Below are 520,194 nucleotides of genomic sequence, written 5' to 3'. Positions count from 1 at the left end.
GAGGAGAGGGGTGAGACAGGGATGAGAAAGGGGGAGAAGCACCCCAATGCGAGCCTGGGGACCCTTTGGCCTGGAAGACAGAGGGATGTGGGGTGGGGGGGAAAGGAAACCCTCCTACAGGAGAAACCCCAGGCTTCAGCCCCCCTGCCCAAAGAACCAAGGCATCTGAGCCCCATATCCCCCACTGTGACCTACTGCCCCTGCAGGGAACCCAGATGTCTGGGCTCCCACCTCTACCCTTCCTACACACCACTCCCCCCAGAGAAGCCAGGCATCTGGGCCTGGAGAGAAAGCTGCCCTAGCACTTTTAGTGGGGAGCTGAAATCCCCAGATTCCCTAGGCTTCAGCTAGTTCACCAGCCTTGATTAATTAATCTTAATCTCCTTTCTTCTGTGCCCCAGCTCTGGGGTGGAGCCCCTAGGGAACCGCTGAGTAAAATGCCACATATAGGCCTGTGGTCCTAGATTCTCAGGTTGACAACAAACCCCATTCTACTCCTCCCAGACCAGGGAGAAAACCCAGGCATGCACCTGCACCTGGTCTAACTCCCCAAACCCACTCCCTTCCCATAGCTAACACAGAACCCAGATATCCAGGTTCCCAGAGCTTCCCCCTGCCTATAACCCACCCACCTGATCCTATATTCCTGCTCCCCACACAGAGTCAGGCATCCAGGCTCCACTGCTCTAACCCAGCAACGCACACTCCCCCCCCCCCACCCCAAGCCAGTCTGGAACCCAGGTGTCCAGGGTCCCAGCCCCCTCACTTGTCATAGAGCCCTGAGGAAGAACACAAGCATCCGGGTGCTCCTACCCTAACTCTACAGCACCATAAGGGCACTTGTCAACATGAAAACAATTATAAGTAAATCCAGTTGGGGGTTAATTCTTCAGAACCTGGAACAAGCAAAAGTGTTGGGGGGGACACCTCCCCTTCATCTGCCCCCAGCCCTTCTAGAACTTATGTGCCTCAGTTTCCCTTCCTACTTCCCAGAATCACAAGGGCAGCTCTCATTGCACAGATCTGATTTATTATGTCATGAGGAAAACAGCAAAAAAGGCCCCCCCAAAGCCAGGGGAAAACATGCACACACAGACAAGACCCACCCCCCTGAGTTTAACAGCCTTCCATGAGCTGGGGGGGAGGGTAACATGGGTCACAACAGCTCCTGTGACCTCATGACAATACCACAGCAGCCCCCATGAACTCACAATGGCCCCTCATGAGCTCGACTGTGCTTCAGGGCTCATGATGCCCTCCCTTCCCTCTCCCATGAGTTCAGGACAGCTGCAGTGAACTCCAACAGTAGCTTGGGTGAGTCATGACAGCCCCTGGGAGCTCACAACCACGGCTGGAGGGTCACAAAAGCACCTTGCGAAGTCAGGACAGCTCCTGTCAGTTCACAACAGTGCCTGGGGGGTAATGACAGGCCCTTGGGAGTTCACAACAGCCCCCCTGCCCCCCCCCCCCGTGAGCTCACAACTATCCCCAACATGATTCCCCTTGGTCCTAAAATACCCACCTCCCCCCTAACCCCATTTCCATGATAAAGATTTAAAAAAGCATCCATATGGGTTAAAATCCCAGCATGCTCACCCAAAATTACAGCGTGGGGGGAGGGGGGAAGAAGAGGCAGGGCACTGAGTAGCCCCATACTCAAAACTGGCCCTGCCCCTTCCCGCCTCCCCCCCAAGACTGAGATAAATCCAGCTTTGGGGTAAGGTGTCTGAGTCTAACTTCTCCACTCCAACCTTGCTACCCCAGCTTCCCCAAATTATGGGATAGAGCATGTAGGCTTCAGCCACACCCTCTTCTCCTGGTGGCTGCATCTCAAGCTAGGGGAGATGCCTGTTGGAAGATGCTAGCACCCCCTATTGTTCATTGGGGTTGGGGTTGGCATCAGGGTACTTGGTGAGGTCAAAGGTCAGGACCTTGCTGATGACGCAGTCACCTTGCTGGAGCAGGAAGAAAAACATGTGGAGGTTAGGGTGTATGGTCCAATATCAACAGGCCTCCCCCCTTCAGTCCCCTGTGGTATAGCCCAGAAAGCCCCACATGATACAGCCCAGGGGCAGGGTTCCTCCCCACCTCCACCCCCACATGGTACAACCCAGAGTGAATCCTTCCAACTCCTCCCCTATGGTACAACCCAGAGGCAGAGTTCCCCCCACCAGTCTAACATGGTACAGCCCATAGTAAGGGCTCCCCCCAGCCCCACATGGTACAGGCCACGGCTAGGGCAAGGATTAGGGCTGCCCCCTCATGGTACATGGTACAGCCCAGGGCCAAGATGCACCCAGCTCTGGGGTGGAACAAGTGAGGAACAGCTCAACATTACACTCCTCTCCACAGACTTCCCAGATGCACCCAGCTCTGGGGTGAAATGACAGCAACTGCCTGGAGATAGCAGCTGGGGAACAGCCCAGTAAAACACTTCCCTACCCACCTCGGGATAGACACCAATGAGGCTCTCAGCCTTTGTGTAGAACTCCTCCTTGAGTGAGATTACAATTGCCTGGAAGTTGCAGGTTGACTGCTCCTTGATGTAGTTGGCCACCTACATGGGGGGTGGTTAGCAAGGGCTGCAAAGCCACACGCCTCAGCCCACCCAGAGCTCCCCAGCCCCCCTGGAACCCCTCCATCCCCCCTGTGACCCCCCAAGTCACCCCTATCAGGACCCACAAACCATACCAACAGCCATCATCTTCCCCCAGAGACCCACCCAGAAGATACTCCCCCCTGCTCAACTGACAGCCTACAAACACAAACCTTTCCAATGTTGGTGTTGTCCAGTGCTGCATCAATCTCATCCAGGACAAAGAAGGGGGCTGGCTTGTAACTGGAGGGGTGGGGGGAAAGAGATCACAAGAAAGGCAAGGGGGAGGGAGAGGGGGGAGAGAACCCAGGTGTCCAATCTTTCAGCATCCCTTGTTTTAAGTCCCTCAGCCCCCACTCCCTTCCCAGAGAACCCAGGCATCTGGACTCCCAGCCCCACCCTGCTCTCACTGCTCTCCCAGAGAATCCAGAGCAGGGAGGGCTGAGAGTCTGGATGCCTAACCCACCTACCCCCACTTCCCTCCCAGAGAACCCAGGTGTCCAGCCTCCCAGCTCTCCCACTACCCATGAGCTAAGGAAGAGACCCAGACATCTGGGCATCACCTGTGGATGGCAAAGAGCAGGGCGAGGGCAGCCACAGTCTTCTCCCCCCCCGACAGGTTGTCCATGGGCCGGAACCGCTTGCCAGGGGCCACACAGTTATAGTTGATGCCATCCAGATAGGGCTCCTCAGGGTTCTCAGGGCCTAAAAAGGCCTGAGGAGGCAGATTCAAAGATGAGAATTAAAGGAGGGGGCATCAAGGTTGGGGCACAAGCCCCAGAGTGCTAGTGTAGAAAGTGACCTGCCACTGTTTGCCCTTGGACCTCAGTTGGAGCTTCTACAGTGACTGACAGAAGGGCTGGGCCCCAGCAGGACCCATGTGGCAGGCAAAGCCTTAAAGAGGTGCTTAGGGGAGAGAGAGGAACTTATGCCAGCTGAGAGGGTCCCTTCCCCTACTGTGAGAGTGGGTGGGCAAGAGCTGGCTGGGGGACGGGCTTCAGCTGTACAAAGGGTGTATAGGCAAAACCACAGAAGGAATGGGGTGTGACCTTCCCCCTGGTGGGTGAAGCCAAAGCCATACAGGGGGTGGGACATCTTTTACAGACAGGGTCAGAGTTGGAAAAGGGGCATGGTCTCTCCTTGATGAGTATGGGACACCTCCCTAGTGCGCATGGCCTAACCTGTGCGAGGGTGTGGCCTCCCAGGTAGGCATGTCCCCAACTTAAGTGGTGTGGCCTCCCTGAAGGGTGTGGCCTGAGCCATGCTAGGTGTGTGGCCTTGGGAATGGGTGTGCCCCAAGCCATGCAAGGGGCATGGCCTAAGCCTTGCAAGGATACATAGCCCAAGCTCTACAAGGGGGTGTGGCTTCCCAGGTGGCCATGGTCCCCAGGGAGGGGGTGGGGCTGACCTGGGCAGAGCTGTTGCGGGACAGGGCCTTGTAGATCTCATCAATGTTGGTGGCCACAGACTCGAAGCAGGCATTGAAGCGGTCAAACCGCTCCTTCTTGATCTGTTCAAACGCCTGCTTTGCCTTCTTGGCCCGCTTCCGGGCCGCTTCAAACTCTGGCAAGGGAACAGGTGATGAGTGGAACCCAGGCACCTGGGCCCTGAGCACCCACCTATACACAGAATCCAGGTGTCTGGGTGCTCAGAATCCCCCTGTACAGAGAACCCAGGTGTCCATGCTGCCAACCCTCCTCTACAGAGGACCCAGGCATTGGGGCCCCATATCCCCAACATCGTATAGAGAACTCAGGCATATTGTCTTCTAGTTCCTCCCACATACGGGGAACCCAGATGTCCACGTATCCAGCAGGGCTCTCCCACCCCAATGCAGAGAGAATCCAGGCTGCTAGCCACTTCCCCACACAGATAGCCCTGGCATTCAGGCCATCCCCACAACCGCCCTCAAAAGTATCCTTGGAGTCTGCCTCCCCCCTGCCAAAGGAACTCTAACTCTCAGCCCCCACTCCTCCCAGGGAACCCCAGCATTTGGGCAGCACCATCAGAGGTCTCCTGGAATTTGTCGCGCACACTCTCGAGCTTCTCCATGGCCTTCATGTTGGGGGCAGCAATGCGCTGCAGCACACTCTGCTGCTCAGTCAGCCGCTGCTGCAACTGTGCCATCTCCTGCCGGATCTCATCTTCTGCCTGTGCATCCTGTGGGGGGCAGGTCTTAGTAGGGGGGGCCCCAAGGAGTCCCCCAACCTCCTCAGGTACCCACCACCCCACCATCTAATAGCTGGGATGGCCAGAGTTTGCCAGGAGCCTAAGTTGGTTCTTTGCTAGGGGCAGAGTGAAATAAGAGGTACATGAACTCTCAGTGGTCAGATCAAGGGATTGACACCCCTCCCATTCCCCCCCAACAACCCTCCACTACTCCCAATTACTAATGTGGTCTGAGTTTGCTGACAGCCTGAGCCAGTTCCTTTCAGTTGAGCAGAGTCGCATAAAGGTGCAGTGTCTGTCAACAGGGGGGCAGAGCCAAGGGGTTGCACCCCTGCTGCCTTCCAGCACCCTCCCCACTACTTAACAGCTGGTATAGCCTCAGCTTGCCAAAAACCTAAACCAGCTTCTCTTAGCTAAGGGTTGAGCCACAGAAGGGAGCAAGATCACAAGGAAGGCAAGGCTAATGGGTCCCCAGGCTCCACCCCAACAGCCTGAACCTGGCCAGAGCCTGAGCTGGTTCCTTGTGGATGAGAATGGAGTCAAAAGAGTTGGGGGGAGGCACAAGTAAGGGGCAGGACCTGCAAAACCAGAAGCAGGCCCTCCTGGTCACAGTGTAGATGTTACCCCGCTACCCTCCTGACTCTGCCTCCAGTCCTAATATAGATACTAACCTGCTGCTCCATTGGCCCCACCCACCTTGAGCTCATCGGAGAGGTCACTGTAGTCAATCTCAATGAGAGCCTCGCGTGCATACATGGACGATGTGCGCTGGGAGCTGCCCCCAGCCTCTTCCCCATGTGCCCCACCCTGCCAGTGGAAGAGAAGGGGCAGGTAAGGGAAGGGGTGGAGCATTCCAGAGAAGCTCCTCTCCCAGGCTGTCCCCACCCCGTCATAACAGCCCCTCCCCTTCTCTGAAATCCTGGGGCAGGCATCACCCCCTCTAAGAGGTTCACCCAACCCCACCCCATTCTATCTGTGAAGTTCTTCCCTCCTCCCCAAGGCTCTGCCCCTGGGCCAAACATCTATCCTTTTGTCCTCAAAGTCCTGCCCACTTCCCTGAGTCCACACCCCCAAGCCAAGACCCCATTCTGTATCTTATGACCCTGCCCCCTTCTGAGGTCCCATCCCCCAGCTCAGGCCCACTGCCTCTCCTTCCATCCCCAAGGCCCCACCATCTTCCCTAAGCCCCTATCCCCAGGCCCAGTCTCTCCTTCCGTGCCCAACGCCACATCCCCTTCCCCAAGGCCCTGCTCCTGGCCCCACCTCTTCCTGGCTGATGTCATCCATGGTGCCCTTGGCTAGGGGCAGCTTGATGTCCTGCATCTTGCAGGCCTGCAGCAGGTTGTGGCGATCGCTGCGTTTCTGCTCCAACTTTGTCTCAATGGCTGTCACCTCCTTCTGCAAGTGTGTCATTTCCCTGCGCCCCCAGGAGGCAGGCCCAGAGATCAGGCCCTGCCCACAGCCCCAGCCCCTCCCACCAAAACATCATGGAGCCACACTGCTCACTCCCACCCTGAAGCATCATGGAGCCATGCTGCTCACTTCACTTCTGCAGCAGGAATCATGGCTGACCTGTGTCCATTTCTGCAAGCTCCCATTACCCTTGCCAGTACGAGTTGTCAAATCACTTCCTAACCCCACCCCATCACTTGCCTAGCCCTGCCCCCAGCTGCCACCACTCACTTCCTAGTCCTGTCCCACACATTTAATCCCACCTACCAGTTGCCATTCACATTGTAGCCCTGCTCCACCTATCACAATTCCTAGCCTTGCATCATCAGCCAGCTCTTCTCCCACCTACTTGCTAGCCCCTCCCCCATCACTCACTTTGCCCCACCACCACTCCTGCGGGCTGGGCTAAGTCTGTTGGCTGGCCACAACCCTACAGAGGGACAAGTCCCCTTGGCCCCAACCTCTGTATCTGCCCCTGCCACCTCACTCCTTATGCTTCTCCCACCTGCTTCCAGGCCCCAACTCCATGAGCCCACCTCTACACCCTTGTGGGCTCCACCCCTATCAGACAGCTATGCCCTCACTGACCTCCTCTGCCCCCTCAATGGCCCCACCTCTCTCAGCCAGCCCCACCCCCAGCTCCTTTAATACCCCCCCCTTCCCCTCCCCTCCATAGCACTACCCCTCTCACTTGTTGGCTCCGCCCAGCTTCTTGCGGATCTCCTCCATCTCATGGTTCTTGTCATTCACCTCCGACTTCTTGGCCAGGTGCTGGTTCTTCAGGTCTTGGAGCTGTGCCATTGTCTCATCGATGATCTTCATGTGCCGCTGCTCCTCCTAACAGAGAAGGGGGAAGCGGCACAGGGCTCAGGATCTGCCCCCTCAGCCACGCCCCACCCCACCCCTTTCTCCCCCCGATTTCTGCTGTCACCCTGCCCCTATGTCCCCCAGACAGGCAAGAGGAAGCCCCACATCTTTCAGCCTGACCCAGGCCCTGCTCACTTTCCCCCCGCCAGGCCCCACCCCTTCTGCCATTACCTGGCCCATCTGCTCTACCTCTACAGCCCCTTGTGCAAGACAGGCAAGAGGAAGCCCCACCCACAAGATGAGCCCTGTCCTTTGCTGTCTAAGCCATGCCCCTTGAAAGGTAGGTTCTCACCCCTTGCCAGTACAGAGGTCCAACCCATCAACTGACACTTCCACAGAAGCTCTGTGCCCCCATCAGAGCTCTACGTCCTTCCCTCAGGCCCCACCTCTTTCCTGTAGTTCCTCCTACCCTCAAACTGTGCAGAAGTGAACAGACCCCGTTCCCTTGGTTCTAGGGCCAGCCACACCACCTAAATATCCCCCTATTCCCCTTAACTCTTGTACCATCCCCAGCCAAGGAGCCCCAGACAGCACTGCTGGAGTCCCACCGCTGGGCTTCAAGTCCCAGCCTCCAGCTCCGCGGCACTTTCTTAATCTTCTCCATCTCTGCTTTATCCTTCTCTCAAGCCTGATGTCCCACCCCCTCAGGAGTCCTAAGCACCACCCAGCACCTTAGGCCCTTCCCCCAGACCCTTAACACCTCATTTATCTTCTCCATCCTTCTCCCAAACCTGATCCTCCATCCTGTCCTCCCAGGCCCTGCCCCCATCCCAGCCCCTTCAGACTCCACCCCCTCAGCTCAGGCTCCACCCCCAAAGCTCCACCTCATCTCAGGCCCCAGCCCAGTGCTTCACCACCTCCATCCTACTCCCAAGCCTGAGGCCCCTCCCTCTTCCCTCCCAAACAACACCTCTCTGGTCTCCACCTCAGCTCCAGCCTTCTCCTAGTCCTGACACTGCACCCCCCTCCTCCCAAGTCCTGCCCCCACCAGGGTACCTTCTTAAGCTTCTCAATCTCTGCCTCATCCTTGCGCACGCTCTGCTCCCACATGGTCACCTTCTCCTGATCCTCCTTGAGCTGGTTCTTCTCAAAGTCCAGCTGGATGCCCAGCCGTGTCTTCTGGTTCTCAAACTCCAGCCTGGGGAAATGGGGAGGTGGGGATGAATCAGTGAGGGACCTGATTCTGCCCCAATCCTACTCAAAAGAAGCTTGGGGGGCACCTGGGAGATGGGGCAGGGGTCTCAACCTGAGGAATTTACCTCCTGATTTCTGCCCCAGCATGTCTCCAGCCAGAGAATAGGCAGCTTGGCCTAACAATTAAAGGCATGGAGAGATGGAGTCTTCCCCCTGCTCCCCCTTGCAGGAAGCAGCTGGTTAATGGACTGGTCAGGGGCACTACTTAGGCATCAGGCTGGGATGCCTGATCCCCAAAAAATCTCTCCCCACACCTTCTGGGGTGAGGCTGCCCCACCATCTTACCTCCACGGGGGGATGGGGGCTGTACTGCCACAGAGTGTATTGGGAAGGGGTGGGGTGGGGAGGAGAAAGAGAGAGAGGAGTCCTGATCCTGATGATCCTGCTGCAGATTCTGTCCCAGTAGGGAACATGGGTGGGATGGTGGGGTTGCCAGAGGTGGGAGCACACCTGGGTCTCTGATCCTGATGCAAGATGGAGACCCCAATCCAGGGGCACTGCCTGGCTCAGAGAGGGGCAGTGGCCTGCCTGTGCTGGACAGCATTGTACTCAGTGTCCTCTTTATGTGGAGTTATACTCAGCAGCTTCTCAATGCCTACACTCCAGAGCTAGGTGCATCTCAGCTTTCCTCATGGGGCATTATACTCAGCCATTCCCAGCTCCCCTCCCCAGATGTGGCTGTGCCAGTACCCAGCCTAAGTGGTATTATACCCAGCAGTTCCCCAGCCACTCCAACCCAGAGCTGATTTCTTCTCAGCCCTCTTTAGGCAGCCTTATGTTCAGCTGTTCCTCAGCGGTTCCATCCCAGAGCTGGCTGCTGCCTGGTGTTACTGGTCTTTCCCAGAGGAAAATGAGGTAGGGCCCGACATGGGATGGGGAAATTGGGGGGGCCCACCTAGGCTCAGACCTCACCTCTTCTTGGCAATCTCATTCTGCCGCTTCACCTTCTCCTCCTCGAACTCTCGGATATTCCGGACCCCGATCTCCCGGCAGAATTCCTCAAAGACCTCGTCCTCCACCTGGAGGCACCATGGGGGTGGAGCGGTAAGACACTGGCTTGTGGGGGAGGCAGGGAGATCTGAAGTCCCCCACACCCTCCATCAAGCCTGGACACCCCAGAGAAGGGGGCACGGAAGAGGCTTGGAGTCCTTTTATCCCACAATTAGGGGTGCACCGATAGAGACTTTAGGGGCCGATAAAAAAATAGCTGATTTTTAAGGAGGCCTAAATCAGCCAATACCAATCCAATTTTTAATATGCAGCCCAGCAGCTTGAAGAACTGCATCCAGCTGGTAAGTCTGTTTTGGTGGGAGGGGTGGGGGGCAGATCAAGGCCCCTGCAGTAAACGGGTGGAGCAGAGCTGAGGAGGCACTGCCCAGCCAAGGAGAAGCAGGGCAGGGAATGGAGCCCCTGCTCATCTGGGGGGGCTCAGGGATGTCCTGGGAGGGCACAGGGGGGCATATGCCCCTGAGTCTGCCTGGGGAAGAACAGGCTACAGCTGTGGGCTGGGGCTGCACCGGGCTCTTCCTGGCAAGGGCTAGGCTGAACTGAGCTGTGATGGGGTGGATGGCAGCAGTGCTAGGAGGAGGGCTACAGAGAGGGCTGCAGCCACCCTAAAATTTGCATAGCACCACCCCTTAGCCCTCCCTCTCAGCGCTGCTGCAGCCCACCCAGACCACAGCCATGGCCCAACTCTGCACCTGCCGGGAAGAGCCTGGCACAGTCCTGGCCCCAGCCTGTTTTGTCCCACACAGATCTGGGACACATGCCCCCTCTCCCCTGCTGTGCCCTCCCAGGGTGCGTGCAGCAGTGGGAGCTGCCCACACACTACCCTACTCCCTCCCCACCTCCCTCACCACAGGGGCCTTGATCTGCACCCCCATGCTGCCTCCCTCCCCTTCTACCACAACAGACTTTGGATGTAGTTCTCCAAGCCAACAGGCTGTGCTCCTTGCTGCCTATGTGCCGTGCTGCGGCTACACACATGCCCAAGCATTTAAAAAATCGACCACATTAGGCTAATTTCCAATTCAGTCAATTTTCTTTATAAATTGGTGCCATTCCAATATCAGACTGATGTATCAGTGCACCTCTACCCACAATGCACTGGTGAAAGGGGCAGAATGTCTCCCAGCATGCTCTAGGGCAAGGGCTGGGATGGCAACCCCCACAATACATTGCACTGAGGAAGAAGAGCCAGCTAAGAGGTCTACATCCCCCATAGTGCACTGATGTAGGCTTCCATCTACCCACAAGGTACCCAGAGCCAGGATTTGCCCCCCTAGGCCCTCTGTATCCTATGAAAGCAGAAAGCTCCCTGTATCCCATAATGCCACAAAACACAGCTCCACTCACATCCCACAATGCTCTGGGGCAGCTACCTTCCCCCTACCCCCACAACCTCTGCATCTCACAATGCATTGGGGCAGCCATCCCCTGGCTCCCTGCATTTGACAATACCTTGGACTGCCCATATCCCACAACGCCCTGTCAAGGCCACCACCCTCTGCCCAACTGTATACCACAATACCTTGGAGTAAGGATCCCCCCACAACACATAATGCTCTGGGATAGAGTTCCCCCTGCCCCCCCAACCCCTGTATCCCACAATGCCTTGAGGCAGGACTGCCCCCTACTTTATGCACCCCAGAATACCTTGGAGCAACCACCCTCTGACCCCTTGTATTCCAGAAAGCCTTGAGGCAGGGCTCCCATCACATCCCACACTACCTTGGGACAAGGCTCTCCCTACAACTCCTAATGCCCTGAGGCAGAGCTGCCCACCCCTCCAGCCCCATTTCCTGCAATGCCCTGGGTCCCCCATCTCCCAGAATGTTACATGGCATGGCTGTTTCCTAACCCCTGAATGCCTTGGGATAGCCAACCCAACCCCCAAGTCCCACAATGCCTTGGGACAGCTGCCTCCCCATGCCCTATAATGCCTCAGGGCATTTCTGTCTCCTGACCCATCTCCCACAACATCTTGGGGCAGAGCTCCTCCTCCTATCCCACAATGCCTTGGGCCAGCCATGGGGCTTCCCAGCATCTCAGAATGCCATGGGGCAGAGTCAGACCAGGCACCTGGTTCATCTTCTCCTTGAGATCCTTCATTTCCCGCTCACGGCCTTGGATAATGCGCTTGATATCATTGATGCGGGGCCCGAAGTTAGCCAGCTCGCTCTCTAGCTTCGACTTCTCCTGTGGAAGGGGGGGGGAGGGTGTATGTGTGCGTGCAAAGGGCAGGGGTTGAGGTCAAGGGTCAGACAATCCCTCCCAACCTCCCCCACACTCAGCCAAATAACCACCCCCACCAACAGCAGAAGGAATGACCCCAGCCAGCTGCTGTACCTGGAAATTCAGGACAAGGGGGCAGGCCGGGCAGTGGAGGGGGGGACTGACCCCACATCAGGAAGGGGTAGGGCTGTTGGACTCCAGTGGGTTACCATAGCTGGAGAACAAGAGCCAGGTAGCAAATGAGGGAACAGGGGGCTGAAACCCAACTCCAACAGACTACTGTAGCTGAAGGTTGAGGGCAAGGAGGACAGGCTGGGGTGGGGGGTTGACCCCAACAAGCCACCACACCAAGGACACCTCTAGGTGATGAGGGGGGCACATTTGACCCCAGCAAACTTCTGTACCTGGAGATTGAGGGCAAGGTGCCGGGTCTTTGTTTGCTCCAGGTCACTCTGTGAATATTTGAGGCGCATCTGGAGCCCATGGGCCTGGGACTGCACCTGACGCAGCTCGGCTTCCTTCCGCTTAGCTTTCATCTGCTCCTGTGGGGGGTGTGAGTGAAGACACACAGATGGTGATGTCGGGGGGGGGGGGATGGTACACCCAACTCTGGGGTGGGACTGCCGATTATAAAACTGCCCAGGAAGAGCCAAGATGTTGCCAGCTCTGGGTTGGGGCAGCTGAAGGAGGGTTCAGTATAATACTGCCCTGGGAGAGCTAACATGACCAACCTTTAGGATAGAGCAACTGAGCATAATGCTACTCTGTGAGGGTTGAGAGAGAGTCAGCTCTGGAGTGGCGTGACCAAGTAGAACACTGCTCTGGTAAGGTTAAAATGTGGCCAGCTCTGGGGAGGGGAAACTAGGGAGAGTAAAAATTAGCCCTACCCAGGCGGTGACGCACCCAGCTCTGGGGTAAGGTGGCTTGGAGATGGCCAAGTATAACATCCCATGAAGAGAGCCAAAAAATGCAGCCAGCTCTAGGGTGGAAAACACAGTATAACACTACCTGACTGGAATATGATGCAGCCAGCTCTGGAGCATGGAGGTTGGGAACAGGCAAATATAATTCTGCCCTGACAGGACTAAAACGCAGCCAGGTCTGGGGTGGGATGGTTGGAAACAGCCAAGTATAACAACACCTAGGGAGGGCCGAGATGTGACCAGTTTTGGCAAGAAACAACCAAGCATAACACTGACTGGCTAGGTAAGATGCAGCCAGCTCTGGAGTAGAGCTGCTGGGGAATGACTGAGTATAACACCAACTGTGGAGGGCCAAGATAAAGCCAGCTCTGAAGTGGGGAGGCTGAGAAGCAGATAAACACAACACCACCCTAAAACATGGCACTTAGGTTTCCCACTGCAGCACTGGGCATGTGTAAGAGCATAACAGGATGGTTACAACACACCCAATTCTGGTGTTAGGCAGTTACAAGTAATGCTGGGTAAAGAAAGCAAAATACATCCAGTTCTGGTGCAGGGCAAAAATAAAGCAGCTAAGTATAATGCTGCCCAGAGAAAGATGCAGCTAGGTCTAGGGTGACAATGACCAGGGAACAGCTGAGTATAATGCCATTCAGAAAGGGCTGAGATGGGGCAGCAGGGAATGGTTGAGTGTAACACCACCCAGAGCAGGCCATGATGTAGCCAGCTCTGGGGTGAAATGAGTTGGGGCAGCTAAATATAACACCTCCTGGGTGTGACACAGCCAGCTCTGGGGTGCTGCAGCTGAATAATGGCCAAGTATAATGCTGTGCAGATACAGCTGAATCACAGCCAGTTCTGGAATGGGAGAGCTGGCAAACATCCAAGTATAAGGCTGCACAAGAAAGGACCCAGATGCAGCTGCTCTGGAATGCAGCAGCTGGAAAATAGCCAAGTATGCTACATCAGGAAAGCAAGATGCAGCCACCTCTGGGGCATAGCAGCTAGGGAATAGCCAAGTATAATAACACCCTTTCAATAGGCCTGATCAGGCCGCACCCCAATGTCCCTGACACCTTGAGCTCCTCAGTGAGCCTCTCTTTCTTCTCTTTCAACTTGTCGACAGCCTTCTCATCCCAGCGCCGTGCCTTGGCTTTGAGATCACTGGCACCACCTGAGATCACGCCCGACTTCTGGAATAGTGTCCCATCCAGTGCCACTGTCTGGGGGGAGGAGGCAAGGGTCAGGGGCACCTCCCACAATGCACTTATCTCAGTGGGGTGTAAAATTCCAACCCCCCACAATGCACCATGACCCCCTCTCCCCAGGATACCTGGGTCCTGTCTCCCACCCAGGCAAGAGAGTGTGCATGTGTATCTACAAGATGGAGGGAGTTCTTTTGATGCCTGGGTCCCATCTTCCACCCAAGGAGAAGGGCAACATATATGTGTATATGTGAGGGGATCCCTGGACACCTAGTCTCCCACCCACGTAGGGGAGCGTGTATGTGGGCAGGGAAGGGAAGGGGATGCTCCTCAGACACCCAGATCCCATCTCCCATCCAAGCAGGGCAGTGCGTAGGTGCATCCAGGAGTCCCCACACCACATGTCTGGCCCTGTCTCCCAGCCAGGCAGTGGAGTATGTATGTGTGCACATGGGGGTGGGAGATGAGCTCCTCAGATGCCTGGGTCCCATCTCCTGCCCAGGCAAGGAAATATTGTAAGGGGTGAGCTTCCCAGATGCCTGGGTCCCAGTCAGGGTTAGGGGAGAAGTTCCCTGGACACCTGGGTCATACCTTGTGGCGCTGGTGGCCACCAAAGGCAATGCGCCGTGCATCCTCCACATTATCACACACGAGAGCATTGCCGCAGGCATACTGCAACGCCTTCTTGATGTGAGGCGGCTCGTAACGGATCACGTCAATCACCAGCTTGGCCCCCTTCAGCTCCCGCAGCTTCTCATCTGTTGGCTTTACCTGCAGAGAAAAAGGCAAGGGTAATGCTTCAGCCCTGCTCCTCTACTGGGGCTGGGAAGAACCCAGGCATCCAAGCTCCCAGCTATGTTCTGACCTCAGTCCTCACCCAGAGGACCTGCAAGAGTGGGGGGGGACAGGGTCAAGACTGGAGGTAGTTATGAGGCAGGAAAATCCTTTGGGGGGTGGGGGGTGGTAAATAGGGGCAGGGTTAGGCATGAAGGGAGGACAGGATGGGACTGGGGAGAGAGGTAGGCTTATGCCCACCTGAAGGTAATCAAGGGACAAGAAGAGCTTGGGCTGCATGTGTGGGTAGGGGGTAAGGCAAAAATCTGACCCAGGAGGCATGGGCAACTGGGTGCCTACTGAGTCGGGGTGGGGGGGGCACCAGATCAACAGGAGGAGGGGGTCCCCTCACCGGCTGATCGCTGAGCTAGCAGCAAAACCAGAAGTGCACTTCCAGTTTTGCACCTGGTGCTTCCAGGGGGCACACAGCTGATCTCAGAGGGTATACATGCACCCCCTATGTATCGCCATTGCTGGGGAAGGACAGGATTGAGGCACAGGGGCAGAAGAGTCTTCAGCTCCCAATGTACATCGGGGGCACGAAGGTCTTGATCTGTGTGGATCTGTGTGGATGGGGTCCCACCTCAAGGCAGTTGAGAAGCAGGAGTATCTCAGGCTGTGCGGAGGGGGGACAGGGAAAGGGGCCAGGACTGACCCACCTCAAGGTAGTCGAGGGGCAAGAAAGTCTCAGGCTCGCCACGCTGTTCTTTGATATACTGGATGCAGTCCCGGCCTGTCTTCTCCGAGTCTACAATGATGGCATCCATGTTCTTGCCCAACACCTTGGTCACGGCAATCTGGTACTTCTTCTGTGTGGGCTGGCATAGGTCGATCAGCCGTCCGTACTGGGGGGGGGGGCGGCAATTAGGAGGCTACAAGGAGGAAACAACTTCCACAGAACTCCTCCTACTAGCCCCCAGGAACCCTGCCTCCCCCTTGGAAGTTCTTCCTACCCCTACATGACTGCCCTGGCTCCACCTAACCTCAGCTTAGCTCTGCCCATCTGAACCCATGCACTAGGCCCCTTCTACTCCTGCCTGCCTGGTCCTGCCCACCCCTTGAGACCACCCCCCAGCCTCACCCATGTGGTCTCTCCCACCCCTCTGAATCTCCTCCTACTCCCTCATCTGGCCCCACCCATCCCTGCCAGGCCCTGTCCTTTCTTTTGAGGCTCCTCCCAACCTCTGCCTGGCCCTAACCCCACAGGCCTTGCTGGGGGGGGGGGGGGGCAGGTGTACCTCACCACAGAGCCAGGGTATAGGCGTTTGATGCTCTCCATGATCTCTGCCTTGCGCTGCTGACGGCTGCTTTCCTGGCGGTCAATGCGGGCATCCCCCAGCTGCTCCATCACCTGGTTCAGCTCCTTGTTGATTTCATCAATGCGGCGCTTGGCCAACTCCACCCCCTCCGTCAGCTCCCCCTCCAGCTTCTTCTGCTCCTCCAGTGACTGCCTATGGAGGGCCAGGATAGGGGTCAGGGCAGAACCTCCTGCTAAATCCTGCCCCCTCCCACCAAGCTTCAGTATCCTCTGCTCCTTATCTCCTTTAGCAGTTATCAGCACACGAGCAGTTAAGGGGACACTTTCCTATCAGGCCCCACCCCTCCCACTAAGCCCTACCCAATCAAGCTTCTAGTATCTTCACTCTAGCACAGAGGTCGGCAACCCCTGGCATGTGTGCTGAGCGTGGCACACAAGGCCATTTTGCTTGGCACGCTGCCCCGGCTTCAGGAAGCTGCTGCTAGCAACGGAGCCCAGGCTGCTCCCAGCAGGGCTTGCAGCATCCCAGAAGCCTGCTGGGAGCAGCCCAGGATCCTGGCTAGCAGCAGCTCCCCAGAGCTGGGGCCGACTGCAGCCAGGAGGCTCCAAACAGCTGCGTCAGGATCTGGCACCAGCTCCGCATCTGTGCAACCAGGCGCACCTGTGAGCCGGCAGTGGGGGCAGGACCTGAGGCAGCGCAGCCCCGGTCTCTCCTCCACACCCAGCATGGAGGTGATGAGCCCGGCGCGGCTGTTTGGAGCCAGCTGCAGCAAGCAGTGGGCTGGCTCCTAACAGCTGTACCAGCCTTATCACTTCCATGCTGGGAGCAGGGCAGAGACTAGGGATGCACTGCCTCAGGCCCTGCCCCCACTGCCCGTTCCCAGGTGCACCTGTGCATGCCAGTGCGGAGCTGGTACGGGAGCCGCCTGGAGCCCAGCATAGCTGTTTGAAGCCTCCCAACTGCAGCTGGCCCGGCTCTGGGGAGCTGCTGCCAGCTGGGATCCTGGGCTGCTCCCAGCAGGCAGCTGGGATGCTGCAAGCCCTGCTGGGAGCAGCCCAGGCTCCAGCAGCCAGGGTAGCTGCTGGGAGCCAAAGAGCCTGGGCTGGGGGGCCATGTACCCCTTACCCTCATTTTGCTTTTCTGCCATACCAGCACTCCGGCACCTTCTGAGGTAGGCATTATGGTGTTTTTCGGCACTCCAGCCAAAAAACGCCTACCCCTGCTCTAGCATCTCCTCCAGAGACAGCCTGCTGGAGGTGCTGGGACATGATGGGTTAAAGGGAAAAAGTTTTCTGCCAGGCCCTGCGCTCTCCCACCAAGCCCCATCTGTTTTAGCATCCTCCATTTCCTTTGTCCTGCAAGGGGTGCCAGCACACGAAGAGTTAAGGGGCTGGAGTAGCCCACTATGCTCTGCCTTTTCCTGCTAAGACATGTCCCCTCCCACCAAGCCCCACCCACACCAGCATCTTTCCTCCTCCAGAGACAACCTGCAGGGGAACATCAGCATGCAAAGAGTTAAGAGAGCAGAGCCTCTATTAGGCCCCACCCACTCTCTCAGCTCCCCCTCCAGTGGCTGCCTGAGGAAGGGTTGGCAGGCAAGGGATCAAGGAGACAGAGCCTCCTGCTAAGCCTTGCCCACTCCCATCCCCACCCCCTTCATGGACACAGCACATACAAGATTAGGAGGGAAGAACCTCCCATCAGGCCCCCAAGACATCAGCACCCCTCCAGCATCTGCCTAGAGAGGGCACTGGCATTCAAGGGGTTAAGAGGGCAGAGCCTTCTGCCAGGCCCATCCCACTCCTCGGAGGTCCCTTCCCTTCCAAGCCTGGTGCATTGTGGGCCAGTGCTCACTTGCTGGTAGCAATGTACTCCTCCAGCTTCTCGATGCGTTTCTGGTTCTCTTCAATTTCCCGCAGCTTCTGCTTGATCTTGGCCTGGGGAAGGGATGGAGACATGGGGCAGAGAGGTAGAGCCATGAACAACAAAGAGTTGGGGTTAAAAAGGTCCTAGCCACAAGTACCTGATGGGGAACTGGGCAGGGCCTCAATAGAAAAGGGGCAGGACAAAAAAAAAGTCCAAGTGGGGCCAAAAGGTCCTAGCAGGGAGCAAGGTCAACAGTCCTAAAAGTGTGTGGGGCCACAAGGGAAGGTAGACAAGGAGGCAGGGCCAGAATCCTAGCAGTGGACAGGACTCAGGGAAAGGGGGCAGGACAGAAAAGTCCTAGCCTCCAGGCAAAGGCTATGGAAGAAGTGGGGCCACATGACGTAAGTGATGCAGGGCCAAAGAACCCTAGAAATGGGCATGGCCCAGAGAAAGGGAGTGGAGGGGTGTTAAACAATAGTAGCTACCAGGCACAGGCTATGAGGAGTGGGGCTCAAAAACAAAAGGGAGGGGGAAGGGCCTCACCTCTGTCTCCACCTTCTTGCGCTCCTCCAAGTCAAGTCGGTCCTGGTCAGCCTTCTGGTCCCGGTTGAACTTCTCCAGTTCCTGGGCCAGCGTGGCTGCCCGCTTACTAGCCTCCTCCTTCAGCCGGTGGTACTTCTTCACCTGGGGATGAACAGGGGAGTCACTCAAGGCTGAGGAGAGCCCAGCTCTTGGGTGGGGCAGCTGGCGGGGCAACCAAGCATAACACTGCCCCCAAGGTGCACCCAGCTCTGGGGTAGGGGGGGCAGGGAACAGCCACGTATAACATCACATGTGAAAGGCTGAAACGCAGCCAACCCTAGAACAGAGCAGTTGGGCAACAGCTGGGTATAATGTTACACAAAGAGAGCTAAAAGGCAGCCAGCTCTGGGGTGAGACAGCTGGAAAACAACGAATAACAAATGCCTGGAAAAAACTAAAATGCAGCCAAGTCTGGGGTGGGATAACTGAAGAATGGATGCATATAAAATCACACTGAAAGGGCTGAAATACATCCAGTTCTTCAGTGGGATGGCTGAAAAATGGTAGAGTATAACATTACACAGAGAGGAAGACTGAGATATAGCCAACTCCGGGGAGGGGACTGGGGAGAATGACTAAGTATAATACCACACAGGGAAGGTTGAGATGCACCCAGCTCTGAGTCGGGGCAACTGGGAAATAGCCAAGTATAATGCCCCATAGTGATGAGAAGCACCTAGTTCTGAGGTGAAACAGCTGGGTATAATACTGCCCAGGGAAGGGCCCTGATGCAGCCAGCTCTGGGGCAAAGTGGCTGGTAAAACAGCTGAGCATAACAGTGCCCAGAGACGACAGAGATGCGTCCAGCTCTGAGGCAGGGTTGCAGGGGACCAGTTGGGTAGAACACCTGGTTCTCCTCAAGGGTGAGGTCACGGCCCTGGCTCTGGCTCTCCTCTTCCATGCGCTCCTCGAACTCCTGCCGCGCCTTTTCCACTGCCCCCATCTCCTTCTCTAGTTCATCCATATCACCCTTGCGTTTCTTATACTGCTTCTGTGCATTCTGCAGTGACTTCTTGGCCGCCTCCAGCTTTTTGATCTTGTGAGCCGTGTTCTCCTTGGCCTTGATGTACTGCGGCCGCTTCTGGTTCAGCTCTGAGTCTTTCTCCCTGTGGGCCAGAGTTCTAGGTCACCTGGGGACATTCTAGGTCACCCGGGGACATTCTAGGTCACCCAACACAAGAAATGAATCATCCATATTCAAGGTTTCCCAAGGGGTTTTCTAGATCACTCAATCCATGCAATTAAAAAAAATAATAAAATCCATGTGTTCTAGGTCAACCAAAGCACCTTCCAGACCCTCCAGCACACTTGAAAGAAAATCATTCAAGTTTCAGGTCACCCTAGGTGTGGTTGAGATCATCCAGTGCATGGGAGAAGAGTTATGTACATTCTAGATTGCTATATTCTGTAGGCCTCATGTTCTAGTACCCAGCACACTCCTTGGTTCTAGATTTCCCTGTTCTAGAATCAGGTCCCTCCTCAGTTCTAGACCCTGGTTCCCAATCCACAATACCCTTCCAGGTTCTAGATCCCCCACTGTCTAGCCTCACTTGATCTCTTTCTCGATCTGCTGCTGCTCCCGCATCATCTTGCCCAGCTCCTTCTTTTTGTCCTTGAGTTCATCCTCAACACGGTCCATGCGCTTCTTGTCCTTATCAATCTCCTTGTTCTTGATGGCCAGCTCTTTGTTCAGCTTTTCAATTTCTGCCTCATTGTGATACAGCTTAAAGAGCTGCAGCTGCACCTGGGCTCGCACCACCTCATCCTTCAGCCGCTGGTACCGGTCCGCCTTGGGGAGTGGGGCATGGGGTTAGCCAGGAACCCAGGAATCCTTTGTCCAACCCAACCCCAACTGTCAGCACCCATAACCTGATTGCTAGCAGTTGGGGAAGAGAGATGAGAGGTGTGGCTTCAAATAGCCTGGCCATACACACTTCCTAGTCCTACCCACAAATACCTGAGTCCTGGCCCCCAACATTCTTACCTCACCTATTCTCCAAACTAGCCACCGTGTTTTAGCCCTGCCCACCTGCTAGCTCCAATCCCACTCCTAAACCCCACAGCCCTACACTCTGGAGCCCTGGCCCTACTTCAAACATCTCTGCCCCACCCACTCACTAGCACTGCCCTTCTGCTAGCCCCAACTTCACCCCCAAACAGATCACCCACGCTGGCCCTGCCTCCAAGTATTCCAGCCCCGCCCACTCACCAGCCCCGTCCCCCAACCCTCCAGCCCCACCTGCTCTGGAGCCCTGGCCTGGACCTGCCTCCAAACATAACCTGGCCCCACTTGCTGAAGCCTCTCACCTGCACCCACCTGTTGCTCTGCCCTGCCATCCTGTTCACCAGCCCTGTCCTCAGCCATTCCAGGCCCCTGCCCCCAGAAGCTCCACCCCACCTCTGAAACCCTCTCTACTCCAGAAGCCCCTCTTCCATCCCACCTCCAAGGCCCCACCTCCACCCCCACTCCACTCTTGCCACCAGAGGCTCTGCACACCTCCCACCTTGCTTTTAAACCCTAGTATAACTTCCCTGCTGTCCCCACAAACCTGCCTCCTACAACTAGGCCTTACCCACTGCCCCTGTGCCCCACTCCCCGCACCTCTTCCTTCTCCTGCTTGGCCTCCTTGCGTTCTGCAGCGATATTTTTCTTGCGGTGGTAGTTGAACTGTGTGTCCTCTTCAGCCTTCACCATCTCCTTCTTGCGCTTGTCATACTCAGGAGCCAGCTCCCCAGCCCGGCTGATCTCCTCAAAGAGTGCCGTGCGCTCCTTGGGGTTCTTCATGGCAATTGACTCCACTGCCCCCTGCCACCCGGGCCAATGGAAGACAAGGTCAGGGCATCGCCACCAGGCCCCAGGATCCCACCACTTATTGCCCCCTCAGCCAGGATCAAGCCCAGGATCCTCCTCCCAATCCCCAAGACCACGGACAGGACCTCCTCAAACTGAGATATCATGCTGAGGACCTTCCCAGACAGTATCAACACCAGGATACCACCCCCAAACCCAGGGACCTTGCCTCTCCAGTCAGGATAGGGCCCAGAACCATCCCGAAAAACCCAGGATTAAAGCTAAACCTCCCTTCTCCACAGATCCTAGGATTTAGCCCTGAAAGACCATGCTCTCCAGCAGGATTGGGGACAGAATACACCTCCCAATCCCCATGATCAGGCCCATGATGCCCCCCAAGCCCCAGCCAGGATTGGGTCCCCCTTTCCTCCCATATACCCAAGACTCCTCACACCACAAGCCTCATACCCCTTCACCTGCCTCCCAGCTCCACCCCTTGCACACCGGAACCCCATAGCCCTCCTCCTCCTCCTCTGCCCCATCCCAGGTAGGCAGCACCCCCACCTGAAAGACAAGGAAGTTGCGCGCCTTGATGAGGATGCCCAGCTTCTCTAGCTCCTCACTATATTCACTCAACTGCACAACCCGGTTGTTGATCTTGTACTCCGAAGAGCTGCCTAATGAGTTGGAGAGGTGAGGGTCAAGGCCAGTAAAGGGAGGGAATGGAGTTTGCATCCTGTCAGCCTCTGTGCCTGCTGTCCAACCTTTCCCCTCCCCCAAGCTCCTTCCCCTGGTCTGACCATTGCCCAAGCCTTGCCACTTGGCCCCTCCCCTGCCCACAAGCCCCCTCTTTCTCTAAAGCCCCACCCTATCCCTCAGTTTGACAAGCACCATCCCTTCCTCAAGCCTCACATCCAGTCCCAAATACACCCTCCCACAATGTCACACCCCTGTTCACCAGCCCTGCCCTTTTCAAGCCTGATCTCTTCAAAGCCCTGCCCCCTAACCAAGCAACACCCCATTCTCCACCCTCCTCTGCTCCAGCCCACAAGCCCACTCTGCCCCACCCCTCAGCCCCTCCCCTTGCTCCCAAGCCCTGCCCTATGTCTGAGCCCCACCCTGTTTCCAAGCCCCACCCCTTCCCCACTATGCTCCTCCCCCTGGTCCCAAGACCCACCCCTTTCCCACTGTGCCATCCCCAAGCTAACCAACGATGACACGGGCAAAGGTGCGGTCCTCGGCACCATCCTCAGCATACACCATGCTGACATAGGCACGGCTGGAAGCCGGCTTCCCTACTGGCGCCCCATGGATCAGGTCCCGCAGAGTCTTCACCCGCAGGTTGCTTGTCTTCTCACCCAGCACAAAGCTGATGGCATCCATCAAGTTTGACTTCCCTGCAGAACCAGCAAGGTATTGTGGGACAGAGGGGAGGTCAGGGCAGGCAAGGTATCGTGGGACAGTAGGAGGATTGGTAGGTGCAATGCACTGTGGGGTGCAGCCCCAGTATGGGCAAGGCATTGTGGGATAGCAGGGGACTGATGCAGGCAAGACCTCATGAGATGCTAGGGAGGGCAGCATAAGCAATGCACTATGGGATAGCAGGGATAGGGCAGTCACGGTAAGGCATTACAGGATAGTAAAGTAGTATTTGGCAAATGAAGTATGTTGAGTGATGCAATTTCAGTGTGGGGAGGGCATTTTGGGATAGTAGGAGATTGGTGCAGGGAAGGGCTCATGAGAGTTCAGGGGTTGGCATGAGCAATGCGTTATAGGATAGTGGGAAAGAAGAATTGCATGAGCAATGCATTGTGGGATAGTGGAGGGATCTGTGCAGACATGCACTGTGGGAATAATACAAATCAAGTGGCAAGGCCTTACAGGGCAGTGGTGGAGTTGGCATAAGCAATGCATTGTGGGACAGCAGAAGGGATCAGTGAGACAAAGGCTTACAGGACAGTAAGAAGGGGTTGGTATGAGCAATACATTGTGGAAAGGTATGTCAGCAGGGGGAAGGCCTCCTGGGATAGCAGAAAGACTGGCATAAACAATGCCTTGTTGAGAGATCCCTGTGGGGGAAAGGCCTCATAGTGTTGCAAGGGGTGGTAGCAGGCACAATGCATTGTGGGATGGGGTATGCATCACTGGGGGTTCCTGAGCTATATCCTTCCCCAAGAGCCACAGTCTGTCCAATTTTAATGTGGGATGGGGGGAGGGGGTGCCAATAGACTGTACCATCCATTCATGGGTGGGGGGGAGGTTCTGTGGGCAATAGCATTCCTATGTGGGGAAAGTCCCCTATGGCACCTACCACCTCTAATACAGGAGGGAGAGGGGAGAAGTGCTTTTGTACACTTTCACCCCCATAAAGAAAAGAGTTTCAAGGGCCCTTCCAGTGCACCTCATAGGGGTCTCAGTGGAACATTCCAGCAGCCCACGGCCAAGCCAAGGGTGACCTATCCCCCACCTGACAGCCCACCCATCCGTAGACCCTTCCCCCGTGTCTCAATAGAACATCCCACCCGTCTGCCACCAAACGAAAGGGTCTCGCTCCGAACTATACCACCCCCCTCAGCCCCTCACCCCACAGGGGTCCCAGTGGTACATTCCAACCTCCCACCGCTACGCCAAGCATCCCCCTTGGGCTGTACCACCCAGCTGCCCACTGGACAGTAGGGGAGGTCCCCCACCAGGCCCCGCGTACCGGAGCCGTTGGGCCCGATGATAGCTGTGAAGCGGCGGAAGGGCCCGATGATTTGCCGCCCTTTGTAGGACTTGAAGTTCTCGATCTCGATCAGCTTGAGGAATCCCATGGTGACGAGACACTGGATGGTCTCGTCCGGCCCTACGGAGGCCCGCCGGAGTACCGACTCACACCCCAACCCCCTCACTATTTTCCGGCCTGCCGCTGCCGCCAAGATAAGGAAATCTCGCGAGAGCACCAGCTCTCGCGAGGAACCAAATCAAGATAAAAGGGCAGGGCTGCTTTCCAAAGCTGCCTCAGATTGGTCCGTGCTCACGGCGTCGGGTTGCATAACTGGCTGCTGCTTCTTCCTCCTCATTAGCCCGCGAGGTTCCGGGCCTTATTTGCATTCGGGCTCCCGCCTTCCTACTTAATAGGGATATTTATTTGCATGACAAACCTCGCCCCTCTTCCCAACCTCTTGTTTCTAATTGGCCCGCAGGACATCCGCTATTTGCATAAAACTGCGGTTGGGCTTTACCAATGGGAAGGGGAGACTCAGGTGGAATGAGTTGTCCTGTTACCTTGGAGACAAGGATATTAAACACAGAGAACCTCGGAGACAGAGCGGAGCGGAGCAGAGCAGGGCAGGGAGGGCGGGCTCAGTCAGAGAGCACAGAGGTCAGGGGGCCCAAAGGCGGGGGTCAAAAAGGATAGGGGTGAAGGCAGGGGTCAGAGGTCAAGGAGGACCGAGGTAAATTGGAAGTCAAAGGGCAGAGGACACTGGGGAAAGGCTGGGGTCAGAAGTCAAAGGTCAGGAAGCAAAGGGAATTTTTGGGGGCAAGTAAGGGTGAGTAGAAGGGGTCAAAGATCAGGAAGGGCCAGTTAAGTCATGAGTCCAGATGCCTGGGTTCTCTCCTGGCTCTGAGAGGGTAGAGGGAGGCCAGTGTGTAGGAGCCTGGTCACCTGTGTTTTCTGGGAGGGGAAAAGGGGCTGGTGGATGAGCAGGAGGTGTTGGGAACCTACACACCTGGGTTTTCTCCCATTGGTACTCACCACACTTCCACCCCCACCCACAGGATGTACAAGGCAGACCTGCCCTGCAAGGCAGGGACAGTGCTGGAGGCCCGGAAGAAGCAGGAGCGGCAGCGCCAGACACGTATTTTTGACCCCTGCTATTGCCAGATGGGAGTGAGCCAAGATCCCTGTTCCAAGACACTGAAGGGGGGGGTTGGACCAGGGAGGGACTGGGAGCCCAGATGCTTAAGTTCCCTGGGAGGGGAATGGAGTCTGTTGGGTTAAAGCAAAAGAGCTTGGAGCCCAGACACCCGGGTGCCTTAGGAGGGGAGTGGGGGCTGAGGGGGTGAGAGAAGTGGGGCTTGAGATCCCAGACACCAGGGGTCTCCAGGAGGGGAGTGTGGAGGCTGTGAAGGTGAGAGCAGGGCAGCAGGAGAGGCTGAAAGCCCAGTCACCTGGGTTTTCTGATGGAAGGATAGGGTCTGGGGAATCAGAGAAGAGGGAGCTCAGGCATCCAGGACCCAACCTGCCCTTGCCTCTTCCTGCCATCTAGGTAGACATGGAAGCCCTTCAATGCCAAGTGGCTGAGCGGAAGCTGCAAGAGGAGACTGAGAAATGCCGAGAGGAGGCCTTTGGTGAGCCTGGGAAAAAACAAATTCAGGCCCCAGGGACCTGGGTTCCAAGGTTCCCTACGGGGTGTGGGAGGGCAGAGATCTCTGACCCCTTCTCCCCCAGATTTAGTGCACCTGCAGGGAGCCCAGGTGGCCCAGATACTGGAGACCAAGGAGCAAGAGCGGGCTTGGGGGCTTTGCCAGGCCCTGGAGGCCACCTGGGTCCAGCAGCAGGCCCAGGATCAGGCCATAGAGCTGGAGGATCAGGGCCCCCCAGGCCCTGCTAGCCTTCAGTGCTTCAAGGGTGAGGACCCAGGGGTGGCGGTGCGGCGCCGGGAACAGCAGAATGAGCAGCACCGGGTGCTGGACCAGCAGCGTGAGGCCCAGAACCGAGCCCAAGCCGAGAGGGACTACATTGGTGATTGGTGGGAGCTAGATGCCTAGGTTCTCTGGGAGGGGAGGGTGTTGTTGATGGGGTGAGCAGTGGGAGTGGGAGCCTGGATCTCTGGGTTCTGTAGTGGTGGGGGATTGGAATGGGAGGTAAGCTTGGAGTCTACATGGCGAGGTTCCATTGGGGCTGGAAGCCTGGACACCTGGGTTCTCTGGGAGGGAAGTGGGGGCTTGAGCCCAGACTCCTCAAGTTTTCTGAGAGGGGAACGGGGCCTAGGGGGGTAAAAGCAAGAGGGGCTGGGAGCCTGGGTTCTCTCCCAGTCATATCCTCACACACACACACACCCTCCTCCCAGAGGCACTGAAGCAGCAGCAACAGGTGGTGCTGGGGCTGCGAGCACTGGAACTGGAGGAGCTGGAAAATGTGTGTCGCTGCGCCCGGGCCCAGGCCACCGCCACCTACAACCAGGCACAGGTACAAATGCCAGGTCACTCACTATAGGACCTGTTCCGACCCCCACCCACCATGGCAGGGGTTGTCATTTGGGGGTACACATACTGCTGGGTGTACTTGGGAAGGCTCTAGGGGTAAGAAGGCGAGGGGACAAAGCACCACCACCCTGGAAAAAGCAGAGCTGGGGCAGGGAGTGGAGACAAGGGTAGTGGCACCCCTCTGCAGGCTCTACAGGCACTCCCTGGCTGGCCAGATGCAGGGGGGTTGGAGCTTGCATGCGGTGGCTGCTACTACCCACCACCCTGCATTGCCGCTGCTCCGCATCTGGCTGTATGCCACCCCCCCCCCCAACTCCATGTCTGGTCATTGGGGGTACACTTATTGAAAACTGGTTGAAAATACCTGCCCCAGGGTATAATAGGATACCTAAATCTCCCCTATGCCATGGTGGGATACACTAGTACACCCCAGCACCTTATTGGAACACCTGTCCCTCCCCTATCCCCAAGGAAATGTGGGATACCTACCCCACACCATCTCCCAGGGCATCATGGGACTGCTGCCCCCCATCATGCTATTATGGCACATGACACCCACACATTATGGGATATTTGCATCTTGGTAGGGCATGATTGGGATACCTAGATATTTTCTGCTAGTTATTGTACTATGGGATACCTGGACCACACCCAGAGCATTATGGGATATGACTCCCCACAAGGGTTTATAGGACACCTAAACTCACTCCCCCAAGGCATTATGGGATGCCTGGATTCCTCCTCTCTTCCCCCATGGCATTATGAGATGGCTGGAACCCTGCATCATACAGCTTTATGGGATATAACTATCTCCAGGGTACTATAGAATACCTAGATAATCTTCCCTAGGGTATTACGAGATATAACCTTCCAAGGGCAGTATGGCACACTTAAACACTCTGCTAGAGTATTATGAGATACTGGAATATCCCTCTGAGTAGTATTTTGGGAAACTTTATCCCCCCCTCCACAGGCAGCAGAGATGGCAGAGCAGCAGCGCTTGGCACAGGCCCAGGAGCAGTCCATGGTCCACGCTGAGATGCAGGCACAGCCAACAGGGAGCCTGGTTCCCACTGGACTCCTGGAACCCACTCAGACTCTGCACCAGGCCCAGGTCACCCAACACCAGGAACGCCAGGTGGATGTACCTTCTGGAGGTGGGCCTTCGGCAGGAGGCTCTACCCCTGGGACCACCCTAACCCTACCTCCTTCCCTCCCTGTGACAACAGGAGGAAGAGCAGCGGTGGGAGGCAGAGTGGGCAGCCCAGAGCCAGGCAGCAGCCAGGGAGGGGCTAGCCATGGAGAAGTTGGAGAGCCATACCCAGAAGGGACTGCGCCAGGCACTAGACAGCTTCAACCGACAGCTGGCTGAGGAGCAGAGGGCCCAGTAAGTGATGGACAGGGGGAAGGGTTGAAGCAGGGAGGTTGTGGCACCCAGGAGGGAGCAGAGCCAGGGCAAATGAATGAGAACTGAGTGGACGGGACTGGGAGAGAGCAGACCCCAAAGCAGGGGCAAGACAAAGGAATGATAATTAAAGAGATGGGAGCCAGGGGAAGGAATGGATATGAGCCAGAAAAGAAGGTGGGGCCTTGACAGCTCAATGCCAAAGCAGTGACTGGAGCCAGGAAAGCAAGTGGAGCACTGAAGGGGGGATAAAGTCTGGGAGTAAGTGAAGCCATAAAGCTGTGGGGCATGGGGAGGAAATGGGGTCAAGTGAGTAGGACTTTGGGTGTGGGTCTTACCAAAGGGAGGGGGCAGCATTGGGCAGAGCTAAAGCAGGGCAGGGCCAGGGTAAGGCTGCTCTGAGTGGGTGTGGCCAGATGGGGGTCAGCCCCCTTGGGGCACAAGACTCTAATCTGTCCCCCATCTTCTCCATAGACAGCAGCACCTGAATCGTGACATCTACACCAACATGCCCATAGCCCAGTATCACCTCCAGTTCAGCACCAGCAGCCGGTAGCGGGCCCCACCCCATCCCAGAGATCCCCCCACCCCAGGTGGGGGGAAACCAATAAAAAACCTTCCCACAGCCAACTCTACCTCTTCATGGTGCACAGGATGAAGGGAGAGCCTGGATGCCTGGGTTTTCTTTGGAGATAAAGGTGGCATCCCAGACACTTGGATTCTCTGGGGTGGTAGAGGAAGGAACCTGGCTTCTCTTGGGGGATGAAGGAGAGCACCCCAGATGCCTGGGTTCAGTCTCCCCAGCTCTTAGAAGGGAATGAGGCCTGCTGGGTAGGTGGGTGAGGAGGAATACAGGGACCTAGATACCTAGGTTCTCTTTGTGAGTAGGAGGAGACAACCCAGATGCCTGGGTACTCTTTTCCCCACGTCTGGGAAGGGAGCAAGGCCTGCTGGCTGGCAGATAGGATAGGAAGTCGAGATTCCTAGGATCTCACAATAGGTTGTAAGGGGGTTGGAGACCCATGTTGAGCTGAGGTTCAGTCCTTTATTCACCCCCTGCCTGGGGGTAGGGCCAGGGTGAGCTCAGGGCTGCATGCGGAGGGCACCATCAAGCCGCACAACCTCGCCGTTAAGCATGGGGTTCTCCACAACACTCTGCACCAGATGGGCAAACTCAGACGGGTGGCCCAAGCGTGAGGGAAAGGGCACCTGGCGTGCCAAGAAACTCTGCACCTTTTCTGGCAGTTCACCCAGTAACGGCGTCGCAAACAGCCCTGGGGGAGCCAGGGGAGACAGGTTAGTAGCACCCTGCCAGTGCCACTCACCCCAACCCACAGCCCCTACCTTTCATGTTGTCCCTCACCCACAACCTGTAGACCCTGCCTTCACTTGCTAGTGCCCCTCACTTCTCCCCAACTCACAATATGCAGCACCCCTCCCACAACTGCTTCTCATTCCTGACCTGCAACGCACCCCCCACCCCGAGCTCCACAGTACCCCTCACTCCCAAGTACAGCCCCAACCTGCACAGAACTCCTCATTTCTGACCCACAGCCCCATCAGTGTCCTTCACTCCTGACCTGTAGCCCCTCCCCACCCAGTAGCCCTGATTCATGGCCCTGGGTCCCACCTGGGGCAATGGTGATGACACGGATGCCTATGGAGGCCAGGTCTCGGGCAATGGGCAGCGTCATGCCTACGATGCCACCCTTGGAAGCTGAATAGGCAGCCTGGCCCACCTGCAGGGTAAACCGGGAGAGAGGCCCAAGATGGACCAGCACTAGGGTAAGGAACAGCCAAATATAACACTCCACAGGCCCCCACCAAGTAAGCCTCCAGCCCAGCCAAACCCCCCTCTCGCCCTGCAACCGACCTGACCATCAAAGGCGGCCACACTGGCTGTGTTGACAATGACACCACGGTGTCCATCCTCAGGCTCGTTTCTGACCATCTCACCTACACTCAGGCGGATCACGTTGAAGGTACCCAGCAGGTTCACCTGGCATAGGCAGCAAAAGGTTAATGGGGATAGGATCCCCAGCCCAGCTGACCCCAGACCCCTCCCCATCCCCTCTGCCCTGGACCTCCATCCCATTCCATGTCTCCCCCCACCCCCCATCTCCTACCTAGCTGGCCCCAGGCCTCCCTCACTCCCCACTAGACCCAGCCAGCTCCATATCCCCCTGCTGCCCCCCAGCCTGCTTTCACTGCTCCCACCCAGCCCTGGACACAACCAGCCACATATCTCTTGTCCCCCCAGGTCCACCTGGCCCCATATTATCCCCCAGACCCTCCTCCATGCCCAGTCAGCCCCATAACTCTCCACCCCCACACAGATGCATGATGTCTGGGGGTGGGGGGGTGAAGTCTGCAGGGCTGGGAGTGGAGCTAGCCCCGCCCTGACTCACCCTAATGACCCTTTCAAAATGGTGCAAGCCATGGGCTCTGTTCATCTTGGTACTATAGGTCTTGAGAGCAATACCAATGCCAGCGCAGTTCACAACCACATCAAGGCGCCCGAAGCGTTGTTGAGTCAAGGCCAAGGCAGCAAGCACATCCTCCTCTGACGTCACCTAGTGTAGGAGGACAGTAAGGGGACCCAGGTGTCTGGGCTACACCCCACTGCCCTGCCCCAACCTGCCAAGCCCCACTCCCCTCCCATTGCTGGGCGGGAGAACCCAGGCATCTGCGCTTTCAAAAGCTCCCCTCCACAGCAGAGACCTCACCTCAAGAGCACCCACATCTCTACGCTCCACCCCCAGAGAACCCAGGCATCCAGGCTCCTTGCTTCCTCCTCCCACCCCGCTCCACCTCAGAACTTAAGTGTCCTAGCTCCACCCTACCCTCCCCCACTAAGAACCCAGCTGTTCAGGAACCCAAAACCCACTCCAGAGTCAGGAATCTGGCCTCCTCTCCTGCTCTGGAAACCCAGGCATCCTGGCTCTCAACCTCCCCTCCACCCCCTGAGAACCTAGACATCCGGGCTCCCAAGTCCAGAACCCAGGCATCCAGACAGGCTTACATCAGCAGGTGCAAAGGCACAGCGCTCCCCCAGCTCCTTGGCCACAGCTGTTCCCTCTGAGGTTGGCAGGTCCAGGATCACAGCACTGGCACCCTGCTGCACCAGGCGCTCAGCTGTGGCTCGGCCCAAGCCCGAGGCCCCACCTGTGACCAGAGCCACCATCCCCTGGGGGGGTGGGAAGCAGAGTGAAGTTTAGCCCTCTCCCCAAGATCATAATGGTTTCTCCCACCTTGGCCTCCCCACCTCTGTGCAAAATGGCCTCTCTCAGCTGCATCTCTCCCGTGTGTATGGTCTCTCTTGCATGTACACAATGGCCTCTCTCATGCTGCTCCTGAGGAAACACGATGGTCTCTTCCTCCCCTTGTCACTGCCCCCATTACGGTCAGCTCCATAATATCACCCAGCTGCGCCTTTCCTCCCCCTCAAGTCCACGCATGCGGTGACCGCTTACCGAGAACAAGTAAGAAATGGTCCTGTCCATACCAGGACGCGTTCCCCCACTCCACCCGGAGTGTATGTTTAAGTTTCTCCCTCCTCCCCACCTCATCTCAAATGGGGGAGAGGAGCGCAATACTATGGCCAAACTCCTCCATTATAACCAAAATCGCCTCCCTTTCCTGGTGGACGCAGTGGGTTCACCCGGCGCCCTCCTTCACTTTCTCGCTTGAATCGTCCCTGCTCGGTTCTTGTCAGGGTCGCTTAACCTGCCGTACTGCTTTTGCCCGTTACCTTCACACACCGCATCGCTGCAGCCATCTTGCTCCCTGGCCTTTCAAGCCCCACCCCCTCGTGCTAGGGCCAGCCAATCATGGGAGGCCACAAAGGCGGGGAGAATGAATCAAGCCTTCTGACTTGAATCATCCCTGCTCGGCTCCCGTCGGTCGCTTCACCAGCCGAACTCCTTTCGCCTGCTACCTTCACGCTCCGCATCGCTACAGCCATCTTGCACCCTGGCCTTTCAAGCCCCGCCCCCTCATGCCACGGCCACCCAATCATGTGAGGCCACTGAAGTCGGGGAGGGTGAATCGATTTAAATGGATGGATTTAAAGGGAAGATGAAACTTTAAAAGGGAAATAAAATCCGGAGGACCTAAAATACGTTAGAAGGGGACGGGGGCGGGGGCGTTAAAGGGGCGGGTCAGGACAGCCAGAAGCCTGGGTTCACACTCTTCTTTGGAAAGGTCTGATGGATCAGAACAGGAGATGGGGCAAAGAACCTGAAGTCCCACCCCTCCAAGCCTCCAGGCTCCTGGGCTGGGGAATGGGGCGAAGGGATGAAAAAGGGTTAGAGCCTTGGCTGTCACAGCAAGGTTTCAGCTGCTAAATATAATGGTCTGAATACAGAACTGTTTTCTGGGCTGGGATTATGGCTAGAAAATCTGCTTGGGCCACCCATCAGAATACTGCTGCATAACCAGGGGACTCTACTGGATGCATCTTGCCAGGCTGCCAACTGACAGCACCCCAGCCACTGTGTTAAGTATATTGATTTGAATAAGAAACTAGATTATGGGCTGGGATTATATCCAGAAATCCTTCTTGGGCCACCCCAGACCATATCTCTGTGGTACCAGGAGACACTCCTGGACATCTCTGACCAGAGACTTGCCCGGCCCAAAGGATGGCTTGACTGTGACAGGCTGCCAACAGACAGCACCGAAGACAAAGTGCTAAGTAATGGAACCAAATGAGAAACTGGAGCTTCGGCTGGGATTATACCTAGAAATCCTTCTTGGGCCACCCCTTGCCATGTCTCTGTGGCCTGGGGGAATGTCCTGAATATCTCTGATGAAAGACTTGCCCAGCCCAAAGCATGGTTTGGCTGAGGCAGCCTGCCAACTGACAGCACCCTCCCAGACACTGTGCTAAGTATATGGACTTGAAAGAGGAACTGGATTATGGACTGGGATTATACCTAGAAATCCTCCTTGGGCCACCCCACACCATGTCTCTGTGACACCAGGGGATGCTGCTGGACATCTGAAACGAAAGACTGGCCCAACCCAAAGCGCGCTTTGGCCATGCCAGACTGCCAAATGATAGCACCCCCAGAAGCTGTTCTAAGTATATAGACCTGAATAAAGAACTGGATTTTGGCTGGGATAATAGTTACAAATCCTTGGGCCACCCCATGCCATGACTCTGTGATACCAGGGGATTGTCCTGGACATCCCTGATGAAAGACTTGCTGGCCCAAAGCACAGTGCCAGGCTGCCAACAGAGAGCACCCAAGTCACTGTGCTAAATGTATGGAACCGAATAAGTAATTGGATTATGGCCTGGGACTATACCTAGAAATCCATTTTGGGCCACCCCAGAACACATCTGTGACACTGGTGGACTCTCCTGGACATCTCTGACCAGAAACTTGCCTAGCCCAAGCTGCGGTTTGGCCATACCAGGGTGCCAACAGACAGCACCCCAGCCACTATGCTAAGTATACAGTCTTGAATTAGGAATTGGTTGGTGGGCTTGAATTAGAAATGGAAATGATTCTTGAGCCACCCCTTGCCATGACTCTGCAGCACCAGGCCACTCTCCTGGACACCTCTAACCAGAATCTTGCCTGGCCCAAAGCAAAGCTTGGCAGTGCCAGGCTGCCAACTAACAGCCCCCCACTCCTACTATACAAAATACATTGGCTTGAATAAGGAATTGGTTTTTGGGCTGGGATAGTACTTAGAAATCCTTTTGGGGCACTCCTTGACTTACCTCTGTGCTACCGGGGAACTCTCCTGAACACTGCTGACAAACCACTTGCTCGGCCCAAAAGGCAGTTTGGCCACGCCAGGGTGCTGACAGCACCCCAGCCACAGTGCTAAATATATGGACCCGAATAAGGAACAGGCTTTTGGGCTAGGATTACAGCTAGAAATCCTTCTTGGGCCAGCCCATGGCATACCTCTGTGCCCCCGGAGGAATCTCATGGCAGTGATTGATGGCAGTCACTCATCATGGTGCCCTGTGACCAGTGGGGTCCCTCAAGGCTCTGTCCTGGGACCCATACTGTTCAATATCTTCATTAACGATGTGGACATTGGAGTCAGGAGTGGACTGGCCAAGTTCGCCAATGACACCAAACTTTGGGGCAAAGCATCCACGCCAGAAGATAGGCGGGTGATCCAGGCTGACCTGGACAAGCTCAGTAAATGGGCAGACGAGAACCTCATGGTGTTTAACACCGAAAAATGCAAGGTTCTCCACCTTGGGAGGAAAAACCTGCAGCACCCTTACAGGCTCGGCAGTGCTACGTTGGTTAGCACTACAAAAGAAAGAGACTTGGGGGTCATCATTGACCACAAGATGAACATGAGCCTCCAATGCGATGCTGCGGCTAGTAAAGCGACCAAAATGCTGGCATGCATCCATAGATGCTTCTCAAGCAAATCCCGGGACGTCATTCTCCCCTTGTACTCGGCCTTGGTGAGGCCGCAGCTAGAGTACTGCGTCCAGTTTTGGGCTCCACAATTCAAAAAGGATGTGGAGAAGCTTGAGAGAGTCCAGAGGAGAGCCACGCGCATGATCAGAGGTCAGGAAAACAGACCTTACGATGACAGGCTGAGAGCCATGGGACTCTTTAGCCTGGAAAAGCGCAGGCTCAGGGGTGATCTGATGGCCACCTATAAGTTTATCGGGGTGACCACCAGGATCTGGGGGAACGTTTGTTCACCAGAGCGCCCCAAGGGATGACGAGGTCGAACGGTCACAAACTCCTGCAAGACCATTTCAGGCTGGACATAAGGAAGAATTTCTTTACTGTCCGAGCCCCCAAGGTCTGGAACAGTCTGCCAGCGGAGGTGGTTCAAGCACCTACATTGAACAGCTTCAAGAGTAAATTGGATGCTTATCTTGCCGGGATCCTATGACCCCAGCTGACTTCCTGCCCTTTGAGCAGGGGGTTGGACTCGATGATCTCCCGAGGTCCCTTCCAGCCCTAATGTCTATGAAATCTATGAAACCTTTAACCAGAGACTTGCCCAGCCCAAAAGGCTGTTTGGCCATCCCCAGCTGCTATATGACAGTCCTCCAGCCACTGTTCTAAGTATAATGGCTCAAATAAGGAACTGTTTTTTGGGCTGGGATTAGAGATGAAAGTCCTTGTTGGGCCACCCCACTCCATGACTCTATGGCACTGGGCAATTCTCCCAGACATCCCTGACCAGAGTATTGTCTGGCCCAAAGTGCGGTGTGGCTTTGCCATGCTGTCATCTCAGAGCATGCCCCTCTCCCCTCCCCCCAGCAACTGTACTATGGACAACAGCTTGAATAGGGAACTCTTTTTGGGCTGGGATTAGAAATGGGCTGGGATTAGAAATGGAAATCCTTCTTGACCATGCCGCACCATGCCTCTGTGGTACTGGGGAACTCTCTTGGACACCCTTGACCAGTCTTGCATGAGCCAGAGTGCAGTTTCTTCATGCCATGCCCACTACACTAAGCATACTGGCTCAAATAAGGAATTTCTTTAGGACCGCAAGTGGTAGAGTCCCTGGATGGCAGCTGTTGGTGAGACTCCCTTCCCAAGTGACTTAGCTAGGAGGGAGCTCCCCAGGTTGGTTTGTCTCTGACTGTGACTGTGATCCATTTTAAGCTACAGTGAAAGAGTAATAGTTAAGGTTGTGCTTAGGGAGTACCACTGTTCCCCTTTTCCCTTGTAATAAACTTGTTTTAATTTAACATCTGCTAGTGAGTGAGCAGGTTCCTTTAAATTGCAATACCCAGCTTTAAATTATTTTACCAAGTTTCTGGGTGGCGGTTGGACGTAAATTTTAAATGCTGTTGAAAAATCCCTAGGGGCCTCTATACACATGCTCTGGGGTGGGGAGAAGGGTGCTTTTAAGAGAACGGCTCTTAGAGACACTCTAATTAGAGCACCCACAGTGTCATATGTATTCAGCATCCCACACTTCAAAACAGCAGTGGGGGTGCTGGTTCAACGATCTTTAGTTAAAGCGCTACTGCTTCCATTTTGAAACATGGGCACAGTGAATACACGACGCAGAGGCTGCTGGAGTGCGTTAATTATCACACTTCAACAGACTGGCAGCAAACTCAGTTAATCAAGTCTGCTCTGACACATGCTAAATACTATGCGCTGGAGCAAAGGTCTGTTACTGGTGCCCTATATATGCATGCAGCCATTCGTCCTGCCATCCAGTACCTGGTGGAACAGCAACATAAAGGTTTTAAAGTTTGGGTATCAGCTGGCAGGCTTACTCAAAAAGCAAGCATTGGACTGAGCAGGGGGACATGCCCAGATTTCTTCAGCAGGCTCTGTGGTAGTAGGGACATGTTCTGGGATGATTCCATGAGGGTTTTGCCCCATGAACCCAGCAGAAGGGCAGCTGCTTATTAGTAGCGATGTAAATAACACATGCAGATGGCGAGTAAATTGGTGCCTGGCACGGCCAAAGTGTTCTTAGGCCAGACAAAAACATGGTCAAGGATGTCCAGGAGAGTCCCCCAGTGCCACAGAGGCATGTGTGGGGGGGCCCGAAATGGATTTGCAATGATCATCTCAGGCCATAACCCAGTTCCTTATTCAAGCCAATATACTTAGTACCAGCAAACTGCCTATCAAGAATGACAGGGGTTGGGGAGAGGGTCTGGATACGGAGCCCTGTGACTAGCCCCCACTTCCCCCACCCCGATCTACCTGCACTTCCCTCCCACCGCTTCAGGTCTGACCCCAAGCCACCCCATCCCCCCCACCACTTCGGGTCCAGCCACACTCCCCTCCCCCCTCAGTCCTGCACCCACTCCCACCCCCTCCCTGCTGCTTTAGGTCCAACCCTGCTCCCCTCCTTCCCCCCACAGCTACTTTGGGTTTGCCTGGCCTGCATCTACCTGCCTCCCTTCCCCCCCATCTCCCTGTCCCTGCCAGTTGTCTAGGGGGCATCCAGGACAGGTGGCCACCGCGATACCCCACTGGCCCTGAGGCAGGAAGATGGCGGGCACCCCAGCTGCTCAGACACGTTCCCCACCGCCAAAATTCCCTGGCAGTGGTGCCAACTTGGGCCTGAGCAGCATGTGCCACCCAGCCACTCACCCCCGCCCTCTCCAGGGGTGCGTGCGCAGCTGGCTAGAAGCATTATGGACAGACATTCAAGAGACAGCCAGACTAAGCCTTTTATTATTTTAATGGATATGGGGGCTACAGTTAGCACCATGGCATGAAGAAGCCATGCTCTGGGCTGGGCAAAACTATGGTCAGGGATGTCCGGGGGAGTTCACAAGTGCCACAGAGTCATAGTGTGGGGTGGCCAAGAAGGATTTCCATTTCTAATCCCAGCCCAGAAAGAGCTCCCTATTCAAGCCATTGTCCTTAGTACAGTCACTGGGGGCAGGGGGGTGTACTCTGAATTGACAGTGTGGCAGAGCCATACCGCACTTTGGGCCAGACAATACTCTGGTCAGGGATGCCTGGGAGAAGCGTCCAGTGCCAGAGTCATAGAGTGGGGTGGCCCAACAAGGATTTCCATCTCTAATCTGAGCCCACTTTGGGCCAGGCAAGATTCTGGTTAGAGGTGTCCTGGAGAGTGGCCTGCTGCTGCAGAGTCATGGCATGGGGTGGCTCAAGAATCATTTCCATCTCTAATTCCAGCCCACAAACCAGTTCCTAATTCAAAACTGTATACTTAGCACAGGCTGGGGTGCTGTCTGTTGGCACCCTGGTACGGCCAAACCGCACTTTAGGCCAGGCCGGTCTCTGGTCAGAGATGTCCAGGAAAGTCCCCCGGTGCCACAGAGACGTGTTTCAGGGTGGCCCAAAAAGGATTTCTGGGTATAATCCCAGGCCATAATCCAGTTCCTTATTCGGTTCCATATACTTAGCACAGTGCCTGGGGTGCTGTCTGTTGGCAGCCTGGCACAGCCAAACCACACTTTGGGCCGGGCGAGTTTGGTCACAGATGTCCAGGACAGTTCCCCGGTCATGCAGAGGTATTCTGATGGGTGGCCCAAGCAGAATTTCTAGCCATAATCCCAGCCCGAAAGCCAGCTCCCTATTCAAGCCATTATACTTAGTATAGTGGGTATGGGGGCTGTTAGCTGGCAGCCTGGCATGGCCAAACTGTGCTCTGGGCCAGGCGGGACTGTAGTCATGTTTCTTTCGGACAGTCCCCCAGTGGCATTGCCATGAAATTTCCCATCCTAATCTGACCTTCATTTAGGGCTCTGTATTTGATGAGATATTATTTTACATATAATTAGTACATATACGTAGCTAATGAAATTCTGTTTCTCTAGGATGTGTAATTCATTAATAACAAGTTTTTATTGGGTCTAGATTAGCTTTAAAAAAAGGAACCAGGAATAAGGAACTGGGAATAAGGAACCAACTTCAGCCTCATGCTCCAGCAGCCACCTCTGAAGCTGGCACTTGGCCCCACTCCAACACCCCATGATCCCAGGGGGCACTGCTCCATCCCCATCCAGAATCAGATTAAGGTAATTCTAGGAGTGGATCTAGAACCCCAAACCAGGAATCTAAAACCTGCAGATCACCACAGATACCATGATCTAGAACCTAGGTTTCAGGGGACAGGGAGGCTGGACAGCACAATCCCAGGCTAGAACCTCCAAGGTCTTGGAATCTTCCATAAGAGAACATGATCCCAAACCTAGAACCACAGGGAAGGCCGAGTTTAGAACTCACCAAGGGCTCAGCATGGGGGATTGCTCTAGAAGCTGTATAGCTCAATGCCCAGCTGGTCATGCCTGTTCATTCCCCTCCCTGACCACCTGTCATTGTGCTCTTGAACACAGTCACGGCTCTAGAACGCCACACGGACACAAATCCAGTTCCCCCCCACTTCAGTGGATGAGGGGGTGGGGCCAGCAGGGGGAAGGGCTCACTCATCATCATCGTCGTGGTGCCCCACATAATGGCAGATGGCGTTATAGTCAAGGGTGATGACCCCGATATCTGGGAGCTGCACCAGTGCCTGGCCGCAGGCACGATCCCGCTGCAGTATATAGCCAACCTGTATTGGGGAAGTGGGGTGAGCACAATTTGCAGAGCATTCTAAGAGAGGAGGAGCTCACAAGCCCCTCTGCCAAAGCCAGGCTCACCTCCCCGCTTCCCCCCAACCAGTCACTCACCCTCCCAGCCTGATTCCCCAGCACCACCATGATGCGGTCGCTGACACCACGGGGGATCACTGTCTCCAACATTGCTGCCCAAAGCCCTGGGAAGGGGGGGAAGAGGTGTTATCATCTGAGACAAGGTGGAGCCAGCCTCACCAGGCTCCACCCACTTTCTTATTTTAGGCCCCCTCCCTGTCACCTCCCAACTCCCACACCTGCCTGTCATCCCAGCCCCACCCACTCCATGGCCTCATCCCCTGTTAGTCATCTACTAGCTTTGCCCCTGCCTCCTATTCCTACCCACCCCCTGATCTCCCCTGCCAGTCATCTCCCAGCCCCACCCACCTGGCATCAATTACCAGCCCCATCCCTTGCATCTAGACCCGCCCACTCCCTGGGCAAATCCCATAGCCCCATCCATTTCCTGGCCCTGCCCTCTTGTCCCCAAGCTCCTCCCCACATCCTCTAGCCCCATCCGCCTCCAACCCACACTCCAACAGAGTCAAGGCGATAAACTGAGCAGACGTAGTTATTGCACCTCTCCATCACTCACCCTCCAAGACCCGCCCCTCATCAGTGCGACAGACACAGGCTCCACCTCCCAGCACATCCTCAACCACCATCTACAGGGAAGTGGAAAGAGACATGGGCAGAGGAAGGGCTGTCTCCCTCTCCAAGGGAGGGTTAAGAGACAGGGCTGAAGGATAAGAGAAGGGGGCATTTACCTTCATGTTGTAGTATTTACCCCCCTTGTAGGCTCGGTCGATACATCGGACCCGCAGATCCCGGTGTAGCCAGCAGGGAGTGCCATCACTCCGGGCCTGCTTGGCCAGACTGCAGGGGGAGGGGCAGAGTCAGTCAGGGGGTGGGGTCTGGACCCACATCTGGGTTTGCTGCTGACCCATTCTCACCCAGAGATGGCTGCATCTCAACCCTCTCCATGGGGTGTTATTCTCAGATATTCAGCCCCAAACTGAACTCATTTCATCCTTTGCATGTCATTACACTCAGCTGCCCCAACCTAGAGCTGGCTGCACCTAAGCCTTCTCCACAGTATATTCTACTCAGCCATTCCTCCCCAGAATTGGATACATGTCAGCCCTCTCTGTGAGGTGTTATACTAAGCCATTCCATCCCAGAGTTGGCTGCATCTCAGTCTTCTCTGTATGGTTTTAAACTCAGTTCTTCCCCCCTAGAAATGGCCACATCTTACCTTCCTTTCTGGGGATTATACTGAGCTGCTCCACCCCAGAGCTACGTTCCAGTCTTTTCTGTATGGCGTTAGAATCAGCTCTTCTGCACCAAAAATGGCCACACCTCATGTCCTCTCTCTAGGGTGTTATAGTCAGCCATTTGGCTCCAGAACTGGGCCCATTTCAGCCCTCTCTGCAAGGCATTATACTCAGCTGCCCCAACCCAGAGCTGGCTGCATCTAAGCCTTCTCCACGTGGTGACATACTCAGCCTTTCCTCCCCAGAACTGCCTGTAGCTCAGCCCTCTCTGTAGTCTTACAGAGCTGGCCTCGTCACCAGACCCAATCCATACCTCTGCACCTCCACACCTTGCTTCCTCTTCTGCCCAGGCTCTTCCATCCCATGCTGGGAGAGCCCAGCATCTGGGTGGGTAGTGAGCCCACTCCTTTGCTGATCCTTTTCCTCCTCCTCTTTGTGGGCTTTGCTGAGACAACCTGGAGAGATTTAGGGGGGTATTAGAAAGCTGGGGGTGGGATGGAGCCAGCTGGAAAGAGGGGAAGTCACATGACTCACTGAGGTCCTTGCCCAGTCGCTTGTACTCCTTCCAGGTCACAGGTTGCAGGCTGTGCTGGCTAAGGGTCACTGTCTGGCCCCCCAGTGCCAGCTTCACCATTGCTCGGGCATTATCAGTGTCCAGCCCCTCAATCTGGGGTCATGGGAGAAAGCACAGGTGAGAATGGGAGGGTCTTTCCTCAAGCACCCGGAGAACCCAGGTGTCTGGGCTCCCAGCTCCTTTAGCTTCCATTTTCATCAGCTAAATGCTGTCTGCCCAGAGAACCCAAGCATTAGGGTCACCAGTCCTTCAGCAGCTCCCAAATTCCTCTGCTAAGGCTGGGGTAAAACCCAAGTGTTTGGGCTGCCAACCCTGCTCCAAGCCACCAGTCCCTATTCCCTGCTACCCAGCAGGGAGAGAACCCAGGTGTCTGGGCTCCTGGGCCCTCCTGGCAGTCCCTGCTTCTCTTCCAGAGCCAGATGGAATTCAGCCATCTGGGCTCAGCCCCGCCCCCTCCCCTCCAAACTCCTACTGAACTGGGAAAGAACCCAGGCTCCCATTTAACCATCAATCCCCCTTCCTTCCAGACAGAATGGAACTCAGGTATCCAGATCTCCAGCCTACTCCCTTTCCCCAAACTGAGATAGAAAAAAGTATCCAGGTCCCAGCCAACCCCTTCCTTCCAGCCAGGATGGAACCCAGGCATCCAGGCCCCTAGCTTCCTATCCTGGCTGGGTGGGAGGAATGGAAACCAGACATCTGGGCTCCCAGGCACCTCCCCCCGCACCGCCACACAAACACTTCTACACACCTAGGATGGAACCCAGACATCCAGGTGTCCAGCCCCACTTACTCTTCCCCCAAAGACAGGACAGAACCCAGGCACCCAGCCAACCCCACCTGGGTTCTGTTCTGGGGTACAACACAGCATCTGGGTAGACACTCACCTTGCCATACAGGCCCCGGTGGGGGCCAGCCTGGATGAGAACGCTGCCCCTTGGTGTCAGCCCCAGGGGCTCCTCCCCATTCCCCTCCTCAGGAGGCTCTGTGCCCAGTGGAGAGAATGGCAGGGGGGCCTGGGCAGCTCCCAGGCCCAGTCCCTTCGGGCGCAACTCATGTTCTAGTGGCTTCACAGCCCTGGGGGAAGGATAGGACAGGAAGGGATTACATGGCACCCCTAGTGCTTCCCATGGTACCATCCCCTGTGCACCCCTCTCCCACATCATGACCTCTGATACCACCCAGACAGTTCCCCTGAATTTCAACCCCAGAAGCAGAAAGAAGGTTCTACCCATCATCCCTTCCTGGCCTTCTGACCTCTGACCTTCACCCCAGGGTCACTTTTGGACCTAGGAAAGTGGTTGTACCCAAAATTCTCTCTGGTATTCCCCACTTTGACCTCTGATGTCACAGGGCAGCCTCTCACCCTACTCACAATCCTCTCTACCATATCTCACTTTGATCTCTGATGTCACAAGATGATCATACCCACAACCCTCCCTGCCATATCTTCTAATGTCAACAGTTGATCTCTGACCCAACATCAATCTTCCCTGCCATATCCCAGCTTGTCTTCTGTCCTCAAAAAATGATCTCTGACCTTACAGTTCTACCAACCATGCTCTACCTTGATCTCTGATAATGTGATGATCTCTAGCCTTACACAGAATCCTCCTTGCCATGCTCCAACTTGACCTTGGACCTTGTAGTGATCTCAGGCACAATTCTCACTGTTGTACCCCACCTCACCCACAATCCTTCCTACCCCATCCCAGCCTTTGACCCCCAACACCAAGCTGTACCCCTCATTGCCCTGCTCCCTCCCCTCTGACTTTCCCAACTGCCATGACCTTTGCCCCCAGGGTCACTCACTGCTTGAAGGTATGGCCGATGCCCTCGCCCTCCTTCCAACCCATCCCCCGCAGCATGGCCAGACCATAGGCCTCCACTGGCACCTCTGCATAATCTGCCTCTGTGGCCTGGGGAGGGGCAAAAGGGATACATCAGGCCACTGGGACGGGGATGCTGGGGGGAGAAGGGGGTTCTCTGGGAGCTGAGGCCCAGAAGCACAAGCTCTCCCCCTGCATGAGGCAGCTGGAGGCAAGGAGTATGGGGGAGGTGAGGCCAGCTGGGCCTGAGGGAGGGGGAAAGGGAGAGGTCAGAGTTGGACACCTGGGTTCTCTGAGAGGAAAGTGAGAGCCAGGGAGAGCCTAAGAGCCTGGACACCTGGGTTCTCTGGAAGTGGGGTTAGAGCAGGGAGCAGTGTCAGAAACCTAGATACGTGGATTCTGCCCCTGCGTGGGTCACCTGGGCCCAAGAGAGGCAGAGAGGGGGGATACTGGGCCAGCTGGGCTGGGGGGCAGAAAGGGATCAGAGCCAAACACCTGAGTTCTCTAGAAGTGGAGTAATGGCTGGATGGGATTAACAGCAAGGGGACTGAGACCCCTGACACCTGGGTTCTTTAGGTTGGGAGTTGAAACTGGGAGTTCATGAGCTGGGATACCTAGGTTCTGCCCCTGCATGGGCCTGCTGGGGGCAGGAGGTGGGTGGGGGAAATACAGAGCTGGACCTGGAGATTCCCTTACCGACTCAGGACGGAGACTGACGTCCACGTGGTCACTGTCCTCGTAGCCACTGGGCACCCTGTTCTGGACTAGCATGGGAATGGTTCGAGCCAGGGAAGCCTCAGCACCAGCCCCCCAAACATCCAGCGCCCGCCGTGACTCTGCAAGGCACAGGGGAGGTATCAGAGCTAGATACATGGATTCTTTGGGAGGGAGATGGAGCTAAGCATTTAGAGCAGAGAAGACTCCCCTGGGAGGAGTGCGGGCTGGGAACCTGGACACATGGGTTCTCCCCCTGCTCTGGCAGGGCATCTGGGGTGGCAGGGAGTCTGGACATTTGAGTTCTGCTTTTGAGTGGGCCAGTGCAGGGGGAGCCTTTAGTTGACAGAATTAGCACTTTTGAGGGGAAGAGGGAGGGGGAAGGGGTGACATCTAGCACCCTGGATGCCTGGGTTCTCCCCTATTTCTGGTAATTCGAATGAACAAATACAGAATAATAAAAAGCATGGAGGGCTGGGGAGCCTGTATGTGTGGGTTTTCTCCCTGCTCAAGCACCAGGTTGGGAATGATGAACCCCGGACACCTGGGTTCCCCATGCCCACTCACCCTCAATGATCTCCTGAACAGCCTGACTCTCAACCCTGTCCCCACCAACAGGGTCTGGGGGAGACTTCCCCGCTGGTTGCTTCCACTGGTTCGCCCGGATCAGGGGGATGACAAGCGCAGAGGGGGGCCGTGGGGCCAGGCAGACACTGTGGGGAGACAGCTTACTGATGCCCCACCCCTCACAGCCTGAGACCCCGCCTCTTTCTCTGCACATACCCCCACCTCCACTACAAATTTAAACCCTGCTCCTTTCCACTTCCTAGGTCCTGCCCCCTCCATCAAGATCCCCTCCCCAGTAGCCCCACCTCAATGCCCCACAACCTCCCCAAATGACCAAGCCCCAAAGCCCTATGACCCCACAGAGGCCAGCCCCCTCATCAATTGACCGGCCCCTTATCTTAATCCCACCCCCTGCTCTCTAAGGCCACGCCCCTTCCCCAACCCACGCCTTATGCCTGCCCGTCTTCCTTACCCTGCGCCCTGCCGCGAGTGTACACGCGCTGTACCAACAATGGCTGAGATGCGCAGTGCACACCGACTTTTCCCTCGGCGCACGCATTCTGATGTAACCTGCCCTCTGCGAGGCATGCACGCGGGGCAACCGAAGCTTCCATATTAGACGTGCATCCAAAGACGCCCAGTCTATTCTTCCTCCCGTGTTCATGCGCAGTACAGGTCGCGCATGCACTGTTCCACTTCTCTCCCCCCCTCTCCCCCCGGGGTACCTTTGGAGCTCCCGGTCCTCCATAGCGCGCACGAAGTCTGGTTCCGGCACGTGTTCAGTGGCGTCAGGCTCAGCGCAGGGCCCCGACCCGGGACCGGGTAGCCGCCTCCGCCCCGCGGCGGTGCGCGTAAATCCGAACGACACCGCTCCCGCTCCTCCAGCCGCTGGCGCCGCCATCTTGCCGCACCCGGAGTTGCCGTCGGAGAACATCATGGGAGTCGTATTCTCATCCTCGGAGCCAGCCCTAACTGGACAGCGTAAGGCTTCATGGGAATTGTAGTCCTCTCAGAGCCACCGCCCTCAAGTCGCGCCCGGAAACGCCACCGAGAGGTATCATGGCAGGACCTGGGAGAGAGTGCCACGTTGCAACCCCATCTACTGATGTTGCGACCCTATTTGGGGTCACAACCCAGAGTTTAGGATCTGCTGAAGTAGGGAGTGCTCTATGGGACTGTATCTCCGCCTCCACGCCACTGGAGGGTGCTATACATGGCGAGATTCTTTCCCCACCCCCTCCAATATTCAGAGCTGCATTTTGCCTCCAGGCCGCTAGGGGATATCGTGCAGTGTTCTATCTCCCCCACTGTGGCATTCAAGGATACAATATGGGGTTGTATCTCCCCTTCCAGACCACTTGGGCAGGGTACTATGTAGAGCTGTATCTCTCTTCTGGGGCATCATCAGGGGGCACCATTTAGGGCTGCATTTCCCTCTTCAGACTACCATGAGGTTCCATGTGAAGCTACAGCTCAGGGGCATTTGGGGCTAAATATACTTCCGGGGTCACTTGGGGGTGCTGTACAGAGCTGTGGTTCCCCCCCAGGGAGACTACCGGGGGTGTTGGCAGCCATGTCTCATTAACACCTGGCTTTCTACCCTGCAGTGAATGTGTTGGTGGATGGGAGCTCCCTGCTGCAATACAGCCACCAATGGGTGCTCCACCCACCCTCCCCATTTCCCTGCTGCCCCCACGCCTGCCTGGGGGGCAGGACCACAGGAAAGGAGGTGGGGTTGGGGGGTTGGCACCTGCCTGTGCCCCTGCCTCACCACTCCCCAGGGGTTACTGGCATCAGGGCAAGGGGTACTCAGAGGGGAATAGATCTGGGACCCCCAGTGCTGCCCCATGCTGGCCAAGGCAAATAAGACTGGTGGTGGCCTGCTGTTCATTCAGTGCCCAGATCAGGAGCTGGGGGCAATGGGGGAGGGTCATAGGTTTGGGGTGGGGAGTGCTGGGGCTGTGGGCAGGGCATAGGGATGGGTCTAAAGCTAGTGGCAGGGAATTGGGGTGAGGGCAGGGATGCAGGGGGCTAATGGTTGGAGGAGAGTTTAAGATTAAGGGATGGGGCATTGGGTGATGAAGGATGGGGAGGGATTAAGGTAAGGAGAAGGGTATTGGGTTAGGGGAAGACCTAAGGCTGGGAGAGGGGCAGTGGGGTAGGAAAGTTACTAAGTCTAGGGCCAGGGCATGGGGTTTGATGGAGGAGTTAAAACTAAGGGGAATGCATGGGAGTAGGGCTAAGCGGGGGGAGGGTATTGGGGTACGGGTGGGAGAGGGTCATGTGGGTGTGGGAGTACTGTGGGATGGGGCTAAGGCTGTAGGGGAGGGGCAAGGAGGAGCTAAAGCTGGGCAGGACAGGCCAAGGCCCCAGAGCAGGAGATGGGTGTAGAGGTATCTCTGAGAGCCCCTTACCCCACTAACCCCTACTTTCTCCCCCAGGCCCCAAGCACCTGCCCCCATGGTCAGCTGCTGCTCCCCTCTGCCTGGGCTCAGTGGGGGTGGGGTTAGAAACTTGCTGTGACCAGCTTTGTGGGGCCTGAACCCCAGGACATCCTGCTCAGTACCCCCTGCAGGCCTTACCCTCCAGGGGGCACTGCTGTGGCAACCAGGCCCTGCCCCCACACTGGTGAGTGAGAGCAGAGGTTGTGTGATAAGGAGTTAACACCCTTTCCCCACCCAGCTGTTATCAGCCCCTGCTCGCACTGCCTGTCTGTCCCTGCGTCCCTTCAGCAAAGGTCAGTCTGTTTGGCTTGGTATTGGGAGGGACTCAGGTGCAACCACTCAGGGCCTAATAGCTCCCACCCTTCTGAACACCACCATAGTTGCCCATGCCTAAGCTTTGCTATGGGGCTGGACATGTAATTATTTCCCCCCTCTTTCAATACCCCTCTGAGGAGTATTAGGAGATATGGCTAGAGGCCTGGAAGGAGCAGGGATTGAGTGAGGGTGGGACTGCGGTTTTGGGGAAGGGTTCTGGATGGGGTGGGGCAGGCACCCCCAGGATGTTGCGGGAGGTATGAAGGTGGGAAAGGAGCATGTTGGAGTGCAACCTCCCCCACAACACACACACACTGAACACTTCCCTCCCCCCACAGGCTCCTCCACCAGTGACTTGGATGAGGCTGATATTGCTGTGAAGCCTAAGATTGGGGGTTCCCACCCCCCACAACCCCAGGTACTGGAGGGAGTGGGGATATTGAGTGGAGGAGGGCAGACATGGAATGGGCAGGGATCAGGGAGGAGGAATGGGGGGATTGTCTGGGTAGTGAAGGGGAAGTGGGGGAGTTGGGGTGGAGTATTTCTTTGAACCTGCCTCCCTCCCCCTGCAGATGCCAGTGCCTCCCCCTTTCTTGGTAGAACTGGCACAGGGCCCCCGAGGCTTCAGGCTGAGCCTGTGTGCGGGCCATGACCGTGGCTGTGGCCTCTACATCTGGGCACTGCTGGAGGGGGGGCCAGCCCAGTGCTGCGGGCGCATCCAGGTAGTGTTCTCCCACACCCAGGGATCAAATCCCAGGGATGACACCCCCCATACAGCCATTGGAGATAATACAGTGCATTGGGACTGTTCTATACACTTATAAGAGATGGTGCAACCCATACAGGCTCCTCTGTATACTGAGGGGTGATGGTGTTAGAAATGGAGTATTGTTAGAAATGCACAGCTTGCCTCTTGCACCTGATAAGAAAGAAACACTGCCAAGGACTTTTCTCCTTGCCCAGCCTTGCCACAGCTCTTCTCATACTAAATCGCAGACTCTCCCCCAGCTTCTCCCTAGCCTTTCTCATGCAGATTACAGAAGCTGGAATTCAACTGACTGTGTCCTTGAAAGGGGGGGGTTTAAACTCTTGGTGACCTATAGTACTTTCTGAGCATGCTCAATTAGCTGATGCATATTTACCTCTCCGCCCTGCATACTTAAGTAGTTAATTATAATATACATGCGATGGATGTAGTGATGTAACCACATGTATGTTTGTATGAAACGGAAATGAGCTGTAAGAGTTGCTGTTTCTGCACACGTGCCCAGGAGGAAAAAGATAAATACAGCCTGCAAAAATTCCTTGGTGGGTTCAGAGTAATCTGAGTTTTTGACTCTGCTCTGACCCTATTTGCAAATACACCTTTTGTGCCATCTAATGAGTGTGTGTCTGTGATTTTAGTGGCCTCCAAGAAACGGACCGCGATTTTTTGCATCAAATTTGGCGGGCCAGGCAGGAGTTTTCTTGGACCGGAATTCAGTGACAAGATCGTCTATGCCACCACGGGGAGTGCGCATCGAGCCGCCTTTTTCAGCTAGCCCAGGGGGCTTGAGACGTGAGTCGGGATATCCGAGAAGTTAAAGGCTCCTGTGCAACATTTTTGGTTTCTGAGGATGCCAGACACACATACCGGCATTCTGATCGAGATCTCTGGGGTATCTGAGTGAGTATATGAATTCCCTTGCCCAATTTGGTCTGGATCCAGGAACAAAGACGCGTTCGATTTGGTTTAATACTGGGAAATTTTCGGCCTGGTATATGAGAACCATCTGTAACTAGGATCTTTTGGTATTTGGTGTGCATTGGACGCACTTTTGTGGGCATATGGGTGCGGGTCGCTCCCGTGTAGAAAACTCGGATATGCCTTTAGGTTATATATATATATTACAACATTTCAGTAAATTTGGAAAGCAGGCAGATTATGGAGTGAAGATGAAAAAGGGTGATTTAATTAAGTTTTGTCAACTCGAGTGGCCAACATATGGGGTCCACTGGACCCCGAAAGGATCCTTTGTAGTAAAAGAAGTGATAGCTATCCATGAAATAGTTATGCAGAACGGATATTGGAATCAATTTCCTTATATCGATTGTTGGTTGTGGGAGGTTCAAAATCAGCCACCTTGGATTAAGAAATGCTTAGTAAAGTCTCATGTGATGGTTGTTAAAGGAAAGACTCGAGGAGGACCGCCTGTACTCCCTGAGTCTAATGAGGGGGGGGGTTCTGAATTGGCTGAGTATCGGACCCGCTCTCCGGTCATCCTGTCAGGTAGCGAGGATGAATCAGACACCTCCTCGGGATCCGCTCCCTCCCTCAGGGAAACCACCACCGGCGTATCAAAGCATACCTAATGATTCGGAGCGTGAGCCTCAGCCAAGTGCCCCATCTGAATCAGGGAATAAGGGCTATTATTTGCGCAAGACTGTAGAATCACAGCCGGTGCTGAATTGCCCAATGCAAGAAGTTATTGGAGAGGGGGGCAATGCAACTTTTGTCTACACCCCATTTAGTACTTCAGATTTATTTAACTGAAAGAATCAGAGCCCCTCTTTTCGTGAAGACCCTGAAAAGATGAGGGACCTGTTTCGATCTATTGGGCAAACCCATCGACCCACTTGGGCTGATGTCCAGATAATGCTCCAAACCCTCCTGACCCCGGAGGAGAGGAGATTAGTGTTGGGGATGGCAGAGCGCATTGCAGCAGCCAGGGTAGAAGCGGAGGGAGCTGCTGGTTGTACCTTGCGTGATACCTGCCCTGTTGAGGAACCGAGATGGGATAATCATACCGCAGAAGGAAGAGAGCGGAGTGCACGGTATCTGGGGATTATAGTGGAACCAATGGGGAAGGCAGTGCCTCGGGTTACTAATCTGTCCAAATTGTATGAAGTGAGACAGGGAAGAGAAGAGGATCCCTCAGCTTTCCTCGGGAGGCTGTATGAGGCGTTCCGCAGGTTTTTGGACCTAGATCCAGAAGCCCCAGATAATCAACGCATGGTAAATCTTATGTTTATTGGTCAATCCGCTGCTGATATTCGTAAGAAGTTACAGAAAACTGAGGGAGGTGCTGGGAAACCGATTTCAGAGCTGGTGGAAATTGCATATAAGGTATATGGGAATCGTGAGCATATGCAGGAGCGCAAGGAGGATAAAAAGGCTCAGTGACAGATGGCAGCGCTGGCAGCTGCTATAACTGGAGGTAACCCTGGAAAGGCTGGGATGCAGAAAGGGAAAGGAGAAAGAGTGGGAGCAGACGTTTGTGCTTATTGCAAAGAGAAAGGACACTGGAAGAGGGAATGCCCAAAGTTGAAGGAGAAGAGAGAGGGGAAACCAAGAGGTCACCTCATGCGGGCAGAGGAAAAGGATGACGACACAGAATGAAGGGGACGGGGATCTAAGACCACTACCCTTCGGGTTGGAGCCCGAGAAGATCCCATGGTAACCATTAGGGTTGGTGGCAAAAACTTTGAAGCCTTGGTGGATACTGGGGCTACATTTTCAATGATTCCAGAAAAAAAACCCTGTGCAGGAACTAGTGAACAGCATGTACTTGTGGAAGGGATTGAGGGAACGCAATCCCAACTCCCTGTTTGTAAACCACTCCTCACCAAAGTGGGGGACCATTTGCTTGAGCACTCCTTTGTATATTCTCCAAGTTGCCCGGTTGCCCTACTTGGACGGGACCTACTCACAAAATTGCAAGCTGAGATATTTTTCAGAGATGACCAGATGGTGGTCCAGCTACCTGTCAAGCAGAGCTCGAACTATCAGATGGCTCTCCTGGGGGACCGACGCCCTGTAGTAAGTTCTGAAGATCACATGACTGGAGTAGACCCTTCGGTATGGGCTGATGGAACCCCTGCACGAGCTAAGTCAGTCTCCCTGGTAAGGATCATACTCAAGGATGGGGAGAGGCCCGTTAGGGTAAAGCAGTATCCACTCAGCCGAGTGGCCAGAGCTGGACTCAAGCCATTAATAGAGAAATACAAGAAGTGCGGATGGCTAGTGGAAGGGTCCTCACCATATAATACCCCCATTCTTGGAGTGCCGAAGGCAGATGGGGTCTCATACAGACTGGTCCAAGACCTGTGAGCAGTAAATAAGAAGGTCCTTTCAGACCATCCTGTAGTCCCGAACCCACACACGATTTTGACACAAGTACCGGGGGAAGCTGAAATATTTTCAGTGCTAGATTTGAAAGATGCTTTCTTCTCCATTCCCCTTCACCGAGAGAGTCAAAAATTGTTTGCTTTTGAATGGGAGGATCCAGATACTTTCCATAAAGCCCAACTCATGTGGACAGTTCTTCCACAAGGATTCATAGCAGCCCCCCATATTTTCGGACTTGCCCTTCAGAAGGACTTTGAGGAGTGGAAGGGATCACACCCTGCAGTGACTCTCCTCTAGTATGTGGATGACCTGCTAGTTGCAAGCCCAAACTTGCAACTCTGCGAGGAAGCCACCAGGTCACTGTTAAACACTCTAGGGGAAAAAGGATATAAAGTCTCTAGAGAGAAAGCCCAAATATGTCAGCCTCAAGTTACATTTTTGGGATATAAGCTCTCAAAAGGAGTCAGAGCCCTGAGTGCAGATCGCATACAGGCAATCCAAGGTCTAACCTCATCTAAGTCACCCAAGGAGCTGCGGGCATTCCTAGGGCTAACTGGGTTCTGTCGACTATGGATACCAGATTATGGTGGGAAGGCTAGACCACTGTATGACTCACTGACTAAGGAGAGTCTCACTAAATGGAAATGGAATAAAGAAATGCAGCATGCCTTTGATCTGCTTAAGGCAGCATTAACCCAGGCCCCTGCCCTGGCCATCCCAAATAGTAAAAAGCCATATCGACTGTATGTTCATGAGAATCGAGGGGTCGCATCAGGGGTGCTGACACAGCCATCAGGCCCAACCTGGAGACCCGTGGGATATTACTCAAAGGTTCTAGATCCAGTTGCACTCGGGTGGCCAGCCTGTCTTCGGGCTGTGGCAGCCACAGCAGTGGTTGTTGAAGAAGCCCAGAAGATAGTCATGGGTGCGGATATGGAAATACACACCCCACATGGAGTTCCCCAGATTCTAGGGACTGAGGGAGGAAAGTTTCTCAACCCCTCCAGACAATCACGGTATGAGATATTTTTGCTCTCTAATCCAGGACTTACTTTCAAACATACTACAGCCTTGAACCCTGCAACCTTGCTGCCGGAGCCAGGGAAACCGACGCATGACTGCCTTGAGGTCCTGAATCAAACCACGCAGGTGCGGCCTGATCTTGCTGAGGACCCAATTGAAGACCCAGATCCTGAATACTTCGTAGACGCCTCCAGCTCTGTCATCGATGGAAAAAGACGAACAGGATGTGCAGTGGTAACCTTGGATAAGGTAGTATGGAGGGAGTCATTGCCAAGCTCATGGTCGGCACAGGCCGCGGAACTCGCTGTGCTCACCCGAGCATTACAGCTGGGGACAGACCAGCGGGTTAATGTATACACTGATTTTTACTATGCTTTTTCTACGGTCCATGCGCACGGACTATTGTGGAAAGAAAGAGGTTTCATTACGGCTTCTGGGAATAAAATTGCTAATGGCCCCCAGATTATCAAGCTACTAGAGGCACTCCACCAGCCTAAAGAGGTAGCAGTCATTCATGTGCGGGCCCATGGGAAGGCTGCTAAGGAAAAGCATACGCTTGGAAATGCAAAGGCTGATGCGGCACCAAAGGAAGCCGCATTTATTGGTGGAGAAGCGGAGGAAGTATCCAGGCAGGCCTTGTCCCTTGCCATATGGCCATACGTCTGGGTTTTAGTCCCGCAGTATTCCCCTGAAGAAGATAAATTTGCACAGACAGGTTGTGCAAAAAAGAACTCCCAGGGGTGATGGATAGTACCGGGAGGAAAGGTCATGATACCCAGGCCATTGCTTTGGGAGGTGCTGCAACAGCTCCATGCAAGAACCCATATGGGAGGCTTGGCTATGGGTGATCTAGTGATCGGCCAAGCAGTAGCCCCAGGGCTATATGTAGAAGCTCTAGCGTATTGCTACCAGGTGCATCACATGCCAGAAAGTAAACCCTCGAAGGAAACCCCCTGTGCCAATGGGAGGTAGACCCTGGGCAGCGTACCCTGGACAAGCATGGCAGATTGATTTTGCCGAGCTCCCACGGTCCGGATATCATGGGTTTTTACTTGTTATGGTAGACCAGCTCTCCGGTTGGGTCAAGGCATGGCCCACCAGGACTGCCACTGCGGCTACAGTAGTGAAGTATTTGTTGCAGGAGATCATTCCCCAGTATTCTCTGCCTGAATCCATCGAGTCGGATCAAGGACAACACTTTGTGGGAAAGGTAGTTCAAGAAGTCGCACAAGCTCTCAAGATCACTTGGAAACTACACACACCATGGAGACCACAGAGTTCAGGACAAGTGGAACGCATGAATAGGACCTTAAAGACTCTGCTCATCAAAATCTGTATTGAAGCACGCCTTAAGTGGCCTCAAGCATTGCCGCTAGCTCTTACTTGGATTCGAAACACTCCCCGACGGGGCATTAAATTAACCCCATATGAAATTATGTTTGGCAAGCCCCCTCGAGTCTTACCCCCTGGGATGCGAGAAAATGTAACTTTTGAATTAGGTAATAGCGAGCTTCATATGTACGTTATTGCTTTGCAGTCTGTCTTGTCTTCTCTTCACAGGTATGCAGCCTCCTTTCAGCGTCTGCCTTTAGATGTACCGGTACATGACTTCTGCCCGGGAGACTGGGTCTTGGTGCAGCGGTGGAAAAAGGAACCTTTGACTGAGAGGTGGAGTAGCCCTTTCCAGGTACTTCTAACAACCCACACCGCTGTAAAGATTGCTGGCCATGACTGTTGGATACACCATACCCGTGTGAAACGACATCCACGAGCGTCAGAGGACACCAACTCCCAGGACGAACTCACTCCGGAAGCTGAGTCGTCCTTGGAACAAGAAGCCAGCAAGTGGAGCTGTGAACCTACTGGTGATCTCCAAGTGCGCCTGAGACAGCTTAATCAAAGTTCAGAAAATTAGACAAGAAAGTAAAAAGAAAAAGTTTAGGCTGTATTTGATCTCAAGAAAGGGAGAATATGGTGGGAATCTTAATATGCTTTGTTGTTATCTATGTAGTAAGAGAAGCAGGATTGAACAGCCCTAGCCGCCAGCCTATATCCCCGCTTCCCCCAATTGCTCCCCCAGGGACAAATTTGTATGTTGACATGATGGAAAGAATTGCAGGTACCTTCAATCTTACCAACTGCTGGGCCTGTGGGGGACTCCGAGAGGCCGGAGAACAGTGGCCTTGGAGGGCTTTTCCTTTGGCCCCAAAATGGTTGGTAAGTGATAAGGCGGATGTTAAGAGTACCGGTCAAGAATGGGATGAGAACCGCAGCTGGGATCTTTCCCAAGTGGCATTAGGAGAGTACTGTATTAGCAATAATGGTACAGGGAGGAGTTTGGGACATAGCCAGTGTACATGGACATTGAAATGGGTCCGAACATGCACTACCTGTTATGCCCTTAATTGCAGCAAGTATGCAGGTCAATGGAATTCTACTGCTGTTAAGCTCCCAAACTCCACGTGGATGAAATGTAACCCATCCACTCCACAATCATCCCCGTATGATGAAGACACCCGCTTCAAAAAGATTGGTAACCACCACAGTTGAAAGGATGCAAGTTGCAGCAGTCCCCCTCAAAGCGCAGACTGTAGCAAAAGTCATGGTACTCAGAAAAATTCCTCGTAATTATCTTGATCTGCCTAAATGAGAATGGGGAGCAGAAAGCATCTTGAGGGGGGAATATTGTTAGAAATGGAGTATTGTTAGAAATGCACAGCTTGCCTCTTGCACCTGATAAGAAAGAAACACTGCCAAGGACTTTTCTCCTTGCCCAGCCTTGCCACAGCTCTTCTCATACTAAATCGCAGACTCTCCCCCAGCTTCTCCCTAGCCTTTCTCATGCAGATTACAGAAGCTGGAATTCAACTGACTGTGTCCTTGAAAGGGGGGGGTTTAAACTCTTGGTGACCTATAGTACTTTCTGAGCATGCTCAATTAGCTGATGCATATTTACCTCTCCGCCCTGCATACTTAAGTAGTTAATTATAATATACATGCGATGGATGTAGTGATGTAACCACATGTATGTTTGTATGAAACGGAAATGAGCTGTAAGAGTTGCTGTTTCTGCACACGTGCCCAGGAGGAAAAAGATAAATACAGCCTGCAAAAATTCCTTGGTGGGTTCAGAGTAATCTGAGTTTTTGACTCTGCTCTGACCCTATTTGCAAATACACCTTTTGTGCCATCTAATGAGTGTGTGTCTGTGATTTTAGTGGCCTCCAAGAAATGGACCGCAATTTTTTGCATCAATGGTATATACAACCCATAGGGCTCCTTTGTTGAGGAGTTCGTGACCCCTTGCGGAGCTGTTCCCGAAGACACAGAGTCGCTGTCTGTCTCAGAATTTATTCAGCATGCTGGGCACCCTGAGCGAACTCAGAGGCCCCAAATAAAACTTTTAGAGGCGATTTATAGTTTACAGACAAGATGCGCGTGCAGGTGGGAATTTTCCACTGTGAAGGAAAACAAGATGTTAGGTCAGTGTGTTAGAAATATTATTAGGAATGCATAATGAATAGAGTGTTGTTAGAACTGCACAGTTTGCATCTCATACCTGATAAGGAGAAACACTACCAAGGACCCTTTGTGCTAAAGTATCACTCCCTTTCCCTCTTGGCCAGTTACTATCTTTTTCCTATACTAAATCACACATACCTTCAGCCTCCCTCTGCTTTTCTCATGTAGATTACAGAAGCTGTAATTCAATTGACTGTGTCCTTGAAAGAGAGAAGGATTTCAACTTTTGGTGACCTAGGGGCTTTTCTGAGCGTAATTAGCTAATGCATATATGCCTATCCGCCCCGCATACTTAAGTAGTTAATTATAATGAACATGCGACGTATGAAGTGACGTATTTACATATATGTTTGTATGAACCGGAAATGAGTTGTAAGAGTTCCTGTTTCTGCACCCGTGCCCAGGAGAAGGAGATAAAAGCCAGCTAAGAGTTTTCCTCGGGGGCGGAGTGGTCTTTTGTCTTCACTCCAACCCTATTTGCAAATATACCTTTTGTGTTGCTAATAGTGTGTGCCTGAGGAATTATTATTCGCGAGCCTCCAAAAGAAACGAACCGCGATTTTTGCATCAAGTGTGGGAAAACTCTTAATTGTTTCAAAACTGGTTTTTGGCTACATGTTTGTTTAGAAATGGTAACTAATAGGGAGGAAACTTACTTTAGAAATGGTAACTAATAGGGAGGAAACTTACTTCAGACTTCAAAGCGAATAGGATTCGGTCATTGCAGAGTCTTATCAGCCTGTCCTTGGAGGCTGAGTTTGCTGTAGAAGTTTAACTGCTACACTATTATTTACGATGTTGTTAGTAAAATTTCTACACTTATACCTAGAGGACTTGGAGCAGCCTGTATGGGCCTCCCATACACCTGAGGGAGATGGTACTGCCCAAAGGGACTCTTCCTATGCATTCAAAGGAAATGGTACAAGCCACAGGGTGTTGCCCCCCGATACACCCAGGAGAGCTGGCACAGCTCATATCCCGCCCCCCCCCGGCACCTAGAGGAGATGGAACAGTCCACAGGAACCCTGCTGTACACCCATAGGGTGTCTCCCCACCCATTATGCTTAGGGAAGATGGTACAGCCCATAGGGACCCCTGTATAACCAGATGAGATGGTACAACCCACAAGGGCCTTTTCTATAGGTACAAAGGGGTGTAGGGAGCAGAGGGAGCTCTGTGTATTTGCAGGGGGCGTTATGGAGCTGGAAGTGGGGGTGATGTTTAGGCAAGGGGGTTGTTGTGGAGTGTTGGGGTGCTGGGGCACCTCCCAGTGGCTCCATGGGATCATCAGAGCCCGTTGCCCTCCCCAGGTGAGTAGGTGGTGGAGATTAATGGATGCCAGCCCAGAACCTCACACACACCCAGGCCCTGGACTGGATCTACCAGGGAGGGCCCCACCTCCGTCTCAGCCTGCACTGTGGCAATGGCCTTGTCCCCACACATGGTAAGCAACCCCTTCCCTCTTGCAACAGATTAATACAACCCATAAGGAACCCCTTTATACATGCAGGGGAAATGATAGGGCTCTCAAAAACTTTTTCTATAGTCTTCAGGGATTCCCTCTTATACTCAGCTGATACCATACAATCCATAGGATGTCCTCATAGATTTCATAGACATTAGGGCTGGAAGGGACCTTGTAAGATCATCAGGTTCTGCCCCTACCCTAGGGGCAGGAAGTCAGCTAGGGTCAAGGGATCCCAGCAGGATAAACATCCAAATGTTTTTTGAAAGTGTCCAGAGTAGGTGCTTGCACCACCTCTGGAGGGAGTCTGTTCCAGGCCTTGGGAGTTCAGACAGTAAAGAAGTTTATGGCCAGCCTAAAACAGTCATGCAGGAGTTTGTGACCGTTGGACCTTGTCATCCCCTGGGGTGCTCTGGTGAACAAGCGTTCCCCCAGATCATGATGCACACCGTTTATGTACTTATAGGCTGCCACCAAGTCACCTCTGAGCTTGCGCTTCTCCAGGCTGAAGGGTCCCATATCTTGGAGCCGCTTTTCATAAGGCCTGTTCTCTTGCCCTGTGATCATGTGCATGGCTCTCCTCTGGACTTTTCCAAGCTTCTCCATATCCTTCCTAAATTGTGGAGCACAGAATTGGATGCAGTACTCCAGCCGCAGCCTCACCAAGTCTGAGTACAGCAGGAGGATGCATCTTGAGCAAGACCCAGGATGTCATTGGTAAATGCAAGCCAGAGTTTCATTTGCTTTGCCAGCTGTGGTATTGCATTGGTGGCTCATATTAATCTTGTGGTCAATCATGATCCCCAAGTCTCTTTCCTCGTATATTCGGGGGCCACAGTACAGTCTACAGTACCCAGAATAAATAGTATAGCCAGTTTCTCTCTTGTACACCATGCAGCGATGATATGATCCATGGGGACCTCCACACCTCTTTAATGCAATGGGGAGATGGTACAGGATATAGTGATGCCCTTCCCAAAAAGTCCAGGAGAGGTGTAGAGCCCACAAGTCCCCCTATACCCAGGGGGTGATACAGTCTACAAGAACCCAGTATAAAGACACCTCTCTACCACCAAGGCACCTTGGAAACCCCCCTGCCCCTCCCTTCCCTTCCCCTTCCAGTTTGGTGAGGGGGGATCTGGGTTCAGAATTCATTCAATTTCTCTCCTCTCCCTCATCCCTGCCCTTCCCCCCACACTAAACACTGTCCCTATGCTCCCCCATGGCCTCTGTCTGCCCCTCCCCCCCAGTGCCCAGGTGTGATCTCCTTGCAGCGACTCAGTTTGGACACTTGGTGCTGTGCGTCACTGCCTCTTCCCGGGTGGAGCCTTGCTTCTGCCTCATCGGAGTCCCAGAGTGCCAATGGTGGGTGCTCCCCCAGGATACCCTGGAGTGTGCGTGTGGTACCTTCTCCCCTAATCCCTGTCCCTCACAGACCAGAGCAATGAGAGTTTTCAACACTTTGCCCCTCCCCCCAGAGGACCAAGGCAATGGAACATTCCAAACCAATCCCCCATGGACCTGGGCACTGGAACCTTCCATTCCTCCCCAGTGGACCTAAGATAGTGGGACCTTCAATACCCCACCCCCCTTCAGGGCAGTGAGGTTTTAACGCCCCCTAATCATGGAAGGACCTCATTCTGGACATGGGGACCAGGGCCCAAAGCAGGTAACAAGGACACCAGTGGGCTACTCAGCTCCCCCTCCAGGACCCTGGCTGATACCTGGCAAGGAGTGTCTGTCCCAGGTCCTGGGGGGCAGGGCAAGGTAAAGAGGCAAAGCTAAGACAGGCCTTTCCCCCTCACCCCCATCGTGGAATATTCTCAGTGCCTGAGGGCATTCACCCACAACAGATAGTGATGGTGCAGCCTGTCCCCACTATCTGATTTATGCAATGGTATCTTCCATTCTATCCCTGCTTTGGGCAGTGGAATCTGCCATTTTTATTTCCCCTCTGAGTGCAATGGTATTCCCCTCTGGTGAATGGTGTTCCATTCTCTATCCCTTTCCCTATTTGGGCTGTGCAGTGGTGTCTTTTGTTGCCCATCTACCCCAGACTTGTCTTTTATAATACAGCCTTCTGCCTCACTCTTTCTGGACACCCCCATTGCCCTGTGGTATCTTCCATTTCCTATTTCCAGCCAGCTAGGTTGGAAGTTTGACAATCCACCCCCCAGTTGGGACAGTAGTGGTACAGGCAGCCCTCAGACTTAGGACACAATGGGTTTCTGAAAATGGCATCTTAAGTTGAAATATTGTAAATTGGAACCAATTTCCCCATAGGAACAATGTTATAAAAGGGGGATTGGTTCCTTTAAGACACTACACACAGCTGTGTCCAGCTGGTAAGTCCCTTGGGGGGGGGAAGAGGTGCGGGGGTGGATCAACACCCCTGCAGCAAGGGTGGGATTGGAGCTGGGGCAAGCGCTGCCTAGTTGGGGAGGGGCTGAGGCTGCTCCCACTGCTGTGCGCTGTCAGTCTAGGAGCTGCTCATCTGGCAGCTTGTCCATCAGCTGTTGCTGCTGCTCCTGCCTCCGGTCTAAGAGGGCATGGGTCGGGGGGGAGCACGTGCTCCCGGATCTACACCAAGTGGGTGGGTCCAAGGCTGCACTCTGGGCGGGCGGTGGAAAGCACTGGCAGCGGGGGCTATGCCCTTCTGCCACTCTGGATCGATGCAGAGCCACTGTGCTGCCTCTGGACAAGTGGCGCACAGCAGTGGGAGCTGCCCTGACCTCCCCATGGCTCCCGGACAAGCAGCAGCTTTGTCCTGTGCCCCCCCCTGCCCCGCCCCCCTGGCGGGGCGAGAGGTGTTACAGCATGGCGGGGGCTACACCAGGCTGCACTCTGGGTGAGCAGCAGGGGCTACAGCAGATTTTAGAGTGGTTGCAGCCTGCCCCCATAGCCACTGCCCTGCCCTGATCTGGGAGCACACAACCCCCTCATGCCCTGCTATCACTCACCCCACTACAGCAGCGGGGGAGGAGGGGGTGTGGGACGAAGCCACTGCTTGTCCAGGAGACACTGGGAGAGATTAGGGTGCTCCTGCTCCTGCACGCTTGTCCGGAGGGACATAGGATAGTCTACGGGACAGCATGGTTGTCAGCAAGAGTGGGTGGGAGTTTCTCACTATTTTCCTATTAGGTATCAAGGGGTCAATCTGTCGTTGTATGTCAAGGGTAAGATGTTCCCTGAATGGAATCTTCAGCAAGTCGAATGCGACATTGGTTATGTGAATAGTATGTAATTTCTTGACATTGTATTTGTATTAATTCTGTGATACTTCAGGTGGGATCCTTTTTTCCTTAATGTGTTCAGTAGTGCCTAGTTTGCCAATAAAGTGGAAAGGGTCTCCAAGAGTGGGTGAGGGATTTGTCAGAACCTGTAATTATATTAGAAGCAAGGGTGCAATATTCCTGAAGGAGTTTTCCAGCTACTAGAAAGTGGTATTTCTTATGTGAATATTATGTAAATTTGTAAATTTGAATTTGTATTAACTTTGTGATACCTCAGGTGGGTTTTGTTTGTTTCCCCTTCTTTAATATGTTTGATAGTGTTTGTTTTTCTAATGAAATGGTATAATATTAAAAAAAACAAAAAAAGCTTGTCCGGAGGCAGCTCTGCCCCGCCCCAGCAGGGTGAGTGGCAGGAGGGCATAGCCCCTGCTCCCAGCACCTTCTGCTGCCCGACCCCAGCACAGCCCCGGCCTTGCCCACCCCACGCAGATCTGGGGGTACACCCCCTCCCATGCCCTCCTGGACCGGCAGCACACAGTTGTTAGAAATATTATTAAAAATGCATTATCAATAGCTGTTAGCTCCCATCAATAGTGTTGTCCTCTGAATAAGCACGGCTGCCAGCCCTCCTTGTCTCCTTAATGAGAGAGGGAAGGGGGGGTTGGAAATTGAAGAAAAAACTACCAAAGGGCTCTTTGTACTAAGGTATCACTCTCTCTTTGTTTTGCAAATTTACTATCTCTTTGTTACAGTAAAGCTTATACTCCTTAGCATTCTCATGCAGATAGGAGTAAATTGCCATCTTAGCCTTGAAGTTAAACCCTTCATAACCTCGAGTCCTTTCTGGGCAAGCGCAATAACCTAATACATATTAAGCCTATCCGCCCCGCATACTTAAGTAGTTAATTATAATACACATGGGATGCATGATCTGATGTATTCACATGCATGTTTGTATGAACCGGAAATGAGTTGTAAAAGTTCCTGCTTCTGTACACGTGCCAGAAGAGAGGGGATAAAAGCCTGCTAATGATTGGGGGGGGGGGGCAGAGGGTTTTGATCTTTTGTCTTCTCCCTCTGACCCTATTTGCAAATATATACCTTTTGTCTCACCAACAATGTGTGCCTAAGGATTATTATTCAATGAGCCTCCAAAGAAATGAACCATGATTTTTACATCACAGTGGTGGGAGCGACCTCACCCCAGTCCCAGCCCCAATCCCTCCCTTGCTATGGGGGCATTGATCCCTCACACCTATACCTCTTCCCTCCCCCCCACCACAAGGGATTTACCAGCTTGAGGCAGCTGTATCTAGCATCATAAAATCGAAACCCACGTCAGAACCTCCAAACAGGGTGTAAATTTATAAAGATCGTAAGTGCTGTTCATTGTCAAGGACTGCCGGCATTGTTTATTCTATTCTGTTCTACACAATGGTACATTCCATTTCCTTCCCTCCCCTGCCAAGGGGCTATGGAATAATCCAGTCTGGGCTGTTATCCGTATATGGATCACTTAATGGTACGTTCCCTTCTGCCCCTGTGCAAAGTTCCCCCCCTCTGACCTTTGCAATAAGACTTTCCATTTTCTTGTACCCCACCCATTATGTGCAATCCCTTGTTGCAGTAGATAATCTCTTGAGGTCCTTTCCAGGCTTACTTTTCTATCATAATGGTACCATCTCTTCTCCCTTGGCTACAGAAATATGTTCCATCTCCCCCCCTCCATGCGGACCATGCAGTAGTACAAGCCAATTTACCTCCCCCCTCTTTTGTTAATGGTATTTTCCAATCTGTTCCATATCCCTGCAGACCCACACCTGGGTTCTATAGGCTTGTCCAATTCCTCCTATCCCTTGTATTCAGAGTGGAATGGTTTGGTCCACTCTTCCACAGGCCCACCACACCTCAGTCGCAATGGTACAGTCCACAGACCTGAGCTTGGAGATGATGGAGGAAAATGGGAAAAAAAACGGGGGAATTCTATCCTGAAACCAAACCATTCTATCAAGGCAGGGAAGGTAGGAGCTGCTCCCCATCCTCCTAGCTAGAGTTGTGAATGGACCGATCCATCCACAGCAGCAGGAGGGGATGAAATGTTCCATGTATACCGGGGAGGGGGGGGATGCTTTATCCTGCCCAGCCTGGAACAAACAGTTCCTCTAAGAGGGGGCTTTCTTGAAGGGGCAGATTCATTACAGCACTGGCGGGCAAGCTACCCTGGAGGAGACGGCTCCTACGCAGAGCCATTTCCGGGCCATTCCACTGCAGCAGATTATTTCTTTTTGGCAGGGAGGGAGAAGGGACCATTCTCCATGAAACTACCCACAGATTGATCGATACCACAAAAGGGTAAAATGCGGGGGGGAATCCTGGGTGAAACCATTCCATCGGGAGAGGGGACGAAATGCTCTGGGGCCTGAGATATCTCAGTTGCCTTGGTTACCGTGTCCATGGAGACCGTCTATATCTAAGCGGCCGGGATTTGATGCTTCCAGCCACAATTAAATAAAATCAAAACTGTTTTCCGTAGCCTTGCCTGGGTCATTCCAGTATGCACTCCATCCTGCAGTCTCGGCCCCTAGGCAATTCCTCACCCTTGGGCAGGAAGGAATCAATTAGAGCCCGCTCTGCCAGCTTGGCCCCGCCCCCACTGAGCCAATGGGAAAGGGGGTGGAGTCATAAGAAAGAAGTAGACTGGGGTAGAAATCGCGAGAAGTCAGTGGAGGAGCGCCATCTTGGAAAAGGGAAAAAGTCGGCTTTGTGAGAAAGCATCTTTGAATGAGAGGACTGCAGAGGAAGTCTATGTGGGCGGTTATTTGGAGAGGTGACAAGGGTGCCGCCATATTCAAGAGTGGGAGGGGGCAAGCAGGAAAGAAAAAAAACATCGTAGGCGTCGCCATCTTGGAATAAAGCCGCAGTTGCCCTATTGAGAGTGCAAGGAGTCACCTGCGGGGGGGCGGGAACAGGGTATCTTCCCTCCTCGCTTCAAGCCGGACATCTGCGTTCCCCTGCCAAGCCTGACTATCTCATGGACTCCAAGCAACCGAATGTCTCTATAACACCCCCTGGAAGGGAGCACAGGCGTACCGGCTGTCACTGCGAAGGGAACCCAGGCATCCTGGAGCGAACCCAGGTCCCGCCCCCACTTCAAACACAGGGGTCAGAGGTAGACTGGAGCTGGAGGATGCCCACCCTCCCAGCCCGGGCGCATGCGCGATGCTAGGTGGGCGGAGCTTCGATCCAGGCTGGTTCCACCCTCTAGAGCCGGCGGCACCGGGAGAGGGACTGGGACGCTCAGGTATCGACTCCTTTCCTCGCCCTTCTCCCCACCGCCAGCGTACATTGGGAGGAGCCGGCAGTGAATTTTCCCTCGCTGCAGTGATTTGCGCCCCGAACCATCGCAGCAGTCTGCCCAAACTCCCTCCCCTTACGAGCCCCGCCCTTCCCTTGGCACTGCGGGGGGCGGGGCCCTAAGGTAAGGGGCGGGGCTTGGCGGGGTGGGGCAGTGAGGGGGCTTGGTGGGGGCGGGCATTGGCAGGGGAACGGTCATGGAAGGAGCGAGGCTTAGTGAAGGGCATATGGCAAAGGGCGGGATTTGGGGAAGAGGGAAAGGTTGGGGGTGGGTTTCAAAAGCGAGGAGCAGTTGGGAAGTGCGGGTCTTATGCGGGTGACTTACGGGCGGGGGCTTGGGGTTTGGTGGGCGGAGCCTGTTTCCTTGGGAGTCCCACCCTGTCTCCCTCCCTCATCTCCAAGTGAGGCCCCGCCTGTGGTGTTAACCCCTTCCTTCCTGCCCCCAGCTCACCTGAGTGCCCACCTGCAGCAAGGTGGGGCATGGCAGCTGTGTGGCAGCAGGTGCTGGCTGTTGACGCGAGGTGAGTGGCAGCAGGGTACGACAGGCCAGAATGTGGCTAGCTCTGGGGAGGAAGAGCTCAGTAGAACAGTAGTTGCCACTAGCTCAGGAAAGAACAGCCCAGTATAACAGTGGCTGCGCCTGCTTGGGGGGAATGGCTAGGTGTGATAGGCCAGAATGCGGCCAGCTCTGGGGGGTAGCAGCCCAGTATAACAGTGGTTGCAGCCAGCTCTGAGGGAGATGGCCAGGTATAACAGGGGAACAGCTAAATGTAACTCCAGCTCTCCTACAGGTACAACGCCTACCGGACACCAGGGTTCCCCCAGTTCCGCACCCAGTACATCCGGCGCCGGAGCCAGCTGCTGCGGGAGAACGCCAAGGCTGGGTTCGAGGCAGGACCACGGCGCCGATACCTCCGGTTGCGTGCCCAGCTCTTGGCCCAACGCTACGGGCCCTTGTCAGAGCAGAGCAGCTGCCGGGCCTACAGCAACAGCCTGGTGCGTGGCAGCCGCACCACCCTGGACCGCATGGAGGTAAGCATAGGGTGGCTGAGTTAGGGCAGGCAGTGGGAGGTGAGTGAAACTTCCAGGGCAGCTGGATCTAGGGGGGATAACACTGAGGGAGGCCTAGTCTGGGTAGAATAGAGTAAAACAGTAGGGATAGCTGAGTTTGGGAGGGGGTGGCTTACCGAAACACCTAGGGTGGCTGAGTGTGGGGAGAAAAAAGCTGAGTATGACAGTGGTGGCCACTGAGTCTGTGTGGAACAGGGGGATAGGGAACAGTTGAGTATAATACTGAACAGAGCTGAATGGGGGGGGTGAGGCAGGGGGATAAAGAATAGCTGAGTAACAGTGCTGGCAGCTGGTTCTGGGAGCAGAGTTGGGGATACTGAGGGCATCTAGGTGTTGGGGGAACATGGGGATAGGGAACAGCTGAGTATTACATGGTGCAGCTGATTCTAAGGGAAATCGGGGGTGGGGGAAATGAGTCTGGGGAGAAGTTGAGGGGAACAGCTGGGTCTGGAGTGGAGTGGAGTGATGTAGCTGAGTATAAGTCATAGCAACTGCTAGGTGGGGGGAGGGGGCGGAACAGAATGGCTGTGTGACGCTCAGGACAGCTGACTCTGGGGAGGAGGAGGAGGGCAGGAAACAGCTGAGTGTAACACAGGAGACAGCTATTACCCTTGGTTCCTCCCCAGAGCCAGCTAAGTGTAATGCTGGAGGCAGCCAGGTCTTGGGGTTGGCAGGGGGGTGGCTGAGAAGAACCCTAGCCGGGGAGGGCTTCTGAGATGCTGCTATGCAGCCAGCTCTGGGGAATGGCTGAGTATAACACCCCAGAGCTGGACTCGGCCTGGAACAGAGGTGTAGCCAGCTCTGGGGAAGGGTGGCTGGGTAACATCACTGGGGAAGGCCAAGATGCACCCAGCTGTGGGGTGGAACAGCTGGTGAATGGTTGACTGTGAGTTGCACCTAGCTCTGGGGTACAATGGCCAAGTGTAACAATCCCCTTTCCCCATCCCAGGACTTCGAGGAGGAGGCACGGGTGCTGGGAGCACGGGGGCACCGGCGCTCCGTCAGCCGTGGCTCATACCAGCTGCAGGCCCAGATGAACCGTGCTGCCCATGACGACAGGTAAGCTGGATGCCTGGGTTCTCTGGGAGAGGAGTGGGGGCTGTGGGGTGTGAGCAGAGTTGCTGGGGGCCTGGATGACTAGGTTCTTTTGGGCATGGAAGTGCTATGAAGCTGCTTGGATCCCTGACTTCTGTGCAGGCCACCAGGGGGGCTAGTGCCGACAGCAGCAGCTGAGGCGAGCCGGGCCATGGCTGGGGACACAACCCTGAGCGAGAACTATGCTTTTGCTGGTGTCTACCACATCTTTGACCAGCATGCTGACCAAGCCGGTGAGGGCTCTGCTGCTGAGCATGCTGGGATACAGGGAAGGGAAGGGCATGCTAGGATAAGGGACAGGGGAGCAGGGCTTGCTTTATATGGGGGAAGACCAGGGCATGCTGGGATAGTTGGGGACTTGCAGGAGGGTGGGGGAAACTGGTCCCAAGGCATTCTGGGATACCTGGTAGGGAGAAAACTAATCCCCAGCACATGCTGGGATAGTACAAGGACTTCCTGGAGGCATGCTTGTATTATGGGGGAAGGGCTGCCCTATGGTATGCTGGGATATGAGGAGGGGGGAACCAGTTCCTAGGACATGCTGGGATACAAGGGAACCATCCCGGTGGGGGAGAAACCAATCCTCAGGGCATACTGGATTCCCTAGGGGTGGAAACTGATTCCCAGGGCATGCTAGAATAACAGAGGAGCCCTGTCCAGGGTATGCTGGAATACCTGGTATGGGAGGAACCAGACCCCAAGGTATTCTGCAATATAGAGGGTGCTGCCCCAGCATACCTGGGGGATGGAAACCAAGCCCCAGGGCATTCTGAGATAGTGGATGTCTGTCCCAGGGTATGGCGAGATATGGGGAGGAAGAGCCAATCCCCAGGGCATGCTAGTATAGCATTTGGGGGGGATGGGAAGCTGATCCCCAGGACCTTCTGGGGTTGTAGGGGACCTTCCCCAGAGCATTCTGGGATACCTGGAGGCCTGTTCCCCTCACTTCCGCCCCAATCTGACGGCAGTGCCAAAGGTGGCGTTTGCCCATGACGATCGGCACCTTCTGGCCTGCTGCTCATGGGATGGGACGCTGTCGGTGTGCCGCCTTGCACCAGGGCCACCAGCTGTGCTGCGGGTGCTGCGTGGGCACCGTGGGCCCGTGGCTGATTTTGCCTGGGCCCTGTCCAACGACCTGCTGGTCTCAGCCTCACTGGACACAACCCTGCGCATCTGGGCCCCCAGTGACGGGCGCTGTGTGCGCGAGGTTCCTGATCCTGACGGCGCCCCCCTGCTCTGCTGCGTCTTCCAGCCCCTCAACAACAACCTCACTGTGGTAAGTGCTGGGCCTGCCTCAGACCAAGGTGCATCCCAGGCTGATAGACTCAGCTGTTTCCCCCAAGAGTTGAACACATCCTGGGTTGTTATACCCAGCCATTATTCCCTGTTCCACCCCAGAGTTGGGTGCATCCTGGGCTGTTAGACTGAGCTATTAGTCCCCAATATCTAGCTGTACCCCGCATCCCCCCACAACCCAGAGCTGGGTGCATCTGGCCTGTTAGACCCAGCTATTATCCCCTATTCCACCCCAAAGCTGGGTGCATCCTGGGCTGTTAGATTCTGTCATTTAACCTCTTGAGTTGAGCACATCCCAGGCTGTTAAACTGAGCTACCATACCCCAGAGCTGAGTGTATTCTGGCCTCTTAGATTGGGCCATTATCCCCCAGAGCTGGGCACATCCTGGGGGTGGGGAATGGACAGACACCCTGTCCTGTCCCATCTCCCCCACGAAGAACTGGGCACATCTCAACCTCTTAACCCCCTCTCCCCTGGCAGGTGGGGAATGGGCGCCAGGGACTGCATGTACTGAACATCTCAACTGGGAAAACAGCACGGGGAGGCTCAGCTCGTTTGGGTGGGCGGGTGCTGTCCCTCTGCTTTGACGCACCTGGGCGCCTGCTGTGGGCTGGTGATGACCGTGGTGCCATCTGCTCCTTCCTCTTCGATGTGGCAACTGGTGAGAGACCCCCAGACCTCTCCACCTCCCCAGACCCACCCTCCGAGCCTCTCCATAGCCTTCCTAAACCAACAAGTCCTAAAAAGTACCTCAGTCATGCCTCATCCCCCACTCCAAACCCCCTTTCGCAGTTCCTCCCCCCTTGAAACCAATGTACCTCCCCCATGGTGGTTAGAGGGGTGTTGGGGATGGGTGGAGGCATGAGGGAGAGGGTCAGGGCCCAGAGGTGAGGGTGGGGCCATGGTGTTGGAGGGAGGGCACTGCAAGACATTGGGGAGTTGTAGGAAGGGGGTGGGAGACACTGAGCTGTAGAGGAGGGGCTGCGGGGTTTGGAGAGACAGTGGAGGTCCCAGTCTCACCTTGCTGTGCTCCCACCAGGGAAGCTGACAAAGGCAAAGCGACTGATGTTGGGGGGTGGTGCAGCCGTGACCAGCATCTCAGCTCGGTCCTGGATCAGCCGTGAGGCTCGAGACCCCTCAGTGCTGGTCAGCGCCCGTGGCCCTGGTGCTCGCCTGCTGCTCTACCGGTACCAGTGGGGAGGGGGATGGATGGAAGAGGGTCACTGGCTGGCAGGCTCTGAGGTGGGAGGATGGGCTGGGGAGGGTCAGACTATGGAGTGAGGAGCTTGGATTGGGGGAGTCTGTGGCAGGTTCCCTGGCTGGAGGGACAGGACTTGGGTGCAGGGAAAGGGCTGGGGGGGAAAGGGGGACTGTAGCTGGGGTGGCAGGCTGTGTGAGGGCCAGCAGGGGCCTGGGGAGGGTTTTGGGTTTGTTTGGTTTTTTTTGTGGGGGGGCGGCTGAAGAGAGCAGCAGAGCATATGGAGGGGGCTCCACACCCCACCCCTCCCCACCCCTGTGCCCCCTGCCTCCAATAGGGTGGTGGATACTGAGGGGGGGCTGCAGCTGAAGCGCAGCTTTCCAGTGGCACAGGGGACTCAGCCCGTGCGCTCCATCTTCTGCCCTCTCATGTCTTTCCGCCAGGGGGCCTGTGTTGGTAAGTCTTCTCCCACACCTTCCCAGTATGCTGCAGGGAGGTGCAGACACTGATGCACCCAGCATGCCCAGACGCCAGGGGACCAATCCCAGCATCCCTTGTAGCTAGGGCTCCTCAATATGCCTTGGGGGTAATGGGTCAATCCTATTATCCCCAAGGGCAAGTCAGTCCCATCATGCCCTGGAGATAGGCCTTCCTAGCATTCTCTGGGTTGAGATTTAATCCCATTATGCCTTAGGGTGTGGGGGTCAATCTCCTCCCTGCCTCGGGGGACGGTGGCGGTTGTCAATTCCATCATCTCCTAGGGTTGGCCTTTCCTAGCATACCTTGGAGTTGTAGTTAATTCCAACTTCTCTTGGGCACTAGATCAATCCTATTATCCCCTGCAGCCAGTACCTTTCCCAGAATGCCATGGGCAAAGGACAGGGCCCACCCCCAGACCCTCCTTGTGGTGGGGAGGGTGGGGACAATATTCCCAGAATTCCCTGGGGCCTGTACATCATTCCCAGGCCTCTCTCCTCCCCTACTTGGGTGAGCAAGTGGGAGAAGGCAGCGTTGCTGTGGAGAACACAGCCCTGATCCTGCCTCATGCCATGGCCCTGCAGTGACAGGCAGTGAGGATGCATGTGTGTACTTCTTCGATGTGGAGCGCTCAAGCCGGGCTGTAGTGAACAAGTTGCAGGGCCATGGTGCCCCGGTGCTGGGCGTCAGCTTCAACTGCGACGAGAGCCTGCTAGCTTCCAGTGATGCTCGCGGCCAGGTCATCGTCTGGCGCCGTGAGCAGAAGTAGCCACTTCCTGTCCTGAATGAATCCACATCCTGTCCTGAATGATTGCAGCCTATGATGGGATGCCCATGGCCAGCTCATCGTCTGGTATTGCAAGCAGAAGTAGCTACTTCTGGTCCTGGATGTGCCCCCTGCCTGTTCCCAATGACTGATCCATGAAGGAATGGTCGTGACCAGGTCATTATCTGGTGCTACAAGTAGATGTAGCTACTTCTGGTCCTGGAACTACCCCCTGCCTGTTCTGAATGTATCTGCTGCCTGTCCCAGATGTACCCACTGCCTGACCTGAGGGAGTATATCCTGAAGACACCTGCAGGCAGGTTATCAGCTGGTATCATGAGTTGTAGCTATTTTCTGTCTTGGATGTACCCACTTCCTGTCCTGAATGTTTTCCTACCCAGGGCACACCCACTTCCTGTCTTGGGTGATAGCACTGAAGGCCAGTGGGATGCAACCTGCACAATATCCTAGAGCTGAGAGCATGTGTAGCCACACCCACTTGTCCTGAATACCGCCTTTCCTGTCCCAAATGCCTGCTTCTGGAACAAAACAGGACAACTTTCTCCTTATAAAGCCCAATTCTTCTCAGCCATACTGTGACTAGGGACCAGGCCCTTGCTTCCTGTCCCACTCCCCTACCCCACCCATCTCTGCCAGCTCTTAAAGGGGTCGGGCTTGCAGAGTTCCCCCTGCTAGCAGACAGTGGCATAGTGTTTCCTGTCTGGCTTCCTCCTGTCAGATGGTGGCATTGTACTTAACCCCCTATACACCACCAGGAACTGACAGGGGACCCAGACACTTGAATCTCATGCCCAACTCAAAACTGTCCTCCTCCACACTCCCTTGCCCTCCTGCATTGCTGTCTTAACCTGCTTCACACCAGCACTAGCTGCATCTGGCCTCTGCATGGGGGGGAGAGATGCATAGTGTTACCCCACCTGGTTTAACTACCCCACTGGGGGGGGGGTAGCAGCCTATGCACCCCTTCTCACCCTGGACTGGAAGGCAGTGGGGCTGGCATTTGCCCTAGGTATAAGTAAAAGATGTGTGTTGGGATATGCCTGTCCATTTTGGGTAGGGAGGGCAAGACCTCCCATTCTTGTACCCCCTCCCAAAAGACTGAATCCATGTGGCAGAGTTCAGAGATGCAGATAGTTCTGGGGACAGGGGTTACCAGCCCCAAACCATTCCCACCATCTCCAGCACCTCTGTTACCCGCTTCAAGGGTTCTATTCCACTCCCCCAGCAACATCACAGAGACAGGCCAGGGTGGGGTCCGGAATCCAAAAATCATCTAATTCCCCTGTTACCAATGGCCCCCCGTCCCATACAGTTAATTTCTCCTTGAAAAAATATGCAAGTTACCCCAAAATCACATTTTTTTTAAATGGAGCAATTAAAAGGGGCACCTCAGGGTGCCTGCTTCAAGTAAAGGCTTTTTTTGGGGGGAAGCCCCTATAACCAGCCAGACCCAGGTATGTGGGGGTGAGGAGGGAGGGAGGGCAGGAAGGATTGAGGTGCAACTGGCTCTGTGGTGACTAAGAAACATCTGCATAGAACAGCCAGCACTAGAGTGGCACTTAAAATGTGGTTGGTTCTTGTGGGAAGTGGTCAAGTACTGGTGACATGTAATACCCTCTTCCCCCTCCTGCTCACAAATCCCTCTGCATGGCAAGTTTGCATTGGGCTGAAATACAGCCGGCTTTGCCCCACGGTGGCTAAGAAACAGCTGCATATAACAGCCAGTCCTAGAACAGTTCCTGAGATGCAGCTTGGGGCAGGGGAAAATCAACAGTGACTTAAGTCTGGGCTGTGATTTTTCCCAAGATGCAGCTGGTTCTGGGGTGGCTGAGGAATGGCTGCATATAACAAACTCTACCTTCACAGACTGGGACAGTTTGCATAGGAGCAGGATGCAGTTGGCTCTTGGGGCATGGCTAAGAAACAGCCCTATATAACAGCTGCTGCTAATGGGTCCTGAGATGCAACTAGCTCTGGGGAGGTGTATTAAGTAGCCATGTGTAACAGCTGCACCAGAATGGTTCCCAAGATGCAACTGCTTCTGAAGGATAGCTGCATATAACAATCCCCCATTCTGCCCATGGTCCCCCCCCACAATTGAATCAGTTTGCATAGGACCCAGGCTCTCTGGGTGTGGCTAAGAAACAGCCCCATATAACAGCTGGTGCTGGAACAGGTCCTGAGATGTGGCTGGTTCTGAGGTGGCCAAAGACCAGCTGCGTTATAATGCCAGGACCAGTTCATGATAGACCAAGCAGCAGCTGGCTCTGCGGAGACCTCTAGTCATGGCACCGCTGTGCATCTGGCTCTGGTGAGGGAGGGGGCAGCCCAGAAACGGCTACACATAATGTGCCACCGTCCCCTGCAACATGGGCAGAGTACATGGGTGCCACTGCAGCTGGCTCGAGGGGGGGGGGGGCTAAAAGAGGTACTTGCGACAGGCAGGTGCCCCGCACTTGCATTCGATGCGCGGGCGCTTCTTGGGGGACCCAGCCAGGCCCCCGGCTAGCCCCAGGTTCGAGTCCATGCGTGTGCTTTCTGCATCCACTGGGTCTACTGCAAGAGGGGAAAGGGGCAAATGGGGGGGGGGTCAGTATTGGGGAGAACTCTATACCCCCCCAGGCCTACCCATGGGCCCTAGGCAACCCCCAAGCCCCACAACAGAACCCCTCCAGGACAGATCTGCCCCTGCTGGGCTATGTCCTGCCCCCTACCATGCCAGCCCCATGCTCTCCCCCAGCTGTACTGCCCCCCCCAGTCCTATGCCCTCCCACCCCAAGGCCATGTCCTGCCCTCCCCAAGCCCATGCCCCACCCCCGAAGTGGGTCTTGCTCTCCACCCCACCCCCCAGCTATGTCCTGGCCCCATCATGCCCAGGACCATGGCTGTATTCTGTCCCCCCCACTTCACTCCATGCCCCACCCCCAACAACGTCTTGTCCTCCTGATGTGCCCTGTACCACTTAGCCCCAGGTTCCTCCCCAGTGACCATATCCTACCCCTGCTGGCTCTGTGCCTCCCCCAGCTGTGTCCTGCCCACCCCCCAGGCCTGTGGGCACAGACCGTGCATGTTGTAGTCAAAAGTGAGCTCCTCGCCGGCACGGATGAGCCGGGTGGCGAAGAGTGCAATGCGTGGCAGGCGCTCATCTAGGTTGTCAATGAACACATTGTACACCTGCAGGTTGGGGTCACACTGCGGAGGGCAGGAGAGTCAGCATGGACCCACAACTCAGAGCCCTCACCGATCCAGTCTCCATCCCAGACCTCCCTTCAGCCCCCAGAACTCCCAAGACACCCCTACACCTCCCCAGACTACATCCCAGACCCCCACCCCCATACAGCCCTTACACCCCCAACTTCCACCTCAGACCCCTCCCCACAGCCCTCAGAATCCCCAAAGGCATCCCTACATCCCCCAGACCCTTCAGATTCCACCCCAGACTATCCCTGCAGCCCCAGAACCCCCAACAGCCCCCCCTAGCTCCCCAACACACCCCCTACATCACTCAGACTCCATGTCAGAACCTTCTCAGACCCCAAACTCTCCAGGCTCTACCCCAAATCTCTTCCCGCAGCCCCCCCCCGACAGCCCCCAGAACCCCCAAGATACCCCTACATCTCTCAGACTCTACCCCAGCCCCTATCCATCCCCCAGACCCACCCAGCCTCCACCCCAGACCCCGCCCCACAGTTTCCAGTTTCCCTGACCAAACCCTAGCCCTTCCTCCCTGGCCTGGGGCTCACGCTGTGGTTGACGAAGTGGGATATGTTGCCATAGTAGGCAGCATCCACGGTGTAGACGTCCTCTACGTAGTCCAGGTCAAAGAGGTATGTGGCCCCCTGGCGGTCATAGATCTGCCCCCGCCTCTCTGCCTCCTCCGATGTAATGATCTTGGGGGGGGGGAGGGCATTACATGCAGCTGCTGCCCACCACATAGCTGGGCACAAATTAGCCTTTCACAGTAGTGTTATACTTGGCTGGTCTCCTGCTGCCCCACCCCAGAGCTGGCTGCACCTCTGTGTCAGGCTTAATTCGTTACCTGGGTTGTTATAATCAATCATTCCCCAGGGCTAGCTGTATGGCAGCATCTTACAAGCCCTCCCTGGGCAGGGTTCTACTCAGCCATTCCCCCTGCCAACCCCATGAGCTGGCTACCTCTAGTGTTACACTCACCTATTACCCTTGGTTCCTCCCCAGAACCAGCTGCCTCCAACATTACACTCAGCTGTTCCCTGCCTCCTGTTCTTCCTCATACTCAGCTGCCCTATGCCTCAAACTCAGCCATTCCTTCAGCTGTTCCCCAGAGTCAGCCGCCCCCAGCATTACACTCAGCCGTTCCCTGCTCCCCCCCGCCATTCCTCCCCAAAGCTAGTGGCCCTTAGACTTACTCAGCTGCCCCACCCCCACCCCCGGTTCCCCACCCCCATAGCCAGCAGCCCTGAGTATGAGACTCAACCATTCGCCCAGCTCCTCCCCAGAGCCAGCCACCCCAGGTGTTACCCTTACACATTCCCCTGCTCCTGCCCACAGGTAGCCACCACAAGTGTTACACTCACCCATTCCCAAGCTCCTCCCTAGAGCCAGCCATCCGTGGCATTATTTTCAGCCATTCCCCTGCTCCCCTAGACCCAGCCACCCCTCTGTATTTCACTCAGCCATTCCCTGTCCTCCCCTGCAGTCCCTCCCCAGGGTCAGCTGCCTGCTGGGCAGGGCCCTACCTCGCCAACGTACTCCATGACAAAAGTGTTCTTGCGGATCTTCTCAAGCGTGCGCACGCCCCAGCCCCGGCCGTTGTTAGTACGGAAGATGCACAAGTCATAGCGAATGCCTTTCTGCACCACACGGTTGGGGCAGTCAGGGCCACAGCGGCACCGGGCATTGCACTCGTAGATGGGCAGCCCAGCCCGCACCCGCACCTGCCCTTGCTCGTTGTAGGCAAAGCGGTGGCGTGAAGCACCGGGGCAGCATCCGCCAGCCGGCTGGGCCAAGCAGTCCTGGCACTCACATCCCACGGCCACCTGGGTGAGGGTGATGCCAGCCCCCACCTTGTACTCGTTGATGTAGATGAAGTCCCGGGGGGGACCATCCAGGTCCACCTCGTTCTCCACAGTGATGCGGCCACGGTGGCTACGCTTGGCATTGAGCTGGCACTCCCAGCGCCACAAGGCTCGCCGCTGCTTGGCCTTCTGCAGCAGGTAGGCAGCCACAAGGGGCTCCAGGCCACGGAGTGGAGGCCTCCAGGGCCGGCCAGGCGGGGACCAGCGCTGTAGTGCTGCCTCCAGGTCCTGGTGAAACTGCTTTAGGACACCGGGGCAGTGCAGGTTTTTGCGGGGCTCCCACGTGCTCTCCGACTCAGGGTAGCCTCGCCACTTCACCAGGTAGAATTCCTCTTCCTGTATGGGAGCACAAGATGCAGCCCCACCCAGCGCCCGCCATGGGTCAGAGAGGAATGAGGACCCAGGCATCCAGCCTCCCAGTCCCCTCCCTGGGCTTTGTCCCTACCAACAAAATCCAGGTGTCTAGGCAGGTCCCCCTTCCCACCCTTGACTTAACTTCAGCCCATGGAACCCAGGGATCTGGGCACTCCCTGACCCAGACCTAAGCCTGTGGAATCCAGGCTCCCAAGCCCATCCCCAGACTTCACCCCTTCATCACAGAACCCAGGGATCCAGGCATCCCTGCCACCTTGACTTCACGTCCACCCATGGGATCCAAGCATCTGGGCACCTAATCCAGACCCATGAAACACAAGCATCCAGGCACATCCCCACAAGACCTAGACCCAGGAAACCCAGATGGCTGGGCACCTGCTTCACCCTTCACACTTGTAGAGAGCAGATCAGGACTACAAAACCACAAAACAAATACAGATTGGTAACCAGAATCAAGGACAAGAAGAAGTCCTTCTTTAGATATGTAGGAAGTCAGAGAAAAAATAACAGGAAGCATATGAAATAGAATGGCTGATAACTGACTCTAAAAACAAAACCAAACTCCTGAATGAATACTTCACATAGGTATTGCACCAGTCCAAGGATGTTAGCCTGCTTGACAGGATACAGGATGATGATCAAGGTGGGGGTGACTGATCACCCTTTCATAGCATAGATATTGTGCAGGAGCACCTACAAAGGCTAAATATCTACAAGTCAGCAGGACCAGATGAACTACACCCAAGGGTGCTAAAAGAACTAGCCGACACCATGCGACCTATGGTAAAGTTATTTGAAGACTCGTGGCGCTTGGGAGAGGTCCCAGAAGATTGGAAGAAGGCCAATGTGGTGCCTATCTTTAAGAACGGGAGAAAGGAGGACCTGGGAAATTACAAGCCAATCAGTTTGACCTTAATCCCTGGAGAAAATGATTTCATAGATTTCATAGACATTAGGGCTGTAAGGGACCTTGAAAGATCGAGTCCAGCCCCCTGCCCCATGGGCAGGAAGTCAGCAGGAATCATAGGATCCCAGCAAGATAAACATCCAGATGTCTTCTGAAGGCGTTCAGAGTAGGTGCTTGGACCACCTCTGGCAGCAATCTGTTCCAAACCTTGGGCGCTCAGACAGTAAAGAAGTTCTTCCTTATGTCCAGCCTGAAATGGTTATGGAGAAGTTTGTGACCGTTTGAGCTTGTCATCCCTTGGGGCGCTCTAGTGAACAGACGTTCCCTCAGATCCTGGTAAGCACCCCTGATGAACTTATAGGTGGCCACCAGATCACCCCTGAGCCTGTGCTTTTCAAGGCTGAAGAGTCCCATGGCTCTCAGCCTCTCTTCATAAGGTCTGCTTTCCTGACCTCTGATCATGCATGTGGCTCTTCTCTGCACCCTCTCAAACTTCTCCACATCCTTTTTGAATTGTGGAGCCCAAAACTGGACACAGTACTCCAGCTGCGGCCTCACAAAGGTCGAGTACAATGGGAAGATGACATCCTGGGATTTACTTGAGAAGTATCTGTGGCTGCAAGCAAGCATTTTGCTTGCTTTACTAGCAGCAGTATCACATTGCAGGCTCATATTCATCTTGTAGTCAATCATGACCCCCAAGTTCCTTTCATCCATAGTGTTAGCCAGCGTAGCACTGCCGAGCCTATAAGGATGCTGCAGGTGTTTCTTCCCAAGATGGAGAATGTTGCATTTTTCAGTGTTAAACACCACCAGGCTCTCGTCCACCCATTTCCTGAGCCTGTCAAGGTCAGCCTGGATCACCCTCCTGTGTTCAGGTGTGGACGCTTTACCCCAGAGTTTGGTGTCATCAGCAAACTTGGCCAATCCGCTTCTGATACCAATGTCCAAATCATTAATTAAGATGTTAAATAGTATAGGCCCAAGGACAGAGGCCAGGGGGACCCCGCTGGTCACACGGCACCACAACGATTGACTTCCATCAACCACCACCGTCTGGGTCCTACCACAGAGCCAATTGCCCAGCCAGCAGATTGTGGTGTGATCAAGGCCACAGTCAGAGGTGTTTTACTAAGAGGTGATCACAGGATACCAGATCAAAGGCTTTTTTAAAGTCAAGATATACAACATCAATCTCTTCTCCTTTGTCCAGGTGATAGGTCACCTGGTCGTAGAAGGAACTGAGATTTTCATAGATTTCATAGACATTAGGGCTGGAAGGGACCTCAGAAGATCATTGAGTCCAGCCCCCCGCCCAAAGGGCAGGAAGTCAGCTGGGGTCACAGGATCCCAGATTAGTCAAGCAAGACCGACCCACGACAAACCCGTGCTGGCTATCCCTCAGGGTGATGCAATCAGCCAGCCTGTTAAGAATGGCTTCTTTGATAAAGAATCTATTTGATCAAAGAATCCATTATAGACAGGCTAGCAGAAGGCAGTATTCTGAAGGATAGCCAACATGGCTTAATTACAGACAGGTCATGCCAGACCAACGTCATTTCCTTCCACAATCAGGTAATTCACAACCTGGATAGGGGAAATGAGGTTGATGTCATATACCTGGACTTCAAAAAGGCCTTTGACCTAGTCTCCTATGAAGTCCTCATGAAAAAATTGGAAGAATGTAGCCTCAACTACTTAATGGGCCGGTGCCTAGGTAACTGGGTCTGTGGTAGGACCCAGAGAGTATTGATTGACAGAACTGAGTCATCATGGCAGAGGATGACCAGTGGCATCCCTCAGGGTTCAGTACTTGGATCAGTGCTTTTCAATATGTTCATCAATGATTTGGATTCAGATATTAAAAACAAACTGGCAAAGTTTGCGGATGACACCAAACTATGGGGAGTGTGGTCAAGATCAAAGACAGGCTGGCAATACAGGCCAGCCTGGACAGACTTGCGAGGTGGCCGAACCTCAACCTGATGACATTTAGGTGCTCCATCTAGGGAGAAATAATCCACAATACACTTACAGGTTTGGCAGTGCTATGCTTGCCAGCACCACATCTGAACCTGTGTCGTGATAGACAACAAAATGAACATGAACACGAGCCACCCATATGATGCTGTAACTGGCAGAACTAATCAAACGCTGGCATACATCTACCAAGGCATCTTGAGCAAAACTAAGGATGTCATCCTCCCATAGTACTCGGCCTTGGTGAGACCACAACTGGAGTACTCCATCCAGTTCTGGGTGTCACACTTCAGGAAGAATGTGGAGAAGCTCGAGAGAATCCAAAGAAGGGCCACGTGCATGGTAAGAGGCCTAGAGACCAGGTCATATGAGGAGAGGCTGAAAGACTTACGACTGTTCAGCCTGGAGAAGGGAAGACTCAGAAGGGACTTGGTGGCAGCCTATAAGTATATCAAGGGCATACACATTAGGGTCTGGGGAGCATCTGTTCACCAAGACCCCCCAGGGGAGGACAAGAAATAATGGGCACAAACAGATTGGGGATTACTTCACAACAGACATAAGGAAAAGCTTTACAAGTCAAGTGCCAAGGGTTTGGATCAGGTTCTCTTGAGTACCAAGGGTTTGGAACAGGTTCTCTCCAGAGATGGTACAGTCACCCACCCTGGTGATCTGCCAAAAGCGTCTTGACACCTATCTTGCTGGGGTCACCTGATCCCAGTAGTCTTTCCTGCCCAAGTGCAGGGGGGTTGGACCCAATGATCTATCAGGTCACTTCCAGACCCTAACAACTATGAAACTCATGTGTCCATGCTGCCAGTCCACCCTCCTTAACTTCATCCCTGCTGATGACTGAAACTCATGCTAAGCTAGGGTCTACGCACAAAAGTTAAAATACAAAATACTGATGCTAACTAGTGCAAGAGGATGGAAGTTCATGACTAGGCCATCTGACAAGAAACAATGAGGTATCACTTCCAGCTTATCTTACTATATTCATGATGACTTTAAGCAGGCTCCTAGTTGTCTGGTATGTAACCATGTGAAATGTCTATCCTTGATTAATTAGTATGATAAATACTTCTCTTGCAATTAACTCATGCTATGTACAGGAGAGTCATTCTCCACATGTGATGGATGTCTCCTCCTGATTTATTTCTGTTTTGCTGTTTCCTCTTGATTTACTTTTGTTTTGTCTAGTGGTTCCCTTGATTTTCCAAGGACACTCCCCAAAACCTTGGGTTTTTCCTGGTTGTTAATCAGTTTCTTGATATGTTCCAAACTTAGTAGAAATGGATAACCTCTTGTCACTGAGAAATTTAATTAATTCAAATTGGAACTTTCTGATAACCAATAATGAGCAGTTTGATTAACAGGATTTTCCTGACAATTACTGCTTGGGAATCTCTCTTGATTTACACAACTACGTGACTGTTTTGAAGATGCTGGACTAAGGGTATAAGAAAGAAGTGGAATAGCTAACAGCGCACGCTTCAAGAATGAAAGAGCTCTCTGACAAGAACTGCTGCTGCGCCCCAGCCATCTCAAGAAGCTGGAAGCAACAGATCATCTCTCTTGTCGCCTGTTTGGTGAGAAATCATCACCTTATAACTAATTACAGGACTTTGCTTTTGGTTTGGGTTCATTTGACTTGGAATACTTGCAGTAAATAAAGCCTTTCTATCACTTATCAAACATGTTAATCCCTTAGGCTAGTTTGGAATCCTAGGTTTTTATTTGATAACCTCGCCCACAGAACCCAGGTACACCTTCATAGATTCACAGATGTACGGTCAGAAGGGACCTAAGTAGATCTTCAAGTCCGACCCCCTGCCCTGGGCAGGAGAGAATACTGGGCTCCTCTTAAAGACCCCCAAGGTAGGAGCCAGCACCACTTCCCTTGGAAGTTGGTTCCAGATCCTAACCGCCATGACTGTGAAGTAGTACCTTCTAATTTCCAGCCTGAATCTACTCTCAAGCAACTTGTGGCCATTATTCCTTGTTACTCCGGAAGGTGCTCGGGCGAACAGGGTTTCTCCCATTCCCCACTGGTCCCCGCTAATAAGTTTATAGACAGCCACCAGGTCCCCTCTCAGCCTTCTCTTGTGAAGGCTGAACAGGTTCAGGTCCCGTAGCCTCTCTTCATAGGGTCTGCCCTGCTGTCCCCGGATCATGCGAGTGGCCCTCCTCTGGACCCTCTTAGTGCTGGCCACATCTCTCTTCAAGTGCGGCGTCCAGAACTGGACATAGTACTCTAACTGTGGCCTGACCAGTGTCGCATAGAGGGGAAGGATCACCTCCTTGGCCCTACTTGTGATGCATCTGTGGATACATAACAAGGTGCGGTTGGCCTTACTGATCGCGTCCTCATATTGGCGTCCCATGTTCATTTTGGAATCAATAATGACTCCAAGATCTCTTTCTGCCACTGTGCTTTCGAGAAGGGAGTTCCCCAGCCTATAGGTATGCTGCTGGTTCTTACTGCCCAAGTGCAGTACCCTGCACTTGTCAGTAGTGAATCCCATCCTATTCTCATTCGCCCAGCCCTGTAACCTGTCCAGGTCCAGCTGTATCCTGTCCCTCCCTTCTAGCGTGCCCACCTCACCCCAGTTCTTGGTGTCATCAGTGAATATGAACAGGGTGCTTTTCACACCCTCGCCCAAGTCACTAATAAAAAAAATTGAACAGTGCAGGCCCAAAGACTGAGCCCTGGGGGACTCCACTGCCCACATCCCTCCAGGTAAAATATGACTCGTCTACCACCACTCTCTGGATGCAGTCCCTCAGCCAGTTTGCAACCCATCTGACCATGTAGGCATCAATGCCACAGTTGCCTAGCTTTTTAATGAGAATGGGGTGGGAGACAGTGTCAAAGGCCTTCCTGAAGTCCAGAAAGACTACATCTACCGTGACACCTGTGTCCAATGATTTTGTGATCTGATCATAGAAGGCAATCAGGTTGGTCTGACAGAACCTGCCCCTAATGAACCTTCCTGGACTTATCCATGCCCATGGAACCCAGGTGTCTGGCATCACCCCCAAGACTAAGGCCCAGGAAATGCAGCTGTCCAGGCTCACAGCCCTCTCTCTGGACTTCGTCTTGACCCAGGTGTCCAGGTACCTGTGCTGCTGGACTTCATCCCTGCCTATGGAAGTCAAGCATCCAAGCTCCTGATCCCCGCTGATTTCATCCCTGCCCATGGAACCCAAGTTTCAGGGCTCCCAGACCCCTCCCTAGACTCTATCCTAATACCCCAATACTACTAGGCCAACTGACCACACCTTGCCCCGCCTATGGAACCCAGGTGTCCTAGCTCCTACCTCCACTCAACAGGTGGAGATATTAGAACAGGGGCTGTAGAGAGGGTTCTGGGTGAGTGTAGGACATAGAGAGGGAGACAGTGGGGTTCTAGGGGACCAAGATGGGTATAGGGGGTTCATGGAGATATAGGAGGGCTGTGGGGGTGCTTGGGAAGGCTGTGGGGGATTTCAGAGGGGCCGGGGGGAACTGAGGGATACAGGGGAGTTATGGGGCATAACAAGGCAGATGAGGGGACCATGGGAGGTATAGCAGGGCCATGGGAGTAGTGGTGGTACTGGGGGACATGGGAGGTACCAGGGGGTCATGAGGGAACTATGGGGAGCTGTGAGAGTACCAGGGGGAACAGCAGGGATATCATGGGACCATGAAGGTACCATGGCCTCTGGGGTAGGGAATTAATTGAGAGGTGGGGTGTCAGGCTATGGGGTGGGAGGTCACGGGAACTGGATGGGAGATCCATGGCTGTGGGGGTGGTACTGGGGACCCATGGAGGTACCGGTGCACATGAGGGTACCAGAGGGCTGTGGAAAGACACTCACCCGCACACGCTTGTAGTCACACAGGTACTCCACCTCAAAGTGGCTGAGGTTGCGACGAGTGACACCCAGGTCGGGACATACCACCTTGGCCAGGCGGCACAGGTCCTGCAGCTGCACCCATGATGACTTGCAGTACACTGAGCAGCCTGCAGGGGACACCACACAATTGAGGGGGGCTGGGGGCCCTGGCTCCCGATCTCCAGTCTACCAGACCTCCACTCCCTTTGAAAAAACAGTAGAGAACCCAGGTGTCTGGGCTCCAAACCCATGCTCCACCAGAACCCCCATTTCTTTCCCAGAACCAGAAAGGAACCCAGACATCCAGGCTTCCAACCCACTGGACCCTTATTCCCTTCCCAGAGCTGGAAAAGAACCCAGGCACCCAGGTCCCCTTTATTTCTGACCCCAGGCTTGGTGGACCTCAGTTTATTTTGCCAAGGGGGCACATGGAACTTACTTACTCCCCTGAGAGGTCTCTCAGGTGGAAGACCAGGGACCCTGCCCCCATGAGGGGCAACTTTTAGGTTGGGAGGGTGCATCTGTATAGGAATGGATGGAGGCGGGGACAGTTTATCTTTCACTTCCCCTGAACATGGCAAGAAGGAAAATGAAAGGGAGGGAATTGGGGTTGGTATGAGTGTGGCGGGGGGGGTGAAGCTCCCACCCACTGCTAGGGGTTGGCATGAGCTGGGGGGCAAGACTGTCATCTGGTACGTGAGTTGTGGGGAGGAAGTTGTTACGCAGTGCAAGGGGTTGGCCTGAGTATGGAGAGGCAGTCACTTGATGCCAAAGGGAGAGGGCTGTTACCTGGTACCAGGGGTTGACATGAGTGTGGGGGAGGGGGTTGTCACCTGGTGCCAGGCATTTTGGGGGTGGTGGGTGTCAGTTAGCCAGGGGTTTCATTTGTGTGTCAAGGCCTGTGTCAGGGGCTGGAGGTACCTGGCACAAGTTGGCTTAAGTGGGGCTGGGTCTTCCACTATCCCTAGCAAGGGGGAGCAGCAGGAACCCATCAGGCCTGTCACCAGGTGTCAGAAAGAGCTCACTGATGGGCACAGGGTAGGGAGGTGAACATGATTCACTCCCTGAGGGACAGGGGCTTGGCATGATCTTGTCAGGGGGGCACAACATGAAGGGTATGTAGTTGACATGGGCTGGTTGGGGAGGTGTCAGCATAGGCATAGCAGAAGTCAGGCAGGGCAGGGGCTTCATGTGACACTGCAGATAGAGGCTAGGAGAACATCATGAGGGACAATGGGTTGGTATGAGTGAGGAGCAGCTTAGCACCCTGTGAGTGTTGCCCCATGAGAGGTAGGGTGTTCGTATGACCCTATCAAGTGTAAAGGTCATGTCATGAAGGGTAGGGGGTTGGCATAATCCTGTCAAAAGGTGGGGGAGGCGTCACATCATGAAGGGCTTAAAGCCATCATGAAGGGCAGAGCGCTGATGTGACCCTGGTGGGGAAGCAGGAGGAATTGTGTTAGGAGGGGCAAGGGGTCCGTATGACCCTGTTGGGGACAGTGAAGCTCATGTCATGAGGAGCAGGGGGTTGCTGTGACCCAGTCAAATGACATGCAAGGGGGGGTCATGCCATGAGGGGAAGGGGGTTCACATGAACTTGTTGTGGGGGAGGCCGGGGAGAGCGCGTTACAGCATGAAACACTGACCCCTGTTATAACCCTGCTGGCAGGTAAGGAAAGGGCTAGGGTTCAAATGGGGTCGTGGGGTCATGTCACACCACATCATAGTACAAGTGGCAGGACTTGGCATAACCCTACATGACTTGGGGGAGGACATCAGCTCACATGGAACATGGTGGTTGGCACAACCCTGCTTCTGTATGTGTGGGGGCAACCTGTGCATCTATACGTGTGGGGGGAAAGCTTGGCATGAGTATGGGAGGTGGCAGGGGACCATTCCCAGCAGAAACCACTGCCCATCCCTAACACCCCCAACCAGGGGCTTCTAACACGGTGGGCCCCTCTTGCTCTCCCCACCCCAACCCCCGCCATGAGGGGGGGGTTGCAATGGGGGGAGCTCTCCCACATTGGGCATGCGGGTTCCTCGACCTTCTGCGCATGTGCAGGCCACAACAGTCGCGGCCCCCCCTTTAACGGTCGCCGCCGGCTTGCGCGCGGAAAAGGAGGGGAGGCAACTCACTGCTCGGTGGCGCCTCCTCCCTCCGGACTGTTCCCACCCTGCCACCCCCGACGCGGTGCCGCTCCCCACAGCCGCGCCGTGCCACCGCACACCACACACACTGACCGACTACCCCAACCCCGCTCACCTTTTAAATTTTCCGCCATCTTTATATTCCCTTCCGCCAGCCACTGGGGCAGCCTGAAACGTCTCCCTCCCGCGGGGGGAGCAAAGGGAAGAGGGAAAGCCCGAAACCACGCCGCCCATTGGCTGGTTTGGCTAGACGGCCGGCGCTTCGAGCAATCGGAATCCGATTTGTTCCCCGACCGGTCCCGCCCACCTTTCCTGAAATCCCGGCGGGGGGGGCGGGTCGCGCCAGGGCTACTTATTTGCATAATCTCCCAGCTTGCTCCGCGGCACCGGAGCGGGCTTTTCTTTTTCTTTTTCTTTTTTTGGCGGCCAAACGTTCCCGAAAAGCCCGAGAATAGGCTGAAAACTGGCCCGGATGCCTCGCTATGTGTTCGAAAGCTCTATCCTTCTACCCGTCGCCATTTTTTTTTTTGGGGGTAGGAAAGAGAAACAGAGCGCTCACCCTCGTTTTGAGTGTCCCCTGAGCCCAAAAGGTCAAAGGGGCACGTAATAATTAACTAGGGTCTTTAGCTATATATTGGTAAGCATGTGACCCGTCCACCCCCAGTCTTCCCCTAGCCTAGTCATTTAGTCACCCAAAAGTAACACCAAGGGGAAGTTTGGACAGGACTGATGTCAAGACCTGAGCGTCCCCCCCTGCCCCTTCCCAGGCCTCACACGCACTGAACTCCCAGAGTCCTAGTCCAACAGGTGGACAGACACATAGAAACTAGGCACCCAGGCCACACACACGTACCTACACACACCTGCGCAGAACCCAGGTGTCCCAGGCACACATGCACACGTGTTACCCTAGGAGTCTGGGACGCACAGAACCTAAGCATCTGGTACACATGTACACACCGCCAGGCATGTGGGACATAAACACACACAAAACCCACATCTGGAATACGTGCATGCATGGCACCCAGGCATCCATCTCTCTCTCACACTCAAGCATAGAACCCAGACATCCAGGCCATGGATACACATACACACACACATACACATAGGAAAACTAGGTGCTGAGACATGTGCATTTGTACGTGCACACACACACACCATGTGTCCAGGTGTTTGATAGTTGTCTCCCCCTTGCCTTCCCCTGCCCCACATCTGGAACACACAAACCAAGGTGAGGGAGCGGGTTGACATAGTTGACATCTATCTGCTTTTGGGTCTCTCTTCTGTTGAAGGAAGTGACCCTGAACTCACTGACCCTTAATTACTTTTGGCAGCAGGGGAAAGAGGGGTATTTGCAAGACCCACTAGGTGGGGATAGCATCCTTTGGAGGGGTATTCCCCCCCACTCAGTTCAGGGCAGGATGAGCCCTGATTCCCAAAAACAGGACATATTCCTCCCCTATTTCCCCCCAAGCCAGCTGATGTCCCCCAATCCAAGGCTAGATCAGGCCCAGCACCCCAATTTCCTATATAGCCATGAGCAAAGGGAATCCACCCCAGAGCTGCTGCATCCCACCTCAGACCAGCAGCCACTGGAGAAATCCAACCCAGTGGCACTAATTATGGTTTTAATAATGACTGCACAAATTGCCACAGAAGCTGATTTATTGTCAAAAAGGAAAACACAAATGTAGTGGCCCTATCATGATCAACCATGATCATGAACAACTATGGCCCACGCTATGCCAAGACATGATCAAGATGGTCGCCATACAGGAATCCATGCCCCCTTCCCACTAAAAAAAAGTTAGAAAAAGAAAGAAATAGCAGAATGCTTTAGCGTGCCTGAAAGGGAAAGGCATGCTGAGAAAGCAGAGCACAAACCTGGCTTGTTCTTAGATCCTGCTGAGATCAGAAAGCAATCCTAAGCCCCAGCCCAGGGAGTTTTGCCTACTACAACTTGCTCCAGGGGCTAATTTTCACCCTCCTCCAAACCATCCCCCCACCCCACCCCCAGGTATAAAGATCAGCTCAAATCAAACTTGGCTTGTTTGTTAGATCTGACAAACACTGACACACAGAGCCAGGCTGGATGCAAATCCATGTTCCAAAATTAATTATGCCCCCCTAAAATCTATGTTCAAATCTGCTCTGACAGCATTTGTCCCAATATCATTGAGGCTTTTCTGTTCACCATGGAAAAACAAAGGAAACGGCAGATTACCCCTTGCAGACTGGCAGAGTTCCAGCAAGGGGCTGCGGGGGTGGGATGCACCACATGCATGTGTACATGCACACACATGCACGTGGCCAGGAATCCAGCCCCCAGACAGCAGCAGGTGGAGAGCAGCTCCCCCAGCTGCCTGTAGGTAAGTCTATGAAGGGCACAGTTTGAAGCCCCCATGGTGAGGGAGGGAGTGGAGCAAGGGCTGGGTTTTGGGGCACTTCCCAGCCATGGTGGTGCATGGCAGGGAGTGGGACAGAGCTCCTGGTGGTTTATCTGGGGGGGCAGTTCCCTGCCACTGCATGCATTCCCAGAAAGAGGAGCATGGCGGGGCATGTGCCCCCCAGGCTTGTGTGTGGGGCAGAGGTGGATGTGAGCTGCCCAGTGTGGGCTCAGGGCTCCCTGCCTTGCTGCCCTCCCCTCAGGCTCCCCATGCCAGCTGCACCACCATGGTGAGGTTCCCCCTGCCCACCCAGCAGCAATGGAGGTGGCGGGATGGAGGTGTGTGCAGCTGGCACAGGGCTCCTGGGGGGATGTCAGCAGGGCCAGGAGCCCTGAGCCCACAGTGGGCAACCTGCATCTGTTGATGCCTTCCCCACCCCTGGCTCCACTCAGCTCAGTTGTGCCCATGCTGGGAGTAGGGGAGGTGCAGCATCTCTAGCCTCCCCCCACCAAGAATAAAAGTTAACACCTATGTTATATTACATTTTCCTTGACACCCCCTCCCCGCCCCGTATAAAGATCACTTTACATCAAATCTGGTTTGTTTGTTAGATCTTGCCAAGATCCAAACACAGAACCAAGCTGAATGCAAACTCCAGCTCCAAGAGGAATTTCCTCATTCCAAGCCCATGCTTAAACCTGTTCTAATCTCATGTGCTCCCACCCGTTAAACACCACACACACACCCCACACCCCCCAGCATAAAGTTCACCTCAAATCAAATGTGGTTTGTTGGTTAGATCTTGCTGAGATTGAAACAGAGCCAAACTGAATTAAAACCTTGGCTTGTTTGTTAGACCTCACCAAGATCAAAACCTGTGGCCACACTGGAGGCAAACCTGGCCCAGGGAAGAATCCTTCTCCCTAAAACACATGTTCAAACCTGCCCTAACCTCATATTTCCCCTATCACCAACCCCAGTAAAAGATTAACTCAAATCAAGCTTGGCTTTTTTGCTAGATTTCACCTAGATGGAAACCCATAGCCAACATGGAGGCAAACACAGCCCTGAGAGGAAGCTCCCCCACTAAAACCTGTTCCCAAACTTGCTCTGACCTTATATTTCTCTCTATCCTGACCCCTCACCACCCTCCTGGTATAAAAAGCACCTCAAATCAAACTTAACTTCTTGATTAGATTGAAACCTAGAGCCATGCTGGATGCAAACCTCAGCCTGAATATGAATATTGCCCTCTAAACCCCTCCCTCAACCCTATTCTGGTCTCATATTCCTCCATACCACCACCATAGCATAAAGATCATCAAAACTCAAACTAGGCTTGTTGGTTAGATCTTGCCAAGATCACAGCAGCAGAGCAAGTTGGATTCAAACCCCACAGAGGGGTAATAATTCCCCACTAGAGTCACTAACAGTGCTAAAGGATAACAGAGAGAAGGGGGGTATTCTGGGGAGCTAGGTCTGGTGAGGGTTGAAGAGGGGGATTCTGGGTAAAGCCGAGGCAAGGGGGCAAGGGTAGTGGGGCAATTAATCATCCCACTCGTCGTCGTCATCCTCATCACCTCCATTATCCTCGTCTTCGTCTGTGGGGTTAGAACAGGGGAGGGGGGAAGAAAGGTGAGTAGGGGAGGGGCAGGGGAAAGAGGTACTGCCCCACCCCAAATCTCCCAGGTGCAGGGACTCACCGGAGGAGTGGATGACTTTGCTGCGCTTCTGCATGACCTGCATCAGGGCCCCGACCAGACCCTCTGAGCTCTGGGCTGGCGGCGGGGAGTCCACCACGTCGGGGGTCTCCAAGGGGCAAATGGCACAGCATTATACATGGCCATTCCCCAGCTGCCCCTCCCCAGAGCTGGGTGCATACTGAGCTGTTGCCCAGCTGCCTACCCCATAGCTGGCTGCATTTTGCTTTCTTCAAGTAGGGTTGTATTTGGCCCATCCCCAGCTACTCCACCCCACAGTTCAGCACATCCTGGCTCTCCCAGTGCCGTTATACTGAGCTGTTCCCCAGCTGCTCCACCGCACAGCTGGCTGCATCACCATACAGCCCTCCTGGCATCCTGTTATATTCAGCTTTCCCCACTGAGAAATTCCCCATGTTATATTATACTCAGCAGTTCCCTAGCTGTCCCATCCAAGAGCTGGGCACATCTCAGCACCAAATTAACTTTCCCCAGACATACCCATAACCTGCCCCTCATACCCACTTCAATACCCCCCTGCCCTATCTCCCCAACTTCTCCCTGCCCCCCCATCCAAAAGGATGCTGGGAAGGCCCTCACCTTGTTCAGCTGCACCCCTTGACGGATTTGATCCAGCAGGGCCCCCCGGCCTTTTGGGGGTGGGGTGGGCTGGGGCCCAGGAGCACTTCCTGTAGGCAGGGGGGGAGGGGGACAAATCCCGGAGGTGGCTGGGGGTGGGAGGGGTGGGGGTGGGGGTGGGGGTGGGGCATCTCCAGACGGAGGAAGAGGGGGGGGGGGGCCTGACCGGGCGGCGGGGAGTGGAGGCCGTCCCCGGGAGTGCTGCTGAGGGGGTAAGGGTACAGCCCCCCGGCTTGGCATGGATGAGGGAGGGGCACCAGGGATGGGGGGCAGGGGGCCTGAGCGACCCCGGCCAGAAGGGGGAGCTGGGGGCGGTAGGGGGCCTGAGCGGCTGGGGGGGTGAGGGGGCTGGGAGGGACCTGCAGAGAAAGAAGAATGGCAATTAGGCCTCCTTAATTAAGGTTTCATAGTTTCATAGTTGGTAGGGTCGGATGGGACCTGAGCAGATCATCAAGTCTGACCCCCTGCCATGGCAGAAAAAAGTACTGGGGTCAAACAACCCCAGCAAGGTGTTTCTCTAGCCTCCTTTTAAAGACCCCCAGGGTAGGAGCCAGCACCACTTCGCTTGGAAGTTGGTTCCAGATCCTAGCCGCCCTGACGGTGAAGTAGTGCCTCCTGATATCTAGTCTGAATCTACCCTCTGCCAGCTTGTGACCATTATTTCTAGTCACTCCTGGTAGTGCTTGGGGGAACAGTGACTCCCCCAATGCCTGCTGGTCCCCTCTGACTAGTTTGTAAATGGCCACTAGATCCCCCCTCAGCCTTCTCTTGTGGAGGCTGAACAGGTTCAGATTATTTAACCTCTCCTCGTAGGGCCTGCCCTGCTGCCCCCTGATCACGTGAGTGGCCCTCCTCTGGACCCTCTCCATGTTGTCCACATCCCTCTTGAAGTGCGGTGCCCAGAACTGGACGCAGTACTCCAACTGCGACCTGACCACTGTTGCATAGAGGGGGAGGATCACCTCCTTGAACCTGCCTGAGATGGATCTGTGGATGCATGACAAGGTATGGTTGGCCTTCCTGACTGCATCCCCACACTGCCGACCCATGTTCATCTTGACATCAATAGTGATTCCATGATCCTTTTCTGCCTCTGCACTGGCGAGAGGGGAGTTCCCCAGTCTGTAGGTATGCTGCTGATTCTTCCTCCCCAGGTGCATCACCTTGCACTTGTCAGTGTTGAAACCCATCCCGTTCTCATCCGCCCACCCCTGTAACCTATCTAGGACTGATTGCAGCCTATTCCTCTGGTCTAACCTGTCCACATTCCCCCACATCTTAGTGTAGTCAGCAAATTTGAACAGGTGCCCCCCTCCCCCAACACTTGCCAATGAATACTGAAGAACCCAGGAGCTTGGATGAGACCAGCTCTGGGGTGGAAAGACTAGGGAACAGCCAAGTGTAACCTGCTCTGGTGTGCTGCAGCTGCAGAACAGCTGAGCACAACATGCCAAGATGCAGCCAGTCCTGGGGTGAAATGGCTTGGAAATGGCTGAATATAACAGTCCGGATTGTGCCCAGAGCTGTGCAAGGAACAGCTGGGGAACAGGTAAATATAACAGGCCAAGATACCATTAACTCTGGGGTGGAACAGCTGGGAAATGGCTCTCAAGATATGCCCAGCTCTGGGATAGAATGGATGGGAAACAGCCAAGCTGAATAGGCCAAGATGCAGTCAGCTCTTGGAGGAGGAAGACTTAGTATATGGCTGAATGTAGAAGGCCAAGATATGGCCACCTCTGGGGTAGAACAGCTGGGAAACAGCTGAGTGTAACAGGCCAGGATGCAGCTTTCTGGGGTGAGGTGGCTTGGAAAATGGCTGAGTATGAGAAGCCAAGATGCAGCCAGCTCTGGGGCGGAATGGCTGGGTATAACAGGGCAGGATACAGCCAGCTCTGTGGGAGAATGGGTGGATATAACAGGCTGGGATGCAGCCAGCTCTGGGGTTAATAGCCAAGTATAACAGGCCACAATGTGCCCAACTCTAGGGTGGAGTGGCTGGGGAATGGGCAAAATGAAACAGGCCAGGATGTGGCTGGTTCTGGGGTGCTCACCCTGACGCCGCATCTCTTCCTTGACAGCAGCCAGGCCTCCCTGGCCCTCAATGAAGTCATAAATGAGGCGGGAAGTCTCAGCGTCAGCCAGTTGGTCCTCACTGATGCCAGCCTGAGAGAACAGTGTCCGCAGGTCGGGGTCCAGCTGGTTCATCTGCAGGTGACAGGCACATGCCCCATTATGGTCCCAGTGAGGAGGCACGGGGAGCATGAGGGGAGCTGGTACACAGGAAACCCATAAAGAAGGGACCCAAGCATCTGAAGGACATGCACATGCATGCACAGAGGGGACACAGGAATCTGTGGGACATGCCCACATGCGCACATAGGACTCAGGAACCCAAGGGACATGCACACAGGGGACCCAGGTGTCCGAGGGATATGCATATACACACAGAGGGAACCCATGCATCCAGGACATGCATGGAAAACCCAGGAGTCCATGACACATGAACACATACATACACACACGGAAAACCCATATGTCCAGAATCCACGTGCACACACTTCACACAGGACCCAAGTGTTTGCCCCCTCCCCCATTACATACATCAAAGCCAGTGCTGGGGTCCCATCCGACATGGCTGACGTGCCTGGGGGGTGTATGGAGAAATCAGACTCTTTATATAGAGGAGCAGGATCAGCCCCTCCCCCCCATCCCCAAAGGATTAGGCTCTCCCTTATCCCACCCCCCGAGATAAGGCCCTCCTGGTCTCCTTAGGCTCTGCTCATCCAACCCCCCTCCAGCCTCTGGCCTCCTGTCCCCCCAGGATAACTCCCCAGTCTCCCCAGGATCATGCCCCACCATCCCCCAGAACTGGGCTGAATCAGGCCTTCCCACCCCCATGCCTCACTTGAAACCACAGGGGGCGCCGATGTCAGCCTTGGAGATCTTCTTGCGGCCCTTGCGGGCCCCGCCCCCAGAGGTGGGGCCAGGGATGGGACTGGGAGGGGTGGGGGCCCCTCGATACCGTGCCGCCGTAATATCAGGATTCGCTATGTCCAGCGTCGCCAGCCCCAGCCCCCCAGCTTGTGGGGAAGCCCCAGGGCCTGTGGGGAGGCATGATTAGCTAGGTGGTAGGGTATTAGGGGGGGCATGGGGGCAGTGCAGGGTAGTGGGGGGTTGGGGGCAAAACTAGGGATATATGGGGGTATTGAGGGTACCAGAACTAGTAGGAAGGGCTGGGGGTGGGGGCAAGAAAGGACTAAGAGGGTTGCAGTGGGGCAGGGGGAATGGAGGGTATGGGGAGAATGAGGTGGTGTTGGGGATAGGAGGGGTAGCGGGGGGGCAGGAAGGGGCTGGAGGTAATAGGGGTGCTGGGAGGTAGTGGAAAGTATGAGGGGGCACTGGGGTAGTAGGGGTAATAGAAGGTATTAAAGGGGTACTAGGGTGCATTAAAGGGGCAATAGGGGAAGTAGGAGGCAGTAGAGAGCAGTAGGGGGATATTAAAGAGGTAGTAGGAGGTATTACAGGGGTAGGAGGGGGTTGAAAGGGGCACCAGAGGGCATGGTGAGGAGTGTTGGGGGCAGGAAGGGGCTGGGGGGTATCAAGAGGGCAAGAAAAGGGTGTAGGGACTATTGGACGGGAACTGTGGGGGAGTAGAATGGGCTTGGGGGCAGGAAGGGACTGGAGGGGCTTTGAGGGGCAGGTGGGGTGTGGGGGACAGGAAGAGGGTGTGGAGAGTATTGGGGAGCACCATGGTGGTGGTAGGGATAGGAAGGGGCTGGAGGAGCAGAGTATAATTGGGGAAGTAGGAAAGAGTTGGGGTGTAGGAGGGCAGGGGGCAGGTTTCACTCCCACCTGCCCCACACTCACCATTGGTGCCCCCAGGAGGTCGGGGCACAGACCCCCTGCGTTCTGCAAGACATGTTGGGGAGAGAGGTCATGAGAATATCCCCAGGCCCTGCCCCACCAGAACCTCCCACCCTCATGCTGCCTCTCTGCACATACACCTGGATCCCAACCCCCCCCAACTGTGAGATGCTGGGGGACTCACCTTCGGCTATAGGGGGGGGCAGAGCTGGGAGCTGCCGCTTATCTGCAAGGAGGAGACAGTAACGAGGGTGTGGGGCCCCATCCTGGGCCTGATCCTGGCAGGTCAGGGCCAGGGTCAGGGCCTAGATCTGAGGTGAGATTCACAGGGGCTAGGGGGTATGTACCAAGCCGCTGTTGACGCTTCTTCATCTTCTCATCCACCAGAGCCCGGAAGATATCAGCTTCACCCTCATGTGCAAAGTTCAGCCCAGCCTGGCACTCCTGGGGGGCAGGGGCAGTGCATGGGGAGGCTGGCATGGTCCCGGCCCCCCCAGCTGGTCCCATCCTGCCCAGTACCAGGGCATCCCTGTGGGGAAGAGTGCAATACCAAACCCCAACCCCCACTCTTAGCCAGCAGAGGACCCAGGCATCCAGGCTTCAGCTCCAAGCCACCCCCCAGACCCGCTCCTCCTCCTAGAACTGGGATTGGGAAGTCAGGTGTCCAGGATCCCAGCCTCCGTTCCCCGCCCTTCCAAAGAACCCAGGTGTCCAAGCTCCAATCCCTCCAAGACCTGTCCCCTCCTAGAACTGGGATAAGAACTCAGGTATCTGGGCTCCCAGATCCATCCTGTCCCCCTCCAGAACTGGGATGTGACCCAGGCATCTGGGTGGGGACCCAGGCATCCAGGGATGCTCACGTCAGCTGGAAAGGTGTGGAAGAATGGAGTGGTAGCAATGTAGGTCATCTGGGCATAGAGCTCCTGCTCCCACAGCAGCTGTGACCCCTATGTGGATAGACAGACAGATGGACTCAGTCTGGACGCCTGAGTTCACTGGCTTGAATAGTGATTGTGGGGAGGGGTGGGGAGGCTGGGAGCCTGGATGTCTTGGGTCCCTGTCTGTTTCAAGGGGTGGTTGGGGGAGCCCAGATGACTGGGTTCCTTGCCTATCCTAGGGGTCAAGGTTTGAGGTCAGGCAGGGCAGGGGGAGGCAGTCCCAGGCTCCTGGATGTCTAGGTTCTCAGCCCATGCTAGAGATTGAAGTGGTGAGGGGCTGAAGTTCCAGACACCTGGGTTCCCCTGTATTTCCTAGGGGTTAGGGACTGGGGCTGTAGGCCCAGATGCCTGGGTTCTTGGCCTATGCTAGGGGTTGTGGCTGGGATCCCAGATGCATGGGTTCTCTCCCCACCCTAAGGACTGGAGGGAGGAGTCTAGGGGCCCAGATAACTGGGTTCTCTACCAATACTAGGGGCTTGGGCAAGTGGGGATCTGGGTCCTGGACGCTTGGGTTTTACATCTAGACTAGGGGATCAGGGTTCAGGCGGGGGGGAGGGGGGGCAGGTTGGGGTCCCAGATTCCTGGGTACCTTGTCAATATAAGGGGTCAGGGTTGGGGTCAGGGAAGGTGGGGGCTGGGGAGGGTCTCCCAGAGATGGGGTCCCACAGTAACCTGCAGGTCATAGAGGCGGATGAAATAGGAGCGCCGCGGGTTGTCCTTGACGAAGCAAATGACGCCACAGCCCTGCTTGGCCCAGCCCCGGGCCCCAGGTGGCAGCGCCAGGAAGAGCTGAGCCACTGACGTAGCCAGGGTCTGGGGGTGGGGGAGGCCACAGGGGGTAGGCATTAGACCTGCAGCCAGCCCCAACACCGTGGTGCCCTTCACCCCTGAACCACACCCTCCCAGCCCCAACAGTGTCCCTCACTCCTGACTTGCAGCCCCATAGTGGTACCCAGTAACTCCATAGTGGTGCCTCTCACTCCTGACCCGCAGCCCCCACAGTGGCACCCCTTACTCCCTACCTGCTGCCCATTCCCTCATGCCCCTCACTCCTGACTTGTGCCCCACCCCCAGTTGTGTCCCTCACACCCAACCCTCAGCCCTGTGGTGCCCCTCACTCCCAACCCATAGCCCCCCACCAGTCCCATGGTGCCTCTCACTTCCAACCCATGGACCCCGTAGGCCTCACCAGGCATTTGCGACCCAGGAGCTCGAACACCTGCTGGTTCTCATGGGGCTGGAGGAGACAGGAGGGGACATGGTCCTGGGGTCCTGGGGCCCCGATACGGCCCCCACGGCTCATTATGGCTCCAGCCTGGGCCCTAACTGGTCTTTGGTTCCTCTGGGCCTAGCCGCACCGCAGGGAACTTCCGCAGGAAGCTCTGAAACCACCAGGCAGTGCGGGGGGAAGTGACATGCATAGAATAAGTGAACAGAAGACTACAGCTCCAGTGCTACTGCAAGGGCTCGGCTTCTTCAACCATGGCACATACATGAGGGACTGCCTGGTGGGAACAGATAGCATCCACCTCACACCAAAGGGGAAGAAGCTTTTCTTGGTTAGAATGGATAGGGCTTTAAAATGAGCTGGCCGGGGGATAGGCAATCAACTATTAGTACAAGCCCAAGAAATTACAACCTTGAAACCAGAATCCCAGGGTACAATTGGAAGCATTCTCCAACACCGGCCAATGGATAGCTCACCAGGTGTTACAGGCAAACTGAGTTATGTTAAGGCTTTTTGGCCATAGTCCAGGCCTTCCCAGAAATAAGCAACAAAATTGAACACAATGCCTTCTGTGGCATTGGGAGAGGCAAGTGCTGTGATTGGGCACTAGGGGAGCAAGACACAAGAGTTTCCCTATAAGGAATATGTGTGGCACAGTGCCAGGGGATTGGTGTGCCATATAAAGAGTGCTTAGCACAGAGCCAGGGGATTGGACTGTTTGGGATGAAACTGTTAGAAATATTATTAAAAATGCATTATCAATAAGTCTTGTTAAAACAGCGCAGCTGTCAGCCCTCCCTGGTGAGAGAACTGGGAGAGCTACTGAGAGCTCTTTGTATTAAGGTATCACTCTCTCTTTGTTTTGCAAAGTTACTATCTCTTTGTTACAGTAAAGCATATACTCCTCAGCTTTTCTCATGCAGATAAGAGTAAATTGCAATTCTAGCCTTGAAGCAAGGGAAAAAATTCAAACTCTTGTAACCTTAAATATTCTCTACCCATGCGCAATGAATTAATACATATAAGCCTATCCGCCCCGCATACTTAAGTAATTAATTATAATACACATGCGACGCATGATTTGACGTATTCACATACATGTTTGTATGAATCGGAAATGAGTTGTAAAAGTTCCTCCTTCTGCACACGTGGTCAGGAGAGAGGGGATAAAGCCAGCTGGGCAGTTTCCCTCGGGGGCAGCAGAGTGTTTGATCTTTTGTCTCTCTCTCTGACCCTATTTGCAAATATATACCTTTTGTGTTGCTAATAGAGTGTGTCTGTGGCTGAAGGTTTTTTTCGCCTCCCGAGAAACAAACCGCGATTTTTACATCAATAATTGGCGCCCAACGTGGGGCTTCTCGAGGACTACCCCGGAATTCAGTGACGGAGCGCCTCCGGTACCAGGGGAAGTGCGCACCGAGCCGACTTTGGACTCGCCCCTGGAATTTGAGGTTTAAGTCCAAATATCCGGGAAGTTAAAGGAAGTATCCCATGTAAATTCTGAGTTTCTGGAGAGGCAGACACACTTTGGAATTTGGATCAAGATCTCTGGGGTATCTGAGTGAGTATACGAATTCCCTTTGCCCAATCTGGTGTACGGATCTAAAACAAAGGATGTGTAAGTTTGCTGAGAAATTCTAGGCTCAGCTCTCATTGTAAATCATCTGTTGTTGAGATCTTTTTGGTATTTGGTGTGCCTTGGGCGCATTTTTGTGGGCAAATGGGTACGAGTCGCTCTCGTGTAGAAAACAATATTGATACCCCTCTAAAAGTCTTATTACGTCATTTTAATAAATTTGCAAAGCCGGACGATTATGGAATAAAAGTGAAAAAAGGTGATTTAACTAAGTTTTGTCAACTCGAGTGGCCAACATTTGGGGTCCACTGGACCCCAAAGGGATCCTTTGTGCTAAAAGAAGTGATAGCTATCCATGAAATTGTTATGCAGAATGGGTATTGGAATCAGTTTCCTTATATTGATTGTTGGTTGTGGGTGGTTCAAAATCAGCCACCTTGGATTAAGAATTACTTAGTAAAGTCTCATGTGATGCTTGTTAAGAAAAAGACTCGGGGGGGGGCGCCTGTACTTCCTGAGTCTAATGAGGGGGGGGATTCTGAATTGGCTGAGTACCGGACCCGCGCTCCGGTTGCCCTGTCGGGTAGCGAAGATGAGTCAGATGCCTCCTCGGGGTCCAGTCCTTCTGCACCACCGCCCCCTCCCTTAGAGAGACCACCACCGACGTACCAATGCATACCTAATGAGTTAGAGCGTGAGCCTCAGCCAAGTGCCTCATCTGAATCAGGAAATAAGGGTTATTATTTGCGCAAGCCTGTAGAGTCACAGCCGGTGTTGAACTGTCCGATGTGAGAGGTTATTGGGGAAGGAGGCACTGCAACTTTTGTCTACACCCCATTTAGCACTTCAGATTTATTTAACTGGAAGAATCCGAGCCCCTCTTTTCGTGAAGACCCTGAAAAGATGAGGGACCTGTTCCGATCTATTGGGCAGACTCATCGACCCACTTGGGCTGATGTCCAGATGATGCTCCAGACCCTCCTAACCCCGGAGGAGAGGAGATTAGTGTTGGGGACAGCGGAACGTATTGCGGTGGCTAGAGTTGAGTCAGAAGGTGCTGCTAGTCGTACTCTGCATGATACCTGCCCTGTAGAGGAGCCAAGATGGGATAATCATACTGCAGAGGGCAGAGAGCTAAGTGCACGGTATCTGGGAATTATAGTGGAAGCAATGGGAAAGGCAGTGCCTCGGGTTACCAATCTGTCTAAATTGTATGAGGTGAGACAAGGAAGAGAGGAGGATCCCTCAGCTTTCCTTGGGAGGCTGTATGAGGCGTTTCGCAGGTTTTCGGATCTGGATCCAGAAGCCCCGGATAACCAGCGCATGGTAAATCTTATGTTTATTGGTCAATCTGCTGCTGATATCCGTAAGAAGTTACAGAAAACTGAGGGAGGTGCTGGGAAACCGATTTCAGAGCTGGTGGAAATTGCATATAAGGTGTATGGGAATCGTGAGCAAGTGCAGGAGCGCAAGGAGGATAAAAAGGCTCAGCGACAGATGGCAGCACTAGCAGCTGCTATAACTGGAGGGAACCCTGGAAAGGCTGGGATACAGAAGAGGAAGGGAGAAAGAGTGGGAGCAGATGTTTGTGCTTATTGCAAGGAGAAAGGACACTGGAAGAGGGAATGCCCGAAGTTGAAGGAGAAGAGAGAGGGGGAACCGAGAGGTCACCTCATGCGGGCAGAAGACAAGGGTGAGGATTCAGAATGAAGGGGACGGGGATCTAAGACCACTACCCTTCGGGTTGGAGCCCGAGAAGATCCCATGGTAACCATTAGGGTTGGTGGCAAAAACTTTAAAGCCTTGGTGGATACTGGGGCTACATTTTCAATGATTCCAGAAAAACCCCCCTGTGCAGGAACTAGTGAACAGCATGTACTTGTAGAAGGGATTGAGGGAATGCAAACCCGACTCCCTGTTTGTAAACCACTCCTCACCAAGGTGGGGGACCATTTGCTCGAGCACTCCTTTGTGTATTCTCCAAGTTGCCCGGTTGCACTCCTTGGGCGGAACTTACTCACAAAATTGCAAGCTGAGATCTTTTTCAGAGACGATCAGATGGTGGTCCAGCTACCTGTCAAGCAGAGCTCGAACTATCAGATGGCTCTCCTGGAGGACCAATGCCCTGCAGTAAGTCCAGAAGATCACATGATTGGAGTAGACCCCTCGGTATGGGCTGATGGAACCCCTGCGCGAGCTAAGTTCGTCTCCCCGGTAAGGATTGTACTCAAGGATGGGGAGGGGCCCGTTCGGGTAAAGCAGTACCCACTTAGCCGAGCGGCCAGAGCTGGACTCAAGCCGTTAATAGAGAAATACAAGAGGTACGGATGGCTAGTGGAAGGGTCCTCACCCTATAACACCCCCATCCTTGGAGTGCCGAAGGCAGATGGGGTCTCATACAGACTGGTCCAAGACCTACGAGCTGTAAATAAGAAGGTCCTTTCAGATCATCCTGTAGTCCCGAACCCTCACACGATTTTGACACAAGTACCGGGGGAAGCTAAGATATTTTCAGTGCTAGATTTGAAAGATGCTTTCTTCTCTATTCCCCTTCACCGAGAGAGTCAAAAATTGTTTGCTTTTGAATGGGAGGATCCAGATACTTTCCATAAAGCCCAACTCATGTGGACAGTTCTTCCACAAGGATTTATAGCAGCCCCCCATATTTTCGGACTTGCCCTTCAGAAGGACTTGGGGGAATGGAAGGGATCACACCCCGCAGTGACTCTCCTCCAGTATGTGGATGACCTGCTAGTTGCAAGCCCAAACTTGCAGCTCTGCGAGGAAGCCACCAGGTCACTCCTAAACACTCTGGGGAAAAAAGGATATAAAGTCTCTAGAGAGAAAGCCCAAATATATCAGCCTGAAGTCACATTTTTGGGATATAAGCTCTCAAAAGGAGTCAGAGCCCTGAGTGCAGATCGCATACAGGCGATTCAAGGTCTAACCCCACCTAAGTCACCCAAGGAGCTGCGGGCATTCCTAGGGCTAACTGGGTTCTGTCGACTATGGATACCAGATTACAGTGGGAAGGCTAGACCACTGTACGAATCCCTGACTAAGGAGAGTCTCACTAAATGGAAATGGAATAAAGAAATGCAGCATGCTTTTGATCTGCTGAAGGCAGCATTAACCCAGCCCCCTGCCTTAGCCATCCCAAACAGTAAAAAGCCATATCGACTGTATGTTCATGAGAATCGAGGGGTTGCATCAGGGGTGCTGACACAGCCATCGGGCCCGACCTGGAGACCCGTGGGATATTATTCAAAGGTTCTAGATCCAGTTGCACTCGGGTGGCCAGCCTGTCTTCGGGCTGTGGCAGCCACAGCAGTGGTTGTTGAAGAAGCCCAGAAGATAGTCATGGGTGCGGATATGGAAATACTCACTCCTCATGGAGTTCCCCAGATCCTAGGGACTGAGGGAGGGAAATTTCTTAACCCCTCCAGACAATCACAGTATGAGATATTTTTGCTCTCTAATCCAGGACTTACTTTCAAACATACTACAGCCTTAAACCCTGCAACCTTGCTGCCGGAGCCAGGGCAACCGACGCATGACTGCCTTGAGGTCCTGAATCAGACCACGCAGGTGCGACCTGATCTTGCTGAGGACCCAATTGAAGACCCAGATGTTGAATACTTTGTGGACGGCTCCAGCTCTGTCATCGATGGAAAAAGACGAACAGGATGTGCAGTGGTAACCTTGGATAAGGTAGTATGGAGGGAGTCATTGCCAAGCTCATGGTCGGCACAGGCCGCGGAACTCACTGCACTCACCCGAGCATTACAGCTGGGGACAGACCAGCGGGTTAATATATACACTGACTCTCGCTATGCTTTTTCTACAGTCCATGCGCACGGACTATTGTGGAAAGAAAGGGGTTTCATTACTGCCTCTGGGAATAAGATTGCTAATGGCCCCCAGATTATCAAACTACTAGAGGCACTCCACCAGCCTAAAGAGGTAGCAATCATTCATGTGCGGGCCCATGGGAAGGCTGCTGAGAAAAAGCATAAGCTTGGAAATGCAAAGGCTGATGCAGCAGCAAAGGAAGCTGCGTTTATTGGGGGAGAAGCGGAAGAGGTATCCAAGCAGGCCATGTCCCATGCCATATGGCCATACGTTCAGGATTTAGTCCCACAGTATTCCCCTGAAGAAGATAAATTTGTACAGAAAGCTTGTGCAGAAAAGAACTCCCAGGGGTGGTGGATAGTACCAGGAGAAAAAGTCATGATACCCAGGCCATTGCTTTGGGAGGTGCTGCAACAGCTCCATGCAGGAACCCATATGGGAGGTTTGGCCATGGGTGATCTAGTGATCCGCCAAGCAGTAGCCCCAGGGCTATATGTAGAAGCTCAGTGCATTGCTACCAAGTGCATTACATGCCAGAAAGTAAACCCTCGAAGGAAACCCCCTGTGCCAATGGGAGGTAGACCCTGGGCAGCGTACCCTGGACAGGCATGGCAGATTGATTTTGCCGAGCTCCCACGGTCCGGACATCACGGGTTTTTACTTGTCATGGTAGACCAGCTCTCTGGTTGGGTCGAGGCTTGGCCCACCAGGACTGCCACTGCAGCTACAGTAGTGAAGTATTTGTTACAGGAGATCATTCCCCGGTATTCCCTGCCTGAGTCCATCGAGTCGGATCAAGGACAACACTTTGTGGGAAAAGTGGTTCAAGAAGTCGCACAAGCTCTCAAGGTTACTTGGAAACTACACACACCATGGAGACCACAGAGTTCAGGACAAGTGGAACGCATGAATAGGACTTTAAAGACTTTGCTCACCAAAATCTGTATTGAAACACGCCTTAAGTGGCCTCAAGCATTGCCGCTAGCTCTTACTTGCATTCGAAACACTCCCCGACGGGGCCTCAAATTGACCCCATATGAAATTATGTTTGGCAAGCCGCCTCGAGTCTTACCTCCTGGGATGCGAGAGAATGTAACTTTTGAATTAGGTAATAGTGAGCTTCATATGTATGTTATTGCCTTGCAGTCTGTCTTGTTTTCTCTTCACAGGTATGCAGCCTCCTTTCAGCGTCTGCCTTTAGATGTACCGGTACATGACTTCTCCCCGGGAGACTGGGTCTTGGTGCAGCGGTGGAAAAAGGAGCGTTTGACTGAGAGGTGGAGTGGCCCTTTCCAGGTACTTCTAACAACCCACACCGCTGTAAAGATTGCTGGCCATGATCGTTGGATACACCATACCCGTGTGAAGCGACATCCACGAGCATTAGAGGACATCAACTCCCGAGACGAACTCACTCCGGAAGCTGAGTCGTCTTCGGAACAAGAAGCCAGCAAGTGGAGTTGTGAACCTACTGGTGATCTCCAAGTGCGCCTGAGACGGCTTAATCAAAGCTCAGAAAATTAGACAAGAAAGTAAAAGGGAAAATATGGTGGGAATCTTAATGTGCCTTGTTGTTATCTGCATAATGAAAGGAGCAGAATTGAGCAGCCTTAACCGCTGGTTCACACCCTCGCTTTCCCAAATTGCTCCCCCAGGGACAAATTTGTATGTTGATATGATGGAAAGAATTGCAGGTACTTTTAATCTTACCAACTGCTGGGCCTGTGGGGGGCTCCAAGAGGCCAGAGAACAGTGGCCTTGGAGGGCTTTTCCTTTGGCCCCAAAATGGTTGGTCAGTGACAAGGCGGATGTTAAGAGTACTGGTCAAGAATGGGATGAAAACCGCAGCTGGGATCTTTCCCAAGTGGCATTAGGAGAGTACTGTATTAGCAGTAATGGTACGGGGAGAAGTTTGGGACATAGTCAGTGTACATGGACATTGAAATGGGCCCAAATATGCACCAAGTATGCTGATCAATGGAATTCTGCTGTTAGCATCTCAATCTCCCCGCAGATGCAACAGACCAAAAAGACAAGAATAGTACCTTTCGATTCTAACCCTACCAGATGTCAGGCATATGAAAAGGCCCGAGGTGAACGATTTACCTATGTCTATAGTTGGAAATGGGTACACCCGAATGGCACGGTGGCAAAGTTTAATACATATTGGAGTGCCTTAAATGACACAAATGAAATAACCAAGTGCGAGTATAGGGATAAAGATGGCGTATGGAAATGTCAGTTTAAACGGAGTAACTATTACACTGACCCTTTAGGGCAGACGGGCAACAAATACTATCCCCTTCTTTTCCACAGCCGTGACCCCCTAGCCTTGGAAGGGGAAAACAGGGCCCTGAAAGGACATTATTGGATTTGTGGAAGGAAAGCCTATACAGTACTACCACGAGGGTGGACAGGAACCTGCTACGTTGGAGTAATTGTACCATCTTTCTTTTTGTTACCATCTGAGGTCGGAAATAAGCTAGGAGTCTCTTTGTATGATGATTGGAAAAGGGCCAAGAGAAGTATTGATGTAAGTTTGACACAGGGTGGCTCTCAAAAGTGGAAGGAGGATGAGTGGCCTCCTCAGAGGATTATTGAGTATTATGGACCAGCTACATGGGCTAATGATGGAAGTTGGGGTTACCGGACACCAATTTATATGCTAAATAGAATTATCCGGTTGCAGGCCGTCTTGGAAGTAATTACTAACCAGACTGCCACTGCTCTCGAGTTGCTGGCTCGACAAAGTTCCCAGATGAGGGAAGCCATATACCAAAATCGAATGGCTCTAGACTATTTACTCGCAGAGGATGGCGGAGTCTGTGGAAAGTTCAACCTTTCTAATTGTTGCCTCCAAATAGACGACAACGGAAAAGCAGTCTTAGAGATTGCCAAAGAGATTAGGAAAATAGCCCATGTACCAATACAAACGTGGGAACCCACATGGAGTAAAGACTGGTGGTTTCAATTATTTGGAGGACCCTGGTGGAAAAAAGTAGGATTTGTGCTTTTGTGTGCTCTGACTGGTTTGATTTTTATCCCTTGCCTTATTCCTTGTCTCACTAGATTGATAACCACTACAGTAGAAGGAATGCAGGTCACAGCAGTTCCTTTGAAAGCACAGACTGTAGCAAAAGTCATGGTCCTCAGAAAAATTCCTCGTAATTATCTTGATATGCCCAAATGAAGTAAAGATCAGAAAGCATCTTGAGGGGGGATATTGTTAGAAATATTATTAAAAATGCATTATCAATAAGTCTTGTTAAAACAGCGCAGCTGTCAGCCCTCCCTGGTGAGAGAACTGGGAGAGCTACTGAGAGCTCTTTGTATTAAGGTATCACTCTCTCTTTGTTTTGCAAAGTTACTATCTCTTTGTTACAGTAAAGCATATACTCCTCAGCTTTTCTCATGCAGATAAGAGTAAATTGCAATTCTAGCCTTGAAGCAAGGGAAAAAATTCAAACTCTTGTAACCTCAAATATTCTCTACCCATGCGCAATGAATTAATACATATAAGCCTATCCGCCCCGCATACTTAAGTAGTTAATTATAATACACATGCGACGCATGATTTGACGTATTCACATACATGTTTGTATGAATCGGAAATGAGTTGTAAAAGTTCCTCCTTCTGCACACGTGGTCAGGAGAGAGGGGATAAAGCCAGCTGGGCAGTTTCCCTCGGGGGCAGCAGAGTGTTTGATCTTTTGTCTCTCTCTCTGACCCTATTTGCAAATATATACCTTTTGTGTTGCTAATAGAGTGTGTCTGTGGCTGAAGGTTTTTTTCGCCTCCCGAGAAGCGAACCGCGATTTTTACATCAAAACAATTAAAAAACAAATGGATAAACAAAGGAACAACGTGTGTGTTTTGTGTTGTATCTCTGGGGAGGCAGAAGCAACCAAAAACTAAGATCCCACACACCCAGTGGAGGATCTGAGGCCTGGTACCCCTGAGGGTTGCTGCTGTAGCGTCAGAGGAGCCACTTGCCAGGTTTTATTATGGGGGGAAAACCTGTAATATTGTCTAGGGATTACTATTAAAGTTAAATTGATACCACATTGGACAAGTTGCAGTGTCATCTTTGGAGGGCTCTGGCAAAAAAAAAATCCTAGTAGTAACACCAGGAATCCTAGGGCCTCTAATGGCAGGCTTAGTTGCCTGTACACAAATGCCAGAAGCATGGGAAACAAGCAGAAGGAACTGGCCCTCCTGCTAACCAACAATAAGCAATACAATCTCATAGTGATTATGGAGACCTGGTGGGACTCCACCTATGACTGAACCACAGGTATATGACAAAAACTCCATCCCAGCCCCCTCTTTTTGGACTGTCTGTTTTCCCTTTCTCTCTCTCTCTCTCTCTCTCTCTGCCTATGTGTCTATCAACCGGGTTGCTAGGTATCCCCTAGGGCAGGGGTCGGCAACCCCTGGCATGCGTGCCGAGTGTGGCACGTAAGGCCATTTTGCTTGGCATACTGCGGCCAACCCCGGTGCCGGAAAGCTGCTGCTAGCGACAAGCCTGGGCTGCTCCCAGCAGGGCTTGCAGCAGCCCGGGATCCCGGCTGGCTGCAGCTCCCTGGAGCTGGGGCCAGCTGCAGCTGGGAGGCTCCAAACAGCTGTGCCGGGCTTCAGGCAGCTCTGGCACCAGCTGTGCACTGGGGTGTGCAGGTGTACCTCGGAGCAGGTGGTGGGGGTGGGGCCTGAGGCAGTGCAGCCCCAGTTTTTCCTCCGCTCCCTGCAGGAGGCAATGAGCCCAGCACAGCTGTTTGGAGCCTCCTGACTGCAGCCGCCCTGGCTCCAGGGAGCTGCTGCCAGCCAGGATCCCAGGCTGCTTCCAGCAGGCAGCTGGGATGCTGCAAGCCCTGCTGAGAGCAGCCCGGGCTCCAGTAGCTACCCAGACCCGGGGTAGCTGCTAGCAGCCAGAGAGCCTAGGCTGGGGGGAAGGTGCTTTGGATGGGTGGCAAGGGGCAGTAGGGATGGTGGGAAGGGGCATCAGGGCTGGGGGCCAGGGGCTTTGCCTGGGGGGCAAGGGGCACAAGCAGGGCATCCTGCCATCTACCCCTCACCTTCATTTTGTTTTTCTGCCATGCTGGCACTCCAGCACCTTCCGAGGTAGGCATTATGGTGTTTTTTGGCACTCCAGCCAAAAAACGTTGCCTACCCTGCCCTAGGGAAAGGGAGATTCCCTCTCCCTGGCCAGGCTATTATTAAACTTCCCGCCTTTGACCTGGGAGGGGACTCCTAAGGCAGTGTTTCCCTCCTCAAGGTGAGGGCTGATGTTATTCAAACTCACTGGTCAGCATCAGTGATGCTCAGAAAATACCTGGTTGGGTCCAGGTGGTGAGGTCAGAAAGGTTATAAATAGGGTCTCTCTATCTTAGGACACAGAGACATCTTTTGTTCACTGAATCAAGTTGTGTACCTCCAGAATCCTCTGGATCTTGCTGTGAGTAACTGATCTGAACGGTAGCCAGTAACTTAGACCTAAGTGTTCTAGACGCATACTGAACCAGCCAACAAGCCCCTTATACTGTTTTGCTCAAGGCTGTTTTGTTTCAAAATTCCTTTTGGTTTGTATTCCTTCCCTGTGCCCTCCCTCTACAATCAATAAAGCTACCTATCATAGCAAGCCTGGCAGTAAATGTTTGAGAGGGATTGGGCATGCCTTTTTGCTCCCTTTGGTCAGCTGATTAAGGGAAGCTACTTTCTATGGTTCAGGCTAAGGAAGCACCCCAAGATCTCATAGTGGGTTAAGCACCCTTAAGGTCTACAAAGCCTGCGCACCCCAGTGGGCACAGGATTTGGATAAAGACCAGAACTTGGGTGGTGGCAATGGTTACCCCAGCCTTGTGGGTGTGCTCCTGGGAGGGGGTCAGCCAGATGTAGGCACCCCAGGGGAGGCATTTGAGGCTCGATTTTCAGTCAGGAGCAGTGAGGCAGGTGGCTCAGTGCACAAGTGCCCCCTCCGGGCCCACCAGGTATAGGGGGATACACCCTGTATAGGAGGGATCGTGTTGGGAAGAAGGATAGAGGAGTGACATCAGGAGGCACTACTTCACAGTCAGGACAGCTAGGACCTGGAACCAACTTCCAAGGGAGACAGTGCTTGCCCCTACCTGGAGGTCTTCAAAAGGAGGCTAGACAATCACCTAGCCGGGGTCGTTTGACCCCAGCACCCTTTCCGGCCCCTGGCAGGGGGTCGGACTTGATGATCTGCTTTTTTCCTTTCCAACCCTACAAACTATGAAACTATGAGTTGCTCTGTATGTGAAGGAACATCACCCCTCCCTAGAAGGGAAGATTGGAAACAAAGAAGGATGATTTGAGACCCTCTGGGTCAAGATATGGGGAGATCACGGGGAAGGGGATTTGATTGTAGGAGTTTACTACAGACCTCCAAACCAAGAGGAAGAGCTCGACCAGGAATCCTCTGGAAACTTGGCAGAGGCTGCATGCTGTCAGAGCTTGGTCGTCATGAGTGACTTCAACTACCCAGACATCTCATGCGATGATCATTCAGCAAGATGGGATCACTCACAAAGCTTCCTCACTTGCATTGAGGAGCTCTATCTAACTCAAGAAGTCTATAGGCTGACCAGGGGCAAGGCACTCCTAGACTTGGTTCTGGACAAAGGAGATGATCTAGTGAGCAACCTGAGGATCAAAAGGAAACTGGGCAACAGTGACCATGAGATGATCACTTTCTCCATCCACCATAAGTCATGGAAATCAGTCAGTAGGGTAGAAATCCTTAATTTTAGGAACGCTGACTTCCCCAAGTTTAGGAGATTGGTTGGCAAGGCCCTGCGGGACCATGGTCCGATGAGGAAGGGAGTAGAAAAAGAGTGGTTGTTCCTCAAAGAAGTGAGCCTAGGAGTGCAAAGGAAGTCCGTTCCCTTTCATAGGAAAGGCAGCAAAAGGGCTGGGAGATCCCCTTGGCTCAACAGGGAAGTCATGGACCTCCTGAAATTAAAATGAGAAGCCTACAAGGGATGGAAGTCAGAAATAACTGCTAAAGAGGAGTACTGAGCAATTGCCTGCACCTGTAGGGGGCGGATTAGGACACCAAAGGCACAAACTGAATACAGATTGGCAACCAGAATCAAGGACAAAAAAAAAGTCCTTCTTTAGATAGGTAGCAAATCAGAGAAAAAGCAAGGGAAGAATAGGGCCCCTGATGAATGAAATGGAATGGCTGATAATCAACACTTAGGACAAAACCAGTAGGACCTAGGGGGAGACAGAGACAGGACCCAGCAGCCACACTAGCAGGGCCCTCCAGGCTCCTCCAGCCCCCTACCAGAAGCCTGTGTCTAGCAGAGGCTTCTGGCCTGGGACCCTGGGGCTATTCTTGCCTCCCCCTGTCAGAGAGGAGAATTCAGATAAGTGGGGAGGAGGAGGGAGGCATGGAAGACCATGGGCAATCGTCTCAGTGCTTGGGGCCAGGACCAGCCAGGCAGGCTCCTTCTGAGTCCTGTGGTTGTGGCAATGCAGCCAGGAACCACATGGTGCTGGAGTAGCTGGCAGCAGGCAGGAAAGCAGTGAAAGTGGCAGCAGGCAGGGGGGTGAATGGCAGTGAGTGGGCACACAGGAGCACAGTAACAACTGGGAAGGAGCGTGGGGCCCATGCTGGTGCCCTGGGGCCAGCACTGGTGGGGCCCAGAGCGCAGCAGCAGGAGCGCAGGCCCAGGCCAGTAGGGACTCCATAGAACCAGGCTGGGCTGTGCCAGCAGGGAGAAAGGGGAACCAGCCCAGCTCCAGATCTCCTAGGAGTGGCCCAGACCACACGCTCCTACAGGCCCACTGTGAGCCCCATCAGAGCTGGCCCTGGGGCACTGGCACTGGCCCCGTGCTCCTGTCCAACTATCACTGTGCTTCTACATGCCCGCTCACTGCCATTCGCCCTTCTCTTGCAGGTACATTTACCTGCTTTCCTGCCTGTCATCACCTGCCAGATGGTTGGTCTGGCACCACGTGGTTCCCAGCTGCATCGCCAGACCGTGGGAGCATTGGGCCTGCACTGGTATCCTGGGGCCAGGAGGGGAGGGGAAGAGAGGATGTGTGGGTGCGTTTGTGCAATGAGAGAGGGAAAGAGGGAGGCAGGGGGAGAGACAGAGAGATCAATGGAGGGACAGTGTATGTTTGTGTGTGTGTGTGTGTGTGTGTGTGTGCGCAATGAGGGAGGCAAAGATTGTGTGTGTGCATGCATCCAATGAAGGAGGGAGAGAGAGTGTGTGTGTGTGTGTGTGTGTGTATGTGTGTGCAATGAGGGAGGTAGAGACTCTGTGTATGCATGCAATGAAGAAGGGAGAGAGACTGTGTGTATGTGTTCATAGGGCAAGTCCCACAAACACACCCCACCATACACATGCACCCACACCCGTCCTTGCACTGCCATACACGCAGACATCCCACACCCACATCCCCTCACACACCATAGCCAACCTGCCCCACACACAATCCCCAACAAACCCCATACCCCCCACACCCCACATATCCCCCCACACACCCACATGCTCCCTCACCTGACACCCACACCCCCCACATCTATCCATCCCCCCACACCCTCCCCCACACCTCACATACTCATACACCCACAGGTTCCCACAAACCTATACCCACCCCCATACCCTTTATTTCCTCCTACAATATACAAGAGTAAGACTTAATTTTAAGCTATTATACGATCACCTCTATGTACACTACACAAAACCATGGAAAGTAGGACAAACATATTTTTTTAAATCAAATTAATTAATGTTGTAGATCAGATATTCCCAACTCCCAGGGTGTAGCCCAGTACCAGGCCACAAAGGGTTGGCTGCTGGGCCACTGGCAGTCAAATGCAAGGTTAAAACTGGGCAGCAGGTAGCCCCTGGAGGGAGACAACCAGCTCTGTGTGCCCCATCTCACTCCTACTGCCATGGCCACACCCAGTGAAGCACCAATGCAGCAGGTACCAGGGCCTGTGCTGAGCTAGGAAGGACCGCCCCCAGCCTTGCCTGTGGTGGGGAGCAGGGGGATGTGGGCAGGGAAATACCTGGGGCAGAGGGCAGGGAGGCGGTTCTGCTGCTTGTTCCTAGGGAAGGCAGCAGAGCCCCTTCTTCCTGGGCAGCCCCAGCTGGGTTCCCCTGGACCACCACTTGCATAGCCCCCTCCCCTGCAGGTTCCCCTGGTGCCCACAGTTGTGCTGCCCCAACCCGATCCGATCCTTGCAAACTCCTCACATAAAAATTAAATGTAAATATGTAAATTTTAATTTAAATATGTAAATATAAATTAAATACGTTTGCCAGTTTGCAGTGTAAAAAACATTGGGAACCTCTGTTGTAGATGTTTGATTTAAAATATAATTTGGTATTTTTCTGGTTCCAAGATAGCAAACCCCCTTGCTGAAAGGAGTACTTCTGGGGGCAAGGGAAGGGACTTCTGGTGGCAAATGTCAGGGGTTAGGAAGTGGGACTTCTGGTCACAAAATAGCAACCAGGAGGCAAGGCCCCTGTCAAGGAGTGGGGCTACCCATGTGGCCCTGAACGGCTTGCCAGAATTCAGTAACTGGCCCTCCAGCCAAAACAATTGCCCACCCCTGGGATACAGGAGGATCAAGGTGGGGGTGATCACCCTCCTACAGTTGGTATAGATCTTGGGGGGAGCACCCACAAAGGCTAAATATCTACAAGTCAGCAGGCCAGATGAACTACACCCGAGGGTGCTAAAAGAACTGGCCAACATCATCTTGTAAAATACGGCAAAATTATCTGAAGACTTGTGGCACTTGGTAGAGGTCCCAGGTGACTAGAAGAAGGCCAGCATGGTGCCTATCTTTAAGAAATATAAAAATTTCTACAAGCTTGGGTCATTAGTAGGGGAAGTGCTGTGGGACCGGGGACCAAAGGCAAAAGGAGTACATGAAGAGTGGTTGTTCCTTAAGGACACAATCTTTGAAGTGCAAAGGAAGTCCATTGCCATGTGGAGGAAAGGTAGCAAAAGAGCTGTGAAGCCCTTTTGGCTAAACAGGGAAATCATGGTCCTCTTAAGAAAGAAGAAAGGTGTACCAACAATGGGAGCTTGGGGCATGCCCAAAGGAGGGCTATATAAGAATGACCCGCATTTGCAGGGAACAGATCAGAAGGGCTAAGGCGGCAACTGAACTAAAACTAGCAATGGAGATCAAGAACAACAATAAGTCCTTCTTTAACTATGTAGGGAACAGGAGGAAAACAAATGGGAGTGCAGGGCCACTGCTCAACAACTCAGGATAACTGAGGTCATAGCAGAATCCCTGGCAAAGCTCTTTCAAAATTTGTGGCGCTCTGGAGAGGTCCCTGAGGACTGGATGAGGGCCAATGTTCTGCCATCTTCAAAAAGGGGAGAAGGGAGGACCCAGGTAACTATAGGCCAGTTAGCCTAACTTCTATCCCAGGGAAAATCCTGGAAAAATTAATCAAGGAATCTATATGTGATAGGCTTGCAGAAGGTAGGATTCTGAATGACAGCCAGCATGTCTTTGTTGTGGGCAGGTCTTGTCTTACCAACCTCATCTCCTTTTATGATCAGCTAACTCGCCACCTGGATAAGGTTGGATCAATGGGCAAAACAAAATAGGATGCAATTCAACAAGGATAAATGCAAGGTACTCCACCTAGGGAGGATGACCTCCTCAGCAGCTCCAAGGCTGAGAGAGATCTCGGAGTCATAGTTGACTCCAAGATGAACATGAGCCGGAAGTATAACAAAGCTATCAACAAGGCCAATCGCACTTTCTCGTGCATTAGCAGATGCATGACCAACAGATTGAGGAAGGTGATGCTCCCCACTCTATGTGGCATTGGTCAGGCCACATTTGGAATACTGGGTCCAGTTCTGAGCGTTGCACTTCAAGAGGGACAAGGAGAATCTGGAGTGGGTTCAGAGGAGGGCCACTTGAATGATTAGCGGCCTCTGTGAAAGACCCTACGAAGGGAGGTTGAGGGATCTGGATGTCTTCAGCCTTCACAACAGATGACTGAGGGGAGATCTTGTAGCCACCTATAAGTTTATCAAGGGAGGACAACAGGGAATTGGAGATGTGGTATTTACCAGAGCACCCCTAGGAGTAACTAGGAAGAATGGGTGCAAACTAGTGGAGAGTAGATACAGGTTAGACATTAGGAAGACATTTTTTACAATAAGGGCGGCCAGAGTCTGGAATAGGCTTCCAAGAAGGGTGGTACTATCACCTAACTTGGAGGTCTTCAAGAGGAGGCTGGATGGACACCTGGCTGGGGTCATCTGACCTTGGTCCTATTTCCTGCCAGGGGCAGGGGGTCGGACACGATGATCCTTTGTGGTCCCTTCCAACTCTACAAATTATGAATCTATTAATCTACAAGAGAGAGGAGGTTGACATTGTACACCTTGACTTCCAAAAAGCTTTTGATTTGGTATCCCATGATGTTCTCATGAGAAAATTGTGGGCTTAACTGTGAGACAGGTGGGTAGGAAGCTGGCTACAGGATAGGACCCAGAGGGTGCATGCAGATGAGTGCACACGTGCTTCTTGCCACATCTCAAACCCCGCTGAGGTGGGGCAAGAGGCACTTGCAGGAACAAAAAAAGGTTCCCTGTGCTGCAAACTTGCAGCTCAGGGAGAAAATTAGACCCCATATTCAGGGGTCTAAAAAAAACAGTCTGCAGAAGAGCGGAGCAAGGCGTGGTCCCAGACCATGCCAGGGAGTCAGTCCTCCAAAAGAGATGCTCTGGTGTCAGCCAGAGCATCTCTTTTGTTCTCCTGCTGCCTCTGGACCCCAGCGCTGTCCAAGGTAAGTGTATGTGTGTGTGTGTGGGGGGGAGTCATAGGTGTGGCTTGGTGAGGGATGGCAGGGGAATGTGGTGGAAAAGGGAGGTGTGGAGTAGCAGGGGGGATGTCCCCAGGGCTGTGGGGGGTACAGACCCGGCCCAGCCCTGTGCAGCTTGCTAGTCCAGCTTTGCACCAGAGAGGGTCACAGGGCTCCAGGAGGCTTGGATAGGACCTGTGTCTCCCAGAGCCATGTGACCCACTCCGGTGCAAAGCCAGACTAGGGAGCCACATAGGGCTGGCCCAGGTCCCGCCATATGCCACCCCCCGCCCACAGGCACAGTGGAGCAGAGGCAGGCCCCAGCGCGGTGCTGGGCCCAACATGTGGTCCCCACATGCTGCACCAGGTCCTACCACCAAGGGGCTATTCTGGCCAGGCAGATGATCCCCAGGGCCAGCAGAACCTGGCTGGGTCTGGCACACGGTCCCTGTGTGCTGCACCGGGTCCTGCCACCATGGCTCAGAGTGCCCCACTCCCACTGCTGCTGCTGCAAGTAAGTTATGGGCCCTGGGCAGGGCGGCCTGGGGCCCTCCAGGGTACTGGAGACCCTGGGTGGGGGGCTGTGGCCCTCCAGGGTTCCTGGGAGCCTGGGCAGGGGGGCTGGGGCCCTGTGGGGAATAGGGGCTGTGGCCCTCCAGGGGGGAGCTAGAGCCCTATGGTGGGGGGCATTCCATGTGCTGTGAGGGGGGACTGCACCCTGTGGAGGCTGGGGGACCCAACCCTCTTAAGCAGCCCCCCCACAAGGTCCCTTACACCCACAGTCCACCCAGCAATCACTCCACACCTACCCACACACCAACCTACATCCCTCCACACAATCCCGCCCTTCCACAAACACCACATCCCTCCATCATGTGCATAGAAAACCAAAATATATGTCAACACATATAGGTATTTAGAATTTATTTTATAATGATGATAGAGACACTGGTAGGCTTCCACATTGCTTTAACATTGTAAATATACCAATAAAGCATTGCTCAACTGATTGCTTGCTCTCTCTCTCTCTCTGTCTATATATATATATATATATATATATATATATGTATACACACGTGTGTGTGTGTGTGTGTGTGTGTGTGTGTGAGAGAGAGAGAGAGAGATTTCATAGATTTCATAGACATTAGGGCTGGAAGGGACCTTGGGAGATCATCGAGTCCAGCCCCCTGCCCAAAGGGCAGGAAGTCAGCTGGGGTCATAGGATCCCAGCAAGATAAGCATCCAATTTACTCTTGAAGGTGTTCAATGTAGGTGCTTGAACCACCTCCGCTGGCAGACTGTTCCAGACCTTGGGGGCTCGGACAGCAAAGAAATTCTTCCTTATGTCCAGCCTGAAACGGTCTTGCAGGAGTTTGTGACCGTTCGACCTCGTCATCCCTTGGGGCGCTCTGGTGAACAGACGTTCCCCCAAATCCTGGTGTTCACCCCTGATAAACTTATAGGTGGCCATCAGATCACCCCTGAGCCTGTGCTTTTCCAGGCTAAAGAGTCCCGTGGCTCTCAGCCTGTCATCGTAAGATCTGTTTTCCTGACCTCTGATCATGCGCGTGGCTCTCCTCTGGACTCTCTCAAGCTTCTCCACATCCTTTTTGAATTGTGGAGCCCAAAACTGGACGCAGTACTCCAGCTGCGGCCTCACCAAGGCCGAGTACAAGGGGAGAATGACGTCCCAGGATTTGCTTGAGAAGCATCTATGGATGCACGCCAGCATTTTGGTCGCTTTACTAGCCGCAGCATCGCATTGCAGGCTCATGTTCATCTTGTGGTCAATGATGACCCCCAAGTCTCTTTCTTCTGTAGTGCTAACCAACGTAGCGCTGCCGAGCCTATAAGGGTGCTGCAGGTTTTTCCTCCCAAGGTGGAGAACCTTGCATTTTTCGGTGTTAAACACCATGAGGTTCTCGTCTGCCCATTTGCTGAGCTTGTCCAGGTCAGCCTGGATCACCCGCCTATCTTCTGGCGTGGATGCTTTGCCCCAAAGTTTGGTGTCATCGGCGAACTCCAGTCCACTCCTGACTCCAATGTCCACATCGTTAATGAAGATGTTGAACAGTATGGGTCCCAGGAGAGAGCCTTGAGGGACCCCACTGGTCACAGGGCACCACAATGAGTGACTGCCATCAATCACAACCCTCTGGGTCCGACCACGGAGACAATTTCCCAGCCAGCGGATCGTGGTGGAGCCAAGGCCACAACTGGGCAGTTTGGCCAAGAGGTGATCATGGGATACCAGATCAAAAGCTTTTTTGAAGTCAAGATATATGACATCAATCTCTTCTCCCTTGTCCAGGTGATAGGTCACCTGGTCATAGAAGGAAATGAGATTGGTCAAACAAGACCTACCCGCAACAAACCCGTGCTGGCTGTCCCTTAGAATGTTAGCCTGGGCCAGTCCCTCAAGGATGGCCTCCTTAATAAACTTTTCTAAGATCTTCCCCAGGATAGAAGTCAGGCTAATGGGCCTGTAGTTAGCCAGATCCACTCTCCTCCCTTTCTTGAAGATCGGCACCACATTGGCCTTCTTCCAGTCTTCAGGCACTACACCAGAGTGCCAGGAGTTTTCAAAGATCCGTGCCAGGGGCTGGGCTATGACGCTCGCCAGCTCCTTGAGTACCCTGGGGTGCAGATTGTCAGGGCCAGCTGACTTGAAGGTATAGAGTGGTCTTTTGTTTTAATTGTGGAAAAACATGGATTTTGGGGTATTTTAAAAAATGGATTTGGGATGCTGCTGCAACGGTCCAGTGGGCACAACATGTAGTGTCCCCAGGTACCAAGTGGCCAGGCCCCAGAAGCTCCTGAGAGCAAGTAGCCTTGAGCTGCTTGCCAGGGCAGCTTTTTGTACCGATGGGGCCAGGACAGGGCAGCTTTTTATACTGCTGGGGACAGCACAGGTACTGGCCCTGGGTTCTAGCTCCCCCTGGCTGCAGATCCAGGAGGAGCCAGGCAGGGTTATTTTGCCCCAAGCAGCACAATTTGCTCCACAACAAAGTGTATGTCTGAGCACATGTGCTGAGGCAAAAAGCCCTGGCTCAAATTTGCACCGCTTCTATTTGAACTGCTGCAAGCGCACGTGCTTGCATGTGTGGATGCACCCAGGAAGTTCTACTGAACGGATATGTCTTGGGAAAAAGTGGCCAGTGGTGTCCCTGCTTGGGGTTGCTGCTTGGTCCAGTGCTTTTTAACTTCTTCATCAATGATTTGGATGTGGGGGTGAAGAGCTCTCTGGCCAAGTTCGTGGACAACATCAAATTATGAGGAAACGTGATCATGCTTGAAGATAGGCTGCAGATACAGGCAGACCTAGACAGGCTGGCAAATTGAATGTATCAGAACCAAATGAGGTTTAACATTGAGAAATGCTCCACATAGGGACGAACGATCCCCTGCACACCTACAGGCTTGGCAAAGCCAATCTGATCAGCACTACGAATGAGAGACCCGGGGGTAATAACTGACCACAGTATGAGCATGAGTGGGCAGTGTAATGCTGTGGCCAGCAGGGCAAATAATACTCTGGTGTGCATCAATCAGTGCATCTCCAGCAAAACCAAGGAAGTGGTTCTTCTGCTCTACTTAGCATTGGTGAGGCTGCAGATGGAGTACTGAATCCAGTTCTGGGTGCCACACTTCAACAAGGACATGCAAAAGCTTGAGAGATTCCAGAGAAGAGCCACCCGTATGATCAGAGATTTGCATGCCAAGCCGTACAAGGTAAGGCTGAGGAACCTGGAACTTTTCAGCCTGAAGAAGAGAAGGCTGAGAGGAGACCTGGTAGAAGCTTACTGCTACATCAGGAGCATACATCAAGGGCTCAGTGAACAACTGTTCACCAGAGCACCCTTGGGGAAAACCAGGAGTAATGGTCACAAACTCCTGGAAGACCACTTTAGGCTCAACATTAGGAAAAACCTCTTCACAGCTAAGGTGTCCAGACTGGAATAAGCTCCCTCCAGAGGTGGTGCAATCGCCTACCCTGGAAATCTTCAAGAGGAGACTGGATGGTCACCTTGCTGGGGTCATTTGTCCCAGTTGGTTTTCCTGCTTGGTGCAGGGACCTGGGCCCAATGATCTTCTGAGGTCCCTTCCAGCCTACATTCTATGACTCTATGACAGAGAGAAAGGAAGACCTAGGGAACTGCAGACCAATCAGTTTGCCCCTGATCCCTGGTAAAATCCTGGAAAAAATTATCAAATAATCCATTAGTGATAGGCTAACAGAAGGCAGTATTCTGAAGGATAGCCAACATGGCTTCATTATGGGCAAGTCATGCCAAACCAACTTTGTTTCCTTTTACAATCAGGTAACTTGCCACTTGGATAGGGGAAATGAAGGTGATGTCATATACTTGGACTTCAAAAAGGCCTTCAACCTGGTCTCCCATGATGTCCTCATGATAAAATTGGGAAAACGTGGCTTTGATTACCTTATGGTCTGGTGGCTGGCTCTGTGGTAGGACCCAGAGAGTATTGATTGATGAAACTGTCATGACGGAAGGTGACCTGTGGTGTCCCTCAGGGTTCAGTACTCAGACCAATGCTTTTCAACATGTTCATCAACAATTTGGACTCGGGTATTAACAGCAAACTGGCAAAGTTTGCTGACAACACCAAACCATGGGAAAGCGTGGTCATGCTCTAGGACAGGCTGACCTGGACAGGTTTGGAAGGTGGGCAGACCTCAACCTGATGATATTTAATATGAAGAAATGCAAAGTGCTCCATCTGGGAAGAAATAATCCACACCACATGTACAGGCCTGTCAGTATTATGCTTGCCAGCACCACAGCTGAACAAGACCTGGGTATCATGATAGACAACAAAATGAACATAAGCCACCAATGTGATGCTGTAGCTGGCAGAGCTAATTAAAAACTGGCATGCATCTACCGAGGCATCTCAAGCAGAACTAAGGATGTCATCCTCCTGCTGTACTTGGCCTTGGTGTGACTGCAGCTGCAGTACTGCGTCCAGTTCTGGGTGCCGCACTTCAGGAAGGATGTGGAGAAGCTCAAAAGAGTCCAAAGAAAGGCCACATGTATTGTTGCCAGCACAAGGTGCCTGAGGGAGGCAACAATTGGGTTCGTTGCCCGGTGTGCGTCGCGCCAAATAAACACACTGGGGGAGAAGTAGACAGAGTTTATTTGAGCTCAAGTAAAAGGTGCAGGGAGACTGTATTGTCTTCAATCCTGCACCCCTAGCCCTGCAACAGTGTATATTTATACCCTGGTCATTTCTACAGTAGTTTTCCACTAGCTGGCCCTCCCCCACCCTTTCCCTCCTCCCTTCTCTCTCTGAGCGGTGCCCTTGCATTCCACAGATAACAGTTTTAGGGAGTTTCAGCTTGCTTGCTACTCATGCTGTTTTCCAGTATTACAGGAGGTTACAAAAGTTCAAAGAAAGGGTTACAAAGGTTCGGGGGGGGGCCCTGGCTTGCCTGGTCCTAGAGCAGAGGGGCTTCATCGACACTCATGGTCTTCCATCCCTCTGAGTTACCTAGGGTTATGCCCAGTGACACCAACAACTCCCCGCTTTGAGAATACTCAACAAAGTTTTGGCTGAGTTTTCTCATATTCTGAAGATAAAAGACGATTAAGTGTATTTGACCAGTTACTAGGAATGGCTCGCCATGGGAGTCCTGCAGCGTGATAAGGGATTTGGGAACATATCCAACAGTTAGATAGGTTAAACTCATGGGCAAAAGTAACCTTCAAAGCTTCGTAGGTGTTTGTAACGAGGTCTGCTGGGTCCCCTCCCCACCCTGCATGTAAGGAGAATGTAGTAAAAGGTAACAGGAAAAGAAAGCCTATAGTAAAAAAGAAAAAAGTTACAGTAGTTTTGAAACTTAAACTGGAATTCATACTGTTAATTCTAAACTTTTCCCCTTTTAAACAGCAACTTTAGTCCAAGGTCGTCGGTGGGCTGGACGGTCCACTGTTCCGCGGGTGGAGTAGGCACCGGTTTCAGACGAGAGTGATGAATCCAGTTCTTGTGTCCGTTGACCTTTGCCGCTGTGTGGGAAACTAGTAGGACAGAGTGAGGTCTTTTCCACTTCTCTTGGAGGGGCTCATTCTTCCAGGTACGAACGAGCATGGAATCCCCCAGCTGTAACAAGTGGACTGGAGCATCCAGCGGAAGAGGCTGCAAGTCTTTAGTGTACCTATGGAGAGAAGAAAGAACAGCAGACAGAGAGCACATATACCGTGACAAAATATTACATCCTATTTCCCACTTCCCTGCTAGAACCGGTGTCCCGGTTCATAGGCCATGCCCTTCCAAACATAATCTCAAAGGGGCTAAGCCCTAATCTTCCCTTGGGGAGGGCACGGATGCGAAGCAGAGCAAGGGGCAAAGCATCGAGGCATTGCAGAGAGGCCTTCTGGCAGATCTTTGATAGATGACGCTTGAGGGTTTGATTTGTACGAGTACTGGGGATCCAGGAGCTCCCCCACTGATGGAATGAGGGCATGCATGTGGGTGTCAGCAGGTCTCGGCGTCCTCAGGGTGGCAGCATTTTTAGCTTCTCTGTCCGCCCGGGCGTTACCCCTGGCTACGTCTTGATCCTCTTTCTGATGTGCCTTACAGTGCATTACTGCCACTGCTGAGGGAAGTTGAACAGCTTCCAGGAGTCGGAGAATTTGGGGTCCATACTTCACTGGGAAGCCTTGGGCTGTCAGCAGTCCCCTTTGTTTTCATAGGCCAGCATGGGCATGCAGTACTCCAAAAGCATACCTAGAGTTGGTATAGACGTTGACCTGTTTCCCTTTTGACAGTTCTAGTGCCCGGGTCAGGGCCACCAGTTCAGCAAGTTATGCAGATGTTCTGGCGGGCAAACCCTTGGCCTCAACAACGTCATAGAGGGTCACAACAGCATAACCTGCCCTCCTTTGCCCTTCTACAACAATGCTACTGCCATCAGTGTACCACTCACAATCAGCATTCAAAAGTGGCTGATCCTGTAGGTCTGGACGGCTGGAGTACTGTGCATCTATGATGTCTAAACAATCATGCTCTTGTTCTTCCGTTTCAGATAAGAGAGTAGCCGGGTTGAGGGAGGAGCAGGTTTGCAGAGTCACTTCAGGGTTCTCCAACAGCTTAGCTTGGTACCGAGCCACTCGAGCCTGGGTGAGCCAGAGACCCCCCCTTTGAGTCTAGCAAAGCCTGGACCATATGAGGGGTATACACCTGCACAACTCCTCCCAGCGTTAACTTTTCAGCTTCCTCAAGTACTAAGGCAGTTGCCGCAACTGCTTGTAAACACGCTGGCCATCCCTTGGCAACTGGATCAAGCTGTTTGGAGAAATAAGCAACGGGACGTTTCCACGCCCCCAACAATTGAGCAAGCACTCCCAGAGCCATCCCTTTTCGTTCATGCCCATACAATTGGAAAGGTTTAGAAAGGTCCGGTAAACCCAGGGCGGGGGCTTCCATTAGTTTCCTTTTTAGTATTTTAAATGCCTTGTCGGTTTCTGGAGTCCAATAAAAGGGGTCATGGTCTGCCCCTTTTACACAGTCATATAGTGGTTTTGCCCATAGTCCAAATTCAGGGATCCATATTCTGCAAAAACCTGCCATGCCGAGAAACGCCCTGAGCCGCTTACAGTTGCTTGGGGTGGGAACCTGACATATAGCTTCCTTTCGTTCACTTGAAAGCTGGCACTCCCCCGTCTTATGTGAAATCCCAGGTATCGTACTTTGGGGAGAGCAATTTTAGCTTTATTTCGAGCCACCCGATATCCTTGAAGTCCAATAAAGTTCAGGAGGCTTACAGTGGCGTTAAGGCAAGAGATTAAATCTACAGCAGCAATTAATAAATCATCCACATATTGTAACAAGAGAACTTCACGCTCATTATTCCACTCCTCCAAGTCTTTAGCTAAGGACTGGCTGAAAAGGGTGGGAGAGTTCTTAAATCCCTGGGCTAATACTGTCCAACAAAGTTGTTTCTTTAACCCTTTTTCTGTCCTCCCATTCAAAAGAGAATATCTCCTGAGAGGGGGTGTCAACTGGAATCGTAAAGAAAGCGTCTTTCAAATCAAGAACTGAGAAATGAGTATACTGCCCCGCTATGGAGGCCAGCAAGGTATACGGGTTTGGGACGAGGGGATGAATAGTTTTAACCCGTTCGTTAACCGCCCTTAGATCCTGCACCAGTCGATATGTGCCATCAGGCTTTAGTACAGGCAAGATAGGAGTGTTCCAGGCTGACTGACACTCTCGCAGTATGCTGTACTTTAGGAAACGGTCTATAGTCTCCTGCAGTCCCTCTCTGGCTTCCTTTTTGATTGGGTACTGCTTGATTGGTACCGGACCTTTTCCCAGCAGTAGTTGGATATTAATGGGGGTTTGATGTGTAGCCTTTCTGGGGAACCCCCTTGCCCACACCAAAGGGTATACCTGGTCTTCCCACTGGTTCCACTCCGGGGGGGCGTTCATAGCCGAGGGTTCAATCGCGAGGGTCATTATCTATGCATTTTCAGGGGGCAACGTGAGGGTTATTTCATCCTTGGTAAAATGCAGTGATGCACCTAATCGACAAAGCAGGTCTCGTCCTAGCAGGGGTGTTGGGCAATCTGGAAGGTAGACCAATTTGTGAGAAAGAGCCTGGTCTCCCAAAGCACATTCTGCAGGAGCATACACTGGGCACTGAGTCTTTTTTCCCCTGGCACTTACCATGGTGAGAGAGTCTGCTACGGGAAGTTAAAGAGGTTGATTTTCACTGGTCCGTGCTGCCCCGGAGTCTACCAAAAAATCAATTTCTGAGTTCCCCACCCACATTTTTACTTGGGGTTCCGGGGCTGGGGTGGTCTGTTTCCCCTGACACCCCTACTCCTGTCCTTCCACTACCATTACAGAAGTACAGTCTCTCCCTTTCTCTGGGCATTCATTCTTCCAGTGTCCCTCTTGCTGGCATAAGGCACACTGGTTCCGTCCCAGGTGTCTTTCTTGTGGGCCAGGGCACCCGCGCCCACAACCCCTTATACTCCTGCCTCTCCCACCTTCTTGTGGCCTTTCTCTGACTCCAGCCTGTACTGCTGCTACTAGCATTCTAACTTGTCTCTTTTCCTCTTCTTCCTTTCTGAGGGTATACGCCCTGTTTGCAGTCTCCAGGATTTGTGCTACAGACATACCCATTAAGTCTTCCTTTTTTTGTAATTTCCGCTTTATATCAGGGGCTGCGTGGCTGGTAAAAATACCCTTTATAATCGCCTCTGTTGCCTGGTCATCAGGGTCTGCGTTGGTATTTTGCCGAATGGTGTCCCGGATGCGCTGTAGGAACGCAACTGGACTTTCCTTTGGCTCCTGTACTATTTCGTACGGCTTTGCCCAATTATTATGTCGGACAGCCGAGTGCCTGAGTCCATGCATAAGCAGTTCTTTGTAAGAGGTAAGACAGGTATGATCCACAGGATTGTTAGGGTCCCATCTAGGGTCTGCTAGGGGAACCACATCTGCCGGACCAGGAACATTGACGGGATCCCTTTCATGCCTCCGCTGTGCTTCCTTCCTTGCTTTGGAAATAACTTGATTCCGCTCTACTTCAGATAATAAGGTTCGCATAAGGATATTACAATCGTCCCAATCAGGCTTGTGACTAGCTAAGCATCCCTCAAAGACAGAGATAAACTTACTCGGGTTAGTTGAAAATTCTCCAGCCTGTGCCTTAAAAGCTGCCAGGTCCACCGGATTAAAAGGTACATGGGTGTATACTTGCATGGTCTGGGCTGCACGCCCATCTGCCCCAGGCTGGGCTATTACAGTTTCAGTAAGTAAAGAATAAAATCCCACTGAGGGAGGAATCTCTGGAACCGGGGGCATCTGATCTTTATATGGTGGAGGTGTTAAAGCCGAAGGGGACACTGACTCTAGCATTACAGTGGTTAGGGGAGAATGCTGAGACTCAACACTGACAACTACTGATCCTGTCGGAGTCAAATTACACTTCTGCAAAATATCTGTCTTATTTCGTCAAGCCATAAACAATTGCGCATACAAATGTTCATTTCACTTACCCGTCCGCTGACAAAACAGGAGTAATTGGAGGATTGTATTATAGTTAATTGACCCTTCCGGAGGCCACCTTTCCTGATCCTCCAGTTGATATTGAGGCCATTCCACCATACAGAACCTTTTAAGATTATTTTTAGTCATTAGATCTGACTTAAACAGTTTCCAATTAGTCAGAATGCATTCTAAGGGTGTACACCGTGCCCTGCCAACCATACTCTGTCCCTGCCCCATACTCCAGGGAGACACTGGGCGTCCCCAGGTCTTAACGGGCAATGCTCAGACTGCTGCACTTATCCTACCTTGTCCAAGGGACCGGTTCCACACTGTCACCCACGATCGCTTTTCCACTATTTGAGTGCGTTGCACCGTTGTGTCCTCCGGGTTCGATCAAACCACGTCTCCGCCGAGGCCCCCCAATGAAACCACCGGTGTGCGCTGGGCGTCGGTTGTTGCTGCAAGTCATCAATCCCAGGAGGGATCCGGGCAAGGTGAAATGTTAGCCTCGAGCCCCACGTTGGGCGCCAAAAACTGTTGCCGGCACAAGGTGCCCGAGGGAGGCAACAATTGGGTTCATTGCCCGGTGTGCGTCGCGCCAAATAAACGCACTGGGGGGAGAAGTAGACAGAGTTTATTTGAGCTCAAGTAAAAGGCGCAGGGAGACTGTATTGTCTTAAATCCTGCACCCCTAGCCCTGCAACAGTGTATATTTATACCCTGGTCATTTCTACAGTAGTTTTCCACTAGCTGGCCCCCTCCACCCTTTCCCTCCTCCCTTCTCTCTCTGAGCGGTGCCCTTGCATTCCACAGATAACAGTTTTAGGGAGTTTCAGCTTGCTTGCTACTCATGCTGTTTTCCAGTATTACAGGAGGTTACAAAAGTTCAAAGAAAGGGTTACAAAGGTTCAGGAGGTGGGGGCCCTGGCTCGCCTGGGCCTAGAGCAGAGAGGCTTCATCAACACTCGTGGTCTTCCATCCCTCTGAGTTACCTAGGGTTATGCCGAGTGACACCAACAGCATGATTAGAGGCCTAGAGAGCTGGTCATATGAGGAGAGGCTGAAAGACTTGGGACTGTTCAGTCTGCAGAAGGGAAGACTCAGAGGGGACTTGGTGACAGTCTGTAAGTATATCAGGGGCATACATCAGAGCCTGGGGGAGTCTCTATTCACCAGGTCCCCCAGGGGACAACAAGAAACAATGGGCACAAGCTGATTAAGGATTGCTTCAGATTGGATATTAGAAAAAAACATCTTTATGAGTCAAGTGCCAGGATTTGGAACAGGTTCCCCCAGAGCTGGTACAATCACCCACCCTGGCGATCTTCAGAAAGCATCTTGATGTCCATCTTGCTGGGGTCATTTGATCCCAGTCATCTTTCCTGCCCAAATATGGGGGGGGAGGGGCGGGGGGAGAGGGGACTGGACCCTGTGATCTGTAAGGTTCCTTCCAGCCCCTAACAACTGTGAAACTATGACTGTCACTTACCCACTCCCAGGCCATGTGGGGGAGGGCCTGGAGGCCGTGAGTGAAGGGTACTGTGGGGTTATGGCCGGGGCCGTGGTTCACGAATGAGGCTCTACAGGGTCAAGAAGGGTGGGGCTGCAGGTCAGGATTAAAAGGCATGATGGGGCTGTGATGAAAGGCTTTGGGTTGGGGTTGAGGGGTATTGGCACAGGCTCTGGGAAGACTGAGGCAGGAGGTGGGGAAGGGGCAGCTATGTTTGCCCCCCACACTTCTGGCCCCTCCTCCCCTCACAAAAAAACACAGCTCTGGAGTTTTCATTTTGCCTTTATTGAGATTCCAATTACATTACCACCCAGCCCCACCCCCTCCCCGGGGTAAGTGGAGGAGGACACGCTGTGGAAACAAGGCATCCTGTCCCAGGCTTGGAGGGGACCCAGGCCTCCAGCTGGCTCTTAATTAAGTACTATCAATGAATTGGTCCTCTCTCTCCTCCCCACCCAACCTCCACCAGGGACCTTTGGGTGGGGAGGGGTCTGGCCCCGACCCCACCCCCTTCCTCCCTAGGCCGGTTCTCTACAGTGACCCCAGGAACTGGAAGTGGGATTTTCTGCCCTGGTTACAGTCATTACAGCCGCAGGAAAGGCCCCATCCCCATCCCAGCATCATTGCTGCAGAAGCTATTCCCATGGCAAACAACAGCCCTTAGTTTGTGAGGGACAAAGGACGACCCCCAGAACACCCCCCAAGAACTGCCTTGGAAACCACCAGTGGAAGGGGGGGCACTTTTGCCTTGGGAACCCCGGCCCTAGAAACTGGTGGCTGTTCAGCTGGAAATCACTTGAGGGGTGCCTGGAAACCAGTAGGATGACTTTTGCCAAAGAACAGGGGGGTGTCTGTTACCATGGAAACCACTGAGGATGGCCATTGCTACAGAAACCTGATGGGAAGGTCTTCTGTGTCATGGAAACTGCTGGGGATGCCTGTTGCCATAGGGACCAGGTGTGGCAGCAGCAGTGGGAGTAGGTGTCTCCATGGTGATGGGGTTGTGTCCATGACAATGGGAGGGGAGCAGTGCCCCCCCAGGGCACTGCTGCCACCCTGTGCCCAGTCCAGGGCAATAAAACTGAGAGTGGAAAGCATAAAGGCAATGCCCAGTGTGGCAAAGGCAGCAGCCTGTTGTGGGGTGTGGGGGAAAGAGTGAGATCCTTCTGCATCTTTGTGCAACCCCTTGCATCTTCCTGGTCTCCTCATGGAACTCCCTGCCTCCATGCATCCTTGTGCATTCTCATGGCATCCCAGCACCACCCCCTGCCTCCCTTGTGCATCCTCATGCAATCCTTGCATGTGTCCCTGCACCCCCACATTCTCACGAATCCTCATACAATCCCTGTGCATCCTTCTGTATCCCAACACAACTCCTGCCTCCCTCATGCATCTTTGTGATGCCTTGTGCAACTCCTGTGAATCTTTCTGCAAGACCCACACATCCTCTCTGCCTCCTTGTGCCATCCCCATACACCTGCCCAGGAACCCTTATGAATCTTCATCCAATCCTCATGCATCCCCATGAATCCTTGCAACCCCCGTGAACCCTCATTCCAGTCCCATGTATTCTCTCTGTATCCTCATGCAACCTCTGTGCGCTCTCATCCAAGCCTCACACATCCTCCCTGTATCCTTGTGCAAACCTCATGCATCCCTGTGAATCCTTGTGCAACCCCCTATGCGTCCTTGTGCCCCCTCTCACCTGGGTCTTGGCCTGGGAGTACAGTGGTGCCTTCTCTGGGGGCACAAGGCAGATGTAGAAGATACTGGGCAGGGTGAAGATGAGGCTGGGGACTGATGTCACCCCTGGGGGGACACAGGAAGAGGTGGTGAGATGTGCCCAGCTTTGGTCTGGGGCTAATGGGAGGATGACAGCCAAGTATAAGAAGGGCCAGGGAGGGATGAGATGCAATCAGCTCTGAGGCAGGGTGGGGTGGGAGGTGATGTATAACAGACTAAGATGTGACCAGCTCTGGGGTGGAGCAGCTGGGGAACAGCTGAGTATAACAGGCTGAGATGCAGTCGGCTGCCATGCCAACTAGGGTGTGGCAGCCAGGGAATGGCTGAGTATAATACTGACCGGAAAGGGCTCAGGTATGCCCAGTTCTGGGGTGGAACAGTCAGGAAAGGGCTGTGAAGCCAGGATGCATCCAGCTCTGGGGTGGGATGGCTGGTGAATGGCTGAGCATACCACTGCCTAGAAAGAGGTCAGATGCACCTACACTGCCCAGGAAGAGCTGAAATGCAACCAGATCTGGGATGAAGCCATCAAATGGCTGAATACAATGGGGTGAGACACAACATGCTGTGATATAGCCAAGTATATCAGGCCAGGATGTGGCCAGCTCTGGGGTGGGACAGAAGAGACTAACACCCTGTAGTGGGGGCTGAAATGTACCCAGTTCTGGGGTGGAATGGCAGAGTATAATGCACCCCCACAACCTACCAATGCACCCCCACAACCTACCAATGATGCCAAAAATGTCATGGATGTTGGGAACGAAGATGACAAGCAGGTTGACAGCTGCCAGCAGGGCCACAGCCATGGCCACATGGCACCCCCAGCTGAAACCCTGCTGTGGGAACAGCAGCTGCAGCATGGCCCGGCAGATCTGTGGGGGTGAGGAGGTGGGGGGGAAGGTGGATCAGTGAGGCAGCCAGCTCTTGTAGGTAACAGGTGGGTATAACAGACCAAAATGTGGTCTGGAGTGAGAAATGTCTAGGTTAAACAGGCTGGGATGCAGCCAACTCTGGGGTAGATTGTGGGGAGGGGATGGCTGGGCATAACAGAGCAAGATGCATCCATCTCTGGGGGTGGAATGGGGGTGGTGGTGGTGGTAACAGCTAGGTATAAATGGCCAGAATACAGCCAGTTCTGGGGGTAAATGGCTGGGTAGTACAAGCTGGGATATACCCAGCTCAGGGGTGGATTGAGGTGGGAAATGGCTGGGATATGCCCAGCTCTGGGCAGAAGGACAGCTGGGTATAATGGTCTGAGATGCAATCAACTCTGGGGTGGATTGGAGGGGGAATAGCCAAGTATAACAGACTAATATGCAGTCAGATCTGGGGAGGGTTAACACTGGGTGTAACAGGCCAGTTTGCATCCAGCTCTGGGGGAATCACTGGGTAGAACAAACTGGGATGCAGCCAGTTTTTGTGGGACACAGCTGGGTAGAATGGGCTGGGATGTGCCCAGTTCTAAGGACACACAGGGAAGAGCACAACTGACAGTGTGAGGATGACAGCCAGGAGCACGACCAGGCACATGCTCAACACCAGCCAGTCCCTAGGCGCCACATGCTGGTAGTTCTGCAGCAGCTATGGTTCCACTGCCCCTGCGCAGACACATGGACACACACATTACCTGGACACCTGGATTCTTTCTGCTTCCCTCCCCACCTGCCCTCCCCTGTTGTGGGAGGGGGTGTATGTTTGTGTGTGGCCTGGAAACCTGGTGGGGGGTACCATAGAAGATGAGGTAGCCAAAGGTGGCCGTGAGCAAGTACATAATGAGCATGGCCAGGATGGAGACATTGACCACCCGCTGCATCCCCTGCTGTGATGGCCTGAGAGGACGACAGTATCAGAACCCAGGCATCTGGGCTCCTAGACCCCATGGTCCCACTCATCCCCCACCTGCCTTCTAGAGAACCCAGGTGTTCAGAACCCCCTGTGCTGACCTGTGCAGCTATTGTAGATGGGCAGGGCTTCAGGGTGCCAGACAAAGGCAAAGGCAAGGATGGGGATGGTGTAGGCTGTCTGTGGGAAGCATAGGGGTAAAGGGAGAACCCAGCTGGCCAACCCTGCCCCCACACACCTCTGGCTTGACCTCACCAGTCCTAGAACAAGGAGAGAACCCAGGCATCCCCCCCCATTATAACTCCCCCAGCTCCCCAAGCTGGCAAGGAACCCAGTTGTCCAGGCTCCTAGCTCTCAGTCCCCAGCACACCCTCCCCTCTCAGAGAATCAAGGTATCCAGGATCCCAGCCCCACTCTCCTCACGTCCCTACCACAGAACCCAGGAGTCTGGGCCCCCTTCTCCAATTCCCACACCCCATAGCCAGCAAAGAACCTAGGTGTCTGGGATCCTAGGTCCTGCTACTCTCACCTGCTGCTCCCCCACCTGCCCCAGAGAACCCAGGCATCTGGGCTCCCAGCCCCATCTGCTTCCACCTGTCCATCTCCCCTCCCTGAAGGGAACACAGGCATTCAGCTGACCTCAGAGTGCAGCCTGAGGTACTGGGGCGTGCAGGCCGGGCTGGGGGCACCAGGGTCCCGTTGAGGGGACAGCCATTCTGAAACTTATTGTAGATCATCTGTGAGGGCAGGGCAATTATAGCCCCAAGTGTCCCCCCACAGAGGTGGGGATCTCCCAGCCTTTTGTGGTAGTGGTGGGTGTTTGCTGGGGGAAGGGGCTATAATTGCCCCCCCCAGGGTAATTGAGGGGGAGCGGGGGCAGGACTCACTGAGCAGAGAAAGAAAACCATGCAGGTGAGAGAGAGGCCAGAGATGTAGCCCAGGTAGCCTGGGGGGGCTTAAGGATGAGAATGGGAAAAGTCCCAGGTGTCCAGGCCTCACATCCCCATGAAAGAACCCAGGTATCTGCCCCCCACCCCCCCACCTCCCACATACACACAGAGGAAACCCAGATGTCCATCTCCCCTGCCCCCTGCACATAAGGATCCCAGACTATAAACACACACACACAATTAAACCAGGTATCTGAGCCACAAACAGCCCACTCCACTCCATACACACGCACAAAACCCAGCCGTCTGGGCCACACACAACCCAGGTGCCTGGGACTCCCATCCCCCAAACACACACAGAGAGAACCCAGGGGTCTGGGCCCCACACACACTCCCACCCATGGGGAACCCAGGTGTCCAGGCCATACTCACCCAGGTGCCTCATTAAGCACAAGGGGCAGGACAATGCTGGTGATGATATCCATGATGAGTACATTCCCATCCAGGTACCAGGCCCTGTGGGGGCAGCATCAGCCAGACACTGTCCAGCTCTCCCCACCCCCTGGTCTACAGGGTGCCCAGGAGCTGGGATGCACCCAGCTCTGCAGGGAAGGGTGGGGGCAGGGTATAGCAAGCCAGGATGCAGACAGGTCAGGGGAAAATGGCTCAGAAGAACAGGCCATGATGCACCTAGCTCTGGGATGGAACAGCTGGATATAAACAGACCATGATATGGCCTAGCTCTGGGCAGAACAGCTGGCTGTAACAGGTTGGGTTGTGCCTAGCCCTGGGGTGGATTGTGGGTAGGGGAAACAGCTGAGTACAAATGGCTGGGATGCAACCAGGTCTTGGATGGGGAGCAGCTAGGGAATAGCTGTCATAGGCCAGGATGTACCAGCTGGATATAGCAGGCCACTATGCAGCCAGCTCTGGGGTGGAATGGCTGAGTAGAACAGGCTGAGTTGCAGCCAGGTCTTGTGGGAGAGCAGCTGGGGAATGTCCGAGCATAAAGGAAAAGATGCAGCCAGCTCTAGGGAAAAACAGCTGAGTATAACAGGCCAAGGTATAGCTAGCTCCAGGGGGAAGCAGGAGTGGGGGGAATGGCTGGGTATAGCAGGCTAGGATTTACCCAGCTCTGGGGTGGGGGGAATGGCTGGATATAATGTGTTCAGCTCTAAGGGGGGAATGGGTAGGATGCCACCAGTTTGTTTGTTTGTTTGTTTGGGGGAGGGGGGGTAGCTGAGTGTAGCAGGCCAGGAAGGGGTTCGGGGGTGAGAGCAGGGAGGACTGGGAACCCAGATGCCTGGGTTCTCACTCACCCCGTGTCCTCGCTCAGGCCCAGGAAGGTCTGGATGACGAGGGGCAGCTTGTACTTGATGGTGTACAGGTAGCTTGACATGGCTGGGGTGAAACAGGGAGAAAAGATGCTTGGGTTACTTCCCAGCCCAGATACCTGGGTTCTCTAGAAGGGGCTCAGTGAAGGGAGAGGGACCCAGACACATGGGTTCCATGGGTAGGGTCTGGGTGAGGCGAGAAAGTCCTGGATGCCTGGGTTCTCTGGAAGGGGAGTGGTGAGAGCTGGGGGGGTCTGACAGCCAGGATGCCTGGGTTCTCTGGGTGAAGGCTAGGTGAGCGGCACTAAAGGACCTGGATGCCTGAGTTCTCCATGCAAAAGCTGAGCTGGGTGGAGGTCTCACAGCTGCCTGCGTACCTTACCTCCAAGGCTGTGCACGGAGACAACAACTGCAGCTAGAACCTTGCCCCCAGGGCCAAAGGCATAGAGCCCCAGCAGCTCATAGGCCCAGATACCTGGGGGAGGTTAGGGTTCAGGGGTTAGGGGGTCAAAGGTCAAAATCTGTCTCCCCTGCTTCCCCCAGACTCACCCATGATCCCAGCACAGGTCAGCAGTAGGTGTACGGAGTAGGACAACAAGACTGCAATGGAGACCAGCAGCACCCTGTTGGGGAGGGCTTTGGGACCCAGGTGTCCAGGTTCCTAACTTCAGCCTCACCCCCTCCTAGAGAACCCAGGCATTCAGGCTCCCAGACCCTTCCCCCACAGCCAGTGGCAAGGCATGCTGGGATATCAGTGGACTCTACCATCTGCCCAAGGCTTTGTTTGTGTTTCTTGGGGCAGTGACCCCTGGTGTTGTGGGCTTGCCTGGGCCCAGGCCCTGGTCCCACCCCTGCAACAGTACCCTGGTTCTGCTCCCAAGGCTGCAAGCTTCCCCCCCAGCTGTGTCCTGACTCCCAAGGCTGAGATTCCCCAGGAGCACCCTGACCCCACCCCCAGCTCATGTGAAGAGGACCAGCCCAGTGTTGCTCACGGCATAGGCCATGTCTACGATGCTACTACCCATGATGACATTGTTCAGGTTGAAGTCATCTGTGAAGAATGAGGCCTTCCCTTCTGCCTGGGTGGGCCAGAGTCAGAGGTGAAATGACAGAGAGCAGAGGTCAAAGGGGAGGAGGAAAACCAGGGCCCACAGATCAGAAGTCCAAAGGAAATCAGCAAAGTGGGGAGAAGATGGCGCTGCTCACTCAGGTCAAAGTCAGAGGGAAAAGGTTGCTGTCTCCCTTCCCCACTGGTCAAAAATTCAAGGGGAAGTCTAACAATGGGGATGAGAAGCTGCACCCTAGGTCAAAGGCCAGAGGTCAAGGGGTGGACAGGGGCAGGGATCACCCTCCACAATTTAAGGGGAAGTACAGGCATGGGGCTAAGAGGCCGCCCCCTACACCCTGGTCAAAGGGCGGAGGTCAGGGCTGAATGGGAGCAAGTGATCAAGTGCCCCTGAGATTGAAGGTTAAACAGAAACCATGGCAGTGGGTTAGGGAACCCCCTGTCCATTGAGGTCAAAGGGCAGAGGTCATTGAGTCACCTTCCCCAGAGGTCAAAGGTTATATGGAAACGGTGGTGGTGGTGGGAAAGGGCCACCCAGACAGACCAAGCGGCAGAGGTAAAAGTCAGAGGGCAAAGGCTGGGCTGACGGGGGAGGTCAAAGCAGAGGAGGGACTTGAACCCCTTGCAGGGTTGGGGCAGGAGTGAGTCCCAGACACCTGGGTCCCCACTTACCTCAGCAAAGAGGCTTGGCTTGGGGGCAATGCCAGGGGGCAGGAACCCTACACACTCCTCCCTGCAGGGTCATGGGGTCAACCAGCTGCCTGGAATCTCGGGGTGGGGGTGGATGGGGGACTGGAGGGGTCTGGACAACTTGATTCTCTGGGTATCTGGACTTCTGGGGTGGGGGTGGAGGGGCAGGAAAGCTGGGGAGAGGGAGAGAAGGGGGAGCTGGGATGCCTGGGTTCCCTGGGTCTCACCCGTGCTCCAGGCCATCATGGGGGTTGACCATACTGGGCTCCATGGCACTCTGCTCAACCCCGGACATAGCAGGAACCTGTCCCAGATGCCTGGGTTCCCTGAGTGCTCGTCACCTGCTAGGTTCACTATCACTTCTGGGAAGAGAGACAAAGGAGGTGGGGTGGGGACTTGGAGGCCTGGGTTCTCTGGGAGGGGTGTGGAGCTGGTGGTGAGAACAAGGGGACTGGGAGCCCAGACCCCTGGGTTCTTTGGGAAGGGAGCAGGGCTGGGGAGTGAGAGAAAAAGGAACCTGGGCATCTAGGGACCTGGCCTCAGGCATGGAGTGGGGGCCACTGGGAACATGTGGCCTTTGGGGTACAGGAAGTTTAACTCCTGCCATACCATGCCCTCCCCCCCACCTCAAGCCTGGTTTCTATGGGAAGGGGAAGTGGGGCTAGGACCTGGAAATCTGGACTTTTTGGGGAGGTGGGCAGCACCTGGACCACAAGTTCTTGGTAGGGGTATGGGCTAGAACCCCGCCACCTGGGTTATCTAGACCGGGAGAGGAGGTGAAACAGCTGGAAGCCTGTTCTTTGCCGGTGGGGGGGGGGGCAAGTCCCTCCCCCATACTCACCAGATTCTGACACAGGGTGGGGAGGAGGGCAGAGCCATCTACACACATAGTGGGAGACAAGTGGTATGAAGGTGGGGGGGAGGAGTGGCATCCTGACACCTGGGTTCTCTGTGGGGAGAGAAACATGACATACCCTAGTGTCCTGATACCCCCAATACCCTGAGTCCCCCCAACACTCTTAATACCCCCTAATACCTCAAATAATCCTCAATCCCCCCTCACGACCCCTAATACCCTTCGATAACCCCAATAACCCTTGCTAACTTCTCGGCCTTGACTACTGCCGTTAATTGGGGCAGGGTAAAGGCCCTGTGACCAGTGGTTCACCCCAATGAGGCCTGGGTCCTCTGGGAGTGAAAAGGCAACTGGGAGCCAGGATGCCTAGGTTCACACCCCGTCCCCCCAGCAACATCACCATACTCAGACACATCTGTCTCCTCTTTGCTTTATTCTGTGTTTCCATCACAACCACACCTATTTGCCTGGGTTCCCCAGACACCAGCATACAAGATGCTATGTACAAGACCCTGACCCCACCACCGAAGTGGCCAGGCACTGCCAGTCCAAATCAATAGTCCTCAGTAGAGCCCAGACACCTGGTTCTTTGGGAGGGGATGGGGAGGAGGCTGAGGGTGAAAGGTGGGAGAGCTGGAGCCCAGACACCTGGGTTCCATGCTCAGCTCTGGGGGGAAGATGCTCAGGTTGTCTCTTGTGTAAGCACAAGGTCTGAACATCAAATGCTCTAACCCCCGCCCCCAGGTGTCCAGGCTCCTAGCCCCACCTGCTCTTACCTCACAACACCCTCTCCCCCCAGAGAACCCAGGTGTCCAGGCTGTCAGCCCCCTGAACTGTGGGGGAACCCAAATGCTGGGCTCTCTCCTCAGTGCTGGCCCTGGCAGTGGACTAGTTCCCAGTTCACATGAGTCTGGTAGAAGTCAAGGCACCAGTTGATCACCCTGGTTGGTTGGTCCCAGATCTGTTGGGGGAGGGACTGGAGCTAGGGGAGATCTTGAGGATCCCAGAGACAACCTGTGATTAGATCCCAGGGTGGGTGAAGTCCATCCCACAGATCCTTATTTAGAAGGGATGTAATTAAGGCTGCTCAGGCCTGGAACTGGGACTGAATGGATCCTGCCAGGTAAAGGCAGGCACTCTACTTGTCCACATAGGATTCACTAAGTAGATCCTCAGGATCAGGGTGGGGTGGGGTGGTGCCATTACATCCTGCTGGTAGAGTGGAATGAGTCAATCCCATTGGTAAAATCAATCTATTTTGCAGATGTTGTTCAGTCCAGCAAAGGATCTGCTAGGGATCAAGTTGGGGCCTGGTGGAGAGCAAACCTCAATCAGTCTATAGAGACTGCTTGATGGGGACAGGTGAGCAAGCAACCAGAGGAATTGAGGTGAAACAGAACAGCAGATTCCAGTCAGTCTGTGGAAAATCTGCCTGATCTCTTGATCAACAGGACAGACGGCAAACAAAGCAACAGAAGAGCCCTTGTTTGCTGGTGGTGGGGGAAGAATCCAAGGCCAAACAGTTTGGTGGATTCCAGCTGGGGGAAAGGTGGATAGTTTCTAGATCACTTGACCCACAGGAGGGGGGAGCAAGGCATATGGAAATCCTGTAGGGGTGTAGAGGAGATCTAAAGCCAAACAGAGCAGATCCCAGTTGTTCTATAGTTAGCTCTAAAAACTTCAGGGTACACAGATTGGTGGATCCCATCAGCTCAATGGGTGGATCTTGCCATAATCACTCCATCCAGGGCAGGAGGGGAATCAAGGCAGTAAAAAATCCTATAGGAGTCAGAAGGGAATAGAATCTGAGACCAAACAGAGCAATGAATCCCAGTTGGCTCATGGAGAATCTGCCAAGATCTCTCAATTCATGAAGGTGGTGGTAAAACCCAAGGCCAAAAACAGGTGAGTGGAACCCAAGAAATCTGCCAAGATCACTGGAATCCATGGGGTGTGGGGGGGGAGGCAGCAGGGAAATCGATGCACAGGGAGATCCAGTGGTGGGGCAGAATCTTAAGCTAATCAAATGGGTGGATCCTACTGAGAACTCACCACCCAGAGTGGGAAGGGAAGAAGGCAGGTAGAGATTCCATGGGAAAGGAAGGGATCCAAGGCAAAACCAGAGGAGCTGATCATAGGCTGAACAGTTGGGTGGATCCCAGCTAGTCCACAGGGAACCCTCCAAGATGACTCAATGGCAGGGAAGGGGAAGATCTGGTGTGGGGATGGAATCCAAGGCCAAATACGTGAACAGATCCCAGTACATCAATGAAGAACCTGCCAAGATCACTTGGAGGATCTGCCCAGCTCAGTCCAGGCAGGAAACCAAGGCATAAAAGAGACCCCAGCTAGGACAATGGGATCCAAGGCCAAAACAGATAGATTCCAGCTGGTCTATGGAGAAACTGCCAAGATCACTCAATCCAGGGGAGGGAGAATTTGAGGCAGAGAGACGATCCTGTCTGTATATATGGGCAGAACCTGAGGCTGAAGAAGATGGGTGGGGATCTCAGCTGGTCCATGGGCCAATCACTGGGCCTCCCTGGGATCCCATAATGGGACCCTATGACAACAGGATTCAACAGAAAGATTTAGCACCAGGATGTAGAAAAGGGATCCAGTGGCAAAATCTGACACTAGGGGCCCAGCAATTGGATCCAGCAAAAGGACCCAGCAGCGGCACTCAGTAATTGGATCTGGTGATGAGCCCTCAGCCAAGGGGTCCAGCAGCAGGACCCTGTACTGGTATCTGAGATGATGCAATGGGATCAGACACAGGGATCCCGTGGTTGGATCTGGTGCTAGGCCCAGGCAACAGGATTAGGCGAGGGGAACCAGATAGGAAGATCTGCATGCAGGGATCCAGTAAGTTGATCCAGTGGTGGGATCCAGCATAGGTGCCTGGCAAACCACTTTCTGGGACCGTGAACTGACAATGGAATACAGTGATGGAACCTGGATTTAGGATCCAGAGACAATATCCAGCAAGTGGACCCAATGGCAGGATCCAGCAAGGAGACCAGGCAGCTGGAATCAAGTAAAAAGGATCCAGTAGGGGGACCTGGCAAGAGGATCCAATGGAACCCAGTGGCTGGGACATGGCTCTAGAATCTAGCAAAGGGATCAGGTGATATCTGATAGCAGGATCCAGTGCTAGAATCCAGCAAGGAGATCCAGCAATCTCTGGTTCTGAGATCTGGCAAGGGAAACAGGTGCTAGGATCCAGCCCCTGGTCAGGAGGGTGGGGGGGATTCAGCAGCTGCCTCATCAACCTCCTCAGAGTCCCACACTTCAGAGCGCAGGTAGTCAGCAAACAGGGCACGAGCACGGGGCAGTACACGGGTCAAACTGTGGCGCCGCACCAGGCGGTCGAAGTGGACGGCCACATCATCATAGTCCAGGTCACGTCGCAGGAGGCGCTCACGCTGCTCTAGCAACATGGCCACACACACAAAGAGCAGAAAGGGGTTGCCTCGGCCCAGCTCCTGTGGGGGGGGCAGAGGTGGGGCCAGGGCTGGAGGAGGGGCAGAGCAGAGCAGAGGGCGATTAGCAGCCATACTGTTTGGCAGGCAGGAGGAAGGGGTTACTGCAACCAAGGGGGAGACTGTGGATCCCCCCTGGAACTCCCTGGTGGGTGGGGAGGGGACTAGGGAGTGGGGAGGGTCAGTAAGAGGAGGGGAGGGGGATAGGGACCCCCCGCATATCTCCCTGGGGGGCTGGGAAGGGTCCAGGGTGGTCAACAGGCAGTGGAGAGGGGTCACTAGGGCTGGGGAACTCCCCTGGGTGGAAGGCTGGGGAGGGGTAGTAGGGGGAGGGGAGGAGGCTAAGGACTCCTCCCATGGCTTTTTCAGGGGTTGGGAGGAGGCTGGAGGTGGCAGTAGAAAGTCTGGGTGGGTCACCAGGGCTGGGGACCTGTCCCAGGGCTCCTTGATAGTTGGGGAGAGGCCTGGAGGGTTCAACCTGGTCAGCACAGGGGTCCCTGAGATAGGGAATGGGGCCACAGGATCCAGCATAGAGGTCCCCAAGGCAGGGAAGGGGGTTGGTGACCCCCCCTGGGGCTCCCCAGAGGGCTGAGAGGAGGCCAAGGGATTGGACTGGGAAAGCATAGGGGCCCCTGAGGTAGGGAAGGGGGGAGGGGAGTCCACTAGGCTCAATACAGGGGTCCCTGAGGCAGAGAAGGGACCTGCCCCCCTGCCTGGGAGCTGCCCGGAGGGCGAGGATAGGGCTGGGGGGTTGGGCCGAGTAAGCTTAGGAGTACCCAAGACAGGGAAGGAGGCCAGGAGCTCTGACAGGCTCAACACAGGGGACCCTGAAGCAGGTAAGGGGGCCACTGCAACCCCCTGGAGCTCTGGCGTGGGGGTCCGCATGTCCACCTGGCCCAGTGAGGGGGCTGACACTGATCTGGGTATGGGCATCACCCCCTCATCACCCCCCTGCCTCGCACTGTAATACCCCAGCCCTACCCTCACCACCTCCTCCCCTGGCACATGAGATCCCCCACCCCCTTGTTCCCCCATCACCAGCCCCACAGGACCCTCCCGGATCCCCTCATCCCCTCCTTCCCCCCCTACTGGTCCAGCAGGCTGAGCATAGTGGTCCCCAAAGCAGGAAAGGGGGCCAGCAACCCTGCCTGGGTGCCCTTTAACCCCCCTACCTCCCTCCCGCCCACCTCCTGGCTGCCTATAGCACCCACCAAACCCCCTTCCCCCTCCCACCCCTTTCCCCTCCTCTTCCTCTTCTCCTCCTCCACCCACTGGTCGCAGCATATGCCGTCCCCGGACTCCCAGCCCCCTGCCACCCTCCAGTGGGGGACCCTCTAACTCCACCTCCTTCTCAGGGGGGTCAGGGGGCAGGGAGCTCCAGAGCACCTCAAGGACCCGCAGGGCATCCTCAAAGGCAAATTCCCGCTTGAGCTCAAGCAAGAGCCAGCGGTAGCAGAAGAAGAGGTCGTCAGCACCACGGGCAGCCAGGTAGGCATGGAAAGTGGGGTCCAGGTGGCGCAGAAGCAGCCGCAGGTGGGCAAACTTGAGGCCCAGGGCCCGGCCGTCGGGGAGGAAGTTCCCTTCCAGGCGCTTCATGAGGCCGCAGAAGCACACATAGGCTTGAGCCTCATCATCCAGGACAGCCAGAAGTGGGGATGCCAAGTCGCTCATGCCTGACCACAGAAATCAGAGAGATGCAGAGCTAAAAAGGACTTTCACAGATCAGAGAAGTTGGGTTGGAAGGTACCTCAAGAGATCACTTCTAATCCAACCTCCTACCTGAGCCAAGATCAGCCCTGTCCAAACCATCCCAGAAACATCCACCATCACCAAGTTAGTCATAGAAAAATAAAACTAGGAAAAACCTACAAAAGTCATAGAATCACGAGAAGTGGGAATGGAAGGGACCTCCAGAGGTCACCTCTAGTCCAACCCCTGGCCTCAAGCAGGATCAGCGCTGTCTGAACCATCCCAGATACATTTATTATCATAGAGTAGAGGTGGGCAATTATTTGGGCCCATGAGCCACACAGGGAGTTTTGGGGAGCTGTTGTGGGCCAGATCAGCACCCCACCACCATAACAACTCACCAAACCTCGCTATGTGGGATGGGACTGCAGGCGGGTAGGTGGGAAGCTAGTGTGAGTGGGTGGCAGCTGCAGCAGCGTCAGCTCAGCCAGGGTCCCCATCACCACCAGTTCCACCTCTGGGCTGTCCTTCTATTCCAAGGAAGGGCTGGATCTGTTAGTGTAGGCTGTGCAGAAGGTGCTGCTGGGCATAGGGAAAAAAATGGAACCTTCTGGCTGGTGCAGTTGTGGTGTGGGCTCAGTGCAGCAGCAGGAAAAGGCCAGGCAGCAGGGAGGGGGAGACAGCTTCCAAGTCCTGTTTTTTTCCCTGCACCCAGCAGCAGCTGCCACTCATTATGGCCAGGGTGGGCAGGTGGGTGCTGCAGGAACCCCAACCCCTGGCAAAGGGTGGGCTGGGGCTGTGCACTCAGCTTGGGCCCTGCTCACATGGTTCCTGGCTGTTGTCCATGGGGCAGTGGCAGGTGGCAGCAGTAGCAGGAAGGAGCTACTGCTGCTGTTGGGGCTGCCAGGAAGTGGAGTCCAGCCACAGAGCTGCTGCAGCCCCACTACACTCCTGGATGTGGCAGGATGTGCCATGGGCCGGACAGGGCCTGGGCCAGGTGGGACTGAGGGACCCTCTGCAGAGCTCCTCTGAGGGCTGTATTTTGCCTACCCATGAGCCATAGAGAACTGGGGCTAGAAAAGACCTACAGAGATGACAATTATAATCAGTCATAGAAAAACTGTCCTCAGAGGTCCCCAATACTGCCAGCCCACTCCTGACCTGCCCCACAACCTCAGCTGCCACCTCTCTAGAGTTTTCTAATACCCCCCTCAGCTCCCTCTGACCTGTCCCAGAAACTTCAGCTCCTGCCCCTGGAGTCCCCTAATACCCTGACCCTACCCCAACCAGTCTCAGCCCAGTCACAACCCTGTACCAGAAAAGGGCAAAAGCAACTAGCAAAGCCCAAGAGCTTTGGATACCTTGGCAGTAGGAGACACGGGGATGTGCCAGAGCATAGGTGACCAGCAGGTCCTCCAAAGCCCGGAGGCGGGGGCCATCATCAGGGCCAGCATAGTACGGCTGAGCCCGATCGGTACGGGCCACATCCTTGGCCACAGCAGCACGCACAAAGGCGGCATCCTCAGGGCCTGGCGCCCGACCTGGTGCTGCCTGCTTGAGCACCTCGTACTCCCGGGCCTTGTGGCGCACGTAGGCCAGGCGCTGTGGCGCTGTCAGCCCGACTGGGTATACGTTCAGCAGGTGGCGCCACACGACCTAAGGCAGGAAGTGAGGGAATTGAGGGAGCAGTCCCAGGCCCCCAGATTCTACCCAGAAGCCTCTGCTCCACCCTCCCCTTGACCAAGGGCCAAGACACCCCTATCCCAGAATCCTCTGCTCTCTCCTCCCAGCCATCCTGACCCATCCCACAAACCTCAGCTCCTACCCTACAGAGCCTCCCAGTACCCACACCTCTATCCCAAAATCCTTTGTTCCCTTCCCCAAGCCTCTCTGGATGCTCCAGAGTGGCCTGATACCCCCGGCCCTCAGCTTCTTCCCTTGCTGTCCCCAGAGGCCCCTGATACCTTTGGTCCAGTCCTGACCTGTCCCAGAAGCCTCAGCTTTCTTGCCCCAGCTCTCTCCAGGCATGCCCAGAGCCCCGGCCCTCACCCCTCCAAATATATCAACGTACTCCAAACCCCCTTACCCTTTCCCAGATTCTGCTACCCTTCCTGCCCTCCCTGACCTTCTTTGGCCATTCTGGGTTTCCCACCTCCCCCACCCAGGGGACTCCAGCACCCCCTGTCCAGCCAAACAGCATCCCTATTGCCCCCTCTGCAGCTCAGGGAACCCCAGCATCCTTTCCCTGACCAAAGCCAGCACTGCCCCCAGCATCCCTCCAGTCCCTTCCCCCAGCCCAAGGGACCCTGGTGACTCCAGCCCATCCCCTCAGGGCAACCTGGCACCTCCTGTCCCATTCCTCCCCTACCACCACCCAAGGACCCCAGCTTCCTGCCCTTCCCCCTACCCAGGAGCCCTCAGCATCCCTCCTGCCCCGCACCCCCAAGGGACTGTGGCTTCCTGCCTCTCCTCCTCTCACAAGCCCAGTGCCCCCCAGCATCCTTCTTGCTCCCCCATCCCACCATAGCCCAGGGGATCCAGGCATCCTTCCCCCCCAGCATCTCTTCTACCCTCCCAGGGGAATCTAGTTCCCTCCTATTCCCCACCCCCAAGGGGCACCTCCAGCAGCCTCCCAGAGACCCAATATGCCCCACACAAGCCCAGCAGGCTCCAGCATTCCTCTGTCCCCAAAGACCAGGGGACCCTGGTGCCTCCTGTCCCCCTCAGAGAAACTGGTAACCCTCCAGCACCCCTCAAGGGGCCCCAGCATGTCCCCCCAGACCAGGGGGCCCCCGTGCCCAGGCACCTTGCGCAGCGAGGGCTCAACACCACCATGGTAGACGCGCAGCCGCAGGTCCTCAGGCCGGGCCAGGCACCCATCAGGGCTCAGCAGTGCATGGAACTCAGCCTCATTCAGGGGCGGTGCTGGGGCTGGTGTCTCCTCACCCCCTGTCCAGCTCAGTGCCTGCTGTACCCGCCACAGTGTGCGCCCCACCTAGGGAACCATGACTTCTAGATTCTTTCTACCCACCTTCCACACCCACAGAGCCCCCACAGAAGCAGGGCTGGCAGCTCTAGCCCCACCCCATGGGGGAGGAGCCCTACCAAGCCCCACCCCGACCCACCTGGGAGAGGATGGCTTGGGTGAGAGGCAGGGCAGCAGCTGCCAGTGACCTGCGCTCCCCAGGCAATGGCTCTGAGCCCACCACATCCTTGGGGCTGATGATGTCCCAGTCCTCCAGCAGGGGGCCTGTGGGGGGGTGGGGGGTGAGCTTGGAAGCCTGGGTTGTCTGTGAGGGGAGGGGAGGCTGAAGGGTGAAAGCAAAGGGGCTCAGAGTCTAGACACCTGTGTTCTCTACTGGAAAAGAGGGGAGGCTGGAAGCCTAGTTGGAAGCTAAGGCTCCCTCCTAGCTCTGAGACAAAGGGGTTTAGGAGTCCAACCAGCTGTGTTCTCTCTATGGCTGATAAGAAACGTGAGTGCAGAAGAATGGGGTACTTGGACTTCTGGGTTCTCTGCATGCTGGGGTTTTCTTCCAGTTCTGAGTGAAAAGCAGAGTCTTGGGGATTAGGAGCCTGGACATGTGGGTTTTCTGGGTGGGGATTGGGGGCTGGGTGTAAGAACAGGAGACACTGGGGGCCTGGACACCTAGGTTCTCCCCCAAGCTCTGAATGGATGGTGGGGCCTGGAGAGTCAGGAGCCTGGGTGGCTGGGTTCTCTCCTCCAGCCTGGGCAGTAGGGGAGGGGAGTGCTGGGTGCCCAGACACCTGGGTTTTTGCCCAGCTCTGAGAAGCAAGTGAGGTGGGTTGGGGGAGCAAGGCAGGGGATTGGAAACCCAGACCCCTGGGTTCTTCTGCAGGTCTGAGACCCAGACCTGGTCTCTCCTCCAGTTTGGACAGAAGAATGGGGCCTGGGAAAGGAGTCAGAAGTTTGGATGTCTGGTTCTCCCACTGCCTAGGTTGGAGGGAGGGGGTACACTCACTGTCCTCAGCAGTGCGGATGTCAACCCGGAGCTGCAGGTGGGGACAGGAGGCTCCAGCAAAGGCCACACCCAGGTCCCCGTCTGACAGCAGCGGGAACCAGGTGTCCTGACCCTGTCGGTCTCGGCCCATGTAGCTGATACCAAAGCTCTTTTTCCTGCCAGGAAGAGAAGAAACAGCATCAAGACATACAAAACAAGTGTCTAGGCTCCCAGCCCCTACTGATCCCACCCTTCAGCACCCCCTCCCCCCAGGAGCCCAGGTGTTTGGGCACCCAGTCTCCCCTGCTGTGACCCCTCCCAGCCCCCACTCCCCTCCCAAAGAACCCAGGTATCTGGGCTCCTAGCACCCTGCTACTCTCACCCCTCCACCCCACTCCCCTACTGTAGGAACCAGGTATCTGGACCGCACCCGCCGAGATCGAAGGCACGAACTAGGATGTGCTGCAGGACATCAAACGACGTGATCTGAGGGTCAATGGCGAAGGAGCGGAACTCGGGTGGCAGCAGTCCCTCACACTTCTGTGACAGGATAAAGGACTAGGAACCCAGGTGTCCAGGCTCCCAGCCCCGCCTGCTCTCACCCCCCAGGGAACCCAGGCATCCGAGCTCTCAGCCCTCAACCAACATAAGCCCCCTCCCCTCATCAAAAAACCCAGACATCTACTCTGCCCCTTGGCTTGACCTTGAGCTTCCCCCCCACCTCACCTTGACACGCACGCGCACCACCTCGTGTTCGTCCTCGGTGCCCCCCTGGGACCCTCCCACACCCGGAGCCGCCATTGCAGCCCCGCCCCCTACTTCTGGCCTCGCCTGCCGGTAGCTGACGTCATCGCCAGCTGCTGCACTGCTCTGGCGTCCCTCCCAAGAGCCGCCGGCGCCGGTGCCGGCCACAACATCCGGAGCAAGCCGGAAGCGCGTCATGGAGAGGGAGAGGATATGGGACTACTCTGGGTAGAGACGGCTAGGACTCAGGGAAAACTTCCGGAATGGGTTGTGAAAAGCCGGAAGTACATAACGGTAGGGGCCTGCTGTCCAGAGGCTCCGGATAATGTGGGGAGGAAACAAGGAGGCATCCACTTCCTGGGTCAATCGCATGTTTTGGGATGCGGAAGTGGGTCATAAGGATAGAAAGGGAAGCGGACGTGGCTCTGGGGAGGCTGAAATGGAACTAGTAGTGGTTCTAGTAGGCGGAAAAGCCTGTGGGAGGACTTACGGGTGTGGACGCACCCATCCTAGACAGGGTTAGGGGATTTGGTGAGTATTGAAGGGACAAATTCCATCCCCTTCACCTCCCATTGACTGGGCTTTTCCCAGCAAGAAGTGCCTCTGGGGGAATGGGAGGGAAGGGGACCGCTTCCGAGAGAACCGGAATAGAGTTAGCAATGTGGACGTACCTACAGTAGGAGCCCTCTCCGGAAGTGTGTTGGGGAGGGGAGGGAAGATGGCGGAAGTAACGTTTCCACACATCCCAGTCTTAACATCTTCGCCTGGGCAGTTTTTGTTTTTAAAAAAATATATCAGCACATATTTGGTATTGTGCTTTGTTCAGTTTTTCCCGGTACTTCCTGGCTTGCCCTAGCAAGGAGCTGCTTAGGGCTCAAGGGAGAGATTGGACATGGGGGCATGTAGGACCAGGCCCAGAGGCTGCATGCAGATAGGTCTTTGCTCAGCAGGGGTTGGAGGGCCATGGTTTGGCAACTGTCTGGGTGCATGTGGCATGGGGTGTGTGGGGTGGAGGGCTGCGTGCATGGGTGTCCGTTTCAGGGGACAGGTGGAGGTGGGGCTGCAGCATGGCAGGGGAGGCACCTGCCTGTCCCCAAGGGGGCTACAAGTTTGGGAGTGAGGAGCACCAGCAGGGCTGTGGGGACCATGGGTTAGGAGCATGGGGAATAGGCAATGCCAGGGTGCTGTTGGTGACACTGGACATAACCCTGGGTAACTCAGAGGGATGGAAGACCACGAGTGTCGAGGAAGTCCTTCTGCTCCAGGCTCAGAAGAGCCAAAGCCCCCCCTTGCCCAACCTTTGCAACCCTTTCTCTCTGGCGCCTGCAAATCTCCTGTCCTTCTGGAAAGCAGGTGAGCTAAAACTGTTATCTGTGGAATGCAAGGGCACCGCTCGGAGAGAGAATGGAGGAGGGAAAGGGGGGCTAGTGGGTGGAAAAATCACTGACAGTGAAACTGACCGGGGTATAAAGATCTCGCTGTTGCAGGGTTAGGTGTGCAGGATTTGAGACAATACAGTCTCCCTGTGCCTTTTACTTGAGCTCAAATAAACTCTGTCTGCTTCTCCCCCAGTGTGTTTATTTGGCGCGACGCACACCGGGCAACGAACCCAATTGTTGCCTCCCTTGGGCACCTTGTGCCGGCAACAGTGCCACAGGTCAGGAGTGAGGGGGTATCAGCAGGGACAAGGGGGCTGGGGCTTGGGAGTGAGGGGCAGGGTATAGGCATATTGTTACCTCCCTCCCCCCAGCTATAGTACCTGCTCCCCTCCCTGACCTATTTCCACTTTCAAGAAAAAAGAGGACACCTGATAGCCAATGGAAAGGGAATGGCCAGAAGTGATTTCAAGTGATGAGGAAACAAAAGGGTGGGACAAAAACAGTCCGTTAGGGCAGAACTACCCGTAGTGTGGGTGAGACTTCAGAGTCCTACAGACCCTGCCTCTATCCCACTGCCAAGACTACAGACCTACTAAAAACATACATTTTGTGAAATACAGCATTGTCCAAGAAATCTGTGGAAAAAAAAACTGAACTTACTGAAAATAGGGACTCCTGGCCTTGTGGCCGTTGTGCATTGTGGGAAGCTAAAAGACAGCTGCCATCACTGAGAGCCCAAGATGGCTGCTACCCCTGCCTTAAAACCCTCACAACCACTCAGCAGCAAGGGGCAGGACCAACAGGGCTGTTCAGCTAATCGGTCTGCAAACGTGCAGCTGACCCCACAATCTCCTGAAGTTGGCTGGCTGCCTACTAGAGTACCCTACTCATTATGGGCAGGTGGTACCTCCCAAGTCAGGGGAGTACTTGGCCCCCCCACCCCCACCCCCAGTCAGAGACTGGCTGGGCAGGGGGTGTCTTACCTGCAGCCAACTGTGCCAACCTGGATGTGCCAGCGGTGCTTCTCCTGGCATCCCCACTCCCTGGCCGGTGCTCTCAGGGGAAACACCAGCACTTCTGTCTGGCCCACCTGCCTGTCACTTAAGCAGGGAACACTGGCTGCCAGGGGGTGTACCAGCACTCAGGGGGTGCATGTGCACCCCCTACACACCAGCACTACTACTTATGATGTTCCTCTTGGCCCACAATGCATTGGGCAGGGCACACCCTTCCCAGCTACTGCTGGATCTCAGTTAAGTCATCTACCTGCTCACATCACTTGAATCTGGCCAAGGTGATGTCATTGCTGTAGTTGAACCAATGGTCAGATGACTACATCCTTAATGTAGCTGAACCAAAGCTATGACATCATTAGCTCTGGACGCAGGTCCAGGCAATGGCACACTGAGGCCAAAATTGGGTCAAGGGCCAGACTGTGACCTTAAACATGTTGCTCCGGGCATGTTCATCCTGCAGATCCGGCCTTGTGGACAGGGGGTAGAGGGATTCTTCTCCCGCACCGCAAATGGACCCCAACACTGGGCAGGACTTGGAGCCCACAGATACAGCTAGGGGCTGCATCGGGTTTCCACACTAGGGCCCAAAAACACACAAGAGGCCAGTGAGGCTAGAAAACACCTTTATTCAAAATAACCTCCCCACTCACACCACTCTAATCCAAATAGCCCCAGAGCTGCAGAGAGAACCCAGGAATACCCCCTTGAGATTAAAGAGCTGTGGCTAAAAGTTTGGTGGCCTCTTCCCTTAACCCCAAGCAGGAAATAGAACACAGGTGTCTAGCTCCCCCCACCACCAGGTGTAGGGAAAGAACCTGTACCATCCTAGCTCTTCCTTCCCTGAGGATGGAACCTAGGCACCTTAGTGTGTTCCCCCTGCCCCAACCTGATCTGAGGAGAGAACCCAGGCTTTCTGATTTACTCCCTCCCAGTGTGGGAAAAGAACCCAGACATCTGGCTCCTCCCTACTGCTCTAGGACTGGAACCAGATGTTCAGCCCGCCCCTTCCCAAGCAGAAACCCAGGTGTCCTAGCTCACCCATCCTGACCTGAGAACCAAATCCAGGTGTCAGGACAGGAACACTGTCTAATCTGGAGAAAGAACTCAGGCATCTTAACTCCCCCCCTCTGATGCAGAGAAGGAACCCAGTTGTCCAGGCTCCCCCCGCTTTTTGAAGAAATCCAAACATTCTGCAAATGTAGGGACAGAAATCTCGGAAAGTACTCACACAGCTGGGCTCCCCCTCCTGAGCTAGGGATGGAGCCCAGGTGTCTAGGCTCCCCCCACCCCATCTGCAGGAGGAACCTAGGCATCTGGGCCCATCCCACCAATCACTGGGCCTTGCCCATGGGGGTGTCAAGGGCACGCTGCGCAGTGCAGAGATGGTGCCAGGCATCACAGATCAGGGCTGCAGGCACAACAATCCACAGCCCATTGAGGAAGACAAAGTAGAACCAGAAGTACAGAGGGTGCCCTGCAGGCGTGTGGGCCAGCCCTGCCCGTAGCTCCGTCAGGAAGTACAACACAACCCCATACAGCTGGCCTGGGGAGGGGGAGAGGGAAAGAGAGTGTGGGACCTAGGTGTCTGGATGTCCAGATCCCCCTTCCCCACCCCTTTCTGCTCCAACTCATCACTTGTTCCTCCTGGAGAACCCGAGCACCCGGGCTCTCAATGCCCCCAGGTCCAAAACCCAAGCCAGCCCTGACTCCCCTCCCACATAACCCAGACACCCAGTATCCTTCAATTCTAAACAATCAAGTCCTGCTCCCCTTGAGAGAACCCAGGCATCCAGGTTCCTAGGCACCTGCTCTAAACCACCAAACAACCCCGGTGTCTGGGTTCCTAGATCCCAGCCTCCTCTGTTCCAACCCACCATCCTCTAGTCACCTCCCAGAGAACCCAGGTGTCCAGGATCCCAGACGTCCTGCTCTCACCCCACAACCCCCTCCCATGCAGGGAACCCAGGTATCCAGGCCTCACCCATGGAGACAACAAGCTGTAGCAGGAAGCGACCAGGCCGGTGCTGCAGGAAGGCCTCCAGCGTGGCCAGGCTGAGTGGGCCCCAGGCCACAGCTGTCACTGTCTCCACACACACTGTAAAATCATCCCCACTGTGGGGAGAAAGGGGTTAACTGGGGCCCTTTCTCATCACCTCCAAGCTGTGCTCCTGGAAACCCCAATCCCTCTCTTCTATTGTTCCCACCCTGCTCCATTAAGCTCCACTTTCTTGTCCCCTTGAGCTGGGACACTCCAAGCCCCACCTCTTTTTTCTCCAACTCCTGCCCCTTCCCCTCTAAGCCCCAAACCTTCCAGGCCCCACCCTTTCTTCCCCTGTCCTGCCCCTCCCCTGCAAACCCTGCTTTTCTTCGAGACCTACCCCCTTTTGAAAGCCCTACCCATCCCTTCAAATCTCACCCACTTTCTCTCCACATCCAGCACCTTGAGCCCTACCCCTTCCCCCAAGCTCCACACCTTCTCTGCCAGTCCCACCCCGTGAACCGCCCCCCTTCCCCAAGTCAGGACCCTTATGCCCCAATCCTCCTCTGCAGCTTGAGCCCCCCCCCCCAACTTAAAGCCCCAGCACATAGCACAGCAGGGGGGTGGGGAAAACTGGTGCTCTTAGAGGTGGCCCAGGAAGTGGGGGTTACGCTAGGATCCCAGATTCCTGGGTCATGTTCTCAGCTCCAAGCCTCCAACCCCACTTTTCTCCCAAAGAGCCCAGGTATCTGGGTGCCCAGGACCCAGCCCCTCCCCTTTCAGAAGCCTGGTGTCTGGCCCTGGCACTCACATGACATATCTGCTGTCGCCCTTAGCATACTCCTTCCCTGAGGGAAAACAAGGCAAAAATCAGGCAGTTTTGGGGTGGAACCCAGGTATCAGGGCACCCCCCAATGCCCCCAGCTGTGTAACAGGTGGCCGAGTCCATCCTCAACCCTCCCCAGGCATGGAACCCAGGTGTCTGGGACACCCCAGCCCCCAACATGGATCCCTGGTATCCAGGCTCTCCCAGGCATAGAACTGAAGCATCTGGATGCTCCCAACGCTACCCTTCCCAAGCCTGCCCCAAGCACAGCACCCAAGCCTCCAAGCCCCCTCCAACCCTCTCCAGGCACAGAGCCCAGGCCTCCAGGCACTCACAGAGCTGGGAGAGGAAGGCCTGGTCCCCAGGCAGGCCGTTGTGGAAGAAGCTGAACCAGCCCTCGACCACCAGGTGGATGAAGGCGCAGATAGCGAACCAGCACAGCGCCAGGCGCCGCCAAGGCCCCTTCTGTGGGCCACAGGCCCTGCCACTGACCAGCCACGTGAGGGCTGCTAGGGAGCCGGCAGCCCCAAAGATGAATGCCACGCTATGCCAGGCTGGGCGCTCGTTGGGCAAAAAGCCAGGCACCGTCAGCCCCCGCGGCCAGTAGGGGTGCAGTGGGAGCGAGACCTCGGGTGCCATGGACTGGAGAAAACAGAGCTTCACCTGTGAGGGAAGAAAAAGAAGGTGGGGTTGGCATGGGTGGCCTGATGGGCAAAGGGACCTGGACACCTGGGTTCTATGCCTGAGGGGCTGGCAGGAAACCAGGTGTCTGGGTGCCCAGCTTCACAGGAAGGAGGCGGAGGCCAGGGACACCCCACGCCTGGGCCACCCGCCACTCCTGCTCGCCACGCACCTGCCAGCACACCACTCTCCACTCAAGCCCTAGGAGGCAACTGAACCATGCGCACTTGAAGCCCCAGCCTGACTAATAGCAGAGTCCGTGGGCAGCAACGCAAGGCCACTGTAGCCAATAGCTACAGGAGGCAGCCAAACATCTAATTTAGCCTGTCCCTCCTTGTCAGCCAATGGGAACACGGACCCCAGACCAAGCCCGGGAGCTTAAGCCAGGGTGGCTGCTGGTTGGCTGTGGTGGTTGCTGAGGCCATGTGGGCTCAGGGGTGGGGCCACAGAATGAGCCAGTGCCTGGCTAGGGGCGGGACCTGCATCAGGAAGACTTGAGGCAATTTGGATGGCAGGGGGGCAGGCCCTAGCTAAGAAAGGCGTACGGCCATTGGCTATCAGGACCACTGCTCCCCTCCTCCCATGATGCTGCAGCGTCATTGGCTGGGACAGGCCCAGCCAAAGCCTCTAGCCAATAGGATATAGGGAGATTCAGCCATGGCTAAGACATAGAAAGCCTGGAACCAGAGTCCTGGAGCCGGGGGGGGCTAATGCCCAAAGCCCCTGGGCTGCAGCCGTTGCTCCACCCCAGAAGCAGCTGGATCTTGACTAGGAAACGTGCCCTGCCCTGGCCCCAGCCCGCCCCTCCCCTCCCCACAGCCCCAAATGAACCCAACACAGTTGTAAGAATCTCTCTCTATTCAACCACTGTAAAAACCTCTTTAAATATAAATGACCCCCACCCCACCCCCAGAAATGGGGTAATGCTGAGATCAGGATGGTGCCCCCTGGCCTGGGGCGGCAGGGGAGGGGCTGCATCCCTTTCCCCAGCCCTTCATGCACAAGCCAGAAAGGGCAGAGCCAGTCTATGGGCATGGGGCAAGCAGCCCCTCTTCTTCTCAGGATGCCAGAAAGGGTTCACTGGTACTGCCTGTAGCCTGGGTAGCCAGCTGAGGTGGAACCATCCTTGGGGGACAGTTGGCTTGGGTCCTCTGCAAAGGGATTGGCTGAGAAAACAGGATATGGAGTTTAGGTGGCCCATTCCAGTAGTGCTCCCCATCCCAACCCACAGACCTCCCAGTGATGCACTTCACTCTCAACCTATAGGCCCCAATCACCCAGAACTTCCCCTGACTCTTGACCTGTAGCCCCCACTTTCTGTCCCTTACTTCTAACCCACAATCCCCTCATCCCAGTAATGCACCTCACTCAGAACATGCAGGCCCCATCACCCTGACCCTAACCCTAACTCTCCCCAACTCCTTACGGTTCTGGAACTGCTGGGCTGTGTAGCGTGTAAGCAGGATGCCAACGCCCTCAATGAGGGCCAGGAGAATGCCACCCATCATGGCTGAGCCCATCATGGCCAGAGGGCCACCTGCAGGAGGAGGGAGAGCACCATGAACTGGAGAACAAATGGGGCTACAAGTCAGGAATGAAGGGCACTGTGGGGCACTTTAAGCAGCTGCTTTTTCCCCCCAGAAGTGTCTGTATTTCTTCCTAGGGAAAGGGGAGGGGCCATGAGGCAGGGTTGAGTCCATCACTCACTGCGGGATGCGAGGACAGCACCTGTGAGGGCCCCACTGGTGATGGAGTTCCAGGGATCCTCTTTGCCCCGCACCTGCACCAGTCCACAGTCGATGGTAGAGAACAGGCCACCCCACACTGCAAAGCTGCCTGGGTTTGGGAGAGGGAGTGGGCAGACCATGCCCCAACTAACAAGATTCACTTCTCATTGCCCCCAGCTCCCCCTCTTCCCTTGACTGTGTCCTTTAGCCCCACTCCTACTACTGGCTCTGCCTGTAATGATACCAGAGCCTGGTGGTGCAGGTGGGCCTGGGGTCATTTCCTCAGCCCTGCCTCCCACCACTAGGCCCTGCCCCAATGTTGCCCAGCCCAGCCAACCCATCCCAAGGCCACATCCCTGAATTTCCTTGCCCCTAAGGTCCTGTCCCCCAGCCACAACCCACACCACCAGACCCCACCTTCCTACACTCAGGCCCTCCCCTCATATTTACCTGGCCCCACCTGCTTCCCCCAGGGCCCCTCCCTCAGCCCCAACCCCCACTGTCAAGCCCTGCCCTAAACGTTTCCCAGGCCTGTTCCCACCACTAGACTCTGCCCCAATGTCCTCCAGTCCCACTCCTAATTGCCAGGACCCCAGCCCCTCAAATTCCCTGGCCCCACAACTAGGTCCTGCCTTCTCACCACCAGGCTCTGTCTCTCAATTGCCCTACCTCACCCCCACAGCAAGGCCCTGCTTCCTGTGCCCCACCAAATCCCGCAACTTACCTCCGATCTGGGGGGCTCGGACCCGTACAGCATTGACACTGCCCCGAAGTCGGTGTTGAACACCCTGCATTGGAATGGGGATGGTGTGGAGGAGGGAAGGGGGTTGTGAAGTGCACAGGACATGTTATGGTCAGCTGTGATTCCTGCCTTTCCCTCTGCCCCCACCCCCAAGAACTCTGTCCTCCACCCCCCTGAATCTGTGTGAGGGTGGGACAAAAATGGAGAGGAGCTTTCAAGGGTAAAAGGAGCAGAGCAGGACCATGCAGAGGGCAGAGCTTGAGGGGATAAAATGAGGGTAGGTGGGGCCAGAGGCCAGGAGGCGGGACCACTCACCATAGGGGCATTGCGGAAGCCCTTGATGGCCTGGAAGACACCACCACCAAGGATACCCATGGTGAAGGCACCGCCGCAGTCATCCACAATGCGCCAGGGGCTGCAAGACAAGGTGGAATGGGGTTTGGGAGTGAGTTGGGAACAGCCCCCCTTCCCACCAACTTGGCCGGCAGTGGAATATCTCACCCATAGAACCCAATAGGGTGGGTGATAACAACCGGCCATTAATGTGGGTGGGCATGTAGTGGGTTAGCTGTCAAAAACTAGCCCTGCCTTAGCCCCCAATGGCCTCACCTACCCCAGTGGATGAGAGCTACAAAGTGGCTAGGATTATGGGTGTGTCAGGAGTGAAGAGCCATCACCCTCACCTCTACACAAAATGGACTGGTCCTCCCATAGACACCCCAAGGGAGGGAGATACCAAGTGCCTAGGAACGGGAATGTGTGAGTGCAGGGGGCAGACAAATAACAGCCACAGCCACAATGGCCTCTCCCAGCCATGGAACATGGGGTGAGTGGTATTAAGTACCAAAAATGGGGTAGGTACCTGCAGGAAGTCAGATGTCAGGAACAGCCACCCCCTGCAACACCCGCCCTCCCATTACACGATACCTCCAGCCCCGTTAAGGGGCCGGAAATGGGAAAGGAAATAATTTCAAAGGAAGGGGCGCAGTCAGATGTCCAGAGCCACCCACGGCACCTAGCAATACACTAGCCTAATCATAGAACCTAGCGGGGTACGAGGTACCAAGTGGCCAGGAGCGGGGCGGAGGAAGAGGAGAATTGAACTTATTGCTTAATATTACATGACAAAAGCAGATATCTCCGACCCAGCCCCATTCCCAAACACGGAATAGCCCAAACTGACCCGGGTCGGCGGGCGGAAGTAGAAAGCGATAGTTTCCCTCCACTCCACAATTACGAATGGATTCGTCCGTTCTCTCCCACCCCCCAAACGGCGAAATGGACGCGGGGGCCCCTAGAAGAAGCCTAGGGCAAATCCACTGACCCGCTGCCCTCCTCCTCCCGCCCGCCCGCCGCAGTTACCAGGGCTCCCGGGTGTATTCTTCCATCGCGCCAGGCAGCGGCCTCACGGGTCACGTTACAAAGGAGAGACAAAACTACTTCTTTTCCCAAATCCGATCTTAATCCCATAGAGGCGGGGCGCTACGGGTCCCTATTGATTCACGTGGAAAGGGCAGGTGGCAGAGACAAACACCGGCTCTGATTGGCCAGGAGCGGCACCAGCTTCGTCGCGTGACAACGGGAATGTTGGGGGTTTTGTTTTTCCGTAGAGCACTCATAATTGGCTGGCTGCTGTCACATGAAGGAAGGCCGTTCCTCCTTAAACAGCGTCACGTAACAAGAGGATACTCGTTTCGCTGTTCTGATTGATCATCTGCTATCACGTGATAGCGGTTCTCTAGTCCAGCTTCGGTCCCCGGCGCCCCCTGTATATGACAACCGCAGCACTGGATTTGGCTGGCGCGTGTCACATGTCGCAGGCAAGGGCGGGCCTTGAAGCCACAGGGGCGCCTGATGCGCCTGCGCGGACTCAGGAGTGTAGCTGGAAGTTGCAGGTAGGGAATGGAGGGGTCCCGGGACCCCACGTGCTAGGGAGTTACTATGGGAACGGAGGGGCTTCGGGGGAAGGATGTGGTGGCGGGGCTAGTAAAAGGGGCGTGGCGGTGTGGGGTGCAGCCCCACCCTAAGGAGCCCCCTTACTGACTCTGCTCCCCATCTAGCTGTTCCAGATGCCACTGCCTGTTGCGCTTCAGTCCCGCTTAGCCAAGAGGGGCCTGCTCAAGCACGTGGAGCCTGGTGAGCCCCCCCATGCCCACAAAGCAATTGCAAATGCTTCATGTCAGGAGTGAGGGACATCAATATGGAGGGAGGGTTGCAGGTCAGGGCTTAGGGCACTCAAACTGGGGGACTTTGGGTCAGGAGTGAGGGACTCTGCGGGGAAGGGGGGTTGTGGGTTGGGAGTGATGGATGACCCTCCTCCCACTTCCTTTCCCAGAGTCCCAAAGAACCCAGGCATCTGGGCTCCCAGCACTGCCCTCCACTCTAACCCCCCCCCCCCACACACACTTATTTTCCCCCCCAGAGCCGGAGGAGGAGATCATTGCAGAGGACTATGATGATGACCATGTGGATTATGAGGCCACACGGCTTGAGAACCTGCCACCCAACTGGTACAAGGTCTTTGACCCTATCTGGTAAGGGCCTGTTCCACTCAGCTGGTCCCCAGTGGCTCCCCCTAGAGTTTGGTGCATCTCAGCCCTAGTTATATGGTGTTATGCTTGGTGATCTTGATTGTCCCACCCTAGAGCTGGCTGCATTTTGACCTCTTTTAGGCAATGTTGTACTCTGCTGTTCCTTGCCTGCTCCACCCCAGAGCTGGGTGCTTCTTAGCCCTCTTTATGGCATGTTATGCTCAGCTGTCTTTGCCTGTAATAGACCAAAATGCAGCTGGAGCTCAGGTGGGTTACCAGTGTTATACTTGGCTGTTCTCCACCTCCACCCCAGAGCTAGGTCCATCTTGGCTTTCTTTGAATGGTGGTATACTTGCAGCCAGTTCTGGGGTGGGGCATCATTCCAGCTTATTCCAGTTAGTGTTATACTTAGCTATTCCCTTCCTGTTTCACCCCAGAGCTGGCTGCATCCCAGCACTCCCCATGGGAAGTTAAACTTGGTCATTAGCCATGTACTCCATCTCAGAGCTGGGTACTTCTGGGCTGTATTTACATGGCATTATATGGGGTGTTCCCAGCTCTCCTGTTCCAGAGTTAGTGACATCTCAGCCCTCTTTGTGTTGCTATACCAAATCATTCCTGATCTGTTCCAGTCCAGAGCTGGCTGCATAGCTGCCCCGTATATGCCCTGTTATGCTTGGCTGTTCCCTGCCTTTTCCACCCTAGAGCAGGCTGCATTTCCACCACCCCCACATACACAGACTCATTACCACCTCCTTGCCTCCACCAGTGGTTTACCGTATTACTGGAATGTGGATAATGACCTGGTGTCCTGGCTGTCCCCTAATGATCCCAACTCTGTCATCATCAAGGCCACCAAGAAGCTAAAGAACAACCTAGGTAAAGAGCGGGGAGGGGCAGGGCCTTGGACAGCTGAGTTTCCAACTTGGAGAAAGTAGGAGCTGGGGGGCCTAGACACCTGAGTCCCCACCCCAGAGTGGGTGGGATCTGGGAGTGGAACACCTGTGTTCTTTTCTCCCTTCTCTGGGACACAGGTATGTCAGAGTTGGAGCCCCAGATGCCTGTGTTCCTTCTCTGGAGTGGGTAGGGGATGGGGACTTGGATGCCTAAATTCCCTACCTTCCCATCCCCCTCTCCCCACTCCACAGAGGCAGAAGAGAAGCCTGAGCGCCCATATGAGGAGGCTAAGGAACGGCGGTTTCATCGCCGGGAGGAAATTGCCCCTTACAGCAAGAGCAAAAAAGGTTGGCAAGGCCTGGGGGAGGGTCATGGGCTGATGGCGGGGGGGACTGTTGGGGTGAGGCTAGAAGTGGAGGGGCTGGAGCTGGAGGCAATGGGGGTGGAGTCAAGCAGGCACTAGGTAGGGCCTAGATCCAGCCTGGGCAGACTTACATCAGGCTCCCTCCCACTCTCAGGGAGCCGGAAGGATGAAGAGCTTGACCCCATGGACCCCAGTGCCTACTCAGATGCCCCCCGGTGAGTACTGGAGTGGTTAGAGGAGGGGCTTCTGAGCCCAAGAGGTGGAGCCTAACAGGTGGGCAGAGCCTAGCTGCACTGAGACCTAAGGGGGTTGGGAGTGGAGCCTGCAGCTGATGGGGAGGGGAGGGCCTGATGGCTGGTGGGTGGGGCTACTTCTTAGGGGGCTGGGGCCCAGGTCTTTGAAATCAAGCTAGTGGGGGCAGACCCCCATGGGGGTGTGGCCAGCTTCTTGTGGGCAGTGTTAAGGGTGGGCAGAGCGACATGGGGGTGGGACAAGCCACATGCTGAGGCTAGTGCCCTGGGGGTGGGGGGGCTGAGGATGAATGAAGCCACATGGGGCATGGCCCACTCTCTGGGGGTAGGGCTAAGAGTAGGCAGAACCACATGGGGGCAAGCTAGCTCCTCTGGGAGGGAGGAGAGATTCCCAGGGCATGTGGCTACTAGGGGCTCAGGGCCAGCCCCTTGACCTCGCCTCCTTCCCTGGGCAGGGGTACGTGGTCGACGGGGCTGCCCAAGCGCAACGAGGCGAAGACGGGGGCCGACACAACAGCTGCGGGGCCACTGTTCCAGCAGCGACCCTACCCCAGCCCTGGAGCTGTACTGCGTGCCAATGCCGAGGCCTCACGTGCCAAGCAGCAAGACTGACTGGGCCTGGATGACCCTGGGAACTCTGAGCCCCCCCACAGAGACTCCAGGACCCCCTAGACCCCCTTAAACCTTCCAGACCCTCTCTAGGACTTGCTTAGGACCCCCAGATCTTCTTGGGATCCTCTATAGAGTCCTCCCATGGGGAACCCAGGATCCTTCCAGTCCCCTTGAAACCCTACAATCCCCCTGGGATTCCCCCAGGACCCCTGTGCCCCAAACCAGACTCCCTGGGATCCCCTAAAGCCCACCAACAGGGAATCCAGGACTCCTCCAAAACCCCCCCACAGGGACCTCCCCATACCCCCAGCCCCCCTCCATGGGAACCTGTTGCCACCCACTGGCAGTAGGGACTCCCAGAGACCCCTTAGGAGCCCCCTTTACGGTGCCCCAGATCCCCCCACACCCATGCAGAGATCACCCTCTTTGGGGCCCTTAGACCCTGCCCTGGGAATCCCCCAGACCTCCTCTCTAGTACCTTCCCTGCTCAGAAGCCCATATGGGGACCCCCCAGACCCCACCCAAAATTCTCTGTTTTGATATAATAAAGCTAGTGTGGTAGAGGCAGATCAAGGCCAGTACAGGGCACTGGGTGGGGCAGAGCCTAGAGGGCGTGGGGCTCTGGGGGTAAGAGAAGGGGTTACCTGGGCCAGTGTCTGCCAAGATCACAGTGTGGGGGGAAGGTTACATTCACTTGCTGTCAGACAGAAGGGTCAGAAGATCAGATGTAATCCCACCTAGCCCCCAAAGAGAACCCAAGTGTTTGGTTCCCAGCCCCTCACAGACAACGCTGATTCAGTTCTTAGTTTAGAAAAACAGCGTTAGCACCACAATAAATAGCCAAAGCTCCAGTAAAAAAAAAAAAAAGTAGGTGCAGGTAGAACCCCCACCCTCTGCCCCCAGCACCACTGATGTAGAAACAGACGGGGAGAACAGGCAGAGACCCCTGGTGTCCAGGGTTCTGGCTCTAACACTATCCCAACAGCTTCCCCTCCCCTACCTTGCTAGAGAACCCAAGCATCTGGGTTCCCCTACACTAAGCCCCCAGCCTCACCAGGGAACCCAGAAGTCCAGGCCCCCTGACCTCCCCAGAGCTGGGGATGGAACATGGGCATCTGGACTCCCAGCTGCAATGCCTACACCAGGGAACCCAGGCATCCACCTTCTCTCCCCCCAGTCTAAATCTCCAGGCCCCTATTCCTTCCCCAAAAACCCAGGCACCCCAGATTTGATGGTGGGGGGGATAAGCTGAAACCTTCCTGCCCCACTCCCTGCAACCAGAGCTGGGGGCAGTTGGCTCCAAGTCGGGCAGATCTTGCCTGGCACTGGGATGTGGTCCGCTCTATGGTGAAGCTGCTGGGGAACAGCTGAGTAGAACAGGCCTGGATGTGCCCAGGTCTGGGGTGCCACAACTTGGAAAAGGCTGAGCAGAACAGGCCAAGATACATCCAGTTCTGGAGTGCAGCAGCTGGAGGTTGGCTAAGTATAACACTTCCTGGAGAGGTCTGAGCTGCATCCAGCTCTGGGGTGGATCCATGTAGCTGAGGGCTGCAGTCAGGAGCCCTTCTCCTTTTCTGGTGCCCTGGAGGGGGGAAAAAGAGAACAGAGGCAACTTCAGGTAGGAAAGAGGTGTCCAGATCTGGGGTGGGCAATGGCAAGAGTATGGTAGCCAGTTCTGGGTTGAAATGGCTAGGTATAATGGCAGTGAGAGCCCAGATGCAGCCAGTTCTTGGGAAGGGGAATGGCTGATTTATAATGCCCCACAGGAGGACTGAGATATAGCCAGATCTGCAGCAGAGCTGCTGGCAAAGGGCTGAGTACAACAGAACACCAGGAGGGCCAAGAGGCACCCATCACTAAGTGTAACAGGCCAAGATGCAGCTAGCTCTGGAATGAGGAACAGCTGAGTACAACAGGCCAGGATACAACCAGGTCTGGGGTGCAACTGCTGGGGTGTAACAGGGCATTGTGAAAGCCCAGAGGCGGCTAGCTCTAGGGACAAGGAATAGCTGAGTATAACAGAGCAGAGGCATCCAACTCAAATGGATCAGCCAAATATAACTGGCCAAGATTCAGGCAGGTCTGGGCTGAAGAACAGCTGAGTATCACAGGCTGCAATGCAGTCAGCTCTGGGGTGGAGCTGCTGGGGAACAGCAGGGAAAGCCATGAGGCACCCAGCTCTGGGGCGGGGCAGCCAGGTAGAGCAAGACACTGAGGGGTGGGTAGCTTTCAGATGGATTGGCCAAGTGTAACAGGCTGAGATGTAGCAGGCTGTGGGGTGGGGCCATTGGGAAGGGGCTGAAAGAACAGGGCAAGCTGCAGCCAGCTTTGCCCCCCCTTAATGGTGTTAGAGTGTATGCAAGCCCTGCCCCCTCCAGACACAGAAAAACCCAGGATAAATAAATAAGGCTCTTTATTGGACAGCAGATGCATGGGCCCTGCCCCTCACCTACAAAAGACCCCACCCCTCCTTTAAAAAACCCAATGTACAGTGGTGCTGACCCCCCCTGCCTAGAGCCAGGATTGCCACCCTCTCCCCCCCACCTGGTGAAATGGAGTTAGTTAGGAAGGGTGGGGAGAAAGAACCCAGGTGTCGGGGGCCGGTAGGTCTCAGACATGAAGAGAACCTAGGTATCTGGGCTGTGAGTGGTAAATAAACTCGGGTGGAGGATACAGAGGAACCCAGGCATCTGGGTACGGGGTTAGTGTTGCTTTAAAAAGAAACTGAGCCACAGACATGGAGAAAGAACCCAGCTGTCTGGACTTCCACCCCTGTCCCAGTGTAGGGAAAGAACTCAGGCCTGGGCAGGGAGGGGAGGCAGCGCCAGATTCCTGGGTTCTCCCCACCTATAACACCATGAAGCAATCACATGACAATATCACCTCTGACATGTAGATGTGCTGGCCCTTTAAGAACAGGTTTCTCCTCCCCCCCCCATGAGACTGCTGTCCTTTAAGATAGGGCATGCCAGCAGTAGTCCTGCCCTCAAGGGCACATGACCAACTCTTGCCCTGCTCTTGGGCACAAGGGCTTTTAAGAGACAGGAGCCCCTCAGTGACATAACCAAGAGGCAGGACCAGCCCAAAAGGGCTAATATACTCTTGGACTCTGCCCCTTCTCTCTGAACCTTCCCTCCCCAACCTGAGCCCAGGCATCTGGGGTCACTAACTTGGCAGTGGCAGGGCTGACCCCCCCACTCTATACTGGGAAGTTACTGGGAAGGGGGCTTGGAGGTAGAGAGTGGAGCACTAGACAGCAACTGGATAGACCTGGAGCAGGGAAGATTAGGTCTATGGAAGGGAACTCAGGAAGAATGAGGGGGAATGGGATGGGACAGGGCTGGGAGATGGGGTACTGGGCCATATTAGGCTAACTGGGATCACCCTGTTCTCCCAGCCAGCCAGCCATACTGGGACACCACCTGGCCATACTGGGCTAGCTGAGGACATCACATTCTTCCAGACAGCTGTACTGGGACCTCAATTTGCTGTACTAGGCTAACTGAGATCCCCATCACTTCTCCAACCGGGCTATACTGGGAAACCTGGAAGGCCCCCAGCTGGCCATACTGGGAACCCCTCATTATCATTCTCCCTCTCCCCCCAAACTCATCATCACTTCCCCAGCACTGACTTGCCCACTCCCGTCTCTGGCCCAGGGGGCTGAGGTCCCAGTGGGGCCTGTGGCCCAGGTGCCTTGTCCCCTTGGCCGGGCCCACTGCGGGGCAGGCTATAGAGGTAGACAGCGGCCAGCACGAGGCTAGCACCGAGCAGGAAGGGTGGGTCCGGGCGGAAGCCAAAGAGCCCCACTGAGGCAGCTGTGGAGGCCACGATGGAGAGCGATGTGGCAAAGCCCTTGAGGATGTTGTCGGCATATTTTACTACCACAGCCACCAGCAGCCCCCCCAATGCCTGGTTCAGCACCACAGCCCACACCAGCGGTGTGTAGGCGTAGAAGAAGCCCTGGTGGGCAACGGCTGGCCCATCTGTTAGCCACATGCCCAGCAGCCCCAGGGCTGTGCCAAAGAGACCCAGCTGCAGGTTGCGGAGCCACACTGAGGCTGCACCGCCCTTCAACAGTCGCTCGAAGTAGACACCGGCAAAGCCTGAGGACAGGCAGGAAGCTGCCACCGCTGCCAGGCCGGCTGCATAGCTCTGGGATGGCTGGGACGCATCTCCAGGTGTGGCTCCCCCCACCTCGGCACCCCTGGCCTGGCCAGCTTGAACGGAGGCCACGCCGAGGAATAGGAGGACTAGCGAAAACCACTGGAGACGCGAGAGGCTTTTGCCCAGGAGGAGAACGGAGAAGAGAGCAGTTGTGAGGATCTTCAGCTGGTAGGTGACCTGTGGAGGAGGGAGGGGGGGAAAGGAGGGGTGAGAGAGAGCTGGTGCTGGAATGGAACAGCTGGGCAACAGGCTGAATGCAACAAGTTAGGATGCAGCCAGCTCTGAAGTGGAACTGCTGGGGAACAACTGAGTGTGTAACAGGCTAGAATGTGCCCAGCTCTAGAACAGGGCAGCTGGGAATGGCTTAGTATAACTGAGTGGGAGGTGACCATCTCTGGGGTGGAACAGCTAGGGAATGGTTCAGTATAACAGGCAAAATTCTTCCAGCTTGTGGTGGGGGAGGTGGGACACAATAGCTGGGGAATGGTTGAGTGTAACAGACTGGGAGGCAGCCAGCTCTGGCAGGGAACAGCTAAGAAATGACTGAGCATAATCGTTTAGGATCCACCCCGCTTGAGAGCAGGGCAGATGGGAACGGCTGAGCATAACAGGCCTGGATTCAGCTAACTCTGGGGAGGGGTGGCTGGGTATAAAACACCAAGATGCAGTCAGCTCTGGGATGGAACAGTTGAATTTAATACACTGGGATGTTGCTGTTGCTCCCCAGAGCTGGACACAGCTGGGTAAAACAAGCCAGGATGCAGCCAGCTCTAGGAGGAGATAGCTGGGGGACTAGCTGAGGATAACAGGCTGGGGTGCAGCCAGCTCTGGGGTGGAACTGCTGGGGAATGCCTACATGTGTAACAAATCAGCACGTGGCCAGCCGGGGTGGGGCATAATCCAAGTATAACAGGCTGAGATGCACCCAGCTCTGGGGAGGAATGACAGAGTATAACGAGCCAGAATATGACCAGCTGAGGTGAGGAATGGCTGGGAACTGGCTGAGTCTAACACCCCCATGTAGAAGATCAAGATACATCCAGCTCTGAGGTGGACTGGCTGAGTATAATAGGCTGGGATGGGTCCAGATCTGGGGAGGAACAGCTAGGGAATATTTACATTCAACAGGCTGGGATGCACCCAGCTCTGGGGGAAACAGCTGGGGACTGACCGAGTCTAACACCCCATGGAGAGGGCCAAGATGCAGCCAGTTCTGGGGAGGAATGTCTGAGTATAACAGGCCAGGATGCACCCAGCTCTGTGTGGGGAACAGCTGGGTATAACAAGCTAGGATACGCCCAGATTGGGGGGAAGGGGGGAGGTGCGGGAGACTGAGTCTACCAGACTAGGATGTGCCCAGTTTTCAGGGGGGGCGGGCACGTTAGTTTAACACCCATGTAGAAGGCCAAGATATGCCCAGCTCTGGGGAGGAGCAACCAAATATAATGGGCCAGAATGGGGGGACACGACACACACAATGACACACAGATGATTATTACCAGCTAGGATGTATCCAGCTCTGGGAAGGAATAGCTAGGGGCTTGTCAAGTCTAACACCTCATGGAGGGGGGAAAACAGCTGGGTATAATGGGCCAGGATGCACCCAACTCTTGCTGTCTGGGTAGAATAGGCTGGGATGTGCCCAGCTTTGGGTGGGGTGGGGAACCACTGGGGATTGGCCTAGTCTAACAAGCCATATAGAGGGCCAAGATGCAGCCAGTTCTGGGGAGGAACAGCTGAGTATAACAAGCCAGGACGTGCCCATCGGGGGGGGGGGCAGGGGGAAGAGGGCAGAGGTGGGGATCCCTTGCTGACCTGGAAGGTGGCAGCCGGCAGGTTGGAGATGGCCACATATTGCAAGTTGTTCTGCAGGGTATAGATGAGCGCTGGCACGGCCAGGCGCAGGGTGTCGCCTCGCTGCACCACCAGTGCCTCGTGCAGCGCCAGCCCCAGCGCTTTCACACTGCCTGCCGGGTGGGGGTGGGGGGGAAGGGGAAGGGTTTCAGTTGGGGATGGAACCATGGCTAACCCCGTCCCCTTCTGGGTCAAGCCACATCCCCCCATTGGTGCCAGGCCCTCTCCCTCAGTACCTCCTAGGCCTCTTGTAAAAGGGAAGCCACTAGGTAGGGTCACCATATGTCTGGGTTTTCCCCGGAAACATCTTCTTTTTGGGTCCTTCCATTTCCATCTGGGCAGGTTTTTTAAATATCAGCAAATGTCTGGGATTTTTTTCTGTCTCTGCTTTCCTGGTACTTCCTGGCTTGCCCCAGCAAGGAGTTGCTTGGGGCTTAGGGAAAGGGGCACAGGACAGTTAGAGGCAGGGGCATCACATGCTCTGCATGCAACCCCAGCAGCTGCAGGCAGGTAAGTCTGTGTATGTATGCATGTGCACACATGTGTGTGCCTGCTGGTGCTGGGGCTACAGCAGGGCAGGGAAGGGGGTGGGAGGTTCTTCAGGGCAGCTTGGCATTGCATGGGCAACACGGCTGAGGTGAGGCAGAGGACTTCAGCTTGGGAGTGTGGGGCATCAGCACGGTCTGGGGTGCAGTAGACTATGGGTCAGGAGTGAGGGGCAGCAGCAGGGCTGGGGAGGCTGTGGCTTGGAGTGAGGGACAGGGATAGGGTGCAGCTATATCACAGCCCCCCATCATATACTTCCTTCCACCCCACATAGGTGTCCTTTGTGAAATCAGAAATATGGTAACCCTACCACTGCTCTTGTCTGTGCCCTATTCACCTGGCCCAGCTAAGCCCCTCCCCCTCCTGGAACAAGCCCCACCCCTCCCACCTTTCTTCCTTCCCCAAGTCTGACCAGAAGACCAGGCCCGGCCCTGCCCCTTCCCCCCCAAACCCCACCCCCAGGCCCTGCCCTCTCCCCATAAGGCCATTACCGAGGCTGGGCCCTGCCCTTCTAGCTGGAAGCCCACCCCCTCCCTTTCCTGAGTCCCACCTCCCAGGCCAGGCCCCATACCCTCCAACCCATAGCTCTGCCCCCCAGCCAAGCCCCATTCCCTGCAGGCATCTCACCGCGGTGCTGCAGTAGTAGCAGTAGGAGGCAAGTGCCACCCTTGAGCAACTCAGCTAGGACCACAGCGGTGGTAGGCAGGAAGCGTGGCCCTGGCTGCGTCCGTGCATAACGGATGCTCAGGATCAGTGATGCATTCTGGAGAACCAGCACAGCCAGGCTGGCCTGGCGCACTCGCCGCCGGCCTGGGAAGGAAGATAGGGATGGGAGGGTGGGGTTAGAGCAGGATCGGGACCCCCAGCAGAGCAAGGCTGACCTAACACATCTGCTGCTGGCCTGGTGAAAGAGATAAGAGGCACTATAGCAGGATCTGAACCCCACAAAGACCCCCAGTATGGCCAGACTAGCCTGATGTACCTGCTGGTACTCTGTGGGGAGAGATACAGGGGGGTTAGAACAGAATTGGAACCCTCACAGAGCACCACCCCCATGGACTCCCCCCAGCATGGCCAGGATGGCCTGAGACCAAAGACAAGGGGGATTAGAGTAGGATTGGGACCTCCATGGAGCCCCCCAGCACCAAGCCAGCCTGATGCTACCTCCACCTTGAGAAAGGGGATGAGGTGGGAGGTGAGAATATGACAGGGACCCCCCCCTCCCCCCATCTCTGAGTTGAGGCAGCTGCGTATAACAAACTGGCTAAGATAGCATGCAGCTGGGATGGGGTGTTTGGGGAACAGCTGCGTATAACACTACCTGGAGAGGTCTGAAATGTGCCCAGCTCTGACGGACAGCAGCTGAGGAAGGGTCAGTAAAAAGGACACAGTTGCATCTAGCTCTAGAGTTGGACAGCTGGGGAATGGCTGTGCCCAGCCCTAAGGTGGGATTACCAGCAAACAGCCAAGTATATATAACACTCCATAGGGGATGCCTAAAATGCACGCAGCTCCAGGGCAGCACAGTTGGAGAATGGCCAACTATAACAGTACCCAGGGAGGGCCAAGATGCACCCAGCTCTGAGCACTTAAAGAAGAGCTGAGAATAAGGGGCTCAGATGCAGCCAGCTCTGGGGTGGGATAGCTGGGGAACAGCTGAGTATAACAGTGCCTGGGGAGGGCCCAGATGCAGCCAGCTCCGGCTGCAGCCACCAGTAGGATATGCCGTGCTGGATGCACAACTGCTCAGGCTCCAGCCCTGCCCAGCTGAGCAAACATCCTGCTCCCACCTCTCCAGGCTGGGGCTGTGAATGGCTGTGTGGTTGGACCAATGGAACCACATTCCACCCCTGGGATCAGGCTCAGTTGTACCTGCTGGGGAAGGGGACGGGAGGGGACAAAAGGAGTGTGGATATAGGCAAGATGTGCCCAGCTCCGTGGTGAAGTGGTTAAGTGCAACAAAGCAGGGAGTGGGCTGGGATGCGGCCAGCTTGGGGTGGGGGCAAAGGGACAGATAAGTAGAACAGTACACAAGGAGGCCCAAAATGTGGCCGACTTTAGGGAGGGACAAGGGTTAAACGGCAGACCTGAGATGCAGCCAGTTCTGAGGAGGGCAGCCGAGTAGGACCCGCCTGTCTAAAACAAAGTGCAACCAACTCTGGGGTGCGGCGGGGGAGAGCAGCGGAGTAGGACGCCACCCGGAAAGGCCCGAGATGCGCCCAGGTCTGGGGCAGACGCGCTGGGGAAACAGCCGAGTATAACGAGGCAGGGAACGGACCGAGATGCGCGGGGGAGGTGCCCCCAAACCTTGCTACACTCGGGCGCTCCCCGCTCCGAACTGGCAGCTCTCGACCCTTCCCCCCGGGGCGTCAGACTCGCCGAGAGCGAGTGGGTGTATCTCGGCCCCGCCGCCGGGCCTGTCACGCCCCCGCCCTTCGGTTCCCTCGGCTCACCCCCCGCGGCCGCCGGGTGCCTTCCAGTTTCCGCGACAGCCGCAGCTCCGGCCCCCGCCGCGGTCGCCGCTGCCATGGTGGCACTTGCCCGGGCCCCGAGCGCCAGCGTCGCCACCACTTCCGCATCCTGCGCTTCCGCTTCCTGCAGGAAACAGGCGACAAGCGAGAAGGAGCACTGACTCCGGCTAGAGAGGAGGCATAGTTGGGGGTGTGGAGGACTAGGGCTCTCACCATAACAGTGGAGAGGGGTAGAGTGGGACCTCACCACTGTGACCAGAGAATTGGGGGGGGATAGAGCGCAGCCTGGTGTGGATGACTAGCGCTCTCACAATAGAGTGGAAAAGAGTAGAATGGAGCCTCCCGGAGGAACGGGTCGAGTGGTACCTGGCTTGCAGGACCGTGGCTGTGATCATAGAGTTGGGGTATAACTGAGCTAGAGTAGCACCTGTAAGGCTGAGGAACAGTAGAGTGGAACCCTGCACCTGTGACCATATGGTGAGAGTGTGTGGCTTGAAGAACCGCAGGTGTGACCATAAAGTTGGGGCTGGCTAGAACAGAGCCTGGCATGTAGGATCGTAGTTTTCACCGTAGAGGGCCAGGCAGATAGAGTACAGTCCTGCTTGTAGCACCCCAGCTGTGACCATAGAGCAGAGAACAGGCTGGGCAAAGGGGAGCAAGCACAGGACTGTGGCTCTCACCATAGGGTGGATAGATTATAGGGATTCCTGGGAGACTGCATCCATCATCATAAGTAGCAGCAAGGCCTGCATTACAGGACCCCCCCCCTCCCGCCCCCCCCAGAGTGGAGTGAACTAGGGAGCATCCTGCTGGGAGGACTGAAGGTGTGACCAGAGTTGGAAACTGATTATTGGAAGTCCTCTCGTGACCTGCCATCACAGAGTAGGACATCTCAGCTGGAGTGGAACCACCCTTGGAACATAAGCGAATAGGAGGAGCTGGCTAAAGAGGAGCCCTCCTGGAGGACTGCGACTACCACCAGTGGACAGTTCAGCCACAGCACAGTAGAACCAGAGTATGTGGGCAGGCTGGCTAGAAGAGCCCTGTGACTGTCACCAGCACTAGGGAGCACAGGGTAGTACCTGGAAAAATACACAGCAGCACTAGGGGCCTAGATACCTAGGTTCTCTAGGGAGTAGGGGTTTGGGTGGAGCTTAGAGTAGGGAGAGGGCTTTGAGCCCAGATGGCTGTGGTGGGAGGAAGGCTAAGCCAAACACCTAGGTTCTCCAGGTAGACTGGGGGCTGGAGCAGGGTCAGAGCAGGTGAGGCTGGAAGCCAAAACACCTGGGTCCCTCTACACCAAGAGGGAAATGCCACCCCCCACCTTGTGACTAGTCATGGGGGAATCCCTCGGGGCACCCATGGGATTAACAGGGGTCCCAGGCCCAAGCCCTTCAGAAGTCTTGTGGGGCAGCTCCTACGTGAAACTTAGGCCCTTCCCTCTCAGCCCCACTTCCACCCTCTAGAAGGTGGGCACTGTAGGGGGCCATATTCCCCCTCACTCCCAGCACAATACAGCTACCTCTGGAGTGAAAGAGGCCAGCACAACACAACCTTGCCCCAGATGAAGCCAGCTATGGGGTAGGGCATCTTCCCTCTTTACCCCCTCCCCAATTCACAGGGGGATCCCCTCCCCCCACCCACCCATGACACAGCAGAGGCCAGGCCAGACACGGTGGGTTTCTCTTTCCTTTGTGGCGCTCATGGGGGGTGGGGGGGTCTTTGTTTCTCTTTATCCAGGATAATTCTCTTCCCAACATGCAGCGACAGCTCCAGTCTCTGGGGGGGAGGGAAGGGAGCAAGGGGAAAAGAAGGGGCGCAGGTGGCAGTGGAAGGGGGAGGGGGCAGTCTAGGGGCATCAGCTCTTGTCAGCAGGGCTGTCTCTGTGCAGGGTGCTCTTCTTGATGGTCTCCAGGTACTCCTGCTGTGACACGGCCAGCACTGATGCCAGGATCTCGTCGTCTTCCCAATCGTGAAGGCCTGAAGGGTGGAGAAGGTGGGGGATGGTACACAGCTGAGTAGAATAGCCCCTAATATAGGCTAAGAGGTGGCCAGCTTTGGGGAGGACCGCCTGGGAACAGGTGAGTATCACCGTTTACAAGGAAGGTACAGATGCAGCCAGGTCTCGGGTAGGGCAGGTGGGAAACGGCCAAGTATAACACTCCACAGAGAAGATGGAGATGCAGCTGGCTCTGGGATGGGGTGGCTGAGAATGTAACAAGACCTAGATGCTGAGATTCAGTTTGATCTGGGGTGGAACAACAACTGGAAAACAGCCAAGTATAACAAGGCAGAGAGGCCAAGATGCGCCCAGTTCTGGGGAGGAGTAGCTGGAGAATGGATCAATATAGCCCTCTACTCTCCTGCGAGGGTGGGGGAAATAATGTCCTCAGCTCTGGGGTACAGTGGCTAGAGAACAGCTGAGTTTAGCAAGGCAAATGAGGTGAAATGCACCCAGCTTTGGGGAGGAGCAGTTAAGGCAGAGATGTGGCCAGCTCTGGGGTAAGGCAGCTGGGGACCAGCTGAATATAATAAGGCAAAACTAAGGCCAAGATGCAACCAGCTCCAGGGAGAGGCAGCCTGGAACAGCAGAGTATGACCCCTCCCCAGGTGAAGGCTGGGATGCACCTAGCTTTGGGAAGGAACAGTGGAGTATAACAGAACACAAGAGGCTGAGATGAGCTGGCTCTGGGGTGAAGCAGCTTTGAATGGCCAAGTGTATAATGCTCCACAGAGAAGGCCGAGATGTGCCCAGCTCTGAGGTGGAACAGCTGAAGAGCAGAATCTAACAGGGCATCGGTGAGGCCAAGATACAGCCTATTCTGGGGAGTAATGGCCCAGTATAACCCCACTCTGGCAGAGCCGATATGTGCCCAGCTTTGCAGCAGGGAACAGAGCCCCATCTCCTGCCTCCAGAGCCTTCTCCCACCCCATCAGTCCTAGCTGCTCTGAAGCCTTGCCCCCAGCTCCAGATCCCTTCCCTTCTCCCCCCCTACAGGCACTCACCGAAGGCGGTGGGGGACATCTGCTGCATGATGGCACGGCACTCCAGTGCAGGGTACAGGGACACCAGTGGGGGGGTAGTACGGCCACCTGCGGCTGCTAGCTGACTGCTGGTACCTAGCAGGGAGGCCAAGAGGTAGGGCCCTGCCCCAATTGCCCCAGGAACCCTGAGCTACCCAGCGAGCTAAAACACACCCACAGTCCCAGCAGCCTCTATCCCTGCCCCAACTTATTGCCCCACATCCATCACCCCAGCATCTCATAGCCCCACCCCACCCCATTCCCCCAGCAGCTCATAGCCTGCCCCCATTCCTGAACCCACACCCCAGCCCCCACACCCCATAGCTCTGCCCCCCATTCCTCCAGGACCCATATCCCTGCCAGCTACCACCCTATGTCCTACAACCACCTGCATTCCCCCAGCAGGACACAGCATCATCCCATCTCCCCAGCAGCCCATAGACCTTCTCCCATAACCCATAAGCCTTGCCTCCATTGCTCTAGAAGATCATAGCTCTGCCCCCAAGGACTCATAGCTCCACGCCACACCCATCTCTCCAGCAAACCATAGCCCAGCCTCTATGACCTATAGCCCTACCCCATTCCCCAGCAGCCCAGAGCTCAGCCCTTATCCCAGTTCCACTTGCTAACAGCTCCTGCCCCCTCCTCACTCTCAGATCCCCAGCAACCTATCACCTTACTGCCAGGACCCAAAGCCCCTCCCTCACAACATACAACCCCTGTCCCCATCTCACCAGCAGCCCATAGCCCCCATCCCCACCCAAGCCACCTACCTGGAGCGCACGGAGAGGGTGGTTTAGGGGGACCGGCACCAGGCGAGGGGGGCTTGCCAGAAGGCGACACTAGCTCAGTGTGCAGCCCTGGGTGCTCAGGGGAGGGGGCGGCACTGCGCTGCCGGGGTGAGCGCCCACTCCACTCCTCAGTGCCCCCTGCTGCTGCTGCTGTGGCTGAGCTGCAGGTGGCACTGGCCTTGCGTGGCTGCAGGAAACTAAGGGTTAACAGCAGGCTCTGCCACATCCCACAGGCCCCACCCACTAGATCCAGGAGCCACTGGAATGCTGGAGTTGAGGGGAGTTGATGGGGGTCAACAGGGAATGGCCTAGTATAAGGTGCCAAAATGCCACCAGCTCTGGGGTGGGATAGCTGGGGAAGGGCCAAGTAGAACAGGCCGAGATGCAGCTAGCTCTGGGGTGCCACGGCTGAACATAACAGGCCAGGTTACAGCCAGTTTTAGGGAAAGCAGAGTATAAAGAGGCCAAGATTCAGCCAGTTCATGGGGTAGGGCAGCTGAGTAAAACGAGGCATAATAGAGAGAGAGAAGCAGCCAGTTCTTGGAGCAGAGAAGGACAACTGAGCCTAAAGGCTGAGTTGTGCCCACCTCTGAGGAGGAACATCTAGTAAATGACTGACTTTAAGGGGTTGGGATGCAGCCAGCTCTGGGGAAAGCAGCCAAGTACAATAGGTTGAGTTGCGTACAGCTCTGAGGAGGAGAGGCTGGGGGAATGGCTGAATCTAATGGGATGAGATATACCCAGCTCTGGATGTGAATGGCTCAATCAAACAGGCCACAGTGTGCTGAGCTCTTGAGGGGAGAAATCAAGCATAACAGGTCAAAACGCACCCACCTCTGGGGTGCAGCAGCTGGAAAACAGCTGAATCTAATGGGCTGAGAGGTAGCCAGCTCTGGGGGGTGGGAAAATCGAGTCTAACAGGATACAGTGCATCCAGCTCTGGGTGAGAACAGGCCAGAATATGCCTAGCTCTCAGGGGAACAGCCAAACGTAACAGGCCAAGATGTGTCCAGCTCTGGGGAGCTGTAGCAGGGAAGGGCTCACCTGGCGTGCCTGCTTCTCCTGGTCACGCAGCCACTGCAGGTAGGACTCACGAGCCACCTGTTCCTCAATGGCCTCATTGGTGGCCTCCCAGTCAGTTGCCCGTTTCTTGTCCTCCAGCATCTGCTGCTCAATCCATGACTCCTCCGACGTCTTGATGGCATTCTTCATAAGCGACTGCTCTGCATACTGGGGGGAAGCAAGGGGTGGAGTTAGCCAGGCAGTGGGTGGAGCCAGGGACCTCCACCCACAGAGTGAGGTACTACCCCTCCCTACAGCACCAGTCCCTGCCTGCCTGCCTTAGGGCACCTGGGCACCCAGACATGCCCCTAAAGCACAGTCTCCACCCCTGGGTCCATGGCCACACCCATAGGTCACATGGGCCTGGGTCAATAGACACCCCCATGACCCTGACCATGCCCTTAGAGTCCAGGCCCTTTCCTGTGCGCCTGATCATGGCTGCTAGACCAGTGGTTCTCAACCTTTTATGTACCAGAACCTCCTTGTAAACTTCAATGGCCAGTCCCAATCCAGTGCCCCTCACTCCTGACCCACTACGCCCTGCCGCCAGCCTCCAGTGTGGGACAAGGGGGGCCCCCCCAAGCAGACCTTTACAGGCTGGAATTCTGCCAGCCTGCAACAGAAAAACCATGGTTTTCTTAAGCATTCTTTGGGATAACTGTTCTGGCTTAATTTAGTACACACTGAGGTGTTGTGGCTTAAAGTCCACTTTATGGAAATGGAAGGCTCCTCCCTAGCTTGCTTCTACTGCTATATGGCTGAGGGCAGGCAAAACTTGGGGGTATCTGAACCCCAAGCCTCCAGGCTTGGGCCTGCACGTAGGATGCCCACCAAAAGACTTTGGAAATATCTAAAGCCCTTGGTGGGGGTGGAGGATGTTTGCTGATTGTAGGGCCACTTACGGTTCTGGGCTGACTTTGGACTTAATTAGGCTTGGAACATGAAAAATTTCTTTAGAAAAGGTTTTCTCCTTTAAAGGAGAATCCATTTTTAAAGTTTGTTTGTGACCCTTTCATACATTTTTGTGATCCAGTTTTGCGTCATGACCCATGGGTTGAGAAATGCTGCCCTAGAGCATTACCTAGGGGTACGCCTACACCACGCCACTGCCTCTCAAGAGCAGTGCCGGGGTGAGGCAAGAGCAGGACCGCAGAGACACTGTGCTGCTTCTGCTCGCCACCCACCCGCTCAGCATCCAGCCTTTCACCACCCCCTCCCCAGCTCCACATCTGGCTACTTGCCACCCCCTCAGGGGTACACTTATTAAAAAGGGGACCACAGGGGGTACAGTTCTTTTAAAAAGTTGAAAACCCCTGCCCTAGAGCATAGGTCCTCCCCCTATGTCCCTGACCATGCCTCTAGAGCACAGGCCCTACCCTTGGGCGGACATCATGACATAGAGGTGGACCCACATCCTGGACTCAGGCCCCACTCCCTTCTGCTACCCTAGCCACACTCCCTTTGCATAGCCCTGCCCCCTGCTTGAGGGAGGGTGCAGAGAACTGCCCCTTGTCATAGCCCTGCCTCCCCAGTAGGAAGAGGGTAGACAGAACTCTGACTAACATAACCCCACCACCTCACTCACAGGGAGAAGGCAAACAGAACTCTATCCCAGCATAACCCCATCCACCCATGCGGACACCCTAGCACAGCCTCGCCCCTGAACCCCCTCAATTTGAAGGAGCGGCAGGCTGAGCCCCCCCACTCCCCCCCACCCAGCCTGGCTCTGCACTCCATCTGGGCCCTGCCCCCTCACCCCGGGCTTGTAGGCGGGCAGGCCAAGGCCAACACCAATGGTGGCTTTGTTGGGGTTGACAACGGAGTTGTAGTGCACGTTGCGGTGGTAGCTCACACGGATCGGCTCGTCCTCGTTCTGCTGGATCCCATGGAACGTGTTGATGGGCTCTGGGGTGGGGGCAGGGGGAGCGCAAAGAGGAGGGGGGCATGGGAATGGGACCCAGGCATCTGGGCTCCTGGCCCCTCCCCAGCAAAGAGAGGTGTCCAGGCTCCCAGTTCTCCTAGGGAGGAGAGAACTCAGTTGTCTGTGCCTCCCACCCCCAGCAGGGATAGAACCCAGGTGTCCAGCCCCAACTCCCTGTAGCAGGGATGAAACCTAGGCATCTGGCTCCCTCCCATCCGTGCCATAGCAGGAGGCATCTAGGGCACCTGTGCCATACTGGTAGACCTCCACAGGGCGGTTGTACATCTCAGCCATGGCCTGCATCTCGATGTGGTTGCCATGGCAATTGCTTTTCCGCTTGCGGTTGATGTAGGTGGTGAAATCCTCAGTCACGTAGTTGGAGAAGTAGTCAGCATTCTTCATCTGGGGGCAGTTGCGGGGGCAGTTGGGGGGGGCAGCTGGGCTCCAATTTGGGGGCACAGGTGGGTTTTTCCCCTTGCCCAGGGGAGGGAGAAAACATAGGCATCTGGGCTGCCAGCCCCCCTGCTCTCACCCCCCAACCCCCACGCCCCTGCCAGAGAACCCACGCGTCTGGGCTGGCCATCCCTGGTTATCTAATCATAACTGGCTTCCCTAGAGCTGGGAAAAAACCCAGGTGTCCAGACAGCCAGATCCACCCTTCTCTAATGCAACAGGCCTCCACTCCCCACCTCCAGCATCAGGATGGAACCTAGGAGTCCAGGCTCCCAACACCCCCTGCTCTCACGTCCCAGCCCTACTCCCCTACCAGAGAACCCAGGAGTCCTGGCTGCACACACCCTCTGCTTTCACCCCCAGGTCCTCCCCACCCAGGTGTCTGGGCCCTGCCACCACTCACCAAGTAGTCCATGCAGTGTTTCCGGACCACCTCATGCATGTCCTGGTCACCATATACCTGGTCAGCTGAAGCGGGTTGGTGGGGGGGGGAGGAGAAGAAGCAAAGGATCATGAGATAGGGCCCAAAGTCATCCCTCCCCATCCCAAGGGAGGGCACTGCTCACTAAAATGCTGAGACGGGGCTTGGCTAATAGCCCAGATACCTGGGTCCTCTCCCTGCTCTGGGCAGGCAAGTAAGAGGGTGGCTGGTGGATAGCAGCTGGGAGCCTGGACACCTGGGTTCTCTGGGAGGGGAGTGGTAGCTGGTGGGTTGAATCATAGGAACCCGGACACCTGGGTCCTCTTGGCGTGCCTCTGAGCACACGTTCCTCTCTTCCCTGCTGCTAAGTCAGAGAGGAATTTGCTGATGCACCAGCACAGTGAGGGAATCTGCTGAGTCAAGGGGGAAGGGATCTGCTAAATCAGAGAAGGTCCAAGATGCACCCAGCTCTGGGGTGAAGCAGGTGAGGAATGGCCAAGCATAACAGGGCACAAGGAGGGTGAGATTCAGCCAGCCCTGGGGCAGGGCAGGTTAGGAACAGCTGAATGTAACAGGGCAAAAGAAAGGAGAGATGCATCTAGCTCTTGGGAGTTCTGACTAGGGAATGGCTGAGTATAACAATGTAATGCAGGGGTGGGCAAAATGTAGCCCACCAGGCCATTCTATCTGGCTCTCGGGGCCCCTAAAAAATTTGGAAAATTAATATTTATCTGCCCCTGGCTGCCTCAATGGCTTGCCAAAACTTAGCAAGCGGCCCTCTGCCCAAAATAATTGCCTGCCCCTGCTATGCTGGGAGGGCTGAAATGGACCCAGCTCTGGGGTAGAATGGCTAAGGAACACTCAAGTATAACACTATGAAGTGGGGGGGGGCTAAGATGCACCCAGCTCTGGGTTGTAGCACCTGGAAAACATCTGAGTATAACACTACAGAAAGGGCTGACATGCATCTAGCTCTGGGGAGGAACAGATAAGGAACAGCAAAGTGTAATGTCATAGAGGAAGGGCTGAGATGCACCCAGCTCTCTGGCCGTGTGCCTGGAGAGTGCCTGGGTATAACACCATGAAGGGAAGATCCAAATATGGCCAGCTTTGTGGTGAGGTAGATAACAAATAGCTGAGTAGAACGGCACAAGGAGGGTGAGATGCAGCCAGCTCTGGGGTGGAATGGCTGAGTATAACACTGTGAAGGGAGGCCAAGATGCAGCCAGTTCTGAGGTGGACCAGCTGGGAAAACAGCTGAGTATAATACTATAAAGGTTGAGATTTGTCCAGTTCTGAGGTAGGGCAAGTTAGGAACAGCCAAGTCTAATAGGGCACAAAGAGGGAAAGATGCACCCAAATCTGGGTAGAACAACAGAGTGTAACACCATAGAGAGAGGGTCAAGATGTGCCTAGCTCTGGGGCAGAGTGGCTGAGCATAATGCAAGAGAGAGAGGGCCGAGATGCACCCAGCTCTGGGGTGGGGCAGTTCAGGGATAACCAGAACAGTGCACAAAAAAGGCGAGATGCATCCACCTCTGGCGTGTAATGGCTAGGGAACAGCAGAGTATAATACTATGACAGAAGAGCCCAGATGTGCCCAACTCTGGGGTAAAGCAGGGCACAAGGAGGGCAAGATGCAGCCACCCCTGAGGTAGAACACCAAGGAGGGAGGACCAAGATGCACCCAATTCTGGTGTGAAGCAGTTTAGGAATGGCTGCATATAACAAGACACAAGGAAGGTGATATGTGCCCAGCTCTGGGATGGGGCAGTTGAGGAATAGCTAAGTGTAACACAGCTTAGTTTCTAGCCCCACAACTCTGCCGGGGGCTCAGATAGGGGACAGGGGGAAGCAGATAAGGGGCTGGGGTGCAGATGCAGGGCAGAAGCCACTCACCCACAGCCCGGAAGAGACAGGCCCCATCTTCCTTCATCTGCTTGATAATGAAGCCTTTCTTTTCTCTCAATGCCTTCTCAAACCTGTGCTCCTGCTGGAGGCAAGAGGGGTGGAGTCTGCAACTGGCCAAGCCCCAAGACCTGCCCCCTGGACACCCCCCGACCGCCAAGCTCTGCCCTCAGTGGCTCATACCCCCACATACCCCACCAGGGTCCCAGAGGGAAACTCAAGCACACAGGGAGTCCAGGGGGTCCACCTCCCCCTCCACAGCATCAACACCAATGCAGAAACCCAGCATCCAGCACCCTCACCTACAAAGACACTGAACCCAGGGACCCCTCCCTAACCCTGGCACACACATGAAAGGTGTCCAGGAACCCCCAGCCTCAGAACCCAGGTGTCCAGCATCAACACCCACACAGAACCCAGGCATGGGGGGCAGCTGTACCTCAGCTGCCCCTCCTCCATCTCTGCTCCTCCTATATCACACAGGGGCTACTTCACCCCAGAGACCCCTCATCTTCCCTCTAGGTCACACAGGGGGCCCCCACTTCTCCCCCCTCCGCCCCAGATCATACAGGGGCAAGGTCCTCTTACACCAGAGTTGCCCCCTAACCCCAGAGACCCCCCTCTCTCCACTTCCCTCCCCCACATCACAGGGGTCCCAGCCAACACAGAGACCCCGCCATGCCTCCCCTTCCCCCAGATACCACCCCCCCCGATCACAGGCCCTGCAATATGGGGTCCTCTCCCCCAGAGACTCCCTCAATCTCTTCCCTGCCCCAGTCCAAGAATCCTCCCTTCCCCCATACTGTACATGGGGTGTTCCCTTCAATGGAACCCCCTGAAAGCCCTCTCCCCAGATCACAGCTCCTCCCAAATCACATGGGGGCAGGGGGCTGTTCTCACCCCAGAACCCCCCAAATATCTCCCCTTTCCCCCACATCACAGTCCTCCCCCAAATCACATAGGGCCTTCTCTACCCCAGAGATCACCTAATCTCTCCCCCCTCACCACACACCCCTGCCCTGACAGTACACAGGGGTTCCCTTTACCCCAGAGACCCCCCATCTTTCCCCTCACCTGATGCCCCCTCCCACAGATCAGAGCCCCACCCATCATATGGGGAAGTGGGTGCCCCCTCGATCTCTCCCCTTTCCACACATCACAACCTCCATCTCTCTCCTCCCTCACCTCCCACACCCAAAATCATAGAGACCCCCTCACATCTCTCCTTCCCACCTTCACACTGGGTCCCCTCCCCCCACAGGTTCCCCTCCCTCCACCCGCCCCAGGCCCCCCTACCCACCTGCTCAGCCGCAGCTGGGTCCCCGCTGTCCCCTGGGGGGCCACCACCGGCCCCCCCCGCACCGCCGCGGGGAGGATCGTACTCGTCCTCACTGTTGTAGCCGCCGCCTGCCTCATCCCCATCGCCGGCCCCCAGCCCTAGCCCTAGCCCCAGGCCCAGGCCCAGGCCCAGGCCGGCTGGCCCAGAACCCCCGCCGGAGGCGCCACCAGGCCCGTAAGCCAGGCCCAGGCCCCCCCGCCGCCGCCTCTTACTGTGGCCGGGCCCCGCACAGCAGCCGCCCCCAACCCCTCCGCCGCCCGCCCGGGGGTCATCCAGACCCAACCCGGCTTTGGCTTCCGCAGCGCCGGTGGGGGGGGGAGGGGACGGCGCCCCCCAGCAGCGAGGCGGGGGAGGGGCTGGGGGAGGAGGGGAAGCCCCGCCCCCTGCCGAGCCCACGCGGGGGTCCGGGCTCCCTCCTGGCCGGGGGTCACTGCCCCCCCCCACCCCGGAGCCGCCTGCCGCTCCCCCTCCCGCCCCCACGCGGGAGTCCGGGCTGGGGGGGCCCCCCCACGCGGGGGTCTCCCGCCCCCCCCACGCGGGAGCCTGGAGGGTCGGCGTCGCCCCCCGGCTTCTTCTTGGGGAGGATCGTCATGGCCCGCCCGCTGCCGCCGCTGGGCTGAGAAGGGGGGTGGGGTGGGGGAGGGGGGAGGACCCGGATGTAGGGGGCTAAGGGCTACAGGGGGGCAAGGACCCGGATGGAGAGGCTAAGGGGAGCCGGGGGAAGGGGTTAATGGGGGAGATACCCGGATGTAGGGGGCTAAGGGGGGGGATCCGGATGCCAGAGGTGAGCGGAGAGGAAGGAGCCGGATGTCAGGGGCTAAGGGGAGATCCCCGGATGTCACGGGGTGACTGGAGCAGGGAAGGACTCAGATCTCAGGGGCCGACAGACCCGGGTGGAGGGGGCTAAGGTGGGTGGGGGCCTGATGTCAGGGGCTAAGGGGGTAGCAGAACCCGGATGTACGAGGTTAAGGGGGAAATCCCCCTGGGGGGATCCAGATGGAAGGACTAAGGAACGCCTCCCTCCCCAACGAGGGGGAGGGGCGCTGAACTGGATGGTGGGGAAAAGCGCTCCCCGAGCCCCCAGCCTCCGTTGTATTCCCCCACCCCCGCGGTGGGGGGGAGGAGCGGGGACAAGACAGCAGGGCAATTAACCTAAAGTAGCCCGATAAAGGCAGCAAGAAAGCAAGCAAGCAACCAACCAACGCCTCCCCTTCCCCTTCCCCCTCCCCCTCCACCCCCAGCCCTAGCCCTAGCCCTCCCCCGTTCCTGGGGTCTATTGAAGCTTTATGGCCCTTCCCGGCTTCCGCGGCGGCCCCTTTGCGCTCGGCCCCGGCCTAGTGTCAACATCAACACAGCCGGCCTCTGACCCCAGCGCGCTCACTTCCGCCCCTACGCCCCTTAGCAACGGAACGTCAAAGGGGACAGGACCCCGACGCGCCTGGGTAACAGCGCCACCGCTCATTGGCTAGCGGCCCACATCCCCGCTGTCATTGGTCGGTGGGCTTGGAGGAATGCGTTTGGGATTGGGGGGACGGTGCCTACAGTCAGAGCAGTGACCCTCCCCCTATCCTCTCGTTTCCCCTCCCACTTCCCGTGACAACAACCGGGGTGGGCGGGACTTGGGTGACCCTCCTTGACACAGCAGTCACTGATTGGTCGCGGCGTAAGATGCGAGGTGGGGAGCATACTGGCCCCCTGCTTGGCTCAGACTGCTGTCACTTAGAAGTAGGCCCTGCCCCTTTTCTTCACTTACCCGCTCCAACGCCTATACTCATGGGCTAGAAGGCCCCGGACGTGCATGGAATTGTCTGAGAGGCAGAAGAGCCAGATCTTATTGGCTTGGGGAAAAGGGGAACTAATCTCCGGTTGGCTGGAGGGACGCTTAGGTCAGGGGAAAAGAAGCGTAATTACTGACTGGCTTCGATGGGTTTAAGGGAAATTCCGCCTCGCATGTGAGGAAGGGTTGGAAACAAGATGCTCACAGCTGATTAGCTAAAAACAAAGAAACCGGGACGCGATTGACTGAGGGGCAGAACTCCGGTTTATGATTCGTTGGAGGAGAGCATTCTGCGCTCTGATTGGACCAGAGGGCAAGTCCTTATCTGACTGGATGGAAGCAAATTGCCAATCAGACATACAATGCCCTGGCTTCATGGCGAGCGCACAGAGATGCGGGGTTTGTGTTCGCGGGGGTGAGGTGGGAAGCATATTAGCCCCCTGATTGGCTAAGACGGATGACCCTTTTCTTCACTTCCGACTGGCTCCAACTCCCCTGCCAGAGAACCCAGGCGTACCAGCTCCCACCCCCTGGCCCGCAAGTAATGACTGAGCTGTGGCTTGTCACCAGTTCATTTATTTGCTCAAACTACAGCAGCATAAGCCTCGTTCCTTGGTAATGGGCAGGGAGGGTGCCCCCCGATCCTGACCCCACCACAGCTCTGGGCATGAAGGGGTTAATGATCCATAGCCCTGCCTCTCCCCGAGGGAAGCTTTTATGTATCTGTATATAATACCTGTCTCTACATGTATACAATTTCCTTATTTTTTAAAATGTCTTACAGGAAAAAAAACGAAGGGGAACCTGAGTTAAGCTTACATTGTCAGAGCTGGCACTGGGACCCAGGCATACAGGAGAGAGGTGCCTCCTGCTGGACTCCCCTTCCCAAGCAGGGAAAGAGCCCAGGCCTTCAGGCTTGCAGCACCCCTGCCCCACTTCCAGAGTGGGTGGAGAGCCCAGGCTTCCGGGTTCGTCCGACTCAAAAAAGAACCCAGGCTTCCGAGTCCAGAAAAGACCCAGGTGTCCGGGCCTATCTGGCTCCAAAAGAACCCTCACTTGCATCTCCAGCTCCCAGCTGGCCTGAGGACAGATTCCAGACGGGTGCAGGTGTGGGGCAGAATCTCTGCCTGTCCCCAGTGGCCACCGAGGCAGCTGCATTGTGCTATAGAGTATTTTGAGAAGGCAGCAGGGTCCCAGGCCCTCCCTTCCCCTCCCCTCCATTGGTGCTGCCCCCCACCCTACCACAGCCAGTCTGGGCTTGACACAGGTGTCTGGGGCCTGAGCCCTCCCACATTTGCCCCAACTCCTCCCTAAGCCAGGCTAGAACTTAGGCATCTGGGCCCCTAGACCCCCATGCCCCAGGAAACCTGGGGAAGGGAACCCAGGCATTCAGGCCTCTGCTGTTGCCCACCCTTGCATGAGTAGGGGGAGGGGTCATGGTTTATAGTCTGAACTCAGCTTCTGGTCTCTGGAGGAGTCATGACCCCTAGGCAAAGGATGACCTGTGAGGTGAGGTGGATATGTGGGGTGGGGGGTGTCGGGGAGGGGTTCTCCCCCTAGTGCATGCTGGGAAGGAGGCACCCCCTGGTGGCAACATGGACACATGCACAGTCCTGCTGTGTGCATGGTAGATGGGGGCACCATGATGTGTGCACGTGTGTGTATGTGTGGGGGGGCTGAAAAAGGACCCAGGTATCCTGAAGGAGAGGATCCAGGTATTGCAGGTTCCCACAGCTGGTGACAGAACCCAAGTGCCAGACCCCTTCTCCCCCAGGCCCCATGGCTTTTGGGTAGTGAGCTCCAGGACTGGCCCCTGTCCTTCCACCTTGTGAAACAGATCCTTCCTCCACAGGCTTGCATAGCTGACCCCGATATATGGCTTTGTTTGTGAAGGCAGCTGGACTAAAAGAGTAGTAGAGGAGGCAGAGTGCCATGCCCCTCCCCCCATCTTTCCTTTCCAGACTTATATTACTTTGAGGGGAACTCAGGCATCTGGGTTAAGGTTGCAGCACACACACCTCCTGCCTGCCCCACACAAGAAGAACCCAGATGTCTGGGTAAAGCTGTTCCCTGGATGGGAGAAACCCAGGCATCCAAAAGAGGAAGAACCCAGGCATCCCAAGCTGGAGGGATCCAGGTGTCCGAGGCAAGAAGAACACAGGTGTTTGGTACAGGCTATGCTCCTAAGCAGGTGGGATCCAGGCATCCAGGACAGGAAGAACTGAGGCATTTGGGATACAAGCATAGGCATTTGATACAGACCATGCCCCTAAGCAGGATGAACCCATATGTCCAGGGACTCTGGCTTCTGGAACAAGAAGAATTCGAGTGTCCAGGACAGGAGGATCCCAGGTGTCTGGAGAAGACAGAACTGTGGCATCCAGGAAGGCAGAACTAAGGCATCTGGACTGGGTAGAATACAGGCATCTGGGACATGAAGAACCAAAGCATCTGGGCTGGGAAGAACAGAGTCCAGACTGGGCAGAATACAAACACCTGGGTTGGGCAGAACCTAGGCATCCGGGACTAGCAGAACCCAGGCATCTGGGCTGGGTAGGGCCTGGGCATCCAGGATGTGAAGAACCCAGGTGTCCAGGATAGGTGGAATCCAGGTCAGTGGAACCCAGGCATCTTGACGCAAAGAACCCAGGTGTTCAGGGACTCCCCTCAGAGGGAAGAGATGTGCAGGGGAGGGGGCTGGGGTGCCAGGGGGGGGCTCTCATCAGGGGTGTTGGCAGGGGGTGTGGGGATGCTGATGATGGCTGCTGCCAGCGCTGCTGCCTCGTAGCTCAGCTTCAGGGTATCCGGTGTTGGTGTTGCGTTCAGGCTGGACCGGCTAGAGGGAGGGGTTGGGTGCATGAACCCAAGCATCTGGGCTCCCAGCTCCACTCTCCCCCAGAGTTTCCCTGTCTGCCCACCGGATGGCAGCAGAACCCAGTGTTCCCCAACACAAAACTGATAGACATAGCCTGCAAACATGCCAGAGCTATGCAGTATACACATGAAGTACATGCCACAGAAGTGCCAGAACACAGGACACATGCCCCAACACATGTACCAAAACTGAGAATATACCAGACCCATGTTGAGCCAGTGCCATGCACATACCAGCTGCACACCAAAAACATTTTGGGATCATGGTGAGCATGTGCCATGAACACGGTGCAAACATACAGAATGCATACAGAGAACATGCCATGCACATGCCAGGAACACTTAATGAACATCCCAAGCACATGCCAGAAAGTCACCAAGCAGATGCAGGGAAAAAAGCTAGGCCCCGCACTGGAAACATGCCAAGCCCACACCAAGTCCATACTCTAAACATGCCACCTGCTGGTGCAAATACACCATGAGCATGCCAGGAACATGCCAAACCCACACTGCAAGCATGCTGCACACATGCCATGAACACACCAGGAATATGCCATGAATATGCCAACCACATGCTGGGAACATGCTAGAAACATGCCAACCCCAATGCCAGGTGCACTGAGAAAATACACCAAGCCCATGCCACAAACATGTTGGGAACACAGCAGCCATAGCACAGCATACCCCAAGAACACACCAAACATGCCACAAATGTGCCAAACACACCCTGTGAATAGTTCAAGCACATGCAGTACCTGTGAGCTGGCCCCTTGAGGCCCTGCAGGGTGCTGAGCTCCTGGGCGCTGGCCCGGCTGCCTGATGGGGTGGAACCAAGGCGGAGGGGGCGGCGCCATGGTCGCCGGGGGCAACAGGATCCACCAGGAGATGGGGCCCCACTCGAAGACAGCGACAGGCTCCTCCCCGACCGTGCCCCTAGCAACACCCCCCGCTCTGCTGCAAACTCATGGTTCTGGGAGTGGGGTCAGAAGAAGGGGGCAAGGGCAGGGAAAAGAGAGGCATCACTTCTAGGGCAAGCCCTGGCCAGACTGACCCCCCACCCCCACCTAGGAGTAGGGTTGCCAACTCTGACTGAAGCTATTCCAGATTTTTTCTCCCCAACATGATGTAATGTCATTAATTGTACTGTTCAACCCCTTCACAATATCACATCTCCCAGACTGCTTTCAATAGTCACTGGGAAATTGATGCCAATTCTGGTAGACTCCCAGCCAGTCTGAAAGGGTTGGCAAACTTACCTAGGACCTGCCCCTACTGAGCATCCAGGTTGTGGGCAGTGGGGGAGGCCAAAGCGAGCAGGGCCTCCAAGAAAAGCCATGTCTCCACAGAACCTGCCCCCAAAAGCTCCCCCACCATGGCAAGCTTACATTCCCCCCCACTAGCCTCCCAGTCCATCACAGTATCCCCACTGGCCTCCCAATACCTTCCCAGTCCCCACTTTTAACCTTCCAATGCCCACTTCCCAGCTCACCGTGGTCTTCTCCAGGCAATGAAGCAGGTGATGGTGCTGCAACTCGAAAGCAGAACAGGTCCGCAGCCCAGGGGCCCGGGGGTGGCCATCCAGCTCCTGGGGGTGGGGAAGAGGACAGACAAATGGATACCACCCCCCCCCAAGGTAGAAGTGGGAGGAGGGACTGGGGTGCTGGTGCAAGGGATCCTGTTTTCCTATGTAAGGCTTGTACGAGGAGCCCTGTTCCCTGTGTGAGGCTGTGCAAAAAGCTGCTGTTCCCCATGCAAAGGGATCCCATGGTCATGTGCAAGATTCTGCGAGGTGCCCCATTTCCCTCGTGTGAGGCTGTGCAAGGGATCCCCATTCCCCATGCCAGGGCCCCAGTTCCCAATCCAAGAGGTGCCATTCCCTGGGCAAAGGCTGCATAACAGGGTCCCACCCCCATGCAAAGCCGTACACACCTCTAGGTCATTACTATGCTTGTACTGCAGGAAGGCTTTGGTCGTCCCACTCTTGGCCAGCCGGATCCGGGCCAGGCGCACCTTCTGTGGGGGAGGGGATGATGGGCAGAGGCCATGCCCCCAGCCTTCCTCTGTGCACCCACCATAAGCCCTGCCCCCTTCCACTCTTGACTGCACCTCCTCCCCATACCTCTGTGCTCTCTATGAATACCAGCCCCTCTCTATAGTCCTGCCCCTTCGCTTGGCCCCCCTACCACCTCCCCATAGCTCAGGGGTAGGCAGTATTTTGCCCACAGGCAAGATCCAGCCTGCCAAGAAGTTTTACCTGGCTCACAGCAGATCCCTCAGCCCCATCCAGCCCAGCCTTGGGTGGGCAACCTGACCTGTGGTACAAGTGGCCAGTGCCACTACTCCCAGACACCCAACAGAGCTAGGGCAGCATGGTGGCCAGATTCCACTTCCCAGCAGTGGCTCCTTCCAGCTGCCAGCGTCACCACTGCCACCAGACCTGGCCCCGCTGCCTGAACATCCCGGCCTATCCACCCTGCAGCCACTGCCAGTGGTGCCAGATGGAGGGGGGAAGGTGAGGTCTCCATGGAGAGCACCCCAGGACCCCCACAGCCAGAGCACACTCAGCCAGGCACATGGAATGGAGCCACAGGTAGGGACCAGAGTCCAGGAGCAGAACAGATGGGGCTGGGCCCATGGTTTGGTGCATGCACGTCCCTGTGACCAGCACCAGTTCCATGAGCAGGGGCATTCAGAGAGCGGGTTACAGCTCTCCCCGGGGCCCTCGTCCCATGCTGCCATCACCCCATGGTCTCAGCCTTGGAGGAGGGCCGCTTAGGCCCCGCCCATCTCTCCCTATCCCAGACATAGCTCCCTACCCACTGGAGTTCCAGGCTGGTCCCCCAAGTAGTCTGGAGTCTTGGTGAGTTGTTGCAGGTTGCGGGAGAGAAGATACTGACCCAGCCCATAATAGCTCAGCAAACCTCCCTAAGTGGCTCCCCAGCCCAAATAATTGCCAGCCCCTGCCACAGCCCCTTTCTGCCCCTCCTTCCCAACTCCATCCCTCCCAATACCACTGCCTGCAGCCCCAACTCCACCCCCTGGCCCTGGCCCTGCCCCTGCCCCAGGCACCTGCTGAGCACGGCGCTTGTCAGCACGCTGGTTCTGGTGATAGATGCGACTGAAGTTGGAGACAATGACGGGGACAGGCAGCGCAATTACCAGCACCCCTGAGAGTGAGCAGATGGAGCCGAAGATCTTCCCCGCAATGGTGGATGGCACCATGTCCCCATACCTGGCCATGCCAGACAACGAGGATCATCATTGCCAAGGAGGCGGCAGAAGTCACACAATGACCCTCACTCCCAACCCAAAGCCACCCACACAGTGCCCCTCACTCTTGACATGCAGCTTGGATGCTTATCTTGCTGGGATCCTATGACCCCAGCTGACTTCCTGCCCTTTGGGCAGGGGGCTGGACTCGATGATCTCCCGAGGTCCCTTCCAGCCCTAATGTCTATGAAATCTATGAAGCTCCCCCATATTGGTGCCTGTCATTCCTGACCCATAAAGCACCCTGTAGCCCCATGGTGCCCCACACTCCCAGCACACTCCCAGATGGTGCTGTAACCCCCCTGCAGCATCAAGAGTGCCTATTTTAGGCCACCCTGGATGGGCTGATGGGCCCCTGGGGTGAGGGGCTGCGGCTGATGCTGGCTCCGAGTTTGAAGCCACATCAAATATTCATGTCTGTTTCCACTCCATTGGAGGAAGCCGGGACTTGCCTTCACTGCAGAACCTAAGCATCTGGGCTCCCTGCACCCACTCTCCTGCCAGGGAACCCAGTTGGTCCAGGCTCCCAGCCCCATTGTTCCCATCTCCACCTCCCCACACCCAGCAGTTCAGTCAGCAATCAACACTCTTGGTGACTAACCATGTTAGACCAGGCCCCACATGCCCTTCACTCTTGATCTCTAGCCCCCCTAATTCCCAGATGCCTGGGGTCCCTTTTCCTCCCTGCTCACTCACCCAAGTGTGGTCATGGTGACAATGGTGTACCAGAAAGCAGCAGGGATGCTGGTGAAGTTGGTGCCAGGCGTGCTCTTCTCGGCATAGAACATGACGGTGGCGAAGATGACAATAGCCATGGTGAGTGAGAAAAGCAGGAAGCCCAGCTCAGAGGCGCAGCTCTGCAGCGTGTAGCCCAGGATGCGCAGGCCCTGGCTGTGGCGTGAGAACTTGAAGATCCGGAAGACTCGGAAGACCCGCAGTGTCACAAAGGCCCCACTCAGATCCTCGTTGTCTGGCACAGCCAAGCTGATGTAGTAGGGGAGGATGGCCACCACATCGATGATGCTCATCACACTGCGGGCGAAGTGACACCGGCTGGGCGCCGCAAACAACCGCAGCAGGTACTCGCCCGTGAAGATGAGCACACAAGCTGTGTCCATGCAGAAGAAAGCCAGCGGGTAGCGGTCTCCGCAAGGCACTGCCTGGGCCGCAGCAACAGAGGAAAAGGAGGAGGAGGAGGAAGAGCCAGATGAGGCGTGACAGGGGATGGTCTCCACCACGTTGGCCACCACGGAGACGGCAATGAAGAAGCCAGTGACATAGTAGAAGACCAGGGCTGTGGTACTGGCATGGGGGTTCTCAAAGGCCCGCCACAGGCGCTGTCGAGCTGAGGGGGGTGGAGAAGCTGCCGATGGGGGCTGTGAGGCTGCCTCTGCCAGGCCTTCGGCCTCCTCATCCTCAGGGGCAGGGGGGATACAGGAAAGGGTCAGAGCTGAGCCACTATGGGGGGACCCAGGTGTCCAGGATGCAGAAGGGGAACTTGGGCATCTGGGCTACACACACAGAATCCAGGCATCTGGGACACAAATGTACGAGGATTCCAGACATCTGGGGTGCACACAGGGAACTCAAGCATCCAGGACATGAACACACACACATGGAACCAGGCTTCTGGGATAGACAGACACACCTACACAAGGCATCCAGGAGAGAGAGACAGCCACATGCACACACAGGGAACCCAGACATCCAGAACAGGCAAACAGACACACAAACCCAGAAGTCCAGGATGCACACACATACAGGACCCAGGCATCCAAGACAGAGAAACACGCCTACATACAGGGAACCCAGGATGTGTGCACATGTGTGTATACTCACCCTCACTCCTGGGATAGACAGACACACATACTCAATGCATCCAGGACAGACAGACAGGGAATCCAGGCATCTGAGGGACAGATACACAGGTAATGCAGGAATCCAGGACACCCAAACACAAAGCATCCAGGACACAAACCCACACAGGGAATGGAGGTGTCCAGGGGACAGACGGACACATGGATACACACACGTATATGCACAAACACAAAGGGAGCTGAGGCATCTGGGAAGCAGGAACCACAGGTTCTAAGCCTAGCCTTTCCACCCTCTCCCCCAAGGGAATTGGAATTCATCTCTCAGTCCTGCTGACCTAGTGGTTACCAGCACTTTCTCCAAGCCAGGGACCCTGATCTAGAGACATTTATAAAAATCTATTCCCCATTCGTAACCCCTCCCAGCATCTCCCACAGAAATCCTGAGCCAAAAGGGACCTCAAAACCCTCCCCCTCTCCCACCAGCCATGTGCTGCTACTGCTGCTGCATCTCATTGGCTGCCTGCAATATGGTCGAGTCCCAGGTAAGCTTCTTTAAAGATCCATGCTGGGGTAGATTGGGGGCAGAGTGTGGGCTGAGTAGAAGACACCCTCCCCTAATTTTTTTTACTTATACTGTACTAACTTTTTTTTTTTTTTTTTTTTTTTTTACTGGCCAAATTATTAACCTACTCCCCCCACCCTCCCCAGGGTCTAGGGTTGATATATCAAACTCCTGCATTTGAACGTGGCCCTTATCCAAGGCCTGGGAGACAGGTTACATTGATGTGGTGTAATGCATGTCAAGCAAAAAGTTTCGGTCACCAGTTAAAAAAAAAAATGTGTTTGTCAATAAAAAGGTAGGTAATTACTAAGCAAGGTTGGTCATCAGTAAAATAAAAAACAAACAAACAACAAAACCCTAGTCCCTAGAAAGATAGGTCATCACTAAAACAAATTCTGTGTCAGTAAAAGGTTTGGCTATTAGTAAGAAAAATATGGTCATAGATAAAAAGAATTCATCAGTAAAAACAAACTTGAAAGCTGAGTAAAAAGTTTGGTCATCAGTAAAATAGTTGTTAGTAAAAAGTTTGTCGGTCAGTAAGATAAGTGGTTGTCAATAAAAAGTTTCACCGCTGATAAAAATGATCTGCTTGTCAGTAAAAACTCATCAGTTAAAACATGGCAAAAACAATGTGTCAGTAAAACATAAATAAATAGAGAAAACAGTTGTTAGTAAAAACTTTGGTCATCAGACTTTTAAAAAAGGTCAATAAAAACAATTTGGTCATTAGTAAAAAAAATGGTCAGTGAAAACACACATCACTAATGTGTGTCACTAAAAAAGTTTGATCAGTATAAAAGTGTTATCATCAATAAAAATGAGTTTGTCGATTAAAATCTGACTGTCAGCAAAAACTTGGGTCATCAGTAAAAGATGTTATCATTTAAAACCAGCTGTCAGGAAAAAAGTTTGGTCGGTTAATAAAATTTGGCATCAGTTTAAAAAATGTGATAGGAAAAACAAAACTGGTCATCAATAAAAAAAACCTTTGGTTGTCTGTAAAAAAAGTTTTGTCAGTAAAAAGATTGTCAGTAAAAAAATGGTTCATCAGTAAAAAATGTTAATTTGTAAAATTAAATGGTTTGTGAGTAAAAAAATAAAGTGTTCATCAGTAGAATAAAGTGGTCTGTCAATAAAACCGTTGGCTGGACCTGCATCCAAGAGTACTGAAAGAACTGGCTGAACTCATTGCAGTGTCTCTGGCAAGGCTGTTCGAAGAGCTGTGGAACTAAGGAGTGGTCCCAAATGACTCGAATATGGTACCCATCTTTAAGAAATGGAAGCGGGATGATCCTGCTAACTATAGACAGTCTGGTCAGTCTGACTTTGGTCCTGGGAAAAAAATCTTTGAAAAAATTGTCAAGGAGGCCCTCAACCACAAGCACATAACTGGTGGTATATTAAGAAACAACCAGCATGGCTTTGTCAAGGGGAAGTTATGCCTAACAAACCTGGTGTCCTTTTATGACCAGGTAACTAACAGCTAGGTATGGGACATGAGGTTGACATCATCTACCTAGACTTTAGCAAGGCCTCATTTCACATGAGATTCTCTTAATTAAGTTGGAGGGTACTGGGCTTGACCAGTCTATAGTGAGGTGGGTTGGCAACTGGCTCAGAGACCGATCCCACTAAGTTGTAATTGATAGGATGGCCTCATTCTGGAGGATCATCTCCAGTGGTATTCCCCAGGAATCAGTGCTTGGGCCTATGCTCTTTAACATCTTTATCAATTACTTGGATGAGGGAGTGGAAAGCGCATTAATTAAGTTTGCAGATGATACCAAGCTGTGGGAAAATGTGGGCACATCTGAGGACAGTGTAAGGATCCAGGATGGCCTTGACAGGCTAGTCCTATGTGCTGAATGCAATTAGATGAGGTACAATAGGGACAAGCACTGGGTCCTTCATCTGGGTAGGAAGAAACTTCATCATAATGATACAATGAGTGGTTGTCTACTGGCTAACATTGCATATGAAAGGGACCTGGGGGTGACAATCAACCATAGGATGAACGAGCCAGTGTGAAGTTGCCAGAGGGACAAATAAGAACTCTGGCATGCATCAGCTGATGCATTGCCAATAGATCCAGAGAGGTGCTCCTCCCCCTCTATTTGGCATTGGTGAGGCTACAACTGGAGTACTACGTCCATTTCTGGGCACTGCACTTCAGGAAGGATGTGGATAAGCTTGAAAGAGTACAGAGAAGGAAGGACCACCCCATATGATCAGGGGCCTGGAGGATAGGTCCTATGAGGAGAGACTCCGGGAACTGGGTTTGTTCAGTCTGAGTAAGACAAGACCAAGAGGTGACCAGATAGCCACCTACAAGTACATCATGGGTGAACACCAAGACTAGGGAAGCAGCTCTTCCGAAAGGCACTCCTTGAGAACACGAGGTTCAATGGGCACAAGCTAGTTGAGGGAAAATTTAGACTGAAGATATGGAAAAAACTTCTTTTCTATAAGGATATCTAGAATCTGGAACACACTCCCAGAAGAGGTGGTGCAGTCACCATCCCTGGAGGTGTTCGAGAGGAGGCTGGACAAGCACCTTGCTAAGCTCATGTGATCCCAATTACTCCCTGCCCATAGCAGGGGAGCAGTAAAAAATAAATAAATTTGCAGATTGACAATTATCCATCTTGACTTAGCAAATCCAGCCTCTGCCCTCTCCTAAGCCTCCCCTCAGCCTTCTCCTCTCCCAGCAACACCCCCCCACATCCTGTGTGGTCCCGCTACCTCAGCCAGCCGCTCAAGGTTCTCCTTCTTGCGATCACGGTAGTCTTCCAGGCAGCAGTCACCCACCAGCTCAGGGGCAAGGCCATAGAAGCTGAGCTCCTCGTCATAGGCCTGGATGCATTCATGTCGGGGACAGTGGAGGTGCCCAGTGCGGTAGAAGTTGAGTACATAGCGGAAGACCTCAGGGTCACGGTCCAGGAAGATCTCACCAGCCTCCTCATCATAGAAGAAGTCCCGCTCAGCACCCCCCAGCAGTGTGTCTGGGTAGCGCTCTAGCGTAGCCCGCCATGTCTCAAACCGCCGTCCACTCACATTCAGCACCAGGCGCTCGGGCCCTGCGGTGGGCCGGGGATTGGGGCCATGGCCTGGTGGCAGGGGAGGAGGTGGAGGCAAGGGCTGCTGGGCCAGGGGCAGCCAGCCCACAGCTGCTGCTCGGGCCAGGGGAAGCCAGGCTGCCACTCCTGCCGCCATGCCGGGGGGACCCAGGTGTCCGTGAAAGGGCTAGGGGATGGCTTAGGAACCCTACAGCGCAAGAAAAGGGAGGGAAAGGGGAAGCGTCAGAAGTCTGGGAATTGAGGAGATAGGGAGCTCTCAAGGACTCAAGAGTCCAGGGGATTGCTGAAGGGGGTGGGTGTCATCAAGGACCAAAGAGTCTAGGGATAGTGGTGGGCAGGGTCTCACAGACTGAGGAGTTAAGGGTCTAGGGGTGTCCCAGGGACCCAGAAGTCTAAGAGGTTCCACACTGGGGAGATGGGCTGGGAACCTGGGGTGTGGGAGGGACGGAGAATCCCTGGACTGTAGGGCAGCAGCACTGGCAGGGAGATACAAACATGTGAGGGCGTGGAGTGCCTGTGGTGGACAGCAGACCAGGGGCTGGGAGCCCAGACTCTGAGTATTCTCCCTGAAACTGGAGGGCAGTGGGGGCTGGGAGAGGGGGTGCTAGGAGCCCAGACCTCTGGGTTCTCTTCCCAGCTACTGAATGGGGTGGAGCTGGGAGCCCGGACACTTGGGTTCTTTTCCTAGCTATAAGAGGAGAGGGCTGGGAGGGGGGCACTGGGATCCCGGATGCCTGGGTTCTCTGGGAAGGAGGTGTGGGGAGAGGGGATGCTGGGACCCAGACGCCTGGGTTCTCTACCCCAGGGGCAGGAGTGGAGCTGAGGAAAGGGCCCCGATCTGGCCGTCGCAGGGGCCCGGATCGGGCCAACTCTTACCACGGCTCCTGGCTCTGGTGCTGGCGGCTGCGGCGGCCCCGCCCGGCCCCTGCGGCTCCGGTGCCCCCGGGTCCCGGGAGTGGAGGCGGGGCCAGGATCCAGGGGTGGAGGAGAAAGAGGGAGGGAACCCAGGCGTGAGAGCTCCTGGCCCCTCCCGCAGCTGGAGAAGGAAACCAGGCGTCCAAGCATCCCTAAGCCAGCCCCTCTTGCCCCCGCCTCTCCTCCCAGGGAACCCAGGAGTCTGGGCTCCTGCTCTCAGTCCCCAGCCCTCCTCCCCACCCAGAAACGCAGTTGTCCAGGGTCTCAGCCCCCATGATGGGGAAGGGTCCGTGACTCAGCATCCAGGGACCCAGGCAAAGATCGCTCCCCCCAATAACCCAGAGCCTGAATCAGCTCCTGAGAGACCCCCCCTCCCCATGCCCACGCCAAGCTGGGGGGGCTGCGGATCAGAGGAGCGAGGGGCACTACAGGGTGATGGGGGAGCTACGGGTCAGGAGTGGGGGCCTGGAGACCATCCCCCTGCAGACTGGCAGAGAACACAGGCATCTGGGCTACCCCATGCTTCCCTGGGAACCCAGGGTCATCTCCAGCTAATGGAGGTGGGCAGGCCCGTCAGCAACCTCCAGCATCCATCCTGCACCAGCTGCCAGCCCTGGCAGGAACCCAGGTGTCTGGGGCAAGGCCCAGCCCCCTCCTCCAGGTCCCCAGAGAAGGGCAGCCCCCCAATCCCACTCCTCACCCACACTCCTAGGTTCCTTCTTCACTTGCCAGCGTACCTTGGGGCAAAGGTGGTGGCAGCTGGAAGAGCCAAGATGCACCCAGCTCTGGGGCAGAATGGCTGGGGAATGGCAGAGTAAAACAGGCTGGACCATGGCCAGCTCTGGGGGGAACAAGTGAGTAGAGCAGGCTAGGATGCCAGCTCTGAGGTGGAACACCTGGGAAATAACAGCATCAAAAGGGCTGGGCTGCACCCAGCTCTGGGGGGGAAATAACTGGTAAAACAGGCCAGAATGTGGTCAGCTCTGGGGGGGAATAACACAGCAGAAAACCTCAATCCTCCCCACAACAAAGAGACACAGAGCCAGCAGCAGTTTCAGGCTATGGAGCTTTATCGAGACGCATGAGACAGAAGAAATTTTGGGCCAGCCAAGACCCCCCCCATTTTTGGAGGGTGGGGGAGGGGCAGAGAAAGTGCAGTAACCAAGAGAATTCCCTCCCCTGGGCTGAGAAACACCCCCCAGATACAGATACATCCGCTGGGGTGGGAACTACTTCTCTGAGGTGAGACACAGAAGGAAGGGCAGGGAGATCATTACATACATTACCATATTATAACCCAGGCCATTTGTACAGAAGCAATGAAGGGGCAGAGTCATGCTAATGAAAGGGGAAGGGGCCACCCAGGACATGAAGGGGTAAAACCTCCCCCCAACACTGATATGCAAATATATACATTTCTGGAAAGGGGGCAGAGCATGGCAGGGGGTACCAAAAAAGGGAGGTGTTGAGAAGTGCGAGGCAGGCAGGCTCTGCCCCCGATAGGCTCTACCACAGGCACAGGCCCTGCCCCTACCCCCTGTGGTTGGGGAGATCATTGTGGGGGTTCCAAGGTTGGGGAGGGCCCTTTGTTGAGCCGGACAAGCTCCTGGGAGAGCACTTCCAGGTCCTGGGTGGGGAGAGAGGGAGGTGTGAGGACCCAGGCGTCCAGGAGGGCGCGCGCGCACGCGCGCGCGCACACACACGCGCGCGCGCACACACACACACACACACACACACAGAGCTGGAAGGGACCTGCAGAGGTGGTGGAGTCCAAGGGTTGGCCTGCCCCAAGCCATCCTATCCAATCCAATCTAAATCCTAGGTGAAGATGCCCCCTCAGCCCTGACAGTGCAGATCCAGGGAGAGCCAGCATCCTGCCTCTATGAAAGAGCAGAATTCCCCTAGTCTGCACCAATCTGACCAGGTGGGAAACAATTCCTTCCTAACCTCCAATCTGGTGATCAGTCTGACCCTGAGCAGAAGGGCAAGACCCTCCAGCCAGGATGGACTGGCTTTGCTCCCAGCTGGGGCACTGGCCCAACCCAGTCGAAGTCCCCAGCCTGGACTGTACCAACACCCAGTGCCTCTGGGAAGGCTTAAACCACCCTGACAGCAGGGGGGTGTGTGAAATGGGGATGGGCAGTAGCAGCCGAAGCCCAAAAGCAGGGAAACCCTACAGCAAGACACGGCATTGCTACACCTCCATGACCTGTAGCCAGCAGTGGTGCAACTCTCCCCCCCGCAGCATTCGGGACATGCACACACATGCATATAGAATCCCAGCATCCGGGATACGCATGGGCATGTGCACACACCCACACACAGAACCCAGGCGTCTGATACACAGATGTACACATGTGCAGAATCCTGGCATCTGAGGCACACACACAGAGAACACAGACATCTGGAGGACACACCCACCCGCCCACCAGGTGTGCCCACCTCTGGGGTGAAGCTGCTGGGGAACAGTGGAATACAACCCCACCCCTCCCCGCAACCCTGGCCCCACCCACACCCACACAGGCCCCACCCAGTGAGCTGAGCTGCAGGTCTTGGTGAGCTGCTCCACTGGGCCCTTGTAGCCCCCTTTGCCCCACCCCCTTCCTCTAGGCCCTGCCTCTAGCCCCACCCACCTGGCTGAGGTGCAGGTTCTTGGTGAGCTGCTCCTCCAGCAGGTTCTGCAACTTCTTGTTCATCTCACGCAGATTCTCATCAGCCCCTGGGCGCACCAGCTCCCGCAGCGCTGCGCCTAGCCCGCGCTCTGGCCCTGCCCCATCTGGGGCCCGCGACACATCTGTAACAGGCCACTTATCAGGCATACACCAGTACCGTGCCCAGCCCTGCCCTGCCCTAACATCTCAGCCACACACTGCATATGCCAGAGCCACTTCAGCCACATGCAAACACTGTGCCTGGGCCCTGCTCTAGCCCTTGTGATCCATCTGTAACATGCCAGAAACATGTCAGCCACAGGATGCACAAGTCAGCAACATGTTACCCACACGTCACCGTGTCAATATTGCATTCAGTCCCACCCCATCAGAAGCACAGGATACTGTTCCAACATGCCAATATGCCAGCACTATACCCAGCCCCTACTCCGACCCCACCCTAGGCCATGTCAGCAAGACAGGACACTTGACAGCAGTATGGGAAGAACAAATCAGTCTTGGCCTGACCCCTGGGGAGCTGCAATACCTCCCCCCACTGGCTCCACCCCTTCCAGCCTCCAATTGGCCCCACCCCACTATTATCTATTCCACCCCACAATCCCTTCCTCCCCTCCCAGAAAACCCTGGCATCCGGGCTCCCAGTCCCCACTCTACTGGTTTAGAGCATGAAGGAGTGTTGGGGTGGGGCTGAGAGCCTGGACACCTGGGTTTTCTGGCTGGGGAACCTAGGCTGGAGGGTGAGAGCCAAGAAGCCTGGGTCCTGTCCTGGGCAATGACAGGGAAAGACAAGCCAACCTGGAGGAAGGGGGAGGTTATTTTTAAGTTCATGAATTATTCACGATGTGCTGGGGAAGCTGGACCAGAGCCACAGGGCACCACTAGCAACAACCAGGGCATTCCACCCTGGAGCTGGGAGCATCTCAGCCCTCTCTGTATCGTTATACTCAGCCATTCCCCAGCTGCCCCACCCCAGAACTGGGTGCATCTCAACTTCCCTTGTGCTCTGTTCTACTCTGCTGTTCCCAGCCACTCCACCCCAGAGCTGGCTGAATCTTATCCCTATCTAAGCCCTGTTATATTCACCTGTTAACAGCTGCCCCACCCCACAGCTGGCTGCATCTGGGCCCTTCTTGTGCTGTTACGCTTGGCTCCAATGCCATAAGCTTCACAGCTTCACCAACACCAAACCCTGTCCCTGCACCCCAGCAGCCAGACCTGGTCTCCCATCCAGGCTGGGTGCCAGAGCCCCCCCCGATGAGTGTGGAGGCTGGCTGGGTGCCCAGCTCAAGGTGACCTCTGCAGTGGAAGCCAGGGCTGATCAATAGAAGAGAGGATGTGTGTGTGTGCAGGGGGAGTTTCCCAACCCAGGCTTGTGGTACCCCTTGCTCCCTACCCATAGCCTCTCCCATAGCCCCAAGGTACCCCACACTCCCTGCCCAGATGCCTGGGTCCTCACCAATGCGGCTGTCCATGACATAGGTCTCGATGATGGTGCTTTTCCGGCACAGATCCTCAGCCATGGAGGCACTGCTCACTTCCAGGTGCTTCACCTGGTTTGGGCAATCATAGGTCAAACCAGGCCCTGTGCCACCCCCGCCCCCAGCAGCCACCTCCATATTGGTGCCCCTCACTCCCAACCAGCGGCCCCCACCTTTTCCTCCAGCAGCCACTTCTGTTGTTGTGTCTCCGCCAAGCGCTGGAACAGCTCCGCTGCCTCATCCTCTGACAGCTCAGCCGCCCGAGGCGCTTGTGACTGGGGGCTCCCAGTGTTCGACTACCAGGGGTCAGAGGTGGGGGTCAGTGAATGACAGCTGGGGCCTGGAGGGGGTGGGGCCAAGGGCTGTGACAGACAACTGGGTTTGGGAAGGGTAGGGCTTGGGGATGAGGTGGAGCCAGAGGCAGTGAGAGACAGCTGGAGCCCACAGGGCAGGATCCAAGGTGGGGCTAGGGATCATGATGGCCTGCTGGGGTAGAAAAGAGGTGGGGCTTGGGGAAAGGTGCAGGACCAGTGTCTGTGACAGACAGCTCAGGCTGGAAGGGGTGGGGTCTAGGGGAGAGGGCAGGACAATAGTCTCTGATGGACAGTAGGGAGAGCAGCTGACAAACATCTGAGGCCAGCAAAGGGCAGGGAGGGCTGGTGATGGACCACTGGGGCTGTAAGGGGGTGGGGCCAGAGGCAGTGACAGACAAGGAGAAGAGGGACTTGTAGGAATGGGCAGGGCCAAACAGGTGGCAGTAGATACGCTGAGAGAGGGGGCATGGCCTGCTTGAGGATCAGCCAGAGGGCGAGGCCACTTAAGGGGGCAGAGACTATGGAATGAGAGGAGTCTAAAGGGGTGGGAACCAGACTCCACCCCCTGCAAACTCAGCTGGGGGGGGTGTCGTCTTGGGATGGGCTGAACCTAGGCTACCTCATACTCCACTCCCACCCACCTTGGTGCTGCCAGGCCCTGACCCCTCCTTCATGATGTCACGGTAGCTGAAGGATGAGATGCTACTGCTGTCACCTGTGGTTGCCCGGCTTGGAGAGCTCATCTCAGCCAGGACTAGCTCCTCCAACCCTGTGGGGAGGGGACACATTATGGAACCCAGGTGTCCAGGCTTCCAGCACTCCCTGGTCCCACACCCTAGCCCCGACTTCCCAGCTAGAGAACCCAGGCATCCAGGCTCTTGACCCTCAGTACTCTCACCCCCCCCAGACTCTACTCCCCTCCCAGGAAGCCCAGATGCCTGGGCTCCTAGCCCCCACCCCTCTAACCAGTAACCCCTACTCCCCTCCCAGAGTACCCAGGCATCTGGGCTCCCTCTCCCTGAGGTTCAATCCATTAACATTAATAAACCAATACCTAGTTAACTCAAAACCTACATAAACATTCCCCCCTCTCATCACTGACTTCATTTGAATGAATTATAATTATTAACTTAATCCACCTGTTAATTAAAATACATCTACGCAAGGATGCCTCTCTCAGTACAGATACATCATCATCATTTTTTAAGTTTAGATTGATGGAATGAATCAGTGCAAGTGTCCTGGACTCTAAGGGCCTTCCACAGGCCCGTCACCATGTACAGGAACATGTTTAATGGCCTAGGTTTATCTGGTTCCTGTGGCCATGGACACTTTGGGGGAAGCCAGAATCCTAGAGCCAGGAAGAAGCAAGATTGCAAGGGAGCTGCAGAGGTTGGATAGGGCCTGGACAAACCATGCATGATGCAGAGGCTACAGACAGCATGTATTGTAAGTGTGGAAGGGTAGAGAAACCTAGCTGGATAACCTACAGTGCTTCAGGGTGCATGGGTGCATGCACACGTGCGTGAGCTCATTTGTGTGCATCTGCATGCATCTGTGCGTGCATCTGTGTCTGAGCCTGCATGCATCTGTATGAGTCTGCATCTATGTGCGCGCATCTGTGTTCATGGCAGCTAGAGTGTATTTGTCTTTGTGAGTCCATGTGCAGAAAGCAAGTGAGTAGAGTGCCTGTCTGTGTCTGTATGCATCTGTGTTCATAGCAGGAGGGAGAGTGTGTTAATATGTCCATGTGCAGAGAGTATGTAGACTACACACCTACCTGAATGCATGTATAGATGGACGTGTAAGCATGCATGCCTGTGTTCGTGGCAGGAGGGAGTGTGCTTGTCTGTCCATGTCCAGAGACTGAGTGAGCAGAATGCGTGCCTGTCTGCATGCACATCTGTGCATCTGTACGTGTCTGCTTCTGTATGTCCGCGAGCATCTGTGTGTGCACGAGTCTGTGTTCACAGCAGGTACAGTGTATGTTTCTGTGTGTCCACGTGCAGAAAATAAGTACAGTACATGCCTTTCAGAGTGTGCCTGTGTGTACATGCATGTATGTGTATGTGTCTGTTCATGGCAGAGAAAGGATGTTTGTGTCTGTGTTGATGTGCAGAGAGAGTGAGAGTAGAGTGCACGCCTGTCTATATGTGCATGCCTGTGTGTGCACATGCACGTGGCCATAGCGGGGGGTAGGTAGCAGGGAGAAGAGAGGGACATGTACCTCACCCCCAGCCCGGCAGGGTCCACCCAGCCTCACCTGCCAGCACCAGGAAGGGACACCCGCGCCACCCACCCTGTAACCCAGCTCCCATGGGGGCACAGGGCCTCTAATTTTGTGTTTGTCCAGGGCTCTAGTACACATTAATCTGCCTCAGGGCGAGGGGGAGTGGGGCCGGACATAGGCTCTGTCCCCACCTACCCTTCTTGATGGGCAATTTGCTAGTAATTTTTAATTTTAATTTTTTTTTTATGTATTACACATAATATAAATGTGCATTTGTGTGCACATGCACATTGACGGTATTTATAGTCTAAAAATATACATAAAGCATATGTATAATACATATACAGTTATATATTATAATGTATAATACGCACATGTATTATGAACATAAATTGCACATTTATATCAAATGAATTTGTTATATTATAAATGTGCATGTGTGTGTGTACATGTATTGTGCACGTTAAGTTAGATTCAATAGCTTACATTACTTCATTTCTCTAGTCCAGATCTGCTATGCTCACAATAAACATGACATGCTATACAGATATACAGCATATTATGTATAACGTATCATATAATATATAACATATGCTATACAACATGATGTCTGGGCACTAGGGTGGTGCAGGCACTGAGGTACCTAGTTAACAGCCCAGAGGTCACAAGTTTGAGGCCATAGCAGAAGTGCTCACAGCGCAGCCTGTCAAATTCCCATGAACTTGTGAATTCTGCTAAACATCTTGTCAGTACATGAAAAAGGATGTAAATGATATGTACCATGTATACTGCATGCATAATATACTGATACATTTCATATATTTTCATAGATATTAGGGCTGGAAGGGACCTTGGAAGATCATCAAGTCCAGCCCCCTGCCCCAGGGGCAGGAAGTCAGCTGGGGTCATAGGATCCCAGCAAGAAAATATCCAGGTTTCTCTTGAAGGCATTCAAAGTAGGTGCTTGAACCACCTCAGGCAGCAGACCATTCCAGACCTTGGGGGCTCGGACAGTAAAGAAGTTCTTCCTTATGTCCAGCCTGAAATGGTCTTGCAGGAGTTTATAACTGTTCAACCTTGTAATCCTTTGGGGCGGTCTAGTGAACAAATGTTCCCCCAGATCCTGGTGAACACCCCTTATAAAACTGAGAGGTGGCCATCAGGTCGCCCCTGAGCCTGCACTTTTCCAGGCTGAAAAGTCCCATGGCTCTCAGCCTCTCATCATAAGGTCTGGCTCTCCTCTGGACTCTCTCAAGCTTCTCCACATCCTTTTTGAATTGCGGAGCCCAAAACTGGATACAGTACTCCAGCTGCGGCCTCACCAAGGCTGAGTACAACAGGAGAATGACATCCTGGGATTTGCCTGAGTAGTAGCTATGGATGCAAGCCAGCGTTTTGCTCACTTTACTGACTGCAGCATCACATTGAAGGCTCATGTTCATCTTGTGGTCAATCCTGACCCTCAAGTCCCTCTCGTCTGTAGTGCTAGTCAGCGTAGCACTGCCAAGCCTACAGACATGCTGCAGGTTTTTTCTCCCAAGGTGGAGAACCTTGCCTTTTTCAGTGTTAAACACCATCAGGTGCCCATTTACTGAGCCTGTCAAGGTCAGCCTGGATTATCCCCCTGTCCTAAGGTGTGGATGGTACCAAACTTTGGGGTAAAGCATCGGCAAACTTAGCCAGTCCACTTCTGACTACAATGTCCACATCATTAATGAAGAGGTTGAACAAAATAGGTCCAAGGACAGAGCCTTGAGGGACCCCACTGGTCACAGGGCACCATCATGATTGACTTCTGTCAACCACCACTCTCTGGGTCCGACCACAAAGCCAATTCCCCAGGCAACAGATCATGGTGGACCTGAGGCCGCAGTTGGCCAGTTTTGCCAAAAGGTGATCATGGGATACTAGATCAAAGGCTCTTTTAAAGTCAAGATATATGACATCAATCTCTTCCCCCTTGTCCAGGTGATAGATCACCTGATTGCAAAAGGAAATGGGATTGGTCAAGCATGACCTACCCGCAACAAACTCGTGTTGGCTGTCCCTCAGGGTATTGCCATCAGCCAGTCCGTTAAGAATGGCCTCCTTGATGATTTTTTCTAAGACCTCCCCCAGGATAGAGGTCAGGCTCATGGGCCTGTAGTTTGCTGGATCCACTTTCTTCCCTTTCTTGAAGATAGGTACCACACATTGGTCTTCGTCCAATCATCGGGCACTTCACCAGAGTGCCAGAAGCTCTCAAAGACCCGTACCAGAGGCTGAGCTATGATGCTCGCCAACTCCCCGAGTACCCTAGGGTGCAGACTGTCAGGGCAGACTGACTTGAAGGTGTCCAGCCTCTCAACCTGTTCCTTCACAAGGTCAGCATTGATGGAAGGCAAGGAACCACCCTCCTGTAATGGGCAGGGGTGTCCCATGGGACTTGTGAAAGACTGACACAAAGTAACCATTTAGCAAGTTGGCTTTTTCCTGGGCATTGGTCATCAGTTCTCCCTTTTGGTTTAGCAGGGGTCTAATGTTGCCCTTGCTTTTCTTCCGGCTCCCCTCATATCTGAAAAAGGACTTTTTATTGTCCTTGATACTTGTAGCCAGTTGGAGTTCCATGGCAGCCTTGGCTTTCCTAGTTTGCTCCCTGCAGGTCTGGACCAGTGCAGAGTATTACTCCTTTGAGGTGGATCCCATCCTCCATCCTTTGTAGGTCTGTCTTTTTAGACACAGGAGGACTGCCAGTTCCCTGGAAAGCCAAGGGGGCTGCTGTGCTCTCTTGCTGCCTTTCCTCTGAGAAGGAATAGCCTTAGCTTGTGCATCTAGGATCATTCCCTTGAGGAGCAACTACTCTTCCTGGATTCCCCTCCCTTTGGAGCCGTGGTCCCTTAGGGCCTCACCAACAAGTCTCCTGAGCTTGTCAAAGTCAGCCCTCCTGAAGTCGAGGACCTCTGTACTGCTGACTGACTTGACAGCTTTTTGGTGGATGGTGATCAGCTCGTGGTTGCCGTCACCCAGCTTCCCTTCGATCGTTAGGTCACTGATTAGGTCATCCCTGGTTGCAATGCTTTGCCTCTCATTGGTCCGTAGACTTCTTGAGTCAGATAGAGCTCATCCATGCACGTGAGGAAGCTTTGTGACTGTTCAGATTTGGCTGAGTGCTCTTCCCACGAGATGTCCAGGTAGTTGAAGTCCCCCATGACAACCATGGACTGGAAGTGTGCAGCCGTAGCCAATTCCCTGGTGAACTCCTGGTCAAGATCTTGATTCTGAGAGGGAGGTCTGTAGTAGACTCCCACCATTGCATCTCCTGTGCTGTGTTCCCCACGGATTTTCACCCAGAGGGTCTCTAGTTGTCCATCCTGGGTGCCGATGTCAGGTTGTAGGGATGCGTAGTTCTCCTTGACATAGAGAGCTACACCTCTTCCCCTTTTGTCCACTAGATCCCTCCTGTACAGGGTATAGCAGTCTGTAGCCCATGATTCAGTCATAGGTGGAGTCCCACCAGGTCTTCGTTATCCCTATGACATCGTAATTATTTGTGCTGAACAGGGGGACAAGTTCCTCCTGTTTATTCCCCAAGCCCCTGGCATTGGTGTACAGGAATGCAAGTGTTCCCTTGGGGGCCCTTGCCTTGCCCGCAGCTTGCTCTAGGGCTGGGGCAGGGGTGGGCTCCCTTAAGTGCCTTGGCTTGCTGGCTTTGCAAGGCTTGCTCAGCCGGTCAGCAGTAGCAGTAGTCCCCCCATCCCCCAGTGGGCTTAATTTAAAGCCCAGTGGAGCAGGTCAGCCAGTATGGCTAAGAAGAGCCTCCTCCCCAGTGGAGAGAGGTGGAAGCCATCCCTTCCCAGCAGCTCACTGCCTCTCCCACCAAAGAGCGGACTGTGGTCATGGAAGCCAAAGCCTTCCTGATGACACCAGCGCCGCAGCCTTTGGTTCACTACCTGTATCCTCCCCTCCCTCCTCAGGCCATAGCCTGAAACCAGAAGGATCAAGGAAAACACCACCTGCGCCCCCAACCCCTTCAGCCCCACTCCCAAATTCCTGTAGCGCCTCATGACCCAGCTGGGAGGGTTCTGAGCCATGTCATTGGTGCCCACATGGATGAGAAGCATAGGGTAGTGGTCAGTGGGCTGGAGGAGTTTAGGGATCTTCTCTGCAACGTCTTGGATATGGGCTCCCGAGGAGCAGCAAACTTCCTGGGCCGAGGGGTCGGGGCAGCAGATTGCCCCCTTTGTCCCCCTCAGGATGGAGTCTCCTACAACAAACACTTTGCATTTTGTCTTAGAGAGAGCAGGGGCGGTAGCTACAGTTGAGCCTGTGTTGCCTGCATGAAATGTAACATGTGATGTAACATTACATGTTATGAAATGAGATCTCTTTCTCTCTATCCATACCTATATCTACCCATCCATCACATCTTATCATTGCATAACAATATGATATATGATCAGTGATTCATTAGATTTACATATATTATTCAGATCACTTTCATGCAGAAACTTCCATTTACAGATCAAACCACTGACATCCCAGCTATAAAGATGAACACAGCACCCTTTTGGCTGGGATATTTACAATCAGGCCTAATTTGCATGTATGTAAATGAAACCTCCTCCCACACCCACTTCCTCTATCCATCCACTGCAGATACAATTCCCTGCTGGGACTGGACCTGCCAATAGAGACCTCCCTGCCAGTCACCTAAAATTCCAGCCTCATTAAGAATTTACGAGGGTTTAAATGTTAATAGCTTTGATCTCCCCAGTGTTTGCATGTGTCTAATTACACTTTGGGCTGAAATATTCACTTTGCTAGGGCTCCCAATCCCTACCCCTGGGGATCCTCTGGTTATGAGACATGCAGGAGGTTCGATCCAGCCAGGATGTATCCTAGCTCTGGAGTGGGGCAGCTGGGGAACAGCCAAGTGTAACACTGACTGGAGAGGACTAAGATGCTCTGGGATAGTGTGGCTAGGAAATGGCCAAGTATACAACCACCTGGGGAGGGGTTCCTTGTCACTGAGAGGCAGCCAGTTCTGGGGTGTTGCAGCTGAGGAATGGCTGAGTGTAATGGTGCCTGGGGAAGGCTGAGATGTGCCCAGCTCTGGGATGGAGCAGCCTGGAACAGCTGAGTATAACATGACAGAAACAGCTGTTCCATTCCAAATCTGGATGCATCTCAGGCCTCCCCAGGCTCAGTCAGACTCAGTCATTCCACAGCTACTCTACCCCAGAACTGGGAGCATCTCAGCCATCCCTGGGCAGTATTATGCTCAGCCATTTCCCAAGTGCAACACCCCAGAGCTGGTTGCATCTTGGCCTGTTATACTCAGCCTTTTCCCAGCCTCCCCACAACAGAGCTGGGCACATCTCAGCTCTTCCCTTGGAACACTGCACTCAGCCATCTCCCAGCTGCCCCACCCCAGAGCCACCTACATTTCAGCTGTTCCCCAACTGCACCAGCCCAGAACTGGCTGCATCTTGGCCTGTTATACTCAGCCATTCCCCAGCTGTACCCCATACCACCCCACTCAACTGCTGGCCACATCTCAACCCTATTTGTGTCCTGTTATCCTCAACCATTCCAAGCTGTTCTAATCCTAGAGCTGGCTGGCTACATCTCAGCCTGTTCTACTTAGCAATTTCCCAGCTGCCCCACCCCAGAGCCAGTTACATCCTAGCTCTATTTGTGCACTGTTATACTTGGTTATTTCTAACCTGCTCGTTCCCACAGCCAGCTGTATCTCAGCCCTATCTGCAACTGTTATACTCAGACATTCCCAGCTGCTCAAACCCAGAGCTGGGCACATCTCAGTCTTCCCTGACCAGTGGTATACTCAAGTATTCCCCCACAACTGCAACACCCCAGAGCTAGCTGCATCTTGGCTTTGCATACTCAGCCATTCCCCCAGCTGCCCCAACTCCAAGCTCACTGCATCTCAACCCTCCCTTTGTGTGTTATACCCAGCTGTCCCCCAACTACAACACCCCAGAGATAGCTGGATCTTCGCCTGTTACACTCAGCCATTCCCCAGCTGCCCACTGCACAGCTGGTTGCATCTTGGCTTTATTTGTGTCCGCCCTGTTATACTTGGACTGTTTCTAACCTATCTCCTCCCCAGAGCTGGCCCCAATTCAGCCCTATTAGAGCGCTTCTGAACAGCTGAGTATATCTCGACCTTGAACAATTGCAACCTAGCTTGGAAGGGGATGTGGAGGATGTACCCCTTCTCCTGGGCCTGACAGTGCCTCCAAACCACTCCCCACCCCCAACTCACCAGGGCGTGCTTTGCTATTGGTCAGGACATCCTGCAGCCTCTCCTGAAGCTTGTCTGCTCGCTTCCGCTCCAGCTGCAGCTGCCTCTTCAGATCCTTTAGCTGTGAGGGAGGGAAGAAGGGCCCAGACACCTGGGTTCTCTCCCTGGATGCCTGGGTTGTCCCCCTCAACTCACAGAGAGAAGGGGAGCAGGACAGGGTGTTAAGAGCCCAGATGCCTAGGATCTCTGGGAGGCAAGTGGGGGTGGTGGGGGAGCCCGGACACCTGTTCCACTCACTGCAGCACTGCCCTTCTTCTCCAGGATGCGCTGCCCATCCATCATGTCCTTCACTTCCTGGGGGGTGGGGAAGGATTGCGGAGAGGGGCTGAATGATTTGGGGGGGGTCTTCTCCCTGGTTCTTCCCCCACCCCCCAGATCTGGTTCTGCAGTGCCCCTCACTCCTGACCTGCAGCCCCCCATTCCACCCATGGTTCCCTTTGCTCCTAACCCACAGCACATCCCGTCCACCCTAATCCACCTGCTTGAGATGCTGGATGACCTCGTCCTGCTCCTCCTGGGCTCGCTCAGCCTCCCTCAGCTCTGCCTGTGTGGCCTCCATGGCTTTATCTTTCTGCTGCGGGTAGGGAAACAGGCAGCAAGGGGTTAAACATGGCACTGGGAGCCTGGGGGAGGGGAGATAGCTGGGAAACAGCCCAATACAACAGCCCACTATAACAACCCAGGGAAAGGCTGAGATGCAGCCTGATCTGGGGTGGAGCAGCAGAAGAGCCTAGTATAACACTGCAGAGACAAGACAAGATGCAGCCATTTCTGAGGGGAATGGCTGGGGCCCAGATAAGTAGAACAGGCCAAGATGTGCCCAGCTCTGGAGGGGAACCACTGGGTATAACAGGCATATACAGCCAGCTCTAAGGTGGATTGCTGGGCTAGCCGAATACAACAATGTCCAAGGAACGGGCTGAGATCCACCCGTGAGCTGGCTGTAACAGCTGGGGAAGAGCTGAATATAAAACACTGCAGGGAGAGGGCAAGATGCAGCTAACTCTGGGATGGAAATGCAGAGTATAAATGCCTAATGGAAGAACTGACATGAAGCCAGCTCTAGGGTAGGGGCAGTTGGGGAACAGCTATAAACACCACCTAGGGAGGGCTGAGATGCAGCCAGTTCTTGGGTGTGGTGGCAGTAAATGGCTAAAGTTTAATGCTGCTTGGGGAGGGCCAATACGTAGCCAGCTCTGGGGCAAAAAAGCTACGAATGGCTAAGTATAACACTCCATGGAAGGGTGGGAAATGTGCTCAGCTCTAGAGTGAGGTGATTGGAAATGGTTGAGTATAACACTGCCTGGGAGGGCTGAGATGCAGACAGCTCTAGAGTGGAATGGCTGAATCATTCCACCACATCACAAAAAGGAGTTGAGATGGACCCAGCCCTGGGGTGGGGGCAGATGGGAAACAGCCAAGTATAATGCCATGAAGAAAAAACCAAGATGCACCTAGATAAAGGAACAGCTAAATATAATACTAAAAAGGAAGGCTGAGATGGGGCAATACCTACTTCCAGCTCAGCCATGTTCTGCTCCTTGCACAGCCTCAGTGCCTCCTTGTGCTCTGCCTGCTGTTTCTCCATGAGGTCCTGTGGGGGAGGAGGTCAGGGGGGGGGGGCCTGTGCCTGCTCCACCGACCAGCAGCCCCAATCCAGGGCCAGCCTCACCTCAGCCTCCTTCAGGCGCTGCTCGAACCAGCCCTTGGTGCCATCCATGGCCTGGATTTGAAGTCGTAGCTCCTCAATTGTCTGCTGAGCTGTCTCCAGCTCCTGGCTCCGGGTCTGCTTAGGGGGAGAAAGTGACTGAGTACAGGCTGGGGTTGGGGAGGGAATGGCTGAGTGTAACAGCACCCAAGGAAGGCCAAGATGCAGCCAGCTCTGGGGTGGGGAGGCTGGGGAATAGCCAAGTATAACATCACCTGTGATGCAGCTAGCACAGGGGTGAAATGGCTGGGAATAGTCCAATATAAATGAGGTCCAAGAAACACTGAGATGCAGCTCTCTCAGCTGGAGAATGGCTGAACAAAATGCCATAAAGGGAGAACTAGGTGCACCCATGTCTAGGATGGGGAGGCTGGGGAATGGCCGAGTATAACAGTACTCGATCCAGGACCCAGATGCACCCAGCTCTAGGTCAGGGTGGGTGGGTGTGTGCGTGTGGGAAAATGGACAGACAGGAGCACCTTTTCGTCACGCAGCTGCCCACGCAGGTCATCTTCATGCCGCTTCTTCTCTTCATGGAGCTCCCGCAGCTCCCGCTCATAGCGTGCCCGTAGGCCCAGCACCATCTTCTCCTGCTGCAACCGCAGCCCCTCCAGTGCCTCCTGGTGCCGACCACGCTCCCGCTGCCCCTCAATTGCCAGCTCATCCAGCAGCCCCTTGCGCTTCTCAGCTGTCTGTTTAAGGTGGGGGGGAAACATGGGACTCAGAGAAACCCCCTGCTCCAGGCAGGCAGCAGCGAGAACGGGAGAGGAAGACGTGGCCAGCTCTGGGGTAAAACAGCCAAATATAATACCACTCTGGGAGATCTGAGAAGCAGCCTGCTCTGGGGTGGGGCAGTAAGAAAAGGCTGAATGTAAGGCCATAAAGAGAAGGCTAAGATGTGCCCAGCTCCAAGGTAAGGCAACCAATTATAATGCCACACTGTGAAAGTCAAGACGACGCCAGCTCTGGCGCGAGTCATCTGGGAACAGTCCAATATAACAAGGATCAAGAAAGGCTGAGAAGCAACCAGCTCAGTTAGGGAACAGCGGAGTATCATGCCTTGAAAAGGACAACTGAGATGTGACCAGCTCTGGGGTAAAACAGTCAAGCATAACACTGCTCTGAGAGCCAAGATGCAGTCAGCATGGGAGGTAGAGGAGGGGTAATGGCTGGGGAACAGCAGAGTAGAACGCCACAGAGGGCCCAGATGCAGCCAGCTCTGGGGTAGAGCAGCTGGGGAATGGCCAAGTATAATACCATGGGCTGAGATGTGCCCAGCTAGCTGTGGAGTGAAATGGCAAAGCACAACACTACTACAAGACAGCTGAAATGCAGCTGGCTCTGGAGTAGGGTGGTTGGAAAGTCACATAGTATAACTCCACAAAAGGAGGGCCCAGATGCAGCCTGCTCTGGGGTGGGTCAGCTAAGAATGGGCTAGTAAAACAAGGCCCAGGAAAGGCTGAGATGCAGCCAGCTCTGTGGTGGGGCAGCTAGGAAACAGCTGAATATAATTCTGCTTAATAAAAACAGAGGTGTGCTCAGCTCTTGGATGGAACCACCCCTCTCACCTTTCGAGTCTCATCCACCTCCAGCAGGAGGCGCTGCTTCTCTTGTCCCAGCTCCTGCAGCTGCTCCAGCAGCTGCTCCTTAGCCTTGACAGACTCCTGGGGGACAGAGGAGGTAGGGGGTCACGAGGGTGCCCCCACCAGCCAGACTCAGAGCAACAGGCACAGCTGAAGGTGGCAGGAGGGAAGTCAGCAGGAACCGAGGTCCCCCATGAGTTGGAGCTGGGAGATGCAAGGCACCGATACTGGTCTGTACTGGTAGCTACTGGGCTAATACTGGCCTGTACTGGTGGAAACTGGAAACCCCTAACTGGCCTGAACTGGGAGTTACTGGGACACAACACTGGCCTGTATGGGTGGGAACTCCTGAGCTATAATACTGCCCCATACTGGTGGGTACTGAGGTTCCTTACCTGCTCTCAACAGGACAGAGCAGGGCAATGATGCTGGCCTGTGCTGCTCTGAACGAGGAGCTATTGGACCACTGTACTGCTCTATACTGATGGGAACTGGGGCCCCAGAACCAGTCTGATCTGAGAGCTACTGAGTCACAACACCAACTTGCATGGGTGTGAATTGGGGCCCTTACTGATCTGAACTGGGAGCTAGTGAGTCATAATATTGTCCTGTGTCAGTGGTCTTAACTGGGAGGTGCAGGACAGTGATATTAGTTTGTACTGATAGGAAATGGGGCTAAGTGGCCTGCACTAGGCGCATGTGGCAGAAGGCCACCTCTGTTTCTCCCCATAAACTCTGCTTTGTGACAATTTGGTTAGGATGGGCCCAGCAGAGGATACACACCTTACCCTATCTCTTTAGGTAACCTGAGCTGGACACATTCCTGAGGGAGGGGGGAAACCTGCTCCCTCTGCCTATGTGACTGGCATCATATACCTGGGTGAGGGGCTTGGTCCCTGGGAAGCTAGGAACTACCAATGTGACCAACAATTAGTGATGCATTTCAAATTGGTTGGCTGACAGCCAACAGGTGCTGGGCTCCATTGGACCAGGTAAATGAGGTCACAAAGGTTATATAAAGTTAAGGACTGTCCAGGAGGAGGGGGCAGCAGCCATGAGAAAGGCTGAGAGAGAGAGAAAGAAAGAAAGAAAGAAAAGAAAAGAGCTGAACCATCTGAAACTTGCTCTCTCTCAAAAGTCATGATCAAGGAACTGCCTGCCTCCAGAGGGAATCTCCACCTACCTCTGGATGATACTTGTAAGCTACCTGAGATCTAACTAGATATATAGCTTGCAATAACTCAAATGCGTGATCAAAGGCTAGTCAGCCATGGAAGTTTGCTCTATGGGATTTCTCTGATATTGCTCTACCCTGTACCCTATTCCAACCCTACCCCTTGTAACCAATAAAGTTCTCCTTTGTACCTAGTGTGGGAAACTTATTGGGAGTGGGTCTAGATTATACCTTGGGGTCGCCTTGGTTCAGCTGACTGAGGGAGACCACTATTTGTGCCTGACTGAGGGAAGCATCCCTAGTTCTTGAAGTGAATCAAGTACCCTCAAGGGCTACTAGGCCTGTATTTCCCAGGCTCTACGCCTTAAGCCCTGCCCACAGCACCAGGCCCCACCCTCACCTGCAGCTGGGAGGTGAGATTGTTGCATTGGATGCTGAGCGTCTCCTGCTGGCCCTGGTGCTGCTGCAGCTCCTGCCCCAGTGCCAGCACTTGCTCCCGCAGAAGGTTCAGCTCCTGCATCCGCGAGGACTGGATCTGGGTGGCCAAGGGCGGGGGGGGGGATGATGACACCATGTTCCTAACTGCATTACCCCATACCATAACATCCATCCTCCTCCACAAGGACTCTCCTTCCCATAATGTTCCCTACCAAAGTTGGTTCAATCCCATATCCACCCCTCCACCCTAGCTGGTCGATCCTATAATATTTCCTCCTTGATCCAGGCTGGCTCATCCCATATTCCCTTCTCCTGCCTAGGTCTGGTCCATCACATAATACTCTTCTCCCCAAGACTACCCCAACTAATAACACTTCCTCCCAAAGCTGGTTCAATCCCATAATATCCCCTCCCACCAAACTGCCCCATCCCATAATAACCTGCCCCCAGAATGTCCCATCCCACAGTAGTGCACCTCTGCCAGACTGCCCCTTCGCATAACAATCTGCTCCCAGACTGCCTTATTCCATAATATCCCCAACCAATCCTGCAGCTCCCAGTCTCCCTCATTAAGGCACTGGGAAGCACAGAGGAAAGCTGGCATGGGTGTAGAACCCTGGAGTTTGTGGGGAGGCAAGGGAAGGAGACAGGGCACAGAAAGCTGAGGGACTGGATGTGGTGGGATGCACCCAGCTTTGGGGTTGGTATGGAAATGGCCGAGCATAATGCTCTATGGCGATGACACATGAAGCCAATTCTGGGGCAGAACACCACAAAGGGAGGGCCAGACTGCACTCAACTCTGGGTGATGCTGGCAAGGGGTGTGGAATGGCTGAGTATAACACCCTACAGGGCAAACAGATGGGCCCAGCTATGGGCATGGTGGTGGCTGAGAAATGGCCAAGTGCAATGGACCATGTGGAAGGCCACAATGTGCCCAGCTCTGGGGGTTCTGGGTGAAGAGTAGCCAAGTATAATACCCCACAGGGAAGACAGATGAGTCTAGTTCTGCAGGGTGCTAAAGAGAAGCTGGCCAAAACCCCAAATCGAACAGACATGTCCAGTTCTGGTGTAGAAGCAGCAGGAAAATGGTTGAGTATAAGGCCCCATATGAAAAGCTGTGATGTGCCCAGCTCTGGGGTGGGGGCAACACCCACCTGCTCCAGGGCAGCCAGGCTGGTGCGCAGAGCCTCATTCTCCGTCAGGATTGTCTCAACATGCTCCTGGGTCTCAGCAGTTTGGGAGGCTGCCTGGGGGGGCGGGGAGGAGCCAGAAAAGCAGGACAGAGAGAGACAGAGAAAAAGAAAAGGAGTTAATACAGAACCAACACACAGGGCACCAGACCAGATTTGGGGGGTGGGGGGAAGAGGTATAGGGGGATGCCCGGATTCCCCCTGAGAAGAGAGCTCTGGAAAGTGAATAATAGCATCAAAGGGCCCAAAGAAATGAGAAAGTAGGTCACCCAGGAGATGGGGCAGGGAGGGGACCCAGGAATCCAGGCCTCAACAGGAAAGCCATGTGTACTCCTAACACCCCCCACCCCAGCCAAGTGTCTGAGCTTTCTGCACCCCTGAACCACAGAGAACCCAGGTGTTGGAGCCTTACCTGCTCCTGCAGGGCCTGCATTGCCACCTCATGCTCCCGGCTCCGCATCTGTATCTGCTCCTGGGCCTCCGTGCAGCTCTGGGAGCAGGGGAGGTTGGTCAGGATTGGACCCAGATCCCACCACCCCCAGCTCAGGGGTCCCCAGCTTCCCCCTCCCCTTGAGCCAGGCCAGGATCAGGGCCCATACACCTCCAACCTGCGTGGCTGCTTCCAGCTCCTGCTGCAGCCGTTGGTTGCGCAGCTGTAGGCCCCGCAGTTCCTCATCCTGGCGCTGTCCTAGCTCTGCTAGCTTCATCCTGGGGGGACACAAGGGGGTAAGAACCCAGGTGTCTGGGTCCTCTACCCCTCCAATGGCAAGCTGCCAGGAGCCTCTGATCTGGAAGGGCCCCCAGCCCTTTTGACATAGGTGAGGGGGGAACCCAGGTGCCAGAATGGCCTAGGTTCAGTATACCTGCCCTGTTCTGCATTAGTGCACACACAGATGCCAGAGAATCCCCCCTCCCACCTCCACCATTGCCACCTTGGATGCCTGGGTGCCTGGCACTGACCTACTGTCATTGTACAGAGCCTCCTTCTCTGCCTGAAGCTGCAAGAAACTATGAGAAGAAAGAGTCATATGGCACCAAGAGAACCCAAGTGTCCAGCTCACCGCCCCAAGAACCCAAAACATCCAGGGCTTTCCCTACCTCTCCTGTTTTTTCTTCAGCTTCTCTGTGAGCTGGAGAAAGAAAGGCAGAGACCATAAGCTGAGGGTTCTGCAGGCCCCACCCTCTGCTCCACAGGCCTGTTCCTTTCCCAAAGCCCTACTGTTCAGCTCACCTTGTTCACCTCCTCTTGAAGCTGGGATACCTCAGCCTGATGGGATTCCTATAGGAACATGGGAGGGGTGGGTCATGGGGGTCTACCCCTCAAGGAAAGGGAACCAAGAATCTGGACTCCCCAGCCCCTTCCCATCTAGAGAACCTAGGTGTCCGTTTTCACCCCCCATTTGCCCCTCCACTCTCAGAGAACCCAAACATCTGGGCTCCTAATCCCTGCCCAGATCCTAGACCCCAGTCCCCTGTGAACCAGGCATCCAGGCTCCTAGAAGCCCCTGCTCTCAGCCCCACTCCCCACCCAAAGAACCCTGGTGTTGCAGGTGTGTGGGCTGACCTGGGCACACTGAAGCTGCTCCTGCAGCAGCCGCTTTTCTTCCTTCTCTGTCTCCCAGCTCAGCTCTAGTTCAGCCAGTCTGGGTGGAGGGGGGCCCTGGGAGGGGTCCCCTGGCCCCTCCCCTGCCCCAGGAGGGCCATCGCCACAACCCCCGGAGCCCCAGCCCCCTGCATCCTGCAAGGCTGAGGGCACGGAGTCACCGCCAGGCCACTCCTTGAAAGCTGGGAGTTGCCTGGGCTCCCAGACCCTGCTGTCAACCCCCAATGCCCCTCCAAAGAACCCAAGCAACAGGCTCCCTGTGGCCCCTGCTCAGATCCCCAGCTCCCCACCCAAAACCCAGGTGTTTGGGTTCCCAGATCTCACCCCCGGGGCCCATTCCCCTGCCAGACAACCCAGGTGTAGGGTCCCAGCTCCTCCTGCTCTAACCACTACCCAGAGAACCCACGCATCCGAACTCCCAACCCCACACCTCCGCTCTATTCCATCAGCTCTCCCCCTACTCCAAACCAGGAGAGAACCCAAGCACCTGGGTTACTGCCCCCCCCCCCCCACACACACATACTGCTCATATACCCAGCCCCGACTCCCCTCTCCTCCCAGAAAACTCAGGTGTCCAGGCCCCCAATACCTGCCACATGGCGCAGTGCTGTGTTCTCTGCCTGCAGCCGCAGCAGCTCAGGGCCAGGGGGGGCTGGAGGGGGGACTGGGGCCCCCTCCCGCAGCCGTGCATTCTCCTGTTCCAGCCCCTCAATCTGGCTGCACAGCTGGGGGAGGCAAGGTCGTGATGCTGGCCCTGCCCCCTCACCCCAGGATCCCTCCAACCCCTGAGAATCTGAACAGTATACTCAGCTTTTTCCTCACTGCTCTGCTCCAGAGCTAGGTGCACCTGAACCATTGCATAGGGTGTCATATTCATCTGTTTAACCATGTACCTAGCTCCATGTTGACCACATCTATGCTTCATTATACTCTGCTGTTCCCCAGTTGCTCCAGTCCAGAGCTGAGCACATCTCAGCCCTCCCTATGTTCTGTTACACAAAGCTGTTCCCAGTTATCTGACTTTGGAGCTGACTGGATCCTGACCGTGCTGTGCCCTGCAATACTCAACTATTTCCTCACTGATCCCCCAAAAGCTGACTATGCCCCACCATATTTGGCCGCTCTCCCCCAACAGGGGCTACATCCCCTGCCCACACCTTGGACAGCTCAGCCAGCAAGGTGCTGCTCTGCAGCCGGAAGTCATCCTCCTGGCTATGCAGCTTCCCCTGAAGCATCTCTGTCTCACTCAGCAGTGCCTCCACCTCCTGAAGGAGAATGGACATGAAAGGGTATCAGGGCCAGCCGGGACGCCTACTCCCCCCAGGTCCAATCCCTAGCCAACTTGTAACTCCCCCCGTAGCCTCCACCTCCTGCAGGGGGAGTCAGGGCCAGTCCAGGACACTCTCCTCCAGGACTTCCCATAGCTTCTACCTCCTTGTTGGGGGGGGGGGGGGTCACAGGAGGGTTAGGAGCAGTCCAGGTCTCCCCAAGCCCCCCAGGGAGACCATCTCCCCTACCTCCCCATGATCCCCATAGCCTCCACTTCCTGCAAGGGCATAGGGATAAGAGTCTGCCCAGGACCTCCCCAATACCTCTCAGGGACACCCCCCCCTCTCCCTGCCTAAGTCCCTCCACCTTCTGGGGAGGGCATGGTGGGGAGTCAGAGCCAGGCTTGGACCTCCTAATGGCCCCCTCAGGAGCCCCATCCCCCCCAGTTACACTTGGCTGTTCCCCACCAGCTCTACCCCAGTGCTGACTTGGAAACACACCCTTAGCCCCTCCACCTGAGGGGAGGAAGTGGGGGGGAAGTGGAGGGGTCAGACTAGCCCAGGACACCCCCCATTCCCCCTCCCCCCACAGGAACACCGGTGCTGTTGCCTGATGGGCAGGTCAAAGCCAGCATAGAACCTGTCCCCACCCCAGGACTTCACATGCCCTTCACCCCTAAAAGCACCCCTATCCCAAGGTCTCACCTGCGCTTTCTTGCTTTTGCTGAGAGCCTGGAAAACAATGTAGAAGACCAGTCAACTTCCAACCACCACCCCAGAGTGGGGTGCATCTCAGCCTGTTATGCTCAGAGTTCTCCAGCAGCTCCACCCCAGAGCCAGCTGTATCTCAGCCCTCTTGGATGGACATTATACTCAGCTATGTGTCCCCCCCACCCCAAGTACAAGAGTTAGTTTCATCTTAGCCTGTTATGCTCAGCCATTTCCTAGTTGCTCCAGCCTAGAGCTAGATACACCTCAACCCTTCTGGTGCCCAGTTCTACTCAGCTGTTCTCAGGCACCTCCACCCCAGAGAACATTTTAGACTGTTATACCCAGGCAGGGTCCAGCCTTTCCACCCCAGAGCCAGATGCATCTCACTCTACCATTCTCAGTTGCTCAGGACAGCCCCATCCCAGAGCTGCCTGCATCTCACTTCTACTGATGCCCTGCTGTGCTCAGCCTCCTTCAGCCACCCCCACCCCAGAGCTGGCTGCTTCCTGACGCCAGACAAGTCCCGGGCCCAGGGCCTGCCCCCGCCACACGGGCCGGGCTGAGCCGGCCCCACAACGCCGATTAGGGGAACCCACTACCTTCTGGGCTTTGCTGAGCTCCTTGTCCAGGAAGGCGACGCGCTGGCGGAGCCCATGGAGCTCTGGGGAGACAGCGGTGGTTAGCGCAGCCCTGCGGCTGCTGAACCCAGGCGTCTAGACCCCCGCCCCTCCCCGGGAACCCGCGTCCGACCCCCCTACCGGCCCCGTTCTTCCGCAGCTCGTCGGACAACTGGTAGTTCTGAGTGCGCAGCTCCAACAACTGCCCCTGGAGGGGAAGGGAGTTAGAGCGAGGGGAGGGGGGAGGGGGCTGGGCGCCTCGATCCTGGGCTGATCTCGGGGACCCCCCAGGATGGGGCTCAGTCCCCGGGACGGTGGGGGAAAGGGGGGAGTCTTCCCTCCTCCCTGCCCCGGAGAACCCAGGCGTCCGGCCACCTGCATGCGCTGGAACTCGTCTTCTGACAGGGCCTGCGCCATCTTCCTGTCGCCCCCCCCCCAGTGGCCTCGGGCACTTGGTACAGCCCGGCCAGTCGGTCGGGGGACAACAAACACGCAACTCCACCCCACCCCCTTCCTCCTAAACCGGCGCAACGACTTTAAGAGCTAACCACAGAGTATGTCGCGAAAAACAGAGCGCCACCCGGAAGTGGCGCCAAGGGTATGGCGAAGAGGGAATGGAGAGCGTTCGTCAACCAGGGCAGAAGTCGCTTGAGCGGGAGGAAGGGGAAGTGAGGAGTACAGAGACGTGGGTGCAGGAGGGAGCACCTCTGCGGTGACCGGCTGATGTACGGGGCACCATGGAGTCATGGCTCCTCTCTTACGCAGAAAGTGCCAAACTGCTGGCCATGGGAAGTGAGGACCGTTGAGGTGCCGAAGGCGATGGAGGGTGGGCGCGCCGCCAAGGACAAGGAACCCGGAAACGGGGGGCAGAAAGGGGTGGACAGAATGGCTCCTCCAAGTTTGGGAGGATGGAGATCATAGAGCCGTTGGAGCCCACCCCGGGGTGCCCCAAACATCGTTCGGAGCCCTGGAAGCAGCCACTATCGAACCTCCAGCAAGGCACATGCGTAGAATTCTGCACATTCTTCCCCAGTGCAGGTGCTGAGTAATCAGCTCGGGCGAGGCCTGTACCCGGAAGTATCGCGATCAACGGGGGCGGGACCCATACCCGGAAGTACCATCGTGTGGGAAGCTACAGCTACTCTTGCGGCCACGGGCGGGGTGTAGTTGGAGAATCCAGATGTCCGGCTTCTGGGTGGTGGAGGTAACTGACTTGTCTGCCCCGCCCTCCCAGCCAACGGACGCAGGCATCCGAGCTCCCAGCGCCCCCTCCCCTCCCCTGGAATTTCTGGTAACGCCCCATTGAACGCTGAGGGAGGAGGGAGCTGGAAAAGTCCTATTGACTGCCGCTGGCTAGCCTCTTCGGAAGAGGCGGGGTGGCGGTTCTGGTATCCCCTGGAGGCATTGCGAGTGGCAAGGCCAGGAAGCTAGGCTGGGTCGAAGGTGTTCTGGTTGTGGGTGGGAGACATAGAATCATAGAAGTAGGGTTGGAAGAGACCTCGTAGATCTTCAAGTCTGACCCCCCCTGCCTGGACGGGAGAAAAAACTGGACTCAAATGAGTCCAGCCAGGTAGGCGTCAAGCCTCTTCTTAAAGATCCCTAGGGTAGGAGCCAGCACCACTTCCCTAGGAAGTTGGTTCCAGCTCCTAGCCACCCTAACTGAAGTTCTTGTGGATGTCTAATCTAACCCTACTCTCCAATAATTTGTGTCCATTGTTCCTTGTCATGCCAGGGGGCGCTAGGGGAAACTGTCTCCCCCAAACCCTTATGGTCCCCCCTAGTGAGTTTATAGACAGTCACCAGGTCCCCCCTCAGCCTTCTCTTGTGAAGGCTGAACAGGTTTAGGTCCTGCAGTCTTTCAATACAGGGTCTGCCCTGTAGTCCCCAGATCATGTGGGTGGCCCTTCTCTGGACCCTTTCAATGTTGTCCACATCCCTCCTGAAGTGGGGCGCACAGAACTGGACGCACTACTCCAGCTGTGGCCTGACCAGCATCACATAGAGGGGGAGGATCACCTCCCTGGCTCTAGTTGAGATGCACCTGTGGATATAGGACAAGGTCCAGTTAGCCCTGCCAACCGTGACCTCGCATTGTCGGCCCATGTGCATCTTGGAGTCAGTAATGACTCCAAGATCCCTTTCTGCCTCCATGTTCTCTAGAAGGGAGTTTCCCATTCTATAAGTGTGCTGCTGGTTTCTCCTGCCTAAGTGCAGCACCCTGCACCCTGCAGCATCCTGTTTATGTCAGCCCACTCCTGTAACCTATCTAGATCTTGCTGCAATCTTTCCCTCCCTACTAGCATGCTCACCTCACCCCACCGCATATTTTGGTATCATCAGTGAATTTAAGCAGGTTGCATTTCACCCCGTCGTCCAAAACGCTGATGAAGAAATTGAACAGCGCAAGCCCAAGGACCAAGCCCTGGGGGACTCCCCCCCCAGGTTGAATATAACCCGTCCACCACCACCCTCTGAGTATGACCCTTGAGCCAATCTGTAATCCATCTGACTGTGTAGGCATCAATGCCACAGTCACCTAGTTTTTTAATGAGGATGGGGTGGGAGATGGTGTCTAAGGCCTTGCTGAAGTCTAGAAAGACTACGTCCACGGCGACACCTGCATCCATTGCCTTTGTGACCTGATCATAAAAGGCAATCGGGTTGGTCTGACATGACCTGACCCTAATGAAACTGTGCTGGTTGCCCTTCAGCATCATCCCTGAACCTGGCCCATCACAGATGTGGTCTTTGAGGATCTTCTCAAAGAGTTTCCCAAGAATAGAGGTAAGACTGACAGGCCTGTAGTCAGTCTTACTGACTGACGGCGGCAGCCTAGTCCTTGTTCAATCCAGCTGTGCAGCCAGAATGATTTGGGAGGTACAGTTGGGGTGGTCTCTGAACATGGATGCCTGGGTTCTTTTTCCTTAGTCTGGGGGAAGAGTGGGGGCTAGTGGGTTAGACTGAAGAGCTCCAGGCACTGTCCAGACCCCTCCAGCTGAGATCAGGGTCTCAGTCATACACCTGATCCAAAAGCAGTCTCCTTCCACCCTCAGCCCCGCTTCCCTCTACAAGCCCTGATAACTCAGGCATCCGTGCTCAGAGACCACCCCAACTGTACCTCCCAAATCCCCACTCCCCTCCCAGAGCTCAGAGAAAACTCAGGCATCCAAGTCAAAGGCTGGGCACCTTAAATTTAGGACCTCTATATTCCCAGCTATTCCATCTTAAATCCAGAGCCTGGCTCCCCCCCCCCCCCATCTGGACCATTTCACCTTAACCTGTACCTCAACATCAGCTTTAACACTTGTACCCCTGATACCTTTACCCCAAGCAAGTGACAGGAGACAGATCCACCTTATCTTAGCAACCTGCACCTGTTCCACCTCAAATATACATATGAGGTGGGGGGGGAGTAGAGGGAGAAGAAAAGTCCATCCAAAAAGAACCCACCCCATGTTCATGAGTTGGAGAGTTGTGATTTCACCTTAATGGGGGGGGTAGGTTCCACCTTAAATCACATGGGGGAAGGTTCTACCTTTAGCCCAAGTAGGGGGGGAGAATGATTCCATTTCAAATGGGGGGGGGTGAGTTTCACCTTAAATCCAGGTGAAGAGAGGAGATTCCACCTTAAATCCAGGTGAGTGGGAAGGGGATTCCACCTTAAATTTCATGGGCAGAAGAAGGTTATACAGGTTTCCCTTGCTTTATGCTGTACATGCATTCCTGTAAAACAGTGCATAACTTGAATTTGCATAAGGGAACTTATTTTACAATGTAACAAATAGGGATATGTTCTAAGAGCTGGGCTGCGGTGACCCCCAGACCCATTTTCTACCACTTTTCCAAGACAGTTTTGGTACTCACCAACAGCAGACCCTACACACAAGTACAGGGCACTATCCTAGTGGGGATGGCAACTACAGAAACATGTCACAGATAACAAGTGAGGAGCAGAGATACACAGAGACTATATTTTGGTGCATGTCACTCCCACAACACGTGGCACAGAGCACTTGACTGTGGGCTTCCACCACACCAATCACTTAAGAGTAAATTTACTTTGCGTGTAACAAATTTTGGTGTAAAAAGGGTCATTGTGTAAGAGTGAATTCATACATACAGAACAGGTATAAAGCAAGGGAAACCTGTATCTTAAATCTGAGCTGGTATGGTGGGGCAGTGAAGATCCCACCTCAAAAGCAAGGGAGGCAATTCCATCTTAAATCCAAGGGGCAGGGGGTAGGGGAGTCCATCCTAAATCTTGGGGGAGGGGCAAGATTCTACCTTAAATACAAACAATGGAGAAAGGGTCCACCTTAAATCTTGGCTCCAAAGGACGTTTCCACTTTAAGTGGCAGACCCGCCCCCTCTGGTAGCCTGGGCGTGGCCAGGAAGTCGTCGTAGGCTCCGCCCAGCAGGGCAGCTGCATCACGGGGCCTCACCAGCCAGCAAGGGGCGGGGCCGGGGGCGGGGCCCGGCAACACCTTTGTGACAAGCCTGGCCCGCACGGCGGCCCCACCCCGGCACAACCACGCCCCCGGCTCCGGCCCCACCCGCAGCCAGATATCGCCGTTCCGAAGCTGGCCTGCAAGGAAGTAAAGGGGCGCTATCGGGGCGGGGCTGGAGGCACTTGCCCCACCCCCGCGGGCATGACAGGAGGTTGGGTGGACGTAATGGTCCAATTAGGCTCACTGATCCAATATGGGGGTGGAGAATACTGGTCTGACTGGGTTTGCTCGTAGTAGTGGTCTAACTGGGCACTGGCTCATTATAGGAGGTTACTGGTCTAACTGGGTGTTACTGGCCCAGTATAGGTGTACTGGCCTGGCTGGGGGGTAGTGACCCATTACATGGGGCATGGGCCACACTGCAGGGGTTCCTGGTCTGCCTGGGGAGTACTGGTCCATTACAGGGTTTACTGGCCTAGCTGGGGGTTAGCAGTCCACTGTAGGAGTTACTGATACATTACAGGGGTTCCTGGTTCTCTACAGGGAGTTATTGGCCTTACTGTGGGTACTGGTTCATTATAAGAAGTTACTGGTCCACTACAGGGGGTTACTGGCCCACTACAGGGGTTACTGATCCATTATACAAGGTCACTGCCTGCCTGGGGGTTATGGGTCCATTACAGGGGTTCCTGATCCACTATAGGGATTACTGTTCTGACTGGGGGTTATGGGTCCATTATAGAAGGTAACTAACTGGTCCACTACAGGGAGTTCCTGGTCTAATTGGAGGGTACTGGTCCCTCATTACTGGGGTTTCTGGTCCATTATAGAGGTTACTGGCCCATTACAGGAACTATGGTCTAACTGAACATAACTGGTCCACTTATAGGAGGTTACTTGTCTAACGGGGTTTCCTGGTCCCATACAAGACCCCAGGGTGAAGACGGTGGGGGTACTTACCCAGCAGGCCCTGGGTCCTTCGTGACAGCCCACGCCCATCAGCCACATAAAACCCCAGGTGGTCACGCTGCAAGAGCCGGGGCTGCGGGTAGCGATGATACCGCACAACCAGCGCCAGGTGTGGGGCCAGTCTTAGCACAGCTGTGGCCCCCCGTACCTGCAACCCCAGCCCAGGCTTAAGGCCTGGGTTGGGGGCAGGTCCTGAGGCCCCCCAGGGCAGCCACTGGGCTTCCCCAGGTCCCGTCAGGGCCAGCCCAGCAGGCGTAGCATGAACCTGCATCCTCCCTAGTGCCACCGTCACTGCGCCCAAGAAGGTGCGTGATCGCTCTGGTGCACCTGGCCAAGGGGGAGCACCCACCAGCTGGGCCCTTACTGTCAGCCCTGGGAAGAGAGTATGAGGATGAGGGGGCCAGGGGTCAACATGAATGCCTGGGTTTTCTGGGAAGGGAGGGGGACTAGGGGGTGAAAGCAAGGGGGCCTGGGAGCCGAGATGCCTGGGTTCTCTGGGAGGATGGGGGGGGAGGTTTAGTGTAGGATGATGGGATGCCTAGATGCCTGAGTTCTGAAGGTGTGGAGCATTAGGGGGCCTGGGGGAAGCCCAGACACCTGGGTTCTCTTGGAGAGGAGGGAGAGCTGGGGGCTTGAGTACAGGCTGGGGGGAGAACCTGGACACTTAGGTTCTCTGGGACGGGACCTGGGGCTCAGGGATGGGAGTGGGGCTTGTGGGGTAGGAGCAGGGGCCACTGGGAGCCTTGATTCCCTCCCAGTCCTGTCTCCCCTTTCCCTGAGGTTGGTGGAACACAGGTGTCTGGGCCCCTTCTCATCTTCCCCCAAGATTCTCACCACTCTGAGGGTCTGTGAGCAGGTCCAGGATGTCCCCTGCGTGCCCGTCCAGTGTGAAGCAGAGAGGAGCAGCCACACCTGGGAGCTGGGCCACAAAGTGGGGGTCCCCATCCACTGCAGGGCACAGGTAGGGGGGCAATTAGGTCTAATGGCTCCTTCCCCCCCATCCTGCCCCTCCCCCCATTACTGCTGGGACAGCCTTACCTGAAGAGGAGAAGGTGAAGAACCTGGCCTGGGCTGGGGGGAGGGAAAGAAAAAGTTAATGCTGGGGGGAGCACCCCCCACCTGGGTTCTCTGGGAAGGGAATGGGGGCTGGGGATTTGAGCAGGGAAGGTGGGAGCCCAGATACCTAGGTTCTCTGGGAGGAGAGGGGAGCAGAGCCTGGTGGGTCAGAGTGGGGGCTGGGTGTCTGGATGCCTTGGTTCTCTGGTCCCACAGGAACCAAATCCATCCACACCCGGCCCCAGGGTCCCCTAGACCTGGAGTCCCCCTCAGACCTACTAGCCTCACTCTTGTCTTCTGAGAAGTCTGCAAGGCAAGGGCAGGGTCACGGGGTCACAGCCCAGACCCTCAGGACTCCCCCTGGACCCAGTTAGAGGCTGAGACCCCCACCCAATGGCTGGAAGGTGCAGGGCTGCCAGGTGGCCTTGCACCCAGGCCTCCATTCGGTCCAACCCTGCTTAGCTTCCAAGCTCACCAGCACACTCAAGGTGATATGAATAGGACAGGAAGGGGTACTCAAGAGATGGAAAATGCTACTACCATCAGGGAGGGAGAGGGGTAGGAATGAATAGATGGAGGGAGGGATGTTAAGATGGATGGGTATGAGAAGGGATGACTGGATAGATGCAGGGGTGTGAGAATGGATAGGTGGACAGTTGGGATGGCTGGAGGGATGAGGATGGATGGATGCAGTGAGAGATGGACAGAGGAGAATGGCTAGAGGGGTGTGGCTATGGAAGGAGGTAGGGACAGAGGGGGGTCCCTAATCTTCCTTTCCTCTTGCCTGAGCTGCTGTTAGAGACCTAACAGGATAAGGAGCTCTGTAACGAGGCAGAAGTTGAGGGCCCTGTCAGGTAGGGGTGGAGCTCATCCCAAGGGGCACCATTAATAAGCTTAATTACCAGATTCCAGGCCTGACCCATCTTCAGGGTCAGGGGCTTGCCTTGAGCTGTCAATCACCAAACCCCATCCCCTTATTTCCCAGGAGGCCTCTCCCAGAACTCTGCCCCACAGAATCCCTAGCCTTAAGGGGCTGGTGTGTCTTACCTGCAACAACTTCGTCATCTGGGGCACCTGTTGTGGGGGAGGGGGCAAGAGAAGACAATGAGTCTTGGGAAAAATGGGTGGGGGGGCATTGGGGAGGGTGAGACATGGGCACGCACCTGCCTCCCTATTGGCTGCCATGATGCTGTAGATTGGTGGGGGATCAAGGGACTCTTCAAATTCGCCATCAGTGTCCTCTGGGGCTGCCAGCTCCGTGTCAGGGGGCAGCAGCTGGATGATGGTGCTGCCGGAGCCCCGTGCCTCTTCCCAGGGCTGGGCTGTGGGCCAGGAGAAGGGCCCCAACTTTTTCCTGGACATCTGGGTTTCATCCATGCCTGGGGGGCTGGGAGCTGTGGGGGTCCCAGGCCTTGGCACAATGGGGTCTGGTTCCTCTGTGGGTTCCTGGCCAGAGTCTGTGGGCACTGAGATGCTCCCTAGGAGGGGTGCCATGGAGGAGGGGGCCAGTGCCAGTGAGGCTACCAAGGTGGGGTTTGAGGCTGCTGAGGCGGGGTTAGGGGCTACTGTGGCTACTGAGAGGTCCCGAGCAACTGTGGCTACCAAGGAAGGATTCTGGGCCTTCCCGGTTACTAAGGTGGGGGCTGGAGCCTCCACCTCCTTGTCCTCCTCAGGCCTTACCACCACCAGGGAAGTGACGGGGGTGACAAAGCCATAGTCCAGGGCCAGGCTGGTGGCCTTTTGAGCCAGCAGCCTCCGGTCTCCCGCATCATCAGCCCGTACCCGCGCCTCCAGCAACTTCTGCACGGTGAAGTAGGCCCAGAGGCGCCTCACGAACCTCCCCACATCGCTGGGCCCCACAGAGCAGCCCAGGGGCTGCGTGAGGTTCCCCCCAGCTGCCCGGGTCTCCAGGGCCACAGGCCCCTCACGGCCTAGCCCTGTAGCTTCAACTTGGAGCTCTAAGGCCTCCGGTGGCACCTGCCCAGCTACCACCAGCTCAGCCCCTTGGAAGTAGTGGGGGAAGAGGGCATGAGAGACAGGCTGAGAGGCACCAGCAGGGAGGTAGGACAGGGCCACGTTAGCTAACAGGGGGGTGGCCACAGTGTTGTAGAAGCCAGCCAACTGCAGGGCAGCGTCAGTATCCTCGTGGACCCGCCGGGCCAGGCCACGGTTGTCCAGAGCCAAGCGGTGAAGGAGGCCGAAGTCAGCATCAGCCCCAAAGGCCAGGCCAAAGAGAGCCACGGTGGCTCCCCCCAGTGCCTGGCGGGCAGCAGCCAGAATGCGGGGGGCTGAGGTAACACCAGCTGTGGCCTCGCCATCCGTGAGGAAGAGGAGCAGGGGGACATGCTGAGGACCCAGGCTGGAGGAGGAGGGTAGGGGGAAGAGGGAGGCAGCTGTCAGCAGGGCCTGGTGGATATCAGTCCCTGCAGAATACAAGAGGAAGAAGTGGGGGTGGGTGGCTACCAGGACAGCCCCTGCTACTGTAAGGGGATCTAGGCACCTGGGTTCCATGTTCCCTATGCTCTTACCCCCCAGCCCCCACTCCCCTTCCTAGGCAACCCCAGCATCCAGTTTCCATCCCTCCTTACTTTAACCCCCCAGTCCTCTCCCTTTCCCAGGGAACCCAGGTGTCTGGGATCCCAGCTTTCCCTGCTCAATCCCACTGGGTCCCACTACCATCCTGGGGAACCCAGGTGTCCAGACCGCTAGTTCCCTCTGCTCTAACTCCCCTCCTTCTCCCTCCCAAGGAGCCCAAGCTCCCAGCCCCACCTTGATCTATCCCCGCAGCCCCACCATCCTCCCACAGCAGGGAGAGAACCTGGGCATCTGGCACTCACATCCTTTGGCCTCTAGCTGGTCAACATAGGCAATGGCAGCATGGAGGTGGGCAGCTGAGGGAGGCACAGAGCCACTGGGCTGCCACACATGTGCCGCCTCTGAGAAGGCCACAATGTTGAACAAGTCCTCAAGGTGCAGGTCCCCCAGGATCACCTGCATGGCCTGCTTGGTCTGGGGTGGGGGGGTAGGGTTAACCCACCTGTCCACCCATCAACCCACCCACTCATCCCTCCATCCACCTACCAGTCCATCCTCCATCAACCCACACATCCACTTACCCATTCACCCATCCCTCCATTCACCTATCTCTCAATCTACCCATCCATCCATCCCTCCATCCATTCACCCATTTACCCATCCCTCCAACATCTAGCCCTCTCCTCCTCCCTCCATTCATCCCACCCTCCAGCTACCTATCAACCCACCCATCCATCCACTCATCCCTCCATCCATCTACACCCTTCCCTCCATCCACCCACCCATTCACCCATCTTTTCATCTACCTACCCATCCACTCACTCATCTAACCCTCTCCGCATCCCCTCATCTATCCCTCCCCCTCCAGTTACCCATCCACCTACCTATCCATCCACCCCCACAACCACCCAACCATCTCTCCATCCACCCACCCCTCCCATTCATCCCTCCTCCACCTACTCGTTCACCCACCTACCCATACATCCATTGACTCATCCACCCAATCATCCATGCCCCCCACTTTCCCCACTCCCCTACACCCCAGTCTCCCACATTCCCTTGATAGCCCACAGATATTGCCAGATCTTTTCTCCCCACCATGACTCTGTGGATCCTTAAGTGGCATGACAGAGACCCTGGGCTGAAATAGCTCCCTCCCTTCAGGGACCCCGTGGGTGCCAGCGCTGTCCTCACCTGCTCCATCTTGGTGCCAGCCATGGAGCCACTGATGTCAATGACGAAGACAACATGCTTGCGGATAGAAGGCAGCCCGCGGGGTGCAAAGAAGTGCACAAAGTAGCCATCATAGAGCTGGGATGGGAGGGGAGAGGGTGAGACCCTGCATGTGGCCACCTGCTGCCTCTTAGCCAAGCTAAGCACCTCTGCAGCCACCTGGCCATCCCCAGGGACATGCCTCCAGACCTCCACCACCCAGACAGCTATCCATTTATACATGCCTCTGTTCCGTCACACACCCATCCCCCACAACCATGGATCCATGTACCAAAACCATTTGGCCTCCTTCCACCCATGTATCCCCATGTAGTCCATGCATCCATCCATCCACACACCCAGCCATCCACCTGTCTAACCATCTATCCTTTTAACCATCCCCCCATCCATTTTTCCATTCCTCCCTGCATCCATCCACCCCTCCACCCAACCCCTCACTGGTCCCATCCATCCACCCACCCACCCACCCATCCATCCAGTTAACTATCCATTCCTGTATCTCTCCATCCCCCCACTGGTCCATCTAGCCAGCCATCCACAGCCTAAGTGCAGGGCTTTGCTTGTGTCCTTGTTGAACCTCATGAGATTCCTTTTGGTCCAATCCTCCAATTTGTCTAAGTCACTCTGAATCCTAGTTCTACCCTCCAGTGTATCTACTACTCCCCCCAGTTTGGTGTCATCTTCAGACTTGCTGAGGGTGCACTCTTTCCCATCTTCCAGGTCACTGATGAAGAGATTAAACAAAACCAGCCCCAGGACTGACCCCTGGGGCACTCCACTTGATACCAGCTACCAATTAGACATTAGGCCATTGAACCGTTGAGCCACTGAACTAGACATTGAGCCATCTGTTTAATGTCTTCATCAGTGACTTGGATGAGGGCGTGGGAAGCACTCTGTTAAGATTTGGAGATGATACCAAATTATGGGACAAAGTTAACACACTAGAGGGTAGGAAATTAATCCAGGCAGATCTGGACAGCTTGGAAAAGTGGGCAGAACAGAATAGGATGCAGTTTAACAAAGATAAGTGCAAAGTGCAGCACCTAGGGAGAAGGAATCACCAGCACACTTACAGGCTGGGGGAGGACCTTCTCAGCAGCACAGCAGCGGAAAGGGATCTTGGAGTCATTGCTGGCACCAAGATGAATGCGAGTCATCAGTGTGACAAAGCAATCAGTAAAGCGATTAGTAAACCATTTTATCATGCATTAACAGGTGCATGATGAACAGGTCCAGGGAGATGATACTTCCTCTCTATGCGGCATCCAGTTTTGGGTGCCACACTTCAAGAAGGATGTGGACAACCTTGAGAGGGTTCAGAGGAGGGTTATTCTTATGGTTGGGGGCCTGCAGGCAAAGCCCTACAAGGAAAGATGGAGGGACCTGGATCTCTAAAGCCTCTGTAAGAGAAGGTGGAGAGGTGACCTTGTGGCCGCCTACAAATTAATTGGGGGTGAGGGGAAAGAGGGCAGCAAGGAATAGGAGATGCCCTGATTACCAGGGCACCCCTTGGAGTAACTAGGAATGATGGCCACAAGCTGATGGAGAGCAGATTTAGGTTAGACATCAGGAAGAACTTCTTTATGGTAAGGGTTGCCAGAATCTGGAATGGGCTTCCAAGGGAGGTGGTGCTGTCCTCTACCTCAGGCGTCTTTAAGAGGAGACTAGACTTCTAACCCCAGCACTCTTTCCCGCCCAGGGAAGCGGGGTGGACTCGATCTAATGAGGTCGCTTCCGACCCAAACATCTATGAATCTATGAATTACTACTTTCTGAGCCCTATGCTCCAACCAGTTTTCTATGCACTTTACAGTCCATTCATTCAGCCCGTACTTCCTTAGCTTGCCTGTGAGAAAATGCTGTGGGAGACCATATCAAAAGCCTTGCTAAAATCAAGGTACACCACATCCACTGGTCTCCCCACATCCGCAGAACCAGTCTGAGGCAATCAGACTGGTCAGGCATGACTTGCCTCTGCTAAGTCCATGCTGACTGTTCCCAATTGCCTTCTCCTCCAAGTGCTTAGAAATGGATTCCTTGAGGATTTGCTCCATGATTTTTCCCGGGACTGAGGGGAGGTTAACTGGTCTGTAGCTCCCTGGATCTTCTTCTCCCCTTTCTTAAATATGGGCACTATATTTGCTGTTTTCTAATTATCCAAAACTTCTGATCGCCATGAGTTTTCAAAGATGATGGCCAATGGCTCTGCAGTCACATCAGCAAACTCCCTTAGCACCCTTGGGTGCATCCCATCTGGCCCCATGGACACATGCACATTCAGCTTTTTTAAGTAGTCCCTAACCTGTTCTTTCACCACTGAGGGCTGCTCACCTCCTTCCCAAACTGTGCTGCCCAATGCAGTAGTCTGGGTGCTGATCTTGCCTGTGAAGCCTGAGGCAAAAAAGGCATTGAGCAATTCAGCTTTTTCTGCATCCTCTGTCACTAGGTTGCCTCCCCCATTCAGTAAGGGACCCACACTTTCCCTGATCCTCCTTTTGCTACCAGCCTACTAATAGAAACCGTTCTTGTTACCCTTCACATTCCTTGCTAGCTGCAACTCCAGTTGTGCTTTGGCCTCCCTGACTTCATCCCGGCATACCCAAGCAATGCTCTTATATTCTTCCCTAGTTATTTGTCCAAGTTTCCACTTCTTATAAGTTGCATTTATGTGATTTAGTTTACTGAAGAGTTCCCTACTAAGCCAAACTGGTCTTCTGCTATACTTGCTAGTCTTCCTGCACATTGGGGTGGTTAGTTTCTGCAGTCTCAGTAAGGCTTCTTTGAAGTAGTCAGCTCTCCTGGACTCATCTTTCCCTCAGACTGGCTTCACAGGGGATTCTGCCAATGAGTTCCTTGAGGAGGTCTGCTTTTCTGAAGTCCAGGATCCTTACTCAGCTGTTCTCCATCCTTCCTTTCCTTAGGATCTTGAATATAATCATCTCATGGTCACTGCTGCCAAATTGTCATCCACTACTACACCCCCCACCAATTCTTCCCTGTTTGTGAGCAGCAGGTCAAAAAAAGCATGGCGCCCCTAGTTGGCTGCTCCAGCACTTGCAACAGGAACTTGTCCCCAGCACTCTCCAAAAACTTTCTGAATTCCCTGTGCACTGCTATATTGCCCTTGCAGCAAATGTCAGGGTGATTGAAGTCCCCCATGAGAACTAGGGCCTGTGCTTGGGAAATTTCTGCTAGCTGTTTGAAGAAAGCCTCATCTACTACTTCCTCCTGGTCTGGTGGTCTATAGCAGACACTCACCACAATATCACCCCTGTTGTTTTCCCCTCTGTCCCTAACCCAGAGACTCCCAACAGGCCTATCTCCAGCTTCATACTGGAGTTCTGAGCAATCATACAGCTCTTTTACATAAAGTGCAACTCCTCTTCTCCCCTGTCTGTCGTTCCCAAACAGTTTGTACCCATCTATGACAGTGCTCCAGTCATGCAAGCTCCTAACAAGTCTCTGTTATACCAATCACATCATAGCTCCATGACTGTGCAAGGAGTTCAAATTCTTCCTGCTCATTTCCCAGGCTCCATTCACTTGTGTACAGACACCTGAGGTAGCTAGTTGTTTACCCTGATTTTTCAGGAAGCACGCAAACACCTTTCTGTTGCCCCCTCCTACTTGCTCTTCCTCTAGGTCACCCACTTCCCCCCTTACCTCAGGGCTATGGTCTCCATCTCCCACTGAATGTAGTTTAAAGCCCTCCTCACTAGGTTAGCGAGCCTGTCTATGAAGATGTTTTTCCCTCTCTTCATCAGGTGGATCCCATCTCTTCCCAGCAATCCTCCTTGGAAGAACATCCCACAGTTGAAGAAGTGAAATCCCTGCTGGTGATACCACCTGCGCAGCCAGGTGTTGATCTATAGGATGTACTTGCTCCTGCCTGGGCCCTTTCCCTTGACCGGAAGGATCGATGAGAACACAATCTGAACCCCAGATTCCCTCACCCTTGCACCCAGAGCCCTGTAGTCATTCTTGATACACTCAGGGTCACCCTGGGCAGTATCATTGGTGTCCACATGGATGAGCAACATGGGGTAGTAGTCAGAGGGCCAGATGAGCCTCTGTAGTCCCTCCGTGACATTTCAGATTTGGGCTCTGGGCAAGCAAGACCGTCTGAGACAACAGGTCAGGTCAGCAGATGGCTCCCAGCAGAAGGGAGTCTCCAACCAGCACCACCTGTCACTTCTTGGTGGCTGTTGTCCAATCCTTCCCACTCTGTTGGGGCTTGTCCTGTCTTCCTCCACCAGTGGAGCATGCTCTTCCCTCTTCGGTCCTAGGACCGAATATCTGTTCTCCAGATGAATGACTGCAGGTGGAGGTGAACATTTCTGCTTGCTGGCAAAAGTCATAAGTCTCTAGCTTCTGCCCTCTTGGGTGTCCATGTCCTCTCTCTTCTCTAGTGCTGTGTCTGGTATTTCTTCCTCCACAGTCTTGGAGGTCTCCTCCAGAATCAAACTGATGAACGCCTCATGGCAGAGGATGCTTTGGAGGCTTGGCCATCTTGCTGGGATCCTATGACCCCAGATGACTTCCGGCCCTTGGGCGGGGGGCTGGACTTGATGATCTTCCGAGGTCCCTTCCAGCCCAAATATCTATGAAATCCCCCCACTGTCCCATTCATCCATCCATTCACAAAGCCATCCATCCATCCACCTACCTATCAATCCATCCAGCTAACCATCTATCCATCTATTTCCTCCCTCCATACATCCTTTCACCCCCTCGCTGATTCACCCACCAACCCACACTCATTCATCCATCCCTCCTTCCATCTGTCCCGCACACTCATTCATCTCAAATGCACTCTTCCACCCACCTCCATCAATGTCCATCCCTCCAGCCACTCTAGACCTCTTCCTAAGCTCCTCCCCCTCTACCCCTACCCCCCCACAAATTCTATCTTCACCCCCTACCCCACAGGTCACCCCCCCACACCTCCAGCACCTGCAGGTCACCGGCCACATCAGGCATAGCCACGTCATACTGAAGCACAAAGTCAGCGGCAATGCCAGTGCTGGAGAAGGTCACCTGCTCTTCGCGTGTGGGGGTGAAAACCACCTGGGCACAGCGGGGCCCCTTCTCCACCCTGGTGGAGGGTGGTGGGTCAGCATCCCCTGCAGAAAAGACAGGGTGGGAGGTAGGGGACATGGAGATGCAGGGCCACCTCCCCATCTAGGACTGAGTTTGAAGACAGCCTGAACCTTTGGCTTGAAGAAACATCCCAAGAAGGTTGTAGCTTCCAGCCTGGGGGATCCCTGGGGATATCAGGGTTGCGGGGAGGAGAGAGGGGACAGGGCACTGGGTCCCCCAGTCCTGGTACCCAACAATGCCAGCCAAGGTGGGGATGAAGGTCCACCATCCCTCCTAAGATGGTTTGACCACCTGGCAGCTTTGTCGGGGATCCCTATGTCAAGGGAGCATCTTTGATCCATACAGAGCTCTGGGGAGCTCAGCCTGGCTGGCATGAGGGGTTTCAGGCCTTGACCTTAGGTCCAGATCCTGTCCCCGTCACATCTGGGTTCACCCAGATGGCGGGTGAAGGCCAGATCTTTCCTCACTGTGAGAACAAAGGCAGGTTTGGGAGCACAGATGCCTGCTTTCCCTGAAAGGGGATTGAGGGCTGAAGGGTGAGGGCAGGGAGGCCGGTAGCCCAGACACTTGGGTTCTCTTCTTGCTCTTGCTGGGGAGTAGGAGTAGCAGGTTTGAACAAGAAGTGGGTGCTCGGACACCTGGGTTCTCTCGCCTTTCTGGGCAGGGAGTGGGCTCCGATGGATTGGAGCAGGGTTGGGTGCCTGGCTGGCTGGGGCAGAGGCTGGGAACCCAGACACCTGGGTTCTCCCTGGCAGATTGGAGTAGGGACTTGGTGCCCAACCTGGGTTCCTTCTATTAGGCTGGGCACCTGGATGCCTGGTTTTCCCTAGCCAGCTGAAGCAAGGCCTGGGCATCGTGACACTTTAGTTCTCCCTGGCTGGCTAGAGCCTATCTCCTTGGTGGGCTAGACACCCAGGCACCTGGGTTCTCCCTGACCAGCTGGCCGGAGCAGACATACCACTGACGACGTTGGTGAGCAGGCGGCTGGTACGCAGGGGCAGCACACGGAGGTAGGCAAGGCCAGCAGGCTCAGCCACCTGGATGTTCACAGCTAGGTCGGTCACCACAGCGCCAGGCCGGATGCTGAGCGCCTGCTGGTATTGGCCCTGCTGACGCTGCAGCAGCTCCTCATAGCTTAGCTCAAAGGTCACAGTCCTGCTGGGTAAAACGCTGACCCACACCCGGAATTTCTCTGTCTCTCGGTCCCTGCCAGGGGTGCAGGATCAGGTCAAGGGCCTTGCCAGAGAATCCAGGAGTCCAGGCTCCCGGCCCTGCCTTTATCTAACCCTCCAGCCTCCACTCCCACCCAGAGCGAGCTGAAACCAGGCATCTGGGCAGGCTCACCGGGTACCCACGTGGGCAGCAGTTTGGCCACGATGACGTGCTGCCTCATACAGCTGCTTGGCCTCCTGCTTCTCCTTCACCTTGGCTACATGGACACGGCCATTGACGGTGCTAGAGGGGATGGGGATGGGGGCAGGGATGGAAGTGGGGCCAAATCAACACCGGCCTTTTGCATAGTGCCAGCCAACCATGCACCTCTGTGTCTATCCATCCAATTACTCATCCATCCATCCATCCACCCATCCATTCCCACACTCATCCTCACTCCTTCCACTCATCCCTACACTCATCCCTCCATCCCCATACTCATCCCTCCATCCCCACACTCATCCCCACACTTATCCCTCCATCCTCCCACCCACTAATCCAGGGGTGGGCAAAATGTGGCCCATGGCCATTCTATCTGGCCTGCAGGGCCCCTGAAAAAATTTAAAAAATAATATTAATGTGCCTTAGGTTGCCTGTCATGCAGCCCTCAATGGCTTGCCAAAACTCAGTAAGTGTCCCTCTTCTCAAAATAATTGCCCGCCCCTACACTAATCCATCCATCCCTCCACACCCATTTCTCCTCTGCCCCCCACATCCCTCCTCCAGAGGTCCCAGATGAGGGCCACTTCCCACTGGGTCTTCTACTGCTCTCTCCTCCTTCAGACTGGTCCAGGCCATTGCCTGGAGGGGAGGGGTGGCCAAGGCTAGCCCTGTCCCTGGGAGCCCGGCCCTCTCACATGGTGAAGTTGGAGATGAAGGCAGTGCTGGGTAGGTCCAGGTCGAAGGCAGCTGCCTGGGCCTCAGCATGCGGGTTGTTCAACACAGCTCGGACATGTGTGATGGCATAGCGTGACATGATGGTGGAGTTGATATGGAAGCTGGACACAGGGAGCTGAGGCAGGGGTGAGAAGTGGCTTGGGACCCAGCCATCTGGTTCCCAGCTCCCACCCACTTTACAGACTGAGAAAAGAACCCAGTAGTCTGGGCTCCCAGACCCCAACTCCCCCCACAGAATAAGGAGAGAACCCAGGCATCCGGGCTTGCACCCTCCAGCTCTCACTCCAACTTTCTCCTCTCAGAGAACCCAGGTGTCCAGACTCCAAGCCCCATTTCCCCACTCCCCTTCCAAAGCAGGAGTGAAACCATGGGATGGCCATGCCCCATCCACTGCTGTCCCCTGCCCCCTCCCCTCCCCTCAAGCTTCCCTGCCAGGGCTGGGGGGCATCACTCACCTGGGCACGGATGGCTCTGATTGGACGCTTCAGGGCCTGTTAATGAGAGGCAGGAATGCACTTGTTAGGATCCAGATTGGGATTGGGGGTGGGGGAGTAGAGGGGCCAAATGCGTGGGCTCCTCCTACCAACCTGATGGGGATCCTGGATGTTTGGGTTCCCTCCCACCAGTTCCATGGGCATTTCAGACATGTGGGTTCTCTCTCACCAACCTGATTGGGATCATGGACACCTGGGCTCCCTCCTGCTAGCCCAACAGATATCCTGGTCCCCTGGGTTCCTGGATGCATGGCTTCTTTCCCACCAACCCCGTAGGTATCCCAGGTGCCTGCGTTTCTTCTTGGGAGCCTCATGGGCATCCCAGACACCTGAGTTCTCTCCCACCAACCTTATGGGGATCCTGGATGCCTGGGTTCCCTCCCGACAGCCCCATGGCCACTTGGACGTCCAGTAAGGGAACCCCAGCATCTGGGGCAGCCAGAGACTCACCTCCCAGGGCAGGGAGCACCCTGGGGGAATAAGAGCTGCCAGCCCCAGCAGCAGGAGGCAGCAGCAGGTACTGGACACTGGCTCCATGGTCCTGCTCCTGCCCAGGCCTTGGCAGCATCCTCTCCACCCCCGCCCCCCTCCCCCTCCTCCCCCTCCTCCTGCCAGCACCATAAAGGCGGCATTGAAGCCATACAAGCTGGGATTGTGTGTCCGGAACCCAGGCATCCAGGGCTGGAGGGGTGCCAGGCACTGCTCAAGGAAAACAGTATGGTGGGGGGACAGGAGGCCTAATCCAGGCTTGATCCTGGGACACTGGCTTCACAGGTTGGGGCTGAATCTGGGGGCACTATCTGTATTGGGGGGGGCAGGGGGCCTGATACTGGGGCACCAGCTTCATGGGGTTTGGCAGAAGACCCTGATCTGGGCCTGAGCAAGAGCCCGTGGTTGCTTGGGAGGTCAGGGAGCCATGAATGGATGTGGGGGACAGAGGGCTCTGATCCAGGTCTGATCCTGGGGCACTGACTGGATTGGGCAGGGGGCAGGGCAGGGGACCCTGATTCAGGCCTGATCTAGGGCACCAGCTGCATGGGGGGCGGGGAGGCAGGGGCCCTGGTGTGAGGGCACCAGCTACACGGAAGGGACTCAGAGGCTTATGATGAATGAGGGGCAGGGGCCCTAATTTGAGGCCAGTTCTGGGGAACTAATTGGATGGAGAGGGGGAGCAGAGGAGCTGAATCTGGGACACTGGCTGCATGGGGGAGGGAGAGCAGCAGGCCTGATCTAGGGGCACCAGGCTGATGGGGGGCCATGGCTGGATGGAGGAGGGATGGGTGCCCCAATCTGGGCCTGATTCAGGGACACCAGCTGAGTGAAGGGGTTAGAGAGACCCTAATCCTTGGGCGTAAAATGCATGGGGTGGGCCAAAAGGCCCTAATCTGAGTGTAATCCAGGGGTTCTGGCTGCGTGGAGGGGGGGCGGGCAAGGGGCCATTAATGGATGAGGGAGGCAAGGGGTCTTGATCTGGCCCTGATTCTGCAGAAGTTTCTGGACCTGAACCAGGCACTAGCTGGAATGCTGGGGGCAAGGGCCAAGGGCTCTGATCTGAGGATATCAGCTACACAGGGGGAGGTGCAGAAACTCATGGCCCTGATATGGGTCCAATATCGGGGAAAGAGCTGAATGGAATTTTGTGGGTGGGGGGTTGGAATCTGGGACACTGGCTGCATGGGGGACAGTGAGCCTGATCAAGAGGCACCAGGCTGATGTGCCGGATGTGGGGGCAGGGCCCCTGATCCAGGAACACTAGCTGAGTGCAGGGGGTAGAGACCCACAGATTCACAGACGTTTAGGACTGAAAGGGACCTCGTGAGATCATTGGGTCCAGCCCCCCTGTTCTGGGCAGGAAAGACTGCTGGGGTCAAATAAGGTGTGCAGCAAAATGTGTATCCAGTCTCCCTTTGAAGGTCTCCAGGGTAGGTGCCTGCACCACCCCTGCTGGGAGTCTGTTCCAGAGTCTGGTCACACGAACTGTGAAGATGTTTTTCCTTATATCAAGTCTGAAACCTCCTTCTAGGAATTTCTGACAGTTGCTCCTGGTTTTCCCCGGGGCGCTTTGGTGAATAGTTGTTCGTCTTGCCCCAGTGGTGAAATGTAGGGGGTGCTCACGGGTACACGTGTACCTCCGGAGAGCACCGGTGCCCCAACTGCAAGCACCAGCTGATTGCTGCAGCCACTTCCGGGAGCACCTCCCCAGGTCAGTGAGACTGGTTGCAGGGGGGCACATGACCCAACTGAACCTGATCCATACCTAATCTGGGAGCCCTGGTCCCCAACCCAGGGACACTGCCCAAATGGGGAGGGGACAGGGGCACCAATTCAGGTCTGATCCTGGGGTAGCAGCTGGAAGGTGGGGAGGGGAGCAGGGGGCCATGGCTAGATGGGGTGGGGTACGTGGCTTTGCCTTTTGCCTTTGTTGGGGACCAGAGTGGGGGGTTCTCTCCCAACTCTGGGAGAGGAGTGGAGCCTCGGGGTGTTCAAAGTGTGTGTGGGGGGGGAATGAGACGCCTGGGTTCTCTGGGTGGGGAGTGGAAGGTTAGCGGGTAGGAGGCTGGGTACCCAGATGCCTGGGTTCTCTGGGCATGGAGCAGAGGGTTGTGGGGGGCAAAGCAGGTGGGGATTGCATACCTGGTCACCTGGATTCACAGCTCCCAGCCCTGCCAAAGACTACACAAAGACAGCAGGGAGGGGAACACCAAGACAAGCCAGAACTTTCTGGAAGCCTTGCCTAGGCTGGGGGAAGCGGGGGGCATTGGCCATCTTGTCTGGCTTGGGGTGTTTTTGCCCTCCCCTCATGATGGGGGGGGCCTTAGTAATGGGGCAGTTGTGATCCCTGTTTGAGGGGGGGAGGAAGGCCATGAGAGGGGCCTGGAATCTGTTGTAGGTGGACAGGTATTCAGTGAGGACGATCTCTTGGGGGAGGTTCTTACCAGGGATCTGGTGGGGGGGCAAGATAGATCCCATAAGAAGGGAATCTCTGTTCTGCTGTGGGTGTGGAGATGAGAGAAGAAAGGATTCCCCTTCAGGGATCTGTTGGAGGGGAGGTGTAATCTGTCCCAGGGGGTGGGATTTGGTGAGAGGTGCTATGTGGGGAAGTGAGATCCAGTAGGGGAGAACCCACAGGTATGGGACTGGATGGGATTCCTGTCCCCCCCCAGGGGTGAATCTGGGATTCCCCAGCATCCTCTGGGAGGAATGGGGGTCTGCTGAGGGGTCATGAGGGGGAACAGGGATCTGCTGAGGAACCCAGTGCAGGAGAATAGGTCCTGTGGGGGGCAGGATGTGGATGTGCTGAGGGACCTGGTGGGGGTAAGCAGGTTGTAAGGAGGGAAGGCAGGGATCTGCTGAGGGATCCATGGCCGGACAACAAGTTATATGGGGTAGGCAGTAATCCATGGAAGGACCCAGTGGCGGAGAACAGGTCCCCTGAGAGGGGATGGAATCTAGTGGAGAATCCAGAGAATCCAGTGTGTGTGTGGGAAGAGTAGGTCCTGTGGGGAAAATGGAACATGCTGAAGGATCTGGTGGGAGGTGAGTCCCCTGAGGGGAGGCAGGGATCTGCTGATGAATCTACTGGGGGAGAGTGATCTCCCTGGACAGCAGGGATCTGCTATAGGGTCTGGTGAGAGAGAACAGGTTCCAGGGGGAAAGGGACCTGTTAAGAGAAAGAGTCCTGCTGGGGGGAGGAGTCCAGGGATCCCCTGTGGGTAGAGCTGTCCCTAGAGGTGTACAGGGCATGGGGCATATCAGCCTGTGTGGGGCTGGTTGGCGGGGGGAGGAATGGCGAACAGCTAGAGCATGGAGCCGGCAGCATATGGTGGCTGCAGGAGGCCTGTATGGCTCTGTCCGTGGGGCCTGGGGCAGTTGCCCCAATTTACCCCTCTGGGACAACCCTGTCTGTGTGTTCTGGTGGGGGAATAAGAATCTTCTGAGGAATCCAGTGGGGGAAAGCAGGTCCTGAGGGGGGGAGGGATCCACTCTGTCCTCTGTTGATATGAAACCAGATGCCTTTATGTCCTCTATATTTTTTCTCTTGAAGAAAAAAAGAGGACATAAAGGTGTCTGGTTTCGTATCAATAGAGGACAGAGGACAACCAGACTGTCCTGTACGATGGCCACCCTAACCAGGAGTGGGGATAGGTTTTGGGGAAGGGATCAGCTAAAGGATCCAGTGGCAAGGAGTGGGTCCTGTGTGGGAATGGGGATCCACCGAAGGAGAGCAAATCCTGTGTGGTGGGGGCAGGGATCTCCACAAGGTTCCAGTGGGGGAATGGAGATTCTCAGAAAGATCCAGTAGGGGCAGAACCGGGAGAGGGGCGGGGATATGCTGAGGAACCTGAGAGGACAGTAATTTGGTAGGGGGTGGGGGTGAGGAGGAAATTCCCAGAGGGTTCTGGTAGGGGAATAGGGGATCCCCTGAAGTATACAGTAGGGGAGAGCAGGTCCCTGAGGGCAGCAGCAGGGATCTGCTGAAGAAACCTGGGATGGTGAGGCTGGTGGGGGATAGGGATCCAGTGAGGGGATGGGGATCTGCTAAGGGAAAGCCAGGCCAGTGTGGGGTGGGGGAGAAGAATCCCGAGGGGTGGCAGGTTCTACTGAGGGGGTACAACCCCCCGAGGAATCCAATAAGGGAATGTGGATCCCTGAAGGGATCTGGTGGGGGGGGGGAGTGGGACAGTCGTCACTCCCTCACAGGGAGGGCGTGCTTGGCCAGTCTGGGTCAGGCCGCCAAGATGACGCAAGCACCCAGTCCCGAGAGTGCGTTTCAGGGCCTACTTTTTAATCGGTAGCTGAGGAGCCTCGCAAAAAGGGGCGGGCGGAGCCAGGGCTGGAAAGAAGTGAGACGTGAAGCGGCGCATGCGCAGACCGGTGGGAGAAAAGCGGGGAGGGGCGCATGCGCGGAAGGGGAGTTGTCGCTCCTGGGCACGGTGATTCCGTCGCTCCCCTCCCCCCATCCGGGATCCGTTAGGGGGAAGGCAGGTGTGCTCTGGTTGGAGAGTGTATAGGCTCGTCGGGGAGGTAGGAGAGAGGGGATTAGGACTGGGAGAATCCCCGTGGAGGTAGGAGAGCGGATATCTAAGGAGAGGGATCCTCTGGAGGGTTGGGATTAGTGATGGGGGATCCCCAGAAAGTGGTAGTAAACGAGGGGATGTGAGAGAGAGGGGGGTCCACTACAGGAGATCTGGGATCAGATGGGTGGGCATACAGGGGGGTCTGGGATACAGGGGACCAATCTACTGGGGTAGTGGCAGGGGATGAGGGGGAGATTTCCATTGGGGAGGTCTGGGAGAGGGGACTCCATGGGGTGTGTGAATGGGGCATCTGGAAAAAGAGAAAATCCATTAAAGAGAGATCCCAGATCCAGCTAGGAGATTTTTCCTAGAGGGATCTTCTGAGGGAATGAGATCCAATCAGATGAAGGCAGGATTAATTCAGGGGCCTGTAAGGAAGAGCTCAGGGCAGGCAGGAGGGATCTTGGGGCTAGGATCCAGCCTGGGGTAACAGATCCCAGGGGCAAGGTAGGGAATCTGGCTGGATATGTAAATTCCCTTCTCCCCACCCCCTTACAGGACTGAGGCACCATCAGGATGTCCCAGAGGCGTCAAAGGAATGACCCCAGGCCTTTCCAGGTAACTTTCCCAGTGTTCAGGATTGGGCCCAAAATAGGGTCCCACAATCCCGCTAACTATTCCCCCCCCCTCCCCCCCCGGCCCCACACACATCTCAGGCAGATGCCAAGGATGAGGATTTTGTGCTGACCCCCAGCCAGATGGCCAGCCAGGTGCAGAGGAATCTGGAGAGACGGTCGCAAGGGCAGGTGGATCAGAAGGTAATAGGGGGACAGGAGGGGAAGATGGGGGGGTTGCAGCAGACCCCTATGGTCTGGCTGATCCCTCTCCTCCTGCTCCCCCCCCACCCCCCAGGTGAGTGAGCTGGTGCAATTCCTGTTGGTGAAAGACCAGAAGAAAATCCCCATCAAGCGGGCTGGTAAGGGAGAGAATCTGGGCTCCCAGTCCCTCCCTGCTCTTGCTCCTTAGCCCACACTTGCCATCCTGAGAACCCAGGTGTCCAAGGTCTAAGTCCCACCCCACCTTGCTCTAACCCACAAGAAGCCACTGTCTTCCCAGATAACTCAGGCATTTAGGCTCCCAGCCCTTCCCTGATCTCACCCCCCAGCTTCTGCTCTCCTTGATAACCCAGGCATCTGAGCTCCCAACCTCCACCTCTCTAATGCATCACCCCCCATTCCCCAACCAGAGTCAGAAGGGAACTCACTCAGGCATCCAGGTCACAAATTACTCACCAACCCCTCTTCCTTCCCTGAGCTCAGGAAGAATCCAAGATCTCAGTGCCTACCTTCCCCCCCCCCAGCCCCCAAGAACCTAAGCATTCAGGTTCCTGCAAACCTGTGACCCCCCACCCCCATATCCCACCAGACATCCTGAAGAAGGTGATTGGTGACTACCGGGACGTCTACCCAGAAATCATCAATCGTGCAGGCTGGACCCTCCGTAAGGTTATTCCTCCCCCCCCCCAGCAAGAATCCAGGCATCTGGCTTCCCTGCCACTTTCCTTGGAGCCCAACAAGAACCCAGGTTGTCCAGGCTCCCAGCCCAGCCCAGCCCAGCCATCCCCAACACCCTCCTTCTACATACACCCCCAGAGACTCCAGGCATCAGGCCTACTGTCTTTTTCCCAGCCCCCTACAAACTCTCTCCGAACCCAGCAGGAACTCGGGCATCTGGAATCCCAGCCCCCCTCCCCATCCCCACTCACCTCCTAGCTCCCACTTCCCTCCTAGGGAAGTCAGGTATTGAGGCTCCCAGTCCCCTCTGCTCTAACTCACCAGACCTCACTCCTTTCCCAGAGAACCCAGGTGTCCAGGTTCCCTTTTCCTCCTGCTCTGACCCCCCCACCCCCCAGCCTGGGGATAGAACCCAGGTGTTCAGGGCTCCCTGCTCTGACCTTTAAACATTTGGAGGAAAGACCCCAGGCATCCATGCTTCCAGCCTCCCCCACCCTAGCTGGAAGTGAACCCAGGTGTCAGGCTCCCCTTATTTCCCGCTGTGATCTCAGTGCTTGGGGGAAGAGCCCTTTGCCTACCCCCAGGCATCCAGGTTAAACCCACACCTCTCAACTCTGCAGGTTTTTGGGCTGGAGCTGAAGGAGATGGATACCAAGGCCCATGTGTACATATTGGTCAGCACCCTCCCTTGCCTGCCTGGGGACAGCCGCAAGCAGTGAGTGGGGGCGTGGGGTGAGGAACCCAGGCATCCAGGACCTCCCTCATTCCCCCAAGCTGGGGACCTAGGAGTCCAGAGGTGGGATAGCGTGTTCCCTCTGGATCCAGAAACTGGAGTGCCTGGGTTCCCGTCCTGCTCAGTGATGGGAGGGGGTGTGGGTTAGAAGCCAGGTGTCCAGGACCTTCCTTCACTCTACTCCCCTTCCCCACAGATCTGGGAGCCTGGACACTTGAGTCCCCTCCTTGCCTGGGAAGGGGAGAGGGGTTGAGTAAGAACAGAGGGATCTGGGCTTTACCCCCCAACACCCACTTCCCAAGCAGGCAGGGAACCCAGATTCCCATCCCACCTCAAGGAAGAGGGGTGATGAGAGTGTTAGAGCAGGGAGTGCTGGGAGCCAGGGTGCTTGGGTCCCATCCGAGTTTGGGGGATGGGGGTTGGTGATTGAAAGAAAGCAAGAGGTACTGGGAGCCCAGATGCCTGGGTTCTTCCCAGTTGTGGGAAAGGACGGGGGCTAGTGGGCAAGAGCAGGAGGGCCAAAATGCTGGGCTCATTTGCTTCCCCCAGGGATGACCGCACAGCCAAGCTGGGCCTCCTCACCATCATCCTCAGCTTCATTTTCATGAAGGGCAACTCTGTCAAAGAAGGTAAACCCCACCCTCTTCCCTGTGCCCTGCTCACTTCTCAGTGGCCACATTCCCTCTGACTCTGCCTCCTTTCCTTCTAGTGGCAGTGTGGGAGATGCTCCGAAGGCTACGCGTGGATCCTGGGTAGGAAAAGGTTAACCCTCCCTGGAGACTCCACCCCCTCAAAGCAAAGGGGTGTGGTTTCTCCCCTCTGAAGCCATGGCCCGCCCCATTTATCCCTTCCTACCCCACACAGGGAGAGACATGAGGTTTTCGGGGATGTGAAGAAGCTGGTGACTGAGGAGTTTGTGCGGCAGAAGTGAGGCCTGGATGCCTGGGATCTTTGGGAGGGGGGAAGGGTGGTAACCAGATGCCTGGGTTCTCTGGAAGAGGAGTGAGGGCTGGGTTCTTTTCAGGGGCTGCTGGGAGCCTGGATGCTTGGGGTTTTTGGGAAGGGAGTTGGATTTTGGAGGCTGGGACAAGGGTGCTGGGAGCCTTTGATGCCTGGGTTCTTTCCACTCACTCCCCTTCCATCCCAGGTGTGTTCAGAGCAGCCAGGGCCAAGGCCCATCCCAGGTTGTTTATACCACACCACAAAGAAACCTGGTGCCCCATCACCCCAGGCTGACCCTAGGCTTGGCAGCTCGTGCCAAGGGGCACCAGACAACCCCTACCTACCATCCCCTTCCCCTCAGCCCCTGTGTCTTCCCACACCTTCAAATGACATGGGGGAAACTGAAGCACAGGGGGGTGGGTGTGTGGAACCCAGGCATCCTGCTCATCTGAGATTGGGGGATGGGGATGAGGCATGTAGGGGGGGAAACAGGCACTCTTCTTGTCCCAAGACAGTGGGGAATGACAGGGGGAAATTGAGGCATGTGGGGGGTGGGGGCAGAAAAACCCCAGGCATTGTGCTTGTCAGGCTGGGGCTAGGACAGGGGTGGGTGGGGGAATTAGATGGGGAAAGTGAGGCACGGATATCCTGCTTGTTGCAGGTGGGGGGAGATTTTGCCGGGGGAAATAGAGCAGCCTGGGGGTGGGAGGAGGTGGTGGAGAATGGGACTGGTGGCATGGCCTCATGGCTGGCCCTGCCCCCTGCTGGCAGATATCTGGAGTACCTTCCTATCCCCCATACGGATCCCAGGGAGTTCAAGTTCCAGTGGGGGGGGCGAGCCACCAAGGAAACCTCCAAGAGGCACATCCTCCAGTTTGTTGCCAAGGTAATTGGCCCACTGGAAGGGTGGGGCTCCAAAATAAAAGATAGGGATATCCCTGGGGTGAGAGCTGGGAGAAGGCAGGGGACAGTTTGTGCCTTTAGGGGGCAGGGCTTGTAGAAGGGCTTCTGGAAGAGGAGGGGCTAGTGCCAGACTGGCAGGGCTTGTACTACAGTTTTGGGAAGATGGGCTAGGTTTATGGGTGAGGCCTATTCCAGGGGAGAAGGGGTAGGGATTAGTAGTGCCAGATTAGTGGGGGTTGGCTGGGGGTGGGGCTTACTGGAGGGGAAAGGGCTGAAATCCAGTGGCAGAGCACCTGTTGATTTCTACCCCCTCTAGATCCAGAACAAAGACCCTCAATTCTGGACCAGCCAGTTCAACGAGGCTGAAAAGGAGGGTGCTAGTACCCCTGCTCCCAGGCCTTAGCCCCATCTGCAATGGGCAGGGGGGCTAGAGCTTGCTTCTGGGGGCAAACCTTGTGTTTGGGGGTGGGGGTGAGACCCGTGCCAGGTTTGGGGAAGGGTGAAATGTCAGCTTCCAAGATGGCCATCGGAACTTTACCCACTGGTTACCCTGGCTGCCAGTTACTATGGAGATGTATACAAAGTGTAAATAAAGATGTTATTTGTTGCCGGATCTCGTGTCTGCGGTTTCTCTCGCTGGGTGTGGGGGGAATGAAGACCCTGAGAACCTAGGGGCCCGGGCTATCAGTTCCCCTTAACCCCACTCCCCAAACCTAGATGGAACCTAGGTATCTGGGCCATTCCCACACTGCAGAATAGGGAGAGACCCGGGGAGTGTCTGTGTGGGAGGAACCTAGACCCTTCATCTACCTCAGCCCCTCCAGAGGGCAGTGAAATTCCTCTTCAGTTTCTAAGATGGGCGACGGGGGCAGCAGAGTCTCCTGCCAATTCTTAAGATGGCGGACATGGAAGCTTTGCAATTTTCTTAGTGGCCGATAGGGAGGCTTGCCACTTAGTGCCAATTCCCAAGATGGTGGACATCGGTCCCTTCTGTAATGCCAGCTCCCAAGATGGCTATCACGGCTTCACCCTAACAATCACCTCTAGCTCTGCCGGTCATGTGACCCGGTATCGCTCTCGCTCAGCTCCCAACTTGATGATCTCGGCTCAGCCGCCCAGGCTGTGTTTACATCTTAGCTGCTCCCTGCGGGGTAGAAAAGAGGAGGCAGGGGCAATTGAGCGGAGCATTCTGGGACTGAGGTTTTGGAGGTCCACAGTGGGAGTGAAGGCAGGGAAGGGGGCAGAGGAATTGGGGTGCCAGGAAGGTAAGGAGTGGGGTATTGTGGGATCCAGGGGGAGGTGAGGGTATGTGGGGAGCAGGGAGTGGGGCATTGTGGGATTGAGTGCCAGGGGGTGGCATATTATGGGATTGAGGGAGTGTGAGGGGACAGGGAGTGGGGCTGGGGGGGCATTGTGGGGTTGAGGGGAGACTAGGGGGCTCCAGGGGGCAGGGAGTGGGGCATTTTGGGACTGAGGGGAAATGGGAGAGCTCTGCCTGGCCACTGACACCCTCCCCTCCCCTCCCCTCCCCTGCAGAGCCCCAGCCTCGCCACACCCCAGCACCGTCATGGCCCAGGAACGTGGTGTTAACAGTCTGCGCTTCAACCAGGACCAGAGTAAGTGAGGGACCTGGGCATCTCGCACTCCTCCCTCCACGCTCCAAGCCCCCATTACTCGCACTCCTCCCTCCACGCTCCAAGCCCCCATTACTCTCACTTCTCAGTCTCCCCTCCCCTCTCCTTCTAGAAAACCCAGGCATCCCGGCTTCCCTTACTGCAGTCCCTCCAACCCCGTTCTGAGCAGAAGGAGGTAGGGAACCCAGGCTCCAGTGCCTTCCCCCCTCCCCCAAGAGCAGGGAGGGTACCCAGGCATTCAGGCTTCCTGAACTCCAGCTCTACTGCCTTAGAGCAGGGAGGAAACTCAGGTGTCCAAATCCCCCTTGCACTGGCTCCAGACCCCCTCCCAAACAGGGAGAGAGCCCTCTGCAGGGTTCCCAGGCAACCAGACTCCCGCTGGTCCAGCTTTTATGCCCCTGCCCCAGAGTAGGGAGGGGACCCAGTTGTCCAGGCAGGAAACTCAGGTGTCTGGGGCTCTCATTTCAGGCTGCTTTTGCTGTGCAATGGAGTCCGGGGTCCGGATCTACAATGTGGAGCCACTGATGGAGAAGGGGCACCTGGGTGAGCGTGGGGGGCAGGGGGGTGGATGTCTGGGTTATCTGGAGGGGGGGGCACTGGGAGCACAGATGCCTGGTTCACTGTGGGAGGGGGGCATGGGAAGAGCCTGGATGCATTTTCCAGGGGATGATGGAAGCAGGGGGATCCTGGATGTCTGGGGTCCCTGTGGGGAGATGGGTCTGGAGGGGTAAGAGTCAAGGGGGCAGGCTGGGAGCCTGGGCACGTGGGTCCCTGTGCAGGGGTGAGGAGAGGCCTGGGAGCCTGGACACCTGGGTTCTTTGAAAGCTTGCATGCCTGGGCTCTCTGGGAGTGGGAAAAGGAGGGTGCTGGGAAGGATTGCAGGGTGGGGATAGGGGGTTCTGGGCCCATGGGTTCTCTGGGAAGGGAGCTGTGGATGGTGGGTGAGAGCAGGGGGGCTGGGAGCCTAGATGCTTGGGTTTTCCAGGAGGGCAGTGGGGGCTCGGGGGAGAGAGCATGGGAGTGGAGAGGGGGCTCCCAGATGCCTAGATCTCTCCTCACTCTCCCCCCTCTACCTCCCAGACCACGAGCAGGTAGGGAGTGTGGGCCACGTGGAGATGCTGCATCGGAGCAACCTGCTGGCATTGGTTGGGGGTGGTTCCAACCCCAAGTTCTCTGACATCTCAGGTGCCCCTGGATGCCTGTGTTTCCTGGGAGAGGAGGGGGATACTGTGGGGTGAGAGTTGGGGTGGGGCTGGGAGCCCAGACCCCTGGGTCCTCTGGCGAGGAGTGGAAACGGGGTGAGAGCAGGGAGTGCTGGGAGCTTGGATGCTTGAGTATGCTTTGCCAGGAGTGGAAGCCCCAGACACCTGGGTTCTCTCTGCTCTGGAGATGTGGGTGGGGGGTTTGGGAGGGGAGGGGAGTGTCTCTCACCACTTCTCTCCCCATCTACCCCCCCCAGTGTTAATCTGGGACGATGCCCGTGAAGGGAAGGACAAGCTGGTTCTGGAATTCACTTTCACCAAGCCTGTCCTGGCTGTGCGGATGCGGCATGACAAGTGAGTGCAGTGGGGACCCAGCTGTCCAAGTCCTTCCCCCCACCCCACCCCCAAAAAACCCAAGCATCTGGGTTCCCAAGCCCCCCTTGCATCTGGGCAGCACCCTGGGGTAGCAGAAGAAGGTGAGCACCAGGTTGATGACTCCTTGGCTTGACCTCCCCTCATGACCCCAGAGCTGGGCAGGAGGGAAGGAACCCAAATGTCCAGGTCCCGTCTCTCAACTCCCAATGATACAGGAGCTAGGAAGGAACCCATGTGTCTGGGCTTCCCACCCCCCACCTCCTGGGGTGAGGAACCTAGGTGTCTGGGCCCCCCAGCTTAAACCCTTTACAGCCCAAGAGGCCAGAGAGAACCAGGTGTCTGGGTGCTGTTCTTCCCCCCCACCCCAGGATCGTGATTGTGCTGCGGAGCCGCATCTATGTGTATTCATTCCCTGAGAACCCGTGCAAGCTCTTCGAATTCGACACCCGCGATAACCCCCGAGGTACAGGATCTAGACGTCCGGGCCTCCCCAGCTCCCAAAGTTCATTTGCCTAGGCATCTGACCCCCCCAGCAAGGTGTGTGGGTCCCTATCTTAGTCCCTAGCAGTACCAGGAACCCAGGTGTCTAGGCCCTGCCTACCCCATAAGCCCCAGTGGTACTGGGAACCCAGATGCCTGGGCCCTCAGCCCCAGGCATCTAGGTCCTCCTTTACCCCCAGCTGCAGAGGTACCAGGAACTCAAGCATCTGGGGCCCCCAGCCCTACTAGATAGCCAGTTGTCCGGTCCCCCTCACTGTGCCGTCCCCAGTGGTACTGTGATCCCAGACTTCAGGGGATCTCATTCCCCACCCTTCAGGGCTCTGCGATCTTTGCCCTAGCCTGGAGAAGCAGCTCCTGGTATTTCCTGGACACAAATGTGGGAGCCTCCAGCTGGTGGTGAGTGGGCAGGGCTCAGGGATGGGGAGGCGGATTTGTGAAGAACCACTCAGCAGGGGCTGGGTGTGGGATCACCAGTTGTGACCCAGGGACTGGGGGAATGGGTCAGGGAAATTGAGGGGGCACTAGGGGCAGGGCCTTATCCTGCAGGGGAACTGGTATGGTCCATTCCAGGGCATGGGCCTGGAACTGGGATTCTGTGGGGGTCTAGCTTTTGGAGGCAGGTCTAGGAGAGCTGCTGGTCTACGGGCTCAGAGTGTGGGGGGCAGGGGCCTGGATTTGTGGGGCTACAACTGAGGGGGGAGCAAGGGAGGTCCTGGCTTTTGCAGAGTAGGGCGGGGGGGGCAGGGGTGAGGGTGTGTGACAAGTGCTTGGATTTGGAGATATGGGGGCTCTGGAGGGCCCCAGCTTTGGGAGGGAGGGCTGGGGGTGTAATGGAGTGGGATTCAGAGGGGTGGGGGGCAGGTACAGGGTCTTGGGAGAGGGCCTTTGAGGGGTGCCAGCTTTTTGGGGGTGCAAATCTGGGCAGGACGGTGGGGAATAAAGGGTATAATGGACAGGTTCAGAGGCCTGGATTTGGGGGGCAGGGGCTAAGATTAGGGGCTACAGAGGGGCTGATGGGAGAGGGGTGGGGTTAGAGGGGTATAATAGAGGGGTGGGTGGTGCTTGGATTTGAGGCTAAATGGAGTGTGGGGGGTTGAGTTTTGGGGAGGTCAGATCTGGGGGCAAAGTGGCATGAAGGGGGATGGGAGAGGCAAGGGCCAGGGTTTGGGGGCTGGAGTGTGGGAAGGGCTCTGGGGGACTATTGGGGGGCAAAGGGGTATAATGGGGAGTTGAGAGGCCAGGCTTTCAGGGTGCCAGGGGAGGGGGATACAGGGGGTAGGGAGACATTGGGCTAGAACATGGGGTCCAGGACCCATCCTCGAACCCCAGCCCTCCTCCCCTGCCTCCCCCAGGACCTGTCCAGCACAAAGCCAGGCACATCATCAGCCCCATTCACCATCAATGCCCACCAGAGTGATGTGGCCTGTGTGGCCCTGAACCCTCCAGGCACTGTGGTGGCCTCAGCTTCCCGCAAGGGCACGCTTATCCGCCTCTTTGACACCCAGAGCCGTGACAAGCTGGTGGAGCTACGCCGGGGCACTGACCCTGCCACTCTCTACTGGTGAGGGCACTGTTGGGGTGAAAGCTCACAGCCTGGGGGCACTGTTGGTGTGGAGCTCACAACGTCAGGGCACTGTTAGGGGCAAGCTTGGAGCCTCTGAGAAGGAATCTTACTCCTGAGAAGCAGCTTGTGGCTTGGGGGTACTGCTGGGGGGAAGCTCACACTTTCAGGACAGTGTGTTAAGAGGAAGCTCACAGCCCCTCTAACCCCTCTCCCCCATCTTCCACAGCATCAACTTCAGCCCTGACTCTTCTTTCCTCTGTGCCTCGAGTGACAAAGGCACCGTCCATGTCTTTGCTCTCCGTGACACCCGCCTCAACCGCCGCTCTGCGTGGGTACTGCCCCCTCTGGGTGCCCCCAATATCCTGCAGTCTATGGGGCAGCTGGCTCTGGGGCAGAACAAAATAAACAGCCAAGTATAACACTGGTTGTGGCTGGTTCTGGGGTGGAACAGCTTGGTAGAACAGTGGCTGCAACTAGCTCTGGAGTGGAACAGCCCAGTGTAACAGTAGTTGCAGCTAGTTTTAAGGGCAAATACAGTGTCTTTCTGGTTGCAGCCAGGTCTGGGGTGGAACAGTCCCGTATAAAACTAGTTAGGGCTGGTGTGGGGAGTTTATAGCCTAGTATAACACCAGTGTCAGTCAACTCAGCTGGAACAGCTCTGCATAACTGTTGGTTCTGGGGGAATGGCCTGATGTAACTCCAGTTGCAGTGAGTTCTGGGAGTGAACGGCTCAGTATAATGGTTGCAGCTGGTTCTGGGGGTGGAATGCTCCAGGATAACAGTAGTTGCAACTAGTTCCAGGGGTGGTACTGCCCTGTATAATACTGGTTGGGGTTGATTCTGGGGTGGAACAGTTCATAATAACACACTGCAGGCAGTGTGAACAGCCCAGTATAACACTGATTGCACCCAGCTTGGAGTGTACTATACTATAATGCCAGTTGCAGCTGGTGCTGCAGGGTGGAAGACCACTGCCCTGCTCCCCCTGTCCATATAGCTCAGGCCTCCAAACTGGTGGGGGTACCCTGTAGCTTTGCCTCTTTTCTCCAGAGTCCCACCCCCTGCCTATGACACCAGTGACTGATGCCAGGCAGCGCAACCCCACTGCCTCTCCCCCAACCCCTTGACCCTGCCCCCTGTCCTGTAGTCCCAGGTCCAACCCTTGTCTCTCCTTTCCATAGCCCCATCACCTCCCCTAATAGCCCCTCCCACCCATTCTTCCTAGCCCTGGGCGCCACCCCTTTTGCTTCCCATAACCCCACCTGCTTTCTCAGTAGCCCACCTGCATTCTTCCTAGCCCTGGCCCTACCTCATAGCTTCACCCTCTTCATCTCTATCCCCCACCTGTCCTTCAGCAACCCCCCTACCACAGCCCACTGCTTTCCATAGACCCATCAGTGACCACAATAGCTCTACCCCATTCTTCCTAGCTCTGCCCCTTCCCTGTAACTCCACCCCTCTCCCTCTAATACTGCCAGGTAGCCCTGCCCCCATTCTCCCTATCCTCCCGTTCTCCCAAGTCCTGCTCTTTTCCCTTAACCCTGCACCTGCCCTGTAGCCCCATTCCCTCCTGCCATTAACCCTTTCCAGTGCATGGTGCTACACCCCTCATCAATTTGTTGCTGCCCCCAGGCCTGGGCTTCTGGCAGGGGGAGAGGACAGTATAATAATTGCTTCCCTGCTCTTGTTTGGCCCTGCAGGCTGGCACGGGTGGGCAAAGTAGGCCCGGTGTTGGGCCCCTACGTGGACTCACAGTGGAGCCTGGCCAGCTTCACAGTGCCAGCTGAGGCGGCCTGCCTCTGTGCTTTCGGCCGTGGGGCCCCCGCCGCCCACTCTGTCATCGGTCAGTTACTGTGGGGAGGGAGGGTGCGGCTAGGGAGCAGAGTAGAGCTACAGCACAAATGGGTGGGGCTAGAGGGAGGGTGTGGTTACAAGGAAGGGGGCATGGGTAGAATGAAGCAGATGGGGCTAACAAGGCTTGGGGGCTGCAGGGATTGGTAGGTGGCATGGCTGCCATCATGGTATCAAGAACAGAGCGCTGGGGCTGGGGCTGGGGGGGAGTATTGGGGCTGTGGGCTTGGGGGAAGGGTTATGGGGCCAGGGCAGGGATAAGGGGCTGGGTTTAGAGGTATGGGGCTGGAAGCAAGACCCCTGTGCCTCATGGCACGGGGAGCTCCTGACCCCCCCCTCCCCACTTCATGCTCCCTCAGCAATCTGCATTGATGGCACCTTCCACAAGTTCGTCTTCACACCTGATGGCAGCTGCAACCGTGAGGCCTTTGATGTCTACCTGGACCTCTGTGATGATGATGACTTCTGAGGCCCCCTCAGCCCTGAGGCATAGTGGGAGAGCATCCTAGACTGCTGAGGGGTGTTTTTTCTCTCTCCCCTCCCACAGCATCCTGGGATTATGGCTAATGCTCTCACCCCCTTGGGATTGTGGCTGACCTTTTCTCCCTAGCACCCTAGAAAGCTTCTTCCCTCCCACAAGGCACTGTAGGGCTGTAGGTAAGTTCTCACCCCCACAGTATATTGGGAGATCAGCCAAGATTTTTGAGGTGTGTATTCTACCCCTTCCTCCCAGCTTCAGCTGACCCACCCTCCCCGGGCCCCAGCACCCTGGGGTGCTCCTCTCTAGCATGAGGGCATACTGGGACTATGCCTGACCTCTCCCCACCCCCCAGCATGAGTAGCCAAGCCCCTTGAGCACTAGCAAGGAATGCTGGGAACCCAACCCCCATGTCTTTGTACATAGATGTGTCACATCTCTCTACCACCCCACCCCACCCCAATTAAATGTACCTGGACTTCAAAAAGGCTTTCAACCTGGTCTCCCATGATGTCCGCGTGATAAAATTGGGGAAAACAGCCTTGACTACTTTACGGTATGGTGGCTAGGTAACTGGCTCTGAGAGAGTTCCATCAATCTACTCCCTGGATCCTGACTCATCATGACAGAAGGTAACTAGTGGTGTCCCTCAGAGTTCAGTACTTGGACCAGTGTTTTTCAACATATTCATCAACTATTTGGATTCCGGTATTAAAAGCAAACTAGCAAAGTTTGTTGAAAACACCAAACTATGGGGGAGCAGGGTCATGCTCCAGGCCAGGCTGACAGTACAGGCTGACCTGGAGAGGCTCACACAGTGGGTGGACCTCAACTTGTTGTTCTTCTTCAGTATAGAGGAATGCAAAGTGCTCCATCTGGAGAGAATTAATCTGCAATACATTTACAGGCCTGGCAGTACTACACTTGCCAGTACCACAACTGAATGTGACCTGGGTGTTGTGATAGACAACAACATGAACATGAGCCACCAATGCAATGCCATAGCTGGCAGAGCCAATCAAATACTGACATGCATCTACCAAGGCAGCTCAAGGAAGTGTAAAGGTGCCACTGATCTGTTCTGCTTGACCTTGGTGAGACCACAGCTGGATAGAGAACCTCAAGAGTTCAAAGGAGGGCCATGTGCATGATTATAGAGACCTAGAGAGCAAATCATATGAGGAAAGGCTGAAAGACTTAGGACTGTTCAGCCTGGAGAATGGAAGACTCAGAGGGGACTTGGTGGCAGCCTACAGGGCCTGGGGGAGTCTCTATTCACCAAACCCACCCCAGGAGAGGACAAGAAACAACGGGCACAAACTGATTGAGGGTTGCTTCAGACTGGACACAAGGAAAAACTTCTTTACAAGTCACGTGCTGAGGGTTTGGAACAAGCTCCCTCCAGCAGTGGTAGTCAGCCATAGTGGCAACCTTCAAAAAGCATCTTGATGTCCATTTTGCTGGGATTACCTGATCCCAGCAATCTTTCCTGCCCAAGTGGAGAGCCTGGACCTGGTGATCTGTAGGTCTCTTCCAGCCCCTAACAACTATGAAAACTAGTTTTTAATACAGAGAAATGTAAATGGGTCCTTTGGCTCCATGGGGCTGAAATGAACTGGGGGACGTATAGTTCTTGGACAGGTAAGTCCCTCCTCCAACAGAAGAGATAAGCCACGCTCCTGTTGCACCCTCCCACCTTTATTATGACATCACAAGTGACAGAGTTGCGGTGGAGGAACAATAGACGCCTCCATCTGCCTTTGGCTTATTGTAGGTCTTACAATAACCCCTGATGTAATGCTGGTGGCAGCCAGGGCTGGGGTGGGGACAATTCTCATGCAGAAGTGGGGGAATTAAATCCAGGACCTGCTAGTGCACCTGGGCTGCTGGTTTTTCTGCCAGTGTGTCTAGCCCTTGAAGAGTCTGGGTTAGTCCGTTGTCCCAGGATGGGGCGAGGGCTGATTATGCTTTGGTGACTGGCCGGGTTCAAAGCACTGCAGGCAGCTTATTGCCAAACTTGAGGTGATGAGCCAAGATCTTGGCTGGCAAAAGGGTCTGGGGGGGGGGGAGGAGAAAATAGAAACTGAGAGGGAGAAATGCCCAACAGCCTCTCCATCACTGCAGACAATGAAACAGTCCCACATTTCACACCCCTCCCCCCCAACCCTTAGACCAACAGTGAAACATTCCATCCTTCCTCTCATCACCATAAGGAACTGTCCTTGGGATAATGAAACATCCTGCCCTCTCCCCGCTATCATAGAGAATAGAACAACTCTCTCTCTCTCTCTCCTCTCCCCTCAAACTTCATCCCAGAATGGACTGTCAGCCCCCTAGGTATAAGGGAACATCTCACCTTCCCTTTCACTTCTACAGAGAAAGGAACAATCTAGAAACCTTAGGGTTCAGAGGGCAAGGTAGAACATTTCCCCCCCCCCCCCGAGATAATGAAAAATCCCAGTCACCAGAGAGAGTGGATCATGCCAGCATCTCCTGAACGCCCTTGAATGGAGCATGCCAGCCCCCTCCCAATGTACTGGAATGGACTCTCCCACTACCCCATCCCCCCTATACCATAGAATGAACTATCCCAGCCCCTCCCAAGCTGAAGGGCTCAGACTGTAAAAGTGCTGGGGGGTAGGAGAGGAGAGGTGTTTCCCTCCCAGAAAATTAACTTTGCAGCCCAAACTCAACTGAGCTGAAAAGGGGAGGGAACCCCAGTTGTTGATTGACCATATAGGCAACAGGTGGGGCTTACTGGGTGATGGATATAGGCCTCACAGTCATAGCACCAGGCAGAGAGGTCAGCGAAGCTCAAGACCATAGGGTGGCCAGAAGCATCACCATGGGCAACCATGTGACCTGCCACATAGCGGCTGCACAACACCTGGGAAGCAAGGGGAAGAGATGTGGAAGGGCTGCAGGTCAGGAGTGATGGGCACAGCAAAGCTAAGGAGGAATGGGGGGGCGGCAAGTGCAGGCTACCATGGGCTCACCTGGTAGCAGGTGAGGCAGACCCAGTTCTCACCCTGGCACCCACACTTCTGGCATGGTGCCAGGATGTCCAGCCCAGCTGGGGGCACTGGTGCTACAGAGCTCAAGTGGGGGCACCAGGACAGCGGTGTCACAGCATAGAGTGCATCCTGGAGGGAATGGGGTGGGGGGGGGAGAACAGGACCCAGGCATCTAGGCTCTCAGTCTCCCACTAGCCTCACCCCCTTCCCAGAGAACCCAGGTATCTGGGTTCCAAACCCCACTATCACCTACCTCTGGTAAATCTGAGGCTGCAAACCCTGCCCCTTCTGGAGAAGCTTCCACCCCCTCTGGGTTAATCCCCACCCCTTCCAACTCAGGCTCTGTTTTCATCTTCCTCCTGGTCCCGCCCACAGGGACAGAGTCTGGGCTAGCAGTCCCCTCCTGGGACCTGTCCTCCAGGGAAAGGGAACCCAGGGCGGTGATGTCATCAGGAGGCAGGGCCTCCTGGGCAGCTGGGCTTCTGTCCTCAGCGGCATCACTGTCCATGGAGGGCACTGGGAGGGAGAAGGGGAGGATGGAACTCAGATATCCTGGCTCCCAGCCCCTACCCCCTCTCCAATCTCACCCCCTTTCCAAAGTACCCAGGCATCTGGGCTCCCCTCCAACCCCAAGGCAGGAACTCGGGCATCCTGGCCCTCCTTGCTTAGGAACAAAGCATCCAGGCCCAACCAAGGCCAAACGCAGGCACCCAAGACCCCATCCTCCCAAAGACAGGAACCCAGGCATCTGGGACCCTCCCCCTGGCCCAAGGGAGGAACCCAGGCATCCAGCTCACCATGGAGACGCAGGCAGGCCCAGTAGGAACGGTGCACAGCGCTGGCCAGGCAGAGGGCATGGAGAGCACTGGGCTGGGGGTGTGGAGACAGGGGTAGTGCCAGGGCTGGGGGTGGGGCCAGTGGGGGGTCTCCCAGCAGTGCCCGAACGCAGGTGGCCAGAGACTCTGCTGTTGCTGCCAGGTTGTAGCCACCCTGTGGGGAGGAGAGGCAGGAGGAAAAACAAAACAAAAAACAACCCCCCCACAACCAACAGTTGCCATGGCAAATCAGGAGTGAACCCCACTGGTTCAGAGTAGGGGTTCCTGCCTCCCCCCACAGCCAGAGGGGTGAAGACAGCAGTCTGTCCCCACCAATGCTCAGAACCATGTGGAATATATTAGGATACAGAAGCATAAATTCGAATAATTGAGTACAGCAGATGGTGGCTGGGGTGTGTTGGATACAGAAACCTGAATAAGATTGACATATTTTAGCAATGTTTGTATAGTTATATTTCAAGATTTTCATAAATTTTTAGAGATTTGCAAAACTGCTCAAGACACACAAATCGGACGAGGGATTTGCAGAACTCTGCTCAAGGAACAAATCAATGGAGATGTATGTCAGTCACGTATATATTTACATAATCCAAGCATACCTTTGGATAAACCAGGCAGATACAAAACTAACTGGATGAAGATTTGCCTAACTAAAGCTGCATACATCTGATCTCATCTGCATGACCAATTTAGGTCTGGTGGGCATCTGAATGCAGTTTATGTATCTTGGCATATTTCTTGACTAAATTTGAATGCTGTTTGCATAGATATCATACAGGAACATACATGCAAATTTGCCCATGGGTGAGTTTTACAGCGGGGGGAAATGCTATGATCCACATTTGCACATACAAATAAAAGTTACTGATAGTAACATTATGGTTGACCCCACCTACCTCTTCCAACCCACAGAAAACCCAGCATCTCCATCCTATAGGATCAGGGTCCCTAGGAGGCAGGGGAGGGGCCACAATCGATGTGGAGACATGGCCTGGGTCAGGACTCCCAGAAGGGGCATGGGCAGGATCCTGGAGGGGTTGTGACCAGGGTGATAGGTGGAGTCTCTGCACAGGAAGGGGGTGGACACTAGGGAAAAGGTGGGGCCAGCCTACCTGAGGGGGCAGCTCCTGGGCTAAAGTGGGTATGGCCTGGCATAGGGGGCAGGGCTTGGACCCTGAAGGGACAAGACCAGGGCTGAAGGGGTGGGGTCAGGGGCTGGTGAGTGGGCTTAGTACCTCAAGAGCCAGGATAAGGCGGCCGCAGGCCAGCGCAGTCAGCAGCCAGGCCATGGCGCCGTAGCCTTGGGGGGTCACCAGGCAGCCACCCAGGGGATCGCCTCGTGCCGCGTCGAACCCAGCTGCCACCAGCACCAGCTCCGGCCGGAACTGTATGCGTGTGGGCAGGGGTGAGGACTCAGGCATCTAGGAACACCCCCTTTCCCTCCATTCTATCCAACCTGGGGCAAGGGTAGTAGACCCAGGCACTGGCAGAGAACCCAGGTGTCTGGGTTCCCCACTGCCAACTAGTACAGAACCCAGGCATCCTGAGCACCACTAGGGGAGAGAACCCAGGCATCCAGCCCCCGCCAGCCAGAATAGAACCCAGGTGTCCAGAACCCTTCCACCCCCCTGGGGAAGGGGACACAGGTGTTTATCCCCCACCCCATGAAGGAATGAACCCCGGCATCCTGGCACACCTGGTAGGCAACAGGCAGACAGAGGCGCAGCAGGGCAGGCAGGTATTCGGGGTCCCCGGCACGAGGTTCCTCCCACGGCACGTTAAGGGTGTAGCCCCGGCCCTGCCCCCGCCCCACCTGCCCTGCTTCTCCTGCTGGCCCCCCTGGAAAGAAGGTGCCAGCGTCATAACGGTGCAGGGAGATGTACAGCACACTGCAAGGGAAGGGAAGGGGCGGGGGGAAGAAGGGGGTCAGAGATGTGCCCACTTCTGGGGTGGGGCAGCTGCAAATGGCCGAGTATAAACAGGGAATGGGTAGGGCAAGTATAATGGCACAAACAAGGCTAAGATGCACCCAGCTCTGGGGTGGGACAAGGGAGAGGAATAGCCAAGTAGAACACCTCCTCCCCCTAGTACCTGGGGTCTTCCTCAAAAATATGCTGGATTCCATTGCCATGGTGAATATCCCAGTCCAGAATCAGCACCCTGGGGTCAAGATGGGAGATGGAAGCCACGCATCTGGACTCCCAGCCCCCCTTGCTCCCCACCTTCCAGTTTCAGAGAACCCAGGCAACCAGGCTCACCGCAAGGGCCGGCCAGCCACCTGCTGGGCATAGCGGGCTGCCAGGGCCACAGAATTGAAGAGGCAGAAGCCACAGGCAGCATCAGGCTCTGCGTGATGCCCTGGGGGCCGCACTACAGCCACTGCATTCTGCACCTGGAGGGTGGAGAGACAGGGCTGAGATGCAGCCAGCTGTAGGGTGGGGCAATTAGGCAACAGACAAGTGTAACAGGGTGAAGATAGTGCTAATCTGTGCCTAGCTCTGGGATGGAGCTGCTGAGGAATGACTGAATATAAATGTCATAAAAGGGAGGGATCAGATGTGGCCAGTTCTAGGGTGGGACAACTGAGAAAGGCTGAATAAAGCACCATCCAGACAAGGCTGAAGAGATGCCCAGCTCTAGGGTGGGCAGCTAGAAAATAGCTGAGTATAACACTTCCTGGTTCTGGCCAAGATGCCCCCAGCTCTGAGGTGGAATAGGTAGGAAATAGCCAAGTATAAAACACCACCCACATGGAGCCGAGATATTGCCCACCTCTGGAATTGGGCCTCAGAAAGTGGCCAGGTATAACACTGCAGGAAGAAGGGCCAAGATGCACCCAGCTCTGGCAAGGAAGGGCTGAATATAACCCCACCCAGACAAGGCTGAGATGCACCCAATTCTAAAGGTAGAACAATCTGAGAGATGACTGAATACAATAGGGCCCAGACAAGGCCAAGATACACCCAGCTCTGGGGTGGAACAGGCAGGGAACAGCTAAGTATATCACGTAAATGGGACCAAGAGGTGCCCAGCTTGGGGGGGGCAGGGCAGGGAAACCATACCTGCCCAGCCAGCACGGCATCCACAGCACTAAGGACACAGCCAGCTGCCAGGCATGCAGCCTCAAAGGACTCCCCACACATGTAGACCGAGTTGTAGCGGGAACCAGCGTGATGCAGCTCCCGTGGGCGCAGCCCAACTGTGGCCCGGAGTCCGGCCACATACTCTGGGCTGGGGGAGGAAAACCCAGAAGTCCAGGTGTAGCCCTCTCCCCCTCACCCTCACACAGCCCAGGCATCCGGGCTCCAGGGATCCGGGCTCCAGGCATCCCCTGCTCCCCTCCGCCCCCCCAACCCAGGCATCTAGGCTCAGCCCCCCCACTACTCCCACCCCTCAATCCCCAGCCCAGAGAACCCAGGCCTCCAGTACCTGTGGCACAGCAACAACTCTGGCTCAGTAGCTAGACGAGCAGGCAGGCGCAGGCACCGCGGCTCCAGCCCCAATTCCTGCAGCCGGCTCAGGGCCCGGGTCACCCGCTGTGGTCGCTCTGGGTGCTGGCTGGTAGAAGAAGGGGAAGGCTCAGCGCCTGGATATCTGAGTCCTCTTCACAAGCCAGGTAGTATGCAACCCTGGCAGCCAGACTGCCAACCCCCGCTGCCAGCAGTCAGAATCTACTCACTACCCAGAGAACTCAGGCATCTGGCCACCCCAGCCCCACCCCATGAGCCCAGGCATCTGGTCCCTCCAGCCCCTAGAGGACCCAGGTGACTCAGCTCTCACAAAGACCCTGGGATTTAGGCCCCCCAGCCACCACCCCCATGAACCCAGACATCCAGGCCCCTAGCTTCCCCACAGCAAATCCAGGCACCCAGGCCCACCTGTCCCACATGTTGTAGTGCTGGGTCATACGTTCATCATAGACCAAGCCAGTACAGGCGTGGGGGCGGTGTAGTGGTGGGGCCTCCAAGGAAGGCAGGGCCTCTGGGCAGGGCAGCTCCACTGGGGATGGGACCCCCCCAGTCTTCCCCAGTGTCTCCTTCACCCCCTCATCCTCTGTGGAGAGTGCCGAGACCTCTGGGGGGAGTTGGGGGGGTGGGAAAAAAGAAACATTGCGGAGGTGCAGCCAGCTCTTGGGGTGAAACAGCTGAGCACAACCCATGCTGACTTGGGGAGAGCTCACAGCGTAGGAATGGCTGAGATGTTTCAGCCCAGAGCTAGCCAAAATAGGCTAACAGCCATAGACAATGTGAGGGGGTGGGAAATGTGCAACCCCAGATGTCTAAGCTGATGGCAGCAGTGCAGAGCTCTGCCTGCCCCACTGTCAATGCTTGTGTGTCATTTATGTCAACAGCCAAGTACAACATCCTCCCAGGACAAATCCAGACTCACCCACATGCCGCAGAGATGGCCAGAATTGGGCATGAATACCCAGAGCCTTTGAGATGGACTGGAGAGCACTGGAGACAAGATGGAAAGTTAAGTCCTTCACCCCAAGATCAAAAGTCCCCACCACCTCCCCTTTCCCCCCTGCCACAACTTACCTGGGACAGGGGGCAGCTGGTCCAGCCAGTGGGGGGCAAGGGTCTCCCAGGAGAGACCCTAGGGCAGCACCAACCCCTTCAGTGAGAGAGTGGAGGTTGTAGCCACCCTGTGTGGGGAGAGGAGGGTGGCGGTGAGGGGCCAGGATATGCCCAGCTCTGGTGTGGAAGAGGTCAGGAGTGGGTGAGAACAGGGAGCAGGAAAGGTTGAGCTGGAGCCAATTCTGGGGTAGGGAGTGACGAAGTGTAACAAGGAAGTGATAAGCCCAGGTAGCCAAGTAGAACAAGGACAGCAGCTGGGTACAACAGGCTAGGATGTTGCCACCTCTGGGGAGGAATAGCTGTATATAAAACAGGCAGGAATATGCCCAGCTCTGGGGAAGGGGGTGTCATCATCACTTACCTCCAAGGCCAGCACAACCTTTCCCCCGGCCAGCGCCAGCAGCATGTGGGTGAGGTGGGCGAAGCAGGCAGGTGACACCGACATCTCCCCCTGGGTGGGGTGGGCAACAGGGATTGGGGGGGAGAGGGAGTGGGCAGAACCTGGACTGCCAGGGCCCCCAACCTCACCCCCTCTAGCCCCACCTGCCTCTGGGACTCTGCCCTTCTGGCCACCTACCTCCATGTCCTGTCCCACCCCTCTCTAACCATACCCACAGCCTCTCACAGGTCTTGTTCATCTCCAACCCCACCCCATGCCTCACCCAGGTGCCCTTAGCTCTGCCTGCTGCTAGGCTCCACCCCAGGCCCTTCTAGCCCTGCCTCGCCACTCACCTTGGGGTCCCCGATGGCAGCATCAAAGCCAGCAGCCACAAGAACCAGCTGGGGCTGGAACTGGATTGAATGGGTTGGGTGAGAACCCAGAACTGCTCCCCCACCTCAAAGCCCTCCAACCCCACCCCAGATGCACCCAGTTCTGGGGTAGAACAGCCAGGAAACAACTGGATATATTGCCCTGTGTGGGGGCTGGAAGTGTGCCCAGCTGTGGGGCAGCTGGAAACGGCCAAGTATAACACCCCATAAAAAGGGCTAGAACACACACCCAGCTCTGGAGCAGAACTCAGAAACAGCCAAGTATAATGTTCTATGGAAGGGATGAGATGCAGCTTGCTCTGGGGTAGAACAGCCAAGTATAATGCCCCACAAAAGGACAAGGATCTGCCCACCTCTGGGGTGGTGCAGCTGGGTATGGGGGGCCTGAGATGTATCCAGGTCTAGGGTGCAGCATCTGGGAACAGCTGAGAACAACACCCTGTAAAAAAGGCCAGTATGGACCCAGCTCTGAGGTTGAACAGCTAGGAAATGGTTGGGTACAAGCACCCCATGGGAGGGTGAGGACATGCCCAGTATTGGGGTGGAACAGCTAAGCTTAACACCCCATGGGGAAGCCTGGGACCAGCTAGGGAATGGGAAAGCATAACAGTACGCAAAATGAGCCAAAGTGCAGCCAGCTCTTGGGTGGGACAGCCAGAAATGGTCTAAGTATAACCCCCCCGCCCCCCGAAAGGCTGAGAGGCACCCATCTCCCCCTAGGAGTACCTCCCCCTAGGTCCCCCTCCAGTACCTCGAAGGCTACAGGCAGCAGGAGCTGGAGGAAGGCAGAGATGTAGTCGGCATCCGTCATGCCAGGCTAGGATAGAAGCAGAGGCTTGGGTGAGGGATATGGGGCCAAGATGTACCCAGCTCTGGGGTAAGGGGATTGGGGGCAGCTGAGTATAATGGAGCACAAAGGTGGCCCAGATTCAGCCAGCTCTTGGGGAGGCAGGTGACAAGTAACCCAGTATAATACAGCTCAAAACAGGAGTTGAAATGTGCCAAGATCTGGGATGGAACACCTGGGAATCAGCCACATGCCTACTCTGGGCTGAGGGCAACCGGGGAACAGCTGAGTATAACACCCCACAGGAAGGCTGAAATGTGCCTAGCTCTGGGGTGGGGTGTCTGGAGGCAGCTGAGTATAACAGTCTAGAAAGAATCCCAAGATGCACCAGCTCTGGGATGGGGGAGTGGGTAACAGCTGAATACAAACACCCCAGGGGGAGACCTAAATGTCCCAAGTCTGGGGTGGAGGAGCTGGGGAATGGCCAGGTATAACAGGTCACAGATGAAGCAGAGATACAGCAAGCTTCAGGGCTGAACAGCCAGGTATAAAAACATCCTTTGGAAGGAGAACCACAACACACCCACCTCTGGGGTGGGATGGCTGGTGAACGGCTGAGTATAAACAGATCCCCCCCAGAGGTGGGGCTGGACACTGGGATCCCTCACCTGGTTCCAGGGCAGGTTGATGGTGAAGCCACAGCCTTGCCCCTGCCCCACAGCCGATGAATCAGAATCCGGGAGATGGGGCCAGAATGCCCCGTTGTCATAGCGATGGACCGAGAAGTACAGGACGCTGGGGGTGTTGTATGATACCTTGTCTCCCACAGTCTTGCGGTGCCCCTCACTCCTGACCCGCAGCTGCCTGCCCCCCCACCCCGCAGCTCTAGAGTCCCTCACTCCTGACCTGGGGTCATCTTCAAAGATGAACTGGGTTCCCTGCCCATGGTGAACATCCCAGTCAACAATCAGGACCCTAGAACCAATGATGTCAGGAATTGAGGAAAAAAAACCCTAGGCATCTGGGCTTTCCACTTCTAGTTCCTCTCCCTTCCCAGAGAACCAATGCTCCCCTGTTCTCACCCCCACCCCCTTGCCTAGAGAACTCAGGTGTCTGGGCTCACCGCTGCAACCCACGGCACTCCCGGGCATGGCGGGCAGCAATGGCCACATGGTTGAAGAGGCAGTAGCCGTCCATACGCTCCCGCTGTGCATGGTGCCCCGGTGGCCTGTGGGGAGGCGCTGCTGTAAGCTCAGCCCCTAGCCCCACCCCCTGCAACTCCAGGCTCTGCCCTACCACAGAACCCCAAAGGAAGAGTGAACCTCTAGGTCCAAGCCCCATCCCCAGGCAATAGCCCCCAAGCCCTCCTCTGTAACCCTGCCCCCTGTCTCACCTCAGCCCCTTGGCTCTACCCTCAGCCCCTCCCACTTAGTCCTGCCCCTGCCTCACCCTAGCCCTTGTAGCCCCCACCAGTCCCTTAGCCATGCCCCCTAGCCCCACCCTGTTCCCTTACTCACTCCTAGCCTGTTGGCTCCACCTCCAGCCTTAACAGCTGCACTCCTGCCCATACCTCACCCAAGCCCCCTTAACCTGTCTTACCCCTAGCCCCACATCTCAGTTTCCTCAACCCCCCCAGGTCTTCCTCCCACCCCTCCCCTGCCAGGCCTGCCTCTCAGGCCCTTAAGCCCAACCCCTACAGCCCCCAACCCTTAGAACTCAAGCCCCACCCCCAGCCCCCCTTTCCCTCCCTTTAGCCCCAGACCCCACTAGCCCTTCTTACCGGATCAATGCCAGCCCATTCCTCAGCTCTCCGCTCAGCACTTTGTCAACCACGGCCAGGAGAGCACCGGCTGCCAGCCGGGCACAGTGGTATGAATTCTGCGGTGGGGGGGGGGGGGGAACGACGACGAAGTGAGGGACCCAGGCACCGAAGTGCCTAGCCCTCCCAGCTTTCACCCACCTCTCCTGCCAGAGAGGCCAAGGATCCGGGCTTCCAGTGTGCCCCCCCCCCAAATTTGGGGCTTACCGGATGCAAATAAACTGAATCGTAAGTGTCTGAGAGGGCGCGGAGTTTACCCTCCTCCATGTTGGCGGTTGAGGCCATGAGGGCCAGGAACTGGGGGCTGCAAAGTGAGGAGGGGTTCATAGTGCTCCTCACTCCCCTCCTTACTCCCAACCCGCAACCCCCACAACACATGGACCTGCAGTGCCCCTCACCCCCAACACCCAGACCCCCAGTAACTCTCTCACCTGTGTACCAGCAGAATCTCCTCTTCCGTAGCCAGTCTGGCCTGCAAAGAGATATCCCTAAAAAAACCCACCCAAGCATCCAGGCTCCCAGACCCCCAGCTCTCACCCCGCAACCCCAAACCCCTCCCAGAGAATCCAGATGTCTGAGCTCTCATCCTCCCTACCCCACCATTCTCACCTGCAGCCTCTCCTCCACTCCCAGAGAACACAGGCATCTGACTCACCTGCACAGGGACACACCTCTCCACCAATCCATCTTCCACCAGCTTGGTCCAGATGGATGTCAGCCGGGCTGGGCACTCAGGGAAACTGCAGCAATAAGGGCAGAGTCAGGAGGCTGTGGTGTAGGAGTGAGGGGCACTGTGGGATGGACTGCAGGTTGGGAGTTAAGAGCACCGTGAAGCTATGGTGACAGAGGTGGTGTCCAGGTCCCCCAGCCACACCCCATATTCCATAAACCCAGAAATCTGGGCCTCCCATGCTCTGGTGGACCCAAGCATCCAGGTCCCCCAGTGAACCCAAGTGTCTGGAATCCCCTCAATGAACCCAGTCATCTGGGTGCCCCAGCTTCCTCTGTGGGTCCATGGCCCAGTAGGACTCATTATGGGTCAGAAGTGAGGGGCACCTTCAGGCCATGGAGAGCACTGCAGGTAAGGTGTAAGAAACACCAATATGGGTGGGGTTGCAGGGTCAGGAGTGGAGACAAAAAGCAGTGGGTGGGAGGGACCAGGTCAGCCAGCCAAACCCAGAGTAAGACTGGGGAACCAAGGCTGACGAGCTGATGCCAGATTCTCCCACACCAATGGGGACTCATAGGTGGGAAGAGGAGAGTAGGCCAGGCTAGGGAGGCAATCCCAGAGTGGAACTGGGGATCCTCAGGCTGACTAGTTGATCTCAGATCCACCTCCTCTACTACATAAATGCAGGGGGGTGGTAGGGAGAGACAGGACAGAGCCCAGGGTAACAAGCCAAGCTCAAAGTGGCACTGGAGTCCCAGACTGGTGAGTTGATCCCAGATGTGCCACCCTTAGGGATAGAAGTTCATGAGGGGGCTAGGGCAGCACAACAGCTGCAGGGAGCAGCTTCCCTCACCTCTTGTCCCAAAGGCAGTGAAAGCTGGTGAGCTCCTTATCATAAGCAAGACCTGTCCCTGAGGGCACTGGATCCTCTGCAGCCAGATCCTGGAGGGGCAGGGGGGGAGGAGGACACAGGAGATAGTAAACTCAGACATCCAGTATCTGCCTCCCAACATAATACCCTGCCCCACTGCCCTGTCCAGAGCAGGAGAACCTAGGCAGCTGGGGGGTCCCCAATGGCTCCCCTACCATCAAACCCACCAGGCCCCTCCCAACAAGAAGACCAAGGCATCTGGGCTCCCACCAATCCCTATCCCCCCCACCTCCAAAAGGACTCGGGTGTCCAGGCTCTTCCCCCACCAAAACCTGGTGGGGACAGAGGCATCCAGTTTCCACCCCCACTCAATGGGGTGCAGGTGTCTAGGCCTACCAGGTGCTCTAGCCCATCCTGGAGATCAGCCACTTCTTGATGCAGCCTCCGGGCACGGCCACGCCGCTTTGCCTCAGGGAGCCCTGGGCTGCGGCGGGGAGGGGGTGGTGCCCGCCGACCAGCCCGGCCCTACAAGGGGTGAAAAGAGAGGCAGAGCTCTGGCCACACTCCCTTGGGAATCAAACCCACCCCTTTCATGCCAGGCCAGACCCACATGGTCCGTCCGGAAATCCAGCTCCAGCGGTGTCAGACCACACCCACTCCTGGCCTCCAAGCCCCGCCCACCTGACCTAGGCCACACCCCATGTCCTTAAGCCCCACCTCCAATTTTCCCTCCCTGCAGGTTCCACCCTGTTCTGGCCTCGTCCCCTGAGCGCCAAGCTCTAGTCACAGCCTGGCCCCACACCATTCTACGCCACCCTGCCAAATTCCCCCCATCTTGGCCCCACTTTAGTGTCATAAGCCGCGCCCCTAGGTTTCCAAGCTCCACCCCTCCTAAACCCTGGCCCCGGGTTTCAACTCTCCTAGCGTGATCCCCAGTCGCCCTAAACATATTGGGGGCAAGGGGTGGGACGGCTATTTTACCGACGGTGCCGGGGCGCTGGGTCCTTTGGGCCCCGGAGAGACCCCAGGGGACATCGCGGCGGCAAGGCAGGGAGGATTACAAGTAGGCGTGAGAGGCTGCAGGTCGGGGGAAAATGGTTTCACCTGTCCTCCCCCTTCAGGAAGATGGTCTCTCCCAGGCGCTGCCGGATGGAGTTGGGTTGGCCCGCCCTGAGCGAGACCATTCGTACTGCGCGGGGCTGAGCGACACTTTTTCCGTGTACATGCGTACTTGAAGGGCCGGGTTGGGAGAGACCATTCACCACCTCAGCAAAGGGGGAAGGAGGCTGGGACTTTCCCAATGCTTGGGTGGGGGCCGGGTGATACTACGGACACTAGATGGGGGGTTCGAAGAGACCATTGTCAGCGGCCCCGGGGGGAGAGCGATAGGGAAATACCATCCAAGCTGGAGGGGGAGTTGAGAAGGACCATAGGCGCCCAAAAAGGGAGAAACCATTCTTAGTGAGTGGGGAGTGGTGTGTGTGTGTGGAAGAAACCAGTCTGAAAGGGGTATTCATCTGAGAGAAACTAATTAGGGGGGCTCGGAAAGGTCACTCCATTTCTATGCTTCATAGTTTTGTGTGTGGGAATTACGGAACACACTATTCAATGGGCTGCGAGGAGTGGTTGGACGAGGCTATATGAGACGCTGGAACCATTCACACCAACGAGGGAATGAGAGGGTGGGCAGTACCAGTCACTCTGTGAGGGATTGGGCAGAACCATTCACTGGGGGTGAGGGTGTAAATCTATTCACACTGAAGAGGGGTCAGATTAGATTTCATTACGTATATTGGGGGGGGGTATTTCTGGACACATCCCCCCACCTAGACAAGAGCAATGTCCCTGACATTTGACCCTTGTGACCTCTGGCTCATTTCTCATGACCTTTCACCCGAACTCTGGTTCCTATGAGAACATTCCACCTCCAAAGGACATGGACAGATGTATATGTGTGCCGCAAACACGTGGCTTCTGTGCCTGCTCCAGGATTAAACTCAGCCACTCTGCTCTCGCCTCCCAGCCTCCACCCCCTGCAGAGAACCCAGGCCTCAGAGCCCCCTTAGCTGAGTTGGGATGAGGGCAATTAAAGGCAAAGTACCAGTATCTTAAAGAGACAGACTGTTTATTGGGGGGGTGGGGGGGGACCTGGTGCCCTATAACCCCTAAATCCCCTGACTCTGGCACCTGCCTCCCCCAGGGGTATCACCCATCAAGAGTTCCTCCCCTCAGTAGAGACAGGACTAGGCAATAGCCTGGGGGTGGAGCCAGGGAGCAGGCCAAAGCTGTGGCTCCACCCCCTCAGGCTGGGGAAGGCACGTTTAGGGGTGGTCTGGCAGGTGGCACTGGGGCCAGGATATGGCTCAACCCTTCAAACCCAGGGGTGGGGCTTTACCCAGGCCTCTACCCCGCAGGGTCAGTGGGTGGGGTCCAGCAGGTGGGGGTCATAGTCAGAATGTAGCTCTACCGCTCAGTCCTGGGGGCAGGTTAGGGAGCGGGGCTGGGGCCAGGCTTTGACTTCACCTCTCAGGCCAAAGAGGTAGGGCTGGGTTGGGGGCTGGACCTAGTGGATGTGGGATGGGGCCAGATCACATCCCTGACCCTCAGGCCAGGGAGGGGCCAGGGGTGGGGTAGGGGGTGGGGCCCAGCAGGTGGGGGGTGGGGGAGAAAGGCAGCAGGTGGACCACCGGCCCCAGGGTGTAGAGGGCACTAGGGTCCTCAGCCCCTAGGGGGGGCGGGGTCAGTAGCTCCAGCGGGGCAGGACCCTCAGGACCAGGTGGGGCCCGGACACCTGGGTCTCCACTGCGGCGCTTCTTGCCCTTGGCTGAGACCTTGCGGTTCCGTGTCTGGATCCCGTCCTTCCGCATGGTCAGTGGCCGGTTCACCTGCAGGGGAGGGGCCATGAAGGGACCCATGCATCCAGGGGCTTAGAGGGATCCAGGTGTCTGGGATCCCAGCCCCCATTCCCCTCCCAGAGTTGGTGAAAGAATCCAGGTATGCAGGACCACACCCCATCCCTCTGCAATTCCCCCCCCCATCAGGGATGTAAACCCAGGTGCCCTGAGGATGGAACCCTGACATGTGAGTGGTCCCAGGGTGGGAACCCAGGCATTTGGACCTCTCTAGGGATGGAACTCAGGCACCCCTGGGGTAGGAACCTGGGTGTCAGGGTGGCCTCAGGAAAAGGACCCAGGCATCCGGGCTTCTCCAGGGATGGAACTGAGGTACCTGGGCAACCCCAGGACAAGAACCTAGGCATTTGGGCCTTCCCAGGAAAAGGACCCAGGCATCTGGGCAGCCCTGGGGGAGGATCTCAGGTGGCCCTGGGGCAAGTGGGGGGGGGGGCACTCACATTGTGCAGCTTGTAGTAGAGGCCGCAAGCGTTGCAAACAGGCTGCCCGTGGGGGTCGCGGCGCCACAGTGTTGTGGTCGTGGTCTGGCAGTTGCTGCACTGGGTCCCTGCCCGCTTGCTCACCACCTGGAGGTGGGGGGCAGGGGTCAAGTGGTGGGGGTCACAGGGTCCCCATGGTGTCTGGATGGAGTCCCTAGGGGATATGGGGGTTCCAGGTGGGGTTTGGAGATCCCCGGGGGGCATACGGGAAGCCTGAGGGGTGGGGGGGGGGGTCTCTCACCAGGTGCTTCTAGGGGACTGGGGGTCCTACAAACAGGTGCATTGGGAGCATCTATGTGGGGGAGAGGAATGGTCCATGTTGGGAGTCTGTTGGAGGTATATTGGGAGGCTCCATGCCAAGATCCCTAGGGGGGTGTGGAAAGCTCTATCTGGAGGTCCTTGCTGGGTGTATTGGGAGGGTCCATGTTAGGGATCCAACCCTAGGGGGTGAATTAACACAGTCCATGTTGGTGGACAGTCCATGGTGTGAAATGGTCCATGTTGGGGGTCCTGGGCAGGGGCCTGAGAGAGTCCACGTGGGGTCCTGGGGAGGATGTGGGACAGTCAACATGCGTGTGGAGGGGTTGTTATAGAAAGGCTCATGGAGGTCCCTGGGGGATTGGAAGGGTCCATGTTGTGGGTCTGTGGAGGGGGTGAATTAGCAGAGTCCATGTGGGAGGACAGAGTGTGCAATGGTCCATATATTGAGGGTCTGTAGAGAGTGTACTGGAAAGGTCTGTGTGGGGAGTGTATAGAATGGTCCTAGCTGGGGACCTAGGAGGGTGTATTGGGAGGGTCCTGGGGAGGGTTGTAATGGGAGAGTCTGTGGTGGGGGGGCTCTGGAGGGGTTCATGGAGTGGGGTTGGGAGGGTCCATGTAGTGATCCCTGAGGGACTGTATTAGGAGAGTCCATAGGGGTATATAATGCTCCATGTTAGGGGTCTGGGGGGAGACCAGGGGAGAGTCCACATGGGAGTCACAGGTGGGGTGTATCAGAAGGGTCCATGTGGTGGGGGGGAGGGGTAGAAGGGATGTATTGGAAGGGTCCACAAGGAGATTCCGGAGGGGATCTCTCACCAGGCGTTTCTTGGGGCGGATGAGGGGCCGGTTGGCACCGTTGACACGGTGATACAGCCCGCAGGCATTGCATAGGTAGTGCCCGGTACCATCCCGGCGCCACAGTGGTGTGGCCGTGGCCCCGCAGTTCACGCACTCCCGCGCTTCTGTCAGGGGGGAGACATTAGCCAGGGGGTCCCGATCCTGCCCAGCCCCAAGTGCTCTGTGTCCCCTCCATCCCCCTGCCCAATCTTGGTAAGGGCTTATACTCTCCCCACAAGCAAAGGTCCCAATCCTGGGGTGGGAGGCAGAGAAAATCAAGAAGGGTCCTAATCCTAGATGTGGGGGAGACAGGGAACCCAATCCTGGATCCCGGCTGCGTGGCTCCAATTCTGGCTGGGGGCCCCAGTCCTAGTCTGAGGGAGCCCTCAATCCTGTCTGGGGTAGGATGGGGGATCCCAATCCTGACTAAGGGGGAGTTTGATCCTGGCTTTGGGGGTCCCAATCCTGGCTGGGACAGAAGGGGAGATGCCTGATCCTAGCTGAGACTGAGGCAGATGGGGAGAGGACTCACCACATGATGCCAGGGGCAGGCTGCCCCGGAAGGCAGGGGGGTAGGCGGGGCCAGGGGGTGCCAGGTAGGCCAGGTCAGGGGGGCTGCCATAGCCTCCACCCAGGCCCAGGCTCAGGCCCAGCCCCAGCCCTAGCCCCTCAGTGCCCCCCCCCACCCCAGGACTGGGCCTCTCCGTCTTCAGCATCTCCAGGAAAGTGGGGCTGTCCCGGGCCTCGGGGGGGGGTGGGGGCGAGGGAGGGCCAGGGTGGGCCTTGCTGTAGCCCCCTGGGGCCCAGCCCCCCCCAGTGAAGGCTGAGCCCTCCCCCCATGGCAGTGCTCCCAGCACCGGGTACAGCTGGCAGCCTAGGGAAGGAAAAGAGTGAGGGTTAGTGCCATCTTGGGGTGTGCAGCATCATGGCAACCATAATGGGTAGGTATCATGGCAACTAAGGCAGGAAGCTGTGATGGGTAGACTGGTGTAGGTACCATGACAACTGGGAGGGTGTCATGGCAACTGCAGGAAGCTGGGAGTGGTAGGTTGGTGTGGGTGTCATGGCAAAGGGGATTGGGTATTATGGCAACCACAAGAAGACTGTTATGGCAACTGAGGCAGGAAGCTGGGGTGAATAGGCTGGTGTGTGTGTCATAGCAACTGAGGCAGGAAACTGGGGCAGTAGTCCAATATGGGTGTCATAGTAAGCCTGGTGGGAATGGGGTGTCATGGCAACTGTGGGGGTGGGGCAGGCAGAAGGATGACTAGGGTGGGTGTCATAGCAACCAGGGGAATTGGGCAGTGGGAGTTTGTCACAACAACATGGGTGGGGGAGGTAGGCCAGGGTAGATATCATGGCAATCATGGATGAGGGATGGGGAATGGATGGGGGTGGGAACCATGGTGGGGAACCATGACAACGGGGTAGATATCATGGTAACTGAGGAGGTTACCATAGCAACTGTGGTAGGGAAGGTGGGTAGATTGGGATGGGTGTGATTGGAGGGTGGGGCATGGCAATCCCCAGGGGTCACAGCAGGTTGAGGGGGGAGAACCTGGTAACTATGGCAACCATAGGGGTCATAGGGAGGGGCCCAGATGCTTGGGTTGCTCCTGCCCACCTTCTCCCCATACCTGGTGAGTGGCGGAAGGACTCAGGTGTCCGGGAGAAGAGGGATGCCAGGGCACCAGGGTCAGGGGCCTCAGGGGTGGACAGGAAGGGGGAAGCCTCCTCGGTGGGGGGCAGGGCCGGTGCTTCCAGGAATGGGGGGGACCCCTCGGGGGCCTCCAGCGTGGCGAACTCCATGGGGGAGCCTGCAGGGAAGGGGAAGTGTCAGTGGGTCCAGACACCTGGTTTCCCCCCCGGGAACCCTCTAGGTCCCCACCCTGGGGGTGTCCGAGGGAGCCTGGACACGTGGGTTCCCACCCTGGGGGCTGGTGAGCAGATGGGGGAGTGGGGGAGAATGTCTGGGTTCCATTTCTGAGGAGGGCTGGGGGGAACTGGATGCCTAGGTTCCCTCCCTGGGGTTGCTGGGATGCCTGGACTCCATATTTGAGGGTGACCAAGGGGGCCTGGACACTTGAGTCCCCTCCCCGGGGCCACCTAGGTCCCATCTCAGAGAGGTTGGGGGATTCAGGTGTCTGGGTTCCTTCCTCAGGGCTGCCTGCATTCCATCTCTGAGCAGGGCTGAGAGGAGCTTGGACACCCAGGTCCTGTGTCTGACATTGTTAGGGGCAGGGAAGGGGGTGCAGACTCCTAGGTCCATCCTTAGGACCACACGGATGTCTGGATGCCATATCTGGGAGGGAGCACAGATACCTGGGTCTCACTTCTGTTAGGGGGCTAGGTCAGGAGGGGCCCAGATGCCTGCATTCCACCCTGATGCTGGGAGGGGAGGGGAAGGGAGCTTATGGGGAGGGGTGGGGGGGATGGGAAAGTAAGGCCTGAACACCTGGGTTCTCTCCTGGCTCAGGGAGGGCAGCAGGGTTAGGTACAGGGGCAGCTTGGGTGTCTGGGTTCCACAGCCCTGCTATTTCCCTGCATCACCTTCTCAGAATAGGCTCTACTTCCCTGCACCCAAGGGCCCTGGGGGCAGGGTGGAGGGGCTGCCTATGGGCACCCAGCCCACCCCACTTCTACCCACGCTCCAAGCACTGCCTTTGCGAGGAACCCAAGTGTCCGGGCTGGCCTCACTTAGGGCTCTGACTGCTTCCACTCTGCTCCTCTTCCAGGGAACCCAGGTGTCTGGGCACCCAGCCACACCTGCTCCCACCCCCCAGCCATTCTCCCCCCCAGGAAACACTTTCTCCTGTCATCGTCCAGCCTCAGAGAACCCAGGCATCCAGGCCTCAAATGCACGGTGGGAAGCAGGGTGGTGGCTGGGGGAACCCCAGCATCCAGGGTGGCCCCCTGTTATCTGCCCCATCTTTGCTCTCGGGCTCTGCCAGCTTCCTGTCTCCTGCCTCCACCTCGATGCCTGGGTTCTCTGCCCACTTGAGGAGGGGGAGGTGGTCTGGGAACCGGGATCCCTGGGTTCTTTGCTGACAGCTCTTGCTTGGAAAATGCGGGTCAGAAATGGCAGAGAACCCAGCCATCTGGGATACACAGGTGGGGAACCCAGGCATTGGTGGGATGTGGCAGCACGTAGCCTGGATGACTGGGATCTCTCAGACAGGGAACCCAGGTGTATGTGATCCTCAATGTTCTGGACGCCTGTGTCCCATGTGTGTGCGCCCCGGACACCTGTGTTCTGCACATGTGTCTGTCTGCATCCTGGATGCTGCTGTTCCATATGTGTATGGGTGTGTGTGCTGGACACCTGTGTTCTGTGTGTACGCTTTGTCCATGCCCCAGATGCCTGTTTTCTGTGTCCTGGATGCTTGTGTTTTGCATGCATGTCCATCCATGTCCTGGATGTGTGTCCCCTATGTGTGTGTTCATCTGTATCTTGGACGCCCGTGTTTCGTGTGCATGTCCCAGATGCCTGGGTCCTGTGGGTGTGTGCGCGTGTCCCCCAGATGCACACACACTCCCCACTATGGGACTCAGGCATGTCCCAGATGCCTGGGTCCTATGGGTCCGTGCGCAAATGTGTGTTCCCCAGATGCCTGGGTCCCATCTGTGTATGTGCATGCCAGATGCCTGGGTCCTGTGTGTGCGCATGTGTGCATGAGTGTGCCCTGGACACCTGGGTTGTGTGTGTGTGTGTATGTACACACATTCCAGGTACATGGGTTGTGTGTGTGCACAGGTATATGCCCCAGATGCCAAAGTGTTTCAGCTAGGTTCCCTGTGCATGTGTGTGCTGCCTGTACAGCTAGGTTGGGGGTGGGTGGGGGGTGTTATCTCTCCGGGACTGTGATAAGCTTTATCTTGGGGCTCTTCCCCCCCACCCTCGGAGGAGCGGGAGCCACTTGCCATTAGGATCCCAACCTTGAAGGAGCTAGGCATCTGGGGGGAGCCAGGCATCTGGGTGGCTCATGGGGGACTCGAGCTCTGGGAGGACCCTGGCACCTGGGCAGCCAAAAGGAGAATGAAGAGGAGGTAGAGGGTTTCCAGGGGCTGGTGGGGAGGAGGGAGACAGCCTGGACACCTGGGTTCTCTGGGGGTTGGGTTCAAGTGGGTAAGAGCGGGGGGGTGGGGGGGCAAGGGATTAGGGTCTCAGCAGGGGTCAGGAGCCTGGATGCCTGGGTTAATCTGGGATAGGAATGAGGTCTATGGGGGTCAGAGCCAGTTAGGGGTGGGAGCCCAGCTGCCTGAGTTCTCTGGGGAAATACTAGGTTCTGGGTGGGAAGTCAGATCTGGGGTGGAGGGAGGGGCTGGGATCCTAAACACTAAGGTTCTCTGGGATAGGAACCAGGCCCTTGTGGGGGTCAGATCTAAGTGGAGGTGGGGAGCCTAGATGCCTGGGTTCTCTGGGACAGGAACCATGTTTTTTGTGGGGGTGAGACCTAGGTGGGTCCTCCCCATCCAGGCCCAACCCATCTCCTCTCTCCTGCCCCCCCATAACCTCCCCCCACCCATCTCCTTTCCTGCACCCGCCTCACCTCTCCGCCAGCCCTTCAGTGCTCCCTTGTTCCCAGCTCTGACAGACGCTGATGGTCCGATGGACAGACGCAGATGACACAGCAGCGCAGGGTAGGGGCGGGGCCTGTCCCCCCTCCCTGGGGCCTGAGGGGAGGGAATGGGGGCACTGGGGAACCCCCCCAGGGACAGAGACCCCCATCACTCTTCACATGTTAGGGGGCTCTGGAGCCCAGATGCCTGGGTCCCTTCTGCTCCTCATGGGGAAGGAACCTGGCAGGTGGCAACTAGATGCTTGGGTTCTCTCTCTGCTCTGTAGAACCCTGGATGCCTGGGTTCTTGGACAAGGGTGGGGAGGTTGAGGTGGCAGGCTGGGAGCCCAGATGTCTCGGTTCTCTAGGAGGAAAGTCAGGACCGAGTGGCTGGAGCAAAAGGCTGGAGGGGCAACTGGAGCCCAGACACCTGGGTTCTCTGGTGGGTGACTGCTGGGGGTGAGAGCAAGGGGGCTGGGAGCCTGGATGCCTGGGTTCTTTGGGAGGGATGTGGGGACAACAGCAGAATGCCAGGAGGCTGGAAGCCTGGGTTGTTTCCTGGGCCCAGACTAGGGACCAGGACCCTCCCTGGGAGCCCGGATCAGGCCTAGGCCTTGCCAACCGCCCAGAGGCTGCGAGGCCCAGATAAGCCTTATCAGATGCCAGGGCTTGGCCTGAGCGGTTGGAGGAGGGGCGGGGGGACGGGACCAGGAAAAGGACCCAGGCATCCGGGTGCCTAACCCCCCCGCGCCCCGCTACACCCAGCCTGACTGCAGAAGGTGGAAAGAACCCAGGTATTTGAGCTGCTGGTGCCACCTGTTCTGTCCCACAAGGCTCCACTCCCCCCACCAGAGAACCCAGATGTCTGGGTTCCCAGCTCCTGCTGCTCTCATACCCCCACCAGAAAAGAACCCAGGCATTCAGGCTCCCAGACCCATCCTGCTTTCACCCCCTCGCCCCCCTCAAAGAACCCAAGTGTCTGGGAGCCCCCCTCCCCCACTGCTGATGGGGCCGATAGGATCAGAGGCAGTTTCAGTCCCTGATGGGGAGGGTTTCCTGCCACCCCCTTGGGGCAGAGGGGGGTCATGGGAGGTGGGGGCAGGGGACAGAGTCTGGGCAAGGGGGGGGGGGTGGAGCCAGGGCAGGGGTGGGCAGGGCCTTGGGTTTTCAGAGAAGCTGGGGTAGATTCTCCGAAAAACACCAATTTATTGCAGCCATGGGGAGAGGTGGGGGCCATGCCCCTTACTCTTTACCCGCAGCCCTGCGGTGTCCCTCAGCTCGTGACCCACAGCCCTCCCTGATAGCCCCATGGTGCCCCTCACTCCTGACCCACAGCCCTCCCTTTTCCCCACCTTATTCTGGGTGTGATGAAGCAGCCCCTGGCCCCTTTCACCATCCCCAGGATGCCTGGGTTGCCTTGTTGCTGTGCCCCCCCACACCCAACCGCTCTGGGCCTGTGCTCCCTTAGGGGAGAAGTAGGGAGTGGGTTTAGAGAGCAAGGGAACAGGGCAATGGATGGGTGTGCATGGACACGGATGTCTGAGTTCCCTTTCGGTACTCCTCCCCACAAAGACACGGGCATGCAGAAACAGAAGATAAGGCTATCAATGACACCCACCTGCCAGTGTGACAGAAAACCCAAATGTCTGGACTCCCACCTCCCCCTACTTTGACTCCCTGGGAGTCCCCAGTCCCCAGAGAACCAGGGCATCCAGGCTCCCTTCTTTATCCTGCCAGCTCCTAGCTGCCTTCCCTCCTCTCCCCTCCCAGAGTAGGAAGAGAACCCAGGTCTCTGGGCTCTCAGCCCCACCCCTGCCTGTCCTCCTAGGGTGGGGAGTGAGCCTAGTGTCCAGGCTCCCAGCCCTCCCTGCTTCCCCCTACAGCCCCCTCTCCCATTGGAGAACCTAGGGGTCCAGTCTCCCAGCCCCCCGCCCCACAAGTGCAGAGGGAACCCTTTTTTTTTTTTTCTGTTTTTTTGCACCGGTCCTGGAAGCACTGCAATACCAGGTCAATGCATGGAGTGGATGGAGCATGCTCCGGTTCCACCACCCAATACCAAAAAGAATCTGCTCAATATAGATCTCCTATGGAGGACATATCAGAGACAATTACCCTGGGGAGCTCGCCTACGTGGTCACGCTGCTTCCCCTGCCAGAGGAACCCAGGTGTCTGAGCCCCACAAAGACCGTAAGCCCCACAAAGACCCAGGCAGCCAGATCAAGGTTAACAAAGACTGTTTAATTACACAGTAAGGGGAGGGCTAGGGGGTGGGGCATAGGGGGCAAGAAGACAGGGTTTGGGCAGGGTGGGTTCCAGTGGCCGCTCTGAGCGGAAGCAGGGAGAGGCAAGGTGGGGGCGACCCCCCCGCTCAGGCACAGGGAGCTCCGAAGGGGTGGCAGGTGCTGGTGCTGTGAAGAAGTAGGGATGCAATAGGGCCTGCAGGTGGGAAAGGAGGTATCAGGCCATGTCACTGGCCCCACCCCCACCTTAGACCTGCCCTCATGGGCAGGAAAGGGTTGATGACACTGAGGCCATTGTCACTGCATCTGCCTCTGCCCACCAGCTCACACCTTGCTCCTGGTGCCCCCCTCCACTTCTTAATTTAGACCTATTTCCCCTGGTCTGCAGGTGGGAGGGAGGTTAATGAGGCAAAGGCCACACCACCTCAGTACCCCTGGCCCTGCGCACCAGCTCAGGTCATACCCCCTCCTTGTCCCCTGCTCCCCCACTTCAGCTGCTCCCTCTGGCTTGGGGGCAGGAAGGGGTTAATGAAGCTGAGGCCCTACTCCCTCTGTGCCTGGCTCTGCCCCTACCCTGGCCACACAACCCTAGTGTCCCTTCCTGCCCCTGGCCTGAGTGTAAGCAGGAAGAAAATTAACTAAGGCCCTGCCCGCTCTGGCCTAACCCACGCCCTCATAATGTTCCAAGCCCCACCCCCTGGTATGGGCCACACCCCCTCAGTTCTCTCCAGGGGGATGGGATGAGATTAGAATTTCCCACACAACTGAGGGAGGTGAGGAAAGGAGGAGAGAAATGAGATGTTCCCACACACCTGGGTGGGGGTGGTAGTGAAGGCTCCTAAGACACCTGGGTCCTATGGAGGGGGGAGGCTGAGAGCTCCCTGAACACCTGAGTCCCATGGAGGAGGGTGAGGGTTTCCTGGACCCCTGGGTTTTTGGGGAAGGGGAGCAAAGTTTCCCTAGACACCTGGGTCCTTTTGTGGAGGATGGAGGATTCCCCAGATGCCTGGGTACCTGAAGGGGGCAGTGCTGACCTGGTGGGCAGGCAGGCGGCGCCGGGGTGGGTACTGCAAAAGGGCATCAAGGAGGGTGCGGGCCGGTGGGGGCGCATCAGGCACCAGCTCCTCCAGGGGCACTGGCACCATTGGCTGGAATGAGATCTTGTTGTAGTCAGGAAGCGATGTCAGCTCCTGGTGGGGGGAGGAAAGAGTGTGAAGGACCCATGCATCTGGGCTCTGAGACCCCAGTCTCTCCCCAACATCTGGAGAGAACCTAGGTGTCCGGGCTCCCAGCCTCCATCCCTTCCCAGAACCACAGGGAACCCAGGTGTTCAGGTGCTGCTCTTCCAGAGTTGCAGAGAACCCAGGCATCCTGGCACTTTCCCCCAATCCAGCCTTGTGGGGAGAGTAGTCAGGGCAGCAGAGGCAGAGACCCAGGTGTCCAGGGGGTGGGGACGGGGGGGGGACCAGGCATCCAGGTGCAGGGATTGGGGGTGCCAGGCATAGGGATCCAGGAGTCCGGGGGGGGCAGCATACTGGCCAAGTGTGGTGGTCCAGGTGTGTTGGTCAGGAATGCCAGAGTGGGGGGAACAGAGAACCAGGCATCCAGGCAAAGGAGTCTATACTAGCCAGATATGGGGGTTAGGGGATGCAGGATTGGGGAGCAGAGACGCAGGCATCTTTTCTTTTTTAAATAATTTTTTTGTGTTCCAAGCCAAATCAGCCAAATAAAGTCCAAATCCATGAGTCAGTCCAAAACCATAAGTACCCTTACAACTGGCAAACATCCTCCACCCCCACCAGGGGCATCAGATATTCCCAAAGTCTTTTGGCAGACATCCTACATGCAGGCCCAAGCCTGAAGACTTGGGGTTCAGATGCCCCAAGTTTTGCCTGCCCTCAGCCAATATGGCCACAGGAGCAAACTAGGGAGAAGCCTCCCATTTCCATAAAGTGGGCTTTAAGCCCCAACACTTCAGTGGGTACTAAACCACGCCAGAAGAAGAGTCAGCCCTGGGCGCGCTCAAGAAAAACCGCCTTCATGGACCCAGATACATGGTGTTTCCTGTGCCAGGGAGCAGAGACCCAGGCATCTGGGCTGAGGAGCAAGGGGTGTGCCAGCCAGATATGAGGATCAGGGGAGCCTGGGGGGTGGGGGACAGGAACCCAAGCATCAGGGTGGGCATACAGGCCAAGTACAGGGGTGAGGTGGGGGTGGGTAGAGGGCAGGGACCCAGGCATCTGGGAAGTGGGGACTGTACCGGCCAGGCGTTGGGGTCAGGGGAGCCGCGCAGGCGCTGCACACAGCACAGCTGCTCGATGTCACTCTCCCCAGGGAAGAGCGGTGAGTGTGTCAGCAGCTCCCCCACGATGCAGCCCACTGCCCTGTGAGAAGGGGGTGGGATCAGTGCCTGGTCATGCCCCCTTCATCCAGGCTCTGCCCCTTTCTTGAGGGGCTGCCTGACTTGGCTGAGAGCCTGCAGCCATTGCTGGGGGAGGGGTTACAGGGAGGGAGAAGAGCTACAGCGAAGTGGAGGAGCCAGAACTTAGCTTCACCCACAGTGATTATGGCTATGCCCTCCCACCCCTGGACACCACCCTTCCATGGTAAATCCATGGCCATCTGAGTTGGCTGAGAGCCTGCACCCATTGCTAGGGGAAGGGGCTAAAAGAAAGGGGTGGAGGAACAGGAATGAGGCAGGGCTACAGGGGGCAGAGTCAATGCCTTGCCACATCTGTCAGCCCAGGTTCTTACCAAAGGTCAACACTTTCATCATAGTGGCGGGCACCATACAGCAGCTCTGGAGCACGGTACCACCTCAGGGGACACAGAAAAGACAGGGTTAGGGACTCAGGTGCCTCTTCTCTCCCTTCACCCCCTTCCCTTACAGCTCTGGGATAGAACCCAGGTGTCCGGGTGCCCCCTCAGTGGCTCTGAAAGAGAACTTATGCATCTGGGTGCCCTCTCACCTCCCAGCCCCTGCAGCTCTGGGATATAACCCAGGCTTCTGGCTCACCGCGTGGCCACCTGGTGGCTGTAGGGGCGCTGGGAGTCAGGGGCCAGGACTCGAGCCAGACCAAAGTCTGCAATCTTCAGCTGCCCTGAAGCACTGATCAGTAGATTGGCTGGTTTCAGGTCCTGGGGGGGAGGGGTGGGGGGTGTCAGGGCTGGTTCCAGACCCAAGGCCTGCCAACCCCCCCACCCGAGGGGAGCAGGGAGGGGGCTGGGAGCTCTGACACTTGGGTCCTCTGGGAAGGAGGGGGCTGTGTGGGGTATTAGGGCAGAGAAGCAAGCTCCCAGATACCTGGGTCCTGGGGGGATTGTAGAGGGCAGAGGGGGCTGCCCAGATGCCTGGGTCCTGCAGTCAGGGAGGGTGGGGTTGCATGCCCAGATGCCTGGGTCCTGGGGGAGAATTAGGCACCCTGGGTCCCACTGGGGTTGAGGAGGCAGGACAGGTACCTAGACACCTGGGTCCTGGGGGGACTGGAGTGGGGGTCTTCCCAGATGTTTGGGTCCCATAGTCAGGGGAGTGGGGTTGGATGCCTGGGTCTTAGGGGTGGGGGTTCAGGGCTCCTAGATGCCAGGTTCTCCGCAGTAGGGGTGGGCAGCACTCACACGGTGCACGATGCGATGGCTGTGGCAGTGTGCAATGCCTTGCAGCAGCATGAGGGCAAAGGCCTTGGCCTGGGCAGGTGGCAGAGGCCCAGGTGCCCGCAGCACCGCACCCAAGTCTGACAGCAGGAACTCGAACGCTAGCACGAAGCCTGGCCCATGTGGGAACACAGCATGCAGCTGCACCACCTGTGGAGGATGGGGGGGGAAGGGAGGTCAGTCATCCACAGACCCGGGTATTCGGGCATCTGGCACCCCTTAACCCAGACCCAGTAAACCCAGGTGTCCAGGCACCTGATATGCCCTCAACACATGCAGGCCAAGGTCCAGAGAACCCAGGCATCCAGGTGCCTGGCACCCCTCAACCCACCCAGACCCAAAGAAACCAGGAATCTAGGTGCCTGGCACTCCCCTAAACCACACACCTGGAGAACCCAGGCATCAAGGCTCCCAGTTGTACCTGCTTGGACCTCCAGCCCCCCATCCCCTCAAGAAGAACCCAGGTGTCTGGGTCCCCCAGCCCTCACTCCCCTCCCAAGGAAACAAAGCATCCAGGCTCTCAGTCCCCACTTGCTCCCACTTCCCAGAAAACCCAGGCATCCAGGCTCCCAGCCTCCACCCCCCTCCTAAAGAACCCAAGTGCCTGGGCCCTGAGAGAACCTGGGTGTCTGGGCCCTCAACCCCCCTGCTCTCACCCCTCCATCCACCCCCTCCTCTCCTGGAGAAGCCAGGCATCTGGGCCCTCACATGGGGGCTGTCGTGGGTCTCCTGCAGGGCCTTGATCTCCCGCAGTGCCTGGTTAGGGATTCCATCTTCTAGCCGACGCAGCGCCACCTTCTTCAGTGCCACTGTTTCCCCTGTCTGCTGGGAGGGGAAGGTGAGGAACCCAAGCTTCTGGGCCCTCTGCATTATCTGCTCTGACCCCCAGACTCATTTCCTTCCCAGAAAACCCATGCATTTGGGCTTCCAGGCCCTCCTCTGCCCCCTTCTCGTTCCCCAGCCCTTACCTCAGGGGCAGGCAATTATTTCAGGTGGAGGACAGCTTAACAAGTTTTGCTGAAAGTATGTTGGGGTTTATGTATATGTCAATGGGTTTGTGGAGGAAGGGCATGGTTGTGTAGGGTACAATGGAAACCGGGGTGTGTAGGGGCCCCTTGTATACTCCCATGGCATGCAGCCCCTGCTGCTGGCAGCAGCAGCAGCAGGCAAGGAGATCAGGGTGCTCATGCCCAGCGCCTGTGCCCAGTGTGGCACAGCTCCAGCCAGCACTGGACCAGGGGTGGGGCACAGCCTGCCCGGCTACCTCTATCACTGGGGCTCCACACTGCATGCTTGCAGCTCCAGCACTAGCAGCAAAGGAAGCCCTGCACCAGAGCCAGCTGCCTTCCCCACCTCTGCTGTGCACTTCCCTGCAGAGTCCAGCGCGGGGCTTCTCTGCTGCAAATGCTGGAGCAGCAGGCACATGACGCAGACCCTCTGTGATAGAGGCAGCTTGGCAGGCTGCCCTAGCGCTGCACTCCTTGTCCTGCACGGGCTGCACACGGTGGGGAAAGTGTGTGTGGGGGGGGCCCTATACTCCCCACCATCACTCCACACCCTGCCCAGCCAAGCTCTGTGCTCCTGCTGCCCTCCTGGGCTCAGGCTCTGTGCTGCCCTGTGCTTCTGCTCAGCTGCAACTCCCCACTCCCTTGTTACTTCCCTACCTGTTGCCCTGGACTTCCAGGAAGCCAAGCAGGTTCCCATGAGGTGGCTGCAGCTGGAGCCCCTCCCAGAAGCTGCTGCTGCTGGTTGGGCTTTTCCACCCAAGAAGGTGGGAGTGACATGCAATAGGGTACGTTGAGAGGGTGTACACATGGGCACCTCGCTCTGAGATTCGCAAGGGGGGGACACCATTCACTGAGGGGTGCCACAGGCCAGATGTAGCCGGTGGGCTGTATTTTGCCCACCCCTGCCCCACCTCCCTCCAAAGAACCCAGGCATCCAGGCTCCCAGCTCCTGCTTTCATACCCGCAAATCCCCATTCCCCTCCCACAGAACCCAAGCATCCAGGCTGGCGGGGCAGGAAATCACCTCAATGTTCTTGGCCTTGAAAACGATTCCATGGGCACCCTCACCGATTCGACCCAGTATGATGTACTGATCCATATTAGTACAGGCTGGGGCACTGAGATTTGCTGTGGGGCAGTTGGTGGCGGGGGAGGAAGAGGAAGGACACAATCAGTATTGTGGGACAGTACAGGACCTGCCCAGTATTCCACAATACCCTGCCCTCCCAACCCCCCATAGCATGCTGGGATACAGGAGAACCCCCAGTATTCCCCTGCTTTCTTGTGCCAAGTCCAAAACATTCAGAAATTGAAGGGGTCTGCAAGGCATCATGGGATACTTGGGGGGGCACCGTGTCTGCTCTCTTCTCACAATGCATTGCTCCTGTCCCCCACAAACAGGCTGGACCTTAGTCCCAAACCCTGACAGTTCATTGTGGAATACTTTTTTTTTTGTTTTTTTTTGCACCGGTCCTGGAAGCACTATACCAGGTCAATGCATGGAGTGGATGGAGCACGCTCCAGTTCCACCACCCAGTACCAAAAAGAATCTGCTCAATATAAACCTCCTCTCCCTGCATTCCGCTCATGTGGGGCTTTTGGCCCGCTGATGTCCTCCACAAGAGGTTCATTGTGGAATACTGCACAGGGTTGTGCTTTTCCCTTCCCAGAATGCACTACTCCGCTTTCCCTCCCCCACTTCCAAGCCCCTGCAGGGCATTATGGAATACTGGGCAGCAACCACAGGAGCCAGGGTTAAGGTTGCACAATACCGTAGGAAGGGAGAATCTCCCATCCCCCTCCAGTATCCCACAATGCTTTGCAAACCCCTGTAACCTCTGGGTCCTCTGCAATCACGGCACAGAAGCAGGGCATCATGGGAAACTGGGGGTCTCGCTTTGCTCTGTCTCTTCCCACAATGCCCTGCTTCTGCTACTTTTCCCACCCCAACCCGACACCCCCCACCCCTCGCGCGGAGCATTGTGGGATACGAAGTGTCCCCCTCCTTACCCCGTCTTTTCCCACAATGGCTTGCGCCTGGGCCCCACCGTGACTGGCGCTCCTGCCTACCAGCGCAAGCAGCTCCCTAGCAACCAACTTCCCCTAGCAGCTCACGCTTCCGGAAGCCGCAGCGGGCCCCGTCACATGACAGGGGGCACCCCAGACCTCTGGGTTCTCTGGAGGAGGGACGAATCTAGGAGCCGGGACCTCACTTCCGCCGAAGGGCCTGGAGAACCCAGACGTCCGAGCGCCAAAAACCCCTTCCCCTCCTCCAAACCGCTTCCCCCCACTGGCTGCCCTTGACGTCAATCATCCCCGCCCAGGCTCCTGATTGGTTGCGTCCCGCTCTCACCTCCCATTGGCTTCTTTTCTTCTATTCCTCCCCTCCCTCCCCCCCCAAATTTAAAGGAAACGGATACCCCCTCTCCCCCGGGCCTGGGGCAGCCACGGTGAAGCGGCCAGGCGGCGCGGCCGGGCCGGAGGTGCGCGGGCCCTTCAGGAGCGGGATGGGGACCTCAGACGCCTGTAGTCAATGTGGGGGGGAAGGCTGGGGGGAGGATTCCCTATCCCCGCTTCGAGCTCCTATAACCCCCCTTCTCAGGAAGCTCCGCCCCCTGGGTTAGTGCCCTTGCCTCCTGCGGGAGGTTGTGGCTAGGCGGGGGAACTAGGTCCAGCCCCCGAACCTTCATGGGGCTGAAGCCATGTACCGGAGCTAGGTTCTGTCCCTTTATTGGGGGGCGGGGCTAGGGGATTTTGGGGCGTGGCCAGGGTGAAGCCCCGACTCCTGCCTGGTATCCCTTTACCCTCGTGCAACGTAGGGAGCCAGGCTCCACCCCACTACTGCGGGTGTGGCTACCATGAAGCCGCCACCCACTGGCTTGGTATTCCCTCCTTGTGCTGCAGAGAGCCATAGCAGGGCGGGGGAGCTGGGATGCACCCTATCCCTGGGGGGCAGGACCAGGCCAAGGCCCCAGCCCTCACTCCACCCCCTGTCCCCCCCCCCAGGGGCGATGGAGGGGCCCGGCTCTGCCCAGGAGTTCTTTGGGCAGCTGGTGGGGGGCTGCCTGATGCCCACAGTCTGGCAGGGGCTGGAGCAGCTGTGGGGACTCATCCTACTGTGTGCTGCCTCTCGCCTCCTGTGGCAACTGCGTGAGTGTGAAGTTCTGGGCGGGGAGGAGGTGCTGGGGACTTGAGACTCCTTGGTTCTTGGGGGCCTGGATGCCTCAGTTCTCAAAAGGGCTGGGAGACTGGGATCTCCAGGTAAAGGGGAGGGGGGCAGGTGGTGAGATGCCTGGATTCACCAGGTGCAAGGTGGGGGTATCTATGTGCCTGGGTTCTTGGGAGAGCTGAAAGCCTGGGTTCTCAAGGCCACCTGGAAGCCCAGATGCCTGGCTGTGGGGTCAGTGTGACCAGGACACATGGGTTCTTCAGATGCAGGGAGGGAGGGGTCCAGATACCTGGCTTTTCAGGTTGGGGCCTGGATACATGGACTCAGGGTGCTGAAAGCCCAGATGCCTGCATTCCCTGGGTATAGGGTAGGTTCTCAGGGAGCTGGACACCTGGGTCAGACACTTGAATACCTGTTTTGAAGTGGTGCTGCCACACTCCCAGACACCCAGATCTTCAAGTTGTGGTGGGGAGGAGGAGGGTTGCTGGACACTCCGATGCCTGGGTCTCTGACACGCTGTGTCCCTCCCCTTGCAGCAGTGGGGCGGGGATGGAAGCATGCAGGGGCAGCAGCCAGCGGTTTCGTGGCACTCCAGGGCTTCTTTGGGTTGCATGTGGTGTGGCTGGTGCTGTTGAGCCTGCTCTGCTACCTGGTGCTGGCCCTCGCCCGGCGGGGCCCTCGTCCCTGCCATGGCCCCTGTCTGGCCACCGCCACCCTCGTCTACCTGCTGCTGGGGTCAGTGCTTTGGGAGGGTATGGGGGTGGGGCCTGAGGCAGAGAGGATGGGGCTATAGAGAGATGGTGGTATGGGTTGGGGTCTTTGGAGGGGGTGGGACAACACAGACTTTGCAAAATAGCTATTGAGAGTTGGGGCTGTGGGGGCTGGGCCTGAGGGAGATGGGGGGGCTATAGGGCAAGGGTGGAGCTATAGAAAGAAATGAAGCTATGAGGGCTGGGACTAAGGGAGAGGTGGGGCCTGGAGATATCTAGAGAGCTGGGGGTGTGGGGTCAGGGACTGAGAGGGAGGGGTGATGCCTGGAGAGTGGGTGTGACTATATAGAGAGGTAAGGTACAAGTCTGGGATCTGGGGAGAGGCAGGGCTGAGGCTGTATATAAGGGCAGAGGTATGGGGGTGGGGCTTGATGGAAAGGGTGGAGCTCCAGGGGTTGGGCCTGAGGTAGAGGGGTGGGGTCTAGGGGAGCTGGGTTAAGCTATGTGGTTGGTCTCTGAGCAAGTTACTCCCTGCTCTGACATAATTTCCCTTCCTCCTCCAGTGAGATGCACATGGTGGACACTGTCACCTGGCACAAGATGAGAGGTGAGAGGACCCCTCTGGCCCAGATGCCTGGGTTTTCTGGGAGGGGAGTAGGGGTTGCGGGGGGTGAGAGCAGCAGGGCTGGGAGCCAGATGCCTAGGTTCATTAGCAAGTTAATTAAGAGCTGGGCGTGGTTGCCTTGGATGCCTGGGTCCTACTCCTCTTTCCCTGTTCTGCTCCCAGGGGCACAGATGATCATGGCTATGAAAGCAGTGTCTCTGGCCTTCGACCTGGACCGCGGAGAGATCCTAGCACTGCCATCACCCCTTGAGTTCATGGGGTACATCTATTTCGTGGGCACCGTGGTCTTCGGGCCCTGGCTGCCCTTCCGTAGCTACACCCGTGCTGTGGATGGGCCGGGGCTGGTGAGGACCTGTGGGGGGGGGACTGGGAGGGAGGCATTATACTTGGCCATTCTCTACTGGCTATACCCCAGAGCTGGGCACACCTCATCATCCCCTTATGGTGTTTATACTCGGCTGTTCCACCCTAGAGCTGGGCACATTTCAGGCTTGTCTGTACCCTGTTATGCTTGGCTATTTCCCAGCTGCCCCCATCCCAGGGCTGGCTGCATTTTGGTATACTTGTGTGGTGTTTATACTTAGCTGTTGCACCCCAGAGCTGGGTGCATCTTAGGCTTATCTGAGCCCCATTATACTAGGTGCTTTCCAACTGCTCTACCCCAGAGCTGAGCGCACCTCAGCCTTCTCTATGACCTACTACTCAGCATTTTCTAGATGCCCCACTCAGAGCTGGCTGTATCTCCGACTTCTTGCAGGGTGTTCTATCCAGCTGCTTCTCCCCAGAGCTGGTTGCATCAGGGCCATACCCTGGGGTGTTATACTTAGTTGGCTGCCAACTGTCCTCATCCCAAAGCTGGCTGCATCTCAGCTGCCTTGCATGCTGTTATTTTCAGCTGTTGAACCCCAGACATGGGCACATCTCAGCCCTATTAGTGCTGCATTATACTCAGCTGTTTCCCTGTATCCCACCCCAGAGGGCTGCATCTCAGCCCCATCTGTGCCTTGTTATACTTGGCTATTTCCCAGCACCTTATCCCAGAGCTGGCTGGATCTCAGCCTTGTGTGCCATTATGCTGGGCCATTCCTAGCTGCCACACCCCAGAGCTGGATGCCTTTTAGCCCTGTTTGTGCCCCTTTCAGTCCCAGCCCAGAGCCGGGTGTGCTGCGGCCTCCCTGGAACTGGGGAAGAGGGGTAGGGGAAGGGAACTGGGGCCCCCCTCACCTCCAGCCCCCTTCTGCCATCCCTCAGAGCCTGCCCTGGCTGTGGAAGGTGACCTGGAGCTTCCTCCTTTCCCTCCTCTGCCTCCTGGTCTCCACCTGCATTGCCCCTTATCTCTTCTCTTACTTCGTGCCCCTCTACGGCTACCACCTGCTCAAGAGGTGAGTCTCTGCCCCCCCCCATGAAAGAAACACAGTGCCTGGGCTCCCCACTACCCCACACCCTCATCCTCCAGCCCCACTCCCCTCCCAGAGACCCTAGATATCCAGGATCCAAGCCCACCCTGCTCTCAGCCTTCACATCCCTCTCCCCTTCCAGAGAACCCAGATATATGGGCTCCCAGCCCTCCACCCACCCAGAGAACCCAGGTATCTAGGCTGTATCTCTGTCCCTTCTCTCTCTTTCTCTCTGCTTTTCCTCTGGATAGCAGCAGGAAAAAGCACAAAGCCAGGTAATGCTCACCTGCTTGGGGATGAAGCCAGACTGAAGGGGTGGGGCTCTCTCTGGGCCACATCCCCTCCCTATGATTAACATTTGTCTCCTTTCTTCCTCCCTGCAGGAGCCTGGCTATGAGGTGAGTGGGGGATAGAGATGGGGCCAAGGTTCTGTGGGTGGGGCCTGGCCCTGCCCCTGACCCCTTGTCCCAACCGCAGGTGGCTGCGAGCCTATGAGAGTGCTGTGTCCTTCCACTTCAGCAACTACTTTGTGGCCTTCCTGTCTGAGGCTACAGCCACCCTTGCTGGCACTGGCTTTTCCGAGCGCAAGAACCACTTGGCCTGGTAAGCAGTGGGATCCAGGTGTCTGGGAGAACCCCCAACACCCTCCCCAGGGGACCCAGGGCTCCAGGCAACTCAAGCCCTGACATCCCCCTGACCAGGGAGACGCCCCCTCCAGTCCTTCTGAGGGGACCCAAGCATCTGGGAATCCTTCTGACCAGGTCACCTAGACATCCATCCAAGTAATCCTCCCTGCCCAGATCCCTTCAATCCTGGTAAGGGAACCCAGCTATCCAGACGCCTTGACCCGACACCCCCCCCTCCCCCCAAGCAACCCAAGTATATGGGCATCTCAACCAGTGTCCAGAGAACCCAGGCATCCAAGAGACTCCTGCCAACCCAGGCCCCCTTCAGCTCCATCAAGAGAATCCAGGTGTCCAGGTACTCTCCTGACCTGAGAACCCAGGTGTCCAGGTCATGCCCCTGCCCAGCAAGCCTAGGTGTTTAGATATCCTTTGACCAACACAGGCATCAGGACATTTTCCTGACCAGGGAACTCAAGTGTCTGGGCAGTCTGTCCCCCCTGCCCCTTGGCTTGTGCCCTCCACTCAGGTAACCCAGCCCCCATGTACCTTGGCTGCTGTCCCAACAGAGCCTGGAGCTGGGTGAGAATGCAGGCATCTGGTTTCCTCTGTTTTCTGCCCCACCCCCTGCAAGCTGGGCTAAACCCAGACATCTGGGCATCCCTGTCCATATCCCCTCTCCCCCCAGGGACCTGACAGTGTCACGGCCGGTGGAGGTGGAGCTGCCACGCTCAATGGTTGAAGTTGTAATCAACTGGAACCAGCCTATGTCCCGCTGGCTGCACACCTGTAAGGGCTGGGATGGGCTTGGAGATGGGGCTGGGGCTAGGACTTGGAGGAAGAGCAGAAGTAGGGCTGGGGCTGAGGCATGTCTGGGAGGAGGAGGAGGTGGGGTTAAAGGCTTGTCGGTTTTGGAGAAAGGGTGGGACTAGGACTGGGGCATAGCTGGGAGGAGGTGGTGAATTGGGGCTTGGAGGAGCTGAGGGTGGGGGTGGGGACTGCAACATGGCTGTGTGGGGTAGAGCAGGGGTGAGGAGGAAGGGGCCCTGGGGCACCTAGCAGAAAGGGGTGGTAGTGGTTCAGGAGTTGTGGGGAGCAGGGCATAGCCAAGGGGTGACCCTGGCCCTATCTGCCAGATGTGTTCCAGGTAGCTCTGACCCTTGGCACCTTCCCAGCCATCCTGGTGACCTATGCAGCCAGCGCCCTCCTTCATGTGAGTGCTGGCCAGGGGAGTGGGGCCTGCAGGTGGGGACAGGGCAGCTGGAAGCCCCACCTCCTTGCTGACTCAGTCTCTTTCATGTCCCCTATCCCATTCTTCCAGGGCCTGAGTTTCCACCTGGCAGCTGTTCTGCTCACCCTGGGCTTCATAACCTATGTGGAGCATGGTGAGGGGACTGCCCCTTCAAGAAGGGGAATTCCTGCCAATTTAAAAGAAGCATCTGCCCCTTTGAGAAAAGATTCCATGCCTTTAGTGGACTATGTCCCTTTAAGAGGGGGCCCTTAAGGGGATCTGCCCCTTTAAGGCGGTGTTGGTCCTTAGAAAATTCTTCTCTTTTAAATCTCATAAAAGGGCGTTCCTTTAAGAAGGGGAACTGTCCATTTTTAAGGTGGTGTTTGCCCCTTAACTGGGATCCACCCACAGAAAGCATCTGCCTGTTTAGGGTTCTTGGCTCATTTGAAGAGGGCTTTGCCCCTTTTATGGAGGGAACTCTGTCCCTTTTGAGGTGTCTATCCCTTTTAAGAGGGGCTCTGCATCTTTAGGTCAGGGGGTGCTATTACTTCAAGGGGTGCCTGCTTCTGTAAGAAGGAGAGAACCCTGCACCTTTTAAGGGGGCGGGGGGTCAGCTGCCTTTCTAAGTATAGCACTGCTACCCCTTTAAGAGGAGGGCACTGTCCCTTTTTTTTAAAAGGGTGGAGCACCTGCTTTCAAGGGGTAGTGGTACCCTCTGCCTGAAAGCTGCAGGCACTCTCCTTTTAAAAAAGCAAGGTAGCCACTCCCACCCCCCCCACTGCTGCTCAGAGGGGGTCACTGTGTAACCTGTGTCTATACTGATGGGGTGGGGTGCATGGACTTTCCTCTGAACCTGGGGGAGCCCAAATGCCTGGGTTTTCTGGGATGAGTAGGGTCATGGGGGGCTGGGAACTTGGAGAACAGGGTTCTCTCTTTTTTTTTTCCACTGCCCCCAGTCCTACGGAAGCATCTGTCTGTCCTCCTTGATGCCTGCATCCTGTCCAAGCCCTGCCCCCGTGCCTGCAGCCACCAGCACCGCAAGGTGAGCAGAGCCTGGACACCTGGGTTCCCTGGGAGGGGGGTTGGCAAGAGACCTAGAGAGGGAGTGTCCAGCTGCCTGGGTTCTTTGGGAGGACAGTGGGAAGTAGGAGCCTAGATGCCTGGTTTCCCTGACCAACCCCCTTTTCCCCCCTCCATCAGGCACTATGGGTACAGGCACTGAACCTGCTCTTTGGTGCTCTAGCTGTCTTCCACCTGGCCTACTTGGGCTGCCTCTTTGATATGGATGCCAGTGATGCCATGGAGGAGCAGGTAATCAAGGCTTGGTGGCTGGGGTGGAGCCCCTCCACCTATAACTCTATCCCCAGGCAGGAACAGACATCCTGGTGCCCACTCTGTGCCCTGTGGGAATGGTGGGGGTTGTATCCTAGGAAGACACACCCACACAGAGGCAAGAAGCCAGTTTTCAGCTATAGGCAGGTCCTCCGGGCCTTTGGCTGTACCTGGCAGCAGGTAGCCAGACTCCACTGCCTCCTGCTGTAGCAACCCCCACCCCCCAGCTGTCCTTGGTCCCAGGCTCTGTCCCCAGAGGAGCTTACAGGTGGCTCCAGCCATAGCTACATTTTTCCCCCCCCCTCCTTCCACAGGGTTATGGGATGGCCTACACAATCGCCAAGTGGTCGGAGTTAAGCTGGGCCAGCCACTGGGTCATGTTTGCCTGCTGGGTCCTGTACCGCCTCATCAACTGAGACCCTGGCCCACAACACCCCTTCAGGACCATCACACCACCCATGGGGGAGGTCCTCCCAGACCACAGAGTGTAGCCCTAGGTGCAGGGAGGCCTTGGCGCCCTATGGAAAAGTGTATGTGGGAAACTGGTGGCCTGCAGTGGTTGGAAGCAGAAGCAACGCGTAGGGGGTGCATGCAAGTACACGTGCACCCCCTACACGTGGCAGTGCACCCCCTACAAAAAAGTACCGCCACTGGTGTCTGCAGGCAGTCAGCGATCCCTGCTGGCCACTGTCGCTTGTGGGTAGTCATCAACCCCTGGTTGTTGCTCGCCACCCCCCTGCCACCAACAGTGCCGGCAATGTCTGCAGGAGCTCCCCACCCACCACCGCTGTGCTGCACTGCTCCTGCCACCGTGCCCCCCCCCAGCCACTGGGGGCATAGGTTGTTCATGGGTGGGAGTTTGGGGGAGGGCTCCCTGCCATAGAGAATAGTTTCTGGGTTTCCTAGATGGGCCACTTCCTAGTCTTGTCTAGACAGTTGGAGGACTTGGTGTCCATGGTTGGGATGGAATGCCATTCCCTGTCTGGCTACTACAGAGAAGGACCATAGCCTATCAAGGAAACAGACTACCTTACTTCCAGGTTCTCTCTGAGAGCCTGGAGGACTTGGGTCTTCACAGTTGGGGTAAAATACCATTCCCTGAGCTGTTTCTTCCCTCCCCCAGATAAGTCACTTCTGGGTCCTCCTTTGGGACCTGGAGGATCCAGTCTATGATCAGGGCAGACTATTGCTCTGTTTATCTACCATAAAGAAGATACCACAGGCTATTTGGTCACCTCTTGGTTTTGTCTAAGAGCCTGAAAAATCTAGTCTCTATGGTTGGGATGGAATACCATTCCGTTTGCCTATCAGGACCCCAGGCTAGGCTCTACTTTGTGGACAGGTCACTTCTCAGTCCTTTCTATGAGTGTAGAGGACCTAGTCTCTATGGTCATGACAGCCAGGAGAAACGTTCCGTTTACCAAAGAAAATGGCCTACTCCCTCACCTTGGGTTTTTGGTTGTAGCTGTGTTGATCTAAGGACATAGGCAGGTAAGGCTCTTCAGGTAGATGTGATATCTTGTATTAGACCACCTGAGTAGTTGGGGGGGAAAAAAAAGTTTGTTACACATTTTCAGGTGCAATCACCCTTCTTCAGGCATATGAACTTTCTGCAGAGATATCACATCTACACAAAGAACCTTGCCTGCCCCTGCTCCCTCTCCGCTTTCTAGACAGGAACATTCTAGCCTGAAATGGTCTCCCTGCCTGCTTTCCATAGACAAAAACTTTTCCCAGAAAGGTTACTTCCAGGTCCTATCTAGGGGCAAGGACTTGAGTCTCTATGGTAAGGATAGAACACCCCTTCCTACCGTAGAGACTAACCCATGCTCCAGTCTCTTCTTAGATGGTACCTCAAAACAATGAAAAATCATTTACTCTCTGGTCAGTTCAAAAGGTAGCACCCCCCCTCCCCTTGCTGCCTCCTAGGGGCCTGCTGTGGTATCATACCTGACTGCCGTAGAGAAAAGTCTCTCTTCCTAAATGCTTTCTGGTCCTAGACATGAGAAGACCCCACACTCTATGGTCACCTCAGATTAACCCTCCCCCCAATTCTAATGTCATAGGAGCCAAGATACTGCCCCTCCACTCCACAGTGGTGGGAGGGCAGGAAGGCACCAGTGGCAAGGCATTTGTTACTGCGAAAGGAATTTTTTTTTTCTTTTATAAACCTCTTGCATTTGTTACCTGAGAAATAAAGATTGTTAATTAAATGCAGAGTTAGCAACTGTGCTAAGGAGTGGTAAAATAATATGAAGCAAACATTATATTCAGCTTTCTCCATCAGAGGGGTGGGGGCTGGAAAGCTAGAGGCCTAGGTTTCCTTCCACCTCTCCCCCCATAAAGGACCTCAGGGGCTGAGGTTGTTATAGATCTTTTATTGCAATACTTCTTGCTACCGCCGAACAGAATGAGTTAAAAGTGTGCACACGCACATGGCATCTAGGCATTTACCATATATGCATGCATGTGTGGAACCTAGGTATCCAGAACATACGCATGGAGGCACACACAAGCTAGGTGGCCAGGGACACAGCCCCACCCACTATGGGCTTACTACCAGCCCCCCCCGAGTCAGGGGTTGCAAGGGGGAAACTGCTAGTGGTGGCCGGGCAAGTTGTTGAGTGCGACGTCGGGCACAGGCTTCCTGGTAGGGTGGGCAGATGGGTGGCTGTGGTGGGGGCACGTAGTGGTACCCAACCCCTGGTGTCAGCTGGGAGGGGGAGAGGGACTCAGTGAGGTAGGCAGGGGGGCCCAGGCCCCACCCAGATTTGTCATCAGCCTAGTCCCACCCATTCCAGTCCTTCCCACCAGTATGGCCCTACTCCCAGCAGCCTCTGGCCATGTTCATTTCAATAGCCCCACCCCCAGGTTGGCCACACTGACTGCCTCTGGATCCCAGTATAGTAATGTATCCACACTCATGTTTGAGGTCCCCAACCCCATTATTACTCCACTCCCTTCCCCCATTCTACTTCCTCCAAGCAATGGAGCCATGCCCCCCAGTCTGACTCCACCCCCACCCCAGTCTCAGCCACACCTCTAACCTGCTCCTTCCCCATTCTCATCCTTCCCAGTAGTGTAATTGTAGCTATGTCCCCAAATTTGGATTCATTCCCTCCCATCCCCCCAGCTAGACTCTGCCCTCTTTTCAAATTCTGTCCCCAAACCCAGCCTGGCTCTGCCCCTGTCACCTGCAGGGGGTAGGTACGGTCAGCATCAAAGGCACTGAGGTCTCCACAGGCCAGGAAGGGGGCAATGAGGCGGGCAGGTCCCTCCAGCTGATTCTGCTCCAGGTCTAGAATGGGCAAGGTTGTTGTACTCTGCTGGGTCCCAGACACCCCACCCCAGAGTTAAGTGCATCTCAGCCCTTTCATGAGGTGTTATACCTGGCTGTTTCCCCACAGCTGGCTGCACTGTGGCCATCATACTCAGCTGCTCCACTCAAGAGCCAAATACACTTCAGCCCCTCCAGTGCCTTGTTATATTTGGCCAGGCCCCAGCTGCCCCACTCCAGAGCTGGGCAAATTCTGGACCTCCCCATGGGGTGTTATACCCAGCCATTCTATCCCAGAGCTGGGTGCATCTGTGCCCTTAGTGGGGCATTATACCTGGCCTTTCTACTTCACAGCTGGCTGCATCTGAGCCCTCCCAAAAACCTTGTTATGCTCAGCCATTCCACAGCCATCCCCCACCCCCGGAGCTGGGTCCATCTAAGAAGCCTCTAACAGCCCCCACTGCCCCCCATCCAGCAACCAGAACCCCAATGGCCCCCCTCCCATAGATGCCCCCCGAGCCCTGATACCAACCCCTTTTGGCTCACCATAACTGTGGTCCAGCAGGGGGTTGGCCATGTCAGGGATATAGCCCTCAGGGGGGCTATATCCACGGCACACAACAAAGGCTTCTGCATGGGGGGAGAGGAGAGAAGGGTGTTAATCCTGACTCACCCCATGGAGCTTATATTCAGTTATTCCCCAGCTGTTTCACCCCAGAGCTGGCTGCATTTCAGCCGTCCCATGTGGTGTTATGCTTGGTCAGTCTCTATCTATTCTTTCTCTCAGAGCTGCACACATCTCATCCCTCTCTGGGCAATGTTATAGTCAGCCATTTCCAGCTGCCTCACCCCAGAGCTGGGTGCATCTCAGCCTTTCACATACACTGTTATACTCAACCATCCCCCAGCCACCCACCCCAGAGCTGGCTGTGCTCACCGATGCTGGAATTGCGGCTGCTCCGGGGTTTGGCACAAATAACGTCAGGGAAGAAGAGACGGAGCTGGGAGTAGAGCAGGGTCACATCCTTGCCCCGGAAGATCTGGGAGATGGGAGGCAGGAGGTGGGTGGCCCCACCCATAGCTGGCCACATCTCAGCCTTCAGAGGCAGTGTTAAACTCATCTGTTCCACCCCAGAGCTGGGCCCTCCCCTGTGGTATTATACTCAGCCATTCCCAAGCTACACCTCCCCAGAACTGGGTGCATCTCAGCCAAAGACACTGTTCTACTCAGTATTCCTTTGCAGCTCTACTCCAGAACTGGGCACATCTCAGTTCTTTATAAGCAGTATTATATCTAGCCCTTCCACCCCAGAGCTAGGTGCATCAGCCCTTTAGAGGCACTGTTATACTCAGCTGTTCCCCAGCCATACCACCCCAGAGCTGGAGGCATCTCAAGTCTTTCATAGGTACTGTTTTATTTAGCTGTTCCCAAGCTGCTTCTCCTGAGAGCTGGGCACAGCTTACTCTCCCCATACAGTGTTATACTCAGCCATTTTCCAGTGGCTCCACCCCAGAACTGGTTACATCTCAGCCCTTCACAGGCAGTGTCATACTCAGCTGTTCCACCCCGGAACTACATCCCAGCCTTACCTTGGCCACAAAGGTGCCTCCTTTATTCAAGACGTGGGTTGTGATGTTCAGGGCCTGGAGTGGAGGAAGAGAAGGGGCAGAAGGGTCAATGTGGGGGGGGGTGCAGAGGGGCTGTGGGGGGAAAAGGAGAGGGGGGTCCTGGAGGGCAGGGGGGAGTGGACTTACTGCAAGCAATAGCTGGGCTTGGATATACTCGTCGATGTCATGCAGACCGGTCACTGGGTGGGCATGAAAGGCAGGGTCTCCCCATCTCACCTGTCCCTCAGTGCCAACCCCCATCCCAGCTCCACCCATCCCCTTCTCAGCCCCTCCCCCAGCATAGGCCCTGCCCCCTCAACCTTATCCCAGAGCCCAGGACTCACCCTCTCAAACCCAACCCCCCACTCTAGAGCCCTGGCCCTACCCTCAAAGTCCTATCCCTCCTCCTATGCCTAATCCATCCTAGGGACATAGCTCTGCCCTCTAAACCCTGGCTATGGCACCCCAGTCCTAGCCTCAACTCTAGAGCCCTAGCCCCTCCCACAGAGCCTTGGCCCCCACCCTCTCCCCTGCTCCCAGAGCCCTAGTTCTACCCTCCTGATCTCAGCCCCATACCCAAAGTCTAGCCATACCCCTTGATCCACACCGTACCCCCACTCACCATCTGGGGCTCCATCACAGACAACCAGATCAGCAGGGCAACCAGCAAAGTGCCCCACAATCTGCTCTGCAGTTGACACCTGCTGGACATGGGTCAGCTGGACACATGGAGATAGGGTGGGGGGGAAGCATCTTGGGTCCAATTACTGGGGGGGATCCAGGGGTCTGGGACATCCCAGGATTCTAAGGAGGCTGGGGCAGGGGTTTTAGGGGGGGGTTGCAGAGTGCAGGAGGGGTCCTGGGGAGGTACGGGGAGGTAAGCGGGGGGGTCTGACAGGTGGGGGAAGGGGGCCCCAGGGGCTCTGCAAGGGAGCAGAGGGTTTCCACAGCTCTGTGGGTGGGATACTGGGGACTGTGGACAGTGTGGGAGGGGTTAGGGATCCCAGTGCTGTATGGGGTGGTAGAGGGGTTGAAGGGGTCCCAGGGCTTTGGGGGTGAGGGAGTGGTTTTGGGGGGATATGGGGGGTCCTCTACCTTGGTGATGTCACCCTGGATCTGGATGACCCCAGGCAGGGGAGCCATGGCCTGCAGGTCTACGGCCACAATGGTCACATCGGGGCCCCTGCAGGGGGGCGCAGACGCGCACAGAAAGTGGGTAAAGGGCAGGCTTGACCCCCCCAGCTCAAAGCCCTTGCCCCTCACCCACTCACATCAGCTTCCGGCTCAGCACTTGGCTCCAGCTCCCTGGGGCTGCACACAGATCCACTGCCCGATGCACACCTGTGGGGACATAACCTTCCCTCATCAGTCCCTGGATGACTGGGCTCTCCGGTAGGAAAGTAGAGGGCTGGGGGCTGACAGCAGTGACAGCTGGGAGCCCAGATGCCTGGGTTCTTTGGAAGGGGAAGGGGCTGGACACCTGGGTTCCCTGGGTGGGGAGGAGATGCTGGGAACCTGGACACCTGGGTTCTTTGTAGGTTAGGTTGAGGCAGGTTAGAGCAGGGGGATGTTGCACCTGGGTTCTCTACCCATTCTGGAAGAGGTGTGACACCTTGGTTTTCTGGAAGGAGTGGGGGCTGGAGATGAAAGCCTGGGAGAGGGGGGTACTAATGGTCAGGATACCTGGGTTCTCTCCCCACTCTTAGATGGAACAGGGGGCTGGGTGCCTAGGTTCTCATTCTGCTTGGGGCAGGGGCAGGTGAGTGGGAGGGGTCGGAGCACACAGACACTTGGGTTCCCTATCCACTCTGAGAGGGTTTGGGGAACAGGATGCCCTGATGTCTGGGTCTCCTTCCTGCTGTGGGAAGAGAGTGGAGGGGCTTGGCACCCAGATGACTGAGTCTTCTACCATGGAAGAGCTGGAACTCCTCATCCAGCTGCAGCAGTTTGAAGGCACTGCGGGCCCGCCAACCTTCCTCCTTGGCCAGCCGGTAGTACATATCCCGCTTGTCCTTCGATGATCGGCCCATCCGGTCCTGATCCTGGCCCCCAGAGGACCTGCGAAAACAACAGCCACTATTGCTGTGGTTACCTGTCACTGGAAGGACACAGGCACCCCCTCCCACTCCCCGTCCTTTCGGTGTCATTTTATAAAACAACATGTTTGTTGGTCCTACAGGAACCAGGAGCTTATTTGGCTTACCTATTTTTAGTAGGTCTCACATAAGCATCCACCACTAGGGGCAAAGCTCAGAGACCCTTTAATGATGGACAGGGATGCTGGGAGCCCAGAGGGTAATAAGGTCAGTCCTACCATAACATGTACATGACCCCTCACCCCTGGGAGGAATAACATAGGCCCTACCATAATAGAAACATGGACACAAGACCCCCACTTACTTGAGGACAAGACTGTAGGTCCTACTATCATTCACAATGTCAACAGAATTCTCTGTTGATGTCAAGAGGTTACTGGAAATCCTACAGAAACACGTAGCCCTGAGGGGGCCTGATGGAGTCAGGCACTGCTTTATGCCCACGCCTCCATAACCACCATTTTGGTAGAACCCACAAAAATGTAGGCCCAAGATCATGCAGACATGGTTTTGTAGGCCGTACATAACACATGACCCCAAAACAGAGAGGGCAGGAGGATCAGACGGAGTCAGGCTCTGATCATCTTAACCTTCTCTCCCCCCATCGGCAAAGCCACCACTTTGGTGTTACCCACAAAAATGGAGAAACACCATGAAGATCTGAAGGGAGACCTAAATATGTTATCATAGACCCTACCATACCTACTGGGGGAGGTTTAAAAAGGTTCCTCCCTGGCTTCCCACCAATGCCATTGATTAGCCTCAATTATTGTAGAACCTATACACATGGCGATGCATTAGGATAGGAATGCGCATGCGCTGGTTTATGCGCAGAAGCCGAGCCGGAAGCTACGAACCACTGCAAACATCGCGCATGTGCATAAGCCCTCGCCAAGCGCCCGGCATGCATGCACTGCTACCCCAGTGCGCACGCGCAGAATATTCTTCCTGGCCCTCTTCCCCGAAAGAGTTTTACCGGCCCCACAGTCTCGGTCAAAACAGCTCTTCGGGCGCTGGACCGGAAGTGATACCTAGCAACGCCGGAAATGGAAGTGGTGTCAGCGCGTTGAAAGTGAGGGTGAAGGCAACTCCGGGGACGGGGCGGGGAGAAGGGGAGGAACGTCGACTAGGCGGTGCTGCTATGAAAGAGGTCCGGAGGCACCCACGCATGCGCCCCCGGGGGGGTCGGGAGCTTTTGGGAGTATACGTAGTCACCAGCTGGGTCTTGTAGGTTTCTCTTCTGAGGTTCTTCCGCGCAGTGTATGCTGGGAATTGGAGTTTAGTTCACTGCTGCCGCCAGGCATGCTGGGTACGGAGATATCCTGTCTCCTTTTCTGTTGCAATGCATGTTGGGCATTGAAGGCTCAGTGGTTGCCGCAATGCATGCTGGATATGGAGGTCCTTCAAGTACCTGCCAGCTCAGTACTCACCACGTTTATATTACAAGGATCTGGATGAATAGAGGAACTTGGGCCCAGGTGATGACATCACAGCTTCAGGGAGCCATAGCATCACAGTGTTGGAGAGGGATGGCTTTACAACTTCAGGGAACCATGACAGCATAAACTCATGACATCATGGCATTGAGGACTGATGAAATCACAGTTTAGTGAGATAGCATCAGGGACTGATGATGGCACAGCTTTCTGGAGTAATGCCATTACAACATTAGGGACAAATGAGATTACAGCTTTGTGAAGCAATGGCATCCAGGAATGAAGACATCATGGTGTTGAGAATATTAAAAGTTAATTTTAGATGAATGCATTAGTGAATAGAGTCAAACAGCAATGACATCACAAAATAAGAAGTGGTAGTCTTGTAGTGTCAATAAGTGATGATATTTTGGAGTGATGACATCAGAAACCTAAAGAGTGATATCGACAACAGGTCAAGGCTCACTGGTGGTCAGGTGACATCACAATGGAGACTGTGTGGCTGGTTGTTGGAGTGTGAGTTTAGGGAAGATAACATCACAGATGAGGTAGGTGTGGTTGGCTGGTTCTGCAATGAGACAGGCAAGGTGGGCAGGGCTCCTGGATGTGGGTGGGGTTTGGAATGGGCAAGGAGATCACAACCAATGGGGTGGGGCTTGGCCCAGAGGATTAGGTTACAACCACTGTGGGCAGGGTGTACCACTGTGTGTGACAGCACTGCCTGGATGGGCCAGATTTGAGTCACAAAATGATGTCACGGTTTGAAAAGGCATGGTCTGGTTAAATGAAGTCACAGAGGGGCATGGCCTGATTTGAATGCTGCTATCTTAGTCACTTCCCATCTTCACCTACGATTTCATAATCCTGGTAATACTTCACTGGATAACATTGGAAGAAGAAAGGATGAGGTGGAGGATGGGAGCGGAGGTGTCCAGATGCATCACAGCAGGCTGTGGCTCATTCATTTGCTGGCTACCTTGGTAGGGCTTGGACCTGAAGAGCGGGTGGGGCCCAGGGTCGGCAGAGCCTCCTCCTCTCATGAGGAGACTTAGATGGGGAAACAGATACCACAGCACTCCAAGGCAATCTCCAGGCAGGCTGAGTCATCGCAGCCCATGGGCTCCCAGGGGCAGCTGCAGGCCCCACCTTCCCCGGCTGATGGTCCTGCCCTAGCCCAGGAGGGTTCAATTCCGCAGTGCAGGGCCAGGGAGCAGAGAGCCCCGAGCTCACAGAAGAGGCAGGCCAGGGTGCAGAGAGCACAGCCATCTAAGTGAGGAGAGGGGAGGTTAGCTACCCCCCAGCCAGGGACCCAGGTGTCCAGGCTTCTGGCAACCACCCTTATTATTCACCATAGAACTCCCGCCCCCTTCCATGGAACCCAGGCATCTGGGCCTCTTTTCCTAACCATCACAGCCCAGAGTCAGGATGGAGCCCAGACATCTGAGTTCTCAGGTCATCATTTTAACTCTCCAGCCCCTCACTTCCAACCCACAGCCCCTCCTCATAGCCCAATGGTGCCTTCACTCCTGACCCACAACCCCCGCCCATACATCATGGTGCCCCTTACACCTGGCCCACAGTTCCCCTCACTGTCCCATGCAGTCTCCTGGATGTGGGATACTCTGGCCTTGCAGCTCCTCTGGCTGCAGAGGATGGTGGTGATGGAACCTATCGGTGGCTGGGGCAGGGCCTGGGGGGCCAGTGGCTACAGGAGCCTGCCCCCCGCCTCCAGCCTCCCTCCAGCCCCCAAGCTCCCTGGGCAGCTGGTGACTACAGGGCCTGCAATGAGAGGGAAAACCCAAGGGTCTGGGCTGCCAGGTTCTGCTGCTTTCATGTCCACCCCATTCCCCTCTCAGAATCTAGGGGTCTGGGCTCCCAACTCTTCCCCCCCACCCGCAGCTGGAGAGAACCCAGGCATCTGGGTTATACTCAGCTGCCCCCCCAGAGCTGGGTGCATCCAGGACTCACCAGTGCCTGCCTTGACAGTTGGCTCCACCCCTTCTTGCCCCACAGGGGTATCTGGGCTGCAGCTGGGCATCTGAGGCATGGGCAGGCAGGGGTTAACTCACAGTGCCCCCTCACTCCCAGCCTGCAACCACCCCCATCCCTGCAGTGCCCCTCATTCCTGACCCACAGCTCCCCACATAGTCCTGTGGTGCCCTTCACTCCCAACCTACAGCCCCCCTGCCAATACTCCATAGCGCCCCTCACTCCCAGCTCGCAGCTCCCCCTTCCATATTCCACTATAGCCCTCACTCCTAACCCACAGCTCCCCCCATACTCCGTAGTGCCCCTCACTCCTGACCTGCAGCCTGCCATGGCATCACCCCATAGATAAAACAGACCTCTGAGAACTTGGAGACCTGGGTTCCCTGGGAGGTGAGAAGGGGGATGGTGGGTCAGAGCTGAGAGCTGGGACACCTTGGAAGACTGAAATAACTTGCTCCCAGGACTGCAACAGATGTGGGGATGTGGGGAGTGACTATGTGTGTCTGCTCCCTATCCCAGATTAATCTGGCCCTGCTCCAGCCCCTACCCCCCTCTCAAAGAACTCAGGCATCTGAACTCCCACCCCCCAGCCACTGCTCTTGTCCCAGAGAACCCAGGCTACCATCCCTCTATCCCTGGGTGTTCCCTTCCTGTCCCTGTTTTTCCCACCCCAGCAGGAGGGACAGGTTTACGGCCTTGTTATTTCCTCTTGGAACACAGGAGTTCAGGGGCTGCAGGGCAGGAGGAGGGGCTCCAAGCCCAGCAGCCCCCCCTCCCCCTGCCACCCTCATTTCCCCAGCCTGGCCACAGCTGCCTGCCCTCCCCCCGCCACACAACTCAGGCATCCAGGCCATAGACACACAGAGAACCCAGGTATCCTGGACACCCACACACACAGAGAACCCAGGCATTTGGGATATACACACAGAGGACCAAGGGGTCCCAGACGCAACACTTTGCTCCCCTTCCTCAACTGCTGCTCAACACACACATGGAACCCAGGTGTCCAGAACAGAGGCACAGAGAATGCAAGTACTGGAATGCACACAGGGAACCTGGGCATCCAGAGCATATGCACACGCACACACATGCGCACATACACACGCACGTGCACAAACAGACAGGGGGACCCAGGTGTCCAGAACTGGGTGCACAGGTTGGCCCTGGTGCCCCTTGCTCCCAACCTACAGACTGGACCATAGCCCTATGGTGCCCCTTCTGACCTGCAGCCCCTGGCACTGGCCCCACCCTTGGCCATGCCCCTGGGTACTAGCTGTCCCAGGCTCCCTTCGTACAATCCCAGAGTTCCCAGTGCTAACACTGACTGCTGTACTGGTAGCCACAGGTGAAAGCCCAGGGGGGTCAGGAATGAGGGGGTACCATGGGGCTGTGGAATGGGCTATGGCTAGTGGAGGGGGTGCTGGAAGCCCAGACATTTGGGTTATCTGGCAGGGGTGGGAGGTGGAGTTCAGAGCAGAGGGATGTGGGAGCCTGGATGCCTGGGTTCTCTGCAGTCAGGCTTGAGGGGGGTGGGGAGGGGTTGCAATGCTCGGGGTAACAGGTTCAGGCCCAGAAACATGCAGGGACCACAAAAGGGCCGTCAGGATGGCTCAGAGCATGACGTAGGGATGGACAGGGGGTGGAGGGTGGAGCCTGGCTCCACAGTCCTCCTCACTCCTGACCCACAACCCCCAGCCACCCACTGAACCCGTAGAGAGCTGCGGTTTGGGAGTGAGGGGCACCACAGGTTGGGGGGGCGCGGTCTGTGGGTCAGAAGCGGAAGCACAGCAGAGTGGTTCTTGGTGCTGACAGGGTTAATGCCGCCTCCAGAGAACGCAGGCATCTGGGTGCCCAGGACAAAGCACCTTTGATGCGGCCCCCCCAGGGCCCTCCCTCCCCCCTCAAAACGCAGTGGCAGCTGGAGGGGGGGACATGCTAGTGGCTGCAGCTGGGGCTGTGGGTCAGGAGTGAGGGGACCTGTAATAACCCCCGATCTCCCCACAATGCCCCTCACTGCTGACCAGCAGCCCCCACATGACCTGCAGTTCCCCTTGCTCCTGACCTGCAGCTCCCTCCACCACCCCATTTCCGGGGTCCTGCTCATGCCAGCATCCCATAATGGGTCCTTGAGCCGGGTGTCGCCGAGGGAACAGAGGGGCATTGATGGGGCAGGGTGGGGAAAAGACAGGGCCCCATTCACAGGGATGTCCCTCCCCTGCCCTCAGCCAGAGGCCTGGGTTCCCTCCTCACAGTGGGGAGCACCCGGCTCTGGCCTGGGTTCTCTGGGAGGGGAATGGGAGCTGGGGGGGGCGGGGAGAGCAGGTGGAGCTGGCATCAGGGACGGCTGGGTTCTCTAGAGGCTCAGAGCAGTCTGGGCTGAATGCCCAGATGCCTGGGTTCCCTCCCCATCTCGGGGCTTCCCCTCACCAGGTGAGTGGTGTCCGGTGGCTTAGAACAAGAGCCCAGATATCTGGGTTCTCTAGTTTGGGAAGGCTGGGGGGCAGGGTCTGGAGGCAGCCTTGATACCTGGGTTCTCTTGGAGAAGAGGAGGGGCTAGAGCATGGGGGGCTGGGGGTGAGAGCAGGGGGAGCTGGGAGCCTGGACACCTGGGTTCTTTGTCTGTCAGGCAACCCCTCCTTGGGGTAAGGTGAATGGGGGGAGGAGCAGACGTGTCAGGGCTCCTGGGGCACCTGAGCCCTTGTGGAGGGTGGAGCAGGGGGCAGGGCTTCCTCTCACTAAGCAACAACCTCCTCAGCACCTAGCATCCACAGGTGAGGGCAACTGTCCCCCCCCCAGCACCTGGCAGCTACATGTGAGGGCACGAGAGCCTGGGCACCTGGGTTCTGGGGGGGAATGGGCAGCCTGGATGCCTGCGTCCTCTCCTTGCCATATGGCCCCATCTGGCACTTGTCTGTGGTGGATTCCAGGGGGAGGGGAGGGGAGGGGAGGGAAGGGGGTGTGGATTAGCAACAGCATTTCTACAGCCCGAATGTCTGGGTTCCCTGGGAGAGGAGTTGATCCTGGTAAGTGATAGCAAGCCAGGGGTGGGAGCCTAGATGCCTGGGTTCTTTTGGGGTGATAGGTTTTGAGGGGCCACCTGGATGTCTGGATTCTCTTTGGGGGCAATGGGTTATGGGGGAGCTGCCTGGATGCCTGGGTTCTCCACAGGGTAAGGAATCCCGAGATATGCACTCAGATGCCTGGGTTCTGTAGGGGGTGCTGGGTCCTGGGCAAGCTGCCCAGACACCAGGGTTCACTAGGTGGGGATGGTGGGCAATGGCAGAGACTCCCAGACACCTGGGTTCTCTGGTGGTCAAGTCCTGTCTGCCGGATTATGGGGCAGCTGCTTGGACACCTGAGTTCTTTGGTGATGGGTCCTGGGGGAGCTGCCTGGGCACCTGGGTTCCCCACTCCAGCCTTTAACACTTTCCTCTTCCCCCACAGGTCTTGGCCATGACCTTCCCATGGCCTGTTCTGCCCCTGCTGCTTCTGCTGCTGCCCCCCCTTCCGGGGGAACCCTTCCCACTCCCCACTTTCGCCCCCCAAAATGCTTCCTTCCAGCACCTGCTGGTGGCCTCCACAGGTGATGTGTATGTGGGTGCCACCAATGCCATCCACCGCCTGAGCCCTGGCCTGGCCCCACTGGCTACAGCCACCACAGAGAATCCCCTGAATTCCCCCAACCCCAACCGCCTGCTTCTCGAGACCCCCAGTGGGCACCTGCTGACTTGTGGGCGACGTTACCACGGCCTGTGCCAGGCCCGGGCCTTGGCCGACCCTCAGCGTGTCCTCACCACTCCTCCAGACCCTGGCGAGGGACATTTCATTGCTGCCCCAGATGCTGGGGTCCCCACCGTGGCTGTGGCTCATGGAACCTTCCTCTGGGTGGCTCGGGGGTGTTCCGGGACTTGCCTTGTGCCTCCCCTCACTGTCCGGCACCTGGAGGGCCCCCACGCTTTCTCTGGTGAGGGGCTGGGGCGCCTTGTGGTGGGAGACCCTGGGGATTATGGTCTGCGCTACATCCTGGCCGCGCCAACTGGTACCCATGCCTACTTCCTTCTTACCCGTCGTGGGGGGCCCAGCGAACCCGAGCCTCGGACCTATGCTGCCCGGGCCTGCCTGGCAGACCCCCAGCTCTACTCCTATGTAGAAGTGCCCTTGGACTGCCAGGATGGGGCCTATCCTGTGGCCCGAGCGGGTGCCTTGAGGCCTGGCCAGCATGGAGCACTATTCGTAGTGGCAGAGGCAGGGGCTGGGCTACTCTCAGCCCTATGTGTCTTCCCACTGGAGGTGCTGGAGACAGAGGCCGAGGCCACACGCCAGGCCTGCTACAGCCACGGTGGGGGGGTAGGCATTGACCCTCCCCGTGCCACCATCGCCTATGGGGTCATGTCTCACTGCACCCATCTGCCCCAGGTGAGCAGTGGGGGGAGGAGTGGGTTCCACCCCAGAGCTATCTACCTCCCCACTACCTATAACCCTTGGCCCCCCATTTTCCCCCAGGAGTCATCAGAGCTGTACCCATGTGGGGACGAGCACACACCCTCCCCCATTGTCAGCCTGGTGCCCATCCAGGCCACGGCTCTACTCACAGAGCTGCCACAGCTCACAGCCGTCGTGGCCACAGAAGAGGCTGGGAATACCATCATCTTCCTTGGAGATGCCTTTGGGCAGCTGCACAAGGTAGGGTCTGGGGCAGCGTTAAACTCAGCCAATCCACCCCAGAGTGGGCACATCTCAGCTGTATTCCTGCCTTGTTATACTCAGGCATTCCCCAGCAGGTCTGCCTCAGAGCTGGGCATGTCTAAGCCTTCCCTGTGCCTTGCTATACTTGGCTGTTGCACCACAGAGCTGGGCTCATCTTGCCCTGTTATACTCAGCTGTTCCCCAGCCACCCTACCCCAGACCTGCAAGCATGTCAACCCTCTTCTTGGCTTACTATATTCAGCTGTTTCCCATTGACACCAGAACTGGGTACATTTTGGTTCTCCTTGAGTGACATTATACTGGGCTGTTGCCCACTGCCCCCACCTGAGTTGACTGCATCTTGGCCTCCCCATGGGGTATTATATCTTGGCTTGTTATGCTCAGCTGTTTCTCCACTGCCCCAGCCCAGAGTTGGATGCATCTTGGCCTTTCTTTCATGGTGTTATATGCAGCTGTTACTAGCTGCCCCCACCCCAGAGCTGAGTGCCTCTCAACCATCCCCAAGCAGTGTTATACACAGCCATTCCCCAGTTGCCCCACCCCAGAACTGGCCACATCTCAGCCCTCCCTGAACTGTGTTATACTCAGCTATTCCCCCCTGCTGTTCTACCCTAGAGCTGGTTGCATCTTAGCTCTCCCCAGACAGTGTTATACCTGGCCATTTTTCAACTGCAACACCCGAGAACTGGCTGCATCTTAGCCTTTGTTGGGCCCCATTATGCTCAGCCATTCCCCAGTTGCCCCATCCAGGAGCTGGCTGCATCTCAGGGAGGGATCCCCAGAAAGGCCTCTTCCCCCTCTAACCTCCCTCCCCTTCCCCCATCTTCCCTTGCTCCAGGTGTTCATTGAGGCCTCAAGGGGCTCTGTGTACAGCACTGTGCGTCTCAGCCAGCACAGCCCCATCAGCCCCGACCTGCTACTGGACAAGACTGGGACCTATCTCTATGCCATGACTGAATCCCAGGTAGGTGCACCTCCTCTACCCTGCCCCAGCCCCCCTCCACCCCTGGGGGGCCTGTCAGCACCCTGACCTGCCCAAATTTGCTCTCCCCCAGGTCACCCGGCTCCCAGTCAGCAAATGTCCCCAGTTCCCAGACTGTACCTCCTGCCTTGGTGTCCGGGACCCCTTCTGCGGCTGGTGTGTCTTACAAGGCCGGTGAGTCCTGCCCTATCCCAGAGACGGGCACATCTCAAGCCTGTTGGGGGAGGGGAAGGTGTTATACTCAGCTGCTCCCTACCTGCTCCACCCCAGGTATGGGTGCATCTCAGCCTGTTATGGTGGGTTATTGCCAAATGACCCCACCTAGAACTGGGCACATCCTGGCTGGGTCTGGATGATGTTATATTTGCCCATTCCCTACTTGCTTCATCCCAGAGCTGTACACATCTTGGCCCTATTTGGGTGGCATTACACTTGGCTGTTCCCAGCTAACCTTCCCTAGAACTGGCTGCCTCACCCCAGAACTGGACACATCTTAGTCTTACCTGTGCAGTGTTATGTATGTCTGGTCCCTAGCTGCTCCATCCCAGCGCTGGGCATATATTGGCCCGTTCTGTGGTGTTATACTCAAGTGTTGTTCTCCTAGATCTGACTGCATTTGGCTTTCCCCCAACCAGCCCATAACTATTGCACCTCACAGTGGCTGCATCTCATCCCTATCTTGCTGGTGTTATACTTGACTGTTCCCTAGCTGCCCTGTGACAGAGGTGGGGACATCTCAGGCATATGGGGGAGAATAACATAATGGGAGAATGAGACATTCTGAGGGGGTCATGCAGGAAAGGCAGGGCTGGGAGGCATTATGTAGGTCCCATATAAACACCCTTGAAAGGGATGGGGTCCAAAGAGGGTGGGCAGAGCTATCTGTCCCTTGGCCTTGCCTCTTCATCCAGTTGGCTGTTGTTGGGTGGGGCGGAGTCAGGTGCACTCGGAAGCTGGAGTGCCTGCACCATGAGGGAGTCAATCAGTGGCTGTGGAGCTATGGGGAAGGCAGCCAGTGCCTGCAGGTGGAAAGTGTGATGCCAGCCAATCAGAGCCGTGGAGAGCCTGCTGAGGTCAGTATGAGAGTAGGGGAGGGGGGTGCTTGAGGGAAGCTGCAGGGGAAGGGTGGGGCTTGTGGAACCAGGGGTCTAGGGGGAAGTGGGTGGGGCCAGAAACATGGGTTATGGCTTGTGGGAGTGTGAGGGGATGTGGCCATGGCTACAAGAGGGAGGAGATGAGTCATATCCCACAGTGGGGGTTGGAGGAAGAGGCCTGGGTGGGGCCTTGGGCTCAGCTACACCTCTTGAACCTGCCCTCTCACCCCTAGGTGGTGCTGCAGGTGCCCCAGCTCCCCCTGCTGGCCGAGGGCAAGAGCTACCACTGTGCCTTTGGGAGCCAGGCCCGCCCGGCCACTCACCAGGACTCCTGGGTCCGCTGCTTGGCGCCCAGGCCTGACCAGGTCCCACCCAGCCCAGAGGGCAAAGGTTAGCTTACCCCTACCCACAATGTGTTGCTCTAGTCTTGCCCCTTCCTCTTCTCTCCCCAGAGGATTCCCTCCTGACTTTACTATCCCTTAGTGAGTCTGCAACTGGAGTTCCCGCTTTACTCAGCCTTGGTGAGGCTGCAGCTGGAGTATTGCACCCAGTTCTGGACTCCACGCTTTAGAAAGAATGTGGGAAAGTTTGAGAGAGTCCAGAGGAGAGCCGCGTGTATGATTAGAGGTCAAGAAAATAGGCCTTATGAGGAGAGGCTGAGGCATGGGACTCTTCATCCTGGAGAAGAGAGGACTTGGGCTGACCTGGTGGTAGCCTATAAGTATATGCTTATGTACATGGTGTGCATCAGGAACTGGTAGAATGTCTGTTCACCAGGGCATCCCAAGGGAAGACAAGGTCTAACAGTCATAAACTGCTGGAAGACCATTTTAGACTTCAAATAAGGAAAAACTTCTTTACTGTCCGAGTCTCCAGAGTCTGGAATAGACTCCCCCAGAAATGGTATAAAGCATCTACTCTGGATACCTTTTAAGAAACACTTGGATGCTTATCCTGCTGGGGTTATCTGACCCCAGCTGACTTCCTGCCCCTTGGAAAGGGGGCTGGACTCGATGATCTCGAGAGGTCCCTTCCAGCCCTAATGTCTATGAAATCAATTAAATCTATTAAACTTATAGGTAAGTAATCATGTGATCCCCTAGATCATGTGACCGTGGAGTTGTCAGTGATGTTTGAGGATGTGTTGGTGGTAGCAGTGGGATTTGCCTTCTATGACTGCAGAGCTGTTGCCCTCCTGGCCCCCAATGCGCCGTGAGTGAGGGGGGGCTGCAGGTTGGGAGTGAGGGGTACCGTGGGGATATTGGGGCAGGGCTGTGGGTCAGGAGAAAGAGGCACCATCGGGATATTGGGGGGGACACAGGTTGGGAATTAGAGGTACCATGCAGGGGGGCTGTGGGTTAGGAGTGAGGGGCACCACAGGGCAATGAGGGGACTGTGGGTCAGGAGTGGGGGGCACCATGAAGATAAGGGGGTGCTGGAGGTTGGGAGTGAGGGGCAGTATGGGCAGGGCTGGGGGTTGGGAGTGAGGGACACTGCAAGGCTGGGGGGCAGGTGGAGGAGCTCTAAGGTCCCGAGCCTGCTCCTCCCCCCTCAGATGCACTGCCTGTGTGAGCAGCCCCTGGGGGTGTCACTGGTGCCCCCGGAGTCATTGCTGTATCACAGGGGGTTCCTGCCCCACAGGGGAGGTCACCATCTACAACCAGAACGTGAGTGACAACCCCTACCCTCTATTCCTGAGGCTTCCGGGGTAGAAGGCAAGGGGAGAGGCAGGGGCTGTGAGTGGGACCGAGCCATCCAGGGAGAACAGTCATCCCCCTCAGTCTCCCCCAAGGAAGTGGGGAAGTGAGGAAACCCAGGCGTCCGGGTAGACATGTTGGATTTCCTAGAGGAAGAGAGGCAGGATGGACCCAGGCATCCAAGCAGACATCTTGGGGGTTCCCAGAGGGAAAGTGCCATAAGAGGGAGGCTGGGCAGGGGACCCAGGCATCTGGGCCCCTCCTCCCCCCTGCACTAACCCACCTTTTCTTGGTAGGCATCTGTGGGGGGCCCCCAGGGCCCTCAGACCTGCCCCCACTTGGGAGGGGTCAAGGGATCGCCCCTGGTGCCTGTGGGGGTTGAGGTGACCCTTGACCTGGAAGCTCACAACCTGAATCTGCTGGGGGTGAGTGTGTGTGTTTGCATGGGGGGGGCCTGTAGCCACAGTTACAGTGTGCAGCAGTGGAAGGGTCTTGCGGGGTGGAGCCAGACTCTATTTCAGGTGTCCCTTGGAGCAAGCCTTGTTGGCATGGTGACAGTGCACCTTGCCATGGTTACAGTTACACTGTATTAGAGTGCTGGAGGGGAGGCCTGGTATCAGGCCTATGGGCCCTGTTGCTGTGGTTGCATTGGGGAGCCTAGATCTGGTATCACTAGGTTGCCAGGGTTATACCATACCAAGGTGCTTGGGGGGGCAGGCCTAGCCTCAGGTCTACCGGCCTCATTGCCATGGTTATATTACAATAGGGGATCTAGATCTGGTCTCACTTAGCCCCATTGCCATGGTTACATCATATTGGCGCCTTGGGGTAGAGGAGCTGATCTTGGCCCTGTAGGCCCTGTTGCCATGGTTACACCACATTGGAGAGCGCAGGCCCAGTCTCACTAGACCCTACTGCCATGGTTACACTGTCTTGAGGGTTGCGGGGACAATCCTGGTTTCAGGTCTACAGGCTTCATTGCCATGGTTATATTGCAGTAAGACATATCTAGGCCTGGTCTTATTAGGCCCTTTGCCACAGTTATACTATATTGGGATGCTGGGGGGTCCTAGCCTGGTCTCACCTCCTCCACCCCACCATTTTTCAGGTCCCGTTGCCACGGCTACGCTGTGTGCTAGAGGTGGGACAGGGGCTGGTGGAAGTGGAGGCCTCCTCAGGGGGCCCCCATAGGCTCCAGTGTGGCCCCCGAGCCTATGACTTCGGTGCATCAGCTCCCCAGCTCCGAGCCCCCCTGTATGTCACCATGGGGGAGAGGTGGCACCTGGACACTCCCTCTGGCTTACATGGTGAGTCTCACTGCCTCGAACACTGAGCTTCCCCCAGTGGTGTTATGTGGGGGAGAGAGCTGTGAGCTTCCCCAAGCAATGTCATAGGGGGGTCAGAGGAAGGTTGCAAGCTTTCCCTAGTAGTGTTTGGGGGGGGGGGCTGCAAGCTTCCCCCAACAGTATTTTGTGGGGGAGGGAAGGGCAGGGAGCATTGTGAGCTTCTCTCAGCAGTGCCATGGAACGGGCAGGAGAATGTTGCGAGCTTTCCTCTAGCACTGCCATGGGAGGCTGTGAGCTACCTCCCAGCAGTGTCATTGGGGTGCAAGAGGCTGTGAGTTTCCCCAGCTGTGGCTGGGGAATTTGTGAGGTTTTTCCCAGCCACATCATAGGGGCTGCAGGGTGCTGCGAGCTTTCCCAGCAGTGTCATGGTCTGCCCTCCCCACCACTCTCTTCAGTGATGCTGTATGATTGCTCTGTGGGCCGGCCTGACTGCAGCCGGTGCCGTGCGGCCTCCCCTGCTCTGGGATGCCAGTGGTGCCCTCCTGGCTGCCAGCACCACCGCCTCTGCCCCCCAGGGGGTGCCCCACCTGCCTGCCCTGCTCCCCTTATACATCAGGTGAGTTGGGGGGTGTGGGGGTGCTGATCCTGATGGTTGGGGAAGCCAAATTCAAGTGGGGGCAGGGAGGGGGTTGAGGCCTAGTGGTCCTGATCTGGTTTGTGGGGCTGATCTTGATGGCTAGGGATCTTGATCTGGGCTTGGATACAGGGGCTGAGACTTCGGGGTCCTGATTGGGTTGGGAGGGTGGGGGTGCAATCCAGAAAGAAGGGGCCAGATCCTGATGGGCGGAGGGGGTTCTCATCCAAGGCTGAAGGTGGCCCAGCCCAGGCTTGGGGGCAGTGGGCTGGAGCTTAGAGGTCCTGATCCAGGCTGAGAGGACTGACTGATCCTGACTGGCTGTCGGGGTCCTGCTCTCCCCCCCAGGTGCACCCCTCGAGTGGCCCCCCTGAGGGTGGGCTGCTACTGACCATTGCCGGCTCTGACCTGGGCCAACGCTTCGAGGACGTGGCTGGCACTGTCCGCGTGGCCGGGAGGCCCTGCCTGCCTGACCCTGCCCGCTACCGCCTGGCTGCCCAGTAAGCCCCACCCCCAGCAGCTAGCCCTGCCTCTCAATGCTGGGAGCTTCCCCTCAGCAGTGCCCTGTCCATCCGACTCTGCTCACTACTTTCTGCCTGCCTGGTAAAGCCCTTCCCCAGCTGGGAACTTCCCTTCAGCAGTGCTCTGCCTGCCCCATCCACTACTATGTGGTTGTCTGGTAAGCCTAGCAATAAGTTCTACCCCCTCATGCTAAATCCTGTCTCAGCTGTAACCTTCCCTGCAGCAGTGTCCTGCCCACCTGACCACACCACTATTGCCTGGTAAGCACCCTGCCACCTCAATGCTGTGAGCTTCCCCCCCCCATGCCCTGTTCCCCCCCAACCTCACCCTCTGTGCTGCAAGCTTCTTTGAACTGTGCTCCTCCCCAACCAGGTAAGCCCTGTTTCCTTGGTGCTGTGAGCTTCCCCCAGCAGTGCCTTCACATCAATGCCAACCCCTCCCCCCTGCAGGATTGTGTGCCAAGTACCCCCAGCTGAAGGTGGTGTGTCAGGGCCTGTGGAGGTGGCTGTTGGGGACCAGCCCCCTGGGGTCTCCACACAGCGTTTCACCTATCAGGTCAGTGCCAGTGGAGCAAGGTGGGCAGATTGGGAGGGGCAATTATCCCCCCTGTCCCCCAATAACACTGTCCCTCCTGGCAGGACCCCCAGCTATGGGAGCTGCACCCCCGGATTGGACCCATGGCTGGAGGCACGCAGGTCACTGTGACAGGGGAGGAGCTGGCCACAGGCCCTGACGTTGCTGTCTTCCTAGGGGACCTACCTTGTGCCCTGTGAGCCCCTGGTGCTGCCCACCCCCCTGCATCCCCTGCTGACGTGGGAGCCCCACAGGCCCCTGCACTCCCAGATGTGCCCTGTGAGCCCCCTACCACCTCTGTTTCCCCAACACTGCTTATACTGCTCCCTACACCCCCAACTTGCCCTGTGAGCCCCCTGCCTCCCCAATACCGCTCATCCCACACCCAGCTTCCCCAAACCTGCTCAGTGACCCTACTATAGTCATCACTCCCTGCAATCCCAAAACCTTCCACTTCCACCCTGCACCCTCAAAGCTAGCCCTGCCCCAATACTGCCCATGCCCCCCTTCACCCCAAACCTGCCCTGTACCATGTGAGCTCCCCCAAACCTCCCCCTGCACCCTGGTACTCCCCTTCCCCCTGCTCTGCACCCCCCAAACCCACCCAATGCTCTAATATCTCCCCACTTCCCTGGTCTTTGTCTCCCAACCCCGCTTCTCTCTGCCCTCCAACACCTCCCCTGCTCCCTGAGATCTGGCCCTAACCTGCCCCCCACACCCCATTATACGCCCCTGTACCTCCAAATCCCACCCCCAGCTGCCACCACACCCTGATATGCCCCAACCCCTGTAACACTCATCTTAGGGCCCAACCTCCCCCTCAGCTACCGTCTGTACCCCCATATATGCCTCTGCACCCCCAAAACTCAACCCCAGCTCCTCCCTGCACCCTGATATCTGCTCCCACCCCCTCAACACCAGCCTTGGGGCCCAACTTGCCCACCTCCGCTTTCTCTGCACTCCAAACCTAAGACCCAATCTGCCTCCCAACTCCCGCTGCCCCCCCCAAACACAGACCTTCATATGTGCCCCTCATTGCAAGCCACCACACCCCAACTCCATTTTATCTTCCCCCATATCCCAATATCTGCCCTGTCTTGCACCTAATTGCTCCCTCTCTAAGGACTTAATTTGTCCCTCTTCTGCCCACAGTGTGGAGCCCCCAGCCCCAGGGACCCTGGTGTGCCTCACCACCCCAGGGGGAACACTGGGAGAAGCCCCACTGCGGGTGCAGTTTGGCAGAGCTCTGCGGCATCTCTCAGAGGGGGGTGGCTTCCGCTATGCACCGAATCCCAACATTACTTGGGCTTGGCCCCGCTCTAGCTTCTGTGGGTGAGTACTTGTGGCGGGGCTGAGCTGTGAGCCTAAGGTGGGGCTGCAGGAGAGGGAGGGACCTGAAAGCTCACAGTTCCGCCCCCCTTTCCCTTCTGAACACCTGGGTCCACAGGGGTGGACGCATCATCCAGGCCACAGGTACCAACCTGGATGTGCCGCAGCAACCGCGGCTGGTCGCTGTGCTGGAACTCCCCACCACCAGCACCCTGCCACCCGGTCGCTGCAAGAAGGGGTGCCCTGGAGTCCTTCCAGATGCCCCAAAGCCCTGCACTCTGGTGGGCAGCCTGCTAGAGGTACGTGAGCAGGGGGAAGCCCCCCAAGTCTAGGAAACCCCCCATGGCCAAGTACCCCCTGCACCCCATATCTACACCCCCCTGCTCTGACCCACCCCAGGCCTCAGTGAGGGCCATTGGAAAGAACCGAGGTATCTGAGGCCATGTTAACCCCCCTCTCCTTCCTTAGTTTGACCCCCACCCCCCGGTTGCAGCTGAGGCTTGGCAGGGGAACCCAGCTATCCGGGGTTGTTCCAAGACCCCACCTCCCCACAGCCTGGCCCCTGCTTTAGCCCTCCAGTCCCAGACAGAGCCCAGGCCAGGAACCCAAGTGCTGTGGTCCATCCTAACTCCCTCCCTGCTTCCTATTCTGATGCACTAGTTGCAGATAAGGCTCATGGGAGGAACCCAGGCATTCTGGACTGTTTCTAAGTCCCCCCCCACAAACTCCCCTGCTCTGATCACCCCAGGACCCTAGAACAGAACCCAGGTGTCCAGGGTTATTCCAAACCCTCCCCAACCCCCATTCTCTGAACCCCCACTACCCCAGTCCCAGCTGAGTTTTTTGTGGGATGAACCCAAGGGGTCCAGGGCTGTTTCTAAGGTCCACCCAACCCTCCCTTCTTTAACGCCCCCAGCCACGACTGTAGCATAGAACCCAGGCATCCAGGGCTGTTTCTAAGCTCCCCCCTGCCCCAACCCTCCTGCTTAAACACCATAGTCCCAGCCCTTGGGAGGAACCTAGGTGACTGCGGCTGTTTTAACCCCCCCCCCCCACACACTTTCTTTCGTAGTCTGACCCCTCAGTAGTCTGAACCCTCAGTTGCAGCAGCTGGGGGCTGTTTCTAAGCCCCTCCCCCTACAACTCCCCTTGTCTGACCTCCTTCAGCCCCAGTCAGGACCCTTGCAAGGAACACTGGCATCAAGGGCCATTTCAAGCCCTCCTCCCCAGCCAGGGCCCTAGCATAGAATCCAGGTGTCCAGGACTGTTTTAAGCTCCCCCAGCCAGAGCCTTGGCACTGAGCCCGGGCATCTGGGGTGGTTCTAACCCCTCTATTCACACCTGTGTAGTGTCGCACTCCCTGCTCTGCAGCCTCTCCAGCACTGCTGCTGTGCCCATCACCAGCGGTGCCCCCTCACACCCGCCTGCGGGAGCTGCTCTTTCAGTTGGATGGGCTGCACATACCTTTTGCTGGCCCAGGGGGTGGCCCCTTCACCTACGCCCCTGACCCCCGACTGCACTGGCCCCCTGGTGCCCCTGCTGTCCTTAAGCCTGGTATGCTGCTGCAGCTTGAGGTGAGGGGGCAGCTTGGGGGGTGGGGGGGAAGGTTGCTGAGGGGGCAGATGGGGCAGCTTGGGGGGCTGTGGGACAGGCTTGCGGGGGAGGGGCTGTGTGGCCTGTGTGCCAGAGCTGGGGTGGGAGGGACATGGGTACTGTGGGGGGGTTACGGGGTCCTTGGAGGTGAGGGGCTGTCGGCTAGTTGGTGTGACCTGGGGTGTAGGTGGGAGGGTTTACCAGACAGTTGAGGGAGGCTGTGGAGCAGGCTGGGGATGATATGGGGAAGAGTAGGGATGGTGCATGTCCCATGTGCCAGAGCTGACGATGGGGGGGCATTATAGGATATTTAGTGAGTTAAGGGTGGGGAGTATAGGGCTGTTGGCGGGGGGGACTTAGTGGGGCTTATGGGTTATCTGGGGGCTGGAGATGAGTGATTTCTGGGGTACTTGGGCTGGGGGGGTTTATGGGGCCATTGAGGGGAGGGTCTGAAGGCGGGGGCTTACGCAGCTATGGGGGGCTGTGTGGTATAGGGGGTATTGGGAGGAGGCAAATGGAGGGGACTGGGGAGCAGAGATCAGTTTTGAAGTCACTCTCTAACCCCCCCCATCCCCCCAGGGTGAGGGGCTGACGCTGGGCACATCCAAGGAGGAGGTAGTGGCACGGGTGGGGGCAGGGGTCTGTGTTGTCAAGACCCTCACCCTCACTCACCTGTACTGTGAGCCGCCCCTGGCACCACCTGGTCCCCTGCAACCTGCCCCCTTCGTTGTGAGTACTGGGGAGGGAGGAAGTCAAAGGTCTATGGGTGGTTGGGGGAGAGGTCACTGTAAGGGGGATTTGGGGGTGGGGATCTCCTTGGGGTGGTCAGGGGGTGGGAGTCCCCTTGGGAGGGTTCCAAGAGGGAGGGTCTTGGGTCAAGGGGGATGTTTGGGGGCAGGGGAGGGGTGGGGGAATTGTGAGGAGGGTTCCCCATGGGGGGCTTAGGGGCAGGGAAGGGGTTCCAGGACTGGTCTCCACAGCGGGTGAGGGAGGGGCCAGGGGCCCCATGGGAGAGTCTGGGGGGGAGGTCGCTGGTGGGGGAAGGTGGTTCTCCCCCAACTCTGACACCCCCTGCCCCACTCCTCGTGCTGTAGGTGGAGATGGGGCATGTGCAGGTGGTGCTGGGCCCTGTGTACTACCAGGCAGAGCCACCCCCCGGCCTGCCCGCTGGCGCCCAGGCTGGGCTGGGGATAGGTGGCACTGCCCTGGCTCTCGTGGTTGTCCTCCTTATTCTCATGTACAGGTGAGGACCACCTGCTGCCCATGTCCCCCTATCCCTCTGCCAACCTCTTCCTCTCAGGGCTGAATTGCCCACCCCCATATCCCTCCACTTGTCCCCGGTCCCCTCAGGGCTCAATCACCCATCCTATATTCTTCCACCCAGGTGCTCCCATCAGGAGCAAATGACCAGCCTTCTCCCACTCCTGAAATCCCTCAGCCCAGCCCACTCCCCCACTCTGACCCAGATTAGCATATTCCTGTATTCCTCCATGCAGATTCCCCCTCAGGGACAAATTGCCTGTCTGTCTCCTTCCCGTATTTCTTCATCCAGCTTCTCCTCAGGGGCAAATCATGCCCTGCTGCAGCCCTCTGCCTTGTCCCCACCTCCCTTTAGGGGCAAATCACCCAACCCTATATCCCTTCCCTCAGATGCCTCCTGAGGGGCAAATCGCCAGCTCCCTCCTGACTCCTGTATCTCCTCTACCTAGGTGCCCCCTCAGGGGCCATGTGTCCCCTCCCGCCTTTCCGTTTCCCTCTGCCTAGATGCCCCCCCAAGTGGCAAATGACAGTCCCCTCTCAACCCATATCCCTCTGCCCAGGCCCTTTTTATGGCTAAATTGCTCCCTTCCATCTCTTTTTGCTCACAACTCCAGGGCAAATGGCTCTAGGTATCCTCCCGCCTCCTACCACCCCATAACTAACCCCTGAGCATGACATCCCTGCAGGATAACACCCTTCCCCCTCCCACCTCATGGCAGGCGAAAGAGCAAGCAGGCACTGCGGGACTACAGGAAGGTGCTGGTGCAACTGGAGAACCTGGAAGTCAGTGTGGGCGACCAGTGCCGCAAGGAGTTCACTGGTATGGGGGTGGGGTGGGGATAAAAAATAGTTCCTCCCCTGAGATAATGAGGAAAGGGAGGTGGAAGGGTATCAGTAGGGAGCATGATGTGGCTGGGGGAGGTGAGTCACTGGGGCAGAGGGATATTGGGGGTTAGTCCCTGGCAGGGGCAGAGGGATATTGGGGGTTAGTCCTTGAGGGGGGCAGGTGGAGGCATATTGGAGGGATTAGTCCCTGAAGGTGGGAATGGCACAGGTGGAGGGGGGTTAGTCCCTAAGAGTGACAGGTGGAGTGATATCAAGGGGAGGGCTTCATCCCTGGAGAGAGATTAGGGGGTTTAATCCTGGTGGGGGCAGGTGGAGAGATATCGGGTGTGTGGGGTAGCCCTTGAAGAAGGGGTAGAGACTCAAAAACAGAAAGTGAGGCTGGAAGGGACCTCCGGAGGTCATCTAGTCCAGCCTGAGGGCCTTTGGGTGGTGGTCCTTCAAAGCAGGACCACCCCCACCTAGATCATCCCAGCCAAGGCTTTGTCTAGCCAGGGCTTAAAACCCTCCCAGGATGGAGACTCCACAGCTTCTCTAGGTAACCTGTTCCTGTTATACTACCCTCCTCATGAGAGAGTTTTTTTTCCTGACATCTAACTTAAATTTCCCGTGCTGCAACCTGAGACCATTGGTCCTTGTTCTGTCACCTGCCCCCCATTGAGTAGATGGAGCAATATTGGGGGTTAGTTCTTCAGGAGGGTGCAGATGGAAGGATATTGGGGATTGGTCTATGAAGAGGGGCAGGGGGAGGAGGTGAAGTGATACACCGAGAGGGAATAGTCACCTCTTTTCATTTAGGGGGCACCCCCTCATTTTGCTCTCCCCCCCAGATCTGATGACAGAGATGACGGACCTTGGGGGGCAGCTGGAGGCGGCTGGGATCCCCTTCCTGGACTATGGGGCCTATGCCCTGCGTGCCTTTTTCCCGGGGCCTGGTGGGGGCCCAGGGGCACGGCCTTCCCCCCATGAGGGGCGCAGCCCTGCCCTGGAGCAGGGCTTGGCCCAGCTGTCTGGCCTGCTTAACAATCGCACCTTCCTCCTCACTGTGAGCTGGGGGGGGGTGTAGGGGGCTAGGGGGAAGGGGATTGGGGTACAGTGAAGTGTGAGGTTGCAGGGAGGGAGGTTGGCATACAAGGGGACATTGGGAAGGTCCAGGAGATGTGGGAGGCAGAAAGATACAGGGAGGTGGAGGAGTCTGGGGTAAGGGGAGTGGGGTTTGAGGGGGCAGGTCTGGGAGATGTGGGGGACAGGGGCATGTATGGAGGTGGGTACAGTGGCGTTGGGGGATGGGGTGGGGACAAGAATAAGAAGCAGATGCTGATGCTGTGTTTCTGTTTCCTTTGTTTCATGTTTCCATGGTTGTGTGCCCATGTCCATGTGCCCATGTTGGCATGTCTTATGTTCATCCACATCCACATGCACTTTTCCTGGCACTCATTTTCCATATATGTGCTGGTGCCTGTATTGGTGTTCCCATCTGTGTCTTGGTGTCTGTGTCCATACATGTACACCTATGTGCTGGTGCCCTGTGTTTGCATGTCTGCCAATGTGTGACACCCATGCTGGTGTGCTGGCCTCTGTGGCATATGCAGCTGGTGCACACGCTGGAGGCGCAGGCCTCGCTATCACGCCGGGAGCGGCTGCGGGCAGCTTCACTGCTCGGGCTGGGGCTGGGCGGGCGCCTGGAGCTGCTCACGGATGTACTGGCCGTGCTGCTGGGTGAGCTGGTGCAGCACCAGGCCCAGCGCCCACCTCGCCTCCTTCTGCGCAGGTGCTTGAGAGCTTTGGTGGTGGGGCACGGGCACTGGGCAGCACCTGGGAAGTAACTTGGGAGGTCTAGGATGTATTTGAGGGCAGCAGGCGTGTACTGGGAGACACTGGGGAGGTGTGGGAGTGGACTGGAAAGCTACTAGGGAGGTTTGGGTGGGTCACAGGAGACATTAGGAGGTGACAGGAGGTCTAGGGAGGAGTTGAGGGTACCAGGGAGGTACCGGGAGGTCGTGGCGAAGTCTGGAGGGAATGTCTGGGTGGGGACTGGGAAACACTGGGGAGGTCTGAGGAGTATTTGAGAGCACCTGAGGAAGTCTGAGGGGGTTCTGGGAAGCACTGAGGAGGTTTGGAAGGGTACTGGGAAGCTCTGGGGAAGTCTGGGGGAGTCCTGGGAGGCATTAGGCAGGTCTGGTGAGCATTTGAGAGCCCTAGGGGATATTGGGGGGAATTGGAGAAGTCTGAGGGTGTATTGGGATGCACTGGGAGGTACTGGGAAGGTTTGGGCAGTCCCTGGAGGGTGCTGGAAGGTAACTGGGGAGGTCTGGGAAGCATTTGACAGCACCAGGGAGGTACTGGGAGATGCTGGGGAAGTTTGGGTGGGTACTGGGAAGCAATGGAGAGGTTTGGGAGAGTTCTGGGAAGTATGCGTGGGTACTGGGAAGCATTGGAGAGGTTTGAGAGGGTACTACTGGGAAACACTGGAATAGCACTGGGAAGGTCCATGGGGCACTGAAGAACACTGGTATGTCTGGGAGGGTACTGGGTGAGTCTGGGGAAATACTGGAAGGTGCTAGGAAGGTTTGGGTGGGCACTGGGAAGCACTGGATGGGTACTGGGAAATGCTAGGGGAACAGTAGGAGGCATTGGGGATACTGGGAGACATTGTGAAGGTTTAGGGGGCACTGAGGAACACTGGGGGCAAGTCTGGAAAGGTATTGGGGTGGGGCAGGGATTGGGGAGCAGTGCTGACCCCCGCCCTTGCATCCCCCAGGACAGAGACCATGGCAGAGAAGCTGCTGACGGATTGGCTGGCTGTCTGCCTCTACCCCTACCTGCGGGTGAGCTGGACGCAGGGGCTCCCTGGGTGAGGGGGGTGCCAGCACCTGGATTCTCTACAAAGGGGAGGGATAGCTGGGGGCTTAGAGCAGATGGGGCTGGGATCGCAGATGCCTAAGTTTCTTGCAGCTGTGGGAGTCCATGGTAGGTCCACCTGGAGCCCTGGGTTCCCTCCCACCTGTGAGATCACATGGGAAGTCTTTGGAGCTGTGTGGGGAATCACTACCCAGATACCTGGACTCCTTTCAGCTGTGGGAGTCCCTGGGAGGTCTGGGGAGTCAGGAAGGTTTCCTCATCCAAATGTTTGGGTTCCTTTCCAGCCATGGGATTTTATAGCAAGTCGATGGGGTTGGTGGGGCTGTTCCCTGCCTGGACCACCTGGGTTTCCTCTAGCTTTGAGAGATCACAGGAGATCCAGGGAGCCGGGAGAGATTCCCTGTCTGGATTTCTGGGTCCCTCATGCCCCCACTCTCCACAGGAGGTGGCAGGGGAGCCACTATACTTGCTGTACCGGGCCATCCGGTGGCAGGTGGATGAGGGGCCAGTGGATGCAGTGACAGGACGGGCACGGCGCACCCTCAGCGAGGCCTGGCTGCTGCGGGAGGATGTGGGTTCCCGACCGCTCAACCTGCGAGTGCTGCCCCCTCCCACCAACCCCCCTGGCCTCACCCCTGCTCGTGTTTTGGACACTGACACAGTGGGCCAAGCCAAGGAAAAGATCCTGGAGCAGCTCTACAAAGGGCTGCCCCATGCCCAACGGCCTCCTGCCCACAGCCTAGACCTCGGTGAGTGAGGGGGCTGTAGGGGGTCACCCTGTGATTGGGGGGGTTCTAGTAGGGTGTATGGGTGCCCCTAGGGGTTAGGGGTCTGGCAAGCATGTGGTGCCCCCCGGTATTGGGGGAATAGGTGGGGGGGCTGGGGGCTGATTGCAGGTGATGGAGCTAGGGGGATACCCCTGGGGGTTCTGGGGCACAAGGGAGCCCCTGGGTTTGGGAGGATGAGGGTTTTGGGGGGAGGATGGAGGGGAAAGGGGATCCCCTGGGGCTGGAGAGGGAGTAGAGGATCTCCCTGTGGTTGGAGGGGTACAAGAGGCCCTTAGGATTGGGGGGACAGGGGGGCTTAGGAGGGCAGGGGAGGGGAGGGGGGTAACGGGGATCCCCATGGTACTGGGGAGTGTGTAGGGGATTCCCCAAGAATGAAGGAGCACATGAGAGGCCCCTGGGATTGGAGGAACTGGGAAGACCCACCCAAGGAGGGAGTGACTGAAGATGGGGGGCTGGAAGGAGCCCCCTAGGGCTGAAAGGGACATAGAGGTCCCTTGGGATTGGGGGGATTAGTGGGAGCTGGAGGTCCCTGGGGGGTGTGGGGAATCTCTCAGGGTCCAAGGAAGTTTGGGGGCCCCCTTGGGATTGGGGGGAGGATGGGTGCTGGGGAGCCACAACATTGGTGTTCAGGCGCTGTGTAGGCGAAGAGGGCCCTCCCAGGTGCAAGGGAGGAACAGGGCAAGGGGGTTTGGGGGTCTCCTCCCCACTGCCCCCCCTCCTGCCCCCCCAGAGTGGCGCTCAGGTGTAGCCGGGCACCTCACGCTATCGGACCTGGATGTCACCTCTGTCACCCACAACCAGTGGAAGCGGCTTAACACCCTGCAGCACTATAAGGTGGGCCTAGACACCAGAGGTCCTTTCGCTTTGGGTGGCCTGGATGCCAGGGTTTCTTCTGCCTGGGGGGCCCAAACAACAGGGCTCCTTCTCTGCTTTTTGAATTGTGAGAGTGGAAGAAATGGGAAGCTAGGACACCTGAGTCCTCTCCCAGCTTTGGGAATGAGGGTTGATGGGTTAGATAAGTGGGGCTGGGAGCCTGGACCCCTGGGTTCTCTCAGCTCTGTGGGAGGAGTGGAGGTTGGGGGATCATAGCAGTGGAGCCTGGAGTTTGGATGCCTGGGTTCTCTTTCCACTGTACAAGGGCAGTGGGGGCTGGTAGGTTGGAGCCTGGGGGCCGGAAGACCAGATGCCTGGGTTCTTCTAGCTGCTCTGAGGAGTCCAGCTGGTTATCAATGGCTGGGGGAGAGTTGGGAGCCTGGTTCCTGGGTCCTATCACTGGCTCTGTCCCCCTCCTTCCCCCACCAGGTGCCAGATGGGGCGACGGTGGCACTGATCCCACGGCTACACAATGACTCCCCCATAGGGTCATGCCAGAGCCCCCTCTCAGGGGACAGTGAGTGACACCCCCCATTCCACCCCCACTGATGGCTGGGCTAGGCCCCGATGCGGATGGATGTAGGGCAGGACTGAACCGCATGTGGGGGGGAGCAGATTAGGCAGGAGTGAAGATTATGGATTGAACCAACTAGGGAGCGGGGGGGGGGGCGTCATGGGGGATGGAACCTATGCTGTTGTGGAGGGATTCAGATCCTGGACTGAACCAACAAAGAAAGTGGAATCTGAAGGGGGGAGTTGAACTAAACCAATGAGGGGCTGGGGGACAATCCTGGGAGGTTTTGGACTGAACTAATGGAGGGGAGTCTGGACTAATCCAACAGGTGCATCAGAGGGTGGAAATTGGGATCTTGGATTGAATCAATGGGATTGTGGGGTCAGGGAATCCAGAATGAATCTGTGGGAGAGGAAAGAATCCAGGAATGAACTGGAGCGGGGAGGAATACTGAACTGAACCAATAGGCCAGTAGGGAGCTATAGTGGGAGGAGGGCTGAGACTGAATCAATGGGAATGTTCAGGAGATCCAGGAATGAACCAATGGAATGCGGGGAGAAGTTCTAGACTGAACTAATGCAGAGATGTGGGGGATTTTTCAGGACTGAACCAATGGGATGTTGCGGGGGGGGACCTGGACTGAATCAAGGAGGTTCCCAGAGGAGGGGAGTCTGGGGTGTTGCTCAGGTCCCCCTCCCCCGCAGATGCACCGATACTGGAAGATGGTGAGGAGGGGGGTATCCACCTCTGGCACCTAGAGAAGCCCCCAGAGGAATATGAGGGGCCTGGGCAGGTGGCACGACATGGCAGTCGGGAACGGGATGGGGCCACGGCTATCCCTGAGATCTACCTCACCCGCCTACTCTCTACCAAGGTGAGGGATCCCTCCCCCATGGGGACTTAGCACCCCCAAACACTCCTCCACCCTCCCAGGAACTTCCAGCTCCCTCCCAAACCTCTAAGAACCTCCAGAGTCCCTTGCAGCCAAAATGAAGCTTCAACCCCCCAGGGACTCCCAGACTCCCACTTCACCCCAAAACCTGTCATGTCTCCTCAAAGATCTGCTTCATCAACCTGCCCTCTTGCAAGGTTAGGGACCCCCTAGGGGACCCTGTATCTCCAACCACACCTTCACCTCCCAGGGACCCCCAGACCTGCCTTGCATCCCCAGATCAGCCCTTCACCCCCCCAGGGACCCCCCAAACTCCCTTGCACTCCTCTAACAACCCCCACACCCTCAAACCAACTCTCTAACCCCCAGACTTCTGCTGCCCCCTAAATCCGACCATAACCACTCCCAAGATCTACCTCAACAGTCTGCTCTTCTCCAAGATGAAGGGCCCCCCCAAACTGCTCCTCTACCCCCCGGGGCTCCCCAGATTCCCCTGTATCCCAAAACCCACCATAGTAACCCCAAATCCTAGTTGTGGGCTACTAAAATGGGGGATCCTCAGGGGACTCCCCTCCACCCCGGAGTCCTAAGGTCTAGCTCATCCTCCTGTTCTTGGGTTCTGAGAGGAGAGTGGGTCTGGAGAGTGTGAGCAAGAAGGGCTGGAAGATCAGATGCCTGTGCTCTCTAGGCAGGGGCTGTATCAGAGAACAGGGTCCCAGATGCCTGGGTTCTCCTGGGTGGAGCCTGGGTGAGGGGAAAGGATCCCAGGTGCCTAAGTTCTGTGGGAGGGGAATTGAGGCTGACAGGTGAGCTGGGAGCCTGGATCCCTGGGTTCTCTGGGAGGGTGCTGGGAGCCTGGACACCTGCATTCTCTGGGGGCTGGGAGCCAGGCACCTGGGTTCTCTCCCTGCATGCTGCTGCCCTCCACAGAACAGGATCCATGGCAGGAGGGGGGGTCGTTTCAGGAGGCAGAGGGGTGCTGACCACCCCCACCCACAGGGCATGCTTCACCCATTTGTGGAGGGAGCACTGCGGGTTATCCTGCCAGTTGGGTGCCCCCCACCCCTGCCTGTCAAGTTCCTCTTTGACCTGCTGGATGAGCTGGCGGCACGGCATGGCCTGGCTGAGCCTGATACCCTGCGGAGCTGGAAGAACAACAGGTGGGTGGGGTGGATCTGGGGGGTGCATGGGGCAGATCTAGCTGGGGCATGGGGGCTCTGAGGAGGGCAGGAGTATCAGTGGGAATGGGGGATCCTAGGAAGGCAGAACTGGGGGTGGGTAGGAAGGTATGGGGCAGGTCCTGGTCACTCCCCAGAGCCTGAAAGAGCATGTTGAGAGGGCATTAGGGGGCATGGGTGGTTTTGGGTGCAGAACTGGGGGAGCAGGAGGGTATGGGGGGGTCCTGGTCTCCAGACCCTGGAGACCATGTGGGGAGGGGGCTTTGGGGGGCATGGGGGCCCTGAGGGGAGCAGAATTGGGGCAGTGGGGGGACATTTTTGGGCCTGGGGGTAGATCTGGAGGAGATGGCATGGGGGAGGCTTGTGGGGGCAGAACAGGTAGTAGGTCATGGGTGGGTCTGGCCATGCTCTAGAGCATGGGGGGGTAGAAGTGGGGGAGTGGGGAGCATTTTGGGACATGGGGACTCTGTCCTGAGGAGGGAGATGTGGAAAGCCTGGAAGATGGGGTGGTGGCTACACTCTACAGCCTAGACAGCTGGGAAATGAGGTGGGGGTAAGGGGGCAAGGGGAGAAGACCCAGAAGCTGGGACTCGTGTGGAGCACACGGGGGCGGGGTCTGATTACACTCCCACCCCCTCCCTTCCCCTGCCGGTTACAGGCAGCAGGGGTCCATGTGTGGGTTGGGGCCTGGCCGTGGCCCCACCCCATCCCTTTCCCTCCAGCCTGACATAGGCTCTTGCTGCTTGTGGCTACGCCCCCTCTCAACTCCCTGCCATCCAACAGCCTACTGGGGGCTGTTCAGAAGGTGTGGCCTACTCTGACCTTATCCCCTGTAGCCTGCTGCTGCGGTTCTGGGTGCGGGTTCTGCGTGACCCAAGGATGCTGTTGGATGTGCGTGTCCCGCCAAGCGTCGATGCGAGTCTTGGTGTCGTGGCCCAGACACTTATGGATGCCTGCGCCACGCCTGCCCAGCACCAAGTGGGACGGGTGAGGACCGAAAAGTCCAGTGCTGCCTTCCCTCCACCCCGCCCAAGGACCCAGTGGTGCTTCCAGCCTGTCCAAGAGGCCCAGGCATCTGGGACCAGTCCCCACAGTGACCCAGGCTTTCGGTCCTGGTCCTTCCAAAGAAAGCCAGCAGTCTGGGATCCTCCCAGCCTCTCCACAGGATCATGGCGATTGGGGTCGCTTCCATCCCCACTATTTGCCCCGCCCCACTCAGTGACCCAGGTGTCCAGGATGTGACAACCCCCACCCAGCTCCTGCCCCCAAAGGGACCCAAACATCTGAGACTGACCCCTGCCACAAAAAGAGGCACTCAGGCATCCAGGACATGCCTCCAACCCCCTCCCCTATTGTCCAGCCCTGGCTCCTGCCGCACAGCACCCCCCACCCTGCAACAGGGGCCTAGGCGTCCAGACCTGATCTCTGTTGTATAGGAGAAACCAAGATGTCTGGGACATGCCTCCCAGTCACCCAGGTATCCTCCCCGCTTTACACCCTCCACCTCCCAGGACTCCCCCGTGAACAAGCTGCTCTATGCCCGTGAGATTCCACGGTACCGAGAACTTGTGGACAGGTGAGTGCCCTCAGAGACCTGGGTCCCTTGTGAAGATGACTGAGTGTGGTGGGGTGCCTGAGGGCCAGAATTCCCAGGGTTCCACCCCAGCTGTGAGATGGCAGGGAGGGGGGGTGTGTGTGTGTGTGTAGATGACTGAGTGTGGTGGGGTGCCTGAGGACAGGATTGCCTGGGTTCCACCGCAGCTGTGAGATGGCAGGGAGGGGTGTGTGTGTGTGTGTGTGTGGTGGGGTGCCTGAGAGCCAGGATTGCCTGGGTTCCACCCCAGCTGTGAGATGGCAGGGAGAGGTGCATGTGTGTGTGTGTGTGTGTGTAGATCACTGAGTGTGGTGGGGTGCCTGAGGGCCAGCATTGCCTGGGTTCCAGAGCAGCTGTGAGATGGCACGGAGGGGTTTGTGTGTGTGTGTGTCTGTGTGTGTCTGTGTGTTTGTAGATGACTGAGTGTGGTGGGTTGCCTGAGGGCCAGGATTGCCTGGGTTCCACCCCAGCTGTGAGATGGCAGGGAGCGGTGTGTGTGTGTCTGTGTGTGTGTGAATGACTGAGTGTGGTGGGAGCCTGAGGGCCAGGATTGCCTGGGTTCCACCCCAGCTGCGAGATGGCAGGGAGAGTCTGTGTGTGTGTGTGTGTGTGTGTGTGTGTGTGTGTGTGTGTGTGTGTGTGTGTGTGTGTGTGTGTGTGTGTGTGTGTGTGTGTGTGTGTGTGTGTGTGACAGAGTGTGGTGGGGGCCTGAGGGCCAGGATTGCCTGGGTTCCCTAGATGTCAGATGGCAGGGAGGGGTGTGTGTCTGCGTGTGTGTGTGTGTAGATGACTGAGTGTGGTGGGGTGCCTGAGGGCCAGGATTGCCTGGGTTCCACCCCAGCTGTGAGCTGGCAGGGAGGGGTGTGTGTGTGTGTGTGGTGGGGGCTGAGGGCCAGGATTGCCTGCGTTCATCCCCAGCTGTGAGATGGTAGGGAGGGGTGTGTCTCTGCGTGTGTGTGTGTGTGGGGTGGGGGCCTGAAGGCCAGGATTGCCTGGGTTCATCTCCAGCTGTGAGATGGCAGGGAGAGTGTGTGTGTGTGTGTGTGAATGACTGAGTGTGGTGGGGGCCTGAGGGCCAGGATTGCCTGGGTTCATCTCCAGCTGTGAGATGGCAGGGAGAGTCTGTGTGTGTGTGTGTAGTGTGTGTGTGTGTGTGTGTGTGTGTGTGTGTGTGTGTGTGTGTGTGTAGATGACTGAGTGTGGTGGGGTGCCTGAGGGCCAGGATTGCCTGGCTTCCACCGCAGCTGTGAGATGGCAGGGAGGGGGTGTGTGTGTGTGTGTGTGTGTGTGTGTTTGTAGATGACTGAGTGTGGTGGGGTGCCTGAGGGCCAGGATTGCCTGGGTTCCACCCCAGCTGTGAGATGGCAGGCAGAGTGTGTGTGTGTGTGTGTGTGTGTGTGTGTGTGTGTGTAGATGACTGAGTGTGGTGGGGGCCTGAGGGCCAGGATTGCCTGGGTTCATCTCCAGCTGTGAGATGGCAGGGAGAGTCTGTGTGTGTGTGTGTAGATGACTGAGTGTGGTGGGGTGCCTGAGGGCCAGGATTGCCTGGGTTCCACCCCAGCTGTGAGATGGCAGGCAGAGTGTGTGTGTGTGTGTGTGAATGACTGAGTGTGGTGGGGGCCTGAGGGCCAGGATTGCCTGGGTTCATCCCCAGCTGTGAGATGGCAGGGAGGGGGGGGTGTGTGTGTGTGTGTGTGTGGTGTGTGTGTGTAGATGACTGAGCGTGGTGGGGTGCCTGAGGGCCAGGATTGCCTGGGTTCCACCCCACCTGTGAGATGGCAGGGAGGAGTGTGTGTGTGTGTGTTTCTGTATGTGTGTGTGTGTGTGTGGATCACTCAGTGTGGTGGGGTGCCTGGGGGCAGGATTGCCGGGGTTCCACCCCAGCTGTGAGATGGCAGGGAGAGTGTGTGTGTGTGTAGATAACTGAGTGTGGCGGCGTGCCTGGGGGCCAGGATTGGCTGGGTTCCCCAGCTGTGAGATGGCAGGGAGGGGGGTGTGTCTGCATGTGTGTGTGTGGTGGGGGCCTGTGGGCCAGGATTGCCTGGGTTCCACTCCAGCTGTGAGATGGCAGGGAGGGGTGTGTGTGTGTATGTGTGTGTGTGTCTGTGTATGTGTGTAGTGGCGTGCCTGAGGGCCAGGATTGCCTGGGTTCCACGCCAGCTTTGAGATGGGAGGGAGTGTGTGTGTCTGTGTGTGTGTGTGTGTGTGTGGATGACTGAGTGTGGTGGGGGCCTGAGGGCCAGGATTGCCTGGGTTCATCTCCAGCTGTGAGATGGCAGGGAGAGTCTGTGTGTGTGTGTGTATGCGTGTGTGTTTGTAGATGACTGAGTGTGCTGGGGTGACTGAGGGCCAGGATTGCCTGGGTTCCACCCCAGCTGTGAGATGGCAGGGAGTGGGGTGTGTCTATGTGTGTGTGTGTGAATGACTGAGAGTGGTGGGGTGCCTGAGGGTCAGGATTGCCTGGGTTCCACCCCAGCTGTGAGCTGGCAGGGAGGGGTGTGTGTGTGTGTGTGGTGGGGGCTGAGGGCCAGGATTGCCTGCGTTCATCCCCAGCTGTGAGATGGTAGGGAGGGGTGTGTCTCTGCGTGTGTGTGTGTGTGGGGTGGGGGCCTGAAGGCCAGGATTGCCTGGGTTCATCTCCAGCTGTGAGATGGCCTGAAGCGCCAGGATTGCCTGGGTTCCACCCCAGCTGTGAGATGGCAGGGAGGGGTGTGTGTGTGTGTGTGTGTGTGTGTGTTTGTAGATGACTGAGTGTGGTGGGGTGCCTGAGGGCCAGGATTGCCTGGGTTCCACCCCAGCTGTGAGATGGCAGGCAGAGGATGACTGAGTGTGGTGTGTGTGTGTGTGTGGCAGGAGATAGATGACTGAGTGTGGTGGGGGCCTGAGGGCCAGGATTGCCTGGGTTCATCTCCAGCTGTGAGATGGCAGGGAGAGTCTGTGTGTGTGTGTGTGTGTGTGTGTGTGTGTGTGTAGATGACTGAGTGTGGTGGGGTGCCTGAGGGCCAGGATTGCCTGGGTTCCACCCCAGCTGTGAGATGGCAGGGAGGGGTGTGTGTCTGCGTGTGTGTGTGTGGTGGGGGCCTGAGGGCCAGGATTGCCTGGGTTCATCCCCAGCTGTGAGATGGCAGGGAGGGGGGGTGTGTGTGTGTGTGTGTGTGTGGTGTGTGTGTGTAGATGACTGAGCGTGGTGGGGTGCCTGAGGGCCAGGATTGCCTGGGTTCCACCCCAGCTGTGAGATGGCAGGGAGGAGTGTGTGTGTGTGTGTTTCTGTATGTGTGTGTGTGTGTGTGTGTGTGGATCACTCAGTGTGGTGGGGTGCCTGGGGGCAGGATTGCCGGGGTTCCACCCCAGCTGTGAGATGGCAGGGAGAGTGTGTGTGTGTGTAGATAACTGAGTGTGGCGGCGTGCCTGGGGGCCAGGATTGGCTGGGTTCCCCAGCTGTGAGATGGCAGGGAGGGGGGTGTGTCTGCATGTGTGTGTGTGGTGGGGGCCTGAGGGCCAGGATTGCCTGGGTTCCACTCCAGCTGTGAGATGGCAGGGAGGGGTGTGTGTGTGTATGTGTGTGTGTGTCTGTGTATGTGTGTAGTGGCGTGCCTGAGGGCCAGGATTGCCTGGGTTCCACCCCAGCTTTGAGATGGGAGGGAGTGTGTGTGTCTGTGTGTGTGTGTGTGTGTGTGTGGATGACTGAGTGTGGTGGGGTGCCTGAGGGCCAGGATTGCCTGGGTTCCACCCCAGCTGTGAGATGGCAGGGAGGGTGTGTGTCTGGTGAGTGTGTGTGGATGACTGAGCGTGGTGGGGGCCTGAGGGCGAGGATTGCCTGCGTTCCACCCCAGCTGTGAGATGGCAGGGAGGGGTGTGTGTCTGTGTGTGTGTGTGTGGTGTGGGCCTGAGGGCCAGGATTGCCTGGGTTCATCCCCAGCTGTGAGATGGCAGGGAGGTTGTGTGTGTGTGTGTGTGTGTGTGTGTGTGTGTGGATCACTGAGTGTGGTGGGGTGCCTGAGGGCCAGGATTGCCTGGGCTCCACCCCAGCTGTGAGATTGCAGGGTGTGGTGTGTGTGTGTGTGTGTGTGTGTGTGTGTGTGTGTGTGGTGGGGTGCCTGAGGGCCAGGATTGCCTGGCTTCCACCCCAGCTGTGAGATGGCAGGGAGGGGGTGTGTGTGTGTGTGTGTGTGTGTGTGTGTGTGTGTGTGTGGATGACTGAGCTTGGTGGGGTACCTGAGGGCCAGGATTGCCTGGGTTCCACCCCAGCTTTGATATGGCAGGGAGGGGGTGTGTGTGTGTGTGTCTCTGTGTGTATGTGTAGAGAATGCCTGAGTGTAGTGGGGGCCTGTGGGCCAGGATTGCCTGGGTTCCACCCCAGCTGTGAGATGGCAGGCAGAGTGTGTGTGTGTGTGTGTGCATGTGTGTGTGTGTGTGTGTGTAGATGACTGAGTGTGGTGGGGTGCCTGAGGGCCAGGATTACCTGGGTTCCACCCCAGCTGTGAGGTGTCAGGGAGCGTGTGTGTGTGTGTGTGTGTGTGTGTGTGAATGACTGAGTGTGGTGGGGTGCCTGCGGGCCAGGATTGCCTGGGCTCCACCCCAGCTGCGAGATGGCAGGGAGTGTGTGTCTGTGTGTGTGTCTGTGTGTGTGGATGACTGAGCGTGGTGGGGGCCTGAGGGCCAGGATTGCCTGGGTTCCACCCCAGCTGTGAGATGGCAGGGAGGGGGTGTGTGTGTGTGTGTGTCTGTGTGTGTGTGTGGATGACTGAGCTTGGTGGGGTACCTGAGGGCCAGGATTGCCTGGGTTCCACCCCAGCTGTGATATGGCAGGGAGCGGTGTGTGTCTGTGTCTGTGTGTATGTGTGTGAATGCCTGAGTGTGGTGGGGGCGTGAGGGCCAGGATTGCCTGGGTTCCACCCCAGCTGTGAGATGGCAGGGAGGTGTGTGTGTGTGTGTGTGTGTGTGTGTGTGTGTGTGTGAATGACAGAGTGTGGTGGGGGCCTGAGGGCCAGGATTGCCTGGGTTCCCTAGATGTCAGATGGCAGGGAGGGGTGTGTGTCTGCGTGTGTGTGTGTGTAGATGACTGAGTGTGGTGGGGTGCCTGAGGGCCAGGATTGCCTGGGTTCCACGCCAGCTGTGAGAGGGCAGGGAGTGTGTGTGTGTGTGTGTGTGTGTGTGTGTGGTAGATGACTGAGTGTGGTGGGGGCCTGAGGGCCAGGATTGCCTGGGTTCATCTCCAGCTGTGAGATGGCAGGGAGAGTCTGTGTGTGTGTGTGTGTGTATGCGTGTGTGTTTGTAGATGACTGAGTGTGCTGGGGTGACTGAGGGCCAGGATTGCCTGGGTTCCACCCCAGCTGTGAGATGGCAGGGAGTGGGGTGTGTCTATGTGTGTGTGTGTGAATGACTGAGAGTGGTGGGGTGCCTGAGGGTCAGGATTGCCTGGGTTCCACCCCAGCTGTGAGCTGGCAGGGAGGGGTGTGTGTGTGTGTGTGTGGTGGGGGCTGAGGGCCAGGATTGCCTGCGTTCATCCCCAGCTGTGAGATGGTAGGGAGGGGTGTGTCTCTGCGTGTGTGTGTGTGTGGGGTGGGGGCCTGAAGGCCAGGATTGCCTGGGTTCATCTCCAGCTGTGAGATGGCAGGGAGAGTCTGTGTGTGTGTGTGTGTGTGTGTGTGTGTGTGTGTGTGTGTGTAGATGACTGAGTGTGGTGGGGTGCCTGAGGGCCAGGATTGCCTGGGTTCCACCCCAGCTGTGAGATGGCAGGGAGGGGTGTGTGTGTGTGTGTGTGTTTATAGATGACTGAGTGTGGTGGGGTGCCTGAGGGCCAGGATTGCCTGGGTTCCACCCCAGCTGTGAGATGGCAGGGAGAGTCTGTGTGTGTGTGTGTAGATGACTGAGTGTGGTGGGGGCCTGAGGGCCAGGATTGCCTGGGTTCATCTCCAGCTGTGAGATGGCAGGGAGAGTCTGTGTGTGTGTGTGTAGATGACTGAGTGTGGTGGGGTGCCTGAGGGCCAGGATTGCCTGGGTTCCACCCCAGCTGTGAGATGGCAGGCAGAGTGTGTGTGTGTGTGTGTGTGTGAATGACTGAGTGTGGTGGGGGCCTGAGGGCCAGGATTGCCTGGGTTCATCTCCAGCTGTGAGATGGCAGGGAGGGGTGTGAGTGCGTGTGTGTGTGTGGTGTGTGTGTGTGTGTGTGTGTGTGTGTGTGTGTGTGTGTGTGTAGATGACTGAGTGTGGTGGGGTGCCTGAGCGCCAGGATTGCCTGGGTTCCACCCCAGCTGTGAGATGGCAGGGAGTGTGTGTGTGTGTGTGTGTGTGTGTGTGTGTGTGTGTGTGTGTGTGTGTGTTTGTAGATGACTGAGTGTGGTGGGGGCCTGAGGGCCAGGATTGCCTGGGTTCATCTCCAGCTGTGAGATGGCAGGCAGAGTGTGTGTGTGTGTGTGTGTGTGTGTGTGTTTGTAGATGACTGAGTGTGGTGGGGTGCCTGAGGGCCAGGATTGCCTGGGTTCCACCCCAGCTGTGAGATGGCAGGCAGAGTGTGTGTGTGTGTGTGTGTGTGTGTGTGTGTAGATGACTGAGTGTGGTGGGGGCCTGAGGGCCAGGATTGCCTGGGTTCATCTCCAGCTGTGAGATGGCAGGGAGAGTCTGTGTGTGTGTGTGTAGATGACTGAGTGTGGTGGGGTGCCTGAGGGCCAGGATTGCCTGGGTTCCACCCCAGCTGTGAGATGGCAGGCAGGGGTTTGTGTGTGTGTGTGTGTGTGTGTGTGTGTGAATGACTGAGTGTGGTGGGGTGCCTGAGGGCCAGGATTGCCTGGGTTCCACCCCAGCTGTGAGATGGCAGGGAGGGGGTGTGTGTGTCTGTGTGTGTGGGTGTGTGTGTGTGTGTGTGTGTGTGTAGATGACTGAGTGTGGTGGGGTGCCTGAGGGCCAGGATTGCCTGGGTTCCACCCCAGCTGTGAGATGGCAGGGAGGAGTGTGTGTGTGTGTGTTTCTGTATGTGTGTGTGTGTGTGTGGATGACTGAGTGTGGTGGGGTGCCTGGGGCCAGGATTGCCTGGGTTCCACCCCAGCTGTGAGATGGCAGGGAGAGTGTGTGTGTGTGTGATGTCTGTGTGTGTGGATGACTGAGCGTGGTGGGGGCCTGAGGGCCAGGATTGCCTGGGTTCCACCCCAGCTGTGAGATGGCAGGGAGGGGGTGTGTGTGTGTCTGTGTGTGTGTGTAGTGGCGTGGGGTACCTGAGGGCCAGGATTGCCTGGGTTCCACCCCAGCTTTGAGATGGGAGGGAGTGTGTGTGTCTGTGTGTGTGTGTGTGTGTGGATGACTGAGTGTGGTGGGGGCCTGAGGGCCAGGATTGCCTGGGTTCATCTCCAGCTGTGAGATGGCAGGGAGAGTCTGTGTGTGTGTGTGTATGCGTGTGTGTTTGTAGATGACTGAGTGTGGTGGGGTGACTGAGGGCCAGGATTGCCTGGGTTCCACCCCAGCTGTGAGATGGCAGGGAGTGGGGTGTGTCTATGTGTGTGTGTGTGAATGACTGAGAGTGGTGGGGTGCCTGAGGGTCAGGATTGCCTGGGTTCCACCCCAGCTGTGAGCTGGCAGGGAGGGGTGTGTGTGTGTGTGTGGTGGGGGCTGAGGGCCAGGATTGCCTGGGTTCATCCCCAGCTGTGAGATGGTAGGGAGGGGTGTGTCTCTGCGTGTGTGTGTGTGTGGGGTGGGGGCCTGAAGGCCAGGATTGCCTGGGTTCATCTCCAGCTGTGAGATGGCAGGGAGAGGTGTGTGTGTGTGTGTGTGTGTGTGTGTGTGTGTGTGTGTGTGTGTGTGTGTGTGTGTGTGTGTGTGTGTGTGTGTGTGTGTGTGTGTGTGTGTGTAGATGACTGAGTGTGGTGGGGTGCCTGAGGGCCAGGATTGCCTGGGTTCCACCCCAGCTGTGAGATGGCAGGGAGGGGTGTGTGTGTGTGTGTGTGTGTGTGTGTTTGTAGATGACTGAGTGTGGTGGGGTGCCTGAGGGCCAGGATTGCCTGGGTTCCACCCCAGCTGTGAGATGGCAGGGAGGTGTGTGTGTGTGTGTGTGTGTGTGTGTGTGTGTGTAGATGACTGAGTGTGGTGGGGTGCCTGAGGGCCAGGATTGCCTGGGTTCATCTCCAGCTGTGAGATGGCAGGCAGAGGGGTGTGTGTGTGTGTGTGTGTGTGTGTGTGTGTGTGTGTAGATGACTGAGTGTGGTTGCCTGAGGGCCAGGATTGCCTGGGTTCCACCCCAGCTGCGAGATGGCAGGGAGCTGTGAGATGGCAGGGAGGGGTTTGTGTGTGTGTCTGTGTGTGTGTGTGTGTGTGTGGATGACTGAGCGTGGTGGGGTGCCTGAGGGCCAGGATTGCCTGGGTTCCACCCCAGCTGTGAGATGGCAGGGAGGGGTGTGTGTCTGTGTGTGTGTGTGTGTGTGTGTGTGTGTGAGCTTGGTGTGATTGCCTGGGTTGTGTGTGTGTGTGTGATGACTGAGCTGTGGTGGGGTAGTGGGGTGCCTGAGGGCCAGGATTGCCTGGGTTCCACCCCAGCTGTGAGATATGGCAGGGAGCTGAGTGTGGTGGGGTGTGTGTCAGAGTGTGTGTGTGTGTGTGTCTGTGTGTAGTGTGTGTGTGAGGATGCCTGAGTGTGGTGGGGGCGTGAGGGCCAGGATTGCCTGGGTTCCACCCCAGCTGTGAGATGGCAGGGAGTGTGTGTGTGTGTGTGTGTGTGTGTGTGTGTGTGTGTGTGTGATATGGCAGGGAGCGGTGTGTGTCTGTGTGTGTGTGTGTGGAATGCCTGAGGGCCAGGATTGCCTGGGTTCCACCCCAGCTGTGAGATGGCAGGGAGAGGGAGTGTGTGTGTGTGTGGGTGTGTGGGTGTGTGTGTGTGGATGACTGAGTGTGTGTGTGTGTGTAGATGACTGAGTGTGGTGGGGTGCCTGAGGGCCAGGATTGCCTGGGTTCCACCCCAGCCAGCTGTGAGAGTGTGGTGGGGGCAGGGCCAGGATTGCCTGGGTTCCACCCCAGCTGTGAGATGGCAGGGAGAGTGTGTGTGTGTGTGTCCAGATGACTGAGTGTGGTGGGGTGCCTGAGGGCCAGGATTACCTGGGTTCCACCCCATCTGTGAGGTGTCAGGGAGCGGTGTGTGTGTGTGTCTGTGTGTGTGTGTGTGTGAATTCCTGAGTGTGGTGGGGTGCCTGAGGGCCAGGATTGCCTGGGTTCCACCCCAGCTGTGAGATGGCAGGGAGGGGTGTGTGTCTGCGTGTGTGTGTGTGTGGTGTGAGGGCCAGGATTGTGGGTTCATCCCCAGCTGTGAGATGGCAGGGAGTGGTGTGTGTGTGTGTGTGTGTGTGTGTGTGTGTGTGTGTGTGTGTGTAGATGACTGAGTGTGGTGGGGGCCTGAGGGCCAGGATTGCCTGGGTTCCACCCCAGCTGTGAGATGGCAGGGAGTCTGTGTGTGTGTGTGTGTGTATGCGTGTGTGTTGCACCCCAGCTGTGAGATGACTGAGTGTGCTGGGGTGCCTGAGGGCCAGGATTGCCTGGGTTCCACCCCAGCTGTGAGATGGCAGGGAGGGGTGTGTGTCTGTGTGTGTGTGTGTGTGTGTGCCAGGATTGCCTGGGTTCACCCCAGCTGTGAGATTGGAGGGAGTGGTGTGTGTGTGTGTGTGTGTGTGTGTGTGTGTGTGTGTGTGTGATGACTGAGTGTGGTGGGGTGCCTGAGGGCCAGGATTGCCTGGGTTCCACCCCAGCTGTGAGATGGCAGGGAGGGTGTGTGGTGTGTGTGTGTGTGTGTGATGACTGAGTGTGGTGGGGGCCTGAGGGCCAGGATTGCCTGGGTTCATCCCCAGCTGTGAGATGGCAGATGTGTAGTGTCTGTGTGGGTGTGTGTCTGTGTGTGTGTGTGTGGGGGCCTGAGGGCCAGGTGGGGGCCTGAGATGGCCAGGATTGCCTGGGTTCACTCCAGCTGTGAGATGGCAGGGAGAGAGGTGTGTGTGTGTGTGTGTGTGTGTGTGTGTGTGTGTAGATGACTGAGTGTGGTGGGGTGCCTGAGGGCCAGGATTGCCTGGGTTCCACCCCAGCTGTGAGATGGCAGGGAGGTGTGTGTGTGTGTGTGTGTGTGTGTGTGTGTGTGTAGATGACTGAGTGTGGTGGGGTGCCTGAGGGCCAGGATTGCCTGGGTTCCACCCCAGCTGTGAGATGGCAGGGAGAGTCTGTGTGTGTGTGTGTAGATGACTGAGTGTGGTGGGGGCCTGAGGGCCAGGATTGCCTGGGTTCATCTCCAGCTGTGAGATGGCAGGGAGAGTGTGTGTGTGTGTGTGTAGATGACTGAGTGTGGTGGGGTGCCTGAGGGCCAGGATTGCCTGGGTTCCACCCCAGCTGTGAGATGGCAGGGAGTTGTGTGTCTGTGTGTGTGTGTGTGTGTGGATGACTGAGTGTGGTGGGGGCCTGAGGGCCAGGATTGCCTGGGTTCCACCCCAGCATCAGGGAGTGTGTGTGTGTGTGTGTGTGTGGTGTGGTGTGTGTGTGTGTCCAGCTGTGAGATGGCAGGGCCTGAGTTCCACCCCAGCTGTGTGTGTGTGTCTGTGTGTGTGTGTGTGTGTGTGTGTGTGTGTGTGTAGATGACTGAGTGTGGTGGGGTGCCTGAGGGCCAGGATTGCCTGGGTTCCACCCCAGCTGTGAGATGGCAGGGAGGGGTGTGTGTGCACTGCGTGTGTGTGTGTGGTGGGGGCCTGAGGGCCAGGATTGCCTGGGTTCTACCCCAGCTGTGAGATGGCAGGGAGAGTGTGTGTGTGTGTGTGTGTGTATAAATGAGATACTTGGACTACAGGAAGGCCTTTGATACGGTATCCCACCCCATACTGGTGAACAAGTTAAGGGGCTGTGACTTGGATGACTGCACAGTCCGGTGGGTGGAGAATTGGCTGGAGGGTCGCACCCAGAGAGTCGTGGTGGATGGGTCGGTTTCGAGCTGGAGGGGTGTGGGCAGTGGGGTCCCGCAGGGCTCCGTCCTTGGACCGATACTCTTTAATGTCTTCATCAGCGACTTGGATGAGGGAGTGAAATGTACTCTGTCCAAGTTTGCAGATGACACTAAGCTATGGGGCGAAGTGGACACGCCGGAGGGCAGGGAGCAGCTGCAAGCAGACCTGGACAGGTTAGACAAGTGGGCAGAAAACAACAGAATGCAGTTCAACAAGGAGAAATGGAAAGTGCTGCATCTAGGGAGGAACAATGTCCAGCACACCTACAGCCTAGGAAATTACCTCCTGGGTGGCACGGAAGTGGAAAGGGATCTTGGAGTCCTAGTGGACTCCAAGATGAACATGAGTCGGCAGTGTGACGAAACCATCAGAAAAGCCAATGGCACTTTATCGTGCATCAGCAGATGCATGACAAATAGGTCCAAGGAGGTGATACTTCCCCTCTATTGGGCGCTGGTCAGACCGCAGCTGGAGTACTGCGTGCAATTCTGGGCGCCACACTTAACCAAGGATGCGGATAATCTGGAGAGGGTCCAGAGAAGGGCCACTCGTATGGTTAAGGGCCTGCAGGCCAAGCCCTACGAGGAGAGACTAGAGAAACTGGACCTTTTCAGCCTCCGCAAGAGAAGGTTGAGAGGTGACCTGGTGGCTGCCTATGAGTTCATCAGTGGGGCACAGAAGGGAATTGGTGAGTATTTGTTCACCAAGGCCCCCCCCGGGGGTTACAAGAAATAATGGCCACAAGCTCGAGGAGAGCAGATTTAGATTGGATATTAGGAGGAACTTCTTCACAGTTCGAGTGGCCAAGATCTGGAACGGGCTCCCAAGGGAGGTGGTGCTCTCCCGTACCCTGGGGGTCTTCAGGCGAAGGCTAGATGTGTATCTAGCTGGGGTAATGTAGGCCCAGCACTCTTTCCTGCTTATGCAAGGGGTCGGACTCGATGATCTATTGAGGTCCCTTCCGACCCTAGCATCTATGAATCTATGAATCTATGATCGAGTGTGGTGGGGTGCCTGCGGGCCAGGATTGCCTGGGTTCCACCTCAGCTGTGAGATGGCAGGGAGAGAGTGTGTGTGTGTGTGTGTGTGTGTGTGTGTGTGTGTAAATGACTGAGTGTGGTGGGGGGCCTGAGGGCCAGGATTGCCTGGGTTGCAGCCCAGCTGTGAGATGGCAGGGAGGGGTGTGTGTGTGTGTGTGTGCGCGCGCGTGTGTGTGTGTGTATGGTGGGGGCCTGAGGACCAGGATTGCCTGGGTTCCACCCCAGGTGTGAGATGGCAGGGAGAGTGTGTGTGTGTGTGTGTGTTTGTAGAGTGTGGTGGGGGCCTGAGGGCCAGGATTGCCTGGGTTCTACCCCAGCTGTGAGATGGCAGGGAGGGGTGTGTGTGTGTGTGTGTGTAGATGACTGAGTGTGGTGGGGTGCCTGAGGGCCAGGATTGCCTGCGTTCCACCGCAGCTGTGAGATGGGGAGGGGGGGGAGAGAGAGAGAGAGTGTGGTGGGGGCCTGAGGGCCAGGATTGCCTGGGTTTCACCGCAGCTGTGAGATGGCAGGGGTGTGTGTGTTGAGACTGGAGCCAGGGCTTTCTGGGGGAGTGGGGCTGGGAGCCTGGACAGCTGGGTTCTCTTACCCCATCCCCACCAGGTACTATGCCGAGGTCTGCCAGGCTCCGCCAGTCACGTACCAGGAGTTGAATGCAGCACTCACTCAGATGTCTAGGGTATGGATGCCCCAGCACCCTCTTAAATCCCATATCACTGCTCCTTGAGTTCTTTCAACACTCTTCCCCCCCACACCCTCCCCAAATAACCCCACCCCTGGAACCCTCAACCCCCCTCGCATCCCCCTACCCTCCCATTGGTCCCTGGAAGCCCCCAGCCTCCCAGGCACCCTCCGACCCCAGCTGGGGCTCCTGTCCCAAAGTGCCCCCCACCCACCCAGCAGAGCACGGATGCCTGGGTTCTCTGTCTGCCGAGGGAATGGGCTGGCGGGGATTGTGGGTGACTCCTGAACTTGTGAGCTCCATTTCTCCCTCCCATGTCGCAGCTGTCGGCGGATCTGGACTGCTCCGGGGCGCTGCTAGAGCTGTACGAGTACGTGCGCCCGTGCCTCGACCAGGTACCCGGGCGCCTGGCTTCCAGGAGAAGGTGCTGGGAGCCCGGATGGCTGGGTTCTCCGTTCAGACTAGGAATCCTGGACGCTTGGGCTTTGCAGTAGGAAAGAGGAGAGCCCGGACGCCTGGCTTTCTTGGAGGGGTGGAGTAGCGGGGCCGGGAGCTCAGGTGCCTGGGGTCTCTAGGAGGAGAGTGGGTCCCTGATCCCTGCCTCCGTTCCTCCGCAGCTGGTGGCAGCTCTGGAGGCGGAGCCGGCGGGGCAGAAGCAGCAGCTCGGGGCGCGGCTGCAGCAGGCGGCGGCGCTGCTGGAGAACAAGGTCACGGACCTATGAGCCCGCCCCCAGTGCCTGACATTACCGAGCAGCCCCCTCCCGCCCCGGAGGCCGTCTCCCCCGGCACTAACCTGGGGCTGAAGCCGAGTCCCCCGCCCCCAGTCGGGGCTAGGGGCTGGGTTGTATGACGTAGAATAAAGAATACTCTTGATTGGGCCCAGAGGCTGCGACTCGTCCATTAGGGAAGGGGTGGGGGGGGTGTCATGGAAGTGGGGGGCGGGGCTGAAGCGGACATTCCCCATGATTATGGGGGTTCGCGCAGGTAATATATGGAGGGCTGTTCCCTCCTCTCTCCCTTCCCCCGAAATGTAGCCATGACCATCATCCCTAATCCCGCCCTTCGTTCCATACCCCTCCTCTTCGGCTATCCTGGGCCGGTCTTCGCTGTTTCTCTCCACGGTGGGGGCGGTGTCTGCGCAAACTCTCGAGACGGCCCCAGCGCAACGGGGGGGGTGGGGGGGTACCATGAGCAGCAAGAAGGGTAAGCGCGGGGGAGAGGGAGGCAGAAGCAGGGGGCGGGGGGGTCTTCCTAGCTTGGGACCCCCCAAACCTGCCCCTGCCCCCCCCAAACCTGCCCCTGCCCCCCAGGTGCAGGCAGCGCCCAGGGCAAGAAGGGCAAGAAGCGGCACAAGAAGGAAAAGGGGGCAAAGGGGGAAGCGCTCCCAGGGTGAGTGGGGGCGGGGGGCTGCGGGTCTGGAGTGAGGGGCACAATGGGGAAAGGCAGCTGGCTCGGGAGTGGGGGAGGGATTGCGTATAACAGGGAAACCCTGTACCCACTTCTGGCTTGGTGGGGGGTAGCCCCTTCAGCTTTCAAGGGGTTCCTGGGGTCCCCTCCCCCCCTCACACATTCCTGAGCCTTCCTCTGCAGCAGCTGTCCCAGCCCAGGGTTATTTTTAACCACTGACGCAGGTGGGGGGGGTGAGGTCATGGCTATATCGGGGTATGGGCATCTCAGCATGCACTGCGACTCTGCTTCTGCCCAGGTGCAGTGGGTGGGAGACCCCCCTTATACCCGGCCTACCCCAGACTCAGCTCCATGCTGGGGCTCTATGTTCTATTTGGCTGTGTACCCTAGACTCTGCTGCACCGAGAGATCCCTGTTATACCCAGTTGTTCCTGACCCCACACTCAGCTGTAGCTAGGGGTCCTTGTTATACCCTGGTCTGCTCAGTCTTAGCTGGGTCAGGAGACTCCTATTACACCCAGCCACGTCTCCCTGTTATATAGTTGACCATACCCCCATGATCAGCTGCATGGACAGACCCCTGTTAAGCCTAGCTGTGCCCCGCCCCCCAGACTCCACTACATCCTGGTCCCTGTTGCATACACCAATGCTCAGACTCAGCTGCACTGAGAAACCCATTATACTCTCAGCTCGACAAGCTCGAGACTCAGCTTCACTGAAAGGTCCCTATTATATCCAGTCCAGTTACACCCCAGACTCAGCAGCATCCAGGTCTCTGTATTATACTTGGTCGCACTGCCGCCCAGACTTAGCTGCGTGGACAGACCCCTCCCCGATACTTAGCACAACTGTGTCCCTGGTATATCTGCCTCTGCGCTCCACCCCTGGGTGCCCATGGCGGGGTCTGGTCTCTCAACCCTTCCCTCTTCCCCAGCACACAGGAGCCAGCACCGGAGCTGCCTGGCCCCACCCCACCCCTCCAGTTACTGGTGGGGGCGGGGCCTCTGGGCTCAGAGGATGAGGAGCAAGAGGACCCCGCAGACTACTGCAGAGGTGGTGGGGGGAGGGGTTTGGGAGGTACCACTGTGCCCAGAGGGGGCCTGAGGTGGCAAGTACCATATGCCTGTGCCCGGTTGGGAGGAGAAATATGAAGCAGGAAGGAACCACTGTGATGGGGAGAATATGGGGTGGGCTGTACCATGTTTATAAGGGAGAGAAAGAGCTGGGAGGTAACTCCATGGGGGGGCTGGCATCAAGTGGGCCAAACCATGGGGGAATGTGGTGGGGGGTCTGGGAGGTACCACTATGGTTGTGAGAGGGGAAAAATTGGGGTATTGGGATGTTCCACTGTGATTGCATGGGGGATGAGTGGAATACAGGGATCAGGGTTTTCCGTTTCCCACAGAAAAATGGAGAAAACCACGGATTTCCCCTTTTCATTAGAAAAAATATGAGTTTCTCCTTTTAGCAGAGAAACTGGTGGATTCTCTGCTTTTGCAAACAGCTCTGCAGGCTGGCTGATCTCCAGCCTGCAAAAGTTGCTTGCAAACAGGGTGGGAAACCCCCAGCACTGCCCAGAGGGGGAGGGGGAAGGGTGGGGCTTGAGGCTTTTAGCCAGCCAGGGCTCTGCTCTGCTCAATTCAGCCTCACTCTTCTCTTGGAGCCTGTGTGGTAAGTGGGGCTTCCAGGGGGTTGGGGGCCCCTCTGGCAGGACTGGGGGGTTGTGGGTCATGGCTGGGGGCCCTGGAAGGGCTGGAGGGAGCCAGGAGCCAGGCCCGCCTGCACCGAAGCAGGCAGAGCAGTGGGGGAGCTGGCTCCATGCTGCTTCTGCTGCAGCTGGCTGCTGTTGGGGGCAGAGAGCTGCAGACTTGGGCCCCTGGCCTCATAGCCCTGGCAGTTGGGGGCTCCTCCGGCAGGGCTGGTGGGGCAAGAGGCACAAGTAGGGTGGCATGGGCTGTTGTGGGGGAAGTGAGGGGCACTGGTAGTATTGGGGAGGATTTGGGGGCCATGAGGGGCACCAGCAGGGCTATGGGGTGCTGGAGGGGGCTTTTGGGGATTACAGTAATGGATTTTGGGGTCTTTGTCCGAGAACTTGCAATTTTTTTTATAAGAGAAGACCAGGGTCCCTTATATCACTGGGCTGTAGAGAGCAGAGGAAGATGGGAGATACCAGGATTCCTGTGGGGTAGACTGGGCTGTGCCACTTTGAGCAGTGGGAGGGGGGTAATAGCATAGGAATTGGGGTGGAGGGTTTGGAGGGTGCTGTACTATGGGGATGAAGCAGGGCATAGCACAGGACAGGTGGATGCAGCCACATGCGGTGGCTGGCAGTGGGGGAATGGGAAATGCAGCACAATTGTACCACTACTCTGCTGGGGAGGGGCATCAGTTATCCCCCTCACCCCATGCCCCCCCAGGTGGGTACTACCCGGTGCAGATAGGGGACCTGTTCCATGGTCGCTACCATGTGGTGCGCAAGCTGGGCTGGGGCCACTTCTCCACTGTCTGGCTCTGCTGGGATATCCGGTGAGCAGGGCTGGGACAGAGCCTGGGGAATGGGTGGGGCTATGGGGAACTGGGTGGGGGGCAAAGGGGACTCTAGGCTGGGGATGGAGGCTGGAGAGGCGGAGGGTTATGGGGCAGAGCATTGGACAGGGGCTGTGAAAGGGTGCAGGGCCTAACAGCTGTGGCCCGTGGAAGTGGGTGAGGGTCTGGAAGGAGGTGGGGCTTGGTTTCTCCAGGCAGTGGGAGAGGCATGGAGGGGCACCCAGATGCCTGCGTTCCCTCTTACCACCCATCCCCACACAGGCGGAAACGGTTCGTGGCACTGAAGGTGGTGAAGAGTGCTCGGCAGTACTCTGAGACGGCAGCTGACGAGATCAGGCTGCTCAAATGCGTGAGGACCCCCGGTGACCCCTTCAGGCCTCTCCACCTGTGATCCCCCTCACTGACCTTTGACCTCTCCCACCCCCAGGTGCGAGACTCAGACCCCAGCGATCCCAAGCGGGACAACATTGTGCAGCTACTCGATGACTTCAAGATCTCAGGGGTCAACGGTGTCCGTATCCTGCCAGGGAATCCAGGCGTCCCAACTTCTAGCTCAGCTCCCCCTGCTCTAAACACTCCCCTCCATGAGAACCCAGCCATCCAGGCTCTGAGTCCCTGTATTCTTAACTACTGCCCACTTCCCAGACAGAGAACCCAGGCATGAGGGACCACCCCCCCATGCTAACCACTACCCCTTACTGCTCTCTCAGGAAACTTGGGTTTCCAGGCCCCCAGCATCCCCTCACCTTCCCCAACACTTAGGATTGAACCCAGGTGTGGGAGCCCTGAGTCCCCTACTTTGATCCCCACCCCCAGCCTCTACTTCCCTACCAGAGCAGCAAGAACCCAGGTGTCCAAGCTCCCAGCCTGCCCTGCCCAAACCCCCATTCCCCTCCCAGGAAAGCCAAGCATCTGGTTGCTCCTTGACTGCCCTCCCCTCCCCCCCAGACATGTGCATGGTGCTGGAGGTCCTGGGCCACCAGCTCCTCAAGTGGATCATTAAGTCCAACTATCAGGGGCTGCCACTGCCCTGTGTCAAGAGCATCCTGCGCCAGGTGGGGACCCAGGCATCTTCCCCACCCCTCAGAACTTCATTTCCCTCCTGCCTCTGGGGGTTGGGGAGGGTGAGACATACAAGGCTACAGAGCCTAAAGGGAGCCAGGGCTGGATCTCACTGGTCTGTATAATCCCATATCAGCCCCCCATGTGTATCGGGGGCTGGGAGATATAGGAGTGTCTGAGGGGACCTGGGGGGTCCTGGAAAGGTCTGGGGCCCCAATCCATGTTCCTCTGTATTGGTCTCCTATCTTCCCTGAGTGCCAAATAGACTTTTGGGGGCTCAGGCAGGGGTTTGGGAGGTATTGGAAGAAGCTGGGGGTGTCCAGACACCTGGGTTCTCTCTGGCTAGAGCAGATCCAGGTGAAGACATGGGGGTTGGTAGGTTCCAGGAGGGACTTTGGGGGACCCTGACTAGGCCCGGTTTATATAGCTCTATATTGGCCCTTCATCATCTATGTAGGATGGGATTTGTTGGAGGGGGGAGTCAGGGGGACATTGATGTCCTGCCCAGGCCCAGTCTCTATAGATCGCGGTGCCTATGGCAGGTGCTGGAGGGCCTGGACTACCTGCACAGCAAGTGCAAGATTATTCACACAGACATCAAACCTGAGAACGTGCTGCTGTGTGTGGGCGATGCCTACATCTGGCACCTGGCAGCTGAGGCCACACGCTGGCAGCAGGCTGGCGCCCCACCTCCCTCAGGCTCTGCAGGTGCCACCTGGGTGCTGGGCTCTCTACAGTTTTGGAGGTTCTCTGGGAGGGGAAGAGCTGGGGGAAGTAGGGGAGCTGAGAGTCTGGATGCCTCTGAGTGGAGTGCAGGAGGGGGAGGGGGAAGGGGAGAGGGATGGGAGCATGAACACCTGGGTTCTCTAGGGAGGCACTGGGTCTGTAGCACATGGGTTGTCTAGGTGGGGCCTGGGTGAAGGGAGGTGTCCCAGATGCCTGGCTTCTGTGGGATGGTTAGGGTTAGAGTTGGGGGGCAGGAGCCTGAGTTTTTTGGGAGGAAGGGCAAGGAGGCAGTCTAAAAGCCTGAGGTTCTCTCTCCTTCCCCACCTGCTGCAGTGAGCTCGGCTCCCCAAGAGATCCTGGTGAGTCTCAACTCTGTGACCCCTGCTGCTCCCCTTATTTGTGGGAAACTCAGTGCTCCCCCAGCAACTGTTGCCTTCTGCCCCCAGAGCTCAAGGTCTTCACGGGCCCGGCGGAAGCGGCAGCGCCGAAGACAGAGGCGCCAGGGACAGCTCTTGGCAGAGCGACTGCAGGACCTGGCCCAGCTACAGGAGCTGGTTGTGGAGGGGCTGGGCCAGGCCCCACCCCTTTTCTCAGACCCCACCTCTGCAGCCTGGGGCTCCTCTGACGAGGGAGGGAGAGACAGTGGTGAGAGGAGGCAGGGCTAAAGGGTAGGGGTAGAGCTAGAATTAAGGAGTGGGGCTAGGCCCAAGAAGGTTGTGAAGGGAGGGGCTTTGGGTGGGGCTGGGTCCTTGGAGGGAGGAGCTTAGGGTCTGGGCAGGGCGGGGTGGGGGGGCTAGTAACTTGGGGGCAGGGAATCATGGCCCCAGAACCAACTAGGAGTTTGGGGGTGTGGCTAGCCAGGGGGAGGAGCTGGTGTGGCTGGGACTTGTGGGGGCAGGGCTAAAGGCATGGGAACAGGGCTAGGAACCTGGGGGCTGCCTAGGGGTTTACAGGGTTGGGCTAGGAGCTTGGGAGCAGGGCATGAAGATCTTGGGGGCAGAGATAGTTGCAAGTGGGAGGGGTTAGTTTGTGGGCGAGGCTAAGGATTTGATGATGTGGCTAGGAACTTTGGGGTCTGGGTATGGGGGTGGAGCTCTGGATGTGAGTGGAGGTTTGGGGGGCAAGGCCAGGGGCATGGGAGTTGGGAGTGGGCTGGGTACTAGGGGTGGGGCTAGGAGCTTGGGGGTGTGGGTGGGCATGGAGGAGGAGCCTGGGGTGCAGATGGAACTCGGGTCAGGGCTGTAGGGTCTTGTGGGTGTCACTAGGAACCAGTGATTGTAGCATGGAGAACCCTGGGTGGGTGGCTAGGAGTTTGTGGGCATGGCTAGATGTGGGGGAGGGGCTTGAGGTGTGGGGGAGGCCTGGGGTGGGGATAGGAGCTTGGGGACATGGCTAAAGAACTGGGGGCAGGACTAGGAGGTTGGGGGCTGCAATAAAGTTAGGCCATGGCTCTGCACCAGGAATTAGGGTCTGGCAGTGGAGCTGGGGTTTGGGGGCAGGACTAGGAAACAGGGGGTGGGGCTAGGAGCTTGGAGTGGGACTAGGGATGTCCATGACTGGCTGGGAACCAGAGGGCAGGGCATGGAGGCCCTGAGGGTGAAATTAGTTTCGGGGTGGGACTGGCTTTGAGCCATAGATGGGGCAGGGCTAGGAACTTGGTGGTGGAACTAGCCTCCACACTGACCCCAATATCTCCCCCCTGCAGAAGTGCCCCCCCCCAGCCAAACTTCATCATCAGGCTGCCACACACTGGGCCCAGGGGGCTCAGGGGGGGAGACACCTGGGGGATCCACGGGTTGGGGCTTGTGTCCCCCATCTGGATCCGACTCCCTGCTGTCGCCGGCCTCAGCCTCAGTCTCTGGGCTCTCAGGGGCCTCAGGGCAGCGTGAGCTGGGAGGCCTGCATCTGCCTCCAGGTAAGACTAGGCTGGGGAACTGGGGAGCCTGTGAGGGGCTGAGGGGTCTGTAGTGGGGGCAGGAGAGGGTTGTGGGTCTGAGTGGCAGGAGGGGGTCAGGGTAGCACTAGGCTGGGAGCGGGCCTGGGGGAACAGGAGGAGGGAGTAGGAGGATCCTGTGTAGGTGGGGACTGGGGCAGCTGTAGGTTAGGAAGGGACATTAGGAGGTGGCTGAGGGATTAGGGGCCCTGGGAGTTCTCATGGTTCTGCTGAGGGGTGCTGACCCTTGGCTCCTGACCCTTGTCCCTAGCAGAGTGGGGGGAGCTGCCAGGGCTGGTGAACCCACTGGACCCCTGCAATGCATCTCGTTTGCGGGTCAAGATCGCAGACTTGGGCAACGCCTGTTGGGTGGTGAGCCCCCCCGCAGATGCCTGGGTCCCTCTTGGCTTGTGGTGGGGATATCCTCCTGGACTCATGGGTTTCTTCCTGATTGTGCGGGTGGGGGGGTGCTCCTGGACATGTGGGTTCCCTGCCAGTCTGGGGATGTTCCAGATGCCTGGGTTCCTTCCTTCCTACCTTGAGGGCAGGTGAGTCTCCCACACAACCAAGGTCCCTCCCAGCCTGGGGGTCTGCTGGATGCCTGGGTTTCTTCCTGGCTTATGGGGGTGGTAGGGAGTTGTGGAGGGACTTTGGATGGAGGAGGGGCTTCTCAGACATCTGAGTCCTCTCTCCTAGCTTGGGGGTGGGTGGGCATCTGCTGGGCAAGGGGCTCCCAGATGCCTCAGTCCCTCAGATCCCTCCCTACCCCAGCACAAGCACTTCACGGAAGACATCCAGACGCGGCAGTACCGAGCCCTGGAGGTCCTGATTGGCGCTGGCTACAGCACCCCCGCTGACATCTGGAGCACTGCCTGTGTGGTACGGTGTTCCTGGATGCCTGGGTCCCTTAGACCACACCCCGCTTGCCCCGCCAGGTGCTAGTGTCCTAGAGCCCCTTCCCTTGGATGCCTGGGTACTTCAAAGCTCCACCCTGCATATACCTGGGTCTCATAGGCCCCCCTGGATGCCTGGGTCCCCCAGAACCCTCCTCCATGGACACCTGGATCACTTAGAGCCCCCCTTCCAGATACCTGGGTCCCATAGAGCCTCCCCCAAGGCTACCAACCCCTCTCTTTTTCCTTCCCTAGGCCTTCGAGTTGGCAACAGGTGACTATCTCTTTGAGCCACACTCGGGTGATGACTACAGCCGTGATGAGGGTGAGGGGCTGCAGAACCCAGCCAGGCAGCAGGGCAAGAATGGGGGCAGTGGGGCACCCAGGCAAGGAAGGACCCAGGAATCTGGGGAGGGACTGTATGGGATCCAGGTGTTTGGGAGGTTGGGGACCCTAAGCATTTGTGACCCAGCCAGATGGGGTGGGGCAAGACTGAGGGGGCAACGGAGCCCAGATGCCTGGGAGAGGAGGGACCCAGGCATCTCGGCCCCAGCTGGGCAGGGAGATGAGCAGGGTACAGTGGGTGATCTAGGAGAGGGAGGGGTCCAAGACATCTGGGAGCAGAGCGGGGGGGATCCAGGTGTCCAGAACATAGTTGGGAACGGGGGGCAATAAGGGACCCATGTGTCCAGGAGAAGGTGGGGCTCTGGCCATCAGGGGCCCAGGCGGGTGGGGTAGGGGAGCAGGACTGTGGGGAGCAATGGGGGATCCAGGCTTCCAAGAGAGGAAACCCAGGTATCCCTGAATTTGCTGGGAAGGGGGATAAGAGCAGGGGGATAACAACAAGGGACCTAGACATCTGGGAGAAGGGACCTAGGCATTTGGGCGGTGGTGATCCAGGTGTCCAGGACATAATTGGACGGGGGCAATAAGGGATCCAGGATCCAGCCAGGAAGGGGGGGCAAGAGCAGGGAGCAATGGGAAACCCAGATGTTCAGAAGAGGGCGGGGCCCCAGACAGCCAGGATTCAGCCAGGTTTGAGGGTGGGGCATGAGGGACTCAGGTGTCCAAGAGCTGGGGTGGGGGACCCAGATGTCTAGGAGAAGGAAGGACGCAGGGGTCCAGGACTTGGCTAGACAAGGGGACAGGAGCGGGGGCTACAGGGGACACAGGTGTCCAGGAGAGGCAGGACCCAGGCATCTGGGACCTAGCTGGCCAGGTGGGCAAATGAGGAGGCAGGGAACTAGCAGGCAGCTACCTGTAGCTGATCTTTGATCTCTGACCCCAGATCACATCGCCCATGTGATTGAGCTGCTGGGCGAGATCCCGCGCCACTTTGCCCTCTCCGGGCGCTACAGCCGCGAGTTCTTCACCCGCCGTGGTGAGGGGGCAGGCAAAGGGTAGGGGCAGGGATGAGGCTATGTGGCTGTGAGTGGGGCCTTGGGGGAGGGGGTTGGAGCTGTGGGCAGGGCCTGAGGCTGTAGGGAAGGGACATGGGGCAGAGTCTGGAGTTGTGGGGGTGGGGTTTGGGGCTCTAGCCAGGATTTCATGCGCAAGGGGCAGAACTTAGTAGCTGTGGCTGCAGTCCGGGAGCTTGGGGTGGAGTTTCTGGCTGGGGGCAGGGCTTGGCACCTTATGGACAGGGTCTGGGGCTGCAAGTAGGGGTGGGGTTTCAGGCTGTAGGCTGAGGCCTCTTGAGCAAGCAGGGCATGAGATGTGAGTCTGGCCTGGGAACTTGGTGGGGGACAAGGTTTCTTGGCTGTGCCTGGGGCCTGAGGTCTTAAAACAGGGGTAGGCAACTTGGCAGATCTGGCTGATGTTCAGACTCCATTTCCCAGCAGCCCCTGCCTGTGTCATTGCAGCCCACTTCCATGGAGACCCCAGTTGTAGGGTGCCATGATAGCATGGGGCCAGGTTTTCCATAGAGACTGTCCACAAGAATGCTGGCAGGGTGTGCTGGCTGGCCAGGAAGCTGGTCCACAGCTGGCCCTGGGATCCTGCAGTAGTGATTGTATGGGGCAGAGCCACAATCCACTGCCTGTGCATCCTTCCCTGGGCATGTGGGCAGTGGATTACACTGTCACTGCTGCACAATTCCAGCCTGGGAATAGGTCTGAACCCAGTTGCATGTCCTGCCAGTGCTGCTGGGGCTGGTCTCCATGGAAACCGAGGCCTTGCACTGTCATGGTGTCACTGGTAGTGGAGTCTCCATGGAGAATGGCTGCAGCCACGTAGGTAGGGGCTGCTAAGAAGCAAGTCCATTGCCTGGCACATAGCCCATGGCCCATGGCCCTGGGGTCTAAGGGGTGGGACTTAGCAAGCATGGGCTGGGACTGATTGTGGGTGGGGTTTGGGCTTGAGGGGAGGGGCTGGCATCTGACCCCAGCTCCGGCATTGGCCCCCAGGGGAACTGCGGCACATCCGGGGGCTGCGGCCATGGGGGCTGCGTGATGTCCTGCTGGAGAAGTATGAGTGGCCACGGGAGCAGGCAGCTGCCTTTGCCTGCTTCCTGCTGCCTATGCTGGCCCCTGAGCCTACCCGGCGCCCCACTGCTGCACAGTGCCTTGCCCACCCCTGGCTCCACCCTTAACAGCTGCCTAGGACCCCGATGTCCAGGGAAGACGGACCCAGGCAGTGGAGAGAAGAGAGCCCAGGCTGTTGGAGCAGAGCAGAGCAGAGCTGTCCAGGGAACGCAGGCATCTGGGTGAGGAGGAGCCCGAGGTCCTAAGCATCCAGAAGCAGAGAAGAGGACCTAGGCATCTACAACCCAACCACAGCTGCCTAGTACTTTTCCCCTCTGAGGCCTGGGTCTATATAGGATGGGCAAGGCATCTGGGAGATACGAGATGGGTCCTGGATGCCTACATTTTCTTACCAACCAGTTTCTTGCCCCACCCCCCCGCAGCTCTTCTTCTCATACCTGGGGAACCCAGGCATCCAGAAGTACCCCAGGGGACTTGGGCATCCGGGACGGAGTTACATCTCTCTGCTTCTGTCCAGGGCTGGCTCCACCCCTAGGAACCCAGGTGCCTGGGCCTGTGCTCCACTGCTGCCTCAGGAACCAGGCACCTAACTCAGGGAAGAACCATTCCCCAACCCCATCCTGCATTCCTTTAGGACACAGGCATTGAGGCTGTTCTGGCCCTTACTGTGCCTCAGGGGACCCAGGAGTCTGAGACAATTATCCTCCTCCCCCCAGTCACCATCTGCCTCAGAGACTCAAGCACCTGGGCTAAAAGCCATCAGCTTGCATTGGTACAGGAGGAACCCAGGCATCTGGCCATTTCTCCTCCATCCCAAGCACCAGGGACCCAGGTATCTGGGCTGTCCCCAGGGGGAGAGGAAGGCAAGAGTCTGGGACGTGTGTGTGTATATGTATCTGCATGTCACAGGAGTAAAAACTTCTGGCAGGATGGAAGCCTCAGCTTGATCCTTTAGGGGCAGAACGCAGGTGCCTGGGCTCCAAGCCCCCCTGCTCTCACCCACCACCCCTCCTTCTTCACCCGAAACCCAGGCATCTGGCCTTCCTTTTCCATACTGCCCCCCCAAGCAGCAATTCAATCCAGGCATGCAAGCAGACATAAGCAAGTTTACTGCACAATCACTTACTATATACATAAGCAATACAGAGAGGGGGAAGGGGGTGGCTAGTCCTCCCCCATCCTGCGGTCCCCCCTAAGTATGCAGGAAGGAGTAGGGGCAGGACCTTGGAGCAATAGTATCGTCATAGTGGACAAGGGCATCTGACACAGAGACAGAGAGAGATGGTAAGAGAAGGACCCAGATGTCCAGGTTCCCAGCCCCTGGGGGACTCGGGCACCTGGACTTACCATGGCCACAAGTGGCGTAGGATGGATTGGACAGCCTCCGATGTGGTGCCCTGGCCCCCAATGTCAGGTGTGTGGGTCTGAAGGGGGGGAAAACAGACTTGAGATGGGGCCTCCACCTACCTCATAGACCAGGCTCTGCCCCCATTTTTCTCCCCCAGGCCTTGGCCTTCCCCTACTAGAAAAGGCTCCAGCCCTCACAGGATGTGGCTTCCAAGCCTGGAGGCAAGACTTCTTGTCTGCCCCTGTCACTCAGAGAAGAGGTGGGACCCTCCTTACCCACTTCCTGTCCAAAAAGGCCAATTTCCTGTTTAATTGGCACCAGGAAGGTGGGATTGCCAAGCAGGAAGTCCCTGTCCCCCAATGGGGACAGAATTTGGTGTTCAGCCCTTGGGACAGGAAGCTGGTGAACAGGGTTCCACCCCTCCCCTAAGAGGCAAAGATGCAAGACTTCCTGTTGGTTGACAGCAGAGAGAGTGGTATAGCTCTGTAGGGAGGGATTTCCTGCCTTGGGGCACCACCACTAGTGGAGAGGAAGGGATTGACTGGAACTTCCTGAGCTGAGGCCCCACCATCGGCCAGCAGGAGGAGAGGGGTGGAACTTACATTCTGATCGTCCAGGGAGGCGAGGACAGCCTGGCGGATGGCAGAGGCATAGCTATGGAGCCTGGGGGCCAAAGTCAGAGTGAGGCAAGCCCCACCTACTACATGCTAGACCCACCCACACCACTATCCTGTCCTTGGTGGTAAAGCCACTTCACCCTCCCCAGTAGGTGGAGCTAAAGCAAAGCCAGTCAGTTGGGGGGGGCTCATACCAGAGCACTAGAGTTCATGGCCCACTGCTATTAGGGAGCTGGGGGAGGAGCCAGAAACCACACCCACCCCACCAAAAACCACCTATAGGATAGCTGGGCTGAGTTGTCCCAGCTGCAAGGATTTAAGGGGGTGGAACCAAAGTGACTCAACCCCATCCACTTCCTTGCGGTGAAGCCTGCTTAGGCCCAGCCAATTTCACTCAAGTCCCATCCACTGCAAGCTGAGCATAATGGGCTAGGGAAGGTCATTCAGTGAGCCTGAGGGTGGAGCCAAGGAGATCCAAGCCATACCAGCTACCTGGCGGGTGCAGCCTACTTAGGCCACACCCATGCCAATACACCCCTGCCCACTGTAAGGAGGGATAGGAAAGGGGGAGGGGGCCAATGACAGACTCACTTGAGGTGGTCAAGCATCATGCAGCTGGCCAGAAGTGTGGCTGTGGGGTTGGCAACATTCTTGTGAGCAATGCTCTTGCCTGTGTTGCGTGTAGCCTGGTGCAGGGGAGGAAAAAGAGGGGGGAGGGGCAGGATGGGCCACCCAGAACAGCCCTTGGCGTGCCCATCCCAACCTGTGGCCCCCTCCACATGGTGTCCCTCACTCCCAACCTGCAGACCCAAATACCGTCTCAAACACAGCATAGTCGCGTCCATAGTTGGCACCAGGCACGAGCCCAGGGCCGCCAACCAGCCCAGCACAGACGTTGTTGACAATGTTGCCATAGAGATTAGGCATCACCATGACATCAAACTGCTGGGGGTGGGACACCAGCTGCAGGAGTGGCAGGCAGGCAGGGAAGAAACCCGGTTAGTGCCCAGGCACCTGGCTCCCTCCTCTCCCAGCAGTTCAGAGGCCTGGGGTGCTTTCCCAAATGCCCAAGTTCCCTACTTCAGTCCCCCCCCAGCCTGGAGGCTTGGGTGTTTCCTGGAGGCCTGGGTTTTATCCCAGTCTGGATTCCCTCCCAGCTCTGGGGGCTTCCTAGACACCCAGATCCATGAGGGGACCTGGGGACTTCCCACATGTGTGGGATCCCTCCTAGCTCTTGGAGCTAGAGACTCCCAGATGCCTGGGTCCCTCCCTCATCCGCCAGAGTCCCCACCTGCATGGTAGTGTTGTCCACAATCATGCTCTCGAAGGCGATGTTGGGGTAAGCAGCCGCCACCTCCTGGCAGCACTGCAAGAAAAGCCCATCTCCCAGCTTCCTGCTCAAGAAAGAGGAGCAATTAGAGGGACCAAGGACCACCCCCCTTCACCTGCCCCACCTCACACCAGGCTCTGCTCGCCTGGCCAGGCCCTGCTGCCCCAGCAGTGCCCACATGGAGCTATGGAAGACTGATTCTGCCCCCTTCAGGCCTTGCCACCAGCAGCACCCACATGATGTTGGCTTTGTGCACGGCTGTGACCTTGTGGCGCCCGGTGGCATTGGCCAGGCAGAAGGCATAATCCGCAATTCGCTGTGATCGTTCTGCTGTGATGATCTTCAGGCTCTCTACCACGCCTGCCACACTCTGTACCAATATGGGGGCAGGGTCAGAACACATGGGTTCTCTGCCCTGCCCCACTCCCCTCCTACAGGGGAAGGGATCAGGACACCTGGGTTCTTTTCCTGCTTAGGTAAGAAGCAGGGGAATGGGATAGGAGCAGGGATGCCTGCCTTCTGCCCTCCCACAAGCGGTTATCTAAGGGCAGGGTCATGCTAACAATAAATGGGGCACAGTTCCTCCTTGCCCTCAGAAGAGCATGGCGTTGAGGAAAGAAGGCAGGCAGGTGGAGGCCCAAGTGGCTGGGAGCAGGGCCCACCTCGTGCTCTAGGCTGCTGTACTCCCCCTCCGTGTTCTCCCGCACAATGAGAATGTCAATGTCCCGGTGCCGTGTCTCCACCCCAGGCAGGCTCTGGCAGTGGATCACATTGGCATAGAGATCCAGGCTGGTGCTAGGGGGCAGGGGGAGGGAGGGGTCAGGGACAACCAGATACTCCCCATAGCCCCTGGTGCCCCAACTTGCATCCTCCCCTCGGTGCCCCTCACTCCCAACCTGCAGGTTCCCCCATCACTTCATATTGCCCCTCACTCCTGACTCACAGCTTCTGTACCACATGGTGCCCTCACTTCTGACCTGCAGCCTCCCCATAAGCCTGTCCTGCCCCTCATTCTTGACCCACAGCCCCCTTCCCCCTCCTCACCGGATGATGTGGTTACGGGATTTATGAGATGGTGGCAGGTTATGGTTGGTCTCGATGTTTCCTGGTAAGGGCAGAAGCAGGTCAGATCTGTGAGGCAGCTAGGGTGGGGCTGGCTCTAGCCATAACATTGCTGGGCTGTGGCTGACTCTGGGGTGGGTGACAGAGGCTGGATATAGTGTCCCCAGGCTGCAGCTAGCTCTGAGGTGGGCCATATGGGACTAGGTAGAACAGGAACCTAGTGCAGCTGGCTCTGGGGTGGTGTCAGGGGCTGGGTATAATAAGGATCTCAGGCTGCATCTGGCTCTAGGGCGGGAATTGAGTTTCTCTAGCCCCCCAGACACACAGGCTGCTGAGTAGAACAGGGACCCACAATGCAGCTGGCTCAGGGGTGGGGAGGATCTCCAGCTCTAGGATGTGGCTGGCTACAGGGGGGGCAGGGAAGCTGCTGAGCTCTATCTGGTCCCAGAGCTGAAGCTGGCTTCGGGGAGGAGGGGGCAAGGGGCTAGAGCTGAGTATAACAGGGACCTGGGGATGCAACCAGCTGTGGTGTAGGGCTGGGTATAACAGTGGTATGGGATGCAACTACCTCTGGGGTATGGCAGTGGATATAAAACAGTGCTGCCACAGTGCAGCTGACTCTTGGTTAGGTCACTCCAGCTCTACAATGCAACTGGCTCTGGGGGCAGGGGGATCTCCAGTCCCCTGGCTGTGGCTGGCTCTGGGGTGTGGTGACAGCAGCCATATGGAACGCATACCTTTGAGGGCAACGCCATTCCGGCGGATAGCCATTATGGCATTTTCCATGTCATACTCAGGTGCCTCCGAGCTCACACGAACTTCCTCAAAATCCACCGGAACACACGCGTGTCTGTGGGGAGAGAGAAGTGCCTTGGTTCCCTCCCAGTGTGGGAGGGGGTGGGGGCTGGGATGCAGTGGAGGGTTTACAGAGAACGCCACCCCTTGCCTCTGCCCAGTACCTGAACACCTCTTTGACATGCAACATGAGCTCTGGGCCGATACCATCACCTGGGATCATGGTCACCATGTGGCGGCCCCCATACTTGGCTGGTGGAGGCTGCAGGAAGCATAGCAGTTACAGGGGACCCAGGTGTCTGGGCTCCCAGCCCCCCACATAACACTAATACATACTCACAATGGGCTTCTGCTGCAAGCTGCTAGACTGACAGATAAGCGAAGAAGGAAGAGATGCTGTTAGTTTGGTGCAGGGGGGATTACTGGGGACCCCCTGACTCTAACAGCTCTCCCAACTACCCCATAGCCCCCCTATCTCTTAAGATACTCCTCCACAACTGCCCCTTCCCAGGCACCTGGGGTGTAGGTGGATTAGGGCTTCAGGGCTGGGAGCATGGAAAAGGACAATTTTCTTGTGATTTCCCAGTTGGTCTAATAAAAAGGTATCATTTTGGAATCAAGAGTTCTACTTTTTTTGCATGTCTTCTGTGGGCCCCTGTCCCTCTATCTCAGGGAAAGGTAGGTCACAGCACGTCAGGGCTGGGGCCAGATGCCTGGTTTCTCTCCCCAGGCTCAGGCAAAGGTGAAGGGGGGTGTCTAATTGGGTTAGAACAGAGTGGGGGATTGGGAACTTGGATACCTGGGCTCCCTCCCACTCTTGAGGGGCCAGCGGGTTAGAGTTTGGGAACTCAGACACATGAGTTCTCTTCCTGCTTTTGGGATGGGAGGCAGTCTGGGATGGTTAGAGCATGTGGGCTTGGAGCCCAGACACCTGGGTTAGAGCAGGTTGAGGTTAGGAGCCTGGACACCAGGGTTCCCTCCCAGTTTTGGTGGGGGAGGGGGGGTGCACTAGGGGGCTATAAAACAGGTAGGGCAGGAACCTAGATGCCTGAGTTCTTCTTTCCCTGTTCCTGGATGGGAGGCTGTGGATTGGGGTAGGGGGAAAGCTGGGCACCCGGATGCCTGGGTTCCCTGTGCTCTTGGCTGAAGGACGCAGGCAGTGATCATGCTGGACTTACTGTCGTCATGCTATGGTGACTGGTCACCACCTAGGGAAGAGAGAGATTAAAAGGTTAAAGTGGGGGGGGGGGAAGCCTGGATTCTTTCCCTGCTCTGGGAGGGGACTGGGAACCAGGAACCTGGGTTCTTTCCTGAGCCTGGGGAAGGGGTCAGAGTATGGTGTGGTCCTAGGTCCAACCCTTGCCGCCTCCCCGTGATGCTCGCCCCAGAGGATTCTGCCACTAAGCAGGGGTTTCCCTGGAGGGGGCTGAGAAAGCAGCTGCAACTAAGCCCAGCCCCCATCATAAAGACATGAAGAGGACCCAATCAGGAGAAGTGAACTGGCTTAGATACGTCTTCTAGGGATCAATCAGGTGCAAGCCCTCACCCCTACAAGCCAAACATCCTTATGTATCCCCACCTTCTTTCACTGCAGCAACCAATCAGAAAGGGCTATTCTAACTTCATCCCGCCTCTCCAAAAAGAAAAGCTGTCCCGAAGCTGCTCTTGTCACCGGCGGCACTTTTCTGCTTTGTCCCACCGTCCATCCTATACGTAACCAATGCCCATCCAGAGCATGATCCCGCCTCCACGGGGCAAGCCAACCAATCAGAACACGGTTTGGGACCTTCAACCCGCCCACTCCAGAGTCTCCCAGCCAACCATCGGCCTCGTCCCTCGCCCCCGGCTGGGAGAAGCCTTTTAAGACTCCACACCACCCCCCACCACCCGCTTGCCGAGGCCCCCTAGCCTTGGCATCGCATCACGCTCTGACCCGACCCACCCAGCCCCGCTCACCGGGCGAGCCCCCAGCAGCCCGGCACACCACACCAGCCTCAGTGTCTTCAGAGCCACCGCCATTACAACTCCATCCAAGAGCCGCTGCCTTTTGGAGATCTTACGGGACTTTGCCCTAAAAATCACGCGAGTCGTGAGGTGACAGAGTGCTCGCGAGAATCATTGAGCGACTGTGAACATGCGCAGTAAGGGGCCTTTCTCCTTTTGCTGCCATTTTATAGTTCAGGTTACATGCGTTATTGGGGTACTCCCAGCCGCATGCGAATACGAACGGAGGTGGGTCTTTTCTTGCGGTTACCAACGCTAAATAAGTTGCGGCAGCCATTTTTTCTTTCCTATTGTATAGTCAGAAGACGGGTAATAGCAAGGAAGAGCTGTTGCGCAGGCGCAATGGCTCAGCTATGTTTTGTTTTGTTTTTTTCCCGCCCCTGCTCTTTAATACTTAAGTCGCAGCCGGCGGTCATTTCCTCATTTAAAGACGGAACCTTTGCGTTCCCCACACAGTCGCAAGACACCGCGTGGAATGAGACGAAACAGCGCGTTGCCGCTCCCTTCAATCCCGCTCTGTGATATTTCTCGCGCGCCCTGTACACCAGAGAAGTCCCGACGCCCATCTCTTCCCCCCTCCCTGCCCCTGCTTTCCTAATAGATATGCGCGGGGCGTCCCGGGTAAAGCCACGTCTTGGCGACTCCGACGTGACGCTCTCCTTCCCCGCGCGCTGATTGGCTGGAGGGCGTCGCGGCCGGCCCGCTGAATGGATGAGGCGCCCGAGCCTCTATCCCTTTCCCGTCGGGCTCTGCGACCGCAGCCTTCCTTTTTGCTGGAGTGGACGAAGATGGTTGTGTCGAGGCGGGTTGTATTGCTTTTGGCGGTGGCTCTAGTGCTGCTGGGCCCGGGCGGGGCTGCAGGTACTGGCTCCCCGCCCCGGACGCCTGGGTCCCTGTCCTTGAGGCTCTGGGCCCGCTGCGGCCAGAGCAGCCGGAGCCCGAGGGGGTCCGCGCTGCCCGGCGGGGCGGTCCCTGACTCCAACCCCGGAGTCTCCGCCTCCCTCTCGTGATCCGCGCCGCGGCCTCGTGGGACCTGTGCACAGGATGAAGCCCGGAAGGTCCTAGCTGCCCGCTGGAGCGGGGCCGCGGCACCTGCACGGCGCCCCTGTATGGGCCCACGTGCTGGGGTGAAGCCTCCTAGAGGCTTTTGGCCCCCAAGGCCCGGGAGTGGGTTAAAGACTGTCTGGGGCTGCTCTCACTAATTGGAGAATGTATTACCTGGGGTGCAGCCCTCATCCTGGAGCCAGGCTTCCCCATGGAGCTGGGCCCCCCCCCATGAGCTGGGGTGAAGCCCCCCTGCCATGAGGATATGGGACCCTGTCAGTCCTGTCCCCCCCCGCATGGGACAAGGACCGCCCCCAGGGGAGCTCCCCCATGGCTTTGGGAGATTTGGGCTCCACAGGTCATGAGGCTTCACCCACAGCTCATGGCCTTCCCCCAGTCAATGCTTCTCTCCCAGCTCACAGGTTGGCCTCAGGTCTTGCCCCCAGTGCTCCCCAGCACAGCCCTCATGGTGTCAGAGGCTTCTGTTGGCTTTAGGAGACCTGTGATTTCCACCCCCCCCTTAACCTCCCCTGGGTTGTGCCCACATTCCAGCTCACAGGTTGCCCCCCTGTCCCCTCAGGGGAGCCATGCCCAGAGCCGCAGGTGGTTCCATCCTACTATACAACATCGGATGCTGTCATCGCTGCCGAGAGTGTCTTTGTCGTTGAGATCTCTTTGGCCTGCAAGAATGGTGCCCAGGTGCCCTCTGCTCTCTTCCCGCCCCCCACCTTTACCCTGAATACCAAGGTGTCCTGTGCCCTTTGCCTGGATGCTGGGATTCCCTGTGGGGGCAAAGCAGGGTGCCTGGATCCTTGGGTTCGCTATGGCCAGGGGGCAGGGCTTGGGTGCCCAGAAACTGCAGTTCCATGGACCTGGGGGTTGCATGGTGCTGGGTGCACAGAAATTGGAGTTCATGGGGGGGGGGGAAGAGGGGCAGGGCTTGCCACACAGCAGGAGAGGGGGCATAGCTAAGTCCCTGGATGCCTGGGTTCTGTCTGTGTTGGGCAGCCCAGATGCCTGAGCTCCCCCCCAGATAACCTTCTATGACCCCCCAGAACGTGGCATTGTACGCAGATGTCAATGGCAAACAGTTCCCGGTGACAAGGGGCCAGGACATTGGGCGCTACCAGGTGGGTGGGGCAAGATGCCTCAGTTCCCCAGGGAGGCAGTGAGGGCCTGGGGGTGAGCACAGTGGGGACTCGGCATATGGGTGCCTGGATTTGCTGGGCAGATACTGAGGGCTGGAAGGTGGATGAAGGGGGCTTGGGAGCCTTACATACCTAGGTTCCCTGGGAGGGGAGTGGGGGATGGGAGATCAGAGCAGGGGGGCTGGATGCCTGGGTTCTCTGGGTGGAGAGAGAGAGCTGGGGATGCGAGCAGGGTGGAGCTGGGCTCCTGGATACCTGTGTCCCATTGCCAACACCCCCAGGTGTCCTGGAGCACAGAGCACAGGCTTGCCCAGTCAGGCACCTATGAGGTGAAGTTCTTTGATGAAGAGTCATACAGTGTCCTGCGCAAGGTGGGCAAGGCCCAAACTTCTTGGTTCTCTGGGAGAGTGGGGACTGAGGGTGGGGCTGGGAGTCGGTGCCTGGGTTCCCTCCTATCACATGAAGGGGGCAGGGATGATCCCACAACCTTCTCATCACCACAGCCCTGCTTGGGAGTAGGGGTGGGGGCAGGAGCTTGAGGGGTGAGGCCTAATGGTCTATTCCTTCCCTCCCAGGCCCAGCGCAACAATGAGGATTATTCTAAGATCCGGCCTCTCTTCACAGTCAATGTGGACCATCGGGTGAGGGTTGGGGGCCTTGGGGTGGGCAGGTCCACCAGGGAAGGCCAGGGCCTGAGGGTGTTATCAAATCATTGAGGCCCAGCAGTGAGGTTGGGGCTAGAGTCCAGGGGTTATGTCAGGTCTGGCCTAGGGGGCAGGGCCTGGAGAAAGTGGTGGAGTCTGGGGCAGGGTTTGGACAGGGGAGTGGCCATTGTGGGACCTCTTGACTGGGGGTGGAGCCTCAAACTAAGGGGTGGGCCCAGATGGGTGGAGTTTTTGCTAGGTTGGGGTAGAGCTTGGGGATATGTCTGGGTCCTAGGGCCCAGTGGGTCAGGCTGGCCCTCTGGGGGTGGCTCCATGGTAGTCATACAGGGCTGCTTCTCCCCATTAACCCCACATTTCTCCCAGCTCAGCTGGGCCTATGGGAATCAGGGGGAGGGCCAGGGGTTTGTATCTTATTATCTCCCCCTTTGCCACAGGCCTAGTTGCCCTGTGTGGGGCTGTGCTGGAGGGGATTGGGTAGGGGCAGGACCAGGGCTTCCTCACCCCTCTGCCTTCTCTATGGGAGTGGGGGGGGCTTCCATGACCTGTGCTGGGGTGGGGCCCGGGGTAGAGGCTTTGCATCTTTTTAACCCTGTGTATCTAACTTATGCATGTCAACCTGCAATGGGGGACTGGTTCAGTCAACTTGGCTGGGGGGATTTGGGGAGCGGGATGGGGGTGCTGGTGTAATCCTTATCACATCTTATAGCACCATTATTATGCCACATACTGCATCTCATTAACCCTTCACCTCCCACAGTCCTGGCAAGGCAGTAGGGCTGGAGTGGGGCTTGTATCTTATTAATGTGATGCTTCCCTGTCTCATTACATTTGCATCTCCTGTATCTCATTAACTCTTGAACTCCCAGTTTTCTGGCCAGGAGGGGAGGGGCTAGACTGGGGGCTGGGGCAGGGGACCTCCCATCTCATTAACCCCCTTCCTGTCTCCACAGGGTGCCTGGATGGGGCCCTGGGTATCCAGCGAAGTGCTGGCGGCTGCCGTGGGACTCATGGCTGGGTACCTTGCCCTCAGTGCACGCAGCCGCCTGCAGGCCTGACCATGCCTCCCCCCAACTGCCAATAAATGTCAGCCCTGTCCCCAGCCCTGGCTTCCTGTGCTGTGTTTTTTGGGTGTGGAAAGCCGGAGACTCAGCCCGGGTGTCCAGCCTCCCAGTTCTGGTCCTGGAAGTAGGTCAGCACAGAAGAATCCAAGCTAGAGAGCATGTCTGTGGTTTGGGACAAAGGGGCACCATAGGGAGGTAGGCTGTGGATCTGGAGTGAGTGGCATCCAGGGCTATGGGTGGGGTACCAGAAGGAGCAGGGGTTGAGTGAGGGGTGCTGCCATGTCTCCAAATGATATCATCAATCAGTGACCTCCCACCAAGCTGGTATTAACCCCACAGTGTCCTGGATCCTGCTGCCCTGGGTAGATGTGGAAGCTGGTAGCTCAGACACCTGTGTTCTCTGGGAGCAGAGTAGGGCCTGGGGTGAGAGCAGAGGGGCTGGGCATTTGGATGCCTTGGTTCATTCCCTGCTCTGGGTGGTGCGGAGGGGCTGGGTTGGGAGCTAGAGGTTCTCCCTCTTGTGCTGGGAGGGAACTGGGTGATGGTGAGAAAGCAGGAGTTCCTGGACAGCTGGGTCCTATTTTGAGCAGTTCCAGGCTGGGAGAATTCTGGGGAGAGCCTGAATTCTCCCCGGAAGGTCTACAATTGCGGGGGAGGTCTTGTGGCCCTGCCCTGGCTCTTGGTGACATCAGAGGGTGAGGTCATAGATGGCTGATGCTAACCCTCTGTGTGCCCTGGAGCCTGCCAGGCCCCATAGAGAAGATGGGGAGTGGCACCCCCACTTCCAAGCTCCGAGGCCAGCCGGGGTTCTTCCCCTGTCTAGCTCCTTTCCTAGGAAATTCCCACAGCTGGAAAATTCCAGGAGGAAGGTGCAGGGGCTCCTGATGGGGGTCTGAATGCCTGGGTTTTCTGTCAGGCCTGCTGACCAGTCCCCCCACCCACACAACTGTGCTCCTGGGGGTGGGGGGAGGGGAGCGACCGAGGCGGGGCCTGGTGGGGGTGGGGTCGCTGCTGCATTATGTCACCACCGCCGCAGAGCGGAGCGGAGCCGGCAGTAGCCGCCGCCCCGGGCACAGGTAGGAGCCGCCCCGATCCAGCGCGCTCTAATGCCTGGGTTCTCTCAGGGGTCTTGGACACTCGGGCACTCTATGGGTTGGGAGTCTCAGACACCTAGGTTCTAGTGTATGTGTGTTGTAAGGGAGGATGCTCAGATGCCTGGGTTCCCTACGGGGGCGGGTCTCAGATGCCTGGATCCTGTAGTGGGAAAAGGCGATGCTCGGACGCCTGGGTTCCCTGGATGCACGGGGCTCGGTCACCTGGGGGGGGAGGGGGGGATGTATGTGTGGGGAGCGGAAGGTGCTCTGACGCCTGGGTTCTTTAGGGGGGCAGGGCTCGGACACCGGGGTTCCCAGTGCAGCTGGATGTGTCAGTATGGGTGGGGCTGCAGGGTGCTACATGCGGTTGCATGTAGGGGCTGGCGCCTGTGATGTCTTCCAGCTCTATGATGTTGCAGCGTGTCCATTGCATGTCCAGGGCGTGGGGGACGCCTTGGCATGTTCAGGAATGTCACGATGTGGGGTGTCGCAGCATATCCCAAGTGTGTGGGGCCCTAGCACGGCATGTCCCCGACCTATTCTGTTGCGACCAGTCATGCATTGGGTGTGTTCTGGCATGTCTCAGGCATGTTGCAGCGTGTTGTTGCATCTCCAGGGTGCCCAGGGCCTGCTTGGGTTGACACCCAGGTGGAACCCAGACACAACTACACACCACAATATGCCTGTTGCATCCCCATATGTTAGCAGGGCCCTGGGAGTTACAGTGCCTGGGGCCACATGTGTGTCAGGCTGCAGGGGCTAGATACATGTGCATATCAGTCCTACTTCATGCCTGTGGTGTGAGCCTAGGGCAGCCAGGGCCCAGATGCTTGGGTCCCCCATTGGTTGGGGTGTAAGCAGATAGTCCCCCACCTCCGCTGTCAGTGTTTGCGTGGCCATGGCATATCAAGCTGTGCAACTGCAGGGTGGTTCTGGGTGTGGTCACGGCGGTCAGGACTGGGGCCAGAAGGGGTGGGGCCAGGGGTGCATGTGTCGCCTCCCAGTGCCTGGGTCCCATCCCCCCCCAACCTGCTCCAGCTGCTGGGGATCCTTGTGGGAGACCCGTGGACTGGGCTTCACAGGGGACTGACCCCAGCCAGGAGGGAGAACCCAGGGGTCCGAACCCCCAGACCCACCTGCTTTCACCCCCCAAACCTCCTCTCCCAAAGAACCCAAGTGTTTTGAGCTTCCCCCACCCCTCCTTCGAGTCCAGAAAATGACGCGTTTCCTCTATGGCTCTGATATCAAGTGTCTTGTGATGGCACAAGACCTTGTCCACCCCTCCTCCCCAGAGCCCTGCGATGCCCCTTGCTCCTGACCTGCAGCCTCACCTATGTCCTCGTGGTGCCCGACCCGCAGCCCCAATGTCCTTTCTGCAGCAGGTTGGGGGTGAGGCGATGTGGACACCTGTAGGCAAATCCCTATGGTGAGGTGGATATTTGCAGGTGTGTGGGTGTGTGCGGGGGGGAGGGGAAGGAGCAGAGATGAGGAAGGAACCCCAGCATCCCGGTTCCCAGCCCCCTCTGCTCTCATCCCCTCAGCCCCACTTTCTCCCAGAGAACCCAGGTGTTTGAGCATCTCTACGGTGGGCGGCACCCATCAGAGCTGGTGACCTGCAGCCTCGGAGGTGGTGTGGGGGTGCGGTCAGCCCCCGGGTGGGGATGGGTGATGTGGAATGGGAGCAGGAGGACTGGAAGCCCAGACACTTGGGTCCTCCAGCCTCTCCCTGGTTTCCAGCTGTGTCACCCCTCCAGAATCTGGGCTGGGCCTTCAGGACAACAGCACCCTTGTTCCCTAGCTGGCCCCTCCCATATAAGGGGGGCTGCAGGTCAGGAATGAGGGGCACTGTGGGGGTATGGTGTAGAGGGAGGTGCTGTATTAGATTAACCCCTTCCTGGTCAACCTCTTCCCTTCCTCTCCTCCCCCATTAGTGCCTATAGGGTCTTTGTAAGGACACCTGGGTTTTCTGAGAGTGGGTGGGAGCTGGAGGGTGAGATCAGTGGGGGCTGGGAGTACAGATGCCTGGAATCTCTAGATTGAGGGCATGGGATGGCTTGGACTCCTGAGTTCTCTGGGGAAGGGGGAGGGGGGGCTCCCGGATGCCTGGGTTTTGTCTCCATCCTCTCACTCGGTGTCAAGGTGACAGCTCACCCTTCTTCTGTTGCTATGGTGACAGCGGGGGGGGGGGGCAGGCACCGGCTCTGGGGACTGTACAATGGACCCCCCTCTCCAATGACATATAGCTCCAGGGGGCCCCATGGGGCCACTTTCAGGATGGAGGGGCCCCAATCTGGGCCCGATCCATGCTGAGAAGGGGCATCTGGGTCACAGCTGTGACCCATCCACAAGCTGGTGGAGGTTACAAGTGTCTCCCCCAGCGTGGGGGGGGGGCGGGGCAGAGAATGCAAGCATCTGGGTTCCCAGACCCCCTTGCCTGCTCTTACTCTGCAGGCCCCACTCCCCCGCTTAGAGACCTCAGGCATTTGGGAGTCCTTCCCCATCCCCTCCACTGCCCCTCCCTGCTCCTCTCACAGCAGGAGAAAGAACCCCGCCTCCGGGATCACAGCTCTGCATGTCTGCTGGTCTTGGCATGGCTTGGTTGGGAGTGAGGAGCACTAATATGGGGGGAGGGCTGCAGGAGTGAGGGGCACTGTGGGGTAATAGTAGGTCAGGAGAAGCATCACGGAGCTCTGGGGTGGGGGCTGAGGGTCTGTAATGAGGTGCACCAATATGGGAGGGCTGCAGGTTGGGAGTGAGGGGTGCTGTCTCCCCTCCTGTCCTCCATTAATAATCCACACCTCTCCCACACCCTGCACCTGGTCTGGCATCATTCTTTTCTGGAGAGGGGAGGGGCTTCCCCTTCGCTCAGCTGGTGCTTCATTTGGGAGAGGGTCTCACCCCACGTTTTCTTTGCACATGCATGGGAGTATACTTTGAATGCCCCTGGCCCATGCAATAGGGACTGACGTCTCTCTCCTCCCCTCCGCCCCCAGCAGGTTCACGGCTCTTGGCTCCTGCCCACCCCAGCCCCGGGACCATGGTTCCACCCCAGGACATCAGGGGCTTGCTGGGGCCCTTTCTATTTCTGCTGTTGCTGCTGCCCCCAGGCCCCAGCCTCACCATCCCCAAGGAGTGTGAGTATATGGGGGCGGGGTGAGACCCCCCTCTTCCCTGGAATGGGGCCTCTCTGCTAACCTTAGGGCCCTAATACCCTCTTCTCCTTGAATGGTACAGTCCCTCTGGCCCTGGGGGCTCTAATACCACCATTTGCTCTATAATGGTACAGCCTGGCTGGCCTTGGGGTCCTAACACCCTCATTTATCTTGGAATGGTACAGTGTGGCTGGTCCTGGAGGCCTAATGCTCCTCTGTGCAGTATGATGGTATAGCTCTGCTGTCCCTGGAGGCTTAACATGCCCATTTGTCCTGGAATGATGCATCCCAGTTGGCCCTGGGGCCTTAACACTCCCTTTTCTCCTGGAATGGTACAGACTGATTGGCCCTGGGGTCCTAACACTGCAGTTATCCTGTAATGGTACAGCCATGTTGACTCAGGGTCCCAAAGCCCCTACTTCATTCTATAGTGGTAAAACCCTGCTGGTGCCCTAATGCCCACCACCCCTCTTTGCCATGCACTGGTATAGCCCAGCTTCCCCCAGATTTTAGACATCCCCCCATCTCTGCAATGGTACAGCCCAGGTGCCCTCCCACCCATCCTGTCTGGGCCTTGCCTCCAGCTTGGTCCAGCAATAGTACAGCCCAGGTTGCCCTGGGGTCCCTATTCCTCCCCATATATGCCCTCCAATTATACAGGCTATTTCCCCCCCACCTCATTTCCTGTGGTGGTACAACCCAGTGACCACTGCAGTGGTGCATGGGGGGTGGGGGCTGTATGTCACTGTCCCTGTTCACCCTGCAGTTGTTCAGTTCCGGTCCCCCTGCATGCTCTGAGGCACCCCCTTGTTCTATAGTGGTACAGCCCAACTGGTCTCCCCCCCCCTCCATCCCCCAGCCACTTTACATTCCCCAGGGGCCTGCGGTGGTACAGTCCAGAAGCCCCCACTCCCAAAGCCAGGCACTCCTTTCTCCACCCCACCAAGGCCCTGCGATGGTTCAGCCCAGATTCCCCACTCCCAAAAAAAAAAAAAAAAAAAAGGCCAGGGAGCACCCTTAGCCCAGGCCCTGGGAATGGTTCAACTTGTCTACCCATAGGACCCGCCCCCCACCAGTCTTGCAATGGTCCAGCTCCGCTGACCCCAGGAGCCCTTTCTAGGACCCAACAATGGTCAGTTGATTCAGGAACCACCCCTGCCCCAGGCCTCTGCAGTGGTTCAGGCCAGCTGCCTCAGGGATTTCCCCACCCTAACCCGGGCCCTGGAATAGTTCAGCCCAGATGCTCACTCTCCCAAAGCCAGGCACCCCTTGAGCCCTGCAGTGTTCCAGTGCAGATGCCTCCAGGAACCCCTGGGGTTCTCCAATGGTTCAGCCCAGCTTCCTCATCTAGCCCTGTCCACGGAGCTTGGGGTAGGAGGTTGTAAGTGTTGGAAATGGGGGGTGGGGGGGAGTTTTTTTCACTTGTAGCTAGAGCCAGTGGGACTCCAGGCCTGACTGGGAGCAGCTGTAGCTGCAGCCTGATCCCCAGGGCTTGGGAGGGGGTTACCTACCATTGCAGCTCCCTTGCCTTGGGGTGTTGTGGGCAGGTGGTAGCTACAGCGGCTGCAGACCCTGCAGGCATTACGGACAGCGGCAGCAGGCAACAGAAGGAAGCATGGAACCCAGGTGTCAGGGAGCCATGTGGATGCCTGTGGGGCTGGTAGAGAGTACCTAGGTGTCTGGGCTGGGTCTTACTTGCCTCATTTTGCACACACGTGTTCCCGGATTCACCTATGTTCTCCTCTCACATGGGTGTGCCAGGGTCTGCTCTTGCACCTGTACATGCCACATACTTTTCCTGTGTGTGCTTGCGGTAGGATGTGCCCCTGCACAGGTGTGCACCCTGTGCTTCTCTGACATACATGTGCTGGGAGCTTGTGTGGCATAAGTGCATGCATGTACATGTGTTTGTCCTGTGCTTCTCTCACACATGTGCTGGGATCTGTTCTTGCACACACGTGCCCCATGCTTCTCCAACTTGGTTGTGGTGGGAGCTTCCCTCATATTTGCATATGCAGTCGTGCACATTTCCCATACACTCATTCCAGTCATTCCCTGCACATGTGTGACCTATGCTTCTGCTACATGTATGTGCTGACAGCCTGCATCGCGTGCATGTGCCCTGCATTTGTCTCATTCATGTTCCAGGAGTTTGTGTTGTGCACTCACCCTTGCACACGTTTTCCCAGTGTTTGTCCCACATGCATCGCCAGCAACTTCACTCGCATATGCATTTGCTACATAGTTCTCCAACATACGAGTGCCAGGAGGTTCTGATCACATTTGCACATGTGTGTGCTTCATATTTTTCCCCCCACGTGTGTGGGGGTTGGGGCCACCTCACCCTGTCTCTCTGTCTCTCTCCCCACCTGCTTTCGGGATGGTGCAGACAAGAGGCCTGATTGTGAGTCCTTGTGAAACAGGGGGATGGGGCTTGGGGCTAGGCCTGGAGCTAGGGGGTGGGGTTTGGGAATTAACAAGGGAGACAGGGGTGGATCTTCCCCTCCCAGAGACCCTCTGGGCTAGGAGGGGGGTAGAGTCAAGGAGGGGGTGGGGCAAAGAGGGCCCCACATGACCCCCACCCCTCCCCCCCCAGTGCTGCAACCTCCCGAGCTGACAGAGGAGCCCCCTGAACGCGTCGTTGTCTTCCCCAGCGATGACGTTGTCCTCAAGTGTGAGGCCAGTGGCAACCCACCTGTCACGTAAGTGCAGACCCCTAAACCTTGGCCACTGCCCACTGTGTGGGGGAGAAGCCTCACTCACTGGGAACTGGCCCTGCTCCCCCAACCCTGGAAATGTCCCTCTTCCCTTCATGGGATGGCCCATGGCCCTGCCTCCCACTCAGCCACATCATGTGATGGTGAAGCCATGCCCCCAGAGTCAGGCCACGCCCCTAAGTGGAAGGTAGGGCCCCCATGTATTCTAGGGAGATCCTGACCATGCCCCATAATCAGGCTCTGCCTCCTCAGTCTAGACCCACCCCCCACAATGGAGGCCATGGCCTCCAAAACCAGGCCAGGCCCCACCCGCAGATCTAGGCCCATGCCCCCATAATGGAAGCCCCATCCCTGCTTGAGGCTCTGTCTTCGTGACCTGCCCTGAGCTTCAAGCCCCACCCCTTGGCAGAGGCCATCCCCTAACTGCCCCCACTACCTGCAGTTTCCGGTGGACACGGGATGGGCAGCTGTTTGAGCCAGGCCGGGAACCAGGGACATCACTGGTGCCGGACACGGGGACGCTACTTATCAACGGGACGCAGGCACCACGTTACCAGGGCATCTTCCGCTGCCTTGCAGACAACAGGCTTGGTACTGCCCTCAGCCGCCAGGCCCGGCTCATCGCTGAGAGTGAGTGCTGCCCCCCCCTCCCCGCACCACAGTGTCCCCCACTTCTGACTCACAGTCATCCTATATAATGGTGCCCCTCGCTCTCAACCTACACCCCCCCCATTCTGGGTGTACCTCACTCCTGACCCATAACCCCTCCCTACCCCCATGGTGCCCCTCACTCCTGATCGGCAGCTCCAGTGCCATAGCCCTACAGTGTCCATCACCCCTGACCCACATCTGCCCACACTGGTGCCCCGCATTCCTGATCTGCCCCCACAGGCACCCCGCAGTGGCCCAAGGAGAAGGTGACCCCAGTGGAGGTGGAGGAGGGGGCATCCGTGGTGCTGCCTTGCGACCCTCCCCCCAGTGCTGTCCTCCCCCGTATCTACTGGCTCAACAGCCGTGAGTAACCCCCATCCCATCCCCTCCCCTCCCCCCCCATCCACCAGGGCCTTAATCTGGGCCTGATCCGGGGGGGGCATGATCCTGGAGAAGGGTGGTATGGGGTCCTGATCTGGAGGTGGGGAGGAGGAGTGGAGGAGCCTTATCCTGGGGTATTGGGCAGGCCAGAGGGGCCTGATCCTGAAGTGGGGGGAGAGGAGGGGCAAAAGCCCTGATCCAGGCCTGATCCTGAAGTGGGGAGTCCCAATCCCAGGCTTTGGGGGCAGAGGGTAAGGAGGGACCCAATTCAGGGCCTAATCCTAGAATATGGGAGGATCTGGAGGCCCCAGTTTGGGGGCTGGGATGGTCCTGATCCAGGCCCAATCCTGTGGGCCCTCATCCCAGGTCCTGATCTTGGGGGATTGGAGGGGCCTGGGGTGGTCAGGGGTCATGCCCCCACCCTGCCCCCTCCAGGCATCATGCACATTGCCCAGGATGCACGGGTGAACATGGGCCAGGATGGCTACCTGTACTTCGCCCACGCAGTGCCTGGTGACAGCCACCCCGACTATATCTGCCATGCTCACTTTCTGAGCCCCCGCACCATTATCCAGAAGGAGCCCATCACCCTGCGTGTCACCCCCAGTATGTGCCGGGGCTGGCAATGTGCCCAACTCTGGGGGGGGGTGCAGATGGCAGCCAAGTATAACAAGATGAGATACAGCCAGTTCTGGGGTGGGGGGGACTGGCATCTGAATATAACAAGCTACATAGCTGTCTTTGGAGTGGGGGATGCTAATAACTGAGTGTAGCAGGATGAGATGAATCTGGCTCTGGAGGGGTTGGGGGACAAGGCTGCTGGATCAGTATAATGAGCTGAGATGCAGCTGGCTCTGGGGTGGAACAGCTGGGTGGAACAGGGATGACCTGAGATGCTGACAGCTTTGGGGTGGAGAAAGCTGACAGCTGAATGTAACAGGCTGAAATACAGCCAGCTTTCAGGTGGAGCATGCTGGTAGCCAAGTATACCATGGAGTTTGTGATGTACCCAGCTATGCGGAGGCCTCATTAACCTCTTGGCCCCCTGTCCACAGGCAATGCCCTGAAGCACCGTCCCCCGCAGCTGCTGGTGCCGCGTGGTGAGAGCTCGGCCTACGTGGCGCTGCAGGGGGGCACCCTGCTTCTTGAGTGTATTCCTGAGGGCTTGTGAGTCCCACCCTAGGGCATTGTGGGTAATGGGGCTGGAGGGTTGGGGGGAGAGATTGTGGGTAATACGGCTGGCGGGTGGGTGTCCAGAGGACTGTGGGAAACTTCTGGGTCCCTTGGTTCCAGGGGATAGTGAGTAAATTTTGCTCCTTTCAGCCCTGGTGCATTGTGGGTAAGGCCTTGTCCTACTAGCCCCAGGGCATAGTTGGTAAGTCCCACTCCCTGCAAACCTGGTGCGCATCATGGGTCAGGCCTGGTTCCTTCAGCCCCAGTGCATCATGGGCAAGTGCCATTCCCTCCAGCCCTAGTGTATTATGGATCAGACCCAGTGCATGGTGGATGAGTCCAGCTCCCTACACCTCTCGTGCATTATGAGTCAGGTGCAGTTCCCCTAGTCCCAGTGCATCATGGGTCAGGCCTGGTTCCCCCAACCCCAATGCATCATGGGTAAGTACAGCTTCCTTTAAATCTGATACATTATGAGTTAGACCTGGTGCCACCAGCCCCAGTGCATCATGGGTAAGGGCTGACTCCCGCAGCCTCAATGCATTGTGAGTAACTCCCTCTAGCCCGACGCCAACAGTGGAGTGGCTGCGTCTGAATGGACCCCTCCCGGCTGAGCGCATGTCCCTTGAGAACTTCCAGCGGACACTGCAGATCCAGGCAGTGGCTGAGGAGGATGACGGCGAGTATCAGTGTGTGGCCAGGAACAGCCAGGGCAGCACTCAGCACACGTTCAGTGTTACTGTTGAAGGTGGGGGCTGCGGGTCAGGAGTTGGGGGCACCCATATAGAAGGGGGCTGCAGGTCAGCAGTGAGGGGCACTGCTCTCACCTTGCCCCCCTGCTTGCCCCCCTTGCTTGCTCCCAGCGGCTCCATACTGGGTGCGGCGCCCCCAGAGCGGGATCTATGCCCCAGGGGAGAACGTGCGCCTCGTCTGTGATGTCTATGGGAAACCCAAGCCCCAGGTGACATGGCGCATGAATGGGATCCCCTTGGAAGGTGAGTCTTTGTGGAGGGTCCCCTTGGGTTGGGAGTGAAGGGCAGCAATAAGCGGGGGTGCAGGTTGGGAGTGAGGCACTGCAGGGCCATGGTGGGGCTGCAGGTTGGGAATGAGGGGCACCATTGTTGAGGGCCTGTGAGTTAGGAGTGAGGGGCACTGTGGGGCTGTGGGTCAGGAGTGAGGGGTACCAATCTCACTCCCCCCCGGCCCCCAGAAGTGGATGCAGACCCCCGGCGGGCTGTGCGGGGTGGGGCACTGATCCTGGCACAGGTGGAGCCCAACGACACGCAGGTGATGCAGTGTGAGGCTGGGAACCGCCACGGCCGCCTGCTGGCCAACGCCTATGTGCATGTGCTCGGTGAGCCCCAGCGACCGGTGCCACAACGACTATGGCCCCTGCAGCTGTCTCCACAGCAGCCATCACCAACTATCCTCCTCGTAGCAACCACACAACAACACAACCCTTGGCCATGGGAGCTGTCTCTATGATGGGCAGAACCCAAGCCATGGCAACAGCTCCCATGGTGATAGTCTACCCAGGCACTCACAGCTCCTTGCTGTGGTTGTTGTCTCCATGGCAGCCATCCTCTGGCAGCAGTGCCCCTGGCCATGGTAATTGCTTCTATGGCAACTGCAGCAACCGACCACCACCCCCACATGCTTCCGTGGCAATGCTTCCGTCTGGCAACTATGACAACTGCTTCAATGGCAACCATGGATCCACATCTCCTGCCCATGGCAATTGTCTCCATGGCTACAGTTGCCCAGAATGGCAGTTCCCCAGCTGTGACAACTGCTTCCATAGCAATTGTCTCTGACAAGCACAATACCTCAGTTTATGGCAGCCACTTCTATGGCAACCATTATCTAGCAACCCCAACCCCAAGTGTTTCCATGGGAAATATGTTCCCAGCCATACCCTGTACCCCCTCTGGCTATGGCAACAGCTTCCACCGCAACCAGCTGCCAACAACCACATCCCTTGGTCATGGCACCCACTGCCATAGTAACACTTCTGGCAGCTGCTTCCTCTGGCTGTGGCAACCATCTCCATGGCAACCTTCCCTGTCCTCCCTTCCCCCTCCCCAGGTGACTATCCCTTGGCCATGGCAACTGCTGCCCTTGCAGCCACAGGAGCTTCTCCCATGGCAATGGTCCCACTTCTGCTGTGGTAACCAGGTCCAGGATTCCCCCCCCCCCCCATCTCTATGGCAACCACTGGCCTTGTCTCTGCTGTCCTGACAACATCCCTGAGGCCTGGGGGATGGCCTGGTGTGTCAGTGAGTGACCCCAGCCACCATCACCAGGATGACAGCCCCTCCTTAGCAACAGGGGGGCATGGGGGACTGGAAGGGGGGCAGAGCCACAGTGCCCCCACCCCAGTGCCCCCCTCCCTCCCCAGAGCTGCCGGCCCAGATCCTGACGACTGATGGGCTCCAGTACACGGTGGTGGAGAACGGCAGCGCCTGGCTGCACTGCCACCCCTTTGGCGCCCCAGCGCCTGCCCTTACCTGGTGAGACACCCCTGATGCCTTGCCAATGCCCTCACACCTGCCCTTGCCTGATGAGACCCCTGGGACCCCCAGAGCCCCACCAGCCTCCCCTAAACCCACCATACCCACTCATCTGGGGAGAAGCCCCCTGGGACCACCCCAGGACCACTACACAGCTTCCAACCCCTGAGGACCCCCTCCCCCAGAGTTCTCTACACCCGCTGGCTCCTGGTGAGAGCCCCCACATGGGACCCCATGCCCCCTCCACAGCACCCCAACACTCTACCATGTCCTTACCTGGTGAGAGATCCTTAGGACCCTCCTAGAGCCCTCCCAGGAACTCCCCATGGCCCCCCAAGACCCCTACATGCCCTCCAGAACTCCCAACCCCTCCCATGACCCCTACCCTCATTTTGAGTGGTGAAAGCCCTCCTGAGAGCCCACCCAGGTTCCCCCAGAGCCCACTTTTACCCCCACATGCCCCCCTTTTACCCTGCCATGGAATTCCCCGCTTCCTGATGTCCCCTCCCATGACAAGCGGATGGGGGTGTGGAGCCTCATACTGTGGGGGTGGGGCTGGCTTTGGGGGCAGGTCTGAGCTGTGGCCCCTCCTTTCCCTTCCCAGGTGTCAGAGGGCAGGGAAAGAGGCCTGGCTAGAGATGGGGACAGGGTTTGGGCTAGGGACAGGGTTCTGTGCTGCTTTTGCCCCACCCTCCAGGGCTTAAGGCCTAGGGGCAGGGCCTAGGACTATGGGTGAGGCTCCTGGTGCTTCCTATCTCCCCTTTCCTGCCCAAGGGCAACACAGGGGGCAGATCTAAGGCCAGGATTACAGAGCTGGGGGTGGGGCCTGGGGCTGTAGATGAGATTTTTGGCACCCCCTGACCCTCCCCCATCCCTGTTCCCCCTCCCACAGGCTGACAGAGGGTCAGGTGCCAGCACTGGGTTTGGATCGGGCCTTCATCTTCACCAATGGGACCTTATGGTTGAGCGGCGCCCAACTCGGCGACACTGGCACCTACACATGCCATGCCCACAACACCAATGGCAACACCTCCATCACCGCCCACCTTGCTGTTAAGGGTATGCCCTACCCCTCCCCATCCCCTGCATGCACTGGGGCAGTGACTCCCATCCCCCAACCACTGCCACAATCCCAGCATGTACTGGGGCAATACTCCTTATCATTCTAGCGTACGCTGGGGAAGCCATTCCCCCGCAGCCTCCACTACCACTGCCACCATCCCATCCTGCACTGGAGCAGTGTCCCAGCCCTCCAAATCCTGCTGGATACTCTTCCATTGTCCTAGCATGTGCTGGGGCACGGCCTCCCACAACCATCCCACCATGTGCTGGGTCAACACCCTCTACCACTCCAGCATGCACTAGGACAATGTTTCCCCACCCCCCAGCCATCCCAGCATGCACTCCAGCAACTCCCCTGCCCCTAACCTTTTTGCCTAGTTCTTCCATTATCCCAGCATGCACTAGGGCATTGGCAGTGACCATTCCCTCTGCCCCCACCATACAGTGTACAATGGGACAATACCTGGCCCCCCAGCTATCCCAGCAAGCTCTGGGGTGACACAACCACCCTTACAAACACTCTCCTCTGTGGTCTTCCACGCTCCCAGCATCCACTGAAGTAAACCCCTTCCCCAGTTCAGAATGCACTGGGATGTGTTCCCTCACCAATCGTAGTAAGCACTGAGGCAACACGCTACCCCCTCCATCCCAGCATGCTCTGAGGCAACATCCCTTCCCCACCCCCCTGCACCTGGCTGTCTGGTCAGTCTTCTACCATCCAAGCATGCTTTGGGGCAGAATCCAGGCCTGGCTACCGCAACCTCCCTAGCATGCGCTGTGACAGTGAACACCCCCCACCAACACTACCACCATCCCAGCATGCATTGGAGCAGTGCCCCCACTGAACCTTTTTACATTATCTTCTACATGCCCCGCTGTTTACCAGCATGTTTTGGAGTAAGAGGTTGCTATCCTTTGCCACTGGGTGGTGAACAAGGTATTTTGGTAAAGTGCCAGCTGCCCTACAGTATTCTAAGAACGCTTGCTGACCCCTGACTTTTAACCCCCACCCCCCAGTGGCCACGAGAGTGGAGCTGACCCCCCGCAGTGCCACGGTGAAGAAGGGGGAGACGGTGACGTTTGTCTGCAGGGCCTGGGCTGACCCCTCCCTGTCCCCTGCCACCCTGTCATGGGACCGGGATGGGCAGCCACTGAGGGAGACCTCTGACAGTGACAGGTGAGGCCTCAGGGCACCCTTGGGGAAGCTCACAGCCTGGGGACACCATTGGGGGAAGTTTGCAGCATTCCCCCCACCCCACCCCACAGGCTGGCGCTGGAATCGCAAGGCGCAGGTACCGGTGTGCTCACAGTGGCTGGTGCTGACTACTGGGACCAGGGCCGGTTGCGGTGCCAGGCACGCACAGAGCTGGATGTTGTGGAGGCTGAAGCCATGCTACGGGTCGTGGGTAAATCCCCCAATCCTGATTTATTACCTGGGGGTGGGAGGCAAGGCCCTGAATCATGATTGGTCCTCTAGGGCAGTGTTTCTCAACCTGTGAGTCACAACCCAAAAGTGGGTTGCAAGAATATATGAAAGGGTTACGAACAAACTTTAAAAATGGGTTCTCCTTTAAAAGAGAAAAACCTGGGAAACAGTGGCTTTTTCCTGCAGGCTGGCAGAGCTCCAGCCTGCAAGGGGTGGCCTTGGCCTCCCACCCCACATCGTCCCTGCCCCACACACTGGATGCTGGGGTCTGTGGGCAGTGCATCGGGAGTGAGGGGCATTGGGTCAGGATTGGCCATTGATGTTTACAAGTGGGTCCTGGTACAAAAATGGTTGAGAACCACTGCCTGGAGGAAGGGGGGGAGGGGCTAAATCCTCCTTGGTTCCACAGGGGTTCATGTGGAGGATCCCTAAATCCTGATTGGTACCCCCCGAAGGGGTGGGGGAGGGCTTCTTAATTTTGATTGGTTCCCAGGGCATCATGTGAGGAGTCCCTGAATTCTGATGGGGGTGCCTCTGGGGGTGGAAGTCTGGGTCCTGAGCCTGTGGGGGTGGTCATGTGGCAAGTCTAAATCCAAAGGGAGAAGCGGATTGGGGCCCTCATCCTGGGCCCAACTAAGGCTGGAGCAGGTGGGAGTGGGGGGCCCCTTGGCCCCAGCTGTGACCCCCCCCCGGTCTCCCCAATCCTTCCACAGGACGACCAGGGCCAGTGTCAGAGCTGCAGGTGTCAGAGCTGGAGGCTGGACGCTGGGTGACACTGAACTGGATTCCAGGGGATGAGCACAACAGCCCTGTGGAGAGTGAGACCCTCTTGGGCCCCCCAAACCCTTAGGACCCCCTAAATGCCCTCATATCTCCACCCCCTCACAGTCCCCTGTAATCTCCCAACCCAACCACAGTCTCCCCAGACCTCCCAGGACCCCCCCCCCAAGCTGTCTCAAACCCCCAGCCTCATAAAACAGCCCCTGACTCCAGACCTCCTGAAATGCTTCAGTTCCCCCAGACGCCCTAACTCTTCCAAAACATCTCCAGACCTTTGTGATCCCCCCAACCCTCTCCAGCCCCCTGATTCCCAACTCCTCCCAGGCCCATCTGATTCCCCAAACCCAGCCCTCCCAACCCCAAAACCCCTGGACCCCCAAAATTTTCAGACCCATTTGGACCTCCCCAACCCAGCCCTCCCAGACTCCAAATCCCCTGGACCCCTCTCACCCCCCAAATCCAGCTCCCTCAGACATGCACCAACCACTACAGCTGCCCTGAGCCCCCAAAACCCGACCACTACTTAAGCCTCCTCACCCTGCCAACCTCTTCCAAGATTCCTAAAAGTACTCCCTGACTGCCTCCAACATTCCCAACACCCACAGAGGATCCTCCAAACTCCCCTGACCCCCCCAACACCTCCAGATCCCCCATCTCCCCCCCAACCCCTGTGGTTCCCCCACACCCTCTAACCTCCGCAACCCCTGCCTGGACCCTCCAACCCCCAGGTCCTCAAGTCATCCATGAGCCCCTCCCAAATCTTTGCAGGACCCCTAAACACTTGCTTACCCTGTCAGCCCTGTCAAACTCTCTTGGCCCCACCTAGACCCCCTACAACTCCCTAGGACCCCCAAAAATCCTTCCAACTGCCCCAGACCCCCCATATCCCCCTAATTTCCCCCAAACTCCTCCCTGGATCTGTCAGCCCCCTAAGGACCTCCTAAATCCCCCATTGATTCCCCCAGATACTCCAGCCCCCAAAAAAACTCCCCTTAGACCCCTCCAAAACATCTCTCAGCTCTCAAACCTTGTCAGACCCCCAAGCCCCCCATATCTCCCCCAAACCCTCCTTGGGAATCCCCATAGCCTCCCTCCAAACTACCTCAGGTCCCCCTATCCACCCCAAATCCACCAAGGACCCTTAAATATCTATAAACTTCTCTGATGGGTTTTGGGGGATCCTGAATTATTGGGGTATCTGGTGGGTTTGGGGGAACCTTGAGTTTCTGGGGGGCCCTGATGGGCTTTGGAGGGGTCTCTGAGTTATTGTGAGGCCGTTGGAGGATTTTGGGGTTGTCTCTGGTAGGTCTTGAGGGAGCTCTGGATTTCCGGAAAGGAAGGGGCACTGGTGGATGTGTGGAGGCCCCAGTTGCTTTTGGGTGGTCCCTGAATTATTCAGGGGCCTGGCAGGTTTCATGGGGTCTCTGTTGAGTTCTGGGTGCTCCGTCAGTTATTAGGGGGTCTTTAGTCGGGCTTGGAGGGTCCTTGGCGTTTTGGAGAGTCTGTGGCAGGTTTTGGGGATCCCTGAGTTAGTGGGGGGTTCTTGGGGAGCCCTTGAGTTTCTGAAGGGGCCTTAGTAGCTCTGAGGGACTTGGTTTTGGGGGGTCCCTGAGTTAGTGGAGGCATTTGGCAGGTGTTGGGGGTCTCTGAGGTTCTTGGGGGGACCAGAGGGTTTTGGAGGTTCCTAGAGGTTTTGGGAGGGCTGCTGGATTTTGCGGGGGTTCTGGGCATCAGATTGTCTGATGGATTTGTGGAGGGCTGGGGCACTTTTGGGGGTTCCTGAGTTATTGGAAGATACTGGTGGGTTTTCGGACGTGTCTCTGGTGTTTGGGGGTTCCCAGTTTTTCCGTTTGGGGTCTTGAGGGACCTGGATGCATTTTGGGGATCTCTGGTGGATCTTTGGGGTCCTATTTTTTCAGGGTGGGGGGCCTGGTCGGTTTTGGGGGGTTCTGGTGGGTCTTTGTAGTTCCTGAGTTTGTGAGTGGGCTGGTGATTTTTGGGCCCTCTGGTGGGGGGGAATCTGGTGGTTCTGGGTGTTTCTGACTTATTGGAGACTCTGGCATGTCATGGGGGGCCTGGTGGAGTTGGGGGGCTCCTGAAAAGTATTGGGGGTCCTGGTAGGTTTGGGGTTAGTCTTAGGCAAGTTTAGGGGGTACCTGAGTTATTGGTGGTGGTGGGGAGCTCTGGTGGCTCATGGGAGGGCCCTGGCAAGTCTGGACAGGGCTTCTGATGTTTTGGAGTCCCTGCAGAGTTCGTGGTGGAGCTAGAGGAGCAGATGTTTTCACCAGGGCAGTGGCGGGAAGTGGCCGTGGTGCCCCCGGTGCCCCCACAGACCCGTCTGGGACTGTCTCCCCATGGCCGCTACCGCTTGCGTGTGCTGGGTGCCAATGCTTATGGCCGTGGAGATCCTGGCATGCCCAGTGCCCCCCTCACCACCCCTCCTGCTGGTAACATACTTTGGGGGACTTTGGGGGCTTTGGAGAGGGCAGGGGTTTCATAGGATATTGCGGGGGGTCAGGGAGGTTGACATGGTTTGGGGGGATGTGGATGCCCAGTGGGGTTTAAGGGGCTGGGACTTGGGTGGGGAAGTTAGGGGGATGAAGAGGTGGGAGGGGTTTGGTGGGTAGAAGGATGTTGGGGAGATCTGGGGGGGTTGAGGGGGCTGAGGGGAGGTTGGGTGGGAAAGGTAAGGGAGGGGGTCTGGAGGAAGTACTGGGGGGACCTGGGGGTTTAGGGGGCTGGGAAAGATGGTGTGGAGTGCTGGGGTTTGGGGAGCTCACAGAGGATGTTGGCGGGCCCTGAGATGGGGGAAGGGACTGGGAGGCTCACGAAGACCTCATGAACTTGGGGTGTCCCTTGACACCCCGGACACCTCCCTTCAGCACCTGACCGGTTCCCAGCTGGGCTGCACGGTGAAGGCAACCAAACTGACAACATGATCATTACCTGGGAAGTAAGTGACCCTCAACCACTGACCTCTGACTCCCAGGCCTGAGTTAAGTGGGCAGTGGGACGGGGGTGTCACTTGGTGGGTGTCTGGGGACGGGGACCGGGGGTGTCCCAGTCGTGCGTGTGTGTCCTGGACACCCTATCTGAGTCTCCGAGGGCCACGAGTCCCTCATGATGGCTATTGGGGGAGCGTTCCCCAGCCTCCCAGAGCCCCCTGCAACTGCCCTCCTCTCCCCCACAGCCGCTGCCCCCCGAGGACTGGAACGCCCCTGAGCTGAACTACCGTGTACAGTGGAGACCAGCAGGCAATGGGGGGCTCTGGGCTGAAGCCATAGTGACAGCCCCCCCAGTGGTGGTGACCCCCACACCGACCTTCACCCCGTATGACCTCCGCCTCCAAGCCCTGAACCCTGCTGGGAAGGGGCCTGAAACACCCCCCACCCTTGGCTACTCAGGAGAGGATGGTAAGTACCTGGGGAGGAGGGGATGGGATCCCATGTGTGGATGCATGCGGGACCCAAGGATCTGGGTCTTATACACACATACGCACATGCACATGCAGGGAACCTAGGGGTCCAGGACACGCACGCACGCACGCACGCACGCACGCACGCACGCACGCAGGCACGCACGCACACTGGGGCTTCCCCCCCAGTTTCATAGTTTTATAGACTGGAAAGGCCAGAAAGGACCTCGGAAGATCATCAGGTCCAGCCCCCTGCACCAGGCAGGAAAGACAGCTGGGGTCAAGCAACCCCAACAAGGTGACTGTCCAGGGTAGGTGATTGAACCACCTCTGGAGGGAGCTTATTCCAGTCTCGACACCCTGGCTGTGAAGACGTTTCCCCTAGTGTTGAGCCTGAAACGGTCTTCCAGGAGTTTGTGGCCATTACTCCTGGCTTTCCCCAAAGGTGCCCTGGTGAACCGTTGTTCATCAAGCCCTTGATATGCTCCCCTAGCATAGTGGTAAGCTGCTACCAGGTCCTCTCTCAGCCTTCTTTTCCTCAGGCTGAAGAGTCCCAGATCCCTCAAGCCTTTTCTTGTATGGCTTGCCTTTTTAAGACTCTGATCATATGGGTAGCTCTTCTTTAGACTCTCTCAAGCTTGTCCACATCCTTGTGGAAGTGTAGTGCCCAGAATTGGATGCAGTACTCCAGCTGTGGTCTCACCAGTGCTGAGTAGAGCAGAAGAATCACCTCCTTGGTTTTGCTGGAGATGCATAAATTGATGCATGCCAGAGTGTTATTTGTCCTACTGGCTACAGCACTGCACTGCCGGCTCATATTCATACTGTGATCTATTATTACCCCCAGGTCCCTTTCGTTCATGGTGCTAGTTAATTTGGTGCCACCAAGCCTGTAGGTGTGTTGGGGGTTGCTTGTCCTGAGGTGGAGCATTTTACATTTCTTCACACTGAACTTCATCAGATTCCAATCCGCCCAACTTGCTAACCTGTCTACATCTGCCTGTATCTGTAGCCTGTCTTCAAGTGACCATGCTCACCCATAACTTGGTGTTGTTCATGAATTTAGCCAGTGACCGCTTCACTCCCGCATCCAAATCGTTAATAAAAATATTGAAAAATACTGGACCAAGCACCAACCCCTGCAGGACACTGCTGCCCACTTACCTGATTTGCAGTTAGTGCTCATGGGGGCAGGGCTCTGTGACCCCAGCTCAATGTGGGGGTTGCTGGGATGCCTGATAGAGGAGGGGCTAAGAGCCTGGGAGAGAGAAATATGGATGTGGGGGGCCCTGATATCTGACCCATGACTTTGACCTGCAGTGCCTCTTGCGTACCCTGAAAATGTGGGCATCGAGCTCATCAACAGCACCAGCGTCCTTGTGTCCTGGATCCTGTCCAGCCATGAGGAGCTGCGGGGTCACTTGCGTGGCTACTGGGTATGGGGGCTTTTGGGCACTACTGAGGGGCACTGTCAGGCTGTATGGGGGGGCTACAGGCTGGGAGTGAGGGTCACCATGCATAGGGTCTACAGGTTAGGAGTGAAGGGCAGGAGTATGGGGGTGTGTTGTTCAGGAGCAAGGGGAACCACAGGGTAATGTGGGGCACCAATAGGAAAGGGACTAAGGGTTGGGAGTGACACTGACTTGTCCCATGACATCCAGGTGCAGTACTGGCGTGAGGGAACAGCGGTGAACCAGGGGCACCGGGAGACCCCTGCACGGGCCTCAGAGCAGGATTTGGAGGCCAGAGAGAAGCTGGAAATGAGGGTGCTGGGGCGTGCAACGCAGGCAGTGCTGGGAGGGCTGCGGCCCTGGTCTCACTATGTTGTAGCCGTCGCTGTCTTCAATGGACGCGGGGCTGGGCCCTTCAGCGAGGAGATGCACTTCAACACCCCGGAGGGAGGTGAGATCCCCCCAGGATCCTCTCAAAACTCTCTGAAGCCTCCCGACTCCCCCAGGACCTCTTAGACCCCTCTTTTTCCCAGCCCTCACCCCCCAGACTCCCCCAATACCCCCTGAGGGAGGGAAGACCCCCTGGATCTGTCTGACCCAGCCTTACCCCCTCCAGAGCCCACCCATAGAGGTGAGTGCCTCTGCAATAACCCCTGAATATCTCCTGTTTAGCCCCCACCTCAAGACCCCTCCTAGATTCCCCCCACAGCCACCCCTGCACCCCCCGCCCCAGACCCCCAAGGATGGGGAGAATCCCCTGGACTGCTCCCTGCCCAGTCTCCCCATAGCCCCCCCCCCAAACCTCCTGAATTTCTCTCCTGTACTTCCCCCTCCGCCCCGCCGATCCCCTGAGGAAGTTGGCTCCCAGACCTTTTCACCCAGACCACAGAACTACAGCAACCCAAGGTCCCCCCAGCCCCCAGTCTTTAGGTCTCCCCAATGCCTGCCCCCCGTGGGTGGTAAGGGCCCCCAGAAACACCCCCCCATTGCCCAGAGTCTCCCCTGTTCAGGCTCCCCCTAGGGAGGTGAGTCCCTGCAGGGCCTAATCCAGACCCCCCATCCCAGGAACCCCCAGGGAGGTGAAGGCTCCCATACTGCCTCCCAGACCCCTCTTACACCCCTGGAGAGGTGGGGGCTTCCCCTCAGTCCCCTGCCCCCTCTGACTCCCTCTCTCCCCCAGTGCCAGGCCCCCCAACCTGGCTGCGGTTGCAGCGTGTGTCAGACTCGGAGCTGGCACTGTCCTGGGCCCCCCCACGGCACCCCAACGGCCTGCTCACTGCCTACGAGCTGCACTACGGGCCTGGTGAGGGGCAGAGCTAGGTTGGGGGGTGGGGCTATGATGGGACAGGATAATAGGAGGGGTGGGACTGTGGGATGGGGCAGGGCTAGAGCAGGGGGGCATGGGTCTGGGGACAATTACAGTCTCTAGGCTGGTCTGGAGGGTCCTACCCCCAGGGGCAGGTTGTGGGGGCCATGCTGACCTGCACTGTCCCCCCAGTGTCATCCCCTGCCAATGCCTCGGGCCCAGTGGCTGTATCGTTCCTGCCTGAGCAGCTCAACGTCACCCTGCAGCTCCCAGCACCACAAGCCCACTTCCGATTCGCACTGCGGGCCTGCACCCGTGCTGGCCCTGGAGAACCCGTGGTGCGCCTTGGTAGTACTGCCCCTGAGCCAGGTAAGCCCCACTTTCTCCAAAGCAAGCCACACCCCTGGGTTGGTTAAACCCTGGCCCCCAGCAAAGCTAGCCCTGCCCCCAGAGCCTGGTTAGCCCCCACTCCTCCCCGAAGCTGGTTAAGCCCAACCCCCAGCAGAGCTAGTCCTGCACCCAGAGCCTGGTAAGCCCAGGAAGCCCTACCCCCAGCAGATCTAGCCCCCTCCCAAGCCTGGTAAATCCAGACCCCACCTCAGACCACCACCAACCAGTGTTGTGCTGTTGGTAAATTCCAGAGCTAACACTCCAGCCTCATCAAACTAGGCTCTCTGCTCTTTTCCCAGCAATGAAGGTGGACATGACTGGTGTCTAGTACCACTACAATGCCTGGTGGGGAGAGAATGAGACAGGATTAATTGCTCCCCCATTAATATTCCAGGCAAAGGGTAGTGTCATCAATAAGGTCCAGAATTAATGCACCCCACCCTTTTCAATTTAGGCTGTCTGCCCCTTTTTCACCAACAAAATGGGGACAGAGAGGTCTCCTGATGCCACCCTAAAGCTTTGGGGTGGGATTGCAACATGATTAATTGCCCCCCTCCCCAGCTTATTGCCTCTGCCACCACAGTGCTACCCAACCTGGACAATGTGAGTGTGGTACAGGTGGGCAACGACTTCTCAGTGCTGAGCTGGACGCCCAGTGGAGCCCAGCGCAATGTGGAATTTGAGGTCCAGTTCCAGGCCAAGACCAGTAAGAACTGGGCTATTGGGACCAATAGGGCTGAGGCTGTGGGGGGCATTGGTTTCCAGGGAGGGGTTTGGGAGTCCTAACCCTGGGGTCAGTGGGGCAGGGGAGGGCTCAATTTGGGGCTGATCCTGGGAGTGGGGCTGATATGGGCTCAATCCTGGGGTCTGTGGCTGGGGGGACTGGTCTAAGTGGCCAAATTTTTGGGGTCACTGGATGCTGGGGCTGATATGGGCCCAGTCCTTGAGTGAGTGTCTAGGGGGAGCTGAGCCTGGGGGGTTCACTGGATGGGAGGGGCTTGACCCTGGGGGGTTGTTAGGGAGGGCCTAATCTTGGAGTCTCTGGCTGGGGGCCCCAATCCTGGGGCCATTGGTCCTGAGAAGTCAATAGCTGGGGGAGAGGCCCCCAATCCTGGCCTGATTCTGGGGAGGGTAGGAAGCATCTGAGGTGCCATGCGACCCTCCCTTCTCCACAGCTGCAGAGATCTGGCAGGAGCACTGGGAGGTCTCAGGACGGGCTAATTCCACCCACGGCAGCTACCACCTGCGTAACCTGCAGCCAGGCACGGCCTACTGGGTCCAGTTCGTGGGCAGGAACCACTCAGGAGAACATGTGCCCTTCTGGAGGGGTGACATCCACACCAATGGCACTGGTGAGGCCCACACTGCCCTCCAGAACCAGTCACATTCCACCCCAGAGCCAGCCACACTATTATACTCAACCTGGCTCCCCCCTTAGAGCCAGCTGCAGCATATTTATACCCAGCTATGTTATGCAAATCAGCAAGACTTTATAAAAGGAGGATAAGGCAAGGTGCCATGTTTATTGATTACATGAGTTAGAGGTTTAGGCACACTATTCATACAAACACACAGAAAACATGATACACATCATTACACACAGGCATACACAAAATAACCATTTCATCCACACACACACCAGATATAGTTACCAGAAGTAGTTGCTCAATATCAGCCCAGGGTGGCCAACTCAGGCTTATTGATGATTTGAAGATAGCAGATTTAAAGATAACAGCTGGAACTGGGTGAACAGATGCATCTGTGCTCCGATGAAAGAGCAGTAGAGAAAGGGACTCACCCAACTTGGCATTTTCAAAGTGTTCTTTTATAGAAATTGGCATCCTTTGTTTCAGTGCTTTGGGGTTTTTCCATACCCAGCTTCTGTTTTTGCGGTTGTTCTTCTTTTGTCTTCAGCTTATCTTAGCCTTGGAGTGTTCTTGCTGCCCATCTAGTAGAATTTCTTCTTCTGTTATCTCCTTTGTGCCCTCAAGCTTCAAAGGGATTCTTCAGCCGTTTGTTAGTTACTTACTGGCTGGTAACTTTCATTTGGCACCTTGTTGCTTACATAAACAGTTAATCTTCTTCTCCTCCTATCTCTATGCCATTCTCTCACCATTCACCCTTTTACACACACTCATACATAAAGGCTATGCAGAGTTCATTCACTTATGTCAACCATAAAGATACAAAATGGAGTTTTCAAGTTGCTTACAGGACAAGACTAACATGGTTATATTTTACTATTATTACACTCTATGTTAATATCAGCTACATTAGTACTAAACTAAAATTTGTCTGATAAGAAGATATTTTGTTTTCAATTGCAGTTCTTAAAGTTTTAGATGCATTGATTTTATTTAACAACACATGTAACACATGACAAGAAATAATAATATTGTTTCTTGTAATAAAGTTTATAGGGTGCAGCATGATATTAAGAATAGCCATCCCTGAAGGAGCCCATCTTGTGAAGATGTCATACCAATGATATGCTAACATTTGTTTGGCTTGTTCTGAAACTTTCAGGATTTCTTTACCTAGATGCAATATAGAAATATGGTGCACTTGTGCGTTATTAGAAGTGGCAGTGGTTATTGGGTTATTTGCAAATTTTGCATCAGAAGGTTGAGTAGGGTTGTCTGACTTCTATGGAAACATTAAAATTTAGCAAATTGTTATTTTTTGTACTTATATCTTGAATTATTTGTTTTGTGAAATAATAGGTGGAAAGTGGAGTTTGAATAACAGTGACATTACACATGCAGTGCTGCATGGGAGGAAATTAAGCATTTTTCCCTTGTCAGATAATTTGTTTGAGTCCTACCACACACATAATTCATTTAATTAAAATCCAGTTTGGTTGTGCTATTATCCAATTCATCCCAATAACATGTGGATAGTCTGTTGCTCTGGAATAAGCAGGGTTCTTCCAAGAATGGCAAAGTGGGACATATCCACTGATTATCAGTCTATTTACTAAACATACGATGATCAACAACTTTGTTTTGGTCATTCAAATATTTGCCAGTTAAATGAGGGGTCCAAATGTGCTTTTTTTGAACAAATGGGAGGGTTATGAATGACCATAATGTGTCTAGGTGTGTGTTTGGTAATCCGTGAATTATCTGCACACTTAAGAGACTAGTTAGGGAGGTTACACACACTTTCAAAATTAAGGGTTTACTTAAGCAAAAAACAAACAACTCAATAAGTGAAGCTAAGTAAAAATATTATGATACACAAATATATTAAAAATAGAAAAACACAACAACAATAAATATAAATTAACACTTGTTCTCCTTCATCAGTGTTTAACAGCCACTGGTCTTTTAATCTATCAGTGTCATTGGCATCTTGTGGCTTTTAAATAAATTTAATACATTAAATTTCATACACCACTGAATAACTAACTGAAATCCAGTCATCTATTTTGATTTTTTTCCCCCAGTTGTATTTTATATACCACTGTACTAAGATGGTTAAAGATACACACTAGTTCAATTCACTTGGAAACTAATGTATGTTTCTTTACTTCTTTATGCAAATACTGATGTGTTAAGTTTATCAACTTTTCCTATAAAACAATGGGTTAATGCAGTTTTTACACACATCGTGTTACGTTGGTGTTATAAACAGTATCTAAATACAAATGAGATTTTCTTTATAGCCTTAAAAAACATTTTATCGAGTTATTTACTCAACACACACATACTACCTTCTATTAACTTTTAGTTTTCCTTTCATTAACAGGTTTTAACCATAACCCTTTCTAGGCTACAGGCTCCACAATTCATTTTCATCAGTGGCCCCTTCTTGCCTTGCTCTCCGTAAACCAATCCGTCCAGAAGATCTTGATTTCTCTCTCTCTTTTACAGCGGCACGCTCTGTGATGGGCTTGGCTTCTACAAACCAAAAACAATCTCTGTCTCTCTTCCTCAGAGACGTACAGTCCAGTAAGCTCCATTCTAGCTCCCTCTAAAAGACCACAGGTGACAAATTGCACACTACATACAATTCCTTCAGAAAAACTTTTCCTACCTTAAAAAGGAACCATCAAACTCTGCATCTGCAGAGAAAAAAGTAAACAGGCCTCTGATAAGCTCACTGCTCTTTCCCTGCCCAGAGTAACTCAAAGTAATTCTGGGCACTGATCTCTGTTTACACAGGTGTACCCTGATGTTTCCCAAAACAAGCCGTTATGCTCCTGTAACAATCGCTGTCTTTTCTAGGCCCTTCACTGTTCCTCGAGAAGTTGGGGGAGGAGGGGGGGGTGGCAGGGGATGGGACACACCAAGTTTTCCCTCACTTTTAATCACAAATTCTCTGCCACTGCCTGAGCAGATGTCAAGTAACATACCGTGTCTCTTTCTGTACTACCAGGTGCCCTTGTTTGTTTTTTTTTATTATTCTTGGCACACAGGATCCCAAAGTATCTGTCTTACATTTCTTTAAATGTTTTTGATCTCTTTGAAGCTCCACTGCTTGCATAACAGTTTACTTTGCCATAACTTGCACATGTAACTTACCCTTTCAAACTTCGCAGAAAACACACAATTGCTCTTGTAACTATCCATAAAACCTAACCCTTCCGAAAGACCCTGTCATTTACACAGCCTTTCCAGCAGAGAGATGACTTTCTCTGCTCTCTCTTAGCTTCCTGTTGCAAACACAACAGGAGGTTTTTACTTAATCCCAAGCAGACCACAGCATGTACTCATACCCACTACTCTGCCTGACCCAGACAAACAAAGTTTTCTGGTCAGCAATAACAAACCATCTCTCCTGCACAAAACTTACAACCCTACCCACAATTTCCATACAACTTTACCTTACTACAAATTTTAGCTAACCCCTTTAAAATGTCTCCTAAAAGTTAGTCAGATGGAGGAACAGATTTTTAGTAACCTCCTATAAAAGCCACATTGCTGCAGCCTCCTTTTTCATGGAGTGTGGTGGTATATTATATCTCTGCATATAGTTCTTAAATTTGTCTTCTAAGTCTGCAATGGTATGTGCATCAGATACTGCCTGCTCGGTCCAAGGACTATGTCCAAACCACTGCAGCATTTGTTTTAAAGCCTCATCTCTTGCAGACATCTTTTACATCTGCCTTACTCTTTACTGTCTTTTTCTGAACATCTTAACTTCTGTATTTTTCTTACTACTTTAAGTTAGTTACCGTTTGTTAATACCCAAATCCAGTATACTAGTCCATACAATGTGCCAAAAAGTCCAATTTCCAAGATAACCAAACCGGAAAACAAAACTCAAAACCACAGCAATGGACCCCTTTCTTATAGGCAGTCCAGACTATCCTAGTAGTCCATAACCCACAACGTGAGCTTCTTAATTATCCACAACCCACAAAGCAGGCTTTCCAAGTTAAACAGCTTGTTCAAGTATCCTAAGTATTCCTCTGTTCTTCTAAGTGGCCGGTCTAACCCAAGATCACTATACCTGGCACTTCTACCACTGGCCAGTGTGCACACCTTCAGATAGACAAACACATATACAGACAGGACTTACTATACAAATAATATGCAACTGATCAATAACCGCAACATAGAACCTTATTCACCCCCACATGCATTCTCCACCAAAATGTTCATGCTATAGCTGTGTCCCAGGTCAAAGCCAGCTGCACTGTGTAATACTCCACCCAGCTCTTCCCCAGACCCAGTCACAGCATATTATACTTAGCTGTGTCCCATCCTAGAGCCAGGTGCCTGGTGTTATACCTAGCCACTCCAGAGCCAGCTGCATGATGTCAGACCAAGCCCAGCTCCTCTCCCAGAGCCAGCCACAGTGCGTTTATACCCACCTGATGCCCCCCAGAGCCAGCTGCCAGGTACGATACCCAGCCATGTCGCACCCCAGAACTTACTGGAATGTGTTATACTCATTCCCATTCATCTCCAGAGCCAGCCTCCTGGCGTTATATCTAGCCCAGCTCCCCCACATCCTGGCATGAAGCAGGTGATTTGGCAGGCCTTGCTCTAACCCTCTCCATCTTTCCTGCCCCTCCCCCCAGCAGTGATTCTCATTCAGTCTGTGACCTCCCAAGGCTGGTTCATTGGATTCGTTAGCGCCATTGTCCTGCTGCTGCTTGTCCTACTCGGTCTCTGCCTCATTAAACGCAGCAAGGGGGGCAAGTACTCAGGTGAGACCCTTCCCCAGATGCATGGGTTCCCTGGGAGAGGAGTGAGGGCTGTGGGGTGTGAGCAGATGGGCTGGGAGCCCATATGCCTGGGTCCTTCGGGATGGGAGAGGGGCTGGGAGCCTGGATGTCTGGGTTCTCTAGGATCCTCAGACCACACCATACCTCTGTCTTCCCTGAGCCCCCTCATCCCCTTAGACTCCCCTAGAGCCTCCCAGCCTCACCTAGGATCCCCTGGACTCCAAGCCCTCCCTAGACTTTGGCAGAGCCCCTCACACACCCCTGAAGCTCCCCAGAACCCCTGGGAGGGAAGGACTCAGATAAAGCCTTCCCAGACCCCCAAAAGCCCTCCCAAATCTAAGCCCTACTCCCCTCACCCCCAGACCTATACTGTAACCCCACCTCCTCCCCACAGTGAAGGACAAGGAAGACACCCAGGGTGACTCTGAGGCACGGCCAATGAAGGACGAGACCTTCGGGGAGTACAGGTGTGGGCAGAGCCTCACCGGGTGGGCGGGGTTTAGGAGGCTGAGGCAGGGCCTAAGGGGAGAGTGTGGGGGGGCCTCATTGGGGTGGGCGGGGCTTGGGAGGGATTCGGTGTTGACTGAAGGGATCGGGCAGAGCCTGGGAGGCTGTGGGTGGGTGGAACCTCATGGGGGTGGGCAGGGCCTGAATAAGGAGGCGGGGTTTCACTGGAGTGGGCGGGGCTTGAGGATACAGGCAGAGTCTGAGTTGGTGGATGGGACCTGGGAATGGGGAGGGAGTGAAGAGAGGGGGCGGGGCCTCATGGGGTGTAGGGGTGGCATGAATGGGTATATGGAACCTTAAGGGTTGTAGGTAGAACCTGAGTAAGGGGGAAAGGCCTCAAGGTATGTGGGCAGAGCCTTACAGCATGTGAGTAGGGCCAGGCCTGTGGGTCTTGGGTTCTGGCCTGGAGGGATATTGTGAGGTGGGGCTTGAACAGGGGCAAGTCCTGAGAGTGGTGGTTGGGTCTAAGGGGATGTGGTATAGTCTGGACATAAGGTGGGGCAGGAGCATGGGTGGCAGGGCTAGGACATGACACGGGGGCACAGCCCTGAGCTGCTGATGGCTGGGGGCGGGACCAAGGAGGAGGTGGGACTTCTGGGGGCATGACTGACTATTTCCCCCCCCTCCCACACTAACCCTGACGCTGCTTTGCTAACCAGGTCCCTGGAGAGGTAAGAGGATCCTGGATGGCTGGGTCCCATGCCCAGACACCTGGGTTCTCAGGGGGGTGGGGGCTGAGAGCAGAGAATGCTGAGAGCTGTAGTGTGTCTGGACAGGTGGGGAAGAGGGAGGGGCTGAGGGGTGAGAGCAAGGGAGTTGGGAGCCCAGATGCCTGGGTTCTTAGGCGGTGGTGCGGGGCTGGGGGTTGGGGGGCTAGGAGCCCAGACTCCTGGGTTCTCCCTCTACCTCTCCCCCTATTGCTCTCCATGTCTGCTGCCCTGAGTCTGGGGGAGGAGAGGGGCATGTCCTGGATGCCTGGGTTTTCTGTGTTTGGGTGTCCTGTTATGCCCTTCCCACTTTTTGCATGCCCACTCTCCGTGTCTCCCCAGTGCCACACACGCATGTGTCCCTGAGTTTTGGTGGCACATATGCGCAGGTTAATGTCACTAGATGTTCCCTCAAGTATAATACATGCCTGCTTCTGGGATGTGGTCATGCACTCTTTTGCACATGCGCATGTATATTCTGCTGCATTGCAGGTGTATGCCCTCTGTCATGTTGCACACTCTCTCACACACGAATCATATGCTTGTACACACCCACCATGGTCTGAAAAGTCATCGACATGACTTTTGCTTACTTTTGAATGTGTTACATGCTGCTGCACAGACTTCTGTGTGTTCATTGTACATGGTCACTCACACATTTCACACACTCACGCTTGTCTCACTCTCAAACATGTGTCATATACACGTTATGCTGTTGTGTGCCACATGCTCCTATATTATATGCTATTATACTTGCATCTCATGTTCATATGTGATGTTCTTGCACTGCATGTCATGCTCTTGCACATCTCGTGTCTCACTCATTGCACTTACATGCGTGTTGATCACACATCAGGCTCTCTTTGCATATGCTTTCTTATACATGTCTTATGCTTATATCTGTGTGCTTCTCAGTTGTGCACATCTTGCTCTTGTGCTCTCGCACACATCCCTCCTACATTTGTGTTTTCTTCACACTTTCTTACACTTGTGCTGAGCTCTCACACAGGCTGTCATGTTCTGGCACACACTCTGGCACATGCAGCTCCTGCTTGTGCCCACATATACCGTGCTTTCACATATACTGTCCAACACATTCCATGTGACCCCTCTGCCTCCACCGCAGTGACGGCGAGGCAGAGGAGAAGGGCCTGGGCAGCAGTGGGGCATCGCTGAGCGGGGCAGGGCCAGCACTTGGCAGCGACGACAGCCTGGCTGACTACGGGGGCAGTGGAGATGTGCACTTCGCGGAGGACGGCTCCTTCATCGGGCAGTACAGCGGGCAGGCCCCCCACGAGGCCCCTGCTCCTGATGGCAGCTCTGGGCCCCCCAGCCCTGGCCGCCCCCCGCCAGGCCTTGAGTAGGGGGGGCTGGCCCATCCTTGCCCCATCCCCTAGGCTTCACCCCAAGCCTCCCTAGCCTGGCCCATCATCCCCTTTGCCCTGCCTCCCTGCTCTGGCCTACCCCCACCCTTTTGGGTCCACCCCCAACACTTCTCACACTGCCCCCAGCCTCCCAAGCCCTGCCTACCACACTCAACCCGGGGTCACTCTGGCCTGCCCTCAACCCTCCTAACCCCACCCATAGCCCTTTAGTCCCAAGTCCAGCTACCCTAGCCTTGGCCACCATCCCTTTAGCCCAACTTACCTGCTCTAACGTGCCCCTGCCCTTCTTATCTCTACCCCCAACCTCCCTAGTCCCCCCTCAACCCTCATAGCTCCACCCCCAGTCTCCCCAGCTCCAATCCCCTGCTCCTGCCTCAATCCTTTGCCCCACTCACTAGCCCCACCCCTGCACTACCTCAGCCCCTGCCCCACCCTCTTAGCCCTGCCCCCAACCTGTCCAGTCCCCCCTTCAACCTTCATAACTCCACCTACAGTACCCCTAACCTCACTTCCTGCGTTTCTTAGCCACACCCCATCCCCTCCTCCTAGACACCTGGGTCCAGTTCTCACCCCATCCCCTCCTGATTCCCTTCAGGCTTTGGAGGGGCAGGTGGGGAGCAATGGACCCCCACCACGGAACCAGGCCAGACTTGGGGGGGCAGAGCCCAGCTCCCTGGGTTCTCTCCCGTACCCCTCCCCACGCAGACATTTCCGGGTGGGGAGGAGGGTTCCCCCATCTCTGCGCCTCCCAGTATCTCGGGGCCCTGTCCCCCCAACTCAGCTCTGAATGCATTTCTCACGCAGCTGCCTTGATCAGCGCCGGTAACAGCCGAAGACCCCGCCCCCATGGCCTCCCCCAGATCCAGAGGCCCCCCCACGTCAACCGTGGTCCCGCCTTCTGGCCCCACCCAGCTTGTTTTTTTAATGCAAAAAAGAAAAAAGACCCAAAAAATTGGCATAAGCCCCCAACCTTGCCCTGCTTTCCCACGCCCCAACCCCCTTAGTTCCGCGTTCTCTCCCTCCCCGCCGCTGTACATAGGACTCCCTTTGTAGTGCCCTGGTCCTGTGGTACTAGCTTAGACATGGTGTTGCGAGTCCCGCCCCGCCGACCAAAGGGAGGGGCCAACGTGGTGCTCCGCCCCCCTCAGAGCCCTTTTTTCCTGTTTATAGTTAAGGAAGCTTTTGACAACCTGCCCTTCCCCTCGTGGAAGCCCCGCCCTCTGGCCCTGTGGAATTCCTGCTCACCCCATTGGCTCTGCCTCACGCGTATCGATCGATGGCTTTTTTTTTTTTTTATATATATGTACATACGACAACAGAATTATACAAAATAAACCGGGGAAAAAAGAAAACCAGAAACATGGAAAATTAAACTCATTAAAAAACCCAAGCCGGGCCGCTCTCGGGATTTTGGGTACCTCCAATTATGCGGGGGGGGGCGGGTTAGGGGGGAGTATTAGGAGCATTGTGGTACCATCTCCCTTCCCCCAGTTTCTTATGGCGGGGATATTAGAAGCATTGCAGTACCACCTTCCCTCCCTACAATTTATGGGAGCAGGTATATTAAGACCATTACAGTATCATCTCCCCTTCTCCAATTTCTGATGGTGAGTAAATTAAAACTATTGCAGTACCGTCTCCACTCCCACCAATTAGTGAAGGCAGGTATATTATAAGCACTGAAGTACCACCTCCCGGCTGGCCAGTTAAAACAGGTATATTAGGAGCATTATGGCAGAAGCCGCATAGTATCATCTCCCCTCCTCCAATTAGAAGCATTGCGGTACCACTTCTCCTCCCTCCACGTAATGAATACGGGTATATTACGAGTATTCTGGTACCACTCCTTCCCATTTACAAAAGGAGTAGCGTCATGGTACCACCTCTCCTCCAGTTTAAGATGCTGGGTATATTAAAAAAAATACGGTACCACCTTCCCTCCCTCCTATTAATGGTGGAAGGTGTATTAGGAGTATTACGGCACTATCTCCCCTCTGTATTTACGACGGCATATTAAGAGAACTATTTTTTTAAATAGTTATATTTATACCTAAGTTAAGGTATATTACGAGAACTATGTTACTATCTACTCGCCGCCCCCTTCAGATGGGGACTATGAGGAGTGTTACAGGGGATGGCATAAATTACACATTGCATTCCTCCACATGGTGGTGCTCGGGGCTCCTATCCTAGTAACTGCGGTAGCCACCCCTTTCCGGAGTGCCGGCCTAATCCTGGATAGTATAGTATTCCCCCTCTTCTTCCAAGAGAGCACTTTTAGGGGCATTCTGGGAGCCGTTCTGCTTGGGGTGTTAATTTCGGTAGTAGGCGCGCGCACAGTTAATATGGGGAGATTTGGGGAAAGAGCCCAGACGCCTGATTCAATCTCAGCGCTGTAGGTGGGGGCTCGGACGCCTAGGTTCCATTCTAAGAGGTAGGGGGACCCCGGCCACCTGGGATCATCCGGCCACCTGGCAGCCACTCGGATGCCTAGGTTCCCTCCTTTTGCTGTCGTGGCATCCCGGACTCTTGGGTTCCCTTTCTCTGGCCGAAACGGAAGCCTGGCGTCTGAGACTTCTCTGGAAGAGGGCTGGAAGCTCAGATGCCTGGGTTTTGGGCGGGGGGGCAGGGCGGTGACTGAGGCTAAGGCACTGATTGGCGCCGGGCTGACGCAGCGGACAGGACCCACCCCCTTCAGCCTCACCTGTTCAGAGCCAGACGCATTTCTCGGACACCCGCCCAGGAAACCCAGGCGTATGGGCTCCTAGTGTCCCCTGCTCCCACCCCCGCACCAGCTCGGACGTCTGAGTTCCTTGCTAAGCCTGTGATGGGGGCTTGGACACCTGGGTTCACTCCTACAGCTATCATGGAAAGCCGAACACCCGGGTTCTGTCCCAGCTCTGTGGGTGCGGACTCGGACGCCTGGGTTCCAGTCTAGGAGAGGTGGGGGGAGTCCGGACACCTGCGGTCCCTCCTACAGCCCTCATGGCTATTTGGACGCCTGGGTTCCTCTCTAGAGCTATGACGGGAGCCGGGACGCCTGGGTTTTGTCCCAGCACTGTGGGTGGGGGCTTGGACGCCTAGGTTCCATTCTAAGAGGTGGGGAGACCCCGGCCACCTGGGATCCTTCCCAGCCCTGTGGGCAGCCACTCGGACACTTGGGTTCCCTCCTCTTGCTGTGATGGCATCCTGGACTCTTGGGTTCCCTTCCTCCGGCCGAAACGGAACCCAGGCGCGCGAGACTTGAATTTAGTGCCAAACGCTGGGGAGGTGGTGTCTCTTCCTCCTCCTGCTCAGTGCCGCCCCTCCCACCCCTTCATGCATATTCATGAGCTACCCCCTCCTCCTCTTCCCCCCGCCCGCACCGGAGCCACCGCCGCTGCCGCCGCTAGAGCTGACCAGACCCCGCTGCTGTCTCCGGCAGCTCCCGGTGCCCTCTCCCTGCCACCCCCCCACCCCCCAGGCCATGCCCCCGGGGGGGTAACCCCCCACCCGCTGCCCCTTCCACCCCCCCTGCCCTCCCTGTGCTAGGGGGAGCTATGGGGCTGGTGGGGGGGGCCAGGGGGTGACCCCCGACCACCCCGCTGAGCCCCCCCCCCCCACAGTCTTCCCCTTTCTCTCGGCACCATGGGCTGCAACATGTGCGTGATGGAGAAGCCGGAGGAGCAGTACAAGGTCATGCTGCAGGTGAGGGGGGGCGGGGCTAGACGGTATGGGGGGCTAGGGGCGGGGCTAAAGGGGGACTAGGGGGGCATGGGGGTCTATGGGGCAGGGCCTAAGGGGTGGCGGGCCTGGGGGGCTAGGGGCGGGGCCTACGGGGGTGGGGGGGCTGAGGGCTGGGGCCTAAGGAGATGTGGGGGTCTTGGGGGGCTAAGGACTATGGGGATATGGGGGCTGGGAGGTAGGGTCTAAGGGGAGTGTAGAGGGCTGGGCGGGTTGGGTAATATAGGGGCTTGGTGTGGGGGATCTAGTGGGTCTAAGGGGGCAGGGCCGGGGAATAGGGGAGCTGGGAGATCCCAGGCAATAGGGCTGGAGGGATATGGGGAATAGAGTGGCCTGGGGGCCAGGGCTGGGGGGGAAAGTGCAGCCTGGGGAGGTTGGGAGTTGGGGCTGGGGTATGGGGAAGTCGAGGGGGTGGGGCATGGGGACTCGGGGGACTCTGAGGGCAACATGATGGGGCTGGGGGTCTAGGGGTGGGGCTGGGAGGGCAATATGAGGAAGCTAGGGGGTTCTAGGTGGTGGGGCTGGCAATATATGGGGGCTGGGAGGGCAGTGTGAGGGTCCTAGGGAGCTGAAGGGGATTGGGTATCTGGGCTAAGGGTTGTGGGAGGCTGGGTGTGTCTGGGGGCCCCCAGGCAAAGGAGCTGGGGGGATATGGGGGGTCCAGGGGGCAGGGCTAAGGGGGTAATAGAGGATTTGGGGTTCCAGGGCTGGGGTTGGAGGGATATGGGGGGATGGGAGGGCAGTCTGAGGGGTTTAGAGGGCCTGGAGGGCACTGGGGTTATGGGGGACCCCAGGTCAAGGGCTAGGTGGATATGGGGGCCTGGGGGTCCCCTGGGTCAGGGCTGGATGGATATGGGAGGCTGGGAGATGGCATGAGGGGTCTGTTGGGGTCTATGGGGAGACTGGGGGTGGGGCTGGGGGCCTATGCTGGGGCCTGGGAGAGGCTTGAGGGGGATTTGGGGGGTTGGCTGGGACCTGGGTGTGGGGCTAGAAATATAAGGGGCTGGGGTGGCACTGGGGGATCCCTGGAGCAGGGCTTGGGGGATATAGGGGCTGTGGGTAGGGAGTGAGGGGTGCCGTGGTGGTGGGGGGGATGGAGTGAGACCCCTCCCTCATCCATCACTTCTCTCCTGCCTGTAGCAGTGGTCCCAGTTTCCATGGCAACCATGGCTGCGGCAACAGGGAGAGATGGAGGGAGCGAGACAATGGGATGGGGGGTCTCTCCCGTCCTACATACATTCCCTGTGAGCAGAGAGGGGGGCGATCTCAGTGCCCTAGTGCCTGCCATCATGAACTTGTGGGGCATGGCAACATATGTGCCCCCCATTCATCAGGCAGCGCAAGCATCTTGCATAGGTCACTCACCCCATGAGGGAGTCTGTGGATCCTGTCAGGGATCCCAGGATCACTACTGGGGTCCCAGAGGTCAGCTTGGGGGAGTTTGGGGGTCCCTGCTGGGGTGGTTCCAGGCTTCAAGTTATGGGTTTGGGGGCCTAGTTTGGGGATCCCCATCTGCAAATCTGGAGGGTCCTAAGGGGGCTGGGGGCTTGAGGGGTTCTAGATTTAGTATTTAGGAATCCTGGGAGGCTGGTTTGAGGGATCCAGCTGGGATTTGGGGGGTCACAGTGGGGGGATCCTGGGCTGTGCATCATAGATCTGGGGGGGGCACTCTGATGGTCCCAGGCTAGGAATTTGAAGAGCCGGTTTGGGGGAGCTCTAGAAGGGTACAAGCTCTGATCCTTGGAGTCCCAGTGGGGCCGACTAAGTGGGTCCTATGGGTAATGGGGTTATAGGTTTAATATTTGCAGGGGGTCCTCAGGGGCTGGATTAAGGTCCCTGGCTGGGAATCTGGGGGTCAGGAGGATGGTTTAGGCGTGATCTGAAGCAATCCCAGGCTGCAAACTCTGGGAGGGGCCCTTGGCTTAGTGTTTGAGTGGCTCTGCAGCATCACGGACTGCAAATCGGGGAGGGGGAGGGTTATATGGGGGGGGGTCCCAGGCTCAGAAATAGGGGCTGCCAGGAGGCCAGACTGGGGGTCTCTGGTGGGGGGGCGTCCCAGGCTGGGGGTATGCCCCTGACACCCCCCCCTCCCCTCCCCTGCTTTCCCACTATTTTCTCCCAGGTGCATGGCAAGGAGCTGTCGGGACCAGGGCTGGAGGTGTTGCGTGGGGCCAAGGAGCCACTGGTGATTCAGGTGCTGCGGCGAAGCCCACGGGAGACTCGGGGGCGGCCAGGCTCTGGGCCGCCTCCCCCGACCCCTCCAGTCCTGGCTCTGCCCCCCACAGCACCCCTGTCTCTGCCCCCCGGTCCTGGCCTTGTGGACAGTGGGACCCAGACAGACATCAGCTTTGAGCGGCTGCTGGCACGGGGCTGGCGCCCACCCCCTGACATGTAAGTCAGACCCTCCATAGCCCCACCGTGCACCTCACTCCCGACCTGCAGCCCCGTATATGGGTGCCCCTCCTTCCTGACCTGTGTCGCCTCCACAGTGATGCTCCTCACTCCCAACCTGCAGCCCCCACACCCCGACACCTGGGTGCCTCCCCCCACTAGCTCCTGACTTCTCTGCTTTGGCCCTCCAGCACCTCCATCGGGCATGAGTACTACGACCCTGTGGAGTTAATGGAAGGCGTGGCCCCGGAGACAGAGCGCACGGAGGAGCTGGAATATGAGGTAGGGGGGCCGGAGACGGACACGTGGGTTCTCTGGGGAGAGGAGAGCTGGGGGTGAAAGCAGGGCAGAGAGGAGAAACCCAGAGGCCTGGGTTCTTTCCCCTTCCTGACTCTGCCCCCTGCCGGCAGGAGGTGGAGCTCTACAAGCCGAGTCACAGGGACAAGCTGGGGCTCATGGTCTGCTACCGCACCGACGACGAGGATGACGTGGGCATCTATGTGGGAGAGGTGGGGGCGGGGCCAGGTCTAAGGGGCACGGGCCTGATTATGCGGGGGGGACACTGTGGTTGGGGTGTGTGGGAGGAACGGGAAGTGTAAGAAGTTGGGGCGTTGCTCCAGGCTTGGGGCAGGGTTTAGTTGCAGTAGGCGGGGCTTGGGACAGTGGGCAGGGGTTGGCAAGGGGGTGTGGCATTAGTTTGAGGGCGGAGCCTGGAGGGGGATGGGAACTGAGGGTGGGATTGGGTGGAGGTGGGGCCAGGGCACTGGGGTAGAGGTTTTGGGATCCCCTTGACCTCTTGCCCTGGCTCCAGGTGAATCCCAATAGCATCGCAGCCAGGGACGGACGCATCCGTGAGGGTGATCGCATTGTCCAGGTGATGGGGCCGGGGCCTGGCCATGTGACAGACCAAGGGTGGAGCAGTGCAGCGGGGGCGGGGCTTCAGGGTTCTGTTGGTCTTTGGGGAGTGTGCTGGGAGGGCGGGGCCTGCCTGTGGGGGAGCCTATGGGGAAAGTCCATGGGATGGGTGAGGCCTAGCTGCTAGGCGCAAGGCTTAACTTCTGGGAGTCCTAGGGGCAAGGTGGGGCTGTGTCTATGACTGGGGTGGGGCTTGCCTTCAGGGGTGCTGTGCCTGGCCCTGGGTTGGGCTGTTGGGGCCTACTGGGGCATGGCCCAGCTCCTAGGGGAAGGGCTTGGGTGGAGCATGACCCCCAGGACTGACTCCCCCACTCCTTCCCCACTGTGGCTTCTGCAGATCAATGGGGTGGAGGTCCATGACCGGGAGGAGGCTGTGGCCATCCTGACCCATGAGCAGCAAACCAACATTTCCCTACTGCTGGCACGGCCTGAGGCTGAGGTAAGAGGCTCCTAGGATTGTCTGCTGGGGCTAAGACCCCCTGGAGAGGGAGCTGGGGATAGGGTAGGGAAGGGACTTGGGGGTTGGGGCAACTGGGGAAAGGGAGAAAAGTTTTGGGGGGCCCTTGGGGGAATGGGGGACAGGGGAGGGGTTGGAGAAGGGTTTTGGTGGCGTTTGGGTGACTAGGGGTCATAGAAGGAATGGTTTTGGGGGCTCCTGGGTTTGGCAATGTAGGAGATACAGGGATGAGGGAAGGGATTATGGGGTTCTAGGGTGGCTCTGTGGCAAGGGAAGGGGTAGGGGACAAGAACTGTGGGGCCTTTTGGATGGCTGGGGGGCATGGGGAAAGGGTTTAGGGGTACCCTGTCATAGCTGGGGCTCTGAGGCAATTGGAGACCCCAAGGAGAGCTTGGGGACGGGTAGGAATAGGGGAAGGGTTTTGGGGGGTGGGTGGGACAAGTGGATGGGGAAAAGCTTTTGGGGAACCCAGCCTGGCTGGGCAAATGAGTTAAGGGATTGGAGCTGGCTGCAGAGGAAGGGATTGGGATAGTGGAGGGCTGAGGAAAATGTGTTGGGGGATTGGGAAGCCCTGGGTGGGGGGGCACAGCAAAGGGGGGCCCCACTGGGGAGGGGCTAGCTCTTAACTTTCCACCCCAGCTGTCAAAGCGCTGGAAGGACAGTGACCGCGAGGATTTCCTTGATGACTTTGGCTCTGACCCTGAGGATGAGGCACGACCTCGACCCCCCCGTGCTCCCTCAGGCCAGGTGAGATGGAGGCCTACATGCTTAAGTTCTCTTTCATAATATCCCCCATAACTGCTGTGGGTTGGAGCTGGGGGACCTGGAAAGCTGAGTTCCCTCCCACAGTCCCTTCTCTGGTGTAGGGTGTGGCTGGGGCCCAGGCACCTGGGTTCTCTTCTGCTCCCCAGCCACGGTACTGTAGTGAGGGGCCCAGACACCTGGGTCTTCTCCCCACCACCCTCTTTCTCTCCCCCCACAGCCCCAAATGGCTACCCCAGCCCTGCCGCTGCCCCCCCCTGCAGCCCCTCTGGCCTCAGGGGAGCCAGACAGCGGGGTTGGCCGCACAGATGAGAGCACCCGCAACGAGGAGAGTTCAGAGCATGACTTGCTAGGTGACGAGCCCCCCAGCGGCACTGGCACCCCAGCCCTGCAGCGCCGTGGTGACCCTCTCCCAGATGCTGGGGTCCCTCCAGCTAGCCCCCCAGCCACCCCAGGCCTCACCCCGGAGGAGGCTGAAAGATACCGGGAGCTTCTGGAGCTACGAGGGCACCTCCAGAATGGCAACCAGGGCCCCCCCCTTTACAGGGCGGTGCCAGGGGGCCTGGATGTCAACCGCAATGAGGTAGCTTTGCTGGAGGAGGAGCTGCGGCACCTGGAATTCAAGTGCCGCAACATTCTCCGTGCCCAAAAGATGCAGCAGTTGCGGGAGCGATGCCTCAAGGCCTGGCTATTGGAAGACGGGGGGCCAGGGAGCTATGAAGTCTCACTAGGCGGGCCCCCCCATGCCTTGGCTGATATCACGGAGCTCCCTGAAAGCGCCTATAACACGGGTGAAAGCTGCCGCAGCACCCCTCAACTTGAGAGCCCACTTCGCCAGCCCCCCATGGGCAACCTCAACAGGCCTCTGGGTCCCCCGAAAACACGGCGCCCTAGTGAGGCCCGTCCAACCAAGCGCAGCCCCCGGGAAGCTTCACCCAACCGTTTAAGCCGCAAGGACAACATAGCTGTTGTTGCTGCAGCGCCACCAAGCCTAGTGGCTCTGTGTGCCAGTGAAGCCTTGCCAGGAGTAGGCCGGGGTGGGGAATGGCGGGGCAAAGGTGCCAAGAGGCCCGTGAGAGACCGGCTCCTCAAGGCACGGGCCTTGAAGATCAGGGAGGAAAGAAGCGGGATGACAACCGATGACGATGCCATGAGCGAGCTAAAGTTGGGCCGCTACTGGAGCCGAGAAGAACGCAAGCAGCACCTGGCCCGAGCCCGGGAGCAGCGCCGGCGCCGTGAGCTGATGCTCCAGAGCCGGTTGGAAGCAGCAGGGGTATCTCCCGAGACCTCAGCCGTGGCCCTGGGCCACCGCAAGACGCTGAGGAAGCGGAGCCGCCGCATCCTAGACAACTGGCTGACCATCCAGGAGATGCTGGCCCATGGGAGTCGTGGGGCTGACGGCCGGCGGCTCTACAACCCCCTGCTCTCTGTCACTACTGTCTGAGGGGGAGTTTCCTGGGCCCCCACCTCCCACGAGGCCTGTTTCCCTGGCAAGGCTGGCCCTGCCAAGCCTGGGGCTGTGGGAGGCTTTGCCAGGCTCAGTAGGCCACAAGGACAAAATGGTCACCATTGCTTTTGCGGCACTGACCTTTGGTCCAAGCCTAGGGCCAAGGGTGGCTTTGCCAAGAAGAGAAGGCCACAGGGGTGACATGGCTCTTGTTGCTCTGACAATACCCACCCCAGCCAAGCAAGGGCCTGGGAGGCTTTTCTGGGCCAAGTAAGCTGTGGGGGCAGCGTGGCCCTGGCCTAGCCTGGGGAAGCTTCACTAGGTTCAGTAGGCCACAGGGACAATATAGCTGCTGTCACCCTACCCTGCTGGGTTTGGAGAGGTATTGCCAAGAATAGTAGGCTGCAGGGACAATGTGACCAAGACTGTGCCTGGGGAGGCTTTGTAGCTACTGTCACCCTGGTGCTGCCTGGGCCCTGTAGTGGTTTTACCAGGCCAAGCAGACCACACAGACAACATGGCTACCCATACCCTAGACTTTCAGGTGGAGCAGGGACCTGAAAGAACCCAGGGGTCTGGGTTCCCTTGTCCCAAGACCATGTACAGGGATGACCGCCCCTCCCCCCACTATTGGAAAGGACTTGAACTGAGTTGGGGGGGAACTAGCTGAAAGTAGGACCCCCCAAGTGGGGGAGGTGTGCCACAGAACTGGGGGCTGGCTTTAGGAGGGGGCTGAGTGAATGGAAGAACCTGTAAGGAGATGCTGGAAAAAGGGGTCCCCATGAGTAACCCTGACATCCAGCCAGTGGGGATACCTCTCCCTTCCAAAAAGACAGGACCCCCTACTTGCAATGGTGGGAGGGCTAGGATTGCTCCTCCACCCAGAAGCACAAGGACAGAGGGGCAGGATCTTCCCTGCAGGGATCACTGTCTGTGATTGTGGGTATTTGCCGTTTGCCATTTGCCATCTGTATCTCTTGGGGGATGGCAGGGACCCAGGTGCCTGAGGCCCCCAACCTACCCTTCCCTCGGTGGCCAGGGGCCCCAGGTGCCTAGGACCTTCTCCTCCACCAGAGCACAGAGAATCTAGGCATTCAGGTTTCCCCAGTGCTTATCCCTTTAAGATGTCCCCCCCCCCCCCCGCCCATCAGTGCCTAGGGAACCTAGGGCACACCCTGCCCCCTCCCAAGTTCCCTTTAGCCCAGGCCAGCAAGGAACTCGGGTGTCCTTGCCTCACTCACCTTCCATGCTCCCCACCTTTCCCACACTGAGATTGAACCTAGGTACCCTAGCTCTCATACCTTGCCCCTCTTCCTCTCCCCCCACCCTGGAAGGAACCCAGGCATACTCGCTCCCCCTACATCCCGCCTCTTAATGCCCACGGGACCCACACACCTGGGGTCCCCACCTCCCCCCTGTAGCTCCCCTCTAATGCCCGGGGGGAACCCAGGCGTCTTAGCTTCTCCTTCCCCCAACCGGAAGGGAACCCAGGCGTCCAGGTACGCCCCGCCCCTCATTCCTTGTATCTTCACATCCCGCCCGCCCTCAGCAGGGGGCTCCTTGGTTGTACAGCGCGATGCGAGTGGGGGCGGGGGAGGTCGTCCCGGACACCTGGGTCCCGGGGGCGCCCTGAGAATAAAGCGCCGCGTGGTTTTTAAGTTGTTTCAAGTCGTCGCCTCCAGGTCGTTGCTTTCTGGAGGGGGGATCACCCCCAGAACTCCCCATCCACTACCGGTTCCACCCCAGAGCCAGCTACATTGGAGGTGGGGGAAACCACCTCGGGGCGGGGCTTGAAGGTTAGGCCCGCCCCCCCAGCCTGGGAGCCAGCCGCCTGGGTTTGACCCTGGCCCACCCGGAGCCAGGTAGTGGGGAGCTCCACCCCAGAGCCCTCATTGGAGAGGGAGCGGGAAACACGCCGGAGTCAAGCTTGGGGTGAAGCCCCTGCCCCAGAAGAGCCCGGACGCCTGCGCTCTTTAATCAATTCAATCATGATGAAGAAACCAGGAAATGACAGTAATGGTAACTGCGGAAAGAAGGCGACTGTCCCAGCGGTGCCTCACATTCTCACCCCACCGTCTTGGATAATCTTGGCTCCAAGCCGCCCCCCACTCCCCTCGCAGAGAACCCAGGCGTCCACGCTCTGACCCTCCCCCCCCGCCATCTGAGGACACTACATCGCCTGCCTTTGCTCTCATTAGTCCTCGCGGCTGTCACTCCATACCCATCAGGGCTATGATTGGTGTTGAGGGTGAGCGGGTGAGAGAAACCGAACCCGGCGGGGGGCTCTTGCCTCAGGATTGGCTCCACAGACCGTGCCGCCCCGCCTACTGATTGGCTTCTTGGTGCCTAAGCAAATGCCAATCGAGGGATTGTAGACTGTGATTGGCCGGGATCTGGTCCTCTATCTTAAACCATGTGATAGTCCCGCCCCCCATGGGGGAGGCAAAGGAGCCTGTATATCCTTTGATTGGCTAATAGTAGGGATTAAATAGTCAGCCACGCTCGTGACTAGCTATGCACAGGGTGTAGGCGAAACCAACCCCTCCATTTTGCCCAATAGGAAGCTGAGGGCAGGGGTGGGCGGGGCTAGCCTGCACTGTTTGATTGGCAGCCAGGCGGAGACGGGACTTCATCTTTTCTCCTGCTTCCCCATTGGCGGAGCGGGAAGGCGGAGGCTCTTGGCCTCTGGTTGGCTTAAGGGGCTGTTCAGCGGGACCAAGTTGGTCTCCGATTTGCTTGGCTTGGCCCGAGGGGAGGGTGCGTGTGGCTTCCCGTGCCCTGCCCCTTTCCCCCAGCGGCCCCGCATGGAGCTGGATCTGGAGCGGCCGAGCGAGAGCCATGAACATCCGGAACGCGCGGGTGCGGGGGAGGGTCTGGGTGCCTGGGGGGCCGGTGGTATGCGACTCCTGGAAGTTGGGGGGGGCGGTTGAGGGGCCAGATGCTTGGGTCCGCTGCCCTCTCGCCTATTCTCCTTACCCCCCACAGCCCGAGGACTTGATGAACATGCAGCACTGCAACTTGCTGTGTCTGCCCGAGAACTACCAGATGAAGTACTATTTCTACCACGGCCTGTCTTGGCCACAGGTGCGCCGGGACTCCTCAGTTCCCTGGGAGGGCAGGGTCTGGCGGGGTGACAGCAGGGGGCTGGAAGCCTGGATTCCTGGGTTCTCGCGGAGGGGTGGGGAGGGGGCTCGAAACCAGGATGCCTAGGTTCCCTCCCAGCTCAGGGATGCTTTCCAAGACAGTGGCTAGGAGCCTAGGCTGGTTTGACAGGGTCCTCCCTGTCACTCCAGCCACCACCTAGGAGATGCCCTCATTAAAGGTATTAAATAAATGCCTCAGCCCTTCCTCCCAGCCGGAACCCTTCCCCTCCCCCACTCCCTCAGGGCTATGAGAGCGGGTGCTACAGGTCCGGAGTGACGGGCACAGAGAGGACTGGGGGGCTCCCCTTGCCCCTAACTTGTATCTGCTCCTCCAGCTGTCCTATATTGCTGAAGATGAGAATGGGAAGATCGTGGGCTATGTACTGGCCAAGATGTGAGTGCGGTCACAGGGACTGCAAGTTGGGAGTGAGGGGCACTGCAGTGCTTTATGGGGCAGGCTGTGGGTAAAAAGTAATGCTGAGGGGCACCATTAGGCTGCAGGAGGGCTGCAGGGTGGGAGTGAGGGGCACCAATATGGGGGTGGGGGTGCTGCGTGGGTCTATAGCTGGAGCAGAGGTTGTGGATTAGGAGTGAAGGGTACCATGAGGATATCGGCAGGGCTGCAGGTCAGGAATGAGGGGCATTGTGGGACTGTAGGGGAGGTTATGGGTTGGGAGTGCGGGGCACTGCAGAGTCCCACCATAGCATTGACCTCCTTCATTTGCTCCCCAGGGAGGAAGACCCTGATGATGTTCCACACGGACACATCACCTCTCTGGTGAATCCTACCTCCCTTCCCCACCCCGGGCACTTGGTTTGGTGGTGGGGGGGGCACATGGGGATGAAAGAAAAATCCCCAGACCCCCAAGGAGATGATGGAGGTTTGGGGAGGGGATCTGGAGCAGGTGAGGGAGGAGGGCAGATACAAATGAGGCTGGGAGCCCAGACTCCTAGGTTCTCTGGAGTCTGTTGTGTGGGAGGGAGCAGGAGATTCCTGGGAGCCTGGATAACAGGGTTCTTTGGGAGGGGGTGGGGGGTGAGAAGGGTTCTGGAACCCAGGTGCCTGAGATCCCTAGTTTGCAGCTCTGGGAAGGGTGGAAGCTCATACACCTGGGTTCCCTGGGAGTGGGTGGGGAGTTTGTATTGAGAACAGGGGGCTGAGAACCAGGATGCCAAGGTTCCCTAGGAGGAGAGTGGGGACTGTGGGGGTTAGGAGCCTGGATCCCTGGGTTCCCTAGTTCAGAGGTCTGGGAGGGGCCAGATGCCCTGAAGCCTGAGTTCTCTGGGACGGGTGGAGTGTGGGGGGCACCTGACCATCCTGTCTACCCCCAGGCAGTGAAACGCTCTCACCGGCGCCTGGGGCTGGCGCAGAAGCTCATGGACCAGGCCTCTCGTGCCATGATTGAAAACTTCAATGCCAAGTACGTGTCTCTGCATGTCCGCAAGAGGTGAGTGACCCCTAGCCCCTGCTTGGAGTTTCCTGGTGTCCCTTGGGTCTAGTCCTGTATCCCTCCTATCCTGGTCCTGCCTTCCCTCAGCTATGTCCATAGGGCTGCAGGTGACCAAGGGGGCACTGACTCCTGATTTTTAACCCTTTAATGACTCTCATCCCCCACACAGTATAGTGGTGAGTAACCCCTGGCTATTGATCTCTGTCTCTCTCTGACACTCACTCACTCTCTCTCTCTCTCTCTCTCTCTCTCTCTCTCTCTCTCTCTCTCTCTCTCTCTTACTTTAACCCTCTACAGTGATACTGATTGTCCATGCATTCACCACAAGGGTGTGATGAGTGGCCCCTAACCTTTGGCCCCGTGGTTACCTTGAGTCCCCACACACACACACTGGGGAGGGCTTTTGACTTTTGATCCCATGGTGATCCTGCCTCCTTATACCATTATGGCAAGGGGTTGTGATTTTGACCACCCCATGGTGTCATAATGGTGGCTGACTCCTGATCTCTGGTTACATTGTAATCCCTGTTCCCCCTCTGTGGGTTACCACTCATTCTATGACCTCTGACCCCTGAACTCCCAAGCCACACCCACTATCTTAGTGGAGCTGGGGGTAACCTCATGACCCTGCCCTGTGACTTACGCTCTTCTAAGCCTCTTCCTGCCCCTCCAGGAGTGGGAGCTGCCCCCTCCGCACCAGATATGCCCCCTGGGGAGAGGGCAAATACTGCTGCCTCCCCTGGGGTAACACCTCCCACTACCTAATACCCCCCTTGTCTTGTAGCAACCGGGCAGCTCTGCACCTCTACTCCAACACCCTCAACTTCCAGTGAGTCAATAGGGGGAAGGAGTCTGTGGGGGAATGATGTGATAGCAAAGGACTGCGGGGTGACAGGCTTGTGGAGGATCCAGGGGGAGAGCCTTGGGGGGGATGGTGGGGGTGAAGTCTGGGGGGGCATGGGATAGTAGAGGACTGCCAGTGGGGCCTGGCTATGGGCATTGGAGGGAGCTATGGGACTGTCTGTGGCAGTCAGGTTCTGGGCTTGTCCTTTAATGTTTCCACCCAGTTAATAAGAGGCCATCTGTAGGATCAGCGAGGTGGAGCCCAAGTACTATGCCGATGGGGAGGACGCCTATGCCATGAAAAGGGACCTCACACAGATGGCTGATGAGGTGGGGAGCTTCCCCTGTAGCCCTATAGTGCCCCTCACTCCCGGCCTGTAGCCTCATCACCCTCTCTGTTCTGCGTTTGTTACAGCTACGGCGCCAGCTGGAGCAGAAGGAGCGCTCTCCTCCAGTCCCTCCAAGCCCTGGAGACCCCAAGCCCTCAGCAGGTGGGGGGGGGCCCGAATGGGGACCTGTGGGGCTAGGGGCCCCTGAGGATAGTGGCGCTGACAGCAAGGACCTGAGTGAAGTGAGCGAGGCTACAGAGAGCACTGACATCAAGGACAGCTCTGAGGCCTCTGACTCGGCCTCCTAGGGCCTCCTGCCACCTCCCATGCCCCCTCTGGACTTGAGGGGGGGGGGAGAATAAAGTTCCCCTTATTCCCTCCCACTGTGTGTAGCTTTTGATTTCTGGCCCCCTTCCCCCTGGGGGCTGCTGTGTGTGTGAGGGCAGTTATAGGCAGTGGAATACAGGTGGTGAGGTTGTGAGATGTTGGAGGGGGTTAAGGAAGTGAGGGTCTTGGGGGGCTCTGAGCTCACTGGAGGGGCTTGGGGTGAGGGTGGTCCTGGTTGGCAGTGGTGAGGTAATGGCAGTATTTGGGGGTCTGAGGTGGTGGGTGCTGTGGGCACAGTGAGGTAGTTGGGGGTGGTAAGGAGGTGGGTATATGGTTGGGTGGTTGTGGGGGGGGGTTGTGAGGTGGTTGGGTGGACAGAGGGGGGTTGGTGGTTTGGGGTGAGAGTGAAGAGCACCCTGGGGGTAGGGGGAATTCCAGCCTTGTCAGTCATGTATTGAGAAGATGGGCTCTAGGCTCTTGTTCCCTAGTTCCTGCTGCCCCAGGCGGGGCAGTTCCAGGATCCCCTCACTTCGGGGTGTATTGTAGGTCTTAGGCCCGGGGGAGGTAGTTAATTTAACCCTCAGCGGCTGTGGGGGCGGCAGCAGCCTCCCTCTCCCATTGGCTCCCGGGCATTCCTCCCCTGATTGGTTCCCTGTACGCCTCCTCTTCCAGCACCTATCCTTTACGCCGTAGTCTCAGCGTCCATCAGCTCCGCCCTTTCCTGCGCGCTGATTGGCCAGCTCTTTCCCACTCCACGGCCCCGATTGGTTCAACTCACCCCACCTCAACGCGAAGAAAAAGGGACGGGGTTTGCGGGAAGCAGGGATAAAATGGGGGACCGCAGGCTGCTTTCCAGGGCTGAGGCGCTGCGGCTGGAGCCGCCCACGTGGCGTCATGCGTGTCACGCCCTGCTCTATGCGCCCTCTCCCGGGCGCCTCTTCGGCCGAGTCCCACTGCGCTTCGCCCTCCTGGTCAGCGGGGGACGGGGGCAATGGGAGGGGCTGAGAGCAGGGGGTGCGGAGGGCTGCAGGCACGTGGACTGACTTTTGAGGGGCTGGGCGCAGATGTGGAAGAAGGAGTGGGCACGTCGGGGGCTGGATATGGGGAAGGGAGGGGGAACATTTAGGGTGGCTGGGGGAATTGGGTGGGTACGGGGGCTGGCGACATTTGGGAGGCAATTAGGGGCTGGACATGGAACTTTGGGGGGCAGATCTTGGGGGTGAGGGAAGGGGACACATTTTGGGGACCTGGATTTGGGGGTGGGGACAGGTTTTGAGCGTGGCTACTAGAAGGGGGGGCTGGGTATGGGATGCTGACAGATATGGCTACTGGAGGGGCGGGGCCTGCTCGCTCTGCTTGGGGTGAATATACTTGGGGTGCATGGCCTGGAGTTATATGGGGATGTGGAGGGCGTGGTTTGGGGGGCTATGGTGACTTGGTGGCGGGGCTGCCAGAGTGGCCGTGGCTTCCTGGCACAGTCTCTCTCTGGTTCAACCCCTTTGTGGCCCAGATGCAGCTGCGCTTTGACGGCCGCCTGGGCTTCCCCGGGGGCTTTGTAGACCTCTGCGACGGATCGCTGGAGGCGGGGCTGCTGCGGGAGCTACGGGAGGAGCTGGGCCCAGGGGCTACTGGGCTGGAGGTGGGGCTGGAGGAGCACGCAGGGGCACGGCTCAGCTCACACAACGAGCCCCGGCCTGGCCAGTGCCTCGTGGCCCATCTCTACGTCAAGCAGCTCCGGCCCGAGCAGCTGCGGAACATTGAGGAGGGGGCAGCGCGAGCCCCGGACCACGGTCTGGAGGTGGTCGGGCCTACGGGAACCGGGGGCGTGGTCAGGGTAGTAGAAAGAGTAAGGTGCAGGGGGTGGGGTCAGAAGGTGAGGCGGGGACAGAACAAAAAAGGGGCGTGGTTAGAAGGTGTGGTGGTGTTGAAAGGGGCGATGGCGGACGGGGTAGTAGCATGTGAGTACCCAGGAGAAAAGGGGCTGGGGCTGTTGGCGGTGTGGCCTGAGAATAGGGTGCTTGTCCAAGATGGTATTGGGGTGGGATCAGGAGGGGTGTTGTCAGGGAAGCTAGAGGGGCGGGGTATGAGGAAAAGGCTTTGGGAGCTAGAGGCAGTGTGGGGGAGCTGCAAGGTGTGGGTGGGCTTATGAGGGGGTAATCGAGGCCTCATGCCTGGTTGGTCCCTTTTCTGCAGGTGCTGGGGCTGGTGCGGGTGCCGCTCCACACACTATGGGATGGGTCGGGACTCCCCGAGTTCCTGCAGCACCGCTTCGTGGGCTCTGCCCGGGACCAGCTCATTGATGCTCTGCACCGCCTGAACCTGGTGCCTGGCAATGAGCTGGAGCAGGCACTGAGCCTGGCAAGGCGGAGCCCTGATTCCCAGCACTGCCTGGAGGGGGACCCAGGCGGCAGGGGAACCTGAGTATTGAGGGGGATGGAAATTAGGTATCTGGGTCACGGGGGATGGGGGGTAATTAGGTGTCCAAGGAACCCAGGAGTCCTGGGAGGGGTTGGGAAGCCAGGCGTTCCGACTCTGGGAGTGGACCCACTCAGACATCTGCCAGATCTCTGGAAAGGTGCCCCTTTCAAGGCACAGGGGTGTGTTGGAATGGATTGTGGGCACCAAGGGGTTAAATAAAGATGTCTGCAGAGATGGACTTGGAGTGAGTTATTACTGGGGGGGGCACCCCCCCAATCCGCAACTGCATGCCTATGGTGGTGCAGCGCCCCTTACTCCCAACCTATGTTGGCGGGGCTGGTGCTCAGCACTGCGGGGGGCGGAGCACCTGGACTGCCTGGCACAGAGGGGGAGGGCCTGCCCAGGAAGGGGGTGCAGCCTTGCATGAAGCCACACCCTCTCCAGTCTTGCACGGGGCCAGACGCAGAGGTAGCAGGCTGGGGACCCTCCCAGCCCTGGATCAGGCCCCGGTGATGAGCACCCATGGGAAGCTGCGCAAGGCTGAATATGACGCACAAGTCAAAGGTGGGCGTGCAGTCCCAGGCACCTGGGTTCTTTGAGGCCAGGGATGGCCTGAACGCCTGGGTTCCTGTAGTTGCAGGGGGGGAGGTGGACGCCTGTGTTCTTTGGGACCAAGGAGCCCGGATGCCTGGGTTCTCTCAGGCTCTGTAGTGGAGGCTAAGGATAAAACTAGAAGGTTTAGAAGCCCCAACTCCTGGGTATCCTGGGAGCGGAGTGGGGGCTGGGGGTCAGGGTGTCTCCCAGATGCCTGGGTTCTCTCTTCCCCTTTTGGCAAGGGGGAGGGTGCAGACATCTGGGTGCTCTCCTGGCTGTGGGGTTGGTCCAGATTGTAGAGTTGAGCCAGGATTCTTAGGTTCTCCCTCCCCACCTCCACTTCCAGTGGGTGAGGATGCGGGTATCCTTGAGGTGCAGAGCTCAGCCCATTATGGGGGAGGAAGAGCAGGGACCCACCCCCACCAGTTCCTCTCAGGGCTCTGCTTCCTCCCCAGCACTCGGTGCCCCTCCCCCTGGGGAATCCCCACAGCCTTTAGAGCAGGCAGAGAACCCAGGCGTCCCACCCCACAACCAGATTAATCTGATTTAAGAAACTGAAGAAATCCCTTTGTTTCCTCTCTGGAGGAACAGCCCTAATCCTGGTCCTCTGGGCGGGGAGTGTGGGGGGAGCGATTTAAAGCACAGGGGCTGGGAGCCTGGATGCCTGGGTTTTTTTTTCTGCCCCTGCCCCAAAAGAGGAAGTGTGGGGGAAGGGCAGGAAGTATGTGTGTGTGTGTGGGGGGGGCATTTCCTCACTGCTACCCTGGGAACATAGCCAAGGTCCAGGCCCCTCCCCACTAAGCCCTAAGCTCCTGTGCCCTTTCTAACCCCCCTTCCCTCGGGCTTCTCTGTATTTCTCTCCCAGATGCTTGGATTCCCTCCCAATTTAGGGGTCATGAACCGCATGCTTGGTCCCATCTGAGGGCAGGTGGTTGCAGGCCTAGATGTCTGGGTCCTCTCCAGGGTGGGAGGGCTGGGTCCTTTCACAGTTGAAGAGTCACAGGCTCAGACACCTGGGTCCTCTCTCAGTGGTGGTGGTGGTAGGGGTCATGGACTCAGTTGCCTGGGTTCTTTCTTGGGGTTTATGGGCACAGATGCCTGGGTTCTTTCTCAGTTTAGGGTCATGGGCTCAGATGCCTGGGTTCTTTTCCAGTTGGAGGGTCACAGGCCAGACACCTAGGTTCTTCCTCAGCTGTCTGGATCCTTTCCCAGTTGAAAGGTTCTGCAGTCAGACACCTGGGTCCCCCGGGGGGGGGGGCGGGGAAAGGAGTCGCAAGCCAGATGCCTGGTTCTCTTCCATTTTCCAGGGGTCCAGACCTAAACTCCTGTGCTGTTTCTTAGGGGCATCGCCCTGGGCATCTGGGTCCCTTCTGAGTTGAGGGGTCCCAGACTCAGATACCTGGATCTTCTTGGGGGTGGGGGGCTGGATCATTTCCCAGTTGGAGGGTCATGGGTCCAGATACGTGGGTTTTTTCTCAGTTGGAGATGCCAGATTCAGATGCCTGGGGTCTTTCTTAGGAGCCAAGGACCTGGATGTATGGGTCCTTTCTTGGCAGTAATGGGCTTGGACACCAGGTTTCTTTTTGAGTTGGGGGGTTGCAGCCCCCCTGGGTTCTTTTCCCAACTGGGGGTGGTTCTGGACCCAGGCACCTTTCCCAACTGGGGGTCCCAGGCACCTGTGTCCTCTCACAGTATGGAGGGTCATGGACACACATGCCTGGCTTCTTTCTCAGTTGAGGGTTATGGGCCCTGATGCCTGGGTCCTTTCCCAGTTGTGAGGGAAGGGGTTCCTGGAACTAGATGCCTGGGTCTTTTCCAATTGTGGGGTCCCAGAGGCTCCTAGGTTGTTTCCCAGTTGTGGGGGGGGGGGGGGGGAGGGGGCAGGCCCAGATGACTGGCTTCCTCTCTTCTCCTCCCTTTCCCAGAGCTACGCTCCCAGCTGGGTGAGCAACTGCGGGGGCTGGAGACTCAGGCAGAGGCAAAGCAGCAGCTGCTGCAGGACCTGGGAGACTTCCTGCGGCGCAAGGGGGAGCTGGAGTTGGAATATGGACGCGGTCTCGAGCGAGCAGCTGAGCGCCTGGGAGCTCGGCTGCGGGAGCACCCTGCAATGCGGTGAGGGGGGCTGCAGATTAGATGTGAGGGGTACCACTAAGGGGTGGGGCTGTGGGTCAGGGGTGAGGGGCACCATTATGAAGTGGGGAGGCAGAAGGTTGGGAGTGAGGGGCACTGCTGTCCCTGTAGGCGAAGGGATCAGGACCTGCCATCAGGGCTCCAGTGCTGCCAGGCCATCCTGCTCCAGGCACGCCAGGCTGGGCGGGAGCATGGGGCCCTAGGCGAGGCCTGTGTGGGACCCCTGAACCTGGCCCTGGCACAGCTCAGCGATGATGTGGGGCGCCTAACCAAGAAGGTGAGTGCTGGAGGGGAGGAGGGTCTGTGAGTTGGGAGTGAGGGACACCATTATGGAGGAGGGGCTGAGGGTTGGGACCAGAACGCTGGCAGGGTTGTGAGGGGTTAACCACCTGAAGGGGAGGGTCTCCTCTGTGGCCCTGCCCGCTCCTGGCTGTGCTCCGCCCCATATAGGCCAAGGAGTTGCAGCAGCGCAGCCAGGAGGACCTGCTGGAAGCAGTGGTCGAGGTGCAGCCGGTGAGTAGGAGCAGGGCTCTGGCTCTGGCTTGGGCGCGGGGTTAGCGTTGCCCCGCCCCCTCACCTTGCAGGGGTACCAGGAGTTCTTCGTGGAACCGGTAGGGGATGCGGCTTGCAGTTGCCCGCCCTCTCCCACTCGTATAGTGCAGACGTACCAGATGTTCGTCACTTCACCCCCAGGGCGGGTGTCAGTGGTACCCCGCCCCCTCATCAGCAGCTGCCCCTTGTTGAATCGCTAGGGGGCGGGGCTTGGCGTTACTGTACCCTTTGCCACTAGGTGTGCCCAAGGGGCGGGGCTTGGGGTGGGGTATAGCTTTACCGCTCCCCAGCCCCAGGGTGAGCGGCTGGGGGCAGGGTTCACACTAGTGGGCGTGAGTCCCCTGACCCCGCCCCTGCCCCAGGCTCTGCGCACCTACCAGGGCTACCAGGGAGAGGCGCTAAGCGCCGAGGCGAAGCTGCGGGAGGCCGAGCGGCAGGAGGAGAAGCGCGGAGGTCGTCCCAACCCCTCCAGCGCCCCCCCGGGGTCCCTAGCTGGGGTCGCAGCCAAGGCCCCGCGGAGGGGCTCCATGACCAAGGGGGAGCGGCTGGTGGAGAAGGTGAAGGGGCGGGGCTTGGGGCCAGTGGGGATTGCAAGGGGCGGGGCCTGATAGTGAGGAGACGGGCTTGGGGGAGTGCTGGGTTTGGAGGGGACGGGGTGGCTCGGGTTTGGGTAGGGAGCGAGGGTTGGGCTGCGGGGGTGGTTGGGTAGAGTTTGAATGGAGCCTGGGGCAGGGGTGGCTGAGGGGCGAGGCCTGAGGCCAGTGGGCGTGGCCTGGCGGGGAGAGGGCGTGAGTGGTGTAGACTGACTATGGGTTGTTTGCACAGCGCCTGGTGCGAGTGCACGAGGCACAGCTGAAGGCGGCCAAGGCACGCAATGACTACCTGCTCCTGCTGGGGGCCGCCAATGCTCGACTGCGTGTGCACTTCCTGCATGACCTCGACCATCTGCTTGATGTATGTGAGACCCAAGTGACCTGGGGGGCCCCGCAGCCCCCTCTTCCAGTCCGAGAAAACTAGGAGTGGGACCCAGGTGTTTAGGAACGCCCCCGTACAGCCCTCTCCCACCTGCAGGGAACCAGGAAAAGGATTCGGGCACCCAGGAGCCACTTTCCCCCACCCCAGCCTTGCTGAAATGCTCCTAGCTGCAGAAGTCAGGAAACCCTATCCCTAAGAAGCCAGGCAAGGGTCCCAGCCTCCCCCTCATCCCAACCCCAAGGAAACAGAGAGGGATCCAGGTGTCTAGGAACCTACCCCACACCCCTTCCGGGGACACCCAAAACTTACCCCACCCCAGGAAGTCAGGAGTGGGACCCAGGTGTCTGGTACTCCCCTTGTCTGCCCCAGTCCCAACCCTAGGAAACAAATGGACCCAAGTGTCCAGTAGCCCAGCTTCCTTCCCCTAGGCCCAGAAAACTGAGACGCATCCAGGCATTTAGGAAATCCCCTGCCTTGAGAGTCAGATTGAGTTTTACCATGGGGCTGTATGGGGGTGCTGCAGGTGAGTGAGGGGCCCAATAAGGAGAGCTATGGATCCAGAGTGAGGGGTATCATGGGGTTAAAGGCGGGACTTCAAGTACTAGGGGCACCAGTGAGGGAGCAGGGGGCTGCAGGTCAAGTGTGAGAGACTGGGTTGGGAGAGCTGTAGTTTGGGAATGAGGGGTACAAGAATGGGGGCTGTGGATCTGGAGTGAGGGGTACCAGGGGCTGTGGATGGGAATGAGGGGCACCAGTCCATTCTCACCTCTGCCTCCCTTGGCTCCCAGTGCTGTGACCTGGGCTTCCACACTGGCCTGGCCCGGACTCTCCAGCGCTACGTGGGGGCCGAGCGTCGGGCCCGGGGTGGGCCACTGGGGAGGCTGGAGGGACTGGACAGGACTCTGCGAGGCCTTGACCCCTCTGGAGACAAAGCCAAGGTCATGGAGGCCAATCCCAGTGCCTACTGCCTACCCCCTCCCTTCGAGTACCAGCCCCACGAGGGGGATGAGGTGCGTGGGTCAGGGAATGGGGGAGGGGGTATATGAGGTGTGCAGATATGAATGTACGAGTGGCCATGTGTATGCCGAGGGGAGGCTTAGATGCGAGTGTGCAAGCGGCGGGATGGGCTTACCCAGGCTTGTTTAAAGGGGCCATGAGTGACTGGGGGGAAGGGGGTGCACGTGTACACTGGCATGGGGGTTATGTGTGCAAGAGACCATGGGTGTGTAAGTTGTGGGAGGGGCTCAGGTACATGCATCCCCCTTGCATATGCGTGCGTACATCTACATAGAAGGGGCTGGGCCTGTGAAAGGGATGCATGCCAGTATGTGTATGTGCATGCAATCTGTGCTTCCATGTGCCGGGGTTGCACATGGGAAGGTCACGTGTTTGCAAAATGGCATGTGTATGTACAGGTGTGCGTGAGGGTGGGGGCATAGAGGAGTCCAGGGTTGGGCGGGGGGGAGGACATCCATGACTCCACACCCCCACATCCAATGACTCCACCCCCCAGGTGGCCGAAGTGGTGGCCGAGGGGTCCCTGCGCGCAGAACTGTCCCAGCGCCTCCAGCAGCTGCAGACCCGCCTTAGCGCTCTTGACCTGGAGAATGAGGAGGTGGGGGGGCAGTTGCGGGGGCAAGTGGGGGCCTGGGGGAACAGTTAAGATAAGCTGGGGGTAGCAGGGGGCAGGTGGAAGGGGCTGAAGAAGAATGTGAGGGAGCTGGGGGCAGTTAAGGGTGGCTGAGGAGGGGTGAAGGGGTCCAGAGGGGCAGGTGGGAGGGGCTGAGGGTGGTTTTGTCAAGAAGGGAGTTGGGGGGGCTGGGTGGTAGGTGGGGCCCAGATGCCTGTGGCTACAGATCCTGTTAAATCAGGTGGCCATTTTGAATGGCCCTGTTGCTCTTCCATGAGCCTGTGGGCCCTGGGAGTGCCCCAAAGGATTCTGGGAGCCACTTCTGACCATTCTTTGCCCCAGCTGAGCAAGACGCTGCAAGCAACACTGGGCAGCCTCGCAGAGCTGATGGGGGCAGAGGAGCATGATGTGCCGGAGCTGGGAATCCAGGAGTGCCAGGGCCCCACCCCCACCCAGGCCCCCCCAGGGAAACGCCGGGCCCAGCTACAGGAGACAGAGAGCTTCTATCTGGCGGTGCAGTGCCCCTCACTCCCAACCTGCAGCCCCCTTGTTGCTCTGTGATGCTGCTCACTCCCTCCCCACTCTCTCCACAGAAGCTGAGCGAGTTTCTCCGGGACCGAAGCATCCAGGCTAAGTTGGAGTCCAAGAGGGATCAGCTGCAGGCAGCACTCGAGCGGGGCGAGTTATGTGGGGCTGCGGGTCAGGAGTGAGGGGCACTGCCACACTGTAGGGGGAAAGAACCCAGACAATAGGGCCTTATGTCTCTTCTCTCTCTTCCCAGTAGCCTCAGCAGAAAAGCTGTGCAGGTGAGTGTGGTGGGGTAGGGGGCATAAAGGGGGAGAGGCAGAACTGTCCCACCAGAGCGCCCCCCCCCCCCTCCGATCTCACGTCCTTCCTCCCCCTCAGGACCCCCCAGCACCTGCGGCGCCCTCGGCCCCTGTCACAGTGTGCTGGGCAGGGCTTCCCCAGTGACCTGGAGACCTTTGTACAGGTACCTCCCCAGAGCTCCATGGCGCCCTGAATTCCTGACCCACAGCCCTTCCTTCATGGTGCCCCTTATTCCCAACCTCTAGTTCCCTCCATCATAGACCTCACCCATGACACGCTCTCAGTGCTGGGGCTGGTGTCAAGCTCCTGGTAGTGGGAGGGAATCCAACCTCTTCACAGTCGGGGAGGGCGGTTGGGGAAGGAACAGGGCCTGATCCTTTCTCCCTCCCTCCCCAGAGCACAGGGGAGCCCATCCCCCTGGTAGTGAAGAGCTGCATCCGCTACATCAACCTGCATGGTAAGCACCAAGATGCCTGGGTTTCCACCCCCACCCCCACCCGAGCTCCTGGATTCCCTGTAGGGTCCGAGACACCTGGGTTCTGTGCCCCCCAGGTCTCAGACACCTGGGTTCTACAACCCTAGACAGACAGACAGATGCACCGCCCCCTGCCCCCGGATGCCTGGGTTCCATGTCTTCCCTTCTATTCCTGGACATCTGGGTTCTGTGCCTTTCAAATTCCAGACTCCTGGATTCTACCCGTCCCACTCCAAAACACCTGGGTTCCACAACCACCCCTGCTTCCCGGATGCCTGGGTGTCGTGTTTGTGCGTGTGTGTATGTGTCCCTAATCTAGGATGCCTCAATTTCATGCCCCATGCCCCAATCTAAGCTGGACACCTGGATTCCTCCATCCAGGGCTGCAGCATGAGGGGATCTTCCGCATCCCAGGGTCTCAGGTTGAGGTTTCGGAGCTGCGCAGCGCCTTTGAGAGAGGTGGAGGCAGGGCTTTGGGGTCAGGGGTGTGGCCTTGGAAAGGAGGCAGGGCTTGGAAGGGACTAGTAGGGGTAGATCTTGATGGGGTGTGCCCTGGGGGTTCGGGATGTGATGTAGGTTTGGAGTTGTGGCTATGGGGCAGGGGGTGGAGCCAGGGCTTGGACAACTTAGTGGGTGGATCTGGGGGAGGTCTTGGATTGGGGGCATAGCCTGGTTTGAGGGGATGGCTGACACAGGGCCTTGGCTGTGGGAGACAGGGTGTGGCCAGGCCAAGGGAGTGGGGCTTGGACTGGGAGTTCTAGGGGCAGATCTTAGGGGTCTCAGCCCCAGGCACAAGGGCTGGAGGGTGGGGCCAGGTCTAGGGGCATGGTCTGTGCTAAATGCACCCCTTCCTGCCAGGCGAGGACCCACTAGCTGACCTTGTGACCCCCATCAGCCTGGACTCGGTGGCTGGGACCCTGAAACTTTTCTTCCGGGGGCTGCACCCCCCCCTGCTGCCCCCTGAGCTCTACAATGACCTCATTGCCACTGACCGTGAGTGTGTGAGGCTGGGGAGTGGGGCCTGGCTGTGAGCACACGAGGAAAGTGGGATGTGTGGGAGTATGGGGCCATGCGGTGCCCCTCACTCCCTGACCCGCTCCCCTTCAGAGCTGCCCCCCGGCCCCTCCCGCCTGGCTCGGCTCCACACTGTCCTGTCCCAGCTCTCAGCCCCGACGCTTGTGCTGCTGCGTTACCTGTTCGCCTTCCTCAACCAGTGAGTGCCCCACTGTCATCAGTCTAGCCAGTGAGGTCCTCCCAGTAATAGCAGTGCTGCCAGCCAGGGCTTCCCAGTGCCCCCAGTACAACCAGTCAGTCTAACTAGTAAGTTGGGGTAGCTGGGCTGCAAGGAGGGAGTTCTAAGGCCCTGCTGACTTTTTTTTTTTTTTCCAGTCCCCCCAAGCTGTCCTAGCCAGTCATTCCCAGTCCTTACTTCAGTTGGATCCAGTCTAACCAGTAAGCATCATGGCTGGACTTCCCAACACCCCCAGACTATCCTAGTAATTCCCAGTGCCCCCAGTCTCCTCCCAGCTCCTCTCAGTGACTCGTGGTATCCACCCAGCCTGTTCCAGTTGATTCCTGTCACTCCTAGTCTTCTCCCAGTCCCTCCCAGCATCCCCAAATGCTCACAAACCTGTCCCTGTCATTCCCAGTCCCCTCCTAGTCTCCCCCCAACCCCACCAGCGACCCCAGTGTCTCCCAGCCTGTCCCAGTCCCCCCTAGTGATTCCCCAGCCTCCCCCCAGCCTGTCCCAGTACAGTGACGAGAACCTGATGGATGCGCACAACTTGGCTGTGTGCTTTGGGCCAGCACTGGGGGGTCTTCCACCTGGCACCGACCCCGTGGGGGCTCAGCCCCGGTTCAACGCAGCTGTGGCAGCCCTGGTACTGCAGCCTGATGCTGCCTTCCCTGCTCTGTCCGGGCCTGTCTATGAGAAGTGCATGGCGCTGCATGTCGATGACGGAGACTGGTAAGGGTGCAGGGCGTAGGGGTGGGGCCAGAGTCTTGTGGGGAAAGTGCTAAGGGGAGCTGAGGGGTGGGGCCTGGATGGGGAGGGGTCCCTTAGATTAGGGGGAAGGTCTTGGGGAAAGGGTTAACTAGGTATGGGCTTAGGGGTAGGGCCTGGAGACTAGGGGATGAAGCTTATTGCAGGCAGGGGTTAATTAGGGGCTGGTGGGGGGAAGATCTTGAAGGGCAAGGGGTTAACTGGATTGGCAAGGGTGGGATTGAAGCCTGGGGGCAGGGTGTACCAGTGGTAGGAGGGCAGGGCCAGGCCTTTCATGCTCCTCCCCTACAGTGACTCCCTGCAGCTAGAGGGTGTGGCTGAGGAGGGTGACGCCCCCCCAGGAACCTCGCCCTCTGCCCTGCCCATATCCTGTGATGACCCCCTGACAGCCCCTGGTAAGTTCACAAGGGGGTAGAGTCTTGGTGGGTGTGAGAATCTCTGTGAGCTGAGGGGGAGGGGAACTGAACCATGAGAGGGGTGAGTGTAAGGGCAGACACGTGTGAATCCTCATGCTTGCATGAGGAAGGGAGATGCAGCCTCCTGCTAGTGTGTGAGTGTGAACCAAGCCAGTCGCCTCCCAGGGGCCCCAGCCCCCAGTGCCCCACAAGGACTGATTTAATCCCCACCAGGTCCACGGCGATGGTGGGGACGTCCAGAGGTGAACGGGGCCCGAGGCCTTATTCCACACACATTCCTCGTCTTGCCTGAATGGTGAGCTGGGGACCTAGGGGGGCAGGGCTTGGCTGGGGAGGGGTGAAGCTAAGCAGGGATGGGAGGGGCTTGGCAGCAGGGGACAGAGTGGGGCTATAAGGGAGAAGGTACTTTGGAAGGAGGTTAAGCAGTGGGGGGGTAGGGCCTGGGGCAAAGGAGGAGGATCCTGGAGTGGCAGGGCTGTAGAGGGGAGGGAGCACCTGGGAGGCCAGGGTTAAGTGGTAGGTTGTATGGCCTGGGTGGGGATGGGGCTTGGGGAGAGGGGAAGAACCTGGAGTGGGTAGTACTAGTCTTCTGGAAGGGAGAGGGCACCTAGTAGAGGAAGGATTAAGTGGTGTGGGGTTTGAGAAGGGGAAGGAGCCTGGGGTGGCACTTGGGAAAGGGGAGGAGCATGGGAGGTATGGGGTTTGGCTGGGACATTTCTGTGTGGGAAGAGGTTAATGGGAGCGGGGGGGGGAGCTTGGGCGTAGGCATGGAGTCTAGCCAAGAGTGGGGGGCCTAGAAGCAGTTGACTCAGTGTACATATCCCTTCCCCTGATACCTCGCCCCCCGCCCCCCAGTGCCTCTCCTGTGGATGGTGAATTCAAGAACCCCCCTACTGAAACCACCCTGGAACCAAGCAGCAGGTAAGAGGATTTCTTACACTTGGCCATTTAATGCCATGTCCCAGAGCCAGCCACATCAAGGGCTCTATTATACCTAGCTATTAAGTCACACATCTCAAAGCCAGTTGCACCCCAAGGTCCATGGTATACCCAGTCCCTAGTGCCCACCCCGAGCCAGCTGTACCCTGGGGCCCTTGTTATATGCAGCTGTTGACACCCCCATGCCAGAGGTGGCTGCATCTTGTGGCCTGTGTTATACCCAGCTACCCACATGCTCCACCCTAGAGCCTGCCACATCCTGGGGTCCCTGTTTATATGCAGGCACTCGCCCCCTCCTCCAGCCTCAGAGCTGGTTGCATCTGAGGAGGTTTTGTTATACTCAGCTCTAGTGCCCTACCCCTCAGTTGGTTGCATCTGCAAATTCCTGTTACACTCAGCTGCCCACATACCCCACCCCAGAACCAGTTGCATCCCAAGGCTTCTGTTTATACCCAATGACAGTGCCTTACCCCAGAACTAGCTCCATCTTGGGGTCCCTGTTTTAGTCAGTTGCCCACATGGTCCACCCGCAAGTTGGACACGTTTCAGCCCTGTCTCTTCTTCACTCCACCCCCCACCACCCCGGTCAGGCTGCGGGTAGACTCGTCTGGGACCCAAGGGCGGGGGACAAGCCCTGGGCGTAGACTCGTCACATACTTCACGGAGCCGGGACACATGCCCCTTTCTGAGGGGGGCCGTGGGGGCCTGCATGCTGACAGGTGAGATCTCCACAGAGCCAACTTCATTGGAGGAACCTGTTAGACCCAGCCCTGCCCCACTGCATCTCATCCTTTCTAGCCTTAATGTTTCCCACCCCAGATCCCACCACATCTCAGGGTCCCCATTATACTCAGCTGTGCCCCACCCCATAGCCAGCCTGCATCCTAGGGTCACCATTATACCCAAACCCACTGTGCCCACCCCAATGCCAACCACATCCAAGGGCTTGCATTATGTCTAGCACCTGCTGCCCGCCAAAGCCAGCTGCATTGTAGCTGGGTGGAAACTGAAAACTGGGGTCTTCCATAGCCACCTCCTAGTATTCATTTTAAACCTGCCCCCTATTTACAGGACAGAACCTAAGAGCTCTGGGGACCGGCAGGGTCTAGCCCAGACCTTCACAGAGGTGGACAAGGTAAGACTCAGGGGGCAGGGGGGGGAAGAGAGAGGGAGAGCTGGGATGGGCCCAGCTCTGGGGTGAAGGTGGGAACAGCTCTGGGGGAAGGCTGTGGCTGAGCACAGTTAAGTATAAGAAGGCACTGGGAAGACTGGGATATGCTGAGCTCTGGGGGGCGGCAGCTGAATATAAAGAGGCAACTGGGTCCAGATACACTTAGCTGCTCCCCACACCAGAGCTGGGTGTAACAAAGTTCAGGGAAGGTTGAGATGTGCCCAGGTGTGAGGGAGGCAGCAGTTGAGTGTAACAGGGTAATGGAGAGTTAAGATATGCCCAGCTCTGGGTTAGGGGAATGGCTGGAAACAGTTGACTATGCTGCGCCCCAGAGGAGCTGGGGTGTGGGACAGCCTCTGAGTATACTAGGCCCAAGGAAGCCTCAGATGTGCCCAGCTCTGGGGGTAAGCAGCTATGTATACCAGGGCAATGGAGGGCCCAGATGCGGGGTGGGGAAGAGATGAGCATAACAAAAGTCAAGGAAGGCTGATATGCCCACCTCGGGGTGAGGCAGCAGGTGAGTGTAACAGGGCCCAGATGTGCATAGCTCAATAACACTCACCCTTGCTTTCCCTACAGGCTGTGAGCAGACACATGACATCCGTATTCCAGGAGCTGCGGGGTCGTGCTGCCCTCAAGCCCCTAGGGACCCCCAACTCCCCACCTGCATTCCCCAAGAAGTGAGCCCCACCCCAGGCCCTCAGCTGCCCCTTCCCATGTTTGCAGGGCTGTCTGCAAATCTAATAGCTTAGTCAACATGCCTGGGTACAATCCCCTGCATGGAGGGGTTGGTTAGAGGCAGCTCAGTGCCTGGGTTCTGTGCCTGCTCAGGGAAGGGGAGGTTAGAACGGATGGCTTGGTTCTTTCTCTGTTCAGGGAAGGGTGGGTAGTAAGAGCTGGTCAGACACTTGGGGTCTTGCCCCTGCTTGTGTGGGAGGGGTGGGGAATGTAGTTGAGGCACCTATCCCCCTGGGTTCTTTCAGAATTCAGGGAATTTGGGGGTGGAGGGGTGAGAGCAGCTCAGATACCTGGGTTCAACTGCCCCCAACCCTCCCCAGCTCTGCTGTACTCAATAAACATACTGTACCTAATGGGGTGTCGGGGGGGGGGAGCTTTTGCCTGCATCATTACACCCAGCTGTTGCCCCATCTCAGAGCTGGGTCCATCTCAGTTCTTGTTGATGCTGCTAAATGAGGCTGTCCTGTCCCAGAGGCAGCTGCATCCCAGGCCAGAGGGAAGCTTTTGCACCCAGATACCGCTGCCTGAGAGCTGGCTGCACTGTGGTATCGTTCATACCATATTACAGTGGGCTGTTTCTAACCTGACCCACGCTGGAGCTGGCTGCAGCTGAGCTCTCCTAGGTGCTATTGTATCCTGCTGTGCTCAGCTACCCCTGATCTGGGTATAACCTAGCCTTCCTGGTATTCTGTTATACACGGCTGTCTTATCTGTTGCACCCCAGAGCTGGCTGCAGCTGAGCACTTCCTAGGTGCCATTATGACCAGCCATCCACCCTCAACAGAAGGGCAAATCTGTCCCTTGTGGGCAGTATTAGGTCCATTCCGGAGGTGGGCACATCTAATCCTTCCTGGGTATTGTTATACCCAGCCAGTCCTTGGCTGCCTTACCCCAGAGCAGGGCTGTTAAGCCTATGTGTTGTACCCTAGACCTGACTGGACTTTGATATTTAGTTATTTCTCAGGACTGCATCCCAACCATCCCTAGGTGCAGCCACAGGATGCAGCCTGTTAGAAAAGCGCTCCCTGGCAGGTTTATTTATCAGCATCTGGATAACTTTCCATGTACAAAAGTGGGGGGGGGGTGAGACTGAGGGGGTGGAGCCAGCCCCTCCCCCTCCTGTCCCTGCCCCCCCCCATTCTCAGGGGAGGGGTGGTGGCTAGGTTTGCTTCTGCTGCAGCCAGAGAAGAGTTACCACAAACTGAACAGTAACATAAAAGGGGAGGGGGTTATATAAAATGAAGGTAAGGTTAAAGGCAGGCCCTGGGTTGGCCCCCTTGCTGGCAAGCCTGGCCCCCTTATGGAGGAAGAGATGGGTAGGACTGAAAAAGAAGGGTGAATTCTGCTAACATGATTCTGAGAGGGGCCAGGCCAGGGGAGGGTAGGGGATGGGAGCCTCCCTTCCATCAAGGGACGGGAAGGGCTGAGAGGAGTTATGAAGAGGGTGGGGCCTCCTTAAAGGAACAGTGCTTCCTAGAAGTGGGTAGGACTGGCCTGCCTTAAAGCTGGGGGTTAGGAACTGCCTCGCAGAGGCAGCAGTCCCCCCTCTTTAAGTGGGCAGGACTTGTTTTAAAAGGGCATACCTGCCCTTAAACATTCAAAATCTCTCCTGGAGGGTAGTCTCTACCTTAAAGCAGTGGAACCAGCCTCAGAAAGGGTGGGGCTTGCCTTTAAAAGGAGCACCACCTCCCTGAAAGGGGGCAGGGCCTGCCTTCAAGTGGGAAACCTCCAGCCCTCCCCTCCTTCCACCCTCATGACTCGTCCTCCATGCTGAAACTGCTGCGACGACTGGAGCCCTTGGAGGCACTGGGGGAAACAGCTGAGAGCAGGGGGTCGCCAGAGCCCAGCGGGGACAGGGGGCCACCACGGTCCTCCATGAGGACGTCCTCGAAGGCACCACCTCCGCCCAGACCCAGTGGGAACCCCAAGTCCTCGACCACCAATGCCAGGTCCAACAGGCAGGTGGGAGGGGGCGGGGCCTCACCGGAAGTGAGGCCTGGGTCAGAGGTATCAGCCAGGGCAGAGGCAGAGAGGTCCGGGGCCGGAAGCCCATGCAGCTGTGCCTGCATCTCCAGCTCCTGTGAAGGGGTGGAAGAGGGTGGAGTCAGGGAGCTCTTGCCACACCCCTATTTAACCACACTCATGCCATACCATTAGCTCAGCTCTTGAGTCTAGGCCGCACACACCCAGTCCCAGGTTCCTCTGCCCTTGACAGCCCTGCCCCCTGGTTTTGCAGCTGCAGCTCCCCCCACAGCCCTGCTCCTCCACTTTCAGGTACAGTTAACTCCACCCTCTTAGTCCAGCCTCTTGTCTCCAGAGCCAATTGGCTTTGCCCCCCCCATTAGCCTTACCTCCAGCCCAGTGACTCCACCCCTTCTCTTGACCCTACCCTTCTGGGCTCTGCACCTTGGCCCCAACCCTTCCCCATCTCTAGGCCCCACCCCTTTGTGCTCTGCCTCAGTCCAGTCTTGTGGTTCCACCTATTTTCTCTGGCCCCACCCCTGCCTCCAGGCCTCACCTCCCTGGACTCTGCTAGCCCTGCCTCCTGCTGCATGGCTCCGCCCATTAGTCCTAAACCCTGGCCACAGGCCCACACACCTGAACACGCAGCTGCAGGCTGCGGTTAGCAGCCTCGAGGCGGCGCTGGCGCAGCTCCAGCTCCCGTGCCCGGTGCTGCTCGCGCTGCAGCTTGCGGATATAGTCCACTGAGGCCTTGAGGATGGTGCCCTTGTTCCAGCGCATTTCCCTGTGGGGAGAAGGCAGGTGCCTGAGTGCCCTACTGGAGGGAAGGGGGCACAATGCCCGAGTTCCTCATTGAGGTGAGGGTGGAGCACGATGCCAGGGTTCTCGCCTGAGGGAGGAGAGCAGGACTCCTGGGTTCCCCCTGGGCGGGGAGGGGTGCTGGATGCCTGGGTTTTTCATAGGGGAGGGGTCAGGACTCCTAGGTTCCCTCCTGGGAAGGGGAAATACAAGATGCCTGGATTCCCTCGTTGGGGTTGGGGGGCAGTGAGGGAAGAGCAGGACCCTGGATTTCATCCTTGTGAAGTTGGGAGCCCCAGTCCCTGCATTTCCACCACTCCCTGCCTGCACTTACGGGTCATTGGACTTGGGAATGAGGGTTCCGAGTTCCTTGATCCGGTCATTGATGTTGAACCGTCGCCGCCGCTCAACTGGGGGGGGGGGAGGAGCCATCAGGCCGGGGTCCCCCAAACTCCCAGAGCATCCTCCAACCCCCTTTTCAATACAACTAAACCCTCCTGGGGTCTTCCTTCCCACCAAGCTCCTCTCAGCTATGGCCCCTGTGCCCCCCCCAAACTCTTGGTGCCCCCAACCCTGCATCCACTCAGCCCCAACAAGGGATCCCCTAATCTCCTCCACCAGCTTCAGGCTCCCAGGGACCTCCCCCCCACTGTCCTCCTACGGTCCCCTAACCCCCCCAACCAGTTTCAGCTCCCAAACTCCCTTAACATCCCCCAAGATCCCCACCAACTCCCTTAGGGCCCCCAACCCCTTCCAGGCCTCCCCCCCCACAACCACCCAAATTCAGGGGCCCCCCAAACCGAAGACCTCCCCCACGCACTCAGGTTGTGGTTGTCCTTCTTCTGCCTTTCCTTGAGCAGCGCCTTGGCCTCTGTCTCTGGGGGGTGGGTATAGCCATGAGACACCCCCTGCATAGCAGGGGGTCAGGACTAGGACAGGTCCTACACCCCCTGGGATCCCACCCCTACAGCCCCTTCCCCAAGGTGTTTCAGGACCCTTGGGTTCTATTCACAAGGGGTGGGGGTGGGGAGGGACCAAGACACCTGAGTTCCTGACCCTAGGAAAGCCAGTACCCTGAGTTTTTCAAATGGAAGGCAGGGCTAGGATGCCTGGTTTCCACTCCTTGGGAGGCCCTCCCATACTCTGTACCCACCCCTTAGAGGACCCCAGAAGTCCTTGCTTCCCAGAGCCCTCCCCACCTCCTTGCCCCCCAGCTTATGCCCAGCCCTCCAGAGCCTCCTAGAGGTTCCCCTACCCCCAGTTTCTTCCGCCTAGTGCCCCCAAGAGGCCTCTCCCTACAGCTCCTTGCGGCCCCAGCTTTTGGCTCCCCTGCAGAGCAGGTACCTGAGAGCTCAGCCTTGATGTGGGGCAGCTCGGCAGGGCAGGAGTTGCTGACAGGGCCCCCAGGCACCTCCCCAGGGCCGGGGCTTCGGTAAACCTCCAGCAGATTGCCAGCCACTGGCAGCTGAGCAACATGAAAGGGGTTAACTGGGGGGCAGGGAATCTGGGACCCAGACCACACCCCCTCCTGTCTTGTTAGAGGCAGGGCTGGCCAGGCCCCACCCCCTATTCCCTCCTGTCAACTGGCAACTGGTGGTATCCAGGGGCTTGAGAGAGGGGGTGGAGCCTCATGGAACCAGGCCACTTTTCCCTACCTGATCGGGGTGGAGCTGGCCAGGCCACATCTCCCCGACCTCCACATAGGTATAGCCCTCCCTCCCCTTCTATGGGCCTTAAAGGGGTGGTGTTCCAGGATATAACTATCCCTTTTAAAGGAAAAGAATTCAGACTCAAGGTAAACCATTGCCCATATGGGTCTTAAAGGGACAGTGTCCCATCTAATACTCTCTTCCCCCCACTCCCAGCATACCAGCCTTAAAGGGGTGGTGCCCAAGCTAATACTTCCTCAGTGTTAAAAAGACGGTGTCATGGCTAGCTCCACCCGCTTCATTGCTCTTGAAGAGCCAGTTTCCCCACTTCTGTGGATTCCTTCCCCCCTGATCTCCAGCCTGTCTTGTTCCCCTCACCGTGCTGGGTAGCTGCAGGCCCCCATCCACAGGCATGTAGTTCAGCATCTCATCGTTATAGCTTGACTCAAGGCTGATGATCTCGTCTATGACATCATCAATCTGGAGGTAGGGACAAAAGTATGCATGTGTTGAGGGAGTAGGTTGGGATTCATTCATACAAGGGCACATGTGTTTGTATGCACACATATGTACACACAAGTCCGGGACACACACATCTGTATGCATGTGTATATATGGCCTGGACACACACGTGTGTGTGTGTCCAGGCATTGTGTGTACATGTGACAGAATCTCAGGTGCCTGGGTTTTGTGTGTGTGTGTGCACACACATGTGCACGTTCCTGCTGTCTCCTTGCTGGAACCTCAGGGCTACAGCGTATTGTGGGAGGAGACGAGGTTAGAGTATGGGGCAAGAAAAAGGGGCGATGGGGATGCAGTGGCAGGAGGGGTACAACCAGAAAACAGGGGGTGGGGCCAGAAACCAAAGAGACAGGGCTAGAGTGGAAGAGAAGATGCCATAAACCAGAGGTGTATGTCCAGAGTGGAGGAGCAGAGCCAGAGACCAGAAGGGCACGCTGAAGAGGAGGGGGAGCATTCAGAGACTGGTGGGAGGGGAAGCATGGCAGCAAGGGACAGGGTAGGACCGGGGCAGGGGCAGGGCTAGAGAAGAAAGGAAGTGTTCAGAGACCAGGGGCCATGGCCACAGACAGGGTTGGAGGGGGGGGGGGGGCGTGCAGGTTCCATACTCACATCCTTCTCAGAGCTGGAGCCAATGTGCAGCAAGGCCATGGGGCTGTTGGGGGCACTGCTGGGGCCAGCAGGGGGTGCTGAGGCTGCCTGGGGCTGGGGCTGGGGCTGAGCTGTAGATGCTGAGGGTGGGGCAGCCGGGCTGGTGCCGGCCAGAGCCTGAGCTGCCAGCTTGGAGCCCAGCGTGGTGGACAGGTACTGACGGACCTGCTGTCGCTGCGCCTCTTGCAGGTGGTAGCGAGTTGGGTTCTCCAGGTGGGTCTGCACCTATAATGGGGGTGCAGGGGGCAAGGTTAACGGTGGGGAGGCACAAGACCTTCCCCACCACACTTGCCTGGTGACCTAGGATCAGGCATAGATTAGGGCTTCTCACTACCCCGCTCCTTGCTCTATGTACCTCCAGCCAGGATTGGGTCCCCCACCAACTCTCCTGGATCCAGCAAGGAAGACTGGGCTCAGATCTGGCCCCTTGCTCACCCCCTTGTCCTTACCCCCACCATTGTCCCAGCCAGGATCAGGACCCTGACCCCACCCCCTACCCTAGCCCCAGCCTGGATTGGGCCCAGCTCAGGACCCCCTGCTCCTCCCCCAGCCATAGCCAGCCCCCATCCAGCCTAGCCAGGCCCAAATCAGAATTTTCAACCCAAGCCTCAACCAGAATCAGGGCGCTTACCTTGAGAACCTCGACAGGCACCTGGGCAGCAGTGGTGGAGCGGGGCAGGGGGGCAGCGATGGCAGGGGAGGGGGCAGGTGCAGCCCCAGAGGGGGGCAGGAAGGCAGCAGCTGCTTGCTGCTCCCGCCTCTCTTGCTCTTGGGCCTGGGCCCGCATCAGCTGCTGCCGCAGCAACACACGTGATGACATTGTGGGAACAGGGCTGGGGGCTGGCAGTGCCACTGGGCCCGAGGGAGGGCTGCTTCCAGAAGAAGGGGGGGAGAGGTTAGACATGGGAGTAAGCCCTAAACCCTGCCCCTACAGGGCCAAGCCCTGCCCATAGTTCCAAGTCTCGCCCCTCAAATCTAAATGCCCTTGCACCTCACAACTCCAACTCTGGCCCTGCCCTCCATCCATCACTCATAGCCCTGCCCTCTGACCGGTAAGCCCCGCCTTCACAGCCCCACCCCCTCCTTCCAGCGCCAAAACCTCAGTCACGCCCAACATAATTCTACGCCCTTCCTGGCCCGGACCCTTCTGAGCCCTCAGGGCTGCAAGCCCCGCCCTCAGATCTGACAGTCCCGTTCCCCACCCCCGCCCCCCTTCCGGCCGGCCCCGCCTACCCGGCCTCCAGGGGCTGGCTCTTGAGCTGGTAGCAGGCGTCACTGGGCAGGGCCAGGAGCTTCTCCACCTCTATGTCAGCTACGATGCCAGACTCCGGCAGCAGGGGGCTGAGGCTGGAACACGCGGGCGCCATGTCACACCGGGTGGTGCCCAGCGGGCGCGGGATGTGGGGCCTGGGGGAGCAGCGCTCTCGTGCGAGCCTGTGAGCGGGGCCGCGCCCGCCCGGGCGGGATAGCTACCGCACACCCAGGCATGGGCAGGGCGCGCACGAAACCCAGGCGTCCGGGGCGCACCCGCACACACGCGCATACACAAAACCCAGCCGTCTTGGGCGCCCGCACACGCACGCATAAGCACATGTGGCTCGGACGTGCGACTCCCCGTGTAGCAGGTAACAAGGGCACTCGAGATGCGCCTGTAGCGGCCTGGAGGCGGGGCTGTCCGGGACAGCTCACGCGGACACCAAGCAGCAGCACACAGTGCCCAGGCCCCGCCCCTTGAACACCGAAGCCCCGCCCTTTCTTAAAGAGCCCGCGCTCCATTCCAGGAAACGATAGAAGTGGGGATTTAACCCTTCCTGAGCCGGGGAAGGTGGCCCGGACGCTTGGGTTCACTCGAGGGAAAGGGAAGGGGGGAGCCTGCAATCCTGGGTTATCTCTAGGATCTGGGGAGGGAGCGGGGCCTGGAGGGTTGTGGGGGGCTGGTGGCGGCCCGGACGCCTGGATTCTTTCTGGGGTCTAGAAGGTGAGTGGGGTCTGGAAGGGGGCGGAGTAGGGAGCCTGAACGCCTAAGTTCCTTACCGCTCTAGGGCCTACAGGGTGCGAGCTACGCGAAGCCTGGACGCTCGGGTTCCCTGCCGGCTCTGGGAGGGGCCTTGGCACCTCCTCGCCACCGCAATGGTTCCGATTCTGCCCCCCTCCCTGCGAGCCTATGGGGCATGGGGGCTATGGGTCGGGAGTGAAGGGCACCGCGGAGCTATGTTGGGGGGGAGCAAACTCGGACGCTTGGGTCCCAGCGCTGGCGCCAGGCAGGACAGCAAATGAACCCAGGAGTCTGGGAGCTGGGCCGGGGCTGACCCAAAACCATGAGATCCCCAGAGAATCAAGGCGTAGAGGCCACCAACCCCCAGCTTTGCTCCCAGAGAACGCAGGTGCCCGAGTGACTCCCAGGACCCTGCACTACAGGTACAGGCCAAGGCATGGGTCCCCGTGCCGAAGCATCACCCGGCCTGGACAATCAATTTTTCACGCCCGGGCTAATGAAGATTCGCTCTTGCATGAGGATGCAGGACTGATGTGGTACTGCAATGGCCCCGCGGGGCCCCTCACTCCCGACCCGCAACCCCCGCTTATTATTGCCCCTTACTCCAGACGCGCAGCTTCTGTCTAAACTATAAGGTCTCACAAGGGAGGAGGATAAGAAATGCGTGGAGAGCAATGGGGCGGGAGTCTCAGGCAGGGCAAGGGATAAGACTGGGAATTAGGGATGCCCGTTGGGTAAGAAAGTGGGGCTGTGGATGAGGAGTGAGGGGCACGGCTAAGGGGGGCTGGGGGACCCCCCCCCCCCGCTTACCTGAGCAGCTGCCCGGCGCGGTCCGGCTCCTGCAGCAGCACGTAGATGGTTTTGGGGGGCAGCTCGGGGGGGGGGCATTGGGACCCCTCCCCCACCCCATGGGACATCCTCCCTCGCCCCCTCCTCTGGCCCTGCCCCCCTTGCAGCGGCAGCAACCCCTGCTTTGAGGGCCAAAAGGGACCCGATCCGGCCTGGGGGACCCCGAAAAGCCACAGCTACGGAACCATCGAGGCGATAAACAGCGCGGGGTGGTGTGTGTGGGGGGGAAACTCCACGGGAAGTGACGTAAGGCGGGGAAGCACCCCCCCTTATTGACATAGGGGGGTGCTCTAAGGGGGGTCCCCGACTACCACGGGACGGTGTCCCTCACTCCCAATTTACAGCCCACCCTGCCGTAGCCCTGCGGTGCCCCCGACCTGCAGCCTCCGTATCCCACGGTGCTTCTCACTCCCGACCCACACCCCATCGCAGCCAGCGGTGCCCCGATTCCCAACCCGCAGCACTCCCAGTATAGTGCTGACAGTGGCCAAGCAGAGGGGTCTCGTTTTCCAGTGTCTCTGTCAGGGGGTCACTGGCTATGCTTGTATGCACTGGGGGGAGGGAAGGGGGGGCAGGGAGCCCAGACGCCTGGGTTCCTTAACAGGGGAGTCAGCTGAGAGCCCAGACACCTGGGTTCTCTTGGACAGGACTTGGGGCGGGGGGAGTAGTCTGTACTCGGATTCCTGGGTTTCTTGTTAGTTATGGGGAGGGACGGGTATCCAGACGCCTGGGTTCCCCGAGTGCGCCCCTCCCCCGGTTGCCATGGCGACATTGCGCAGGCGCAGACGGACCCATTTTCCTCCTCCCCGCCATCTCCAGCACCAGGAGGGTTAACCCCCACCCCCAGCTGCAGCCAGCGCCGGGGCCTCGGACGCTTGCGTTCTTCCTCGCACTTCTTCCTCGGACGTCTGGGTTCTCTGCCTGGATCCTCGATCTGCAGCCCGTACTATCCCTCCGCTCCCTGGCCGAAAGCCGCCCCCGCTCCCCGCTAATAGTCCGGCGGTGCCTCTCACTCACGACCCACATCCCTTCCATCACCACCACCAGTCTCGGACGCCTGGGTTCCTACCTCCCGGCCAGGACCTGACCCCGCTCCGCAGAGCGGGGTTTTTGAGGGTAGGGGGATAACCCCATAAAGTCCTCCCCAGGGACCTCTCCCCCACTGAACCCGGCGCCCAGAGACTGCAGAGTGAGGTAAGGGGGAGAGCCCGGACGCCTGGGTTCTCGCGGGGGAGGGGCTAGGGGCTGAGAGCAGGGGAGGCTGGGAGCCAGATGCTTAGGCTGTGGGGGCTGGAGGGACTGGGATCCTGGACACCTGGGTTGTTTGGGAGCTGGGGGGAGAGAGCCCAGACGCTTGGGTTTTCGGGGGGGGGGCTCCCCAGATTTTCCAGGAAGGAAAATGGACTCGTTTCCCATCAAAGATGGGGAGAGAACCCAAGCATCCGGGCTCTCAGCCCCCAACTCCCCCCTTGGGGAACCCTGTCATCAGGGTGACTCAGTCCCCACCCAGGGCCTGGCAGGCACCTTTGTCCCAAGCTAGGATGAATCAGGGCAGGTGATGCAACCACTTCTGGGGTGGGGCATCCAGGATGTAGAACAACCCTGGGGGAGGACCCAGAGGTGCCCAGCTCTGGGGTGGAATAACCCAGTATAACAAGGCTTAATATAGGCTGAGATGTGCCCATCTCTGGGGTGGCCATGGCTGGGGAACAGCCAAGTATAACCAGGCCCAAATTGCCCAGTAGTTAGGAACAGCCAAGTATGACAAGTCTTAGATGCACCCAGCTCTGGGGTGGGAAAGTCAGGGAATGCTTGAGTATAATAAGGCAGAGGGAAGGCCCAAATGCACTTAGCTCTGGGGTCCAGCAGCCTGGAATGAGGAAGTATAAGAAGGGGCCCAGATGCACCCAGCTCTGAGGTGGAAACACCCAGTGCTTGACCCCATTTCCTGCCTCAGGAAGGCCCTAGGTGACCGGTTCCGGACTGGGGCCCAGTCACTGGGCCATACTGGGAGCAGGGCCAGGACAGTGCTAAGGATGGAGAGCCTCAGGTTAGCCCCTGGATGGGAAACAGCAGTGTGGAAGGTGGAGATGGGGTCAAGTGCTGGGAGCCCAAATGCCTGAGTTCTCTGGGCATGGGGTGAGGTTGGGGGTGGCTGGGAGTCCAAGACATCCGGGTTGTATGGGAGAGGGGTGAAACCAAGGGGTGCTGGGATCCTGAATACCTGCATTCTCTGAGAGTGGGGGTGGGGGGAGTTGGAAGTCTGGATACATGGGTTCTCTGGGAGGGAAGTGGGGACTAGTAGTTGTGGCAGGGGTAGGGCTTGGAGCCTGGAATCCTTAGGAGAGAGTGGAATCTGGGAATGCAAGACCAGGGGTGGCTAGGAGCCTGGACACCTGGGCGGAGAGCAGGGTTTGAGACCAGGAGGACTTAGAAGCTTGGACACCTGGCTTCTCTAGCTGGGAGATGGGGGTGTATTGAGTTAAACCAGGGGAGCTGGGAGCCCGAATGCCTGGGTTCTATAAGAGGGGTTGAGACGGGGGCTGGGCACTGGAAGTACGGCGTGGAGGTGCAAGCAGCAAGCCGCCACCTCGAGCCATCAGGGCAAGGGACATATCGGCCCAGAGCTGGGAGGGGGCCGGATGCCTGGGTTCCGTGGCCCCCGCACAAGGAGCCTTCCGGATTCCTGGGTCTGTTTCACAATAGGTTTGCAAGGCGGGCACCTGACTTCCCTGGGAGGGTCTGGAGACTAGGAGCTCAGACGCCTAGGTTCTCCAAGGGGAGGGGGCCCTGGACGCCTGGTTTGTGTGGGTGGGGTCTGGGGTGCAAGGACGCCTGGGTTCTTGGGGGATGGTGGGGGCCGCATGCCTAGGCTGTCCAAGAAGAGGGACTTTCGGATGCCTGGGTTTTCTTGGGGGTGTGGTATAGGGTCTCTGATGCCTGGGTCTTCTGCGGGGGTGGGGAAAGCAAGGGGCTCTAGGGTCCAGAATGCCTGGATCCTCTGGGGTGAGGAGGGGGTTGCAAGCCCGGATGCCTGGGTTAGGCAGGGACCCGGATGCCTGGGTTCCCTGAGGGGCTGGGGGCCTGGACTCCTGACTTCCTATCTGCTCAGCCTCTGGCGTCCCCTCCTCCCGCAGGCACCGGCCCTGTTCCGGGGTCATGAGTCTGAGGGCGTCGTGACCCTGGCATGGAGGTCAAAGGGCAACTTATCACCTCGGCAGGTAAGGAACGCCCCGCATTGCCCAAGCTACGCCCCTTGTTCCCTCCATGTCCCGCCCTCCCAGCCCTCTGTGCTCTAATATAGTGCTCACCCGGCCCCCCGCCCTACTATGCTCCACTCCAGCTAATCCCGCCCCCTGCTGCCCTTCTATGGTCCGACCTGGCTAACCCCGCCCCTCCTTGCCTTAGTTCTTCCTGACTAGCTCCGCCCCTCTTGCCTTTATATGGTCATCTCTCCCCACCTTCTGTCCTAATGTGGCCTTCGCTAGCTAACCCCACCCTTGTGTGGTTCCGCCTCTTGATTGGCTACTCCCACCTCTCTAAACTAACTCCACCCCCTAGCAGGCTCCTCCCCATCTCCCCAAGATGGTCCCACCCCTCAGCCTGCTCCTCCCACTTGTCCCAGGTTGGCCTTAAGCCCTGCCCACCGCGCGGCTCTGACCCCACCCCCTCTCCCCCCACCACCCAGAGCCCCCCAGGCGAGACTCTGGCCCCCGGCTGCGGGAGCTGCTGGAGCGGCAGCGCGGCCTGGAGGAGACGCTGGCCCTGCGGGTGCGGGAGCTGCGGCGCCTCTGCTGGCTGGAGGCCGTGAGTATACGCCCCCCCTCCCCCCGCCAGCTGGGACCCCCAGAGCTGGGTGCAATCCCAGACCCAGGTGTTACCACCCTGTTCCACCCCAGAGCTGGGCACAGCCCCAACACTGTTCTATGCTGCTGGTTCCACCCCAGAGCTGGGTGCCTTTTGGACCTGTGTTATAGTCAGCCAGTGCCTGACAATTCCATACCAGAGCTGGGCTCATCCCAGACCTGTTATATTTGGCAGGTTTCAATGTAGAGCTGGATGCATGTCAGCCATATTTATATTTATCCAGTTCCACCCCAGAGCTGGGTACAGTTCATGCTATAGTTGGGCAGTGCTTGGACATGTCTTGGCTTCAGGTTCTGCTTGCTCAGTGGTTTCATCCCAGAACTGGGTACATCATTGTGTTCTACTGGCCTGGTCCTCAGCTGCTCTGCCTCTGAGAAGCACCCAACCCTGCCCCATATTATATTTGCTTGTTCCAGCCAGGGCTAACTGCCTCTTATCTTGTGCTAGCTTATACTGGGCTGCCCTAGGACTGTTCCACCCCAGAGCTGGCTGCATCTCATCCTACCTGGGCAGTGTTATACCCAAATGTATCCCCTCCAGAGCTGAGTGCATCTTGCTTCCCACCCCACACAACACCCATACAAAGGCTGACCTGTCTCTTTCCCCCACCCTCCAGGAGCTGACAGGGCATTTGCCCCCTGAGTACCCCTTGGAACCAGGTGAGAGGCCCCAGCCTGTGCAGAGGAGGGTGGTCCCCAACCCCTGGGGACCCCGAACTGAGGTGAGCTCAGATGCCTAGGCTTTCTGGGTGGGCGAGTGGGGGAGCTGGGAGCCTGGAGGTCTGGGTTCTCTGGGTGAGGAGTGAAGGGGGGTGGGATCTTGGTAGCCTAGCATCTGTGAGCAGGGAGTGGGGCTTCAGGGTGAGAGTAGGGAGGGCTGGGAGCTTGGATGCCTGGGTTCTCTGGTGAAAAGGACTGGGGCTGGAAGGTGAGACCAGGGGGTCTGAGCATCCAGATACCTGGGCTGCCCCAGTTGACCACCCCCTGCTCCCATGATGCAGGCTGGGCAGCGGGCACTTGGGCGACAGGTGCAGCTGCAGCGACAAGTGCTGGAGGCAGCACGGCGCCTGGTGCTGGCCCCTGGACTCTCAGTTGAGCAGCGGCGGCGGCGGCAACGGGTCCAGGCTGAGGCTGCCCAGCGCCTGCGGCAGCTTGAAGCACAGCTTGGGGCCCATGGTAAGGCTCCCCCAGACCCTCCTACTGGGTATCCCTCTAGCCTCCCCCTAAAACCCCCATGCTGAGACCCTTCAACTGAAATCCCTCTAGAGCCTCCCCAATCCCCCCCATCATAGTGAGACCCCCCCAGACTCCCCCATTAAGTGCCCATAAGACTTGACAAGCCCCCACCCCACCATGATATCTCCCAGGACCCCTCTTGGAACCCTCCAGCCCTGCCCAGAGCCCCTTCCCTAACCCCTCCAAGGACCCCCCACAGCCTTCCCATCCCCCCAGGACACCCCTAGACCCCCTACAAGCTCCTCTCCCATAGTGACACTCCCTGTTCCTGTCACCCCCTCAGGATATGCCCAGAACTGTCAACACCCTCCAAATCTGGTCCTCCCACCACCTTCCCCTGCCCTTATATTGACTTCCTCAGTTAAGCCTGGCCCCTTTGCCCTTATATGGTCCTCCCTAGCTAGCCCCACCCCATCTGATCGCACCCCTCTAGGGGCACTCCCACACTGTCACTATGATCCCCCCCCCCCTCCCATACCTGGTTTCCCTGGAAGGGGGAGGAGGCCTGAAGGATGGGAGGAGTGGAGCTGGGAAACCAGGCACGTGGGGTCCCTGGGAGGGGAGTCAGGCTGGGGGCCACAACCCCCCTCAAGGCACTGACCCCCCCCATCTTTCCTCCCCAGAGGATGCCTTTTACCCCAACAGTTGCCCCCTGGTAGAACTGGTCAGTCAGGAGAACGGTGAGTGTCCTGGACACTTGGGTCCCTGAGAGGAAAGGGAGGGGAAGCATGGGTAGAGCGGGAAAGGCTGGGAGCCCATATACCTGGGTCCTCCTGAAGGAAGGGGGCTTGGAGCCCAGATGCCTGGGTTCCCTGCCTCTCACCCTGCTACCCCTCAGGCACTCCCCCTGGGATCCCTGCCGGCCCATCGCCCCCCCGCAGCCGCGACCACCTCCGTGCCGCCTCCAGCAGCCCTGACCGATGCCCAGTGGCTTGGAGGGGGCTGGGCTCTGACTCCCTGGGCACCCGCCGCAACTCCCTTGCCAGCCCCCCAAGGTCAGTGCACCGCTGGGCCACCTAGCCCACTCCCCCACCCATCTTGGATCCCCCATAGGAGCCCCATAAGCCTTTCAAGTGTGTCCTGACCCCTGCAGGCCCTCCTCAGCTCCTCCCCCATCTCTTCCCCCACCCCCCAAGAGGAGGAAACCCCTCTGGGACCTCAAGTGGGGACCTCACTCGAGCCCCCCCCAGGTGAGGACCCTTCCCCCACCTCTGGGACCCCCCTGATGCCCCCATACCCCTTCACCCCCTGAGATCTTGCCAGGACCTGCCCCACCCACCCTCGGAGGAGACCCCTCTCCAATGCCCCTGGGACCCCCCCACTAACTCTGTGCCCTCACCAGCCCAACTCAGCCCCTCCCCCGCAGTGCATCCAGCTTCGAGGGCCGCAGTGTCCCAGCCACCCCCATCCTGAGCCGTGGCAGCTGCAGCCACAGCCAGCACCTCAGGTACCGCCGAGAACCCCCTGACACCCCTCTGGGAAACCTCTTGAACTGGGAATCCATCCCAGAGACCTCTTCAGGACCTCCCCACCCCCCTTGGACATCCTGGGGTCTCCCATCCATACCCAGCTTGGGATATCCTCTGCTTTGCATGATGGGAGAGACCAAGTGCAGTGGGAGGGGGAAATTGCCATTGAGAGGAAAGCAGGGATCCTCACCTATCCTGCTTAGCACCAGGGTAGAGACCAAATAGAGATGGGAAGGGGTTGGAACTATCCATTGAGAGGGAAGGGGGATCCCCTTGTTCAGCACCGTGGGAGAGACCAAGTGGGTCTGGGCAGGGGGGTTCAAGCTGAATTGGGGTCCCTCAAGTACTAACCCACCTTTCTATTTTCCATCCCCCCCATTTGCAGGCCTGACCCCCCCCGGCTCTGGCGGGGCCCCCTAGACTCCCCCACCCCTGGTGCACGGCGCAGCAACAGCTCAGAGGCCTTGATCGAGCGGGGCGGAGGGTTGGGGGATCCTCCGCCCCCTGTCCAGCGTCCCCCCGCTTATGCCCACCTCCTGCTGGACTATTACCTGGAGCGCCAAGGTCGGGGGGGAGGTGGCAGCACCGGCAGCCCTCCCCCACAGACCCGCCGGGCTGGGAGAGCCAAGTCGTGTGGTCCTCCTCAAAGCCATCCACCTTGGGGGAGTGGCCCTCCAGCCCCTTCCCAGGGGGCCCAGAAAGCCCTGGCCTTGGAAGGCCTACGGGAGTGGTACCTGCGTCATGCGGGGCCACCCCTGCCCCCCGACAGGAGGGGTGGACCTCCCACTCCCCGCTGGCTGGACCCCTCCCCGCTGCCCCATTCGCTGAGCTACGCTGGGCCACCGCCACAGGGCAGGTATGGGGGCTGCTAAGGGGTGTTGTCCCCCCCTAGAGCCAGGCATCTGGGACCCCCCTAAAACCAAGAACCCAGGTATCCTGGCTGGGAGGTGGGGTGTGGAGAAGAGACAGGCCTGAGTAATAGGGCCTCGGCTTGCTGGGATAGAACCCAGCCATCTGGGTTTCCCTCCTGCCCTTCCCCTTGAGACAAAGCTTCCCAACTTGAGGAACCCAGGCAGACTCCCTTGAAACCTAGGATCCAGGTGGCCAGGGAAGTGGGGAAACACTCCCGACTTAGAATAGGCCCCCAAAGGAACCTGGCTGGGCCTGGAGAGAACCCAGGTGTCCGGTTCCACCATGCTCCACCTGCCCCCAGGTCAAGATGTCCGGGGCCTCTAGAACTCCAGAAAAAACAGGCCTCCAGTTCAGACCTTTGAGAAGTTTTTGGGGGGGGGGGGGGGAGAACAGAGAAGGAACCCAGGTATCTAGGGGGCCCCTGGAACCCAAGAGAATCTAGGCTTAGACCCTGAGAAGATCCTTTGGATGGGGGAGGTTGATGTATAAGGGATCCAGGCCTGACTCACACTCTCTCTGTTTCTTCCTTCTTCCTCCGTCTGTCCGGCTCTGGCTACGTCCATCAGACCCTTCGCTGACTTCCTCTGCTTTGACAGCCCCCCTGGCCCAACGCCTCCCCGAGACCCAGACATACAACCCCCTGGGACACTGGTGTGACCTCCCTTGCAATGAGGAAGGCAGACTGCTGCCTGTGGGGGCATTGAACAAGTACAGGCTGGACCCCTTCAACTCCCTAAAATGATAAGGGACCCCTATAGCTCCCCAATACCAGGGGCTAAAATTTGGGGGACCCCCCCACCAATCTAGAGCATCATAGACCTCTAAATCTGGGGATCCCCCCACAGCCAATAAATAGTTTTAGGAATCCCAAAACCTGTGGAGCTCCCCAACCCCCCAAAACCCAGGGGGACCTCCACAACATGGGAGAATAAACTAAATCTGAGTCTAGCCCCCCAAAAGCTGAGAAGCCCCCCAATATATGGGAATCCTCCAGCCCCCCAAAACATTGGGGACATCCCAAAAGTCAGGAGAATCCCTGACAATCTAGAGATGCTTCCAGTCCCCTCAGAACTGGAAATCCCCAGAATCCAGGTCCTTCATAATCTGAGGCCACCCCCATATATGGGTGTGGTACCCCTAGAAAAACTGCAAATCCCCCAAATCTTGGAGGCTTTCCCACACATTAGGCCCTGAGCTCCAAATCCTGGGGACAACTCAACCCAAGAGTCTGGGGACACCCTTCAACCTCACAGATCTCAGGGGAGCCCTAAGAAACATGGGATACCACCCCAAACCTGGGGAACTCCCCCAGCCTCTTTAAACTGGGAGCTGTCCAGGTCCCCAACATCTCTGGAGGATCCCCAAAATCTGGGCCTTCCCCAAAACTCAGGGGACCCCCTGCTAAAACAATTTGGAGGAACTACTCCCCAATGGGAGGGGCCACCCCCATTGTACTTGCATATCCCCAGTGACCCCTGGGGAAAAAACCTCTGGGGGACCTCTCCCCCCTTAAAAACACCTTAGGAGAGCCCCATAATTTTAGGGGCATGGTGGCTCTACTCCCAAATTGGGAGTACAGCCACCAACTGCTATACCTGGGGACCTCCCAACTCTCTGGGGGGATTTTCAAAATTTGGGGGATCCCTAGGTATAGCTGGAGCCCTCCAGGCCCACAAAATCTCAGGGGAGCTCCACAGAATCTGGATAACCCCAATACTCTGGGGGCATCTCCTAAAGCTTGGGATCCCCTAAAAATTTGGGGCTCCAACCCCTCCAGAAACCTCTCCATCTGCTCAATACTGCCCAGATTCAGGTGAAATCCCCTTGACTCTACCCCCCTCCGTTCCTGGCTAGTATGGCTGGAAATTGGAGGGGGGGGTTCCCCCAGGAGCCCAGAAGACTCTTGCCATTCTCTCTCTCTCTCTCTCTCTCTCTCTTCCAGTTGCACTTTTCCCCCATTGGGTGGCTGGTAAGGGGGCAAGGGGATATTTGGGGGGGGGGGGCAAGAAGAGGGGACTTAATGGCCCCTGCTGTGGGGGCAGTTCCTGCCCCCTGGAAACTTAAATCCAGGTGTGCTGTGTACAGACAAGGCTTTGTAAGAAATACACAGGTGACACCAACCAGGCGGCTCCTGGCTTTCTTGGGCAGGGGTGGGAAATTAGACCCAGGATCAACCTCCCCTCCCCCATACCAATAGCACTCACCCACTTTTATCCTCCCCCACAAAATTGGGTCCAGAATCAGTGTCTTAGAACCCCTTTATTCCTCTCTTTTTTGGGTCTCCGCAGGATCAGGCCCAGAACCAGCACCACCCAGTGAAGTTCACTCCCCTTTATTCCCCTCCCAGGATTGGGCCCAGAATAGGCCCCTTTTGTCCTTCTCTTTATCTTCCCCCCGCTTGGGTCCTCCCAGGATCAGGGATCCCAGAGCATCCCCTTCCCCGCCCCACCCCCGGAACTGGGGCTTCCAAAGCAGTGCCCTTTTGTTTCATCCCGTTTCTTTTCAAGATTGGACCCAGAATCAGGGCCCCCAGAAAATGTGTTTGAATTATCCCAGCCTTTAGTTCCTTCCAGGATCAGAACCTGATTCTGGGAGTGACACTCAGGATTGGGCCTAGAGTAGAACAGCCCCCTTTACCCCCAAAACACACACACACACACACTCTAAATACACACACACACACACTCTCTAAATATCTAAAGAACTTAAAAAAAAACAAAAACCAAAAAATGCCCCCTCCAGAACCCCCTCAAAACCACCCAGCATGTCAGAGGGGAAAAACCCTAAGACAGGGAGAACCCACAATGAATAAATAAGTTAACTGCCCCCCCCAATCTAAAGATTCAAAACAAGTTCTCCAGACCCCTAAAATAAGACCCCTAAAATAATATAAAAATCAACTGGGGAAATAGGACCCCAAACATACAATATCCACAATAAATAAATTTAAACACATAAAAATGAAAACTGACCCTTTCCGAACCCCTAATCAACCTCCCTAAAAAATATCCCAAAGCAACCCAAAACTAGAGGGGAAAAAAAACTCCTAAACCAGGCAAAACCCACAATGAATAAAGGTACACACACACTTAAGCCCCCCTAAAAGTCTTCAAAACCTTTCGGCACCACCTTAAGAACCACTCAAACCACCCCCACACACACAAAAGAGGGGGAAACTCCCTCCCTCAGAACAGTTTAGACCCACAATAAATAACCCAAAAAACTAAAACAAACTGAAAAATCCCCCCCAAAATAATCAAGCCAGCCCAAAATCAGAGCGACAAAATCCTACCCAAAACAGACAAAATCCATTCTGTTGAGAGAGTGAGAGAGAAACAAAATACAAAACTCCAAACCCCCAAAACCAGTCAAACCAACCCAAAATCAAAACGGGACAAAACTCACTGCGTTTTGTCTCCATGTGTGGCAGGGCTGGAAGGGACCACTAGAAGTCACAGGCAGGATCAGCCCTGTCCAAACCATCTCATACAAATCCACTGTCCTAGGCATCTATGTACCCATACATATACTGTAGATAGCTATTTATTCATATAACACAAAGTAAAAACCTTTCAAAGCCAGTCAGCCCCCTAGAGAGCAATTAACCAAAACCAAAGGGACACCCCCTCCCCCAGAACAGCCAGATCCCACAATAAAATAAACTAAAAAAAAATAAGATAAACTGAAAATCCCTCCAAGCTCCTTACAAACCACTCAAACCAACGTACACCTAGAGGGAAGAAAGGCTCCCAAAATGGAGTAAGTCTGCTATATTTGTAGGAAGGTAGGTGGATAGCTAGATAGATCATCTAGAGCAGGTTCTCAACCGTTTCTGGACCAGGACCCATAGGTAAAAGTTGGTGGCCAGTCCAGACCAGTGCCCCTCACTCTTAACTCCCCACCCCCAGTGTGTGGGACAAGGAGTAGGCGGGGAGCCAGGCAGCCCCTCTCAGGCTGAAGCTCTGCCAGCCTGCAAGGGAAAAGGCACAACTTCCTCCGTTTTTCTCCTTCAAAGAGAATACATTTTTAACATTTCTTTGAGACTCTTTCATATATTCTTGCAACCCAGTTTTGGGTCCTGACCCATGAGCTGAGAAACATCAATCTAGAACAAACTGACTCCCCTCTACACTCCTAGAGAGCGCTCAAATGCCCCCCAAGCCAGAGGGAAACTGCTCCCCCTACCCAGATAACCACAAAGAAACCCATGAATAAGAGACCTAAAGCACACCAAACCTCTCAGCGGAAGTTTCAAGCCAACCCCAAGGCAGAGCCCACCCATCTAAAGGCCTAAGGTACTAAACAAAGCCCCCACCCTGCAACCAATTAAACCAACCCAAAACCAGAGGGGGGAAAAACTTCTTGAAACATGCAAGATCCTTTAAACCCCTACAAAGCTGACCAACCCCTTCCAACCCCCCAAAACCTAATAATAATGATACTAATAATAAATAGCATTAATGATATTTTAAAGGAAAGTGATAATATAATTAACAATAAGTTATAACAACAATATTAAAAACCTCAGGACAACCCCCGCCCCCCCAAACAGAAGAGCGACCCCCGGGGAGTGGGTAGGGGATGGGGCAAGGCCTTAGGGGCGTGCCTAAAAGCCATAGGGGGCATGGGTAGCACTAGGCCTTGGTGGGTTGAAACATCAGGGAGCAGTGCTTAATTTCACAAGCCTTTAAGGCGGGGCTAAATGCAGTGTATGTGTGTGGGGGGGAGCCTTAGGTGCCCCAGGTCTTGAGAGCGAAGCTGAATGCTCTCGAGGGGTGCGGCAAACACCACTGGCCATAAGCTTAGGTGGAAAGGGCGGGGTTAGCTCCATTAGACTGTGGGGTCAGGGCCTAGGGCACCCAGGACCTACGGCAGGCTTCGGGAGAACCAGGGCTTCACTTGAACTGGAGGCTAAAGGCACAGGAAGGGCGGAGCTACCACCACCAGGGCCTGTGGAGTGGGGAAAGGGCAAAGGGGCAAGGTTTATCTCCCACCCAGTGCTCCGGGGTCCAATATCACACTGCTCCTATAGTCCCTTTGCAACCTCCCTAGCGGCTGCCAGTGGGAGGCAAGGATGCAAGTGATCCATGGAGGGAGTAAGGGAGGAGATCAGCAAGGCTGGTGCTTATTTGGAGGGACAACGGTCTCCTAGCAACAGCCATTGGGAGGCAAGGATGCATCTGGTTCAAGGTAGGGTGATGTCCACCAAACTGAGAGGAACCAACCAAGGACCCCTAGGTCCCAATCCTGAGGGTGCCCTTAGGATGGGGGTGTCTCCCATCTCACCCCCCTACAATGCTAAGACACCCCCCTTTCCTTACTCCTACGTTCCCCCAAATTGTCCCCCCCTCGACCCCCATACTCCACCCCCCAGCTTGGTCCTCCCACCCCATAATACTTCCTCCAGCCCCTTCAGTAAAATGGGAAGAGTTCAGGACACAAAGAGGACTCAGCCTTTACATTAAAATATTTGATGAGCTTTTTATTTCGTTAGCGATTTCAGTGACAGATAGGCAGACGGACACAAACTGAGAGAGTCCAGGGGACCACGGAAAAGGGAACTTGGTGGGGCACCAAAGCCAATCGGGGTGTGAGGGGAAGATCTGTCGGGGGACACAAGGGTTACAGGGGTGAAGAAATCTTGGGGAACATTGCTATAGGCTTTGTGGCAGGAGAACAAATATCACCCAGGCAGGGGCTGGCAGACGGAATGTGGGAGGCACCAAGGACAATGAGGACTGGGAGAAAGAGATATAAGGGGGCATAACGGGAGAAATATCAGGGAACGCAGAATGTGTGTGTGGGGAAATAGAACAGACACTGGGAGGCACAGATGGGGAAGAATATTGGAGAACACTGTCTGTCTCAAATCCATTCCTCCTACCTCAAAAAGGGGAAAGGGATTTTGTGGGAGCAGTGAGGGAAAAGAAGCTACAGGAGGGCTTGGGGGCAGGGGGGACAAGAGACAAGCAGGTGCTCAATGAGGGGGCCAAATATCACAGGACACTGAGGCCAGGATTGTGGGAAGCAGGGAATTTTGGGGACACAGGACATAGCATAAAGGCATAAGTTTTTAGGGGGTACACAGAGGCAGGGGCTGATAGAGTGGAATTGATTTTGGGGGACACCAATGCTTCAGCCTACATGGGAGGAGACGGAGATGCTGAGGACACAGGAACCATAACAGAGTAAGGAGGAAGGATTGGGGGCTGAGGCTGGAGCTATAGGGGGCAGATCTTAAAAGAAAGAGAGGCAGGGGCTGTTTTAGGGGGAGAGATTTCAGGTCAGTGCTTTGGGAGGAAAAAGCTTTGGGATGACATCAAGGAAGCTTGTGGGGAATGTTGATGGGCGGGGGAAGGACACCAAGGTCAGGGCTGTTGGGGAGAAGGTTTTGGAGTGATACCAAGACAGCAGCTTGGAGGGGGAGGTTTTTTGGATGGTCACTAGCTAGGATTTGGGGGGAGAGTTTTGGGGGTGACACCAAGACCTAGGCTGTGGGGAAAGGTTTTGGGGTAACACCAAGGCTAAGCCTGAGGGAGAAGGCTTTTAGGGGCACACCTTGGCAGCTGGCAGGAGGGGAACCCCGTCACAGGACCAGGAGGCGGTGTGGGGGCCCCCCACTGCCCCTCCCCAGGCGCTTGACCCTCAGCAGGGGATGGGGGACCCTGGCATCTAGGAGGGCCCGGCGCAGTCGGTGGGGGGGGGGCATGGGGGGGCGGGGGCCCCCCATGGCCAAGAGCCGGCTCAGCAGGTACCTGCGGGGGGGGGGGGTTGACAGAGAGAGATACTGACTGGGACCAGGCATCTGGAAGGGGGAGCACCAGCACCCCCAGAAGACCCAGGTGGACAGGCTCCCACCCTCCAGCCAAGAAAACACTTCCAGGACCCAGCCCCCCTGCTTCCACCCCCACAGAGAACCTACTGTCTGGGCCCGTAGCCCCCCCCACTTCAGACTCCCTCCTCCCCCCCAAAACTGGGTATTCCGGTTCCCAGCCCCCCCTGCCTTCACCCTTAGGAAAAACCCAGCCCTACTCCTCCCAGAAACCCAGGCCCGAGGGAGGCTCACCTCAGCAGCTGGGTGTCCAGTTGGAGGTCCAGGTGGTAGCGGGGGGCTGAGGGCTCCAGGAGGGGGAGCAGGGCCGAGGACCCCCTCCAACGGGTCCCAGGGGGTGGGGCCAAGCCAGGCGACCCCCCTGAGGCTCCCCCCCCCAGCCGGGCCAGGGCCAGGGCCAATAGCTCCTCCCGCCCCACAGAAGGCACCGCCACAATGGACAGACGCCCCCGCCGTGGGGGGGTGGCCAGGAGCTGAGGAGGAGAGAGGGTGAGGAAGGGATCCCAGGCATCCGGGCCCCCAAGCCCTCCCCCGAGAACCCAGGCGTCGGGGGCCCCAGCCCACCCCACCCCAAGAACCCAGGTGTCCGGGAGCCCCAGTGTGTACACAGAGCACTCCCCACGTGTGCCCAGGAGTTACAGGATCCCCTACTGGTCAGCATGAGACAACGCCCAAGGTGGGCCCAATCCTGGGCCCCGCCGTCCCTACCTTGCCGGCAGCCGGGCCCAGCGCCGCAAGCACCAGGAGCAGCAACGGAGCCATGGCAGCTATACCGGCACCGAACGGGGAGGGGGCTGAGTCACGGGTAAGCCCCACCCCTCGTCTGCGAGCTGCCCCCCTCCACGTGGGTCATTTCCATCCTAAAGGATGCTCTTCCGTTTCCATGGCAACAGAGGCTTTGCGGACCAGTTGCCTAGTAACAGTTCTCCTTCCAAGCCCCGCCCACCCTCCAGCATAGGAATGTACCATGTAGCAGGCCCGGAGGGGGGGGAGTAGTGTGAACGGGCAAAGTTCTACCACTGTAAAGGCTCGGGGGGGGGGGGGGCCGCTATAGGACTGAGCTAACCACTGTAAAGGCTGCGGAGGGAAACTGGGCTGCACCACAGTGAGGACTGAGGGGAGGGCTGTGTGGGTGTTGGGCGGGTAGTTTGGGCTCTACCATCGTAAAGTCTGAGGGGGGAAGGTGTACGGGAGGAATTGGACTGTAGCACTGTAATGGTGGTGGGGAACGGCTATAGGTAGAATTGGGCTGTACCATCATACAGTGAGGGGGTGAATTGGGCTGTATCATCGTGAGGGCTGCTGCGGGGCGTATAGGGAGAACTGGGCTATACTATCATATTGGCTGCGCACAGGCAGGGCTACGGAACGGGTTGGGGGGAAACTGAGCTGTACTATCGCAGGAACTGCGGGAAGGGAGTGTAGGGGGACCTGGTGGGAATTTACCCCACCCCCTAACTGTCTAACTGCAGCCTCCAACCTTCCATCATCCCCCTTCTTACCTTCACGGAGTCTTTGGACTTGGCGCTTAAAGATCCTTTTATTTTGTGGAGGGGGTGCAAGGCGTAAATGTGCTGTCGCGCGCCCAGCCCCGCCTCCCTTCTAGGCCCCGCCCCTTTCTAGCGCGATTGCTACGCTATCCTGGGATCCGGCGGGAGGGGGAGCCATATCAGCCCAGCGGGTCTGCTGGGTGAGGGAGGTGTTTCTCTGAGAAGCAATAACTTGCTAGCAACTGTGGCGGGGCCGTGTTTAGGTAATAGATAAAAGTGAAACAGGGACAATGGGGTGGGCTGTGCGGGTCCTGGAGGATGTGAATCTCCCAACAAAGAGAGAAAGAGCCCAATACTCCAGGTTCCTGGCACCTCCCCAACCCCCACACATTTGCCAGCAGATACAGAGAACCCAGGTCCTCAGCCTACCCCTTGCCAGAGAGCGGAGGAAACCCAAACAGCTGGGTCTGGTGCAAGGAGGGACAAGGGGGAGAGGGGCTGGCAAGATCCTGGCCAATTTTGGGCTCCTCCTAGCACATCCTGGAGTTTCTTGGCAGGGGGTGTTCTCCAGGGGGAGTGGGAGGAACCTCTTCCTCCATCTCCTGTATGGGGGAAATCTCCACTCCCCCATCCGTAAGGGAGGGACAATGGCCCTAGGGACCAGTGCTGCAGGGGTCCAGCCTCCCCCTGCATTTCTGTACATTTGGGTTGGGGGTCGCCCCTCCTCCAATCCTAGGGGGAGTTCTTCCAGGGATGCACAAGTGATGGAAAGGGGGGCAGGGACATCCCCAGAGGAATCCATGGGTGTCTGTGTCCATGTCAGTGCGGTGCGTCTTTCTCCCCTATCCTGGTGTATGAAGAGGGCCCACTCCTCCCACCATCCTAAGGGGCGCCCTGACATCTACTCCTGTCCATGCTTATTTCTGCCCCCTGGGAGATCCTGGAGTGCATTTGTGTCCATGGGGAGGATTGGGGAGCCGCCTCTCTCCCCACTTGGTGTGTCCCGGCGGGTCATCCTTTCCCCATCTTAGGGGGTGGTCCCTGAGGGTGTAGGCATGCCCATGGGGGAGGAAATATCCTCCAAGGAATCCACCTATGTCCGAGGGGCTGTTGCCCCCCCCAATCCTGGTGTGTCCTGTGGGGCTTTACCCCTCCCCCTCTGCTGGCACCTCCAAATAGACCCTCAAATGGATCCACATGTGTTTGTGGAGGGGTCAGAGTGCAGTCTCCAGGCTGTGGGGGGGCAGGCATTGTTATTGGTGTTGTGGAAGGGGCCCTGGCTGGGCCGAAGCACCGTGCCATCCTCAGCATCGGTGTCATCAATGAGGGGGATCCTGGTCAGGTCCACATACGACAGCGACGGATCTGGGAGTGGCCAGGGGAGGTGGAGGCAGCCACGGGTGTCTGATGGCTCAAGTCCAGCATAGAGGGAGCTGCGGAAGGCCCGCACCACACGCATCTGCAGGACCCAGGCGATAGGGAAGCAAGGGAAAAGAGGGGAGTTAGGGAGGGACAAGGACCCAGGTGTCCAGACCGCTACTCCCTCTACTCTCAACTTCTGCCCCTTGCCCCCTGCAAGCCCAGGTGTCCAGGCTCCTCACCCCACCCTGCTCCCACCCTGCACAGAACCTAGGTGCCCAGGCACACTGTTCTACCCACCTCAGGAGAAGAGAACCCAGGAGTTCAGGCTCCTATGCCCCCTCCTCTCTCTCCCATAACGGGTGGGTGGGCTGGGGTGCGTGGATAGCAGTGGGAACCCAGGGAGGCCTGATGGCACCTGTGGGATACAACCGGAGGTGGGGGAGGTTGCTTATTGGTGCATGGGAGAGGCAGATTGGTGGAACTTTGGGACCCCAGCTTTGTTGAATGGGGGTGCAGGTTGCTGGCTGATGGCAGTAGTGGGATCCAGCCTTACTGAAGAGTGGGGAGGAGCAGATGGTTGCTGATTGATGATGGGGCAGGAGCTCAGTCTTACTGAACAGGGGAAGGCTGCTGATAGATGGACAGGAGAGGTTGCTGATTGTGGTTGCAGTGGGATCCTGGGCTTCTAAATGGTGGCAAGTGACTGTGTGGTGGTACTGGGGGGATCCCAGCCACAACACCCTCCTCGCCCCAGCTGCAGGAAGGCCCTTCCCCAGCCCCACTGATCTCACCTGGGTCTGGATTCGGTGAAGGCCACATAACCACAGCACCTGCCCACACTGCAACTCCCGCTCCACAGGGTCCATGTTGTCCTTGTCCTCGGCTGCCTCCTTGCCCAGCCCCCGTCTCTGCTCAGCTTTGCCCAGGCACTGCAGCTGCAGCACAGGGACCCCTGCCAGCACCTGCCAAGTGTGGTAGTGGTAGTGAGGGGGGCAGAGGTTAGAGAGGACTGCCAGGAGGGTTGGATCTAGTGGTACTAGTAGGTGGGGTGGATGTTGGGAGCTGGGAAAGATTAGGGACACTAGCCCCAGCCTTAGTGAATGGGGGAAGGCTGCTGATGGGTGGATGGTGGGAGAGTGGGATCCCACCCTTATGAAATAGAGGAAGTGAATCCAGTAGGGTTGTATTTGGAGGTTCAGTAGGATTTGGGGGTGCCATTTAATGGGGAGGACTAGATTTGGGGGGGCTGGGAGGCTTGGACTTAGTAGAGCTGTATTTGGGGGCTGGGTAGGTTTTTGGGGAGCTAGAAGATTTGGGGACTAGGAGGAACTTGGGGGGGCTAAGATAGTTTAGGAGGAGTGGTCTGGGGAGTATGTTAGGGTGTTGTAAGAGCAGAGGGGGATGGGTTGAACACTGGGGGGGGCTTGGGAGTTTTCAGGGGTTGTAGGTCTAGGGTGGATCCCAGGTCCCACCCCCATTCCTAGAGTTTTCCCCCTGGGTTCCAGGCCCCTTTCTTTGACCCCCAGGCCCCACCACCAGACCCCTGGTCAAGAGGGGTCTGGAAGGGTTGGGGGGCAGACCAGGGTCTGGGGCCACTTTGGGGGGGTGGGGATTTTGGGGTTCCCAAGAAGTCTGGGAGAAGGCTTGGGCGGGTTCAGGCCAGCTGAGGGGTTTAGGGGTTAGAAGGGGTCTGGGGGGGTTGAAGAATTCAGGCCTGTTTGGGCAGCTTTTATGGGCTCATGAGGGGTCTAGGGGACTTGGGAGATGCAGGCCTCTTGGGGGATGGTTAGGAGAGTCTGGGGGGGAGCCTCACCTGTCCCCAGAGGAGCTCGCCAATGCCAAGGAAGAGGCACCAGAGCCACTGCTGGGCAGAGAGGGGAGTGCAGATGAATGGCTTTCCCCCGAACTGCACGATCAGGACCTGGGAGGATGGGGGGAGGGGAAGGTGAGACTTGCGGTCCCTCAGCAGGGCCCCAGATCTGCGCTGGGAGTCCCAACCCTTCTTTTAAGGGCTCAGTCTTGACCATAGAACACCTTGCTCTTGACACAAGAGGCCCAGTCCTGCCCACAGAGGAGGCTGATTCGGGCTCTAAGGGCCCAGTCCTGCACTTGAGTGGCCTCTATCCTGGCTGTAACAGCTTGATCCTGCCCATAAAGGGGGCCTGACATGGCCCACCTGCAGAATGAATCTGTCGAGGACAATGGTGCAGAAGATGGGGTTGGCAGTGAGGCCACAGATGTTGCGCTCACTGTGTACCTTGTGGGCGTTGAGCTCATTGCCGAGCTGTGTGAGCACAAAGGCATTGAAGACAATGGTGAAGTCCTTGGAGGGTGGTGCATGGGGTGGCGCTGCCCTCCCACTGTCAATGTCAAATACCACCTCACCTGGAGCAGGGTCAAAGAGGAGGAGGTAGGGCATCAGGCTCTGCCCCTGTGGCCTCATGCACCCACTGACCCAGTTTTGTGGGGTCAGAGAAACCCCCTACTCCCAGGCCCTACCCTATGGCTCCAAGGACAGGGCCCCATGTCAAGGTGCCACACCTTGGTTCCCAGGCACTGCCCCCCCTGTTCTCCCCCACTGCTTCTAGGCTTTGCCCCCTACAGTCCTAGAACCCTCCCCACTGGCTTCCAAGCCCCTTCCTTTGACTCCCAGGCCCCTCCAATCCCAGCAGACCCTGCTGCCACTGTCCAAGGCCTGTTCCTGCCCCATTTCCTAGGCCCCTCCCCCTGGCTCCCAGGCCCTGCCCCTTGCCTGGCCCTACCCTGAAAGCTGACCAGGCTCCTCCCACTGTCCCAGACTCCACCACTGGCCCTGCCTCCAATGTTGCAGGCTCCAGCCCCATGCCTAGACCTGTCCCAGGTGCCTCCCACACTCTCAGGCCCCTGCTCATTTTTAGATCCCCCACACTTTTGACTCCCAGGTCCCACCTCCTAACTTACAGGCCACACCCCACTCCCAGGCCCACCCTCATGCCTAGCCCCCCCACCCCAGCATTCACCAGCGAAGAGCAGAGTGAAGACAGCAGCCAGCTGGTATGCAGCGTGGCCCAGTACATTCTTCATCATGATGCGGGACACCAGGGGTTGGTCGCGGCCTTGAGGCTGGCGCAGCAGCGATGCCTCTGTGGGTCGCTCTATAGCCAGTGCCAGCAAGGCCAGTGTGTCCATGATCAAATTCACCCACAGCATCTGCATGGCTTTCAGCAGGGAGTCCTGGGGGCGGAGGTGGAGTCAGGGGATGGGGCTGGACTATGGGGTGGGGCCAAGGCTGGGGAAGGTGGTCAGGACTGAGCCAGGACTGATGGGGGTTGGGGTCAAGGGTGGAGTCAGGGTGAGGCTGGGAATGGAATCAGGGCACAAGGGGAGTTGGGTAAAGCCTGCAGATGAGTCAGGCTGGGGCTGAGGGGCAGGGGTGGGGCCAAGATGGGGGGGGGCTCGGGGGGGGGCTGGAGGTGGGGCCAGGGTGGGACTGAGGCTGGGGGCATGGTCAGGTTGAGTCCAAGGCTGAAGGACAGGGCAGGGAGATGTCAGGGTAGGGCTGGAGAGGGGCACCCCAGTGCCTGCATTTGCCACCCCCAGCCATGCACCCAGTCCCTGCAGCTCACTGGTGACTGTCAGTTCTGCTACACCTCCATCCACCCCATGTTAATCCCACCTGTCTCTACATCCCATCCCTGCATCTTCTACACCCTTGGACTGCCAAGCCATGCCTGGATGATGCAGGCACCAGTGAAAGCGACGACGGCTACCACGCTGACAGTGAGCTGGAACTGCAGGAACCTGGCAATGCTGCCGTAGACGTTCCGGCCCCACATCACAGCACGCACAATGCTCAAGAAGTTCTCGTCTGTCAGGATGATGTCAGATGCCTCCTTTGCCACGTCCGTGCCTGCAGTGCCCTAGGCCATGAAGCAGGGGCCCATTCCAGCCCAGAGCCAGCCACCACCTCCACCCTGGAAGCCTCTATAATCCTTCAGCTGTCCTGTGTGGACCCATCTATATACCATCCACTTGCCTTCTCTGGCCTTTCCAGAGCCCCCAGACCTACCAGGCCCTTCATATTTTACTAATCCTGGTGGGGCCCTCCAAGGGGCCCCCCCCATATCCTAGCCATCTGGATCCTTCAAATACCACCCCCCCCCACTAGCCCTGAGTGCCTCCACAGACCCCCCCACACACACATATACACCCTCCATTATCCCTGTCTGGGACCCCCCCCCAGCGCTGTCTAGGTCCCCTAGAGCTCCCCCATCTCCCCCATCAACCTTGCTGAAATCCTCCTAGAGCCCCCCCCCATCCCAACCCCCATGTACATTTGGGCCTCCCATATCCCCTCCCCTGGCATACCTGGACTCCCCAGAGACCCCATACCCCCTTCTAGGCCTGTCTAGACCCCCATATCCCCTCCAGCCCAGCCAAGATCACCTAGAGATGTCCCTATATCCCACCCACCAGCCCTAGAGCCCCTACATCCTAGCCTTGTCTGGAGCCCCCATATATTACTTTCCAGCCCAGCCAGGACCCCCCATATTACCCTCACCCACCCCTGTCTGGGGCACCCCTAGAGCCCTCCTCGGAGCCACCTACAGACACCCCCCCATTTGCCCCTCATCCATGCTGGGACCACCTCCCAGTAGCCGCCCATATTGCTCCAACTGTGTCTAGACCCTCCATATACCCTTCCAGCTCTGCCTAGGCTCCACTAGAGGACCCTCATATACACCCCCACCAGCCCCAACTGTACCCCTCATAACCTCCCCACTAGCCTTGCCTAGCCCCTCCAGAGCTCACCCATAACCCCTCCCCCCACTGCTCCTCTCCCCTTGTGAACTCATGAGGACCCCTGCCAGCAAGCCCTCATGCCCCCAAGTCCGTGTACTCCCACCAGGATCTTGGTGATGCTGTTAATGGGGAGAGAGATGGCCCTGCCCCCAGCGCTAGTGCAGTCATGAGGATCCCAGCTGTGCGAATGCCATTGCTAGAGATAGCCTTGTATCCCACTCATGAAGATCTTGACACTGCTGCTGATGTGGTCCCATCACCCCAGCCCCCACACACTCACAAGGATCCTAACCATATGAGTGCTATGGCTGAAGATGGCCCCATTCCCCTAAGCCCTTGCACACACAAGGACCCCACCCATGTGATTCCTCACAATCCCTGTTATGCACTGACCAGGACCTTTGTGATGCTTGTGTCTGGAGACAACCCCCACCTCCCCCAAGCCCTTGTACACTCATGAGGACTCTCGCTGTGCAAGTCTTTTTGCCCCTACTCATGCACCCACCAGAGCCTTGGAGATGTAGGCACTGTTGATAGCCACAGCCTGGACAAGGAGGTCCAGGACAGTGGGCAGAAGGGTGCCCGGCGAAGGTAGGCAGCAGTGGTGTGTGTCGCACACATAGGCTTTCACAACCGTCATGCGGTTGGTGGTGAGCGTGCCCCTGTTGTCTGAGCAGATGGCCGTGGCATTGCCCATTGTCTTGCATGCATCCAGGTGCCACACCGGATTGTTGTCCTTCATCATTTTCTTTGGAGGAGGGAGGGATGAACATGGAGTGTGAAAAGCCCTTCTCAACAGTGCATGCAAAATTCCCTCCCCCCAGCTGTGCAAGGTCAGAGTGAAGCTTGAGATGCCCCCAAAGCAAGCAAGATATCTACACAAACATGTGAGGCCCTATGCACAAGTGCGCATGGACCACCTGCCCCTCCCCCCATGCAAGGTCATTGTGAAACACAAGGAACTCCCCCCCATAAGTATTCAAGGTTTTTATCAAGTGTATAAACCCCACCCTGTAAAGTGTGCAAGAATCCCACATGTTCAAGGCCCACACACGAATGTGAGGATCCCCACTAGTCATGCAAGGTCCCTGTGAAGCATGTGAGACACCCCCCACCCCCTGCAAGGCATGAAAGGCCTATCCAGGCATGCAGGAGAGCCACACAAGTGTGCAAGGCCCCTGCTTGAGTACACAAGGACCCACCCCTCCAGCCACAGGACAGACAAACAGATATCATGGGATGAACCAATGAGGGGACAACTCTGGCTAGATGGAGGAGCAGGCAGCTGATTCTCTAGATGGAACGTTCATTGGACGGACAGACATGATTCAACGGAAGGTTCACTGGAGAGATGGATGGACAGATAGATAGGTCATCAACTGGATGGAGAGGCAGACAACTCAATGGCTGGGTCATTAGATGGACAAACAGGTCATTCATTGAACAGATGGACCATAGTTCACTGGAGGGCCAGTGGCTGGACAGCAGGCCAGGGGGCAGAAGCAGGGGCAAGGCCTGACCTTTACAGAGTAGGCGAGGGCAATGGTAATGGCAAGGGGCAGCCCCTCAGGCACAGCCACCACCAAGACGTCGACACTGATGATGAAGAACCTGACAAGCTGCTGGGTGTAGACAGGGCTGTGCTCTGGCCGCCAGTGCCTGCCACCCCCTGTGAAGGTAACCACTGCAGGTAACCACTGCAAATGACAGCACCAGCACTGCCATCGTCAGCGCCAACATCGCCAGGCCTGGGGAGGGCAGGGGCGGGGGGGGGCAGCCATGTACACTGACCCCACAGCCAGCCAGATGTACCCAGGACTGAGCCCAGAATTAAGGGCTCCCAAGGAGAAGAAAGACCTCCCTGCTGCCCTGTTACCCCTAGACCCAGAACTGGAGCCCCCTAAGACAGGGGTGGGCAAGTACTGGGGCTGGAGGGCAACTTAGGGAACTTCAGTGAGCTGTCATGCGTTGGGTCAGCGCGTGGCCTTTAACAGCTCACCAAAACTCCCTAAATGACTCTCCCCCAGGGTCTGGCACCATTGTCACTGCCCAGTGATCCTGGGGCCTCCATGGAGACTGGCTAGGAACCCTGTGGGCAGGGCACAGGCCTGAGTGGATGGAATAGGGCTGTGGGTGGGTGAGAAGCAGTGTCTGGGAGTGAGACGGGTGTGTGGGGCTGGGATTGCAGGGTGATTTCAGTGTGGGGTGAAGACCCAGGGTACAGCTGTGATCTGCTCCCTGCACGCCCTTGCCAGCCCCATGTTTTCACTGCCCCATGATCCTGCTCCCAATCCCTTCCCCAGGCCCTGCACCCAGGATTGGGCCCATACTGGCCTTGCAAACTTGCATGACCAGGCCCCAACCCTGAGGATCAACCCTGTACTGGCCTTGCTGATCTGCATGGCCAGACCCTGCTCCCACCACCCTCCTGGGATCTGGCCCCTGCCCCAGAATGGGGCCCAAGATCACACCTGGTACCAGCCTTGATAACTTGCATGGCCAACCCCAGCATCAAGCCCAGGATCAGGCCCCTAGTCTGCTCCCAACCTCCCAGGACTGGGCCCAGGATCAGGCCCGTACCAGCCTTGCCAATCTGCATGGCCAGCTTGCTGAGCTTCCCCTGCAGCACTGACTTCTTGTGGGGGGTGGGCAGGTGCCTCCGCATCAGCTCCCAGGCCTGGTCCCGATCCTCAGCCTCGGTGCCACCCTCTGCACTCTGCAGCGGCTGCATCTCCACTGCCACTCCGGCCTGCTTCTTGCCTGCAGGGGACAGGAGGTGGGACCCAGGTGCCCAGATATCCCCAGGGAACCCCATCTGTGTCCCAGGGCTGAGAAAGAACACAGGTGTCCAGGCACTGAGATGCCACCCACTGGACTCCACTGGGGAGAGAACTCAGGTGTCCTGGCACAGATATTATCTGCTGGACCCCACTTATGTCCCAGAGCTGGGAGAGAATCCCAGCATCTGGGCTCCCAGATTCCACCCAGGAGACCCAACCCCGTTTTTGAGCTTGAAGATCTGAATGTCTTCCTAGAACAGGAGAATCCAGGCACCCAGATCCCATCTGCCAGACCCCAATGGGGAGGGAACCCAGGTGTCTGGTGCCCAGATCGGACCCAGAAAACTTCATCCCTATTTCAGAGCTGGGAGAGAATCCAGACATCTAGGCACCCTGCTTTGACCCAGGACCCCCCCACTGGGGAGAGAACCCAGGCCTCCAGGCATCCATATCCCACACAGGTGACCCCCAACTCTGACTCAAAGCTAGGGAGAAAACCCAGGCATCTGGGTTTCCAGATCCAACCCAGGAGACCCCAATGGGAAGAGTGAACAGGAGAGTGAACCCAGGCATTTGGGCACCCAGATTCATCCTGCCCCCGCACTGCCCTCCCAGGGTTGGGGAGAGAATCCAGGCATCCGGGCACCCAGATCCCACCTGTCAGATCCCACCAGGGAAAGAAAAGAATCCGGGTGCCTAGATCCCAACTGTCAGACCCAGCTGGGGGAGAGAACCCAGGTGTCCAGGCCCCACTGGCCCCAGGGATTTGGCTCTGGGGGGCAACATGTTACCTTTGTTCTCTGCATTTTCAATAGCCCCGTCTGGCAGCTTCCCTGTAGCAGGACAGACAAGTGAGACCCTCAAGGCCAGATGGACAGACACAGGGAACCCCACCCCCTTCCCTACCCATGGCTTGGCTGAGTGGAGAACACTCTCACAACAAGGAGAGAACCTAGACATCCAGGCTCCCAGCTATAATCCACCAGTCTCTATGTTCCCCCTCAGAAATAGGGGAGAACCCAGGCATCCAGGCTCCTGCCACAGTGCTGACAGCCAAGAGTTGCAACACAATGCCAGCACATCTCCCACCAAATCCCAATGTACCAGAGTTTGACATGCAAGGCCATTTTGACATGCAGGGCCACACATCCCTGCAAGCCGATTTTGGCGACCAGGGTGGACAACTGGAGACCCTCTGGGTTAAAATCCGTGGGAAACACAGCACAGGGGACACAACAGTGGGAGTCTACTACAGACCTCCCACCCACAGTCAAGAGCTTGACCAGGAGTTCGCCGGGAACTGGCTGAGGCTGCATGCTCCAGGACCATGGCTGTCATGGGTGACTTCAATTAGCCAGACATCTCGTGGGAGGATCACTCAGCAAAATCCGAGCGGTTGCAAAGCTTCCTATCGTGTGTAGATAACCTCTACCTGACTCAAGAAGCCTATGGGACAACAAGAGGTAAAGTGCTGCTCGACCTGGTACTGGCTACTGCGAATGACCTAATCAGCGACCTAGTGATCAATGGGAAGCTAGGTACAGCGACTACAAGCTGATCACCTTCACCATCCGCTGTAAAGCTGGCAAGTCAGTCAGCAACACTGACGTCCTTGACTTGAGGAAAGCCGACTTTGACAAGCTCAGGAGGCTGGTCAGCAAGAGGGCACAGAAGCCCCCCTGGCTCTCCAGGGATCTAGCAGACCTCCTGAGGCTAAAAAGAAAGGCCTACAAAGGATGGAGGATGGGATTCACCTCCAAGGAGGAATATTCTGCACTGATCTGGTCCTTCAGGGAGCAAACCAGGAAAGCCAAGGCTGCAACTGAACTCCAACTAGCTTCAGGCATCAAGGGCAGTAAAAAGTCCTTTTTCAGATATGTGGGGAGCTGAAGGAAAAGCAAGGGCAACACTGAACCCCTGCTGAACCAGATGGGACAACTGACAACTGACGCCCAGGAAAAAGTCAACCTATTAAATGGGTACTTCGCGTCAGTCTTTCATCAATCCCATGGGACAGTCCCGCTATGGGACAGGCAGGTCTGGGTGAGAGAGATTCCCTGCCCTCCATCAATGCTGACCTCATGAAGGAACACCTTGAGAGGCTGGACACTTTCAAGTCAGCCGGCCCTGAAAATCTACACCCCAAGGTATTCAAGGAGCTGGCGAGCATCATAGCCCAGCCTCTGGCACGGATCTTTGAGAACTCCTGGCGCTCTGGTGAAATGCCCAAAGACTGGAAGAAGGACAATGTGGTGCCTATCTTCAAGAAAGGGAGGAAAGTGGATCCGGCAAACTATAGGCCCATCAGCCTGACTTCTTTCCCAGGGAAGATCTTAGAAAAGTTTATTAAACAGGCCATTCTTAATGGACTGGCCGACACCAACATCCTGAGGGATAGCCAGCACGGGTTTGTTGCAGGTAGGTTTTGCTTGACCAATCTTATTTCCTTTTATGACCAGGTGACCTATCACCTGGACGAGGGAGAAGAGATTGATGTCATATATCTTGACTTCAAAAAAGCATTTGATCTGGTATCCCATGATCACCTCTTGGCAATACTGGCCAATTGTGCCCTTGGGTCCACCACGATCCACTGGCTGGAGAACTGGTTCCGTGGTTGGACCCAGGGGTTGGAAACTGATGGATGTCAATCATCATGGTGCCCTGTGACCAGTGGGGTCCCCCAAGGCTCTGTCCTTGGACCCATATTGTGCAACATCTTCATTAATGATGTGGACATTGGAATCAGAAGTGGACTGGCCAAGTTCACTGATGACACCAAACTTTGGGGCAAAGCATCCACACCAGAAGACAGGCGGGTGATCCAGGCTGACCTGGACAGGCTCAGCAAATGGGTGGATGAGAACCTGATGGTGTTTAACACTGAAAAATGCAAGGTTCTCCACATTGGGAGGAAAAACCTGCAGCATCCTTATAGGCTTGGCAGTGCTACCCTGGCTAGCACTACAAAAGAAAGAGACTTGGGGGTCATCATTGACCACAAGATGAACGTCAGCCTGCAATGTGATGCTGCAGCTAGTAAAGCGACCAAAATGCTGGCTTGCATCCATAGATGCTTCTCAAGCAAATCCTGGGACATTATTCTCCCATTGTACTTGGCCTTGGTGAGGCCACAGCTGGAGTACTGTGTCCAGTTTTGGGCTCCACAATTCAAAAAGGATGTGGAGAAGCTTGAGAGAGTCCAGAGAAGAGCCACACGCATGACCAGAGGTCAGGAAAACAGACTCTACGACAACAGGCTGAGACCCATGGGGCTGTTTAGCCTGGAAAAACGCAAGCTCAGTGATGATCTGACGGCCACCTATAAATTTATCAGGGGTGACCGCCAGTATCTGGGGGAACGTTTTGTTCACCAAAGTGCCCCAAGGGATGACAACATCGAACAGTTATAAACTACTGCAAGACCATTTCAGGCTGGACATTACGAAGAATTTCTTTACTGTCCAAGCCCCCAAGGTCTGGAACAGCTTGCCATCAGAGGTGGTTCAAGCACTACATTGAACACCTTCAAGAGTAAATTGGATGCTTATCTTGCTGGGATCCTATGACCCCAGCTGACTTCCTGCCCTTCGGGTGGGAGGCTGGACTTGATCTTCCAAGGTCCCTTCCAGCCCTAATGTCTATGAAATCTATGAAAATCCTTGGCACACCACAGCCAGTCTGGGCTCTGGACAGCTGCAACAGGTGGCAGGTTGGCAGCAAACAGCTGTGCTGGGCTCCACAGCCCCAGCTGATGGCAGCTATAGACATGCATGGCAGGGAAGGAAAGGGCTGGGCCAGTGCAACCTTGGCCCCTCCCTCACTGTCTGCCTGGAGGTGCAGGTGGTGCCAGCAATGAGGACTGGGCCCCTCATAATTCCCCCAACTCTGACACACCAAGCTGAGGTGTGGGTAGAGGTTGGGGTGTTTTTGGCACTCTGGCTAAAAACATTGTTGACCCCTAGTCTAGATAGCTTCCAATAGGAGGCTAGAAACCACTGATCTAGATCCAACAGGGTCCAGTCCAGACCCAATGCCTGGTGGGGTGGGATCTAGACCCAACTGCACACCAACAACCAAGACTCCAACTCAGCACTGTCAAATCTACGGTAACACCCAATGGCATCTTGACTCAACACAAAGCCAAGGTCCTTACTCTGTTCACCTCAGCTTAACATCAACACTGGGACATCCAGATCCACCACAGTCCAGTCCAGACCCGATACCCAGTGCAGCTGGTGCCAAACCCAAACAGTGGCCGTAAGTCCAACTCAAGGGTGACACATCTGTGATCAACTTGCAACTGCATCTCGACTCAACCCAAGTCCATCACCCAGGCATCCAGATCCAATGGGCTCCAATCCAGAATCAATGCCCAGTGGGGTTGAATCTAGACCCAGCAACATCCAACGTGACCCTAATAAGGGAGTCCAGAACAAACAGAGTCCTGTCCACAGCCAACACCCATTGGGGCTGGATTCTAACCCAACGAGATGCCAGTGGCCAAGTGTCCAATTCAACAGTGACACGACTACAGTCAATGCCCCATAGCATGTTGATTCAATTTGCCAAAGAGGCCAATTTGCCTCCTTTGCCCAATAGTTAGTCATTCAGACCAGTGGAGTCCTGTCTAGAGCCAATGCCCCGTGGGGTGGAGTCAACACCCAACAATGTGCAATATCACCCAGTGGGGGAGTCCAGATCCAACAGAGCCTCATCCACAGCCAATGATCAGTAGGGTTGGATTAAAAAAAAAAAAAAAAAAAATCAATGAGATGCCAACAGCCAAAAGTCCAACTCAACAGTAACATGTTTATAGTCAGTGCACAACTGCACCTTGACTAAACATAAGGTCAAGATCTTCACTCAATTCAGTACCAATAGCAGACATCCAGACCCAACAGTGTCCTGTCTAGTGCCAATGCCCAGTGGAGTAGTCTTAACCAGTGGTTCTGAACTCGCAGCCCACAGGCCACATGCAGCCCAATCAGCACACTCCTGCAGCCCCTGTGATATCCTGTTAAAACATTTTTTGAATGGTTACATAGGAAGTAAGTTGTGTGGGTACGGCCCACATAACACAGTGAGAGCTGCAAGTGTGGCTCACAGTGGCAAATAGGTTGAGAACCATAGGTCTAGACCCAACAATATCCAATATCACGCCAGCGGAAGAGTCCAGACCCAGTGCCTTGTGGGGCTGGCTCCAGACCCAACTGAACACCAACAGCCAAAAGTCCAAGTCAATGGTGACATACCTACGGTCAACCCCCAACGGTGTCTTGACTCAACATCAACAGTGGCACATCCAGACCCTTCAGGGGTCCAGTCCAGTTCCAACACCTGGTGGGGCAGGCACCAGACCTAATGAGAAGCCAGTGGTCAAGAGTCCAACTCAATGGTGACACATCTATGGTCCCAACTCAGTCCAAGGCCAAGACCTTAACTCAACTCAACAACAGCAGCAAGACATTGCAGACCCAACGACTGGTGGAGCTGACTCCAGACCCCACAAGACAACAGTGGCCAGTCCAACTCAACAGCACCACTTACAATGTGCACCTGCCCACCCAAAGCCCTGAGCCAATGTCAACATCCAACCGTGTCCAACTCAACGGTGACATGTCTACAGTCAACATCCAATGGAGTCTTGACTCAACCCAAGACCAGTGTCTTGACTCAACTTGATCATAACCATGGGAGCCAGGAGGGATTGGCGTGGGGGACATGGTTTGGAAAGAGCTCATAATCAACCCCTCCCCCCAGCCTTACCTTTCTTGTCCTTCTTCTCCTCCTCTTCCCCAGTAGCACCCAAAAGCGTAAAGATGATCCCAGTCTGGGAGTTGACCCCCACGGCCATCACCACCATCCATCCTGAGCCCTCCATGACATGAGTGCCTGGTGAGGGGGGAGGGGCAAGGAGGCAGGGTCAGATGGTGTAGTTCCACCCTGTCAGCCCAGGCCTGGATGCCTGGGTCCTAGCCTCACCAGAAAGCAGCATGGGGTCCTTGTCAACTAACTTGTGGACGAGGTCTGACTCCCCTGTCACGGAGCTCTCATGCACCTTTACATCGTTGCCCTGGAGCAGGATCCCATCAGCCAGCAGCAGGTCACCTGGGGAGGGCAGGAGAGTTCAAAGTCCTCCCGCCATGCCCATCACTCTGGTGTCAGGCTCCCCTGTGCCCACCACCTTGGCCTCAGGCCCCGCTAACCATTAGTATCCCAGGGGTCAAGGATCAGGGGCCAGGCTCTGCCATGCCCATCACCTTCGTCTCAGGCCCCTCCTTTGCCCCTTATTCCCCAGCCTTGGGGATCAAGGGTCAGGGGTTAGGCTGATCCAGGCACATCACCTTGGCCTCAGGCCCTCCTTTGTCCCCTACCCCCTGCAGCCCCAGGGGTCAGGAGTCAAGCTCCCCCATACACACTACATTAGCCCCAAGCCCTCCCTGCCCTAGGGGTCAGGGGTCAGCCTGGATGCCTGGGTTCCCCATTACCGTATTTGATGTGCATGACATCACTGGCCAGGAACTGGGTGGCAGGGAGCTGGGCCTGGCAGCCACGGCGAATCACAGCCACACAGTACTGCCCAGCCAGTTGTCCCTGGAGCCCCCGGAACTGCTGCTCCTTGCTCCAGTCGTTGGAGGCTGTTATCAGCACCACGCAGGCCACCGAGAGCAGGATGGCAGCCCCCTCGATCCAGCCCATCTCTGCCTCCTTGTCTACCTCCAGCCCTGCTGGCAAGCCCTGTCTGCAGACTGCCAAAGGGTAGGGGGTGGGCGGGTCTGAGAGAGGCTGGCACCCCCAGAGCCAAGACCCAAGAGATGTGGAGACCAGAGAACCCCCTGGACTGAGATCCAGGAGAAGGGGGACCAATGGGCCCCGGACAGCTGAGATCCAGGAGGTGGGAGGACCAGAGACCACCCCCAGAGCTGAGATCCAGGGCCCAGAGACCCCTGGGACTGAGATCCCGGAGATGGGAGGACAAGAGACTCTCCCAGGACAGAGATGTGGGGATGCAGAGCTCTGCACTGACTCCGTCAACTGCTTTGAGGGGTTTTTTGGGGGGGGGGCAGGGGATAAGGGGGTTCTTGAGGATTCAAGGGGGGTCCAGGGGCTTGGAGATCCCAGGGGGCCTCAGCGCGATTCTGGAAGGGCTTTTGGAGGTCCTGGGGGTTGGGGGGTCCAAAAGGCTCTGGGGTCTGTAGGGGATCTCAGGGGCCTTGGAGGTCCAGAAGGATCTTGGGGTATCATGAGGGGGCTAGGTGGTCCTGTAATTCCTGTGGGTTTTGGTGGCTCCTGTAGGGCTCAGAGGTTTTTTGGGGGTCTTGGAGGGCTCAGGGGGGCTCTGGGGTTCAGCAGTACCTGCGAGGTCAGGCCTGGGAGGTGCATAGAAGCTGAGGCCGAGGGAGATAAGGGCAGCACCCTGGAGCACAAGCAGTGTCACATTCTGCAGCGCCGCCCACACCAGGCGCGCAAAGCTCTTGGGCTGTGGTGGTGGCAGCTGGTTCTGCCCAAAGGTCTCACAGCACTGCTGCAGCTCCACCAGCCCCTCTGACAGCCCTGGGGTTAACCGGGGGGTCACAATGCCACCGGGACACCAAGGTCCCCTTCTGGGAAGTGGGGGAAAGCAGCCTGGACACCCAGGTCCCGCCCCAAGCACCTGGGTTCCCTCCTAATGAGGATGGTGGGGCAGCTCAAGTATCTGTGTCCTGGCCTAGACCCCTGGGTCCCCTCCCCAGCAAGGGGTGGGGGGTCAGCCCACATATCTGGGTCCCCTCCTAAGGTGTGGGGGATTAGCCTAGATGCCTGGGTTCAACCAAATTCCCCACCAGCCTAAGATACATCCCATTTCACCCAGCTCACCTGTTCTGCCCCAGCCTCAGTTGCATCTTTGTTCTACCAAGCTGTGCCCCCACAGCCTCGGGCTGCTTCCCATTCTACCAACCACCCATCCTTCATCCCCAGCCCACCCCAGCTGCAGCTGCATTGTTACCCCCAGCCTCAGCTGCATCTTTGTTCTACCCAGTTGCCCTGTTCTCCCCCAGACTGTCACATACCACTCAGCTGCCCATTCTTTCCCCCAGCCTTTCCCCAGCCATTTCCTGTTCCACTAGGTTGTGCTCCCCCAGCTGCAGCTACCATGCTGTGGCATACCGTGCTCAGGGTGGGTATCCAGGCGCCTGCAGAGTCCAGCTGCCGCTGCCCTCAGCCCCTCACTGCTCCATCAGCCCCCGCAGCTCTTGCAGCCCCAAGCTTTGGAGGCAGCCCACTGCCTCGCCCATGCTGGGATAGGTGGACAGGGAGCCTGCCAGAGACAGAGAGGGCCTGGATGCCTGGGTTCTATGTTTGCACCTTGCGCTGCCCCTTACTCCCAACCCACAGCCCCCCATAGCCTCGCAGTACCCCTCACTCTCAAACTGTAGCCCCCTGGGGTCTACAATCAAATGGGCAGTGGAGAGAGTTAGCCTGAGATCCATCCCCTTCCCCCACCATTGCCCCTCACCTGCTCAGAGCCTGTTAGGTGGGGGGGGGGGCTCATCCCCCCTGTGGGGGGTCAGGCACCTGTGTAGCTAGGACCCCCAGGGGCAGGCTCAAATCCATGGATGGGGGTGGGGTGGTCATGGCCTGAGGCAACTGGGGAGCCCACCATCTGGGGGGAACCTGTGGGGGGGAAGAGGGGAAAGGTCAAAATGGGGGAGGACCACCACCATCACAACCTCCATCTCACTGGTGCCCCTCCCTCCAGACCTGCAACACCCTCCTATAGCGCCATGGTGCTCCTCACTGCCAACCCACAGCTCTCCACATTGTCCTGTGGTGCCCCTTACTCTTGACCCCAGTCTGGGCTGACCTCGTCTCTCTGGAAAGGTAGAAACTATCTCCCAAGTGCCACTAATTACCATAGTTACTCGTGTTCATCACCTGGGGCGGGGGGAGCAGGCCAGGAGCTCAGACCTGGTTTGTCTGGGGTGGATGGGGGGTCTGGGAAGTAAACGGCACTGCAGCCAATCTGAGGTGGGGAGGGATGAGCCCCATGCTGGCTCCACCCCCAGCCCTGCAGCAGGAGTGGGGTGGGGGCACAAGGAACATTGAGCCATAGGAGGGGGTACACAAGAATTAAGAGGTTAACCCCAGCCTGGCCCTGGGCTGCCTGGCTCCCCTGGGCAGCCCCAGCATCCCCCGCACAGCCCAGACCTCACTTCATAGGTCTGCCTGTGCAGGCCTCCCTCCATGCCCCCATCCCAACAAGGCCCCATGGCCTGCGCTCCCCCAAGAGCCACCATCTGCCTGTCTGTCCGCCCATCCAGGCACTCTTCCTCCCACTCATCACTTCATCCCTCCATCCATCCATTCCTCCATCCTGTCAAGCATCCCTCTATCCTCTACCTGGCTACCCCACACCAATCCCACCCTCCTGCCATGATCCCTACACTAGCTCCCCACTCCTTTATCCATCCACCCGCAACCTCACTTATCCCTCCATCGCCTGCCTGCCTACCCCACACCGCCCTCTCCATCCCTCCCTCCCTGCATCCATGCTCCCCACACTCACCCATCCATCTCTTCATCCATCCACCAGCCCACCCCACACTCATCTATCCACCCCTCCATCCATCCTCACCCCAACTGCCCGTGGAAGACCCATACATTCATCCCGTGCTCACCCCCACCCCCACAGCCAAGCTCCTCCTTCCATCCTCCACTGGGCTCCCCCGCTCCTACCACGCACCCCTCTGTCTCCCTCACAACACACCCCTCCATGCAGCCAGCCACACCCACTCTTTCTCCCCTCCTTGCAGCCAGATTCATCCAACAATCCTTCATCCTTCCCTCCATCTTCTGCCTGGGTACCCCTCCCCTGTCATCCGGCTTTCCTTTTCTATGACAGACCAGTGTGTCCCACCTATCCTTTCATCCCTGTATTTATTCCTCATCCCTCTCCTCATCCCTCCATCCCTGTGTGTCCCTAATCCTCCATCCATCCCTCCCCCATCCCCCCCACTGGACCTTCCACACTATGCAGCTGCTGAAGAGAGAGAGAGAGAGAGAGAGAGAGAGAGAGTGTGTGTGTGTGTGTAGGGAGGGGCAGAGTGTGCATGTGTGTGTATCAACTCCCATGTCCTAGACACCTGGGCTCCCTCTGTGTGTCACTGCTAGATCCCGCCCCCCATCTCCCCCTCACCTCAAGGCTAGGCCGGGGTTCACCTGGACCACTGCAGCAGTCACTGGGGGGGGTGGGGAGTCAAGTAGGAATACCTGCATAGATTTGCATACATACCACAGCCCATTACTCCTGGGGGAGGGGAGCACGGAGGAGTGCCTCCCCCCAAGATACCCTCTCCCCTCCCCTAGCCTTTGCATGGTGTTTCTGTATACCCCCCCCAACTGCCAAGGGGAAGCCACAGTGATCCCAGTACCTCTGCACTGCCCAGAAGAGACAGGTTGGGAGGGGCTAGAAAGGGGGGGCCATTGCAACCCCTCTGACCTTGCAGAAAAAGATGCACCCCTCTTTTTGCATCCCCCTTCTGGAAATGGAGCATCGCTGCACCCCCACTTCTTGTGCCCTCCTCCACATCCCCCTTATGCAATACACCCTCTCTTTTGCAATCCAGCCCCCCTCTTTTAGCAATATTGCACCCCCCTTCTTGCAATACTGTACCTCCTTTTCTGCAAAACTGAACCCTCCCCTTTTTGCAATGTCACCCCATTTTTCCCCCTCCCCCATTTTGAAATTATACCTTCTTCCAATATCGCACCCCCTTGCAATACCAACCCCCGGTTGCAACACAGCACCCCTTTATTGCAATACAGCATCCCCTCACTCCCCCCTTGCAAACCAGCCCCGCCGTTTCCCCCCACCACTTACCGGGCCATGCTGCGGTTCGGGGCCCCCGGAGCTGACGGCAAAAAGGGGAGGGGGAGGGGGCTGCAGCTACGAATGGAGCCGGGACCAGCGCTTGAAGGTGACAGCAGCGGCGGGGGGAGGGGAATGGGGGCGGAGCCAGCAGGTGATTGGGGCAGGGAAAGAGTTAGTGGCGGGAACATACACAGACCGCCCCCCAGAGATCAAGGGGACCCCCCCAGGGGGAAGGCTGCGCCCCTTAAAGAGCAAAGACCCCCCGAAAATCCAGTCCGTCCAATAGCTCCACCCCTTAGAGCCCAAATTAGCCCCGCCTACTGTTCCTCGAAACGGCAGGTCCTCCACAAAAGGCGCCCCGAGAAGCTCCGCGCGTTGCATCCCGAAGTATCTCGCAGTATCCCCAAACTAGCAAGGATTTCCTCCTCCCTATAGGAAGCTCCGCCCCCTGCCCCCCAAAAGGTGCCCCTGTACCCCCCCGAGGAGGCTTCCTGCTCTTGTGTGGGTGCCCCGCCCCCAGCACAGCAGCCCCCTTGTACCTCCGAAATATTGAGGGACTTACCCCTGGGGGACTCTCACCCCATACTGAAACCCCAAGAGGAAGCCCCAACCCCCAAAATATCAGCTCCTCATAATGGGATGCTCCTGAAGCCCCAAAGCATTGCAACCCAATGCCCAAATATGCACCCCTAATAGGAACGTCCAAAATATCAAACCCCCTTTCCTTGCACCACCAAAATACCAGACCCTACCTACTCCTGCACCCCCAAACTATAAGGTAGCACCATTCTAGACTGCTCCATCCCAGCTCTATGGCAGTAGGCATGTAGAGGGGGCTTAGGGCCCCACAAAAAAAACAGAACCCCCAGAGAGATCCTGCAAAATCATCCAGACCCACCTCAAGCTCAGTTCTGTTCCAGCCCCCACCGCAAAATGGTTGGCCCCACCATCCTCCCAGGGCAGGCTTGGTCTCGCTGCTGGGGCTACTGGGGAGGTTTCCGGCTGAGTGTAGGCCTCAGTGCCCAGCCCCCCTGAAGAAGGGACCTTCCTCTGCAAACCAGTCTGCACCTCTACATTCCCGCTGCTGGAGAGAAAAGCTCTCCCCCACCAACTATCAGGATTCCTCTGGGGGGACATGGTGGGTTTCATGCCCCCCTGCCAGAATTTGGGAGTCCCCCCAAGGCTGCTGGCACCATCCTCCCCCAACACCTCCCCCCCACCAGGCCAAGCCCCCCACCCCAAAACCACGCCCTAGGCTCTCCCAACAACTTCCAAATTTCATGTGAAAAACAGTGCCCCATCCTCATGAGTTCACAGCAGACATCTCTCCTCATAAAACCCACCACAAGTGATGTCTGTGTTTTGGTGGAGCACCCCTCCATGTCCCCCCCCCCACCTGGGACTCACGAACAGCGGGTCGCACACAAGGGCTCACAAGCCCCTTATGACAAAAATAACATTCCCACAACGGGGTGCAGAAGATTTACATACCCAATTTTGGAAAGTGCTTTTTTTTTCCCTTTTAAGTGAAAACAAGCATTCTTGGGGGTGCAGCTCTCTTATTTATTTACACACACGTTTATATGTGTATATATCTATATATTTATTTATTAATTTGGCTTTTTTCTGAGAATTTTGTGCATGCCTGGTTTCACATGATGGTGTGTGGAAAAGGTGAATCACAACCTCCCCCCACCTTAATGAGAAAATAATCATTCTTAGGGGAAATTATCTTTTTGGTTTTTTTGTTGCTTTTTTTTCCCTTTTGCTCTTAATTTATTTCACATCTCTTGAGAATTTTGTGAAAGATTCACATGCTTGGTTTCACACAATGAGTTATGGAAAAAGTGCATTGATTTGGGATTTTTTTCTTTTTCTTTTTTTCATCTTAAGGGAAATTTTTGAAAGACTTGCACATCTGGTTTCACACACTGAGATGTGGAAAAATTATGTAGCTGTTCCTTTTAAGAGAAAATAATCACTTTCAGGGTTTTTCTTATTTTTTCTTGTTCCTTTTTATTTTGCATCTTTTGAGAATTTTGTACAAGATTTACTTGCCTGCTTTCACGCAAGGGGTTTTGGAGAAAGTGCATTGCTATTTTTACCCCCACTTTAAGCAAAGATAATTCTCAAGAGACTTTGTCCTCTTTTCTTTTCTTTTCTTTTCTTTTCATGGGAATTGTGCGAATGATCCTCACACTTGGTTTTGCACAGTAGAGTATGGAAAAAGTGCATCACTTTATTTTTCCTTTAAAAAAATAAGGTGGGAGGGGCTTTTCCTTTTCTTCTGTTTTCCTTTCTCTCTTTTTTTTTTTAATTGCTTCCTCCACTCCCCATTTCCTGAGGGGTTTGTCAGAAATTTGCATGTCAGGTTTGGCATGTGGAGCTTCAAAAGATTTGCATGCTAGGTTTTGCACAACGGGTTGTAGCAAAAGTGCATGGCTTTTGTTCCTTTTAGAAACAAAATATTCGGGGTGGGGGGGCTTTTTCTTTTATTTTTAGCATCTTTTGAGAATTTTGTGAAAGATTTGTGTGCCTGGTGGCACATGAGGAGGGGAAAATGTGTTGCCTTTTTTTTCATTTGAGCAAAAATAATCATTTTTAGGCCTTTTTTCTTTTTCTGTTTTGTACTTCTTGGGGGTTTCTTTCTTTTCTTCTTTTTCCTTTGACATTTTTATTAACTTATTTTTTAAATTTATTTATTCATTCATTTATTTTTGCATCTTTGGGGAATGTTCTGTGGTGGTTTTTCCATTCATTCATTCATTCATTCATAAAATCTATTTTAGAAAATTCCCAAATTTCTTCCCTGATTTCTTGGGGGAGGTGGAGAAGGCAGCTAAGAGATCCAGTGAATGGACTAAAACATGAAGAGAGGAAGGAAGATATAAATAAAAAATTAATAAACGAATTAACATACAAAAATAACCAAACACAAAAAAAAATGAATGCACGAAGAAAGAAATTAACACATGAAAAAAATATATGTAAAAATAAATACGTAGATGAATAAATTAATTAATGGGAAAAAGACCCCAAAAATATGAATGAATAAATTAGTAAATTAATATGTGGATGAATAAATGAAAGAAAAGGAAAAAAATAACAAATGAATAATGAATCAATAAAAATTAATAGATAAATGAGTACATGGATATATAGATAAAGCAGGAAATGAAAAAAATGAGTGAATGAACTAATTACAAAATGAATAAAAACACATACATAAATAAATTAACAAATAACTAAATGAATCTACAGATAAATGAAGAAATCAAAGAGTAATTAATGAATAAATGAGCAAATGGATCAACAACTAAATTAATAGAAAGAAAGAAAGAAAGAGAAAGAAAGAAAGAAAGAAAATATGTGGATATTACATAAAATAGAAAATAAATTAACAAATTAACAAATTAATTAATAGAACTACTACATATATTAATAAATGAATTAATAGAACTAATACATGGATAAAGAAATGAAGAAATAAAAGAAAAATGACGGAATAAAATAATAAAGAACGAATGAGTAAATGAAACTATACAGGTAAATGAATTAATTAATAAGCAACTGAAACAAATAAAAGAAAAAATGAAGGAACTAATAAATATATAAATGAATAGTGGAATAAACATACACATGCAAATACCTGAATAAATGAATGAATGAACCAATGAGTTAATAAATGAATGAATCAAAATAAATAAAAGACACAAATAGATGAACTCATAAACAAATAAATGCAAAAATAAGTAAAGAGATTAAAAACTGAATGTATGGATATATCTGTGCATACTTAAATGGATTAAATAGACAGATAAAAGAAGGACGGAATGGGGAAAAAAGAAACAGAAAACTACATCAATCAATAAAGAAATGAATAAAGAAAGATATAAAAGTTTCCCTAATTTTTTTTGGATGATTTTTCTTTTCTTTATATTTTAGGGAGATTTGTCTCCAGGTATCAGTCAGTCAGTCAATCACACTTCTACCTGCAGCTTTAATTTTTAATTCAGACTTCTGAATTAAAAATGGAAAATGCAATTAAAAATTCTACTGGAATGTTTGCTCTTAAAGTAAAATCCTAATGGGATTTCCCTTTTAATGGAAACGTCACCCAGGCAGGTGTTTGATTTTTAATTTAAATTCCTTCCTGCATTCTTCATTTTGAATGAAACATCCGATTCCATTTTAACGTTTAATTCACGTCTCCAATGGAAACCTCTAATTCCATTTTTTTTATATTTTAAAGTGTCTGGCTTAGTATTTTAATTTGTAATTAAAACTTCCTGTCACATTTTTAATTTGCACTTAAAATTTCTAATGACATTTAAAATTTCTAAATACAGTACATTTATAATTTGTAATTGGTAATTAAATGTGCAGTCACAAATCCTTGTGTTTCTAATTTCCAAATACATTTAAAATTAAATATTTAATTGGTAACTAGAAGTTCCAATTTTTTTTTTTAATTTAGTTTGAAATTGACAAATCTTTTTCTCATTCATCATTAAAACCTCTAATTACATTTGTAATTTGCAATTAAAATTTATATTACTTATACTTTCTAAATACTTTTCTCATCAAACTCTTAACATGTAATTATAACTGAATGACCTTACATTTTAATTTTCTAATTAAAAATTATATTGTAAAAAAGAACTCCAAATTGACTTTTCAATTCCAGTTTAAACTTCTAATTAAATTATTAACATCACATTTAACCATACTAATCTAATTAAATGTAATGCCATTCACTCCTTAATTAAAATGCTAATATAATAATATTCTAATTAAATTATATTAAAACACTTACACCATGGTCACTTCTTAAATAAATTGGCTAATTTCAATTAGATTCTAATTCAATTCAATTTAGCTGTAATTAAACTGCACTAAGATTCTTATGGCATTGTCTTCATTGAAATTGCTAATTGCAATAATATTCTTATTAAATTCTGTTAAAAATTCTTAATCATGAAAGGCTAATTACAAACACATTCTAATTCAATTTCATCAAAATGTTAAGGTCATTATCACCTCTTTACTAAAAAATTGCTAATTTCAATTAAATTCTAAATAAATTCCGTTAAAACTCTAAGGCCATGGTCACTTCTTCATTCAAATTTGCTCACTGTGCATTTATTAACTAGCATTTTTCATTCAAGTAGCATTTTTAGTGGCTATGATTTTTTAATCTTTGTTATTTTTTAACTGCCCCCAAATCACCTTTATCCCCAACCCAAACCCTCCTTTCCTTCCCATTGCTCCCAGTAAGAGCTGGGATCTCCCCATGTCCCCTCCCCGCAGTCCCAAGAAGTCACCAATTTGGGGCAAAAAATAGCAAAATTCTATATTTTTTACATATAAAACCCCATTTTTTTCTGCTCCTTTTTTGGGGGGTGGGGGATGGGGGGCGGGGGAGAGGAGTTGAAGGGTCTTTACAAATGTCTCCAGGCTTTGATGTGACCCTGACGGGGAGAAGTTGGGGGCTGGGGGGAACCCAAATCCCAGGGGAGGGGAAGGGGAAGGGGAGGGAGGACTCTATGAAAGGCTCCACTTCTTTCACCCCTAAACTCCCCCATGAGCCCCTCCCACTCCTGCCCCGCTTCTATACCCCAATATCTGCCTGCCAGAATGACCACAGATCCACCCCCTCCTCCCCATAACTCAGCCCTGGCCTCCAGACACTACCCCTGCCCCCAAACTCTCCCCCTACCTCCCATATCCCCTTGACCCCCAAATTTCCCATCCACCCCCAAATCTACTCACTGGCCCAAAAGTGTCCCTGCCTTCTAAATTACCCTACCCCCCAAACTTTCCCTGTGCCCCTTCATCCCACTGCTTCCTAATACTCCCTGCCATCCCAGATCCTACCTGACCCCAAGACCCCTCTGCATCCCATTATTATCCCCCAAACCCCCATACCCACCTATTGCCCCCCAAAGCTCCCCATAAGCCCTATAAGTCCCCTGCACTTATAGCTACCCCAAATGTCCCCCCAAACTCCCCCTGGCCCCCAAAACTAGCCTCATACCCCTCTCCCTAACACTGCTGCCCCCCAGGGCACATCCCTGGCTCTCTCTCTGCCTAGTTATGGGGGTGTCTCTAGATTTGGGGGTGCCCTCTATTTGCGGTAGTTGCCAAACTGCACAGCCAGTGGGGCAGAGATGCAGCGGAAGGCAGCTGGTGGCACCTCCCAGGCAGGCAGTGGGTTCCCAAAGAGGCTGATCCCATGGTAGGGGGAGCGCTTCACCCCGAAGCCTGGCGGGCAGAAGTCGTGGGGCCCCACGGCTGAGATGTTGTTGGCATGGAGGTACACCACCTGGGGGGGCCAGGCGGGGGTCAGCACCCCAGTATGACGCCAGAACTTCCAAACATACCCCTGAACCCCCAACACAGACCCTGGACTCCCAGAAATAGCTCCCTAACTCTACCAAATAACCTCTGAACCCATGGGTCAGGGGTTCAGACCCCAGTTGCCCAGTGCATCATCATTACCCCCCTGACTCCTGCCAGACCTCCCCATTATGCCCCAGATTCCCCCCAGCTCCCTAGGGTTCCTATTATCTCTGAGTCCCCACAATCCCCAAGGCCCCCCATTACCTTCTAGCCCCCCCACAACTCCTCCTTACCTGGGATCCCTCATGGCCCCCTTTACCCCCCATTTCTTCAGAGCCCCCCATCATCCCAGGACTCCCCAGTGTCCCCTTATGCCCCATTACTTCCATTGTCCCCGATTTCCCCCTTTCCCCCCAGCTCCCTCTAGCCCTCTATAGCCCCCGATTACTTCCCAGCCCTCCCAAGGTCCCCCCCTTACCTCTTGGGAGCCCCCTCATTGCCCTCCAGCTTCCCCAGAGCCCCCACAAGCCTCCCTGACCCACCTGGAGGTGGCGCAGGTTGGGAAGGCCAGGGGGCACACGCTGCAGCTTGTTGTGCTCCAGGTGCAGCTCCCGCATCAGTGGCAGGAAGGACAGACTGCCGTTCTCCACCTCACGGACTCGGTTGTGACCCAGCCCCAGCCTGGACAGATGCAGAGAGGGGGTCAGGGGTCATGGACGGGCAGACAGACAGGGGGTCAGTCAGGGACAGACAGGCAAGGATTGGGATCAGGGACAGACTGTCATCCTCCATGCCAGAGATGTGGTTATAGCCCAGTCCCAGCCTGGAGACAGACAGGGATTAGGGCTCAAGGATTAGGAGACAAACAGACAGACTTGGCATTAGGGATCAGGGACACGCAGACAGGGGTCAGGGGCAGACAGACACGGGTCAAAAGTCAGGGACATACCGTCATCCTCCACCCCACAGGCCAAGTTGTTGCCCAACCCCAGCCTGGACAAAGGGACAGACAGGGGTCAGGGACAAATTGCGGTTCTCCACCCCACAGGCATGGTTATACCCCAGCTGCAGCTGAATATATGGACATGAGGGTCACAGACAGGCCAGGACAAACAGACAGAAAGGTGGCCACACAGGGGCAGACAGATGAGTGGACAAGGGCATCAGGGCCACATGCAGATAGATATGTGGGGCAGACAAGCAAACACACGGGGGGCATGTTTTGAGGGGCCAGGGTACCCCAATACCTGACCTGACTACAGCAAGTCTAACTCAGAGGACAGGGGCTTCCCAAGATATTTGGGGGTATAGCCCCTGAACTTCGAGGTGTCTAGTTTTGGGGTGCCAGGTACCCCAATACCAGTTGGTCATATCTAGCAGATCAAGATAGGGGAACAGTGGCTCCCCCAGATATTTGGGGGTACAGGGTCCTCCCAGATCTTAAGGTCCAGTTTTATGAGGTGCTGGGGTACCCCATTACCTCATCTAGCTCTAGCAGGTCAAGCTTGGAGGGTAGGGGCTCTCCCGGGGATTTGGAGATACAGGGTCCCCCAGATTTTTGATGTCCATTTTTTGGGGGACCCCAATACCCTCTGATCTTGCTCTAACAGGTCAATCCAATGGGCTCCCCGGGGGATTTGGGAGTACACGGTCCCTCCCCCGAATTCTGCAGTTGAGTTTTATGGGTGCTGGGGTACCCCAATACCTATTATGCTCTAGCACAAGGGCTCCACAGGCAATTTTGGGATACAGAGCCCCCAGATTTGGAGATGCCAGGTTTTGGGGGGGAAGGCTTAGCCCAAGACCTGATGTTGCCTTAGCAGGTCAGGTACGGGGGAAAGGGGATCCCCAACAGACTGGGGGGTATGGAGTCCCCTGGATCTGGGGGTCCTGTGTTTTGGGGTGCTGGGTTACCCCAATACCAGCTGACCTTATCCAGCAGATCACGTTTGAGGGACAGTGGTGACCCTGGAGATTTAGGGGTACAGGATTTCCCAGATTTTGATGGCCAGTTTTTAGGGGACCAGGATACCCTGTTACCCACTTAAATGAGTCAGGCTCAGGGGACAGGGACTCCCCAAGAGACTTGGAGTACAGCCTTCTGGACTTGGAGTGCCAAGTTTTGGGGTACCAGTATATGCCAAAATCCACTGACCTTACTCAAGCAGGTTAGGTTCAGGGGACAGGGATATGAGGGTACAGAGCCCCTCAGATTGGAGGTCCTGGTTTTGGGGTGCTGCTTACCCCAATACTCACTGTGCTTCCTCTAACAGTTCACACTGGGGGTTCAATAACCCCTGGGTCTGGGGTACAGGTTCTGGTGTGCAGGAGTACCCCAACACCTGACTTTGCTCTAGCAGGTCAAGCTTGGTTCACAGAGTATATGGGGATGCAGGCCTCCTAGATTTGGGGGTGCCAGTTTTGGGATGTTAGGGTACCCCAATACCTGGTAAGCTTGCTGTAGCGCTTCAGGTCTTCCAACTCAATGGCCTGAATCTGGTTGTGATCCAGGTGCAGCTCTGTCAGTGTCTCCGGCAGGTCTAGGAGGGGGGTGGGGGTTATGCTAGACCCCTCTGGACCCCCACAAAAAAGCAGGAGGCTTGGAGGGGTAGGGACTGGGGCAGATGTAGGGAAATAAGGGTTAGGAGGAGATTTGGGAGGGGCCTGTGTTTGGGGTGGGGCATGGGAGGGTCCAGGGTGGCCTAGGTTGGGTTGGTGGGTCCAGGGGGTTTTGAGGGTTTCAGGGTGGTTGGGGTCCCAAGGGTTTTGTGAGGGACCATGGTGAGGAATCCCATGGGTTTGCAGGAGGCATGCAAGTCTTGGGGGCTCTGGGAGCAGGGGGCAATTCCTTAGGTGGGGGGAGCTATAAAGAGATCCAGGAGAGCTGGGAGTCTGTAGGAAGATCTGGGGGCTCAGGGGGGCCATAGGGAGATCTGGGGGGTTGGGGGAGTCCAGGAGGTTTGGTGGGATAGTGGGGGTTTTGGGGGGTCACAGGGTTTTGGGGGCACTGCAGGAAGCCCAGGGGGTTTGTGGGGATCCTAGGAGGTTGGAGGCTATAGGGAGTCTTGGGGGTTTGGGGGCTGTGGGTATCTTGGGGATTCTGTGGGGGATTCCAGAGGTTTCAAAGGACTGTGGGGAGGAGTCTGAGGGTTTGGGGGCCCATGGAGGGGTTCCAAGAGAGATATTAGGGGATCTGGGGGGATCTCCAGGGTTTTTAGGAGGCTGTGGGGGGTGGTCTTGGAGGGCTTGGGGGCTCTGGGGGGGTCCTAGGAGGTATTAAGGGGCTGTGGGAGGTCCTAGAGGTTTTGGGGAGACAGTCCTGAGGGATAGGGGTGCCTTACCTTTGGGCACACCAGTGAGCTGGGCCTCGGAGATACGCAGGTAGTTGAGCTGAAGGCCATCGAAGGCTCCAGGCTCAAAGCCACTGTTCTCCAAGGGGTTGCCACCCATCTCTGCAGGGGGAATGGGGGTCAGCATCACATGGGGTCATGAGGCCCCTACTAGACCCCAAGGCCCATGCAGGCCATATCTGCTCAGTCAAGGGTCCTTACAGCCCATATCTACTCACATCTGTCTTGTCCAGGTCCCACACTGCCTGTATCTGCACAGACATGGGATCAAAGCCCCATACAGAACCACAGGACCCATACACATCTGCCCAGATGCATGTGTGTGTGTTTATGTGTGTCTGTAGGACCCCAGGGCCCATAAAACCCATATCAGCCTTACCCAAGGCCCATACAGGCTGTATCGCACACCCCTCCAACCCCCCAAGACATACCAATGCAGTTCATGTGGCGCAAGCCGTGGAACACGGCCTTGGGCACACGGCGGATCTTGTTGTCATGGATCCTCAGCTCCACCAGAGCAGGAGGCAGTGGAGCTGGGATCCGAGTCAGGAGGTTGCGGGACAGGTAGAGTTTCTGCAGGCGCCGCAGTGGAGTCCAGGCCTTGGGGTCCACCCGTGACAGCCGGTTGTTCACCAGCACCAGCGCCTGGTGGGCAAGTATGAGGGGCGGGTATGGGGCAAATAGGGGCAGAAACAGGGCAAGGACGGGCATATATGGGCCCGAGGGAGCAGGTATAGGGCGCAAGGGGGCAGATATGGAGGGCAGGGGAAGATACAGGGACAGTGAAGTGGCAGAAACAGAGCAGGGAAGGGGCCAGGTATAGGGGCAGATACAGTGGCAGAGGAGAACATATTGGGAAACAGGGCAGGAAGGGACAGATATAGGGATGAAGGGCAGGTATGGGGGCAGGGAGGCAAATATGGGGGCAGGCAGGCAGTGTGAGGCAGCTGCAGAACTAGCATTTGCCAGCAGGGGGCACTAGAGAGCAGGGGCTGGAGGGGTCACCAAGGGGGTGGGTCCCGAGAGGTCCTAGGGGGATGGGGTGGGGTCTCCCAGGGGAACAGAAGGGGGGGGTCCCAGGAGGATGGGGGTCTCCAAGGGGGATTTCCAGGGAGAGGGGGGTCCCAGAAGAGGGTCCCAGGGAGTTTCCCGTGAAAAAAGGAGGGTTCCAGGGGGGTGAGGGCCCCGGAGGAAGGTCCCAGCCCTACATAGAGATGCTCCAGTCCCTTGAAGGCATCAGCCCGCAGCTCTGAGATGAAGTTGTTCTGCAAGTCCAGCAGGGTAGTGTCAGGTGGCAGGTCCTTGGGCACCTCCTTCAGCCCTGGCAGCGGGGGAGAGACACATGTGACACACCCAGCCACTGGGACCCCTATGTTCCCCCTGCCCTGCAACAGGGAAGCCAGACAACCCCCCAACCAGGAACCCTAGGAACCCCTCCCTCCTCTCATAGGGAACCCAGGCATTCTGCTCCACCACCCCCTAGAGAACCCAGGTGTCCTATCTCTAGTAGGAAACCCAAGTGTCTTGCTCCCCCTGGAAATCCTGGTAATACCCCTATCAACTCACCCAGGTCAGAGCACTGTACCACACGCAGGTGGCAGTGGCAGCCAAAGGGGCAGCGGCCTGAGGGTGGGGGCAGCCCCAACTCGTCCAGGCCCAGGTCAGGGGCCCCGGAGGTGGGGAAGAGTCCCGAGGCCTCGTCCTCATCCCCTGGCCCCAGCACCGGCATGTCATCCAGTGAGAAGTCCAGGAAGCCATGTTGCTCAAAGGGTGGCACCAGCCCTGGCTCCAGTGCCCCAGTGGGACACAGCAGCACCAGCAGTAGCAGGGGCACCATGGCGACCTGTGTGGCATAGGGAGGCAGCTGAGCGTGGGGGGAGCACAGCTGAGTGGAACAGGGAGCCTGATGTAGCTGGCTCTGGGGTAGGTACAACAGGGATCAGAAGGCAGATGGCTCTGGGGTGGTACATAGCCAAGTGAAACAGGGCTTAGGGACTGCAGCTAGCTCTGGGGAGGGTATAGCAAGGATGCAGCTGGTTCTGGTGTGGGTATAACAGGGAGCCAATGCAGCTGAGGCTGGTGAAGGCCACAGCCAGGTAGAACAGGAACTCCATGGCAGCCTGGGAAGGCACAGGGAGGCAGCTGACACTGGGGGAGGGGCACACCTGAGTGGAACAAGGGTAGAGATGCAGCTGGGTCTGGGGCGGGGCATAATGGGGAGCAAAAAGGGGCCCTGATTCTGGGAGCCCAGACACCTGAGTTCTGTGGGTGTCCAGTGGAAGCTACTGGTGAAAGCAGGTTGAGGCTGGGAGCCCAGACGCCTGTGTTCTCCCCCTTGGACCAGTGGCGCCAGTGAGTCAGAGCCACCAGGGCCAGGGCCAAAGATGACAAGCGCCGGATTGGGGCCAACCTACCCCCGCCCCCTCATGCTGGGGCCCTAGCTACAATAAGGGCCTTGTCCTGGGATGGGGTGGGGGTGGGCTGCCACATGGCCAAGGGGAGGGAATCCAGGCATCCCAGCACTCACCACTACACCCAACTCCCCTCCCCCACTCCTCCCCCCAGGCATCCAGGCTCCCAGCCCCTCCTCTCTAACCCCTCCCCCCTGTCACTCCTCTCCTAGGGAACCCAGGTGTATGGCTCCCCCAGGCCTAACACCCCTCCCTCCCATCCAAGGAACCCAGCATTCCCCCTCCATTCCCAGGGCTGGGATTTGAACCCAAGTGTCCCCTGTGGGGAGAGCTTCTTGCTCCTAGGAGTGGGGCGGGGGCTGGTGGTTAGAGCAGGGTCGACTGGGAGCCCAGACACGTGGGTGCTCTGTTTGGAGGGGCTTAGTGGGGCTGGGTGAGGGCTCGGACGCCTAGGTTCCCTAGGAGGGGGTGGGGGCTTGGGGACCAGGTGCCTGAGTTCTCGGTGGAGAGGGAGTGGGTAGTAGTTGGGGGTGGGCTGGGAGCCCGGACACCTGGGCTCCCGGTCAGGGGGAGAGGACTTTTGGGAGATGGGCGGACACCTGGTTTCTCTCCCCCCGCCAGGTCGTGGCCGCCTTTGACGTCTCGGCGGAGAGGGAAGGGACCGAGGCGTCCGGGACGCGGTGAAAGCCTAGGGGATCGAGGCGTCTGGAAAGGCTGTGATGCCTGAAGAGCGGGGATTGTGGAAGCCCTCTCTCCCAGAAAAGAACCCAGGTGACCGGGGAACTGGGGGGAGGTCCCCCCCCCCGTAGGAACAGAGGACCCTGGCGTCCGGGGAAGCTAGGGCGAGGGAAGACTGCGGGCAAGACCCTCCCGCCCACCCAACTCAGGAGGGGACCCAGGTGTTCGGAGGATCTCAGACCATCGTCGCCTCCTCCAGGAGCAACTCAGGGGTCCGAAGAGAAGGAATCCAGGCGTCTGGTTGCCCCTCGGAGTCTGGGCCCCCATCGCCCTCCCTCCGGGCAGGTGGGGGCCCAGACGTCCGGAGAAGAGACAACCCAGACGTCCGAGGGACCTTAGAGCCGCCCCGCCACGTTAACACCCCTCCCAGGGAGAGAATCCAGGCGTCCGAGCACACTTCAAGCCCCCCCCGCCCTCCGAAGGGAGACTCAGGCGTCCGGGACCCTTCCGAGCACGCCCCCCGACAACCCAGGAGGGGACCCAGGGAGGGCACCCAGGCTTCCGAGGGAGGGATGGTGAGGGGTCGCACCTGGTCGCGCGGCGGCGGCGGCGGCTGGGACGGGACTGGCACAGCCCCCCCCCACTGCAAGGAACCCAGTAGCCCGGGACCCTCCCCGCCCCCGCCTCCCCCCGAGCCCCGCCCCCCTCCCTTCACAGAGATCCCAGCCCCGTGGTGCCCCTCACTCCCCAGCCGCAGCTCCCCCATCACCCCTCGGTGCCCCTTACGCTTGGCCTGGGTGGGAGGGGGGTCTGGGAACCTGGACGTCTGGGTTCCTTGTAGGGGGTGGGGAATGGGGGCCACTGGCTGGAGCGGCGGGTGAACCTGGACACCTAGCCTGCTTTGGGGGCCAGTGGAAGCTAATGGTTGTGGTGGGGGGCGGCTAGGACGCCTGGGGTCTCTAGGGAGAGAGTGTAGGTGGACACCTGGGTCCCATTCTGGCCATGTGCTCGGTGCCCCGGGGCGAAACGGGTACCCCCAGGTCCCCAGCCCCATGATGCTTTGTGGCTCGGGCGCCCGCCCCCCCCCCACCCCGGCCCAGGCGCGGGCGGGTGTTTTCACAGCTGCAGCGAACATGCCTTCGCCATCGCGTCATCGCCCCCCCCCGGGTGTCCGGGCTCTCAGACTCCTATCCTAACCAGGTCGAGAGCGAGGGGCACTGTGGAGTGGGGGTGCTGCGGGTCGGGAGTGAGAGGCACCGGGACCTCCAGAGAACCGAGATATCCCGGCTCCCAGCCCTGCCTCATTCTAACCCCACTCTTCTCCAAATCCAGCTCTGAAATTCCACTCCAGGGTCAGCATCATCTCTGTGCTGCTGAGCAAGGGAGAACCTGTACCCAACCCCAGTGCCCTACTCCACAGCCAGCTGCATCTCAGCAGCCCCAGAGCACCAGCCTTACTGCATGCCCCAGAGCCAGCTGCATCCTGGGGGCACTGTTATACCCTGTCCCAATGCCCCTCCCCAGAGTAAGCTGCATCTCAACAGCCTCAAAGCACCAGCTTTCATCTCTCCCAACCTCGACTCAGCCACATCCCAGGGTCTCTGTTATCCCCAGGCCCCAAGGCACCCCAGAACCAGACTACCCCAGCTCAGTTTCCCCCACCCCCACAGCCCCTCCAACCCCACCCCCAGCCAGCTGCTCTGCCCCAGCAGCTGAGCTGGGCTGGGCTAGCCTGCGCAGGGCTGGCCAGAGGCCCTGGCTGAGGTTGAGCCTGGCCTTGCCAACTCAGCCACGGCCTTGGCAGCCCTGTTAAGCCCTGGCCCAGTACTATGTGTATATATATATAGAGCCTGCCACTGGGGAAGGGGGAGCAGGGGAGTAGGTTCAAGGACACGCCCAACCTAGGGGCCCCAAGAAGGGTTAGGGGCTTCATTGTGGCTGGCTCTTGGGTGGGGAAGGGGCTGGGTAGAATGGGAACCCTTGGATACAGCTGGGTCTGGGGTGGGACATATGAAAGTTGATACTATGGGGGTGCTGAGATGCAGCTGGCTCTGGGGTGTGATGCTTGGGGGCAACTGGGTATAATGAGGCCCTGGTATGTTGCTGGCTCTGGGGAGGGCATGTCCATGCCTGGCAGCTGGCACCCAGCTGTGCCACAGAGGCAGACACTGGGAATCCAGGACAGGAAGCCAAGGTGGAGGGGAGGGGGGGATTGAGTGAGATCAAGTGGAATTTCCCCAGCTGGAGAGACAGTGATCTGACGCCTGGGTTCCTGTACCAGTGCCTGGCCCACCACCAGTCCTCTCTTCCTCCCCCCACTGCGGGTCACCCCTGGGGGGGTTTATGTGGTAGCTCTGGCAGGTTCAGTTCAGGGGAGGGAGGGTGCTATATCTCAGCACACTATTTATATAGTGTGTATATTTATATATACACCATTATATATAGCCCTTGCTCTGGGGTGGGATCAAGTGGATGGGTATAATGGGGACCCCAAGATGCTCTGGGGTGGGGCTGGGACAAGATATAACAAGGAACCTGGAATGCAGCTGGCTCTGGGGTGGTCCACAGGATAATTCTAGGGGGATGCTGAGATGCAGCTGGCTCTGGACTGAGGTATTAGGGCTAAGGATAATGGACATTCCACAATACATCTGGGTCTGGGGTAGGGCTGGGACAGGGTATAACAGAGACCCTGGGATGTGGTTGGCTCTGGGGTGGGATGCAGTAAGGATAGTTTATGGGGATGCTGAAATGCAGCTGGCTCTAGGGTGGGTGTTGGGATGGGTGAAATGAGGAACCTGGGAGCTGGGTATAACAGGGACTCTAGGATATGGCTGGTTCTGGGTAGAACCCATGAAGACTTTGTAGGGCGGGCCTGAGATGCAGCTGGCTGTGGGATGGGAAATGGGAGTGGATAGTTATAACAAAGACTGGTGGATGCAGCTGGCTCTGGGATGGGTGCTGGGTATAACAGGGACCAGGGCTGTCCTGAGGGGAGCGAATCGGGAAAATTGCCCTGGGCCCTGTGCTTTGGGGGGCCCTGTGGAATGGGGCAGAGCAGTGACTCCAAGTCCAGCTGCTTGCTCCCCGCCCCCCGCCCTCTGCAGCCACTGGTGGCAGCTTCTTCAGGTCTGGGGCCCATGGGATCAGAGTGGAGGTGGAGGTGGGGCCACACATGGGCTGATTTGACCCAGGCCCTGCACACTGCTCAGGTCAGCTCTAGCCACCCCAGGATGTGGCTGGCTCTGGGGTGAAGTCCTTTAAACCTGGTTCTATGAGGACACTGGCATGTGGCTGGCTCATGGGGGGGGGGGCACACTGAGGTCTGGGTCTGATGGGGCCCCAAGATGCACTTGGCTTTGGGGTGGAGCCAGCTCTTACAGCTGCTGCACACTTGTGCCGGCATTTGGGACAGGAAGTGGCAGGACAGCGGCTGCCTCAGGCACCTGGCCCCATGCCTGGTGCCACGGGGTCAGGCCAAAGCCAGGCCTTGCCCCCCCCAGCATCTGGTTCCCATTAGGGGCCTCATTGACGTCATCCAGGCCAGGACCTTCCTGTGGGAGCTGGCAGCTCCCTGACACCAGGATGCATGGGTTATACAGGAGAGATGGGGTGGGGCTGGGGCAGCTGGGATGCCTGGGTTCTCTGGGTGGGGAGTTGGTGCTGGGAGCCTGGATGCCAGGGTTCTTTCTTATGCCATATTGGAAGAGGCCATGGCTAGCAACTCCCCTTCCATCTTTCCATGCCTGGGGCCAGTATGTGGCGTATGCATGTGGGACATGTTTGAGGTGTTTGCACATGGATGATATCTCCCAGGCTCAAGGACTTGGACACCTGAGCTCCACCCCTGCTTGGGAAAGAGACAACCCCACAAAAAGGGGGAGGGGGAGAGTTAACTCCTCCCCTACCTCAAAATTAGGGAGGGACCTGCAGTGTGGGGGATGGGGCCAGGCTAGAAGCTCCTTCCTCTGGGGGCAGGGAGCTGTTTGCTTCCCCCCTCCCTGAGATGTGGAGAGTCCACAACTCCCCCAAGGCCCCGCCCCACTCCTGTTTCTGTTGGCCAAGCAGCGCTGGTGGGGCCTGCTTCCCACATGAATTGGCTGCCTCTGCTCTCACTAGCTGCATCCCGAATGGTAGAACGTCCCACCTTACACCTTCTCCTCTCCCTCCTTGTGTGCATCAGCCCCGCCCCTTCTGCTGACTGGGCAAGGACTTCGCTTATTGTACACCCCTCTTCCTTCGCACCTCACAGGCGAGGCAGATGCTGGCTCCCTCCCCCGTTCCAAGCCCCAATGCTGCTTCCTGATTGGCTGATACTTCCTCAGTGACGGGGGTGGAAGGCAGATGTGTTTGACTGACAAGCATCTTGGCCAATCGGAGCACAGCTCCTTCAGGGCTTGGCCCTCTCATTGGTTTAAAGGTGAGGGTGGCTGGTGAGAGGGTGGCTGACTATTACCTTTCATCTCTGCCCGTGCCTTGGTGACTGATGGGAGTGGTAGTAGGTTGTAGCCAAGATGCTTGGTGATTGGCATGGGCCACCAGCTGCCCCAGAGGTTATGTGAGGCACCCAAGATGGCTGCCCATTGGCATGAGGCACCAAGCACCCAAGGCGCTCATGGGAACAGTAGCCAAGATCGCTGTCCTTTGGCATGAGGCAGAAGCTGCCCCAGGGAATCATGGGAACAGCAGGCAAGATGGCTGCACATTGGCATGAATGAAGCCCCAGCCACCCCAGGGGCTTATGAAAGAGGAAGCCAAGATGGCAACTGAGGCCTGTAGAACACATGTGTGAGTCATGGAAGGACTGCGCTGCCAAGGGGATGCCTGCCCAGGGGCTCATGGGAGTTGAGCCAAGCTGCCACCCTATTGGATTCCCCTGCTCACTCTAGGAGTAGAAGGGGGAGTGGGTTGGGAACCTGGATACCTGGGTTCTCTGGCAGGTGAGTAGGGTCTGCAGGGGGTAAGAGCAGGCAGGGGTCTGGGAGCCCACACTCCTGGGTTTTCTGGGAGGGGGGAGTGGGAACTGGAGAGTGAGAGCAGTGGGGCTGAGAGCTTGGGCTCCTGGGTTCTTTCCCCAGTTTTCATCAGACCCCATTGGTAGGGTGGGGGCAGTGGCAGCAGCAGAGGTTGTGCCCCCGTCCCTCCTTCCCAGCCAGGAGGCCTGCTGTGACTGGGCCCATGTGGGACCCAGGCATCCAGGGCCTGGCCAGGCTGCTGCGTGGCGCCTCGGACCAGGAGCCTTCTAATTTCCAGCCTAAATTTAGGCTTTGGCCCTATTCCCTGGCTTTGTTCTCCTGCCAGGTCCAGCCGCCACCCCCCCATGGGTGTGTGCAGTGCCTAGCATGGCGAGAACAGCCCCCCTCCCCCCCAGGCACAGGAGGAGGGAGAATGTACCCACACCCCTCCTAGGGCCTAGAGGGAACCCAGCCATCTGGGCTTCCGGCACTGTCTGCTTCAAAACCTACTCCCTACCCAGAGAACCCAGGCATCTGAACTTCCAGCTGACCCCTGACCTACGCCCCCCAAGACCCAACTCCCATGACTGCCAGCCCCCAGCCCCCACTCCTCTCCTAGACAACGCAGGTGTCTGGGCTTCCAGTTGACCCCTGCTCTAACCCTCAAACCCTGCTCCCCACCCCCCCAGGCCCTACTCCCTTCCCATGATAAGGAGAGAACTCGGGCATCTGGGCTTCCAGCTGATCCCTGCTCTTAGCTTCCCAGACCCCACCCCTCTCCCAGAGAACCCAGGCATTTGAGTTCCCAGCCCCCCTGCTCTCACCCCTCGGGCTCCCCTGCCCTTCCCAGAGAACCTAAACATCCAAGCTCCCTGCTCCTATTGTTGTTATGGAATAGCACTAAGGGGTGCCACAGCCCAGGGTATTATGGGATAACATTCTGCTGTTACCAACCCAACCCCCCTCCTCCTGCCCCATCTCAAAAATCTCAACTCCAACTGCAAGGGAGGGGGCCAGGATAGAAGCATCAGAGCTTTATTGGCTACAGAGCGGGGATCACAAGGTCATTATCGAATGCTATGTACAATGTGCAGGGGAGAGACAATGGGGCAGGACTTCTGTGGGAGGTGAGGGGTCGGCCCACAATGTGATCACCTCTGGGATGGAGAGTGCCAGGAGGGGACCCAGGTATCCAGGCTCCCAGACCCCTCTGCTCTCACCCCCCAACTCCCACTCCCCTCCCAGGGCACCCAGATACCCAGGCTCTCCTAGGCCACACACTCCCCACCCCTCCCTATAGAATCCAGGCATCCAGGTTCCCAGCCCCTGCTGCTCTCACCCCCTATCCCCCCTCCCCTCCTAGAGTTGGGGAAGGAACCCAGGTGTCCTGGCTGAGGGAATGGGGGACAAAGCCTAGTGGCTCCTGGGGGGTGGGGCCTCCAAGGAGGGCATGGCTTGTGGTCCAGACACTGCCCCTGCCTGTAGCAGAGGAGCGGGAGGGAGAGAGGGGGTTGCAGGTTCATCTGTGTGTTGTTCTGTCATGGTGGGAGGGGAGTCCTGTCTGTCTGTCTGTAGGGGAGAGATCGGTGGGGGGGCATTCATCTCTCCTTGGGAGGTGGGGGAGCATCTTGTCTGTCTGTCTGTCTATGGTGGGAGCAGGGGGTTTTCTTTCCATCTACAGTGGTGGGAGAGAGGTTCGCCAATCTGTCGATGGGGGTCTCCTCCATCTGTCCATCCTTGGGGGGAGCTGAGGGAGGGTTCTGTCTATTTGTCCTGGGAGGTCTTGTCTGTCTGTCCCCAGAGGGCTGAGGAAAGGTCTTGTCCATCTGTCTGTCTGGGGGCAGGGAGAGCACTGTTTGTCCATGGGATCTTGTCCACCTGTCCTTGTGGGGGCTGAGGAAGGTGAGGTCTGTCCATTCATCCATCCAGGGGGAGAGCATCTCAGGCAGGGGCAACAGAGGCGCTGGAGACAGAGGAGACATCGGTGCGAGACGCAGCCGTGGAGGTCTCGGATCCATCATCCACCTTGCGCCCAAACAGCTGCAGGATGCAGTTCCGGAACTGGGGGAGAACAGATTGATGAGGATAGGACAGATATACAGACACCAGGCTCTGCCTGTGTTTGTGTCCAGCCATCCCTCTATCCATCCCTCCTTCTATTCGCCCACTTCTATCACTCCCCATCCGTCTGTCCGTCCATCCATCCATCCATCACCCTACTTCCATTCATCCCTCCGTCTTTGTTTGGCTCCCTCCCTCCTTCCATCACCACCTTTCCATCCTTCCCTCTATCCCTCCATCCTTCCCTCTATCCTGCTATCCTCTGCCCAGCTGCCACACATCACCCTCACAGCTCTACTCTCCCCATGGAGCCAACCTGGCGGTTCATGAAGACATAGATGATGGGGTTATAGATGGTGGCGCTCTTAGCGAAGTAGGCAGGCAGCGAGGCCACGAGGGGGTGGAAGGCATAGCCGGGGTGGGCGGCTGCGAAGCAGGCAAAGGAGGTGTAGGGCCCCCAGCAGACACAGAAGGCCACGATCATCACCAGCACCATGCGCGACACCTCACGCTCTGCTTTCTGTGTTGTCTCTGACTCCTTCTGCTGTGCTGCCACCTGCCAGGAATCCACTGGTGTCAGGGCGGGGCTTGTTGGGGGCGGGTCTTTTCCTGCCCCAACTGGGGTCGGGGTGGGGGTGGAGCTGGGCCAGATTGAGTTAGAGGAGTGCATCTACAGGAGTCTTGGAGGAGTTTTAGCCAATGGGTTGGCTTTACTGGGCTTGAGGGGTTGGTCTTCAGGCATTTTGGAAAGCTCTTGGCCAGCTAGTTAGCTATATTGGGCTTTACTGGGCTGGAGAGATTGGTTTGTAGGAGCCTTGGAAAGTTCTTGGTCAGCCATTTGGCTGTACTGGAGTTTATTGGGCTTGAAGGGTTAGTTTGGATGGGTTTCCTTACTTGGCTTTACTGGTCTGAAGGGGTCTTGGAAGGCTCTTGGCCAACTGGTTGGTTGGTCATGAGGTGTGATGGTGCCTTACTAGGCTTTCTGGTCTGAGGGGTGGTCTTCAGAGGTCTTGAAAGAATCTGGGCCAACCGATTGGCTCTACTGGACTGGTCTAATTTGTCTAGAAGGGTCTTGAAAGGGTTATGGACAACTGGTTGGCTAATTGGGCTTTACTAGTCTGCAGTGGTTGCTCTAGAGGGGCCTCAGAAGGCTCTTGGTCAACTGGTTGGCCATAGAGCATAATGGATACTTCCTTGGCTTCACTGGTCTCCATTGGTAGATCCAACAGGTCCTCCCAAAGGTATTGACCACTAGGGGGCCATGTGGGGCAGGGCTTACCGCACGGATGGCCAGCCAGACTTGCAGGTAGCAGAAGATGATGATGATGAGTGGCAGGATACAGCAGGTGGCCATGAGCACCATCATGTAGGACTGGACATTGGGGTCCGTGTTGCCACTGAAGACATCTGGCCCACATGATGTCTTCAGCCCATGTGGCCAATATCTGCCCCAGGGGAGAGAAAGAGGGTATGGGGCTTCAGCCAAGTGTGGATGGAACCTCTGCCCTGAGGTCTTGTCCCCTTCACTGCCAGCCCTACCCACCTGCTCCAGCCGAAGAGAGGGGGTGCAGTCCAGAAGGCTGCCCAGAGCCAGGAGAAGACAATGCCACCCAGTGCCAGACGCCCGTCGAACTTGACGTTGCCAAAGGGCTTGCAGACCACAAACCAGCGCTCCCAGGAGATCACAGCCAGCGACCACAGCCCTGTGATGCCTGCATGGCCCCTACCAGTGAGCTGGGGGCATCAGGGAGGGGGTACAGGGGTCCCGTGGCATGGGTTCTGGGGGGTTGTGAGAGGCGTAGGGGTTCCATGGTGGCCCATGGGAGGAACATGGGGTGTCACATGGTCTCCTGCGACCTAGGGTCATGGTCATGGGACCCGTGGCTTGTGTTCTGGGGGGCGTGAAGGGGCAGGGGCTAATGGTTGGGGCATGGGGGTCACTGCTCTCCCATGGCATACAGAATAACATGGGGGGGTCATGTGGCTTCCTGTAGGTCCTGGAGATGCAGGAAGGGCAGGGGTCCCCTAGGTGGCACTCCCCTCCTCTCCCCATGGCTGTGACCCTGCCACCCCCCTCTACTTATGGCTGTGGCTATGACCTAAGTGCCCCCCATCACTCCCATGGCTGTTACTGTGACTCCTGTGCCTTCCCCTGGCTATAACTGTGGCTTTGACCCCACTGCCTGCCTTGTGGCCATACCTGTGACCTCACTGCCCCCTCCCATGACCCCAGTGTCACCCCCATGACCATGGCCATGACCCTGGTAACCTCCCTGTGGCTGTGACCTTGTCCCCGCCATGACTGTGGCAGTGATCCTGACACCCCCTTCCCCATGACTGTGACCATGGCTGAGACCCTGCCCTTGGCTGGGGCTCACCGCAGACGGAGACGGTATACCCCTCGATAATGCAGAGCGGGTGGCCCAACACGAAGTAGCCAGCCAGCTGGTTGATGATGCTGATGGTGCTGGCAATCACTGTCTCACCCAGATCAGCCACAGCCAAGTTCACCAGGATCCAGTTGAGTGGGTGCCGTAGTTTGCGGAACTTGGCCGTGGCCACCAGCACCAGCCCATTGGTAGCCACTGAGGCCACGACCACCAGCAGCATCCACAATGAGGTGAGGTTGTATACCCAGCGTGGCGCAATGTGGTAGTTGGGGCCCTCAAATGGGCCTGGGCGACACCACAGGGTAAGAGCAGGGCCATGAGGACCCCCACATCCCAGCTCCTGGCACTCCCAATCCCAGGCTTCAATGGTACCCAGATCCCCTATCCCCAGAGATCCCTAATCCCAGCCTCTGGAGATCCCTAATCCCAGGCTACAGGGACCTTCAGATCCGAGCTCCCAGCGTCCCCAATCCCAGTCCCCAAAGATCTGCAATCCCAGCCCCCAGATATCCCCAACCCCGGGTTCCAGGGACTGCCAGATCTCAGCCTCCCTAAAATCGCCCAGGGATCCCCATATCCCAGCACCCCGAATCCCAGGCTCCAGGGACCTCCAGATCCCAGCTTCTGGGGAACCCCATTCCCAGAAATCAGGAACTCACAGGTCCCTGGGGACCCCAAAACCCAGGCCATGGGGGCCCCCATATCCCAGCCCTCCCAAATCGAAGCCATGGTGATGTCCAGATTCCAATCCCTCCTCCCCAGTCTCAGAATTCAGAGTCCCCCAGATTTTAGCCCCGCAGAGGGACCCACGTTCCCAAACACCTGGAACCTCCAGATCCCAGCTTTTGGTGAATCCCAGGTCCCAGCTCCCACTACCCTGTCAGGCTCAAGGGACTCCCAGATCCTAGCCCTCCAACAACCCTGAAATCCAAATCCCAGCCTCCAGGGATCCCCACTGCCCAGCTCCCCATACCCCCAACTTCCCTGGTTCCCACTCAGCACCCCTCAAACCCCTTCCCTGAGCCCCTCCCTCAACTCCGCCAAGCTCCCCAGCTCACCCCGCGTGTTGTTGCTGTTGGTGTAGACAAAGATGCTGCCATGGGTTGTTTCCTCGTCCTCCTGGTACCGCCGGGCCCCCACAGCTCCTGCCCACCCTGCCATGGCACCTCTGACTGCTGGCCTTCAGAGGGAGAACCTTGAGCCCCACGCAGGCCCCTACACAGGGCCTGACCCCTATACAGAGACTCCTAACGTCTACAGAGAACTCCTACACAGGACCTGGCCCCCTGCACAGATAACCAAGAGAACCCCTCGTCCCTATACAGAGACCTCTGACCCCCAAAGAGACCCTTGACTCCTATACAGAGATCTTGGCTCCCCACACAGAGAACCCAGCCCCACGGGGACCTCTGTGACCTACAGAGACCCAAGCACCCCCAACACGGAGACCCCCCACAAGCATCTGCCGAGCTCTGCTCCTGTCACCCTCTATATAGCCCCCCCCCCAACCTCAAAGCCCAGATTAGCACCCACCCTCCCCCCTGATCCCATAATTGGGCTCTCTGGCAGAGGGGAGGCGGGGTGTGCGTCATGGCTGGGGGGGCTTTGAAGGACACCTGGAGTGTGTGAGTGGGGAGAAATCCCACTCTGCCCCCCCAACTCCTTCCCAGTTTCCCCCAGCCCCAATTACATCATACCAATGCTAACAGGGACCCCAAATTGAACCAGACTGTGGAGGGGGGGTGGCCTCTTAAACCTCGTACCCTCCTTAATTAGCCTTAATTGGCTATATGTCATTAGGTCTTAAAGCACAAATAAAGGGGAATTAATGGGGGAATATGATGATCACAGCCCCACCCAGACCTGGGATAGGCCCCCCCAATCCCCTCAGCAGGAGCAGCCCCTCTAACCCCTCCAGTTGAAGAAGGAGACCCTGATACTCCCCCCCCCACACACCTGGATTGAGGTCCCCCCAGACCCCTCCTACCCGGGGCTAATCCTCCGCCTCCTAATCCTGTTTTAGCCAGATTAGCCCTGGGATTATTCCACCCCCCCACCGGAAAAGGCCTCACAAGGAGGGAGTGTGGGGTTGGGGGGACCCCCATGGGACTGGTAGGCATGGTGGTGGGGAGCAAAGCTGTTCTCAGAGGCGTTGGTGTGGCCTGGACACCTGGGATCCCAGGGGGGTGATGCTGTGTGTGTGTGTGTGGGTGGTGGTCCCCAGACATCTGGATTGTGTGGGTGCGTGGCCCGGACACCTGGGTTCCCAGTGGCGGGATGGCAGGGGGGACCACACACCTGAGTGTGTGTGTCTGTTTGTATCAGATGCCCTGGTGTGTGTGTTGAACACCTGGGTTCCCTGTGTGCAGAGCGGGAGGGAGAAGATCCTGGACACCTGTGGGGGGGAGTGTATGGCTCTGTGCATGTGGGTATGCATGCACATGGATATGTTGTATGTGTGTCCTGGACACCTGGGTTATATAGGTGTGTTGGGGAGCAGTGGGGCATGAGGCTTATTCTGGGGTGTGCCCTGAGGGGGCAGGTTGTGCGGGCATTACAGGAAGCAACTTCTATGTATGTGTGTCCTGGACGCCTGGGTTCTGCAGGTGATCCATAGCAGTCCACCATTTCTCACACAAATCACCCCCTCTCCCCTCCCACTGGCACTGGGGTCTCTCCTGTGAAGCCCCAGGACCAGCTCCATCCCCCAACCCCATGCAACCATCCATCTGTCTCTCTTCTCTCCCCAGGAGCAGCCAAACCCCTAGAACCCAACACAGGGCAAGTACATACTGGAGGTGGGGGAACCTACCCTCCACCAGGATCAGCCCTTCTGGGGATTGTTTCTGGCCCCTGGAAGGATTGGAGGGGCTGAGTGGTCCCAGTGGGGGTGGGGGTCGAGGAGTCCCAGGGCCTGGGATGGGTCCCTGAGCAGGTGGAGGCTAGAGGGTTGGGTGGGGTTCTGGGTCAAACACAGGGGCGGGGCATTCGGGCACCGGGGGTGGGCCAGTGAGACATGGGGGCAGGCAAGTGAGATATGGGGGAAGGGCATCAGTTGGGGGCAAGGCTGGGGGGGTCAGGGGCTAGAGATGCTGCTGGGAGGGATCCAGGGTTCACTGGGGGGGTTGGGGTCTGCTCCTTTGGGGGTCCTCACTCCATGTGCCCCCTTTGGCCCTGTCCATGACCCTGCCTGCCCCGGAGCCCCCCCCAAAGGGCTCTGGGACTCCTCACATGTCAGAGGGACCCCCCCCCAGAACCCCAGTAATGAAGACCTTGCCCCCAGGCCACAGCTGCAGGTCCAGTGTGCTGGTTTATTTGCCCTGGGGGTGGAGTACAGCAAGGGAAGTCATTACAGCCACAGGGGAAGCAATTAGAGTCCAGGGGTAATTATAACCACTGAGGGTGTGGCGGGGGAGAGGTTGTTACAGGTGGTATGGGGAGCAGTTACAGCAGGGGGCATGCTGGTAATTGCCAGGCTCAGATATTTACAATATACCACACTGTGTGTATATGTTCATACATGTGCATATGAATGCCTGTATGTTAATATATGTCTCTATTTATGCGTGTCTGTTCCTACATGTTTGCATGTTCACATCTGTCTGCATATTTATGCATGTTGACGTTTGTGCCTGTGTGTTTATGGATGCCTCTGTGTTCATGTGTGTGTCTCCATACATGTTCATGCATGTTTCTGCATGGTCAATATGTCTGTGTTCATGCATGTTCACATATCTGTGTTCATACATGTTAATGCATGTATTTGCATGGTCACACATGTGCCTGAATGCTTGTGCATGTTTGCATGTTCATGTGTGCCTGCAAATTCATGCATGATCTTTGTTCCTGCATGCTTGTGTTTTCATATGTGTTCATGCATGTTCCTGTGTATAGACAGTTGTGCGTGTGTTTTGCATGTGTTGCTGGGAAAGGGACTTTTCCCAGGTAAGGACCTCCTCCCTCCAGCACAGGTGGGGGAGTGGCAGATGTCCCGTTCCCCAGGGTATGCTGGGAAGGAGCAAGGACCTCCCTGGGGCAGTGCATGCTGGGACAGCTGGAACCATGGCATGCAGGGCTGTTTGGCTGGCATGGATGGCCATGATGGTGCAGGACATGCTGGACTATTTACCCAGAGCAGCATGGTTGCTGTGACTGCTATGATGCACCAGTGCATCCTGGGATAGCGAAAGCCATGGCAATGTGGTGCATGCTGGGACACTTGGCTGGCATGGGCAGCCATGATGGCACAAGACATGCTGGGATACTTAGCCAGAGTAGCAGGGCAGCCAGGCCTGTGTGGAGTATGCTGGAATACTTGGGCTGCCTTGACAACGCAGGGCATTGTAGGACATCTGGCTGGCATGGGCGGCCATGATGGTGTAGGGCATACTGGGATATATCACTGGAGCAGTGGGGCAGCCATGGCAGGGCAGGGCAGACTGTGCCAGCGGTTGCCACAGAAGCCACAGGGCATGGTGGATTAGGCGGGTGCCACCTGGCTGCTGGAGGTCGAGGACATCTGGGTGGACTGGGAGGCTGTGGACGTCTCGTCCTCCTCCCCAAACGGGCTCTTTCCACAGAAGATCAGCTTGAGCATGCAGGCCCGGAACTGCAGGGGGCAGGGGAGGGGTCAGCTGGGTAATCTGGGGGGGGCTGAGACCCCCTCAATTCCTCTAGCCAAGTGAAGGCCAGTAAAGAACGAGCTAGCCCAACTGGTTGGCCACGAACCTTCCCGAACTCCCATATACCCACCACTGCAGACCAGTAAAGCCCAGTGTGGCTCCATCACACTCTATCATTTGGTCAAGACCCATCCCAGGCCCCTCTAGACCCACCCCTCTTGGCCAGTAAAGCCCAGTAAAAAAACAGCTTGGCCAACTGGTCATCCAAGACCCCTCTAAAGTAACCACTACAGACCAGTAAAGCCCAGTAAAGAACTGGTTGGCCAGGACCCTCTACAGCAACCACTCCAGCCCTTGGCTAAGAGCCTTCCAAGGCCCCAACCAGTAAAGAGGCAGTAAAGAACCAGCTTGGCTCCCTCACAAACCATGGCCAGCTGGGTAGCCAGTACCCGCCCCAGGCCCCCATAGACCCACCCCTCCAGCCCAGTAAAAAACTTAGCCAACCAGTTGGCCCAGACCTGACCCATCCCAAGCCCTCATCAACCAACCCCTCCTGCCTGGTAAGGCCCAGTAAAAAAACAACTTGGCTAGTTGGTTGGCCAAGACCCAACCCTGTCCCCAAAGACCCACCCCTTCAGCCCAGCAAAGCCCAGGAAGACCCTCACCCTGCCCTCCATGCACCTGCTTATTCATAAAGATGTATATGATGGGATTGTAGACGGTGGAGGCCTTGGAGAAGACAGCCGGCAGTGAGGCCAGGGCCAGGGAGAAGGGCTGGCCCCGGTGGGTGACGACCCAGAGGGCAAAGCTGGCATAGGGCAGCCAGCAGGCCAGGAAGCCCAGCACCATGGTGACCACCATGCGTGTGACTTCTCGTTCAGCTCGCTGTGTTGTCTCTGATTGCTCCTGCTGCCGTGCCACCTGCCCATGCCGGGGAAGGGGTGGGGGTCAGTGCTGGGGAGGTACCCTGAGACCCCAAAGCCATGCAGATCCCTCAAGTCTACAGGGAACTGCCCCTCTGCAAGCCTATAGAGGCCCTCCTTTGGGGATCCCCCATCTCCATGGGGACCTCCGAAGTCCAAAATGACCCCCCAGCCCAATGGGATTCTCCCAAACCTATAGAGATCCCCCAGCCTACAGGGACCCCCTGGAAGCTTCCATTTCACTGTCCAGAACCTAAAGCATGGATGCAGCCTGCTAATGCCACCATATCCCAGTAGGGGGTGGCCATATTGGTGGGACCCAGATTAATTCCTGGAAGGTGGGTGGCTGTATTAGTAGAACCCATGCCAATGCAGGGGAACAGCTATATGGGTGGGCCACACTCTCATTCCTGAGTGGCCAGTGGCGATATCGGTGGGACCCACATCTATTCCCAGAAGGTGGGCAGCCATGCTGGTGGGATCTACACTAATTCAGGGGATGGCAATATTGGTGGGACCTACTGCAGTGCAGCAGGGGTGGGTGTGACCCCCCCAATAAATCAGCCCCAGCCCAGCCTGCACTACCCACATGTTGCTGACCCACCCCTGGCCCAGGTGGGAGAAGAAACCAGTGGGGAGGCTGGGGGTCCCCAGGAACTAGTGGGTTGGTGTAGAGGGGGTCCTCAGGTACATTGTGGGGGGCAGGTTGTAATGGGGGGGGCAGGGCTGGGAACATGGGGATCCTGGGGAGTGGGAGAGAAAAGAGTCCCAAAATGCAGTGGGCAGTCCCTAGGGAGTGGTGAGGGGCAGGAGGGATGGCGGTCCCCATGGATCAGTGAGGAGGGATGGAGGAACCTGGGTGTCCAGTGGGGGAGTCCTGCAGCCCCACTGTGCTCCTTACTTCCAACCTGCCATCCTCCCATCATAGCTCCATGGTATACCTCACTTCTCACCTGCAGCCCCAAACCTAGCCCCATACTGCTCCTCACTCCCACCCTGTAACCCCGCCATTCCACCACAGTGCCCGTGACTCCTGATCCATAGGCCCTCCATCCCCTACTCCTGCCAGCGCTCGCTTCCACATGTCCCCCAAGGGTGACGGTAATGCCTTCAGCCTTTCAGCCCCCATGTTGTCCTACCTCCCCAGCCCCACAGTGCCCCTCACTCCTGACCTGCAGCCCCCTCATACCTGCCAGTGGTCTTCACTCCTAACCCACCCCAACCCACAGTCCTTTCGTGACCCCCACTCCTGACCCGCAGCTTGCTATCAACCCATGGTCCCAGGTTGCACTGGGGGATCCCTGAGGGACTCACAGCATGTAGGGTGAGCAGCAGGCGGCCATAGGAGAAGATGATGGTGGCAAGGGGGAGGCCAAAGCAGAAGCAGAAGAGGAAGAGCACGTAGGACTCGTTGTTCCACTTGTTGTTGGTTGTGTACCAGTCAGGTCCGCAGGAGCACTGCAGCCCCTCTGGGATAAACCTGCATGGTGGGGGGGGTAGGCTAGGGGGCAACAGAACCCCCTCTGCGCCAGCGGGCCCCTCTCTTCCCAGCTATAGTCCCTCCCCATCACCCCAGTGCCCTCCACTCCCAACCTGCAGTCCCCCCTCACCCCACAGCACCCCTCACTCCAGACCAGCAGACCCCACCAATAGTGATCCTCACTTGACCTGCAACCCCCCTGCCCTGCAGTGCCCCTCATTCCTGACCCACAGGATTAGCCCCATATGGTCTGTTCAATTCTGACCTGCAGCCCCTCCATTGCCCATAGTGCCTCTCAGTCCTGACCCATAGCCCCCACTTATCTTACCTGCTCCAGCCAAAGAGTGGGGGAGTGGCTGCAGCCAAGCCAATGGCCCAGGTGAGGGCACAGCCAACCGCAGCATGGGACCCACGGAAGGTGAAGTTACCCAGGGGCTTGCAGATCACCAGGAACCGTTCAAAGGCCACCACAGCCAGTGACCATAGGCTCACCATGCCTGGGAGGTAAGGGGGGGTGGTGAGATAGGGGTTGGGGAGGGCAGGGGGCAGGTGTGGGGCACTGCAGCCCCCCCTGCAACAATGGGCTGGCCCAGACCCTTCCTGTGCTTATTCCAGACCCAAAGCTCCTTCATACCTCCCCGTGCTCCTCCCACCACATAGCCCTGCCCCAACCCCACAGTACCACTCCCTCCTGACCCACAGACCCCATCATCCCATGGTGCTTCTCCCTTCTGACCCACAACCCCATCACACCACAGCATCCTCACTTCTGACACACAACCACCACATCACAAAATGGTGCCCCTCATTCCCAAACCACAGCCCCACCATCATCCTGTGGTGCCCTTCATTCCAGATCCACAACCCCTCTATGGTGCCACTCACTGACCCATAGCCCCCCATCACCCTAGGGTGTCCTTTACTTCAGACCTGCAGCCCATCCCTACAGTTCCCCCAACTGATCCCCAGGCCCCTGCGGTGCCCCTTACTTGCAACCTGCAGCCCCACCATACCCTGCTGGTGCCCCTGACTTCTGAGCCACAGCCCCCACATACCCCCGAGGGTGGCGGTGAAGCCCTCAGCTTTGCAGGCAGCAGGGCCCAGGGAGAAGTACATGTGGGCGAAGCTGTAGGTGGCCGTGGTGGAGCCCACACCAGCCACCAGCAGGTTGGCGCCAGCCAGGTTGACCAGGATGTAGTTGAGGGGTGAGCGCAGCTTGCGGTAGCGGGCACCACAGAGCATGGTGAGGGCATTGAGTGGGACACCCAACACCACAAGCAGCCCCATGAAGGCTGCCATGGCCAGGAAGAGCCCTGGCCCAGCCAGATGCGTCTGCGGCACCAGGAAGGGGCTGCGGGCCGTGATGTTGGGGCCAGCCACTGCCGGTGGCAGGTAGAAGTCATCAGGTAGCTCTGCCCAGCTTACTTCGCTCGGAGCCATAACCACAGAAGGGTGAAAGAATGGAGAGAGGGAAGGAGGGGGTTAGGGTGGATGGATGGAGGAATAAATGGATGGATAGATCAATTAGGTAGGTAGATTAACCTACATGGATCTACACTAGATAGACATGGAAAGATGGACAGACAAGTAAATAGGTAAACAGACACGTAGGTAGATAAATAGGTAAATAGATGGGTGGATAGACTGATGGGTAGATAGATGGATGGACAGACAGATGGAGGGATGGACAGATAGCTGAATAGGTAGGTAAATAGATGGCTGGCTGGATGAGCGGGCAAACAGGTAGGGCACAGGCAAGGCTGGGGAAGAGAGACTGGAGAGCAGGGGGTGGCAGCTGTGGGGTCTCGCGCACTGCCAGAGCCCCTGGCGGGGCTGGGACAAGGGGTCTCTTATAGGCGTGAGGGGCAGGAGGGTGTCCAGGGGGGAGGGACAGCCTAACCCCCCTATGTTACTCCCCCAATCCTTAGCGGGTGGGGGGTTAATCTCCAGTAAGGCCCCAAAGCGGGGCTGAGCCAGGCTTAACTGGGCGGGGCATGGCCCCCTGCCCTGAGCCCCCCCAAGCCGCTTTCCTGCCTTCTAATCACCCCAAGCTCTGATTAAGGCCTAGGATGACGGGAGGAGAAGGAGGGGGACTCATGGACCCCTGGGACAGGCTGGTGCTCCTCTTTCCCAACCTGCAACACCGCCTCCCCGCCCCGCGGTACCCTTGACTCCCAAACTATAGCCCCCACCAAGATTCTGGTGCCCCGCACTCCTGAACAGCTCTCCGTAAGGTCCCATGGTGCCATTCCCTCCCAACCTGCAGCCCCCTTCCATATGGTGCCCCTCACTCCCAAACCCCACCTCATCACCCCTGACATTCCCTTTGTTGGGGTGAGGTCGAGGGGAATGAAGAGAGGGGTCTGCCTGTCCCCCCACACTAGATTTTGGGGAGGGCTAGGTTATGCCCCAGGTCATTAGTCTGTCTGTCCTTGTCCTGCACACATCCACGGCAGCCCAGGGCCCTGCAGATCCCACAGGGGGCCCCTAGGTGGCGCCCAGAGACCACAAATCTTCTCATCACATATTGGGGAGTAAACTACATCTCCCAGAATGCTTTGCAGGATGGGAAGGGAGGAGGGGGATCGGGGAAGACCTCCAGCTGGGAGCAGCAGCTCCTTCATGCACATGGACACACGCGTGCACGCACCCCCCTCTTCTGCCCCCCCCCCCCCCCGTAATCCCATTAGCAGCTTGAGGGCACAGAGGAATTTGGGGGGGGGGAGGAATCACCTTGACAAGGGAGGATTATGGCTATTTTGGGCGCTAACAAGGATTAGCAAGGCGGGTGTATGGGCGTGGGGGCTGCAGCAGGGGGCTGTGGGGAGGGAGTAATATGGCAGGGGGCTGTGGGGAAGGAGTGATGGGCACCAACAAGGCTGGGAGACTTCAGGTCCAGAGTGAGGGGCACTGGTGGGACAGGGGTCTGTAGGTTGGGAGTGAGGGGCACCTGTGGATTCCTTCACCCCTATACAGCTAGTCCCCAGCAATGAATTAACATCTCACCAATAGGAGGGGTTCAACCCCTCTCGCAGGTTCAGGTGCCCAGGATGAGGGCAGTGGCTGCCTGGGGGTGTTCTGGGAAGTGTGTGTGTGTGTCAGCGGGGGTGCCATTCCTTGCCTTTCCAAACTGGGAGAGAATCCAGGGGTCTGGGTAGCCACTCTCCCTGCGCCCCACCCCCAACTCTCTCCTTGTTCTAGCTGCTGCTAGACCTAGGAGAAAACTCAGGCTCCCCTCCTCCTGGGCAAACCTTCCCCCCAACCCCAGCTTCACCTGAGCAGAGGGGATGGTTTTAATGTGACCTGGAGAAGATGGCTGCTGGCAGGCTGGGCTTGACCCCTGGTCATGGTGGCCAGAGACTGCGTGGCTTTGGCTTGGGAATGGGGTGGCTTTGTGTGGTCATGGGACAGGGGCAGGGGTGCTTTGCATGAGGGTGGCCGTATTGGAGGGCATTGTGTCTGTCTTGCTATTAGCATAGACATAGGATGGCCTTAGCATGTGACATGCTGCGTGTCATGGGAGCATTTTGGTGTGATTGTGATGGGTTTGGGCGGGTGCCTTAGTATGAGCATGGACAGGAGACAGCCTTGGCATGTGTGTGACATGTTGGGAGTCAGGGGATATTTTGGTGTTAGTGTGGATGTAGGGCCATCTTGAGGTGACTGTTACATGTTGGGAAGCTCACAGGGGGGTCCTTAGTGTCAGTGTGGATGTGGGGCTGCCTTGGCACAAGTGTAATGTGGTGTCGGTCCTAGACCTGTCTTAGTGTGAGTATGACATGTTGGGAATCATGAGGCTGTCTTGGTACGAGTACAGAACTGAGACGGGTGTGGCGTGACAGTGACATGTAGAGCTCCGTGCACTGTTTTGGTATGAGTGTGGACATGAGACAACCATAGCACAGGCATGAAATGTTAGGAGTCACAGGGCCACCTTGGTGTAAGCAGTGCCATACCTAGACTCCTGGTGGCCCCCAACAAACTTTGAGTATCGAGTCCACGTTTGCCAGAGATAATAAAGACCTTTGCAACAAGTCTGATTATTATTATCATTATGTCTGTGGTATCAATGTCTTTAAATAGTTTGTTCTCAGTTGATAATTTTGCCAATCCTGTATATGCACATTAAAACTGTTTTTTGCAACTGTAATTTTGTTTTAAATTTTGGGCCTCCTTTCTATCCAGGCCCTGGGTCACCACCCGGTTCACCCATGAATGTGTCCAGGTCTGGGTGTAAGCATGGACATGAGATGACTTTGGAGTGAGCATGATGTTTTGGGGTCCCAGGGCCACACTGGTCTGCGTGTGGTGTGTTGAGGGTCCTGGTATGAGCATGAACATATGAGGGCTCTGGCATGAGTGCGACAAGGATATCACAAGACTGTCTTGGCATGATGTATCGAGGCTCACGAGGCTGCCTTGGCATAAGCATAGAATGAAGCCCATGGTATGAGCGTGATGTGTTGAGGATCATGAGACTATGTTGGCATGAGTGTGGGCAGGAGAAGGCCACGGTGTGAGCATGATGTGTTGGGGGTTATGGGCCACCTTGGTGTGAGGAGGGGTGTGGTGTGTTGGGGGTAACCCCATGAGCATGGATACAGAAGGGTGGTGGCATGACTGTGACATGTTAGGGCTCACAAGGCCAACTTGATTTGTGTGACATATTGGGGGTCCCAGCATGAGTGTGGATCCAGGAGGGCTGTGGTATGAGCACAACACAGGGGTCCCAGGGCCATCTTGGCATGAGTATGGACATATGACAGCCTTGGTGTGAGCATGGTGTGTTGGGGTCCTGTGGCTGCTTTGGTGTGAGCATGAACATGAGATGACCTTGGCATGAATGTGAACGTGAGCATAGTGTACTCAGATCCTGGGGCTGCCTTGGTGTGAGCATGGACATGAGACAGCCTTCATAGATTTCATAGACATTAGGGCTGGACGGGATCTCGGAAGTCCAGCCCCCTGCCCCAGGGGCAGGAAGTCAGCTGGGGTCATAGGATCCCAGCAAGATAAGCATCCAAATTTCTCTTGAAGGCGTTCAATGTAGGTGCTTGAACCACCTCTGATGGCAGGTTGTTTCAGACCTTGGGGGCTTGGACAGTAAAGAAATTCTTCCTAATGTCCAGCCTGAAACAATTATGGAAGAGCTTGTGACTGTTTGACCTTGTCATCCCTTGTGGCGCTCTGGTGAACAGACTTTCTCCCAGATCCTAGTAAGCGCCCCGATGAACTTTTAGATGCCACCAGATCACCCCTGAGCCTGTGTTTTTCCAGGCTGAAGAGTCTCATAGCTATCAGCCTGTCATCATAAGGTCTGTTTTCCTGACCTCTGATTGTGCACATGGCTCTTCTCTGGACTCTCTCAAGCTTCTCCACATCCTTTTTGAATTGTGGAGCCCAAAACTGGATGCAGTACTCCAGCTGCGGCCTCACCAAGGCCAAGTACAATGGGAGAATGATGTCCCAGGATTTGCTTGAGAAGCATCTATGGATGTAAGCCAGCATTTTGCTTGTTTTACTAGCTGCAGCATCACATTGAAGGCTCACGTTCATCTTGTGGTCAATCATGACCCCCAAATAACTTTTGTCCGTAATGCTAGTCAGGATAGCACTGCTGAGCCTATAAGGATGCTGCAGGTTTTTCCTCCCAAGGTGGAAAATCTTGCATTTTTCAGTGTTAAACACCATCAGGTTCTTGTCTGCACATTTCATGAGCCTGTCAAGGTCAGCCTGGATAGCCCTCCTGTCCTTGGGTGTGGATGCTTTACCCCAGCATTTGGTGTCATCGGCGAACTTGGCCAGTCCACTTCTGACTCCAATGTCCAAATCATTAATGAAGATGTTGAACAATATGGGCCCAAGGACAGAACCTTAGTGGGACCCCACTGGTCACAGGGCACCATGACGATTGACTTCCATCAAGAACCACCCTCTGGGTCCAACCACAGAGCCAATTCCCCAGCCAGCGGATCGTGGCGGACCCAAGGCCACAGTTGGCCCGTTTTGCCAAGAGGTGATCATGGGATACCAAATTGAAGGTTTTTTTGAAGTCAAGATATATGACATCAATCTCCTCTCCCTTGTCCGGGTGCTAGGTCACCTGGTCATAAAAGGAAATAAGGTTGGTCAAGCAAAACCTATCCGCAACAAACCTGTGCTGGCTATCCCTCAGGATGTTGCTGTTGGCCAATCTGTTAAGAATGGCCTCCTTGATAATCTTTTCCAAGATCTTGCCCAGGATAGAGGTCAGGCTGATGGGCGTGTAGTTTGCCGGATCCACTGTCCTCCCTTTCTTGAAGATAGGCACCACATTGGCCTTCTTCCAATCTTCAAGCACTTCACCGGAGCACCAGAAGTTCTCAAAGATCCATGCCAGAGGCTGGTCTCTGATGCTCGGCGGCTCCTTGAATACCTTGGGGTATATATTGTCAGGACCGGTTGACTTGAAGGTGTCCAACCTTTCAAGGTGTTCCTTCACAAGGTCAGCATTGATGGTGGGCAGGGAATCTTCCTCACCTGGGCCTCCCTGTCCCATAATGGGCACGGGCGTCCCAGGGGACTGATGAAAGACTGATGCAAAGTACCCATTAATAGGTTGACTTTTTCCTGGGCATTGGTTGTCAGTTGTCTCATCTGGTTTAGCAGGGCTCCAGCGTTGCCCTTGCTTTTCCTCTGACTCCCCACATATCTGAAAAAAGACTTTTTATTGTCCTTGACACTTGTAGCTCGTTGGAGTTCCATCGGAGCCTTGATTTTCCTAGTTCTCTACCTGCAGGACTGGACCAATGCAGAGTATTCCTCCTTGGAGGTGGATCCCATCCTCCATCCTTTTCAGGCCTTTTTTTTTAGCTGGAGGAGGTCAGCTAGTTCCCTGGAGAGCCAAGGGGGCTGCTGTGCCCTTTTCCTGCCTTTCCTCCAAGATGGAATAACTTTAGCTTGTGCATCTAGGATCTCTCCCTTGAGGAGCAACCATTCTTCCTGAACTACCCTCCCCTTGGGGTCGTGGTCCCTTAGGGCCTCACTGACAAGCCTCCTGAGTTTGTCAAAGTCAGTTTTCCTAAAGTCAAGGACTTTTGTATTGCTGACTGACTTGCCAGCTTTACGGCAGATGGTGTTCAGCCTTGGTGTGAATGTCAGTATGAGCATGGTGTGTTGTGGTCCAAGTTGGCGTGAGTGTGGACACGAGACAGCTTTGGTGAGTGTGGCATGTTAGGGTCCTGGGACTGCCTTGGCATGGGTGTGGACGCAAGATGGCATTGGTGTGAATGTGAGCATGGTGTTTTGGGGTCCCAGAGCCACCTTGGTGTAAGTGTGGGCATAAGACAGCCATGATGTGAAAATGAGAGTGGCATGTTGGGGTCTCAGAGCTGCTTTGGCATGAGTGTGGACACAAGACAGACTTGGTGTAAGCATGACTGTCAGCGTGGTGCCTTCGGGTCCCGGGGCCACCTTGGCAGGAGTGTGGACATGGGACAACCTTGTTGTGAGCATCAGCATAATGAGATGGGTTCCTGAGGCTGTCTTGGCGTGAGCGTGAGCATGGTGTGTTGGGATCCCAGAGCTCCCTTGACATGAGCGTGGACACAAAACAGCCTTGGTGTGAACATGAGTATGACGTACTAGGCGGGGCGGCGGTTGGGACCGTTGGAAACTGCCGTTGAATTTCAAACCCCTCCGCACCGCGCCGCGCCGCGCCATGCCGCGCCCCACCCCTCCTTGGGCTCCCCCCACGCTCCCTCCTACAGTGACGGGCAGGATGCCGGCCCATTCAGCAGCGGCAGTGATACCCAATCAGCCGCCGCGCGCGCTCTATTCGCCCCGCCCCCTTTTCCCGGAGGGGGCCCGCCCTAACTGACAGCGCTTCCCGCCAATTCCAACTGCCGCGCGGGGGAGCGCGGGGGGGGGGCCCGCCCCGCGGCCCGCCTGCGGGAGCCAATGGATGTGCGGTGGCTGTATGACGGACAGTGCCCATGGCCAATCAGAGTGCGGCAAAGGAGGGGATGGGGGAGGGGGTGGGGCCTGCCTGCTCCGGGCTTCCTCTCCGGCTCGGTTTGGCCCCCCCCACCCCGGCTTGGCCCCCCCTTCCCCCCCTCCCCTCCCCCCCCCGCGGGTTTCTTCGCTGCGAAGAAAATGGCGGCGGCGCCGAGCGGCGACGAGGAGCGGCTGTGAGTGCCCCGCGCGCGGCCGGACCCCCGCCCCTCCCCCCTTCCGTGTCGGGGGGGGGCGGGGGGCGGCGACGACGCGCGAGGCGGTGGGAGGGGAGGGGTGGGGAAGGGAGGGGGGGCGTGAGAGGGGGGCGTGCGTGAGTCCCCCCCGTTTGCGCGACTGTGGTGCGTCACAGCGGCCCCGGGAGGGGGGAGGGGCCGCCCGGGGGGGGGGTCGAGGGGGCGGGGCCGGGGGAGGTCAGAGGTCGCGAACTCCCCCCCCGGGCATGGGTCACGCTAAGGCTCGGGGTGCATGTCATGCCAAGGCTCTGGGCATGGTACCTGTCAAGTGTGGTCATACTCAAACCCCTGGCATGGGTCATGGCAGGCCCCGGTCACACCAGGCCTCTGGGCACTGGTCATGCTAAGTTCCAAGTGTTGGTAACACTCACCTTCCCCCCCACCCGTCACAGTCATGCTGAGCCTCTGATCACACCAAGACCCTGGGTGCAGGATATACCAAGCCCATGTCATGCAAAGTCTCACATCAAACCCCTGGTCATGCCCAGCTCCCAGTCATGGGTCGCATCAAGCTCTTGGCCATCAGTCACACCAGACTTCTGGCCATGCCAAGCTCCTAGGTGCTGATCACACTAAGTTCCTGTGTGCTGGGCACATGAAGCTCCTAGACACAGGGTGCACCAAACCCCTGTGTGCACCATGCGGGTCACGTCAAGCCCTAGTCACACCAAGCCTAGGCACACCAGCCCTTTGGCATTGCCTGGGCCCAGTCACACCAATCCCCCCTGTGCCACCCTGGCCCCATCATGCTAACTCCACTGTCCCAGCCCTGTCACTTGATCCCCACTGCACTGTCCCACCCCCCTCATGCCAGTCCAATGGTATTTTGTCTGGGCTCACTCACACCTAGTGCTTTGTACTGTCCGCACCCCCTTCATTGGCACACCTGCCCTCCCAGTATTGCATGTGTGCTCCTACTAAGTCTTGCCACGGCATCCACCCTGCCTTGAGCCATATCAGCAAAGTTGCACACAGGCCACGCCCATGCTAGCACCCACGTCCAATCCATCTCATGCCCACGCTGCCCAGGACCCTCCGTTTCCGTACATGCTGTCCAGTCCTATCAGGCGTTGCCCCGGCCAGCATCACACTTCCCAGTCAGTGTCTTCCCAGCCCGCACATGGTTGCTGCCCTCCACATGTGTCTACACCCTAGCTGTCCTCGTGCCACCCCCAGTAACCTTAGTGGCTCCATGGCTGGGCCAAGCAGTGCAGGCTTATGCCACCTGGCCTGGTCCATGCCTGCTGGACCCGCCTCATGCCACTTCCTGGCTCTGAGCCTGTCAGGGCCGTGCAACATGCTACTGTCATGCCCACCTTTGTGACACATGGACTCTTGTGCCCACCTGTCCAGGGGGTCTCCCAGCCCTGGCCTGTCCATGTGACTTATGTGGCTGTAGGTTTTCCTGCCTGCTTCTCTGAGAGTGTGAGTACTTGTCCACTGCGGGCAGGGCTGGAGTGGGTCTGTAGCACACAGGTTAGCCAGGCAAGGCACTTTGCCTGCCACAGATATTGCCACCCTGAGCTGGGACAGATGAACATGCAGGGAGGAACTATCCTGTCCCTCCTAGTGATGTAGAAGCTGTAGCCTGGGCAGTTCCACACTCCCAGGCAGACTACCCCAACGGGGGAAGCTGGGAGCCTGTGGTCCTGATTCCAGTTCCAGGCTTGGCACGAAGGCACTATAGGGCTGGGTGGGCAGGTGGGAATAGCTCTGAGCGGGCTCTGCTGGCGGCAGGATGGGGTCGTGCCAGGTGCCCAATCCCAATGCATAGCCAGGATGTTGCAGTCCGAGCTTCCCATGGCAGGCACCTTAGGGGCCAGAGCATGTCCTTTGTGTCCTTGCCGGCAACAGTGAGGGGTGCCAGGTTTGCCTGCCTCGAGCCAGGCATGGGCTTGGGGCTCCTTTCTCTTGCTTACAGGTGCCAGGAAGGCAGTGTTGCCTCTCAGTGGGACCTGGGCTGCTGGCACAGCAGGGGGCACCACATAGGGCAGAGGGCACAGCAAGGGGCACTGGTAGTGGTCAAGAAGCCTGGTGCCACTCAAGCCAGGGGTTCTGGTTCCCACAGTCCTTCAGCCCATGGCCTAGAGTGCCCGTTACTTCTTGTGTTCAGACTTACAGAGCCTGGCTGTCCACACGTGTTTGACCCGCTATGACTGGTGTCCGGAGGCCTGTCCATGGGGCAGGAGCTTGGCCCTTACCCAGCTAGGCATGGAGCACAGGGAGGGACTAGAGCTGCAGCAGATGGAAACAGACTTAGGCCCCCTGCCTTTGCACCCACCCAGTTCCTGTCTCCTTGGCTCTGTGCTGTGGGGCAGCCCTGGCTCAGTGGGTTGGGCCAGTGCCTGGGTTCGGGCATTTGTTACCAGGCTTCTTGGCAGAGAGAGCATGACTGGGACTGGGACCCTCACATTGGGTGCAGTGCTCTCCATAGCCCCATCATGCACAGCACAGCCTGCAGCCCTGTCATGCCAGGCATAGCCCTGTTGACAGCCCCTTCGTGCCAGGCACAGCACAGCCTGCAGCCTAGCTAAGACCAGCTCTGTAGCACCGGGCACAGTCCTGCCCACAGCCCCTGGCTGAAACCAGCCCTGTAGTGACGGGCACAACACTGCCTACAGCCTGGCCAACACCAGCCCTGTCAATGTTCAGTACAGCCCCATTGGCAGTCCCATCATGCCGGGCACAGCACAGCCTGCCATATAGCTGAGACCAGCCCTGTCATGCTGGGCACGCCACCACCTGTAGCCCCTGGCTGAGACCAGCCCTTTCACGCCAAGCACTGTGCAGCCTGCAGCCCAGCCAAGACTAGCTCTGTCACACTGGGCACTGCAGCACCCGCAGCTCCTTGTTGAGACCAACCCCATCATGCTAGGAACAGGACCGCTTGCAGCCCAACTGAGACCAGGCCTTTCACATTGGGCACAGCACAGCTTGGCCAAAACTAGCCCCGTCACATCGGGCACAGCACTGCCAGCAGCTCCTGGGTGAGACTAGCCGTGTAGCACCGGGCACAGCACTGCCTGTATCCTGGCCAAGACCAGCCCTGTCAATGCTGGACACAGCTCCATTGGCAGCTCCATCACTCCAGGCACAGCACAGCCTGCAGTCCAGCTAAGACCAGCTCTGTTATGTTGGGCATGGCACTGCCCACAGTCCCTGGCCAAGATCAGCCTTGCCACACGGGGGATGGCACTGCCTGCAGCCCCTGGCTGAGACCAGCCTTGCTACGCCAGGCACAGAACCGTCTGCAGCCCCTGGCCAAGACCAGCCCCATCATGCTGGGCACAACACAGCCTGCATCCCAGCCGAGACTAGCTCTGTCACACTGGGCACAACACCACCTGCAGCCCTTGGCCAAGATCAGCCAGGTACAGCACAGCCTGCAACCCGGCCAAGACCAGCCCTGTCGTGCCGGGTACGGCACTGCCTACAGCCCCTGGCTGAGACCAGTCCTGTCACACCAGGCAGAGCCCTGTCTGCAGTCTCATGCCAGGCACAACACCGCCAGGAGTCCCTGGCCAAGATGGGATACAGACCACCCACAGCCTCAGCCAAGACCAGTCTTGTCATTATCTGCAGCCCAGCTGAGAAAGGGCACAGCATTGTCCACTCCCCCAGCTGGGACCAACCATGTCACATGGGGCACAGCAGCACCCACAGCCCCATCATGCTGAGAACAGCAACACCAGCAGCTCCCAGCTGAGGCCTGCAGCCTGGCCAGGATAAATCCCATCATGCCAGGCACAGCATCGTCCACAGTCCATCAGAGAGAGGGTACAGCATTGTTTGCAGCCCAGCCGGGACCACTCTCATCACATTGGGTTCAGCACTGCCTGCAGTCCTGGCTGGGACCAACCACATCAGGTCACACAGCACTGCCCACAGCCCTGTCACACTGGGGACAGCACTGCCTGCAGCTCTGGCCCAGTCCAAAGACCTTAGGCTGGGCATAGCATCACCCATGGCTCTGGCTGAGACCAGCCTTGTCACACTGGGCATAGCATTGCCTGCAGCTCACCTGGGACCACCCTTGTCATGCCAGGTGCAGCACCATCCACAGCCCAGCTGAAAGAGGGCACAGCATTATGCACAGCCCCAGCTGAGGCCACCCATAGCACACTGGGCACAGCACCACCTGCAGCTCCCAGCCAAGACCAGACACAGCACCACCTGCAGCCCTGGCTGAGTCCAATGCTATCATGTTGGGCACAGCGCACCCCGCCAAAGCTCCAGGCAAGACCAGCCCTGTCATGCTGGGCACAACATTGCCTGCAGTCCAGCCGGGACCAATCCCAACATGCCAGGCACAGCACCATCCACAGCCCAGCTGGGACCAGACCCATCAGGTCACAGCACTCCCACAACCCCATCACACTGTGTGCAGCAGTGCCCACAGCCTGAAACCAGCCCTGTCATGCTGGGGCCCATCAGTCTGAGCTCTGCCTAGCCCCCCAGTCAATGCCCAAGTTGCCTGGCCAGTGTTTTCCCCGGGAGCTGCCTGGCATCTCACTTGCCTTTCCTGTGCTCTGTTCCTGGCAGCTGGTGTCCTGGGGACCCAATAATGAGGTGGGACTGGGCTGGGGGATGCAACCTCAGGCTCTGTGCAGTGCATCAGGCAGCAGCAACCCCAGGGTGTGATGTATTGGGGGCTGAGCGCTGGGGGCCCTGGGCACAGGGCATGTGCAGGAGCTGGGTGCTAGAGATCCCAGGCATGGGTGTGTGCAGTATTGGGGTGACAGGGATCCCAGGTGTGGGACACATAGGGGGTCTGTGCTGGGATTCCTGGGCTTCAGGCATGTGCCAGCTCTGCCTGGGGGGTAGTACATGGCCCACATGCCCGCTCTGGGCAACAGCAGACCCTGGTTGTGGGGCATGTGCTGGCCTGGGTGTGGGAGGGTGCGAAATGTGCGTGTCGGGTCTGGACAACACGGACCCTGGGCGGGGGGCATGTGCTGGGTCCGGGTGACAGGCAAGGGGCAGTGGCTGCCCCATCTCTGGCTCTGCCTGCCCAGGGCAGCATTAGATGGTGCCTTCACCTGAGCTTGCTCTCTCCACAGCTCCCAGAGGAGCAGGGCCTGGGAGCCTGAACACTTGGGTCCTGTGCTTGCTCTGAGAGGGCGGTGCGGTCCAGCAGATGAGAGCAGGCTGGGGCTAGGTGTCTTGCTGCAGGCACCCAGTGTTGCTGTGGCTCGTATACCCCTGCTACATCTTGCTCCCACCCCTTCCCTTCCAGCTGGATCACACCATCATCCGTACTCCACAGCCAGTACTATCTCTGCTGCTGCGTGGAGGTGCCCTTGCCATCAGCTCCCCATCCCCACAGACCCTAGAAGCAGGCCCAGCTCAGCCCCTTGTCCACCCATGGGTTCGTGACATGGATGCATGCACAACCCGGCTGAGAGTCCCCAGCGGTCAGGCCAGGCTGGGCCCCAGGTGTCCCCATGTGCTGGCAGGGAGAACGGTAGCCCTGGTCTTGGATCTCCCTAGGTGTGGGGCTTGGGGAAATTGAAGCATTGGCATGTTGGCTGTTGCCTGGATCCCCTCCCCAGCTGGGACTGGGGGCTGCCCATACCCCTAGGGTACAGGGGGCTGTCTCTGGTGGGTCCTCAGCATTAGCCTAAGGCCCGATGTGCCATCCCTGTATCACAGATTAACCCTGTGGAATCTGAACACAAGCAACCCCTTGGCTTCTAGGGGACTTCTCTGTTTCCCCCACCTTGTGCCCAGCACCCCTGGGACCCTGGTGCTTCTCTAGTCCCTGTTTATAGACACAAACTCTTTCATGCCACCTCCCCAACAGAGAACCCTTTGCCCGGGGCACATCTGAGGGAACTGTGAGCAGGTTAATCCAATGCTGCTTGGGCTCCCAGTGTCCTGCCATGGCCAGCTGGGGCTCCCAGAACCAGTCTGTAGGGACTCTACCCTCCCCCCCACTAGGGCCTTGTATCCCCCTGCCTGCCCACGGCTGGCGGGTGCATCCTTCAGTGTGTTTACCAACACGGGCTCCTCTCCGCTGTGTGATTACATCTTGGAGCAGCCAGACGCTCCCCCTCCTCCCCCGCTCTGCACACGTGCCAGTCAGGCAGTCATGGGAGGCACGGCAAGGGGTGGGCAGTGGGGCTTGTCCAGCTGCCTGAAGAGACCCCAGAGCAGGGAGGGGAGGATGTTGGTTGAAGGGGCACTGGCTGTGAGGGGCAGCTACCTGGGCAGCTATTGGGCATGTGCCAAGCTGTAGGAGGGGCAGGTCTTGGGGACTCCAGGCTAGGATGTGGGTCCCCAAGGCACCCTCCTGATGCCTCTGCTTTCCTCACAGGGAAGAGAAGGTGGAGGACCAGCACACGCAGGGGAAGCCGGGCAAGGCCAAGAAGACCAAGAAGGAGCGTCAGCAGCATGAGACTGTGGCTGCGGCTGGGGGACAGCCGTCAGCTGAGCCAGCCGAGGCAGGAAAGGCGGAGACCTCGGAGGGCGAGGGGGGTACTGGGGCAGCGCCAGCAGCACCCGAGCCCTCAGCTTCACCCAAGCAGCGCCGCTCCATCATCCGGGACCGCGGGCCCATGTACGATGACCCCACGCTGCCTGAGGGCTGGACCCGCAAGCTGAAGCAGCGCAAGTCGGGCCGCTCAGCTGGCAAGTACGACGTCTACCTGATCAAGTGAGTCCCGCCGGCACGGGGGGAGGGGACACGGGTTTCCCAGCATGCTGTGTAGCCACAGGGCATAGGGAGGGTGCTTTCCCAGCATGCTATGGGGATACACAGCTCTGGTGGCTAGCACAGTGTGTGTGTGGGGGGGTTTCTAGCATGCTGTATGGCTGGGAGTGGAACTGGGGGCACAGCCCTCTGACATATGTGGACCTTCTTAGCATGCCAGCATGGTGTGACTCCCTGGTGCAGTGGGGGCTTTCCCAGCATGCTGTATGATCCACCAGGGCATGGGGGAGTGCTTCTTAATATGCCAAGGTGCCATGGGTCTCTGGAGGGAGTAGGTGTCACGTTCTACCAGTACAGGGCAGATGCGGGCTTTGCAGAAAGTTGCAGGACCATACAGCTCCAGGTGGGCTGATGGTATGCCCCCCCATGTTGAAGCAGGCCCTGCATCCCAGCCCCAGAGGCTTCTGGGAGGTTTTTTGGCAGCAGCTGGTGGGCCTCAGCTAAGAGCTTGCCCCCATGCCCATTATTTGCCCTTGTGGGGCGGACACCATGGGGCACCCCTGCCCCCTGGGGCAGCTCTGATTGACGCCTGCGCCCTCTCTCCCCCTGCCCGCAGTCCTCAAGGCAAAGCCTTCCGCTCCAAGGTGGAGCTCATCGCCTACTTCGAAAAGGTAGGAGACACCTCTCTGGACCCTAACGACTTTGACTTCACGGTGACAGGCCGCGGCAGCCCCTCACGCCGGGAACACAAGCCCCCCAAGAAGCCCAAAGCCCCCAAGGCCCCTGGCACGGGGCGGGGCCGTGGGCGCCCTAAGGGCAGCGGAGCAGCTGCCAAGGCCAGGGCGGGCCCAGTTGAGGGTGTCCAGGTGAAACGTGTGGTGGAGAAGAGCCCGGGAAAGCTTCTGGTCAAGATGCCCTTCCAGCCAGGCCCAGCAGGTGCCAAAGAAGTGGGGGGTGTAGCCACTGCTTCGGCCCCTGTGCTGGCCCTCCGGCGGCCTGGGCGCAAGCGCAAGGCAGAGCCAGACCTCCAAGCCACCCCCAAGAAGCGGGGCCGCAAGCCAGGCGGCGGGGCGGGTGTGGGCACCCCAGTGGCAGCCGCTGAAGTCCGCAAGAAGGCAGCCAAGGAGGCAGTGGTGTCAGCAGCTGCACCAGCTGCAGCCCACGAGACCCTGCTGCCCATCAAGAAGCGCAAGACACGGGAGGCTGTGGCCCTAGAGCCAAGACCTCTGCCACCTGCCCCTGAGCGTGGTGGCCCCAAGGGACCCAAGGCCGGGCGCCGCAGCAAGGAGGGCAGCCCCAAGGGGCGGGGGGGAGCCGGGGGTGGTTTACCTGCCAAGAAGGAGCCGCCCCTGCCACCACTACTGCAGCCGCCACACCCGGAGCCCCCTGCTAGCCCCCCGGACAGCGTGTGCCCAGCACCTGCAGCCACGCCCGCACCCACACCCACGCCCCAGGACCTGAGCAACCAGGGCTGCGCTGAGGAGGCGGCCGGGGGCCGGGCCTGCCCTGCTGACCCCCCCAAGACTCAGCCGCCTGCTCTGGCCGTCAAGCACCGGGCAGAGGGTGAACGCAAAGACACTGTGTCCTCTTCTTCTTCCTCGTCCTCCTCTTCCTCTTCCACCTCCACGTCGTTGGCCCCCCCGCCCCCTGCTGGCCCCCGGCCTGGTGCCAGGGACGACGCCGTGGACACCAGGACGCCTGTCTCCGAGCGGGTCAGCTGACTCTGAGTGCCAGAGTGTGATGGGGGTGTAACGGGAGGGGGGTGCAGCAGCACGGATGGACGGACAGACAGATGGATGGCACCCCCTGCCCCTCCCCCCACACCGTCCTCGGGACTCGAGGCAGCTCCGCAGGGCTGGGCCAGGCTGAGCACCCCCCCCCTCGCCAGCCCAAGTGCTCTCCCCCAGCCTACCCTGCCCCCCTCCCCCCACCCCGGTATTTCCTAGCGAAAAGCACAGCGCCCATGGGGGCCGGGAGCCACTTTGCACTTTCCTCCAACTACTGCCCCTCTCCCCCACAACGACCAGTGGGCCAGGGGGAGGGGAACGTGTGTACGCTGCACCCCTCTCCCCCCCAGCAGGCTCCCAGCAGGTAGGAACCGGGGAACCCCCCCTCCAAACTTTGTCCTTGCTGTGGCCCCAGTGCATTGTGGAAAGGGGGGGGCACTTCTTCCAGTACTCGGGCAGGCGCGGGGGGGGGTGGGGGGGGATTATTTGCACTAATGAGCCGGGTGTGGGGAGGGGCAGGACTTCCTGTCGGGTTGTGGGACTGCGCCTGCCTAGTGGTCAGGTGTTCAGGGTTTTTGGGGGGCCCCCATGGTTAGAGGGAGGGGTGTGTGGGGGTGATGATTCTTTAACCCTGAATCTATTCCCCCTCTGTGGGAGCTGCAGGAGGAGGCGCTGTCCCCATCCCTCTGCCTTTTGGTGGAGGGCTTCCTGGTAGTAACCATGGATTCCTGGGCTAGGCACAGGGTGAGAGCGATTGCTGAAGCTGAGGGTCATAGGTAGACTGCAGCCTGGGGTTCCTCAGAGGTCAGGATGTGGATGGAACTGGGCTCAGGGGGTCAGGTTATAGACAAGCCCTGTCATGCAGTTCACTGGACATAGGTGTGCATGTGGGGTGTATGTGGGGTCAGATCACAGACAGGCACTGCCATGGGGTTCCCTGGGTATTGGGGTGCACATAGGGTCACACAGAGCCAGATGATGGACTCGCCCTGGCTTGGGGTTTGTCTGAGTATCTGGATGCAGGTGGGAGTCACAAGGGGTCAAATCATGGACAGGCTGTGATGTGGGGTTCCTTGGATATTGAGGGTCACATGGGGTCAGATCACAGGCAGGTACAACTACGATATCAGAGTGCAGGTGAGGTCATATGGGTTCAGGGCATGGACAAGACGATGTGGGGTTCTCTAGATATCTGGGTGCACATGGGGTCACATAGAGTTAGATCATGGACAGGCCTTAATGTGGGGTTATCTATGTTAGGGTGCAGGTGGTCACAATGGGTCAGATCATAGGCTGTAATGTGGGGCTCCCTGGATGTTGGGGTGCAGGTGGTGTTGTGGGGTCAGATCATGGCCAAGCTGTGCCAGGGGAGAATATTGGGATGTAGGTGGGGTTACATGGGGTCAGATCATGGACAGGCTGCAATGCGGAGTTCCCTGCATATTAGGGATCATACAGTCAGATCACAGGTCTCACTGTGGAGTCCTCCGGCTATTGGGGGGCCATCATGGCAGGGCTATGAGGGTACCTCCATTTCCAGCTCCCCCATCATGGAGCCATGGCTGGGCGGAGGGTGCTACTGCCCTGCATTGTGTGCTGGGAGACTGACAGCCCAGGGAAGGGAGGAGATAGTCCATCTCTAGGGGGGCACACCCCAACTGCTCCATCCTGTGAGATGAAGCTTTGCACTTTAGGGGGCATCTATCAAAGGGGACATGTCCCCCCCCCCCACCACACTCCTCTCAGGGCAGAGCCCTGAGCATGGTGTTACCTCCCTTTAGTTAGAAAACTAGGAAATGCTGAGGACTTAACCCCTTCCTGTCTAATACACTTCCCACTCAGGGTGATGGAGTGAAGACACTTGGTACCCATTACCTTTATGGTGGGGTGGAGGGGAGTTACCTGACATCCATTACCTTCATGGCAGGGGGGATTACTTAGCAGCCATTACCATTGTGGTGGGGCAGAGAAGAATTGCCCAGCACCCTTTATCTTCATGGCAGACTGGGGAGAGGGAGTTACCTGGCACCCATTACCTTCATGGCAGGGCAGAGGGGAGTTATCCGGCGTCTGTTACCTTCGTGATTAGGGGGTTACTTGGCACCTGTTACCTTCATAGTGGGGTGGAGGGGAGTTACTCAGCACCCATTACCTTCATGCTGGGGGGGGGGTGTTATTTAACATAGGTTACCTACATGGCGGGGCAGCCCTGCCTACTGCTCCATCCCAGTCAGCAATAGCAGCCCGGGCAAAGAGGGGCACCATTCTTCCACACACCGGCCCTAGGTGGCCACTTATGGGGGGGGCACTGGATGGGGGGGAATGGGGAAGGCCCCCAGTCCCACTGACACAATCAAACCCCTCTCCCCGCAACCACCACGTTCCCAGCTTCCAAGCCTCAGTAGTCATCGTTTGACCAAATATCACCAGGACTGTTATCATGCGTACTGAGCTCCCTCCCTCCATCCCAACCAGTGCTACTGTGGGCTCTTCTCTCCACAGAAAGGAGCTGGTCCCTGTGATGGGAGCTGTATACAGCAGGCTCAGCTCCCTCTTCTCTGGTCTACATGTATATTCTGTACTGGTCCCATGTGCAGCTGCCTGCCCCCTCCCCCCACCATACTCACATAGAGGGGGACTCCCAGGCCATGGCTGGAGAGCCATGGCTATCTTCATGGGGAGCTGGGCTTTTGGGGCCCCTGGATAGGGTGGAACCATGCCTGGGTGTAGAGGTGGGGCATCTGCCCTGCCGGGACCCCTGGGGACTGCATTCCAAGTCGGGAAGAGACTCTCAGTTAAGGACTCAGGATCTGGATTCCACGCCCCCCACCCCCAGGGAATGGAGAGATTGCAAGCAGTTGGGGATCCCCCATGCACACACATCCACTCCAGTCCCATATTGGAGTCTGTTGCTGGGAGGGGTCGTTCCCTGGGAGGTTGAAGCAGTTTATTAAAGGATGGAATTTGTATCATTTCAGTAAAAAAAGCAACAACCCCCCCCCAAAAAGATTTCAATGGGGGGGCAAGGCCTGAGACCCCCTCCCCCCCAGAAATGTACCTGTCTGTGTCTGCTCCCCCCCACACCTATTTATTCTGGGAGAGACAGAGAGAGACACTGGAGACGTTTGCCTTAGCCATGTGTGACCAGAAACAGACCCCCTCCCAGCTCAGCACATGTGTGTACATGGCTGTGCATCCCCCTGAGCAAGGGGGGGAGGGGCATGTGTCACCCACATTTCCCCTTATCCTGGGGCCTAGGCGTCACCTTTTTCTTTCTTCCCTCCCCATTTTGGTTCCTTGCCACCTTGAGTTTTTATTCTTCCCCCACCCCCTGGAAATTTTGGACCCTGCCCAATTTTTGGACCTCCCTCATTTCTGACCCCCCCCATGTAAAATTCGGTCCAGACTCCAAGCGCAAGTAACTCTCTGCATAGGTTATTTCAGTGCTATAATTGCATCTCTTGTTGGTAAGTACTGTATTCTGTGCTAGACTCGAGCTATAAATCTATGTACAATTAACCCACGGATGGCTTCCTTGCCTTCATTGCAAAAGACCCCCCCCCATGGGGCTGGGGGGCATCCCATCCCTTCACCATGCTGGAGAAGATACAGCTAGGATGGATTTGCTTTCAGCTCCCTCTCTGGTGGGATCAAGCAATGGTCCTTGGGTCCCCAGGTGTGGGCATGTGTCTAAGCTACTGGGATGCAAGGGAGAAGGCAGTTTGCCCCTCCTGCCCCACTCTGGATCTTCCCTCTCTGTGAGACACAGAAGCCAGGAGGCAGCCATGGGCACCCAGCAGTGAGGTCCTGATTGTGAATCCCTTCCCTACTTCATCAGGCCACGCTGCTTTGCCAGGGTGGGATAGAACTCAGGTATCTGGGTCCCCCACCCCTTCCCACTATAATGCACAGACCCCAACTTTTCCCTAGAGTTGAAATAGAGCCCAGGTGTCCTGGGTCCCAGCTCCCCAGGCCCTGCTCCTCTTCAGGGCTGGGATAGAACGCTGATGTCCAGGTTCACAGTTCCTAACCTGCAAAACCCCACTCCCATCCTAGATTTTGATAGAAGCCAGGCCTGAGCTCCCAGCTCCCCATTCTAGCCCATCAGATCCCGCTCCCCCCCCGAACTGGGATAGAACCAGGGTGTCTGGGTACCAACCCTTAGCAGGAAACCACAGCCTGAAGAAATGGAGAATGGGATCTAGGGGTCACCATGGGGTCGTGTCTGTATTGATGACATCATGCTGCAGGTGGGGATGATGTTAGTGCATGAGGTCCCTGGGGAGCTGGACTGGGGATCCCTCATTATGACATCATCCTGCTGACATCACAGGCCCTCCCCATCAATAACCCAGGCCCTATCAATTTAGACTACCACAGCTACTGCCCTAGTCATAGCCCCGTCTACAAGCCCCTCCCACTTCAAGCCGTGCCTACAGCTCAAACCACGCCTACAGGCGACTCCCATTGCTATTTGCCGTCTGCTCCCTCACACTCCCAGAATGCCTTGCGGGAGGCAGCCTCTCGCCCATCTCCCCAGAGCAGCCAATGAACTCCTTCCATATAATAACGACCCGCCCCTCACACTGCCATTTTCCTTATGGTTCTCGGTAGAGATTTCCTTTCCGCCACACTCAAGATGGCGACTGGAGGGGTTTCCCTAGGCCAACGCGCTTTACACTTGAGGCGGAACTTCCGCCCTTCTTAAAGTGGCGTCGCGCCCGGGTTTCTCTCGTTCCGCCGCGCCTCGAATGGCGGTGCTTTTGCCCTCCACTCTATGTGGGGGCGTGGCGGAACTTGAGATTCACCACACTCAAGATGGCGTCATGAAGCGAGCGTCCCTCTGGAGGCTAGAGCGCATGCACCTACTGGGCCGTTATGGTCACTCTTAAAGGGGAAGTGACTGGTTTTCCGGGGCCGATCGGATTGGACTGGGTGGCATGGCCGAATCCGGGACTGGCACCGGGCGGTTCTTGCACGAGCTCCCGGCCTGGCTCATGTGCAGCTTCTGTCGCCTGATGGACGCATTGGGTCGTGCGGACTGGGAGCGCTTCGGTAACTGGTGCAAAGTAGGAGGAACTGAGGCATACTGGGAGAGACTGATGGGGCTGGAGTATCCTAGGAGGGACCTGGGAACGACTGGTGAAAACTGAGAGTGACTTGGAGGACTAGGAGTGACTGTAGGAGATTGGGGCATACTGGGGGAGAGACTGAGACTGCCTGGTGGGCTCTGGGACATCCTGGGAGGGGGGCTGGAAGTGGGGGGTGGGGAATAGGGTACGCTGAGAAGAGGACTGGGAGCAAATGGTGAGGACTGGGAGGACTGGATCATACTGAGAAGGCATCTGGGAGTACCTGCTGAGGACTGGGGCAAACTGAGAGCAGCTGGTGGGGACCAGGAAGGACTGGGGCATACTAGGGAGGAGACTGGGAGTGACTGGTGGCACTGGGGCAAACTGGGAAGGGGAGTAGGTGAGGCGGGGGCATCCTGGGAGGATACTAGTAGCAACTGTTGGAAACGGAGGACTGGAAAATAACTGAGAAGGCAACGGGGAACAACTGGAGGAGAGACTGGGAGTGACTAACAGGGACTAGGGCACCCTGGATAGGGAATAGGAGTAACTGGTGGGGACTGGAACAAACTGGGAGAGAGTTGGGAACTGGGATAGGGGCATGGAGCACTGGGGAAACAGGGCCAGTCAGGGATGTCCAGGGAGTTCAGTCACTGGAACATACTGACATGTACCAGGGAGTCAGCATGACATACTGAAGCCTGCTGGGAGGCCTTGTGGTCTCCTGATGCATGCTGGGAGCTAGCAGATGTCCACTGAGATGGAAGGAGTCTGGAGGGCAGCATTCACTGGCCACTACTGGGACATACTAGTTTATATTTGGTGGGATATAGGGGAGTTACTGGCTATACTGGTTTATACTGAGAATGGACTGGTGGGTGGGAGCACTGCTGGGGGAAGCTTGTAGCAGGGGTGGAGCCTGAAGCCCCACCCCCTGTCCTGCCCCTAGCTTCCAGGGTGGTGCGGGACCAGGTGGAGCTCCGGCTTGCAGGCACCAGTGAGGGCCGGACACAGCGGGTGCTCTGGAGCTGGGGCCACCGTAACGCCCGTGTGGGGGACCTGCTTGCCTTGCTGAGAGAGCTGGAGTTGGACTGGGCCCATGACCTCATTGCCAGCTGTGAGAGCCCCCCCGCCCCCCGCTCCACCATGCCCCTCACTACTGACTTGCATCTCCATCCTTACACCCCAGAAGTACCCTTGCTCAGCTTGCAGCTCCCTTGCATATTGGTGGCCCTCAATCCTAATCCATAGCCCCGGTTATGTTCTACAGTGTTCCTCACTTCTGACTTGCAGCCCCTGCCTACACCTCCTAGGGTCCCTGGTGGGCAGAACCCTGGTGGTGGGGTGGGGAAGGAAGAGCTGTGGGGGGGTCTCTGGGGGAGTATTGGGGGATGGGGAGCTGTAGGGGATTCTGGATTGACAGGAGGAACTGTGGGTAGAGCAAGGGAGTCTCTGTGGGGGCTATGGAAGCCTCATCTCTGGTCCATTATTTCTTCACAGGGCAGCCCCCTCCTGAGCCGTGGCCGCACCTGCCCCCCAGCACCTCCCTGGCCCCTCCCCTGCCATCTGTGCCTCTGCCGTCTGCACCCCCTGCCCCCTGCAGTACTGCTCGGACCCTCCCCTGGGACCTGCCAAAGGCTCTGTCCGTGCCAGTCCCACCCCTTCCAGGTAACTGCCTCTTGGGGTTTGGGGGAAGGTGGGGGTCACCCCCTGCCCCCCCAGTGACTTTCTGCCCTGCCCCCCAGAGCCATCCTGCCTCTCGCTGCCCCTTCCTGGCCCCCCACCCAGCAGCCTCTTCAGCACCAGCAGCCATGACACCATGACCTCTCCTGACCCTGTGACCCTTCTCAGCCAGGTAAGAGGGAGGAGCTAACTGTGCGTGTGGGGGGGATGGCCCTTGGGTTCTTTAGGAGAGGTGGGGGTGAGGGTGCTGTACCCAGAATGCCTTGCTCTCTGGCTCAGGAGGGCTTTCCCTGAATCTTTTGCACTCTCAGCCCCTGGGTTCCTGAGCCAGAATCCTGGGGAGGGCATGGGGGTGGGGCGTGGCAGTTGTAACCGTAGTCCTTTGCTGCCTTGCACTGGGTCCATTACCCAGAGTCCTTTGGGGTGGGTCCTACCCATAATCCTTTGGGTAATGGGGTCTGAGACAGGGGAGAAAGTCCTTGCTGCCCTATTCCCCAGAATGCTGTGCTGCAGGGAAGGGGGTGGGCTGTGTGTTTGTGTCCCCAGGTCCTGCCACCCCCAGGGTCCCCACGTCTCCTGGCATGGCCCCTGGCAGAGTTGGTGGAGGCCACGGGTGGTTTCTCAGAGCAGCACAAGGTGGGCGAAGGCGGCTTTGGCTGTGTCTACCGTGCCCGGCTGCGGCATACAGACTGTGCTGTCAAGCGCCTCAAGGAGGTGAGGCGGGGTTTCCCAGTATGCTTTGCACTGTCTCATCTTCTACCTTCCCAATCCACAGGCCCCTTCCAGGTATCCTTTGCATTGCCTGCTTCTCTCTTCTATCCTTTCTCTAGCATCCTTTGCACTCTCTAGTCCTTGACCTTCCTCTCTGCCCACTATTGGGTCTTTTTCAGCATCCTTTGCACCAGCCATTATCTTTCCCTGAATCCTTTTATCTTCTGCTCTTCCTTTTTTTCCCTACTCCCCCCACTTGGCCCTTTGTAGGGCTGAGTCAGGGTGACCCCTGTTCTCTGACTAACCTCCCCACTGCCCCCCAGGATGCAGAGCTGAACTGGAGCCTTGTCCATAACAGTTTCATCACAGAGCTGGAGAAGCTCTCGCGGTGAGGGGGCCTGCAAGTTGGGAGTAAGGGGCATTGCAGAGCTATGATAGGGGTAGGGGAAACTGAGAGTTGGGAGTGAGGGGCACCGTGGGGCTGTGTTTGGGAGAGGGGATGGGGGTCAGGAGTGTGGAGCACCACTGAACTAATGCCAGGGCCCCTCCCAGGTACCGGCACCCGAATATTGTGGAATTGGCTGGGTTCTGTGCTGAGAGAGGCCACTTCTGCCTCGTCTATGTCTTCATGCCCAATGGGTCCTTGGATGACCGGCTACGCCCACAGGTAGCCCCTGCTGTGGGGGTTGGGAGTAAGAAGCCCCTTGGGGCTGTTGGGGTGGGGGGGAGCTTCAGGTTGGGAGCGAGGGGCACTGGGGAGGTATGTGGGACTGAGGCCTGACTGGAGTGGGTGTGGAAGGGGCAGCTGCTGGTGCCACCCCCGCCCAAATCCTCCCTTCTTTTCTGTGCCCAGGACGGGCGTCCTCCACTGACATGGCCCCAGCGCCTGTCAGTACTAGTGGGGGCTGCCCGGGCCGTCCAGTTCCTCCATCAGGATGTGCCCAGTCTCATCCATGGGGATGTCAAGAGGTGAGTGCTGCAGGTCAGGAGTGAGGGACATTGTAAGAAGCCCCTTGGGGCTGTTGGGGAGGTGGGGGGGGGCTGGGAGTGAGAGGCATGGTGGGGCTAGAGAGACCCTGCGTTCCTGGGGGGGGGGGGCATATCCTGAGTGTGTGTCTCACCCACTTTCCCTCCCTCCAGTTCAAACATCTTGCTGGACCAGGCGCTGACCCCCCGGCTGAGCGACTTCGGGCTGGCAAGGGTGGGAGCGGGGGGAGGCCGGGGGGGCCGCAGTGGGACCCTGGGCCGCACGGGCACAGTGCGGGGGACCCTGGCCTACCTGCCCCCCGAGTACGTGCAGACTGGGGCACTCTCCCCTGCCATTGACACCTACAGCTTTGGTGTGGTGAGGCCCCTCCACCCCCACCCCCAGCACACTTATGCCTCAGGCCCATTACCTAGAGCCTTTGGGGGAGCATCGTATCCATAATCCTCTGCTCCTGAAATGCATTTATGATTGCCTTGGGGATGTCATATACCCATAATCCCTTGTTCTCTTCCCCCAAACTTCATTACCCAGAGTTCTTTTGAGTGGGTCCTACCTGCAATCCTTCACTCCCCTTCTCCAAACCTCACTACCCAGAGTACCTCTGGGTTGGTTCTACCCACATCTTTTTGCTGTATTGCCCCAAATTCCATTACCTAGCGTGCCTTTAGGGTAGGTCCTACCTGCAAGCTTAATTTTGCCCTAAACTCTGTTACCCAGAGTCCTTTTGGAGAACTACCCATAATCCTTTGCTCTTGAAGTTCAGTACCCAGGATATTTACAGTCCCTTGTAGGTTGGGCTTTGGGTCCCTCCCACAAACCCTGGGAGTCCTTAGCTGAGCCCCCACCCTGCAGTCCCAGGAGGATGGGCAGAGAACCTTTGTCTTAATCCCCCAAGGCTCAGTCCCACCCCAACACAGGGCTGGGGGCATGAGCTGACACCGCCCCCCCCCCAGCTCTAACAGCCCAGCCTGTCTCTTACCCTCTTCAACTAGGTGCTGCTGGAGGCACTGACAGGTCGGAGGGCACTGGAGACAGATGAACGTGGACAGACCAAGTTTTTAGTGAGAAACAACCCCTCTGTCCAGATCTGCAGTCCCTCCTGCCCCCCATAGTCACCTTCTCTCCCAACCTGCAGCACTCCTCACGGTGTCCCTCCCCCACAGAAAGACCTGGTGGCTGCGGAAGAGGAGGAGGCTGGGGTGGGTGACAGGAATGTGGGCACCAGGCTGGGTCAGGCCTATGCAGACTCCCAGGCTGGGTCCTGCCCCTCCCTACTGAGCACCTCCCTTGGCCACCTGGCGGCTCGGTGCCTTCATCGCCGCAGCAAGCAGCGCCCCTGCATGGACCAGGTATGGCCTCCCTGGGTGGAGAGCCCAGACCCCTGGGTTCTTTAGGTGGGGAGCAGGGGGTCCTGGGAGCCCGAATACCTGGGTTGTCTTCACCGGTTGAGCTTGCTGCCTCCCAGGTGTATGAGGAGCTGGAGCGCCTGCAGCAGGCCCTGAGCTGGGAGCCAGCCCTGCCCCCCTGCCGCTCCCCTGTAGACCCCCAGAACCAGCCAGAGGAGAGTGACGACAGCCTGCCAGGGGTGGGAGGCAGCTTCTCCAGTGAGTCCTGCTGGGTGTGATCCCTAACTCCAGTGCACTTTGATCTCTCTGCTTTTGACCTCCCCACTCTCCCTCCCCTGCCTTGACCTAGGCCCTTTGATCTCTGTCCTGTTATCCTAGCATCCTTTGACCAGAGGCTGCCCTGGCCTGCCTGACCTCCTTGGTGTGCCTAACACTTCCCTGTGACCTTTTACCTTTTCCAGCCTCTGCTTGCCTTGTTCTCTGGTTCCCCCCCCCCACAATGGTTAGCGTACTCCATGGTTGCTAACTTCAACCTTTTGGGTCAGAGGTCACCAGGACAATGTCCCAATCACACGTCTGCTTGTAACCCCATCTCTTTGCCTTGACCTGGGCCACAGTGTCCTTTGACCTCTGTTTTCTCGCATCCTGCACCTGGCTACCTTTTTATACCATAGTCTACCTTGTGTGATACAGGATCACAGGAACCAGTGTCTTCAGACCCTGTTTCTTATGCCTTTTTAATCCAGGGCTGGCTGAGCCCATACGAACCATGGCCATGGTACCCTGCATTTCCCAAGCTTGGCCTTTTTTCCCAGTGACCTCTGACCCATTCCCATCTCTCTTCTGCAGGCCCCTTGCCACCTCCTGCTGTTGTCATCAACCCAGCCCGGCGCCGCATCATGGAGCGCTTGGAGCTGTATGACCACGGTCTCCTTGACAGCCTGGGGGTGCTGGACTCGGGGCCCCCATCTGGTGGGTTCCCCCCATCTTCCCAGCCCCTTCTGGGGATCCCTGCTCCCCCCCAGCTCTGACCTATCCTCTTCTTTTCCACCAGGCTCTGGCCCCTCCCGGCTGCCTGAGGAGAGTGATGACTTTGATATTGATTCCTGATGGACGCAGTTCTCGGTGCTGACAGACACTTTTGGGGGCTGCACCCCCACCAGCTGCTAAGCTTTCTTTAGTACCACTGTGGAACTCGGGCATCCTGAGGCTGTCTCTGCCCCCTAACAGTCCCAGGTCTTCTCCAGGGCCATGCACCATGGTCCCTCTTTGTTCCTTTCCCCCTGACCCCTGAAGAACCCAGGCATCTAGGAGTTGTCCCAGGTTCCCCCATCCATGGACACAGTTCTCACTCACTTGCCTCCCAGGACTCGGGTGTTGGGGGGGCATTTGGGGGCTACGGAGGGGTCCTATAAGTCTCCCCCTTCTCCCCCGCCCCCCAATACAGGCCAAAAAGAATAAAGTGTTTTGTAGATTTTATTATTATTTTTTAATCCAGGGCCGCAGCTTCTCTCTCAGCACATTCAGCTGGCTCTGGGGTGGGTGCTGTGTATAATAGCCAGCTTCATGGGAGGTTCCTCTGTGGTGGGGAAGGGGTCTATGGAGGCAGCTGAGTCTGTGAAGGCTGGTTTTAGGGGGATGCTGTAATGGAGCTGGCTCAGGTGGGTTGAGGGGCTAGGTTGAATGGGGGACCCATGTCCAGTGCTTGCATGCAGCTGGTTCTGGGGCACAGCATGTTAGGGTATTGGTTTGTCTGGTTCCAGGATGCGGGGGGGCTCGGGTGCGGTTTCTGGGTGTAGCTAGCTTTGGGGTAGGGGCTGGGGAGGCCAGGCTCCTCACTTGGTCCTAAGACTGCAAGGTGCCTCTGGGAGGGGGCTGCAGGTACAACAGGCTCCCCTATCCAGTGCTAGGATATGGCTGGCCCTGGATTGCAGCATGTTGGGGTACTAGTGTGGGTGCTCCTTGTCCAGTCCCACTGTTTGTCCAGTCTCGAGATGCAGCTGGTTCTGGGGTGAGTCTTCAGGGCTCAGTAGAACAGGGCCCCTTGTATGGCCTGGGATGTAGCGGGTTAGTGTTTGTCTGTTTCCCAAGATGCAGCTAGCTCGGGTGGGTCTTCAGGGCTGGGTATAACAACTCTTTGTCCAGTACTGGGGTATGGCTGGCTCTGGGGTTGGGGCTGAGACCACAGGGCTGATCTTCTACTCCTGAGCTGCAGCTTACTGGTGCATGCTCTGTTGGGCTGCTGATTCATCCTGTCCTGCAATTCAGCTAGTTTTGGGGTGGATATAATGGGATCCCTCACCTAGTTCTGTGATGCAGCTAGGTCTGTAGTACAACATGTTGGTGTTTGTCTGGTCCTGAGCTGCAGCTGGCTCTGGGGTGGTCTAAACATAAAAGTGCCTCTTTTTCTGGTCCCAAGATGCAGCTCTTGCTGGGGAGGAGGAGGTCTTCAGGGCTGGGTATAACAGGGCCCCTTATCTGATACAGGCATTCAGCTGGCTCAGTGCTGCGGTGTAACACATTTGTGTTCATCTAGTCCCACAATGCAGCCAGCTACGGGGTGTGGCTCAGGGCCCCATAGCCCTGCCTGGCTCCAAGAGGGGTGAAGAAGAAAAAGGCACAGTGGAACTGTGCCATATCACACACTGGACCAGAAGCACCCACTGAGGCTGGAGAAGGGGCCCCAAAGCCCATGAACCCCACACCCACAGGCTGCAAAATTAGCCAGCACCACTGCCCTGAAGGCCCTATCCTACAGGCTCTGGTTACCACAGCCCTTATGTGACCTGCTAGCGCTGCCTTAATACCCTGTGTATGCCCCAGTGCTACCTGCTAGCTCCCCAGTGAGCCAACCACAGTAGTCAAGGCCTGGTCCATCTTCCAGCCCTGCTTGGCTGCCTCACACCAGACCATAGACCAAGCAGATCCCAGATAGCCATCTGGGCCCACTGCACGGGGCTGTGGACCAAGGCAGCTAGGGCCAAGATGGCTTTGGAGCTGCCCCCAGGACAACCTCAGCAGCCACATGGCAGACAGCCCTGTGGTCCTTGGAGCTCTGCTACCCTGGTGTGCCAGGGAGGAGTGGTCTTCACCCCTGTGCAAGGAGACAGACCCCAGGGAGTTGTCATGCAATTGGCTGGGATAGGACCTCTCCTTCCCTGCCTAGCACAGTACTTAACCTCTGACCTGCTGGGGAGCTGAGCAGAGCTTTGTCCACCCCACCACCCCCAGTGGTACCCCTCCCTCCTGATCTGCAGCCTCCCCAGGACTCTAGCCTTGCTCCTGACTCACAGTCCCTTCCCCACCAGACACTTTCCTGCCCTTCAGCCTCACCATCTTGGCAGTAATGTGAGAGTGGTTGCCATCATGGCATGGATGCAAAGGCTGGTATTAGCACAATAGCCATCTTGGCCCGAGCACAGCTGCCATCTGAGTACCACAGCAAATCCAGCAGGTAGCTTGGTGCTTGTGTGAGCAATGCCATGAAGCACTGAGCAACATCTGCAAACCATCTTGGCCCTGAGGTGAGCCTGGCTGCCATCTTGGTGCCTTGACATAAACACCCACAAACTGAAATGTAAAAATATGCCTTAAAAGGGTGGAATAAACATCTTAGTACTTTGTAGCAAAACATGATAAAGTGGGGTTAGTTTAATATTTTTATAAATTTTGGGGGTCAGGATAGACAGTGGCTGTAGGGGCGGTACAAGCTGAGACAACACCCAGTGATTTTAAAACAACCGTTAAAGCAAGGGGGTGGAGATCGGCTATGCATACAAGCGAACAGAAAGCCGCACACTGATAAAATGAGGCGTGAACTGTGCTTGCAGCGCCCAGGTGCACAACTGTGCTTGGCTAGGAGGAAATGCACATGCGCCCTCGTCAAAATACACGGCCAGCGCGCATGCGTACATTCAAAGCCGGAGGAGTGGCAGCACATGCGCATAAGGAAATCAAATGCAGCTACCGCCAACATCCGGGTACTGGGCACCGCCATCTTTGAGCCGGGTTTAAAAATTGGGTCCAAAATGGCGGCCCACAAGAGGCGCGGGCTGTAGCGGATTTTCCAAGCACAGGGGCCTCCTTTTCAGGCGGAAAAGGAGCGATTGCAGGTCCTGCACCGGAGAGACATGCCGCGCGGATCTTTTTTCATCTTGTAAACAACAGGGAGTCAATTTGAGCCGGTTTATCCGGGGCCGTGGTGTCCGCCATCTTGGAAAACGGCCGCAGCTGAGCTTTCGGGCCGCCATCTTGGAGGCCCCCCTCCCCCTTGCCACATCCGGGGATTTGGGGGCCCGCCGCCGCCATATTGCTTTCCACCGAAGGCTTGGCGCAGCATCCGGGTGGGGGCGGGAACTCGGATACGGCCGCCATCTTGTTTGCGGCCCATAGAGGAAGGTTATCTTGGCTTGTCTCTTGGAGGGGGCCGCCATCTTGGAC

General features: G+C 56.6%; 38 protein-coding genes, 4 long non-coding RNA genes and 1 pseudogene across 163 annotated transcripts; 20 read left to right on the top strand and 23 right to left on the bottom strand.

The window, feature by feature from the left end:
- Positions 1-1,013: 1,013 nt before the first annotated feature.
- SMC1A (structural maintenance of chromosomes 1A) lies at positions 1,014-23,809 on the bottom strand. The gene is made up of 25 exons (XM_090060713.1): positions 23,677-23,809; positions 22,181-22,369; positions 21,537-21,649; positions 20,784-20,987; positions 19,732-19,970; positions 19,029-19,287; positions 18,143-18,283; positions 17,588-17,670; positions 15,718-15,925; positions 15,134-15,319; positions 14,232-14,411; positions 13,512-13,658; positions 11,917-12,054; positions 11,360-11,476; positions 9,191-9,297; positions 8,081-8,222; positions 6,909-7,054; positions 6,029-6,182; positions 5,462-5,572; positions 4,600-4,756; positions 4,005-4,159; positions 3,160-3,311; positions 2,770-2,839; positions 2,447-2,557; positions 1,014-1,955 (listed from the first exon to the last, which is right to left on the bottom strand). The coding sequence occupies exons 1-25, from the start codon at positions 23,783-23,785 to the stop codon at positions 1,872-1,874; spliced, it is 3,702 nt and encodes a 1,233-aa protein (XP_089916839.1). The 5' UTR covers positions 23,786-23,809; the 3' UTR covers positions 1,014-1,871.
- A 457-nt stretch (positions 23,810-24,266) lies between these two features.
- LOC149858522 (RIB43A-like with coiled-coils protein 1) lies at positions 24,267-28,597 on the top strand. Of its 4 annotated transcripts, none has more exons than XM_090060877.1 (8): positions 24,267-24,336; positions 24,735-24,846; positions 25,226-25,307; positions 25,408-25,701; positions 26,030-26,148; positions 27,139-27,303; positions 27,395-27,552; positions 28,045-28,588. In XM_090060877.1, the coding sequence occupies exons 2-8, from the start codon at positions 24,736-24,738 to the stop codon at positions 28,124-28,126; spliced, it is 1,011 nt and encodes a 336-aa protein (XP_089917003.1). In that variant the 5' UTR covers positions 24,267-24,336; position 24,735; the 3' UTR covers positions 28,127-28,588. The 4 variants fall into 4 exon arrangements, with proteins under 4 accessions (XP_089917003.1, XP_089917002.1, XP_089917006.1 ...); XM_090060876.1 differs by having other exon boundaries at positions 24,277-24,409; positions 28,045-28,586; XM_090060880.1 differs by lacking the exons at positions 24,267-24,336; positions 24,735-24,846 and adding an exon at positions 24,356-24,409 and having other exon boundaries at positions 28,045-28,586.
- Positions 28,596-44,650, bottom strand: GPKOW (G-patch domain and KOW motifs). Of its 4 annotated transcripts, none has more exons than XM_090060747.1 (15): positions 44,322-44,650; positions 43,597-43,742; positions 43,012-43,151; positions 42,299-42,405; positions 41,374-41,563; positions 40,447-40,579; positions 40,226-40,367; positions 39,406-39,514; positions 39,234-39,303; positions 38,696-38,781; positions 30,593-30,757; positions 29,979-30,143; positions 29,444-29,569; positions 29,201-29,309; positions 28,596-28,844 (listed from the first exon to the last, which is right to left on the bottom strand). In XM_090060747.1, the coding sequence occupies exons 1-15, from the start codon at positions 44,531-44,533 to the stop codon at positions 28,654-28,656; spliced, it is 2,091 nt and encodes a 696-aa protein (XP_089916873.1). In that variant the 5' UTR covers positions 44,534-44,650; the 3' UTR covers positions 28,596-28,653. The 4 variants fall into 4 exon arrangements, with proteins under 4 accessions (XP_089916873.1, XP_089916874.1, XP_089916875.1 ...); XM_090060748.1 differs by lacking the exon at positions 44,322-44,650 and adding an exon at positions 44,069-44,315; XM_090060749.1 differs by lacking the exons at positions 42,299-42,405; positions 43,012-43,151; positions 43,597-43,742.
- Positions 44,513-55,448, top strand: LOC149858520 (uncharacterized). The gene is made up of 4 exons (XR_016443945.1): positions 44,513-44,650; positions 46,694-46,773; positions 47,760-48,021; positions 53,047-55,448. It is a non-coding gene; the product is annotated as an uncharacterized LOC149858520 (long non-coding RNA).
- A 6,261-nt stretch (positions 55,449-61,709) lies between these two features.
- WDR13 (WD repeat domain 13) lies at positions 61,710-78,997 on the top strand. Of its 8 annotated transcripts, none has more exons than XM_090060803.1 (11): positions 61,710-61,727; positions 63,046-63,184; positions 63,507-63,581; positions 63,852-64,092; positions 65,081-65,190; positions 65,329-65,459; positions 66,195-66,502; positions 67,004-67,184; positions 67,563-67,710; positions 68,059-68,177; positions 68,783-70,397. In XM_090060803.1, the coding sequence occupies exons 3-11, from the start codon at positions 63,541-63,543 to the stop codon at positions 68,965-68,967; spliced, it is 1,464 nt and encodes a 487-aa protein (XP_089916929.1). In that variant the 5' UTR covers positions 61,710-61,727; positions 63,046-63,184; positions 63,507-63,540; the 3' UTR covers positions 68,968-70,397. The 8 variants fall into 8 exon arrangements, with proteins under 8 accessions (XP_089916929.1, XP_089916930.1, XP_089916928.1 ...); XM_090060802.1 differs by lacking the exon at positions 61,710-61,727 and adding an exon at positions 62,095-62,842; XM_090060799.1 differs by lacking the exon at positions 61,710-61,727 and adding an exon at positions 62,095-62,842 and having other exon boundaries at positions 62,972-63,184.
- SUV39H1 (SUV39H1 histone lysine methyltransferase) lies at positions 70,240-83,599 on the bottom strand. Of its 2 annotated transcripts, XM_090060837.1 has the most exons (6): positions 83,450-83,599; positions 81,166-81,311; positions 73,704-74,378; positions 72,729-72,875; positions 72,048-72,177; positions 70,240-71,541 (listed from the first exon to the last, which is right to left on the bottom strand). In XM_090060837.1, exons 1-6 carry the CDS (start codon positions 83,466-83,468, stop codon positions 71,405-71,407), a joined length of 1,254 nt encoding a protein of 417 aa, XP_089916963.1. In that variant the 5' UTR covers positions 83,469-83,599; the 3' UTR covers positions 70,240-71,404. The 2 variants fall into 2 exon arrangements, with proteins under 2 accessions (XP_089916963.1, XP_089916964.1); XM_090060838.1 differs by lacking the exon at positions 83,450-83,599 and having other exon boundaries at positions 73,704-75,574; positions 81,166-81,289.
- A 1,382-nt stretch (positions 83,600-84,981) lies between these two features.
- On the bottom strand, positions 84,982-95,653 carry WAS (WASP actin nucleation promoting factor). Its single transcript, XM_090060812.1, has 12 exons — positions 94,055-95,653; positions 93,538-93,678; positions 92,788-92,874; positions 92,275-92,371; positions 92,112-92,153; positions 91,931-91,972; positions 90,969-91,164; positions 90,665-90,707; positions 90,115-90,268; positions 88,022-88,419; positions 87,425-87,530; positions 84,982-87,322 (listed from the first exon to the last, which is right to left on the bottom strand). Exons 1-12 carry the CDS (start codon positions 94,166-94,168, stop codon positions 87,267-87,269), a joined length of 1,476 nt encoding a protein of 491 aa, XP_089916938.1. The 5' UTR covers positions 94,169-95,653; the 3' UTR covers positions 84,982-87,266.
- On the top strand, positions 88,211-103,555 carry LOC149858516 (uncharacterized). Its single transcript, XR_016443947.1, has 3 exons — positions 88,211-88,272; positions 88,874-89,065; positions 100,691-103,555. It is a non-coding gene; the product is annotated as an uncharacterized LOC149858516 (long non-coding RNA).
- A 25,031-nt stretch (positions 103,556-128,586) lies between these two features.
- TBC1D25 (TBC1 domain family member 25) lies at positions 128,587-141,384 on the bottom strand. The gene is made up of 9 exons (XM_090060810.1): positions 141,154-141,384; positions 140,858-140,967; positions 140,449-140,603; positions 139,594-139,718; positions 139,275-139,463; positions 137,830-138,124; positions 136,166-136,452; positions 131,283-131,390; positions 128,587-128,752 (listed from the first exon to the last, which is right to left on the bottom strand). The coding sequence occupies exons 1-9, from the start codon at positions 141,367-141,369 to the stop codon at positions 128,684-128,686; spliced, it is 1,554 nt and encodes a 517-aa protein (XP_089916936.1). The 5' UTR covers positions 141,370-141,384; the 3' UTR covers positions 128,587-128,683.
- A 2,788-nt stretch (positions 141,385-144,172) lies between these two features.
- EBP (EBP cholestenol delta-isomerase) lies at positions 144,173-148,088 on the bottom strand. Of its 2 annotated transcripts, none has more exons than XM_090060919.1 (5): positions 147,954-148,088; positions 146,706-147,033; positions 146,356-146,392; positions 145,548-145,678; positions 144,173-145,109 (listed from the first exon to the last, which is right to left on the bottom strand). In XM_090060919.1, exons 2-5 carry the CDS (start codon positions 147,007-147,009, stop codon positions 144,898-144,900), a joined length of 684 nt encoding a protein of 227 aa, XP_089917045.1. In that variant the 5' UTR covers positions 147,010-147,033; positions 147,954-148,088; the 3' UTR covers positions 144,173-144,897. The 2 variants fall into 2 exon arrangements, with proteins under 2 accessions (XP_089917045.1, XP_089917044.1); XM_090060918.1 differs by lacking the exon at positions 147,954-148,088 and adding an exon at positions 147,224-147,861.
- On the bottom strand, positions 148,078-151,057 carry TIMM17B (translocase of inner mitochondrial membrane 17B). Of its 2 annotated transcripts, none has more exons than XM_090060933.1 (6): positions 150,883-151,057; positions 149,836-149,935; positions 149,503-149,566; positions 148,780-148,887; positions 148,478-148,588; positions 148,078-148,217 (listed from the first exon to the last, which is right to left on the bottom strand). In XM_090060933.1, exons 1-6 carry the CDS (start codon positions 150,906-150,908, stop codon positions 148,129-148,131), a joined length of 498 nt encoding a protein of 165 aa, XP_089917059.1. In that variant the 5' UTR covers positions 150,909-151,057; the 3' UTR covers positions 148,078-148,128. The 2 variants fall into 2 exon arrangements, with proteins under 2 accessions (XP_089917059.1, XP_089917058.1); XM_090060932.1 differs by having other exon boundaries at positions 148,759-148,887; positions 150,883-151,043.
- Positions 151,058-151,155: 98 nt separating this feature from the next.
- Positions 151,156-154,742, top strand: PQBP1 (polyglutamine binding protein 1). Its single transcript, XM_090060914.1, has 7 exons — positions 151,156-151,415; positions 151,581-151,656; positions 151,943-152,054; positions 152,821-152,930; positions 153,200-153,295; positions 153,467-153,527; positions 154,019-154,742. Exons 1-7 carry the CDS (start codon positions 151,293-151,295, stop codon positions 154,173-154,175), a joined length of 735 nt encoding a protein of 244 aa, XP_089917040.1. The 5' UTR covers positions 151,156-151,292; the 3' UTR covers positions 154,176-154,742.
- Positions 154,743-156,571: 1,829 nt separating this feature from the next.
- On the bottom strand, positions 156,572-164,746 carry SLC35A2 (solute carrier family 35 member A2). Its single transcript, XM_090060867.1, has 4 exons — positions 163,196-164,746; positions 161,370-161,552; positions 160,158-160,309; positions 156,572-158,519 (listed from the first exon to the last, which is right to left on the bottom strand). The coding sequence occupies exons 1-4, from the start codon at positions 163,269-163,271 to the stop codon at positions 157,791-157,793; spliced, it is 1,140 nt and encodes a 379-aa protein (XP_089916993.1). The 5' UTR covers positions 163,272-164,746; the 3' UTR covers positions 156,572-157,790.
- Positions 164,747-164,884: 138 nt separating this feature from the next.
- OTUD5 (OTU deubiquitinase 5) lies at positions 164,885-175,932 on the bottom strand. Its single transcript, XM_090061548.1, has 10 exons — positions 175,886-175,932; positions 174,094-174,703; positions 172,785-172,878; positions 170,868-170,932; positions 170,257-170,413; positions 169,847-169,995; positions 168,073-168,258; positions 167,011-167,215; positions 166,220-166,333; positions 164,885-165,193 (listed from the first exon to the last, which is right to left on the bottom strand). Exons 1-10 carry the CDS (start codon positions 175,930-175,932, stop codon positions 165,072-165,074), a joined length of 1,749 nt encoding a protein of 582 aa, XP_089917674.1. The 3' UTR covers positions 164,885-165,071.
- Positions 175,933-176,469: 537 nt separating this feature from the next.
- On the bottom strand, positions 176,470-188,543 carry KCND1 (potassium voltage-gated channel subfamily D member 1). Of its 4 annotated transcripts, XM_090060769.1 has the most exons (9): positions 188,386-188,543; positions 187,487-187,696; positions 187,175-187,387; positions 182,750-183,468; positions 181,853-182,015; positions 180,713-180,796; positions 180,273-180,368; positions 179,539-179,753; positions 176,470-178,745 (listed from the first exon to the last, which is right to left on the bottom strand). In XM_090060769.1, exons 2-9 carry the CDS (start codon positions 187,643-187,645, stop codon positions 178,577-178,579), a joined length of 1,818 nt encoding a protein of 605 aa, XP_089916895.1. In that variant the 5' UTR covers positions 187,646-187,696; positions 188,386-188,543; the 3' UTR covers positions 176,470-178,576. The 4 variants fall into 4 exon arrangements, with proteins under 4 accessions (XP_089916895.1, XP_089916894.1, XP_089916896.1 ...); XM_090060768.1 differs by having other exon boundaries at positions 187,175-187,696; XM_090060770.1 differs by having other exon boundaries at positions 182,750-183,213; positions 187,175-187,696.
- Positions 188,544-189,476: 933 nt separating this feature from the next.
- On the bottom strand, positions 189,477-212,961 carry GRIPAP1 (GRIP1 associated protein 1). 12 transcript variants are annotated; one of them, XM_090060739.1, is made up of 26 exons: positions 212,826-212,961; positions 211,859-211,925; positions 211,700-211,761; positions 211,095-211,121; positions 210,279-210,386; positions 209,711-209,846; positions 209,083-209,264; positions 208,750-208,797; positions 208,617-208,648; positions 208,479-208,526; positions 208,127-208,226; positions 207,931-208,008; positions 207,483-207,575; positions 206,288-206,422; positions 204,699-204,794; positions 203,610-203,822; positions 203,095-203,208; positions 202,939-203,016; positions 201,901-201,996; positions 201,660-201,716; positions 201,384-201,483; positions 193,530-193,657; positions 192,748-192,870; positions 192,553-192,646; positions 191,058-191,218; positions 189,477-190,051 (listed from the first exon to the last, which is right to left on the bottom strand). In XM_090060739.1, the coding sequence occupies exons 5-26, from the start codon at positions 210,354-210,356 to the stop codon at positions 189,977-189,979; spliced, it is 2,265 nt and encodes a 754-aa protein (XP_089916865.1). In that variant the 5' UTR covers positions 210,357-210,386; positions 211,095-211,121; positions 211,700-211,761; positions 211,859-211,925; positions 212,826-212,961; the 3' UTR covers positions 189,477-189,976. The 12 variants fall into 12 exon arrangements, with proteins under 12 accessions (XP_089916865.1, XP_089916864.1, XP_089916863.1 ...); XM_090060738.1 differs by lacking the exon at positions 212,826-212,961 and adding an exon at positions 212,707-212,819; XM_090060737.1 differs by lacking the exon at positions 212,826-212,961 and adding an exon at positions 212,266-212,383.
- Positions 212,788-239,387, top strand: LOC149858506 (non-structural maintenance of chromosomes element 3 homolog). 10 transcript variants are annotated; one of them, XM_090060911.1, is made up of 11 exons: positions 234,311-234,650; positions 235,241-235,300; positions 235,399-235,500; positions 235,595-235,658; positions 236,108-236,187; positions 236,817-236,911; positions 237,479-237,558; positions 237,639-237,681; positions 237,794-237,856; positions 238,643-238,757; positions 239,091-239,387. In XM_090060911.1, exons 2-11 carry the CDS (start codon positions 235,259-235,261, stop codon positions 239,175-239,177), a joined length of 771 nt encoding a protein of 256 aa, XP_089917037.1. In that variant the 5' UTR covers positions 234,311-234,650; positions 235,241-235,258; the 3' UTR covers positions 239,178-239,387. The 10 variants fall into 10 exon arrangements, with proteins under 10 accessions (XP_089917031.1, XP_089917034.1, XP_089917039.1 ...); XM_090060905.1 differs by lacking the exons at positions 234,311-234,650; positions 239,091-239,387 and adding an exon at positions 212,788-212,921 and having other exon boundaries at positions 238,643-239,039; XM_090060908.1 differs by lacking the exons at positions 234,311-234,650; positions 239,091-239,387 and adding an exon at positions 217,959-218,095 and having other exon boundaries at positions 238,643-239,040.
- ITIH6 (inter-alpha-trypsin inhibitor heavy chain family member 6) lies at positions 212,963-230,431 on the bottom strand. Of its 5 annotated transcripts, none has more exons than XM_090060714.1 (14): positions 229,838-230,250; positions 229,626-229,661; positions 229,131-229,285; positions 228,406-228,516; positions 228,020-228,267; positions 226,906-227,084; positions 221,920-222,036; positions 221,028-221,199; positions 219,354-220,613; positions 219,238-219,264; positions 218,173-218,205; positions 217,969-218,082; positions 217,126-217,506; positions 212,964-216,302 (listed from the first exon to the last, which is right to left on the bottom strand). In XM_090060714.1, exons 1-14 carry the CDS (start codon positions 229,982-229,984, stop codon positions 216,034-216,036), a joined length of 3,249 nt encoding a protein of 1,082 aa, XP_089916840.1. In that variant the 5' UTR covers positions 229,985-230,250; the 3' UTR covers positions 212,964-216,033. The 5 variants fall into 5 exon arrangements, with proteins under 5 accessions (XP_089916844.1, XP_089916840.1, XP_089916841.1 ...); XM_090060715.1 differs by having other exon boundaries at positions 212,965-216,302; positions 230,115-230,206; XM_090060717.1 differs by having other exon boundaries at positions 212,966-216,302; positions 228,417-228,516; positions 230,115-230,212.
- Positions 239,388-239,828: 441 nt separating the features above from the next.
- On the top strand, positions 239,829-246,868 carry WDR45 (WD repeat domain 45). 4 transcript variants are annotated; one of them, XM_090060870.1, is made up of 12 exons: positions 239,829-240,039; positions 240,311-240,390; positions 240,521-240,583; positions 240,877-240,951; positions 241,489-241,593; positions 241,868-241,964; positions 242,354-242,448; positions 242,803-242,882; positions 243,839-244,047; positions 244,277-244,378; positions 245,751-245,893; positions 246,261-246,868. In XM_090060870.1, the coding sequence occupies exons 4-12, from the start codon at positions 240,894-240,896 to the stop codon at positions 246,368-246,370; spliced, it is 999 nt and encodes a 332-aa protein (XP_089916996.1). In that variant the 5' UTR covers positions 239,829-240,039; positions 240,311-240,390; positions 240,521-240,583; positions 240,877-240,893; the 3' UTR covers positions 246,371-246,868. The 4 variants fall into 4 exon arrangements, with proteins under 4 accessions (XP_089916996.1, XP_089916995.1, XP_089916998.1 ...); XM_090060869.1 differs by lacking the exon at positions 240,521-240,583; XM_090060872.1 differs by lacking the exon at positions 241,489-241,593.
- A 1,188-nt stretch (positions 246,869-248,056) lies between these two features.
- On the bottom strand, positions 248,057-260,961 carry HDAC6 (histone deacetylase 6). Its single transcript, XM_090060719.1, has 27 exons — positions 260,709-260,961; positions 260,124-260,252; positions 259,710-259,798; positions 258,842-258,926; positions 258,618-258,658; positions 258,394-258,490; positions 258,148-258,245; positions 257,491-257,595; positions 257,274-257,342; positions 257,036-257,162; positions 256,332-256,397; positions 255,542-255,601; positions 255,171-255,260; positions 254,771-254,877; positions 254,619-254,686; positions 254,108-254,303; positions 253,659-253,787; positions 253,292-253,460; positions 252,488-252,621; positions 252,321-252,389; positions 251,926-252,118; positions 251,465-251,614; positions 250,191-250,383; positions 249,647-249,909; positions 249,376-249,522; positions 249,138-249,266; positions 248,057-248,434 (listed from the first exon to the last, which is right to left on the bottom strand). The coding sequence occupies exons 1-27, from the start codon at positions 260,760-260,762 to the stop codon at positions 248,366-248,368; spliced, it is 3,126 nt and encodes a 1,041-aa protein (XP_089916845.1). The 5' UTR covers positions 260,763-260,961; the 3' UTR covers positions 248,057-248,365.
- Positions 260,962-261,843: 882 nt separating this feature from the next.
- CDK20 (cyclin dependent kinase 20) lies at positions 261,844-277,574 on the bottom strand. 2 transcript variants are annotated; one of them, XM_090060814.1, is made up of 11 exons: positions 277,446-277,574; positions 276,635-276,801; positions 275,375-275,488; positions 274,631-274,816; positions 274,032-274,153; positions 273,770-273,832; positions 273,276-273,399; positions 272,050-272,205; positions 265,854-266,033; positions 263,080-263,205; positions 261,844-262,612 (listed from the first exon to the last, which is right to left on the bottom strand). In XM_090060814.1, exons 1-11 carry the CDS (start codon positions 277,549-277,551, stop codon positions 262,331-262,333), a joined length of 1,626 nt encoding a protein of 541 aa, XP_089916940.1. In that variant the 5' UTR covers positions 277,552-277,574; the 3' UTR covers positions 261,844-262,330. The 2 variants fall into 2 exon arrangements, with proteins under 2 accessions (XP_089916940.1, XP_089916939.1); XM_090060813.1 differs by lacking the exons at positions 261,844-262,612; positions 263,080-263,205 and adding exons at positions 264,451-265,090; positions 276,331-276,420 and having other exon boundaries at positions 276,698-276,801; positions 277,446-277,570.
- LOC149858503 (U2 spliceosomal RNA) lies at positions 270,746-270,884 on the bottom strand (annotated as a pseudogene).
- Positions 277,575-278,005: 431 nt separating the features above from the next.
- PORCN (porcupine O-acyltransferase) lies at positions 278,006-286,992 on the top strand. 6 transcript variants are annotated; one of them, XM_090060818.1, is made up of 14 exons: positions 278,007-278,156; positions 278,680-278,823; positions 279,379-279,577; positions 280,116-280,159; positions 280,340-280,521; positions 281,429-281,559; positions 281,958-281,972; positions 282,052-282,177; positions 282,886-282,986; positions 283,334-283,410; positions 283,519-283,582; positions 284,385-284,470; positions 284,672-284,739; positions 285,075-286,992. In XM_090060818.1, the coding sequence occupies exons 2-14, from the start codon at positions 278,685-278,687 to the stop codon at positions 285,115-285,117; spliced, it is 1,275 nt and encodes a 424-aa protein (XP_089916944.1). In that variant the 5' UTR covers positions 278,007-278,156; positions 278,680-278,684; the 3' UTR covers positions 285,118-286,992. The 6 variants fall into 6 exon arrangements, with proteins under 6 accessions (XP_089916949.1, XP_089916944.1, XP_089916943.1 ...); XM_090060817.1 differs by having other exon boundaries at positions 284,629-284,739; XM_090060822.1 differs by lacking the exon at positions 281,429-281,559 and having other exon boundaries at positions 280,340-280,436; positions 284,629-284,739.
- Positions 286,993-287,123: 131 nt separating this feature from the next.
- Positions 287,124-292,971, bottom strand: FTSJ1 (FtsJ RNA 2'-O-methyltransferase 1). 13 transcript variants are annotated; one of them, XM_090060859.1, is made up of 11 exons: positions 292,773-292,971; positions 291,618-291,703; positions 290,917-290,986; positions 290,741-290,828; positions 290,268-290,364; positions 289,793-289,845; positions 289,628-289,681; positions 288,975-289,077; positions 288,584-288,667; positions 287,955-288,058; positions 287,124-287,473 (listed from the first exon to the last, which is right to left on the bottom strand). In XM_090060859.1, the coding sequence occupies exons 2-11, from the start codon at positions 291,673-291,675 to the stop codon at positions 287,306-287,308; spliced, it is 879 nt and encodes a 292-aa protein (XP_089916985.1). In that variant the 5' UTR covers positions 291,676-291,703; positions 292,773-292,971; the 3' UTR covers positions 287,124-287,305. The 13 variants fall into 13 exon arrangements, with proteins under 13 accessions (XP_089916985.1, XP_089916984.1, XP_089916979.1 ...); XM_090060858.1 differs by having other exon boundaries at positions 292,718-292,970; XM_090060853.1 differs by having other exon boundaries at positions 291,555-291,703; positions 292,773-292,970.
- PLXNB3 (plexin B3) lies at positions 292,701-333,939 on the top strand. 11 transcript variants are annotated; one of them, XM_090060692.1, is made up of 35 exons: positions 292,701-292,813; positions 293,632-293,725; positions 298,611-299,582; positions 299,670-299,849; positions 300,712-300,837; positions 300,929-301,029; positions 301,796-301,928; positions 302,183-302,339; positions 303,053-303,161; positions 303,505-303,616; positions 303,943-304,071; positions 304,755-304,953; positions 305,388-305,548; positions 305,915-306,066; positions 306,538-306,643; positions 306,727-306,857; positions 307,814-307,993; positions 308,109-308,289; positions 309,340-309,564; positions 310,163-310,312; positions 310,678-310,826; positions 311,563-311,663; positions 312,517-312,731; positions 313,279-313,457; positions 314,448-314,514; positions 314,991-315,297; positions 316,067-316,170; positions 316,639-316,726; positions 317,428-317,597; positions 318,546-318,775; positions 319,630-319,780; positions 320,230-320,369; positions 332,983-333,058; positions 333,385-333,485; positions 333,679-333,939. In XM_090060692.1, exons 3-35 carry the CDS (start codon positions 298,620-298,622, stop codon positions 333,800-333,802), a joined length of 5,697 nt encoding a protein of 1,898 aa, XP_089916818.1. In that variant the 5' UTR covers positions 292,701-292,813; positions 293,632-293,725; positions 298,611-298,619; the 3' UTR covers positions 333,803-333,939. The 11 variants fall into 11 exon arrangements, 10 of the variants coding, with proteins under 10 accessions (XP_089916818.1, XP_089916823.1, XP_089916821.1 ...); XM_090060697.1 differs by lacking the exons at positions 292,701-292,813; positions 293,632-293,725 and adding an exon at positions 297,485-297,596 and having other exon boundaries at positions 318,615-318,775; positions 320,305-320,369; XM_090060695.1 differs by lacking the exons at positions 292,701-292,813; positions 293,632-293,725 and adding an exon at positions 297,485-297,596 and having other exon boundaries at positions 318,615-318,775.
- Positions 333,940-334,159: 220 nt separating this feature from the next.
- SRPK3 (SRSF protein kinase 3) lies at positions 334,160-345,042 on the top strand. 16 transcript variants are annotated; one of them, XM_090060754.1, is made up of 17 exons: positions 334,165-334,264; positions 334,372-334,450; positions 335,403-335,521; positions 336,886-336,994; positions 337,277-337,364; positions 337,443-337,530; positions 337,964-338,070; positions 338,620-338,785; positions 339,137-339,162; positions 339,250-339,448; positions 340,509-340,718; positions 341,008-341,108; positions 341,508-341,615; positions 341,885-341,954; positions 342,918-343,029; positions 344,223-344,333; positions 344,535-345,042. In XM_090060754.1, exons 1-17 carry the CDS (start codon positions 334,249-334,251, stop codon positions 344,758-344,760), a joined length of 1,935 nt encoding a protein of 644 aa, XP_089916880.1. In that variant the 5' UTR covers positions 334,165-334,248; the 3' UTR covers positions 344,761-345,042. The 16 variants fall into 16 exon arrangements, 15 of the variants coding, with proteins under 15 accessions (XP_089916890.1, XP_089916878.1, XP_089916879.1 ...); XM_090060752.1 differs by having other exon boundaries at positions 334,161-334,264; positions 339,137-339,448; positions 341,011-341,108; XM_090060753.1 differs by having other exon boundaries at positions 334,161-334,264; positions 339,137-339,448; positions 341,885-341,903.
- A 156-nt stretch (positions 345,043-345,198) lies between these two features.
- IDH3G (isocitrate dehydrogenase (NAD(+)) 3 non-catalytic subunit gamma) lies at positions 345,199-351,834 on the bottom strand. 5 transcript variants are annotated; one of them, XM_090060863.1, is made up of 15 exons: positions 351,221-351,834; positions 350,844-350,971; positions 350,443-350,472; positions 349,605-349,631; positions 349,429-349,526; positions 349,207-349,319; positions 348,452-348,512; positions 348,070-348,202; positions 347,644-347,777; positions 347,369-347,471; positions 346,894-347,040; positions 346,669-346,763; positions 346,063-346,123; positions 345,460-345,536; positions 345,199-345,372 (listed from the first exon to the last, which is right to left on the bottom strand). In XM_090060863.1, coding segments are annotated over exons 3-15 (1,059 nt in total). In that variant the 5' UTR covers positions 350,452-350,472; positions 350,844-350,971; positions 351,221-351,834; the 3' UTR covers positions 345,199-345,371. The 5 variants fall into 5 exon arrangements, with proteins under 5 accessions (XP_089916989.1, XP_089916987.1, XP_089916990.1 ...); XM_090060861.1 differs by lacking the exon at positions 350,844-350,971; XM_090060864.1 differs by lacking the exons at positions 346,894-347,040; positions 350,844-350,971.
- A 138-nt stretch (positions 351,835-351,972) lies between these two features.
- Positions 351,973-355,225, top strand: SSR4 (signal sequence receptor subunit 4). 2 transcript variants are annotated; one of them, XM_090060927.1, is made up of 6 exons: positions 351,973-352,129; positions 352,893-353,011; positions 353,368-353,442; positions 353,742-353,831; positions 354,036-354,101; positions 355,076-355,225. In XM_090060927.1, the coding sequence occupies exons 1-6, from the start codon at positions 351,976-351,978 to the stop codon at positions 355,178-355,180; spliced, it is 609 nt and encodes a 202-aa protein (XP_089917053.1). In that variant the 5' UTR covers positions 351,973-351,975; the 3' UTR covers positions 355,181-355,225. The 2 variants fall into 2 exon arrangements, with proteins under 2 accessions (XP_089917053.1, XP_089917054.1); XM_090060928.1 differs by lacking the exon at positions 353,742-353,831.
- Positions 355,226-356,138: 913 nt separating this feature from the next.
- Positions 356,139-386,830, top strand: L1CAM (L1 cell adhesion molecule). 9 transcript variants are annotated; one of them, XM_090060707.1, is made up of 27 exons: positions 356,139-356,262; positions 359,274-359,414; positions 362,029-362,134; positions 362,592-362,779; positions 363,041-363,163; positions 363,617-363,787; positions 364,237-364,348; positions 364,918-365,102; positions 365,218-365,349; positions 365,565-365,708; positions 366,753-366,864; positions 367,757-367,923; positions 368,944-369,103; positions 369,193-369,332; positions 370,066-370,170; positions 372,382-372,579; positions 373,015-373,085; positions 373,323-373,545; positions 374,868-374,983; positions 375,209-375,449; positions 376,179-376,301; positions 376,497-376,673; positions 377,278-377,400; positions 377,870-378,046; positions 382,729-382,854; positions 383,267-383,339; positions 385,213-386,830. In XM_090060707.1, exons 1-27 carry the CDS (start codon positions 356,205-356,207, stop codon positions 385,448-385,450), a joined length of 3,930 nt encoding a protein of 1,309 aa, XP_089916833.1. In that variant the 5' UTR covers positions 356,139-356,204; the 3' UTR covers positions 385,451-386,830. The 9 variants fall into 9 exon arrangements, 7 of the variants coding, with proteins under 7 accessions (XP_089916833.1, XP_089916831.1, XP_089916835.1 ...); XM_090060705.1 differs by having other exon boundaries at positions 382,726-382,854; XM_090060709.1 differs by having other exon boundaries at positions 382,726-382,854; positions 384,039-385,355.
- A 1,363-nt stretch (positions 386,831-388,193) lies between these two features.
- PDZD4 (PDZ domain containing 4) lies at positions 388,194-396,824 on the top strand. The gene is made up of 8 exons (XM_090060767.1): positions 388,194-389,158; positions 391,317-391,585; positions 391,777-391,867; positions 391,996-392,094; positions 392,397-392,459; positions 392,838-392,939; positions 393,597-393,704; positions 393,940-396,824. Exons 1-8 carry the CDS (start codon positions 389,099-389,101, stop codon positions 395,161-395,163), a joined length of 2,016 nt encoding a protein of 671 aa, XP_089916893.1. The 5' UTR covers positions 388,194-389,098; the 3' UTR covers positions 395,164-396,824.
- A 1,022-nt stretch (positions 396,825-397,846) lies between these two features.
- On the top strand, positions 397,847-401,312 carry NAA10 (N-alpha-acetyltransferase 10, NatA catalytic subunit). Of its 2 annotated transcripts, none has more exons than XM_090060916.1 (8): positions 397,847-398,025; positions 398,152-398,250; positions 398,645-398,703; positions 399,042-399,087; positions 399,642-399,730; positions 400,545-400,589; positions 400,849-400,933; positions 401,019-401,312. In XM_090060916.1, the coding sequence occupies exons 1-8, from the start codon at positions 398,005-398,007 to the stop codon at positions 401,238-401,240; spliced, it is 666 nt and encodes a 221-aa protein (XP_089917042.1). In that variant the 5' UTR covers positions 397,847-398,004; the 3' UTR covers positions 401,241-401,312. The 2 variants fall into 2 exon arrangements, with proteins under 2 accessions (XP_089917042.1, XP_089917041.1); XM_090060915.1 differs by having other exon boundaries at positions 397,854-398,025; positions 399,642-399,757.
- A 728-nt stretch (positions 401,313-402,040) lies between these two features.
- On the top strand, positions 402,041-403,909 carry LOC149858492 (U8 snoRNA-decapping enzyme-like). 2 transcript variants are annotated; one of them, XM_090060924.1, is made up of 3 exons: positions 402,041-402,230; positions 402,770-403,049; positions 403,453-403,593. In XM_090060924.1, the coding sequence occupies exons 1-3, from the start codon at positions 402,090-402,092 to the stop codon at positions 403,557-403,559; spliced, it is 528 nt and encodes a 175-aa protein (XP_089917050.1). In that variant the 5' UTR covers positions 402,041-402,089; the 3' UTR covers positions 403,560-403,593. The 2 variants fall into 2 exon arrangements, with proteins under 2 accessions (XP_089917050.1, XP_089917049.1); XM_090060923.1 differs by having other exon boundaries at positions 402,046-402,230; positions 402,770-403,057; positions 403,453-403,909.
- A 55-nt stretch (positions 403,910-403,964) lies between these two features.
- Positions 403,965-416,480, top strand: ARHGAP4 (Rho GTPase activating protein 4). Of its 5 annotated transcripts, none has more exons than XM_090060726.1 (23): positions 403,965-404,241; positions 406,197-406,383; positions 406,513-406,678; positions 406,852-406,914; positions 407,316-407,510; positions 407,779-407,907; positions 408,717-408,938; positions 409,442-409,543; positions 409,901-410,071; positions 410,152-410,236; positions 410,343-410,364; positions 410,465-410,549; positions 410,783-410,843; positions 411,243-411,320; positions 411,720-411,854; positions 411,969-412,074; positions 412,603-412,827; positions 413,155-413,258; positions 413,493-413,574; positions 414,135-414,200; positions 414,809-414,937; positions 415,290-415,353; positions 415,969-416,480. In XM_090060726.1, the coding sequence occupies exons 1-23, from the start codon at positions 403,965-403,967 to the stop codon at positions 416,071-416,073; spliced, it is 2,859 nt and encodes a 952-aa protein (XP_089916852.1). In that variant the 3' UTR covers positions 416,074-416,480. The 5 variants fall into 5 exon arrangements, with proteins under 5 accessions (XP_089916852.1, XP_089916851.1, XP_089916855.1 ...); XM_090060725.1 differs by having other exon boundaries at positions 410,340-410,364; XM_090060729.1 differs by lacking the exon at positions 407,316-407,510 and having other exon boundaries at positions 410,340-410,364.
- Positions 416,481-417,137: 657 nt separating this feature from the next.
- Positions 417,138-424,765, bottom strand: TFE3 (transcription factor binding to IGHM enhancer 3). 4 transcript variants are annotated; one of them, XM_090060805.1, is made up of 10 exons: positions 424,513-424,765; positions 422,940-423,053; positions 422,338-422,578; positions 421,668-421,931; positions 420,915-421,016; positions 420,232-420,352; positions 419,708-419,764; positions 419,222-419,297; positions 418,726-418,873; positions 417,138-418,205 (listed from the first exon to the last, which is right to left on the bottom strand). In XM_090060805.1, exons 1-10 carry the CDS (start codon positions 424,617-424,619, stop codon positions 417,879-417,881), a joined length of 1,557 nt encoding a protein of 518 aa, XP_089916931.1. In that variant the 5' UTR covers positions 424,620-424,765; the 3' UTR covers positions 417,138-417,878. The 4 variants fall into 4 exon arrangements, with proteins under 4 accessions (XP_089916931.1, XP_089916933.1, XP_089916935.1 ...); XM_090060807.1 differs by having other exon boundaries at positions 422,338-422,575; XM_090060809.1 differs by lacking the exon at positions 424,513-424,765 and adding an exon at positions 423,288-423,306 and having other exon boundaries at positions 422,338-422,575.
- Positions 423,661-437,720, top strand: CCDC120 (coiled-coil domain containing 120). Of its 6 annotated transcripts, none has more exons than XM_090060831.1 (10): positions 423,661-423,684; positions 427,689-427,772; positions 428,240-428,358; positions 429,035-429,139; positions 429,419-429,593; positions 430,277-430,333; positions 430,492-430,648; positions 430,996-431,100; positions 431,508-431,978; positions 432,601-437,720. In XM_090060831.1, exons 2-10 carry the CDS (start codon positions 427,739-427,741, stop codon positions 432,689-432,691), a joined length of 1,314 nt encoding a protein of 437 aa, XP_089916957.1. In that variant the 5' UTR covers positions 423,661-423,684; positions 427,689-427,738; the 3' UTR covers positions 432,692-437,720. The 6 variants fall into 6 exon arrangements, with proteins under 6 accessions (XP_089916957.1, XP_089916955.1, XP_089916958.1 ...); XM_090060829.1 differs by lacking the exon at positions 423,661-423,684 and adding an exon at positions 425,194-425,667; XM_090060832.1 differs by lacking the exon at positions 423,661-423,684 and adding an exon at positions 425,194-425,745 and having other exon boundaries at positions 431,020-431,100.
- Positions 437,721-440,386: 2,666 nt separating this feature from the next.
- Positions 440,387-457,816, bottom strand: ATP2B3 (ATPase plasma membrane Ca2+ transporting 3). Its single transcript, XM_090061547.1, has 14 exons — positions 457,781-457,816; positions 456,640-456,949; positions 455,772-456,032; positions 455,266-455,391; positions 455,050-455,175; positions 450,072-450,113; positions 449,081-449,260; positions 447,006-447,248; positions 445,429-445,607; positions 444,718-444,931; positions 443,976-444,103; positions 443,532-443,639; positions 442,510-442,680; positions 440,387-441,815 (listed from the first exon to the last, which is right to left on the bottom strand). Exons 1-14 carry the CDS (start codon positions 457,814-457,816, stop codon positions 441,540-441,542), a joined length of 2,400 nt encoding a protein of 799 aa, XP_089917673.1. The 3' UTR covers positions 440,387-441,539.
- A 135-nt stretch (positions 457,817-457,951) lies between these two features.
- On the bottom strand, positions 457,952-461,318 carry LOC149858487 (uncharacterized). The gene is made up of 3 exons (XR_016443946.1): positions 460,145-461,318; positions 459,461-459,534; positions 457,952-458,332 (listed from the first exon to the last, which is right to left on the bottom strand). It is a non-coding gene; the product is annotated as an uncharacterized LOC149858487 (long non-coding RNA).
- A 4,156-nt stretch (positions 461,319-465,474) lies between these two features.
- Positions 465,475-473,613, bottom strand: BGN (biglycan). Of its 2 annotated transcripts, none has more exons than XM_090060815.1 (8): positions 473,506-473,613; positions 471,394-471,670; positions 471,036-471,148; positions 470,259-470,472; positions 469,819-469,929; positions 468,924-469,092; positions 467,020-467,158; positions 465,475-466,460 (listed from the first exon to the last, which is right to left on the bottom strand). In XM_090060815.1, exons 2-8 carry the CDS (start codon positions 471,662-471,664, stop codon positions 466,263-466,265), a joined length of 1,215 nt encoding a protein of 404 aa, XP_089916941.1. In that variant the 5' UTR covers positions 471,665-471,670; positions 473,506-473,613; the 3' UTR covers positions 465,475-466,262. The 2 variants fall into 2 exon arrangements, with proteins under 2 accessions (XP_089916941.1, XP_089916942.1); XM_090060816.1 differs by having other exon boundaries at positions 468,924-469,017; positions 473,506-473,612.
- Positions 473,614-479,564: 5,951 nt separating this feature from the next.
- LOC149858485 (red-sensitive opsin) lies at positions 479,565-485,248 on the bottom strand. The gene is made up of 6 exons (XM_090060942.1): positions 483,381-485,248; positions 482,311-482,607; positions 481,476-481,644; positions 481,212-481,377; positions 480,249-480,488; positions 479,565-479,932 (listed from the first exon to the last, which is right to left on the bottom strand). Exons 1-6 carry the CDS (start codon positions 483,481-483,483, stop codon positions 479,813-479,815), a joined length of 1,095 nt encoding a protein of 364 aa, XP_089917068.1. The 5' UTR covers positions 483,484-485,248; the 3' UTR covers positions 479,565-479,812.
- On the top strand, positions 481,529-489,746 carry LOC149858484 (uncharacterized). Its single transcript, XR_016443949.1, has 3 exons — positions 481,529-481,661; positions 482,423-482,552; positions 489,685-489,746. It is a non-coding gene; the product is annotated as an uncharacterized LOC149858484 (long non-coding RNA).
- Positions 485,515-492,138, bottom strand: LOC149858483 (blue-sensitive opsin-like). The gene is made up of 5 exons (XM_090060940.1): positions 490,403-492,138; positions 489,676-489,844; positions 489,182-489,347; positions 487,626-487,865; positions 485,515-486,931 (listed from the first exon to the last, which is right to left on the bottom strand). Exons 1-5 carry the CDS (start codon positions 490,785-490,787, stop codon positions 486,803-486,805), a joined length of 1,089 nt encoding a protein of 362 aa, XP_089917066.1. The 5' UTR covers positions 490,788-492,138; the 3' UTR covers positions 485,515-486,802.
- Positions 492,139-497,385: 5,247 nt separating this feature from the next.
- MECP2 (methyl-CpG binding protein 2) lies at positions 497,386-509,493 on the top strand. The gene is made up of 3 exons (XM_090060811.1): positions 497,386-497,515; positions 503,892-504,230; positions 504,844-509,493. The coding sequence occupies exons 1-3, from the start codon at positions 497,481-497,483 to the stop codon at positions 505,946-505,948; spliced, it is 1,479 nt and encodes a 492-aa protein (XP_089916937.1). The 5' UTR covers positions 497,386-497,480; the 3' UTR covers positions 505,949-509,493.
- A 1,123-nt stretch (positions 509,494-510,616) lies between these two features.
- IRAK1 (interleukin 1 receptor associated kinase 1) lies at positions 510,617-517,233 on the top strand. Of its 5 annotated transcripts, none has more exons than XM_090060777.1 (14): positions 510,625-511,009; positions 511,976-512,143; positions 512,527-512,694; positions 512,772-512,881; positions 513,256-513,423; positions 513,744-513,808; positions 513,973-514,087; positions 514,274-514,389; positions 514,561-514,765; positions 515,401-515,469; positions 515,572-515,757; positions 515,874-516,012; positions 516,604-516,726; positions 516,809-517,233. In XM_090060777.1, the coding sequence occupies exons 1-14, from the start codon at positions 510,895-510,897 to the stop codon at positions 516,862-516,864; spliced, it is 1,803 nt and encodes a 600-aa protein (XP_089916903.1). In that variant the 5' UTR covers positions 510,625-510,894; the 3' UTR covers positions 516,865-517,233. The 5 variants fall into 5 exon arrangements, with proteins under 5 accessions (XP_089916905.1, XP_089916907.1, XP_089916903.1 ...); XM_090060780.1 differs by having other exon boundaries at positions 510,628-511,009; positions 514,561-514,621; XM_090060779.1 differs by lacking the exon at positions 515,874-516,012 and having other exon boundaries at positions 510,617-511,009.
- The last annotated feature ends 2,961 nt before the right edge of the window (positions 517,234-520,194 follow it).

This window comes from Crocodylus siamensis, chromosome 8 (genome assembly GCF_052110815.1).
Source record: "Crocodylus siamensis isolate JL-2025a chromosome 8, ASM5211081v1, whole genome shotgun sequence".
In the NCBI taxonomy this organism is placed as follows: domain Eukaryota; kingdom Metazoa; phylum Chordata; order Crocodylia; family Crocodylidae; genus Crocodylus; species Crocodylus siamensis.
Note: the sequence above shows the minus strand (reverse complement) of the source record. Positions and strands in the feature narration are given on the sequence as shown.

What these genes read in the sequence shown, in the direction of transcription:
- SMC1A (XM_090060713.1), bottom strand. Translation starts at nt 23,785, where the DNA reads ATGGGATTCCTCAAGCTGATCGAGATCGAGAACTTCAAGTCCTACAAA. An exon ending in GCAAGAAGGTGGAGACAGAG is followed by an intron (nt 17,671 to 18,142) that starts GTGAGGCCCTTC and finishes TCCCTTCCCCAG; the next exon opens with GCCAAGATCAAGCAGAAGCT. An exon ending in ACCTTGCCCTCAATCTCCAG is followed by an intron (nt 11,477 to 11,916) that starts GTACAGAAGTTT and finishes CCCCTTCCACAG; the next exon opens with GAGAAGTCGAAGCTAGAGAG.
- LOC149858522 (XM_090060877.1), top strand. Translation starts at nt 24,736, where the DNA reads ATGTACAAGGCAGACCTGCCCTGCAAGGCAGGGACAGTGCTGGAGGCC. An exon ending in AGCCGAGAGGGACTACATTG is followed by an intron (nt 25,702 to 26,029) that starts GTGATTGGTGGG and finishes CCCTCCTCCCAG; the next exon opens with AGGCACTGAAGCAGCAGCAA. An exon ending in CCACCTACAACCAGGCACAG is followed by an intron (nt 26,149 to 27,138) that starts GTACAAATGCCA and finishes CCCCCTCCACAG; the next exon opens with GCAGCAGAGATGGCAGAGCA.
- GPKOW (XM_090060747.1), bottom strand. Translation starts at nt 44,533, where the DNA reads ATGATGTTCTCCGACGGCAACTCCGGGTGCGGCAAGATGGCGGCGCCA. An exon ending in GAGGACCGGGAGCTCCAAAG is followed by an intron (nt 43,743 to 44,321) that starts GTACCCCGGGGG and finishes GTCTCCCCACAG; the next exon opens with TGTCTGCCTGGCCCCACGGC. An exon ending in CAAGGTGTGGAGGTGCAGAG is followed by an intron (nt 39,515 to 40,225) that starts GTATGGATTGGG and finishes CTCCCCCTGCAG; the next exon opens with TCTGGCCAAGCAGGCCCGGA.
- WDR13 (XM_090060797.1), top strand. Translation starts at nt 62,919, where the DNA reads ATGCGCGATGCTAGGTGGGCGGAGCTTCGATCCAGGCTGGTTCCACCC. An exon ending in CCTCTTCGATGTGGCAACTG is followed by an intron (nt 67,185 to 67,562) that starts GTGAGAGACCCC and finishes TGCTCCCACCAG; the next exon opens with GGAAGCTGACAAAGGCAAAG. An exon ending in GCTCGCCTGCTGCTCTACCG is followed by an intron (nt 67,711 to 68,058) that starts GTACCAGTGGGG and finishes TGCCTCCAATAG; the next exon opens with GGTGGTGGATACTGAGGGGG.
- SUV39H1 (XM_090060837.1), bottom strand. An exon ending in TCATGGAGTACGTTGGCGAG is followed by an intron (nt 72,876 to 73,703) that starts GTAGGGCCCTGC and finishes CCCCCCCCCAAG; the next exon opens with ATCATTACATCGGAGGAGGC. An exon ending in CCCACTTCGTCAACCACAGC is followed by an intron (nt 72,178 to 72,728) that starts GTGAGCCCCAGG and finishes TGCCCTCCGCAG; the next exon opens with TGTGACCCCAACCTGCAGGT.
- WAS (XM_090060812.1), bottom strand. Translation starts at nt 94,168, where the DNA reads ATGAGCCGTGGGGGCCGTATCGGGGCCCCAGGACCCCAGGACCATGTC. An exon ending in TCCGCCTCTATGACCTGCAG is followed by an intron (nt 92,875 to 93,537) that starts GTTACTGTGGGA and finishes CTATCCACATAG; the next exon opens with GGGTCACAGCTGCTGTGGGA. An exon ending in GAAGCGTCAACAGCGGCTTG is followed by an intron (nt 92,154 to 92,274) that starts GTACATACCCCC and finishes TCCTCCTTGCAG; the next exon opens with ATAAGCGGCAGCTCCCAGCT.
- TBC1D25 (XM_090060810.1), bottom strand. Translation starts at nt 141,369, where the DNA reads ATGACGCGCTTCCGGCTTGCTCCGGATGTTGTGGCCGGCACCGGCGCC. An exon ending in CGTGCCTTCGATCTCGGCGG is followed by an intron (nt 140,604 to 140,857) that starts GTGCGGTCCAGA and finishes TCTTCCTGGCAG; the next exon opens with GAAAAAGAGCTTTGGTATCA. An exon ending in CCCAAGCCATCCTCTCCCAG is followed by an intron (nt 139,464 to 139,593) that starts GTGGGTCGGGGT and finishes ATGGTTCCCTAG; the next exon opens with GTGGGGCGCACACTGTGGCG.
- EBP (XM_090060919.1), bottom strand. Translation starts at nt 147,009, where the DNA reads ATGGCACCCGAGGTCTCGCTCCCACTGCACCCCTACTGGCCGCGGGGG. An exon ending in GGCCTTCCTCTCCCAGCTCT is followed by an intron (nt 146,393 to 146,705) that starts GTGAGTGCCTGG and finishes GTTTTCCCTCAG; the next exon opens with GGAAGGAGTATGCTAAGGGC. An exon ending in GGCGACAGCAGATATGTCAT is followed by an intron (nt 145,679 to 146,355) that starts GTGAGTGCCAGG and finishes TTCTCCCCACAG; the next exon opens with TGGGGATGATTTTACAGTGT.
- TIMM17B (XM_090060932.1), bottom strand. Translation starts at nt 150,908, where the DNA reads ATGGAAGAATACACCCGGGAGCCCTG. An exon ending in CCGAGCCCCCCAGATCGGAG is followed by an intron (nt 148,888 to 149,502) that starts GTAAGTTGCGGG and finishes TCCCAAACCCAG; the next exon opens with GCAGCTTTGCAGTGTGGGGT. An exon ending in AGCCCAGCAGTTCCAGAACC is followed by an intron (nt 148,218 to 148,477) that starts GTAAGGAGTTGG and finishes CTGTTTTCTCAG; the next exon opens with CCAATCCCTTTGCAGAGGAC.
- PQBP1 (XM_090060914.1), top strand. Translation starts at nt 151,293, where the DNA reads ATGACAACCGCAGCACTGGATTTGGCTGGCGCGTGTCACATGTCGCAG. An exon ending in GCTCAAGCACGTGGAGCCTG is followed by an intron (nt 151,657 to 151,942) that starts GTGAGCCCCCCC and finishes TTTCCCCCCCAG; the next exon opens with AGCCGGAGGAGGAGATCATT. An exon ending in AAGGTCTTTGACCCTATCTG is followed by an intron (nt 152,055 to 152,820) that starts GTAAGGGCCTGT and finishes TGCCTCCACCAG; the next exon opens with TGGTTTACCGTATTACTGGA.
- SLC35A2 (XM_090060867.1), bottom strand. Translation starts at nt 163,271, where the DNA reads ATGGCAGCGGCGACCGCGGCGGGGGCCGGAGCTGCGGCTGTCGCGGAA. An exon ending in GCACCCGGCGGCCGCGGGGG is followed by an intron (nt 161,553 to 163,195) that starts GTGAGCCGAGGG and finishes CTTCCTTCCCAG; the next exon opens with GCCGGCGGCGAGTGCGCCAG. An exon ending in TGCCGGCTGCCACCTTCCAG is followed by an intron (nt 158,520 to 160,157) that starts GTCAGCAAGGGA and finishes CCTCCTCCACAG; the next exon opens with GTCACCTACCAGCTGAAGAT.
- OTUD5 (XM_090061548.1), bottom strand. Translation starts at nt 175,932, where the DNA reads ATGCACGTCCGGGGCCTTCTAGCCCATGAGTATAGGCGTTGGAGCGG. An exon ending in CTGTCTCTTCCGGGCTGTGG is followed by an intron (nt 170,933 to 172,784) that starts GTGAGTGGCTTC and finishes AACCCGCTTCAG; the next exon opens with CTGACCAGGTATATGGTGAC. An exon ending in ACCCTCTCCGTGCGCTCCAG is followed by an intron (nt 166,334 to 167,010) that starts GTAGGTGGCTTG and finishes CCTCCCTGCTAG; the next exon opens with GTACCAGCAGTCAGCTAGCA.
- KCND1 (XM_090060768.1), bottom strand. Translation starts at nt 187,645, where the DNA reads ATGGCGGCAGGAGTGGCAGCCTGGCTTCCCCTGGCCCGAGCAGCAGCT. An exon ending in ACAAGCGCCGTGCTCAGCAG is followed by an intron (nt 180,797 to 181,852) that starts GTGCCTGGGGCA and finishes CCTCCCCCACAG; the next exon opens with AAGGTGCGCCTGGCCCGGAT. An exon ending in ATTGCCTGGAGAAGACCACG is followed by an intron (nt 179,754 to 180,272) that starts GTGAGCTGGGAA and finishes CCCCACTCCCAG; the next exon opens with AACCATGAGTTTGCAGCAGA.
- GRIPAP1 (XM_090060730.1), bottom strand. Translation starts at nt 212,134, where the DNA reads ATGGCGCAGGCCCTGTCAGAAGACGAGTTCCAGCGCATGCAG. An exon ending in CTGAAGAAAAAACAGGAGAG is followed by an intron (nt 208,527 to 208,616) that starts GTAGGGAAAGCC and finishes TTCTTCTCATAG; the next exon opens with TTTCTTGCAGCTTCAGGCAG. An exon ending in GCCTGGCTGCCCTGGAGCAG is followed by an intron (nt 206,423 to 207,482) that starts GTGGGTGTTGCC and finishes TTGGCCACCCAG; the next exon opens with ATCCAGTCCTCGCGGATGCA.
- ITIH6 (XM_090060714.1), bottom strand. Translation starts at nt 229,984, where the DNA reads ATGCCCATGAGGCTCCCAAGAAGAAACGCAGGCACCTGGGATACCTAC. An exon ending in GTGTCCATGATCCCAATCAG is followed by an intron (nt 229,662 to 229,837) that starts GTTGGTGAGAGA and finishes TCTCATTAACAG; the next exon opens with GCCCTGAAGCGTCCAATCAG. An exon ending in CTTCACCTTCTCCTCTTCAG is followed by an intron (nt 218,083 to 218,172) that starts GTAAGGCTGTCC and finishes TGTGCCCTGCAG; the next exon opens with TGGATGGGGACCCCCACTTT.
- LOC149858506 (XM_090060908.1), top strand. Translation starts at nt 235,259, where the DNA reads ATGTCCCAGAGGCGTCAAAGGAATGACCCCAGGCCTTTCCAG. An exon ending in AATCCCCATCAAGCGGGCTG is followed by an intron (nt 235,659 to 236,107) that starts GTAAGGGAGAGA and finishes ATATCCCACCAG; the next exon opens with ACATCCTGAAGAAGGTGATT. An exon ending in CAGGCTGGACCCTCCGTAAG is followed by an intron (nt 236,188 to 236,816) that starts GTTATTCCTCCC and finishes TCAACTCTGCAG; the next exon opens with GTTTTTGGGCTGGAGCTGAA.
- WDR45 (XM_090060869.1), top strand. Translation starts at nt 240,342, where the DNA reads ATGGCCCAGGAACGTGGTGTTAACAGTCTGCGCTTCAACCAGGACCAG. An exon ending in GCGCTTCAACCAGGACCAGA is followed by an intron (nt 240,391 to 240,876) that starts GTAAGTGAGGGA and finishes CTCTCATTTCAG; the next exon opens with GCTGCTTTTGCTGTGCAATG. An exon ending in GTGCGGATGCGGCATGACAA is followed by an intron (nt 241,965 to 242,353) that starts GTGAGTGCAGTG and finishes CCCCCACCCCAG; the next exon opens with GATCGTGATTGTGCTGCGGA.
- HDAC6 (XM_090060719.1), bottom strand. Translation starts at nt 260,762, where the DNA reads ATGTCCCCTGGGGTCTCTCCGGGGCCCAAAGGACCCAGCGCCCCGGCA. An exon ending in GAGTTGTTGCTGTGCCACAG is followed by an intron (nt 253,461 to 253,658) that starts GTACTGGAGGCC and finishes TTCCTCCCCCAG; the next exon opens with CCCAGAGTATGTGGCCGGAC. An exon ending in AGGCCTATATCCATCACCCA is followed by an intron (nt 248,435 to 249,137) that starts GTAAGCCCCACC and finishes CCCCCCCCCCAG; the next exon opens with ACCCTTTTGCCAGCCAAGAT.
- CDK20 (XM_090060814.1), bottom strand. Translation starts at nt 277,551, where the DNA reads ATGATGCCCTGCTTCTGTGCCGTGATTGCAGAGGACCCAGAGGTTACA. An exon ending in GGAGATTCTCCCTTCCTACG is followed by an intron (nt 276,802 to 277,445) that starts GTATTGTGCAAC and finishes ACTGCCCCACAG; the next exon opens with CAAATCTCAGTGCCCCAGCC. An exon ending in CTGACCCCAACGCCTGGCCG is followed by an intron (nt 272,206 to 273,275) that starts GTACAGTCCCCA and finishes TCCCCCCACCAG; the next exon opens with GAGCTGACATCGCTTCCTGA.
- PORCN (XM_090060817.1), top strand. Translation starts at nt 278,685, where the DNA reads ATGGAGGGGCCCGGCTCTGCCCAGGAGTTCTTTGGGCAGCTGGTGGGG. An exon ending in GTCCCGCTGGCTGCACACCT is followed by an intron (nt 282,987 to 283,333) that starts GTAAGGGCTGGG and finishes CCTATCTGCCAG; the next exon opens with ATGTGTTCCAGGTAGCTCTG. An exon ending in GCAGCCACCAGCACCGCAAG is followed by an intron (nt 284,471 to 284,628) that starts GTGAGCAGAGCC and finishes CCCCTCCATCAG; the next exon opens with GCACTATGGGTACAGGCACT.
- FTSJ1 (XM_090060853.1), bottom strand. Translation starts at nt 291,675, where the DNA reads ATGGGCCGATCATCGAAGGACAAGCGGGATATGTACTACCGGCTGGCC. An exon ending in AAGCCCAGCTATTGCTTGCA is followed by an intron (nt 289,682 to 289,792) that starts GTAAGTCCACTC and finishes CCTCCACTCCAG; the next exon opens with GCCCTGAACATCACAACCCA. An exon ending in CAGCCGCAATTCCAGCATCG is followed by an intron (nt 288,668 to 288,974) that starts GTGAGCACAGCC and finishes CCCCCCATGCAG; the next exon opens with AAGCCTTTGTTGTGTGCCGT.
- PLXNB3 (XM_090060689.1), top strand. Translation starts at nt 297,555, where the DNA reads ATGCCTGGGTTCCCTCCCCATCTCGGGGCTTCCCCTCACCAG. An exon ending in ACACCCTGCAGCACTATAAG is followed by an intron (nt 316,171 to 316,638) that starts GTGGGCCTAGAC and finishes TTCCCCCACCAG; the next exon opens with GTGCCAGATGGGGCGACGGT. An exon ending in TACCGAGAACTTGTGGACAG is followed by an intron (nt 320,370 to 332,982) that starts GTGAGTGCCCTC and finishes CATCCCCACCAG; the next exon opens with GTACTATGCCGAGGTCTGCC.
- SRPK3 (XM_090060751.1), top strand. An exon ending in AGGCCTGCATCTGCCTCCAG is followed by an intron (nt 340,719 to 341,007) that starts GTAAGACTAGGC and finishes CCTTGTCCCTAG; the next exon opens with CAGAGTGGGGGGAGCTGCCA. An exon ending in TGACTACAGCCGTGATGAGG is followed by an intron (nt 341,955 to 342,917) that starts GTGAGGGGCTGC and finishes CTCTGACCCCAG; the next exon opens with ATCACATCGCCCATGTGATT.
- IDH3G (XM_090060861.1), bottom strand. Translation starts at nt 351,283, where the DNA reads ATGGCGGTGGCTCTGAAGACACTGAGGCTGGTGTGGTGTGCCGGGCTG. An exon ending in TGGACAACACTACCATGCAG is followed by an intron (nt 347,041 to 347,368) that starts GTGGGGACTCTG and finishes CCACTCCTGCAG; the next exon opens with CTGGTGTCCCACCCCCAGCA. An exon ending in ACTATGCTGTGTTTGAGACG is followed by an intron (nt 346,764 to 346,893) that starts GTATTTGGGTCT and finishes CCCCTGCACCAG; the next exon opens with GCTACACGCAACACAGGCAA.
- SSR4 (XM_090060927.1), top strand. Translation starts at nt 351,976, where the DNA reads ATGGATGAGGCGCCCGAGCCTCTATCCCTTTCCCGTCGGGCTCTGCGA. An exon ending in GGGCCCGGGCGGGGCTGCAG is followed by an intron (nt 352,130 to 352,892) that starts GTACTGGCTCCC and finishes CTGTCCCCTCAG; the next exon opens with GGGAGCCATGCCCAGAGCCG. An exon ending in CATACAGTGTCCTGCGCAAG is followed by an intron (nt 353,832 to 354,035) that starts GTGGGCAAGGCC and finishes CTTCCCTCCCAG; the next exon opens with GCCCAGCGCAACAATGAGGA.
- L1CAM (XM_090060705.1), top strand. Translation starts at nt 356,205, where the DNA reads ATGTCACCACCGCCGCAGAGCGGAGCGGAGCCGGCAGTAGCCGCCGCC. An exon ending in GAGTGTATTCCTGAGGGCTT is followed by an intron (nt 364,349 to 364,917) that starts GTGAGTCCCACC and finishes AACTCCCTCTAG; the next exon opens with CCCGACGCCAACAGTGGAGT. An exon ending in CCAGCGCCTGCCCTTACCTG is followed by an intron (nt 366,865 to 367,756) that starts GTGAGACACCCC and finishes CCCCTCCCACAG; the next exon opens with GCTGACAGAGGGTCAGGTGC.
- PDZD4 (XM_090060767.1), top strand. Translation starts at nt 389,099, where the DNA reads ATGGGCTGCAACATGTGCGTGATGGAGAAGCCGGAGGAGCAGTACAAG. An exon ending in AGGGTGATCGCATTGTCCAG is followed by an intron (nt 392,460 to 392,837) that starts GTGATGGGGCCG and finishes TGGCTTCTGCAG; the next exon opens with ATCAATGGGGTGGAGGTCCA. An exon ending in CCCGTGCTCCCTCAGGCCAG is followed by an intron (nt 393,705 to 393,939) that starts GTGAGATGGAGG and finishes CTCCCCCCACAG; the next exon opens with CCCCAAATGGCTACCCCAGC.
- NAA10 (XM_090060915.1), top strand. Translation starts at nt 398,005, where the DNA reads ATGAACATCCGGAACGCGCGG. An exon ending in TCTCTGCATGTCCGCAAGAG is followed by an intron (nt 399,758 to 400,544) that starts GTGAGTGACCCC and finishes CTTGTCTTGTAG; the next exon opens with CAACCGGGCAGCTCTGCACC. An exon ending in TCACACAGATGGCTGATGAG is followed by an intron (nt 400,934 to 401,018) that starts GTGGGGAGCTTC and finishes CGTTTGTTACAG; the next exon opens with CTACGGCGCCAGCTGGAGCA.
- LOC149858492 (XM_090060923.1), top strand. Translation starts at nt 402,090, where the DNA reads ATGGGGGACCGCAGGCTGCTTTCCAGGGCTGAGGCGCTGCGGCTGGAG. An exon ending in CACTGCGCTTCGCCCTCCTG is followed by an intron (nt 402,231 to 402,769) that starts GTCAGCGGGGGA and finishes TTTGTGGCCCAG; the next exon opens with ATGCAGCTGCGCTTTGACGG. An exon ending in CCCCGGACCACGGTCTGGAG is followed by an intron (nt 403,058 to 403,452) that starts GTGGTCGGGCCT and finishes CCTTTTCTGCAG; the next exon opens with GTGCTGGGGCTGGTGCGGGT.
- ARHGAP4 (XM_090060725.1), top strand. Translation starts at nt 403,965, where the DNA reads ATGCCTATGGTGGTGCAGCGCCCCTTACTCCCAACCTATGTTGGCGGG. An exon ending in CTGTTCGCCTTCCTCAACCA is followed by an intron (nt 412,075 to 412,602) that starts GTGAGTGCCCCA and finishes GCCTCCCCCCAG; the next exon opens with CCTGTCCCAGTACAGTGACG. An exon ending in GGGGGCCTGCATGCTGACAG is followed by an intron (nt 414,938 to 415,289) that starts GTGAGATCTCCA and finishes CCCTATTTACAG; the next exon opens with GACAGAACCTAAGAGCTCTG.
- TFE3 (XM_090060805.1), bottom strand. Translation starts at nt 424,619, where the DNA reads ATGTCCCATGGGGTGGGGGAGGGGTCCCAATGCCCCCCCCCCGAGCTG. An exon ending in AGCCAGCCCCTGGAGGCCGG is followed by an intron (nt 422,579 to 422,939) that starts GTAGGCGGGGCC and finishes TTCTTCTGGAAG; the next exon opens with CAGCCCTCCCTCGGGCCCAG. An exon ending in GCTCCAGCTCTGAGAAGGAT is followed by an intron (nt 421,017 to 421,667) that starts GTGAGTATGGAA and finishes CCCTACCTCCAG; the next exon opens with ATTGATGATGTCATAGACGA.
- CCDC120 (XM_090060831.1), top strand. Translation starts at nt 427,739, where the DNA reads ATGGAGGTCAAAGGGCAACTTATCACCTCGGCAG. An exon ending in GCAACTTATCACCTCGGCAG is followed by an intron (nt 427,773 to 428,239) that starts GTAAGGAACGCC and finishes CCCACCACCCAG; the next exon opens with AGCCCCCCAGGCGAGACTCT. An exon ending in TCCCTTGCCAGCCCCCCAAG is followed by an intron (nt 430,649 to 430,995) that starts GTCAGTGCACCG and finishes TGCCCTCACCAG; the next exon opens with CCCAACTCAGCCCCTCCCCC.
- ATP2B3 (XM_090061547.1), bottom strand. Translation starts at nt 457,816, where the DNA reads ATGAGCCCCCCCCCCCACCTAACAGGCTCTGAGCAG. An exon ending in ACCTAACAGGCTCTGAGCAG is followed by an intron (nt 456,950 to 457,780) that starts GTGAGGGGCAAT and finishes CATCCTCATTAG; the next exon opens with GAGGGAACCCAGGTGCTTGG. An exon ending in TTCACCGAATCCAGACCCAG is followed by an intron (nt 441,816 to 442,509) that starts GTGAGATCAGTG and finishes TGGGTCCTGCAG; the next exon opens with ATGCGTGTGGTGCGGGCCTT.
- BGN (XM_090060815.1), bottom strand. Translation starts at nt 471,664, where the DNA reads ATGGTGCCCCTGCTACTGCTGGTGCTGCTGTGTCCCACTGGGGCACTG. An exon ending in GCGCCACATGAACTGCATTG is followed by an intron (nt 469,930 to 470,258) that starts GTATGTCTTGGG and finishes TTCCCCCTGCAG; the next exon opens with AGATGGGTGGCAACCCCTTG. An exon ending in CCAACCTGCGCCACCTCCAG is followed by an intron (nt 466,461 to 467,019) that starts GTGGGTCAGGGA and finishes TGGCCCCCCCAG; the next exon opens with GTGGTGTACCTCCATGCCAA.
- LOC149858485 (XM_090060942.1), bottom strand. Translation starts at nt 483,483, where the DNA reads ATGGCAGGGTGGGCAGGAGCTGTGGGGGCCCGGCGGTACCAGGAGGAC. An exon ending in GTATACCGTCTCCGTCTGCG is followed by an intron (nt 481,645 to 482,310) that starts GTGAGCCCCAGC and finishes GGGGCCATGCAG; the next exon opens with GCATCACAGGGCTGTGGTCG. An exon ending in TCTGGCTGGCCATCCGTGCG is followed by an intron (nt 480,489 to 481,211) that starts GTAAGCCCTGCC and finishes GATTCCTGGCAG; the next exon opens with GTGGCAGCACAGCAGAAGGA.
- LOC149858483 (XM_090060940.1), bottom strand. Translation starts at nt 490,787, where the DNA reads ATGGCTCCGAGCGAAGTAAGCTGGGCAGAGCTACCTGATGACTTCTAC. An exon ending in CCACTCTTTGGCTGGAGCAG is followed by an intron (nt 489,348 to 489,675) that starts GTAAGATAAGTG and finishes CCCACCATGCAG; the next exon opens with GTTTATCCCAGAGGGGCTGC. An exon ending in ACATCTTTATGAATAAGCAG is followed by an intron (nt 486,932 to 487,625) that starts GTGCATGGAGGG and finishes TGCCCCCTGCAG; the next exon opens with TTCCGGGCCTGCATGCTCAA.
- MECP2 (XM_090060811.1), top strand. Translation starts at nt 497,481, where the DNA reads ATGGCGGCGGCGCCGAGCGGCGACGAGGAGCGGCT. An exon ending in AGCGGCGACGAGGAGCGGCT is followed by an intron (nt 497,516 to 503,891) that starts GTGAGTGCCCCG and finishes CTTTCCTCACAG; the next exon opens with GGAAGAGAAGGTGGAGGACC. An exon ending in TACGACGTCTACCTGATCAA is followed by an intron (nt 504,231 to 504,843) that starts GTGAGTCCCGCC and finishes CCCTGCCCGCAG; the next exon opens with TCCTCAAGGCAAAGCCTTCC.
- IRAK1 (XM_090060777.1), top strand. Translation starts at nt 510,895, where the DNA reads ATGGCCGAATCCGGGACTGGCACCGGGCGGTTCTTGCACGAGCTCCCG. An exon ending in ATCCATGGGGATGTCAAGAG is followed by an intron (nt 514,390 to 514,560) that starts GTGAGTGCTGCA and finishes CCCTCCCTCCAG; the next exon opens with TTCAAACATCTTGCTGGACC. An exon ending in GTGGACAGACCAAGTTTTTA is followed by an intron (nt 515,470 to 515,571) that starts GTGAGAAACAAC and finishes CCTCCCCCACAG; the next exon opens with AAAGACCTGGTGGCTGCGGA.